Consider the following 576,716-nt stretch of genomic DNA (forward strand, 5'->3'; position numbering starts at 1 on the left):
CTCAAAAAGATGCTCCGTGGAAAGAGATTTGCCTCAGATGAGGAAGTGATTGTCGAAAGTGAAGTATATTTTGAAGGTGTCGATAAATCGTTCTATACCGTGGTATCGAAAAGCTAGAGAAATGTTAGAATGATTGTATCGTTCTAAAAGGAGATTATGTTGTTGAATAAAAATGAATTTTGGCAAAAAAATGTTGTTTTCCTATCTAGGGCTGGGACTTATTGACTAATAGGTTATATATTAAATATGCCTATATACATAAGTAATTATATAACAGTATTGATAATTTTTTGGGAAAATCCCCCACCCCAAACAATGAAAACTAGAAACATCCCTGGTTTATACATTTAGAAGATACTATTCTTCTCCATTCCAAAAGATGGTTGTATAAAGATGATATATTTTGTGGAGAATAGTCAATGAAAGTTGAGAAATTCTCCCATTCCAAATATTTTTCAGCCTTTTAATTTGATGGTGTATAACTATGAAGAAATTAGGTTCTTAGCCACTTCCTTTGCTTAATCATTTCTATTGCAGTAATTAGTAGATAAGGTATATCTCTGTACAAGAAAACCCTGATATAAAATAAGATTTCAATGGAAGCCCCTAGCATTATGTAACGAGGGAGAGAGGGCCAAACTAATGAAACCCCTCCTTCAAAGAGGACTCATATTCCTCAAAAAGGACAACAAGGAAAAAAAGAAACCAGGTCAAAAAGACCCCGACATTGCTAAGGAGGCAAACGAAATTGTCATTATTAGATAGAATGGTGACCATATTTCCATCATTGAATGGAACAAAGTTATCAAAATACTTGACACAGACTACGTACGTCGTCTGTCTGCACTAGTCAGAGACCTAATTCCTAACTACGAAGGATGTCGCTATACAAATAAAAGAGCGTACATTTACGTAAATGATTATGCTTCTGAACAATATGTCCGAAAAAGCATAATAGCAAAGAAACCTCCCCTTGCGACCTCATGGAATGAAGCGAAGCGAATGAGGGAACTCAGAAAAGAGAAAAAAATATCTCACGGGTTTCGTTTGTGGGGTGACTGGTAACATTGGAGACGAGGTTCTTGCTCGCATTATAGCACACCAATGCAATACTCTTCAGATTAAAGCTAAGGTGGAACTTGCAAAATATGAAATTACTAACTTTAGTAAGGTACTCTGCATATAAATATATACCCACTGGCATTTGAAGCCTTGCAATTGATAGTCTTCACTAAGAGAATAGCATCAGCAGGAAAGGTACGTTTCTAAAATCAAAGGAAAGCACCCATTATCCAACAAGAGGAAGATGAAGTAGAGGGAGACACCACAAAACTAAATCAAATGGATGATAATAAGTCAAAAATAACTTGTGGCACTAGCATAAAAGATTTTACTGCCAATAACAAAAGAGATAATACTGCCAATAACAAAAAAGATAATATTGAAGTTAGTAAACAAACTGAGATTGATAGTGGTGGCAACAAATCAATGGATGTTGATGGTGTCACTGATGCCAATTGTGGAGGGACTGAAGCTCTCTATGAAGATGACGGATCAAGACAAGAAGTAACATCCCCGCCAAGTACGGAAAAAGTCATCAGCACCCAAAGAAGCCAACAACGGAAGTTAAAAACCCAACTGGGAAGATTCCAAAAAAACAATCCAAAATAGACAAGTTCTTTGATAGTGCTGCAGAATAATTGATGAAGCAGCAAAATTCTCCCAAAAAATAGTAATGATTAGCTGCTCGTATATTAACACTCAACACCCTAAAGCAGCAAACTCGGAACTCAAATTGAGAACATCACAAATATCCCTAGTAACTGAATGATATCTCAGTGATGGCACAACAAAAAGTGTCTCTCTTAGAGGATTTACAATCCACGACTCACTTGGGTCAAATCCAAGGGCTTGTATACGATCTGCTAACCATTTACATGCATGATCATTTCCAGGATTTTCAGATAGAGACCTCTGCACGATATGTATGTAAATAGATGGGATAGTAACGTATATCTCTGTTGCTTACTTTGACAAATTATTACCTATTGAGAATAAAGCATTATTACGTCTAATTAAGTATTGTGAACAAGAAAAATAACCACTTCTCTTGGCTATGGCTCAAATGCCAACAATCAACTATGGGGTAGTAGAGAAACTGACACAAGAGGAGAATCTCTGGAAAACATCATTGATGAAAATAACCTGACTGTTATAAACGAGGGGAACGAGCCTACTTTCATCACCCAACGAGCCAGTTCAACCATCGACACCCCAATTGTTTCAACAAGTTCGAGAGAACAGTGTGATCTTAGACCATCAATGTCTGACCATAGATATATAGTTTTTGGATTCGGCAAATACATGCCAATCGCGGAGCAATCAAGAAATTTTAGAAAAACTGACTGGTGCATCTTTAGGTCCCACACAGAATCATCATCATTACCAGTTATAGATTCAAATCAAAATGTTATTGATGATTGTGCTGAATCACTTAACAAGGTTATGAACATGGGATTATATATTGGGTGTCCAAAAAGAAGAACTATCAGAGCAAAATCAATTCCCTGGTGGACCAAACCTCCTGCCAGCCTAAGGTACACACTCAGCAAACTCGAACCAAAGCTTCATCGTAGTTCCCACAGATATGAATACCTTATCGCAAAGAATGCTTATCGTTCAGCACTTAGAAAGGAACAAGGAGAATATAAAAAGATATTGCTCAATTTATAAGATTTCAGAGAGCGACGTACAACTCTATTGGTCTTATTAAAACTGATCAGGGCTACGCTCAATCACCTGTTGAATCACTGAAATACTCATGTAAACTCATTTCCCACAATGTAGACTCAGTACGTCTTCTGGAACATTCTGGAGCAAGTAAATGATTTAAACATAGACTTCTTGGATAGCAACAAGGTAAGAAAATCCTTTAACTCCTTTGGCCAATAGAAAAGCTCGGGACCTGATGAACTGAAAGCAGTTGTACTGCAAAAACTTGGGGATAGCGTCATCGCCTATGCAGAACTTCATAAAGTCATCCTCATCACTATTTATATACCAAGATGCTGGAGAGAATTGAAACTAACTTTTCTACCAAAACGTGGTAAAAAAAGATTACAGCCTGGCCAAATCCTTCAGACCAATAACTCTTTCCAACTTTATGCTTAAAGAACTTGAGCGAATTTTACATTGGGAATTTGAAGAAGTCATTCCCACACTCCACTCACAGCATGCGTATACAAGGGGCTTATCAAATAGATCGGCCCTTTCACAAGTGACCGATACCATAGAAAAATCCATCTATCAACAACAATACACACTTGTTGTCAGTTTTGATTGCAGAGGGGGGCGTTCTATGGCTGGTCGTCTGGAATAAGATTATAGATAGCTTACTTAGTACATTTAAAAAAGGAAGGAGCAATCAAGATCGTAGGACGACATCTTCCTTTTAGTTAGTGGAAAACATCCCCACACCCTTGTCAATGCAATGCAAAGGGCAATCAATACTGTTATAGAGTTTGGGAAAAGAAAAACTTTTAACCCATCAAAATCAAGCGCTATAGTCTTTTTGAAAGCTTATAAACTTAGAGCGAAATACTTTTCACAATTAGAAATGGATTGCAAAGTAATGGAATATCCCAAACTTATGAAGTCCCTAGGTGTGAATTTTGATCAGGGACTCACCTGGACAGAGCATTTGAAAAATAAAGCCTCCAAGTGTTCTCAAATATGGAATATGGCCAAGGCAATCATAGGACAAAAATGGGGACTGTCCTCAGACAAGGTTCTCTGGTTGTATGAAGCTATGATCGGACCTATTATCTCCTATAGGAAAATATTAAACACCGTTCAAAGGAATGCACTCTTGGGAATGACTCATATATTTCGATCGACACCAACCGCAATAATGGAGGCAGTTTTGGGTATTTCTCCTCTGGATATATACATTAAGGAACATGCAACGAAATCAAGCTGGAGAACGAAGCATTGCTTACGTGATACCTGAGATGGAATAAGTAATCTTCCAAAACGTCCTGGGCATCGGTTCCATACTGATAGAATACTTATATTATATAAGTCGGAATGGATCAACCATGTGACTATAGTCCGATTAAGAATCCTGACGCAATCATCTACACGGACGGATCTAAGAACAAAGACAGAAACACGGGGGTAGGATGGCCCATCACCAAATGTGATGCATTAATTTTTGATTCTATGGCTTCATTGAATAAAGAGGCTTCTGTGTTTCAAGCAGAGATTTTCACCATAACACATGGTGTAGAAGCTCTTCTGAAGTACGAAAAAATACTGAACAATGTAATAATCAGATCAGACTCCCAATTTGCAATTGCTGTAATCTTTAATCTACTTAATAATAGTAAAGAAACCCTCATGAAAGGAATGAGTTAGAAAAATATACATCTTCATTCTTCAATGAAGCATTCAACTCCCTCATTCGATCAATGCTATCCATCATTTTCAAATTCTGAAGTGGTTGCTGTATCTTCTGATAATGATTGATCTTGTTCCACAGTTTCACTATCACCCATATGTTAAATGTACTCCAATCGAGGTGGTTTGTGGATCAAAAAGCGTTCAATTATTTAATTATAATTTATAATAGATATTGATCTTAATTATTAAATACTTTGTTTTTAAGATACAAAGTCCTCAAAAACGTGTTTATTTATTGTTCGAAAGGAATATACTTGTATTTAATATTCAACTATATTTTTCCTAACACGAAATAATTTGGAAAGTTTTACATAATCACTATAATTGATAATTAGTTATAAATAAACAGATTCAACCGCTTCTCAGGGAAGATTCAAGCCTGACCAATCCTTTATCTAGATTTGATATCTTCTATTTAAATGTATATGAAAGCAAGCACAGGTCTACTATTTGATTGCCCTTGTTAGTGAATGCTTATTTCTCTAGAGAGCATATCGTGAACAATGTATACTCTATGGCATTCCGAATTTGTCATTGAATGGTCAATCAAAACGTTAAATTGTCCCTTCGTAGTTATATTTTATATGACTTTTTTGCAACGTGTTTAACAATGTTTTTTGTTGGGGTACTTCGAGAGTCATTTGGGAATTCAAGCACCCCCTTTATCACCGCCACTCTCCGGGATCATTCCTCTCCATAGCTTGTTAAATTTTATGCTAAGTCGAAAGTCATTAAATATTATAATATCACTTCCATGTAATATTAGAAAAAAAAAAAAAAATTGCTATAACGTGTATTCCTTTGTTAAAATTAATGACACGTTTCCTGATCTATTTTTAGCATTGCTAATCGCCAAGTTAACTATATATACTAATAAAAATGACGAATTGTTATTTTTGGCTACCACTCAATTTGTAAAATATACTATTAAATCATATTGTAGAAAGTTAAATTTAGCTTGAATACAAATAAGTACATATTTCTATTCAATTCTATATACCCCTAATATGGAACTTGTCTTGTTCCTATTATCTTCCCTCGAAAAATGTCAAACCTTTTAATGCACCCTTTTCAATACATCAATTGTTATTTCATTTTATAAATTGAAATCGTTCAGTCAAAATTTAAGTATATTTCATTCTTAAATCTACTGGTACAGACCAAATGGACAATATTAATTTCCCATTTTTCGTGGTTATGTACGGCTTAATTAAAGTTATTTATTAATGATATAATATTGAAAAATTTAACACGACGGTACTTTTACTTTATCTCGCAACCTATTCTAAGGGGAAAATAGAACCAAAATTAGTTCATGGGGTTGAGAGACAAATTACCGTAGCTCAAATATTTAAGCGTGGAACTCAGTTCTTTCATTACGAAAAGGGGTATTTTCCAATTTGTACAATAAAATGGATTTGAGAAATTCATTTTAACAATCCGAATTTTTCAGTTTTTAAGACTTCTAGGATGACTTATGGACAATGACACTAATATTTGTAATTTTTGAGTTAAACACAATTTGGATCCTCAACCTTAGAGCTGGAAGCTGGCCAATTGTTCTCAACTGTATATAAAATTACTTAAGAGAATCGCTCACTCTAACACTGGAAGCGCAGTTACGTCAATTGACGTAGTTTCTAATTTTCTATCATTAATATTTTTAGTTTAATTTTTTTGGTGAATTCCCTTTATTTACTTTTAATTATTTGAAGAGCTTATAAAATTTTGAATATTTGAAAAGAAAAATTATACTAAAAATGGTTCAAACTACAGGAAGTGCGGCTGACGTCAATTGACGTAAAGTAATTATCATTATATTTGCAAATCAATTGGTAAGAGGAACAAAAGAAAAATGTGTCTACAATTTTATTGAATATGTCTCTATATATATATATATATAAACTGAAGGTATTATTAAAACTACGCATAACAGCAGCAAATTGTCGCCATACACTGTCCATAGCTTTTCTTGCAACGTCTTTTGATAGCACAGTTAACACGTCGTTCCATGGCTACTGAGATCTGTTGAAATTGATGCAGAGGTGCTGGGTTATCTTCTACCAAGTCACCTTGTAGTTTAGTAGGCAGCTGCATGAGGAACTTTTGTCCTTGGAGATTACTTACAGTTGCCTTTTTGAAGATAATTTAGGCGTTCAACCCAGGGAGTTCCAGTACGTTGTAAAATTCACCCGCAGGCCACCTTTGACATCCAAATTTTGTTGAAATGGAACGACACATTGAATCAAGCAGGTCTACTTCAAATTTGGTAGAATTGTAAAACAAAAGGGTTTCCGGCTTTCTCTTGCCTTCTTATTCATTCCTTCTCCCTTCTTTTTTGTTTTTCTTCTGGGCTGTATGTGCCTTTCAAAACTATTCCCATCCTTAATTTACTTTTTGATGTTGTAGGCAATCTAGATGGAGTTTTCAACGATGTAAATCGTATGTATTTTTTAGCTGGCCTATTTTTTCAGAATTAGTAATCAGAAGAATAAATTTTGTATTTCTTAGCACAAAATAACCAATATACATATGTTTAAAATAATATAAAATTTTAAAATGCCGAAATATAATATTTATAAATTTAAAACCAGTCTATTATTTAAAATAGAACATTCATAGTCAATAAAACTCCAGAGCTTTTGGTTTATTTTTAATCAATAATAGTCTATAAAATGTATACATAAATTAGTTCTCATTTGTTCAGACGACAAGTAAATATCCACTCGTCAACAATTCCCAAATATTGTCCGATTCTTATTCTTCCATTTTGTGAATAATGCCACTTCAGGAATAAATGAATATCATTCCTTTATTTCTCCTCACATAGTCTACAAATACTTGTACCGTTCTTTTATACATTTATTTGCAGGCAACCAAATTTTAATGAGCCTATAATTTACCCACCTTGTGCAATGAAATCAAAGGGGTTTGAATGCTTTTTAAAATCACCTTGGCATATTTCTTGATCCTCTCTTAGTGGTTGTTTAAATAGTGGAGCGTGGGTTTCATCCCATTTTCGGACTAGAACATACCCAAAAACATCCCCAATATATATACATAATTTAAATCAAAAAATATTTTGCATTTTCAGGTTTTATGGCATAGTTTGTTTTTTAACTTTCACTTGAATTATGCATGTACGTACGTCGTACAATCATACAAATGTATGTATTATTTATTTAAAAATATTTTTGTATGCAAAAAGTTGCCGTCAACGAAAAAAACAAAGAAAATAATTGTTATTATTCAGTTTGGTATAAACCAAATATTTACATTTACGAACAAATAAAAATATTGTCATGCACAACGGTTGAAAGCTATAAACAGTAAGGTGAGGCTCATGTCCCAACTTTGTCAGAACCAGATTAGCCTTTTTTTGTATCTGTTAATGGGAACCTTATGAATACTTCTCTCTAATTTTATTCAAATATATAAAAACTTACCTCGAGTACAAAGCCGATTAATTTTTGGGATAAGGGACAAAAAAAACATAAAAACCACATTTTAATTTAATTTAAAAAAAAAAAATCCAAAAAATTTAATTTTTGAGAATTGTCAAGAGTTTTGTAACTTTTTGTGAATAGTTGCGGATTTTTGAAAAAAAATAAAAATATCAGTTTGTATATTTGAAATTTTTGACAAAAAAATTTAATTTTTTTCAAAAAAAAAATTTCTAATATAATGAAAATATTCTTGAAATAAAAACCTTGCTGGCGAGGTAAAAAAAGAACCAAGCCCCCCAATATAATCCTGTGGATGCCCTTAATGGCAAAAATATATCTTTTAAAATATTAAAGTATTGAGATCAGGAATTTTTACCAGAATTGCCTCAGAATCAGTATAGGGATTTTTTTAAATCGTCTAACCACTAATTTCAATACAAAAACAATCTTGAATAAAAATTAATGAAAAAAGAAATACTTAAAATTTAGGCCAGTATTTCAATAACATTTTCCCGTCATTTATAAGCTTCATATTATAATTTGTACGAATGGGTTGTTGGTGCTAGGCAAATTCATTATTGGTAAATTAATTTCCTATCTTTTTATTCCCAAGTAAATAATTCCCTGCAAAATTTATCCCCACACATTTCCTTTCCTTTTTAAAAAGGGATATTTCGTGACGTCATACGGTTGATGTTTTTAAACAAGTAATTTTTTTTTTTGGGTAACGTTGTACAAGGAGGATACAGAAAAACTTGTTATTGCTTACATACAGAGTGAAAAATAAAATAAAAATTGACCTTATTCAACTAAAAAATATGTAGTTTCTTCATTGTAAAAAATTCGTAATGAATGATTGATTTAACATCAACAATAAGTCGATTTTAATGGCGCCACAGGCAATGTCTTATTACTCTATGAATCCTTCCCTAGTGTCTCTATTGCTGTTCATGGATTTTGTGAAGTATGATTTCATTGCTTTATTTTGCCTTTTTGCCCGATAAATAAATAAATAAAGACTGGCATACCACAAGTGCATACATATTGTAAATGTAATTAATTCCATCTGATATCAAAATTAATTACATTTAGTATGTGTGCACTTGTGGTATGCCAGTCTTTATTTATTCAGTCTAGTCTTATGATCCATCCTATTAGTCCTTGGTACCGGTTCTTAAGACTGTCGATCCTTTGGACTGTCAGTACTAGAACTGATTTAAAAATGAATAAATAAAGTTAAGTTTAGGATCCAACTAAATAAGTCTTAGCACTGATATGCAGGACTGAACAGGATGGACCTGCATTCTTCAGTTCTAAATAAGGATTGCCACAACACTATTTTGTAGCATCTTGGAGAAATGTTTCTAGCAATGAGTCATTTCTCAATTGAAGGAGAAGACATAAACCTGTCAAAAATATGGTTCACACTCTAACACGTCCAATTTGATGGAAAAGTAGCGTGACGTTCATTTCTCTAGCATTTGGAGCAAAAATTGTTAGCCTTCATCCAGTCACAATTTTAATCTGACGGATATTAAAATCTGGTCTATTTCAGAGGACAGGCTCTGCAAGAAGCCCCATTTAAATTTTTATCTACTGAAAGTCTTCAATATCAGGGGTTGAGACAACATCCCCGTGGAGGTGGTCTGTGCCTACGGGGTGGGGGGTACCTTACCTAACAGATTCAAGGGTGTAATTCCTACAAAAGTGGACCATTTTTGATAATTTTTTTGTCACATATGGTATATGATATTTAGTAATATTATTATTACGAAATTTTAGATTCCTATTTAGTTAAATAAAAGCTTTATATACGATTATTCATTTTACACTATTTAGGGTCCATCCTGAAGATTTGAATTGTGAGGAGATAAAAGGCACATAAAAAGGGTTTGATTGATGTGAAGAAGTATGAGTAGGATAGTGGAAAGAAGGGAAAGAGCAATGAAGAGATTTACTTTTATGTCACAAGCTAACAGCGGACTCCATTCCTCCTCCCCATTAAAGATTTATGCTGACGTCATTTCTAATATATAAGCACAATAAATTATACCCGTCTCCCATCCATCATTAGTCATCTACAGTGCTGACTGACTGTCCGTCCAACCCTCTCTGTACATCATTATACAAATAATACTAGCTTGTTCAAAACACAGCCCGTCTGACATAATTAAATTAGCCGCTTCTATATGGGAATATAAATTTCGCAGGGAATAAATTTACTGATAATGTAATTACTGTTCAGGACGATGAGATATTGATCGATTCCAAAAAATTCCGGAACTCGATTTTGATAAAAAATCCCAATTTCGATGCCTGTTCTACATCCGATCCCAACATTATTTATAAATCTTCTATCAGTCTTTAAACAATTTTACACCTAATCATATTTTTACATACCTATAAAAACAATCAATCGTTAGAGCGTGATATGTATTCTCGCAGGTAGTACAATGTTACAGCACTATTAGCTAGTCTAACAGGTAAGCTGGTTCAGTACACACGTTGTCACTTTTACTATATCACGCAACCTATCCTCCAAAAAGAACCAGAAAAAGGCCTCAAATCATCTGGTCGTTAGCCAAATAAATAAATCATAGCAACTGCTATTAATTTCTTCAGTACACCCAGACTATCATCGTCATATTAGTTCTCCATAGTTTTTAAAATGAATTACAAATATACGTCTATTTCATCATAATAGGTGAAGTAAAAAGTTCTGAGAGTTTTTTCTCTTTATTTTGGCAATAAAATTAACATAGTTAGATTATCCCATTTAGACGGTTCCAAACGGTTTTCTGGCTAATTTTCAGTTCCTGGGCAATAGAATAAGTGCCCAACTACATGATTTCCATTAGTTTATTGACATTTTCGACGTCTATATTACCAGAATGGAATGTTGGAACCCTCGCTTTGTGTTGTATTTGATACTGTATTAGGTCCATAAAGTGAACAATTTTTGGAACCCTGTAACACACAACTGTTTTAAAAAACACCCTTAACCTTTAAGTATACTTTTAAAGATGTAATGTATTCATTGGGAGATATTGCTCACTAAAGAAATCTAGGGAAAAAGGCTCAGAACTTTTTATTTAATCTAATATTAAAATTGTACGTAGTATTTTATTCCCCACTGAATTAAAATATTGCTTAGTAATATTAATTAAAAACGGAGCTACACATTTGTATTCGTATAGTATAATAGACAAAATTTCTTCAATATGTTGTGTACAAGTTGCAATGTTTGTACATGTTACAACTTGTATAAACAAATTGTACGAGTTAAAATTTCTTCGTCTTAAAATGCATTATTTAATTACAAGGAATTTTCAATTATAGTATTATTTCCATTTGAAATTTATAATGACCCATAGAATACTTATATTTTAGTAATTTGTATTTAACTAGTCCAAAATTACATCATTAATATATCGATCATCCATTCAGTTATTGCAAAATCCTTAAAGTTATTCATCTCATTTTTTGGGGGGCAACTTTTACAATTTGGTTATACAAGTTGCAACTTGTACTAAATTGCAATTTTTACACAATTTATACAAGGGTGGTCTGAAATGTTTCCAACCTTACATAGATAAAAGATATTTAGTCTGAATTTTTATAATTATTTTTCAACATTGTCTCCTTGTAACTATGTAAACTCCGTCCAGCGATGCTCCCCTCTCTGTGACCAGCCGTCCAAATATTATTCAGCGTTTTTCTTTGCAAAATAATTGTTCACAAGACACTTTTCGTTTTTGGCTCAACTTCTCCGAATTAGATGACTTAGACGAATTTTGGAATACATTATTAAGGGGTTAAAGATTTTTTTTATCTTTTCTTATTATTTATCCAGCCAATAATGAGTATAAGCAATATAAATCCAAGGGAAGGGTACACATTCATGATTAGTTTTAGATTATTTATTTTTAGAAAATTAATTTTATTTCAAGGATCTTTTTTTTTACAAAATACATTTATCATTTTCTTTTTAAATAGAGTAATCATGTGAATTGAAAGGGTTTTGCAGTTAGAGTTGAGAGAAGGTATTGTTGTAGTAAAATTAAATCCATTATTTTTATTGGAGTTTTTTTTTAAATTATTATTTTTATTTTTTATCATTATTACTTATATGGTAGATAAGGGATGCTCAACCCTTGCCCAGGGGCTGCATTACAGCCCTCTCAATGTTTAAGTGCGGCCCATACTCATTCAACCTTCAAGCAGTATTTTTTATCAAAATTGTCATAATATTTGGACAGATGGAGGGACTGTAGCCCTCCCCAAATAAAGTAAATTTTGAAAAATAATCGCTCTGGAAAAAAAATCATGTAAAACATAGATAAAATTATTTTTTTTTAAGGATTTAAAAAAAACATCCCCCCTCTCAAAAAAAATAAATATATATATATATTTCAAGCAGACCCCCGTAACAAGGGTGTCTGATTGGCCTTTTCTGAAGCAATTTGGCTTTGAAAAATTAGATCTGGCCTTTATTTGAAAAAAAAATGTATTTAATGGTTTTGTTTTATGAAGCCATTTTTCATGAAATTTATTTTAATAGGTTCTGTGGCTCATTAGAATATTTCTGGTGACAATGCCTCCCATTATATTTAAAGGTTGGGCAAACCTGTCCTAAACACAGTGCTTAGATGACGGTAGTATTCCACGATTTCCATTATTTTATCCACATTTTTGACAATTGGCCTTCTAGAGCGAGCTGTACCTTTGACGTCCAAATTGCTGAAACGGAATCGACGAAACCAAAAGACTACACGATTGGTTATTACAGTATCAGGACCATACACTTTTATTTGTATTTTCAGTCGTCTGGCTTGTGTTTTAGCCTTTATCCAATAAAACTCTAAAATATGGAATATTTCTCTTTACTCAAACAATGCTGAGTCAAACAAACAAAGATATTTTTCCAACACCATGTTGTGTAAAACGATGGCACTTATACAATGCACGATACATGTTACTAAAGCCTTCTTTTGCAAAAATAATGGATACATTTTTTGTACATCAACATATTATATCAATGAAAAATCACATTGAGTTATGAAAGATTTAGGGATGATGTTTCTACAAAAGTCTCTTGCCTTGTCAATTTTTGACCTAGACTGTGTAAATGAAGGAACATAATTGGTGTACATGTTTTTTCTGCCTGATCATTATTTCAAACACCTTTCCTCCTCTTTTTTTAACATCGAGTTTCATTAATTTCAACATCCCTGATCCAAGAATTCTAATTTCAACAAATCAGAAAATAATGACCACGCACAAACCAAATGGGCATTATAGGATAAGTAACAATAAAAAAAAAAGTATAACTGCATACTTTATTGCCCTGTATTTCGACAATGTTAAGATTCTACCGTTATAAAATGAAATATTATATATACCATCTACTTTTTTCTAAATAATAAAATATACATAGACCTTCAAATATTAATCAAACTTTACTAATATAATTATAAATGAATATTTTCCACAATATTTTTAGCAATTATATTAACTTTATTTAATTAATTTATTTATATTTCAAATATTAATTTATTACGGTAATTTATTGTTAATGTAATATTAAAGTAACTGAGCTTTCCTAAAGAGCTATACGTATATGGATAATTAGAATATCCCATAAAAGAGAAATATCTTTGATATCAATGTTAAGTAAAAAATAAATAATTTTCAAATAGATGAATGGTGTTGCATAAGTGCAAGAGGGTAGTGATGTAAATTGTGTGTATTTTTTTAGCTAGTCCGTTTAAAAAAAAAAATTGGTAATCTGAAGAATGAATTTTCTTTTCCTCAGGTGTTGTTATTAAAAACCTTCTTGAACCTTCGTATATGCTCATAAAAGACAAATTTAAAATTTCAAGTCCTGTTTGGGCTCAGACTAGAATTGCGCATCGATATTGGAGTATTTCCTATCAATGTCCTTTTTTATTTATTTATCTCCCCCCTCCTTTCTTGTCATGACTGATCGAAGTTGATTGATCTAATTAAATGTAATGAGAGCTAAGCCTTCAAATTCTTAGGGTCACCATTTTGATTGCCCAAAATATGCACGATTTTTAATACTGAATATAACATTACCAGATTGCACTTATACAACCCAAGATGTTAATTACAGAAGATATCTTTGAAAATATAATTTTTTTTTTACTCAGATATAAAACATACTGTCTGAACGAAAGTTTGAACTGAGATATTTAACTTTCAAAGTTTGTGTAATTATATTTGCACCAGTGTTGAAGCTAAAAGATTTAAATAAGTCTGTTACAAATACCAAATTTATAAAATTAATTTACCAGATAATACATTTTGCAAGCAAAATATTGTTGTATATGAAGTTTAAATTTCAATAATAGCCAATAATATCTTTAGAGTTGACATTTTTCTAATGAAAGAAAGAGAACAGGGAGAAAACAGAAGCGATAGATATGGTATTACCTAAGGAAGGCCCTTGTTAATATCAGCTGCCTGATATATTATTTTGGGGGAGAAAATGAATTACTGCTATCAAGAGGAGAATTTACTAATCTACTTTATTTAAAATTGCATTGGTGCAGATAAAATATTATAATTATATTTAAATTCATGTAAATTTATTTCATTTTTTTTCCTTGGCCTTTATTAGGATACATTCTGTATGTAATTAAAAATTATTCAAAAATATTAAAAATAAAAACAACGAAATCACAACAAATATATTATAATATCAGGTAGAAAGTTAAAAGCGATATTAAATTACATACAATTTAAAGTACTCGAGTACCAAGTTAAATGGAATGAATTATTCTATATAAATCATTTTCTTTATTAGTCCTTAGCTTATATAAAATATATGTACTGTGCCTTGGTGATCATGTTGTCAATTTTAGCGTTTTTACTGGTTGTCAGAAAGTCGATCCTTCCAATTTTCTTACCGTGTCGCTCTTCAATGAGTTGTATAATACCCATGTAGGTCAAATGTAGTTGGGCACATTCCTACATGATGTTATCTGTCGGTTTCAGCATTTCTTTGCAGAAAAAGCATAAATTTCTTTTGTCTTTGAAAAACTTGTCAGCAACTTTTAAGTGTACTTGTTAGTAAACGATATTTAAACCATTTTTAGGGAGAAGTTAGGAATTTAATTCTTATAGCATTTATACAATCTGCTGCGCTTTGCTAGGATATAGTTCGTCTTTTAAATAATTTTGGAAGTGCAGAAGAGAAGGAGTTTTGTAGCAGTTGAAATTGATGAAATTTTCAACCTCAAAAGACACAACTGGTCTTTGGAAATTGACATAAGAGCCGAAGATCGAAGATAAGGGCTTAGAGGCAATTTGATTGATCAAGGACTTAGACAATATGACACCTCCTGCAATGGTTGTTATGTTCATTTTATTTAAACTTTCCCTCATCGGCATCTCCCATTTCAATACTAGTTCATATTTCTCCAAAATGCTTCTAGATCCATGACAAAAACTTTTTATTGGAGCTGAAAATCTTGAAAATATTTTTGAGAGACCGTTATCCGGGTTATCTAAAAAATCACTATTTTCTCGTATCAAAATATGATTGATATATTCCTGGAGAAAATGTTCCCTGTACCATAGTTTACGAATCCAGATTCTATTGAGAGACTCAAAACAATTGAGAATGCCTAGGCTTCTATAATCTAAATGGTTATAGATTCTATTTTTGGGGATATTTTTCTTGTGAAATTTGAAAATGTGCGTTCCATATTTGATATTTTCAAGAATGTTAGCATTTCAAAAGGACATACACGAAGTAGATGTACTGCACTTGGTATTATAAATAAATTCCAGGCCTCCATTTTATCTTACATGTTCAAACTTAGAGAAGATAAAAAGTTAAATTTTTTCTTCATATCTATATAAATATCCCGCGGACTCCTTTCTACGCTACTGGCTCCAATCCAGGAACCCAAAATTCTGACTTCTTGAGCCATTTGGAAGTCTAGCCACTGCTTTTTAATTAAGCCGTGATAGGGACTTGTCAACTCTGTTTTTTTCAGAATTTATTGCTAGTTCTGTTTTTGTGGAAAATAAACTTAACACATCCAAGGTCTTCTTAATCGATTTCAGAGTTTGAAAAGCTGTACCGGAATAGACCATTGTTAAATCGTCGGCGTAGCACAAGCTCTTCAGTTGGAACTGATTCAAGTTGATGAGGGACTCATTATGCAAATTATGCAGTTTTCCATAGCTCATGAGTACATTTAATAAAAAGCAATGCTGACAAAGGCTGACTTGACGAACTTTCTTCTTAGTTTAAAAATATTCGAGACTATTTCTGTACTGAATTAAGGTTCGTAAAATTGATACGATAACACCAACCATGCGAATCATGTAATCCCCAAATCTTTTTTCTGTAAAAGGTGTGTAAATTATATGTTGATGCAATACAGTATCAAAACCCTATGTGAAATCGATCGTCATAACTGAAGTGTTGGTGTCCGATTCTAAGAGAGTCTGCAGTATAAAAGGAACGTAATCCATAATTTTTTTCTCTAAAAACCATATTGTGAAGAAAGTATGATTGTATTTAACACTTTTTTAATGTATTTACTAGGATATTTGAATTTATTTTATAAATGGAATTTTGCATCATAAGAGGACATAAATTTTTAAGATAGTTTGGACCTTTTCCCTTGTTTTGGGAAATATATCAAGTTTGCTTTCTAAAGCGAAGTCGGAAAAAATCTTAGAGGCATTGAATTTTCATAAAACAGTATTAAAAGTGGAGCCAAATAAAATGAAAACTTTTTATAAAATTCAAACGTAAGCCCAGATTAACAAGGTGCCTTGTTCATTTTAGCATCCTTGACAGCTGACTCGATATCGTCAATGGATGTATGGGTTTCGATTTGGTTGTTGTCCTCATAACCGATCACATGCTCGTTGTCCAATTCACATATCAACTTCTTGCAAAAATCAGTATTGGATATTTTACATCTTATGCACAGAGTAAAATTTTCACAGTAGAATTTCAAATAATATAATTTCATTAGATACAAATACAGGATCATTGGATGTCATACGAGATTCCGTCTTTAAGGACAAATCATTCTTTGATTTTCTTTTAATCTCTTGTTTTAAACAATGTAACCTGGAGTTGGATAGATAATCTATTTGCTCTATTTTGAGCTTGACAGGATAAAGAAGATGAGCTTTGCGATACATTTGATCCATTTTATAATATTTTTCTTGATGAAATTTTCCATCCTCATTGATAATTTCAATTTGATTAAGACGTTTTCGTCTAATTTAGGCTTTTTTTGGCTCCAGCTCTATGACGAACATTTTTGATTAACTTAAGCATCTTCTCAACGCAAGCAAAAACGTCATGAACATTTGTTACTTTAGATCTGGCAGTTTCAATAATTGAATCATCCTATTGTAAACATCAAGATCGTCAATTAAGTTAGGGTTGAGTCTCCAACCCATTTATATGTTGGTATTTTTGAATTGGATTTGAGATATATAATCAGGCCTCGGTAGTCAGATATCCTAGTGTCTATTACTTTATATAGCTCGAGTGTATCTTTATCAAATCCCTTGAAAAGAACCAGATCGATCCTTGAAGATACAGGTCTCATTTGTTTGCTAACAGGAAATATTGTATGAGAAAAATTTCTTTCTGCTTCCCCAGCATCAATAAATTTGTAGAAAGAGATAATAGACAAGAGAGCTTTTGTAGCTTGAGTTATTTTTAATCACGGCTTGATTTTAACTTGATGTTAAAATCTCCTCCCAGAACAACCGCTCTGTGAGATAATACTAACATAAGCTTGGTATTGAAAAAAACTTTGGATCATCAATACTAGGCCCATACATTCCAATTACATAAAAATTACCTTCAACTGCCTCACATCGCAGTTTCACCAGATTTCCTTTTGAGCATTTAAACCCGAGGTTGGGATTTAGTGATTTTTTAATCTACAATGATACACCTCTTTTAGGATTTAAGAAGTTTTTTATTAAATAGTTGTGATAAGACACATAACAGTCGGGCAATGAGAAGTGGCTATCCAAGTCGCATCTTGTATCGCATAGAATGATAGCATCAGGGAAGTTCAGGAATTTAAGCAATCTAGAGCGACGATATTTCCTCTTCAAGGTTTGAAGGGAATTAATATTTAAAGATAAACATGAAATCATAATTGTTTAGACTGTTCTTTGCCATTTTTTGCTTTTGTCAGTTCAGTTGCAGGTCATTTGGGATTAGAAAAAGGTCTTTGATCTTACTACATTTTCAGTAGAAATATCACGTTGATTCCTTTTTGATTTTCTAGGTGACAAGGACTTCCCATTTTCTTTTCTTCCGTTATTCATTCTCAATACTACTGTTTGGTTTGTTTCAATTGCATGGTCCTTTGTCATCCTTTGATGTAAGTCTTCCAGTAAATACTTTTTTTATAGGTGAGTTTTTAGTCGTATCAGTCTCTTTAACGACTAGTTGGAAATCAAGTTTTGATTCCGGTTGAATATGCTCTTCAGTGTCCTTATCAGTCTTTACAGCCTCAATGTCAGAGATTTTGCTTTCATTATTTTTTTTCATCGTGATGCAACTCTTTATTATAATAAATATAACATTCCTTAGGAACATCGAGTCTACCCACACTATTTGTTTCGATAAGTGAAGGAGGTCCAATAAGAGAAACTGCATCGATTGGTGACCCATCATTTGTTGAAACAACTGTAAGGGCAAAGGGATTATTGGAACTTTCCTCATCTTTAATTGCGTCCTTTTCATTATTTTTGGACCTAATGCAAAAGCACAGATCTGTATTCTAAAATTTGTAGTCGTTTTCCCTTATAATTCATGCGAGAGTACACAAACTGGAACATTTTTGGTATTGTTGGCGAACACCGATAAACCTTAAGTTAACTAGACACTCGTCACGCGTATAACTTGAGGGATGTTCGAATGGTCTCCCCTGTCAATTCATATTTGAAATTTGATGTTCTCCAAACCGATTTGTAGTTTGTAAATTTCCTTTTAGCATAAGGATCTTCAGGCTTAGGCTCAGGATTAGAATCTACGACCTTATATAACTTTACTTTCATCTACCTTTTTGAGGGTGTTGACTGCGGAAACGATAAATCTTTTTTTTCTTTTTCCAACTCAAAGTTCTCAATATCCCTTATTTTCATACATTCATATTTCATTTCACCATTGGACCCTTCTATGTTAACAGTGTATGATTTCTTCAATATCCGAGAGTGCACATCTATAGGTTCATGTGGATATAAAGACTCATAACCAAAACCATATTGAGCTTGAGCCCCAGCAATTTCATTTTATCTAAAGCCAAAAAGCAAAGAAGTATTATAAACCATAAGTTGTTTCATATTAACATTATTGAATATACAATTTGTATGTGATTCTGTTAAAGTAACAACAAACTTTTCCCATGTGAACATTGTGTTCAAATTTATCCTGTCTTCTTTAATGTTTTCTCCCTTCTGGAACTTTGGAATAAGACATTTTTTCTTTGGTTAGATTTTTAACAGGAGGACGATTAGTTGGTATGTCTTCCATAATGTTTTCAAAGATTTTCTCTAAAAGGAGATCGAATTAATTGATGGAGTATCCCTAATTAAGGTAATTCTTCATTCACCTGCGCAGAGAGACAATAATAAGAAGGAATATCTTCAGTGCATGTTATACAACCAGATATAATGCTGTTTCACTTAAGGAATGCAACACTGCATTACAGCCACATGGCGTGGTTTCACTGTGAATATATTCATAGGAAATAGCGGTTAAGATATTGTTGCTTCAGAATATGGAAAAACATTTTTTTTATGCTTTCCCAGTTACAATTTTTCGTGCTGAGTGAACGAGCTGTCTTTATAACGATACAACATCGTATTCAAAGGGTTCTGAAAAACGTTTTAAAGTTAGTTTAATAATTGTTATTTGAACTCATCCCAAAGATGGACACTATTAAAGATATTAAATGACGAGGACATGAAAAACTCCTTGTTATTTCAACAATTTCCCCCATCTTTTAAAGCAGCCTAGTTCTTCCTTAAGCATTCTGCCAAGAAAACCTCCAAAAATGTGCGTTATTTTATACCTAAAATGTAGCTAATTATCAATAGAGTTTGATAAGGCGACCAAGCAATGTTCTAAATGCTTTGAATTTAGACATGGCATAACCAAATGCAAGCAATTGACTGAGGGACCAAAGGCATATTCGCAGTGGATCAAAAGTTGGCTCCACCGCAGAATATGAAAGAAACTATTTTAATTCATATGATTATAGAATATTATTCTTGTAGATTATATCAAGATGTTTTTGAAATAAATATGGGTAAGAGAAGATTAGTTCACTTAAACAAAATTGACGAATTAAAAACGCGAATAATATGGAGTAATACTTCGTTCTATGTATAATAATTAATAATTTTTCCACTGGAAAACAGACTGGCTTCAAATCTAATTGTGTACAGATAAATATGGGTAAAATATCCCTGGCAGGTTACAAACTGTCTAAGATGATAGATGAAAATGGAATAACAATGGAACTTCTTACGGAGCCACCTAACAACAATGGACGTTTGGTCCATAGGCATCCCTGTTATTACAATTTTTTACATCAATGGTAAAATAGTGTAATACTGTCTTTTCAAGCAGAACTGGAGGGTATTTTAAAGGCATTACGCGCTCTAAATAATATGGGACAGTTCGTTGAAATGTCTGTCAAAATTCTCCTAGACAGTTCCGATGCTATTACTTCTATAGCTAAAAATGAAGTTTTCTTCACGGGTTAACAAGTTATGAAATAAAGTTGTTGAAAAGGAATATGACAATAACTTGGATAAAAGGTCATTGGGATTATACAGGAAATGAATATGCAGATGCGCTAGCCAAGAATGACGGAACTATTCATAAAGAATCGGAAGTGGAAGCTCCCAAAAGTGCAGTTTTGTCCGAGATAAATAAGTACATAAGGAAAACATGGAAACGTGAATGGATACAAGACACAACGTCCCAAAAAGCAAAATTCTTTTTGGAGGGGCCTTTTTCGTAATGGAAACTTTTTAAATCCGGAGAGCATCCATAAACATTATAATTGGCTTCATTACAGGGCATATTCCCTTAAGGAAGCATCTAAAGGTCATGGGATTGGTGGAAGATGCATCATACATATTGTCCTGGGGAGTATAAGGAGGGAAATATGGAAAATTCGGCCTTTTAAAAAATAAATTTTACTGTACATTGAAGGCATGAAGAAGACTAACTATTTTAATGACGTTTTTTAAATCGGTGTTATTTTTATAGACTGTTTTGGGGCCATGCTTTGGTTTCATAAATATTTGTTGGAAAAGATATGATTTTAGTATATGGATATTTATCTAAGTCTTAAAGGTATATACAACACGGTTTGCCGCATTTAATTGGGGTTTCCTTGGCTTTATGGGAGGTAGATATCCCATCTACGTATCTAAGATAAATAAGGCTATATTTTAGGTGTGCCTACTAATTGTTAAAGATAAAAGTATCAAATTTATAAGTCTATCAAATATATATTTTACATGGCATGGGCGTACAAAGACAAGTGCTTAAAATTTGCAAAACATTTGTTTGATTTTTAAATTTCACGTTCATAAATCAATCGTGATTGATAAAGGTTACAACTTAAAGAATTAAAAATAGAAAAATATGATTGATCATTTCCATTATTGGTTAAGCAATAAAATAATGGAAGGGCTTTATTTTGTAAGGACTAGGGTAAAGGTTGTATATTATTATGAAACACTATTGGAACGAAATCAAATGTTCTATCACAAAAGCATATTTTAGTTTTTTTTAAAATGATACTATTTTTGGTCAAATATATTTGGACCTTTTCATTTTTGAAATGTCAAAATCATTCACCCTTGTGGTTAGAGTCAAATCTTCATGGGTTAGATTCTTTTCACGATATCTCATCAAAGACCTTGAAATAGATTTTTGCTTAGGTAACTTTTTGGCAATTTCAATTGGAGCTTGATTTGTGCATTTTTGGACAATTGTCGATGATGGAGCTTCAGATTGGCGCAACTTTGTATAAATTGCTTGCTTCAACTTTTTGGTTTCCCATTTATCAATGTCGGGAGAATTGCAACAAATTGATTAAAAGTGTAATAAGTGGGCCATTTTTAGTGATTACTTTTCCTTTGCATAATGTTTGCTTAACGTATATCCATTTTTTTGTTTACAATTCTTATATTGAGATGATATTCGTATCCTTGATGAAGAAGTTTTGTACCTCCAAATTGGTTTGCAATAATGTTCATATTCTTACAATAAAGAGTAGGATAAATTTTCTTTTCTTAAAATCTTGATTTTATTTTATACACTACTAGAAAATATTGAAACTTATATATATATATAATTTTTGGAAAATGATGAAGTTTATTATTTGTGTTAATGTTCTAGTTTAAATTCTCTTTACAAATGTATTCCTAGTCTTTTTGACAATTTGTCCATTCGATTCCCCCTACCATATTTTACAGTTTTTCTTTAATAAAGGGGCAATTGAAAGCCAGGCAGTTGGAAAAGGGAAATTATACAAAATTACAAATCAAAAAGTGACTATCGTCTCAAAAACAACTATACAGCTATAAATTTCTAATTTTTTTTTTATTTGATATTTTCTATTCAAATTGTAACCGTGTTTGTATATTTTTGTGTTTCTTATTTTAATAACTTTAATATCTATTTTGATTCAAATTAATTACCTATAGAGTTTTGTAGGTGTATACATTAAAATTTTGGGGCATAGTTCCATCATTTTTACAACAAAAAACAAATATTTATTGCTTTTTATAGTAATGCATCTTACATACTTTGATCTAACAATTCAAAGGAAACATCAATTTTAACGAAAAATAAACAGTAACGACGTATGAACCTCATATTTTCATATATTAAGCCGAAATATCCTTAAGACAAAATGGCTTGAAGGCAAAATGTGCTATGGTAAAATGGTTTAAGGCAAAATGTCATAAGGCAAAGTGGTTTAAGGCAAAAGTACCTTGTGCCCTTTTATAAAAGTCATTTGTCTTTAAAATCGTTTCTACATATCACATTTTTCCGAACAATAAAAGTTGTAAAAAACTCTTAATTTGTTTCTGCACCCTGTGCAAGCCACTGATAAGGGGCATAGTATAAGAATCGGAAGCTGGCAACAAAATACCAGTAGTACCAGTATTTATAATAATTTAATAGTTTACTTGATTTATAGAAACTAGAGGGAAAATCAAATCATTTACTTATTGATTTTTTTTGACAACTTACCCCCCTTCCTCAATTTATATATTTTGTAAAGAATATACAATACTTCTTTTATTTTCTTCTTGTTGGCTTGTATTACAACATAAGTGTGATAGAACAGGGGTATAATAAAATATATCATTTATCAAATGTCAAGGGTTCCCTTTATGATATCTTCTCATCAATATATTTCATTCTTGTGAGCTTTTTCCTTCTTCTATGTCTAGGTATGTGATAGAATAGATGTGATGTCTTGTAAAAATATCTCTCTAAATGTAGGTAATTTTGTATTTATTACTTTAAATATGGAGTTTTATACATGTTGCTGATGTATTATAAACAATATGAAAAAAAAAAAAAATGTTTATTGTGTTACTAAAACATAATTGAACATTATTATTTATTTTTTTTAAATTGAGACACCTTATCCAAATCTAACAATCATAAAAAGTTTTTATCTAATTAAAAAATGAAACCCTATAAGATATGGTAAAAATAAATCCATTTTTTTTTCTCCATTAATGTTAATCTCTTTAAATGTTAAAACACTGCTTACATGAGGGTCAGACTTGACGCTTTCCATTATTTTATCGCTCTTTCGATAATTAGTCTTTCAGAGCGTGGTGCATCTTTAATAGAGTGGAATTGACGAGTCCAAATTGCATGTAATTGGCAGTTACATTATCGAAACCATAAACACTACTCACATTTCTGGCTGCCTGGCTTGTGTTTTTGCTTTATTCGATGAAACACTGTAAAAAGAGAAACATTACTAAAGCCATCTATTCGAAAAATTTAGTACACCTACTAATTCTTCTACTTCTTTACAAAGAGTTTGTATTTATAAACAATTTTTTTTGGACGAAGAATGGTATCAAAAGGATTTTGATATACAATATGTTATCTAAGCACCCATTGCTATAGTTCTAGGACCTATATCCTACGCTAGGAATTTTGAGTAATACTGATGCATATCTTGCAGATATAACCATTGCGTTCAGATCCTTCCTACTTATTGTTTCATCATTAGCTAGCAATAAAAGCTTTGCCACTTTAAAGAGAAAAATTAATTGTACGAAGTTCTTGAGACATTTGTCAGCATGGAAACCTAAAAAAAAGTATGTTATTAATTTCAATTACGTCGTGCGCTGAAAAAAGATACATTTCGTAGACATTTAGAATTTTGAAGTGAATGTATTCTAGTCAACTACTCCCCATTGGGATTCTTTTATTCTAATTACCCAAACCAAATTTATCGTATTCAAATTAAATATTTGTAATGATAATCACAGCTTCACATATTAGAAGGGTGTATTTGTTTGCCTGTAATCATGGTTTCCAATAATGAGCTTATCCTAATTACACATAATTAAATTTTTGCTCATTACTGCATATGGATTGAGGTTGAGTCTATTGTATTTTCAGTTGAAGTTCCAAAATTTAATTACATAATAGCAGAGAAAAAGAAATCGTGAGTCATGTGCTTTTTTAGTTCATCCATTTTTTGGAATTGGTAATCTGAAGAATAGCTAATATTATTGTTAAATAACTTCTGAGGAAGTAAACTTCTTTTCCTAAATAGATTCCATAATATTCAAAATATATTTTCTTATAATAAGCTCTTGCCCTTATTATTTAACTCTTGATTAGTGAAATCCTTTCTCAATATATATTCAAAACTCGATTGAACATTCGTCTGTGCTCATAAATGACGGTGTGTAACACTGAGAATTTATTGCAGAATCATATTTGTAAGTCCTTGTTGGACTCAGACTAGAATTGAGGATGAAAATCAGAGTAATTCCTGCCAATGCCCTTTTTTATTTCCTTTTCCCCTTACACCTCGACACGGCTAATTGTAGCTAATCTAAGGAAATGTCTTGACATCTAAGCTACTCTCCTTCAAAACGTTCTTCAAATTGTCAAGGTTACCATGTTGTTTTTGTTTTTATAACATGACCAAAATACAGACGTTTTTATCTATGTATTTCTTAGTCAGTTTTTTTTCTTTTCCCTTTAAAATTGATCTGGACGTTGATTAGTTGAACTTGAATTTTTTTTTTGTAAAGTCATCGATAATTTTGAAAAATTATTGAATAAAAGTTTCATAGTTGAAAAGACTTGGATTTTAGGTCTTCTGTTGGGGTATTTTTTGGAAGAAAGGCTGCAAGATAAAAAGCTAACAAAATGATTTACTGCACCATGGGTGTAGTCAGAACAAGGGAAATAAATATTCGAATGTCTTACTGATGAACTTCTATTTTTTCACGCTAAACAAAAATTGCAAAAATAGCATGGTATTCGAAAAATAACAAATTGGATTTTGGAGATGTTATATGTGACCTGTCAGCACAGATGAAAGATGGTATGATTTTTCTCAAGATTGAACCTGGATTACATTTTTACTCGTAATGTAATTATGTAACATTACTATTCATATATTATTTTGGTAATTCATTCGAAAGTGCCACAAATATAATTTAAAGATCGGCAAAATAATTGATCAGTTATAGAAAAAAATATAAATAGAGTCTATTTGAAAGGTACGATTGGAAAAAAAAGTGTCAAATATCAAATGAAGGCTTTAGACTATATTGAATATCTCAACCCATTTCAAAAATCTAAATAAAATAATATAGGATCTGAGAAGTCCAAGACTTAACATATGAAACAAGTTTTTTTTTCCTTTATTATTGTTGTAAAAAAAGTATTTTGTACATTTTTTTATTCGCTTTAAGAAAGCAAGTCCCCATAACACTATTCAAGCCATTGTGTATCTGGTGAGAACTCAAAAATTATAATCCTTTTTGAGGCCGTGTAGCCTCAGTTCTAAAAGTCTGACTATTTTCGAAGGAACTGACAAAAATCTACAATTTGATGTTAGTATTACTTTTGTGCTATCAAAAATGCCAGACCAACAGGCAAAATGGCAGGGGTGCACAAGTAGATTTCCTACAAAAATATCTTCACAGTGGACACTGTTCTCAACAGGAAAAATGATCGCTTCTTGGCTGAATGAAGAGCTCAGGATGAGGGAATCTTCAGTACCGAAAATCTGGCTCAGGACATGGTCCTCCGCGTCCTGGCGTACGACAACAGCAAGATGGTTCCGTACTTCTTCAAGTCCAGCAAGAAAATCAACACGGACGTCTACTACAAGTTCCTCATGTACCATGTCTTGCCAGCCCTGCATTCCTGGGTGATCCCCCAGGAATGGAACAATTTGTCCTTGGACTTAATCAATGCCAGCTGTGCTCCTGTTCTTCCCTGTATTGAAGGCATCATTCAGAATAGAGGAGAACATATTGAATAAAAAGTGTAGAAAATAGTTGAACTACCAATATGTAGAAGTTAAATTTTCTTATAATTTTATAATTATTGAGTCTGCACATTGTAGTGGATTGGGATTGAGACCAGGAAAAAATCTGTCTGTATATTGAAACCATTTGTAGAATTTTTAAATTTGGGTCTACGGTTAGAAATAGATATATCGGCTAAAAAAATCATTTTAGACCATAGTAAAAATTCGGTCTTGGACCGAGGCTCAACACTAGTGTGTACCTATTACATATACATTTAATCGCTAGACAAGACAAAAATAAGGTGCAAAAAATAAATCACATTTTTTGTTCTTTGCAATTATTGTTTTCTATAATTGAAAGGATTTCGGAAGTAGTTAAAGGAATCCTATTTTTATACTTATTAATCAAAAATTGCACATGAGATAAACTCATTTTCAATAATACTTTTCGCTAATTATGGGAAAAAAAAGTTCCAAGTATTAAGGTATTGATTATAAATTTAATTATCTTTAAATTAATATGTATTTCATTTTATTTTAAATAGAGTGTCCAAAAGAGGTCTACTAATATAATATTAAATTACCGGGTTGTAAATACTCTTGCTTGAAACACTCTTAAATTTTTTTAAGAATAATTGTAACATTTTGTTCTTGCAAAAATTTAGTTTCTTGGAAGTATTCGCAATTTTTAATTAAGGTTTTGGTAAATTTGATTAATTGGCTCACTTTGAAGTCGTTTTCTTCCTTTCTCTATTTTTTTTCTTTCGATTTAAGGTATACATATTGCTACAAATGTAACATCAGCTGTAAATCCATACATCACACTCAATCAATCTCATCAAAGATAATGAGTACGTTTTTAGTACTAAAGTTTTGTTGAAAGTAGAATATTTCAAAAATAGTAATCACAAGTTTTAGCCTGTTGATAACCAAATTTAAGGATGTTTTGATTAATTTGGGTAATTTTGAGTCTATGTCAACTGTGTTTCCAGAAATAAAATTCGCTTGATATTTGGATTAACGTTGAAATGAGGTTGAAAAACAACGTCAAAAAAGAATGTTCACCAACGGACGGTTAAGAGAGTGTCAATCATAACATTTTGGACATAAATGAAAAGCTATATTGGTAATCCTTTAAACAAGATATTTGTTTGCTGGGTATGCGAAATAGTGCACATACTTTTTTTTATATTTTTATAATGGAGAGATCCAAATTATCTTATGCTATTATCTCTTTTTGATCTACAGGGTAGCCGTAAAAAAAAAATATAAATAATTCTTTATAGGTTTCCCTATTCCCATGTTCTGTAGATGCTTCCATAAGGCAATATGCCCTATTATGAAGGCAATTAGAATTATTATAGATACTCTTATGTTTTCAAAAAGTATTATCTCCAAACTATGCCTCTTTTAATACACATCTCATTTATCTTAATTGGCTTAATATACCAGGAAAGAAGGACACAAAATGGTTGGAAATTACACCGCCCATGACAACTCGAGGTCAACTGTCACAAAATCTAACACTTTTATAAGCCTTGGAAGATGAGCCCGGCATCATTGATTATCTTTGAAGTGATAATCTAGTCAAGCTAATCCCCAAAGCTGCCAAACACTCTTTTGAGGCCAACTCAGCAATGCCCATTCACAAATTGTTTAATAAAAAAGAAGCCTGATTGTCCTTTTTACCTTATCACAAGAGGTAAAGCCTACTAGGGGAAGTACAAAAAGATTGCAGAAATACCGTTCTTGACTCAGAAGCATCAACAATTTCATTGTAGGAGTGCTCCATATGACCTCAAAAGCTTAAATTGTATATTAAATTATAAATTTATAATAGTTTAATTAAAATTATAATTATTTTACTGAGATTAAAGTCCATATAGCAACTTGTTATGGTGATGTATGAGGTGTTATGGCTGTCATGGATCAAAGTTGTAATCTCCTACCTTTTGTTTCTATCCTTGTCCTGAAGTAAAACATATTTCTTTGCAATATCTTGTTTCAAAGATAACTACAGCAACTTTTATTTTATACGTCCAACTTTATTATTTAAACTTTTTACACCTTTCAAAAATACCCTTAAAGAGGTGATTATTTTTTCATTACACAGTTATTTGATATACCTATACGTAGCGTGGTAACTAAGGATGCTTTTAGGGACCGGATCTCCTCACAAGTATGATTGTGCCCCTCCACTAACTGAAATACAAATATTAGCATAGTTTAAAATTATTTTAACCATAAAACTACAGAATCGTGATGACCACATTAATATTCCTGTGTTTTATAGACGTTTATTTTAAAAGTCCCCCCTTAGATCTATGACTTTTGAGAAGTTATCATAATAATTTTAAGCTCAATAAATTGTCTGTTATGGAGACATAATTTTAAGGTTTTTCCATATTAAATCTAAAAAAATATTTCTTACATTCTTTCTTTTCATAGAATGAGAGATTTAATTTTTTTTAAAGAGACGAATAATTTTTACAAAGTAGATGATTAAATTTGATGGGTTAAATGATGATACAGAAAATGGGGAATAACTTTTTATTTTTTTGGTAGATTTACCCGAAAAAAATCTTAAGAACTGTATCACTATTCGCTTTCTTAAGTTCTTATCATTATTATTTAATTCCTGAGGACTGAAATTCCTTCTCTACTAAATACAATTGTATACAAAACCGAATTGAACATTTGTGTATACTCATAAAAGATGCTAACGATTCATTACTAATTATAAAATGTCTTTGAAACTATGCTTCCACGATAATTACAAAAAATTACCATGCGATGTATATGTACAGGGCCTTTATTCTCTCATAATAATGTAATATGATATTCCCTCTGTTGTTGTATCCTTAACTATACGGATTCTTAATTTTTGTTCGTATGATTAATGATTTAATGTCCTCTTTGATTTTGCACGATTTAAAGATATTCCTGAAGCAATGGTGACTTTTTTTTGTTCTCAATAATAGCCTACATGGGTTGTTCATAGAAGTAAAAAAACCTCATAATAAGGTAGGAGTGAAATAGGCATTTTTTGAGGGATATTAGTTCACAATGTGTTCCAAAAATGGTTGAAGGATATTTAACTTTCACATGGATGGCTACCCTGACTTTTTTCGAAAATCACCTTATGAATTTTTTGACCAAACATTAAAACTTTATTTATTAGTTAGTATTTATTTCTGTATGTATTTTTATTAATAATTAAATTTATGGTTTATTTCGAGTAATTTTTTTTGTATCTATTGATATAAAATCAGTTTATGGCTTATCAAAAGGCATGAAATATGTACTGTGATATTGATTTTTTTCTATATCAAGTGTTTTAAGGATGTCCATAAAAATAAAATGGCAAAATAACATTTTTTATATGGTTGTTCAATTATAACATTAGTCAACAAGTTTTTGCCCTTCCATTATGATGGTGAGTTCCAGATTGTTTTTACCTAGAAAAGCGCAAAAAAACAACCTTTTTGTCACAAAAAATATGTTTTGTGGTCTATGGGAATTTTATATACTATTAATTATTATATTAAATATACAAAAATAATATGTGAAGTAAAGGAAATCCATTATTTTTCCAGTATATGACATTAGTAATGTGTATCCCGCTTTGGATAACTGTGATAGATTTACTCTAGATGGCCTTAGAAAGATAAGATTTTGTACTGAAAAAACTTTTAAGACAGTTTTGTGATTGTTTGACTATTATTGTTTGGGCATGCGTTAAAGATTGTCCCCAGCAAAGAGAAAATACGCCATATTTTACAATATTCTTCGATAATGGCGAGTATGAAAGCAAGGGTGCTGAAAATGTAAATAGTGCTTATGGTCATCATTCGCAATTTTGGTTTTGTATATTTTGTTTTGGTAATTTTGATGTCAAAGATGCACTAGTTAGCAGCTTCCTCAATTCAAATGAATGCCAAATAGTAAGAAATCGACCTATCTGCCTGAAGGTTGGTGTGTCTTCTTCCAAGAGATGCTGCTATCTAAAAATAGCACTTGATATGCTCTAGTAGTTCAATATCTTGGAATTTTAATGTACTTTTCAAAAACATTTTTTCAAGCAGCAAATCTTTTTTAAGCTGCTCTTTTTTATGAGGATGTCGTCACTTTAATTTTTATCATTGTTATCAAAAATGAAAATTTATTAAATTTCGTAAGAACATGGTCATTTTTTTTTGTACTAACAAAGCATTTTCTACGATTCAGAAAAGGATAGATAAATAATTAATTCTTTTCAAAATCTGGAAACATGTACCTCAAATTTTAAATTTTGCCTTTTCTTTTATTTACATTATTCACGGCAAAAATAGCCCAAAAACATGTAAATGTTAGAAAAAATATTTTCCAAAAAACAAAAATTTTGGACTATGAAGGAAGTTTACATACTTCTCGGTGGTAAAAAAAGTTGAAATTTTCTTGGCTACTTTAAAATGTATATACTTATCTTCAAAATCACAAGTATTAATAAAAATTGAATAGATTAATAGACTTTCATTATAACTAATTCAAAACGAGATTAAAAAAAACGTTGAGTCACATAAAATTTAATACGAAATATTGAGTTCTACTATATAGGTATATGTCACGCAAATTGTATTAAAATATAATGCATTATGCAGTAATCAACGTCTTTAATCTAGTACACAATTTTATCAACTTCAAAAATGGAACTAAGGATTTAATTGCATTTAAAGAGGGTTAAATTTAAAGGAATTGGTAAATTGGGCTTGATACGTTATAGATTAAAGTGTACTACAATTTAACCCTGTATTATTTCTTTGGGGGTGTTAATACACCCTAAAGTAATAAATATCCTTGTAATATCTTGTGTAGGTCATATTTATCATCCACTTTCTACGTAATTTTTAAGTTTATCATATGTTTGGTGATAACATAAAAGCAAGTTGGTAAAAGTAACATTGATCATAAATGATACTGAGACGTCAAGATTGTATAAGTATTCACGCTATGAGAATAATGAAAAGAAGAAAGAGATTAATTAGCTGGCTAAGAATATGACTCACCAACTAAAATTGATTATAGTGATGATATCAAAATTTCTATTTAAAGTTCAAATACCGCACGATCAAATTTACTGAACTTGTTTATAACATGTCATATAAAAATTGAAACAAATATCTATCTTATTAATAACTTGTTGGACAGATTTTCAGTGGTTTAATTTTGTATTTGACTCTTTAAAAATCGTCTTTGGCTTTTTATTGAAGTAAAAAACTTTTTTTCTCTGTTTCATCAAAAAAAAAATCCCAGCTTGCTTTTATATTATCGCCAAACATATATCTTTTTTTTTTTTAATAGTAGGTTATATAAATTTAAATAAAAAACAAAATTGGTTTGCAGAATGAATTCCATGAAATACTAAAAAAAGACATGAACACACACAAATATTAATGTAATATTCAAGATCCAACCTATCTGTATTTAAATGTCAATATAAAGTAGATGAAGAATTGAATTTTCAGGATCAATACGTGATGATATATTTTGACTTTGAAGCTTATAAATTCTCCTTACTGTTTATTGAGTCTCTGAAGCGTTCCTTTATCACCACATTCAGAGTGACTAAGTTTTAAAACGGGGCCTTCCACAGAAGTTGCGAATGTCTTTCTCTCTCTGAATTGTAAATATAACAATTATGATTATCTGATAGGTATTATAATACCTCCCTTGTTGCTGTGTATACGGGAAGCATTTCTCAAGGTAACTCATTCATTTATGAGTTATTTACAAATTCAAAAATTAATTATCGAGGCTTGTTAATTATTTATATATTCTAATGTAAGGGTAAAAAATGTACAAAGGAAGAGGAGTGATACGTATGTAATTTCGTATTAAGCATGTCTTGTTTCATAATAATGTACATTAATTTAGAAATAATCTATCTTTTATGATGACTACAAAATTTGTACATTTTTTACACTTACATTGTCAAATCTAACTAACCTCTATAAGAAATCAAACTGGTACATGAGACCAGTAGTAGTGGCAAAATTAGACCGTTAAAAAAAATCTCTAAAAGGCATCACCATATACATCTGCAATGATGAAAATTCATTATAGAATGGGCATGTTAAAAAATAAAACAACCCCGCAAATCAGCAAAGTACCCTTGACAATTAGAAGAATGTTTTAGAAGGTATAAAGAATATTACTCATGACAGTTCATTAGATCAGCAACAATCAACTGTGACATGTGAAGAATAGTATAAACAAGGAAATTTACTAGAATTACTCCGATGTCGATTCCCAATTTTACTCTGAGTCCAACAAGGAGTCCAAAGGGTTAAGCTCCGTCTTTTATGAGTACACACAAATGTTCAATCAGGCATTGAATTGAATCTAGTTAGGAAAGGGTATTCTCTACTCAGGAATTAAATAATTATGACAACTGCTAAGGAAAAGAAAATTCCTTCTTTATATTACCAATTACATATTAACGGGCCTGCTAAAAAAATAAAGCAGATTTATATCATTGTACATCTGCCTACTATATACCACATGTAAAACTTACTAGTATCAATTGATAAAAAAAAAATAATTTGAACAATATATAGATGAATGACAGTTTTAATTTTTAAAGTTGTTAACTATTAATGCTGTACTCCTTAAACTTTTATTAACTAGGATATCTAGTACATAGTACTGTATCTATTTGGAATGTATATTAAAACGTTTTACGACCACATACATTATATACAGAACTAATTTAGGGTGTATTTTCCATTGTAAAAATTATTTATATGTAGCCTGTAAGGAAACTTCGTGTCCAAATCCATGTGTGAGCTCCATTTTATGGAAGTCATAATTGCCATTGATGATACTTCTGGTCAAATATCAAATGGAGGGGGGGCTACCAAATCCATTTGTTCTTCTGATGCAAATTGAGCTTGAGTATAGGCATGATCGGGTTCCAGTTTAAACTTGGAGGTTATGGCTGGAGCTTCATCGGGCTTTCCATACATTTTAAGCTTTGGTTATGTTCTTGGAAAAAAACATTTCATATTCAAAATGTTTTTCATTTACTACAGAATATTATGTAGGTTTTCGATTATCAAGTTTTTAAAGATTTGATATCCATTTTCTTCGTCTAGTCATTTCTTTTGGCTTTTGGGGAATGGGAAATCTAAAAAACCGAACAATTCCTTGAAGTTTTTGAAACAGTGAGTCAGTTCTAATTTGCATCTTCAGACGGAATAATGACCCATTATTTTGAAAATTAATTTCAAATTTTGTTTGATATATATTTACAACTCCAGCAAATTCCTAAGTATGTCGATAGTGAATCGAATCCTCTATGACTCCCTAAGAACTTATTGTACGCTTGTCTACCCAGTAGTCAGTAAGATGTGCACGAGTACATAAAATTTTTAATTTCTACAAAGTTAAGAAAAACATTTTGTTTGGCTTCCAAATAAAACACTGGGGAAGTCCCTTGAAAATCGGCCAATAAATTACTCTCTTTCGAGCAACAAAGCTCTTTGTGCCAATAAGTTGAAATGTGGAGAGTCAATTGATAAACAAAACTTCAAAGCAATAGTTTTGTGCTCAGCAGGTAGATATACAATTTTTCCTTAAAAATACAAAAGATGGGTGGTGATTCCTGGGAGAATTAATATTGTCAGATACAAACTGTCAGATTCAGCAAGATACATCACTCATTTACAAAGAATTGTTCAGGGTTATGGACACTTTCATCGACGAAGACAAATATATTGATTACTATGTTTTGAAATATTTAGTATGTGATTGTTTTATATGATTTTGTGCTCGTCTTAGTGAAATGTTGCCTTGTTTTTAGGTGTAAGTCTTCTCTAGGAGGTATAATTTAAGCTAAAATGCGTATTTTTGTTATTGTTGATATGATTGGGCTTTTATGTATTGTATATCTTTAATCTACATTTGTGATATGAACAATAAAATACAAAAACTAAGTGACATCATAGGAAAAGCGACATCTTGTGAAAAAAATGTTAAAACTCTGCACCATTGTATCTATTGAAGCTAACGGTTGCGTTTCTCTACTTGGTTTAATGTTTTACAGGAAAGTAATCGCGTTAAAATTTGGAGGGAACTAACAAATGGTTAAAAATATTGTAAAATTACTTCGTTAAATATTTTCCCACCCAAAAAAAACCCCACAAAAATAAGACCCAAAATATGCATTACATATATATTAACAACCTATGTCACTCACATATGTTTGTATGTATGCAGCCATATCTCCATTTTGGAACATTCCTGTGCGGGTGTGGATTGGCATGAAGATTATACACATCCAATTTTATTTCGATTTTGATTGATCAATATCAATAATATTACTATTTTAGTTTAGAATGTTTAGTGATTGTAAAGCATTGTAATATTCCGTTACTAAGTCTCTTCATATTCGTATTATTTCCACAATAAATACATTTTATTCAAAAATATACAGGGTACGTGGACAAAATTTGCCGCATATTAGAGACGACATTACTCCATCAGCTACTGTCTGATCCGTCTGTTTTAGGTGTTAAAATTTTTCCCGGGTCATAGGCTTCAGTTATTGTTGAACACTTGTAGCGATAGCATCATTATAAGTGCCCAAGAAAATTCATTATGTTCAATGAGAGAGATCGTAGGTTCACTGCTATTCAGATTATGCTTTGTGATCACATGCTGACATCTTTGGCCTTCTGTCAATGCCAGTTAGAACGGTCAGAAGTCTCAGGAAGCAGCTGGAGGACTCATCGGACCCGATTGACGTTGTTGACAGGAAGAAGAAGGAGGAGAAGAGCACCACGATTGTCCGGGACGTAGCCTTCATCAACAAGATCAGGGACATCATCGTCGAGGACCCCATCGTTCCATGAGAGCCATGGCGAGGGACCTGGGCGTGGATGAGTAGACCGTGAGGGCTTGTGCGAAGGAGGACTTAAGGTGCAAATCCTACAGGTGTCAGACAGCCCAACTTCTGACTGAAAAGACTCAAGGTTTGCCTCTGCTCAAAAGCTTCAGGCTGCTAAACATCTTGAAGAACCCAAAGTCGCTGAGCATGCTCTGGTTCTTCTCTGATGAGAAGAATTTTGTTCAGGATCACCCTTCTCATCTGGGCCTCCCTCATCACCGGATTTGAGCCCGTTGGACTACTTTGTCTGGTCCTACGTGGAGAACATGACCAACCGCTCCTCCCATAACACCAAACAGTCTCTCATCACCTGCATCAAGGAGAAATTCAGCGAGATAGAAGCAGCACAGATCCAGAACGCCTGTTCTCGGTTTCGTAGTCTTATTGAGCGGGGGCTGGCCGCAGACGACAGCTATATTAAATAGATAGTTGCTCTATATCCTAATAAAGATATTCGTTTTTATTTCATCAATAAATACTATAAAATAAGCTTGTGGTTGTTGTTTTTTGAAGTAGCAGATTTTGTCACGCACCCTGTACAAGAACTTTAATATCCTCACATCATCTGATAAGCCTATCACTATAGTAATGATTTAAACTGGCTTATACACAGGTGACTCCTATACACAGCACCTGCATCCAAGGGGCACTCACCTTAACGTCCAGGATCTAGAGGGGTCCTGGTAGTATATATACTGGGCCAACTGTTATCATTTACTCATCTCTATTATGCGAATAGAGGTTGAGAATCATTTTTTACAATGTTGCGATGACCAATGTTGTAGAACATATAATTAGCTGTCAATGGCTAAGAATAACATTGTCCTAGTAGCCACCTTGAGGACACAGCACGAGAAGAGGATTGAGATTACAATTATCCTTCACGAGGGATTGTCCCAGAAGGCCATTTAGAAGCAGACTGGTGCCTCTATGAAGAAGGTTGACAATGTTTCCATGCAGTTGAAGATCGAAGAGGAGCTCATCCACGCTCCAGGAGCAGGTAGGAAGCCCTCCGTGTCTGTCAACCGTCTGAAGTTGGCCTTGAAGCAAAAACCACATTCCTCAATTATTGACATGACCAATAAAATAAACAAGTCCCCATCAACGATATCCAGGTCTATAAAAAATACCTGAGCGTATTCCGCAACCTTTGTTGACAGAACAGCAGCGAAAAGTCGGCGTGAAGCGTACAAAAAAGATCTTGAACCACCTTTAGGGAATCTTTAGACGCACTGTGATCTTTTATGATTAGAAGACCGTAACTATTGCCGCTGTCTTCAACTGGCAAAATGATGGAGTGGTGACATTTGGGAATGTAACATAGGAACACCGATATGTCTCCACGACCAAGCACCCTGTTAATGATGATGTTAGGCCTGGTTGCATCCAACGGGAAGGCCATGAATCCCGTGTGGTTCCCTTTAGTATACAGGCTGATGGATGAAGGTTACGTCAAAATTTTGAACTCCAAAGTTCTTCCTTGGTTCAAATCCATCGTTAACAATTATTCCTGGGTGTTCCAACAAGAGAGAGCACCTACCCACACATTGAACTAAACCCAAGAGTTGCTCCAGGTCAACATGCACTTCTGGGCAAATAAATTTTAGCCGACTCAGAGCCCAGACATCAACCTCCTACACTAGTCTATCTAGGTCCAAGGCCTGTAGGATACTCCACAACGGCACCCGTGCCCTGAAGACCTCCGTCAAAAAGACTTGGACTTCTATGAGCGCCGAGTACATCCCGAGGGACAGCAGTAGCTTCTGCCACCGCATAGAGCTCAACCATAAAATTACGGCGGATACATAAACCAAAACATGTTCTTTGGTTTTCAATAAATAATTAATAGTTAATAAATGGTTAGCCCGATATATATGACGAGAGATCAACAAACAATTGTATTTCTGTCCCTTTGGAAACGGATCATAAACTGATTAAAAATATTAATCAGTTTATTTATCAAAAATAATAATTTATGAAATTGCAATGGCATATCATGTGAGACGAAGGAGTCGAAAGCTGACAACAAAATACATAGGATACTTTTGTAATAGATCACGATATATCATTAAACTTCTAGATGGGACAAAAATACTTCATTCACTTCATTTTTTCCTTTCTGATATGAAGGTAAAATGAAAATGAATTTTAACAGTAAAAGTGGAACTAAATATATTTTTGCAATAGTATAAAAAGTGAAATTTTAACCCATATTAATATTATTTTTGTTGCATTTAATCCTTTATAATTAAAGCAAGAGTTTTTCGTAATCTGTAAAATTACTTTCATTTTATATACATAATCCAATGTATGAGAAGAAAATACTTGATTAAACACTTTTCTACCCCCACCACTAATAACAAATACTTAAAAGTTAAAAGTTATCTCCAACCACTTTTTTTTTATAAAAAATAAAAGTTTATTTATTGACTTCCTCAACTACGATAAAATGAAGCCATACCAATATAATATAAAGTAGTTGGAATAAATTCTGTCAAAAAAGTACCAGAAATTGTTAAATAAAACACAAATTTCACATTTAATCTTTAAAATTTAGCTTGTCGTCTTCAAAGTAATCTCCATTAGATACAATACACTTATGCCAACGTTTTTTCCAGTCTTCAAAACATTTTTATAGACACTTTTTGGCATGACCTTTAGCTCTTTCGACGAATTTTGTTTTATAGATTCAATAGGCTCAAAACGAGTTCCACGGATGACCAATTCCAGTGTTGAACAAAGAAACAACAACACGGAGGTAAAGCAGAGGAAAATGGTGGTTGATCGTATATCGTATTGCGTTTTTAAATTAGAATTCGCTCACAATCATGGCTCTGTGCGATGTGGTTCAAATTTTCAGTCAAAATGGTTCGAACTGACTTGTGAGAGATGTTAAGGGGATGTGATAACTCCCTAAGCTGGTATGACGATTTTTCAACACAGTTTGCTTCACTGCGTCGATGTTCAGTTCAGTGGTAGAGGACAAAGGCCGTTCAGAACGTGGCATGTTTTTGACGATATCACGGCTCTTCTTAAAGGATTTGTACCACTCATATGAACAGGTTTTTGAAAAAAACTGATTCATCTAAAGCTTTTTCTAAAATTTTCAACGCATCAGGACATTGAATTTTGTTCGCAACACAATATTGAAATAAAACACTTTGTTCAATAATTTTGTTGACTGTAAAAATTGTGGGGCACTAGTCAGGTAGACTGACTTATCTAGCTGTTACAAGCAAACTTGTCTATAGATCGGGCTCAAACTTGGCGTCGTAAAGAAAGAATTTTTTAAATTCCTTCAGTGCGTGTAATTTAAATTAACCCTTCCTGGTACTTTTTTGACAGAATGTATTATCTGAAAAGATCCGAGACTCAAAGTGGTTTGGAGTACTCGAGATTTGTACGGATCTTAACCCTCCGTTAATGAACATTTTTTTTTTGAATAAGTTAATGAACTTTATTAAACGTTAATACAAATTATATTAAGCGAATTTTATTTCTTGATACACATTTGAAATAAATTCAAAATTACACTAATTATTAATAACAATATTAGATCTGGGCATCAACAATATATTATTTTTGATTATTTATTATAGTTGAAATATTATAATTTCATCCATAAAAACTGATATTAAATATAGCTTACTTTTAACGAACTTTTGGTGCTAAAAATGCACCCATTAATTTTGTTGAGATTGAGTGTGATTTATGGACTAACAGCTGATATTACATTTGTAGCAATTATAACCTTAGATTAAAAAAATAAAGATATAGACAAGGCAAAAAGAACTACTTAAAAGTGAACACATTAATCAAATTCACCAAACCTTAATTAAAAAAGTTTCAAATAGTTCAGAAAAAAATACATTTGTGCCATAACAAATTGTTGCATTTTTTCTCAAAAGATGTTTCAGGAGTATATTAATACTTTTCCCAGTATTAAAACATATTTTAAACAGATTTATAACAATTCTATCAAAATTAGGATGAGGAAAATCCAAGCTCACTAACAAAGAGTTAAATAGATCTGAGGGATCTTAAAAAACTTATACAGGGTGCGCAAGCTATCTTTGCCTCAAACTAGATTTTTTTTTCTCTTACGCAATTTTCTCCCCAACCAGTTATCAAATTAAAAAAATAAACCAGAATCTAAAAGTTTGATGAATTCTGATTTATTTTATTTATTAAAATCACATCCAGCGAGACTGAAAGCGCGAGCAGGTCTTTGTCACTTAGTCCCTTGGCAAATCCTGGAATTAGGTCCTGATGCAACTGATAAGTTCGTCTTTGATCTACTTGGGGGATCGGGATGTTTCTTGTTCGATCGCACCCTAGACAAAAAAATCAATCAAGTTCAGATCTGGTGAGTTTGGAGGCCAAAAGTTCGGCGTGATGAAGTTGTCAAAATTGTTTTGAAACCATTTGAGATTTTTTTTCGAGTTGTGGCAGGAAGCTAAATCCTTTCCATGCCTCAAATTCTCCCTAACTTTGCAAACGAGCGTCTCATTCAATCCCTAGTTCGAGAAATTGTTATGTTGTCGCTCTCGGTACAGATTCCAAGGAGGGCTCCGTGTCTTATCTAAATATTCGGGACAACAAATTATTCAATTGACTTTATCTCTTTTTTTTTCAACTGATGAAAGTTTGAATGAGCTATGTTACAAAAAAATCTGCGTTTACATAAATATGTTGAACACCCTGCTTAAAAATAAATATTATCTACATATATTGAACGTAGCATCTGTATTTATCTTGATTAGTGCTTGGAGATACATCTAAATAAAAAATTGCACTGTGCATGTCGTTACTTTTATTGTATCACACAACCATAATTTTGTTGAATTTCTATTGTTAATTAATATATTATATCTTGTTGAAATTTAAAATTCCAAGTGTTCAGATTAAAATGGACCACTGGGTATTTCGAAGATAAAACACAAACTGTACACCAAAATGAAGATTATTGTAGAAAAAATTAATAATTCTTCTGTCCAGAGTCTTTAATACATACCGCCGTTAAATCACTTGCACTGAAAATATCTGTGATGCACAAAAACTATCATGAATTGAACTCAAAAGCAGTGTTGGTTAACACGTCTAGAATAATTATAGTTAAGTCTGAAGCGAAATCAATCCCATGATCCAATGTATATTTTTACATTGGATGTTCCCAGCCCAAGTATTTTTCAATATTATTCCTCATTACAAAAAATAATTTTGATCTACTTTTAACATTGTAATACATTTTATTTTTTAGTGCAAAATAATACTAATTTTTTGCCACTTTTTTAGAGCTATTCTATAAAACTCATTTTGAAAGATACATTAATCTTTTGGCGGAACAAAGTTTCTAAGCTAATATTTTTTTTTTTTTTTTTTGTAAAACTTATATAACTTTCATTATTGATTCTTTTGATACAAGTTGATGAATTTTTATCAAAATTGAAAAGTTACTCATTGAGGAAAAATTTGAGATATTTTAGTGCTCAGTAAAAAGAGGTCAGTTGTAACAATTGCTTCAATTATCCTCTTATAATATATTCTTCTAAATATTTTCGCTCTAAAGCAAGCATGTTTGTTAGCCAGAACATGTCACCAAAGAAGTTTGTAGGAGTAAATTACTTTGATCTATGAAGATATAATACAAATCAACCATCTATAATATATATATATATTTATACTTTTTATTTGGTTCCTTAATAAACAAAAAGATAATATAATAAAAATAAAGTCCAGGGTAGTTACGTACATATACATAAAAATATATTGTAATTTAAATTTAGTTCCCCGGAGTTGAACCATATCTACTATAAATATACATGCAGAACAAATGTACTAAAACATCCAAATTATGTGCAATACATAAAATTAAAACGATATTATCATAAGTTTTTCCTAAAAGTCTTGATTTTTCTGTTAAAAACTCTTCACTTGTTGGATCCCATCGATGGAATGAACTTGATCACTTCTGATGCTGTCAACCAAGTATCCATTCATATGTTTGGAATTTTCAGCGATAAGGTCACATATCTTGCAGATGAAGGCAAAATTATATCCCTCACTTCTTGCACAACAATCTGTTCATACGACATCAGCCTGCTCGCAATAAGAACTTTTGAGTTTAGTAGAGCAAAGTCAATTGCATTGGTTTCGTGTGAAGTTCCTTTTTTCCTTATTGAAAGTCCAAACAGCACAATCGCTTTCTGAAACTTTTCATTTCCACCCATCAAACCTTTCACATTTAATTTAAAAAATTTCTTTAGAATAGTTAAAGACGGCCCATCTACAAAAACATGGACTGTGTCTTTGAATATCTTACCACAGCCCTTACAAGGCATTGATAAAAAAATTCCATTAGCGGAAATCTGTAATTAGACTCTGTTATTTATTCCTCTCAACGATGACTTGATTATGCTCTTCCAGTTTTCAGTCAGACTCAATCGTCTTCTGTGTTGATCACATAGTATATTCGTCTCACCTTCAAAATTAGGCATTGCCATTTTCAAATATCAAGGGCATGCCATAATATAGAGACCTGAAGTCCTTTCAAAAGGAAAATTGAATCTCCCGTCATTAAATAGATCTGAGGAGTGAATATCGTGTCTAGCTAAAATGCCGTTGCTAATTGTATGTTCTTCCAAAATAGATTGATCCTTTAATTTCCAAACAATATCTACTGTTGAGGCGTCATGAAAGACAGGATCATTAGTCCAGATAACTCGTTGAGTCGCACCTCATACTTGAGACAGTGCCGTGGTTACGTGGTTGTTAAGATTGGTTCCCATTATAAGCCTTTCATATATTCCGGTTTTAGTAATTGTCCTTCTTTATTCCAAAGAGGGGTTCCCCGACATGTCTACAGGGTGTCCACGATAAATTGGAACTACTTTAAACTTCATCCAGTTCCATAATGTGGATATTCGGGGTTAAATCATACTAATATAAAATATTGCGTGAACAATACACTATAACTTCCACCACAATCTTTTTGACAACAAACAATAGTCATCATGGAACAAGCAAGGAGAGACGCCATCCTCCAATTGGCTCGCGCCGGACACAAGCCCTCTGCTATCTACAAGCTTCTTAACTACCCCAAGACCAAGGTTTACCGGGTCTTCAATGCACTGGGGGGTTGAGGGGAAGGTCTGCTGCAAGACCCACAACATGAGAAGTGACCGAACCGCACTCCCCGCTTCCTTGAAGGCCTCCGGAAGTCTATCAAGGCTTTGTCGGGGACTTCCTTGTTGAGGTTGGCCAAGAATCGAGGAGTGAGCAAGCAGCTGGTCTCCAAGGGTGTGAATGAGGACCTCGGGTACTGGTCATACGGAATGGCCAAACAACACATCCTCACGGCATCCATGAAGGTCACCAGGCTCACCAACGGTAAGCATCTCCTCAATGACCTGAAGAGCCATGGAGGAAGAATCATCTTCTTCTCCGACGAGAAGAACTGGACTATCAGAAGCTACACGTCCAGAATGACAGGTGGCTTGCCAAGGAGAGAGAAGAGGTCCCTGCAGTCTTCACCACAAAGTTCCCGGTCTCCGTGATGACCCTGGGTGTCATCTGCAGCACCGGTGATGTGATGCCTCCTTTCTTCTTCAATCCCAAGGAAAGGGTTAACGCAATAAGGTACTGCGAAGTCATGGAGGAGTTCGTCATCCCCTGGATGAAGGATACGGCCGCTGGGAGGGAGTTCATATTCCAACAAGACTCAGCGCCCGCACACATCGGCATGAGGACCACTAACCTCACCAACTCCCACGACATCGCAACACCTAGCCCTCCAACTCACCCGACCTCAATCCGTGTGATTACTACTGTTAGGGGAAGTTGGAGAGGGAGGTGTGCAAGGTCAGCCACTAGAACATCGCGACCCTGAAGGTCTCCATTGCGAGGGGAGTGGAATGCTTTCGATTCCGCGGAAGTCATCAGGGCATGCAAATCCTTTAGGGGGGGATGGAGAAGATGGCGGCTGCTGAGGGTGGACATGTTGAATAAATTTATTGATTAATATCATGTCTAGCTTTTTCATATTAACAAATACACTCCAAATTCCATTTTTATCAAACAGGTTGAATTTTAAGATAGTTCCAATTTATTGTGGATACCCAGTACAAAAAATTTACAGTATATTCGCGGAAGGATAATTGATAAATAGGTTATGCCTCACCTAGATGAGATTTTAGTATAGCAATTTTTTTTAAGCTGTTACAAACGTCCCTGCCCATTTTCTTCGCAGAATCTTTTTTAAGGGACATATTAAGGTTTAGAGAAGAAACAAAAAAAGAAGGGATAATATAATAAAATATTCTGATAATAGTATTAAAGTTGGCAAACGACAGTTCAACTTGAATATTTTTTCTTATCTAAATCTTATAATGTACAAAGATAAATAACAATATACTGAGAGAATAATTATTGATTTTTTCTTTTATATGAAGCAGAAGACTTCAGAACTAAATTTAAAATTCTTAATGTCCGGCTAATGCCAGACAAACCCTCTCCAGTAAGGAATTAAAGCTAAGAAACAAAACTTAGATTAATTTACCCATACTTTTTATATGCAATCTACTAAACTTTGTCAATAAGACGATTATAAATAGTATCAAAACTTTTTGCCGTCCCAGTTTATTTATTAAAACAAACTTTTCATATCAATAGATTTTGAACAATAGTCGTAGTACCTTTAATCATAAATAAAAACGGTTAACGTAACTTATGTTGTGGCTTTCACATTTCTTTTTGACACCTTATAATAGAAAAATGTCAAAAAAAAGAAAAAAAAGAAGGTATTAGTAATATACTATATAGATATTACATTAAGTTATTGTGAAAAAAAGTATGGATGTACCCATACATCAGAATTGGTATCGGAATTGCCAAGAATTGACCTTTTTTGAAGTATGGATATCGGATCAATACTGCCGATTTCATCTATGGATTACCTATTATAATTATTATGGATAACTATAGAAACTATAACAATCCCCTATGGATAATTATTTATTTGAATAATATGAATTATTTCAAATCATTTTTGGAGACAAAATCAAGGTTACAAATCTATAAAATAGCTAGAATAGTAAAAATATTAATAAAAAAAAAGTGGGGGAAGTTCATAAAAAGATTATACAAATTTGCATTTTTATACAAGAAATTTATGTGAAAGTAACAATTTAGAAATAACCACATTTTTAGTGCCTCATACATTTGAATTGTATTACGAGTCGTTTTAAAAGTTGGGTTTAGTGTCATACTCGGAAACCATTTTGTAATTTTTTATCTATATATTTCTTTTGTTTATGTTTGTTGAATAATATATTGTTCATAACAGAACTGAAGTTGAGTCCATATTTCTGAGCCAAATTCGAGTCATAAGTATCAGTCCAGGCTCCATTATAAAAGACACGAGTCCGGACTCAAGCACTGGTTTATAAATATTTCAATTCCTATGGCAAGCATATAAAACTCATTTAGGAACAGGAGACAGTTCAATACCATTTGATTTCATCTGGGCAGAACCAGTAAAATAATAGAAAATGGGTTGTATGTATGTTTTTTTTAACCGTGAGGCAGTTGAAATTAGATCAAAGGCGAGGAGGTTGACTTTAAATATCTAACAAAGTAGTACGTCAAATTCCCTAATATGGGACAACCAAAAATTAATGGACCCCTTAGCACAAAGAGTAATTATCTTTTTTAAATTTAAATTTATGAACAACTAATTATGATTTATAAATTTATGTATGTTTTTATTCATATCCATACATAATAATAAGTTAAACATTAACAAAAGAAAATTTGTTATTATTTTTTTTGAAATTCCTTTATACATACTAAGGAATTAGAATTGGTCAAAAAGATGGAATTGGAAGTGGAATTGCCTGAAAATTTGGTATGGTACATCCTGAGAAAAAACGAATCGACTTTATAAATGAAGAATAGCTGAATGTTATAAATCATATTAGTAGTAAATATGTATGTAACAATTTTTTTTAAAATTATACTTCCTATTCGCAACTAAATATACTGTTTGTATGAAATAAAATTTATTGACTTTGTTTAAAGAGATACACAAATATCATTATTTGTATGTATTATAATAGAAATTCGATACCTTTTAGCTGGAATGACATAGCAGTGGTTCTTAAATATGGCTCAAAATTTACACATGTGCAAAGATAAAATTTCAAAGTTAATAATAATAGTAATTAACCCAAAAAAACAAAAATTATAAACTACTGATGGGACGATAAGAATTTTTTTTTGATAGTGATTCCGATTCTTTATAGTAGTATAATAGTTAAAAAATACAAGAGCGGATTAAATTATTTTATTTCTACAGTAAGAAAATTCTAATTGTGAAAAATCCTTCTTCAAAAGCTTCACTGGAATTTGTTTCTATAGACAAATATGTAGTTAATTGAGAATCTGGTATTTTATTGATTATCAATTAATCAATTAGTGACGATGGTGTGTTTAAACATCCTAGTATTCAAACTATTTTAAATATTACATTTATTTATGAATATATGTATATATTTATTATTTTTTTTGCTAACAACGCTTATGATGATTTTTATAGTATCCTTTTTTTTCTGTAGATATAAAGTATTTTGAAAATTGATATTTGTAGGTTTATTCGTAGGATTTCATTAGAAATATGGTGCACCTCAACGTGTAAGGATACTTTATATTTCTTCAGTAATTTTTTAAACATACTTTTTTCATGATATTCAATTTTTTGTTAGAGTGTATAAAATTTTATACTTATAGATCAATTTTTTATTTCAAAAATTTCATTTAAATAGAAAGAGTTATTATTAAATTTTATTTAATATGGACAACAATTTTTTCCTAATTTTTGTAGTGTCTTTCATTCAAACACCGAAGCTGGCATAGCCACTGCCAGCTTGCACTGTTTTCCATGACAGAGGACTACATCCGCAGTGGGTGCCAAGTCTTTCGCCGCCGTCTTGAATCCATTATTGCCGTAATTTAATATACTTTTTACATGAAATAAGATATTTGGACTTTGTTTTAAGAAATACACAAATATCATTATGAGCTTGTTTTAAAATAGAAATTCAAAACCTTTTATCAACAATTACTTTTTTTAATATAACGGTGGTTCTCAAATATGTATTTATTACAAACCGTAGTTATACACTAAAAACTTGATTTAAAAAAAAGTCTTTAAAGACCAAAGGGATATAAATTGAAAGTTTAAATGTTTATATTTGTGTTGTACGGCTTAAATAACAATAATAAATATGGGGTTCAGCCTGTAGGCAGTCAAAGACCTTCATTTTGTTGCATAGTGTTATTTTCTACAATCGGTTGCATTTTCTTTTAGCAAACCCTGATTAAACAATTGGCGTACTTATAAAAGATGAAGAATAACCCCCAGGATTTGTTGCAGAGTTAAAATTGTAAGTCCTTATTGGACCGAGAGAGTAGAATTGAGGATTAATATCCGAGTTATTATTGCCTATGTCTTTGTTTATTTTATTCTTTCCTTCCTTAAAGCTGCTTGTTGCTGATCTAATGACATTTTATAACAGCTACACTGCTATCCTTCTAAACATTTTTCAAATTTTCAGGGTTACCATCTTAATATTCAGTTTCTTTTTTTAAAACATATTCAAAATTGTCGAATTAAAACAAATTGTAATAAGTATCCTTAAAACTATTTCTCCCAGATAATTTTAAAAATTTACTATGCGATATCTATAAAGCCTCGTCTCTCATAATAATGTAATATCATATTGCGCTGTTGTATCCTTAAGTATACGGATAAAAAACTCAGGGAAGTAACGTTAGAGATGAGAATATTTATTTGTATTAATTTAAAATACATTTACTTTGATCAAATAGATGAATGTGAAATGATTTTTATGAAAAAGTTTAATGTCTTTTGTGTATGTTATATATTGTGCATTAATAATCATTTTTGCACTCTTCACCAGCATTTTTTAATAATAAAAAAGTGGTAGAATAAGTCACGACTTTGTAAATCCACAATTTATTTTGTGAAATGTTATGCAATGCAATGAAAAATGATCAAACAATTTTAGAACAACATTACAAATTCCTATCATGATTTGAACAAGTAATTTATATTTTAAATTTATTCATAGTCTTCTTGTTTTTTCGATCTTTCATCCCCTCCTCGCTTTAATCCTTTTAATTTCTTATAAGTGAATACTGTACTATACTAATGATTAGAGTTGTAAATTCTAAGCAATTTCGGTATGTAAAAAAAAAAGAAGAAAAGAAGTAAAAATGGATATGATAACCACTTTGAGTAATCTTTTTATTCCCTTGTAACCTCGTTCTTAGAATGTTTCACCCTAGGTAGTTTCGCCCTCATATGTATATTTTGGCAAAAATATGTCTTTAATAAGCTTCAACTTTAAGAGCTAAGAGCTCATAACTATCGAGATACACTTAAGGAATTATTGAAAATAAGGGCTGCTCCTAATTATTTGTAATGGGGTGGGGGGGGGGTAGGGGGCTGAACATGGAATCTCCTGCAAGATTGAAGTAATACAAAAAGAAGAGGTATACATGTTTGTCCTATAACGGCACATATAACAAAAACTGATTGTACGAGGTTGGTTTCCGACCTCAACATTTATATGGTAACATTCGTAAATAAAAGCTAGTCACATCTATCTAGCATCTATTGACAGTTACTCATCAAAGTTTCAACCATCTTGAACCGCAGTTGTTATGTAATAGTCGTTTCATGTGAGTGCATTTGTGAAAATGGACAAAATAGAGTAGGGAGCAGTCATTAAAGTTCTATTTTTGAAGGTTTAACTAGGTTTAAATAGATTTAAACAACTACAGGCATATAAAGGCTTGTTATGTTAAAAAAAAGACGGGTCTAACTCAATCCAACTCGGAATAATTGAGCCAAAAACAAAAAGTGTCAAGTGAACAATTATTTTGAGAGAAAAACGCCGAGTACTATATTGACGGGTTACAGAGATGGGAACATCTCTGGGAGAAGTTTGTGGAGGTAGAAGGAGACTATGTTGAAAAAAAAAGAAAAAAAAATTAGAAAAAATGCCTTGCATCTTTGTTAGATTGAAACTTTTCAGACCACCCTCGTATATATTTGGAGAGCATTTAAAAGTTTTTTTGAAGCCCAATACATGTAACTAACGAGGTCGAGGATACCCTTACAGTTTTAAGTCTTGGCACATGCCTTGATGAGGAATCCCTTGTCCATATTGGTCACTGCCTCGAGAGTCCACAAGGAGTCAACAGTGTTATGTACACGTTCATTGCACTCTCTCCCTCTCCCAGACACACCCCACATTCTAGTCCCAGGGGTTAAGATCTGGTGAGCTAGGAAACCACAATTCCTTTTTCTTAGATCTAAAGGTCTTAAAAATGTTGGGTTTCCTGGAATGAATCCAGTTCCAATTACCCAGTTAAGACAAACTATACAAATTTAATATTCTAGCATGATACCAGATCTATTATCATCAATTTGAGCTCTAGAGCACTATTATCTATGGAGTCCTTGGGCGTGTCCTCGGCACGGAGGAACACGTTAATGGTCACATAGCGTTCGTATTCGCAGGATATCTGAATGATTTTGTATTTTTAATTACGCAGTTTTGTCAGTTGTATCTGATGAGTACACTTTTATAAACATATATCACAGGGTTGTCCAATATATTGAGTTCTAAACTTATTATGTATTATGTATAAGTATTATGAAATATTTTGTTCATGAAAATATTATAACCTATAATCTTTTTACCCAAAAATATGTATACATGATATTTCAATGAAATTTCTTTTTTTGTAAAGACCGAAAAAACAATAACACCTTGTTACTTCATTTATTTATCAAAATAATGTATTATGAAACAGTCTAAACATATCAAGTGAAACGAGGGAATAGGTTGCTGACAACAAAATACATAAGCCATTTTTGTTTTAGCGAGGTAACACCGCGTTGAATTTACAAATAACAAATAATATTATTAATTCGGAGGAACTTCATTATTTTGCCGCAAGATGGTCGAGAGTTGTGCCAATCTTAATCTTCTAAAAATATCAATATAATTTGTTTGTCAAATCTTTCTTTTTCCATTACAAATATTGGATTTATTCATAAACTAAGTCAAGGTAAATTAGACTGATTTTAAAGATAATTAATTATTTTTGCTTTCAATATCGTTGGACCAGTTTTGATTCTTCTTTTTTTAAATATACCAGCTCATTAAATATATACAAAGTTTATATATATTTAGGTTTAAGGTGAAAATTTTGTCACACTAATTAATATATAATTTAAAAAAAAATAAAAGTTGTTAAAACCTTGCCTATGTTACTTAAATATTTATTCAAATAATATCTTTTTTTCAATTTATCAATATTTAAAGCATTTAAATCAAAATAAAACGATAGACTTTCGATAATGCTTGACGTCGTTCACTAATGCACAAAACTTAATGTTGAAATAATAAAGGATGAAATGTTCTTTACAATAAAGAAGATGTTAAGAAGAATAGCACTATTCATGCTTGACTTTTTTTCATGGGTTTCGTTTTTTAACGCCCACCTATGAATTGTAATTGGAAAACACTCGGCATATTTTTATATACGTCATAATGATTTCACTAATTAAAATTTAGCCTAGCCATTTTAGTTTCCAATTTGTATTAAAATAGTAAAATCAATTGTTATTTAACATATTTTTCCATAAATTCAGTATGTAAATGAACCTCACACATTTGACTAATATAGACATATTTTTAGACATAGTATTGTGCAACGGATCACAGCGAATCGTTAATGAAAATCTGAAAATGTTTCATTCACTTACTAAATAATTTTCCGTAATATCAACTAGTAAACCAATAAAAAGAAACAATTCTTTTGAAATAAATTGATTCATCAAACCCAGGACAATTGAGATGAAGCCGAAACTAAATCGTATGAATGAGTTATGAAGAGATCTAATCCATGATTCCTTGCTTCGAAAGTCTCATTACCAGGATAAAAAAAGATGAAGTACCACAAGAAGTTCATTGAGAGTAAGTTCCCAGCCACAAGGTCAAAATAAACTCAAAATTGGTATGAATACAACTTTGCGAATTTCTGCCCTGGTCAATGTGATCTCCGTCCTCACCAGACGGCAACATTCTAGTCTATTGGACCTGGGGCTCCTTTGATAAAAAGTCCTGTTCCAGCTTCCATGTGAATCAACTAAAGGCTGCTGTTGGGAAGGAGTGGGCTGCCATGTAGTAGGAATACATGAGCAAGGGCTGCAAGGACTTCAGTTCTAGGATGGAGGCCATGGTGAGGACAAAGGGTGACCCCTTTGAGATTTAATCAAGATTATGCCCTTAGCAGTGTTGCAGTTCTAGCGGTTTAATTGGTTCCGGTTCAAGCGACGCTAGAAAAGGAACGGAGACTACAATATATTGGTTATAGGTCTAGGTTCTTAAGCTTTTGTTCCTATATAGAATATATAAAGAAAGTACAATATACATATATTATAAAAAATAAATAAGCTTAAATCAATAAGTCAATTTTCGGAGTTTTTTTTTGGTTCAATTGCAGGCTTTTCCAATGATTTTTTTATGTCGTCTGGGTAATACAGTTGTATCTGAATTCTATATAGCTAAGGGCTTCTTATGGATATGTAAAAGAGGTTTTAGGCACCAGACGCTGTAAATAATGATGGAAGGGGTGGCGTAGATTATGGATTCAGATCTGCTATTAAGCCTATAATAGGATAACTATAATATTTTTTTAAGCCAGGGTTTCCCAAACTTTACCATACCAAGGCCCCACAACACAAATATATTTTTAACTGAGGCCTCCTTTATACGAAACATTTGTACTTTGTATATGTAGACTGAAAGTAATCCTCAATTTTCCATCTTCTTGCCCCATCCCTCAGTCTCCCATCACGGCCCCATTGTAAACCTTAGTTTTCAGGGCTTTGCTTGAACTTGGGGCACTACACACCCTGCGTATAAGGTAGCTGCAGGCCTGTTTGTATCTAATATCATTTTCTTGTACCAAATTTTCTAGCGACACCCCTTGTTTTAAGTGCCTGTTACAAAACTTAGCCTGTATAAAAAAGAACCGAGACTGAAGAACTAGAATCGAGACCGATAAAGCTATACTGATACCAAAACCTTTTGAAATGAAAGAACCCATACCGGGATCGATAGAACCACTGAACCTGAACTGGGAACAACCTTGGATTTAATGCTTATACCAAATAAAATAAATATAAAAAGTTTATGTACTTTTGAGAATCTCGATAAAGTTAAGCTTGTGAAAATTCGTTCACGGTTCGTTGGAACACACTCTACAAGAATTACACTAAGATTCTACTCTTACAATTGTACAATCTACTTTTGCAACTTCAACATAAATTAAGGAGCTCATCTATACCCATTGTTAGTCATTGTGCTTGTCGTAATAGCTAACCATAATTTCATTTACCTTCAACAAATCTACTAAGCAGGTAAGAGGTATCAAAATCACAGTCAATATCTTCATTTTTGAAGGGCGTCTGTTTAGAAAAATATCGGACAAAATTTAATCAACTGGTAAAATTGTACGGCATTTACATTTGCAAGTTAATTGATATTTGTTTTTATACAAATTCCATTTATGAATTAAACATCATCATTTTTTTTATTGTCATATCTTTATTTCGAATATTAAATCGTATCTACAAGGATATAGTTATAATTATCCCATCAAATAAATATTAACTATTACAAGGTAACAAAAAAGAACAATACGATTACAATATCCTTTTTCTTTTCACAAGTAAATACTATGAATAAATAGAAATCAACATATTTTCGTAGTATGTAAAAAAAAGGGAAACAAACAATATCTCTCAATATTAATAAGTAAAAAAATCAAAAAACCACAATGGAAGCGATGGGGCATCATCAGTGACAATCATTTAATTAATAGGTTTAATACGGTTGAGTATCGTTCAAGAAACTAGAATATTATGTAAAAACTAAAATACTTTTTTCTTGTTCAATAAAACTAGGTTATGGGTTTGTGCTATTGCATCAAGTTGAAATCGAATCATCGGAGTCAATCTCTTGGATCTCCTTCACCGCTGCTGTTACAAATCCTTTGTTTATATTCCTTCTCTTCGCCATCGCTGCAAATACCATCATATGGAGTTTAACTATGCATTTATTAACTAATACATACCTCACATTATCTACTATTATCCCATACTTAATTTGAAACTCTGATAGTATTTCCTAATAAATCCCTCCACGCTCTTCTTAAGTGAAGTGAAGTGTGTTTTGATGAGTTTACATTCTGATAGAGAGTGGCTTATTGTTTCCTCACATCCAGAACACTTAAACATATTTCCTTCCTGGGCTCCTAGGTTTCCAATATAGAATGATCCTAATGCAATTTTATATCTGTTGAGCAGTTGGCTCGAAGTTAGGTCCTTGTCATAGATTCCATAGCAGAAATTTATCATTTTATCTGTCTCAATTCCAGTCCTTTTTAAAAGGTGCAAAACATTTGCGTCACTTCCTCTTCCATCCAAAATTTTACCCCCTCATTATTTGGTTAGAATAATTTGTTGCTACATTCCTTAATTTATTTTCATATCTCGTGTTTATTTTCAACTTCAGTAGTGCTATGGCTGGATCAGTTGTATTGTTTGATGCCATTAATTCCTCGACGACCCTTATACCTTTTCTACTTAACGTTTCAATATTCATCATTTTTAATAGATAGAAAAAAGTAACAAAACGTCACTTATTGACTATGTCAATACCAATTACCAACTATAGTTTCCATAAAAATATATTCATTTACAATCTTCAATAATTAAATCAAAATTTGTACCAGATATTCAGTTGTTTTAAACTAAACAGGAGTCAACTCAAGAAAATTAATGAAAACAGCTGAAATGAAAATAGGATGCATCCATGTTTACATATTTTAAAAAGCTAGTCACGTTTCTTGTTAGATCGTTTCCTCTTGATACACGTCTAAGACTTAATATACTTAAAAACTAATTAAAATATTAATTAGCTAAATTATCTTCAATAGGTAAAATATGATAACTAAGTTACTATTTGGATTTGCCCCAAACGACATTTTATTTTATTGATTTTTTTTTTTGCAAAAATAAAGAATAAAAAATTTGATATGTTTTTCAATACCTTCTCTTTAAAACGATTTTTTCTTTGAATAACACATTTTCTGGCTATATCTGTAATTAAGTTTATTTTTATACTAATTAATTACACTTTTATGCACTTTGTATAAATATAACTTTTAAGAATACTCGAATAAATTAATTCAACTATCTGCAACAAAAAAATAACCCATAAATTATTTCAAACCTATTTACTGTTGAAGCATATTAAATCTCATACACTCTTTTGTTCTTATATTTTTTCGTCAATTTGATGGATTTGCAAAATTTAAAAAATGCAGTATTTTACTCTATATTGTAAATATCCTCTTTTAATGTTGAAATTATACGATAAATAAAGAATATGAACCATTTATTTATTTTTGAAGATATATTTTAGAATAATACTTAGATATATGAATATATATATATATATTTAATTATATAAACAGATGGATTTAAAAATCAATTAATAAGCCTCACATGAAAATCCGTTTAAAAATATTAATAAAATTTTAACAGAAAACATGAATAATATATTTTAATAAAAGTATATGAGTTCCTAAATAAGAAAAATATTGTAGCGAATGGGAATTGGATAACGACAATGCAATTTGAGAACTCGTATCCACTTTGACTTCTGACATTTCCTCGTGTAAAACAGCAGATTTTTCGTCTGAAATAAATAAAAAGTTATTATATACGATTCTTACAAATTTTAATTTTTCATTATATTGCTTAAAACAATTAGAATCACCGTATTTTTTGACTATCAAATAAGCTTGGATTTCAGCGGTAGGAACTATTTTCTGTGAAAAATATACAAGATACTTTAATTTCTCTATTTATAAGTCACAGTTTTATTAAATTATCTTGTCTTTGATACAAATTACATATACATCAGACTATTTCAAAAGTAAATTAACCCTTTTTTTCCTGAAGGTTCACAATGATTCATTTTCAACTTTAACCCTTTCTCTCATAACGTTGCCATAAGCAACACCTCAGGAAATAGTCTCAATTATAAAGAAAATATCAAAAAAAAAAAAGGATGACCTGCAAGAATTATCAGGTTATTACGCATTTAGGGATAAATATTTTAGCATCGAAAATACCGGAGTTTATCTATTTCACGATTTTTTCATTTCAACCTTCATATGATTATGTCGAAGAAATTGTAAGTAAATTATTTATTACTAGAATAATAATAAAACATGTGTTTTATTAAATGAAATTCTTGGTAGCCTTCTTCATTAGTAATAAATGCATTTTAAACTTATTTTTGATATCATTAGTATTTTGTAGGCATTCCAATATTGTGTTAATTTTTAACATTTTACAAGAATATAACTTTTTTATCTCAGGAATTGTTTCTTATGCTCAAAACATTGCAAAAAGTAATAAAAATTTATAAAATAAAGACTTTAAAAAAGTTCTACGGTAAAAATACATTTGTAAAGTCAAAACTAGGATTAGTATTTTTGCCCAACATGTTTAGGCTCTTTATATTTTAATTTTTTTGTTTTACACTGTTTATTTATAAATTAATGAAATATAACAAATATTTTAATAGGATTTAGAATTATATTTTGTTTTTTTAGTGATTGGTTATATAGAATTAATAAATATTTAAATTAAAAATTATTTATTATTATGTTAATTCATCTTATGAAACATTATTTGTCTTGAGCTAAAAATAAATACGTTTTTTCAAGTAAATATTTGATAGAAAGTCATTTTGAGCTGTAAGGCAAGGGTGTGTATAAAAAGTGAAAACTTGTTTAATTGTTTAAGGGAGGCAGTTGCCATTTGAGTAAAATTGAATATATACCGAAGGATATAATTTTTAAAACAATTTTCTGCCATAATTAAATGACTTTCTTTATTGCCAATTGTGGAAGTCCTAGATGAAAAAATAATACATTATTGTTTAATTCAATTATTTTAGCCTTAAAACTTTTGCAGGATCTTCTATGTATTATGGAACAACATATAAGCTAAAAAAATTAGTAAATTGGACGGACATAACTTCTTATACGTGGGATATACTCCATTTTACTTTTAACTAGAACACTTTCTGATGTCTGCAAAAATGAATAAATTATTCCTTATTGGTCTTTTCCTTTTATGCAGTACTTTTTTTAAGAGGGTTAAACTTCAACATCAATGTACTTAAGTTGTAGTTTTTTGTCGATTTAGTCCTTTTGTGCTTGGAAGGTTCTAGGCCAGATCTAAATTGACATAAAACTTTATGAAATAAACAGTTTTGTGTCTAATTTATATATTTTAAATGTGAGTAAGAGAGCAGAAAAAAAAATATTGGTTATGTCTGAAAATTTCGGTGATTAATAAACAAAATTAGCCAATAGTATAACAAACCATGCATAATATGAATTTGCGTCCAATCAGGAATAGCGTATGATGGAACACATGAATAGTTTCCTGTATCAAGTAAAGATACATTCTTTATCTCCAACCATCCTTGAAGTGCCACTCCAATTTCCGTACGCATTATTAGACGAGATTCCAAAAGAGGATCTAAAAGTCTTTGTCCTTGAAACCAATGTACCACTGCATTTTTTCTAAACAAATCAATGAATAAAATATTGATTTATATCCACGTACTTTTATTCAATATATCAATAATGGGCAATATTATATATGGGCACAATCATTTGCTTGTGACTAGATAAAAATGCTTCAATTTATCTTACCTGTAATTGAGGTCCGGCCCCTTTTCTCCAAGATATACTTTACAAGTTAACTTGACTGTTGAACCTTCTTTGACAAGAATACGTTTAGGTCCAGGGATTTCAGCGGATGTTTCTATTAAAGTAAATAGTGTTTTTTTTTATTTCTACGTATATATAAATATAAACGAAGACATATATTGTAATCATGTAGACATTATGTAAATAATGACATGATTGAACGAAGAACTATAAAAATAACTTTTTTTTTTGATAAATAAATGATTTTGTGTTTTTTGTTTCTTTTCTGACAATATTTACTCACTCCAAAACATGACTGTCAAAAGTGAAACGAAACACTTGTGAAGAAAGAAAAAAACAAGAAAAAAAAAACACACACATCAAGTATCTATACTCTTCTTTGTTGCCAATAGTTAATTATTAAAGATACATCATTTGAATGGGTAATTTTATCAATATAATAATCTATGACAGAGTATGAAAGGACATGACTTCGATACAGAGGCCTTTAATTTATACAAAAATCAAAATAATTTCTTGATAACCTTTCGGAGTTTCAAATATGTGGAGTTAAATGTTTTAAATCCCACAATCCCTCAACTCATTTTATTTCTTGAAAACAGAACATTTAAGTATATAGTTATCACTAGTGCGTGTGCTCATGAAAGATGACGAGTAACAATGAGGGTTTGCTCGAAAGTTATAAGGGCAAGTCTTTATTGCTCTCGGAGTAAAATTAAGGATCATATTTGTAGTAATTCCAGCCTATATGTTCTCACTATATCTGTAGATAATTTTGTGCACATTTCCTTCCTCTCAAGTTACTTGCAGTGGATCTAATAAAACGCCATGATAGCTAAGCTAATCTCCTCACCTACCATTCTTTCAATTGTCAGGGTTACCACGTTCATTTTGTTTTCTTTTATTTTTTATATAAAATAGGACATATTTTATAGAATTTTATAATGAAGAAGGTTGTTTATTTGGACAGTCTTTCTTATTTTCTAGAGGAGAGAACATATAAGAATATAAAAAAATGGTGAAGAGTACCACTAATGATTTTTTAGTAATAATTATAAGTGTAAGCCCTTGTTGGACTCGGAGTAGAATTGAGGATAGGCATCCTAGTAATTCCAGCAAATATGTCTTTGCTATATACGGAGTGGACTTTTTAAGTATTTAGCTGCTCTCCTCCAAAATATTCCTCAATATTGTTAGGGTGACAACGTTTATTTTCATTCTTTTATACATATCGGCAGGACATATATTATACATTGTTATCAATAAATAATTGCTGCTACAGTCTTAATTTGCCTCTAAGCTATCTCAACTTGTTCCATCATTGTTCTATCAACATTATCCTTTCATTTTTTGTTATTTTTAAGAGATATAATTCTGCTTTACGTGAGTAACAGCCTCCATTGTTAATAATAAAAAAATAATTGGAGCTCAAAAATCGATTAATCCAAAAATGTATATATAGAAGAGTGAAAAATAACGATGGGTATTTAATTTTAAGACAGAGGATTTGCAGATTATTTTATCTTTGCATCCTCACATATTAAGATTAAGGGTGTACCTGATGCATCGGAATCAGCAAGTAACGGTTTTTTTTTTCAGTATTGGAATCGATTCAATAATTCAGATTCTTCCAAAACTTGTCTATTAAAGCGGTTTGATTTTCAACTTTTTTGGAATTTGGATTACAGTTACGGATTACGGGTACTGATGTAAAGTTGTCATATGGTATTAAAATTACCTTTTAAAAATTGTGTTGTCCTACGAGGTCATCTTTACATCGAACATCTTGATCAAATTATGAGAATAGGGAAACACTGTTTAGTTAGTGAATAGGGATACTAAAAATAATTTTTTTAGTCATTTTGCATTCACTTGTTTTAATGAACATTTTTTTAACTCATAAAAAGTATTTTAAAATGGCCTTATTGAGGAAAAAAAGAGAAACATAATTTGGGAACTTGGATGATCAGCGTATAGTGGGCATCCTTTTTTTTCATTTTCAGAAAGGAAAGATCTAATTTTTTATATTATACTCACTTTTTGCTCCATAGGGTACCTTTAGAAAAAAAAACATATCAATATTTGTTATAGGCTAGAATAATCTTTATCATCGTTAATTAATGTAAAATAAGAATGCTGTATTTTAATCTTAATTTGGCGAAGATAATAACTTTTGTCTCCTTTCAAACTTTAAACTAGATGTGCTGTCTATGGAAGGATAATGAAATTTTAAATGGGTTATTTCCTTACCAAATGCCAATTTTTTACAAATTAGCCGTAATCAAAATTTGAAAGAAATTAAATTAATTTTTCTTTTAACATATATTAAGTGGTTCTTTTCATTTTCATAAAATGACTTCATTTGATGGGTTATGCCGCACAAATTGCCTTTAAATTATGTAATTTCTTAAGTAAGAATTTAGTAAGTGTAAAAAATAGCTTCAATTCTAAATCATTACTTTTTTTGTTCCCCTCTTGATAAATAAAGTATTTATTCCCAGCGCATTATTTTATTACTAACTATACTTTTTTTAAACCTAAATCATACGGTTGTTGGGATTTTTGTATGGATTTTTTCTACTGAAATGCATAGCATGACATTGAATATTGATTCAATGTGCTTGAGAATTTCATATTAATGAAGAATTTTTTGTGTTATCCATGATCAAATATTTATTAAGGAAAGCAGGGCATTGAACAGGACAGAATTAATGCATGTAATGTTTCTGCAGGAGGAAATTATGTAGATATATACCTACTAATACTACAATCATAGGCCTGTATAACAAAATTCAGGTCATGACATATCTTTCGTCTGAAATCATATTTATTATTGTTGTTGTAAATCGTGAAAGACAAAAATGACATTTAAAACCTTCAACAGATGTAGGACTATTTTTAAAGTCTTTAAAAAATCATTTTTACGATTTATAGTTGATTATTTTGAGTTATCCTACAAATATTTCACAAAAACAAAGAGTTGCTAGGAAATTGCTTGTAAATACTTATTATGCTCACCTTCAGCCATTGAAAATGAAAGACTATTTCGTAATGTGGCCTATATATATTAGCCAACCAGTATTAAATTGACTCCTAATTACTTTTTAAAGAATTTTTATTTCAAATTATTTACAACTAACTATAATTATAATTGATATATTGATTTATTTTCTTGTCTAAGTCAAATTAAATAATTAAAAAAAGTAAATTATTTTGTTATTTAATTATTTTTACGTAATAAGGAAATGTAATTGGTATCTGAACAGTTTATAAAGATGCTCACTCCTGGGTGACATTATTGATAACATCGACCCCTGCTTCCTTCAATCTAAAAGGAGGTTCCATTAAGGGAATTAGGATATTTTCATTATGTAACCATGAGACACAATTTGAGTATTCAGTGACCCGATATGATTTGACTGAATTGTGTGAAACATCTCGCTAGTTGTGATGAAAAAGTATTTAAAAAGTAACATTTATTCAACTTAAGAGTAATTTAGCAAGTAAAAAATATTGCAGCAAATTTTAACGTCAAGTAAACATACTTTTTTGCAATTTACAGTATGATCATCACCGATTTTGATGGTTTTTGGTGAGCTGGCTTTTCTATATAAAAAAAGACAGTGTGTGAAATATTAGGGTTCTGTGAATCACTTGGGCCGTTCTAGGATAGTTCAAAGTTTGGCCTAATGTGTTGGACAAGTATTGTTCAGAAGGCTATAATTCCTTCCATAGGGGCTCTATTTTAACAAAAAATATGTCAAAAGATGCAAAAGAATTCAGACTATAACTAATATTTAATTATAATCTTAGTTGAGTCAAAAATAAAAGTTTGGGGGTCGAGTGTGGCAAAATCGATTTCGTTTTAATTTTAGTAGAACATATCTCAATATATGTTTTCAATCATATCCAAAATTCAGAATGGGATATTAATGGAATCACTTACAATAAGAGCATTTACTAGAGTATGTAGAGCCGATTTTATAGTGTATTAGTATCTGATGATTAATTAAATAAATTAGTATTATAGGTAGGTATAATATAGTTTAAAATTTAGATATTTTATTAAATAAAAATAAAAATGATACTAAAAACAACTTATGATCATAGGATCCAGAATAAGTCGAAATAACAACTTATTAAACGCACCGTCATATAATTGCATCTATTGTATGCAAAACTGCATTATTTTCGTGCTACTCTCGTACATTTGATGTCTTCAAACTCAGTGATAATCATGAAAATACATTACTCGACAAATTAGAAAACAACAACATTAACGATGTACTATTTCAATAGTGAGTATCTACTGATAGATATGAGTTAAGTTCTACAGTACTACCAGTACAAGACTTTGTTGAGCGTTTCTTTCAAAGACAACTTTATTGCAAATACCCAAAGCAATTTATTAACAAAAAAGAAAGAAGAGATTACGAAACGAAGAAGTTGTAGTAATTTATGACTTTGCAGAAAGTTACAGTTTTATTGTTCAGGATGCAGCTTAGGCATTTCATTTGAATAAAGCAAAGGTAACAATACACCCTTGGGTTCAATATTATAAAAAAATGGTAACTATACCACTCTTGCACTATTATATCTGATAACAACCATCACGATCTTGTAGTCGTACTTTTATACAAGAAACGACTTGTAAACCATTTAAAGGAAAAAATAATTAATATTAAAAAATATTTTTGTTTTCCAATGAGTGTGTGGGCCAATATAGAAACTATGAGCCCTCTTGAACCTCACGTTTCCTCAAGAGGACATTCAATTGTCTGATGAGTTGCTTTTTTCCCCCAAAAGTAACAACAAGGGACCTTCAGATGGTATTGGTGGTACTATTAAAAGAGAAGCTACAAAAGAGTGCCTACGAAGTCCTTATATAAATTACAAAGCCGAATAATTTATTAGAATATTCACAGGATAATATGAAAAATATGGAAATAAATTTTTGCACCGAAGAAGATTATCAAAAAGCTGAAGGATATATATAAGAAAAAGATTAAAACTTTGTAAAAATCATTTAGGGTACAAAAAACTTAATTAATTTATTATCGAATTAGACCAATCACTTAGAGTTCGCATGTACAGTGAATCAGAGGAGTCAAAAGTTAAATCTGTTATACAATTTAAGTTTTAAATGAAAAGTGTTGACTCTATCATAATGTTATTTTTATTGTTATTTTATAAAATATCTGAATTTTCGATTATATTATGCTTACCTAATTAGCTATAAAAGCGGCTCTATATACTCTAGTTAATGTTTTCATTGGAAATGATCCCATCCAGATCCCACTCTGAATTTTGAATATATTTGAAAACATATATTGAGATATGTTTTACCAAAATTAAAACAAAATTGGTTTTGATGCTAGACAGGGGCGCCATTTTGAAGGCCGCGCTAGACCCCCAAACTTTTATTTTGATTTAAATAAGTTATGATGTTATATGAGTTATAGTTTGTGTTCTTTTGCATCTTTTGATGTAATTTTTGTTAAAATCAAGCCTCTATAAAAGAAATTATGGCTTTCTGAACAACGCTGGTACAAAGCATTATGCCCAACTTTGAGCGGGCCTAGAACGGCCCAGGTGAGTTACATAACCCTAATTTTTCACACACCCTCTTTTTCATATAGAAAAGCCAGCTCACCAAAAATTATCCAAATTGGTGATGGCCATGCTGTAAATTGCAAAAAAAGTGTGTTCACTTGATGTGAAACGACCCTAATATGTATCAACCATTGTCGGAAAATAGAGTTTCATATGCTAACATGTTGAAGTAATCGCGCGAAGTTTGCAAGGAAGCAATAAAGGATTGATTATTTGATTATGTAAAGGGAACCGATTAGCCAATTATACCCATCAAACAAATATGTAAATTAGAATAAAATTGATCAATATCTATCCAGTTTATCGATAAATAATGAAATATCATACCATATTTGTTCTTATATATTCGTATTTGTCACAAATAATAATTAATACTTTTATTATACAAGAATATTCAATATATTACCATATATTATAAATATGCTATCGGCACGCATAATTTATATCGTATTTGAATATTTTTTTTCTGCATTAATACTATTTAATTTATGTGTACGCTAGTTTTCATATTTTTTTTATTCAAAAGTATGACATAAATCCAAAATATGCCGAATAGGAAATACTTTGAAACTAATTTTTTTGTACTAGTATGTACATCAAAAATACATTAGAATAAACATTTTAGCTATGTAATATACAAGTAGAGAGCGGGGATTTAAAATCTGAAACAAGTTTAGACCTCAATATCTTGGCAACCCTGAGATTTATGATTACGAAAGTTTGTTCATCAGACTCAGGTGACAAAATTATAGAAGAAAAAATACAAAATCCTTGAAATGGCCACTGAATACAAACGCTGTGCGGCCATTATTGTGTACCTTAGTACCGGGAGCACTCTCAATGGGAGTATTGTGTTTACAGTAGGGCTGCAGAGTCTAAGTCGCTGCATTTTTTGGTGGTGCTGGACTCAGGAATCGTAAAATTTGAAGCGTCTCTGACTCTGGCAACAAAAATTTATGTAAAAAGTTATTTATAATCTAAGTGATATTTTAATTTAAAAAAAAAATGTATTAAATTGCTATCATGCAAAGGAGTTGTGAGGAACGTGTGTTTGTCGTAAACAATAAATATTGTCTAAAAATAGTTTGACAAAATATCTTATAGCATCAAACTTATTACAATTTAGCACCTAAGTTTTAATGGTTTGATTAATGAAAATCAGTTAATTGCTTCTATTTCGTATATAAAAAACGAAATCCGATTTTTTAAATTATTTTTCATAATTTGAAACTTGCAAAAATATTGGAACTCAAATTACTCTACAAAAAATATAATTCTAAAGAGTTAAAATTAAAACTATCAGATTTTATCTCATTCAAGAATTTTAAATAGGTGCAATTTGTACACATCCAGTAAAGATTTATCATAGAAATAAACAACATTTTTAAGGCCTTTGTAAAAACGTAAATTACTAATTATCCTGTTCAGTGGTTTCCAAAGTAGGGGTTGTGACCCCTGTGATGGTCGCAGAAATTAACAGAGAGATCGCCACATTATTTCCAAAAAATAAGAATACAATATATATTGTGGTATCATCTCTTAAATAATGATGAATGTACATATTTTTTACAATTCTCTTCTGAATTATTTTAAAAAGATTTCCCCAGAATATAGTGCTCTACAAATACATGACTGGATGCGCCCCTTTTACCGTAACAGCTAATAATCTGTCGTCCGATATGGAAGATGCACTTATCGAACTTTCATGTTACTAAACACTAAATACAGATTATGATTCTAAAACACTTGACAAATTCTGGATTTCTGTGATGAATGAGTACCCACTTCTAGCTAAAGCAGCTTTATTTATATAATTTGGTTCAACTTATTTATATGAGAAAACCTTTTCAGTAATAGTTTATTGTAACAAAATAAATACCAATCGGTTCTTAATGTGGAGAATGATCTTCGAGTTGCTGTGTCCAAAATTAAACCTAGGATAGACGTGCTTAACTCAATACACATACTCAAATTAAGACATTTTTTCGCTTATAAGCCTATTTGCACATCCACAACCTATAATATAATTTGTTTGTGAGTCTCAATTATGACTTAATTACTGCAAAAAATGAAAGGGGATTGATAATATAGTAATGATTCCATGTAGTACATATATCACTGATTTTAGTTTCATAATATATTTGATTAGTTTTTCGTTGTATTTCTTATTTTTTCATATATATTTCAATCTATGTGACATTAAAATCTTTATTTTTGATCAATATACTCAAATAAATTATATTATTTATCTCTCGATTGAACTTAATAACGGTTATATGGCTTAAAATGCAGTTCAAATTATCATATATTCATCTCTCAATGGTAGAGGTAAGGGTCAAACATCTAGAGCCACATATTTTTAGGGGTCAAATCAAAATCCAGTGATTTAGTGAATAAACACTCCACGATAATAAAATATGATATGTTACAAATTAAATTTAGTATATTTTTGTATTAAAAATAACAAGTCCTTTAAAACCCCCCTAATGAAAATTTATTACAAGAGAAAGAAAAAATAATGACAAAATCACCGGTTATTAAAATACCAGATTTTGGTTTATTAATTCTATGGAGAATGGGGGATCTGATATGATTTTAAAAAGACTTTAAGTTTGTACTATTATTATGAGACAAAAAATAAAAAATTTCTTATTTATGAAACTTGTTTTATTGTCTTTTAGAAAAAGGAAGTTATGTTGTCGTATATTTTTTGATACAAGTGTTAATTGAAGAAAAGTTCATATATTTCTCATAATCAATTATAAAAATATATACAGATATCATTACATTATATACAAGCTCTTATTTGGTCTTAATAAATAATACTATATGTGTTACATACTTAAAGATGTCACAAGGAATTATTATATTTGTAATAAAAAAATATGATGCAAATGAATGTACTTATGGTGTATCAAACTCACACATATAATATAATAAATTCTTATCTTTAGCTATTAAGAGGAATTGCATATACAGTTCTTGCTTAAAGTATTTGCAAAAGTTAAATTAAATGTCAACTCTACTTATATTTTTCATATCTTGAAGGATCAAATGTTTTTATAACAGTTAACTACAATGTTGAAGTGTTTCTATTAATGAAGTGAGTATATTTTATATTGATATGAAGTTGTTTTATGTCAAGATGTGTAAATAATATTTACTACTAAAAATGTCACATTTTTTAGTATCAGATTTTGCTTCAACGCATCAACATATTTGATATGTACCGTTATTTGTAAGTGAGTTGACGGTGATGGAAATCTTCTTGAAAGAAGGACCCAAAACTTGTGGTAGAATTAATAAATTACTGAAAGCGTGATTTTTATGGAATCCAGGAAAGACAACTCAAAACCAAATTGAGAACTGTTTCAATACTATATTTAACTATATTTTTTATTTAATATGCCCTCCTTCACAAGCAATACAGGCATCGACACGTCGACGAAAAGATTGGCAGGACTTGACGATGATGGTCGTATCCATGGCGTACCACACTGTGTCATGATGGAAGCACAGATCAAATACTAATAATTAAAAAAATCAATGGGATGCGTGGCAGAAATTCTTTTGCAATACACAACAAACATCAAAGTCTTTTGGGTTGAGGTCAGAGGTATAGGAGGGCCGCATTGAGGCAGACAAGAAGTCATCCATATTGTTTCTGCATATTTTTTTTTTTTTTTTTTTTTGGCTGTAAACACCTTTTAACATCATTTCTATACGTAATGACCTTTTCCAAGTTGGGGGGAAGTCCGAATGGGGATACTAACGTTCTCTGCAGCCTTCTCAACTTTGGCACTGACGTAGAAGAGATTACGCACGTGCTGCCTTTTTTGTTGTCGCTCTGACATTTTTACGCTTAGAGAAGAAAACAAAGTTTCTCCATTCCGTCACCTATAAAATAAGTTATACTTTTCTTCTTTGCCATCTAACATCCATCTCATAGAAGACATGGACTACTTACAACCTTTCAATTATGCCATCAAAATTTCATAGTTTTTGTGATTAAACATCCAAAATTGGGAATTTTAGAACGGCCAGAAGAACAAAATGAAGATTGCGATTGCTTAAAGTTCAAGTTATCTAAATGTTTAATCAATGAATGTTTAGATTACTATGAGGAGGATGGTGAGCTGCTCGAAAGTTTTCAAGATCAAATTGATAGATGTGGCCTTAAAATAAAATTTGATTTCCTGTATTTAACAACCCTTCACGCAAATCAATTACATGATATTATCTTTTCATCAAAAGAAGCAAAATATGTTCTAATGAATTCTTCGAATCCTAGAAGGTTATTTGTAGAAACATTTGTCAACATAATAAAATGTGAAAAATGTACAATTCCTACCGAATAAAGGTGCCATAAAATTACTTCATTTTATGGGTTATGCAACACAAATTGTCTTTAAATTTTGTAATTTCCATAGTAAGAATTTAGTAAATGAATAAAATAGCTTGAATTCTAAATCATGATTTTTTTTATTCCCCTCTTAATAAATAAAGTATTTGTTCCCAGCATATTATTTGTGTTGATTTTTTCTACTGGAATGCATACCATGACATTGAATATTGATTAAATGTGCTTGAGAAATTCATATTAATTAAGAATCTTTTTTGTTATCCATTATCTAGTATGTATTAAGGAAAGCAGAGCATCCAACAGGACAAAAGTATTGCAAGTAATGTTTCCTGCAGGAGGGAATTATGTAGATATATACCTGCCAATACTACGGCATCTTCTTGGCTAGTCCTGTAGAGAGGTTTTGTGATTTCAAGTAAGTGAAAAATTCTCCCAAAAGTAAAAACAAAGGAATCAATTTTAAGCAAAAAAGTTAATCAAATGAAGAAAACCTCGATTAAAAATGGCTGAATATACAAATAAATCCTAAAGGAGGCATTATCAAAATAAATAAATAATTGTGTATAATGTGTTTTAATGTTTCAGGAGCATAGTTAAAAATATTGGCGTTAAAATGTAGATTCAAATGAAAAAAAAGTACTTTTTTAAATTTAAGGGTGTATAATTCCCAGTTAAAGAACAATAAGAATGGCTACAAAATGAAATTCCATCGTTCTCAGACTGTAAAATGATTTTTTTTTCGGTCCAACATCGAAATGAGTCAGTTTAAGAATTTGTACGACCTATCAAAGAGATACTTGCTTATTTAAAAAAAATAATATGACGGTTTATTAAATTAAATTAGTTCAAAAAACAAGATGATCTTTTTCTTTCACAAGAACGAGAATAGTCGTCCCAATATTTTTCTTTTTTAAGCGGGTAACGAGTGCTTTTTACAAATTAGTAGGTAAAAAAATTTATGATACCTTAAGAAAAAGTAAATACCACAATTATGACTTAAAATAAGAAATGAATTTATTTGTCTATGTAACCACCTTCGAGTTTTATCAATTTTTTTAAACACCCTGCCATACATGAAATTAAATTGTCTAAAATATCAAGACTTATTTTTGACCACGCCAATTTCACATTTTCAATCAAAGACTTTTCACTGAATCCTAAATTAAAATATTTGAGTTCGTATTTGACAATGACTCATAAATTTTTGAATGATGACAAATCTGGACTATTGTACCCCTTGGGTATTGATTAATTTAAATTCTTTTGAAGCCAATCCTGTGCCAATTGGGAGTGATGAGCAGGAGCCCTGTCCTGCTGAAAAAATGCTTACGACATGCCAGGCAAAAGTTTCCCCTTCAATGTTGATCACATTTTCGTTCCTCCTTTTTATTTTTAGAAGAAAAAACTTCTCTAAGAAGTTATCAACATAGTATTTGGTTTTAACAGTTTGTCCTAGCGGCATAATATGTAACTCACTCTGTGGCTGTAGCTCATAAGTTCCTATACTTGAATTTTTAATTTAAGTCCCATCAATGCCTTCCTTAATAAAAACCCATAATCTATCAGTTTGTGGATTGGGAAGGAACAACTGAAATAGGAACTCATCAGAAAAGAAAACCTTCCTCCACTCAAAATGCCCCAATGTCTTCTCTTTTTGCTAAATTTCAGGCGTTTTTTCCTTTCAAATTTTGGTTAATTTTGGCTGAGCTGGGGAATTTATAGAAGACATTTGAGATATTCCGTCAAGTGTTTTCTCACAGTTTCATAGAACACCTGATGACCTGTTTTGCAGTCAATTAACTTGCAGATTGACGTCTTTTGGTTAGGGATTTTGCAAAAGTGATTTTAGCTGCTCTTGATAGTTTCTTCTTCATCCCTCTAACATGTTTGTTATGAAGTTTCTCAGCAGGTTTATATTTGATCCGATACCCATTCATAGTGATAATCACACTTCACAATCAAGCAAACCAATGGCCTTATATCGTGTGTTTAAAATTTGCTCCATCACCATAGAAATACCTCATTCGAACTAATACATAGATTGAAATGCACCTGCTTTTTATAGGCGAAGATTGTGGAATCTTACAAATTATTTCACAATGTTTTGAAATATGTATATAAAATATTGACATTTCATTAGAAGGGCTGTTTAAAAAGTCCGTGTGAAGTCCGAAAAATGGTATTACTGGGGCGTGTCGAGGTTAAGTTTAGTTAGTAGCATCTCTCGGAAGAACATGCACCAACTTTTGGCGAGATTGATCAATTTCTTCTGTGGATCAGTGGAGGAAAGTGAAGTGGAGTTATTTTCAAAAAAAGGACAAAAAGTAGTTTCTTGTGTTGATTAAACATTACTTTATGAAATAAATTATGGATACTCTACACAGCATCGTTTAGAATAGTTTATAAGTGGTTTCAAAATGGGCACAAGTGACGCTGACCGTTCTGGACTCCCTGTTGAAGTTACTACTACTCCAGAAATTGTTGAGGAAATCCATGATATGGTGATGGATGACAGAAGAGTGAAGGTGCGTGAGATTGCTAGTACTGTGTGTATCTCGAGTTGGATCCATATTTCCATTAATTTTGCGACCACAACTGCTGAGGTTTGAGCTGGTGCATTGTGACTTTTCTTGTGGGCCAATCGTGGGCGTTTTTCTTGTTGTTCAGTTTTCAAACGGTGCAAAACCAAAGAATAATATGTATCTGTAATAGTTTTACCCTCATCCAGAAAGTTGATGAGGAATATTCCTTTCGAATTCTTTGATTCAAGCGAATGCCAAACAGAAAGAAACATAATGATCCGAGTAAACATTGTGTGTGTTCTTCCAAGAGATACTACTAACCAAACATAACCTCGATACGAGCCAGTAGTGCAATCTCTCGGACTATTGAGGAATATATATAACGACCCTCGTATTTGAGGACTTCATATATGTAAGTGCATATTTTCGAAATTTGAATGATTTTTTCAAAGTTATCCTCAGTTTCTTGACATACAGTAAGGGGGAAATAAAGAAATGTATGTAAAATAAGAAAATAATTTTTTTTAAAGAAACCTGGCAGCGAACGTGTTAAGACAAAAATTGGCTGATATTTCTCTTTGATCTCCACATATTGATGTAGATATTATATACACACATATCCAACAAATTAATGAAATTCTTATAATTATTATTTTACCCCTCACAAAATGAATAAAGGAAAAAAAAAAAGGTTCTTTGAAGATGTAAAATTATTTATGAGAAAAATACATGAACGAACAAACCGACATTGTTGAATGTTTTGTTCTAAATGATTAATTATAAATATAATTGACATGTAGTTTTATTAATTAATGAAAATGTTGAAATTTTGGATTATATGCCCTAAGTTAAAAAAATACAATCTTGAACAAAATCAACAAAAGTTCCGTCATAAAAACGCATTAGTAAGGTATTTATTTCAAAAATGGAGACAAATACAGACTTTAGACATAAATATAAAAGTTGTTCAGAATTCTGAGTTATCTACATAGGGCTATGTTTCATTCTGACCAAACCAGATTTCTGGTTCCTGAGAGCAAGTTGGTTTTTCTGTTAATAAGTTGATTTTATTTTTCATAAAAAAAGATCAAACTCCCGTGTCTCGAAGTTTTTTTTTAAAGGTATGGGTTGTCCATTCGAAAATGTACCAAAAAAATTAAAAATCAAAAAAAGTTATTATTGTACGGAAAAGAGAGAACGTATATTAAAAGATGATTAGCGAGTTAGTTTTAGTATGTATTTTCATTATGGTTGAAGGAGGAACCAATTTCTAATTATTCTAATTATAATGTCCAATGGGATGGAACAACTTGAAATGTTGTCCATCGACAAGTTTTAATTTAATTCCGGAGTTATTTAAGCATTATTGAATAATTCAAAAAAAAAAAAAAAAAAATTTTAATACGGGTTTGTTCTAGTACTACAGGTGTGCGCGTCTAAACTGAACACTCCTTTAAATTTTACGGCTTGAGGGCTTGACGAGGGGCTCTAAAGTAGATCTTAAGGCCAAGATCTTTCATAACTAGCCTGTCCATGGTCCTTCTGCTGACGTTGAACTTCCTGGAGAGGCCGCTGACGGTGACCTTGCCTCTCTTGTCCTCGACAGACTTTTTCACGGCAGCAACAATTTCGTCACACCTTCGAGGCCTTGACTTAGATCGTGTGGTCACCTCAGGAGTCCCTTTGGCCACCACGCTGTAAACGGTGGCGCGGCTGTAGTTCAGAACCTTGGCATTTCAGCGGGAGTTTTTCCCCGCGCTGAAAGTTCCAAAATTGCGACTCGATGTCTCTCCATATTATCGGCTGCTATTTCACTGTTGCTATTTAGATTTTGATGGAGTTTTGTTTATAACTAGTCAAGACCCTTGCCTCGAAGTATAAATCAGTTTCACCTCAATAAAATCACGAATATGTGCATGGTTTAAAATTTAAAGGAGTGTTCAGTTTTAGATGTGCACACCTGTATATCATAATATGTACATTAGAGCAGTTTGATTTTCAACTTTTTTTCGAATTTCGATTCAGGGTAATGTGGAAAGTTGTCTTATGTTATGAAAATTATTCATACCAAATTGGATTATCACACTAGATCGTCTTTAGGTCACATATCTTGATCAAATTATGAAAAAAGGCATTTCACTTTACTTAGTAAAAATAGATACTAAAAATACATTTTTAGTTATTATGTACATATAAGATAATTTTGACGGACATTTTTCTTACCCTCATGAAGTAATAAAAAAGATGGTCTTATTGAGCAAAAGAAAAAAAAAAGGTTTGGAAAATTGGATTATCAGTGTAAAGCGAACATAATTTTTTCTTTCCATTTTCAGAAAGATAAGATCTTTTAAAAAAAAAAATCTTTTGTTATTCTATCTTTTGCTTCAAAGGATTGCTTTAGAAAGATACTTCATAAATATTTTTATAGGTTGGAATAAAGTTTATCATCATTAATTTATGTGAAATAAGGATTAATGTTGTATTTTAATCTTCATTGACGAAGTAAATAACTTATATCTCCTTTCAAACTTTGAACTTGATATCCTACCTAAAGGTGACATCGTAAGAAAATGAAAAATTGTATATGTTATTTCCATTTCAAATCCCAACTTTTCCAAATTTCTATATTCAAAAAAGAAGAAAAAGAAACTGGCTCAATGTACATACAGCCATGGACCGTTTTTTTGTCAATTAAAGGCATTGTATTCAAACTTCTGGGATGAGTAGAGATATCTAAGAATTTTAAAGAAGACGGGTTTGACTTAACCAACACAATAAAACGTAGATTTTTAGAGGAGCTGTAAAATTTAATCGATTTCGTCTCTATTGGAGATCTCTTCAGAAATAATAATATAAAAATATTTTTATTTTAGTGTTTTCACAAAAATATAAAAAGATTAAAATTTAACATTAGGAATATTTAAAATAATATATACGAGTACATTAAAAATAAAATATCCGATTATTTTTGCTATGTACAGGATCATAACCTCACATAAATTCATAAATATATTAGGAAAAAAGTGAGATTTTATAAAATGAAACTGTTTTACAGTAAACTTAACGAACGTTCAATTCAGTGTCTATTCATTCCAGTGGGTGTTTTTTACTGAAATTGATTGATCCACCATTTTTCTCGAACAAAAAGGATCTGCATCATATCAGCATCGGTTCTTATAGGCGGATTTGTTTAAGCACATTAACTTTAATATCATATTTCTTATGTCCTCTCGAATTGAAATGTTCTCCAGTGGCTTCCAAACATTTATGGACACTTTTTATGTGATTCCTTATCCAATCTTTTAATCTTCTTTTGGTTTGGCCGACATATTATTCTGAGCATTTCTTTGAATTTGATGTGCTACCTAAAGATAACCTCGTAGGAAATGAAAAATTGCATATTTTTTAATGTTAACTATATTGTAAAACCTTCCATTGATTTACGAAACTTAATTTGACCTCGATATAGCCGTTTATCAACAAAAAAACAAAAAACAAAAAAACAACGACCAAATCTCACTCCTTCTATAGCAAGGAAATATAAATGGAGTTACTCCGATGTCGATCTCCATTTATATTTCAAGTCTAACAAGGACTTACATTCATACCTTTTTTCGAAAATCCAAAAACCGGTAGTATGTTTTTCTGTTTTTTTCCCACGTAGATTTCAAAAAAGTAACTTTCAATAAGATAGAATAACCCTAAGCTACATAAATTCCACTTCGAAACTTGGAGAAATTTGGGTTTTTTCCCGTCTATTTTCCAGTATTGGCTTTCTTTATGTAATTTATGGATATTCATATAAAGTGAATGTATATTTATTGTCCTGGATGTGAAGAGTTCCGTTCATGCTTTGATGCTCAGAGTCTTAAATGTCTGTTAGCAGTGGTGAGCCAGCAGCTGTGGTAAACAGGTACAATATCCAAGAAAGACATCCTTTCAGAACATACTCCGTCTTTGATAGCACAAACTATCATATAACTGTCAAGCTCATAAATTAGACAGTGTAAGGGAAGTTCATTAGTATGCAGACTGCACTTCAACCAGACCTCCTAAACTGTATTTTGCAGCTTGTGATTCTTCCTTGTTTTCTTTCTCTGGTAAAAAGTGGAACAGGTAATTACTCCCAGACTCACTACCAACACTATAACATTCTTGCTTGATCCAAACCATAACCATTCACTGCTCATTGCTTCCATCACCTCATTAGTCAAATTGATTCTTCCATCAAAGATAATACAAAAGATTGGCTCCCACTCCCTGCACTTCTTATCAAGCTCGTTTCTCATCTCTTTCATCAACTTCTTCTGCACTCTCCTAATATTATTTTTGTGAATGTTTACGTTAACGTTTTCTTGAATTAATTCATGAATCTATTATTATCTGTGTTAACAAAATACAAAGTTTACGTAAATTATATTCAAATAAGTTTTGACTATGGATTTATAAAATATTTAAAAGTTTAACCTATTGGCTCAATTTTGACTTTCATATCTATTCCAAGTATAGCATCATCAAATCGTAAACTTACATAACTTAATGTTAAGTTATGATAAGAATGTTTTCATATTTGAACTCTTCACATCAAGGACAATAAACATACATTCCCTTAATATGAATATCTATAAATTACATAAAGAAAGTCAATACTGGAAAATATAGAAAAAAGAAAATGCATTATCCTATCTTATTGAACATTGCTTTCTTGTGAAATTTTGTTGAAAAAATACAGTGTCCGTCATCCAAGCACCGAGGTCCACTGGGACGCCATGACATAGTACTACATCCGGAAGGGGTACCAGTCCTTCCACCGCCTCCTGGAAGCCATCATTGGCCTCATTTAAAGTATTTATCTTTAGATAGTTTGAAATAAATCTCAACCAGACGATTAAGTAGCTGGAAACAATCCTTGAATCTTTTTTAACACTTTCTTAGTCGACTGGGTTTATCATTATCCCAAATTTTAAAAACTGCTTCTTAGTGTAGTGTTCCAAATTCCATTATAACTTCATTTACTGCCAACACTTTTTAATCTACATTTGAAACGTACTGTCAAAGCAAATGCACTTTACTATTGTCGCAATAATGTCTATTCTGGGAATTATTTGTATGTTTTGCAATTTTCACTATAAGTTTGAAATTTAATTAATTGCTTGACTTATAAGTAGAGTTGTCGGTCCTTATTTATTCGGTCCAGTCTTAATCCCAGTCCTATTGGTCCTAAGGGTTGTCGCTCATTGGGACTGCCCCTTAACTGTCAGGTCTTAATTATTCATAAAATTTCGATAGTTTATTAAGAAAAATAATATATATGAAATATGTATTAGGATTAATGAATATTTCTTGTAAAAAAAATATTTTTTTTCATTTTAATACTTTATTACATTGTTTACTCTATTATATAACGGAATAATATATAAAAAAGAAAAAACTTTTGACTTCACGAGGAATCATTTTTACCTTCTTTTAGGACCAACAAGTGGGACAAAACGTTCTTTTTTTTACGTGAGTCATTCGTGGTGCTACAAATGTAAAAGTACGTGGTGTTACGAATGTAATATAAACACTTAATTGAATATCACAGACAATTTCATCAATAGTGATAAGTATTAATTTGATAAACAAAATTTATCAAATGTAATGAATATTTTATAGAAGTTTTTACCAAGAATAATATTTCAATATAGTAATTACGATTATAACTAATTATATATTGAAGAGACTTCACAACCTACTTAATGTTGTCAAGATTAATTAAACAGGACGTTTTTAACCAATTGAAATACAAAAAACAATATAGTTTTAATTTATATTTACGATATCTAATTTCGATGAAATAATTATGAAAATGTTTAGAACTGAAATAGTGGGAGTCATGTAACAAAATTCTTCTCATTTTAGTGCCAAAATTTACACTAATTCATAACCCACGTCAAAAAAAAAATCATGTTTATTTTTGGAGAGTTGAATTTTGTAATATTTGCTTTTCAAAAATGTTATTTCATTTTTTAAACGTGTTTTAAATCCTCTTATGAGAAACATAACAAAAGTTAGTATATGTTACTAAGTAAATAATGTATAATGTAGAATTGTGACTGTTTCTAATCATAATGACTTCAATTATAAAATAAAGAAAGTAGTGTGTGATTTTGGTTATATATGCACATTTGCATGTGAAAATTGAGATTTAAGATCGAATTGTAAGAGTCATGATTCGAAAACCGATACTAAATAAATGAACATACAATATTTCAATTAATGGATCTATTGTCTATAGCAGGGATTCTTAACCTTTTTTCCATGATTGTAAAATATTTTACTCCCCCCGTACCCCTAACTATTGTAAAACATTTTTAGTTGAGAAAGAAGACATAAAACCCTGTGTCAACACTGTTTATTTGATTAAAATTTGCAACTGCAAATAAACTTCCTTTTCCTCAACTGCTTGCAAATGAAAATATATAATAAATAACAATATATATTAGCAAAGGCATTGCATAAGAGGCCACCAAAGATTTGGCTTATGTTGTAGAGCCTTTCCTTATCGTATCATGAGATAACCTAAATTTCGAGAGTTTTCTCTTGAAAAACTTAGGTCCTCTGCAATATGAGATTCATATTTTGTTGTAAAATGACGCTGGAGATTCGCTGGTTTCATTCCACTGCTCATCAACTTCTCTCTACAGAAAAAAACAAACCAAAAAAAAACACAACGACACGGGAGGACTGTGGCTGTTGGACGTGAACTTCATTAGAACGTATTCTTAAAAATTACTGTTGAAACTTTTGCGGATCCCTTGTACTTTTTTCTTAATCACCGGTCCTTCTATGTTTTTAGCAACATCAATGCTGCGTTTTAACAAGGACTGGATTGTTTTTGTTGTCAATGCGTCATTTACAAAAAAATTATAAAAATAATATCTTCGTTTTTCGTTTTTTTCTTGCAAATATAAACACATACTTATGAGTCATACTCATTCTTCTTCTTTCTGTTGACTCTATTTTCCCTCAATAGATGGCAGGAGAGTCAGGCCCTAGATATGTGGTCAGAAGACTGTAGAGTTGAAGTTATTTAATAAATATATTTATTCATTTTTAATTTCAAGTAACCAACCCCTTAAGTTTTCCAAGTACCCCAAGTACTAGAGTCTAGAGTCAATTGTCTAGAGTCTATTATAAATTATATAATGGTTATCATTTATAGAAACGGTCTTCAACCCGTACAGGTCTGTGGATTAATCAGTACAAGGACGCACAATAATTAATTAGATATTTCCGTTTTATTTATAATGTAAGTCTGGAAGGATATTAAAGGGGGTCTTACTTCTTCATTTACAGTTGGTAGTAGAAGTTGAAAATATTAAATATAAATCCAAATTAGTTTGGATAATTAATTGTATCTGGTAGTTTTAATTATTTTGGGTTGATGTTTTTTAATTGACTCATCAGATTTCACGGGCAACAAGCTACAGCGCCTACTATAATTTCCCCGTGCTCTTATGTTATTTGCATTCATACTTAATATTTTCATTTTCTCCTACCAACTATAGATAGAGGAGTAAGTCCCCACTATTATAGTCTCAGTCTTTTTCGAGCAGTCTTTTATTTTGAGCTGACCGTATATTTCACACTTTTGTGCCAAAATTTAACCTAGCTCGCAAAATGAAAAAGATACAGCCCCCAGATGGCACCATCTAGTTGCAAATAATCAAGCTCGGGGATCCCATTGATTTAGTGAGAAGGACAGTTTTTGATATTATCATAGCGTTATTTTGTTGGACAAGACAATGAAGGACTATTATTCGCAGGAGGTAGCACGGGTATGCCAGGCCTTCAGGGGCCATCTACAGATCATAATCGAAAACAAATGCTTTCATTATAAATAACTATTTTTCATTTAATGTGGCTTTCAAATGAATCAAAAATAATCTTTCCATCTCTTATACAATTCTCATAACTACCCGTTCAAGTTCTTCTGGATTTACCTTGTCCACCCTCCCATTCAATTCTTTGGGATAAACTCGCAAATGTACTAGCCAAGATTTGAAATCTGGCAATCGAATACATGCCTGCACTTTTGGTAAATTGTTCCGATAAAATTTGACAAATTGTTGATATAAAGGCCTTAAATAGTACCATTAATTTTTTTTCTTTTACTAGTGAACGAATTTTTTATTTCCACAATAAGAATGAAAAACTTAGTAGGTGCTGAAAGGGGTAGACCAGTTTTTGTTCCCAATTCCATGTGTCAGGCTAAGAAAGCTCTCAGAAAAGCTACATTGAATGAGTTCCGAAATATTTAGAATCAGTTGTTGCCAATCTAAGCGGTTTATCCTCAAGGTGTACATCGGAATAAAAGTTTACAATTACAAGAGACATCAAAAATATGATTAGTGCCCACATACAACTTAATAGACATCTTTTTAAAGTTGGTAGGACCCTGAGCCCGACCTATCAACTCTTAATCAAGAGGGAAAAAAAGATCAATGAAGGAACGACGTTTGAAGATTTTTCATATATTGTGTAGTAATGATTTATTTTGTCATAATAAAGTTAGAAACTTATAGATCAACCTCTATTGTCTGATACCAGATTGATTTCCGGTATGGTGAGATGTATCTAGGAGCTGAACAAACAAGAATTTGAAAGCTGTGTACATTTAATGGCTGCCCCTTTGTAAACCCAGGGAGGCAGTGAGAGTCCAAAGTATTCATATCAATGAATTCATAAATTCATTGATATGAATACAAATCTTTGAAGATTTTTAAGCAACTTTTGTTTCTGCCATTATTTGATTTGCGGTCTTTTATGTCTTTAAAATGAGCCACAAAGTTTAATTTAACGTTTTGAACTTAAAAAATCCAAACAATTATGTGTATTTCTTCGAGTAATGGATAAAAATAGATTAAAAAATAATAATTATATACACAAACCTCAAAAGAGGAAATTAATAAGCTCTTTAAAATTATAAAATAAATACCGATCTCAAGTTGAGAGGAAAATCAAAACTATTAAGAGTTATTGAAGATATTTCAATAATTGGATGTACATAAATTTAATTATGCATATTAAGGAATATTTATTGAAGTAGGTATTTATAAAAATATTTCATCAATACTTAGATGTAACAAATTGCAAATAAATCATTTTTGTATAACTTTTACAAATAGTGAGATGTTAAATTTAAAATGATAGAAATCATTAATTTTGTATAATTATAAAATATTATATATTAGATCATGTAAGAAATTGCATTTAAAATTTAAATCCTCGCGTATATTAATAGTCATATATTTGATTTGACAGAAAAAAAATCAAATTTTGCCCTTTTATGAGGGAGTATTTCTTAATTTATCATCAGGATTTCCTATAATTAGTCTTAAATTGAGAATGTCTTAATCCCATTTTGAATTGAAGTTCTAAAACTTAACAACCTATTAGTAAATAACGAATAGTGTTGAGTCCATGTGATAATCACCATATTAATTATAAAGGAACTTCATAATGTAGGGTTTATTGGTTATTCCACAGCAAAATTAATCATTACTAGATATGTGAAAAGTATATATTAAAAAAATATATATATATTAAGCACCTTGATTAAATGACTCCAATTTTAGTTATGCACCTCAATACGTTCAAAAGTTATGGTCGATTATGCATGTTTAATTAGTGTTTTGTATCTATTTGACCTCTCCAAATTGAATGGCCTCTTATTGTGCCAAGTTAAGTTTGATCAAAGTCGATCAGTAACGTTATTACGTAATCCTGATGACAAATAAAAAAACAAAGAGAAAACAATAAATTCCTTACGGAAGTCATAAAATGCTTTTGATTGCATGTGATTTTTTTTGTACTTGGCAATCTGAAAAATGTTTGTTTATATTTTTCAAAGCGGTTATCATTATTATTGATGACGAAAAATAGAAGTATCGGAGGTGGACATTCTGCTTATCAATAATCTGCTATTTAGGTGACTACAAACAATTAGCAGAATACCTAAATCGTAAGAACTCTAGTCGTAGTTTCATTTTTTCTTTCTCGTCTGGAGCAATGTTAGGTTAAGCTTACATGTACTTTTTTGAGAGAACGAGAAAATAAAGGATATCCAAAATATGCAAATAGTTTTATCTGGTATTCAATACTTTGACTCAGATAAATGCGGCTGTGGTAGCATTTATGCTCGGAATACTAATACACAGAGTAGTGGATTGGTTTCACTCAACCTTTATTCTCATTGAGATGCCAGAGCTAGTCTCCTTACTCACTTTAGAATAATTGGGGATGTAGGACTTCATATTTTAATTTGTAGTTCATCTGAGTATTCAGTAAAATGCGCTAATCAAAGATTAATTTACAAATTCATCAAAACTTTTCACTATCTTCAGTCTACCTGTTAGATCCGCCTCTTCGAGAAGTAGGGATGAAGAACTGGCCCTGAAGGTTTGAACTTTAATCGAAATACAGTTTAGCCACATAGGACAGCTTACCACTAATCTACCAGCATCTGCTGTAGTTTCATTAGCGCTAACATACTTGTAAAACAAGAAAATAAGCAGATAGTTGCATGTTCAATAAAATTAGTAGATTATAATTTACTAAATTTACGAAAAAATTAGCGGTTGCCGCTCTTTGATAAGTATAACATAACAACTTGGGGTTGTTCTCACGAAAGACGGAGAGTAAATTTGCAAATTTGTCAGGGAGTTATAAGTGTAAATCCTTGTTGGGCTTAGATTATAATTAAGGATTGACATCGAATTCATTTCTATTTATCTGCTTGCTAGATATGGAATGGGATTTGTTTATACTTCCTTCCTCTCATGGATGTTTGCAGCTGAAGTAATAAAACGCCATGTCAGCTAAACTGCACTCTTTCCAAATATTCTGCAAATTTTCTGCCATACTTTGGCATTTTTTTTGGTTTCTTTTTTTGTACATACAGAAAAGCTATAATTTTACAACTCCAGTCATAATGTTTCCTTAATTCTCGTAGAAAGCTCATTTATTAAATAAATGATATTGCCCTTAAAAACAGTTGAACTAATGCCTATATCATTACCGTGAAAAAATGCCACAAATTACACCTTTTATATTGAATGACTCTTACTTTTCTATTTTAGCTATATGCTTAATAGTATTTAATAATAGCTACTTTGGGATAAAACAGAACTATGATAATAGCCATGCTATTCCTTGGCTTATTGAAGAGTCAACAACATATCACTGGACATGAAGATAAAATAAAATATTCAATAATAAAAAGGAAAAATATATTCTTAATGTAGTCGCCCTTATTCTTCTCTTTTCACTTGGAAGGGGGGGGGGGCTCACTCCTTCACCCCCCATCTGCCCCCCTGGCTGCGTGCCTAGCTGAAGGAACATGTAGCATCTTCTAATTATAGGTATTAATACTTTGGAGGCAACGTCAATTGTACTTGATCATTAATATAAAAGAATGAAAGATATAGTTATTTGAAAGGCCATATCGGGACCAATATAACTATAAAAATAAAGGTTTTAAACTACAGCTAAAAATTCTGGGTATCTTAACTCAACCCATAAATTTGAAGACGAATAAATATTGGTCTGTATTGGGATTTTCTATATTTTGTTGAAGATTGTGTATGTTGTTGAACAACAAATCTAATAGTTATAATACTCTCTGCATCATGGGCGCGTCTGGCACTAGCAACTCAAAAAAAAAGAGAGATATTTGTGATAAAATTAATTCCTTTTATGGTCAGGAATCTTTTATATGAGAAATTAATGTATATGACAAATTTTAGTTTGCTAAAATCAGCCTTTTATGTGGTAGAAACAGTGAACACTTTATTGGAGCTTTAATTTAATACATAGTTAGTCAAAAGCCGCTCACTAAGTGACAGAGTAAATGGGCCTATAATTTTGTTATATAATAATGTCGGAAGATTACACCTCACTACTTCTAAATTCAGGTCTTATTGCTATTCCTTATAAGATCGCTCCTTTGACCATATAAAATCTTCTGTTTTTAATCGGGAGGTATAAATTTATGGAATTGAGGGAATTTTTTTGATTTGTCCATAATAGATACAACGGGCCAATACATCTCTTTGTAGTTCATAGTTTAGTATAGGTTATATCTATGAAGAACTGTTGAAGGTTACCCTCAAGTTGGTGGCTATTTGATTTTCAAGAAGTATCAGCTTTCCTCTGACATTGATTATGTTTACAACCCAAGGAACTTGCTTCCTACATTCCAAATTAATTGCTTCATAGATCAGGGATTCTCATCTTATTTTTATTGATGTAAGTCTTTTGTAAAATATTTATTTAACCTAAAATATTTTTAGATTCAGTGACAAGAGCATCTGCAGGATTAAATTTTGCTGGGGGAATAGGTTTTCGGATTTTTTTTTGAAAAAAAAACAAAAAAAAGTTAATTTTTTTTTTCAAAATACTAATTTTTTTTAGAGGAAAATCAAAAATCAACAGCTATTCACGAAAAAGTTTTTGTGGAGAAATAAAATCAAAATTCACTGATGTTATATAACATTAATTTTTTTGGAAATTTTTTCGAATAGACGCCCCTGAGTTATGTACCACCTGTAAAATATTATTTCAAAATCTCAAGTACCCTTGGAGTGCCTCCGTTTGAAAACCACTGCCTAGATATTTTAATGTCAACATTAAACAAAAACATACATTTCAAAGTGCTTTTAATTATTTTCTATTGCATAAGATGAGCAAGCCATGTGTTTTAATTTGTTATATAATTAATCTACAATTGTAGTTACATACTATACAACAATATCTTACCTAACACGTTTAATGAGACAATGACACTGTTTTTGATCTCTGTATTGGTTTGGCATTCATATTTTCCAAAATCTTCTTGTCCAACTCTGCTTATACTTAGTGACCAAATACCATTGCTATCGTATCCAACCTATCAATTAATTGATACACGTAGAGTATTACTTTTAACATTATTTTTATTTGCATAAAAAGTAAAAAAAAGGGGAGTACATGCTGTGGGCCTGGAGCATAAGTGTTACAAGTGAAATGTAGTAAATCTTTGTTTTAACATATGAAAGAGTATTTTTATATATTAAAATTTGACATACATCTAACATTTTTCAAAAATAAAAGTGCCAACAATTCCGTTTGCAAAACCTATATGTTAAAAGTATGTCAAATATTATATACAAAAACAAAGAATTACAAAATGTCACTTGAAAATATTTAATTCAGTAGTGATAATATACATTTTTTCAAGATTTTTTGGTATTTATTGGAACGCTTGCGATATGAATTTTTTTTTTCAAAAAGTTGTTTTGATAAAATATTCATTAAAAATGAAGTTTAAATGTACAATATTCGATTTATTTTGCTTAAAATCAATTTTTTAGCCTATTACCCATTTATTTAAAAAATTACGTTTTTATGTTGTTGGGCATTTATTTTTGCATCCTTTGACGTCAAGTATATATGTACTCATGAAAGCTAGATCATTAAAATTATAAGGTTCAACTTCCATATGATCGGCCACATCTCAATCATTACTCATACTACGGTAGGAACAACTTGAACGTGTTCTTCTGCTGAAAGATTTATGTTCTTGCAGCCGGTAATTGTTCAGTTGGATAAGAGATGTCCGTTTCTTGGTTTACTTAGCCATTAAAAATTATTACATTCGTCTTTATACTTATTTAATAGCTTTTGTAGCCTTTTATGTTATGATGTCATTATAAAAACGAGGAGTATTAAAATCAAATTTAATTAGGCTATAATTTTTGGAAGAAAGAGCATGTTCAAGTGCTTTAGAAAAGATAACTTTTAATTTCTGGCCCAAAAACTTTTTCTTTTGCTCATTTAATCGAATTTTACAGTATTATTTTTTTTTACATATTTATCAAGTACTTATACTATCAATGATAAATTACATATATTCCATAAATCAAGAAATAATTTGTACTACTGGGTCCACGCCACCGGTGGGGACATGGAGGGTAGGACCCCTCACTTTTTTGCAATTTATATATGTAGCAACAACAATCTTTTTATAAATAACATAAATTCTGTTTTGGCTTAAACATAGGCTACAAAAAAGAAAAAAAAATGCGTTTTTGAGGACTCTCACGATCCAACACTAAAGCATTGCAAATCAGTGAATTGATTGTATCACCAATATTTTAGTCTTGATTTGAAATATAAATCATGGAGTCAATTCATATGAATTTAAACATAATTTTGTTTGGGGGTGTTTATCAATATGAATATGTAGCTTCATTTTAAATTTGATCATTTTACTTAAAATATGGGCTAGGCTGAAAAAGTCTTGCCTGCGTTGTAATTTAAGAGAGTTGATTTTCTTAAAATTGATTTATATTGCATTTTTTTTAATTGTCTATTTATTATAATCTTTACTACGGTTTGCAACATCCACAAACGTTGGATACAATAAATTAATACTTAAAATAAAGGAACTTTATCTTAATTTGAAACCAAAAATCCTAGAGATTTCCTAGATATTTTCAAGCCAGCCTCTTAATTAATTCAAACATAATTGTAAAAGTTGCTCGTACTAAAATATCTGAAAGACAGATATCTTTAAATTGAGAAATTTTGATATGATCAGGATATTTATCATTTCCAACAAAAAGAAGCTCAAAAATTTATTAAATGATTTTGTAGACAAAGTGTTGAAACTATTATGATATGGCAACTTTTTTTTATACCTAAGGATTTTCCAATAAGATGTGCTATTTTGATATTCAAAGGAAATTTGCATTTTTTGAGATAAATGATAGGATGTTTATTTCAATGTAAAGAAAAATATATACCATTATTAATGGAAAACAATATCCGCCGAATGCCTGTCACAGCTACGCTTACACGACCGTTTTATGAAAATTTCCATAAACAAATTGCAAAGTGGTTGTTGTATGCCCTCAATAGCTTCACGAATTCCAAGTGTTATATTTTATGAATTGGTTAATAAAGAGAAATTTACTTCCAATGATATTTACGGCTTCATTTAGCAGAGAAGTAAAAGTAAAATATATCAGAATTCATCGTATTACCCTATGGAAGTGAGTTTTCACCACCTATCTATGTATATTGTACACCTTCACTCAATATTATTCTGGGTTCCATCTGGGCAATGAATTTATACATATTTATATCAATCCAAAAACATACGTTACGAATTTTATACTTACTCCGTAGGAAATTGGCATGGAAGTGTGATACCCTTTAGCAATATTAAATAATTTTTCTACAAAATTCTTGTATTTCTTTTATTCCTTCATAAACAGTTTCTTTTAGAATTGGTTGTCCAACCATGTCTAAATTTGATTTTGATACGTCACATAACAGTAATTTATATATATATATATATTTTAACACTTGCAATAAAATTTAAGACTGAGCTCTTATACTTAAATGATCCGATATGGAAGTCAATATGGTGGTTCTGATCGTTTGAGCATTCTAAGTAGTTTCTTTGTGCTTCAATTTATATTTCGTCAAAATGAAAATTCTGAATTATATTTTTCTGTATGCCTTGTGAAAAGAAAGTTAAATGAAACATTGCAAATTCAGAAACTTAAATTTTCTATTACAAACCTTGGTGTTGTTACAAATAGAGAATACCGTGATTTTCAAAAGGCTAGTGAGGTTACAAAAACGTCTTTTGAAGAATATAGTAATTCAAACAAAAAGTTTTCATCCATATATAAAAAAAAAAAAAAAAAACAACCGAATTAATATATGACCCTAAAAATGGTCATATTGGTGCAAACGTTAAATTAAAAACTAAACTTTTAATATAATCTTTAAACTATACTTTACTAATTTAAAATTTTATAAAACTGTTACTCTAAGTATGAAATGGCTTTATAGATCACGACATTCGATAGTTTTTAATAAATAAAATATAGCCTGCACTTAGGGCTTGAAAAAGTAAATAAAAAAAATCTTTTTGGTGATTCTCACAAATAGCCACACCTCCATAGTTGTAAGCTTTATCATCGTGTTATTAAAAATTATTATGTGGCTTGTATTATGCCTCCCCCTGAGAAGGAGTCCATGATATTAATCAAGGTGGACATGCAGCTTTGGATTCCAAGTGGAATATTTCCATTCTATGCCTTGCCGCATAGAGCACTATAATAATATTAATTATCTTGAGAATAAAGCCAATTAAATATTAGAAAAAATGATCAACTGCTATAAAAATCACGTTTTTGGGCATTTAATTGTGTTTAATAATTTTTCTGAGGAAATGCTTTTTTAGATAAGTATAGAGCGAATACAAATATTTTTACCGTTTTATCAAAAAAGTTCTATTTCATTGGCTCATGGAACTTTAAATACATGGAATATATTTGAGGCCTAATTTACTAAGGAAAAAATTACTCATTTGGGAAAAGGAAATATGCTGTCCTTATTCTAGTTTCAAGATTGGCTGTACACAATGTGTAAATATTTATTTTTCCTTTTTCTTCATGGAAGTGGTGTTTTAGGGAGTGGTTTTTTATTTTAAATTTGATTATATTCAATCTGTCCATATATATACAATAAACTGTAATTGACACAGTAGAAAGCAGGAAAAAGTTTGGAGCAATAGACTTCTCCAAAGCATTCGACTCCATTTCACATAAGCAAGTTCTTAGATCCGTAAAAAGTTTCTTCCAAAATGTTTTTTTAACCCCGTACGCGCCTTGGTATATAAAGGCACTTCGACGATCTCATTGGATGCACAAGAAAGCCAGCCAATCATCTTAGAAAAGAGCTGTCGTCAGGGATGCCCTCAGCTCAACTTATTTTCATATCTGCAATCGAAGAACTCCTTTTAGGTGTTACAAAGATGTACAGAGGCTTTGGGATATCTTTTATCTTTGAAAGATCTCAGCATATTACTGATTTCTATGCAGATGATGTAACTTTAACCGTAGAGGCAAATTCTGTGTCTCACCTAATTGTCAGAATCAAAGTCTTACTGAATTATTTTCGGAGATTTCAAGAAAAAACAGGATTGACTGTGAATGAAAATAAGAACTCTATTTTACCTTTAGGCTCTTGGAAGCCTGAAGAGGATCTTAAAGTCAGAAGTTGTAAAGTTAGAAGAATGTTGGAAATTTTGGACATAAAATGACATAGTAGTGGTATTCATGAACAAAATTCGGCCTCCATAAACAAAAGAATTTCTTTTTGGAAAAGATTTAACCTTCAAAAAAGAGTTTACCTTTATAACAATTTGGTAATAACTTTAATTTTATATAAGTCCGCAACTAGTTGAAAAAGCTATTTCAGAAGAAGAAAAATGACTTTATGGTTTGTTTTATAAGAATTATATCGAAACCATGAAAAGACCTAAGTCCCATATAGGCGGTTGAGTAGCACAACTATCTTGAATAGTCCCGAAAATTGGACTCCAAAATTGTTTTGGATATTTCAAGAAATTCAGTAGTAGAATGAAGAAGAAGTATAACGAACCGAGAACTCTACATTTGGCTTATGATAGGGACTAATCTGACCAACAAAATTACATCTTTGGTCTTTCCAGTTTGGGGCTCAGATCAGAGAGTAATTTGGATGCTCACCCCTTAATTTAGAAATGACTCAACTATTGATATAATTCGACAAAGTATAAATAAAAAGTCCCCCCCATTATAAATTTTTATAAATTTAAAGGACCCCTTAATTTTAGAAGAATACGCAATCACATGAGATATTTTAAAAGTTCATAATTTAATTTCAAAGGGATTGCTCAACGATGGTAGAATAAGATTTCCACTTGTTAATTCTTCAAAATATTATTGCATGCCATGCCCATGGCACGTTAAGATGGTGCCCCTAAACTTTGATGCAGCTGTGAATGGACTCTGGGAGCTGCATAGTAAGCGTTTGGGTCTCTCTATGGGTTGGAAAAGAAAAATAGTGTCTTGTCTGAGGGTAATAAATGATGATAAAAAGTTTACCGTGTATTTAAAAATCTCCACAGATTGTATTAAATATACAGTCTCTGCAAGGACTGTGGAAAACTATATAATAACCCATTTAATGCGTTTGTGGACTGCCCAGGCATCTATATCCTGAAATATTTTGTATCCATAAATCTAAAAGAAAGGGGGAACTTCTGAGGTAACAAGGGCTCTGAACTTTGCAATTTTTAATTGTAAAGCCGCCCTCTTTTCCAGCCGATTAACTATAAGCCTATTCGGGAGGATGATTTGAGGGTATCATCTTGGCAGCTTCAGCCCACTATGTCTCTCTTTCAATTTTTTTTTCTTAAATCAGGATGTGAGTCATGGAATTTTGCAGGAGAAGAAATCCGGTACCTTCCATTGACTTCACGGAATCATAGAAGTATTTTAAAAAGGGTGTTGAAAATTTTTAACAAATATGTATCATGATTGTTAATTTGCATGTTTACTATTGTTTTTTTAAAGATTGATTTTTAGAATATTAGTTGAAATTTTACCCCGAGCATTAAGTATAAACTATAATGCTTATTGATTTACTTTTTACGGAATTACTCCGGTTTATTTATATATATATGTTCTATATAATATATAAACCAAATAAAGAATGTGGAAAAAAAAAAAAAAAATCAAGCCTCGTATAATGAACGCAAAACTTACGCCTAATAAAATATACTTAAATAAAGTCATTCTTGTTTAAACTATTCACAGCTCCAAAAAAAGGTTAAGCTTTTGTTTGACAAAGTTGGAGAATCATCCTAATTTTAATATATATATTTATAATAATAAATTGAAATATTACCTTGATTCGATCATCCGTTGTGAACACCAAATGCCCATGTGTTAAAACGATCACATCCTCTTTTATTCGGATCCATGATACCTGAAATGAAATGATTTGATGGTGTAATTTTTAAGGATTTTTTGACGATTTGAAAACACAAAAACAAATAAAATACAAAGTTTTGAAGTAAAATACAGTCAAATACTAATAAAATACACTTCTATTTTTAAGATGAAAATTGGTCTATATCTGGATTTTTCTTTTATCTGAAATATATAAAGAGACAATTTTTGGATAGTTATATAAATAAGTAATTTTGAAACTCCACATTTCGAGCTAACCAGTGCTTGATTAAATCCAATTTTTGACAGATCATTGAAAATATTTAACTACTTTTCAACTTAAGTGTTTTCTGGGCGGAATTTGATTGAAAAGCAATGTGAAATAAATTTAAAAAAGAAAAGTTCCGTATAAAATATTGACACCAGCATACTATTTGTAACTATAAGAAAGGAAATATTATAACAGAAATTCTTCATTCCATTGAATATCTATGAAGTTGATACCAAAAAAGAGAAGAAAAAGCTGAATTCATTTGGATTTTTTACTTCTTGTTTCTTTAAGGGAAGTATTTTATATAGTAAAAATGGAAATCATATATAACGTTGATTATAAGCGTATTTTTGTTACATCCAAATTTGTTATATCCGGATTTAACTGTATCCAAAATTAATATCTAAATATATTTTGTGGAAAAACGATATTGAATCATAGAGTGATTGGAACAGCAATCTTTTTTACAATATATACCGGATGTCTCATCATATGTATTGTAACGAAAATGACAAGAAATAGCTCTTATAGAATTGATTGTATCAACTAAGTTTTTTTGCAAGAAAACAAAGATAAATTTCATATATTTTTATACAAAGATTTGGATTTGCAATGCCTTTGGGGGAAATGACAACATCAAATTTTTATTTTACTATTTTGTATGATTTACATACAATAGTGAACACAACAATATTTATGATTGTCATGACCCTTAGATTGTTGACCTATTTTTATTGTTCTTTGTCAGTTTGTATATAATTAACTACAGGGTGTATAAAATATTATGGTAATACAGATAAATAGTAAGTTTATTTTTGAAATGACAAAATTTAAACTACGCATATATAATTTTAATTTAGTTTTCTGTAATATTTAATATTTAAAAAATTTCCTTCAAAAATACAGGGTGCATAGGCTATCTATGTCACCACTTTGGCAGGCCTTCTTGGGTAAACGCAGCTACTTAAGCAGTTGATTTTTTTATAGATAGCTTGCTTAAACTTGCACAAGTTGAAAAAAATGGAATTAATAAACGAATTTGTTGTCCCAAGTATTAGAAAAAAGGTACAGATCCCTCTTTTGAATCCACACCGGTAGCGACAACAAATAATTTCCCGAACTTTGGGACTCAGTGAGACGTTCGTTCTCAAGGTTAAAAGGGAATTTGATGCCTCTAAAGGTGATTACGAGGCAACGGTGATGCAGGCTAAGTCTCAACAGGCTTCAGATAATTTTGACGACTTCATCTCGCCGGTTTTTTTGGCCTGAATCCAATTGTGTTTTTTTTTGTCTGGGTTGTGATTAAACGATAAACAAACCGAACTCCCTGCAACCCCCAAGACAAACTTATCTGTCGGATCAAGAAAGAAATTCAGGATTTCCCTAAACAATAGTGGCTAAGGCCTTCTCGAGCCTTCGGCCTCGTATAGAGACTAGACAAATTTTAATGAACAAAATAAGTAAGAATCCATTAAACTTTCAAAATCTGGATTTATTTTTTAATCTGATAGTGGGAGTGAAAATTGGGTTTATAAAAAAATCATTTTCTCTGCACAAATAACTTGCATACTCTGTATACATATATATATATTTATATGGATGACAGAAAATCAATGGATTTCACAACTCTTCCATAAAAAATATATCAATAGGTATTAAATAGTTCATAAATTTTGTTTAATACTTCATTGAACACAAGAGTCGTAAATTTTCTTTTGAGAAGGAGTCCCCCACTTACCTTCAACGCAGTCTGAATAAATTATCAGTAATGTACCAACAATTTAAATTCTATAACTATACAGAATAAATTATATAATAATGGTAGAAGGATTTATTATAAGTATTTCAGAAATTTTTACTTCATTAGGTGAATGTTTGAGAAAACAATTTCAATTTCTGATCATAATTATATATACTTAAATAACTATTAGTGATTCAAAGAAGCATCGATTCAAAGGGGTAAAAATAATATCATCTACCAGATGTTATCTCTTTTAATACCTTAAGCATACATACATAAAATGAATGTTTAATATTAAGGTTAAAATATGTATTTTTGAGATGAACAATAACTTTTCCGTTTATTTTGACTTACAAAAACATGATCAATTTAGAGAATCCAAAAATTATCAATAAATACTTATTGTTCCTGATATTTAATAATCAAATCACCTCTTACACAATGTTATCTTTATTCTATTTTTTATTAGAGTAAGTTGACTTTACATTTCAATACGTAAATACAAATTATAAGCTAAATTGTCACTATAATATGAATAATTTTAGGATTGAATAGTTAATTAATATTGCAAGAATTCAACTTATATAATTAAGACAAAAAGCAAATTACTTATTAATTATCCTTTAAATATTTTCAATTTGATCAAATGAGAAGATAATGACCGTAAGTTCAAAGGTTTTTTTGGTTTTGCACAATCATGAAGACTGGGATCTAAAGCTCTAAACCAAGTAGCGAAACGAGGACCCACGTTATTCATAGATGAAAAATGTATTGGTGTACAGAAACTTTTTTTTTTTAGTCATTATTCGGAGATATAATTAGTAGTGTTGAGACTCGGTCCAGCACCTAATTTTTTTTTCGGTTCGGTTTTAACGGATTTTTTCTGATTCGGTTTTCGGTCTGATTTTGATTCGGTCTCATTTTATCGATGGATTTTTTTGGGTCTACATTCATGGACCGATTTTTTCGGTCCATATATTATGAGATACCATTTTTTTTCTAGATCAGCTGCCATTTATTTTTTTCAAAAAATCTCAAAAGTACACCATAAGATCTAGAACAAATACTCTATACATAAAAAAGACGGAGGGATCAAAATTAATCCGAGCTATCTCTCTATAAACTTTGTATAACGCCATTGTACTTGAAAAAATATATGACGTCATGTTATAAACAATTTATCTGTAAAATCGGTCAATACCAATTTTTTGGGACCGAACTTGACATAATTTTTCCTTTGGGCTGATCTAGACCGAACTTTTCCTTTGGACCGATCTAAACCGAATTTTTATATGAAACCGGTCCAGACGGAGCTTTTTGTTTGACTGAACTAATTCGGTGCAACAAAAAAAATAACAGTCTCAGACCGATCTAGGATTTCCAGACCGAAACCAAAGACTAATAATTAGGAGTTATGATGTTATCTAATATATTTTACTTTTTAAAAGATACTCATTCGTAGTCCGGAAGACGGATTTAGCTTAACTAGAGAAGATTTCAATAATATGGAACTCTGTAATCCCAATAATTTGATTATTCTAGTTCAAAGATTATGATGTTTATTCTGCGTTTTTTTTTCATATATAATTAATGAAAAAATATATATTTTATATTAAACTATGGAGTCCAAGTCAAGTCTCGAGTCCAATTTCTCACCTTTGACAATAATTGACCATTGTATCTTAAATCATACATTTATTATTATAATAACAATCAATCATAAATGTGTCATTGAAAACTCCTCTTCTCTTTGGTGGGATATTCAAAAAAAGGAAAAAATTAAGGAATAAAATAATTTCTTCTTTCCCCACAGCAATTTTAGTGTGAGGTGAGCGTGCTTCATCAATCACCCTCTTTATTATATGCCAGCCTACGTCGGTAGTAAGAAAAATGACGTCATATAAAAAGTGACATCTTGCGTAAAAGTGTTAAAACACTGCACCATAGTATCTCCTCAGGCTAACGGATGCAATGTTTATAATTTGTTTGTACAAGATGTAACTTGTTCATAATCTCAACTTGTACACAACATACATAAAAGAAGTATAATAACTATTATTAAGAATAAAAAAGGATCGAACATGAAGGTTTCTGCAAAGTTTTTTGAACATTAGTCCATATCCCGCATACTCTACAGTTGTACAATAAAAAAATCATGACTATTTTGATATTCCTTCAATCTCAAAGCCCCATATAAAAACGTTTTTAGATTAGAACCATCGCTTCCCATTCAGCCAGTTACTCCAACAATAAGCGTTTCATTCACGTTGAACCTCTCCAGTAATTCGTAGGATCATAAGAGGAGTCTGTGGATACCAATAGGTATGCAAAGGTTGTTATTTCTAACTGTGTAAAGAATAAATAAGACTTTATTGATTGAGTACCCTTTCTTCAAGTGAAATTTGTCTGTAGGTGGTGAAGTTACAAGCCAATTTCCAAGCATTATTGCTGAATTGTAATATTCCCTCAAAAACTCAATTGTCATTTGCACTAAGCGAACCACTTTTGGTCAATTTCAAAACAGATGTATAGGAATTTCTAGACCTGACTTACAGAAAGGGTATCTTTGAATCTCGAAAAATGTTGATATTTAATAGTAATGAAGTGAATAGTATTTATAATAGATACATTTTTGGGTATTAACATATTTGATGTATTTAATCAATGAAAAAAAATAAAAACTTATCCCCATAATTTTATAAAATGAAAGCAAGTATTTATTCAACTGCCGCTGTAGGTGAATTGTTGTGAACGTAGGTTTAATATTAATTCTTCACTTGTGCTTCCAGGTGCCTACTATTTAAATATTATATGTACTTAATATCAAATGTATAATACAAACAACAAAAGTTTACTTTCAAAAAATCTTTAAAATTTTATTTTCAATTCTAGTAATACTGCAAGAGCTCATCACAAATATGTAATTAGTTTGTACGTATAAAGTCTAGCTTTTAATTTTTCTTTATTATTTTTATAGGGGTTTCAACTTTTAAGTATGGAAAATCAAGAATTGATAAAAATAAGTTTTCTTTTGGAAAAGTTGTATGTTGATTTCAAATATGTACTAATCTGTATTTGATATATTATACATTCTGTCAAAAAAGTACCAAGAATTGATAATTTAAATTACCCGCACTCAAGATATTTAAAAACTTTTTTTAGGTTGGCAGCACTGTTTTTCATTATGATACCAAGTTTGAGCGCGATTTGTATACCGGTTGGCTTGCAAAAGCTGGATCAGTTAGTCTACCTAACTAGTGCTCCACAATTTTTACAATGATTCTTTTTTATCTCCATTCTGATGTTTGTTTGCTTGTTTGCATGTCTTACTCATAGACCATTGTCTCATCACCAGTTATGATGTGTTCCAGGAACGTTGGGTCGGAATTCACAAGATCGAGCTTGTCCAAAGAGACTTGTTCATAGTACTGTTTGTTTTGCAGAAAATTTAGCTCTTTTGTAACAAGCCGTACAGCTACGCGTCTCATGCACAAATTTTCAGTGAGACTCTGAGTCGTGAGAGATGCTCAGTCAATGTGATAACTTCCTTAAGCTGATATGACGATTTTTTGTGCAATAATTTCGTTAAATGTAAAAATCTTTGAGCACTAGTAAGGTAGAATGCCTTATCCAGTGGTTGCAAGCAAACTAGTCTACAGATCGTGCTTAAACCGGGCATCATAATGAAAGACAGTGCTACCAACCTAGAAAAAAAAAGTTTTTAAATCCCTTCAGCGTGGGCCATTTAAATTAACGATTACTGGGACTTTTTTGACAGAATTTACTTTGATTGAAAAACAGCATATTTTAAAAATTTGATTTAAAATTGTTTATACACCAAAAGAACTAATTTAATTAAAAAAAAATTAGGATATTTGGTTCTAGTATGTCTAGTTAAGCTGAAATATTGATTTAAACCCATCGCCCATTTTTATTGACTAAATACACCTTATATTGAAATACTAAAGAAAGGTGACCCAGAAACAGATATATTATATGTAGAATTCACTTCCTTATTATTCAAGACTATTACGTTCAAGGCAAAAATGTTAAAAAAAAATCCCTTAGAACCCTCATTTCTTCCCAATTGTGGGATCATTCTTCATTTCGTAGTAGGAATAGTTAATAGTAGGGAATTGTTTACAGCTTAACAAGAGTTAATTTAAGCTCCACTTTAAACAGCTTTCAGCTAATTCATAATATGGGTACATGATTCGTAGGAAAATCGAGAGTTGACAAATGATAGAAAGAAGGTAAAAAATAAATAAAGAGATTCAAAATCCATTCTTCATAAATGTAAATGTTGCAGGGAAAGACAACCGATCATTGAAAAAGTCTCGTTTCCTCAAGTATGAAAAAGAAAGAGCTACAAAGTTTACAATTGTATAGGACGCAACATAACTTCTTTTTTTATAATGCACGGCCATCTGTTGTAGAAGTAGTAGTAGGTGTTTTTTTTTTTTTTGGGGGTGGGGGGTGGAAATAGAGTAAATCGCTATCATGCGTTAGAAAATAAATATTAGCCAAAATGGTATGACAAAAGACTTTATAGAATTAAACTAATTCCAATTGAACTCTTTTTTTGGAGAACGTTCTACATCCACATTAGCAGATGAAGAAAATTTGAAGTTAGTGATATCTTGAGAAGTCTTTTTAGACGGAGGAATCCCATCATCCCCACAACGGATTATATGTCTAACTTTGATCGTAAATGGAAGATCAGGGTTTTGCAATTTGGCACAAAAATATGTATCCTTTATTACAAGATTCAAAGAGGATTATTCAACTCTCAATTTTATAACGAATTTCCCCTTCCTCTCATTGGTGGTTCTAGGCATCTGGCTCCCTCATACATCTGAACATGTGACCACAACCTTGATTAGATCAAATACATTTTTTTTCACTCCAAATAGAGAAGTTTTTTTAGTTTTATTTTTCCGTCTAATTTTTTCAACTTTTTTGCTGTTCAAAAATATCATCTAAAAATCATTGAAGCTTTTTTGAAATCTAACTATAATCCAAATTTTCTGTACTGATTTCAGTATTTCTAAAAAAGTGAGCCATTTTCGAAGAAAAAACGTCAAAATGAGTGATTTTCTGACAAAATCACAGATTTTTTGAGCGATCGCTTACAAATCCAAAGGCCACTAATCTATATGTTTATAAAATACACACTGTTGAACATCCCTTTTCTTAGCCTGGTAAGGTCAAGAAGGGGGGGGGGGTGCTGATTTTTTGAGCTTATTGGATACCCAAAATGCAAAAACTGTTTTTTGGAGCTCAAGGAGATATTAGTATGTTCTTTATGCTTTCATATATTGAAATATGAATTAATTTGAGTTCTCTTAACATTAATTAATTATTGAATTAGTAAGTATTCAGATTTCAATGTAATACCTGCTATAAACATATTTTGATTATTTCCGTATTTGACAATATATCAATCGTCTGTGCGAACTTGTCCCATCAATAGGTGGTATGTTGAGAAAAATATTGTCAATATTAAAATTAATAAAAAATATAATGTTTAGATGTTGTTATTTTTTAATTAAATAAAAACTGTAACAAAAAGAAGAAGTTTAAAATAATGCACAATTTGCTTTCAAAATAAGCAATTTGTCGATTTGTATTCTGTCAGAAATTTATGGAGAACTGATTCCGTATATAAACTTAAACCATTTAATCCACAAAGTAAAAACCTCCCATTTATAGTAATGCATATTTTTACAAAAAAAAAAAATGCAGTTTCATAAATAAGAGTTAATCCTTTTGTTCTTTTCTTTTTAATCTTCTTAACGTAAAAAGTTTCTTAGGGCTTTTCATCAGCCCTACACATAAAGTCATATAATGAATATTTTTAATGTGGATTTGGGACAACTATATATTCCATATCAATGTTTGGCTATCCTTTAAACAATTTGAGCATTTGTCAATTCAGTATCTTCTATCAAATGTTTTTTCGGGCTGCAATTTGAAGTCAATTTTATCATTATATTTAGGCTGGTCTTGAATTTCATATTTTTGAGGGTTTTTAATGAAATATATCAGTATGATTCAAAATTGAGCCTTCAGCTTTTTTTTGTTGAAGCTAAGCAATTGCTTGGAACGTGTTATGGGTGCTTAGGTCCATAAAAATAATTTAATAGAAGCTATTTTTGAGCAAAAAAGAGTAACATGCTTTCTTTGTTAATCCCCAGACTTTTCAGCCAATGTATATAAGTTAAAAGAGGTATTCCTTTTTAATTTATTTTTCTTGTCCCCGAATACAATTTTTAATTTGAACTAGGAAAAAGTTTATATATTGAATAACATTATAATTCGAGGAGCTGTAGTATTTTGCTACAAAACGGCGTTAATATCGATCCTTTTGTATATAAAGGATAAACAGCAACATGAAGTCAACTTCGATTTTTTTAGAATTTGAAAATCGACTCGAATCGACACAACACTCCAAAGGGTCTGTTCTGCCATATATATTTACAATTAAATATAATGATATCTCTATTGAATTTTGTTTCATATTTTTTTCAGCTATTGATAGTTGTAATATTTCTAGTAATTAAATATTCACAGTTTTGCTAGATTTTAGTAATTTTAATTTGAGATATTGGGGATTTTAAATTTGTAAAATGTAAGGATAAGGCATATTACAATGAATTTACTTTAATTAATTCCCAAGTAGGAGTCCAAACTGAAGTCCATCATTCAATCCAACCCCCACTTGTTTCAACCACAGCCTCCAAACTGGCCCTGAGTCTCGGATAGCGCTTGATGAGGAACTTCTAGTCCATGTTCGCCACTATCTAGAGAATTTACGCCCACAAAGAGTAAACCGTGTTATGTAGACGTTTATTGAACTCTCTTTTCAAAACGCCCCACACATAATAGTACAAGAGGTTCAGATCTGACAAGCTAGAAGGCCAAATTTTCTTTGACCATTTTCTTCAGGAAGTTGGTAGTGTGTTTTTGCTCTCAGAACGATCATAAGTCTTACTTGCAGGTGTTGCCGACCTATCAAACTCCTTGAAGGTCTTGATAACATCGTAAAAAGTTGATTTGTTTCTCAAGTATTTCCTTGGGCGTGCACCCAGCACGGAGACACACAATAATGACTACACGGTGTTCGTATTCAGAAGACATCTAAAAGATTTTGTATATTTTCTTATAAAGTTATGCCATTAGAATCTGATGAGCACTATGTATGATACACATAGATATTACGTTTACCAAGATATTGAGGTCTAAACATGTTACGGACTTAAAACTTAATATTACCATGCTCTGACGATCCATACAAATGCTTAGTAAATCAAAAATAAATTTTGATGTATCAAAACATCAAACTAGAAGCTTTAATTACTGATACTTAACATCTTACAGTATAAACAATTACTATCAATTCCCTATGATTGTGATGACATTACAAGTTACTCAGACTTATTTGTCAGAGTTTGACGTCGAGATTATCTTGACTCGTTTCAGTGTTTTGCAGTTTAATCTTACAAGATCATATAATAGTAATCTGCAATTTTTTTTGAGTATATTTGCAACACTTTTTGATTGTGGATCAATTATGCTGAGCTGGTTTGAGTCAGTCACTTAAAAAATTTGACATAACATCCCAGCATTTACTGTTTAAATAGATTTAAAAATGGTATTAGTTATTAATTTTTCAACAAATTGTATATAATAACGACCCACGAAATATTGGACTTTCATAGCCAGCGAAGGTTTCAAAAGTTTTAAAATATAATGTTTGATTTAGAAGTAAAGAAAAAAAAATGCAAGCTTTTATTTTTGTAAGATTAAACAATAAGAACTTCGAGAGTGTTGAATGATCAACTTTTAATGTACAAGACGCGCCAACAAAAATTCCTTGCGTTGCAATCAGGGTTAGAAGTAGTCATTTAATTCTAAAGTTTTCTTGAAAGTACAGTCAATTTTTATTTTGCATTGGAGTGGGTTTGCCGTGGAAAATAAATATTATAAAAAAGAAGATATTCCGACAATTTTAGTTTCAGTCGTTACAAGATACGGAGTGTTCGAAATGAAGATTCATAAGGTGATTGATAGTGCTGAGAACTGGACTCTGATACTATTGGATATCATCTATCAAACTCAAGTGGACATATTTTGACTTTGCGGAGGATACTAAAACTTTTTTCAAAGAGCTTAGAGAAACGAGTTTTTGCTACTACTGCTGCATATTTTTATTTTAGTGGATTGTTTGTTATTTTTTTTTTTCCCTTGATGACTGGAATTGGTATAAGAATTGATGTATATCCTTTTATTTTATTTTGTTGATTCTTCTTCATTTCTTATTTTATGTATATTTTGCTCATAAGATGCTAATGTTTTTAAGTTAGATTTATCATTATTTGCCTTCGATCAGTATAGGTAGTTTTAAACATACTTGAAGACATACTTAACATCTCCATTAGTAGTTGGATAAAATTTTAAGTTGACTGGATCTTCAAAAGTCTTATTAGATGGAGGAATCCCATTATCATTAACACTGGGTACAATTTTGGACAAAATTATCATTTCTCTTTTGTTGAAAGGTACAAAGAGGGTTATTCAACTTTCAATTTTACGCCAAATTTCCCCTTGTTGTCTGAATCTGGCTCACTCATATATCCGATGATGTAATCATCACCATTATTGAACCAAATATATTTTTTTCGTTTCCAAATTTTTCTATTTTTTATCTAAATTCTAATGAGTAATAAATGTACCATACAAAGAATATTCAATGATTACATTATTCTCATCAAAAGTACTACTCAAAGTTATTCATCTCATTTTTTGTGTTGCAACTTGAACGGTTTACATGTACAACCTATAACTTGTACATAACATATAATTGCTTATATAAGTAGAATTGAAAAACACGTGACGAATATTTGTACATGATAGTGGCCGTTGCGACACTCTGCCAGAAGTGTTGAATATTACTTCTGAATTAACTACTCAGTTTTCAGGAATTCACTCTCTCTCTCTATTTTTTTTTGAATCTATTTAATTACCTAAAGGTGTCTTACAAATATAGATATTAGAGTTGTTTATATATAATATATAATAATACACCATTGCAAGGCAATTAGGAACATCTCAATTTAAAGAAACACATTTATAAGCCACACAAGAAATTAAATAATTAAAACTGGTAGAAAATTATGAGAAGATAAATCCAAACCCCTTCATGCACCTGTAATCTCCGACTGGGCAGAGAGGGCTTCTAAGATATCCTATGAATGGAGTAATACTCTTTTAGCTTTGGCGGAATAGGCAAGAGTTTATATAAATATATTTTACATATTATCTCTTGGACTTTTGAAATAATATATTCAACTTTTAGATTTTCTTTTTATTTTGATGACGTTGCTACTAGGCAATACCAAACACTGAGTTCGTGGCCATAGTTTTCACGGATAATACAATCTACCATTTTAAAAACAGGAACCACTTTTGATAAAAAAAACCAGATTTTTTTTAACAAAAGGACCACAGTTTAAACCAAGAATGGCCAACATCCATGATAAAGAGGGCCAACTTTGGTAGCACTATCATTGGAAGGCCACATGCCCACGCACTTCACATAACTTGATATGACAGATGCTACAAATGATTATCAATAGAACACATAACATAATCATTGATATCTGTATGTTTATTGCACCAACATACAACTAACTATTTTCTGCATATAAATGCATTTTTAAATGTCCTTAATAAGCAACAAAGACAAAATATTTGCTTAAAAAACTGCAAAAAGGAACTTTAACTCCGGCATATAAAAAAGTTTATTAAAAAGCTTATTTCAAATAGCTAACATTCACTAATGACAACATTAATTAAACCGAATGGCTTGACCAGCTGGCTCACATTGTAGTGGATGTCAATTCAATTTTTGTGGCCTCAATGATCATCTAATGAAACAGAGTATCATTGATGTATCTCTCTTTGAATTTTATGTACTTCATCTGTGGGTCGCCGGTTGTTCATCATTGGTCTAGACTCAACCTTTTGTTTTAACTTATTGTAAATAGAGAAGAGGTGGCCCATCGGTATCTTAACAATTTTTGATGGGAATCTGTTAATTTTGTTTTTAAATATTGGTTTATGATTTAATACCCATTCGATTTCTTTCAGGTCCAGTCTTTCTAATCTTCTTTTGATGAAAAGAGACGGCCCTCCGTTGTTATCCCAGTTTATTATAGATCTTATTCTACAATTAAAGTAGGTTACAAAAATCAAAAATAACTGAATCAAGGACTTTAAATAGGTTCCTACAATGTATATTGAGTGTAGAATTTAGTTGACATCAAAATAACTTTTATTTGTTCGATAAGCACTGAGTATTTGTAATTTTTGAAAGCGAAAATTAACAGCACTCACATTTAAAAAAAAATAAAACGAAAACAGTTTGAGATATCGACGATTTCTTTATTTGCCGTTAAAATACATTCAAGTTAATATATGAATGAAATTCGATGTCGTTTGAATGACCACCACGTGCGCGTTTTACGAAGTCCAATCGTTAAACCCAATTTTCGACTACTTTTCCGCATAAATTGGCTGAAACTTGTTGAAACCACATATCGTCCAAGTCCATATCTTCCAATTCAGGCCAAACAAAATCGGTTATCATGGTGCGGTAACGATTTCCATTCACAGTAACGTGGCGATTGTCATCGTCGACGAAATAGTACGGCCCAATGACACCGCCAGCATGCAATCCACACCAAACAGTAATTTTTTGGGGATGTAAAGGCGCCTCATGAATCACATGTGGGATTTTCCCGGCCCAATAGCGCATATTTTGCTTGATAACAAAGCCATTGAGCCAAAAATGTGCCTCATCGCTGAAAATGATTTTATGTTTAAAATCAGGATCATTTTCGAATTTTCCTTCAGCCCATTTTACGAATTCCCGACGGCAGCAACATTTTTTACATTTCGTGCATTTCTTTGTCTCACTGGCACAAGAACATTATGTAGCGTGTATGTGGACTCAAATTTTTTCACCAAACGTTGAATTTTTGATTTTGCAGGTCGATTACGTTGACCATAAATTGGCGTTAACGCTCTTAAAGTTAGGATAAAAGACTCACCAATTTTGTAATACATTTTAATAATTTACAAGCGTTGCTCGAGTGTGTACTGCTCCATGATGAAACTCCAATTATTTCTGAGCACAGCTGTCAAAGAAACAATAACAAATATGACGTCGTTTTCGAAACCTATCCACGTAAAATGTGAGTGCCTCTATTGAAAAAGCCTTTATAAGTAGATACCACATCCTACAATCATGGCCATCTGTTGACATTTATATTACAACTCAACCTTACATTCAATTAAAGAGGTTATAAATTAATAAATATTTAACATAAATAGATAAAATACAGTTGGCAATAACTATTTTAAATTATAATTAAAAAATACAACAAAAGAACTCACTTCCTTATAATATGACATAACTATTTCGATTGAACATTTTTTTGATATACATGACGTTAGAACGTCTCTTTCATATTTTATTTATCAGTCATTTTGCTTAGAAAACAAAATTTCACTAGTCTAATAATGGCTGTATCAGTAGATATAATTTTATAAAATTATGCCAATTGATACATAAAAGTCTAAAGTTTACTGAATTCTGCAACAATTGACTGGAAATGTCTGGAAATTGACAAAAATAAATCTTTTTAAAAAAAGCACAAATTTAAAAAGGGAATTTTCAATTTGAAATGTATTAGAGCTCTTTAAAATGAAATTTTTTTAAAAAAGAATTGTAGATCACAAAACAATTTATTAGTAGCCATAGAAAAATATATTTTCTATGTCTCATAACCATCAAACTGAATATGTTATTAAAAACCTAATATTTGCAAGTCCTATAATGTCGATGTCAGATGAAAGAATTTAAAAAAAATTTGACACTGTATGGACAAAATCCTAAAGTTTTTCCGGACCATACCTGTAATTTACAGTAGATGTTTGAAAGTTCACGGAAATTGACTTTTTTTAAAAGACAAATTTTTAAAACGTAAATTTGAATGTATTATAGCTATTTAGACTTTTTTTTTTACAAAAAGTTATAGGTGACAGAAAAATGTATTTTTAGCTTTATATAAAAATCTGTTTTCTGTTTATTGTAGCCTACTAAATTTATGATTACGAAACAACATTTTGTAAGTGCGATAATGTCTATGTCAGCTGAAATAATTTCATGAAATTTTGCTATGATATCTGGAAGTTGACGAAAATTAACTAAAAAAAAACTAATTTTAAAAAGTCGATTTCATTTTGAATATGTTGGAGGTGTTGAAACAAAAAATATTAAACACAAAGTTGTAGGTCGGTTCATGAAAAAATACTTAAATTCGGCAGAGTAATTTACGATAGAAGAAATGCATATATTTAATTTCTTTTGATTAAACAAGAAAAAAAGTGAGTATAACAATTTGATGGTGGCGCCCTCTAGAGTTATAACCTACCTATAATATTAGAGAGTATTTCTACTGCTATGAAGAAGGGGGTTGAAGGCACAAGTTTACAAATTTTGGAACGGTAGCTTGAGACTAATCTCTTATTGCTAATTCAACCCATTAACTGAATTAACAATGCAAATTCAATAAAGGGGGGTGGGGGGGGGGAAGTTGCATACGTCACAGGGAGAAATGACTATAAGGGACGTTCTCAGTGGTTTGATAAAAAAGAAAACATCTTGCGTTGAAAAAAAAGATATCAGTATGATCTGGAATCTATTTAAGTTGCCGAATAAAATAGCCAAATTTTTTTGTAGACGGAATGATTTACAATCATAACAGTCTCAGGCAGCCTTAGGATTTCCTTCTCTAAGTCCCATAATAGTACTTTTCTTTTAGTTTAATTATTGACTTCTATATTTACTAATTAATTTATTTATAAAGGATTATATATCATGATTATATTTAGCGCCTCATATTTCCCCTCTTTTGAATTAATTTTATTATATCATTGATTACTGTACTGATTAATTTTCCTTTTTTAAATTTACTTATGTCAAGATTATCTTTTCAAATAATTCGTGTAGCATTTCAATTTAGAGTATTTGATATTATCAATATATTTTAATAAAATCACGCATTAATGAAATGTTTGAACGCGGATTAGTCATAACACATTCCTTTGGTTAATGATTGTTCAGAGTTTCTTAATTTTTTTGAAGTTAAAACCCTTGTCCAAACTTCAAGTACAAGAATGTGATTAATTTTTTTAGTCAATATTTTTAGTTATTGGTGAGAAATGTAACATTTTGTATTCAAAGTAAAATAAATCAAAATAAGTTTGCAAAACTAGAAGGTTATAAGTAATTTTTTATCCTAACTATAAATTATATGTATATTTTTAATTTGATGTATGAAGTTGTTGAGCGTAAAAAGGATAAAATACTCAAATCCAGGATTTGAAAATTCATTCATCATATATGATAAATATGGTGTTAAAAATATAATAAGTTCCATAACCTAGTTGTTAAAAAACTGAGGTTTATATAAAAATATCCAGACTAGGCGGGATTCAATAACATAAAATCCTGTTTTTTGTTTTTTTATGGATTTTGTCCGGTTGAAAATAGTAAATGTAAGTATAAGATGGTAGAACACGGATTAATCATTGATTTTTTTAAATAATAGAGGAATACTTTATATGAATAACTCTATTAATACATTTACACCAGTAATTTTTCCTCCGATATCCTTGTCATAGATTAAATTAAATGTAAATCATGTCAAAATAAATTGACAATACATTAAAAAAAGACAACTTAATTATTTGGTGACCTTTTTTTAAAAGAAGAATATATGTATGTTGTATCAACATACTACGTGATGTGTCAAGACAAAACAATCTTCCTTTTTTTTTAATATTAGATATCATTTCATATATTCATTCTGTATACAGAATTAAAGGATAAACTGGCCTTGGTATTGTAGCGTATTTCAATATAAGAGAGAGAAATAAAGCAGTTAATTAGCTTGACTTTGGTTAAGGGAAAGGACTCGAGAGCTCTAAACAAGACAACATTTACACTTGAGCACCCGTTGCGACTGGTCTAATATTGTTTTGTATGCAGCAAACGGTATTCCTTAAACTTTGGAGATGAGGTATTTTATCTTCAGACCTTCCTTGTATCTGGAGGATTGCCAATGAGCCAATCTTCACAGGTCAGGTTTCGGTGAGTTTTATTTTAAAATCCCAGGCACATTTATCCATAAACAAAATGAATTTTGAAGCATTTATAAAATAGATGAGGTGACGTTTTATTCATGTAGAAGGCTGTTTTGATTTATTTGTAAATATTGATAACGTGGGTAATTAACAACAAATTCATTTTTCTTAGGAGTTGGACTATATATTTTTTATAAAATAGTTCTTCATTCTATGGATTCCGTTACATTGCCCAATTTCAATATTTTGATTCGCCTCTTGGAATGTAGTGTTGAGTTTTTGCAGTTGGAATAAATAAAATTAATTCATATATTGATTGATTAAAACATAAGCAATTAGCTACAAAACAAAACAAACTTGAGCTCTCTAGCTTAATTACAAGTTGAGAAAATGAACCTTGAACGTAATCAACAAATTTCCATTCGCACACTCAAAAGGAATTGGGCGTCTCCAGGACCACTTTCTACACCGTCAGCAAGTCCTAAACGATGGAGATGAAGAAAGGCTCTGTCAAAAAGGCCAAATTGGACCTGGAAATGTTAAAAAATAGTCCTTGACAATCCCCTCTAGACCATGAGGGCCCATGCAAGAGATCTTGGAGTTTTACACTATACTGCCCATAAATCTATCAAAAAAGTTGTTGAGAAGAGTCTTGTGAGGGTAAAGAGGCCACTTTTAACACCATCAAGGAACTAAACTAATTTCCTCAATTGCAAAACTCTTTTGAGCTCTTTTTTTGAAACTTTTCCACCTCCTTCAGCCTTGAAGGCCTGCAGTATCCGTCAACACCAATGCCCTCATAGTCACTGTCAGCCAGCACTAGAACGCAATGACAGAGGACTACATCTGCAGTGGGTGTCAGTGATTCCATAAACATTTTTATTATTTCAAATATTATTAGTTAGCTATGACATTATTCTTGGATGATTATTTAATAAGTACTTTTTTTTAATGGATAAAGGTTATTTTACTTAAATAACTTTAGAAAAAAAAAGAAGTTGTATATAACACTAAAAAAACTTACTGATAGATGCCGATCAAACCTTGCCAGACAGCAATACATTGTTGCCGTTTGTCCCACATATGACGTCACGTTAGTTGAGCAGAGAGGATGACTCTGTACCCATTTATTTAAAACAGTACTGGAGCTTGTTTTTTGATCACTTTGTGAGGCTTCTTTTTTAAAATGAAAATGTGTTCCGTTGATTTTATTATCTTCACCTCCTAAAAATAAATAAATAAATGCTTTTAGAAGTTTTTTTATATAATTCTATCGATATGTAAATATGAAAGAAAATGATATCTATAAATGCATTTTAAATTACAGAGATTCAAAAACAGTCGAATAGTTTTTTTTGTATTTATATCAAATATGTATTTAGTTTGATTAAAAATATTGACAAACTAATTTACATATTGATATAAAATGTAAGCTAACATTATAGAAAATTGGGTTAATAGTACTTTAAAGGTGTATAATGGATAAAAATATCTTTTAAAAAATACTTTAATATGTAACTAAAAAGTTTATTTTTTCTTTTGCACTTATTTGACAGTTTCGTTCTTCTCTTATAAAGTTTATATAACAACTTTACAAAAGATTGATAACTAAATTAAAAAAGATTTGTAATAAAATATCTGAAGAAGTTTGAGATTTATCTTGAATTATTATTTGCCAAAAAATGAACCACCTTAAAAACAGATCTTCCGAGCTAGCCACTTGGAGTCCGCTCCTCTAAGGCTGCCATTGCCCTTGGAGAGCTCAAAGAATTTACTATGGATATCTACAAATTGGGATGATTTTTACGATCTGGACAAAGACTGGATCTTTACGGATGAAGTTAGTTGTGTATATATATATATGAAACGAATATAACATCGAATTGTTCATAATACGTTGAAAACAATCAATCTACTACTACTCATAAATATCAGAGGTACCTTGAATGATTATATAGCTTAATAAGTGGTTTTATAATATTGGATGAATAATTTTTTGATTAAAGGAACTAGTATCAAATAAATGATACTTGCTAATAACACTTACAAGACTTGTAAAATAACCTAATTAATACATATTATTCATTTTTTCTACTAATGTAACTTTAAGCCTTAAGCCCATTTGTATTTTGTCTATTTTCATCTATTTCTTTATAATACTGTTCTAATATAAAAGAATAGCTATTTAAAAAAAAAAAAACTTGTTAAGGTGAGATCCATGGACCTCACGTACAAATATGTAGTCCTTCAAACGCTTCATACGGAATTGTTGATTATTTTAAATCAGGAATATTCAAATTATAGAAGAGTTTATAATATTCATGATATAATTATAGTTTATTTTAGTATCCGTAGGAAGGTTGATTGACAGAGAATGGGTAGAGTGAGGTAGAGCTCTGGTATGACCATAAGTCTATTAAGAAGTATTTAAAAAGACTCCTGCAACGCTCCATACGGAGCTGATGATGTCTTTAATTCAATTGTCCTATCCTCAAACCTCTTTGATTAATCCTTAGCCGCCTGAACCGCATTTAAAACTATACACAGGTCTATAAACTTATTTCATTTGCAAATTTGACCATGGGCGTCAGTAGGATTACATATATATTCTATAGATTTCTGGAGTAGTAACCTCAACGTCCAGAACGTTCAGCGTCACTTTTACGACAAATTTTTGAAACCACTTATAAACTATTCTAATCAACTCAGGAAATTATTTTTCGTCCATTTTTTTAAAATCACTCCACTTCCTTGATTCAAACAAATGTCAAACAGGAAAAAGAAACTGATGTAGCTGAAAGTTGGTGTGTATTCTTCCAAGAGATGTTATTAACTAAAAATACCTGGATACGCACCATTAGATCCATCTCTTGGACTTTGAAAGGCCTTTTCAAATTACTCGCGTATTGTATTTTGACTTCAAACCTAGAATACCGGGTATGCATATTTACTTAATAAAGAAAAAAAATACAATAAATTATAAATGTGATTAAACATTTAAACATCAGCATTGCCAAATATCATTGTCTGCCTTCTGATAATTTAGATAATCAAGGATGCATTTAAGCTAATGTCAAGGAACTAATTATCTGCTCCATCGACTATAGTTAACTAGTGCGCCAGTGAATTTATTATAAATATGGTTGCTAAATTATCCAAGCTAGAATTTGTAGCAAAAACAGTCGAGTCAAAAAAAAGAGCTCGTGGGTCTATTTTACCAGAATAAAGTTTGAATAAGACAATTAGAGGTGATAACTTTTTATTACATGACCGCGAAGATGTAAAAAATTACTGTAGCCAAAGAAAATAAAACTGTTAGATGCTAACAATTGAATCATTCTTGAAGTAGATGAACTATGTATTATTATGCATGAGTATGTATATTTTCCGTTTTGTTTAAGCACACTGTAGTTTTATCAACTTTTTCATATGATCCTTTTATAATTGTTGAATTTTTACAAGTTACTTTTAGATTATGCTCATTTTTCTTCTTTCTACTAAAGTATTCAGTAAATACATTTGGAAATATAAAGTAACAAGTAAAAGTTTGATGTTTCTGATATGAAAAGTTTTTTTTGATAATTAGCTCATCTTAAAGTTGGACGAAAGTTATTTCTTACAACTTTTATTTGCATAAAGACATCATTGATTCAATTTTCAATAATAGTTAAATAATTATTATTTGCTCTCTTTAGATGTTTCAGAAATGGTAAAATATCTACGGACAAGTATTATAATTTTTCTTTGGATATATCAGAAAAAATATTTTAATATACTTTTCAGTAACTATTAAGCCAAAAGGCAACTTTTTATATATCCAAATTAATAAAACAAAGTTTATTTGTATATTTCTCTGTGTGTACTACGTACAACCATTTTGGAGTCTAGTTAGGACTGAGTAGATACTTGGTATATTAAATAAGAATAAAACCGAACGTGTGCATCATTAAAGAAAAAAAAGGTTGTAAAAGTACGTACCGTTGCATAAAACTAGTTATGGGACGATTAATCGGAATTGGAGAATCGGGTGTTTTTTTCTGGAATGGGAATAAGGATCTGTGTAGGGAAAATAATGTTTAATTTGTAGTTATTACTGTTATTTAACTATTTATTACTTTTCTGGTTTATAAAAAACAAATAGCCATCTCATCGATAGCAAAATTGTATTTTTTTAATTATTATTTAAAATATTAAATAAACGGAATTCGCATAGATAAGTTTTACGAGAACTGCATCACAATCGTAATTTCTTTGGAATTGTCATATCACTAATAGAAGTGGTACGTAGAAATGAATGAAATCTTGCAAGCGTTTAGGTCAACTCATATACTATAAAATATGAGTTGACGTCAAATGGTTAACAACGATCGTATTAGCTCAAGTTCTTAATAAAATAAAATATTAAGGGAAGTACATTATTATAAAATCTAATATAATTTGGCTCTAGTTTTTTGCAACGTGCGTGCATAGCTAAAACTTAGTTAGAAAGTACTTTAGTCAAAAGAATAAGGAAGTACTCCCGGGCACATCATGTCAAATATTTTTTTTTATGAAGCTGTTTTTGGTATTCTTTTATTCTTAAAGGGATAACATGTATGTACTGATAAACTACGTTTAAGTGTACTACTCATGAAAAACGGAGAATAACGCCGAGGATTTCTTAAATTGTTATCGTCAGGGTTGCTCCCAGACTGCAATGATGTCCAATTAATGTTTATGTGCAGCCAACTAATCCTTCTCACTTCAAGTAGTATTTTAAGCAAAACTGTCACAATATCATCGAAACGCATAGAAAACACACAGTACGTTTTGTAACTTTTGAAAAAGTATCGCTCTGGAGGAAATTTTTTTAATGAAAAAAACAAAGGGAATTTTTTTTTAATGATTTATCTTCTAAAAAAAAAAAGAAGCTTATTCAATTATTTCAGCAGTGGAGCAAAATATTTATTTGTTTTCTAAAAATTAGAATAAGATAAAAAACAATCAAATACATCAAAATAAATAATTGATTAAATTTTTGAAAAACCATTAATTTGCCAAATTAAATGTATAATACATTTTGTCAAAGAAATACAGCTATTTAATTTGAACGATTTACACTCCTTGTATACTTAAAGAAAAGCTATAACCCCAAATTACAAATCACAATTATTAAAGAAAAAAACCCCGATCTTATTGGTGCCGCGAAACAGGTTTACTGTTGGGAGTCTTCCAACAAAGGTAAAAATAAATAAATAACAATAATTGCATAGTCAAAGTTTGTTTCTACTATATGATAAAATTCAGGTCTTTGAATGTCCATGGTCTGAAACCCAAATTTACTTTTGTTTTTCATTAATTAAAGACTAAAATGACCATGATCACTTCCCATCAATTTAGCTTTGCCCTGTAGTGTATTTATAAAACGATCAATTTTTTAAAAGTATAATAGCGATTTACAAAAATATTTGGACGTAAAATAACCACATGCCGATGGAAATGAAAGTGAATAACAATTGATAACAATATTGCTACGTTTGAAAGAATAATGATGTATTTCGTTATCTTTTCTAAGTGATATTCTCATTGATTTTCCTCAGAAACATTAGCATCCATCAATCTTCCACAATTTATATGTAGCCTAACATACAATTTAATTAGGGCTAAATTAAGAATAATACAAAACTATTCTACAAATCGAATTGGTAATACCATAAAAATATTGGTGAAAAAAATTCCTTTTACTTTTTTTATGAACCAGCTTCAGGGGTGGGACAGATTTAAAGTCACATTTTAATGGCTGATATATCTCTAATATTTCAAAAAATAAATTCACTTACAATGTGTCTTTTAATAAAATCTAAAAGAATGTAGAACTTTAGTAGAACTAAAAGAACTTTAGTCGATTTGATGAGGTTGTGGTTTTTAATTTTTATACAAATAAAGAAAATTAATTGATCACAATAATTAAAAATTGTATTATCATTAATATATACATATTTACCAATTCTTAGATGTATTTTTAAATACAGAAAGCTAACTCATCCCAATAATTGCTAAATTGTTTTTAAGTTCCCATCAGTAATGGAAAATTTGATTTTGCAAAATTTTATGAAGCAACATATTGCAACATTCGTAATCAGTCGACATCCTGAGGTATAAGTGCTTTAAAAGATAATATAAACATTCTAGGTATTTTGGCATCTCTGATATTTTACAGACGATTTATGAAGTACTTTTTGTTTAAGTTATAGTGTATATTTTTTTATAAATCGAAAGGATCATCATTTTTTGACAATTTTTTTACTCAATTGGTTTTTCTTACCGATTGTATTTAACACCAATTAAGACATTTATAAATTAAAATACTTAAAACAAATGTGAAATAAGTTATGTGATAGAAAAATAAAAAAAATATAATTAAGGATTATTACATAAACTACAGTTTGATTTATTCGGCTTTAAGGCATCTAACTATAACCTCTTCCACGGGTATATTTTTACATGCTAATTTTCAGTCACTTTCCAGCAAACATTAGCTGACTTAAATAAATTTGATTCATTTATGAAAGAATTCTTCACAGATAAATGAAATATTTGAGTTTTTAATCAGTTATTTAATAATATTTGTACAATTCTTGGCATGAATACATATGCCTACTCAAAAAAAAAAAATCACATGGATAAATTAACTACTTTTTTAAATCAATCATAAAAAGTTATTATATAAAATTAATTTGTTTTGAAAGAAAGTTTGGGTAATTTTATTTTATCTAAAAAACTTTTTAGAAATGCAGTATTAAAAAAAGGCTAAATAAATTAAAACTATTCATATTTACATTGCCCACGAATATAGTTTTATTAAATTAAAAACTATAAAAAAAAAAAAAAAATTATAATTAATTTTCTGCATAAATATGTAAAAAACTAATAAATAACTTTATAAAAGGCTGAGTTGGTTATTACTCCTCAACATAGTCAACACTATAAAACTTTTTGGGTTGGACTGCTATCTTAATCTGTCAATTTATTTATTAATATTACAAAAAAAATTAAAAAATTATATAGATATTAAATAAAAATTAATGTACAAAGTGAGGACCAAAAAGGAAAAGCATGATTTTTATCCAATCAAGAAAAAAAATTCAAAAACAATTTATTGTATGTTTAAATACTATATATATAGTTATATTTCTAATTCAATATCACTAGAGAGAACAGCCTTGACACACTGGTGAACAGATTGGCACCTCTTGACGATGAAGGTCGTGTCCATTGCGTAGCATGTTGTCATGCTTGGAGCTAGGAGTGAATTTAAATTTGAATAAAAGGAACAGCAGACATTATTCTCCAAACTGCATAGCCCAGGGTTTGGAGGTGAGGGCTTAAGGAAGACCATATGGAGGAGTCAAGAAGTGAGAAATATTGTTGCTGCAGTAGAATAAGTAAGTTCTTTTTGGCGCAATGGGGCTGTATTAGATTTCTTGATGTTGAAGGATGTCCGAATGAAGATGCCAACAATCTCTGCAGCCCCCTCCGTACTAATCGCAGCCCCAGCAATTACAGAACTCGCATTGCCTTTTGTGCTGTTGCTCCGACCTTTTTACACTTAGAGAAATGGGATAAAAACAGAACTTTTTTATTTATGTTTCAGCTATTGTTTGATTGCGCAATGAAACCTCAACAATAAAACTAACAGAGATACATTAGTAATTAAATGCTACTGCTATTTTGTGTCCTCACTCTGTGAATAAGGGAGTAAGAACAATATTTTAATGATATAATTATAGACTATATTAAAATAAGCATATGTTTATAATGCTTTAATCAGCCATTATATTATTTTTTTGAATATTTTTCTTTTTGAATATAACAAAATTAGATAAAAACTGTCATTCTAAATGCTTTATGATTTTTTTAAGTTCAAGTACTAGCGCAGCACATGGATATTTAATACACAATCAATAATGAGGCAACGACAAACTTCCAAAGTAAGAGGATCAATACGGGAAATAAGTCTTCGTTGACTATAAATTCAGTTTTTTGTCCTATTAGTCAGTTTGTTAAAAATTAATAAAATGTATTATCATACCCCTTATTCTTTCTTAATAAATTAAGGACAAAAAATAATAAGTAAAAATATTGTCATATTATAGAATGTTTTTCGGGAAATTCCCTTCGGCATATAGTCATTTGCCTTAATATCTTTGAGTGAAAAAAAAACCCAGCAATAGAATATAGAATCCACATCTGTTCAAATTTCAAAAATTGATTCATCAATAATTTTTACTTAACCCTGATTGATACAACTTTACCTGATCAATACGGAAAGAATTCAATGCGTAAATTGGGTACATGTTAAGGGATTTATAGTCTATAATAGGTCTGCATTAACCTTCTGTTACTAAACATCCTTTTTATAACGCATTGTTTATTATAATGAAATACATTAAACTGTTGTATTCTGTTATAAAAATGTTTAAATTTTGATTTATAATATTGATATCTTACTGTGTAATGAGTTTGTACCGGATACAAAATAAATAATATAATTATTAATAAATACAATAAGAAAAATAAACAAACCTGTAAACGATTATATTGGAAAAGTTCTGCTTACTTCGTCATGATTAATTATCATTCGACATGTTGGACAATTCATATTTAAAAAATTAATGGATTGACAAATAGTCATAATATGAAAGAAAAACAGATATTTCACTTTGCTATGATTTAGAATGTGTTAGACGAAGAAGTTTTGTAGAGTTAAACCCCTAAGAGGAGTTGGGGAGGCACTCAAACGTAGGAAAACACAAGAAAATGAGAGACATAAGTGAGGAACACTGTAAAGCTCAGTACAATTGGAGAAATCTGGAATCGGAATAGAAAGATGAGAATGATGATCTTCTTGAACCTTCTTTCTTGCACAAAGATAATAATACCGTACATTTTTTGATTAAAAAATTCAAAGGAACCCCTATTGCAGCCAAAAAACAAAAACGACTTATGAATGTTTATATAATCAGGGGAAATATCCTTGAGGAAAAATGGACTAAGGTGATTTGGCTTAAGGTAAAATAGTTTAAAGTAAAAGTATCAGAAAAATGTTGTTCCGTTATAAAGATATTTAATTGAAAAGAAAAATATCAAACAAATCAAACGGAAAAACAAAGGAATAACTTTTAACCAAAGCTCGACGAGAAACAGCTTAAAATACGAACAAATCCTAAAAGGGCATTATTAAGATACAAAAAGAATTGTATACAATCTGATTTAATGTTATAAGAGCATACTGAGATGTATATTCAAAAGATTAAGAATCATATTGTATGAATCTCGACTATAAAATATCCCAGTTCATTAACGGAAGCTTAAAAAGTACAAAGCTGCAGTTTAAAAACTTATTCGCTAAATATATTTAAATGCTATCTAAAACACTGTAGATTTGTCTATGCACATATTATAAATGGTTTAATTTCCATTTCTCTACTCCTTCTTATCATTAGCTGAATGATTGATGTACTTATATGAATATCTTAAAATAAAGATTCTATTTATATTCTCGTCCATCCTTGAACGAACATGTGTATTGAGAAAATAAATATTTGCTAACTGAATATTTAATGTACTCTGCAATATTTTGTATTTATTTATTTCAATAATTATATTTGTTTCCCTTAAAAGTACTAACTGAAATAACAAGCATTCATTATTCTATGTTTATTCTAAGTGATCATCAATACATGATTTTTTATAGTACTCTAAACTTCATCAATCATGCATTTGTTAATAAATATAATGCATTTTATTTCCATGATTCCATATTGTACAATATTGTTCATATGAATTTGAATGCTATAGATATACAATACATACTTCAGCATAATAATTGCATCTAACATAATTATGTAAATATAAATACTTATTCATTGATGGTAGTACAGAATATGCAGAATTGTACAAAATATGACTTACCGGTATGATAAAAAAAAACGACAAAAAATGACATGTTTATTCTGACAGTTTGAATAATATACAGAGTATAAACTCAAAAATTAAAATCCTCTTCAATGTCGTCTGGCCTCAGTTTTAAAAATCTGACAATTTTGTAATTGGTTTAATTCGAAAGAACTGAAAAAAAGCTATTACTTGATGTTTGTTTGTTTTATTGTGATGAAAAATGTTTGAGCAAAAAACAAAACGGTAGAGAATGTACGAGCTCCTCCGCGCACAAGTCGATTTCCGACAAGAAGATCTTCAAAGTGGACACTCTTCTGAACAGGAGAAATAATCGTTTCTTGTCTGATTCAAAAGCTCAGGTCGAGGGAACCTTCAGGACCAAATATCCAGCTCAGGCATGGTCCTGGGCGTCGTAGCGCCAGACGGCAGAAAGATAAATCCCTACTTCTTTGAGACCAACGAGAAAGTCAACTCGGACGTCTACTACAACGTCCCCAGGGACAAATATGTGTTTACCTAAGACGGCGCCCCGGTACAGACGTCCAAGAAGGTGCAGTATTTCTTCAGGGAGAATATGGCTGCCTTTTGGCTGGCAGACTTCTGGACTTTGTCCTAACCAGACGTGAACCTCTTGCACTTCGTTGTTTGGTCAATCTTTGAGGGCAAGACGAACAAGACTTTTCACCCGAATGTGATGCCCCGAAGTACGTGATCATGGAGGAATGGAACAACTTGTCCTCTGACTTCATCAATGCTAGCTGTGCTTCTGTTTGTCCCTGTATTGTAGCCATCATTCAAAATGGAGGGGGAAGTATTGCATAAAAAGTATAGAAAATTGTTGAATTCATTACTTTTTCTTCATAAGTTTGCCATAGAATGGCCAAAATAAAAATATGTAGAAGTTAAACCGGGTTTTAAAAGTTTGTAATTTTAGATTCCTCACCCTGTATTGTATAAGTACAGTTAAGATACATTGGATTATCTACACCAGCGATAAAAAGCAGGAAATACACAGAAATACATATAGAAAGAAAAATATATAATAAGAATTTTTACTTGTCTGCTTGGCTTATTGAGGCCAACAGATAATATGTTTAGAAATTAAATACAGCTGTTGTGTTTGTCTACAACAGAGTAGGGACACAAAAACTTGCAGTAGTATTTCATCACAACTTTATCCCGTTGTTTTCCATTACTAGGTTTAATTACGAAACTAAATGACGACTGAAACAAAAATGAACAAGTTTTAAGATGTCTGAGCACAGCAAAAAAAGGCATCGCGTGTGTCATCTCCTCTGCGTCGTTTTCTATTAGGAGAAGGTCGCATAACCATTAGCAACTCCATACACACTTCCTACATTATAAAGCAGTCCAATACATGCCAACACAGCGAAAATAATATATTTGAATTCTGGACTGCCTCCATGTAGCCCTTTTATCATTCCTGACCTTGAACCCTTCGACTTTGCAGTTTGGGATGTCTTGGAGAATAATGTCTGCCACACCTCTTACCCAAGTTAGGATTCGCTTCGAGCTGCCATTATGACACCGTGGTAAGCCCTGGACACGACCTTCATCGTCAAGAGCTGCCAATCTGTTCGCCGACGTCCTGAGGCTGATATTGCTTTTGAAGGGAAACATAATGATTAAAAAGAACATATACATTTAGTTTTTAAGCATATGACAAATTGGTTTTGAGTTGTCGTGTCTTAATTCGATAAAAATCACATTTTTCGTAATTTAAGTTCTTCGTTCCCTACTCTGTATTGGATGTTCATTTTAAAATCTGGAGGGAAAAATCAGACCAATAAATTTGTGGCACTTTCGAAAAAATCCAATCTGTACAGCATACCAAAGTTAACAGCTGAGGGCAATGTGTCATCCTTTCAGATAACTTGTTACCTCTATACTTTTCTTCATACATGCAGAAATCCCATTCCGTATCTAGCAATAACATTTGCATATCAACCATCCGTTATAATCATTGTCCAACAAGGACTTACACTTACAACTCCCGGGCAAATCTTCATGTCACTCTCCGTCGTTTATGAGCACAGACAACAGGAAGGCGACTTTTTAAATTTTGCAGTCAACATATTTTTGGAATGCTATATTTTTTTATGTTAGCACTCGTACATTCGAAAAATAATATATATTTATTGTTTAAATATATATAATATGTTTAGTTTGTTTGTGAGAGGCATAATGGTTAGAAGTATTTTGTGTATTGGGTGATTTTGTGCTATTGGATAACATGGATCAAATAATTTGCATGAAATTTCGCGTAAAAATGAAATAGAGTGCTCCAAAAACAGTTGAAATGTTGACAGTGGCATACTGTGAAATTGGTCTGAGTAAAAAAATAAGTTTATCAGTGGTACAAACTTTTCTAAGATGGCCGGGAAGATGCAAATGATGAGCCTCACTCTGGACCCCCACACACGTTGAAAACATTGAAGTAATGAAGAAAATTGTTTTTGAAAAAAGTCAAACAACTATCAGAGAAGTTGCTGAGGATATTAAGATATCCTCGTTTTATATTGGCTCGTTTCATAATTTCTTTTCGAGTCGAGTGTCAGAGAAGTTTATTTCGAAACTGCTTAATTTTTACCAAAATAACCGTTGCATGAGCATTACTAATGAGCGGTTAACTGATGACAATGATGATCCTGATTTACTCAAAAGGGATTTAACTGGTGAGGAATCATGGGCTATTGGTTATAATACCAAAATCAAAGCCCAGTCAACCAAATGGAAGAGACCAGGACGTATAGCATAAATTACCGAACACTAAGTTACTTCTATCCAGTATACCTTTCACCAACAAGTGTAATACATTAACTGATATTTAACCCTTAGTGAGGCAAGTTAAAATAATTAATATAAAAAAATATTTTTGCAAAGATATTCTTTCTATTGTCAAGAACAATATCTATTAGTTATTTCTTCTGCCAAATTACATTTGTCACCTTCAGGTATTTCAATGAATTAAGAAATAAGCCACATTTGGTGGAGAAAAAAAAGTATTTCATCCCTTCCCGATTTTGTAAGTTTGCCTACTGACCAAGAAATGAAAGATTTATAACTTTAATGGTAGGTTTATTTTAAAAGTGAGAGTTATGACTTATGTTAACAAAAACAAATGTTTGTAAGTAGAAAAATACTGAGTATAATGCCAACAACATAATCTTTACCGTCAATCATGAGGCGGAAACACTATGTTGTACTTTCGATGGATGGTGTCTCTCTCTTCAATGGCATCTTGTATTAATCTGGGGATATCATCTGCGCTTCCACCTTTTATACAACCTTTCTTGTCTGTTGGTATAAAAGTTCGAAGAACTATGAGTAACCAGTATTTTTAATATTTTTCTAATGTTTTGGTGAGATGAAATCCCAATCTCTGACAGGATTAGAGTTCCTTCATGTTCGATGAAAGTGACATCTTCTACTCAAGTTAAATTAACTAAATTTATTAATACTATTAAAAAGATCAATTGACTATTTTCCTAACATAACTGGGATCTCTGAATATTGAACCATCCATGTAACAAAATGCCGTTACACCCTTCGCTGTGTTTAAGGTTTGTTCCATATATTTACACATTTTTCTGCAATTTATATTTCAAAAAGAATTAATTTTATCTCAATAGCTAAAGATTTTAGAATTTTTTTTTCATAAAATCTTATTTTTTATGAATACATATGAATTTTTTTATCTGGAATACTAGAAATTTTTTTTAATCTTCTTTGAATAACTCTGGATTTTTAAATTTTTCTCCAAAAATTTAATATTAGAAATTTTTCTCCAAAAAATTAAATTTTGTCTAAACAGCTGTGGGTTTTAAATTTTATATACAAAAAAATTTTTTAAGAATATAAATGGATGTTTGAAATTTAAAATAAAAAATTGTTAATCGCTAAAGATTTTTGACATTTTTTTCCAAAGAAATAAATTGTTGAAGAAAACAATCTATATTTGTGGGAAAAAAATCCAAAAAATATAATATTTAAAATTTTTTTCCAGATAATTTTTTTTTTTTTTTTTTTTTTAAATCCAAAAACCAATCCGTTCCTCCAAAATATAATCCCACAGATGCCTTTGTCACTGAAGCTAAAAATGCTTTGTGCCGGTAAGGGGATACTTGGGTTCAAAATATTTTATAAGTAGTAAATCACGAAAAAGAGGTTCAAAATCCTTGGCCTAGGCAATCAAGGCAAATGTAATGCATGGTATCTTTCAAATGCATTGCTATAATTTTGGGTTTTTAAACGTCATTTTCATGTTTGGTATGGCAATTGCAATCAGAAACACACCATATTAATCCAGTGAAAATATTTGTTCAAATGTTTTCATCAACACTTTTTTCCTTTAAACTATCCTTTTTTTATGGATTACCATTAAAAACTTTACTTCAAAAAATAAAACGACAATATAATAAAAGCTAGACATTTGACTGCAATTAATGGGTTATTTTTTATATACAGTAATTTAAGTTTAGTTGTGTTGTAAAATATATGAGTAAAAAAATATAATAGCACAATACCCAAGTGTTTTTCATTGCCTTGTCTTTTGCATAAAACATCTGACAATGCTTACAAGAAACGGAGTAATTAATTATTACTATATTAAAATAATATCCGATATTTACAGCAAAAAAAAAAAAAAAAAAGAAGTTGCAGAAAGAAAAATAGGGGACACGAAAAAATGTTGCATCAGTCTCTTTTGTTCAAAGGTCAAAACAGATACCCACAAAAAGTGCATAACAGTTGAATAATATCATTATAATTATTTTGGAAAAAAAATCAATTAATTGATATTGAATAAAAACTTATTTTCAGGGGTAAAAGAAGTTTTTTTAAGGATCTATATTTTTATAAAAATCTTGTAAGTTTTTTATTGTTTTTTTATGTAACTGATGTATTTTTTATAGTAACACGATAAAGTTTAAAAATTGATTTTCTATTAAGCTAGTTTATCCGATTTTTATAAAAACTAGAGATGTACCGATAACAAATTTTCAACCGATTCCAGTTCCGATACCATCTTTATAGACGATTCCGATTCCTTATTATGTATAAAAAATTTCATCAAGTAATAAAAAATTATTAACTTTTTTCAATTCTACCCTTTTTATTTATTAGGAATAAGGAAAACACCCCATCAATTTATGAATAATATTTAGTTGTTAATCAATATTAATTTAAATAAGTTAATTACTCTCCGTGCTCAGGAGTCAATTAATATCTGGTTGCTTCATATTAGGAAGATTGTTAGTATTTACTATCAGCTTCATCGCCCCTCAGCCTCTGATCTGACTTCAACGGCTAATACTAATGCTAAAAAAATAAAAAAATACTTCGGACACAAACAAAAGGCTATTTTTTTTTTACTGGTTTGACTCGGGACGGACACTGATGACATGAACTTTACTCAAAAAATGAGGACTCGACTTCCGTTTTGTTATGAACATAAATTATTGTACAAACATACAAAATTTATTTTTGGAGAAAAAGTTACTTGATGGGTTCAGAGTAAACAGATCAACCCAATTCCTACTGTTATGGACTTTTTGAACGACTCATGATACAATTCAAATGTACTGAACAATAAAGATGTGGCTATTTTTAAATTGTTTACTTTCAAGTAAATTTCTTGTACTACTCACTTTTTTTTTTTTAATTTGTCTGAACAGCGTCGTCTAGTCTAGCTGTTTTATTGATTTGTAGCATTAATTTTGACCCCAAACATACGTAAAATAAGTCCAATTATCCATTCAAATAATTATGCATAGGTATAGGTGGAATTGGCATTTTTGAGCCAATTTCAATACTTAAAAAAAAAATGTATCGGTACACCCCTAATAAAAATGAATGCTACATGAAAGACTAATAATATAAATATATATTATTCAATACAATTGCCGTTGGTGTAAATAACAACTGCGACTCAACCTCAGAAAAATGAGCAGTTCTTGAAGACATACTTCTTTCGGAGATTTAAAAAATATATAGGGACACTGCATTAAAATTTGGTGAGTGTATGTCAAAAAAAAAAAAGTGATTCAACTATCATTGTCTCCCCCTACTTATCTGCATTAAAAGGATCCTTTCGCATAGAATATCTTGTAAATATTATTTATCTTATCAATAAGTAGAATATAATTTATTACTTTTTACATCAATTCGGTAAAAAGAAAAGCAGAAAAAAATTCAGCCTCTATCACTTATATTATTGATTTTTTTTTCTTGACATCAGTGACAATCTTAACCTCTAAGATTATACAAGATGTTGGGACTGAGGTGGGATGCAATCATGGGAGCTACATTTTGTGTTCGAGTAAATTACAGAATGAAATACTGTCTAATTTAACTATTTTATTCATATTTTAATGAGAAAACATGAATTTGAAACTTGATGCACCAAAATTAATCAATTTTTTCTACATCAAAATCTGATTTTTTTATTAAATATTATGACATAACTTATTGGAGCATCATTTTTAGTCGATGCACATTGTGAATAATATACAAAATACATCTATCCCTTATATTTTATTTAAAATGAATCCATTCCACGTCTTTTCCTTTTTATTGGTTCATAAAGACGTTTCATCTTTGAAAACAAGCTCTACAGGATATCATTATCACAGTTTATTACAGGTTGTAACATATAAGTCTGCACAAAGTTGAACTTCATCAGGATGAATAACGAGGGCAAGGTAATAGTGTTAACGCTCATTTTATGAGTCTTAGAAACAATTTGGTTCTGATTTTGGTGTGAAAATATCAACGAAGAATCGACGCAAAGAGCAAGTAATGCTGAATAAGCTCGATCAGAAAACAGAGCACGAGCTATCATCGAATCAACCAAGTACCCCATGGCAACTATCCACGATGTTTAGAAGTTTCTGAACGAGTTGGACAACGTCATCAGAAGGCTACAAAAGCATTGAAGCAACAAAATGAGGACTACTACACCCCTAGCCGGCCTCAAGAGGTCAATTGAGGTGACTCCAACAAAGCTCTTGTCGAAGCTGGCCATGAACCGCGCTGTGAGAAAAATAGCAGTGAATAGGGCTATCAATAATTTTGGTTTTAAATCCTATATCCAAGAAAAGGGTCGCTTCCCTTCGTCCGACGCCAAAGCTAAGATATAATTTATTAATTAACATTAGAATTTCTACAGAATGAAAACTATAAATAAATGTATGTCTGAGCTCTCTTAATATATAATAAAGGCGCCCTTAGCGACAATGGTGGCTTCCAGGTGGCGGCGGAAAGCCTGGCACCCACTGCAGATGTAGTCCTTAGTAATGGCGTCCCAGTGCTGGCTGTTAGTGGCTTTGAGAGCCTCGGTGAGAGGATGACGGACACTACAGGGGGGGGGGTTGACATCGGGGATGTAGGGGGCCAAAAGTGTCAAAAAATGTTTCCAAAAACTCAATAGACTAATTCGCAACTCATTTAAAAGAGTATTGTAACGAAAGAGATGGATTTCTTGAATTACTAGTGTCAAAAAGTGGCCTCTTCACCTTACAGGGCTCTTTCCACTCCCTTTTTTGATAGCTCTCGGGACAGTATGGTGTGAAACCCTGATATATCTTGCATTGGTCTTGGCTACTTTTATTACAACTCTGGGTCCAGTTTGGCCTTTTTGATAGATCCCTTCTTCCTCTCCAACGTATCCAGACTTGCTGACGGCGTAGACGGTGGTCCTGGAGACATCCAACTTCTTGGAGTGCGCAAATGGAAATTCGTCGATTATATTCATTTGTCATTTTCTCAACTTGTACATAAGCTGGAGAGCTCAGGCTCCTTTTGTTTTGTAACTAATTACTTCGGAATATGAATAGATTTCAATCAATTAGACTCAATTAATTATTGAATTAGTAAGTGTTCAGATTTCTATGGGCCACCCGGTATATTGACGTTCCCCATTTTTTTTTGACGAGAGTAATATAAAGTAAGACTGCATGCTATGCTTCTGAGGAAATAAATTGATGACTGCATTAAAAAAAATGTGTTTACATGCTAGTTGAAATGATTTTATTCGTACACCGTTTTACTCAAAGAGTAAAAAGTAGTTGTAGTTAACTGGTGATGTGAGGTAGACATCTGGTTCCTTGACATAATGCATTCATCTTCCAATAACTTTTGATGTACGAGTATAATAAGGTAATTGCGGTAATGTAATACTCAATTAACTCCAAACTAATCAATGCACTCAGATAAAAAAAACCAATAATTTTAGTCACATTCTTTTATCTCTAGAAATAAAATATAAAAAAGAATGTAAAATGGGAATAGGGTCACAGCTAACAATATAATAAAATTAGACTATTTTCAAATATTTTTCCGTATGTTCAGGTTGCCAACAACAACAAACCTTACAAATGAAAAAAAAGTGTTAGCAGTTACAACCCTAAATATACGGACTCTACTTTTTTTTCTATTTTTTGAATGTGGTGCACAGATCTTTAGCAACACACGCTGGTTACTGAATTGTTATTTCTAAGACTAATTAGTCTTGCAATGATGAGGTCACTGATACGCTTACGCACACATTTACAAGACATTGAAGTAAAAAAAAAATCCAAAAGAATAGTTTTAATATTTTTTTTTTTTTTTTGATTATTTCTTAGGTAAAGGTACATGGTATGCTAGTAGATCCTGACCTATCCTTAACCTAAAATTTGCAAGCTTAAGTCCAGAGGGAACCTTTGCCACTAGTGATTCTGCAGTTCCAGCACCATTTTTTTCACTCTGTTAATTAATTACCGCTCGGACAGACATAGAAAGAAGCAGTGCTTTTAATTTTCAATCGTCAAGGCACAGAAAGTGTAGTATTTATTTTTCACTGCTGATTTGTTAATGTATTTAATAGGAGAATCACTATATAATTCAACTAATGTGTGTCTGACGAGATCTAATAACTCATATAAATGTCAGATACTACCATTACTGTACTTTAAATTCCCAGAATATGTAGAGCTACACAGAAAACTTTTGATAAATATCTAAAATAATATTACACATTAGATCTATTTTTAACCATATCGATTTTCAAGCGGAGGAGGGCGTCCTTTTCCGAATTTATTATGAATTTTTTAACAATTTTTCATTACAATAGAAGTAGTAAAATTTGTAAGTAAATCAAACAATATTTTGAGTAAATTTTATGGACATTTATAGAGCCAACTTTAAGGCACATATGAGTCCTCATCAGAGTCCTAAAAATTTTTCTGCCGACTGTCAAGACTAACATGTAGAAAATGCACATATAAGTGAAAGTGCATTTTGCTTCTCTGAAATATCCCTTAATAATTAATGATACGAGTCCCATACAACTGCAGCCTCAATATTTTTTCATTAATACCATCCTAATGGTATGTTCTTTTGCACTTTACAATACATAAAGATTTTTTGGTTGGTCTCTTGTCCATTTTAATAATGCAAAAAAATAATAAAAGTATGTGTATTTGTACATAAAAACAAATTATGTAGCTGCTTCTTATGTAAGGAACGTGAAAGCAATGTTGCTACTTTTAATGAGTCAGTATCTTGTTAGAACTGGTTTATTGTTTAAATCAGTTAAATATTCCCTACTATTTAAAAAAATATATTCACACTCTGTTAGTTTAACAACAAGCTTTGTGCACTTGTGCATGCCCAAAAAGGACTTTGTTTGTTGTTTTGGTATCTAGTCTGAAGTGTTTGCCGTCATTTAAGAAACAATGACATCAATCAAGGAAGTATTTATTCCGCAATCGCAGAAATGACAGAGTGTCGTAGATGCAATCCATGGTTGACAAGACGATGTTAAGATTGCAAACTACTTAAACCTCAGCAGGTCCTTTGTTTAGAGAGTCAGGAAGGAACTGGAAGAGTCATGAGGTGATTATGAATCACAGCAAAGTGTGCTGATCATAAGATAAGGTCAGTATTTTTTTTAATTTGTTGGGCCCATAATTAGGTCTCTTCAACCTTACTGGACTTCAAGTCCATGGATTTTCTTTGTGTGAATTTCAGGGGGGGTAGTTGAGCTAAGGGTATGTCCATAGCTTTTTCAGGAATTTTGGTTTTAAGGTGGCTTAATATGGGACAAGAGTTTTTTCTTGATGGCTCTATAAACTTTTATCTCAAACAGTTCTTTAATGAAAAATCCAGAGTGTTCATATCCAGTGATGCTAATTGGTAGCATTTTGGTCACGTTAAAAAAAAAAGTCAACATGGTAACCTTGACAATCTACAGAATGTTTTGGAGGAGAGCAGCTTAGCTTTCAGGAAAAAACAGCTGTGCTGAGAAGGAGAAGGAAACAAACAAGGATATAAGCAAGAATTACATCGATCCTCAATTCTATTTGGAGTTCAATAAGGACTTACAAATATAACTCTGCAGCAAATCTTCTGAGTTATTCTCCATTTTTAATTAGTAAACAAATGTTCAATCAGGAATAATAATGAAAACAGCTTAGAAAAAGAAAATTCAATCTTCAGTTGACCAACTTAAAAACAACGGGCGAGCTAAAAAAATGCAACCGATTAGCATCACTGGTTTATAGCTGTTGAAAATGATTGCCATTTCTTCTTGTTCCTTGTTCTAATGGATCAAAAATCCTAGGGGATGCATATTTTTTAAATTATACATTGAATATTTTTCTATTCAATATATATGATATACATCATAACTATGTATTTTGAATAAACTGTAAGGGTGTAAAGAAGACTGTCGTTTTTCAAACTAAAAATATGAATATATCGAGTTCAGAACAAGATGCAGAGTAAAAAACAACTTTTAAATCATAAAAAAACACTTTTACATAAGTTTTATTATTCCTACTATTAATTTGGTGATTGTTTTACGGGTGAAAATGACTCTGAAGGATAATAGTCCCGAATTTCTATAATCCCAGATATTTTAAAATTAAGATGACTAAGAACATCCGTTTGGATTCTGCACTTATAGATACATTTGATTATTGTTTTCAACTGATTTCTACAAAATCCCCCACCCCTAATTGTTCCCTTGTTTAATTCAAAATTGTCCACTTGGATGATTTTCACTTATTATGCATTTTATAAAACATTAATTTTTGGAAATATTATATACAATATTACAGTAAAATCCTTCGGCAGGGTGTTCGTGTCCACTTGAAATTATGTATCAGAAAGTTTACCAATGTAGTAATCTAATTTATTTCTTTTTGATGGTTGGTATATGTAAAAGTTTGCAAAATCTTTAAGCTCAAGACATAATTTAAGCTTGGAAATTAAATCTCAATTATCTCGCCCAAAATACTAACTATATGAATACACTCGAATTAAAAGTGTTGCTTTAGTAACTGTTCATAAAAGAAACATGTTCTCTCTTCCGATTTTCTACATTATAAACTAATCAAGCTTCGTAAGTTGGTAACCACTCTGTACTTCATCCAATATAAGGAATAGTCTATCATCCCATTAAACCCACTGATTATATCCCCGAATGTGGCTTTAAAGAAACCCTATCTTTTTTTATTTGATCTAAAAATTGATTTCTTTTAGATATTTACCCACTAAAAGAATTCTCATGACTTCATTTATTAATCTTTGAGCTTTTATATCAAATTCATCATTAAAAATACGGGACTGTTTAAAAGAGTACATGCAGTGCAAAATGTATTACTAAAAAGTTTTCATAATCTAATTTTCGTAGATAAATAAATTTCAACATGTATGACTAAAAAAAAAATTCCAAAACTCTTTCTCCCTAAGGACCAAAGAAACAATTTTCTTACAATGAAAAATACATTTGTATTCTTGCATTTAATTTATCAATAACTCTTCTATTTGTATTTTACTCACTAAATATAAAAAAAAATGTCAAAAAAAGTACATTTGGGATAAAAGTCTTAAATAATAAATTATTAAGAAATTATATTAATACTTAATTGATAGTATTTCTATTAAAGTCAGCATTTTAATTCAGGAACTGAAATAATAAAGTCACTCTAAATTTTCTAGATAAAAAATTAATTCTATGTAAAAAAAAAAAAAAATTAGCCCCCCCAAATTCAATTTAAGGATTCGTTTCTTTAAAAAAAGGTCTTAGAAGTAAAAAAATAAAAATTAGGAATTCTTTGGCGTTGTGTTCCCCCCCCAAAAAAAAAAGAAATTAAAATCCTGCAGACTCCCCTGAATTGTGTATGAACTTTGGATATATCTGACATTCTGAGTTTTTGTGAAACCTAACAGAATCATTAGTAATTGTACGAGTTCTAACAACAAAAATGTGTGATTTAATAAGATATCTCACATTTTTAGTAAAATAATATTTATTTTGCTATCAAAATAAAATTCCTATTTTGCTTACAGAAAAATTGAAAAAAATGAAATGAGATATAAAAAAATAGTAATAAAAAGGTAGTAATTTTTACGATCAACTGTAGTATGATTTATTTATATAAAAGTTTTAAAGTCATGTTACCTATAACACGAAACTGGCAATATAGTATGATCAATACTTTGTATTGTAAGTCTCATGAAGATATTGAGCTAAACTTATAATACTGTCTTCTCATGATAAAATAATGTAATATTTCATTTTGTAATAGAAGATTGTGTAATGAAGGATAAAAATACATCTGTGCCAGGATTATGGATATTTATAAGTTGGATAGGTTAGGAAGGAAGGATTAAACATGGAATTAAATATTTTTGGGAAAATATGACCTTTTTTTAATTATAGACCTAATTGATCATTGAGCTCCTGTTCTAGTTGGTAAGGTAATTAAAAAGGATGGTAGAAAATAACTCAAGAGGATTGATCGGTCACTCCTATCTCAAAAATAGCAAAAACTCCGCCCGGAGTGTTGTCAGCGACTTTTGAATGTATTAAAAAACATGGATATCGGATGATTCTACCTGTGTGGCCCCTTTCTACAACAAGCAAAATTACCTAGTATTTTGCTTTGGTAATACTAATAACAAGAACATGACTATCACCAAGACCAATCCCCTGGCTTCTCTGATAATGTTGGGGTTTAAAGCCACCTGCATCACAACTTGTTTTTTAAAACAAATAAAAATACGTTGTATTTATTCTTCAATTGTATTCGTCAGTTGACTCTGTCGAACATAAAAGATATAACTCTACCTTATATATAATGAATTCAAATAACAGTTGAATACTCATTTGCATACCCGTAGATAGCTTAACATTTTTTTTAAGCAAAGGTTTCCAGTGAACAACATTTTTTGAATTTATTCTTTTTTAAATACATATAATTAGTTAATCACAAGAAGTATAATGTATAAGAAGTCACAAATCTGGGAAATGATTTTGTATTGGTGATATTTTATCAATAGTAAAAAATTATAGACTTTCAGCATTTGAGCCCTGGACCCACCATAAACGTACTGCTGTCGTTATGAACCTTTTCATCTCTATTAAACCGTATCAGAATTTCAATAAAGCCTTTCCTTCCAATTCAATAAAAAAATGTTTTTTCATACAAATGCTACTTTATTTATTCTTTTAACACAACAAAGGCTCTTAATAACTAACCTTAACCTACCATTCCCCCCCCCCCTCTTCCATTATAAGTGGGGTTAGTAACAACCCTTAGAATATTTTTTCATATAAAAAAATTACCATTCTTTTATATGAAAAGCTATTTTTTATGTAAGTACAAAAAAGATGCATAAATAAATTGTTGCATGACTATATGGCCATCAATACTACTCATCATTTAAAATGCTACGTTTGGTATCCATGGAAACATACACAGATGGAGTTAATAAAAATTAAATAAAGTTAATGAAACAATATATATCAGTATACATAATAGCTTGGGGAAAAAGTCATTTCGTATTTCCCGCTCTCTTTTTTACTAAATATATCTTACTCATTATTGGTCACATCGGATCATACCATAAAGTGCTGTAAAGCTGCATAATACAAATGTTTTTTAGACAGTATTAAAATTGGACTTTTCATTTGTGAATTTTTGTGCGTCTACTATGGAGGTCTCAAAGGAACAAATTCACCATATTTTATATTTTTACTTCCTGAGAGGGAACAACATGTCGAATACTAGCAAGAAAATTTGCAGTGTATGCAAATTTTGCATACACTGCACACTATAAGATGTTCTTATGCATCCGATCTATTGTCCAGACCTGGGACAAAGTGACCACTACCTGTTTCTATCCATGGTCAACGCACTTTCAAGTACAAATTTGGTTTCAATAGAAGCCTGTAAAAATATGCTGATCGAGTTTTTGCCGATATGGACAAGAGCTTCTACGAAAAAAGTATTAGGAAATTGGATTCTTGTTGGAAAAAAGTTATCTAACAGAAACAATGAGTACTCGACTTTAATCGGATTATTAAAGCACTTTTTATCAGGCATTAAAATAAAGTAGAAAATACGAAATGACTTTTTCTCCAACCTAATATATATATTGGGTAATTCCATGTATTTATATACCTATATATTTATATGCTTGGTAAGAGTCAAATAAAGAAAGAAAATTACATCTCAAGAATTTTTTTTTTTTTTTACAAGATAGAGGAAAAGCCTTCCTTCCATTTATTTTCTATTACTTAATTTATAACATAAAAATAAGTAAAACTTGCCAATATGGAAAAATAGGTTTGAAAACTAATAGACATAATTTCCTAATTGAAGATAACATTTTGTATGTAATAATGAGGTATTAGTATCCTTCTGTTATGTTCAAGACTGAAATATCTGTTTAATATCTACAGTAGGAAGGAACTTATTTTTCGAAATATGTTTGAAATATACGATCCTTAGGGTCTCAAAATGTTCATTTTAGTCTATAGATATCATTGCCTAGCTTTGAATCATTTGAAAAATATTTAGAGTAATTTCAAAAGCCCTTAAATTTGGAAATTTCACACTTTTCTAAACAAAAAAGTGTGTTTCTGTTAATCATCTATAAAGTAGACATTACAGCTTTATGTGAAAATGAACAAATTTAAATAAATATAATTATCAACAATATTATATAAATTTTTATGAAAATTCTGTAACTATGTTTCCAAAATAACAATAAGTGTAGTGACCTGAATTGTAGCTGTCCGCCTATCTGTCTGTTCTTTAGCGTATCACTTCCAATCAATTCAACTAATACATTCTAAAATATGTAAATACATACATATATTGTTAACTTAAATAAACAAAAAAGTGCAAATTTGGATGACCTTGGCTTTGTTGAGCTTTTTATCACTTTTATTTGGAGAAAAATAATTATAAAACTAAATTTGATAAAATAAAGCCATATCTTTGTGATTTAATTTTTTTTAATAAATACATTTATTAGGAGCCATTTTAATACAAATATGAACTCCATGGTCAGTTAAGGGCGAGAGTATTTCCAAAAAGTTCAAAGTTAGCCAATGATATCTATAAACCAAAAGGAACATTTTAAGACCTTAAGGTCCTCATATTTTGAACATTAAAAAAATAAACTCCACCTAATCTAGATTGCCACTACAAAAACATTTCATTTCCACTTTAGTTCAAAATTTAGCTACTAAAACTTGGGGTTCAATGTGAAGAACCTCGTTTAATAGTCTTTTTTTTTTTGTGTTGATCAATCAGGACTTTCGCAGTTATAATAAACACAATCTTTTATTAAAAGCGTTTTAAAAGTATAAGTAAAAAAAAAAGATATTTTATTTCCTAGTGTCATCGATTTTAAAGAGCCCGTGAAAAATAAAAATTTAACATTTACTTTTGATAGCTTTCCTTCTTGACTAATATTTCGGCTAGATAGTTTCTTGTAGATGATTACATCGTACAATTGAATTTTGATTCAGTTAATAATACAAAATCAATTTCATCCTAATCTGAAGGGTCAACCAATGTGGCTTCATTTGAAAGTTCTACTTAAATGAAGCATAAATAGGCCTTGTTGCTCGTAAGTAATGCAATGTTAAGTATATGATATTTTTCCTCCAATTCAATGGTAATTCTTAATTGACTATACAGGGTTGATCTTATCTGGTAGTAGAAATGATATATTTTTATATTTTGTAATAGTAAAATTTAAATATGAGGTTTTGTGAGGATATTTATTAGACAAAATCATCTGTAAATAGTGCTTGGACAAACTTTTATTCAATATAAGAACCCTCAGATCTAATAATTCCGTCAATACGATGCCTAAATCCCTTACAGACCTTTACTAGTGTATGTTGGATGCTCCAGTGAGGTGTAACACACACCCTCTCCTCCAGACGCATTTAGATAAAGTAGTCCAAGGGACTCTTGTCTGAAGAGGAGGGCGGCCAATTTTTGCGGTAGAAAAAGTACAGAAAATGGTACCTCAGGAAGGCCTGGATCTTACCGGTACAATGACACAAAGCTCCGTCTTGAGTGAAAACAAAGTTGTCCCCAAACTTTTTCTCAGTCGTGTGATAGCGCTTTTTTATCCCGAATTTCTCGATGTAAGCATCTGCATGGAGCTGCTCCTTTCTCTCCACAAAAAGGGGAAGTAGAATCCACAACGATCAGGACCATGGTTCCGGCTGGAGTTTTCGTTCTGAAGACATGTCTCACTTAAGCTGAGACATTGGGCGAATGATCAGTTGTAATGTAGGGGCTGTTCTACTTCTTCACAGTGTCATCAACAGTGAAAAGGAAAAAATCATCAGAAAACAGCAAAACTTTGCCCAATTTTTTGTGGGACTTCTTTGCTCTTTTCAACCGTCTCAGTTTGCTTTGCTCAGAGATAAGATGTCTTATTGTCCTCCTCCGTGATTTTACAAGAATATCATGCCGGATTGAAAATAATAAAATGTATACCACTACATAAGATCAACCCTTGATAATGGCTACGGAGGAAGTTACAATAACGTTGAAATTTACTATCAAAAGCCTTATCAGAGTCCTAATTAGGTACAAAAACATGCTTAATTTGAAATGTAAATATGTAGGATAATCTCAAGATAACACAATTTGAGGAGTATAGCAGCACGTTTTGAAACTGTCCCCTTTTTACTGAGTGCTATAGTATCTGAAATTTATCCTTTACGAAAGGAGTTTTGAATGATGAAAAAAGTATATAAACTAAGAGCAAACAAATTTTTAAGACAAATGATATCATTTTATTAAAAAACGATTAAAATCGGACTAAATTTTTATAAAACTATTTATCCTTCAAAAAAACTACTTTTACTTCTCAAAAACAGTATTTATCTTTTATATTCATCAATAAGAGCCTGTTCTAATGATGGAAGAATACGATAGGACTCAGATACTTTTAACATGTATTCACAATTCCAATCTTGTACAATGAAAAATTCTTTATTGCAAATAACTCCAGAAATAATATTCTTAAAGGTAGCTCAAATTTGGATATGGTGACATGCAAGAATTCAATGTGATACGTGGTTTATCTGATAAGACTTTTAAAACTGCGTAAAAAATTTAAATAAAAACCACCATAATAAAACCAAAATAACACTTTTATATTTTTAAAACCTGTTTTATTGCCTTTTGGAGAAAGGAAGTTACATTGTCAAACCTTTTATATCTGATCAATATTCAAAAAAATTATTTTTTAAATAACAATTAGTACTCGGTTAACTGATAATTAAACAGTTAAGCCTATCCTCACTAATTATGTATGTAATATAATAAATCCATACATGGCTTACTTTATCTTATTGCTTCTTCAAATTTGATTGTTTAATCAATTCTAGAACTAAAATAAAAATATTTTATTGTACTTTTTGCTGAAAGTACATTGATGTTGATATAACTCCTAGTATTTTATTTCTCCTTTCAAGTACAGAAAATCATGGTCAAGATTGCTGTTTATTTAGATTATTTTTGAATACAGACTTTTTTTTAAAAGGTGGGTTTGTTTTTTCTTTAGAAGATTAACTTCCTCAAGGAACGAATAGGAACACAAAATGGAAGCTACGTACTTTTATAAATACTAAATAAATATTTATTCTATATAGTGTTTCTTTATATTTCAACAAATGCTTTCATTTCTTATCTGAAAATTAGATGAATCAATTTCTGGAAGTTTATCTTAATGTTGATCTTTCCTTTAGTAATATTTTTTTTTTGATTAAGCATCATGTACTAACTAAACCTCACCTGCCAGATGATTATAATGGATAGGGAAAAATTAATTTCATATTTTTCCCTTTATTCCAATGGTTTATAAGAAGTGTTACAATAATTTGAATGAAGCCAAATATACCCCGTTCTGTTCTACAACTTGTTGCCAGTGAGTGTCCAACTTAAGACTGCCCTTCTCGTAGAATCCCATGTCCCTTTGGCAATAAAATCGGATAACAAATTTTTCACAGACCCTTACTGCGGTCAAATTTTGTCTAGAAGTGCGTTGTTTATAGACAGAAGCAGGTCGAAGTCACTTGGTGCCAGGTCTGTGCTGTAGGTTGGATGCATTTGAACACTGGTTTTGTCTTAATGATGTATTGCTGTCTCCTATTCAGCAATGTTGGGTGCTTCTTTTCACAGTAAAGCGTAGAATTGAGCGATAAAAAGAAAATACTCGTATCACTGTTGTGCAACAAGAAATAAAAAAGTATTGGCACTGTATACATTGAAAATTTTCTTGTTCTCTTTCGTAATATGGTAAATTTCTTCCTTTGTGACCTTTTATACTAAACGCACGATAATTCACTTTACTGTTGCAAAACAATTGTAATATACACTCTCATCTTTATAACGATGTATCTTTCGATAATATGTGACCAATAATGAACAAGATATACTTAGTTAAAAAAAGGCGGGAAATACGAAATTACTTTTTACCCTACCCATCACTTGATGAGTTCATACAAAAATTATCTTGACCATAAAAAATAAAAACAAAAAAGAATATGAGAACTGTTTTGAGAATAAACCGAGATATTTAATAAAATACTTCTGGATCAGTAAAGGTATCACCCCTGACCACCCTATTTAAAAAAAAAATATAGGATGTATTATAGAAAATTCCTTCACAAACTTAAAACAGAATTGATTTCGCTATAAATTAGCTAGAAGCTCATCTTTTACTAATCATACGACTTCGACCAAATATTTTACCTTTTGTAAAATTGAAGTTATCTCGCTATCTATTCTATAGTTCCCTCTGTAAGGCAGCTGGAGGTTTAGTGTTGAGTGCTTTTGGCGTGAGAATCTCGAAAAGTGAGTTCCTCATAATGATGTAACCGGCAATGGATGAAAATATGGAGTCGGATTGTAGGTATAATAACAGATTTCTTACCCGCCATTTTTAAAATTAAACAGAGCAGTAGTAGTTTTTACGTCTTTCTTAGTAAAACATTGGAAAATTACATTATATGATGTTCAATGATGAAAATCCAGTGAAAAAACAAAATCGAAAATCAACATGGCAACCCTGGCAATTTGAAGAATAATTAGGAAGAGAGAAAGAATATTACTCCTGACGTTTCATTATATCAGCCACAAACAGCTGTGACTATGGAGGAAGGTAAAACAGATATAAACAAGGACGTTTGTTAGAATGACTCCAATTTCTATTCCCAATTATACTCTGAGTCTAACAAGGACTTACAATTCTAACTTTGCAACAAATCCTCAAGGTTACTCTCCGTCTTTTATGAGCACATACGAATTTTCAATCAGGGTTTGAATATAATTGAGTCTATTTAAGAAAGGATGTTCAGTACTCAGGAATTAAATAATAATAAAAACTGATAAGAAAAATAAAATTTATTCTTCAGATTACCAATTCCAAAAAAAACGGGCCAGCTAAAAAATATTTTTTAAAATGCCCCTTCTCTGATGCACTTCGCTTGTTTTCTTTTATTTGTCTGATTAAGTATATATATTATTTCAAAATTCTACCTGTTATTTTTTCTTATATATTTTCTTTACCATTTTACCTAGAAGTCTTTCAAGCTTAAAATTTGTAATGATATATTATTATCACTCCGTCGAAATGAAGTAAAAACTCTATACAAAAACAGCCTTTCAATAATTTAAAACTTCTTGTAAACTCTTGAGATATACATAACTCTGAAATTTATAGTTTATAACTGTATCAACTTTCGGATATCAAATTTGCCAGAAAATATATTTAGAAAGAAAAAAAACATATGTTTGACAAATGTCCAAATTGATCCTATGTCACTTTATACATGTATATCCTATGCGTCTTATTTAACTGTACACTTAAATAAATGCTCACAACTCGAGTTTTGATAGAATTTTTTTACAAAAATGAGGTTGAGTTATATTTAACTAATCATTTGCAGTTGTTTTTATTGATTAATATTGCCGGTATCTTCAAAGATGACAAGATGGAACCAAAAAAAAAAAAAAAAATTGCAGAAATGCTACCGCGTCAGAAGACCCCAACCGAGATAGCTAATTACCTCAGAATCAGCCAGACGGACGTGTATGACATTAAAAAGCAATTTGACACCCAAAGAATAGTCGTCAGAAAGTCTGGGCGAGGTTAGCCACAAATAGTCAGAAGAAGGGACATGATTATTCGTGTCAAATACCACCTAGCTAGAAATCCAGTGAGGACGATTCGCAACTTGGCACATTCCAAAGGATCATTCAAGAGGACTTGGGTGTAAAATTAAGAGCAAGGATGAAGAAACCTCTCCGTAGGACGTTCACAGAAGAGAAGAGGTTGTCTAGAACCAAGCTTCTTTTCAAGTTATCCAAAAACATGTGGCCTCTCAGCTCCCCCGATCTTAATTCTTTGGACTATTCCATCTAGACAAAGGTCGAAGATACTGCCTTCAACAAACCTGACGGGTCTGTGAGATCTTTGGATCCCGCCATCAAGGCTGCACGGGATGACTCATTAATAAAATACTTTTTTTTTGTGCAGTCTTCAAAAAGTGGGTGGATGACGTTATTGATACTGAGGGAGGCCATATTCAATAAAAAAATGTCGATTTTTGTCATAATTCACAATCAAAAACATTTTTTTTATACCTTACATTCAAAATTATGGGATTATTTGAGATACAAAAGAATGTAAATGATGATTAATAGTCTTTAATCGATTTATAAGACTTATTTTGACCCCAATTATTGGTTTTTCAAATAAAAGCTTTCAATTTCTTGTGCTATTATTGTGACGATGAATCTTTGATACTTAATGTAACGTGTCTAAAAAAGTTAATAAAAATAAGTTATAGGTAACTTTTCATATTATTCATATCAAATAAAGTGTCTAAATGTACATAATGACATTCGGACATTTGTAACTTATGAAAGGTTATTTAAAGTACACATGTTTCAGTTTCAAAAATTACATTGTTTGACATATAACTCATACATTTTTTGACAGCAAAACCAAATTAAAAGAAATTAAACTAAGCAAACACACTTGCTGTTATCAAAATCTTTATTTGGAAGTATGAAATGAATTTATTTTATACAAAAGTATTCTTTGATTAAAATGTGCCGTTAGCATTATGTATGTAAGACAAATGTTGCTCATAAATTGTCGAAGAGTAGATAAATATTAACATTCCATTAGGAAAAGAGAAAATTGTACTCCTATTAATTTGTTGTTTGTCAGTGCCCACTAATGAATTGTTCATGCAATTGCGGTTTTGTGGTTTGGAATTTTGATGTTCCATCCTTTTTTAAATTTCCAGAACAAGTCCAAACCAGACGGATAAGATAAAAACTTTGCTCAATGACGTCATCATACCATTTATTAATTACTATTATTGTTGAATCATTCTAAAAAGCCTGACATCATATCAGTCCAGTTTTGATTAATTTTGTTAGTTCTAGGACCGATCTTTATCAGTATTTTATGGTAACTACAACAACTGAAATGACGTAGTTAATAATTACATAATTTCAATTGTTAAAGTTTTATCATCACCTCTGTTAGAAGATTTACCACGACTTTCTTTTTGAAATAAACACAAATGTAGTTTGTGTATTTTCCTTTCAACTGTTTTTATTAATTTTCATACATTCAAAACGGATATTATTTAGGATTTAAATTTGTATATTTATTTATATAAATCTAGTGCCTTCAAATAAAATTAGTGTAGTTTCATACTCTGCCATTATTAAGATTATGAAATTTTCATACACTGTACTGTCACAAAATAATTAGTTACGGCGAATCAATTCATTCATTTTCAAACCTTAAAGTTTAGAACATTTTTTTTTTGAAAATACATGGCAAGTAAAAAAAATGGCCACTATATTCGGGGTTGAGTCATTTTAATCAGGTGGGGGGAATTTTGTTACTTAAAAATTGAAAACTATAGGCTTAATCATACTAAGTATAAGCGAGATGTCACTTTATGTGGCTTGCCAACACAAACGCAAACTAGAATGATTTTTCTCAAAATTGAGTGTGGATTATATATTTACTATTCAACGAATTATCGTTAATTTCTACCACAAACTAGTTATTCTTATTAGCCAATTGAAAGAGCTGCAAATTGCATTTAATTTAGCAACAATGAATTATAAAATGAAATATTTACTTTCAAAGGCAATATTTGAGTCGAAATAAGTATTTTAAATCAAATATAGGTTGTAAACTATAGCAACACTTCTAGGGTTACGTTGTGAATTTCAGTTTATAAATCTGATAAATCGTGCTCCCCTTGCTTCTGTTTTTTATCTATATTATTTATTCATGTAGATTATTCTCACTCTTATATTCTCTCAGTTGCTCTGTTTCAAGGGCGGATAGCTCGTGGTCATCCACTAGAGGAATGTGCACCGCTGGAGATTGTCTTGGTATCTCCTCTGAACGGGCTTCATGTCTCGTGTTAATCCACAGATGAATGATGCTGCACCGACGGAGAATGTGCAGCTTTCTCCAAGGGACAAACAGGCTGCTTGTGCCCCTTTGCTTGAGGAAAAACCCTCTGAGTTGTTGAGGAGTGGATTTCTCAATAGATCAATGTTACTTATTAAAACTTTTTCACTGCAATTAGCGTGATTTAAAAAAGAAAAGATCCTTCACTCAAATCAGTAAAGTTGTATCCACTCATTGAATATTCAAATTGTACATCATAGTCACATAATAAAATTTCCTTTTTTAGAACATCCTTTTAGATTAAAGGAAGTAAGAATTGACGTTATTATGAATACCCAAGAGAACAACCTTGTTTTATAAATAAAGATATTTACATAAATTCATATTCTATGATATTAAAGAAGTAAATGCGATGGTGGCTAGAAATGAAAAAGTAGTATGAATTGAAAAACAATAACCTAAAAATATTTTATTTGCGATGCATAAGAATAATGGTTTTATGATTACTTGATTGAAAGGCAAGTAACTCTCAATATTAGAAGTTTGTGCAAATACATATTTTTTGATCATATTATTCATAGAAGTAATATTTCAATTGCATTGTAATAAAAAAATAGACCATTCTTTACTTATGAAACTTCAGCAAGTAAAATGATTCATTAAATCGTAATAATAGGAAATAAAAACTGCCAAATTTTGTCAGATGCATATATTTTCATAAAAAGCCTTTTATTATAAAATGATTCATTTTATATGTAAAGAATAGTATTTTGAGTAAAATAAAATTCTAAATGAGTTCTCACCAACCAATATTTGAATGATTTAAAAAAAAAAAATGTATTTGTGATGTATGGAGCACGCATATTTTCATTCTACATAAATACTTTTTGTTAATAAACTGTATGATAATAGGTAAGCTTTCTTTTTATTTGTATACGTAAGTAAGTTATATGACATTACTAAACAACTACTCCTCTATTAGTTTAATTTGTAAGAATTGAACATTCTTTGTTTATATTTTTAGTTTATAATCCTAAATAGACTCTTGGTAAAGAGAGGACAAACAAATCAAATTATCACTATAAATATAATAGATTTAAAATTGCTTACTACGCGAAAGTCATAATTTAATTTCTGTCATTGATTTGTGATGGGATTTTTGTAGAGCAAAATTAAAATTATAATCACTTTTGCTCTGCAAAAGTCCCATCTCTAAAATATTTTTTTTTGCTCTAGATTTTGAAAGATCCTACCAAGCCAAGAAGAAACAAAAATGCTCCAACAATAATATTGCTGACTTCAGCACTCCCTCCATTTGGCACAGTATATAGTATTTAAACAAATCACTAATTGGTTTTGTGTTGCATTTACTTAATTTCTTAAAAAATCAGGGTTTCGTAATTTAGTGATGATAGCTTAAGTTTTTCCGTTGTATGATGTCAATTTTTCCATAATTCCATCATTAATTAAATAAAGTTCATTTTGAATAAGTAGTAATATCTTAAACTTCATCCCAGAATTGAAGTTAGACATCCCTCTATTCAAATGTGAAACAGCAAGATATTATAAAAATAAGACATGAATAAAATTAACCAAATATTTATAGCCACACGATGTTGTAGATATTTTGAGTCTTGTAAAAAAACAACATAACGAAAAAGGCGTATATACTCCTATTGAGCTTAACGTGTCTACTTTATGAATGTATTCATTGACTATCTAATTATTGACAAAAAAAAAATGGAGAAGGAATTTACATTGGTTGGAAAATGTGCAGTGATAAATAGTTAGTGGAAGGATTTACTCAATAGGATGTTGTAACCAGTCCAATTATTTCAAAGTGGTTGACGTATAATAAAACTAACTCCTTTTTCAATAATTCAAAAAAAATTAAATAAATTAAAGGAATATAAACTTTTGTCAGGGATTTGATCAAAAAATACTTAATCAAACCACTAAACGTTTTTGACATTGAATCTAATTAGTAAGATTTAATTTATATATATATATTCAAATTCATCCCTAATTAATGAACTTAAAAAAAAGTAAAAAAGTTAGTAAAAAGTTGGCAGCTGGTTTGATGATTTTATTTTATTTTTTATATGGTATAGGTCTGTATAAAAAGTATGACGTAATTCTATACAAATTTGAGATAATAAACTTTTATAAAATAATATGTTCCCGAGTTAATACAAAAATGTGGGTACATTGTATATGTTTGCCCGTACGTCAAATTTTCTCTTCCTATCACGAAATCAGAGACAAAGACAACAATAGTTGAAATTCAATTATTCGAGAGTAACGTACTACGAATTTTTCTTGTATCTACCATCAGTATGATTATGCAATAAATGTAATAGGTATTGGGGAAATAAACTTCTATGTCATCAAATATATTAACTCTGGAAATAGAAAGCAAATAATAATATACATAAATAGAAATATACTCCATAAGCTCAAATAATTGTCAAATACTACTAGGAAACTTAATTGAGCAATTGTGCTCGATTGAATCGATATCCCTCTCTTCTACTCGAATAATATATTCCTCGCTTTGCAAAGTTATGTTTTATTATTAGAAAGTTGCGTTAGTTGAACTTTAATTATCTAATTTCTCTGTCTCCAATTTGAGATAAAGGAGAAAGTATGCCGTGCGGGTGAACTTATGCAATCTGCTCAAAAATATTTCATGTGGATGGAAGCGTTATTACGATGGGATCTGGAATTGGGGGATTATACATTATTGACAAGATCTAATTTATTAAGGTTCAGAGTATTTTGTTCAAAAGACAAAAAATGTTGTCAAATTTTGAAATCATTTGTTAACATCAAAAACAATTTTTTTGTTTATTTGACAAAATTTGAATATATTTTAGCCAAAATAATTATTGTTATAATTGACAAATCTTGTTGTCAATTATTTTTTAACACATACAAAATGATTCATCATAAAACAAAGTCAATACAAATTTTTAAACATGCCCTTGCGAAGCTATAGTGAAAAGAATGCAAACAATCCCTTTTTTTGCCTTTTTTTTTGAGCCAACAAAAATGGATTTTCAAGGCTCATGCGGCAGTCCAAAATCCAAATGAGTGGTATATTCAATTTCTATAGATCTTGGAGAATGGGAAATGGTTAAACATTAAAAGGTTTGAGAAAAAAAATTAAAAATTGAAGAGGAATAATTTACACTCTTTATAGATGGGGCTAAACCAAGGTTAATAGAAATACAAGGTTATACCATAACGCATATACTACTGATGCTTGACTTCACCAAGCTTATTAATATTGACGTCATAGTGGATGCATGGTTGCGTATTTTTTCAAAATCTGTTTTTCTTGCCCAGCAGTCGATACGATATTTAAATTGAAAATTCCAGTAATAGTGATGTCATAGACTCTAAGTGGTTGCATGCTTTTTCAAAATCTGTCTGTCTTGCCCTGCAGTGGGCACGATAAATCAAATTGAAAATACTAGCAAGTCTGATTATATAATGTTCTAACCTTTTATTTTTATTAACCTTGGAGTAATTCAACTTTACTAAGGCGTCCGAAGGAATTTATGTTGGGTGTGAAGGATAGCTCAGAAATTTTAAAATTTTTAATATTTTTTTATTTATATATATATTAAGTACAACTTTGTTTGTGATGGAAGGTGTATCCGAAATTGGAGAGGTTACGTCATTGGCGGGCAAATGACGTAGTAAAACTGAAAGTAACGCTTTCAATATATGTTTGTTACTTTATTAAATACGTCAGTACCCGGTACTGGTACAATAATATAAAGAGGCCGCAAGTTATTTTTGATGGCAGTTTGGCATTATGAGACCGACATATTTTTTTGAATATACAGATTGGGTAAAATGATACAGCTGCTATAAAAAGAAATTGATAGTATTTGAAAAACAAATTTGGACTATTTAACATCTTTTTTTTTCTTCAACAGCTCAAGGTTAATATAAATACAAGGGGTTTCAAAGTGACGTCAAAGAGTATAACTGTTACCAAGAGTCACTATAGATATTTGTCTGTCTTTCTTGGCAGTAAGTACGGAACATCAAATTGAAAATTCTAGCAAGCCTAATTACATGATGACATAACCTTGTATTTCTATTAACAACTGAGTTAATTGAATTGATAAAATGATATATCTCAAATGGAAGTACAAAAAATAAAAAAACTCATTAATGGAATTAATAACTCGATAGAAGTTAATAGTGTGTTCGTTTTCACTTTTTCAACTCATCTATTCTTTTTTCTTCTCTCGACTACATTTATGTTTGTTAGCAGCTGAAATATATATAAACGCAGGGATGTCCACAGGATTTTATAGATATATATTATTATTATTATTTTTTTTTGTAATTTTCTTTGAAAATAATTGATAAATAAAATTTTTCGTGAAAAAAAATTTCAACTATTAAATTTTTGGAGAAACATTTCAATAATCCATTGTTATTCACAAAGTAATTTTTTGTGAACAAAAATTCCAAAAGTCTATAGGTATTGTGAAAAAAATTAATTTTTTGTAAAAAAATACCAAAAATCCATGGCCATTCAATGACCATTATGTTTTTTGAATTTTCTATTCAGGATTAAAAATTTCTTAATTTGGGAGGGGCTACAGCCCCTCCAGACTTCTCCTTGCTGCTGCCCCTGACAAGATATTTCCTACTTGCCGTTTTTATATGTTTCTTTCTTTATGAGAACAACACTGTCATAGTGTAGGTATATGTTCATTAAGAATTCATTTTCGTAGGCAAATGTAGGAAATAATTCTCCTAAGGTTTTGTAATATAATACATTAATACATATATTTACATAAACCCAAAAAAGTTCTTTTTCCAAAGAGATAAAAGAAGATAATTTGATCTTAATTTAATTAAAAGTATATGTATTTTTCCTGTAAAGGAGAATAAAATAACAACTTGGTACTGTATTTAAAATACAAGAGAAATTTGTAAGAAGAAAAAGACTATCAATATGTGTCACATACTTTTTTCGCACATTATATATCAATCTTGATATATATTTGCAAATTTGTTATTATTATTAATATTAAGCTAGTGAAGATATTACCTACATATTTACATACGCATTAGGTTTTCATTGAACAACTAAAACTTAATAATCAAGTATTTTGTACTCTTGCTTTTGACAGTTGCATTGAGGGCCTTGATGTTTGGATAATGAACAATGCCTTCCCTTCGACATCCACCCAAAAGTTGTTGTCGAGGGAGTTTACATAAGGTCTTTAGGGGGGCAAATGTGTCAATAAGAGTTGAAAAGAACTGAAAAGACTCATTCAAAAGAGTCTTGCAGCGGAGAAGATGGGGTTCTTTTCTTGGTGTCTACTCTCACTAGGTTCTTTAAACCCACTTATTAAAATCTCTCTTATGACAGTCTGGTGTGAAAGACCGAGATCTCTTACATTGACCCCCATAGACTTGAGGGGATTGGCCTTGACTGCTTTCTTATACTTCAGCGGCTGTAGTTAGACCTTTTCGACAGAACCCTTCCTCCTCTCCAACATTTTGGAGTTGCTGATGCCATAAACAGTGGTTCTGCAGACACCAAACTGCTTGGAGTGCGCGAATGGAAATTCGTCGATCACGTTCAACTGTCATTTTCTCGACTTGTATGTAAGCAAGAAAGCTCGGATGTGCTTTGTTTTTAACTAATTAATTATGTTATAATATATTAAAATATGAATTAATTTTTAAACAGTTAACCGACATTAATTATTGAATAAGTAAGTGTTCAAATTTCAATGAACCACCTGGTAAAAAATAAGGTTACAAAATATATATATTATATTCGTACGAAAATTGTAAATATGAAAATGATAAATCGATCAATTTATGATTATATGCATAGTTAAAAAGCATGACTTACGTATACTGATCAAATTAACCTGTCCTCCCATCTTTCTCGTTGATAAAACATTGATATGAAACAGTGATCATATATAAAAAGCCGTTATATATATATACAACGTCTATTTAAAACATATGATGACTTTTGCGAGAATAATTATAGATACATCAATCCTACATTTTTTAGTTGCTACAATCCAACATATGAAATAGAACTATTTTATTTCTTATTTATGGGTTTCTATTAATATATTTATGTGTACAACAATTCATGTATTTATATTGCTTTTCTCTTTTGGTTCTGTATGTCTTTCTTTTCAATTAATGTGTATATTGTTAGTGATAATGTGTTTACTGGGATTGATTTTAGTATCATGTTTATTTTTGTCTCTCAAAATTGGGGACCGCGTAAGCGGAAAGTTGAAATTCAATTATTGCAAACTTTTAATCATTGTACTTCCCAAACTTGAGTTTGTCTCTTATGGAGTATTGAGGGAGGGAGGGGGGTCATATATTGGTTGCTTATTCTATACCCAAAAGACAAAGATTGTTTTTTGAGCAGCAATGAGACTAAATAAGTTGATGAGTAAAGAATCAAAAAGTGACTGTTGTCTCAAAAATATCCAAACAGATAAAAACTTTTTTCAAATTTATTCAAAATCACAAAAATTATGGGCATAAAAAAAACACGGTCAAAATAGAATTTTCTTTTTTTTTTCTTAATATTACAGAAAATTATTTTGAATTTCAGCAACATTTAATTACATATTTTCTGCAATATTTGCAATAATGAACTTGTTATTGAGGTTTATTTGTCCGACCACATTATTCTCCATTGCTATTTTGTTTCTTGTACGTACAAAAAAAATTAAAGTAGGGTTGTGTTCCTCTTAACAATACCAATAATAACTGTTATTTTTTTTCAAAATTAGTAAACAATAGTTCTTTGCAATTTTTTTTTACAAATTTTGATTTAGCAGTTTTTGGACAATAATGAATATTTGATTTCTCAGGGAGATAAATTTGCTCATGCATATATATGTTGGTATGTTATTTAAAGATTATAACACAAATATTTTACATTTCATATAATATACAAGCACTATTTTATATTTGCTTCTCTTGTATAAAAATACTATCCCTTTTGGCCCTTTTAATGAAAAATAATTTAAAGATGAATGAAAAAATTACTGTGTAATAAAATACCAAAAGTTTTGGTTATTCAATGTATGCACAATGGACTATCTGATATGATTTTCAAAATTATGTAAAACAAAATTTAAAATGTGTACTACTACTATGGAACAAAATTATTACTTTTTTAACTTGAAAAACTTGTTTTAATGTATTTTTAATAAATAAAGTTAAGTTGTTGCACAAACTATACTTTTTTTGCTTTCAAATGTATCTTTTGTGATATTAAATTATCCCTATTTATTTAGCTACGACTTTAAAAGAAAGAAAATAATATTGTTCATCACTAAAATTATTTGATGTCTTTTTGAAAAGCAAAAGAGTTTATACGATTCTGTGTCTAAATTTATAACAGCTATTCGAATTCCACGACATTATATTCTCAGTAAAAGGAAAATACCCATACATACGTTTCTGAGTTCAAATCAAATCCAAATCGATAAAAAAGGACACAATCCAAAGTTTGGAATCGTAAGCTACAACTCCGCTAAATATATTTTAAAAAGAACATAAATATATATTTAAGATATTTTATGGATAAGATATTTTTCTTTACATTAATATATGTAAATGTCCTTTTTGTGTTTTTTTGGTATTTATGATATTAATTTTATTTCTAGTCATTTTTCAACATGTGTTATTTGTCTTACGTAAAATCAAGCTTTTTTGAACTTTTACCACTAGAACGACGGATGGTTACGACCACCTTTAAACGACGGTGGATATACAAATAATGCCTATTTATTTTTTAATATTTGTAACTGTTAGTGGTTTTTTTTAAATTGACAGTAATGTATTACCAGTCACTTCTATGTACAATATACCACAGCATTAATCCCGTCAAAATCCAAATAATTCAAAAACAAATTGTAAAAAAATATCGGCAAAAATATATTTTGGTTGAATAAAGTCTTGACATTGAATCTAGAATATCCACTCCATACTTAATTTCATTATAATAATGAGTTGATTTTGTTAACCTTTTTTTATTCATCTGAAACTTTCACGCTTTTGTGAACAGAGCTCAAAATTGAAACATTATTTTTGTTCTTGATAAAAAGTCATTTTTTTGCAACTATTTACATAATTTGGTTGAGTTTAGTGCTTATTTGGTAGCCTTTTGTTCAAAAGGTATTTCTTAGCAAGAACGATTTTTTAGTTGCTAAAATACTCATCCTATTTTTCTGAAGTTCATTTGCAAGATACATTACCATAATGAAATGATCTATTGCTATATTTCTTGCTTAAGCCAAATACGGGTCGGTCCATTATGTTCATTAATACATATTCTAATAAATATTTAATATTTGGTCAGAATCTTTTTCCAAGTAAGGATATCATTTAGCAAAGTATTTTGACGATGCATTCATTAACTGTTGACGAAAATTTTATACCAAATTTATTATGCTTCATTGTATTATATGCAAGAAAGAGATCTCTTGTTGGATATGATTGTTCATCAATATGTTTACTTGAACTGTGTACACTGACTTACAATTTTTGACAAGTCGATCTCATAGTGTTAAAATCATGACGAACTTGTCGTTTTGAAGTCTTTGTAATCTTGTGGAACAAATATAAATACGGATAAATGGACAAAATTCTTAAAGAGATTGATCCCCATTTTTCTTGACCAAATGACTTCAGTCAGCTGCCCTTTGGTTAAGATTCATTTTGCATACATTATAGTAATTAGTTGGAGTATTTCTCGTTTACTGGATGTCCATACATCATTGTAAAGTTTGGAAAGAGCCTCAACTATTCTACATTTTACAATGTAATCAATAGTATAATTATCGATCAAGTGTTCAAAAACTGATAATATTTTATCTATAATAATATTATATTTCGAAAATGATGATGGACATTGGACTTCCATCAAAATATTTTCTTGTCTAAAAAGGGCTGAAATCTATCGATTTCCTATTTGTTTGTTCGAGATTGTGTTGAACTTATATCGACTCATAATTTGAGTTGAGCCAAACGCTGACAGACTCAATTCAAGTCAAAACAAGTTGTTCATTTCTAAATTTCATTTTTAAATGAACTCTTTGTTAAACATGGACAAGAATAAACACTATGTCGCTGATATCTTGATTACATGTATGTAAAGTAATATATCCTGCATTTTTATTAATATAAATGTACTATATTTATATTCCTAGAAAGACACATCTAAGAATTGGAGTACTTATTATTCTTATTGTGTACAATGCACTTAAGTGCAATGAATTGATTGCATTTAAATGATAAATAAATAAAAATAAACGCTTAATACACACAATACTAATTTACAAATATACAAATTTGATAAAGATTACTTTTATGCTATTGATGAGATAAGTTTTTGTATATTTTTGTTGTTATTTAATCATTTTAATTGACCTAGAATCACCAAATCATCCTTCTTGATTTTGCAGTCCCATTGTTGCTGTACTGCAACAATCTAATTTTCCATTTTCTGAAGTTCTAACACCCTGGGAAGGCCAGGAAGAAAAAAACAAGCCTATGGTTGTGCAAATATCTTAATTATTGATCTTCAAATATACTATTTTAAACATACATACTTCTAAAGTTCTTATTTTTAAAACAATTTAGAATAAATAATTTTGTACTAAATAATAAAATATATTTATTATTTACATTCAAATACAACTTACAAAATATATTTAATACAAAATTGTTTTAAAATAAAACCTTAAAATACATATTTAAAATATTATATTTGTAAGATAAATAAATATGTTTCTGCATCAGTAAGACACCTGGCACGTTGTGGATTCAACTAGTTTCACATAGACAAGGCTGTAGGTGGTTATTGCAATCATCAGACAGGTCAGTAAACGATAATTTGTTATGTTGGTACTGTATTTGGATTTTATGATCTTCAAATGAGAAAATGTAGATTCACACAGGTTGTTTAATCTATGGTTATATACATAGAAAGCACATTTTCTTACAGAGTGGGGACTTAAAACTTGTAGTAGCGAGACTAAATTACCATAAATATGGAATAAATATAGAATCAAGGAAATACAACTAAAAACCAATTTATTATATGTTTAATTAGATTCATTTTTTATTTATTATATTCCTTTGGCAAGCAATAACACCCTCAATTCGCTTGTGAACAAATTGGCATATTTTGATGATGTAATATGTGTCAATGGTGTACCACACTGTGATAACAGCAGGTAGGATCGAATTAAAATTGAGATGAGAGATGTGGCAGACATACTTCTCCAAGACACCCCGAACTTCAAAGTCAAGGGGGTTGAGATTAGGGGTGGAGGAGGCCCATATGGAGGGACTCCATAATCAGCCATATTGTTTTTTACAAATTACCATTTATTTTGCCACAATTTAACAAACAAACAAAATAAAAGCGTTCATAACAGTCAATAATCCTTAATAAATATGTGTGGATAAAAAATAATCATACAAAAAAACATCCAAATAAAAAACTAATAACTTATTTTTTTTTTTTAAAAGGAGTAACAATCTATTATAGTCTTGAAGAATGGTTTCCCGCAGAACATTTGTCGGGTTATTAATTGCTTTAAATAAATAAAGGCAATATTGTACTTTTGTTATAACGGCATGTTGTATGCTCTTTTTTGGGGATGTCAGAGTGAAAAAGTCGTCCCTCAGAATTTTCCCTCAAAAGTTGATTCCACCTCTTTTGCAACAACATTAAAAACTGCCCGGAGAACTTTGCAGTCACATAAAACGTAAGATGTGGTCTCCTCATCCACCTTACAGTCATATTGAATAAGTTTATGTCTAGACGAAAGATGGTTGCACTCCTCCCATACAGCCAAGAAGAACTAATTCACTGCCACGGCATCACTTTGTACCTCAGCACCTTGTAGTACTCGTCCTTGCCCAATCTCTTTCCAACTTTGGAAAAGTGGAAAGGCATCTTCTTCCTGTTATAGGCGATAACGCCCAGGACCATCGGTTGGGCTGGGTGCTTGATACAGAATATTCCAAGGACACCTTTTCTTGTTTCTACAAAGAAATGGAGATGCCAACAATTTATGCGGCCTCTTTATATTGAGAAATGTTTCTGCGAATTAGAACACCCAGAAGGTACCCCTCTCAGTAGTTGATCTGGATTTAATCAGACTATCACTTTAAAGTGTCTGTATTTAATCTTCTCATGCTGTTGTGCCCAGTTAAAAAGTGCATTTAGTTTTAAGTCAACTTCCTTCTCATTTATTTCTGTTGTAAATGGGTGTAACCTATTGTGACAACATGTACAATTGATGCAAAGTCATTGAACTATCGTATGGACGGACAGAGGAAGAGGAGGTGGTCAGAATTTTGGATCACCCAAGTACACAAAAAATGCAATAATTATTTTCCGCTCTTGACATGTTTGTGTAGAATGCATTCTTTATTTAAAATGTTTTTCTCATTATTTGGATGCAATTTGTATAAAATCCTCACTTCTATGGAACATTAAAGCCTAAACGTATAACATAAAACACGTCATAAGACTTTTTTAATCTCTTATGCACAGATTATCACCTCTTATTTTGTTGAAACCTTATAAATAATTAATTATTTCATTCAATTATTTATAACTGTGTACCTGAATTATATAATGCAGGTTTCAATATTGAAAAAAGGTAGAAAAATAAAATAAGAAATGTATTTTAAAATGGTAGAATGTATTTGATACTTGAAATTTAAAAATATTTCTTTTTTTTTATATTTGAGATGCTGTAAATAAATTTATACAAATAATAATAATAATTTATTCAATATTGACGATTTCAAATAAATATTAATCTTTAATGAAGTTAATACTTTTTCCCAAGCATTTTAAGCACTTTGACGAAGTTTTTTAGAGCTATACTTCTTCACTATGACAAAATGACCAAATATACATTTTGAGAATATATGTGTTTTTTATATTTTTGTTTTCAAAAGTTATTTGGTTAGATAAAACAATTATGAAGGTGTGTTATACGTACAGTTTAACTATCTTTAAACTATCCTTCCATTTTAAAGCTAAAAATATATTTTACAGAAAACTTGTATAAATAATTTTTTATGCTTATTAAATTAACTAAAAATATATCTGATGTGTCAACATAAAAACTGTTTTGAACATCAGAAAAGAAGAAAATCGGTATTATTTTATACTTCATACAATATGCATATACAGCCCAATCTTTCATAGACATATTTGAGTAAATTATAGGTTTTGTATTCAAATTTGAGGGACGGACTGAAGGTAATCAAGGTTTTCATATATAATTATGAATCACTATTTGAATTAAAGGACTTATATTGGCTCATTCTTTTTAACTCATTCTTTTTTGATGCCGATCAAATTTTCATAGTTTTTAATAAGTACAGTGTAGGCAGGCAAAAATGCTTCATCTATTAAAATTTAAATAAATTTCAAACATATTAACGTAGGGCAATAAAACATATACTGTTTGAAAGGGGAGTCTTGAGACCTTTCTTCTTACGTCATACAATTCTAATAAATATAAATAGTCCGTTTTTTGATGTCGTTGAAGAAATGTAGAGCACTTGATTTGCTCCACACAAGAGTTCCTGTTTGTGAGGAGGTCAAGATTGTGGAAGTAAACAGGTTCACTGTTAAGAGGATCAGGAATACGCTTGAGGCTGATGGCATCTATGAATGGAAGCCTGGGAGTGGGGGCCACAACATAAAGAGATCGGAGAAGTTTATGAGTGCCTTTGAAGACAAAATTGAGACAAATCCTCAAGCCTCAATGCAAAAGCACGCAAAAAGCACAATCTTAGTGAAGGGAATATTGGGAATACCATAAAAGACATGGGCCTTAAGATCTTTGTCCACCGAAAAACAACAGCTCATAACAGCATCGGTAAATGCTTACAGATTGACCAAGGGCAAAAACTCATAAATTGGATGAAGGGCGATTTCTGGCCTGGATATTTGTACCTCCTTCGTTACCAGATATAAATCCACTTGACTATGGGATTTGCAGTGACCTTGAGGCAATATCCTGCGATATCCCCCAAAGAAATACTGTTGAGCTGAAGGTCTTCATTCAGCGGCAGTAGTTGGCAATGCCTAATAATTATGTCAGCAGAGTGTGCAAGGCCTTTCGATCTCGTGTAGAGACTCTAATTGAGGCTAAAGGTGGACATTTTGAATTGTTAAAAAATGGAAGTTTGTTTATTCACTGATTAATAAATTTCAAAGTGGTTACCTTAAACAGATTTGAGCTATTCATGGTTTTGCTATTTTTTTTCAGCTATGATGTATTTTTTTTGCTAACTCACATTGAAAAAAAATGCTGATTGAAGTTGACAATAATCCTTCACATATGCCTATGTAATCTACACTTTCTTTTTAAACAAAAACCATTCATGCATGGTTTTATGTTGACAAGCCACATTTGCCAATTAATTTGAATGATAATGAGAACAATTTGAACTTCAAAGTTGCTATAAATAGACTTTTAATATATATTGATAAAAATTGTCTAAATTTTTTTATTGATTTATACCCTGTTATTTGTGTAAAGAAAAATGTCAATTTGTTACGTGATTTATTAAATATTTCATATATATACTATGAAAATTTATTGACGTAATGTTTTTAAATTGGTTTGATCCAAATTAGTATTCATTAAAGGATGCATATATTTATAGACCTATTTTTTTAGTGGTTTTGAGTATGTGGATTTCAGATATAGGTACATAATACATCAATATACGTAAAAAATTATTTAATAAATTGATAAAAGTACACATATTTCCTAAACAAATTGTAGAAACTGAATATATCTAATAGTTTAATGTTGAAAAACAAGACATTGAGCAATATAAGAAAAAAAAACCTCTTTGAACACATTAGTTTTGGTAATATTTAGACTGTTGATTGAAGTTTAATGATACTGTTGTGTTATCTACATGCCCGTCTTGCTTCGACTTACTACAGGGTGGTCCAAATAAATTCAAAATTTTTTTTAAGGCTTATAAAGAATGATAATTTTTTATAGCATATAATTATATTCAATTATTTATAATAAGATCTTATACACCTCGGCCATATGATGCCAGAAGCATTTGACAAGGCAACCGTGTGCGGATCCAGCTTCCCATTGTTAGTGTAATCCCCTTTTACAGAGTCTCCACAAACGAATGATACTTGGCACAGGCATCATGCTCAACCCTACTCTAGTGATAGAAATTGCATAGGTTCAGTGCTGGATGTCTGCAATCCAAAAATTCGGGCTCCAATAGTGAGGACTTTTGTGGCCAAAACATCTTATACCATTTACTGGCCTTGGGGGGTCGATATATTGATTTGATGGAAGGTGTAATTTCTTCCTTGGGCCACTTTATCCAACCAGGGAGTATAAATTAAAAGTGCAAGACCAATACCATTACAATGACAAAGCTAGATCAACACAAGGTAGCCTAGGTCTGCCAAAGCTTCTGGTACTATTAGGCCGAGGTTATCAATAGATGCGGATTTCAGTATGAATAATGGGATGGCATTAAATGAAGCTCTTAAATAATTAAAAAAATATGATTCTGCTCCATCTAGTTCATTCGTCATAAGCCTATAAAGATTTTTCTGAGTTATCTTGACCACTCTGTTGATAGAATTAGATTTAAAAAACAAAGTACTGCACTCAAAAACTAAGAAAATACTCAATACAGTCTATAATTAATTGATTGATATGATAACTAAACGTTGGTAGAAAAAAGAAAATAAAACTCAATACACCTGTTAGTGAACATTCTTTTTATAAAATGGTTAGAGCACTAAGTAAAAAAATAACCCCAAATTAACATTGGAACGTTTATAAATTTTTGTATAACTTTTGTAGCAAAGCCATCTACTTTTCAAATGTAAATTTTAAATTAAAGTACTGAAAATACTTTTATGAATAGAAGACATAGAAAAAAAAATATATCCATAATTTTAAATTTATATTAACAACATTGGTTTGAGGTTTCAATAAGATACAATTTGTTATTCTTAAAGTTAAAACACTAAATATTTAGTATTTATATAAAAAAGTTAATTACTTTATACGAAGTTTAGGAATTAAAATAGTACTTTTCAGTTTTGATAAAATTGTATGTATTATATACAATAACAGCTACAATATTAATTTATTTTTACTATTGTAGTATGCCTCAGTTCGTTAAAAAATTTAAGTGTCCCAAAGAGCAAAATGAAAAACAAAGGAACGACTTATATGCAAAACAGTTAATTAAATTCAGTAAACCTTGAGATATATATTAATATTTTTTTGTTGATAAATATACCATTAAATCCAAAACGTAGCATTATCAAGATAAATAAATAATTATGTATATATTATCTTATATAAAGTGTAAGAAGAATACTGAAAAGTATTGGGGATAAATTTAAGATTCAAAGGAATATAAAGCATTCTTATAAATTTCAGGGTGTATAATATCCCAGTTTACTAACGGAGGGTTAAGAACAGTATATGCGTTTAATTCTGCGGAATTTGTAAAGTTTGCTCTTGCAATCACATTTTTCAATTTTGCATTTTAAATGGATATAACTCTGAATGGAAAAGCCAGAACGTCGACACACTTTTTCTTTCTCAGTTGGGCCCTTTCCCTAGATAGATGATAGTAATGTCATGTTAGAAAAAGGAGTAGCTTTTTGTAATTGGTACCAAAGTAGTTGTTTTTTTATTTTTTTTATTCTTGAAGACATAACACGTTAAATAATTATTTGGTATTCAAAAGTGCAAGGCAAAAAGTGACACAGAAGATTTGTTACGGAATTATTAGTGTAAGTCAAAAGTAAAGTTTCAGAAGGATCAGTTCACCTGTTTTGAGTTTACCCCCGAAGAAAAAACTGTGGCACTTAGATAAACGTTTTTTTGTATAATTTAGAGATGGGTTAATTGGCAGAAAACATTGGTATTTTTATTAAAAATTCTTACAAAATAACTTGGATTGTGAGTAAATTAATGAATGAATATATTTAACATATATCTGATGTGAAATTATGCTTCGGATCATAAGGTAAATATGTAAACTAACTACGTCTTTCAAAAAGCTTTTAACTAAAGCCGTTAATTTTTGATATCCAATTATTAGTAAATATAAAATTATAAGTCGCTAAATTTTCTTTTTAAAAGCCTTAACTATATCAATAATTTATGTTCGAAACGATTAACTAATAATTCACTTGGAATTGAGCTGAAAAAATAAGATTGACTGCTGGCTATGCCTCCGACTACTTGGGTTCACCTAAAGGCTGAGCCAGTCATCACGAAAGTTGTAAGTAATTTATACTTTAACCGTTTTGAACTCTGGTATTTACAAATAATTATTTATGAAAAATCGGTGGAGATCCTCTTTCTCAACTTTGTTCAGTCGCATGACAGCTTGCCTATCAGGTCTACATGCCCCCTTCCTTCCTTATTTGGCGTTTCGTGTTGTCGATGTCGTTGTTAATTTATTTCTTCATTATTAGTTTGATGAAATGTAGGATAAGTTTTTCAATACTTAATATAAAAGTATATTATGTTATATGTATATTCAAAGAGGGGAACGGAAGAAAAATAATAATAATACGTAAACTCAAACTTTATTATACATTGAATTTTCATGATTGTTTTTATTTATGTTATTTTTTCTTCTTAAGAGTTTTTAACCCTATTTTAAAATTCTAATCAACTCTTATGTTTCGAATATTATGTTTTGACGAATAAATAGCTAGATGAAAAAAAAAAAAATAATAATCTAATTAAAATTGTCATATACGAATAATTCAAATATATTATCTTAATTATTATAAAAACTTTTTGAAGATTTTTACAAAATATATACATATATTATATATTTGTGAGAAAATTTAATATTGATCAGTCATTCCACATGTAATTTTATGTGTTACATATCTGTTTTATTTATTTGATGAGCATGTTTTTTAAATATTTGCAATATGAGATTGTCTGTATGTTAAAATGCTCCTTTACTCTATAAATACCATTACATAACTTTGAATTATTATTACAATTATTTGAAATAAGAAATTTAAACAAAGGTTAACCAATGTTATCTTAATCTGTACCTTTTTGTGTATCTAAGTAAATAATAAGCGTACTTTCAAATTTTGTTATGTATCAGTTATTTTTTTTAGCTGTGATGAGGAAAAGATCAGATAGGTAATAGATAAAGCTACAATTCATGTATTATAGTTCAATTGGAATTTGTAGATACAGAATTCATCAAAAAAAAAAATCTTTGAATATTCTTGATCAAAATTAAATTTATCTAAATTTGTTATTTTGCAAAATGTAACATGTACTAAATGGAACTATCAAAAGAGAAACACATTTTTTCCTAAAAAGAATTGTAAAATTTCAAAACTTTAAGACGGCTGAGCTATTTCTAAATATTTTGTGAAATGTTTCAAAGTCGACAGATGATATTTATAGACTGAAGGGAACATTTTGAAAATCCCAAAAATATCATATTCTGAACATTTAGTACATAATCTCAACACAAATGTACATATTTGAAGCCTAAAAACTTAATATATGTAAGTATACGAGAATATGAAAGTTGTCCTTGTTTCTACTATTTTTTATGTTAAAACAGTTCTACATGACTGAACTGTTAATTTTATGTTAGGAGTAATTACAGTGTTTAGTATAAAAATTTCATTTTTTAAATTATTCTATAAAAATCTTAGAGCCAAGTAGCTAAAATCCATAACAAACATTTTATTCTTGTATTTATTTTTTCAATCGTTACTTTTTAATACTTTAATTTATAGTTGAACTTTATTGTGAAAGTTAGAATTAAAAACATGATGAATGTGGATAAAACTAATACAAAAAAGGTCAAAAGAACAATCTACAAAGATTATAAGGAGTATTTGAGTAATTTTACAAGTTTTCGGAGATTAAAGCATACCTAACCTATTTTCTATACATACCATTAAATCTTACTATTCATAATTATAAAGTAAGTCAAATAAAAATAATGGAAGATTGATCACAGATATCTCAAAACTCAATGTAGAAAAAATAATCCTACTTGTTCTTGCCAAAGAAAAATAATAAAAATAATAGAATCAATGTCAATTTCTCCCTGCTAATTACATTTTAAGAGTTGGTCCTAAAAATAAAAAGGAAAATCTTTTTTTGGTATACAAGTATGAAAAATATCTTTTCTGTTGTAAATGAGGAATAGGAATGCATCAGTCCCAAAACTTTCCCATTCAATTTGATCATGTTCTAAATATTAAGGGAGCCTTCTATTTAATCGCATAAGCTATTCTATTAACCAAATATTGTTCACTGACGTCCTCATCAATCTATTAGGCTATGTTGGAAGGTTTAGTATGTTACATCCCGAGCAGTTTCACACTGCGAAGTTTCGCCCTCATACAAATAGTATATATAACATAAATGTATCTTCTATTTTTAATTCAAGATTTAAAATTAGTCTCCCCTCAATTGAAGTCATTTGTAATGCATTTTTGCATTCAGTATTGTAAAATGATTGCATTTAATTCAATTTTAATATATTTTTAAATAGAACATATCAAACGGTTCAAATTCATTATAATAAGAAACAACAATTATTTCATATTAATTACACAAATGCAATAATTTCATAATTAATTACAAAGGACTTCAAGTTGAAGTAAAGGAAAACCTTAATTTATGTCTGGAAGATACATTTATGATTAATATATGTATAACGGCGAAATTTCTGCAGGGTGAAACTTTTCAGGTTGAAAATTCCGAGAGCAGAACTTCCCAGGGCGAAACTACACAGGGTGTAATTTCCGGTCACGATATTGGAAGTATACTTAATTATAAGACTAAAAACGTGTAAGTTGTATTAACCTCGTACAAATTTTTTCTGCAAACAACCACTTCCGCCAAAGAAAACCCCGTCTGGAGATAAAGAGGCCGATGGACAAAAAAGTAGCCAACTCCACCAAGTATGTATTTGTGACTCTTTTGCAATAATAATTGCACTCTTGAATGATAGGAAAACGTCACAATGGGAATCACCATTTGGTGATGCTTTAGTTATTATTAATTCAACAAAGTCCGTTCTTAGGGCTGGTGCTTTCAGTCCTTCAGACCGTTACTTAAGATTCTCAGTCCTTTGGATTATTTTTAAGTAATAAATAAGGACTGAGACAAAACTACTATCTTTCTCTGCCGAATAATCCATTAAAGTTTGAACCCTTTATATTTTTGAACTTCAACAAGATATAATTTATGATTTAATAATAGCATTTCAATAAAATTAATACTATAAATAGATGTGAAGACTCTTTATCCTTAATGTAGCCACCCGTAGCGGCAATGATGATTTCCAGGCAGTGGCAATAGTTCTGATACCCCCAGCGGATGTAGTCTACTGTCATGGTGGTCAATTGTTGTATGACAATAGCATTGAGAGCCTTGGTATGTGGATGACAGACACAGCATGACTTACCTCGACATGCACCCAAAAGGTGTAAATCTAGAACTCTAAGTTTCTTCGACCATTTCACGAAACGTACATTGATTCAAAAAATTGTATGACGTTTAAAGGAGTTAAAGTCTGCTACCTGATAAATAGGTTGAGTTTTTTTTTGTAAATTTTTGAGAGCACATTAAAAGTAATCAAGTTAAAACATCGGCAAATATATATATTTGCCGATGTTTTAACATTTTTTAACATATGTTTTTATCATTGTATTTTCCATTTTAAATAATTTAGATTGTTGATTGTCCTTTATATGCCACAAAAACATTGTTACTGTCTGACGAAAGGTATGAAAACTAGTTTTATGGATTAAAAAAGTTTTTTTCTTATTTCATAATAATGATATAAGATTAATGTATTATTTTTCGTCATTGTCGAAACGATAATTTAATAGTCGGTAATTTTTCATTTTTTTTGTTTCACATAAAAAATTTGGTTTCAATTATTTGATTTAGACAGAGCGTACTATTGGAAAAAATTTGTAGTACACTATAACTGATGATATCAATTTGAGCTTTATTATTTATAGAGTTATTAATAACATTAAAAAAATTTGCTACTTTAAATCATGAAAATGAACTGAAAGAATTGTTTTTTGTATATTAGAAAAATATAACTTAAGAGCTGAATTGGAAATAGTTTAGGTCTATAAAATATTTAGTCAAACCATATTTTAGCAATATTTATTTTCAACGGGAAACGCATGTTCCTCAATACTCCAACGTATGATTAAGTCTGACTATATTTTCAAGAAAACTTTTTAATATCAATTTTAGAATTAATCCACCCCACCCTACACTATTTCTACAGAATTATTTTCATGCCTAAAAATAAAGGAAATTATATTACTGCGCGCATTCTTAAACTAATTTAGTGATCCAGTGAGAAATTTCAATCTGTTTCTGCGCAGCGAGTATATGATCCGGAAAATCATATTTCGATTAGGAGTGAAAATTAAATTATTTTTGTAACCTTACGTCAGCAAACTGGGATATTATAAAAAGATTTATAAAAATGCTTCTTATTCCTTTGAATTTGCATTTTATCTCCAATACTTTCCAGTATGTTTCAGAAATATTGAGTCAGAAAAAAATGATACAATTCACATAACGCAATTATATAATTGATCAAACGTTTATTAGGTAATTAAATACGTTCATCTGGGGGAGGGGTTTCTTTTTTTACCTATTTCACTGACTGGGTTATTAAAAATATTCACTAATGCAGGGGTAAGTAAATTATTACACCAGGAGCAACATATGCTCTATATCAGAGTACGGTCTGTGTAAAATATATTGTATAATTTATTTGGAAAAGAAATCAACTACATTACCTCAGCCTTACGACATCATTTGAAGGCTTTATAAAGTAATTTAAAATAGTTTACAATATAAATTGGAAAACTGTTTTTCTGTATATTTTCGATTATTTTAGTTTTATATATTGTACTTAACATCATATACGATTAATGATTCATCGGTCTTACAAAGGTATTTTACTGTTCATTTGAGTAATATTGCAATGTAACATTTACCTCGATGCTTTAATTTTAAACTAAAAAATGGAATTAAATATATTTTTAGTATCTAGGGACAACATATTAGCAATCAAATTAAAAAAGGAAGCAGTCAATAATTTATTCTCATTCATTCTCAAATAATCTAAACGAACCATTGAATAAAAGCTGTGCCAACGTAACATGAAGGAGCAGTGTCTCATAAAAACTCCCCATTGTTTCACCTAGTTTTCCATGTGAATCTGAACACTTTGAAATCCACAAGATATAATTCGTTAATTAACCATAGAATTTCAACAAAATAATGCAATAAATAGATGTGTGTCTGAGCTCTCATAATCATTAATTTAGCCTCCCTAGCGGCAATGATGACTTCCAGGTGGTGGAGGATGCATCCATATGTGTAGTCGAGAGCGTTAAACAAAACTAATTTGTAAGAGTCTTGCAACGGAGGAAATGGGCTTCTTTCATGGATGCAATCAAAAGTGGCTTCTCCCCCCTAACCTTGCTTTTTGCATCCATTTTTTGATATCTCTCTAGACATTCTAGTGTGAAAACCCGAGATTTTTTGCATGGGCGCTCATAAACTTGAGGGTTTTGGCTGGCTGTTTTCTTTAAATTATCCGGGTCCAGTTTGTCCTTTTTGACAAACTGGACTTGTCCCTGTCTGTACTTTTTGGACTTGCTGACGGTGTAGACTGTGTTCCTGGAGACACCTAACTGATTGGAGTGATCGCATGGATATTCGTTGATTACGTTAAAGTGTCATTTTCTTGACTTGTGCGTAAACTCAAATTTGTTTTGTAACAAATTTTTATACTATAAATATCAAAATATGAATAAATTTTATTCTCTCAATCTTTGTTAATGATTGAATTATTAGTTGTTCAGATTTCCATGGATCACTCGGTAATCATTTCTAGTTTGTTTACATACTGAGGATAGTTGTGCCACCTTGTGCTTATGAGTAGTTTTTATACTCATTTAAATATGACGACTACTTAGTACCTTTGCACCATTTTGATGTTTTTTCTTAAAATTTGCTTAATTTCATAGTCCTTGACAGAAAGAGGACTTTCAATCATCTGGGTTGACTTCCAATTTGTTCATGAAGACAGGACCTTTAAATCTTGTCAATTTGTTCTACAACTAATAAAAGGGAGGGAACATGAGCGATTTTAAGTTTAAAAAAAATAACCGATACAATTACATCAATTATATTTTAAGCTTGGCTCTTGAAAACTTTGTTTCTTTTAGTTTATGCAAAAGATTGTTATGTTACATTTCAAAAAAAAAAAAGAAGAAAAACGGTAATTTATTTCAAAATATTGTCATAATAAAAATTAATAGTCCATTTAAAAATATAATTGTTGAATATGTGAACTTGGTTTTTATTTTTTTATATATTGTAACATTTTAGAAAATAATATTTAGCTATTACATGAAATTTTTTAAACAACTTTTTTTTACAAATTTTGTTAATTAAACGCTAACATATGTTTTAAATTATTAGTATATCCTATAAATAAGATTTAATTAATTTTTTTTTTTGCAAAAATGGAATTTCCACCCTAAAAAAGTTTATTTCTTTTTTTAATTATAAAAATTATTTTTACATGTATTTATACATCCACTTAATTCAAGTTTAGTAATTAATAGTTCATTACAATGAATTAGCATATATGTGATTCAAAAAATAGCTCAGTAAATATATTTTATGTACAAAAGTTAACGTCCTTATATTAATAACTAGCAGAGGGTGCCCACATTGTAGGGCTGAATAGAATTGAGTAGAAACAAAAACTGAAAGTAGAAGACAAGAGAGAGGGAAGGAAAAAAGACAGAGGGAGAAGGATTAGAGGGGAGACTCAGAGAGAAAGAGATAGATATATAAAGAGAGAAGGTAAAATAGGTTTTATTTCGATCAAAAACCTACTCGTAATAACATCGTAATAATATCATAAGAACATGCTTGGTTTTTTTATATGTCTATTTGCAAAATTTCAGATAGATCTCATTGAAAATTTTAGATTCCATTTGTTATAACACCAAATACAGAAGAGGATTGCGATAGCAGCACCTCTCCGCTTGGGAATGTCCTAGAAGGTAATTGGGGAGTAAACTGGGACCTCAAGGAAGACAATTTACAATTTCATCCATGCATAGAGACATGGCAAATTGTCTTCCACGGAGAAGCACTGCTATCTCAATACTCTTCTCGTACTTTGTGCTCATGCTCGTGACTAGGAAAATGTTTTTTTTAGCAATTGACAGCTAATTATTTTGTTCTACAACATTTTTTTACAAAAATTGTAAAAAATTACTATTCAAACCTATCAAAACTTTTATGATAGAGATGAGTAAATAATAATGGTTGGCCTAGTATAAGAAAACTAATTGTTTAAAAATTTGACTATTAATATTTCAAATATAGTAGATAGCAAGTTTTGATTTTTTCGTGGAGACAAGTTTGTTTTAAGATAATATAGCAATTTTGGTGTTATCGACTATTCTCAAGTATTACGTAAGGTGGTCTCTCTTTTTTAAGAAATCTACTTTTTTTTAGTTTGAAAGGAGCAACTCTTGTGGGGGTTTCCGCCCTTTTGATTAGGTGCACTAAAAATTTGAATACCATGGCTCCAACGTCTCGAGTTTAGATAATTTAAACTCACATAAAGTCAAATTTTGAAAAAATAATAATTCAGATGAGTTCGATTAAATGGCAGCTTTAGAAAAATATTTTAAAATCGGCGCTCAAGTAATACTTGAATACAATACTAACATTAATTAATTTATGTTTAACCCTTATCTGCCCAGCGTAGTCCTTTTCTACAAGACAGGAAATATTCATAATACAATAGTTAATGCGGGAAATATTGGAAAATTAATAAAGAAAAGCAAATCAGAAAATGACATGGAACTTACAAATTAATTAATGTTTTATCAGATTAGATACATTTTATGGAAAGAGTAAGGAAACATACGTTCATCTTACTCTATACCTAGAAACGACATAGGTAGGATTTACTTCCATGTCGATCGTCAATTATACTCTGAGTCTAACAAAGACTTACTCTCATAAATCCCCTAATATATTTCCAGTCTTACATTCCGTCTTTCTTGTGGATACGCACATGTTCATACTATATACATAAAGAATCATTGATCAAAAGTAAAAGGATAACATGTTGTTAAAAAACAACAATGCGTGTGCGTCAACATAAAAACAATAAGTAAATATCTTTTTTGAAGTCGAGTTTTATCTTTCCTGTAGACTCCTTGCTCACTCTTTTTCTTTTCTTCATTATATCATTCGTTATAAATATTGTATATACATAAACTCTGTTGATGTCACGACGCAGGAATCCTTATAATTTATTTAATTCAATAGTAACAAAGAAAAGGCATCTCCAATCTCTCTGGTCTAGAGAAATCCCTGGTCAGTCGGTAAGCTTTCAGCCAGAGCCGGTTTCCCTAAAAGCGTCTAAAATGGAGATTGACTTCCCTATGAGTTTATAAACATTGATCAAATTGCCAATTACTAAATAAATAAATACTAATACACATTACACAATGCCTGGAATGTATAATTAGAGAAATGGATGCACACTCGATTACACAAAGGTATCTTAGCATGACATAACTTCTTCACATAGTTATACAATTTTTGCAATTTTTTATCTCCTGAAAGTCAAGGTTTGAAGTGACAAAACAGCTCTCAGTGACTTGATAAACTTATAGAATGATCATATTTTAAAGCTGGAGAAGGTGTGAAGTATTGATAGGAGATAACTTCTACCGGGTTGCAGAAAAGTTTAGAGACAGTTTCGTAAAGTTTAATCACTCGGCGTCAACATCATCCATTTGATTATTTTTCCCTTTTACTGAGAGCCCACAGTCTCCTCTTTTTGTTCACATTAAATTCAAAGCGTTAAAGCAATATTGTTTTTAGGAAAAAAAAAAATGTTAAATTTTATGGGGAAAAAGTCCAAAAAACCACAGTTCTTCACGAAAATTTTAACAATTAAATTCAAAAATTCAATTTCCTGTATTGAAAAAAAAAAAATCTAATTATTATTACTTTTTTCCTAGTGTATGAATGATTAAAATAAATATATTTTTTATGTTTCTGAGATAACTGCCCTGGCGAAAATTGCCCATAGAAGATTGCCATGGAGAAAAAATGACCATTTACGAAAATTGCACGTATTTTGTTAAAACTTCACACTTAAAGGTACTACCTTAGGGGATGAAATAAGCAAATATGTTTATATATTTGTCATAAATAATATTCAACGATTTTATAATATTTTATTATTCATTATGAAGTTTTTAGCAAAATAAGGGCATTTTTCTACCTGGCAATTTTACGCGCACGACCTTTTATGTACTTATAGAGCTCGGATGATATTTCTTTGATTTGATTAAATTGACAGCATGGTATTATTGATATACTATTCTACAACTGGCCAATTTTGCTGATTATAACTTTATTTTATTTAGACAGGACATTATGCATTGGCAGAAATGACATTAGGATTTTTTTTTTTTTTTTTTTGATTATTTACATTGGTATCTCAAAGATTAATTTTAAGAATCACCTAACTAATTGGTTATTGATTTCTAACCCTCAAGTACTTTATATGACGTCTCCTGTTATATATGTATATACATAATGCAGAATTACTTAAATTAATCAAGGACGTCATTTCCATATAAAAATATGTTATATAAATAAATAAATATTACATTTATATTTTTCCTACTTCCTCCCAAGTTGCCTTTTAGTAAAAAAATAATTCAATTTACATCTGCAAAATAATATTTCTTCATTTGTTGTGCTTCAGTATGAGAAAAATTTGGATCAAAAATCAAGAAAAGAAGAAAATCCCAAGGTTAATAGAAATATAAGGTTACACCACCCTATAATAGGGCTAGCTAGAATTTTCAATCTGATGTATTGTACCCACTGCTGGGCAAGACAGGCAGATTTTGACAAAACATGCAACCACTCATAGTCTATGACGTCACTATTGCTAGAATGATCAATTTGATGTATCATACCGACTGTTAGGCAAGAAAAACATATTTTGACACAACATGCAACCACTCATTTACTATGACGTCAATATTAAAAGTGATGTGGAACTCAAACATCAGGCGTACATGCGTTATGGTATAACCTTGTATTTCTATTACCCTTGGAAAATCCCAAGTTTGCCTGACCTCACAAATACGTACAACCCAATATTTAATAGCTATTGACATTTTTGGGTTGAAGATACCCAAGAGGTCTATAACCTTGAGACTTGTACTAGCTGAATATGTTCTTTAAAACATAATGTATAAAATTTTTCTTTGTTTTTGGTATAGTACAGATCAATTTTGGGTACTTTATGTGCGATTAGCAGCAACCCCAATAAGTTCATTGGAATAGTTTGTGGATAAAAATTGACTAGCATTCTTAGAAGAATGGAAATGCTATTAACACTTAAACTTGTATAAAAATCATACTAGCCTGCTTTATGCTGGTAGTTTTTAGAAAGCATCTTTTGAGAAACTTTTTCAATATAAGAAATTTAGAATAAAACGAATGACCATGATATTAAATACACATTGGATGCCCCAATTCTTTAGCCATTTATTATTTCCTTGGTGTGCTTATCCCCCCCAAGAGACTGAAATGTATTTCTAATATCTTCTGTGCATCATATTTTTGATCCATCTTCTATTCAAATATTTAATTTATTATATTCGAGAGCAGTCTGAAATGTTTCTTACACAACAAAGAGACAAAACATTTTTTCAGAATTATTTATTTTATTTTTCATCATAGCCTCCTTGCAACTCTACGTACTTCTCCCAGCGGTTCTACTATATCTGTAAACCTTCCAAGTAGTTCTCTGTGTTTTTCTCTACAAAATAATGGTCCACTAAACACTTTTTGTTTTTGACTCAATTACTCCAAGACGTCACAATCTTACACATCAAGCCTTCATATGTCTGCTATTTTTTGAATCTATTTAAAGGTTACACTTCCAAAAAAAAAAAATATATTTTGTGATAGCTCGATACTCAATTTTGTCGATATTCACGAAAACCCTCAAACGACAATTATATAACAACTGCACATCCAAAATGGCTGACACTTTGGTGAGTAACTGTCAACAGAAGATATGAATAGCTTTTATTGTTTACACTTGTAAATAAAAGCTATTCATACTCACAACTGTTTTTGAACTAGCCGTGATCAAAGTTTGAAAAAACTTGAAAAAGAAGAAGGATCTATGACTCAAGTGGAGGGACGTTATAAATTTCCAGGTACCTTGATTTCCATGAGTGGCTAAGTACCTTAGAAATTACTCATGTTAGGATTGAAGGGAAGTAACGAAGAGTTACAGATTCAAAAAATAAAAGAAATTTTTCTCAAATCTCATAAAATTTCATTCTTTCGCCATCAAAAGGAAGCTCTATAGAATATATATAAAAAACATTACTTATTTAACAATAAAACATTTATTTTATATTCAAATAGAGTAACATCTGCTTTTGTGTGATCTTAAAAGGCATACAAAATACTAACGATGTAGGGTTTGGAGCCTAGTTTTTTATCCTATGTAAGAAAATCTATCTAAAAAAAAAAGGAAGAAAGAGTTTTTCGTCCCTACTACAAGAATATAACTATTATTTAGAAGGTTCATTTGATCTATGGTTACGGAGTCAGAGTCAACTTCATTTTTGGTGGATTCGGAGTTAGAAGTAGTATCATTTGTACTCACTCCAACTCCGGCTACAAAATTTATTATTATTTATGAAAACAAAACTTATTTATAATCTAAGGCTTATATTCAGTATTCGTAAAGTTATTTTCTAAATGCTTATATATTATAGGTATTAAGTACTAATAATTTATGTGACCTATTAAGTTAACAAATGCACCGGGTTCGGTAGCAAAACGTGGACTATTAATAAATGCTAATTATGTAATTAAAATAGAGGGATTTTGTGATTTTTTTACTGCATATTCCGAATCTCCTGTCCTTTTTGCATAAGTAAACAATAATAAACATTTCTCAAATATTTCATCACGAGTGAGGAAGAAGCATAAAGGCAGAGGATGTCAGACCTTCTGGATGCCAAAATTGAAATGGCAAAGGTTATGGACATTGTGAAGTGCTCCATATATGAAAAAGGATGGAAAATACCTCTCTAGGAAAGAAGGAAGTGGGGAACACAACTGGAAAAGGGACTCTGAGTTTTTGGGGGACCTGAAGAAGAAAATCAAGGAGGACCCCACGCCACCTGTTGATAGACACTCTGAAGGAAAGGAGACCGCAGAGGTGCAAGAATGTTCGTGCGTGGATCAAGGAAAATGGACCTGAGTAAAAAATTTCTCTTACGAGAAGATTTTCACCGTTGACACCGTAAAAAACCGTAGGAACCACTGTTGGCTTGAAGGATTCCCAGAAGATATCAAGGGGATGCTCCGTACAAAACATCCGGCCCAAACAATAGTCCTGGTGGTCGTGGCGTCCGAGGGCAAGAATATGCCTCCCTTCGTTTTTAAGTCTGATGAGAAAATTGGCCAGGAGGCCTACTATAATGTGCTAAGGTTCACCATACTGATTTGGCTCAAGATCACCTACCCAGAGAAAAACTATGTGTGGACCCAAGATGGTGCACCTTCACACACATCGGCAAAATGCCAGAAGTTCGGCCCAAACCACATGGCTGATTTTTGGAACAAGGACATGTGGCCATCATCTTCGCCGGATTTTAACCTATTGTACTTTGCTGTGTTGGGCACGTTGGATAGGTAGACTAAATTGACATCTCAGTCAAACGTGGACTCCCTGAAGGTTGCCATTGACAAGGAGTGGAACAACTTGTCCAGGAATTTCATCATCAACTCCTTCAAGACTTTCCGGTGCCGTGTGGAGGCTTTGATTGCTGCTAAGGGCGGCCATATTGAGTGAACATGTTTACAAAGGTCGTGTCTCAAAGTTTTGCAAAAAAAAATAATTCAAAATTATTGACATTTTTCTAAAACCAATCATTCAGTCCATGTTTTGCTTCCGAACCCTGTATAAGTTTACTTTACAAATTTTCAACGTGCTTTATAGTCCCTTAAATCACAATTCCCAAACTCTTCAAAAGTCTAGATTATTACTTTGGGTAGAACATAGCTACTAGCCCTGATAGTTTATATTGAATAGTCAATGCCATGAGCGAGAAGTGTAACATTGAAGTAAGATGTTGTGTATTTTGTTGTTCCTCGATTACGGGTACATACATTATTTTCCAAAACTTGTGAATGTATTAGCAATGAATAGATTTTGATCCATTTCAATTCTGGTTCATCTAGTTAAATATCTTATATTCCAAATATTTTCTTTTTTCAATGTACAATTATTTACTAAATATAACTTATAACTACATATAGCTATGAATTAAATCTATATTTAAAGTATATTATAGACTCAATTGTACTTATATTGCCTATAAAAACATATTATTAAAAATAATCGTGTGTATTGGAGTCGGAGAAGTGGTGTCAGAGTCGTAAAGTTAGAGTTAGTGACATTCAAAATACAAGAGTTGGAGTCGGACATTTTATGTACCTACTCCGCAGGCCTGGTTTTATCTAGTAAGAAAGTATAATAACCTTTAAGAGTAAGACTTATGCACCTTGCTCCATCGCTGTCTATATTAAAACTGTACGCTTTATTATTCCTTTATACGATCATCTTATATATATCATTATAGGTACCATATAATATCTACAAGTATGAACTATATCAATATATAACAGGAAGTCATTTGTCTTATATTAAAATCCTTATTATTTAAAAAAATTGTTGAAATGAGGCTTAGTGAAAAAAACAAAAAAAAACTACCGAAATATATTAAATAAAAAATAAATTATCTTATTTGTATTTAATTCAACATGAGTGGTTCTGTAAATTATATGATTTAATTTGACTCTCACCCTTCTATGTTGTTTCATTCAATAACACTTTCGAGCGTGAAATATTTTTGACTTTCTAATGTACTGGAGGTATTACCCCACATTACCCGTAGTTATTAAGCGTGGACAAACAAACAAACGTTGCTTAAATAATATTAAAGATAACTCCTCAAGAAATCCTCAGCGTGACTCTCTGTTTTTCATGTCACTCTCATACGTAATTATTCAATTATCAGAGGTTCTCTCCTCAAGAATAAAATAATAATAAAATCAGCCCAATATTTTTTCTTTAATATACCGTGATGAGCCAGGGAGGACTTTAATTCATTGTTAAACCTTATCGATTTTTTTTTTAATTTTATATAAAGTACTTCCCATTTTGTTTCTTTTTTCGTATGAACTTACTTAAACGCCTGCAAGATTAAATTAATTGTAACTTACCATTTGTATACAACTCTATAAATATACTCTTGTTTTTTTAATATGCCGCACACACTTAATTGGATTGTTATTTCTGAGTACAATTTTCCATCATCACTGTTATCTGAGAATATTTTTAATACTATCGATCTCACTTGATAACAAAATTTATTTAATTTAATTTCAAATAATGAATACTTTCAACTTTTCATTCATTTTTTTCTTAAATGAAGTTGAAGTGATGCTTCATTATTCTACTAAAAATGTAAATGGAAAAATCAATTCTCTTCTATTCACCTATAAGACACTCACAGTCACTTTATATGCTATTGGGACATATTGTTTGGAATAATGATTTAACCTATCATTAAAAAAGATATACATTTATCTATTTTAAATTGTATTTTAATTTCTATACTATTAAAAACCGATTTGTCCTTAGGGGTAAGCCAGAAAATGACAAACCGATTAAATTGAACTTTGGTAAGTGAATACTTGACTTCAAACTTGATATAAAGCATTAAATAAAGTATTTATAACAATTTGGTAATACCTTTAATTTTTTATAAGGATACAACAAGTCGACAACTAGCTGAAAAAGCTATTCTAGGAGAAAACAAATTGCTAGATGGTTTGTTTTATAAGAATTATATCTAAGCCATGAAAAAACCTAAATCCCATATAGGTGGTTGAGTAGCACAACTATCTCGTATTGACCCGAAAATTGGATTCCAAAATTTTTGTGGATACTTCAATATATCTAGCGGTAGAATGGAGAAGAAGTATAACGTACCGAGAACTGTACATTTGGCTTATGATGGGGACTAATCTGACCAACAAAATTACATCTTTGATCTCTCCAGTTTGAGGCTCAGCTCTGAGAATAATTTGGATGCTCACCCCTGTTTTTAGAAATGGCTCAACCATTGATATAATTCCGCATAATATAAATAAAAAGTTATTTTTTTTTAAATTTAAAGGACCCCTTAATTTTAGTAGAACACTCAATCACACAAGATATTTTAACAGTTCATAATTTAAATTCGTAAGAATTGCTCAACAATGGTAGAATAAGATTTCCACTTGTCAATTCTTCAAATATTATTCAATGTTATGCCCGCGGCACGTTCAGATGGTCCCCCTCAACTTTCATGCAGCTGTGAATGGACACCGGGAACTACATAGTAAGTGTTTGGGCCTCCCTTTGGGTTGGGAAAGAAAAATAATGTCTCCTCTGAGGTGAATAAATGATAATAAAAAGTTTAACGTGCAGTTACAAATCACCACTGATTGTATTTAATATAATAAGCCCTGTAAGGACTGTAGAAAACTATTTAATAACACGCTTCATGCGTTTTGTGGACTGCCCTGCCATCTATATCCTTAAATATTTAGTATCCATAAACCTAAAAGGGCTGACGAAAGGGGAAGACAAATATGTTGAAGGTTTTGTTTGTTTTGGAATTTCAAAGAAGGGTGGAGCTTCTGAGGTAACCAGGGCTCTGGACTTTGCAATTCTTAATTGTAAAGCCCTCATCGCCAACCGACTAACTATCAGCCTATTCGAGAAGATGACGTGAGAGGTATCATCTTGGCAGCTTCAGCCCGCTATGTACCTCTCACAATGAAAATTCCTAAATCAAGATGTGACTCATCGAATTTCGCAGGGGAAGAAATTCGGTACCTTCCATCAACTTCACGGAATCATCGAAGTATTTTAAAAAGTGTGTTAATTAATTTTAACATATATTTAACATAAACGTTAATTTGCATGTTTACCTTTGGTTTTTTAAAGATTGATTTTTAAAATATTAGTTGAAATTCAACCCCGGAGCATTATATATAAACTATAATGTTTACTTTTTTACGCAATTCCTCCGGTTTATTTATATATGTATGTTTTATATAATATATCAACCAAATAAAGAATGTTGAAAAAAAGAAATATTTGATTTTACTTTATTTAAAAATGGAACAAAACAATAATTAAATCAAAAATGAAACTGCAGATAGTTATCAATCTAATAAATCCTATTTCTAGAAAATTTTGCTTGTCTAAATATTTGATTTCTGATCTTTTATGTCTTGAAAATTGGCCCAAAAGTTTCATTAAAATTCAAGCTTAAGCAAGTTTTAGCAGGTGTAAGTACCTTTACCTAGTTAATAAGCATTTTTGTTTAAATGAAATTTTAAACTAAAAAAAATTTTTTTCTCCTGTATTTGTGGATTTTTTAAAAATAATTGACATTTTTTATGTTAATATTTGATGACAGTAATTGACAGTTTTTGCAACTCCCATGTTATTTACATTGTGATATTGTGGTTACTAACTTATGATGAAAGGAATAAAAATATAAATAGCTATATATGAATTAATATTTTATTTTGGTTTATCTCTTAACGTAAAAAGTAGTCTGTGCTCATATACATAGACCACATAATGATCTTTCAAATTTTAAAATTTACAACTTTTTATATGATTGTAATTAGATTAAATCATATACTGGATTCAAACTTTTTCTTATCCTAGAGAGTTGCTATTAATACAAAGATAATCAAAGTAACTTATTATGGTTATATTATCTAATATAAGAGAAATCATCCAGAATAAGTTCAAGTCCAAGGAGAACCACAATAAGTTAAGGGATGATTAACTCATATGGAAGATGATAGCCATAATTCTGGTGAATCCCAATAGGTTAATACAAATAGCTATCGGAGTGCTATGGAAGCAGCGGTATTGATTTGTATCAAGGAGATCGCTGGAAATACTTTTTCTAACACTTGTTTGATGCAAGAGTCAATAGACGTGAAAATAATAGCCTCCAAGCGGGACTGGAAGGCCATACAGACATGCAAAATGTATCTGTGGCTCATTTCCCCCACTTGTTCTTCACGAAGGACTTGAGAACGGCAGTTACTAAGGTGGACTTTGGAAGCTTTCGACTCCACTTGCCAGCAGATGCTGTAGTCCAGGGGGTTGTTCTGGCATTTAGTGGTTGGAGGAAGGGACAGGATTTAATTAAGAAGTAGTCATAAAGAAGACTTTTACAACCCTATGTACCAGAATTTGTTGATGCTTTTGAGTCAAGAATAGCTTATCTTCAAACCTCTTTGTCTCCCCCAACAGCCTTGACCACCTTTAACGTGGTTGACCGGTCTTAAGACTTATTTTTTGTCCAAATTCAGCCTTACAAATAGCCGGGTTAATTTCAATAGATTTTCTGTAAGATTTGGTAGTTAGCCTATCGCTTCGAGGTACCATGCAGCCCTTATCATGTTACAGTCTCAAACTTTTTTGTTTTCGTCTTTGTACAGAAGTGAGATTATATATATATTTAAATATCTCGATTGAAAAATAACAAGAACAGCTTTTGTACTAATGTACCCAACTAAAGCTCTCAAAAAACCGTTAAAGATGTGGTGCAAGTCTTATTTACAACCCTCTACTGTAAGAAATTTACTCTCGAATATAACATATTTTACATTATACATATAATCTTTAACAAATTTATTTGTAAATTGAAATATGATACCTAACAAAATTCAATAAATTTATTAAATTAATTAATGTTTAATTTATGCGCATACAGTTAATTATAACACATCTTAAAATTCAACAAGAAAATATGATTTTGAATATAATAAGTTGCTACTTAAAATTAAAATAAATATATCATTAATTTCGTTTAGTATACTTGCGAGATAATATATTAAACATTTATAAATAAGGAAAATGATAAACGCAGGACTACATACAATAGTCATAAAACTGATTAATGGATATATCTTTAAAAATTAAGATTTTTTAATCTCCTTTGAAATAAAGTTTGTTATTAAGTAATAGTAAGTTTATGCAACAAAGCATATTCAAATATGCAAATTTTATGGTTTATTTTCCTTTTTGTTGTGTTATTCCTTATTTAATTGGTCTAAATTAATCTTAGAAGTTGTCCTATAAGTCCTTGAGATTGGTCTTTATACAATTTATACTAGCACTGATTTAAAAATATGAGTTCTACTTGAGAAACATCATTAAAGAACAGCCAAAGTTTATCAGTTTTATAACTGATAGGCAGTACTTAACTGGATCGGAAGGAGACTAAAGTGTAGCGGGCTGCAGTCTTCAGTCCTAAATAATAATCGACACAATACATAATTACATGGCTATCACATTTTAAAAGTCACGAATAAATAAATAAAATTGAATTTTGACTGAAGAAGGAAAATTTGTGGATATAAATGTGTTCATATTTAGGAAAACTAACTGTGACGAAAAATAACTACAATTGTTATAAAAAGGATGTTTCATTAATTGTGTCCTACTAAAAATAAAATTATATTACAAAAACGTAATAATAACGGTATACCATTGGGTGTGAGCCGTTTTGAAAGTTCACACAGAGATTAATAAAGTTTTATCATAAACTTTTCAATTAAAATTTTTGCCACTCTCTTCAGCTCTTCAGGCAGTCCTGTTCTTGGGTGCTCTTGAAGGCTCTGTCATTATTTTTGACAGTTCCACTATATAAAAAACTGAAGATTTGTATGCCTTTAACTATTTTGCTACCACAATCACACGATTTTCAGCAAGAGTTAAAACCAATAGCACGTTCACGTGTACTTTGCCTAGGATTCGTAACAGAAAGTTCAGTAGAAAAACAAAACGAAGTGTATTGAAAAGAAGTACACTGTCCATTGCATCATCGTATTAACTTGATTGATATGAATTTATCTACATTAAGTACTTCTTCACATGTAAAGTTTAGTATATGTAGTACTGCTTCATAACGGATATGATAATTTAGGAAACTCCATAGTGTGATACAATTAATGGGACACTCTTTACAAAGTGAAATTTGTGTACAAATTTGTTCTCAATATTTTAGTACAAAAATGTGTTAAAGTTGTTAAGCTGATTTTTTCCTTTTTTCTGCAAATCATATTTATGAGGCGGTGTTTGGCTCACAGATACTGTAATAGTGTATATTTCCTTATTTTGATAGCTGCTTTTAGTTAATTCTATGAAATGTCATGGGCGTTAAGTAGCACTCCTTTCAAAGATTACCATAAAATTTTTCGGGTTAGCATTTATTCAACGCTTTTAATAATAATAATAGTTATCATATGCTGGGATTTTATTTTTAAAGGATTCAAATAAGCAAGAAATTATTTTAGAATTGTCTGTGTGATTTTACAAAAATATTTTTGAAATTGTCAATTGTATTGTCTCTGTTGTTCAAGGAAACACAAACTAGCTGTGGAACTCTAATTGAAAGGGATAGTTTTAAACCATAATGTTTATTAATGATATTTAATTTTACGGTTAAAGGGGGTGTTATTTGAGTCAAAAACAGGTTTTTAATCACCTTGGAGGAATAAGAAAATATCATTAGAATATGTTCGGTTATTTGATATGTCTACTTGCTAAATTTCAGATTGATTTCTTCGACCATTTTAGATGGATTCCATGTGTATTAACACCAAAAACAGACCCGTATACATATCTTAGATATGAATTTATAGGATATAGAATATATATTTTTTTGGGTGGGGGAGGGGGTTTGGTGCTACAGAAACGTTTAGGGGGTGCGACCCCCTAAAAAAACACACTAGCAACGCCACTGGGTGGCTGGCTTTTCTTTCTTTTACACATTACGTTACTTACAGTGGCAGTAATGAAAATATAAATAAAATGAGACATATCTTTAAAAACTGACAAACCCTTTTTTTTCTCCCATAAAAAACTATTTTAATATATTTTAAGCATTTCTTAAAGCTTCATACATCCTTTTCCCCTAGAATAAGTAATTTAAACTCTTCGCATAAGTCAAATACATTCAAAGATGCAATTGGAAGTTTTTTCATAAATTACAAGAAAGTACATAACACTCTTTACTGGAAAGTTAAATGTAATCATTTTTACTTGAAGAAAGTTTACCGAGTAGATATATAATGTTAGCTTAATATTTTTTTTAATAAATTTAAGTGTAGTTCTTTATTTTATTTTTTTAATACAAAAAATATATCTATGATAATTCATTTTTTTTTATTACATACAAATGAAATATGCAAGTAATTCATCATAGTTAATTGGTTTAAGAAACATAATTATTGTGAAAGTGGCTTTATGTATGTACTCCTCAACTTACTGACATTAACCAAGGAAGTAGTCTAGAATTTGTCACACATGATGAATATGATCTAGAATGCTATGAATAAGGCAGTGCTAAACCCAAACTCAATAAATACTTCAGTTTATGTCCATGTTAAGGTAATCACTATAGTACCTCCAAAAGTATTATTATATACAGTGCATCACACAACTACCGGAAACTCCACACTTATTCACTAAAGTTCAATGTGAACAACTAAATCTAAGGTAAGCTAATACACCTAATACATTTCCTATTGTTAGTAGTCTCCAACGTAATTGGTATTCAAAGATAGAATACTTGTTAGACATTTATTACTAGATATACTATTAAAAATTATAAATAATATTGTAGTAGTCTTTTCCAAGATTGCAATTCGCTTGAAAAGAAAAGGGGACTATAATACTGAACTTCCTTTTGTAAATAGATTCAATTATTTTCAAAACCTGATTAAACATTCGTGTGTGCCCATTAGAGACTGATGATTTATTGCAGAATCATATTTGTAAGTCCTTGTTGGACTCAGAGTAGCATGGCAGAAATTGGAGTAATTTTTGCCTAAGTCCTTGTTTATTACCTTCTCCCCCTCCTCCCTAGTCACAGCTGATTGTAGTTGATCTCCTCCAAAAACATTCATTGAACTGTGAGGGTTACCATGTTGATTTGCAGTTTCTTTTTTTTAACATTCCAATATACGCACGATTTTCATCAGTAGTGATCTCTGTCAGTAGTCTATCAAAGTTACCAACATATAATTGAATTACACTCACGAGGAGTTTTTTTTCCAAAAGTGATTCTACTTAAAAAATAACAAATTATCAATGATAGTTTCAATATTTGATCATTGAAAAAATGTGTATGGAAGAGACAAAAAGTCATGCTGATAGGACGTCTTGGATGTCTACTCAGCCAGTACATAAAATCATAAACTAGGTACAACTTACCTAAAATAAATAAAGAAATATATTTACTAATATTATTATTTCATCATTAGAAAAAAACTTTATATTGATTAACATCATTTTGCAGAAAAGAATGAATTTTGCTAAGTTATCTTTAATTATTGAAACATATGTATTGCCGTAGAGTGCTGTTATCTCACGTTTTCATGTTAACTGATGCCGGATAAACTTTTTGCTATATCTACAAAGTAAAACCTGACAGTATTGCATCAAAATAGTAAAAAATCAGATTGATTTTATAATTGGCTTAGTTGAAACCGTACCGTAAAAACGTCCTTATCTTAAAATTTGTAGATATATATATATATAAACATAAACGTTGTTCCTAAATACATTTTTTTCAAATATACATTTATTAAATGGACCATTTATTTTTCTCAAATAAAATATTTTACTCTGTCTTGATAATTTATTTTCCTGAAAAACTCAAATACTAAATAAAATATTTTGTTACGAGTGATATTTGTATTTTGTTATACATAGTCGTTACATAAATAATGCAAATTTTTCTAATTACCATGATCCTTTATGGACTTGACTCTCCACCGTGGCATTTCCTCTGCCTTTAGTATAAAAAAAAATAGAGAAATAAGGTTTGAAATGGAAGGAATCATAACAAATCCTCAACGGCATGACTGAGACACTAGATATCCTCCGCGGTAAATATTGATATCAACTGAAAGTCAAGAAGAAAGTTTCAGCCATCCATGCAGGACAATACTGTGTAAGTGAGTCCATTGATTCGATTCTAGTTAGGTTGCAAAACGCCTGTGTTGCTCCATTGTGACTGTAGATACAGAGAGGTTGTTCTCTTAACATAAATTGTTTTTATTAGATTTGAGAAGGTTGTTGACACAAGAAAACATCGAAAAAATACTTTATTGTTATTTTTATAGATTTATTGTTTCATATGTAAATTAAAATTTATTATGCACATTTTTGCCGCTTTTCTTTGCATATTATGCTTTAAAACTTTATATATTTTTCCAATCCTTTGTTATCATATTCTTGATCAAAGTATTAATTGTGTTAAGATTTAGATAGAAGTAATGAAAAGTTAATTTTTTAGATATACTTTACTATGTACATATATAAAAAGTTGAGACAACGTAACTTTATTTTTCTAGAAGGCGATAAAACAAGTTTTATAAATCAAAAGGGTTTTATTTTTACTTTATAATCTATACTTGGTTGTTTTTTTTTTGTTTTTTTTCTCCTTTCAAAACAAAATGATACAAAAAGATGCAAAGTTTAATTGAAAATATATCTTATTTTATAGTTTTTGTGGGTTACTAGCTGATAAGGTAATTATTTTTTGCCATTTCAACAAAGAATTAAAAGTGTTGGTTTTTTCTAAGTAAATCCAGTTCCATATATCGGATTTGAAAAATCGGCGCTAATTTCAAGTTCTTTTTGACACTAAATCCAATAACATCAGTTTTAGCTGTCACGCTTCAATATCTATGGAGTTATTTTCATAAAGTAGAATTTTGCAAATTCTCAATTATGAAAATGATTTGAAATTATCGTTTTTGTACATTAGAAATGGAAGGAATAAACTGATTTTCATCAATCACACCTACATAAACTCAGGAGTTAACTTTAAATTAGTGAAATTCTTATTAAACATACTGTTGTTTTTTTTTGTAAATATTTGTGTTCGACGGTAAAGGAACGTTCATCACTATTCCCACGCATGAAAGCGACTAACTATTTTTCTGAAAACTTTAGAATCTTGCCTCTAGAATAAAATCCCTTTCACCCAACTAATGCTTTTACAACCTGTTCGCCACGCATTATAAAATAGGACTTTATGCCGTCGTACCCCAAATAATCAATATTTCGCTTTGTTACTTGTTACTCCCAAAAATATAGATTCTTCACTTTCTTCTACTAATTGAAAATTATTTTATTTATAAATAAATTATAAAATTCTTTGCACTTTTCTTTAAGGAAAGATATTTGAATAACATATATATACATATACTTTGTACATACTACTTGCAGCTATGTTTGTAGTATAATCATAAATAGGATTTATTTACCGATATATGCAGATAAGCTACAAGCTTTAAACTAAGTACATACATATGAAAAAAATTGTTATATGCATATTGTATGGACATACATACTTGAACGTGAAGGTATGTTCTATATTTTTCCTAATTTATCTGATTTCTATAACCATGAACAACCAAACCAACCAACAAACGACATTTATTGAATGAAATTTCTTACAGAATAATAGTCTGTATATATAAATAATAGGGGTTGTGTCTGTGTGCCCTTTATAGGTGCCCACACTGTTGAACCCAGTAAGCTGAAATTTTGCATGGGGACCTCTTTTAAAGCCTTGTCAGGCTAAGACTGGGATGTCCTTTTTTTTCTTTTTGGGAGGGATAACTTTTCCTATACAAAAATGGTTTTTTGAGTTCAAGGAGAGCAGATAGGGGTATCTGGAAAAACAACTCTAAATTTTTTTTTCCACATTTATACAAAATCTAAAAAGTTATGGACAAGAAAATAAATTGTTGAAAGTTGCACTATTTTTCAGGTGCAAATAAAAAACCCAGGATTTTCAATGCAATACTTTGATTTGTAGAAACAGCTTGTAGAAATTTATCTAGAAATTCATTTACATATAAATTCGAATCATATAAATTGATTTTAAACTTAAATATCTATAATTATTTGAATAATTTTTTAACTTTTTTTCTCTTTTTTTATCAAACGTCAATTTTTCATTCTTTAAGATTAAATGACTCCGAACGGTACCTTTGATATATAAAATTTAAACTTTAATATTCGAACATTACTACATATGCATATTGTATTAACATATTTCTAATGACATTTCCTCATATGTCTCTAACCCACTTTTTTTACATATCTAACCATTATAAATGTTCATAACTAATATGTTTAAAAAAAATGGTTTTGTACAAATTAACTGACATTTTAATTTAAAAATATAAAAAGTTAATTATTCTCTATTATGATTCTCACAGTAAATGTGTAATGTATTATGAAATGAAAGATAACTTAATTAGTAGATTACATCATTGTCTGGATAAAAGAACATCAATTCATATGTATGAATATTTATTATAAGTTATTTATAATGAAACCACTTCAAATGAGTAATTATTTACTCAACATAGGTGGCCCGTTTACACTGAAGCAAGAAAGAAGGATTTCTCAAAAAAAAAAAAAGTCAGAGTTATACTTCTATTAATACAAGAGCTTTAATACGTGTCTATCAACGACCTGTTAACTATGAGTACTTCTCATTTATTGCATAATTTGGGAAAGTCGTCATCACAATAAAGGAATAATAAATTGAAAGATTTTTTTTAAAGACCATATCGGAGTCAAGTTAAGTCTCAAATAAAATAAAGATTTAAGACTATAGCTATCAATCTTGTCTATCTCAACGATTTGAATAAAAAGACTATAACTGAGGAAAATACAGCAACAATTTTTTATTTTTTCTTATTGTTGTAATTCTTACTTTAACATATTTTTTTATTTACCAAAGCTCTCATTATTATTCATTTATTCTGTTAGAGATAATAATAAGAATAAAATAATCACTTGTGCGTGAAAGACGAAAAGTTATTCTGAGTATTTCTCGTGGAAATGTAAGGGGGAGTCCTTGTTGGATTCGCAGTATAATTAATAATGGTCAAAGGAGTATTTCCTGCCTATATCATTGGTGGATGCGGAGTGGGGGATGTATTCATTTCCTTCTGTGTATATGGTGTTCTTCTTATCAGATGCTGTGTCATAATCTTACTATTTTCATATTTTTCTCTTGTTAGTCCCTTTTCTTGTCATTCCATCAAGACATTTGAATAAATTTGTAATTTATATGAACGGGTATATTATAGACATAATAGTTACTCCAAACTACTCTCCAAATATGTAAATGAGAGTCACAAATATTTATACTATTAATAAAGAAGGTAAAATAATACTTTATACTTACATATTACATCTTAATAAATCATTATAACAAAAATCTGAAGAAGAGAGGGGAAGGAAAAAAGGTATTTTACCCTTCGTAAATACATTACAGTTAATGTTTTTGTTCCCCTTATTTCTTTTTGGTTATTCCTGGTCTGAGGATAATTTTGTTTTAGTTTTCCTCACACCTTCCAAGGATGGGAGAAAAAAAACCTTGTTGCATAAGTTTATCTCTCCTTTGTCTAGTCTATATAAGTATGTAAAACACAAAACAAGACTCATTTTCTAAAATATTTTGATGATAAATCATAATTAATTTCACTCTTAAACTGTTAGAGTTTATTATTCTTTCTCTTTCTACTTATAAAAGTAAGTCCTTGTTCCTGTTATTTTTTTCATCTCATAGTTAATTCAATGAAATGTTATAATAGCTAAACTTCTCTCTTTCCAATCCTTCTTCAAATTGTCATGGTGACCACATTAATTTTCGGTTTCTTTTATTTTAAAATACTGTCCTTCAGTATTATTTGAATCTCTTGTTATACGTGTAAGTCCTGGTTGGACTCAGTGTAAAATTAAGGATCGACATCTAAATATGGAGCAGGGTTTGTGTTGATTTTATTTTGATAATTTAGTAAAACTTTATGGTAGCTGAACTTCTCTCATCCCAAATATTCTTTGTTTATTTTTTATTTAGCATTATTTGAAGTTCACAACACTTAAAAAATAAAATACAAACAGTACTATTATAAAATAACCAAGCAGAAACATAACATGTAAAAAAAAAAATGTCGTAAATTAAAATTGTAAATAAAATTATTAACAAAAAGATAAATGTTTTAGATTTTTGAGTATTTTCCCTTTGTTTATAAGGGTAATGAGACTAGTGGGAAGGGATACTTTGTGGTGTCTCCCTTAATATATTGTTGTCTGGATCTTTGAAATGATTGCCTCTATCTCCATTCTGTTGAGATACTTGACCATCCGATCTCTTTTGGAGAGGAAATCTCAGTAGTTTTCTGAGACAATTGCATTCACCAAAGAAATTAGAGGGCGACGAACGAACACAAGAATAATATGTCCTCTGAGATTCCCAAACATTCTTCAAATTATCATGGTGATATCGTTATTTTTAGGTTTCTTTTTTTTTTAACACATGTATTTAATATTATTATAATAAGAGTAAGTCATTGTTTGGACTCAAAGTAGAAGTCAGGATAAAACACAATTAATTTTTATCTATTTCTACTATTTCTATTATTGCAGGATATTCAGTAATTTTTTTTTTGTCTAATTTATCTCAAAATCTAATTTAATGAAATCTGATTACAACTAAGCTGCTCTACTTTCAAACAATCTTCAAATTGTCTGACTCACCATGTTCATTTTTGGTTTTTATTTTTTTCAATACAAAAAATCCTGATGATTTACATCAGTAATCTTTTGCAATAATCTTATTTACCTCTTCAAGTATGTAATTAAGCAGGGTCATTATTAATTATGTATAAGAGTACAATAAATAGATGTAAGTCTAACGAAATTATATACGACAAAAAATGTGTTATATACTTGTAAGAAAAACAATTACTGTGTGTGTACATATCTAGGTGATGAAAGTTTCACAAAAGCTAAATAAAAGCTCTACGAACATCATTAATATTTATTCTAGTCAAAATATAATTCGTTTTATATTATTATTTAATTACTTTACTCTTAATTAAATGTAAAAATGAAAAAGGTTCATTATTCCTTACTTTTTCTTCATAAAGCTTATCTCTCCTTTCCTGTCAAATTCGGATGAGAGAATATAGAATGGAAGGATCAAAGTCTTTTTATTAAGGATCACCTACATTTTTTTATTCTTTGTTATCTTAACAAAGATGTGTGTATAGAAAACTGTATTCAATAGGGACTTTTTGGGACAGCAATTTAGTCACTTTAAACGGTTTCATCCAATATCAGCGAGTTCGGATTCTTTTTTTTGAACGATGAATCAATATTTATTCTTCAGAGTTTGAGTGAAAGTATCGCCAAAAAAAAGTGTTAATTTATTTTTACAACTTTAGTTTAGAAAATAAGTGTATTCTTGGTTAAAAGAATGACATTTACTTATTGAAAATAAATTAATAAAGAGGTGTTGATTTCGTATACTTAAAAGAATCAAGTGCTTCACCAATTTACTTTCGACCTGAGGTTCGGTAAAACTACACGCCAAATTTCGGCATCAACTCCTACTCATATTTGTAGTAAGTCTTTGAGGTGAATAGCCTCTGGAAGATAGAATAATTTGGACAAAAAAAAAATTTACCGTTCCTCTCATTAAACATGCCAAGCTACATAATGTACCAGTTCCTTAGCATTTGAAAATGAATTTTTCTAATTCAGAAAAGGGCTCTGCGTTGTCAAGATGTGACTGATGGATTAGGGAATTAAAAGTAATTGGATCCATAGGATTATGTCCTCAATTTCCTGAATAGCTGATTGAAGAAAATTCACAGCTCAATTTCAATTAGCCACAGGAAGTTTTGTTATTCGACACTACATGTAAAGATTGTGGTAAATTCTTCAATACTATTAGACACACTTTTTTGGAATATCCACAATTACTTATTCTTAAATCATTTATTAGTTTAAGCCTGAGGGGTCTGGAGGACAATAACGTCAATATAATAACGGCAATAATTCTATTCGGCGTGTCTTTAGTTTCTATAGACCTTGGAGAACAGGGGAACGGAGGAAACGTCAAATATGTGTACTTACATTACTTGAGCCAGAGTTACTTTCTACACTTTACTGGATATAAGTCAAAACCTTTACATCTATATGAAATACCTCTTATCACACAGTAAACTCTAGAATAATCATCAATGTACATTAAAGCAGTTTGATTTTGTACTTTTTCCGAATTTCGTGACGGGGAGTGAGAAAAAGTTGCTCTGGCATATAAAAATAATCAATAGAAAATTTTATTGTTCTACTACTTCATCTTCAAGTGGCACATTTTGTTCAAAGTTTTTAAAAATTGATAATTTTTTCTTATTTTGCATATATTTTTTGATAAGTCATAATTTTTATAAAATAAAAGTCTTTGAAATTAATTTCAATATAACTTGAAAAATATGGTTATTTATCCCGTAAAATGATGAAAATTAATATTAAATTTAGTGATAAGCGTATAAGGTGATATTTTTTAATCGTTTCTAATTAATAATCCAATAGAAGGCTAGCAAAATTTTGATTAACATACATGTAATACTTGCACCTAATATATAATATGAGAAAAATAAGATTATTTATTCTTCCTAATGTGTATAATACAATTATACAAAGTTCGCGAGTAACACTTTTTCTTCAACTGTAAAGATTGTTTTCATTACATAAGAGTTTAGTTACAACATCAATTTCTAAAATTGGAAAAAAATATCAAAAATTAAAATTAATGTAATGACATGCTTCTTCTTTTAGAATATGTAGATAGATTTATCATTGTTAATAACAAAATCAATATTTAAAAAAACAATTTTATACCATAATTGTTGGATCCTCCCATTTCATACTACAATAATTCTTATTAAAAAAATGTCTTTCATATGGTTTGATACAACTTAAAATCACTTGGGGGTTCAGTTTATAGCTCAAATTTCAATCTGGATGTTTTTTTCATTTGGTTAAAGAAAAGTTGCTGAAGGGAAAATACTACATTAAAAATACGTTTCTTTAACTTGGCCTCGAGATGAGTTAATTTTTGTTAAAATTTCTATTTACTTTATGGGTCATTCACTTAACTATTTCTAAAAGAGGCCCTACATATTTTTATAATATAATTCTTTGGTAATTGATTCCATTACATGGCAATGCCTTGCTTTAAGGCATAAATATTTGAAAGCATGATGCTATTGGCCCTGTTTGTGCTTTTAAATATAGACAGAATAATCTAATTCAACTCTTTTCAAACATGGATTAACGCAACTTTTACTGTTATTATTTTTTATAATAGTATTATTTATTTATTATCTGAAGAGGGTAGAGCAAGTTCTCTCAGACATTGCAAACCCTTGATCTTAACTATTAAAACCAGGTGTTGAAGGATTCTATACCTCTTTCGGTCTAAAATAGAATGGTCACTCGGTAGAGTGCAAACTCCGCCTATGGTCATTTTTCCTCACTTGTATTTTTGCTATATCAAGCATCTATATTAAACCTGCATAAGGACACTAGTTAAGCGCTGCATCTGAATATGTTCCAAAGCTATGGTCGATTGTGTATTTTTAACGTTTTGTGTTCCTTTCACTTTTACCCCACTAAATTTAATGGCCTCTTACTGTGACTATACATACGAGGGTGGTCTGAAATGTTTTCTACGTCAGCTTAAAGATAACCAAAGTAGGGAATAAAATCTTATCACATCCATCTAGCATCTGTTGACAATTACTCAACAAAGTTACAGTCATTTTGGACTTGCAGTTGTTATGTTACAGACGTTTGATTGAGTTGATATGAGTATTATTGTTAAAATGGACAAAATCGATGTTCGAGCCGTCATTAAATATTTGCTTATGAAAATGTAATATTTAAACAATTGCAAACAAATATAAAGGTTTATTTTGTTAAAATTTGACATGTCTAAGGCAATCCAAGTCAGAGCCAAAACAAAAAGTGTCTTGTGAACAATTACTATGCAGGGAAACCCCCTGAGTACTATTTGGACGGGCTACAGTGATAAGAACATCCACGGCAAAAGTGGGTATAGAGTTACAAGGAGACCATGTTGAAGAAAAAAAAAATAAGAAAAAAAATCTTACTATCTCTTTTACATCGGAAACTTTTCGGACCCCCTCGTAATCTTCATACCAAATTTGATAAAAATCGATCTGTAACTTTTGTAATCCGGGTGACAAACAGACACACAAACTAACACATAGAGGTAAAAACATGACCATTATTTAACTTCGTTGGCAGGGGAATAAATTATTTTATGAGCTTGAGTCATTTTGTCTGTATGAATGAGAGCTAATCATATTCTTAGTATTTAAGTCATTATTAATAGTTATATTCTCTAACGTTTGGTCTAATGACCAATCCTAATGTTATTAGCATGTTACCTGATATAAAGTTGTTCGATCATTCTGATTATACCTTAATTTATGAATAGCATAATTCTGAATTGTGAGATTAGGGACTCAAATAAATCAGCATTGACTTCAAACAACTTATAATAATATCTAACTGTAAAAGGATCCATTGCTTTGATGATGTCGTTAATAGTAACATTGCTACAACAATCCTAAATTATGATATCACATATTAATTTCACAAGAAAGTTATCAAATAATGTAGCTACGAGTATACTAATAATAATAGATAATATACCTACACAGCTGTCATTGCCTTATCCCTCAAGATGTAGCACATATACTTTAAAGTTTATCATCAAAACTTTTTACTACTCTTCTATATGGCATTGTAGTTATTAATATTCTTATAAGGAACCAGTTATACCGACTAAAACATTTAATATGTAGTTTTCTTTATAATATTACTAACAAGTTATTCAGCATGAACAGAATATGTTCACAAAGGTTCAATTATTTTGATATCTTATTTCGAAGTGAATGAGACACTTTTTACGAGTTGAGAGTTGAGAAAAAGTTAGTAATGCTGAAAAAGTTAAGTTTTTTTGCTCAATAAGTTATGATTATCTACTACTAAATATTGGTGTATGCAGTACTTCAATAACTTTTATGCACTCATAACTATAGGGACTCATACTTATGTCGTTTCAGTTGAGAACACGTAATACTATATTTAATCTTGTTCTTGTTATAAAATTTAACAGATGGGAAATATTGGGGTTTATTTCGAAACTTATAGCCGATATTTCCTATAAAAATTCTACAAAATTAAGAAATTACATACAATGTTTGTCTATTTAGATCACTCAAGCAACCTATTCTAAATGTTTTGTATAGGACCTAACTTAGCTGTAATCTCAATTTAAAAATTTATAATATAATTTAAATATTTTATATACTCAGAGCGTTTGCACACGAGCTTGGAATCGAAAAATGTGGATTAAAATTTGTTGTTCTAAAGTGTCAGCCTAACTGTCACTTTACTTTTCACAGCTGTAGAATGGCAACCCTGTAATAATATCAGTTGACATTTTAGAATGAAATAATCAAAGATAAATTTAATTGTTTTTTTGTTTTACTTTTTCTCTTTTTTCAAAGGGGTAGATGGAAGATGTCAATCAAAAGAGGACTATTTAGCTCGTACGTGCCCAAATACAATCATCAACAATTGTTGTAATGTTGGGAGTACACCCAAAAACCGTAGCCCAAGACTGTGGCTACTACGAGGCAAAATGAAGTGTTGAACAACTTCCTAGGTGTCCTTACACGCACAAGAAGCAGAATAAACTAACTTGGTTCCCCACTGGAGCTAGGCACGAGGACATAGGTGAATCCTATTCTGAAGGCCAACTACCTGGGTGCTATGTCTGATAGGATGATGAAGCACACATCCACAAAGGGAAGAAGACACATAATTGGCTCTCTAAAAACGTGGCCCACTTCTGGGAGAGAAAAATGTGGCCCAGAACCTCCCTCAATTTCAATCCTCTTAACTATAGCATCGGAGGCACCATTGAAAAGAAGGTTGGACAGGTCCCCAGCTATCAGTAAATATCCTGAAATCTGCCGTTTACCTAGAGTGGGTGGCCTTGTCTGAGGACTATGTCCAGATGGTCTGCTCTGGATTCAGAAAGGGGTGGGAGCTGTATGTGGAGGCAAATGATGGTCATTTTGAAAAAAAGGATGTCAATTCCTTTGTCAATTTTCATGTAATATTTCCTTGTGAAATATATAAGTTATGTGGTCAAGCATCACCAATATTATTTTTTTGACTTTTAGGGCTTACAAGGGACGGGCAAGGAACTATATTTTATATTAATGCAATCCTTATTCGATAATAAGAATAATAACTTACCTTTTACAAATAGTTTCTTCAGTATTACCATTTACCTAATTTGTGAATCATTATGAGTAATTATAATTTTGATGAAATCAAATGCCTTGTAAAAATAAAAATCTTATCCAAATTTAAATTTCATTAGAAAAAATCTGATATATTTTTTAATATTTATGATGTCAGACTTAAATAAGCTAAATCAAAAAAATGCCTTAGCCTAATCAAAAAGATATGGTTTGGAATTAGAGACCTTCTCTACATTACTATTAAAACGCCTGTATAACACAAAATATAAATTCTTCTATACTGATTAAAGTAAAAAGTGTTCACAAACCCTTTATCTCTAGAAAGCATATTTTGAAAGACTTCAAACGATGTGTTTCTTTGCTCTGAATATAGGGGAAACCATTTCCTCCCACCCCCTTTTCCGTATTGGTCAGATGAAGTTTCGACAATTAAGTATAACTAAGTATAAATATTATAGTATTATAATAACAACTCTTTGACCTACAATGTGTCTTTGAAGCCAATATAAACAGCTGTAATATTGATGACGTTAGACGAGCTCAATACTTTTTGTAGTTAAAATTTGAACAGGATTCTCAATTTTCGTAAGCTGTTATCATTATTGTTTGCTTATTAAGAAGGTGAGATCTAAGTGTTAAGTTCGTGTACTCAAGAATGGTAGACAGTAACACTGATTATTTGTTTGGGAGTTATACGTGTAAGTCATTTTTGGACTCGGATCAGAATGGAGGATCGATACAAGAATAGTTGCAAGTAATGTCATTGCTACAAACAGAGTGAGATTTATGTTTATCCCTGAGCTTTCTTAGCTGCTCCCAGGTAGTTCAATAAAATGTCATAAGTAGGAATGTACACATACCAAATTTTTAGCTGGTTCCAATACCATATTTATGGACAATTCTGATTACTCATTATGTATAAAGAAATTCCATAAACAAATAACATAATTGTTTACTTTTTTCAAATTTTAACTTTTTATTAATTAGGGATAGGAAAAAAAATACATAAAATTTATCAATCATAATTAGTTTTTAATAAATTTAAATTAAAAAAATTAATTCCCTTGCGTGCTCAGGAGTCAATTGCTTTCTAGTTGGTTCATATTAAGGAATTTGAAGCACCTTGTTTGTTAGATATTTAAAGTCAGCCTCCTCACCCCTCTGACACTAGTATTATGTAATCTGTCTCACCGATAAAAAAAAAATACTTGCGACACTGACAATAAGCTAATTTCTTCTATATTACTGGTTCGGCCCACATGCGATCAAATGGTATTGAACTGTTTCCAGTTCCTAACTGAGTTTTATATGCTTGCCCAAGGGATTAAGCTGATTTTGATACTTCAAAAAAGGCTGATTTGTGTCGATTCCGATGTATTGGCGCCACCTGGTCAGAACTTAAACAATTTTCTAATTATTAGACTTATTATATAATTTTTCAACTTTGGACCATACCGGCATTATTTACAATTCTATCAATATAGATATTGTATATGTCCTTCTGTAGGAGTGACTAAAAATCAAACCATTGAAAATTGAGTCAAAGAGAATAAATTCTCCCATAGGTATTGCCCAATACACGATCTCGCTGCATCAGTCAATTTTTGTTTTTGTTAGAGTGTAAGGGAATAAGTAAATTAAGTATTTTATTTGAAATTCAAAATAAATTTAAAAGAAATTAATACTGTTTTATTTAGAGATAGTTTGAAAGAAAATAAACAAATTTATTTATGACAAATATCCAAAGTAACTTTTATAAATTAAGAAGTACAAAAACACCATTGTCAGAAAATGTTATAAGCAAAATAATAATCAATGCATCTGTAGATTAATAATTTATGTTTCATGTACTCAAAAGAAATATATAGACAAATTTATTTAAAAGAGTAGTCAACAACATGTCGGACGAAAATTACAAAAAAAAAAAACAAAGAAAAAAACAATAACAACAGAAATTGTATATTAGAAAGTTCAATTGGTCGATCATTCGTCTGAAGTATGAAATACATAAGATATATTTTCTAAAAAGCTTTTTTCTCTATGTCCTTTCCATTATGCCAAATGGAGAAACATTTTTTCTTCTATTATTGGTAAAGTACACTTGTTAATCCCTACCCTCTAAAAAAGGAAATATTGCATTGAGTATTCTCGTCCGTGGTAAGAAAAATGGATCATTTTTGCAAGTATATTAATCTGTGGCAGTCAAAGCTACAAAACCTAGTGATAATATGAAGACCACGTAATTTAGTGTGATAACCAGCCATTTTTTTAATAAGTATTCAAGGTAAACTTACGAAGAGAGGATCTGTTTTTTCTGTGAAAGGAAATTGGAGACAGCGAAACAATTTTCATATAGATGCAACAAGACGGTCAAAATATGGGATCATTTCACCCAATATTAATATAAATACAAGGTTAAACCATCATGTAATCGGGTTTGCTAGAATTTTCAATTTGATGTATTGCACTGACTGCTAGGCAAGACAGACAGACTTTAACAAAGACGCTACCCATTATATTCTATGAATAAATATTGGTACAAAATAATAAACGTTGTAACATTTTTTCTATGTGCTATGGTTCGTGAGTAGTGTTGTGTCAGTCCTTATTTAGAACTGAACCCCGTGGTGCAGTTCAGTCCCACTTGTCGGTCCTTCATGGAGGTTAATTGACCCCTTTTGACGTCATTCAGGGTGTTTTTCCCTTTTTAACTATTCCGTGGTATAATACCATAAATTATATCACAACGTAAAAAAAAATATCTGTTCTTATTATATTGAATTATTTTAAAACATGAATATATTTTGTCAGATATACGCACTAGGCAATTACCTTAATACATATCTGATATATCTTATTTGGTTTAGTAAAACATCGACATTTTTATGAAAAATTCCCAAGACCCACACTTATGTACCAGTACCAAAACTGACAGTCCTAAGGAACGGTCCCAAGAAATTGTAAATGTGGTTTTTGTGATCTTTTTGGAACAACACATTATTAGATACTCTCAAGCGAGTAAGAACCCAAATAAAGTATCTTTTTTATGAATTTTACAGTCTTTTGCTAACGCCATTTACTTTTTTTATGTAGGAGGCAGAACGATTTATTGTTGTGAATTATAGTCCTTAGGATTGATAATACCTGTTCTAAGACTGCACTGAACGGAATAAATAAGGGTCTACACAACAATTGTGATTAGTAATTAAGTGTCAGTTCATATTTAGGACTGAAGACTGCCTTCCCGTCTAGTTCAATCCTAAAACTTATAAAGTTTCGTCCTTGATGACATTACTCAACTTTATTTCTTATTTTTTCAATCAGTTTTAGTAGTAGTGACAGTTCTATAGTCTGGTCTCAAAAACCGAACAACAATAGAAAAGAGTATACTTGAATATAACTTACAACGCAGACTCCACGAATTCACACTCTAACTAAATTGATAATGTCAGTTCAGCTATAGAACGAAAAAGTTGCAAACGTCATGGGAGAAAATGATAAAGTAACGTCATCTTTGGTATAATATAAAGCGACATCTTGCATGATAAAAAGGCGTTAGTACAACCGACATCTATTCAAGTTAACAGGCACGTTTTGCGAGTTTGTTTTAAAGATTGCATGTCAGTTAACGTGTTAATAAAAGAATAGAAGAAATATTTGTTAGTAAAAAAATAAAATAAAGTAAGTAAACTAAGGAGTTATTCAGATATCGAAATTAAAATTTGTATCAGATATTAAAAAAAAAAAAAAAATAGAAATAAAATTACAACTCTAATTTTTTTTAAAAACAAAAAAAAATTTAAATGCTGAAAATAAAAGTTAAATAATTTTGTTATCTATATATTTTATAATGAGATGCTTACAAACCTATCCGAAGCATGAAAAGGGGGAAAAACTTTTTGTTTTAATATCATAAAATAGGGCAATACATTCACATGTATATACTTTTTTAAATATATTTTACTATCGTAAAAAGTGAATTAAACATATCTTTTAGTGAATGTTTTTATTGCTTCATTGAATCGACAAAATTCATTAATTTTCAAAGTCTATGAATAAAAAAAAGTAACTCGTTGAATTATACATAGCTATATTTTTTTCTACTTTAATTTATTCAATATTTATCATAGCGATACCTCACTTCCATAAAACACTAAATAACTAGAATGCCCATTCAGTAGAGCCCAAAGCATCCGCCTAAAAATAAAAGAGCTTCTCAATTTGATCCAAAGTTATGGTGAATTATGCATTTTTTATGTTACCTTGACTTTTACTTTGACCTCTCAAAGTTTAATTGCCTCTTACTGTGACTATATATGTATAATTTGTGTACCAAGTTTGATCAAAATCGATCCGTAACTTTTGCCGTAATCTTGATGACACAGAAACAAACTAAAAAACACAAAACTTCGTTCAACTTCGTTGGCAGAGATATTTAAAGACACAAACAAAGCAAACCTGATGACATAATCTAAAAAAAATACACTATTTAACAAAATCACATTTTTTTAATGCACTAGAACAGCATATGCTTAACTTAGTTCAGGTTCATCCCCTGATTCCCAATAAGACCTTATTTTTTCTCTCAGAGCCTTATGGCCTTCAGAAAAAGGCCATACACTTTTTGTTATTTTTGGAAGAAGAAAAGAGAGAGATAGAAAAAGAAGAAGGATTTGATCCACAACTGGTATGCAACGAGTCATCTTGTGTCGATGTATCATGAAATAATCTATTTATACAGGTTGAGACATGAGGCTTAATGTTTAAAAAAAATGTATAATATATCTTTTCTTTTCTCTCTCTTTGTTCTTATCTCATCTGGCTGGGACATACCAATATTTAGGGCCTTTTATTATGAGATTAATTCAAAGTTTTATCGTTAAAATATTGTGGTGGCCTTATCTCAAAAAGGAAATCCATACGTTTCTTACAAACTGAGATTTATAGATGCCTGGAAAAAGTAAAGAAAGTTTAAAATGTGGGTATTTTGAATTACCCCCGATATTGAATGAAATTGGTATATTTCTTCATAAAAGTATTAAAAAATATTTTTTTCACGAATTATTGATGTGCATATGAAATATTTTGAAATTAAGTAATTTATTATAATATTTTTAGATAAATCCAACATTGATACAAAACACTAACTTAATTAAACTAAACAAAACTGAAATGTAGCCATATATTTATAGAGTCCTGCAAAATGATGAAAACACTCACAAAAAAGATTAAGTTTGTTGTAATCAATTAGTATCTACTAAATTGAAATCCTTTAATAATTATTAGTCATCTTTACAATTTTGGTTATTTTGAAAATTTGCTGTACATTCTAATTGAAATAGCAGAGATACAGATTGTATTAATTATATCGCTGCTGACTCTAAAATATATCAGTATTTCATAAACTAAATAGAATTACGACACTATTTCTCTATATTTAACAAGTAAATTGAAGTCCAAAGCCATTCCAATTGAGGTTTTTGACGATTTCTGTATCATTGTTGGGAATCTGTACTCAATCCCTCACACTACAGCCTTTCATCAGATATCTATAAAATAGAAACAACGAAAGAAATATGCATGAAGTTAGTTATCGGAGCTTTCAAATGTATACTTCTTAATTCACCAGAAAAGGGTTTACTTATCGTAAATTATCCGGTACTTTGGAGGTTAGAAGTAACTTTTATGAAAACAAATGTGGAGAATGTTCGATTTGCTCTAGAATGGAAACTACTAACCATTACTTGTGGGACTGTCGTCTTTTAAATATATAATATATATATTTTCTTTCGGGCTTATACAATATGCAAGCTTCAAAGGACAATTGCTTAACATTGCGAAGCGGGATAGACAGTCAGAAAGTGAATGCAGTCATTACTAATTTACTATTTTTTACAACTTAAAGTCAAGAAAGGAGAAGTACACTGTGCGAGTTTTAAAAGTCATAAAGCTATACACGAATGTTTTAAAATGTCGTGGTTTTTTAAAAATAAGATCATGATCATTTTAGTTCAGCATTGGAAGATTTGCAGACAACTCATCCAGATTTTGAATGGTCTCATTAGTATTTACATAGGTGTCACCAAACTCAAACATATAATCTAGGTTCCGTATGACCACTTTTATTCCAGATTAGTCGATCAGTGAAAGTCTTGCATAGGAAACTTCCACAAACTTAGTAAAGGGAACAATTTCAATGTTAATACAGATTAAAGCAGTAAAATATACATTATAATGAAGTGTACAATATCCGGTATCTATATACAAGTAAAGCTTAAAATGTAGCACAAAGTAAAAAATACAGAAATTATAAATTATATAAAATTATAAAAACTATAAATATTATATAGAAAATAACAAAAGTATGCCTAAAAAGATGAAAAATTCCATCACAACATTGTTGTGCAGTTCTAATTGATACATATCAAAGATATGTCCAATAATTTTTAGTTTATATACTATTAAATGGTACAAGAAAAAAGATTATTAGCATTTTGTGATAATCTGCTAACCTATATATGTCATTTGAACGTTTTAAGCTCCTCCATAAGATTAAATAAATGTTAATCGTTTGATTACTACTCACCTAATTAAATATTTATCTTTATTTAGGTGGGAAAAATCAACTACTTATGGTAGATTCCAACAATGACCAGAGTTTTAAAATCGTCGAAGAACAAACACTCTTTGCTTTAATATTTATAAATTAACAGTTCCCAATAAACTTTCAATGTTATTCTCCATTTTTCATAAGTATACTAAGACGGACTCAATACTTAGATGTTCTCTCCTTAAGAATAAGATAATTATACTAACAGCTTGAGAAGGTTTTTTTTCCATGATTTTGTGTGCCAGAGATACCTTTATCTCGTTGCTAAACCTCATCTAAAGCCACGTATTTTGCCTTTCCTTTCATTCTTTGCTTTTACATAGGCTTATTAAAAAAATGTTGATCACGTTCAAATGTCATTTTTTCGACTTGTACGTAAGCTAGAGAGCTCAGATTTGTTATGTTTTTTAACTAATTGTTTATGCTTCAATATATTGAAATATGAATTAATTTCAATCACTCAACTTTAATTAATTATTGAATTCGTTAGTGCAATTGAATTTATTGTGGAAATGCAGTTAACTTCTCAGGAATTAAATAATAACGCCAACTGCTACAAAATTAAAATTCATTTTTCAGATTACCAATTCATAGAAAAAAAAAAATTCACAAGATATACATAACTACTAATAAGTGTTATATACAGAAAAAATGTTTTTGCTTATATATATCTGTATAGTGGCTGTGTATTTGTAATTCTTGTCCTCATAATTGTCATGTAGACAAAATACATACACAAACATAAAAATAAATGTATCTCAAGCCTAGATGGGCTTGGAGCAATAGAAGCTTTTGGAAATCTCATTAAGCTGAATGGGTTCTGAAATGTTTAAGAAGAGATAACTTTTGGAACTATAAAGTATCTCCTGATTGGTTTGATCTCCAATATTCCAACTATGTGGTACCTTCAATAATAAGTAATTTATGTAAATTAAAGCTCCCTCCTTAACACAGTAAATCATACTTTTTATACTCTTGAACTGACCATGGGTGGGTACGATCCATTAAAAGGTGCCTTGATAGAAATTCCCGCTTCTCTCCAGAAAATGCCGAGTTTTTTCTTGGATGATCTCTTGAATTACAAAGATAATCTTTTACCTATGATGACGCATAAAAAAATTTATATAATGCAGAAGATACGACATGGGCATACTTCTGATTTACTGAGGAAGAATTAGAAGTCGTTTTTGGGAGACCAATAAAGCGACAGGATGTTTTTGTTTTAATATCAAAATGTGACGTAAAGCTGCATGCAGTAATCGTAAAATTACATTACTGTGTGTATGCAATCAAGGCAAAGAAAATGGAAATTGATGCATTAATTTTAAACATTGCAAGAAATTATTTAGAAATTCTAATTGACTAGGGTTTTTACTTATTTGCTTTCTTTTTTTTTGTGCGTCGTTTTATTGTTCTTGGAAAATTTATAAGGTCAAGCATTTTTGACGTATGTATTTAGATACTTTTACTGTTTTCTTATTGTTATTAATTGAGGACCAGAATAAATTTATACTGTATAAAATTAAAAAAAATATATCTCAACTAAAAAATGACGTACTTGTAACATAGATATATACATACCGGCATACTTATTAGCTTTATTGTATAGATTATACTGTGACGTCAGATTCAATTCTTATTGAAAAGGAAAATTTGAACTCCGTTTTCAAGACATTAGAGTTCAGACTCGTCAAGAGCTTTGGTGAATTATATTTTAACTCGTAAATGAGTAAGAAAACAAGTAATTTTAGTTGAGCAAAATAAAATGAAAGCATTTATTAATTGTTATAATATTTAAATAATTGATAAATCAGTTGTCTGAAGTCATTCCGTTATTTTTTTAAAGAGAAAGTAAAAAATGATGAAATTGTAATTTTTACTTGAGAAAATATTATCTAATTCCCCTTAGATTAAAAACTTTCTTTCTGTAATATAAAATACTATCTGTAATTGATAGCTTCGCTCGTCAAATGTTAAATGAAGAAATTAAATTAAAAAAATTATTTTATATATATACAGGGTGTTCAAACTATTCCTTTGTGTTCTAAGGAATTCGGTAGGTTGGTCGTTCGATCCTGACCTACACAAACAAATCCACCAGATTCAAATCCGGCGATTTCGAAAGCCAAAATTCTGGCCAGATGAAGTCGTTAACATTATCATTTGAAACTTATTTTGGTTTCGTATCCTATTGGCAACCATGTCTCTAGCACGTCCAAGTATACATCAGTGTTGACCTTGAGGCCTTGGGGAACACGTGTGGAGACATGACGTGACCTTGGAGTTAACCCTCTCTAACAACATGACCTGTGCTGGGAACTTTATCTGCATGACAACATGCACATCTTTGGTGAAGAAGGGCAACAACCTGTTGTTCTGGTTGTCGACCTTTTTGTCCTCGTATAAGTTTTTTTCGTCCAATAAAACTTAGAGCATGGGTCTACGAAATGGGTGCTTGATGAGCTTTTGGAAACGCTTTTCCTTGGTCTTTTTTGTCACAAATCTGGCCTTTCTCTTATTGTATGTATAGTTACGAAGTGTTTTTGAATGCAGAGCCAAATCAGCGACTCTGACCGCTGAACTTTGCTAGATATTCTGCAAAGGCTATGAAAAAGTTGGCTTCTCCAGAATAAACTTGGGGCATATTACTTGATATAAACAAACTGCGAAAATTTAACATTCTTGAATACTGTTGGATTATTCACGTTCAAATTATTTTCAAGTTATAAAAGTTAATTTAAAAAAATTGGTTGAATCAATTTACTGATCATCACAAATTGCTATAATAAAAACTCATAAGCGAAATTACAATTTTTTTTTGTAGAAAATATTATATGCAACCTTTTTTGGTAATATTTATTTTCAACGACCAAGTCTCATTACTTATTACTCTAACGAATAGTAATTAATGTCTGTATAATATATTTAACGTTATTATCAAGACTTTGTAGTGTATTGTATTTTTGATAAAGTAACACAGTATAAAAGTATTTTATCCATAAAGAAGATGTGATTTTGCTTTAACAAAAAAATAAGTCGCTTAGGTGATCATAGGTATGTGAAAAAGAGGATTATTAAAAAATACTTTTTGAAAATATACAAATTGATTTTTATAATACAATATTATCAAATACAAGGTGCACAAACTATCTATCCACCCAATTATGGCTTGCTTTCTTAAACAAACGTATGTACTAAGACAGCTATTTTTTTTTTTGGTTAAATAGCTCGTTCAAACTTATAGAATTAAAAAAAAATCAATTCACGAATTGATGGTCCCAAATATTTGGAAAAGGTATGGAGCCCTCCTTGGAATCTGCACTCGGACCTACATCAAAGCTCTGGGACTTAGTCAGACGTTCTTTAGCAATGTAAGGAGGGAATTTGAGGACTCTATTGGTGAATTTGCTGCAACTGCAATGTCACACATCGAAAAAAGGTCTCAAATGGTTCCAATGCAATTTTGACGACTTCATCTTGCTGGAAATATGGCCTCCAAACTACAGAGATCTGAATCCAATTGAATTTTTGGAGGGGTATGATCAAACAACAAACCAACCGAACAGGGGACTCGGTTGGTTTGTTGTTCGATCAAACAGCACCATAAGACGAACTTGTCTGTTGGATCAAGAAGGAATTCCAGCATTTGGCAAACGATTGAGTAGGAAGACCTGTTCACACTTTCGGCCTCGAAAAGAGACTATAATGGAGACTGGAGATGATTTTATTAAATAAAATTAATCAGAATCCATGAAGCTTTCATAATCTACTATTATTTTATTTATTTTATTACTTCTTAGAGAGAAAATTTTATTTGAAAAAAACAAAGATCATTTTTGCGGCAGAAGCAGCTTGCACACCCTGTACACTTGATGAAAGAAGATAATATTTATGTACAAACTTTGAAACTGAAATTTAATATCTACAAAATAACACTTTAAAGTATTTATATATATATTTTTTCAAAATGATAAATCCTATTGTCTTATTTATTTAAAAATATCTTAAAGGTTGATTGATGAAGAAATATGATGTATATATTTTCATATAAAGTTGATACGTATTTATATGCGAAATTTGCTCCCTTTGACAAATAAAAAAAGTCGGTGCTTACGCTTCGCTACTTACTTACGTTAACTCGTGGTGTTCAGCCACCACCATATTAAAATAGATATTTTAGCAATATGAAACTCAACTAAGTTTTTTCTTATGTGATACTACGAGTAAAAGGTTGCTTGGCCTAAGGAGGGAGAGGGAAGGGAAATTACATTAAAAATGGTCAAATTTTTGCACATAAGTTAAAAACCTATCAATATTTTTTTGAACTTGGAAAAACAAAAAAGGGATAAAAATAATATTGTCGAAAAAATAACAATCGATAACTGCTTCATTTGTGCAAATATCTTCAGACATCTCCGAACATGTTTCTACAAACTTATTCCATTTACTAATACCATATTCCATTGGAAGTTCCTTTTTTTGCAATTGAAATAAACGAAATTGCAATTTTCATCGATTTCTTATTTAGTCCTTAACTTTTTTAATTTTGAATAAATCTAGAAACGTAGTTATTCTTATAGTTGTTTTTTGAAACGCCCATCACTTTTTGATATATAACTCAACCCCCTATCTAGTCTTCTTCAGCTGAAAAAAAAGTTTTTGGGGTTTAGGTATAGCATAAGCCCCCCTTATATGATCTCCAAAAAAGTTATTTAACCCCCTCTTAGCCTGTCCAAGCTAATAAGAGGGACCCATGCCAAATTTCAGCCTTCTAGGTTCAATGGAGTGGGAACTTATAAGGGACCATGTATACACACAATCTCGCATAAATACATATACTGATCATCATTAGTGGCAAATTAAATACTTTTTTATTTTCATGATTCCTAACATTATCCAAAATTGTATTTGAAATAAGAAAATTATATTTTCTAGACTCTAGAAGATAGATCGTTTCTATAAAATTATACATTATCATCAAATTATGACAATTTATGTGTTTATGTTGTGTACAAGTTACACATTGTAATAAAAAAAAAAATAATAATACTTTCTCGTCTTAAAATACATTATTTACTTATAGCATTGGTTATTTTAAGGACCAATCATTAATGAGTACTACTATTTCATTTTAATCTATTCAAATTGTATGATTATAGTCTAGGTATTTATGAGTAATATAAATGTGGGTACTTGAACTGTATAATGTCCTCGAAAATAATTATATTTTAGTCATTTGTATTAAAATAGTCAATAATGACAACATTAATAAATAGTTCATCCATGAAATATTTTATTTTTTATGGTCATCCCAAGTAAATTTAACTCCTTTTATTTTAAATTTTTCATCTGATTTTTGAATGCAACTTGTACAGACACACAGAATAAACTTTGCGGTATTATTTAATTGGGATTTTATCCTCGATTTTTTTTTATGATGTTCATTACGCAACCAAACGTCAGCTGAAATAAAAATAAACAAGTTGTGCTTATCCCATGTCTCTAATTGTAAAAATGTCTCAGCAATAACAAAAAGGAAACACGTGCAAATATCCTTCACGCCGGTGTCAGTACAAAGTTTAACAAATTTTCAGCATCGTATTCTAAATTTTAAACATTTCTACAGATATTTTTTTTAGGTCTCTTTATCTTCAAAAACCAATACTAAATGTTGAATGCTTTATACATTCGTTAGATATACTTTAGTACTTTTGAATAGGTAGAGTTTGATTCCGATGAAGAAATTTATGTTGTTGTCAAAGTAAAGATTCTTCAGTTAATAAGTGATTATTTTAAGTTGATTGTTAGAGTTGGTTTGAAATATAAATATAGTTGATTGATTGATCGGTTTTTGATTAATGTATTTTATACTTATCATTAAAACAAAAAGAAAAGTATTTTAAATCTAAAGTCAAAAATAAATTACCTCATTCCTAAGAAAAATCTAATTACTTTTATAAATAATAATCAAACTGTTTTTTTAACTAAATGCTCTCTTGGGCTTATAAGTATAACCAATGCTTTCTGCAAAAAGGAACAACAATATTTATTCTAAAAGTTTAAATACATTTGTCAAAAAACTGTTTTTATTTTTGTATTACTATTTAGTCGAATTTTTTTGTGTTGTCAGTAACACAATGAAGGAAATTTGTTTTAATAACTTTTGTTTGCAATGTGACTTTGTGAAATTTTCCTTGTAACTAACTATTTATTATGTACTTACAGAAAATAAATAATGTGAAAAAAGGCAAAAGTTATATAAATATTAAACGAAAAAGATGTTTATATCTCAAAACCTTTAACCCACCTATTTAAAATTATACGCATTCTTAATCAGAAACATCTATAAAATCTGTGCCTGCACACCTTCAATCCTTGTTTGTTTATCAATTACACGTATGACTTTCTCTTGATCTTAATTTGATCAACTTTCAAGCATTGGTAATACATTTTGTGGGTCATTTATAGATTACAATTAGTGTTTATATTTACACATATGCTTTTTTTTTGTTACATTGTTTTATCTTTTCATTGTATTACGTAAGAAAGTTAATCATAGAATATGTTAATTATCCTATTATGTTGCACCATTCTATAAATTGCTCACTTTTAAAAACTCTTATTCAATTATATACTATTTTAAATAACAACACTTTAAAATCATAAAAGTATTATAATTTTATTCCGGAAGTTGTTGAAAGCAACTTAAAAATTCTTTTAAAAATGCTATTTCTTTGCTAAAGTATGAACTTGTGTACATTTTATCAAGGTGAATATCTTAAAAAAATACTCTTGGTTAGTAACTCAACAAAAATACACAATTAATAATATGTGTTATTTTTTTTCGTCATTTGAATGTTACTCATTTAAATTGAAACATTGCATTCCGTTCCTATTTAAAAAAATGTCATTATACTTTATATTTTCTAAAAAAAGGAATAACATTATTCATTTCTGTAAAAGCTATAAATGGAAGATAATAGTCCCATACATAATACACAATTCCTCATACAAAGGATACAGAAACCCTTCAAAAATGTGAAATTAAAAAAGAAATCTTTGGGCAAAACAACTGTCAAATATTTTGGGCATAACACACAGTAATAATATATAAAAGGAAAGCCTATGAAATTTGACTACAAGTTTTAAATTTTGCATGGTGTATCAAAATGCCTTTATAATTTTGATATGTACTGCATGAAGGGCCATCAAAAAAGGCCTCATGACGATCTTTCTCATGAAAGCAGGGCTGTGCTTCAAATGCTGGAAGTTGTAAAAGATCCTCGGTCACATTCTGTGTTATTTGAAAAAGCCTTGTCAAGGTGGATAGGCCACTTTTAACACCAGCAATGTTATTAACCATCACCTCGCTTGCAAGACTCTTTTGAGTTATTTTGAACTCTTTTTCGACAATTTTGGTCCCCCTACAGGCCCTAGACTACACCTTTTGGGTGCATGTTGATAGGAAGGCCTGCAATTGACCATCATACAAACACTGAGACCCTCAAGGCCACTGTCAGCAATCATTGGGACGCCATAACAGAGGACTTTATCTGGAGTGACTGCCAGGCTTTCCCCCGCCACTTGGAAGCCATCATTGGTGCCGAGGGAGCATTAATGATTCATAGAGCTCAGACATAGATCTATTTATAGTATTAGTTTTGTTCAACTTTCATTGTTAATTGATAAATTTTGCTGAAGTTTCAAATTCATTGTGTTCAGATTGTATTGTACCACTCGGTAGATTTATACGCATATTTACTTTTTAATTCTCAATTGGAAGGAAATAATAATATGAAGATTATTATGAACTACATATAAGGAGAAAAGGGGTGAAAACATAAATAAGAAACATTTCAATTGCAGGGACAGTATACCTACGATTTACATATGGTATATTCATAAATAGTAGTGATGGGTTTCGGTCTGAATATCCTACACCAGTTTCAGACTGTTAAGCTTTTCCAAAGTCCTACATACTTTTGGTGTGCGATGACACATTGCTGAACGTACACTTTGTCGAACAGATACTCTGGCAGAAAAAATAATATATATATTTTTTGATGATTCATTCCCTATACCACAGAACGTAGGGGGGCAAAATTTTATCGGTTGGCCGGTAATTTAATCCTATATTATTCTATATATTTTATTTTATATATTCTTCTTCACAAGTAATACCAGCCTTAACACGACAACAAAAAGATTGGTAGCTCTTGAGAATGAATGACGTGTCCATGGCGTACCACGTTATCATGATGGCAGCTCGGACCTAATTCAAATTTGGATGAGAGGTGTGGTATACATTCTTCTCCAAGATGTTTCAAGCTGCGAAGTCCAGGGTGTTGAATTTAGAGCTGGAGGAGGGCCACATTCAGGCAGCCCAAAAGTCAGCTATAAGTTTTGGTTATTCGTGGCTGGATGGGAGGGAGCAATATCTTATATCCAAAGGTAATTCCCCTCAGTATATGTGCTTTTCTGCCACAATAAGGTTGTGTACCTAATTAACTTGTCCTAATTCTCTGTTTCCACTTACTTACCAACCTTCAAAAAGTACAGTGGCATCTTCTTTAGTGGTCTTTGACATCACTTTGGCTCGGAACCTCCTCTTTTAATTCCGTTAGATATCGATTATTTTTCCTGTTTACAACAATGAAAATTTTTGTATCGAGGAAATCTGAATTCTATCACCATTTGCACAAACGTTGTCTCTTTTGTATTTGCTCTGACATTTTTATACTGAGAGACACTGCATAAAAACAAGCTTTCAATATCGGATATTAGAAATTTACTTACTTTTAATTGTTATTATATGGGTAAAACACGTTTAATGAAGAAACAATAAGCACCCCGATTGAAAAAAACAAACAAAAACCATTAGGATCCTTATGTAAGCACACTGAATCATACACTTTAATACTTCATATATCGAAGCAGGAGCAGATTGCTTTTTTTTTTTTTTTTGGTTTCATCTTATGTCGCTTAGTTGCATAATAACACATTGTTTTTGAAAATGATGGGGATCACATTGTCATTAAATTCTAATGAAAGTTTTGGGTCCCTACTCTGTACAAATCTAAATATACTCTTACAATAATATATGCATAAAGATAAAAAAGAAGTTCGAATGAGAAAAATCCTTACTTCTCAAATGATTCTTTTTCATCATACTTGCTTTGATGTTGACATATCATAAGTTAAATAATTAAAAGAAAAACATGCTACACCCATAAATATAGTTGCCGTACATACTAAGCTTACCATTAATAAATATGTACAAATGTATCTTATAATGAACTGAAAACCATGACCGAATGCACTTATCTTTTATAGACATTTAATGAGGGAACAAGTAGTTAAATAAATAAGTTTATTTAGCAGTTTTTATATGACCTGACTGTTGGCTATTATATATTTAGATTTAATCAAATCTTGTAAGGGGGGAGGAATTGGTAATTCTGAATTGATTTGAAAAAATAAATAATACATTCAGAATGAAATAAGGAAAATATTTTTCATTCTTTTATAAAATGTACATGTAAACGAAATAAGATCGTTATCTAGAATTGATTCTTTCTTTCTTTTTAATACCGGAAATTAGAGATTGAGTTACTGTTCATTGATATAGCATGAGTTACACGGGTTTAACAAGAAAAAAGTAAGCAAATAAACATCCCGATTAAAAACAACGATTGAAGTCCCCTCTTGATTACAATGAGGCATGTACGTTTATACAGAACAGATTGTTTGCAAGATAGGTTCTATTTTTGATTGAAAGTAATAGTAAATACCTTTTATTTTATAGCAATATATATATCGATCTTGAAACAAATATGTGTAACAATGGTCAGGTATTTGCATTGTTTTGATATATATCTTCAACATCATTCGCAAAATTTGAGCTAACGGCAAGGTAAGTTGATTGTTGAGCGCAAATATTCAGGGACTAGGGCATGAAATAAATAAAAATGTCCTCCGGGTATAGAAACAAAATATCAATAAGTTAATTATGCCACAACATATTTGAATAATAATACTGATATTCATATTGTATATCACATGGCGTAGGCAGTCAAGAAGATAATTATTAAATCAATAAAAATTCAGCGAATCTTTGGGATTATTTATTTATGAATTAAATAAAAATGATAATGGTTGGAGAAGAAAAGAAGAAGACAAAGATGCACGACTATAGGTCCAAATCTACAAAGACTCTTCATTGGAATATTGGACAAAGATGTCATCAATGTCAATAGCAAGTCTTAGTGCAATGAGTAATAAAGATACAAATCTCCCAAGATAAGGATAATAGCTAAATTAGCTATTAATGCAGTTGGACATAGTGAGGCTGACTCTAAATTAAATAAATGACAGTACCTCACAGATGAGTGTTCAAAATGCGGGAATATATCGCCAGAATATCTCTTAGAATCTCAAATTTACATAAAGTATGTTGAATTGGAAAAATCAATTGAAAAAAATTGTGTAACGTTCTTGGAGTTAGACCATACACTTAAAAATAGAACAAATGATTTTCAATTTATTAATTCAGAGTAGAGTAGAAGAACCCGAGTAGAAATCTCATTAAAACCAGAACCTCTAGAAGTCAACTACCCTTTTATAGAATTCATAAACTGGATGAAGGCGTTTTTGATAATATATTCTTCCAATTTAAATTCCAACTTACTGTTGGATGAGCACGTGAGCATATCTATATAATTATCTTTTTTTATTGTCTTGTTAGAGTTATCTCGAACAGTTTTATAAATAGAAATGCCGACTTAGGAAACTTTAATTTGGCAGTACTAGGCTGGAGGAATACACAAAAGTGGGATGGTCTGTCAGCTAGAGAGTGGTTATTTGGAAGAATATATTACACATGATCATACAATAAGTACACGGAATATCTCAGAGTTATTTCTTAAACTATAGCACAAGGTTTTTACTCCTTTACTACTAGTGATCAAAATCATGTGTATTTTGGACATGTTAAAAAAAAAAAAAAAAAAAAAAATCAACAAAGGAGCCATGCCAATTTGAATAATGTTTTGGAGGTGAGCAGCGTAGCTCATTAAATCAGCTATGACGAGAGAGGAGGGAGACATGGGAAAAAATATATTGGCCATAATTACTCCGATGTTTAAAGGTTTAGAGAAGGGTGAACCACCATAAAATGAGAAAAAGGTTTTTTGACCAAAACATGACAGTTAAGCCATATAATATTAGAAAACCTATAAGCAAAGGCTCAAGTGAACCCGCTAAAAATAGTTGCAGATGAACTATGAAATCACTACATTGGCATAATTAAAGATATCTTTCTAGAGAAATAACTAAGAATAGTTCTAATAAACCTAACTATAATATTTTCCCTGTACTGATGCTATTTTAAATGTAGAAGGGTCTCTTTATATCGGTAGTTAATTTTCTTGTCATTTTCTTGCCACTAAATCATATAACATGCAGCTGATAATAATTAATTCAGTATTACTAAATGTCTCGCTCCCACCTTATCCGAGCACTCGTACACAAATCCCATTTCAAGACATACCATGAGTTCAATAGGCCATTTGTCATATTTCAATGGAAAAAAATGATTTTATTAAATATAAATGGTCAAACATATACCAATACAAAAAAGTAAATCAAAGATGTAAAGTTCATCAATAACAAAGCCAATGAAATTATTTAATTCCAATATTAAGACTATCAAAGGAATCCTTTTTTAAACAGAGGTATACTTATTAGAAAATGTATTATGTGTGCTCATTGAAGAATTACTCCAATATTGATACCCAATTCTACTCCAAGTCCAACAAGAGCTTACATTTATAACTCCCAAGCAAAGCCTCATTGGTACTCTTTCTCTACCATGAGCTCAAAAGCTAGTTATTACTTTATAATTAGATGTTTTGCCTTCAATAATTAAAAAAATAATGACGACAGCTTTGAAAAATAAGCAAATTATTCTCTCATTGCTAACTATAAAAAGTCGCTCCCGATATTAGGACATATTTTATACTCTTACTGATAGAGTACGGTTATGATTTATATGAGCCTTTGTGTAACAAATTCGCACTTTGTATATAAAAGCTTGACAGCCATAAATCTATGCGGAGGAAGAAGTTATCATTAAAAATACAATCATTTTGCTTTCGACATGTGAAAATTTACATATAATAATATTGAGGATGAAAAGCTTAATGTCATTCTATAAGAATAAGTTTGATAAACTTACTTAACTCTAATATACTATATTTTCAGTTTGTGTATATCATTTTTTTTCCAAGCTATGTCGTAAAAATTGTGAAACAATAGAATGCATTAATATCTATATGTAGAATAAAATGCCTCAAAAACTTATGGTACATACAAATAATAATCCAAAAAATTATTTTAAATTAAAAAAAAAACATTGTCCTAAGTCAGGAGACTTTTTAATCCTATTATCCAGTTCAAAAGTTATTCGTTCCTTCTCAACAAGATTTTTTATCTTTCATCTCTGGTTGTAATAATGTCAAATATTTAAATATGTACCAATTAGTGGTATGCCAGTTATTATATTTTTGGTCCACTTTAGTTTAGTCTTCAAACCGGTTCATAGGATTGTCAGTCATTGAAATATTTCCTATAAATATCATTGGTTTATTATGCCAATGAAGTATGTATTAATATTATTGCACATATCTTGCAAAAAATATTCCTTTTTTATTATTATATAATATAATATGAACCAGTAATTGTTACTTAGTTTATTGTTAATTTATTCTATTTTATAATAGAATGATTTAAAAAAAAACACCTTTTATTTAAGTATGGGGAATTTGTTTATTCTCAAAACCAAATAGAAATGCTTTTCTAATTACTTTCATCCGACATATTTACTATTTGCATTTTGTTTTCATGAAAGGGAAAAACTAGGTTGATTATAATAATTTAAAGTACATAAATACGAATAGAGTCATCCATCAAATAATGCATATGGTAGCTTTCAGGCGGAATTATTTAGTCTATATTTTTTTCAGTGATATTAAAAATAGTATAATTAGATATGATTGTAAATTGACAGTTTTTTATTCTCAATTCTACTCTGAGTCCATCAGGTACTTACATTTATAACCATATATGGAAATAATACTATTCACCTGTATGTGAAAAAAAAAATCGAAAATTAAAGCTTTCCCCATTACAATTTAAAGAGTGATTGTTAGAAGAGTAGTAAAGCTGTCATGACGTTTTATTAGATTAGCTGCGAACAGCTACGAGATGAAGGAAATAAAATCAAATCAATTATATGGCAGGAATTAATCTGATGGTGATTTTCAATTATGCTCCAAGCTCAATAAGGACTTACGCTTAAAAACTGCGCAAATAAATCATCAGGGTTACTGTTCGTCTTTTTCCTACTAAAGTTTATACTTATTAATTATGTGTTTTCTCATTAATCCTCTCTCTCAAGATTTAAAAATATGTGAAATAAAAAAAATCCTCATTCGTTTTGCAATGTCTTGAGTATAGGGACATACCCAATAAATAAAAGTAATTTTCTACCTTTGAAAAAACATTACGAAATGTTTCCCTCAAGCAACACTATGAATAATTGCTAACAAAAATTATTTTATTTTAACTTTGTATAATCATTGTTCGATTTATTTATTATCAAATTTCATTTGATAAAACAAATTTTTTATTATTATTCTAGTAGTGAATAATTTACTTACAATCTCCAGGACAGAATTATATAGAGGTTATTGAAACTTAAAGGATTGAAACCATCGTAAAGCGGTCAAACTCTGGTATTTCTGATGCAGGAATACATTCATGTGTATCTCTAAACATATATTAACACGATAACTCTAGCAGGTCAAACTTTTGTTTCATATTTTTTGATAATAGAGGCTATTTTCTAAAATGTTGCTCCAGGGCAACGTTATGAGAGTAAGGGTTAAGAATATACAAATAATAACAACAGCTTTGTAAAATAAAAAACAACAACATATATTTACGTCTCAACTACAAAAAGCCAGCCCATCCTTCATTACCATATTATTTTCCTCTATATTTTTAACACCCAATAAAATATTCAGCTTTACTCTTCTGTTATTCACAAGGACACACACTCGTGATTACACTTTATACTTATATGTTCTCTCCTCTAGAATAAAATAAGAATGTTATTTTGTAGTTGCATCCTTAAGAGTTTTTTTTTCTGATCATCCTCCTAAACTTTTTCCCTCCAAACTCGCCGGATCTGAGTCCGATTATTTTTTTTTTGTTGTGCCCGATCGAACAAAACACCAACAGAACCTCCTGCAACAGCAAAGACGGACTTATCTGTCGGATCAAAAAGGAATTCAAGGATTTGCCGATCTATCATAATGGTTCTCATATTCTTGAGAGAGCATAATAAATATACAGCAATCACTAATGCGAGAAGGCATGTTTTGAGGAAGACTTAAAATTGCACGTCCTTGTTAGACTCAGAGGAGATTGAAGGATTGACAACGTAATAATTCTTAACTATCTATTTCATATAATATAATAAACCTGCAAGCGAAAGCTTAAGCACGCCCGCTACAAATGGGGTAAAAGAACAGAGAAGTTACTATAATGACATCCCATATATTCAAAAGGTCAATTGTCAACCATTTATTCCATGATATTGACATGAAAAAAACAATAACACCCATTTATTAATTTCAAATGTTGAAATGTATAATTTATATGTAAGAACGAGGACCTTTGATAGGCTTAATATTGGAATTGAATAATTTTATAAAAACTGTGAATTATGAATTACTTAGGATTAATTATTTACTATCCATACATAGATATATCTTTAAAATACATTTTTTACCATAATAATATGATAAATTGTCGATTATTAGACTTTTGAACTTATGTTTATGCCATTGCTTACAGGTTTATAGTATGTTATGTTTATTTACTTGATATATACCGAGTGGGTCTTTATATTTATGCAATTTCTCTCAAAACTACTTGCAGCTAATCTAATGGAAAATCATAACAGCTAAGCTGTTTTCCTATAAAACATTTTTCAAATTTTCAAATTTGCTGTTTTCATTTTTGTTGCTCTATACAACACTGGGAGGTCATATTTTGACAACAATAATGTTAACAACTTTAATAAAAAAATCTTAGTAAAGTTGTCAAATAAAAAGCATGCAGACTAATAAATGCTGAGGATTTTAAGATCTATAGGTTGATGTATTATGTATGTAAAAATAGTGTAAAAACTTTAAAAGAGCTTTTCCTTTTAGAATAGGCTTAAAATTTCAATTCAAAGATCCCAAAATAAGTTAAAATGTAACTACGTACTATCTTAGTATTTGTAATACTACAAGCATCTAATTTAATTTTTGTTTTCTTTTTTCTTTCTTTACTTCAAATAGGAAAAAAATCATTCTGAGATATTTTACTAACTTGTAGAGCATCTATGTATATAGACATATTATACTTGATATATTCAAACAAGTATGAATGTTGAATAATTACTAAATATTAGGTATATATGTATACAGGGTGATGATATTAAATCCGCAACATGTTTAGACCTCAACATCTTGTCCACCATAAGATCTACATATGTTTGTGAAAGTATTCTTATGAGATATAGCAGACAAAAATGTATATAAAAAATACAAAATCCTAAAAAGGTCTTTCGAATATGAACACTGTGCGGGCATTATTGTCGTCTCGGTACAGTGTGTATGCCTAAGGACGCAAATCTCTCCATAGGTAATGGTGCTAGAGACCTCAAATTGAGATTAACGGATCTGGTATGATGATGATATTATTTTTAATTGGTGTATTTAGTCCGATTTGTATAATTCGGACCAGATTTATTCCGGAAAAAACCAACATATTCAAAATCTGTATGTTTTGGACAAAGGAAAAGTGGCCTCTTATCTACCCAAATCTGAGTCCCTTTCACTACTGGGTGTCTTAAAGCTAGATCCAATACACTTGTACATAAAACTGTTTACTCTTTGCAGGCTTTTATTCTCGAAGCAGTGACCAACATGGACAAAGTGGTTCTAATCATAGCCTTGACAGGTTCAGGACCAATTTGAAGGCTGTTGTTTAAGGTGATCGGATATTGTGATTTATTTAACTATGGAATTTTATAGATAAGATAAAAAGTTTTGTGAATTGCTAAATTAACTATGTAAAATTTATTATAATATATATTATCCTTATATTTTCTGGATTTAAAATCTTCACTCTGTACATAAGTTAAAGTGATGGTACCCAATCATTTTAGTATCTTAGCCCCTTTTTTATAACTAATTTATTTCTTTCTTTAATTGTTAAATATGATGAAAGGTGAATGGTATATATGTCCTAGAAGGTGGGAGCAGATTTTTCTAGTAAGCAATCAGAATAAGCTTTTATTTTTCAATTCCGTTATCTTTATTATTCAACTCTTGTAGACAGAATATTTAAGTCATAACTAGTGCGTGTGTTCATGAAAGAGCGTGCGCTCATGAAAGAGTAACAATGAGGTCTTGAGTTATAAGTGTAAATCCTTATTTGACTCTTGGTATAATTGAGGAACGACATCAAATAACTCCAACCTATATGTCCTTTGCTTTATACGGAGTGAGTTTTGAAGTGTTCTTAGAAAGATTACTTAATTACGGAAAGGTATATAACCGGGGAAGAGCTTGTAAATGATACTGTTGTATTCGGGGTACAATCATACACTGAATAATTTATTTATCGGGGATTAAGATAGAAAGAAGCACATAATACTAAAAGATATATATATTATCCCTAAATGGTACATTAATTGCTAAAACTAAACGCTACGTCATAAAGATAAATTAAACAATGGGGATACATAACAAATACTGTATTTATTTCATTCCTTTTACGACTGCTTCCAGCTAATATAATAAAACTTTATGATAGCAAACCTGATTTACTCTCAAACATTATTCAAATTGTCAGGATTATCACAACAGGTAATGTTGTGTCAGGCCATTTATTTTAGGTCTAGTACAGTTTAATATTAGGACCAGTCCTATTGGTCCTTCAAACTGGTACTTAAGACTAAAAGAAATAAATTTGAGTTACGCCATCAAGAATCGAGCTTTATAAGTTTTTGGAACTGATATGCAGACTTGAACTAGACAGGACCGAAACTGAGCTGGATGGAACTGCAGTTTTCTGTATTTTTATTTATTTATTGACAATCGTTTATTTTATCTAAACATTTTTACTACTCCCTGCTAAAACATAAAATATAAACAGACATAATAACAAACTAAACTTAAAACCAAGCAGAAACATAACGTATAAAATAAAATAAAAACGTTATAGTATAAATTAAAATATTATACTATAAAATTGTAGGTAAAATCATCAATAAAAAGATAAATGTGTTATATTTTTAAGAATTTTCCAATTACCATATCATTATTGATTAGGATATTACTGGGAAGGGATACTTTGTTGCATCTCGCCAAATATATTGTTGTCGGGATCTTTGAAATGATTGTCATTATCCCCATTTTGTTGAAAAAGTTGGCTCCTGTTGAGACCAACCAATCTATTTCGTAGAGGAAATCTCCGTAGTTTCATGCCACCATCGCATTCCCGCAGGAATTAAAGGGTGACGAAGGAACACGAGAATAATAGGAGATCCATGGGTTCTAAAGCCTCCTCACCGAAGGAGCATAAAACAGAATCAGAAGCCGATTTATTTGTGAAAATGGGCGATGTGGCCTTCATATATTGCAGTCATTTTTCAACCATTGGGGTAAAAGGATTTTGTGAATCAATTCCGAGTTAACTTGCTTTAGTTGAGGTCTGAATCTCGATCATCTTCTCTGAACTATTTTAGAAGCTGCTTAACTTTGCTTCTTACCAATTTTTCCATAAGCAGGCTTGTGGGCACTCCACTCAGAGCAACCAAGATCAGTTTTCTATCTTAAATAAGGATCGACAATACACTATATATGATATAACGATATTCGTTTTGAAAAAGTTGCTTATTCTTCAAGAAAATTATTTTTTTACTTTTTCTTATTTTATGTTTTTATCATATCATTTCTCAACTTAAAAGCAATAGATGATAAAAATATCTTTATAAACAAAGCCGGGAGCACTCTAAAGTACTTTCTGGTCTGCTTATAATTTGTACAGAAATATGCCCTGCCGTTATGAAAATAAAATATATATATTACAAAAGCCGTTGTGCTGATTTAGGTTATAATTAAATTTTTACTCTGTAAATGTATTACTTTTCACCTATATCGGGTAAACAAAACATTTAGTTAAATTTAAACATCCAAATTGGGAATCACTGTATTGGGTATTTGCCTTTTTCTGTTAGTACAATATTCCTTTTTTGGATTTTTAATTTTTTTGGTGCATTTTCGAATTGGCAACCTATAATATAATCTAAATATATATATACAATCTTTGAAAAAACAACATTTAACATGCAAATTATAAATTATTATAAATATTTGTTAAAATTTTTTAAAAACGGTTATACCATACGTTATAAAATAAAATCGATTCGCCGTATCTTTTTTTATATTATAGGTTGCCAATTCGAAAATGCACCAAAAAAATTAAAAATCCAAGAAAGGAATATAGTACTAACAGAAAAAGGTAGATCGTATCTTTATTAAATGCGAATTAAAAACAAGGGAATGAGCAAGAGGATTAACGAGTTTTTCTTAGTATGGATCTTCATGGTGGTGGATTTAAGACTAATTATTTTGTTGTCGGTCGACAAGTTTGACTAAACTCTGGAGTTAATTGAAGTATTAATCAAATATTTTGAAATAAAATAGGTTTTATAGTATTTATAATATTAACTGGACTGAGGACCATGTGGAAGAAAGAAAAAAAAATCACTTTTTACGGATTTCTTACTTCTTCTTCAATGCGAAGTATTTTATGTAGTAAAAAATTGATATCTTCATAATGAAAACATAATTTCTCATATCTGTATTTGACTGTGTGTATTTTATGTAATTAAAGTCTTTGAATTTCTGAGCCAACACATCTGGGAATAACTCTATTAAGATTATGAAATGGGGTCATAGAGATAAAAAGGTCAAAAATTACCACTATAAAATGTTAATTTTAAAATAAAAATATATTTTCTTCGTCAAAGTCAAATTTATTAATACAATATTTTTTTATTATTTCCTTACTGAAATATTCTCACAGTTTCTAGTATAAGTTTACCAAAAAAATTTAAAAATAATATTTGTAATTCTAGGATATGACACATTTATCCTCTAAAAAGGAACCTTTATACTATAACTATTTAATAAAATTCCGATCACTATAATACAGTGATTCCCAATTTGGATATTTAAATTTAACTAAATGTTTTGTTTACCCGATATAGGTGAAAAGTAATACATTTACAGAGTAAAAATTTAATTATAACCTAAATCAGCACAACGGCTTTTGTAATATATATATTTTATTTTCATAACGGCAGGGCATATTTCTGTACAAATTATAAGCAGACCAGAAAGTACTTTAGAGTGCTCCCGGCTTTGTTTATAAAGATATTTTTATCATCTATTGCTTTTAAGTTGAGAAATGATATGATAAAAACATAAAATAAGAAAAGTAAAAAAATAATTTTCTTGAAGAATAAGCAACTTTTTCAAAACGAATATCGTTATATCATATATAGTGTTTTGTCGATCCTTATTTAAGATAGAAAACTGATCTTGGTTGCTCTGAGTGGAGTGCCCACAAGCCTGCTTAGGGAAAAATGGATAAGAAGCAAAATTAAGCAGCTTCTAAAATAGTTCAGAGAAGATGATCGAGATTCAGACCTCAACTAAAGCAAATTAACTCGGAATTGATTCACAAAATCCTTTTACCCCAATGGTTGAAAAATGACTGCAATATATGAAGGCCACATCGCCCATTTTCACAAATAAATCGGCTTCTGATTTTGTTTTATGCTCCTTCTGTGAGGAGGCTTTAGAAACCATAGATTTCCTATTATTATTTTCGTGTTCCTTCGTCACCCTTTAATTCCTGCGGGAATGCGATGGTGGCATGAAACTACGGAGATTTCATCTCCATTGGTCTCAACGGGAGCCAACTTTTTCAACAAAATGGGGATAGTGACAATCATTTCAAAGATCCCGACAACAATATATTTGGCGAGATGCAACAAAGTATCCCTTCCCACTAATATCCTTATCCTAATCAATAATTATATGGTAATTGGAAAATTCTTAAAAATATAACACATTTATCTTTTAATTGATGATTTTACCTACAATTTTATAATAAAATATTTTAATTTATACTATAACGTTATTATTTTATATTATACGTTATGTTTCTGCTTGGTTTTATGTAACAATAACTGAACCCTATGACCCAGAAAAAATTTTAACACCAAAAACAGACGGATCAAATATTAGCTGATGGAGTAATGTCGTCTTTAAAATGCGGCCGATTTTGTTCACACACCCTGTATTATATAAGATAAATCATTAAATAAAGGAAATTTGTCTAATTAAGAAACATAATAAAAATATTTTTGTTTCAAAATAATTTCCCTTTTTTATGAACTCTTTATCCATGTTGCATTATATAAAGAAACCGGGGTCAACTGCGTAAAAAAATAAATAAATAAACATTATAGTTTATACTTAATACTCTGGGGTAGAATTTCAACTAAATATCACTCTTTGAAAAAACAACATTAAACATGCAAATTATACATTATTATAAATATTTGGTAAAAATTTTTCAAAACCGTTATACCATACTTCAATGATTCCGTGAAGTTGATAAGGTACTGGATTTCTTTCCCTTCAAAATTCTATGACTCACATCCTGATTTAGGAATTTTCATTGTGAGATATACATAGCGGGCTGAAGCTGCCAAGATGATACCTCTCAACTCATCCGACCGAATAGGCTGATAGTTAGTTATTCGGCTGGCGATGAGGGCTTTACTATTAAAAATTGCAAAGTCCACATTCCATGTTACCTTAGAAGTTCCACCCTTCTTCTTTGAAATTCCAAAAAAGACAAGACCTTTAACACATTTTTCTTCCCATTCGTCAGCTCTTTTAGATTTATAGATACCAAATATTTTAGAATATAGATGGCAGGGCAGTCTACAAACGCATGAAGTGTGTTATTATATATTTTTCCACAGTTGTTGCAGGGCCTAGTATATTTAATACAAACTGTGTAGATTTGCAACTGCACGGTAAACTTTTTACCATCATTTATTCCCCTCAGAGAAGACACAATTTTTATTTTCCAACCCTAAGGGAGGCCCAAACACTTACTATGCAGCTACCAGACTCCATTCACAGCTGCATCAAAAGTTAGGGGGACCATCTTAACGTGCCATGGGCATGGCATGCAATAATATTTTGTATAATTACCAAGTGGAAATCTTATTCTACCATCGTTGAGCAATTCTTACGAATTTAAATTATGAACTGTAAAAATATCTCGTGTGATTGAGAGTTCTTCTAAAAATGAGGTGTCCTTTAAATTTCTAAAAAATAACTTTTTATTTATATTTTGCCGAATTATATCTATGGTTGAATCATTTATAAATACAGGGGTGAGCATCCAAATTATTCTCTGAGCTGAGCCCAAAACAGGAGAGATCAAAGATGTAATTTTGTTGGTCAGATTAGTCCACATCATAAGCCAAATGTACAGTTCACGGTTCGTTATACTTCTTATCCATTCTATTGCTGGATTTCTTGAAATATCCACAAAAATCCCGAATTTGTTCCAGTTATCTTCATGAATGACACTGCTATTCCATTTTATACCCTAAATTTCGACCATTCTTCTAACTTTGCAACTTCCCACTTTAAGATCCTCTTCAGGCTTCCAGGAGCCCAAAGGTAAAAAAGAGGTCTTATTTTTATTAACATCCAATCCTGTTTTTCTTGAAACTTCCGAAAATAATTAAGTAAGAACTTTATTCTGGAAACTAACTGAGACTCAGAACTCCCTTCTACGGTTAAAGCTACATCATCTACATACAAATCAATAATATACTGAGATCCCTCAAAGCTAATCCCAAAGCCTCTTTGTAACACCTAAAACGAGTTCTTCGATTGCAACTATGAAAAAATATGTTGAGCCGAGGGGCATCCCTGAAGATAGCTCTTTTCTAAGATGATTGGCTTGCTTTGTAGTCCATCCAATGATATTGTGGAAGTGCCCTTATATAGCAGGGCACGAATGGGGTTAAGAAAACGTTTCGGAAGTAACTTTTTTACAGATCTAAGAATTTTCCTATGTGAAATAGAGTCGAAAGCATTGCAGAAGTCTATTGCTATTATTGCTCCAAACTTCTTCCTACTTTCTACTGTGTCAAATACAGCTTCAATATTGCATGAAACATCGGAAATTTTCCTATTCTTTAAAAATCATTTTTGTTCAATGCCAATTTTTTTTTTGAGAATAGGTTACATCATTCATGGGAATTCATGTGTATAAATCATTCTTAATGATGATTTTTCCTGTTGATAGGTACAAATCGGAAGCTGGGACCAACATTTTGGTTCTGTATGACTATTTTAATTCATTAACCAATGCTTTTCAGTAAATACTTATATATATCATGAGTGTCCCCATAAACACTTTTGCTTAAAGATGAGATATCTGAAGCAAACATAGCACTCGATCGTGCACAAAATTTAGACCTTTTATAAAATTGAGTTATTTTTCTCAATTTTTTCTAAAGTTCAGGTCGATTACCCATATTTTTTTAGATTTCAAAATTTATCCCAGAAAATTTACAGACGTGACAGGTTACAAAGATGGAAGCATAATTATGATAACTAATAATTTGAAAAAGGAGACGACTACCTTGAAAAGAAAAATCAGAATTTTTTTCCCAAAAAAATTTACATCAACTCACTCAAATGACTGTTACTTAACTACTAGGCGTCCAAAATAGCAGCAACTAAATAGATGTGATTACCAAATATTTACGAGTGGCAAAGGGACCTCAAAAGTTCACTAGTTATCAACAATGCCAAAATGAAATATTGACCTGAATTAAGTAAGTATTTTTTTTTGAGGTTGCTATGGCAATAAAATTGGATTAATATTTTTTTAAGTTATCCTACATAATATTGTTCCTTGAGAGACAAAATAACATTGCAAAGTAATCTAAAGATTGAAAGATTTTAGCATATAAATGTAATTAATCATAGGATATATTTGCTAAGATCATGCAGACTCAATAAACCAAGCAAGGTTTTATTAAATCACAGTTTATGTGTTATTATGTTATATACAGGCACTAAGGCTTATTTATTGAGATGTTGATATAGATAGACGCAAAATTAGTGCCTATGCAAGAGATAAGTATACATATAGAGTGTCAAAAATTTTATAAGCAAATTGAGGAAGCCCATTGTATGCGACCGTTTTACTCGCGAAACTGTATATAATGAGTAGATACATAATCTAAAACATCATCTGGTGAATTTTTAGAGAACGAATACTTTAATATACCTTTTTATATTCGATTTTCGTTTTAAAAATACTCTTTTATTCGAGAAAAAACACTTTTATGAGTTTTGGTTTATACTTAAGTAATTAATCTAAATGTGTTCTTTTAATAATTTACGAATTATCACTTTATAATAGATAGCTTTTGAAATTTTTACCTTTTATGTAAGTTACTTAATTTGAGTAACATGAACAATTATAAATCCTACGCGTTAATGATGATATTCTTAGTTACTAAGAACAGGAAGATGAATATAATATGTGGCACTCTATAATATCAGAACAGTCTTTTGCTTTTGATAAATTTAACTGGAAACAATTTTTTTGATACGATTATCTAATTGTGTTTCAACTATGTCATATTTCTTCAAAAGACGTCAGGAACAAACGCTATTTTCTTTCTTTTTAGTGATGATGCTCCCTTAGTAAAATAAAAAAGAAGCTTCACATTATCAATCCATAATACTATCTGTTGTGAACAAGTTCACAAAAATGTTAGCAAAATTCCATAGACGTACCTACAAAAAGATTATCATTAACTCATGAATTAACTAATAAATATGATTAAAACGATTTGAGTATAGTTGGTCTTTTTTTCTTTCTTTTAGTCTTCATTTAATTGGTTCAATGAAGTTATACTGTTTAAGTATAGAAAATAGTATAGTTTTACAATTACTACATCTGACCTTAGAACTGTCATTTACATAGATGAAAATAATTTTATAATGGAAAAAGTATGGCTTTTTGTTGTTGCTAACTAAAAATATTTTTTTTTTTACCTTCATAAGCTATTCTCATTATTTTTTCATTCTTGAGAAAAATAACTTATTCGTCCAAGGAAATATGAAGTGTAATATAGAATGGGTTTGCTAATGAAAAAAATAATTTAAGCTTAAATTTTTTAAATGACTGCCTTTTTTGGACTCGGAGTAGAATTAGGCAGGAATAGGCCTTTTGTTTATACCCATTGATCTCTTAGCGGCTCGCAAATAACTAAATGAAAAGTCATGAAAGCTAAGATGCTCTCTTCCAAAACCTTTTTCCAGTTGTTAGAGTGATCATATTCATTTTCGTTTTCTTATTTTAAACTTCATGGATGGAAAAAACTGGTGAACATTATTATTTTCACCTAAGATCTTAAAGTCTATATACTTAATGCATATTTCTTTTTTGAAGACTTTGTGAGTTGGAACTACGCACATTGAATTCAAGTGAATAATTTCTCAAAAGTACGATACCCACTGAGCTAGGTCCCTCCAACTCAAGTAGTAATTTATGAAACGTACAATTTTCTCTCAACTCAAGCAGATCCAGGGAGGTCCATTGAAATCTGAACACTTAACTAATGTAGGTTGAGTGATTGAAATTAATTCATATTTTGATATAGTAAAACATAATCAATTACTTACAAAGAAACCTGATCTAACTGACTTACGTACAACTCGAGAAAAGGACACTAGAATATGATTGACAAATTTCCTGCCACAAACTCCAAGCAGTTAGGCGTCTCCAGGATCACCGTTTACTCTATCAGTAAGTATGATACGTTGGAGGAGAAGGAAGAATTTATCAAAAATGCCAAACTGTACACGGAGGAGTAAAATAAATCAGCCCAGACCAATACCCTCAAGTCCACGAGAGCCCATGCCAGAGATCTGGGAATTTAACACAAGACTTTCCAGAGATCTATCAAAGAAGTGGATAGAAAGAGCTGTGTTAGGGTGGAGAGGTCACTTTGTACAGCAGAAATGAAAGAAACCCATCTTCTCCGTTGCAATACTCTTTTAAATTAGCTTTGAATACGCCTTTTGATCGCTTTTTTGTCACTTTTAGTCCCACTACAGCCCTGATATCTAGACACTAACTTTTGGGTGTATGTCGAGGAAAGGCCTGAATTGTCCGATATCCAAACACTAAGGCCCTCACAGCAAATATAAGCCAGCACTAGGACGCCATGAAAGAGGACTATATCTGCAGTGGGTGCCAGGCCTTCCGCCACCGCCTGGAGGCTATCATTTTTGCTAAGGGCATCTACATTAATGCTTAAGAGAGCTCACAGAGACATCTATTTATAGGATTACTTTTTTTGAAATTTTATTGTTAATTTATAAAGTATATCTTGTTGAAGTTTAAAATTCAAAGTGTACAGATTTTAATTAGACCACTCAGTAAAACTATATGTAAATAATGTATGTCTTAAAAAGAAATAACAAGGAATATCTTATACCATAGTTTCTATGTCTTTAAATTATCAAATGTAGTGTTTGCTATAATCTTATTTCAAGCTTATAACAAAATTAAATTAAGATATAATAGCATGCATTACTTATTTTTAAGTATAAGAAACTTTCCATATATCTTCACAAAAAAGTATAAATTTCTGTAAATAATATTACAGAGCGCCGGATTCACATTTTTTTTATTTTAGCCACTGGTTGTAGTTACTATGGATAATTCTCCATTAGGATGAAGCTTATTTTTAAATGTTCGAATATAAAGTCCTTGAAATGTTTTTTTTCGTTTGTGAATAATACTGGCTAATTTTGAGCCATATTAAAAAAATATTTAGAATTAAATATTTAAATTTAATGAAATTTTCTTTTTGTAAAAAAATTACCAGACTAGGAGTAAATTTTAAATAAAAATGTTACAAAGGTTATATGATGTTGGAACGGGCAGTTAATCCCAGTTCATGCAAACTAAGTTAGTTTTAATGTGTGATACAGTTGTATTATCCTATAATCATTGGATTCACCTATATTTTTACAAATTTACATACACAGTATAGCTTTTGCACATTCCTTATACACAACTTACTAATAATTAGAGATGGTATTTTTGTAAAAGTGGAGGAAAAGGCAGCAGCGAGACATATGGTACTGCTGAATTAAGACTTTTGTTAGCAGCAGCTGTCTGTTTTATGATTTTGGAGGGAGAAAGTGAAAAACTTTTACATTTTAAATGGCATTCGTGCTGGAAAAATATTTAAATTATATTTAAATTCAAATATTTATTTCAAATTATTTTTATATCAATTTAGAGCGAAGATAGGCGAGAATTCTTCATTTAAATAGAGATGTTAATATATACACGAGAATTAAATTATGAACCAAAATGTAAAAAGAGCTTACGCATCAACCATTTTTCCTTTCTAATCACTTTACTTAGTTTTTTCTTTACACAAATTCCCTCTTCCCCATCCTACACATTCGCAAAGCGTAACAGAAGTGTATATCGTGTCTTCAAACTGTAGGACAGGTAAATTGTTTACCTCTTGTGATTACAGCTTTCTCACATATTTTTTATTTCAATTCAAGGCCTGATTAAAAGTTATTCATATGTAATTATTATGTCTTGTTACTAATGAATGATCATGTAATTAACTAATTATATACAAAAGGTCTGGATTTTATTAGTATGTTCTATTTATGTATAACACATAAGTATTTTAATCAATCAAACAAACTCGATATGTGACATGCAATGTTGAAGTAAAGATCTTTAGTTATCAAATAATTTATTTTTTCCTGTAAGAGTATATTTATACGGCTAATATCGTGCTGTTCTATATATAAAAGTAGATCCTTAAAAAGTTTTAAATTTTAAATTCAATATGGCTTGAGCAAACAAAAAAATATATATTCCGCTATGTGCTAAGACAGTCGGCGGCTTGTTTAAAAAATTAATTTTCTCATGTGAATATCATAAACCTATATTGTACAATAAATCATAAGTGAGTTATTTTATTTTTCCGGAAGTTGGAGCCACTCTCTGTCGCTTTGTTTACAAGCTAATATAAGTAAACAACGCTATTGGATTAGTTCAGTAATTTTTATATTATATGCCATTAATACACGAAAATAGTTTGCCATTATTTATAATCCAGTGTTTGCTGGCCAATATCCTGCTGATGGAGCGTTGTTAAGAAATTTTCCTGTAATAGCTATATATTTGTATGAAAGTTTTTGCCATTGTTTAATACTCTATATGGTAATTTGGTTTATAAACACTAATCTAAAGTAATTACAACTTTTGATTTTTGACGGTGCTTAGGTCAGCGAAATTTTGGATAAATAGGTAAATTTTAAATTATTGACCTTCCAGACTGTCGGATGTCCCTTTCAAGTTTTTTAGATGTATTAAGGTCTATCTCAATATTTTCCCTGATTTTAACAACATTTTTGAAGACAAGCCTGCTAGTGCGTGGCATATAATTCACATCCACTACACCAAAACAAAATCACTCGAATCACTGGGGGCAACACGAACTGAATGAGTATTGGATGTGTACGTACCGCAAATATACACGCACACATTTACAACACTTTATCTTAAAATCCAATGTGACATAGAATGAACAAGATATATTTAATTAAAAGGAAGGGAAAAAAATATAAATTTTTTATCGCCAATCTATTATTATTGTAGAAAAAAATAACTAGTGAAATCTAGGTATACAAAATAAATATTATATTAAAAAATCTTAAAAGCCTTCGTTCTAATAATGTGATTAAATTTTTCAGATACCTGTGCCAAGTTGATTGGTCTGAATATTGAAAGAACACTTTAAAAGTAAGAGGAAAATTATTCCTGTAAACTTATCATATTAGAATTACGACATTCATTAGATTATATTTAGCATTCACTATTCTAATACACCTTGGATGTTATATATCCAAGTTGGGTGAGATAGATTGATGACTTATATATCTCTATGATTAAACAATTATGCAAGATTGATTTATGAGACAACTTTTATATCCATTGGATGAAGAAAAAAAACGTCAAAATTTTGAGACTTACAAATCCTTCATACTTAAATTTCAATAGTTATCTTTATTTACTTCATTCTTGCCTTAACCGCCCAAAATCAGTTTGTAAAATTATTAAGTATGTTTGGATAAATGTTTATACAGTTCCTATTTTTTCTGAAAATTAATTATCACGATCGAATCTTCATTTGTAAAATACTTTTGATAATCAATAGTTAAGGAATACTTGGAAAATTTAATTTTGAGATGAATAGCATTCATTAAAAGCTTGTTTTTTCTAGTTAGTTTGATCAAATATCGCTCAACATATGTTGAAAAATTAATCGACTTCAATTACTCAATTTAATTACAAACTCATAAATTTATGCACATTAAGTATATTATAGTTTTTGTCAAAATTATTCATTTCCTTAATTTTACTTTGAAATAGTTAAAAAAAAAACATGGTAAGATTTGTTAGTAGTATGAAAATCCTAAATTGTACACAGTATGCCACTATTAAAATAATGACATAAGGGATTCTTTTTGATATTACTACTGCGCCATTAACTCCTTTCTTCTTGTATAAATGTCTGTAGGAACTCAACAGTCATTATGTTAGCCTTGGAATATGTTCGACAATGCTCACATATTCGTAAGTAGCAAATTTTTTCCCTAAGGGCTATTTAGCTAATAAACGATCATCATTTTTTTAAAGCCATTTGAGAGAGCTTGAATAAGAACTAAACGTAAGTTAATAAAAATGTGTAGTCAGTTTATAGGTTTTATATTATACTTGAGTCATATAAGCAAAAATATTTGTTTATGGATTTATAAATTAAACTCTTAGTTAGTTAGTATGAAAGCAGGACAGAAAAATATAATTGACCATTCCTGTCGTTATGTCCATAATCAGGATAGGTGTAAAAAGATACTGAAAAAATCAATTTACATATTTTATTATTTACTGTAATTTAAATGAAAATAAGGTCATGCAAGGTTAACTTTAAAACAATTTTTAGGGCCTAAAATTATGGAGAAAGGACTAATACAATTCAAGTGTATTATTATCTAAAATCATAATCATATCCTGTAAAAGATTATGTATAATGCATCATTAGTCTGATAATGCAGTTTATATTATCTTTAATAGCTATCAATTGGTTGTAAGATATGCTGATGAATGATTATGTGTGGAATAAACATTCAAACTATTTATCAAAAAAAAAGTATTAGTTGATTTTGATTTATTATCATATAGTCCGAGTTGCATTAAATATGCATTATCAGTATGTAAAACTTTAAAAAACAAAACAAAAATTAACGTAGTAGTTCTAACAATTTATGAGGAGAGAAACTTAGATGTCATTACGTTCTATTAGATAAGCTACAAGTAGCAAAAAGAGGAAGGAAATACATAAATACAAATCCCACTTTTTCTATACAAAGTGGGTACCCAAATGATAATGTGATTTTTATATAATCAAGAAAACCAGATTCTAAACGAATTTGTAATATATTTGAATACTTTTTTTTGTATTCATTATGTCCTCCTTAAAGATGAAGGAAGTGTTTATTGGGTACCACGCTGACATGATGGATGCTTAAAGCGAATTCAAATTAGAATGAGAGGTGCGGGAGACATTCAAAGACATTCTAAACCGCATAATCCATGGGATAGAGTTCATACTTAGAGCTGGGCCAAATGGAGACAGCTCAAACTTCAGTTGTAGTTGAAGAAGTTTTTATACTTCTCCGTTGTAAAGGGCTGTAATGGATTTCTTGATGCTCCAACATTTTTATGGTTAGTGACATGCGATTTAATCAAAACTTTTTATTGTTTTTTAAGCTGTCGTTTGGTTGCGTAATAAAACTTCGTAAGTAAAAATGTAGGTTATTTAAATGTAATAAAAGCTACTGGAAGTTTTTGGTCACCAAATTGTACCAAGAACAAGGCTAGAATTACAATTCAATTCTACTCCTAGTAGATAACGGACTTACATTTATGACACCCAAGCAAACTCTCCGTCTTTCATGAGAACGTGAACTTTTCAAAATATTTGGGACAGCAAATTTGTCAATTGATTAAATTTTTTCCAACTGGTGCAGATGAAAACATGCTATTGAACAAAAAAAAACCAACAGTTGTCTATGTACCCCCTTTTATCGAAGTGAATGCACTAAAAAGGCGGCATAGATAGCTGGCACACCCTGTATATATATATAAATTAAGTCGAAATATCGAAAGTATTTACATAATATGTATATAAAGCTAAAAAAAATTTATATGGTATTCACTTATAACTAGTTCATAAAAAATACGCAAAGATGAACAAATAGACTTATTTACCAAATGATATCATATAACTTTACTATTTGAGTAAATACGAATAATTATATTTCATTATTGCCAAAATACCAATTTTGGCAATTCAATGTGATATAATTTTATCATGTTAAAATTTATCATTTGATGAACAAAAGGATCGAGACCAAGATGATATCAAGGTGTTGAGGAATAAAGTCAAAATGAGGCTAAACAATTTTTTTTTCTGAAGAAAAGGAATATTTTAATAAACAGTCAAATCTGTATAAAGGAATCTGCTATTTACCATATTAAACATTTACTATTAATTAATTTTTCTTATGCATAAAAAATCACAATTTCTTAAAACTAATGCAAATAAGTTTTTTTGAGACTCCTCATTTCAAGGCAACCAATGTTTGATAAGTTTTTTTTTGCTGATTGTCATTAACTTTTAGTATATCTTTCAGCAAAAGTGTTTTTTCGGGGGCACTCATCTTTTATACGAATGTTAAAAAAGTTTGAAAATAAGCACACTGAGTAGAAATGCTTGAGTCAGCTTAGAGTCTGATACAATAACAACGAAAATTCCTACTAAAGATTATTCAATTTAAATTTTTTTTGTGAAGTTGATGCCGAAATAGGGGGGGATAATTTATTTAACGTGGATTTTTATTTCTTGGTCCTTCTGTTTGTTGAAAATTCTGTATCATAGTAAAACAGATTTAAACTTGAATAACAATCATCGCAACTCTAGCTTTTTTGACCTACTTTGTGGGGTGTTTCTTTACTATCGGATGATAATCCTGTACCACTGTACCATGGGATGATCTCTTTGAAACAGACCCAGCTCTAGGTCATAATGTCAACATATAATCACTTATGTTAGCGTGTTTTTTTTGGTTTCTTAAACTTTTTTATAACACCTTCTTGTTTTTCAGTAGCTGTATCCTGCACAGCCGGTTTTTCAAATTAATCAGACTGAAACCACGATTCAATTTTCATGGGTGTGTCAGATTTATGTTTAGTATCCTGGTTTTCATCCCGTACAATGTCTTTGTTTGGAATTTTCATAGTTTCCTCTGAGTTTTTTTTCTTTGATTATGCTCCGTCCATTACTTTACTCCCCCACAGTTTCTTCATCCATTTTAGAGTTACATTTTTCATCGATCCTATTTTCTTCCCCAGTGATTTTTAGGGCACTCATCTTTTATTTGAATGCAAAAATAGTTTGAAAATAAACACACAGAGTAGAAATGTTTCAGTCAGCTTAGGATATGATTCAATAAAAACGAAAATTCCTTATTTCATAATTTTTTTTTACGTTGATACCAAAACAGGGATTTGGGGAATTGACTTAGTGGGGATTCTTCATTTCTTGTTTCTTCTATTTGTTGAAAATACCTTTGACAGTTATGTACAATTTGAAAAGAAGAATTTATGTACTTGCACACTTGGGTATTCATAATAACATCAACTTCTCTTACTTCCTTTAATCTATTAGTATGTTCAATTCAGAAAATTAGTGTATTACATTATGTGACCAAGATATACAATAAGAGTATTCAGTGAGTTGATTATAATTGACAGAATTGAGTGAACCATTTGTTCTTATGCGAAAAGTCTTGTTTAGAGCCATCCAGCGAGTAAAAAATTATGTTTAAACCTTATAGTAATTTATAATTTAAGAAATAAAACTGTTATTCTATTCTTTCTACTCTATACTAATAAAACAAAAATGTATATCTATGTTTGGATTATGTATAGTCATTTTTTTAGTGTCTCTTAATTATGAGTTGAGGACTCATTTTTAACATTGAGCGTATCTAATTAAAGCTTAGATAGGAAGCTATTTTATATTGAAGTACTCATTACTTTATCAGTAATGATGAAAATCATGTGTATTTTGAGCATAATCAAATAAACCTTAAAAAACATATTAACCCTGACAATTTGAATAAAATTCCGGAGAAAAGAAGGGGAGTAGGAAATAAACAAGTGCATTGGCAATAATTACATAACTTGTAATTATAACTCTACATAAATCTTCAAGGTAAATCTCCGTTCTCCATGAGAACACACGAATGGTTAAACAGGTTTCGATTATAATTGAATGTTGTAGTAAAGGAAGTTATCTACTCAGGAGTTGAATAATAATCAGGTAAAGAAAATGTATCTTCCTATTAAATATTTCAAAAAAACGGGGCATATAAAAAATACACACGATTTACATCATTACTCATCAGTCATCATGTCATTGTTTTTCTTCGTCAAACAATTATTATTAATCTTTAATTCTTGCAACGATAACATATTAGTATTAAATAGCTACTTTTGGGAGCCTTCATGAAAAATAGAGTGTAACATCGAAGATTTGGTGAGGAGTTCATGTTCTATATTATTATAGCAAAGTTTATCTTTCAATGTACTTATGTTACAATATCAAATTATTACAATAAATTACGAAATTTACTTTTTGAAAAATCAATTCTGTTCTGGTAATATGGACGTGGAAAAAGTCGATAAAATTATGGAAATCGTCGAGTTGGACCAACATGTCAGCACTTATATCATTTTCCAGGAACTGAAGATTTGCCAGAAAACTGTTTGAAACCATCTAAATCGGATAGCCCTAATATACTTGTGATGTAGTTATCGAACTCGGCTTTTGTCTTCATACTAACTTTTTTGGATCTTGAATAGTATTATGTATAAATATCTTTTATTTCGTAGTTATAAAAGAATTCCATTTATAACAATTATTTAAAATTTTATGTAAATACTTTTGATAATTCCAAGGCAATTGATAATAAATAATATTCAGACGTCAAAATTTTAAAACATATATTTATTTAATAATACATTGCTAAATATAATCTACCAAGTACACAATAAAATGAATTAATCAAGATTTATATAAATGTTGTCAAGATAATCATAGAAATGCAGTTTTTATATGAGGACGTTTAAAAAATGAACAATAATCTAGGAAATTTCATTAAAAAATTTATGAGAAAATGGACTGCACTCAAATTTATTATTTCTGGATAGGGAACTTAATCTATGAGTTCTAAGGTGCCAAAGATGAAGGAATTGGCATTTTGATTAGTAATATCTCGTAAAACAAAGTAATCGTAGACAAATATAATACAACATTGGAAATTTATTTGTTAGTAACACTGCGCTACGAAACTGGGATTTCTTACACCCCAAATTAAAAAAAAAAAAGAATGCTTCAAATGTTGATAAATCTTAAATAGATTTTATAATCAGAAATTTTTTGTATGCTTCTGAAACATTCTATAAAATAAATGCAACTTTTAGTAGTTGTAAAAATTTATTTTCTGCGAATTTTTCGTAACTTTTTCCATTTCCAATGGGTTTTGGGGAATTTATTTGCTTTGAAGGCATTTATTTGATTTTGTTCAAATTATTTTTGTTCTTCAATTTAAGGTATACACTTTCTCACTTATGCAATATCAGTTGTATTTCTATATATCATACTAAATCTCGTCAATGCCAAGTAGCTCATTCAGAGTAACCGAACTCGTTAAAAGTTTTCTTGAAAAATGATATACAAGTATTTTTAGAACATTATCTTATGTATAGGAGTACAAAAGGGATGAAATATTTCGTAAAATATTACAAATTTAAATAACTTAATATATAATCTAATATAAATTGTTTAATATTTGGTGTAACACTTAATTGCTGTAAAGAAATGAATGTTTACTAATGAAGGGTTAAGAAAAAATTATTTTAAATTTCTCAAAGTTTAGGCTGTTTTTTTTAATAATTTGAAACATCTACAGATAATAAATAAACTCGTAAATTTTTTTAGAAAAAGTGTGGAGTTGAAAATTCTTCATAGAATTAAAGAGTAATGGTGTGATAGATTAAATCTTTACTTCGTTTATAAAGTAAGATAAGAAAATAAGGTTTATCGACCTTACCCTTTTAAAGTAAAATGTAATATATGGACAAAAAATACTTTATAAATTAAGCTCAGATTTTTATAAATCACACCATTACTCTTTATTCCATGAATTTTTACCTCTACAAAAACATTTTAAAGTGTTTTATCTGATAATTAAAATGTCAAAAAATCAAAAACCATGAAAAATTTTAACTAAAAAACAAAAGATTATAGTTAACTTTATTTTAATAAAAAAAATATATACATTATGTTTAGCTAACGATAGTTTTTCAATGATATATTATGGCTTAATTAAACCATTGGTTGTGTAAATAGTTTTAATCCAAAAAATAATGAAATTAAACTACTATTTCAAAAACTAAACAATTCAAGTGACATAATTTGAAGATGAATGATAGCATTTCTTCTTATGAAACCATTATACGCTTAAAAAAATATTTGCTCATATTAAATATCCTATATTGCTTATATCACTTTCAATCATCTAATTATTCTGTATAAGTTGGGCAGTAAAAAATATTAGCTTATAGTGCGGTCAAGCAAATCGTGTACAATGCATACTTGACAGATATGTGCTTTTTGTGAAGGAACTACAACAATTACAAGTAAAGCGTTTAATATGTTTTTAATTATAAATAAAAATAGCTTTTTGAATATTATTTTGAAGCTTATGTTGAATGCTTTGTTGATGAGGAACTCCTACTAAAAGTCAGTCTACTTTTTTGTGTTAGTTATGCCTTTGGCTGAGAATTACACCTATATGAAGTTTACAATAGTAAGGCTCATTTAATACTTTAGAAAGCAAAAATTTAGATGAACATTGAGCCTATCTTTTTCTAATTTGGACAATGTACATGGACACCAGCTCCATTCAAGTTCAAATATTCCAGAAAAATCAAGTTTTCTTGATTAAAACCCTATTTTTATTATTTTACAACAACATGTTTTGTCATCCTTAATTTCAACTTCTAGAACAAGTGAAGACCTTGATTTTTTTAATTATATAATTTGATTGATATGTAGCTTCAGTCGGGAGATATGGAGGCAATGAGAGAAAGAGTAGCAGCCCTTCTAGGAGCCAATTTGTCAATGTCAAAGATCAGGGACAATAAGAAGTGATCCAGAACTTATATATATAAAGTCAAGGCTATGGTCAAGTCCGGAAATTGCCTTCAGAGGAAAAAAGAAAGTGGTGCCCAGAATAGGAAGTGGATATAACTTAAGTTGCCAAGATCAAGGCCAGAATCCATGAGAACCCTGAAATATTAATGAACATCCTGGGAAAGGCCACAGGGTTGTCCAAGACGACTAAAATTGCAGTAAATGACCTAGGGCTAAAAAGCTACAAAGAGATGGCACCTGCAGCTCATTACTTAGGCCATCATGGCAATGGAGAGTGACTAAAGGAAAAAAACTTTTGAACGGGATAAAAAAAAATTATAACGTTGTGTGCATCAAAAGTTTTGTACTGTTGACCAGAACAGAAATGCACAAAATGGTTGTTATTTGGCCACATTTCCTAAAGAGGTTCCACTTATCAATAGGAGAAATCACCCTATCACTCCAATCTGTATTTCTAAATGGTTACGATATTTAATGTAGAAATTTTCTCAACAACAACTATACTTTTTTATAACTGAATAAAAAAATGGTTGTAAGTATTTAGTTGTGTAACTTATAATTTACCCAATGATGTTCTATCAGATAAGGGGTGTACCAACTACAATTAAAAAATTAAGGGTCTTGATGACAATTTTTGATACAATTTGTCATGAAAAAGAACTCAGAACTGGATTGAGTTACATATTTGAAAGGTCATTTTTGAGTTTCCAAACAACATTGTTTATTTCAAATACAAAATTTCATTTAAAGCAGATGAACAAAATTTAAGTTGTTTAATTTTTTCAAGGAATGACACTTAACATATAACGTCTATTCAGTAAAAATTTAGATTTAGCTCTATTTTGAATTTCAAAAATTGGCCAAAAAATGCAGGAAATATGAATAATACTTTTGTACTTCAATCCAGATATTACCTTATAAAATGTTTTAGTAAATGTCTATGTGTCAGTACAACTATATAAAAAGTAAGTAAAAGTTCCATTTATAACCATAAATAACCAAAAATGATGTTATTTTATATTTTTATTTTAACAAACTATTTTTTACAATAGGATGACACACTTCACCAAACCAAAACCGTTTGATTTTTTTATTTTGTATAGAAGGGATATTAGAAACCAGATAGGTCTTGTAGTGCCAAAACCATAGAAAATAACTAATTCCTACTTTTGCACGATTTTTACCGTTATCGTCATAAACAACTATCGTTTTATTTCGAGTTGACGAAGGAATGCTGGAGCCACTTCAAGCTTAATAATTTTAATTTATTAAATTTGGGATAAATTTCTTTTACTTACGAACTCCGATTCAGGAATGACTAAAACTTAAATATCAAAGTATTACTGTATATCATTTCATTTTGGGTGTACCATTACAAAAAACGTTATGATATTTTTATAAAAGACTAGCAATAGATTTATATAGCGTTGCCCCTATAAAAATACTATAGAACGGCTACAGCCACTCCATTCAACCCCATTAGGACGCCCCTGAGTGTACAATAATATTATCGTAAGCTAAAGGAAAAAAGTTGATTGTTTAACTTTTTATTATATTATCATACTCAATCAGAGTTAAATATAATTTCTCTATTTGGAGTTGCCGATTATTAAAAACGTCTGAAAAGCAAAATATTGTGACAATTGAATATTTGCAAGCACCAATTTGCAAAACATTTAAAATAACCTTCATATTCTACTCAATTATTATACAAAGTGTATTAAAAAAATAATTCAAATTAAACTTACTCATAGAAATATAAAGATCAAATTGAAATAATTTCGTTATAAATTATTGATTTATTGTCAAAGAAGATAATATAAAAAATTTATTGTTGTTTTCTTCTTTCAAATAGGAGAGAAAAGAAAGTAAAGTATGGCAGGAATTCACAAATTAGTTGAAGTCTGGCACACTTCCTAATGTGTTTATCTATTGAGTCTCTATTCAATCAAAAATATAATAATCGGATTTCGTTCAATAAGAGTTCTGATTTACCACTAAAGGATCTATTGGATGCAGAAAAATACAGTATTTTATGGTAAAGGTAAGGTTTCGGCTACCTTTTTTGAGAGTAGGGGCCAAACAGGTATTGTTGCAGAGTCATGTTGGAAAACTGTGTTATTATTTTTAATTAATTTTCTGGGTGTTTAGAGAAAACAAGGATACAATATAATTTTATTTATGAGATACTCTTTTTTTTTTTTTTACAGGAGTCATAATAAATAATAAAATGTAAACTCAATTTAAGATAAAAATCAGCATTTAAAAAAAAGGAAAGTAGAAAAAATACTTATTATTACCAATAATACACTTGTTTCTACTAATTTTGTGATATCAAGTAAAATACCAGGTGGTAATCAAACAATCTTGTTCTCAAATTACTTTTAGTGTACTTCATTTTGGAATAAAATTATTTCTCAAGCATATGTGCTTCTAAGCAATGATATCATCTGTTTTTTTTTTATATTTTCCAGTTGGTAATATATATTTCTTGTAGAAGTCACAAGTAGATTCAAAATGAAATTTAGATTTCAAAGATTCATTACATTGCAAGTCAATTAATTCGTACTGAAATTTCTTCATGGAACTTGCTCCACACTTGTTTTGTAAGGAGTACCTTGTAATTGAAATAAAGAGATTCAAAGAAGTAAATTTTGGAATGCTTTCAACCGTCATTTAGTATTAGATGATTGTCTATGATAAGATGACAGGCCGGTCAAAATTCACTCGCATGCCGATATAGTCCGCGGGCCGGGGGTTGTCGACCTCTAGTAAGGTGTACATCAGCTGTTTTTGTAAGGTGTTTCTTATCTTTGTACTACTAAGTATTGCGTAAAAGACTCTTTATTTGAAAAACAACTCTGACCATGAGTCAATTCCCTCATCAGATAAGAGATGTATCCCTTTCAACAGGATCGTACTCACTCTCAGACGTCCAATACTTTGCATAAGTTGTGAGAAACTCATCTTTTGGAGCAACAAATTTTACTCTCCATCCAGCCCGAATTTGAATCCGAATGGATTTTAAAATCTGATTCATTACGGAAGACAGGGAGGGAGCTGTAAGAAGCCCAATCATGTTATAAGTGACCATCACCGTTCAATTAAGGTGCAATAGATCACTTTAACTTCTTTTTGCCAAATATCAATATGATATTCATGAGTATTCGTGCAAAAATTTAGGTTACTAACTATAGAAATAAAAAAGATATATTTGATAATTTATTTCAGGGTATTTAAGGACCACCCTGTACATAAGAGTGGTATGTTTTCAACTTTTTTCTAATTTTGATTACAGCAGGCACAAAAAAGTTAACATGTGGCTAGGCAAAATTTTGTTGTTCTTTGGCATCATTTTTAGGTAACACTTCTTGACTAAAAATTAAAGGGAGACAAAATTTGTGTTATAACTATAAACAATATTTAAGATAATTGTAATTTTTCCTTTATGAAAATATATATATTAAAAAAAAAGATACAAGCTATACAGGGATCATCAAATTCTTTTAACTTTTTTCTCTATTTTTGTTCTATTAGAAAATTAAAAAAACCAAAAAAACTTTCAATACATTTTTTATAGGTTTAAAAAATATCTGACAAAATTATTTTTTACAAAGTATCTTTTTAATGCCTATATCCTTTAGGTAAAGAGTTTTTGCCTATTTTTCATAATTGGATTGACATGAACTACCTAAAAATGACCTCTTAGGACAATGTTATTTTGCAAAGGTAATTTTCATACAATATGAAAACTTTTCCAGACAAGCCGTAATCGAAATTCCAAAAAAGTTTAAAAACACACCGCTCTACTCTAGATAATTGTGCTAAAGAGTCTAAGAAAACGATTGCAATAGAGCCTCTACTAATTTAATCAAATGGGTGGCTTTAAATATAAAAACCCAAGACATTCTTAGTGTACAAACATACATACAAAGATCCTACTATATAAAAAATTATTTTTCTCGAATTTATAAGACATAGTTTATTCTGTCATAACTTTTCCTTTTGAAAAATGAGAAAACTTTTACCCTCACTTGTAGATTTTATTATATTATACATTTATGTATGTAGTTACTATATTTCAGTGTTGCTGTATTTATTACTTTTTATTTTTCTGTGCTGGTAAGAAAACAAAAAAGCTAATATATATTGTTAGACTCTAGATGATGAAGATGGATTCTTCTAAAAGAATTTTTTCCCCTTTAGCTTTATTGTTCTTTAAATAAACTAGATCATGTTTCCCCCATATAGCCCCATATTGCCCGGGACATTAAGAAATTAAAATTAATTCTGAATTCTTCTGCTTCATATAAAACAAAAAATAAAGGACCGTAAAATTCTAAGAATTATTTTTTTGCATATTGGAATGTATTTAATTCCTGAGTAGTGAACTTTGTTTCCTAAAATGTATACCAATGTCTAAAAAAGAACCCTGTGATATTCTTGATATTGGATTTAAATAATTTCATCAGATTGTTTATGAATATAAAAATCCTTTAAATCCAAATAATGCAATTGTATCCGATAGGTAAAATAAACCTTATAATCCTCACTTTAAATCTTAAATGCAAGTCTTAAAGTTGATGAAGCAACAATTTTTTTTATCCTGTTCATATATGTATAGCTACTAAAATTGAAATTACTCTTGTTGAAACACCTACCCGTAAAATAAATCTTAGCACAATATTCAGTCTATCATAAAAACGAATGAGCAAATAATCCCAAACAGTTAATAAAGTTGACAAATGTACAATGAAGAAACTGGAGTCGGTGCAGCCGTTGCAGCTATAACCCAAAATATACAAGAGAACCAAGTCGATTTGGTACAAAATAATTTTCAGAAAGTGTTGGGGCTCATCATAGTTTTCTGTCTATATTACTAGAAATAGTTAGAGTAAGGTACTTTGCTGATTGAAAAAATTACTGAGGGATAAATCCACTATGGCTATGGCTTCGTTAGAAAAAAATATACACTAAATAAAAGTAATAGCCCTTTAAATTGAGATTGTATTGAGTTTTTAAAATTGATGTTTCTAGCTTTATTCATATGATGTAATAAAAAACCTTAGGGATACTTTTTTTTTTTTAAATTTATTTTCGTCTTATTATATTTTTTTGTAACAGTAAGGAAGAATAGTAAAACACTTGTTACATGGAGACATTTCGCCAAAAAAACACCTAAATAGTTTGCCATTATTCATAGTTATACCCCTATGAGTCCTAAAATATATTGATGAAAACATCACTGGCTGATATCTATTCTGATGATGTCATTGATCAAAGTTTGATCAATAGAATGGCATTTCATCGTATTCAAACACTCTGTTAAGATATAGGATGTAACTGGACGAGATGTAGCCCAAATGTTGTAGTCTATACAGTATACATTCTTAAAATGTTATTATTGTTTTTTTTTTTTCAATTTTCACATTTTTGGAAAAGTTACATTTGATATGTTAAAAGTATACTTTGGTATTTAAAAAAAAACAGAAAAAAACAAAATTCAAATAATAATTTGTAGAAAAAACAAACATAAAAAATATTAGAATACCTCTTTCTATTTTAAGAGTTACATAGATATAAAACTTTATAAATAAGTCTTACTCAATCTAATCGCTGAGAAGTAAACTTTTTTTCTACTGTTTTTGTAAGAAATTAAATTATAAAAATCTTTTTTTAATGATCTTATTCAACAACATAAGGAAAATGAAAGAATAATAACGTAAACTTTCTTTTATTTTTTTTGCAAACAAAAATTAACATAAGAAAGGAAAACTTACACTATTATTTAACGTCATATTTTTGTATAACTATATTGGTCATATTTTTAATATCTTTTTTACACAATATAAGTACTTATGTACATTTTAAACTAGTCTTTGTCATAATATTAATATTTTCAAATCGATTTTGGAATCAAAATAGGTATTTTGATAAACTTTTTTTGTAAAAATATATAGAGTTGGGCAAACTTAGAAGTAGCTTAAGTCAATAAAAAAAACGTCATTTTTATCGAATGAAGAGAAGACAACTCAAGAACCAATGTGTGATATGTTTAAGCACTTAAAATGGTGTCCTTGCTTATTGAGGTTTTTGGGATCAAGAAAAAAACGTCTCGTACAGGGATTCTTTTATTTCAAAACCCATTAAAATGACAGATTTTTGTTTTCAAAAGTCCACTTTTCACTATTTTTCTTTTGTTTTGATAATATTGCTATGACAATATCGTGATTTCAATACTGTAAACTATTACTAATAGGAACTTAAAAAATATTTATTAAGCAACCTTTTTAATTGCATGTATGTAAAGAAAGTAATAACTAAAAGTTTTCGGTCTAGGTTTCAAATAAAATACTTACAGGATACTCCACCTTATGAAAAATTATAATCTTTATAATATGAATATATAGACATTCTATGAACGAACTCATCAACATCAACAAAAAATTTGGGTTACCTAATGTGTAGTTTTTTATAACTTATTATCATAATTTAAAAAAAAGTGATATTAGGGGATTATACAACACCATACGGGGAGTCAAAATAATTCCAAACACCACGTTATGCAGGGAACACCTGTATATTGCTATAGTTTTTATTCGATATGTTCTCCTTCACATACAATAACAACAGGCTAACAGATAGGCAGCGCTTGACGGTGAAGGTGTTGTCCATGGCGTATCACACTGTCATGATAACTGCTCAAAACTAATTTAAATTTGAATGAGGGGTGTGGTAGACTTTTTTTACAAACTGCAAAGTCTAGTGGGTTGGAGTCGGAGCTATAAAAGAGCCCCGCAGAAGTAAGCCAGAAGTAGACCACATTACTGCTGGATAATTTGGGTTCTTCTTGGCTGTATGGGGTTGTAATGGACTTCTAGATGTTGTATGCAGTCTGCATGGGGATGCCAATTAGAAGGAGATTGCATACGCGTTGTTCTTTTTTGTTGTTACTCTGACGTTTTCACACTTTGGGACATGGGATAAAAAAAACTTAATTATTTTTAGTGACGTCTGTTATTTAGTTGAGTAACGAAACCTCATAATTAAAAATAACAGATATAAAACTTTTATTAAATACTACTTCAAGTTTTTAGTCATCACTCTATTCTTAACATATGTTCATTTTAGGGTAGTATTCTCACAGTACTAATATTTTCGTACTGATTCCTCATTCAAAATTAGTATTGGTATTTTGATACTTTTTCGACAAAAAAGTTCCAATATGTAGTGATTACGCCTGTCTTGCAATTATAGTCCTCCCCTAACTCTCCATCTATGGGAAATACTACTGTAAAATATTGAGTATTTCCTAATAATTATTTGTAATAACTAGCAAAAGATCCTCTCTTCTTTATCTGATTAACTTATCCAGTCTCGGGATTTGCCAGTTTTTATTTTTTCCTTGAGTCGTTGACGTAATTTTAATTACACATACAAGGGTCGTTTCTTTTTTGTTTTTGTTTTTTAACCAGAACATGATAATAATGTTTCAGCTGATTTATAAACATACTACTAAAATGAATAAAGATCGGCTTGAAATAAATAAAAATAATAATAAGTAAAAAAAATGCGGATTTGGATACATCGCTAATACTTTTATATAGAATTTTTACTTCGGGAACTATCTATAGGTACATTACCACAGAAATGATTTACTTATATCTTCTTCCAATAATTTAAAAATTATGCCTTTAAGTATTTTCTTCATAAAAAGTTTAAAAACTAATTATATTTTTGATGCTTTCATGATCTCGAAAAGTAAAATAAATAAATACATATTTTGTATATAAGTGCATATCTTCATGCCCAGGGTTGTTTTTTTCTTCAAAGTTTTGCTAATGGGAACTAATAATAATAACAAGATAAATAATACTGATATGTAAAAAAACTTAATATTGCAAAATGATCAACAATTTTTCCTTATTTAGAAGCCTTTATTAATCATTATAATCCTGATTAACCGTCTTGTATGTCACATCCCCTCCTCTAAAAAGAGAAAATAACAAAATTCAGGAAGTAGTTAAGAAGTAATTCTCAACAAGGGAATTATTCTGAATTTTTTCTTAGACAATTAGACTATTCAACAAAATAATACCTTTTTATTTGCTCATTTTCCTTGTCTTATAAATTTTTTTATCTTAGGCTATAAAATATATTACTATCATTTATCTCTATCTTTAATAATAAACGTTAAAAATCTTTGTTTATTTAATAATAGCCAAAAATAACAAAAAATTATGGGTTTTTTTTTGACGGGTATGAGGGTAATAGAGAAAAATTAATGTTCTATATGGAATTAAGAGATCAAACTCTATTATGCTCAATATATTTCGTTATTAAGGTTATGAGCTAACTAAAAAAAAATATTTGGAAGGTAGTACTTAACTTGTTGTTTAAACTAGTAGTTAAAAGAAATCATTGCATACACTTTTACAGCGCCATTTATATGACTAACATACACCTATATTTTACATAGAGTAATATTATCCACTGATGTGCAACAACTTGAGTTAAACTGCAAAATTATTTTTCAGCTAGAAAAAAAACTCTTTTTTCTCTTCTAACAAAGAATTATTGAAAACCTGTCAATTAACTTTTTTCTTCCTAATTTATTTTCTATAGAGTAACTTCGAACTTAGGATCACTTATTTGAATTGTGGTCTTAAGCTTAATTAAACAGTTACTATAATGAACCTATCAATATTTTACTTTACTCAGGTTATAGCCCATAAATTTTTAGTATTATTGATGCTTACGAATATGAATGATGTGTAGAAAAATCAAAGTTTTTGACAGCTTACATCTATTTTTTTAAGAGAATAAATTAATCTAAAAAAATCTTTTTCAATGAAATGATAATTTGTTTATTTTTAAATATATATCAACATTCTTAATAGGCTCAAAAGTAGCAGATTTCTTAAGTGTGTGGACGTGACATTTTTTGAATTCGAAGAAAATAAATATTGCATCATTTTTTAGAACGCGGCCTTGTAGACAGGGTTTTAAGAACATTGCATAACAATCAACATACTTTTACAACGTGTTGCCTCTGGTAAAAAATGAATTCTTTATTTAACATGGAAAGTTAATCATCCTATGTAAAAAGATTTTTATGGTATAATGTGCTTGCAAGAAAAAAAAAAAAATCCTAAGTTGGGACGAGTTACGAGTAAATACTTTTTCTTTAGGTAGACCAGCCTAGTTCAAATGTCTTTTTGGGTTTAAAACTCGAGTCCTAATAAACAAGCTTTGCTAGTGGGCATTACTTATATTATGATTTAGGAAGCTGAACTATTTTACCACGATAAAGCACCACTCTCCTACGCTTTGCTCACAAATTAATATAAGTAAACAGCGTTCAATCCCATTCGAGTTCAACCAATAAACTTTCGAAACACAAATATGGCGAAATAAAGTAGAATCATCGACTCCAGACAAGAAATACATAGTAAAAATTGCGTTTGTAGGATAGCGACATGGAGACAATATTTGGTAAATATCCTTTTCAGATAAGAGGCAATCATTACAAAATCAGATCAATCGATAAGCTATATTTGGAGAATACCTCAACATTGTTTACAAATCTAATTATATTGCTAACTAGTTAGGGTAAGGTGGGGCAAGTCACTACCCCCGGGTAAGTTGATGCACCACTAAATATGAGCGAACTATAGAAAATTCAGAGTTGTTTTCTTTTAAACATATTGATGGGGGCACTATTTTAACTTCCCATTAGATTCAGTAAAATGGACAAGATTTCAGGATCAAAATTAATATATTTGTCAAATTTGCATATTTGATGTCAATAGAGTTTTTGGTTCATATCTATGTCTTATATGGTTATCTTATTAATTTCACCTGTTGGAATTATTCATTAGACATTAGTCAATGATTTGAATAATTAAATTCGAGCATATTATTTTCCGCTTACTTCTTGATGACTTTTGAACTGAATGGCATAGGGGTGGGGCAAGTTGCGACACTTTTTAAGGGGCAAGTTGATACATGTATCAACATTTAACATGCTCATCTTCTGCAAGCATGAGCAGTTGGGGAATGTGAAGTTTTCGAAGAATCGGCTTACGTAGCGTCTGAAATTACTGAGCGTGAAATGCCAACCAAGAGTAAAGCATCTCTTCAGAAAATTCTTGTAGTTCAATACAAGATAGCAAATTGTCAACAATAAGTGAAATTTCTCCTTAACTATTATTCCCACTACCTATATCCCAAAAAAGACCATCCAAAAATAGATGTTGAAAGTATCATGTTCTATTCTCACAAAAACACCACCAAAATGTGAATAAAAAGGATTATTTATTATTTACATTATACTTATTATCTATGACCTAAGTGAAATATTTGTGTATTTGGAAAGTAATATGTATAAAATTATTATTGTCTTCATAAAACCATGACAGTGTATTTATTGGCTAGGGTGGGATGTACACCTAATTATGGAATAAATTTGAATAGACTTGATAACTTATATAATTAATATACCTATTTTTCTTAGTTTATTCTTATCTTAATCAGTCATTCAATTACATGCATCAACTTGGCCCGTGACATGTATCAACTTACCCTTACCCTGAGGTAAGTTGATACATTTGCCAATTTTAATATTATTGAAAAAATAAGAAACAGTATCATACATATGCATTGTTACATTTTGGTAGGTACCTTTTTGGCTACTTAGTCGCAAAATATTAGCCAAAATAGATGGTTCAGAACTTTTTGAGGACGTAAAAACCAAAACTTGTATCATCTTACCTCACCTTCCCGTACATCAGTATTTTTTGTTGCTTTGCCTCCTAAACATATGTCGTACCTGTATTTTATGTTGATGGTGTTAAATAATAAAGTTTTAGCACTTTTTAAATGAGGCAATACGTTAGTAACACTTTAAAGTCAGAATCAATTTAATCCATGATGTTTTTAAGCCAAAAAATTCCCAAATTGCTCCAATCTATGATCCCAAAACTAATGTATCAAATATGATGTAGAAAACGTTACATTTTCATGAATAACACTTAAGCTATTTTTCGGCACTGGAAGGAGGGAAAAGATCAAGATTTTTTAATCCTCCTTTAGTGACCCAGGATATTACCAGGTGGTCGATTGATATCTGAACCCTTGCTTATTTAATAAGTAATGAAGGTTCATTGATTGAAAAAAACATATTCCGATATATTAAAGCATAAATAATTCGTTAACAACTATTAAAACCTGAGCTATCTAGCTTACGTAATAGTCCAGAAAATAACCCTTCAACATGATCAACGAATTTCTATTCGCAAACTTCTAGACTCGGGGCGTATCTAAAAACACCTTCTACGCTGTTAGTATGTCAAAAACGTTGGAGAGGAAGGATAAGGTCTGTCAAAAAGGCCAAACAGTACCCTTAGAAGTTGAAGAAAATAGCTGTGGTCAATCCCTCAAGTGCATGAAGGCCCATGCAAAAGATCTTGGGGTTTCACACCAGACTTTTTAGAGAACTATAACATAAGTGTGAGGGTGGAAAGGCCATTTTTGACATCAGTAATGATAAAAAACCATCTCTTTCGTTAATAGATTCTTTTGAAAGAAGCTTTTAAGTTATTTTGATCTCTATTGTCCCCCTACAGATCTTACAATGCCCGTCATTCAAACATCGAGGCCCTCAAAGCCAACACTGGTTCACCAAGGCAGAGGACTACATCCATAGTGTGTATCAGGCCTTCTGCCGCCGCCTGGAAGCCATCTTTGCTGCTAAGGGCAGCTACATTAATATTTAAGAAAACTCAGACACAAATGTAAAGAATAATTTTGTTGAAATTCAATTGTTGATTAATAAATCATATATAGTTAAATTTTAAAATTCAAAGTGTTTAGATTTTAATGGATCACTCTCCCAAATTTTAAATTATTCTAATTTCTTTGAATCTACATTTTATTGCCGACATTTTTTAGTATACTCAAAAAAATTAATTCTGATTTTATCCAATTATTTTTTTTTATCTTGATAATCCCTTGTTTAGCTATTTTTAATTGAAGTTAAGTGAACTTAATTAACATTTTATTGCTTATAAGTCGTTTCTTTGTTTTTCATTCAGATTTTCGCGATTCTTTTTTTTTAATGTGAGAAATCAGGCGTAGAAGCTATTATTATACATAATGCACACAGCCTCATCAAAACTAATTGGTAGTAATTTGATTTTAAAAATTTGGATAAAGTAATGGATATTTCATAGAAATATATGAACATATTAAAAAAAAAATCAAATTATCTCTTTTTGAAACCTCCAGCTCATCTTGTTAAGATTATTTACAATACGAAATATATTTACACAATGTTTACATATATTCATACTAATGTGTTTAGCTTTTTAATTGATATTTACGTCTGCAAAATGGATGGATTGGTTATAAATGATACAAAATTTCAATGAAGTAATTAAGTTATCATGTAAATTAAGTAAAAAAAAAATAATTTGTTCAAAAAACTAAGAATATCAAATTATATCTTAATAAAACATTAAATTCATGTTGATAAGATTACTTAAAATAAGAATTTACTATTATTATGTTTGATATTCATAATGATATATTTTTTTTAAATTTTTATTTCTATTTACGAGTGCAAAATGGGTGGAATATTTAGAAAAATGATGAAAAATGTAAATATTATAATCATTATAATAGTCCAAATATTATTGATGTAATTAATTACCTCATTAAAAAGGATTTTCTCCAACGGAGGGTTAAATTAAATTGTTTTAAATTATTTTTACTCTTTTTATAAGTGTTTGACTATTTTCCAAGGGAAAATATACTATCAGAAATTTTCAAAAACATTAGTTAATTTTTTTTCAACTAATTACTAATTCAATATTAACATAAAGTATATTTAAATCTCTAATTATCAAAAAGCTCTAATTTGTGTTAATTAGTACTAGTTATAATTGACTTCCTAATTTTTGGCTTTATAATTGTGAAGTTATTTGAGTGGTTATTTTTGTAAAAAAGAAAGGCATTAACGAAGGTTCCATAAAAATCTTATCGAGTGCGGCAAAACAATCTGTACACTTTCAATCTAGAACTTTAGAACAGCAACCTGTTTTAATAGGGTATGTCAATAAAACAAAAATAGCTCATATAATGGCCTGGCTACCCTAATCATCGATGTAACCCCCTTGGCAGCAATGATGGCCTTTAGAAGGCCACAGAAGGCCTTGTACTATTTGTGGATGTATTCCTCTGATATCCCAGTCCTGGTTGACAGTGTGCTTGAGGTTGTTGATATTTGGGTGACGGACGGTGCAGGGCTTGGCCTCTACATGCACCCAAAAAGTGAAGTCCAATGGGTCGGCATCTTGTGAGTAGGGGGTCACATTTACTTTGGCCTGAAAGGAAATTATCCTTCAACCTCTTCTGGCCTCTTTCGACGTGTGTGCAGAAGCACCATTCCGCCGGAGCACCATGTTTATGTCCAGGTTCATGTTGGAGATCTCCAACTGCTTTGCAATCTCCGTTGGTCTCTTGCCAGCTTCCAAAAGTGTGAAGACCGAAATTCGTTGGTCACGTTGAGATGGCATTTTCTCAGCTTCTAAGCCAGTCAGGAAGATCTTTTTTTTTCCTTATTTCATTAGTTATTATTTTTTTTTTTAACTGGAACAATTTTACCACATTCACAAAAACCTGAATTTATGTGGCACAAATGAAGTGTAAATATTTTTTCGTCGGGCCCGGTACAATAAGAATCATATTCAGAATGAGAAATCATGATGGTTCATCGAGGACAAAGGCAGTTAAACCGACTATTTGATTATTTCATGCCAAAACTAACTCAAATGTTAACTACAGGTGGCAAAATTGGCTAGTTTTTTACATGCTGGTGATTTTACTAAGGTATGAAATAACGAAAATTGGTGATCAATTGGCTGTTTAGTTTAAGAGATATCAAGGTCTAGAGTTGCCAAGACCACCAAATATATCCCCCCTTCCCCCCCCAAAAAAAAAGAGCTGAAATTTTACTAGACTTTTATTTCTAAGTCAATAGCCTGGCCAATTTTTATCCAATTACGTACAAAATTTGTATTTAGAATAGATTAAGCATTCCTGCATGTTAAAAAAGTATTTGTTATATTTAATATCTCAAAAAAAGAATTTGCAATAGTTTCCTGAACAAATTCGATTTTGCTAACTTTATATGCATATATTTGTAAAACTATTTATACAAAAAACTTACCCCTTCCTTTAAATTTTTAAATTATATTTCTAATAATAGTCTTCATTAATATCTTTCAACGCTTTAACTTTGGTTTTTTATTATGCTATACTTTTATGTGAACATTGTACAAGTTGCAATTTATTCGTTTTAAAATAAATAGTTTAATTATAACATTTGTCATTCTAATTACCAATAATTAATTATTGTTTTATTTAAATCTATTAAAATTCCATGGTTATTAAGCATTTATGAGTAATAAAATTGTGCACATTTAAACTTTATAATGTTCCACAGGATACATATATCTTATTAATTTGTATTAAAATAGTCAAAAGTGTGTATTCAATTATTGCATGATCCTCATGCCGAGTACTGTACAAAATCCTAACTTGCAGAAAACATATATGCATAAATATTTAGTATAACCACCTGAAGCCGGATCTAAGGGACTGACAATATATTTCTGCTATAAATGAAACAGGTGTTATGAAAATTATAATTAGGTTGCGTGACCAAAACTGTACATAATTTATAGTAGCAATTCATTTTTAATTAAAAAAATCTATTCATAATATTCTTATAGTTTGTACTGTTCGAAATAATATAATTTTTTTCCTTAAAAAGTCAAAATTCTGAGATGGGGGTTAGACTTACTTTTTTTGGTTCATTTGTAACATAAAAATGAGAGACAAATATTAATATCCTACTATTTGGAGCAAGTAAAAGGTGTTTTCAGGACCCATGAGATTAGTATATAGTAAGAAACCCAATTTGTATTTATACAATATAATATCTTTTATTCTTAACCTTCCTTAAGAATAACTATAGACGGTGACTTTTAGAATTAAAAAATATATACATTAACTATAGGAAAAATTAACTGTAAATGGATTCGCCTAAACCGAACATCATCATTATATAAATTATTATATTCAATATATGTAGAGTTGCACTGATGAAGTATACGTAAACATTATAGTATTACTATTACTCCAACTAACCTAGGAATCTTGTGTAGATCCCCTATACACTTAGTATATTTATTTCTCTAGGAGTCACCTTGGCGTGAGCCTACGCACATTGAGTTCATTTATAAAACACAGAATTTTAAAGGGTTAGTTAATTCTTATAAAAAAGTGCAAAATGTACACAATAATATATCTACTTTTAAAGCATGTTTAATTATTAAGTGATTAGATAATTAGTTTTAAGCGATTTCGTAAACATCTTAAAAATGTAGGGGTTTCCGGAATACATCTGTTTTCAAGTAGCCAATTTGAACAAACTGTACAATTTTAGAATCCCTGCATCACATCAAATCTAATGGAACTAAATTTAGCTTCATTATTAGTAGAGTTATTTGCAACTATAAAATTTTACAAATTCCAAATAATGAAGATGAATTCAAAAAATCGTTTTGTCTATTAGAAATTGAAGCAATGAACTTTTTTTTCAACATTCCTTTAATTAGTTAGATGGAGTTGCACTGATTAAGTATAAGTATACATTATAGTATTACATCTACTTTATCTGATCTAGGAATACAGGGTGTCCTCAATAAATTAGAACTATCTTAAAATTCAACCTGCTTGATAAAAATGGAATTTGGAGTGTATTTGTTAATATGAAAAAGTTAGACGTGATATTAAACAATAAATTTATTCAACATATCCTCCCTCAGTAGCCACCATTTTCTCCATCCTGCCCCTAAAGGATTTGCATGCCCTGATGACTTCCGCGGAATGGACAGCATTCCACTCCCTTGTAATGGAGCCCTTCAGGGCTGCGATGCTCTTGTGGCTGACCTTGCACACCTCCCTCCCCAACTTCCCCAACCAGTAGTAATCACACGGATTGAGGTCGGGTGAGTTGAAGGGCCAGGTGTTGCGATCCCAGAAAGTGATGTCGTGGGAGTTGAAGAGGTGAGTGGTCCTCATGGCAATGTGTGCGGGAGCTGAGTCTTGTTGGAATATGAACTCACCTCCAGCTGCCGTATCCTTCATCCAGGGGATGACAAACTCCTCCATGACTTCGCAGTACCTTATTGCGTTAAACCTTTACTGGGGATTGAAGAAGAAAGGAGGCATCACCTCACCGGTGCTGCAGATGACATGGATGCCGTGAAGATGTGTTGTTTGGCCATTTGGTATTACTTGTACCCGAGGTCCTCATTCACAGCCTTGGAGACCAGCTGCTTGCTCACTCCACGGATCTTGGCCAACCTGGACAAGGAAGTCCCCGGCGAAGCCTTGATGGACTTCCGGAAGCCTTCAAAGAAGCGGGGAGTGCGGATTCGGTCACTTCTCATGTTGTGGGCCTTGCGGCAGATCTTCCCTGCAACCTCCCAGGTATTGAAGACCTGGTACACCGTGGTGTTGGGGTAGTTAAGAAGCTTGTAGATAGCAGAGGGCTTGTGTCCAGTGCGAGCCAATTTGAGGATGGCGTCTCTCCTTGCTTATTCCATGATAACAATTGTTTGTTGTCAAAACAATTGTGGTGGAAGTTATAGTGTATTGATCACGCAATCTTTTATATTAGTATGATTTAACCCCGAATATCCACATTATGGATCTGGATGAAGTTTAAAGTAGTTGCAATTTATCGCGAACACCCTGTATTTTGGTGAAATCCATTTAAAGAAAGTATATTTCTTTCTCTAGAAACCGCTTGGGCTCAAATGTACATTAAATTCAAGAGAATAACTTCTCTCGAGCGCTTTTTATTTTGATAAGTTTTAGCAATAAATACCCAAGAGCCAAATTAGAATTAGTATAATTGTCTTAATATTTTGTGATTTTTTTTTTGTAAATACTTATTTTTGATGACAACCCCTCTACTATTTTAAGCTTGATAGTTCGGCAGTATTTCCATGAAAACTATTGAATCTAACATCTAAAACAAAACCACGCCCTTATCACTATTATTTTTACAGCTTGATTGCCACATATTTTTATTTTTTTTAAAGAAATTTAAAGATAATTTTAGGCTCTTTAATATTTTTGGAGCTATTTGTTCGATTAATGTTGTTGTTGATGATATAATTCTTGTAAATATTAAGGATGAAATATTTGAGCTTGTTAAAAGTCATTAAAATATCTTTATCATTTTGAACTTATTTACAGAGACAATTTTATGCGTATAGAAGGACGAAGTAAAAAAAAGTAATAGTTTATTCAATTAATACTCTGCAAACATAACATATTGTTAAAGGAAATCATTTGATAAGAGGAGTAAGGGACAATTTTTATTTTAGTATAATTTATCTATAGTCATGTATGTATTCTATAATGGTGAATACGAATACATGAGGATGTGATTTGTACATAATTTGTGCTCCTTATAAGAAAAAATAAAAGAAGATTTTGGATCCACGATTCAGACAGTTGTTACAAAATCTGAGAAACCCATATGAGAAAATGGACAAAGAATTATTCAACTTAGTATTGACGACAATCGATGGGATATCAGTTGTTATTTTCATTCCATTCTGCATATTAATGTCATTTTATGCCGTCAAAAGAGACTCAAAGGACTGGACAGATAAATATCAGTATGGACTTTTTAGCATTCTCTTCATAGCAGATACAATGAGATTCGCTAGCGCAGAGTACTTTTTGAAGGAAACATCTGTAACGGACCATTATATACACTATATACGATTAATAACTTTTCTTAGTGATTATTCACAAATTCTCAAAACTAGTTATGTCATAGGATTTGGATTTGTAAGAATATTAACCGAAATTACAAAAATATCAGATGATGTAAAATTATTATTTTTCGGCTTTATTTGTATCATATATCCCATAATCTTTTTGGCCATTCTCTATGAGGGAAAAGAACAATATTTCACGGTCACAAACGTCATTCCTTCATCGTTATCTCTATTGATAATTTTGGGAATGATATTTGCTCTGGATCTGATTAAAAAGACCAAAAACTGTGACGACAAGGCCGTAGTCTCATATTTGATTATAGAAGGATTTATGTATTTGTGCTTTACAATTTCAATTACTCTTTTTGAGTCTTGGACTTCCTATTATATTATGAACTGTTTTTATACATTATTAAAGTTTATGTACCCTGTTTCATATCTCTTTTTAGTTCATATACGCAAGGAAAATTATTTATATTAAATACAATTATTTCATATTTAAGTAATTTTGTATCGTTGTATTTTTCACCATTAACTCCAATGGGGAAGCCTTTATAGATTTTTAATGCATTTAAGTAGCTATTGGTGATAATTTCCCTTTTTTTTTTTTTTGTTAATTTACTGCTGAATGAAAAATGAAACAAGTTAATACATTCCCACATACCGGATGCAGATAAATTTTTGTTACACTGGGCACAAGAAACTTGCTGAACGTCTATTTCGGCTATCACAACATTTTTACAGTTATACAAATTTAAAAACTTACATAGATATATGTACATATGAATATCTTTTTAAATCAACTCCCGTTTTTTATAACCTCCAAGCTGCGCTAATTAAAAGGAAAGGATGTCTTAATCATTTAGCTAGAACATATCTGATCCCCGGATTGGTTGATATTGCCATTGAGAGAGTTGATATTGAGGCTGTCGCAAACTACAAGTTCGATATGTAGCATATGATATATTCCAATAAATTAGTATCAGGACTGTAAATGAGGCAATACTACTCTCCCACATGTCAATGCTTAACAAGGAAGGCTTAGGTCTTGCTAGATTTGTGAGAAAATGTACCGTCCAGGAGGCTGACCACAATACCTCAAGGAAGTTTGTAATAACACATAAATTAAAATTACTGGCTAACTCATTCCTGTATTCCGACGATAATATTGATAATCAAATTTGTGGGTCTTCAGATTAATAAATTTGATCAACCAGATCCCAATCTTTTCTACTATTTCTACAGAAATTAGGATTAGAAATAGGTTACGTCCTTAAAACTAAATTAGTTTATGCAATGATCTGACGTAATTAGTACAAAATACATGCTACTAGTTTGTAGTCAAATATAATGAATCGATGTTTTAGTTTTTCATAATTAAATATGCCAATTTAATAAATTTATTTGACAAAGTAATGGTAGCAGTAATAAAATGCTAAATATATAAATTTTCGTTTTCGTCTAAAAAATTGATGAATTCGATAATTTGCAAAAGTAGTGTAATGTCATTTCTTATTTGGGACTGACGACTGCACGGGGCGTCCAATTCAGTCTATTTTCGGTCTACTTCATGAAAATATGTTTCTTTTGTAAAAAGGACGGCAAAAACAGAATATCAAAAAATAATCATTAGGCCTTTTTATAGTAATGAGAAAATAAATATTAAAGTAACAGTCCATGTTTTGCTGTCCTACCCTGTACATAAATTTGGGAATACAAAATGATAAGTAATTGTTTTTTCCAACATAAGATTTGAAGAGTAACTAATTAAATAACTATTTTTAGATATGAAACTGTATTTATTCAATAATAATTTTCCATAATTTACTTCTTGACATTACAAAATGTACATATTTATAATAGTCATAAATTTATTGACAACTATTGTTCGTGTGTATATTAATACATGTTTGCACGTTTTGCAACGTTGTTTATTAATTTTTCAAATTTGTAAGGTTGAGTGATGGTTATTTCACCAAAAAATTTCCTTATTTTCTGACAAAATGTAGTCACTTTATAATGAAAGGAAATTGATATGATAGGGTATTTTTGTATAAATAATTCACCATATTTATTTATCAACCTCTTGAATTTTTAATTTGAAGTAAAGTATTTTTTTTTGTTGATTTAATAAATGTTTTATTCCATGTTAACTAAACGTTTTTACACATTCAAACATTTGACTCCTGTCGTAAAATAATGATTAAAATTTGTCTATTTGTACCAATATGAAAAACTCAAATTTTTAGAGTTTATATGAATTAGAAAGGAATATGCATATTACACATTTAATGTAAAATTTAATAAAACACGAAGCAAAATATTTAGAAATATGAAATTAGTTCTATTGTGCCTATATTTGTGTTATACCAAATGGTTTTTAATCTCTAAACGCTTTGGATTTTAAACCTCATCAATATATAATTTATTAACTAACCATGTAGAATTAAAAAAATAGTAATAATAATAGTGTTTCTGACCTTTCTTAATTATCAATGTAACCGCCCATAGGAGTAATGGTGGCTTTCTGGCGGAGGCAGAAAGAATAAATAGTCCTCTGTCATTGCGTCCAAGTGATGACTTACAGTGGCTTTGAGGACCTCAGTGTTTGGATAACGGACACTTTAGGGTGTTGGTATCAGGGCTGTAGAAGTCCAAAAGTGTGAAAAAGGAGTTCAAAATAACTCAACGGACTCGTACAAAAGTTTCTGGTAATGTAATAGATATGTTTCTATTATTTCTTGTATAAAAAAATTGATTCTCCAGACTCAGAAGGCTCTTCCCGTCCTTTATTTTGATGAGTCTATGGGCAGTCTGGTGCTAAACTCCTAGATCTCTTACGTGGGGCCTCATGAAATTGAGGGGATAGACTTGAGCTGTTTGATGTAACTCCTCGGGATCCAGTTTGCCTTTTTGACTTGCTGACGGCGTAGACGGTGGTCCTGGAGACCCCAACTGCTCGGAGGTCGCAAATGGAAATTTGACAATCACGTTCAAGTGTCATTTTCTCAACTTGTACGTAAGCTAGGGAGCTCAGGTTTGATTTAATTTGTAACTAATTGTTTATGCTTTAATATATAAAAATAGCAAAAGAAAATCCTTTGATGGGGATAAACTTCTCAAATGTACCTACTAGATAACTGTTTACTTGAACCGATTATCTTAAGGAGTATGAATGAAAATACAATCTCTATTGATGTTTTCGAAATAGTTATTGCAATGGGTGAATGGATACACATAATGGTGTAACAAACTAACATTAATAACCAACAAAGTAACCAAAAGTTTAAAAATAAGCCTGGACAAAAAGTTTGAATTGTGCAGGAGAAGATAAAGAAAAAAATAACTTTTTTTATACCTACGGCTTGTGATATATATTTGTGTTTACTAAAGGATAGAAATTGCTTCCAAAAATATCCCTTGTATAATTTTTAATAATTTATTAAAGAAAAAGCTGAAACATTTTGTTGCTCATGCCAGAATACTACTAAATGTGTACAGCAATATCATGTATAATTTTTTGTCAAGTACGTCGAATATATGATAAAAGTACTAAGAGACACAATAAATCAGAAATAAGTTAACAAATGTTACTGTAACACAACTCCCTTAAGACCCACACGAATATAGGAGTTGAAAAAATGATTACAATTTTCTTATTAGTAATTATTTAACCTAAAAAAATTAAAACTAATTTGTGGACACAATTAAATTTTCAAAATACGGTAATCAGTCGATTTTGTCAAAGTTTGTTTTCAATCGTCGTATTGTCCTACAAAATCCAATTACGTTCCTATTAAACGCATAAATTAAATTAGTTAAATGTATATAATTATTTACGCTAGGCGATAGAGCTGAATAATTCAAATAATCAAAGAACTTTCAAGTCTTGAAAAAGATAAATTGTTTCGATTGAAAATTACTAAACTTGTGGTCTCAACAGCAACACTAACATAAATAAAATTGAAACTTTAGTTTTTATATGTCTTATTTATAAATATAATATATTTGACCTTCCTTGGATTTTTACTTTTACAAATGTTTTACAATTAATTTAATGTATTGCACTAATAGTTTGATTTAGTTGTTTGACATATTCGCCTCTTTTTTGTGTTTTTCTATTATAAATTCAACCTTTACATTTAGTTTTCATTGTCTCATATCAGCTACTGGTCACTATAACAAAAAAAAAAAGGAAAATAGTGAGATAATAATGAAAAAATATTGCTTATAAGAACAAAAGAGTTCACGGATCCAGGAGAATGAATCTTTTTCAAAATGATTCATAAGCTAATAACAACTAATTCATAGTCATGACCTTAGTTGAAGCTTGATGAAGTATGAAAAAATAAATTGATAGAAGGAATATAATATTTCAAAAAAAGTTAGAAGCTATAATATAGACTGAAGTATGTTTTTCTGGTCTTGCCTGGGACATTAAGAAATTAAAATTAACACTTATCTATTTTGCTTCATATAAAACAAAGTATAAAGACCATAATATTTGTGAGATTTATTCTCACTGCATTTATCTTGTACACTTTTGAAAAAGGAACAATCGTTATGTTTTTGCTTCTTGCCCGGATTCTAAGAAGGGCTGGTTGCCTTTTCCAAATATTTTAGACTCAAAATTTGTCAATTTTATTCCATTTTTTCCAACTGGAGTAGATTTGAACAAGGGGTCTAACTTAGAAAAATTAAATAGCATGCATGCCTGCGTTTGCCTAAGAGAGCGGGCCAAAGTGCTGCTATAGATAGCTTGCGCATTCAGAAATATATGAAATCTCCAACAGGAAAATTATCAGTGACAAAAAAACTTATGACATCCTTTGTACGATCTACAATTGGTTCTAAGGACAGAAAGGACAAACACATAAATGAAGGGGGGTGGGGAGGCTGGAATTTTGATAGGCTTAAAATTTTTGTCTACGCTAACCTCATTTTTTGTTTCACGTCATGATTTGGAATATGATGATATTATAGAAAAGATATAGTTTTCTTTTCTCGTTGTACTCTACAAAAGCCCTATCTCTAGTAACTGATATTCAAAATTCCATGAATGAGTTTAGGTATTTCTTTTTTATCAATTATTATTTAAGTTGTCTGGGCGCCTTTTTCCTCAGAGTCACTTTAGACTGTACTTCCTTCCAATTGATTTTTGATTTTTTATCATCGATAAAAAAGTATTCACCAACAGTATCTTTATTACTACAAGGGGCATCAAAAATAATGTCTGTAATTGGAGCATTATAAATATATAAACCCACCACCCATACAAAATGATTTCAATCAAATGCAAAGAGATGCAGGTTTCTAATGCAGGTTTAATGGTACTTATATAAGGTAAGCCTCCCAATTTACGACTACTATTATGACAGTAGGTACGTATATAAATATTTATAGAAAGATTAAATAACATAAGCTCAGATAGTAGAATATCCCTTATAAATATAAACTATTATCAACATGTGAATTGTTTTTTTGTGCAATGGGCTCGAGTAGGTTTGTACATAACTCTTATGATTTGTATCCCCTTTTTAAAGGGCTGAGTGTCACATGGGCATAATTTTAAGGACTCTAAGGTACCTATGCTAGGACAGAATCCCTATTTCATTATTTTATTAAAAATAGAAGCCTTTTGTTCGGATCAGAATGAATCATTTTTTACTTTTTTTTTTTTAATTTCCATTCTCTCTCATAGATCTTTACTGGTTTAGCTTATATTTTTTTTGACAGTTTGTTGCTATAAATAGTCAATTTTAGAAGTACAAAATGTATACCTAAATATTTCATTACAATTTTATCCCCGTCATTTTTAATTACGATGTTTCATTAGACAACAAAACTACCGATTAAAATCTTACTTTTTTACTAAATATCTAGATATTTAGAGGTATATAATTGTAAATCGTAGTAAATTAGTCAATTATCCAATTTATATTATAAGGCTAAACAATTTAGACTAAATACAAATATAAACTTAAATCAATGACATAACCACATATATAAGTACACATTTATGTTGGTGTATTACAACATTATTTATAATTTATAAAGAAGAAAATAATTTTAATTGTTAATGTCTTATTAATATACTTGTAAATTGTCAATGAACATAATCAATTATTTAGTGCAATAAATACAGAAATATTTGTTTAGATTTATATTTTTTTCAAATTTTCAGAATTCAATGTAATCCATAATATATTTATTTAATATTGATGTAGAGATCCTAAGTCTTCACGTTAGTTATATTTAAATATGATGATCAATGATGTAGTAATTCAAAAAATGACTCCCAACTCACTAACTTTTGAAATATGTTGAACAAAATTCATATTTTCTAATATAAGTCTACTGAAGTTATAATATCACTGATAATTTATGAACATATTTATCACGTAAGAGTTCCCATGAATTATTTATGCATGTATGTAGGTAGTATGAGAGTTGAATATGTTTGGCAGCTTTGCTGATAAAATTTTTAAAAGAGGACCACATTAAATTCATGGTCCAAGATCGTCTTCTACTTTTTTCTCAATGACAAAAGATAATCACAAGTAATAAGGGAATTGGAAGTGAGGTCTAGAATTTCAAAAATAGGACAACCTTTTAAATGGATTAAGTGTAATAGATATGAGTTATTTGTTTCTTATGTACATCAATGACACTTAAGGACACAAATCAATGAAAGAGTTTTCTAAAAATATAAGGAGACGATATAACGTAGACATTGGAAGGAATTTTAAAAGAAAAAGCTGCCAATGAAGGATAATAAGTCTCTTTCTTCCTCACTATACATTTCTTTCCAGTATTATTCACCTTGATTAAACATATCCTCAGTTCTTATAGAATGATTCCATACAAGATCTGGAGCGACGGATGTGAATTTGAACAAATGGATGATGAAGTAACAAATTTGGATGTTAAAGGATATATGCACAATGAATGATAATTCCTTTAAATAGGATGGCATCTACTGAGTAAGACGTAATAACATTTTCTAAAGAGATGAGATCTCTAAACATCATGGATATATCAATGTCATCAAATCATATTAATTCAATGGAACTATGAGTGACCTCAGATCTATAAACATGGATGTTCCATAAAAAAATCAATCAAAACCATTGTCATTGTCTTAGAAGTAATTAATTTGATATTTATATACGAATATCTTTTATGGCTAAAATTTATCAGACGAACTGTTTTCACAAAAATAGTGCCAAATAATTTAATTTGATCCTCATTTACCCTTGAATGTAGAAAATTTTGTTGCGCTTCTTATTCTCTCTTGCGTAAATATTATTGGCCATTGTAAATCATATTCAATCGGTCTGAAACTATTTATAGATTAATATTTCAGCTTTATCTAAAAGTTTATGAGATTGTGTTTTTTTTGCCTAAATATTTGTTTGGCATAAAAATTATGATACATCCCCGTATTACTAAAAAGTCGATTTAATTTTTTTTTATACTAAATTAATATTATAATTGTGAAAAAAAGTGGATTGTTGTTATTCATAGACCTCAAATAGTGAATTTAAGTTCAATTTATGAGATTAATGTGCATGTTTAGGATTGTTTCATTCTTGACTTTGATATAAACAAAGTTTTTGTGGATTCTGCAGACATGGTAGCCAAACATTCAAATACTCATTCTGATAGCTTCCAATGGTCAATCTGGAACATTCATTTATTTATAGAATTAATGCATCTTTAATTTTTAGTTTCTCAGGAGCAAAAAAACATTTGGAAAATATCTATCATTCGTCTTGCAGAACAAATTTTATCAGCACTAGCAAAAAAAAAAAAAAAAAGAAAATGAAAAAAACATAATTTATAAAATTGCTATAATTTGGAAAGTCCAAAACAATGAAAAAAGCTGTAAAACTGTTCAAGGTTGTAGAAATATGACAATCACAATTTGTTATAATTACTACTTTTGGGCGTTAAAAAAGACACATTCTAAGATGACTTTATGAAAATGTAAAAACTGTTAAATATTTTAACAGAAATTATTATTTTAAATGTCATTGGAATAACTGTTCATATAAATATAATAATAATATCGGTAAAATATTTTATGATGAATGATATAGAAAAATAAAATACACTAAATTGAATACGAAGTACAATAAATCTTGATTTATGAAAAGAAAAAAAAAATGGTTAGAAGTCGAAAATGACTTTGCCGTTATGCTAGGATGTAATTTTTACAGTCGTCCTAAAAGTTATACTAGGCATATATCACAAATTGGCTCTGTGATATTTTTTTTGATTGCAAAAAAATCAAATTTTTCGTAATTTATTCATAGTACTGCAAGTTTTGGGTCCTCTGTAAAATGTATTTGTCTGCCAAACAATGTAACATTAGCAACATTCTGAAGTGTTGTCTTCAACTTTTGACTGAAATTGAAAATTTATCAATGAGTGGTGAGGTTTATTTTTTTTTAACGTACGAAATGGTCAATAAATAAGCACTTTCCCACTACCGATTTAAATAAAAAGTGGATTAAATAATTTTTTTTGTATTAAAATAGTACTCTGTAATAAATTAAATATAAATTAATCTGATTGATGTTAAAAAGGATTGAATATTGTAGCTAATCAAGTAGTGGGAAGTAATAGATATTGGCACAAAAATTAAATATACTTTCAGACAAAGTTGGTATTGGAATTGATGTTATTAAAAAAAATTGGAGATATTGTATTTTTGAGCTAATTTTCCAATATATAGAAAACATTAAAAGGCTAGGGCTATTTCATATTAATTAAATTTTATAATATTTTAAACAACGAAGTTTTATGATAAGGGAGAACCAAATGTAAGGTTTAGACAAATGAAAGTAAAATATTGATTTGAAAGGGCCACCCTTGTTTGTAAGGGAACTATCAAAAGAAGGACATTTAATTGATTGACGTGTTTCTCAAAAAATAAATAAAGGGAATTTAATTAAATGAATTATTAACATTGTTTCACCTTAAAAAAAATATAAAGAAGAAATATCCCAACTTATTCCTTCACATAAACAGAGTGGTATAGTTTTTATATCTTAACGTAGTTATCTATAAAACAAACTTTTTACAAAATGAGGATATATTAATTTCGTCCTTTTTAATGTCCCTTCAATTGGTTCGCAGTCATTAAGTATTATTATTATTTATATTAGCTAGAAATTGGCTTTGAAGTTCATTTTTATAAAAAGTTATTCTTTTTGAAAGAATTTTTAAGTTCGTCTTTTTAGAGTTGGCTAACTAAAGAGTGTCTATTCTTTTTAAGTGCTGTTATTATTATTATTATTTAATTCCTGATGAGTCAACTTCATTTTCTACTATATACAATTATATATAAACCGGTGTAAAGATTTTTTTGCGCTCATAAAAGATAGAAAGTAACTATGAAGATTTGTTGCAGAGTCAAAATTGTACATCCTTGTTGGATTCAATGTAGAATGGAGGATCGACATTTGAGTAATTCTTCCTAGGCCTTTCCCCCTCGTCACAAATACTTTTAGTTGATCATCATGACAGCTAACCTGGTCACCTACAAAATATTTTTCATCTAATTTCATGAGTCTCTAAAGTCCTAATTACCCGAATATCTCGAAAAAGTAGAAATCTCTTTCTCCCTACTTCCTATACGGAAAATTATAATAATCTTCGAGGCTGTCTTGCCTTAGGCTTAAAGGTCGGACAATTTTGTAGTTGGCGCCATTCGAAAGAACTGACAAAAAGCTAGGATTTTATGGTTGTTTTGTTTTTGCACCATCAAAAATGGTGGACCAACAAGCAAGACGGTAGAGGGTGTGTGATCTCCTCCGCGCACAAGTCGATCTCAGACAAGAATATCTTCATAGTGAACGCTGTTCTGAACAGGATAAATTATTATTTCCTGGCTGAATCAAGAACTCAGGTAGAGGGAACCTTATGGACCAAACATTCAGCTCAGGTAATACTCATTGGCGTCGTGACCCATAACGGCCGAAAGATACATCCCTACTTCTTCAGTGCCAATGATAAAGTCGATACGGACGTCTACTACAATCTACTGGTCATCAAGTACCATGTCTTGCCATGGTTGGATAACATGTTCTATAGGGACAACTTTTTGTTTACCCAAGGCGGTGCCCCGGTACACACGTTTGAGTGAGTATTGAACAAGTTTGGTTTCTGTTTTCTTTGGGTCATATCAACACTGCCACTCTTCCAACCAGCTTTGTCAAATTAGTCGATATCCGACTACATGAAACAAATTTGGGAGCATCTGGTTGATTTTTTTTTTCATTGAGTGGTTATCATTTTTGTAAGAAAAGTACAAACACTGTGACAATGGCTGCTCGTCAGAAGTGGAAGAAGTTTGAAGAGATGCAATTCGTGAATCAAAATTATCAACAATTTTGTAAAGATCGTTGTATGAGCATTCTGAATGACTTTTAAATTAATAACAACATTGTGATTTTCTTCTCAGAAGAATAATTTACGAAATGTATAGTTACTTCATTAATAAATCATCTATCTTTTTTGTACATAAAAATGAATTTATTTATAATATATTTAGAAAATTGGGATCCTTTACTGATTGTTTGTACTATAAAAAGTCGCTTTATTTGACAGCCTAGGAATTACTGTTCGAGAACAAAAAACTCTTTTTTAAATGAAAATTTAATTATTGTAATGAATTAAGAATTATTTTTATCACAGTTGACTTGAGTTATACGTCAAATTCTTGGATAAAAATGTTATTTACTGCTTTCCTGGACACACATAACGATGAGATTTCTTGACCAATGATAAAATGAAAAAAACAAACAAATTGTCTTTTGAGGCAATCAATTATATGAAATCTTTTATTTTATGCAAGGAGATATATTTTTTTTCTGATAAAATTAAAAATATTTTATATGTGAACTGCCTTTCTTGTAAAAAAAAATGTGTCCTTATTTTCACAGATACAAAATAAAATAAATTGATTTATATACATATAACTGAGCAAATACAAGGTTAAATAAAGGGTCAATTTCGTAAGTTAGTCTTCATGTCATTTTTTCTCTTGCTTTCTCATATTTGAAAGACAGTGAATAATTGAAATTCAATTATTGCATTTATTCAACTACTGCGCTTAGTGAGATGAATTGATGCATTGCGATGCAGAGAGCACATTATACAGGGTGAAGACTCAAAAATTAGAAAATTTTAAATCCCATATTTACTTCGATATATTTTTATTTTTCGTCAGTTAAATAGCAATATTTTTGAAGCAACAGTAGAAATAAGTCTTGTTCGTCTTGCCATCTGAGATGCACCAAACAGCGAAGTCCAGGGGATTCACGTAGAGTGAGGAAGTCTGCCGTCCAGTAAGCAGCTATGTTCTCCCTACAAAATTGTATCTTGACTGTTGAATGACTTAGTGAACTGTTACATTTAGTTTCATAATATTAAACTGTCTTAATATGTTATTCACCATGTATATTTAATATTTTTGTTTGTTTCAAAATCAATTAAATACCCTGTCGCATTGATGTTGCAACCCCATTCGGTTTCGAGGTACACAGGTTAAAAACCCATGTTTTAGATGGTCAAGATCAGCTAAAATATTGATTTTTTTATATCAAAATGATATATAAGCAAAAATTTCTTAAAGTTATGTGCTAAAATTTTGTAAACTCTATAAAAATCAATTATTTTGAATAAGCAAGAATATAAATCAATCCAAACATAAATAGATAAGCAAAGTTGTAATAAATATATAATGATTATTATCCTGTTATTCATGATTTCCTCAGTCAAATTAAAAACAAATTAATATTACAGCTGAATTAGACATTACCTAATTACAAGTGCTATTGTAAATTAAATCTATATTAATTACACATCAAATAAGTTATATTGCCATAAAATAAAATAAAAACTGACACATTATTTCTTTTTAGCCATCAATCATTAGTCATCTCTAGTATTGAATACTCAGGCCTCTCTTCACACCCATACACTCAAAATACTAACTAGTTTTTGATCATATGACGTCACTAAGTATCCCTCTTCAAAGTGGGGATGAAATGTCCGGGAATGAATTTACTAGGAAAGAAAAGACAAGGAGTGAAATTACTGGGAAATAATTAGAGGGAATGAAATTACGGAGAAGGAAATTACTGTCACGTCACACAACACAACACAACACTACTCAAGTATTATACTCGTACGTTCTAGCTATAATTAATTTTTGTTTTGTTTTTATATTCTTCACCCTAGGTAGGAGTGAAGAAAATAAAATAGATAAATATGAACATAGGACTGAATAATAGGTTCTTATAAACATTGATTGGTAAAAAGATGGGACCGATAAAAAAAAAGAATCATGTCCTAGGACTAGTGTTGGATCGGTCAAAAAAAAATCCAGTCCGATCAGTTCATTCCTAATAAAATTTGTCAGACCTAGGACCTGTCCTTAACGGTTTTTTGTAGAAACTATATCAGCTGGAATCACGTTGTTAGTTCTAACTACCCCATTTGAGTCACTGAAGTTACATCATAATTTATAAACTCTTCCAAAGAGACAATATACTTGTAGGAGATGTGTGACTAGAACATATTACCATACGTTCTAAATATCATTAATTATTTTCGATCCTTCGGACAGTTTACTGAAATGAGTAATGAAAAAAGACTGATAAGGCGATCAATCATAGGACTGATCAACACTAACTAGAACCGATCCGATACAACCAATCTCCGAAGGAAGGTGCATTAAAACCGTTGTTCAAGTCATAATTTAGTCGCATTAAAAAATATTATTTTATATGTCATTTATTTTGTCTATGTATTTACTCATATACAGAGACAAAATGATTTATGACTTTCTATAAGCTCATTTATTAGCAACAGGGAGTGTTGTAAAAAAATGACAAATTATGAAATGCATTTAATATTATTTATCTAAAACCATTCACATTTTATTCGATTAAACCAAAGAACAATATAATTAGCAGCTTTTATGGGGCTATGTATTTATGCACATAAATGTTGGTGCAACTAACATGAAACGAATAAAACTTTCTGCTTAAGGTAAAATTGCAAAAATAAAAGGTTTTGTGAAGATAATTAACAACCATATAAATAATCAAATAGAGAAAAAAAAATATCCTCTAGTTCTTAGAAAGTACAGTGATTTTTTCTCCCTAAATGTTCTACAAGAGTAAAACAATTGCCCTAATTACTGTATGTGTTGTATGTTCACAAATTAAAATAAATACTAATGCGTTTTTAATAATATATGTTTTGCATTCATATATGAAGTGTTATTGTTTTATTTTTAAAATTGTAGTTTTCTAGTAGTATGTTCATATATTACTTTACAGAGTGTCCTCCTTTTGCCGTAAAGTTCCTTTTAATCTATTATTTTCCTGCTGTAAAATATCAAAACAACATTATTTGCAGTAAAATTATTTGTATTTTATGTCATTTTTGCCATAATAATATTTTATTACCTATATAATTATTTTATGAACAATTCGAAAAAAGTTTTTTTACAATTATTTTCAAAACATTTTAATAAATATTAATTTAACAAATATTGAGAAACTTTCTGTGGAACTTCACCGCGACAGAAAAACAAATTCCAAGATAATCTGGCTTACAAAGTTCAACAAGGCTACTTTCTACCGTGTTGTGACTTGTGAATATGTCCAAAGATATAAGGAATATGTCCAGGGCTCAACACATCCCAAAAAAAGATCTAATTCGAACCAAAACATTCGTCTCCAACTTTTAAAATACAATTGACAAGAATCCGACAGTCATAATAAAAGCTCCTGCCAAGAAGAGGAATATGAGCCATACCCCGATCAACAAAACCATTCAGGATTATGTTAAATATAAAAGTGTAGATAGGGCGGTAAAGCAACTGCTCAGAGACAATATGAGGTCAATTAGGGTTGAAATAAGTATGAATATCTTGTCCTGAAATATTCTGAGGCTTTCTCCTGATTTTTAGTGATTAAAAGATACTTTATTTTAATGCAACTAACAATAGAAGGAAGGGTCAGTTAATCTCAGCTCACTCTGATATCTAGCCTATCATGAGAAAAAATCCGGGCTCTATTATGTGACTGGAAGTGATCAACAGTAATGAAGATGTCATACCCATTTCTTTTTCAATTCAGGAGAGAAAGTCAACTCTAACGTTTACTGTAATGTTCTTAACATCACAATAATCCTTGGATAAATCAGGTTGCTTCAGGGAGTCAATTCATATTCCGGAAGGAATCAACCTTTTCTCAAACACCCATGCATATGTTGGCATTGTTGCAGTCAAATGTCATCCTCTAGAATGACTCTCAAACAGTCCCGACCTCAACCATTGTGATTATTTTTGTTGGGATCGTCTTGAGTCCAAAGCTTGCTCGAAGCTTCACAACATTTTGGACTTTCTAAAGGTTAGAATCTATTGATAATGTTTATTAAAGGTTAAGGGTTACTTGCAAAGAATAGAACTATTGGAGAACCCATATTTGATATTGGTATTCGAGCATATGGTCAAAATGAAGATTCTTAATAAGGTCAAAAGTGCTTGGGAATAGTACTCTGATATTATTATGTATCATCCATTAAACTCATCTAGACATTTTTGGACAATGCGGAAGATACAATAGCTTTTCAAAAAGAGATTGAAGAAACGAGCTATTTGTTGGTGTAAATAAAAATTTGCTTATAATATTGATTATTTATATATTAGTGATTTTAGCAGGTTGTTTATTATTTATTTATTTCTACGTAGACGGTATTTCATATGAAAAATGATGTATGTCCTATATGTCCACTTAATATTTAGTACATATTTTGTGGTTGAGATGCTAATGTTTCTAATTCGATTTATGAATATTTATATTTGTAACCCTTTAATAAAAATGTTTAATTACATTTCAGACATGGATCTTCAACAGAAAATTTTGGAGTATCATTTTAAACTATCAGCTATCTAATTAAAAATATTAAGATCATCATGATGGAGAATAGGTATACAAAATGAACATTATTTATTCTTGTCCATGGTTTCATAGTTAATTTATAATAAAAATTGTATGACAAACTTTAGCCACATTTTTTATAAGTTTATTCAAATAAAGGAAAGTTACAATTTATCGAAACTACCGTTGTAAATGGAGAAATTGACATTTTTAGAGGATAAAAATTGGTCCTTCTCAGACGTCTTCAACACAACAATTTGATAACTAGAGACAAAATCTCGTCATCCAATTTTTTCAAACAAAAAACCATAGTGTATTTTGTTTTAATTAGTTGCAGGTGGTTTAGATTGATTTAACCGTAGAGAAAGAAATACTTTGAGAAACAAAGAGATTTAGATTGACAGTTTGGCATGTTGAGGCTGTAGCAGATTCATATTTTCAGTCTACAGTAATTAACATTAGCCATTACAAAAGGTTAGAAACAAAGATGCAGTACTTGAAAATACTTGAAGTTACCAATTACACAATGGAACAATTAGGGGACAGGAGGAAATTTTGTACAAATAAAATAAACATAATAGTGTAATTTATCTATGAGCACAAAATCCGAAACTGATTTCATTTTTACTCTCAATCATCTAAATTCTGAAATATCTGGTATTTTAGTAATGCGGACCTATTATCGTTCAGATTAATTTTTTACACTTGTAAAAAACCCCAAAATAAAGTTGGATTTATAAAACTTATATAAGTGTTTTTTTATGATTATATAGTTTTTATTGAAACTGAGTTTTGTTTTGAACTCGATATATTTCTGTTTCTAGTATCAAAAATGATTTAAACGATACTTTTCTTTAGACCCTTATAACTTATTCAAAATACATAGCGATAATGTATATCAATCATAGATTAATTATAGAAAAAAATTCAATGTATAATTTTTTTTAAATATGCATCTCCAAAAAATTTGGTTCCATTTTGTGAGGATCCCATTTTTTATTGGGCTGTACTTGCAAATACTTGAAATTATTATAACATTTTTACCTCATTTCAATGTCAATTTCATAACTTCATAGCTTGTAAAAGGAAAATCGAGGCAATGGAAGGAAGGTGCATCTAACTTGATCATTGATCTCAAGAGTTCTTCGGATTCAGATTCATAATTCCACAAGGGACGACGGGAGGAGAATCCATCCGAGAAAAACTACCAGACCTTATAAAGGAGTATCGTAGACTCCTTCCTTGGGAATGAGATACTAGGCTTAGAACAATAAAGCAATCCATTTAGGATGAGTAGTGAATTTTATCATCGCAAAAGGATATTGTATATTAAAAAATACAAAATGGAACATCAGTTCTGGGAGAACCATATTTTTTAAATATATATTTTATTAAATTATACAATGAATATTTTTCTATAATATAAGCTATATTTTTCATCACTATGTATTATGAATAAATTATATTTACTAATAGATTTTTGATGTTCAAGCAAATAAGCTGTTGTAGTTAGTCCGTTTCTCCCTACAAACAAAAAAATAATTTATTTTAGGAGTAAGGGGCACATAAAATGCTTTGTATACCATAGCTGGTCCCATCAGGATTTAGTTGAACTCTTATAAATTAAAAACTCTTATCTATTTTTCTGAATTATTACAACAAATGATTCCTTATAACAAAACATTATGAATTCGCTAGATAAAAAGTTTAACTTTCTACAAATCATCGACGTAATTAAATAAAATGATAATATGTTCTTTGCATGATAATTTAACATTCGTAGGAGTGTAAGTTTGTAAGTACCAGTGACATTATATTTGACGACCCAATTAAAACGCATATCTATATGTAATAATGCCATTGATGTATTTTAAATAAAATAATAACTTATATAGAAAGTTATATTTTCTTCTAGAAAGATTGCTACATACCCATTAACTTATTAACAAACATATACGAATAAGCTTATATTTAACAACCACTAGAAAGACTGAGAATAGGTATGTGATATCCAAGTAATAACAGGATGCCAATTTGTCACAACAACTAAAATGCACAGTTCCTGCATTTTAAATATTAGAATAAGAGTTAAGCATATCTCTCGTGCGTGTATATGTCTAAGTGTATATATAAAGTGTGCGGAAGCTATCTAAGCCGCCTCTTGAGCGCTCTCTTGGGTATAAGCGGGAAGTTAGGGAGCTGGTTTTTAAAGAAAGCTTGTTCAAAATTGCACCAGTTGAAAAAAAAAAAAAATTGAATCAATTTACGAAAATATTTGGAAAAGGGATGGAACCCCTGGATCGGCATGGTTGCCAATGGGATGGTTTACATCTGGCAGTAGGACTGAGATGGCTCAAAGATAATTTTTGACGATCTCAACTTGCCGGACCTTTAGCCTCCAAACTCACTGGATCTGAATCCGATTTTTTTTGGTGCAATACGATTGAACAACAAACCATACCAAATTCCCTGCAACAACATAGACGAACCTATGAGTTAGATTAAGAAGGAATTCCAGCATTTATCAAAGGCCAAGTGGTGAAGTCCTGCTCCTGCTTTTGGCCTCTTATAGAGACTGTAATTGAGGATGGATATGATTTTATTCAATCAATTAAATTAGAATTTATCAAGCGTTCAGTATCTCGTTTTATTTAATTTGATAATTGCGTTTGAAGAAAAATCCTTTTCGCAGCAAAGATAAATTGCACACCCTGTACAGATATATAATGATACCGGAAGAACAGTTGCTCTCACGAAAATATCATTGATATATATATTTATTTAGACGTGTACACGTACGATAAATGTAGTAACCTGCCTTTATGAATCCTTGACGTGTTATATTATTTTTTAAATTTTATAATTAATTATAATAAATAACGCCATCGAGTAAATAAAGTCGCCAAAATAACAAAAAATAAATAAAAGGACGTCAAAATGACATGATATTACATCTTTATGGGGGATTACCAGATCCTTCTTACTTGTAGATTACATAAATATGAACACTTTTTAGTACAATAAACGAAGTCTCCATGAAAGCAACTCTTCTCCCTATATAAATATATTCAAACACCCCTACACACACACACTATAGATATGGTAAACCGCTTAAAGTAATGTTTAGTCATGAAAATCATCTTTATTTTGGGTATGAAACCGAAAATCAACATAGTAAGACCATTTGAAGAATGATTTGGAAGAGAATATTATAGTTGTCATAGTGTTTCATTACATCAGCTACAATCAGCTGTGACTTCGAAGGATAGGTGAAATAAACAAGGACATGGGCAAAAATAACTCATTTTTAGAACTTTAATTCTACTTTGAGTCCGACAAGGATATATAGCTTTAACTTTGCAACAAATCTTTAAGGTTAATCTACGTCATTTATGGTCACCCACAATGTTGAATCAAGTTTTTGAATATTATTGAACGTAGTAGAAATTGGAAATTCACTACTCAAGACTTAAAATTCATTATTTAGATTAACGACTCCAAAAAAAACGAGCCGTCTTATAAATACACTCGATTTGTATCACTAGTAATGTTCTTTTTATTTAAAAAAAATATTTTATCTGACTTCTTTGAAAATTTACATCGATACCCGCCAATAGGGTTATAAAAACAATTAGTTTTTATCTAAATCAACGCTTAAAATACTAAACTGTGACATTCCAAATTTAATAACATGCTTTTTGACTATAGTTTTTTAAGTATTGATATAATAGAACTTGCCTTCTACGACAATATTTAAAAAAAATATATAGTTAAATAAAGTTGTAACCCAAAAAAGAACAAAAGTTTATATTATGTCTGTATCTTTGGATGTTTGCAAGTATACAGGGTGCGTTCTATATAATTCTTCCTGATGTATATCATACAATGTAGAATAAAAATAACACAATGAGTTTAATATACAAGGAGGATTCAATAAATTTGAATAAAATCTCAAAGGTGCTTAGTTCAAATATTTTTTTTTTCTAATTTACTTAACGAACTTTGAATTTGACAAAAATAATACGTGGACTTTTCATCTGACTAATATTTTTGATGCATATATTTTGGTGTGTTATTTAAAGTTTATAACAAAATATTTCTTTCTTGAAATTCATAATAATGTATATATTATGATGCTCGCCCAAGCCGAGGGGCTCTAAACATTAAAAAGGAAAATATTGACCGTTTTCATTGTGATTGCACACTCATTCCTTGTCTCGAGAAACGCAGGGTAATCATCAGCTATTTATATATATATTACAGATAATAATTTATTTTCAGGAATTTTGCGTATTATATTCTGTAAACTTCAACCCTTTCCTTATTAAAATTAAGAGATTCTCTTATTTAAAATATTTATTAATGGGGGAGGGAGAGGGGGTCATATAATGGGACTTTTACTATACCCAAAAATTGTTTTTTGAAACTCAAGGAGACTAGATAGTAGTTTGAGTTATAAATTGAGAAGGGACATCATCTAAAAAATAATAAAGATCTATTCCAGACTTATTAAAACTCAAAAAAGTTATGGGCAAAGTACAGAAATCGGGAAAAATTGCTTTATACTTTTTTGGTGAAAAAAAAAAAAAAAAATGGATTTCCATTGAGACATTGGATTCATGGATAAAATAAAGTTTGTAGAACTTTGTTTGGAGATTTCCTGATTAAATTTTCAATTTCTTTATTTCTAATTCATCTTTTTTTTTTTCATCAATCGTAAATTTTTAAGTAAAAAACCTCACAAAACAATGCATTTTGCGCCTAAAGTTTGAGTCCTAAATGAAGTATTCTAGTAATTCCAATTCCCAGAAAAATTAACTAAATTCTTACATTATTTTCAAAAATGAATCAGTTATGGAAGTTATTTTTTTAACGACATTATTTTGCATAAATTCTTTAGTCTTACAATAACACTTTTTTTTGGTAGGTTCGTGTTCCTCTTTACAATGCCAATCAATATTTTTTTCTACTTCTTTGTATTATTATTGGAAACAATTCTTTTGCAATTTTCTATACAAATTTTTATAAGGAAAATTTTGACAAAATATAAGATGGACTTCTTATCTAAACAAATTTTTTCATCTTTGTACGTTAATTGAAGTTTATAATACATTTAAAAAAAATTGATAATAATAAATTTCATATAATATACAGGCGCTATATTATAATGCTCAATAGAATACACATATGCTCGGCTGTACCGAAGGGGTACTAACATTAAGAAAATTTCATGGACCATTGTCAATGGGATTTCCCACTCCCTCTTTGACTCGAACAGCGCTGGATAACTCTCTTCTACTAGTTATATAAAATATTATTATTAATTAACAGAGTAGTATTAATTATTTCAAAAATAAGTTTTCCTACAACATCCCAATTAAAAATCAATGATAGAATAATAATAATATGAGGGTACTCAACTTTCTATTTGTTTTAATTTATGCTTGTCTTTCTATTCATTAATTAATTATAATGAATCTTTTTGATCACATCATATAAATTTTTGATTGATATATGAATGTATACATACTAACTCTAGTACATAATGGCGTAACTATGTTCTCTATATGTAGATTCAAAATATATCATTTACACAACAACTAATTTAAAACAAAACTAAAAATAAATTGAATCAAAAAGGAACCCTTGAAATAATTTTGTTCAAATAAATGTGGGAATTGTGTAATTTATGCCCTTGCCTTATATTATATGATTTTAATATCGTATGAAAAGCATCATTAGTAGTTTCATTGGGAGTCTTGTAGATTTTACCAAATTGCCTTAAATACAATCAAGGTACTGGATTAGCTGAAACATAAATCTGAATTGACTCCAAATATATGGTAATTAATGCTTATGACTGTATATATGATAAATAGTTCGTTGTTTTTCATTATTCAAAATAAATAATTAATTAATAGTGTGTTAGGTATTACTCTAATGAACTCAATTTTCATAGGTTCTATTCACGGACACTCTTAGTGAAAAAAAGATACATTTAATATGTAGATGGACTTCAAAGACAATTCCTACGTTTGATAGACAAATTGTAATATTAAAAGGTTTACTTTTACTTTATTCATTAAAAGCCATTTATCCAATTAAATGAACAAGCAAATAGTAATGTTATACTTTTTATGGACTTGGTCTATACTATAAGACCAACAGCGAAACAAAGAGTATATGATCATTATTGATCCAAACATAGTTGGCTACCCGATAAAGTTTTTGTTTTGTAGGAGCTGACAGAGGGTGGAAACACTTTTTTTATGTGATGACATTATCTTGGAAAATTAAAACACTTTTTATTTAGTCCATTCGATAAAGTTATTTATTAATAAAATATAGACATATTTATTGAATTGATGAATAAAAAAATTCCTTGAATGTCAGATCACTTTTAGTTTCTGATGGGTCGGACGAAGGTACGACATTACTATATTAAATTTGAAATCAGTAAAATACAATATTTAATTCTAAGTACTTTAGATCGAATTTTGCATGAAATGGATGGAAAGGAAATCGTCTAAAAGCAACATCATATTGCAAATGGAATATTCTTAAAATAATACTCGAATCTAAATAACAGGAGTATCTTATTTTATATTTATTGGGGTCATAACATCTACGATATTTATGTCTTCCAATTAACACGTATGTATATAGTTGTAATGTTATATTGGAGAACTAAATATATTCAGTTTGAATTTCAACTCAAAATAGGCTAGTGCCTTATTTCTCAGATCTTACATTATGCAATCTGTAACGTTAGTGGAAATGCTATATAATTAATTTGTAATTATCATATCGAAGCAAAATTAGAAAAGTAATTGTTTTAAAATAACAGTAATTTAGTTTTCAAAATATAAAGAAATTTATTAACTTCTCTGTTATAAATTTGTCCTGTAAATTTTACTGTAGTCATTGAATATCCCCATACAAAAGATAACTACCGACAATTTTCAATTATAAATTTCAGTATAACTGCATTTTAGTGAATAAGAAATGACTAGATTCTAAGTACAGACTCGAATACTAGAGTTCTGCATAGTTATATATTAATGTGATCTAAAATCTCATTTTTGATAAAAACGAACTTGTGGTAATCAATTATATATGTAGGGATGGTCATTTCGTAGAGCGCGAGGAAAAAGCTGGAGCAAAGCTTATGTTCCTACTCAGTTAAGGGGCTTAATATGTCCTCCCTGTAATATGATTTTTGAGGAAGAAAATGAATTAGTACTATAAATAGAAGAATTTTCGACATTAAAATTAATATTAGTGCAAACAAAATATTGTGAAATTCTTTTTAAACATAAGTTAAATATTATTTAAAAATGCTTTAAAAAATAAAGCTAGAGTAGGTGTTAATGCATCATACAAAGAAAGATGTTAACACTGCAACTATCAATTATCTATAAAATAATTTAAAAAAAAAAAAAGATTTTTTTTTTGATAGAACCTCCTAAAATTGTTATTTTTGTCCACCTCGAGATCCTTTCCCTCCCTTTGCAATGGAGTAGGAAGAAATGTAGGTTCCGTAAGAAATATTTGGATTAATTATAGAATGAATTAAAAAAAATATGAAAAAATAAATCTGGAAACTCCTTTTTTTCTAAAAAAAAAAAGAGTTTAATGAACTAATTTTTTTTGTGAAGAAATGTCTTTTATTCCTTTCTGAAATGGAATAACGACCATTAAAAAGTTATCTTATATTTGAGTCGGAAAAAATGGAATATTAGTCGGATAATTTGAAAAAAAAATATTCTACAGCTTCCACAGAAAAATTAAATCACTGGTCATGTAGGTAAATGCAATTTTTATGGTCTGTCGCATTTGTTTTTTCAGCATAAATGTAAGTAATCACGTCTAACTTATTCAGCTTATATATAAACTATCAAGTTTACGTATTGAAAAGTCAAATTTATGATCTTATTTACGTCATAATTCAATGATAGAATTGACGTTTTTATCTAGTCATTCATAAGATTACATATCAGTAATCAGAGTAGATACTAAAATATATTATCACTATAACATTAATCATTCGGATCGTGATCAAGAAAAAATATGAATAATATTTTCAATTCCTAATGAACATATAGACATAAAAAAATCAATTATTTTTTAGATAGATGGGTTCCAAAGACTTTTGACGTTGAAAAAACAATGACGCATTCGGATGGATAAGAAGCATATGTAGAATTAATAACCGTAGAAAAAATATAAAAAAATAATTTCATTTATTGTTCCTTCCATGACAAAATGTCAATGGGGATATATTACTCATATATCTCTCAAAAAGTTTACTTTTTTATGTTGGCTGTAAATTTTAAGCATTTTTTATTTTGTATGTATTTTGTATAATAATAAATGTCAACTATGTTGTTATTGCTAAAGTTGTTATCAATATTCCAAGTATAAATTATGAGTGTGTTCATAAAAGAGAATTTATTGATGAATTATGATTGTAAGTTATTGGTGGACTCGGAGTAGAATTGAGATTTACATCGGAGTCATTCTTGCCTACGTCATTACTTATTTCTTCCCTCCCCATCTTAGCCGCAAATAGCCAGGGACATGACTAATATTTACATGTACAATGTACAAATACAGAGATATAACGTAAAATACTTTAATTTAAACTCATACAAGTTCCCAGTCGCTTGTTTCTCATACTCATTTTTTTTCTACAGTTTAGTGTAGTAAATTTAGTCTAAAGCAAATATGTTTTTATTCTAAGTATTTGTATATTCGCATTACTTCATTTTACAGGCATAATATTTACTTTTAAATTAATTAGTATCCTTAAAATAATAAATCTAGACACAACTTTTGGAAAAAAAATAAAAAAATATAAAGAAAATTACTGATGTTTAATCTAACCTAACAGCGTTATTTTTTGGGGGAAAAAATTAAGCGTGATAAGTTTTAATATCTATCAGTACGGAATTAATTATCTAAATCTTTCTTATATTTTCCTAATTTTGCTATAAAAGTATATTTTATGTATTTTTAACAATACCAAATTATAAGACAAATAGTTTTATTTTTATATATTTTTTTTTTATATCTGTGTGTGGAATGATTCAAATTTATAATTTTATTTAAGGTATAGTCGTAAATTGTAAACATTTTCGGTATGTAAATAAAAAGAACTTAAATTAACATGTTAATTTAGAGAATTTGTAGAATACTTGAGAGGAGTGTTGCTTAGCAGTCATGACATTTCATTAAATAAACTTTGAGTAGAAAATAATAAAAACAAATGCAACTCTGTATCAAGGAATGTCTCCGATTTTTATACTCAATTCTACTTTCAGTTTGAGAGGACTTACAAGTTTAGAACTTTTCAACAAATCAACCGTGTTACCTTCCAACGTTCATAACTTTTTTATATAAGAAAAAGTTGGGGATACACTCTATACATATATAAAAAATATATGATAGCATCTCAAAAACAAAACAACAAAAAAACTTTTCAGATTTCCAAAAATAAAAATTCCACTCTAAGAAATGCTCAGGATTTACAACTTTATCAGGCAAATTTTCACTTCCAGCCAAGCCATAATAATTTTTACGCAATAATTTTTTTTCTCTTCTTAATTTTAATATTATTCGAATGATTTAGTATGAAATATCGACTGTCCACAGAATGCAACTACTTTAATGAACCGATCTAATTTTGGTTGAGTTATTATTTATGTCCAATAAATTATATAATATCTAATTAGGAAGGAACTTTTTTAATCAGTTCCGCTGAATTGTCATAAATAACACAAATTATATTGTGGTATAATGATACGATTATTTTTATAAATCATATTGGTTATATATTCTTCTTAATTGAAAAGCAAGGTTTGTATCAATTTAGGATAAACTGGAGGGAGTTGCAACAATTTTTAGTTTTGTCACAATTGTTAGCACTGTTTTAACTAAAACATGGCAAAATTTTATACAAGATAAAAATAGATAAAATGGGGACCCAAAACTTGCAGTATCATGAAGAAATTACAAAAACGTGCTTTACTGAATTAATGAAAGACAACGCCGACAAACAGATTAGTGGCTCTTTATAATGAAGGCTGTGTCCAAGGCCTACCACGCTGTCATGGTGGCAGCTTTGAGTAAATCGGAAATTGTATGCAAGGTTCAGCACATTATTCTCCAAGATTCCCCAAATTGCAAAGGCCAGAGGTTCGAGATCAAGGTTAGAGAAGGAACACCTGGACTCCAGAAGGCAGCCATATTGTTGTTACAAAAGTTTTCGTTCTTCTTGGCTCTTTTGACCCTTTTAACATCATTCCAATCTTAAATACAATTCTTAATGTTGTAAGCATTTGATAAGAGATTCTAGGAGTCTCTGCAACCTTCTTGGTACTGCCACCGACACGGAGAAGATAGCATATGTATTGTCTTTTTTGCTGTTGCTCTGACATTCTTACACTTAGAGAAGTACTATCAAAACAAAACTTGTTTATGTTTGCTGTCGTTTGGTTGCGTGATAAAAGCCTTGTAATTAAAAATAATGGGGAGAAAATTTTAGGTCCTGCTATGAAAGTTTTTATTTAACACAAGAACAATAGTAGTAGAGCACGTCCCTTCACAAACTGCTGTTTCCACCTGCTTTAAAGGCATACAAATATGTAAATTTCCCAACAAAATTATTTCAAAATTTAAAAGAAAGGGTATTTGAACGTTACAAATTTCATTTTTATAAATACCAATTAATACACTCTAGAACAATGGTGATATTTTGTAACCTACTTTTGTTCCTTTGTAACTGCTGGCATAATAATTGAGGCCACCAAAGTTTCAAAGCTATATTTGAAAACAAAAGAGTGATCTTTTTGTTTGTTTTAACTAATATAGTTAGAACATAAGTTTGAACTTAATGCAAAAATTAAAATAATGAATTCAGACATGTCTGAGTATTTGTTTAAAAAAGACAAAATCCTTGGGTAAAAAAATGATTTCAACATCTTTTGGAGTAGCATAATCAATGTTTAGGGTAATTAAAAGGATTATGGCTCTGAAACTTTGCCCAGAGTACTTGAAGTGTGCTCATGATCAAATAAATAAAATTAATTTTGGAAAAACTAGGATCTAAACATTAGATAGCATTTTAAGGGAGAGTCAGAATGGTATGGAAAATTCTAACATTATCGTTCTAGTTTTTATCATTTATTTGTTTTTCTAAAAGTATTTTCATTCAAATACTGCGTTATTAATTAGAATTTTTACGCACAGAGATTTAATATGCACAGATATTACAAGTAAAAAAGTATTACTAATTCAAAAAAATATTTAAATTTCATATTTTATAATATTATTTTTTTTACTCCTTTATTGGTTTGAGGCAACTTCTGAAGAAGAAAAAAATTAGTAATCCACATGAAAAGTATTTTATTATTTGCATAATTTTATATTGATGGTGCATATATATTTTATATGCAATAATCAAATCATGTTAAAAATGTAATAAAAACTCATCAAGTGTTTTTGTGAAGAGAAGTACAGTTTTAATTTGTCAATTTGTTTTTACGCAAAAAAAGGTCATTTTCTGCAAAAAGGAAAACTTTTTCATTTCCAAAAGATGGCTTGATTCTAAAATATCTATGTCAGCTGCAATATTTGTTTGTATAAATCAAAAAATTATTTTTTTTATTCTTTTTTTTGTACAACTTTATTTCCACGAATAATTTCATAAATACTTTAATTCTAATTTTTGTACATATGAAATACAATATTTTCCAATACATTAGGGATATCCTCAGGCTATGGTGTTTTTGCACATCTAAATTTATATATCAGAAGCTGTACCTTTTGAAATAATGTATTTCCTTTGAAATAATGTATTGTTATGAAAAAAGTCTTTCAGCTCAAGACTCGATTTAAACTTGAAAAGAAGAAAAACCTGAATTATTTTTTCTATTTAGCTAATTACATGAATATAATCGAACAAAAAATGTTGAAATGTTTTCAGTGATTGTTTACAAAGGAAACTTGTTTCTCTTTGTATGTTCTACCATATAAACTACCCCAGATTAGTAAATTGCTTACCACTCTGCACTTCATCCAAAATAAGGAATAGTTTATCAATATTCTGAAGCCCTCTGTTTTTTTTTACAGCTTATATTTCTTCGTCTTTATTTGATATAACAATTAATTTTGATTTTTCCACATCTTCAGTCTATTTTTTCGTATCATTTTCATACAATTAAAAAACACTTTCCCTAGTGCCAATTTCTTTTCTCTTAAAACTACTTGCTTTAAATTATTTCTCTTTGCAAAATCTTGTTAGCCATAAACTCATAACTTTTTTAAGCCTCCACCAAAACGATATATTTATTTTAATTGACGTATTTAGTGTATGTTTATATTTTTCCCCTCATTTCGTTATATAATAATTATCTAAAAATATTGCAAATTCCAGCACAAAGCTACAAGAAATTTCTGCTCTTACAAAAAAATCCAATCCCTATAATGAGACGTATAATAGGGATTCAAAAATGTTACTCTCACAAACATCTTCAAAAACTTTATTGTATAGCTAGAATAATAAACAAAACAAACTCCACTGAACACTTAGTACCGAATAATATCTCAAATTTCTTCTCAGCAAATGAGTTTTGAATTATATTAAAATCTATCAACTGATCGTTAAATAATCAATATTTCAAATGATTTTAGCTATTAGAACAACAATGAAAAAAGGATTTCACTACAACAAAATATTTATCCCACCATCATTTATTTGATGCTTCAAATGCATTTAAAATTTTTGTAATAAAATGTAAAACAAAAATTTTTTTTTTTTTAATGCAAGAAAAGTTTCGAAATCTATTTTAAAAACATACACACTTTAAATGGTTTAATACCTGTTATCCTAAAAAAAACAGTTACAACAAAGTAATGTTCTTTGGAATACTGTTAAAAAACCAGTGCGAAGCACTTTTATCCTACTTTGACAACCAGTGATTTAATAGTTAGTCTTTAACTTGTTTTTTTTTCTTTGTCCGTAATTTTATAAAACTGATTACACAGTGGATCCCTCATTCTGTACAAATTAATTCAAATAAAAAAAAAAGTCTTTGCGTGGGAATACAGAACTGAAGACGAAAATTGAAAAATATTTAATATATAATCTAAAAAAAGATCTTTTGAAAAAATATACATCTCCAATCGTTTTTGTTCCATTTTGTAGTGATCCCATTTTTATTCGGGGTGTAATAACAAATAGTTAACATATTCATCATATTTTTTCCGATTTCAAAGTCAATTTAATGATAAGTCATTTATAGTAAAAAGAAGATCAAGCCCATCACAGTAAAATAGTTCTAAAATAATCATCCATCTCAAATATGCTCTAATTCAGATTCTGAATTCCACAGGGGACGACGGGAGGAGAACTCATCCGAGAAAAACTACCAGACCTCATAAAAGAGTAGAATGAACTCCATCCTTGCGAATGAGATACCAGGATAGAAACAATATAGCGATCAAATTTATGATGAGTAGATCAGTTTATCATTTCAAAATGAGATCACTAAAAAAAATTAAAAAGAGCAAAATCCTAAAAGATGCATATTTTTGAAATAAATCATTTTATAAATTATACTATAAATATTCTTCTATATTATAAGATATGATATTCCTCATCACTATGTATTATGAATAAGTTATAAGGATCTAAAGAAGAGTGGCTTTCATCATTTTCACACTAAAAATAATGAAATATACCGAGTTCAGAACAAGATATAGAATCAATAAAAATATTTAATTTTTAATTAAAAAAATATCTTTTACATATGTTTAATTAATACTTCTTTTAATTTGGGAATTGTTTTAAGGCTAAAAAGAGACTCTGAACGACACTAGTCCCAAATTACTATGATCCAAGATATTTTGAATTCATATGACTAAGTAAAATTTTGCGCACATACATAAATTCGATTATGGTTATTGTACAATAATTCCCCTCCCCTTAATTGCCCCCCTCTGTTATAAATCCATTTAAACTAGTTATAAAGCAATTTTTTATATTATTGTAATGATATATTTTCCATGAATCATTTGGATATTTTAAAGGTGCTACTAAAAATCGAAACTATTTTTGATTAATAATAAAATAAACCTTGGAAGAATTGGTTTATTTTATTATTACTTTTGACTATATTATGTTATTTTAAAGGATGATATGTATGCGATATACAATAAAGGTAACACACCTTAATATGTATTAGCTGAATTGTATAAAATATGACATGACAGTACTTATAAATAAAAATAATCGAAAAATGACTTGTTAACCCTAACACTTTGAAGAATGTTTGGGAGGACTGCAGTTTATCACTCATGACGTTTTAATAGATCAACTGCAAGCAGCTGTAAGATGAAGGATAAAAACAGAAGCCCCACTTTGTATCTAGCAATGTCATATCGAGGCAGAAATGAATCAATTTCGCTCTTCAATTCTACGCTGAGTCCAAAAAGTACTTATACTTATATCGGGTGTATTTTTTAGCTCGGCTGTTATTTTTTAGTTTTTTTTTAAGTTGTCAAATTGAAGGTTGAATTTTTTTCCCCCTTATTTTTTGTGATTATTATTTAATTCCTGAAAAGGGAATTCTTTATCTGTTAGATACAACATATTATTGATAGAACCGAACCGGATAGAATATTTATGTGTGCTCATAACAAACGGAGAGTCGCCCTAAGGATTAATTGTGGAGTTATAGTTGTAACTGCTTCTTGGACTGTAGAATTGAGAGTTAATATCAGATAAATTCTTCCCATCGTCCTTGTTCAAATCAATTTCCTACTCCTTCTCGTATCAACCGATCTATTAAAACGTCAATTGTTAAGCTTCTCTCCTGCAAAACATTTATCAAGTTCTCTAGGTTACCACCTTGATTTTCGTTTTTTAAAATGCCGAAATGCTCCCAATTAGCATCTCCAACAAATCCTAACATTACTTTCTGTATTTTATGAGTAAACGAGATAGTTCTTTGTTTATTTTTAGATGTTATATCTTAAAGAATGAAAAAATCAGAATAATAGTATTGGAAAATAAAAAATCTTTTTTATATTGTCAATTAGAAAAAAAAAATCCCAGTCTTGTTAAGATCACATTTTATACAACTATGTGACTTAGTTTTTTACAATATTATTATGATTCAATAAGTCCTAACGTTTATTTTTGTACATTATGTCGCTGATGGCTGCATTATAACAATATTCGGATATATTTTTTTTTAATATCTGCCATTTATTTCAATAACATTACCTACAAACATATATTTATTTGGAGAAAAAAAAATCTAAATTTTTATAGAGAGTTGTCGAATGTTTTTCACTTAAAACTTTATTTCATATTGCATAATTTCTCTTTTACTTATTTTTCATTTTTACTCAAATGTATGTACATTGCACATATATTATATAGTTTATTGCCTTTCGGGCGATATAGTTTGATACATTAAATAACTACAAAGACAATTATATTTCACATAAAAGTTGAAAAAATAATGCAAGTTTAATATTATAAAGTTTGATTTAGTTTTTTTATCAATAGAGATTTATTTTAAAGATATATATAACAAAAAATTGTCTTATCTTTTAAAAGGTATATATTTTTAAGCACATTCAAATAAAAAAAACGACTAACATTTAAATTTTACAATTGACGTTCATGGTAATAAACAGAAGAAATACGTATATATAAAAAAACGGAACTATGGCTTTGGAGCAAAAGTTCTTATGATTGAAGGGACCAATCATATAACGAATATATGGTAATAAAATATGAATATAATTGTAATGGAAAAACTTGATTTTTTTACCATTATTTTTAATATTCTATGCCATAAATGTGTTCATTTTATGAAATGAAAAATATAAATTGATATTATTTGGATTTAACTTTATACGTTAAATTATTTTTGTGTTGAAGTCATAAATTTTAATTTAACCATTTAACCCACTGCTCGACCGTTTGATAAAGTACATTTTGAGTATCTTTATCTTATTATAAAATGTGCTTTTATTAAATTTCACCTGTTTTAGCATTCTCTAATAATTGGTTGATGCATCTATTGCAAAAAAAACCAAACACTTATTCACACTTTTTTTTAAATAGCTTTTTATTGCAAGTTAGACTCTTCATAGAAGATAGAAACAGAGAAATTACTCCTCACATGAAGAAACTTTTTGGTGAAAACTCATAGATAAGCTATGTTTTTTTTCCAGCATATTATAGTGTCTAAGACCTTTTGAACAAAATTGTGTAGTTTGATATAATATAACAAAGATTTAAAGGGTTCTAAATTTTTTTGGAAAACATCCTGTACCATAACGGTCGATTTGACACTTGAAGGTAAAAGTAAAATCCACATACAATTCAAATTTATGGGGCACTCAAAATGTGATTATTTCTTAACGATACTTTCAACTACATTTCCATTACAAAACTTACAAATCTGTATAAATTTACAGTCCCCCAAGGCTTAAAGTAACCCGACAAGCCAACATCGGCCGACTATCAACCTCCTTCTCATAAAATGTACCTCACAAGAAACCATTTGCTCAAGACCCTAACAAACCCAACCAGATGTGCATAATGATTACTGTGGGATTTTACCACTTCACTGTGACATGCAGGGTCGATGTAGCCTTTTTTCAAATTACCGATGGAAATGTTAAATATGCATAGTTTTAATATGTTTGAATGCAAACCAGTAATGATTTGTATCATATAAACAGAAATGAAATTGATTTAGTGGACCCAAAAAATATGTGCTGTTTCATGACCTGACAGTTAGTGTAGCAAGTTTATTTTTATAATTGTTTCCAATTTTTTGGATTTTTTGTACATCTATTGTATTTCCAAATATATTTTTGAGAATATGATCTTATATTTTTTTACAATTTTGAAAGTATGTTTTAGTTTGAAGGTTTTTGAGTCATTTTCATAGACAGTTTTATTTGCTTAGAAATAAAATTTCTTTCAGTTGTATGCATAAAAATCCATGTGCTTTCTTTAAAATGCAATTTTACTGTGAAACGGCATCTCATCTGTTTAATAGAACCCTTATTATAAACAATGGGATCTGTAGAAAAAACCCAAAAAATAAAAACATTCGTTGTTGTTTTTGTAGACCCAGTGAAATAAAAAAACCATAGAAAATGTTTTTCCAAAGCTTCTTTCTTGGTGAGGACTTTAAAGGATATACACCAAGAACAGTTAGTGGGCTGAGCTTCTTATTGTGATATTTTTTTAAATATTTCGCTCCTTTTTTTAAATGGATCTACTAATATAATATTTAAACTTAGACGATGGATTGTACATCAGCCAACAAAACATTAATATTTTTATATTAAAAATTCAGTTAGTGTAAAAAATTAAACTAATTTAGGGCCTTAATAACGATATTGTAAATATATATTTTCTATAAAACAATGCATGTCCAATGAATTTGTAATAAAACTTCCAAAATGAGCTTCTTTAAATAGAAGTATATAAATAATGCTAAATAATGCAAAAATCTAAAATCTAGGATTTTAACTTAATCATCCGTTACTTCCTTTAAAAACCTAACGTAATAGATGTTTCATCAATGTAAAACTTTATTCTCTTAAATTATTTCTTACTATAAACAACAATGAACTATTTTTAACCCTCTTATTTTTCATCTACGAATTTTTTTATGTTAGCGTCAGCTAACTGAGTATAATGGAGGACATTGTAATGCCATAGATCAAATATAATGAGCTTGTAGTTGTCTCTGGGTGTGGCATGAGGACAATGGTTCTAACCATGTGTCTAGAAAGTATCTGAAATGGATAGTAGTGCATTGTTACTTATTCTGTCTAGTCCAGTCTTACAACCCGTCTTTTGGAGTGTCACTACAAGAGCTTATTGAAAAAGATGAAATTTAGGCGAGTGACGTCCTCATGTAACGAACTATATAAGCTTTAAGACTTATATGCAAGATAGAACTGGACCGTTCTGAGACTATACTGGACGGGACTTAAGTCTACAATCCTAAAATAAGGATCAAAACAACTCTAATTTTTTACTCCTTTGTTTAGAATACAAATGCTCGTTAGCTAACGACGTTTAAACTCTATGGACTTTTTGGGCGGCGTGTTTGTAGGTAAGTAGAGGCTTCCCTCATCAAGAAAGAGTACAACAGGCGAAATGAAGATTACCTGCAACCGTTTCAAGAACCGCTAGAAGAGAGGAATTGAGGCTGATTGCAAGAATATTGAAATAAATCTAATCAGCATTTAATAAATTGATCTCCTATTTGTAAATTATGAAATTTTATAGTTTCCCCTAAAAACCAACATAACTGAAGGAGGTATCTTTATTCCTATAACCTCATCCACGTCATCAAGGATAAGTACACCAGGTTATACAAGAGTAAAATAAAGGTTACCTCCAGCCATTTAAAGAACTGTAAGGGATGAGTGACACAAATGAGGACAGGAATATTAAAATAAAATCAATTTAGCATATCGTAAATTTGGCGACAATTTTTAAAAATATGGGATACTTCATTTTTTTGAACGTTTGCAATTGGTTACATGTCCCAATCCTGTAGTATAAAAAAATACTTACTCTATACAGAATATGAAATTTTCTTTTTTCTTATTCATTGTTAGGGTTGAAAAATTATAAGAACTCATAAAACATACATTGAAACCTTAATAGATAATTACAAAAATGTCCTAACTCAGAGAGAAATTAAGTATCATAGATACTAAACAAATTGAATGCAGAAGGTAACTTAAATACTTTAAAAAAAAGAGAAGCAACAATATGATACATGCAAGATGTTACACGGATATTTAGTTTATGGAGTGAATAAACAAATAGAAACCTAGATATTCGTGTCAGAAGCCCTTTTGTTAAGTTTGTCGAAAGTTGTATCAAATGTGAAGCAAAGTTATCACAAATTTGTAATTGGGTCAAATGATGTTACCCTTGAGAACATTTACAGTCTTCCATAATGAAATATATTTCGAGGGTATAAAAGTCTCATTTTTCTAAATGTGTTCGTCTTATAAATACATTGAAGATAGTAAGTATACAAGTTTATTTTGTTCATAGCGGATCGATCATTTGCTAATCAAATATTTAAAAAAAAACTTGGTCATATATTTTAGCTATAGTCATTGATATAAAATTTCAACTATTTTCATTTGCTGTAAACCATTGAAATTTTCGAGTGATTATCTTGTTATTTATAAGTCCAGATATTTAGATACTTTTACGCTCGTATATGACTAATTCGTCTTTTCAGAATTTTTGGAAAAAATCAATATCTAAGCACAGAAAGTTAAGTTTTGGTGTAAAAAAATTTAAAAAATTGAATTTCAAATATTAAATTTTTGAAAAAAAAAATCAAAATTCAGAGATATTCACAAAAAGAATATATTTTTAAAAATTACAAATATTAACTATCCACACCGTAATATTCATTTGTAAATATTTTTTTTAAAATTCCATTTAAAACTTAATTCACGGCGTGTATGGTTAAAAAATTAGCAAAATATACGACTATTATTTAGGGAATAAATTACAATTTTCCAATAAAGGGTTATACATTTTTCAACTACTTGAAGAACATGTTGATTCTAAGGATTAATTAAGTGTATATAGAAATATACTTAGTGCATAATTATAAATGTTGTTCTAATCAATGGTTTTTGAGGAATTAAAAAACATTTTTATTTAACGAAATTTCTTACCTGACACGGCGGAGATACAAATAATTAAAAAAATAAAATAATTCACTTTTATTTTGAATAAAAACATGTTTTCACTTATGAACATACAAAAATAAAAAAGCCAGAGAGCTACAATTACTATTGCGTTACTCCTCTCAAAATAATTGTTTTAAGATTCTCCCAAAGGATTATAGATTATGACAAAAATATCGGTTGAAATGGTTAAAAATGTCTCTTTACATTGAAAATAGAACAATAAAAGTATTTCTGTTTTTCCTTGTAGTTCTTGGTTTTATTTTTCCGTCTTCATTCAAAGGCGCACTTTAGAGGAAAAAAAAGTAAAAAAGTTAACAACGGGTGTGCTCTCAACAAATCTACTATGGGAATGTGTGTATGTAAAATCGTTTTATTCATTCTGTCTCCATAAAACATTAACTTCTAGTATGAAAGCTAAATATATTGGGAGATCTTTTCAGTCAAAGGCTATGAAATATATATTTTTTTCTTATTATTAAAAAATAAATATTTGAAAAGTTGTTTTAATGTAATTAGAACTTTACAAAAAAAGGTAATTAACACCATTTTGTATACTTGTCTATAGATTGGACAGCAATAAGTGGAATCCAGCGGTTGCTTTAGAAATACTGTGATATTTCTTTATTGAATAAAAGTTTTTTTACAAAAATTTTAAACAATACCTTTGCGAACTTGGTAATACCATATGCCCACTTTCAGTATCAATCACAGTCTTTACACGTCGCTAGAAGGCCTAAGAGGAGGTGATGCAAAACCCCTTAGACAATTTGCCCAACCAGCTACTATGGCCCCCTTCAGTGTGTCTACATTTCGATGTTGAGTTTTGAAGGTTTCCTATTCCCAAATCCTCCACGCATCAATGTCTAGTGGGTTCAAATCTGATGAGGAAGGGTACTACATTCATTTGCCAGTTACTTCCCGAGCCTTCTGGTTTTCATGATGTCTGTCAGAAGGTGGTGCAGGGTCCTTGTGTATGAGGACAATCCCAAGCCGCCCTTTGTGGTTCCCCTGATGATCATAACAACCACAGAAAAGAAGTTGGTAAGATGATTAATCGATTTTGGGGGTCCTCCATGACATTTTTCTTCTTATGCCTTTCACTTCCTGCTTTCCCGGAGAGGTATTCTCCATTGTTTTTCATCTGAACTACCTTAAAAACCAGGCATTATGGAGCACGTCACAATGACCATAACCCTCGTTATCTCAACATCATCATATAGGAGATCTGAGATGTGCTTGCTTTTGGCTTTCATGATGACGCGATGACAAACTGTTTTTTTATAACCTAGTTTATGGATAAAGGATGGTTAAAACAGAATGTCAACAAACAAAATATAACTAAACCTCTCTAAATCAATTACAAAATTAACATTAATTACTTTAACACGTTTTTCTTCCACTGTACAGAAAATGTCTCTTACAGTTTTTTATATAAATGGCATTACTGACAAAACTTTGATTCTTGCAATGGATCAAAAACCTTATTAATGTAAAGTTCCAAGATTATTGTACTTCATTAATGTATGCCGTAATTTTTATACAAGTACTTATGAATTGGGCTCTTGTTAACTCTGAACGGTAAGTACTGGTTGAAACTTATGCTACTTAGCTCTTTATTCAACAAAAGTCAAAAAAAATATTGTATTTCTTAATAAAATAGTTTTTTTATATGCATGCCCAATAGACTGTAGAAGTAATATTGAGACAGTCTTCGTTTCGTTCTAGATGTACATTTTTAAAGTTTTCGTTGAAGTACAGTTGCCCCAATCATGAATTAGAGTAGCATTTGCCGTCGAAAATGATTGTTGCCAAAAAATAATTTGACCTAATATTTTAATAATTTTAATTAAGTTCTTGTTTTTTTATAAGTGTTCTATGTGAAAATCCCTTGATGGATTCAGTTTCTACGAAAAACAATTTTTTATGTCATTTTCATACTTTAAAATTTGAACTTTTTGAGAACAAATAACTCCACTTATGGCAGTACTACATAGATAAAATTGATCTTTTTATATTTAGTGTTATTTAAGAATTTTAAGTTTGTGCAGTTGGTTCATATTTTGGTAATAAGAAAATATATATAAAGACAAAAAGAAACAAAAAAAAATGCGAAATGGGCAAAAACTAAATACCCGATAAACTAATAAACCACAATTATTTTTTAATTTTGCATCTTTTCGTATAAAATAGTGATCCTTTTTCAACTCTTAATTGAAATTTTATTTCAAAAGAAACATAAAAATAATCAAACTGACCTATCTAATTTAGGTTTCAAAACATTATCAAGCATAAATAAAACCTTTTTTGGATTTATAAAACTTGTTTTTTGTCTTAATGAAAAAAGAAAAATAATTTTTGCACGTAGTATTTTGTACCGGATGTAGAAAAAGTAATGATACCTTCTAAAAATACAGTTTTGAACAGGTGTTGTTGATTAAATCTGAAGGTTCCAATTATTTTTGAATATGTTAGATTGTAAGCCTTTCATTGATGTACATGTTGTAAATAAAAATTATGTATATGTCGCAATGGAGGCAAGAAGAGCAATCATAGGCAAGTTAATCCACACCGGGTGGACCACCTCATATATTATGAAAGCCTTAAATGTGAGCTAGTCCACAGTCTGTCGGATCATCAATCGTTTGGGTGATGGGGACAACCTTAAGGACAAGCTTAAGAGTAGAAGACACACTAATATGAAGCCTGAGGACATGATGGAGACCTATAAGGTCAACCCAACGATGAAAAAGTCAGAGTACGACCAGAAGAAGAAAGTGATTTGATGTACTGTGGGTTCGACTATCCGGAAGACTGGAGGAAGGTTGCTTAGAAGAATTGAGAGCCCACTCCTGTCCCAACGTCAGAAAGAACTCTGTCTTCAGCGATGTCAACAACTCATCAATGATCTGAATTACAACATCAGCTGAGTAATTTTTTTTAAACAAAAAAGTAAAATGATTAAGTGGCATGTGTTGGTAAGGATAAAACCAGCATAAGGATAGTCACCAATACCAAACATCCAGCATCTGTGATAATGTAGGGGGTTGTGTCATCAACTGGAGAAAAAAGACACCATTTTGGATTCCTATTGAATACCGGTTACCTACAGCCGATTACTTGATGGTGTTGAAGAAAAATGTGGCGCCATTGATCACCGAGACCATGAAAATCCAAAAGGTCACGCACGTATTTCACCAATAATTTGGCCAATATTGTACAAGAATGGAAGAATAGCAACATGAACTTCTGGTCCAAGTACCTTTGGCCCCATTCAGAGGCTAGATCTAAGTCCACTGAATTACTCCATTTAGTTGTAAATTGAGCAGAAGGCCTGCAATGTCCACCACCCGAATATTGATGCCCTGAAGACCTCCATTAACCAGCCGTGAAGGATCATAAAAAATGACTACGTTGTCGATGTATGTTAGGGGTCCCAGAGGCAGTTCGAGGCTGTCATGCAGTCTGATGGTGAACAAATTCATAATTTATGTGCATTGTTATAGTAAAAAATATTATAAAATCAAATTTTCTAGGTACATCATCACCTTGATCAATTATGAGTATTTTAATGACTACTTAGATGCAGGTCTCAGTATATTATCTATACCCGTATAATAATGATTTTAAATGAACCCCAGGGTATCAATAAACGTGTTGTCCAGTAGCAACCTCACTCATCTTTTACAGCAGGCTCTATGATTAAAAATTCTGCCTTAACAGCATACGATACCAGTTTTACAACTAATTTGGAACTCCTTTACTAGTCGTATTTTAACATAAAGAATACGGACAATGTTCAAAACTATTTTCACAATAAAACTTTTTTTTACTAAAATTACTAAAACATCTTTTAATTTTTAAAATAGATTCAAAGAAAGACTTAATTAATTTTAAAAAACAATATGATATCTATTTTTACCCTAACATTAACGAAAAAAATAGATTTTCTTAATTTGAACCTATTTACATATCCCACCCTTTGTAAATATTCAGCTCTGTGATAGAGTAACCCCTCTTTCTGGGGACTACTGGTAATAACCAAATGTCTTGTTATCGACTAACGTCAAAAGTATAGACATGGATTAATTATGCAATATAAATCTACCAAGGGATCAATTTTCTTATTGCATCATTTGACTCTATTGATTTTCAATATATATATATATATATTAGTCTTACTTGAATGATGAAGATGAAATCATAAGATTAGAATTGATCATTTCGACAAAAATATATAAACTAAAACTAGTTTATTAATATATTTTCGAAAAGTGTCGATATACCTGTAGTTGCATAAATACGCGGCCTAATTTTTAAACGCTTATATATCGAGGTTCCGTGACCAGAAATAAAAAATTCGGTAAATCTTTTGACTGTGTTTTTTTTTCTTACTCGCATCAAGCAAAGTCGTTTACGATGAATGACGAGGCCAAACGTCATATGGTTGCCGCTTTCCTCCACGCCGGTAGGTCTGTCAAGGAGATAATCAATGACACTGGACTATCCAGGACTACTGTGTTCAAGGTCCAGAAGCTTGTCAAGGAGAGAAAAGATCTAAAAGACCTGCCCATACCTGTGGAGTGACTCATTATTTGCTCGCTGCCAGCATGCCATTTTGGAACAAAAACATTTGACCACCTCAATCACCTGATTTGAATCCTCTTGACTACAGTGTGTGGTCTCAAATTGAGAAGAAGGCCTGTGCTACCCGTCACCCGAATTTGGACTCATTGAAGGCCAGCGTTAATGATCAATAGGCAGCTATGGAAGACCATTACACCATCAATGTATGCAAGGCCTTCCGCGGGCGCTTGGAGGGTGTTATAGCAGCTGATGTCCAATATATGATCCTTTGTTTTTTCCTCTCTATAGATTTTTAACCTTTGCCAAGTAATACTGTGAAGTCTCTCCCGAGTGTGCCGCTTCAACTCATCATATTACCCGCTAGGGAAATATATACGGATGTATTCTACCAGACTAGTGATATTCAAATCTTCAATTACCAATCTCATTGAACTATAATTCTATCATATTTGGGATACGGTCTCTTCCATTTCATAAATTAAATTACTGTGATGATTAAATATGGTCTATAATTATGGAACCTGGGATCAGAAGAACTCTTGACAACTCTTAATTACTCACAAAGAAGATGAACAATTCAGCTTTATTCCAATCTAAAAGCCGGTTATGTTCCTTGGTTTCTTTATTAATATCCAATCCTCACCTTTAGACGTCTTTATTCGGAAATATTTTATATCTAACCGCATTATCATTATATAAATATATATTTTACAAATTTTGTCTGTTGTTGTCGGTTCATTTGTTCAGGAGCCAAATATTACATTTGGCTCAAAATGTAAGGAAGTGATTCACATCTTGATTGGTTAGAATGCATAAAGCTCTAACGATGAAATACTCAGCTCCTCTACAAACTAGGGGGCAAAAATTTAGATTCAGCGTAATATTATACATATTTCCTCAATCTTATTTTTATAATATATATTTAACATGCAATATCATTTCTAAATTAATTGATACACGTACATACATTTTCATATTATCTTGATCTTGTGCATATATTTGTTTTATATAAAAACTTTATTTTAGACTAAATATTATGTTGTACTACTTTTCAAAAAAAAGAAGAAAAAAAAAAAGATACTATGTAGATTTGAATTCTATTGGGGTTATTTATTTTATCATCCAAAAATTATAGCAATTAGATGTATGTATAAATATATATTATGCTATGATTTAAATATCTACAAAATATAAATAGTTCCATTTCGCTCATTATATATGATAAATTATTTTTTATCAAATTAAGATTCTTTTTTTTTTTTGTACCTCGGTACAACTATATTTCTACTAAATATTATACAAAAACATTATGTCTTAATTTTTTAACATATTAAATACAATAATGGCAATTAATCCTTAGGCAATGGTATTCATGTACATCTAAATTTATATATCAGAAACTGTACCTTTTGAAATAATGTATTTCCTCTTGATACGGGACCATATAAAAATATGGAAAAAAATTAAGGTCAAAACTCACTTTAAACTTGAAAGAAAAAAAGTTGATTTACTTGATCCATTAAATTAATTTATGTATACAATCCAACAAAAAATGTTGGGATGTTTTCAGTGATTGTTTACAAAAGAAACATGTTCATCTTCCCTACGTTCCACCATAAAAATTACCAAAGGTTAGTAAGTTGGTAAACACTCTCTACTTCATTCTAAATAAAGAATAGTCCTCTTAAGCCAATTGATTATCGACCCCACCAAAGCTTTAAAGCCAAACCTATCTATCTTCTTTATTTGAGCTAAACATTGATTTTCTTTTGATTTGCCCACTAAAAGCGTAATCAGCCCATTGTTTCCTATTATTTTCATACAATTCAAAATACTATACCTTAGGCTAATTTCTCTTCTCTTGGAAACAACCCTCTTTAAAATTATTTCTCTTTCCAAAATCTTATTTGCTGTAAATTCACCATTTTTATTAAAAACCTTTCCCAAGAGCGATATCATTCTTTTGATAGACGTATCCGATATATTTGCCAATCTGCCGTTCTCTAAAACTGGTTCCTGCTATTTCATTCTTTCAAAAACTTTATCCGCCAATTCTCCATTATTTGCTTCATTTTTTTCCCAGAGTGGTCTTATATCCTTAGTTATCCGTGTAATTTTGCATGGTCCGTTGCCTTTCTCTTGCCCCAGAGATATGTCCATTATTTCAAGGAACGTTTGGTCCAGTATTGTATTCCATACGGAATCCTTGTCAAAAATTCGTCTGGACCATTTAAAAAGCATCGTTTTCCAAAAACCTTTTAATTTTAATAAGCCTAGCTCGCCTAACTTCTTGGGGAAATTAATACAAGTCCGAGATATCCTTAAGCTTTTTTATTCCGGTGCTAACAAATTATCAACTTTATCGTTTATCTTCTTGTATAAAATACCTAAAAAAGGTATCAGTTTCAAAATATTAGTTATTTTAGATAAAATAAATGAATTCCATATTTGAATTCTTGCCAGACCGTTACCGTTCAAATTAGAAAAATAATTAAAATAAACCATTTTCTATGTTTTTTTAAGATGAACCATTAATCCAGATTTTTTTGCCGTTGTCCTTTAAAATAAGTGATGTCTGCTTGAAATAATTCTGAATACCTTTTTGGCTTCCGGAATAAATCATAGTAATGTCATCAGCGAAAGCTTCAATTTTATTTGCAATGTCTCCCACTTTTATACTCTTTATATATTTCGATGCATTGATTTCCTTTAATAATTGATTAAATAAATAATAAATAAAGCTGAAAAGATTATTTTTCCTTGACGACATCCTCCATTCATATTAAAATTATACTCTTTTCTTTTATAAAAGGTAAAAAGGTCAAAAAGACTTACTGCCACAATTCTTATAAATTTATCCCCCAGCCCGTGCACTTTTAATCTTTTTATCATCCATTTGTCTGATATACTGTCAAATGTCATCATAAAGTAAATTGCAAACACTGCTACATAAGAATTTTTGTAGGTTTTGTGTGAAATCGAACCATTAATTTTTCTAAGCACATCTGCCGTGACTCAACTTGGAATAAACCTTTTTTGTGACAAGCTTAAAATATGAGACAAACCCTTTCTTAATTCATTGCTAAGATTTCATTATAGATTTTTTACCAAACATTTCGCCTAGTTTAAGGGTGAAGGTGTTCAATAGATCATTATCCCTTTTTCGGTATAGGAATTAGTTTTCATATTGAAAGGTGCCTCTTTAAAACCATTAGAAATAACTACATTGAAATCTTCTTCTAACGATGGGGGGAGAGAGGTGTAGTATATTTCTTATAATATTTCATTGACAAGACATCAGGTCAAGGGGATTTATTTATTATATGACCTAATGAGTTCTCTAATTTCTTTAACACTAGTTTTCTCTTCTAACGACTTCTTAAAAGATTAACTTATTTTGGTAAAATTCAATATAACACCATATTTAACCTCAACAGGACAGTATGCTGAGGTGAAAGTAAATTTTAAGCATGACTTTTCATTATAGTTCATATAGTCTCTGCACCTATACATTTTTTGATAATATTTATTAACCATTTTTATTATTATTTATTATTAACCACCTTGCTTGGATTTGTCTCCACTCTGCCACATGGATCCAGAAGTACCCTCACATCTTTCCTGGTCATTCTACTTTGTTTAATTTGTTTTCATCCTATTGAAAAGTCCATGTTCTTTTGGAAAATAATTGAGCCGAGACATAAGGTAAATGACCTTGAGAACAATTTACAAGATTTTGTTGTAATTATTCATTAGGTACTGTAATTTCACTACCTATATATCTTGCCTTGACTAGGAGTAGGTTATCCTGCCTCCTTTTCCTATTTATGATTAGTTATACATTGTAAGGCCGAACTATCTCTTGATCTCCTTTGATATTGTATTTCAAAATAAATGCAGTCAATAAAAGACCTCTAGAACAACAGAAAAAGATCTCAAACTACTCCAAAACATCTCTTTAATCTCTTCAACTGAAGGAGAAACCAGAAAATTCAAGTTAACATGTTCCAAGATTAAATTGAATAAGGTTCTTTAGCATCCATTTTTGTTAAATTTTTGAAAGTATGTATGATTCATTGATACTGTACACCTCATACCAGAGGTGGGACATGGAATCGATTCCATATTTTTAAAACTTGTAACTTGAGTTGATCACACAATTAAAAAAACTCAAAACTTGACTTTAACTCAAAAGTCAATTTAATGAATATAAACTAAGATAAACCATTTCATAATATTTTATTTTCTGAGGACTTAAACTGGCCTTGATAAAAATATTCATTGATTTGGATTCATGAACAAAGACTTGAGATTCTACTTTTGTTTCAAACCGATCTTCATTTAATTTTCGATCCACAATTTGATTTTATACGCAAATTAAATGATAAAGCAGAGTAAGAATTAGGCAATCAGTTAATTGAGCTAAGAAACGTTCCCTTCCCCATTCTTTGTCTCCTCTTTTGCCTAAAAACAACTCGACCTCTTCATTAAAAACTACAAAAAACAGAACAAGCAATATGGAAGAGTCCATAATGTAACGAGGGATAGTTGTACTTTCCCTTTGCTCCACCAAATATCGATTTATTATTTTTGTATCGTAATAATATCAATTAGAAGTAGGAAATAATAGGCCTTCTTATTACGTAAATTTGTATTTTTTGTTAAAAAAAATAATGATATATTCATTACTTTATGCGAATTTCGTAAATTACTTTAGTACCCATCAGTAGAATTGAGTTGGTCCTTATTTAGGATTGAAGACTACAGTCTTGTTCTGTTCAGTCTTGGTCCAATCCAATTTAGTTCTACATAGTTCAAAAACGTATAAAGTTTGCCCCTTGTTGACGTAACTCAATTTTAATTCATTTTTTAAAATCTGTTCTAGAACTGACAATCCGAAGCACCAACAGTCTTAAGAACCGATCCTAAGACTGAACTAACACAATACTATCATTCAATTTGGATGAGGTTGCCTTTATTATCTTAAAAAATAGCTATAATATTAAACTTAGTTGGTACCGTTTTACGCCTAATTTATTGCATTGAAAATAAGAAGAATTCAAGAAATCAAAAAATGAAAAACAACGGAATGGTTTTTAAGCTAAAACTATCATTCAGTTAACTAAGCAATAATTAAAAATTGCTAAATATGATATTAAATTGATAAGGCATTATTAAAATAAATCAAGCATCGCAAACAATCTGAAAAATATTGGCAATATAATATAAATTTAACCCTTTCTTTCCCAATGATGGGATATGGCATGATCAACTTCAAATTCGATTTCTGGCGTATTGAATATTCTGATGGGTCAAGTTAGCATTCCCATAGGTAAATGACATTGCAATAGTGACATTTTGCATCAGTTTTGTTGTTATGTGTGCGCTATGCTTCTTTCATAGTTGATCAGTTGCCCATGAAGTGTTCTTGTGGGTGTTTGTCGACACTGATCTGCTTACAACCGCAGAAAAATACAAGGTATATATAATATTGGTATATTTATAAATTATAATTGAATGAAAACATCTTATAGCTGATACTATAATTTCAAGTTTGCTCAGAATATCAATATTTTGTGGTCTAGATTTTTTTAAAGTAGCATGACTCCATATGACATCAATGGGATGTTATAATGATTATCAGTAAAATCTTATTTGTACATTAGTTATGGGAATGGTTTTAAAACTAGTTATATATCTTCATAAATTTGCTTTCATCTCTGATTTCTTGTATTTTTGCCTCGTAATCGATTTGAACAACTGATAAGTTTTTTTCATCCAAAAAACCCAGAGAAGATTACCATTATGATAAACATTTCAAAGTTAGGCCATTCATTGACTCTATCAACAATAACTTTTGGTAAAATTGAACAAGAAAAACTCAATTCAGTGGACGAAATTATGATACCATTCTAGGAACGTAACTCCTTGAAGCAAAACATGATAAATAAACCTCATAAATTCAAAGTTTTTGCTAGATGTAGTAGAAGAAGCATACTTTATGATTTGATATGATATGTAAGAAAAGAAACCCCAGTGTCTCATAGTACACAGTTAGGGATAAGTGGAGATTCTGTCATAAGGCTGCTTAGTCAACTTCCAAAGAATCAAAACTTCAAGCTTTACACTGATAATTCCTTCAAATCTCAAAATCTACTCTGTGCTCTCAAGGAGATTGAAATTTGTGGTAATTGGACAATCAGAAGTAATAGATTTCCAGGCTGTAGTTTGAAAAGTGATGCTATACTAAAGAATGACAATAGAGGAAACTATGATGTCCGAACCAAAACAAAAAACAACATACCGTCAACAAATAGTATGATAATTCGCCTGTAAATGTTGTATCTACTTATGAGTGTAAAAATTCAGTATGTACTGTTGAACGATGGTCAGTAGCTGAAAAAAGCATAGTGATGTTCCTGGCCCTGCAATCGTGAAACAATATAGCACAAACTTGGGAAGGTGTTGACCTAAATAAAATGCTTGTGGCACTGTATAGAATAAAAATATGTGTGAAAGGATTATATCTCAGAATATTATATCATTTTATGGATTCACCAAGAGTCAATTCTTGGGTGCTGTACTTCATGACATTACAGAAAAAGGCTTCATAAAATAATCTTGCCATATGTATATGGTACTTCAACATGACACTTTCTACAAAAAAAATTAAAAGGAATTTACTGTATTACATTTGTAATACTTGAAATATATTATCTGTAACATAAAAAAAAATTATTTATTTTGCCTTTCAATTATGCCATAGCATCTTCCCAATGATACCATATGGAATCACTACCATTTCCTTTGATATGTTCCCAATGATGGCATATGGTATCATTCTCTTTTTGTGCTTTAACACTAGAACGACGGATAGTAACGATCCCTCCTTAAACGCCGGTGGATATCAAAAATGATACCTATTTATTTTTTAATATTTGTAACTGTTAGTGGTTGATAAAATTAAAAGAAATGTGTTAATTTTTATTTTCTCCGAAGAAGTATTTATTTAAAAAAATAAACATAACTTTTATAATACCACATATAAAGAAATTAGCATTTTTTACAAGTTACAATTGTTTTTTCTGTAGCAATACAAGACTTGCATACGAATTTCTTCCATTTACAACAGGTTTTGCTTGCTAAGCGCCGTGATTTTCTTGTAAAATTGACTGTACACCAGCTTCTATTTTTAGTTGAACAGTTTGATTGTGATTGAAATAATTGATTATTTTCTTCTATATCATCCATTGATTCATCATCTTCACCAATAAGTTCGGTAATCAAATTATTCAAAAACTAGCGACGAGTTATTTTCTGACCAGTCACTTCTCTGTACAAGATAACAGCATTTATACCAGCAAAATCTAAAATATTAAAAAAAACTTGTAAAGGCCATCGGCGAGAGGAAATTTTGGTGGAATAAAGTCTTGCCATTTGATCTAGAATATCAACTCCATACAGAGTTTCATTATAATACTGGATTGATTCTGGTAACCTTTTTTTGTACATCTAAAACTTTCACAATTTTGTGAACAGAGTTCAAAATTAAAATATTTTTGTTTTTTTTCCCTTGATAAGAAGTCAATGTTTTGCCAATATTTACAAAGATTAATCTTGAAAATAGTGCTTATTTGGTAGCTATTAGTTCAAGAGGTATTTCATTGCGAGCACGATTCATAGTTCCTAAAATAGTCGTCCTATTTTTCTGAAGTTCATTTGCAAGAGAAAATGACGTAAATAAATTATCTTTTGTAACATTCCTCCCTTTACACAAATATGGTTCCATTAGCTTCATTACGACATATTCTGATAAAGATTTATTTGCTGGTCTTTGAGAATCTTTTCCCAAGTAAGGAAATCCATTTACCAAGTATTTGGACGATGCATCAACTACTAACCAAAATGTTATACCAAATTTATCGGGCTTTTTAGCCATATATTGGCTAGATGGATATCTAGTTTGTGTTGGGAATAGTTACTCATCAATGGTAATATTTTCATCTGGCCTGTATGATGACTTACAATTTTCGACAAATCGATCCCATACCATTGAAATCAAGGCGAACTTGTCGTTTTGAAGTCTTTGTGATCTTGTGGAACGAATATCAAAGTGGATATATCTCAATAATTCCTTATATCTGTCGCGAGGGATAGTATTCCAAAAGCGATTGATCCCCAATTTTCTTGACCAAATGACTTATGTCGGCTGCCCTTTGGCTAAGATTCCTCTCACATACATTATTGCAATCAGTTGGAGTATTTCTCGTTTGCTGGCTGTCCATACATCATTCTTAAGTTTTGAACGAGCCTCAACTATTGTACATTTTACAATGTGATCAATAATATAATTATCGATCAAGAGTTCAAAAGCTGATAATATTTTATCTGTAATGATGGTACGTTTTTCAAATGATGATGGACCTGAGACTTCCTTCAAAATGTTTTCTTGGCTAAAGCGGGCTTAAATTTGTCCATTTCCTATTTGTTTGTGCAGATTGTGTTATCCTTGCCAACATACATTGACTCTTTTAATAAGTCGGTTGATTTATGTTTCTTATAAGACGGGAATTGAGTCACTTGATTGCATCCTGTAATTTCTTGAAATGTTAAACATACCAATTAGTTGTTAATAAGTACATCTAGTATATAGCAAAACTAATAATGGTATTCAGGAAAATTACCTACCTTGTCAAAAACATCAGAATAATCATCAGAATCTGAAGAACTTGATTGAGGTGGTTGGACATATTCTTCATCTTTTTCCAATTCGAAATCCTCACCTTCTGAATGGAAGTACGATGTGCACTCAAGATAATCTCTTATTTCTTCAATGGATAATTTTTTCTTGGACATCCTTGCACAATATAAGGTGGAAGCAGAATGGATAATTCAGAAAAATCTACGTTTATATTTATACTAGAAATGTACAAGATTCTTATCTAGAGAAGTTTATTCATGTTTGAACTTGCTTCAGCCTGTTCAAACAGGCTTGAGCCTGTTCATACACAATTGTAGAACAAACATATTATTTGAAATGATTGGGTATCAAATATGATACCCACGTCTGTCTAGGTAGTGTTCACTGTATCAACGAAACGAATACTAATTTTAATTTATAATTTAGTTTTTTTGTGATTAATAAAACGAATTAGGAGAATTCATGAACTCATAAACAAATACAATCAAGAAGTTTCTTACAATATTTCATTGAATCCCAAATGGGTATCAAAAATGATACCCTCGTAGTTCTAGTGTTAAACTCAAAATTTAATTTTGATATGCGTATATATGTGTTATATGATGCCATTTCAGTAAGATTTCGTTGTTAAATATTTAGTATTCCATTCACAAATTAATTTGGGAAAGAAAGGGTTAAGATAAACAAGGGCTTTTATAAATCATGAGTTGTATAATATTCCAGTTCCCTAACAATGGGAAAAATGAAGTCGCTTTTTTTGAAGAGGAGGGTAAGTTGCGTTAAATTTGTTTTGTATTTATTTATGATAGAAATTTAAAGTGTGTTTGGAGTTCGATGAAACATTCACAAAATTGTTTAGTTTCCCTTTCGTCTCGTAATTGTAAAGCAAAAACCACGCAATAACAATTATATTTTGTTGCTTCATAGATAGAAAAATTAATATTGGGCCTATTTCATTTGTTTGGAAGAGTTAACGTGATCATTAGGGATATTTTTAATGAAGTTATTGCACTACAAGTATTCGTTTCAATATTAATTCAGTAGTGTTCTGTTTTATATGGGTCAGTACAAAGATATTACTATAGTACCAATATCAAACAATTCTATAATAAAGTAACGAGCATATAGGTAAATTTAAAAAATCGTCAAAATTACGAATATAGTAGAGAGTTCTAGTGTTCAGCAATTCCCTGTTTAAATCTAAATTTTTTAAACGAATAAATTTTATAGAATATAATAAATATGTTATGAAGAAAGAAATCCTTCAATCAGATAAAAGTTTGATTGATGTACTTCAGTCGATGTAATTTCGAATGGCATGCCATGATAGATTATTAGGTAATTTAATTGATATAAATATCTTAATAGGTTTTTTTTGTGTGTGGTATGTTTTCCTTACTTAAATGATTTCTAAATGATGAAGGATCTCTTTTTAAAAAATATTCGTAAAACAACATTACTACCTTGGCTTACGACCAACATTTGTATTATATGATTGTCCCTGCTCGTAGTCCCAAAATCTGTAATGACTATCTGAGAAGTTATTTTATAATTTGCAAAAAGAGGATCTACTACCTAATAAGCTTTTTTTATATTTAACACATTGTCTCCCAAACAATTAGTCATCATATTTCGTTATTGAAATATGGGTTGTGTTAGATAATTAGCCAATTATATACTGATCTCTTTTGAGATCACTTGTATCAATAACTTCTGATGTAATTTTTATTTTTTAGTCAAAAATTTTAATATGTACAAAATATATACAGGGTATAACAACATTATCTGGAGCTTCAGATTTCGAGACTTTTCTGCCATATACAGGGTAGGGAAGCAAAACATGGACTGTTTTTATTTGCTATGAACATATTTAGTGATTATTTTTTATATCCTGTTTCCATAGCCCATTTTACATAAACCTACTATAATAATCTTTCAATCATCATGAGGCAGCGACAAGCAGAAAAGCAGCGTATCTAAGATCTCCTAGATGCTGGAGTGGATGTGATGAAGATTACAGACATTTTTAAGTGTTCTAATAGCCTGGTTTTTGAGTTGGGCAAGATAAAAAAATAAAGAACGCCTTTTCAGGATGTCAAGAAGTGCATAATTTAGAGAGGGATACGAAGTTCTTGTTAATTTTTGGACGAATAATATAAGGAGGATCGCCTCACCAACAAATTATCTGTGGCTTTTAGGACCACCAGGAGGTTTATAAAGTACAACTTAGGACTAGTTTCTTTCCCAAGGACACCACTCCCCGTTTTGATAGAGGGCATGAAACTAAGAGACTCGAGAGGTACAAGAAAATCCTCACATGGATAAATGAAAATAAATAACTAAATAAACCGGAGCAATTCCGTAACAAGTACCAAATAAAAACTTTAGCTTTTGCATATTGCTCCGGAGTAGAATTTCAACTACTATTTAAAAAAATAATCTTTAAAAGCAAATTAATAATCCCGATAAATTTGTAATTACATTTCTTAAACCCTACTCAAATATTTATATGATTACGGGAAGTAGGATGGAGGTACAGGTTTTTTTTCTTCCACAAAATTCCATGACTGCTTTCTGGATTTCAGAATTTTGATTGCAAGAGAGACATAGCGGGAGGAAGCTGCCAATATGTTACTTCTCAACTCATTTTCCAAAATGGACTAAGAGGTATTTAGTCAGATGGCGATGAGGGCTTTTCAATTAAGAATTTTAAAGTCCTGGGACCTTGTTACCTAAGAAGTTTAATTATCCTTCTTTGAAATAAAAAAAAAAAAACTAAAAAAATATTCCCCCCCCCCTCCTATTCATCAACCTTTTTAGGTTGATGGATACATAATATTTCAGGATAGAGATGATAGGATACTCAATAAATATATGAAGTGTGTTATTATGGATGTGCCCATCGTCCTTCCAGGTCCTAACATATTTAATGCAATCTAAGGACCTTTGTAACTGCATGATAAAATTTCATCATTATTTATACCACTTAGAGAAGAAAATATTCAAATTATCTTATGGAAAGGGTTCCCTAACCGCTTACTATAAAATTAAAGGTCTTACAAAAGAAATATGTAAGTTAACTTTTTTAGAAGGTTGAATTTTTTATACAAATTAATCATTTTGTTGACAGTGCCCCGAATTAATTTCTCATTATATTATTGATTCCCACTACTATTCTAGTTGATATCCAAAAATTTTACCATTCTACTAACTGTACGGCTTCCAACTTCAAAATAATCTTCTGCCTCCAGAATCCGAAAGGTAAAATGGAAGTTTCATTTCTATTCACTGGTAATCCCTTTTTTCTTGTAACGTCCTATATTAGTTCACCAGTATTATTATAATTAACTGAGACTCAGAATTCTCCTCTATTGTTAATGTGACGTTATTGGCATACAAATCAATATATGTTGAAATCCCTCAAAGCTTATCCCAAAGCCATTGTTCCTCTTTGTACCCCCAAAAACGAGTTCTTTGATTGCAGCTATGAAAAGAAATGGAGTTGATTCCCATAATTGTCGACAATTATTCTCTAAAATGATTGGCTTACTCTCTAGTCCATTCCATGGCATGTTTGAAATGCCGTTATATAACAAGGATCGTACGGTGTTAAAAAGACGTTTCGGTAGAAACTTTTTGACAGATCCAAGAATTTGCCTATGTAAAATGGAATCAAAAGCTTTAAAAAAGTATATAGCTTTTATTGCTTCAAACCTTAAAAATCATCTTTGTTCAATCCCAATTTTTTGGTTGCAAAATGGTTCCATTTGTTTTGCCAATACTCTAGAAAGAAACCTATAGGATTAATAGAAAACGGAAATTGGTTTCCAATGACTATAATTTGCCGCATCTTTTTATTAAAATTCAATGCAATTCATCCTTATGTCCGTGATTTTGTGTAGTCATTCAATTTTTAGAAGATACAGAATGATTTTATAGGAAAAAGATGTAATACTTTATTCCCGAAACTCCATTTGCAAAACAGCCTTTATCATCCTTACAATTCTTCAAATTAAAAATAATATTTTATAGAAGATATCATTCCTTTGAACAGTGAAAATTACGCCTCTTTTGGGAAAGATACTCTTTTTGTGCTAACAATGTTTTGGCAATCAAAATTTATGTATTTTAACACATTTACTAGTTTAGTTATAACTTTTGTTTCATGAATAAATATTTTAACACTAGTGGTAGAAAATCTTTCCTCCTGACAAATTTTCTAAAGCCTTTTGCACTCAACTTTTTATAGAGAATCTTCTAGAAACATGGATGCAAAAATAGATCCATTATTGCGAAAATCATCCACTTGACTTGCATATTCAGTTGATTACTTTTTATTTTTTTTAAAACAAACGTGAAGCCATTTAATGAACTACAATTACCAACCAACCAACCAAGTGGCCTTTGTGCCACTTGGTTGGATTTTTGATCCAATATTAAAGTCTAATAAAGTATTATCCTAAGATTAATTTTTGTAATACTGAGTTGTGTGAAATGGATGTACCACTAATCAACGTGGCAAACTTTTGTTCCTACTAAGTCTCAATTAAGTCAGACTTAATAGATTACTTATATACATTTATTAAGCACACAATGGCAGATATTATTTATGAATTTGACCTCCATTGCTCTCTTTGTCGGCCTTCAAGCGGCCACGGAAGGTGGACTTCACTCCGGCAATTTATACTCTTCTTATCAGCTTCCACCCCTTCTCCACAGAGGACTTTAGGTCGCTGACAATTCTAGGGCCTGATCTGCAGGTCATGTTGTCGAATTTCCACCAGATAAAGTAATCCAAAGGATTATCATCTGGGCTATGGGGAGGCCCGATGTTCTTGGGCGAAAACTCTTTGTTCTCTTGCATTCAGGCTTGCACAACATTGGCTGTGTGTGTGGGTGCCCCATCCAACTGGAAGACGTAGGACGCCATGTCCGACGTCTTGGTGATCTTGAGGAACTACAGGAGTACCTTGGTATTCAAGCTCTCCAAGTAGTCGGTCTCTGCCAGCCTGTACCAAGTCTTGAACCAAATTGACGGCATTTTGTCTATAGTCGAACCCACAACCCCAAGCATGATTACAAAGGGACGGATATTTGGTCTTGGACAGGTGGTGGAGGTATTCAGAAGTGTCTTCAATGCAAACAACCCGATATTTCTGCTTTTTGAAGACGGGGTCGACAGTGAATGTGACAGTTTATCACTATTGGGCTCAAATTCAAGGCTTTTTTCCTATATCTTGAGCTTTCTGATCCTGTAGATACTTTGCCTCTCGATCCCAACAATCGTGACAATTTCAAGTCTGCTGTGGCCGGTGCAAATCAATGCAGCAATCTGATTTATTTTTGCTTCCATTTATGTTTACAGAAATGAAAGTGGATATTGCAATAGCTCATTCTAAAGCTTAAAAAGTCACATGTCACGTGGAACATTGGTAATTTACGAATTACAATCAATATACCTCAAATTTTTGCTACCATGGTTTTATTTGCAAATATTTTTTTACGGGTCATTTAGACCCGTTTAATATAAATAATTTTTTAAGTAATAAAAAATTCAAGAAACTCAAAAACCTTATGTAATATCGCTTTACGTATATTCTCCTTTAGACTAAGAGAACCATTTTATGGTGACATAGATATATAATAAGAGCATTGTAATTGAAGCAACAGTAGATTTGGATTTAACAAGGTTTATTGAACGCCGTTTTGCAAAAGGTTTTTGCGGATATGCCGAAAACCGTTTGCATATGTCAAATTCAAATTCAACCCCATATGTGACTGACGTTCAAGCTATATTGAGTTGTAGATATTGACAGCCGTCTATATATCTTGTGATGAGGGAACATCTAATATTAGGCACGTAGAGAGTAGAAAGTATTTTTATACTATTCATGAATAAGTTATACAATAATATATTGTATAATGTGTCTCAGATTTATTTAGAAAAATTTTCCTTACGATTGTAAATTTAAAAGTAATACGTATTTAAATATGTAATTATATATTCTATAATTTATCTCCAATTTTAAAAATATAGACGCTGTTTTAGAATACATTTGGGTGGGGTAGGGGGAAGATAATTTCTAAAAAATATATAAAGGAAATCTTATTAAGCCATGGTAAAACTCTATTTACCTATGTCTATTCTATATAAAGAATCAAAATTGGCGGTTTTAAGTGCTTTTAAGTTTGGGTATATGGTAGCGCTGCCCCTACTTCGGACTACACTCTACCAATATTAGTAAAGAGGAAAAATTTCTGAGGTTGGTACACTTATTCCCGAAATTTTTGAATGTGTCGCCGTATATTTTCTGTGATTTTTTACGTTCCTTTTATTGGTCAGATGGAGTTGCACTGATTCGGTATAGTTAAACATTTTAGTAATACATTTAATCCATTTGGCCTATGAATCTCCTTTGAAGTCCATATACATAAAGTATATTTCCTTTTCTAGGAATGATCGTGGCGCAAACCAACGCACTTTGAGTTCAAGATGATATTTATCTGGAGCGCTCTGTCGATTTTGCTATGTTCAACATGTTTTTATAACACTATGACAAGGATCACCGTCTTCCTACTATAGATTACATTATATTATTATTATTGGCACGAACCCAGGATAAAAAAACAGAACCATGGACTAATGTGTGAGTAATCTCAGGTTCCAATATTATTTATAAGCTTAATGAAGTATAGAGACATAACTATTCCATCAAATGCTATTACTCCAAGAACCAAGATTTTGTATGAATTTTTTGAGCGGGAAACCAATCGAACTTTTTTTTAAATTTCCCTTTAATAAAAAAAGATGGAGTTACACGTATTAGGAATAAATAAAGATTATAGTATTAAATTAACTCCATTTGACTTAGAAATCTTCTTAAATGTCCATATTTCCTTCTAAAGGAACATCCAAGATGCGAAACTAGGCTCATTGAGATCAAGTAAATAAAATCTCTCGACAAAGTTGTCCCTTGAGCTACATCGTTACATGGTTATTTTTGTTGTTGTGATGCTGATAAATAAACAAAAACTTTTTGTTGGAAAAAGTTTTGACGATTAAACTATTATTGTTCAAAAAAGTTTAAAGTTTCATTGGATCTCTCGAATCTTTTCCTGATGCGTAATGTAGTAAATAAGTATCTAGGTGTCTTAAAAACTTTTTATTACGCAAATGTTTGCGATAAACACCTTCAGCATCCTTGCCATTTGGTGCATTGCCATTGAAGTATATGAATGACCCGTTGTTTATGATGTGACTGTAAGAATATTCTTTATTTAACTGATACAGTTAACGTTTCGTTTAAAACCTTATTTACCCTTCTAATGGTTTTTTATTTTTATTGCATCCTGAGCTAATATTTGATTAATTAGTTAAGTCTAAATTACTTTGCATTATTTTTCGGCCTACTCTGTGAATATCCTCAATGTATATTTTATTGCATTTTACAAACTAAAATGTAACAATATAATTTTACTGAAATCAGATTTTATAGTAAAAATAAATCATTTTTCAATTAGTATAGTGACTTTTCAAGACGGAATGAGGCTTTCATCATTAACTGGCACATTATTAAATGTTGGATTGTTGTAATATAAAAGGATATCGGGAGAATAACTTTTACTACTATGACTTCCTTTAATCAACTCACTAAAGAGTTATATATTATATACATACACGAGACTCAATATAAACAAACAAGGACAAATATATACACGGACTACTTCAATCATAAAACACTAAACATATATATATATACAGATCAGCATTTACATAATTATAATACTAACACCTCCACTTCAATGCAGATCATTCAAATTAATAATTCCTACAAGGTTTAACAATTTAACAAATTTAACTTTAGACAGTCCTTTTGTTAGCATATCAGCCACCATATCTTCACTCCGACAGTAGACGAGTGTAATCTTGTTTGCCTCCACTAGTTCTCTGGTGAAATGATATCTTATATCAATATGCTTTGCTCTACCATGATATTGGGGGTTCTTAGTCAAGCTTATGGTCGACTGATTGTCTTCAAAAATCACTGTAGGACTATCACAAGATCTTTCAATATTGCACAATAAATTTCGAATCCAAATGCATTCTTGTGATGCAGCAGAAAGAGCCATATATTCTGCTTCTACAGTCGATAATGCAACCGACTTTTGTTTTTGACTTTTCCAAGATATAGGTCCTTCATTCTATAGAAAGATATAACTACTTGTTGACTTCCTATCATCATGATCTCCAGCCCAATCAGAATCTGAAAATCCTACGAGCTCTCCTTTATTACTTTTTCTATAACAAAGACCAAGATTCTTCGTGTTCTTCAAATAAAGAAGGATTCTTTTCAGAGCAACCCAATGTTCGGATCCAGGAACATCACAATAACGGGCAAGCGCTCCAACTGCAAAAGCTAAATTTGGTCTTGTTCGAGTAGATAAGTAGATGAGACTACCAACAATTGATCTATATTCAATAGGTTTTACTATTTCTTCATCCACAACTTTTGTCAGCTTTGTTTCTAAAGCTACAGGGGTTTCCACCGTTTTGCTATCCTCAAATCCAGTTCTTTCTAGTATGCTCAGACAAAATGTTGACTGACCAATCCATATATATCCATTTCTCATATCTTTTAATATATTTATTCCAAGAAAATATGGCACAGGTTCTCCATCAGTAGTCACAAACTTAGAGTTAATCTTCTTCTTTATATCAATTAATTTGTCTTCAGAACCAATGAGTAAAATATCATCTACATACACAGCAACAAATACTTTTCCTTTCATAGTAAACAGACATGGATCTTCTTTTGTCTGCTCAAAACTGATTTGTTTTAAATGTTGACATAATGTAAAATTCCAACATCTAGGAGCTTGCCTTAATCTATACAAACTTTTCTTCAATTTACAGACCAATTTTTCATTTAGAGGTTCACCGAATCCCTCGGGTTGTTCAACATACATGTTTTCAGTTATTTCACCATTAAGAAACACAGTTTTCACATCAAGCTTATGTACTTGGAGCCCTTCTCCAGCAGCTATTGCTAAGAGCAAACGTACAGTTTCAAACCTAATTACAGGACTGAAAGTTTCATCATAATCTTCTCCATATCTTTGAGAATAACCTCTCGCCACAAGCCGTGCCTTGAATCTTGCAGGTCTATTTTCTTCATCTTTCTTCAATTTACATACCCATTTAGTTTTTATAACACTTCCTTTATCAGGACATTCTACCAAATCCCAAACATCATTTTTCTTCAAGGACGTAAGTTCCTCCATTATAGCCTTCTTCCACTCTGTTGCATCCGAACTTTGTAGAGCCTCTTCCAGTGACTTTGGATCTTCGTGTAACACATATGCTTTTTCTCCAAAACGATCTGGTTGTTTCTTTTCTCTTGTAGATCTTCTGAGTTCTTGCACACTATCTTCAATCTTATGAGGAGAACGATAGCCGATATCATCCTCTGAATTCGCTTCATCATTTGAGTTCTCAAATACTATCACTTTCTTGACAAGCTCAGGATAACAATTTTTTTCATTTAAACCTATGATATTTTCATCAAAAATAACATCTCTACTATAAATAATTTTCCCACTCTTAGGTTCATATAATTTATAGCCTTTTACTTGTTCTCCATATCCCAACAACACCATTCTTTTACTCTTGAAGTCCAGCTTTTGACGACTCTCTCTAGGTATATAAACATGACTACAACATCCAATTCTTCTTAGATGTGCCAAATCAGGCTTCTTACCATTCCAAACTTCATAAGGGTCTTCCCTTCAACTGCTTTAGTAGGACATCAATTACGAATATAAGCAGCAGTTGTCACTAATTCAGCCAAGAATTTCTTGGCTAAACCACTATCAGATAACATTGCACGCACTGACTCTATTAATGTTCTATTCATTCTTTCTGATACACCATTCTGTTGAGGATTCCTTGGTACAGTGAGTTCTCTCTTGATGCCTTCACTTACCAAATATTGACTGAATTTTTGGATATGTACTCTCCTCCATTATCAGAACGTAGACATTTCACCTTTTTCCAGTTTCTTTCTCCACCATGACCTTCCAGTACTTGAATTTTATTAAGGCTTCATCCTTATTCTTCAGAATATATACCCAAGTACTTCTCGATTTGTCATCAATGAAGGTAATAAAGTAATGACATCCGCTCAGCGAAGGAGTCTGCATGCGTCCAGACAAATCCGAATGAATTAATTCCAGAACATCTTTAGCTCTTCTCATTGATTGGTGTGGAAACGGTCTCTTACTAAGTTTACCCTCAATGCAAGGTTTACACAAATGATGGGATGGAATTTCCATTGAACCTATACCTTTGACTAGGTATTTTTGAACTATTTCTCGGATTCCAGATACGCCCATGTGTCCAAGGCGTCGATGCCACTTTTCAAAATCAGTCCCTTTGGCCATATTAATTCTTTCATTTTTCGACGTATAAGATAATACAGACCATCACTCCTAATGCCTCGTCCAACGACTTTATCTGACTTATATATAAAACATTGATCTCCTTTGAAGGAAATTGAAGCTCCTCTTTCAGACGCTTTTGAAATACTTAAAAGGTTAAACGATAATTCTGGTACATATAATACATCATGAAGTGTGCATGGTCTATCCAAAGTATCAGTCGTAATATCTTCATTGCCAATTCCAATGACCCTCAACGACCTTCCATCTCCAAGTGTGATCTTCATGGACTCTTTTTTCATTGTTTTTATCTCTTTAAAACACTTTTATTACAACACATATGATTCGTTGCACCTGAATCAATAATCCATTCCTTTGAATTAAACTTATCTAATAAGGCAAATTGGTTAATTGTAAGTCCGTAATCTTCTGATTCAGAGCCTTTACACGTTGCCACTTTGTTTATTTTATGACCTTTCTTCGACCCATGGGGAAACTGACCCGTAAAATTTCTCATTTGGTAACAATCCCTTTTCTTGTGTCCAGGTTTGCCACAACCAAAACATTTAAACAAGCGTCCGCTCCCAGTGGCTAAACCCTTTTCAGGTCCTCTTGAAGTATTATCTTCAAGCTTTCTCTCTGTGTTCAAGATCCGCTCCACGACTATTTCCCATTTAGGTATCTCAGGATAAGCCTCCAATGCTGTCACAAGCATGTTAAAGTCTTTATGAAGACCCGCTAACAGATACACAACTTTGTCTTCCTCATCAACCTTGCTCCCTATTACAGCAAGTTCATCAAATATTTCCGTCATTTTCTTGACATGACCTTGAACACTCTCACCGTCTTTCAACTAACATCAACCAACTTCTTCCGTAATTATAGTTTATTTGCCCAAGTTTCCTTTAGAAATTGACTTTGCGGTCGACTCCAAACCACACAGGGATCCGTTGCTTTACCGACTAAGTATAATAGAGTTGTATCTAATACTATAATAGCAAGGGCCTTGCCTTTACGAACTCTAAACGTAATATCTTCAGTTATCTGCTCAGCCGTTGTCTTAGGCTCCGTTTGTTCTCCCATGACAATTTTCCAAAGATTATCATTCATCAGTGCCATGCAACACTGAATTTTCCAAGTGAAATAGTTAGATCCTTTAAGGGGAACGATGAACATTCTATCTACAGACATATCAATTTATATACACCTCACTAATAAATTCAAGCACAACAGAAAGGTATCTGGGCCCATAACCTGTTGGATTGTTGTAATATAAAAGGATATCGGGAGAATAACTTTTACTACTATGACTTCCTTTAATCAACTCACTAAAGAGTCATATATTATATACACACAGGAGACTCAATATAAACAAACAAGGACAAATATATACACGAACTACTTCAATCGTAAAACACTAAACATATATATATATAAAGATCAGCATTTACATAATTATTTACTTTTGGTGATGAGATTTCTGGATTATTTTGAGAAAAGTTCAAAATTCAGGCTCCTCCATAAAAAATTCAACAATTTCTGAAAATTACAAAAGAAAATTTATATTTTAAAATATGTCATCAAATTTTATTCTGTGACCTGAATTAAATACATTCATGTACATTGTTGACAAAAAAAGTATACTAAAAAATACAAATATCAAATCTAAACTTTATCACGTAATATTATTAATCTTCAAATTGCTTACATTTTGGGCATGTTAGAAAAATTCATCCAAAAATTCATACCGTAAATTTGGAATAATCTTTTGGAGATTACCAGCTGTGACAAAGGGTGGCAAGAAGATAAAAAACAACGACATGGGCCAGAATTGATTCAATAACGATCTTCAATCTACTTCGAGTCCACCTTGATATATACAAGTTAAAGTTATGCATTAATTTGAATTGATTCCATATTACGGATGCATATGAAACCAGATTGAACATTCTTGTGTACTCATAAAAGACAGAAAGTAACTTTGATCATTTGTTGTGCAGTTATATATGTAACTCATTTTGGTCTTAGAACCAGTCCTAACAGTTCTTAGAACCGGCTCTTAAGACTCCAAATTCTTAGTAATGTTTGTACTAGAACTGATTAAAAAAAGAATAAATATAATTTGGTAATGTCAATAAGGACCAAGCTTTTAGAGCTAATATGCAGGGATCCTTCTCTTCCTTGTAATATCTGTTTTTACCTGATCTAATGACAGATAATCAGCTCTCCATTCTTAAAACTATTTTGACTTTCGGTTTCTTTTTTTTTAATTTGCTAAAATGCCAACGATTTTCATCAATATAAACTCAATAAATTAAAAAACCGGTCTTTTCATTCATACTTTGTGATTATCATTATCATTGTCATAAATTATTATTTTAAAAACATTTATATGCAAACCTCATATATTGGACATGTCCTCAACTGAAATTTCAATAATTCTTCGCACCATATCCGGTCTGGTCATAAGAGGTATCATAATATATTTTATTATGAGAAAAATAAACCCTGCTTTTTGGGTTAGAGACCAACAATATGGTTCATCTACGAACAATAACATTTTTTCCCCTACAAAGATTCCCTGGGGTATTTATCTACCTCAGAGACTGAAAAATCCTTGTAATATATTGTGAGTGTCATATTTTTGCTTCGCATGGTATGTAAATTTTTTATGTATCATAAACTCCTGATATCTAATTTATTAGAATGGGACTTTATATTTTTTGTGAGCTATTAACACATTTTGAAATTAATTCTCGAAATTTCAAATATTTTTTTTGCATTCTTATTATTAGATGGATATTATCTACTCCAAGAATGAAAATGAACAGGGAGTAGGTGTCTTTTTTATCTGGATATTACATGTTCTATGTAATAAAAACTAGTAATATCTCATAAGTAAAACTTACAAATGAGTACGCAAGTTTTATACGTTATAAAAAAATAACCTCGTAGGCATAAAAGGTATACTATTACTCCAAACTCGTAAATTAGTCAGCAACTTGTAGATTTCAGCATTTGGACAGGCGCATGGCGAACAACTGATTCATTTCAATATTTTTTAATAATCATTATTTATTGGTTTTGATTGACAACATTTTAGATACTCATAATCAAGGTTCCAAATTTATTAAATTAGAAGAATGGGGGTTTGAGTAGTTTTTACGTATTTACAATAGCTGACATAAATATTTTTTTATTATTGTAGGGACAACAATAATTATTTAATAGTCACCAACGTGTTAAAGACAAAAAGTAACTCTGAGGATTGGTTGTAGAACTATAAGTGTAAATACTTGTATTTACTCCGAGTAGAATTGACTATCGGCATAGTTGTCATTCCTGCCTAAATCATTTCTATATACCGAGCAGGCTTTGTGTTAATTTGACTCACCTCATAGATGCTTGTTTCTATTTGAAGGAACCAGTTGACAACTTAGTTGCTTACATGGCCAACATTCTTCAAATTGTCTCAGTGATCACGTTAACTTTCGGTTCTATGTTTTTTTTTCTCTTTATTTATCAGGAAAAGTTGCATCTTATACATAAATATAATAAACATTTACTTTTAAATTACTTTCCTAGAAAAAAGTTCAACAAAATACTGCAAATCACTCAAAAAACGTGTCTCTAATGATGACAAACATGACTAACAACAGGTTTTTAATACTTGAAAAAGCCTAAATATGATAGCATTAAGAAAAGGCAGAAAAAGGAAAAAAAAACCAAGGAATCTCTCAGCTTCCAAATAACCTATAAAAACAAACTAAAGTCGATTTTAACTTTAAAATATCTTTGACAAACTTAAAGAAAACATTGGAATAAGCAAACTCATTTTCTTAAATACAAGGGGTGGCAAGAATAAAATTGCCAATCATGCTACCTTCATCAAAAACCTACATCATATGCTTTCAAGATATCAAAATAGCAATATCATTTTTCTCTACAAAATTAGATGATTGCATAAAATATCTAAACATAAATTTGTAATCATCATTAAATTTAGAAAAAAATGAACTTACTTTTATATAGATTATAATTTTTTTTAATATTCAAATGTTTTCTCAAGCCTATAAAAACGGTAAAAATACTCTTAAATTTAAAAAAAACTAAAAAACATACACAAAAACATTAAGTACAAATTTGGGATTGATTTTTAAGTATTCGAAAAGTCGAATAAGAAACATAAAAATAATATTTGAAAAAAAAAAAAAAAATATCTATTGACTTGTGTAACTTATTAATACAGGAATATCCTATTCTTTTCGGTTTACACAATTTAATTGTATTTATCTATCTAATACTTTGGATTATGAATTTACAAGCATAAAATATATAGTTAAAAAGTGTTTGATTAATTCAAATTTGTAAGATAAAAATTTAAATCAAAATTAATGTCTTATATTGCTACAATATCCAATATATACCTTACATTAGATTTTTAAAGGAAGTTAAGGAAGGTTAACTTCTATTAATACCGATACTCGATACATACACACGATATTTTGCAATTCTTACTTTTGAAATATACAAAAATTAGAATAACTATAAAAAATACTATATAGCTTACTAATTTTAATTGTGACATATCAGCATCTAATATGTATATAAATCAAAATATATTCTTTTAATTTAAATTTATATCCATAATATACTTTTTAGATTTAAAAATAGTTTGAAAGATTAATTATAGATATTAAATGTCTAGACTGTGGATTTGTGAGTAAATTATCTGTTTAACAAATGTATCATAGATGTGTGTAAGCAAATCCTACCGGAGTAATTAGAGCACCACAAAGTATGTATTACTTGAAATCGGCATATAAAAAAAAATATATATTACAAAATGTAATAGCGATACATCAATTAACAACGACAATAGAGGTGAACCAACGAATTTCAGATCTTTTCTGTGTCTATGACTCGAGTAAATGATGTCGCAGACATTGTGAATTGCTCTGCTGATGTATGTAATGGAAAATTCTGAATACTTCTTTTTTCTATTTACGTCCGTGCAGTAATTAATTAACAGTGTGGAGGAAATAAAACGAAACCAATGGAAGTGCAGAACTACGATGTGTGATTGGCTGTTGTACACAGTGACAAGATTTTTAAATAAATTAAAAATATATACCTTGATAGAAAAAATGCAGTCAGTCAATAACGGAAAGTTTTGATGGGAATAGCATACTGGTCAAATATATATAAAGAAATAAATTGTAGAACTTTCTGTATTAAAATATTTATTTGAACTTGTTGTTATTTTTAAATAGTGATCCAATAATCATTTTTATTAGTTTAAGTATTGCTTTTATTTCCTGATATGTTTTTATGTAAATAAATCAAGAAAAAATAACAAAAATGGCTTCTTGACTGGTGTGCTCTTTAAAATTGCCCAAGGAGTACTAGGAGGTTATGAAAGAGCTTTGGTTATATATAAACTTTCCCAAAAGAGATTTCTGTTGGCTGCAAGACTCAGCACCTGATCTTCAGGCCTTAGAACTCAAACTTGGTTCATGGAACACCTGAAAAATTTCTTCCGTGAAAACTTGTGGCTCCCTCATCAGTGGATTGCTCTTATTATTCTAAGGAATATGGAGGTTCGTGAAAAGCTGGGCTTGCAAAGTCATCCAATGTTTATTCCCTAAAGATGAGAGGAGGGGGTTGATATGTCAAATGACTACGTCATCAAGGTATGCAAAGCCTTTTGGCCTAGACTAAGGCCATGGTGGCTGCTGAAGAAGGAAATATTGAGAAATAATTATTGTTCTTATAAGTTTTAATTATTATTTTTTTAAAAAACCTTCCTAATATTATGTACATGTTGATCTACATGAACTTGATTTTAATCTTAGTATCCAAAATGATACAATACTTACTCACATTGTATTATCCTTAATATATTTTACACATGTTTATTTATTCTTTATACCATAAGTAGTTTCAATTTAAGTGTCGATATTTGAAAATAAGTAATCATGATATCTTGCATTTTGTCTGCACAAATAAAAAAATTCTAAAGTAAAAATGTGGCAGATCAACGTGATTAAAATACCAAATTTTGCCTAAAAATATATATTTTTTTTATTTTTCGTCTACAATTACCATTCATAGTAATTTTTATTCCTAACAATCAACCATAGGCAATGGATGATTAATATTTATAGATAGAAGAAGCTAATTAAATGAATAATCCAAAGCAACAATAAGTTAATGGATAAAAAAACCGATTTTAATGACAGAGTGATAAAAAAACCGATTTTAATGACAGAGTGATAAAAAATATGAGTTTATGATCAATAAAGTGACCAAAAATTGAAATAATCTAATGAAGGAGTCTACATCCACAGTTCAACGCATAAAGAACATGGATGAACTTGAACACATATTACTAAAGGCATGTTGGGATTCACTGTATTGATAATTCCTTGGACTCTAGAGATAAGGCACTCGAGTTTTCGACGTTCCTAGTAAGATGAGGTTGTCATGATCAGCTTGTCTCTTTTGGAGAGTCTTTAAGTCCGGCCTATGTATTAGGTGATCTCGTATCAATAGTATAGACTAAAGAAATCCTAATTCATTTTATTGTCGGATGGAAGCATATCTTTGTCCATTGTACATTTTCACTCATAACTAATCTGGGCGTTATCGTGGAAATGAATTTAAAAGTATATAGCTACATTAACACAAAATATCCAAATTATACGTTACGAATATCAAAAATACTATTAAGGTATTTGCATGGAAGTTTGATACCCTTAAGCAATATTTAATTATTGTTCAACAAAATTAATTTTTTAGTAATACAGTTTCTCTTTTTTATCAATTGTCCTCCTATCTTTCAATTTGATGTTGACACTTAACATTTACTTTGAAGACTTGCTATAAAATTTAAGACTGAGCTCTAATATTATTTTGTTTCCATTTAGAGATCAATGCAGTATTTCTGACCGTTTGTATATCCAAAGTAATTTACTAGGCTACAATTTGTTTTTCTTTAAAATTAAAAATATGAATTATTTTTTATGTATCACCTAAGAAAAGGAACTTTGATGAACCCTTTGAAGTTCAGAAAGACAACTTTAAAATTAAAACTTCTGAATCCCTTTAAAAGGGGAGAATGTTTTTTGTTTAAAAGTTATTATTAAATGACAATAAAGATCACAAAAATGCCATTTGAAGACAAAAATGCAAGACCCTATTGTACAAGCTAGAATAAAAATTTAGAAAAAAAAAACAACCTTTTTTTGTGACTTTTGACCTTTAAAACTATATTTTATTAAATAAAATATTAAATAATTATTGTTTATTATTACCACATTCGAGAGTTTCTTAAAAATTAAAAACAAAATAAAACACGCATTCATGTTTGAAAAGTCATATTTTGGGCTAGGGGGGGGGGATGGGGTGAGTGTTTTATATTATTGGCAGTAGATTTTTATTTATTTATTTACCAAAGTACATCCTAGATATTTATTTAGAAGAAGAATTGACTATTTTTTTTTTTCACTTCACCGCTAATATTTCAAAAAAATAATTATTGAAAAGAGTGTTGGATGTGCCAATGAAGGAGATTAATTTAATTCTCTCAGAATTTATAGTCAAGTGCATTTTCCCTATCAGAACATCTTCGTGTTATTGAAATTGAAGGTTCTTAGAGAAACACAAAATTGAGATAATCTTAATGCCTATTGATACTCCTCTTTGAAGAATTATATAACTTTATATCGGAGCCTTACAGGTTATTTGATTAAAAAGAGGAAGAAGGATTCTGATGGAAGTTGAGGTGTGTTTTTAAGAGAGACTCTTTCTGGAATCTTTGTTTGCATAAATACGTATTTTAATATAGGACAGTGGATTGATTATTTAGCAATAAATTGCAAGTAATATTAAAATTTAAATCTCATAACCCATGTAATTATCTTGAAATACATATATTCGTTACTTAAGATAATTTTTATTCACTCTTGTCTCAGAGCATTACGATTCAAATAGGAAATTTTTGTAACGTCAAGGAAGAAGACGCCAATTAAAAAGAAATTATTATAAATAAACATTTGTTTGTTATAAAAGGAATTTTGAAAAGTTCCTAAAGTTAAAAATATTAAAAAGAATTTGAAAATGAAATACGCTTGGGTTCTCTGACGGACGAAGTAGATGGATAATTTCGAAAATAAAAAACAAAGACCATATTATAAAAATGGAATATGATCATGGTGTTTCCGCTACCGCCATTCAAAGAAATTTTGCTCTATTGAAGAAGTCAAAGTAAACTATTACATATAACGAGTATCTACTATTATCAGTTACACCAAAAAACAAAAGTTTGAAATACCCATAAGGAGTTAAGAGTCATTATATAACGTCAAAAATTAAAACTAATTTTTAAACTCTGTAAAAAACTGTCAATGAAAACTTGTAGATGATCAATTTTTCCAAAAATCACTATAAAAAATTCAAAAAAAAGAATATTCCAAACAAGCAGAGAGATCATTAAAATCTAAATTCATTTTAGACTAGAGCAAAGGCTTGATTTCATCTGAGATTAAAACATGGAATCAGCCCCAAACCACCCTTACATAAACGATATGAATGAAATCTAGCTAAGGAAGACTCAAGACAGATTAAATTACAAGTTGATTCAAAACTTATCATACAACAAAGTACCAACTCTTTGATTAGCGACGACCTTTCCACAATAAACTTAATGAAACATTCTGTGTTAAATATTAAATGATAAAATTTCAATAAAAATAGTCATAGAAGCCTTAATAGATATAAGCTAATAAAACAATCACAGGAAGGACAAGGTAGACCAAATTCTTAAAAAAAAAAAAACTATTTAGATAATCCCAGGAAAACCCCAAAGGCGGCGAGTTTTGGTAAAACTTTTATAAAATAAGTCGAATTATTTTGATATATATTTTAATACAAGGATAATGTTATGTTGTTGAAGAAAGAGTACATTGAAAATCAGTTCAAAAAATGAAATGCGAGGGCTCCAATCATAAAATAATACGTATGTGTTAAAAAAAAGATACATCTTTCTAAATTATCGTGAAAATAGTAAACATTACTTTTTTTGCTTTTATAATTTTTTCAAGATCAATGTATTTACTCTACGAATTGTAAATGTTGTTCTGAGAAAAAAAGTATTAATAATGTGAATTACAATGCATAATATTTGAAGATAAAACTAATACAATTATAACAGTTTGCACGCAATGTTCTTGCATTTTCCACATTTTCCTCCTACAAAATAAGACTCTTTGTTTTGGATTTTCAGTCCTTAATTTGGGACGAACAATCAGTCTTATTGATCAGTCCTTCTTAAGTGTCCCAAATGTCAAATCCTCCTCTTTGAAGCATCATTGCTCATATACACATTTGGAATACTTAGAGTTATAGATACTAATTGGACAAAGATAGAAAGTATATTTATTAATGTAATTTTTTTAATTAAGAAAAATGTAAGATGGATCAAAGTTGATTCAACAAAAGAAGTGTAAATATGAAAGTGGAAAGATGGAAACATCAATATGACAAAATCGAGGACAGTGTCATTCAGTTTGTGGCCTGTAGGTCACATGCAGGTCAACTAAAACTTTTCAATGCCCCGACTATGGAATAATATTAAGTCAATAGGACTTACACAATTATTATGTTCTATTTTGTTAGAATTGGTTTGTTATAGTAATTATCTCCAATTTACAAATTATTGAATAGGTCAATGGCCCAGCCTAAGGCTCTGATTTAGTAATTTTACGCAAACCATTTGTAATTGAGTAGACATATAGTAGAATAAAGTCAACTTTTATTTGTATTACCTTTTCCAAATGCCTACTTCGTCAAAGATTCATCTATAAAAGTATATTTGTAGAAGTATAGCTCGAACAAAAATATTTAAAAACCCTTTTGTTATTTTTGCATCCCATTAAAGTACAAACTCGAAAATTTCATAGTAAGCTGTGAGTTTATAGCTTATTAAATAAGATGAATGAAAAATTGGTTTTTTATGTGTATATGCTTTTTTTAGTCTTCACCCTTTTTAAAGCAATAACTTCAAGCACAAATTGATTCGAGATAAATTAATGATTTCTTATGGATGTTACAAATATATATTTTTTTTTAATTAAAAAATATTTTTTCTAAAAAATATATTCCATACGAAAAAAGTGACTAAATAGATAAATAAATTAAGTAAATTAAGACTGGGAAGAGTTACATAACTTTTATTTTTTGCTCCATAATTCTGAGCTTAGTTGATTTTAAATTCTCAAAATTTAACCAAATATATGCCTGCTATTATGGAAACATATTAATAGATTTTACTAATGAGAGGTTTTCTGAGATTACATTAAAAGACAATCCGTCAAATGTAGCAACTCTACTAAGCTACATTGACTGTAGTAACAGTTGAAACAACGAGACTGAATCATAAATAAGGAAATTAAGGCAATATAATATTTTTTCACTTTAATTCACTTTAAATGTATTATAGCAGATTAATAAGATGTATATTATAGAACACTGACTAAAAACATGCAACTGAAAAAAAACTATATAAAGGAATACACAAAAGAGATTATTTTAAAATGATATGTGTATGCAAAAACACTTAAAATCTGACTGCATTATAACAGAAATTTTACTTTTCCTAAAATTTTCTTCCATCACTAAAGCTCTTTATGACAAAAGGCATGTCTTGTAACATCCACCGGCCAAATTTATTAATGTAATTTAATTGATAGAGCATTACCATTAAAAATTTTATTGGACATTGGTTTGGTGTTTAAATCATAAACTGGAAAAATCCTGTTTTTATTTTATAATTTTGATTCACAGCCATATTTCGACGGGAAATATCACTATAAACGAATTTGAAAATTGAAATCTATAAATAAAAGCATTCTGTTATTTTAAAAGTTAATTACTATGATGTTATATTTAATAAAATTCTTACAAAATATGTCTAATTGTACAAAAATAAAGGATCTTAATTTGAGCAAATATTTTTTTTCAACTGATTTATTTTATAAGTACAAGTAATTAATTAGTTTAATATTACAACATGAAATGATTAACTATCTGAAAAAAAATTATTTATAAATGATACTTTCAGTTAATTTTTAACTTGACTATTAAATATTTAATATATAATCAATGGGTGACTGAAAAAAAACTCTAAAACTATATATAAATAAGTCTATAAGGTGACTAAGTTTGCAATAAATATTTATAAAATAAATTGGATATGAAGTATATTTAAAATGGGGTTATTCTCCTTTAAACTAGAATACTAATTACTTACTAAAATTAGCTAGATAGTCGACACGCATAAATAATAATTTTTAAATATTTTCATCTAACCTTAAAATGGCAATTTACTTAATATTCCATAAGAAAATTCAAAGTTACAAAGAAAATTCAACCTTTATTTACGGAAAGTCTTTTAAATTTATGGTAAAAGTGGTATATGGTATATTTAGCTATTATATAAAGCAATTAAAGAATGATATTAGCATATAATTAAAATACTTGATTTTATTTGATATTTTTGTAAACTATGACACATTTTGTAGGAATTGTAATAAAACTAACCAAATAATCTATGATTATATATTTTTTTTAAATCTTAAAAATATGTCTAATTGTGCAAAAATAAAGGATCTTAATTTGAGCAACTAATTTTTTTCAACTGATTTATTTTATTAGTAAACTAAATAAATAGTCTAATATTAAAACTTGAAATGATTAACCACCACATAAAAAATTATTTATAATTGATATTTTCAGTTAACTTTTAATATTATCTAAATTTGTAAAAAATTTTTATAAAATAAATTGGATATGAAATATATTTAAATTGGGGTTATTCTCCTTTATACTAAATTACTAATTACTTATTAAAATTAGCCAAATAATCGACACACAAAAATAAGTATTTTTAAATATTTTCATTTAACCTTAAAATGCTAATTTACTTAATATTCCATAAGAAAGGAAAAGTTTCAAAGAAATATCAACCTTTATTTACGGAAAGTCTTTTAAATTTATGGTAAAAGGTTTATTTTTAGCTATTATATAAAGCCATTAAATAAGCCTCGAAATAAAATGCTTGATTTTGTTTGATATTTTTGTAAACTATAACACATTTTTTAGGAATTGTAATAAAAATAACCAAATAATCTACTAATTTTTCATATGTTGCAATATTTTAATCAATCGATGTTCATTTATAAAGTTATTCGACATAAAAATATGCTCTGAATTGTAAAAAAAAAAAAAAAATTTTGAAAAGGCTCATAATGGTTAACCTATTTTTGTAATAAATTTAAATGCTACATTAAATATTCTTTGCATTCAATAACATTTATAAATATGGGTTTCACACTGTGGGCAAAAATGTTGTTGCATTGTGCAATCAGTTTCTTAAGGAACATGTCGAAAAAATGTTGAAAACAGTATTTTTTTTTTCATGTTCAACACAATTATATTATTCAATAGGACATAAGCAAACTAAAAAAAAATTATATTATCTGCTAGGTGTTTCCCAGTCTTTAGCGTGTTGTTTAAACTAGTTATTAAACAAAAAATAGCTCATGATGACAAAATAATTCACTGAGCCCTATATGTGAATAACATAGTTCTATATTTTTTATAAAATAATATTATTATTACACTTACAGCTTCTGAGAGATAACTCAATCGCTCAAAACATTTTCCACTTTTCCTTTTTTGGGGAAAAGTGCTCATTTGGGCTTTTTTTGGAGCGAAAGTTGCTCATTTCTCTAAATAGATATCACATAAATAAATAAAATTGGGACTCTAAATTACATCAGAGCTTTTCATGATGCATTGATGACATTTTTCGAGGGAAAATCCAGCCCCAAAAACTTTCCTTTAATAGGCTCTCTGCTAGGAAGTAAACCTTCATATATGACTATATCAGGGTTATAATTACATGACCGGACATGAAAGGGAGCCAGACTCCGACAACAGCCTATAAGAGGAATTGAAAATGTGGCACAAAATTAACTTTTGATGAATCTCACTTGAATCTTGCAATAAAGGAAAAATACTTATGGCCAAATTGCGAAATTGCAATCGTCCATTTATTCAAACGGTTGGCCGTGATGGTTAGATACCTCCACCTAACAAAATCCCTGAAGATCTCACCAACTTCAAATTTGCTCCAAATACTAATGTTTATTATATTGCATTTGTCGATATCATATACAAAAAATTATGTATCAGTTATGAAAAATATAAAACAACACTTATAGCTTTAAAGTATTTGTATAAAACTTTATTTTTCTATAAATAAAGTTGCTAACCTATAGTATTCTAGAAGTTAATTTTTCAAAATTTTAACGTTCTTTTTTCGTCACTTTTGCAAAAAAAATCGCTCAAAAATAACTAATCTATTTATCATTCATAGTTTTCTATTATTTTGGCATCAAATTGCACCAATCTCCGTTGCTTTGTTTACTAACTAGTTATTAGTAAACAGGGATCATGTATACATGTAATGTAAATTTAGTGGCCGTAGCTTGCCGTATTCTGTGTTGCAAATATCCAGAGTATCCATATATCAAAGTTTTCTTCTACTACAGGGTGGTCCAGATAAATTGGAAAAATCTTTAAGGACTTATAACGAACGAACAAGATTTGATAAAAACAGATAGTTTTTGTAATATTTGAAAGCTTCATTTTATGAAATTCAATCATTCATGCCTTTCTATATAACCTCACCCACACCGCGCTGGAAGTTTCGGCAATTGCAATTACAATTGTTATCTTTAGCGAGATATCGTCTATTTCTAACAATAAATTATTATTTTAACCCTTTGGAGACACTACAAATTGTATTTAATGTAGCCAAAAGTGATCGTCACATAAAATGAACAAATCTGATTTTCAACAACAATTTGTAGGCAATATTAGTATAGTATATCATATCAAGGTTTTAATCTCTAGTAAAAATATTCAACATCCTAAGTTATCTTTTAAATTTGAATTAAAACATCAAATAGAGTTTTATATGTTCATGAAATATTGGACAGTATTTAATCGTATATGGTAATAAAATAAATTGGGAATTTCTACTTTTCTTGATTTCGTTTAATATTGTTTTATATTTGATTGAACATAAAAATTGTGATATTTAAACTTTTAAATAATATGATGCTTTAGATAATATTAATTTAGATACATTGAACTTTTTTTTTCATGTTTGATTCTCGTTAAATTTTTGCAGTTTTGTAGGACTAAACATACAACAGAATAAACTGTTTTTATAGAACAAACATCCTAAATTTTTGAAGACAATGTGCACTTTTGGTTTCGGGTTGAATAATACATTGTAACAATAAAATCCAAACCCATTTCCCAAACCTTTAAAATTACAATGGTACATATCGGTACACAATTACTGTAAAACTAAGGAATTTTCAATGTTTTTATGTTAAATTAATATTCAGTTTGCATAGTTGAATACAAGCTAAAGAAAGTAACTAATAAAAATTATTTTTTTCATTGGAATATGGACCTCTTGAAAAAATCAAAGATTTTATTTTTTTTTCAAAATGTTCTCCTATCATTTATCCTCAAATTTGACCTCAAAGATATGCCTTTTGAAATATAAAAATATTAAAACATTATATATGTAAGAAATATAATGGAACTACCTTCTGGAAAGACAGTAGTATAAAATCTACCATGGCAGACTGCTGGTATAAAAAATGAATCCACCTGTTTGTAAGTAATAGAAATGTGGCATGATCATTGTTTACTTATATAAGTGCGTAAACAAAGTGACAAAGAGGGGCACTGTCATGTGGTTAAATAATATAATACAACTCCTTGAATGACTATATTATTTAGTATCAAATACAGGTGTATGTTACTCACACAGAGTTTTAAAATTCTTATTAGTTTTTTTAAGTTTTTTCATTTCCTATCAGTTGGTCCACCAAATTATTTCCAAAAGTAAAAAAAATATATTTTACGAGCTTTCTAAATTACTTTTTAACAAATAATAGTTTGACCTCTCCTTGAGAGCTGTATGTATCAAGGATGATCAAATCAAAGTTGGAAAAAAAACAGGGCTTACAAAAGTAATGTTTGAATCTTTTCTATTTAATATATTGACATTACAAGCATACGCTTGCTGCTAATTACCAAAGGAATGAATTTTGATATATGAGTACATGTTGAATAAGTAATATTTAGGGGTGTACTGACGAATCAAAATCGTTCTCATAATCAGAATTTGCATAGCAATTGGTATCAGAATCACCGATATAGTGGCAATTCTACATCTATCCATACTTATTTTTATACATCAGAAGCAAGAAAAAAAAACCTTATAAATTTCAAATGATCAACCATTAAAAGGAGGTGAGGATTATAGTATCGAATAATTTTAGTTAAAGCCTAGGGACTTCTACATGTTCAGACTCTGAATAAAATAATTTATTTTTAATATAATAGGTTGTGAAAAAAGTTATTTCGTACTTAACTCACTTTTTTTAAAACAAAATATATCTTGTCTATTTTTGGTCATATCCGATCATATGATAAAGTGTTGTAATGATTTGAGTGTATACTACAAACGCTTTTAGGACAACATTGCACTTGGTTTAGTTTAGTCGGGAATTATGGTCCATCGGGTATGGAGGTCTCAAAGGAATAGATCCGCAATATTTTACGTTTTTACTACAGGAAAGGAAAAAACCCTTCAAAAACTACCAAGAAAATTTACAATGTACACTGGATAGATATTCTATCAGTTCGTGTTACATAACAGTGGTTCGAGCAATTTTGTTCTTTTGTTGTGGAGGTGATGATGCAACACACACTATGAGTACTGACGTCAAATATGTAGATAAAATCATGGAAAATATTGAGATAGACCGTCGTGTTAGGAGTTGTAGCATTGTCAAGGAGCTGATTATTGATCATAAAATCTTTTTGAACCATTTGCAGAAGTCTGGATACCAAAAAAAAATAGGAGAGAAATCGTTTTTCATCAAGACAACTAAAGACCGCATACACCATTGATAACGCGCCAGAAGCTCCAGGAGCTCAGATCGTAAGTTTTTATGCATCCACTCTACCGTCCGGATCTGGTTTCAAGTGACTGGAACATGTTTTTGTCTATAGCCAACTCCCTTGGAAGTACAAATTGGCCCCCAACAGAAGCCAGAGAAAATGGGTTATCCGATTTTTTTGCCAATAGTGAGAAAGGCTTCTACGGGAAGAGCATTATCAAGTTTGATTCTTGCTGACAAACCGTTATCGAGCAGAACGGGGCATACTTGGCATAAAAAGGATGATTGTAAGTTAAAGAGAATTGAAATAAAGTTAAATATTCGAAATTACTTTTTTTTTTTTAGTTTTCAAAATCGGGGTTATCAAATCTAACGCATTTGGCTTGACAATTTAACAGTATTCATGTCTGAATATGACTTCTTGTGCTTTTATAAACTAAATTGACAAAATAAATCCAATTCTCAGTCTAGCTAAAAATTTGGGAGCCCTTCATCGTAAGCCTGAATTTAACTTTGTCATATATCTTAGGGCTAGAGTCATGTTCATATTCATGCATATAAAAAAATATCCTCTTTACATATTAATTTAATATTAATACTCGATAATTATAATCATATAATCAAACTTATATATTTGTGTGTTTTCTTGCGAAGCCCTAATAAATAAAAAGCTAAACATAAAAAAAGTAAATTCTTTTATATTTGTTTTATGTAATTCCTTGATACATAACTAGCAAAGAGGTGCCTGGCCTTTGCTCGGGCAAGTGTTAGAATATTCTCACAGCCATTATAAAATGGCGTCTCTATATTTATATGAGATTTATTATTATTAATCTAAAAAACAAATTGTGTTATAACCTTTTTAGTCAAAAAATTGCCGAGTTGAAATTTGCAAAGAAACTTACAAAAACTGTCTTGCACTAATTTTGTAAAAAAGTAGTTAAAACATTTATGGGCATTGTTAAGGGGAATACAAACCTAGTAAGTTTTTTTCTGTACTTGCTAAACCCAAAAGTTATGTAAAATAATTCCGTCGAAAAAAAAAACTGGTTCTTTTTTCCTAATAATGAATATATTATATTGCAAAATGTTCCGTAAAATAAAAATACTATATTTTAACCTTAAGGTTTTTAATTCTACGTACAAATTACAACATTTAATGACAAAGAATGAGAAAAATGGTTCAGAAATTGACAATTTTTTCAGTTAAACATCAATTTTTATGTGTCAAATTTATTAGCAAACGAATTTTCCGATATATTTCTTCATCTTAATTTTACCTACTAATCCAATCTTATATTTTGTTAATCCATTTTTTGTACTTGAAAAAAAGAAAATACGAAATATAAGTTTTCAGTGGGTTTTTTTTTTCATATTTTTATTTGGAACAAATTTAGAAAATGTCTGTATTCAAAGAGTGGTGTTTTTTTCTACAAAAGTCACTTTTTGATTTATAACTCCATCCTTATTTATAATTCTTGAGCTCCTAAAACAATTTTTCTTGTTTTGGATACAGAATAAACCACCCATATATGAGCCCCGAAAATCGGCACCACCGTTTTAGCCTGGCCCCGTTCAAAAGAGGTACCCATGCAAAGTTTTAACCTCCGAGGCCACACGTTGTGGGCACCCATAAAAGACACACAAACAAACTGTATTGTATTAATATTTTTAGGATTCTGAATTGTCCATAAAGATGGTATTCGAATAAGGATGGTAAAAGTGGTATCAGAAATGATACAATCGTCGTATGATTATTAACTCTACTAACATTGTTTCTTTGTTAAAATATGTAGTTTCTCTGTGATACAACATTGCTGAATATATATAAATAATATACCTCGAAATTTATGAGCTTCATGAATAAAATTCATAAAATTTCGAAGGAAAAAAAAGCGATCCCTACAAACGATGTATCATTTTCTTAAATTATTTTTGCTTTCTGTTACTTTTTGTTCGTTCATAACATTGTATATTTCTAAAATCGGTAGATACATGTATAAACAACATTTTGAAGTAGGTAATTCCATTATAAACATCTGTTGATTCATTTAAATCCTCTGTTATTTAATGCTTCCTTTTGATGGAATAAAATGATGTTGTAATTTTAACTTTTGAATTGCTCGTTAAAAGGTTTACTATTATATTACTATTAGTATCCTGTTACTCATATTCAAAGATGACATTAGAAAGCATAGTTGAGACTAAACCTTTGCGTGTGATTATGTGGTGATTGGTATACTTGTACGGTGGTATTACTGGGTTCTCACTGGTACTTGTAAGCCTGTACAGAGTCAGTACCCAAAACTTGAAGTAAATATATCCTCTTTCCATTAATTACGAGGTGTCATTACAAAAAAAATAAAAGAATACCTGAAATAAAGAAAGAAAGTTTTGCTTTTATATTATGTCTTTAAGGAAAAAATTTCAGAGTAACAACAAAAAAATAAACGCGTTTTGGATCACCTTTATCAGAACAGCTTACAACATCAATATGTCTATTATACCGTCATACATTCACAAACAACCTAGAAGAACCAAAAATTATCCAGCAACAATATTACTGTCTTCTGGTCTTCCTTCATCCTTGAACTCGATCCCCTGGACTGTCCAGTTTTAGGTGTCTTCAAGAGAAAAAATTTCTGCATCTTTAATCACAAAATTTAATTCGCTTCGAGCTGACACTAGTAAAGCGTGGTACACCATGGATATTGTCTTCATCGTCAATAGCTGCCAATCTGTTCGACGTCGTATGGAGGGGAGGGTATTAATTGCCAAGGAGAACATATTGAATATCAACTATAGCTAAATCTAATAATTAAACATACCACAAATTCGTTTTAAGTTGCCTTCTGGTTATTTCATAATATTTCTAATGGCGTGCTTGTTCTTGCCAGAAAACTATATGAAGTTCACACTGCAGACATGAATGACATTTTAATTATTTTTTGGCACCCTACATACCATCGGTATATCAAATTCTTTTGAAGCTTTCTTTTTTGTTAAAGTAATCCCGTAATCCATTAAAGCAATTCGAACATATATGACGTGACAGTCGTGGTTTATATTGGTTGCCTAAATGGAAACCAAATTATAACTTGTATATTTTCTTTTTCTCTGATGTAAAAATTCCTCGCTGTGTTTTAGTTGTAAACTGGCTGTATACTTAGCATAAGTTATAAAAAAGTAAGTATGGGATGGGACAATCAAATAGGAATTTTACATTTATCTGGCCTGATGATATGCTTGTTCGACAATCCATGAGTTTTTTCATACTATCACTTTAAATAGAATATGAATTGTATAAATGTGAAATTCCTATTTGATTCTACAATACCATACGTACTTTTTTATTTTTTCTTCCAGTGTTTATAAAAAATTTTAATGGCCAAAAAAATTATTCAAAATTGTCTTTTTTAAATGTATATTCTATTACTTCAAGTATGATATAAAGCACTCAAAGAAAAAATACAAGAAAATGTATTAGCTTCTAAGTAAGGTCCTACATTTTAATCGGTTTTTGGTAGTTATATACATTTTTTATCAATTGTAATCAAGTTAAAGTAATAAATAATTCCTTTTTCAAAACCTGAAATGTTTGTTTCAATTTGTTCTTTACTTTGATTTTCATCTATACATTTACGTAGGCTGCTATATATATTTCTGCCCTAATAATGAAAATGCAAATATTTATCATTAAAAAATGGTTTTATTGTTTTTCAAATTATTCTCGAACATGATTTATACACTTTTGCATGCGCTCAAACCAATTGTCGAAGCTCTTTTTCCACTTTAATTAAGATACCTCCAAAACATAGTTTTTAAACGCTTTAACAGCATTGTTTGGCGACGAAAATCGTAGCCACACAGTTTTTTTCCTGATATGCAGGAATAAAAAGAAATCATTGTGCGCCAAATCAGGGCTGTACGACGAACGACCCATCAATTTGACGTTTTGGCCGGTCAAAAAGGTGCTGGTTTGAGCCAATGTGTAAGATTGTCTTGGTGAACAATGATTCGTCTTCTCTTGTTTGTTTTTCAAATTTCTCCGAAGACTTCAAGCATAAAAATAGTGATGTACCACACAGAATTGACCGTCCTACGATGTTCAAGTGGAACAGTCTTCACATGACCAGTTTTTCCTATGAAACAGGCGACTATTTGCTTAAAAAAGCTTCTTTTCACGAATAACTTTTGTTGGATTTACCAGGTCTTCGAAAACCCACACGGTCGTTTGTTGTTTTGTTTCGGGCTCATACGTATAGATACATACATGATTTGTCACCTGTGACGATCTTAGAAACGTCTTTTGAAGCACTGCAAGCGTATTATTTCAACATTTCTTTGCACCAATCGACACGAGCCTTTTTTGAGCGATTGACAAATAGTGCAGGATCCTACAAGAACAAACCTTTTTTATGGCCATGTGTACATGCAATATCGAATGTATGCTGTTGAAAGAAAGACCCAAGGATGCTTCTATCTCACGTTGTATCACATGACGATCTTACATTATCACTTCACGCACGGCATCAATGTTCTCTGACAGCCGTTTTTGGACGACCTTCACATAATTCGTCTTTGAGCGAGTGTCGGCCACGATTGAATTCTATACACCAGTTTTTCATACTGCTATAGGATGTTACTTTATAGCCGTACAAAGATTGAAGATCATCAATACACTCTTGTCGTGATAATCCATGTGGAAAGTTGTGAAAAATGATTGCACGAAAATGTTTACAAATTAATTCCATTTTTTTGCCAAATTAATTTTTCAAGTCCCTGTAACAACACAAATGATGGCCATACGTCAAAACATTATATGAGTACGATTATGCTACAAAAATGTCGAACTTACCAAAGGAAATGTAAAATTGTACCTGGCAACACCTACTGTAGTCTAGGCCAGAAATATAAATAACAGCCTACGTATTTCATATCGAAATATAGCACTGAATAATAGTTATACCTTAAAACTTGATTTATAATAAAAATTTTAAAAACAAAGCTGTCGAGGGAAAAGCTTTTATGGTAATTTTCTTGTACTAAAGCTTAATTAAAAAAACGTAGATTTAAGGCTGTGGCCGCTAAAAAACCTTTATTTTATTGTATAACGCAATTAATTAATAAATGGAGAATGGATTAGCACTTTTTTGTTTTGAACTGTTGTCTAGTTTGTTATATTATTCGTAGTAATACACGATAAAGATTCCACTTGAATTCAAACAAATACTACTCTGTTCTGTGAATATAATTATTATAATTAATAAAAAAAAAATATGCAAAAGATACTAATTAATTGGGTTATATGTCAAATATATGTAGTATACAAAAATACGTATTTATCATACTATCATTTTATATTGAATTAAAATTTACAATACCGTATATTTATTTCAATAAATTTATTAAATGTTTTCGGCAAAAATTCCCAGATAGTACTTCGGCGAAATGCCATATCAGCAACAAGTTTTCGGCCTAAATTCCGCACTTGAGTGATAATATGTTGTTTTATTTTTGTGTGGGGTTGTTTGAAACCCTCAGGAATGTGTGCATATCCGAGTTTTAAGGGAAAGTCACAGGGAATAAAAAAAAATTATTGGGTGTTAATTTAGTTATTATTGCATATAGACTTTTTTATTTGCACTAAAACTATTTACTATTACATAATCCATGTCTGTTAATTAATTTATTTTTTCCTTCCATTTATTCTCATTGTCCATGGAGCTGGATTTGTTTATCGGCCTTGACTCTTTATGTACTTTCATAAAAAAATAAAGAAGGCATTCAAAACAGACAAAAAGTAAATACACAATAATATTAATTAATTTTATAATTAACCATCCATTATTTTTTCTTCAATTCCTAGCGTGAATACTTCTAAATTATTTTCAAGAAATTAATCCTAAAAATATATTCAAGATACCAGTTTTTGGGTCAATAAATACTTTGAGCATTTTTCGTCTGTTTAAAGGTGGTGAGTCAACACAAAAGCAGACTTGAATGATTTTTTACGAAATTTATAATGGATTACACTATATTCCCTGAAACTTATCCTCAATTTTCTATCACTCAATAATTCTTACTAACCTGAAGAATGCGTTGTAAATTCCTCTTTTAGTAGCCAATGTTAAACAGTAAAAAAATGGGATAATTTTGTTTGAAAAGCCATATCAAAGCCTATGCACGTATCGTAAACCAAAAATAAGCTCTAAACAATAGTGGAAAAACATGGTGTTCCTAACTCATCCCACAAATTCGAATAATAAAACTAAAAATGACTTAAATATGTCCATTAAATATTTGCTGTATATATACATGAAGTAAAGACAAATTCGTCGTTGGAGTGGGCTGGTTTTCTAGAGATGTGCCGATACCAAAATTTAAGCCCATTTCGAAAAAAATCTTTAAAGACAATTCGTATTCTTTAGAATGTATAATGGAATTATATTAACAAATAACGAAATGATTTACTTTTTTAATGCATAACTTTCTATTGTTTTGATTTAGGCAAGAAAGTACATAAATATATGTCCATAATTTTAATTATAATTGGTTGTAAATAATTTTAAATTTAATTTAAAAAAAGTTAATTCATATTTATACGCAAGAGTCAATTTCCTTGAAGTTTAATCTAAATTAATAGCATTAGTCTTTCTACTTTCAAAGAATGAAGGGGGAGGGGGGTTATCATAAGTATTAACAGAGTATTTCCTAGGATTTTTTTTTCTTCTGTGAAATATGTATTACAAGCGATACTGTACCGTCGTAAGGCGTCTATGGACATACAAATTTTTCTTTAATAATATAATAGACATTATCCCAACAAATCTGCAGTGTTCCCTTCCGTTTTTTATGATCACATTATATCTGTTCAAATGTAGAGGTAAGAACATAATGTGTGTTATGGGTAGAAATATTCATTTGGCTTTATTTTGCTTGTATTGTGAAGATGAAGGCATCAAGAAATAAATTGATTCGGACAGAGTAAAACAACCTTCGCCAGTCTCAAATACCAGCGGTGACTGACCCCCCCTTCCGAAAAAATAAAAATTAAGGAAATTTTGTTTCTTTTAGAAACATTTTTTTCGTCATTAGGGCAAATTATGCAGAGGATACAATTTAATTTTTTTTCGTGAATAGTTATGGATTTTTGAAATATTTAAAAAATTAATGTTTGAAGTTAAATTTTTTAAGTATTAAAAAAAAAAATTTAATTTGCAAAAATGTAATATTTGAAATTTTTTTCAAAAAGATTTAATTTTATTTGTAAAGCTTTGATTTTTTAAGTTTTTTTTGAAAAATTTAATATTTGAAATTTCTTCCAATTACTAATTTAATGATTAAAATATAATTTATGAATTTTTTTCTTAATAGCTATGGATTTTTGAAATTTTTTCCAAAAAATAAAAAAATAATTTTTTATACAAAAACCAAGCCATAGATGCATCTTTGATCTTAGAACAATGAAAATTGCCTCAACTCTTAATCTACTTCAAGTAGAATTCCTAGTCTTCCCAGCATTTCCATTCTACAATTTCAATATTGGAATGGAATCATTGAAATAGTGAATGGTTGAATTTTTCAGATAGATTCTATTTTTTCTTATAACTGAGACAAATAAAATAATTAAGTTTTTTTTTTTTTTTTCATATATGAACTCCAGAAAGACTGAACCTGATGTTTTGATTTCAATTTATTTTTTTATCTGTAATTATAATTTTTATCCTATTTATCATCCCTTTTTACTACTGTATTGAAAAATAAATTTCTAATACTTGGGCAATTTGTTGGCGTAGGTCCAATATTTAAAAGTCAATCAACCATTGGTATACTAATGCCTCGTTTTTCCTTTGAATAAAAAGAAAGAATTTCCATCATTATTTGCGAACTACAAAAAACAATTGTAGTTTCAACTACATTCTTCACTAATTTATTAAAATGTTACAAATAATTCCATTTAGGCTAACACTGTTAATTTAGCTTAGATAAAATGTCTAATTAAAGTACTTCAGTTCATTCAAATACCATCATGGCAAACATTAAATATATATTATGAAAAATGAATTTTAAAATCTTCGGAGATAGGAGGAGGTTTTTTATATATTTAAAACTATGATATCTATGATGACCTTTAAATACAATTTTAAATCAAAATTAAGGGATTTATTTGCAAACTCATTAAAAAAAAGAGTATCGGAATCACCTTAATGTATATTTTAATAAAATATTAAGGTATTAATTTGATACATTATACTAACTAAAATTAAAAAATATACCTTAATGTCTTCCAGTATACATAGGTACATACCCAAAATATAAATATCCTTACATATGTTTGTAAAGGTAGGTATAATACTTTTAAAATAATAAACGTAGAAAAACTTTACGTAGTTTAGTATTTTAATCCATTCTTTTGATAGTGTTTTTATAGCAGGTATTTGTTTTTTTTAGGATATACATATTTAGCATGATTTTAAAGTTGTTTTGTTTAGTTTCAAGCCGTGCTGAATCTAAGAAAGTTTTTAAGCCATAATGAAAAGACAATATTTAATGTTATTTGAATGAAGAAAGAAGTTGGGAGTATTAAAAAAAAATCCAAAGTTATTCAAGCTTTTATGTGAAATTATTATATTTAAAAAAATTAGTTGATGGAAAATAAAACTAAAACTAATTTAACCTTCTGTATGGGATATTATACGGCCCTATATTTATCAAAAATGTTATAATCCTTTGAATCAATATTTTTTAACCAATACATTGCAGTTTGTTCCTCAAACATTTAACATGACAACAACAAGGTTATCATTTTTGAATACCCGTTTTAGATTGTGTGAATGATTGAAAAAAAAAAACACTTCTTTTGATTGATTGTTTATAAGTTTTTGAATTTTCATAAGTCGTTATATTGACCACACAATTTAACATTAAATTTGAAAAATTATTTTGATGATATACTTAGACAGACGTGGGTATCTTATTTGATATCCATTTATTTTAAATAACTTTTTGTTCTACAATAGTGTATCATAGGCTCATGCAAGTTCAGACATGAATGCCAAACTGTAGAAATGAACCTTTTACTTTCGTTGATTAAACATAAACATTTATTTTGCTGAACAAGCCATTCTCCTTCCACTTTTTATTGTGCAAGGATGTCCAAGACAAAATAGTGCAATGATATAAAAAACATATTATTGTTTTTACGTTGTTTTCAGATTCAGAAGATGATGATTTCGAATTGTAACAAGATGAGAAATATGTCCAACCACCTCAATCAAGTTTTTCTGATTATTGTTTTAAAAAAACTTGTCTGTAAGTAATTTTGTTGAATACCATTTTTAGCTACGCTAGATACAATGTGCATTTATTTAGAACTAATGGATATTATTTAACATTTTAAATAAAAAATGCCAAAACTCAATCAAATTACGCAATTCCCACCTTCTAAGAAAAATAAATAAATCGACTTACTAGAAAAGTCAATGTATGTACCAAGGATAATAAAATAAGGCCCAAACACATAGGAAATTGAGAGAGTTCAGCCTGTTTTAGGGGAAAAACATATTTTGAAGGAAATCCGAGGTCCATGATCATTTGTTAAACGTAACAGCAAAATATTTTTAGATTTGGATTTCTTAGTCGATAATTATATTATTGTTCACATTCTAAATAGTATAACAGTTGTGGATCATTCTAAACTTAAGAATGATGTATGGACAACAAGCAAATGAGAAATACTCCATCTAATTGCCATAATGCAGGGTCAGGTAATTTTTTTAGTTACCCAAAAAAGAACTTTTAGTTAAGTTAATTTACCCCAAACTAGTAGCATGATGTCTATTTGTTTTATTTAATTCAATACTAGGAATTAAATGTCCTTCTTTCTGCCATGGAAAAACCCAAAACGAAAGTCTTTTTCAAATTTTAACTTTATAAACAATAGGAAACTCCCATCCGAAAAACTTCTAAATCCCCCATTGGAGGTAATTTATCCCTGTTCTCAAACCACTGACGTAATATATCCCTGAGTAATCTTAGCCGAAGTTCAGTCTACTGAAGTCATTAGGTCCAGAAAATGGAGGATCAATCTGTTTAGAAATCTATGCCTTGCGACAGATATTAGGATTTTTTACGAAATACCTGCTTTGATGTTCGTCCCACTCGTTCAATTCATGAAAGACTGTAAGTTGCCATGCAGGCTAAGTAAAAATATTATTATTATGCGTAGCTATTCCCAATAAAAGTAAGGTATCAAATTACCCAATATATGGCAAATAAGCCTAATAAAGTTGGTATGAAATATTGATTATCAGTTGATGCATCATCCAAATACTTGGTAAATGGATTTCCTTACTAAAGAAAAGATTATCAAAAACAAGCTAATAAATATCTTACAGAATATGTAGTAATGAAGCTAATGAAACTGTATTTGGGTAAAAAAAAGGAATGATACATTTTTTACGTCATTTTTTCATGCAAATGAACTTCAAAAAAATAAGACGAGTATTTTAGGAACTATGAATCGTTCTTACATAACATCTTTAGCTAATTGAAAATAAACAAGCACTATGTTCAAGCTTAATGGTGTGCATTACATATTTGTAGCACTTATCTCTAAAACTCAAAAACAAATATTAGAAGTGGGTTGCTTTTAATGAAAATCTGATATTGACCCATATTACCATGTTGTATTAGTATGAATGTAACTAAATTGGTTTATTATTCTTATTCTGCTACTTATTTAGTAATAATATATAAACGGTGCTAAATGATTCATAAAATGACTTAAATATGAGAAACAAGTGTTAAATAGGCTTAGTATAGGCTTTACCTTTTTATTTTGCAAAGTTTGACAAATCTATGTCACAATTCAAATTTGTGCCAGCTCTGGATGTCCCTTCTATCAATTGAGGATTTAAAAGCTTCATGACAATATCAAAAGCATCTAAAAAGCCATGGCTAATATTACATTAAAAAGTGTATCTAATATGAACCCATACAGCCATTCCACCGATTTTCTTATTTTATTAAAAAATCAATAATCGTAAAAACTAATAATAATTATCACATTCTATTATATGTTTACTATTTAATCTTTGTTTGATTGATAATTTAATTCACTTATAGTGTGCAATATATATATATATTTATATAATCTGTCTAAAATAATAAATATATACCTTTTTTATTGGGTTGCAAAATTAGCTTGAATGCAATATTTCTGATAGATAACGTCATTTAACATCAAAACTAATTCATTTTAGAATGAAAAGTAAAATATATATTCAGTCGTCTCAAATTACCAATGGCCCGTACTACTTCAGTTACCCCTAAATATTATTAAACTAACCTTGTATAGATGAATTATTACCAGTATAGAATTATAAATAAATAAATTTTGAAACTGACCGAGCCCTTCCTTAACCAACTACTCTTTCGTAAATGAAAACCTAAATGTTCATGCTTCAAATAAGCTCCTTTGGCATAAACCAAATTTAAACTCTGAGTTGTTATTTCTATTCAAACAAAACTGTTAATATATGTTGGTTTTTTTAGCTCTAGATAACATTTTCTCATTATTGTACAAAAGAATATAAAATTAGGACACATATTAGGTCGGAGAAAAAGTATTTTAGTATTTACTCTCCATTTTTTAACTGAGTATATTTTTTACAGAATTGGTCACATTGGATAATACGATAAAATATTGTAGATATATTACGCTTGGCTGGTTTGCATCGAGTACAGAGGTCTTAAAGGAAGAATTTTACAAAATTTACCATTTTTACTAGCTTAAAGGGAAAAACGGGTCAAAAGTGGATAAAACTTTTTGTGATGTAGACGAGACCAATATTATTTTTGTTCGTATTGCACAACAGTGGTTCTAGCTATTTTTTTTATGAGCTCAATTTTGCCCTGTAATGTAAAAAACTCAATTGTTTGAAGCATGTGATCAAACAGAAGTGCCCAGGACTGCTCAATTGGAGATAACAAGACATCACCAAGACAACACCAGGCGGTTCACATCGTTGACGACAAATAAGAAGCTCCAGGAGCAGATGAAAAGTTGTTATACATCCCCCCTACAGTCCAAACCTGGCTCTTACTACCTTTTTCTGTCTATAGGCAACACATTAGGATGTACAAATTTGACCTTAATAGAGGTCCATGAAAAGTGGTTGTCCAAGTTTTTTGCCAGTCGGGACAAGGGCTTCTACAGGAATTGTATTATTAAGTTTTAGTCTCTTTTAGTTGGCAAACAAGTGATCGAACAGAACGGTGCATACTTGGTTTAAATAGAATGATTCTAAGAACACTTCCTATTAACATTAAAAAAAATTAAAAAACGAAATTACTTTTTTTTCAACCTATTATGTTAAATTAACATAAAATTTGACGTAAAATACATAATTTTTATTGGGATTTTCATTTTTTAATTATTTTTATAATTTTTCTCCAAACAAGAAAAAGTGTAAATAAACTAAAAATGTCAACTCCAAAATCCTCCAAAACCAGATTTGATGCAAAAAATGGATTACCAATTCGTGATCACCTCGTCAAGTACTGCTAGAATAAATAATCAATTTTAAAAATATTTATTTGTCAACTTGTGTGAATCATTAATATATATATATTGGTTCTTTGATATACCAAAGTGACTTTCAAAATTTCGAAGGCATTCTTTTTTTTTTTTTCAACCATTTGCTAAACAGATAAAAAAACCAAAGAAGTTATTTTATAGCATTTTTATAATTCAAAAGTAGGTTGACACACAGCCCTTCTCTCGTATTCCAATACTGTATTTTTCGCTTTGCAAAGTTATTTCCATATTATTAAAGGTTTTGATCATTGAATTTAAACTCTTCACTCTCAATATTTCCAATTTGGATAAAGAAAAAGAAAGTAAAATATGCAGGGAAACTTGGCTTGGCAGATTATTATAAACATACAAATAAGGTCAATAAAGTGCAACTTATTATTCAAAAACTCATTATTCTCACTCTTGAAAAATGTTTAAAATAGTTATCTGCGCTCTCATGAAATAAATTAATGAAATTTTTAATCGATTCATACAAAATTAATAACCATCCAATTTCTCATTAACCAACTAAATGTTAATACTTATTGTACCAATTAAATAATTTATTATTGCTATAAAGATCCATTGGAATGTAAAATTAATTCTCTATTCAATAAAATTAAATATTGTACAACAAAGGTATGAATACTCTTTTAAAAAAATGGATATATTAAGAAAAATAATTTGAATTACAGGGTGTCCAGATCAAAACTAGTACATTTTTCACAATCTTTAAATTGTCAGTGAGACCACTTTTTTGGCGCATTTCCTTGAAAATTAGCTTCAATTGTAAAAAGGCAAGTTTGAAAATAACTTTTTTGATGTATTTGCTTCAATCATCAATCACGGCCTGGATCCAGTGCCGGAAGGAGGAAAGGAACAGACCTTGAAGAAGTAGCTTATGAGCATGTCGGTAATTATCTCCTTAATAGATTCAACCAAAAAGTTCTTAATGAACTTAAATGTTTGATTTAGGTTAAACTTGGCCGTGATAAAAAATTCGGATTAATATTTAAAATCCTGTAAAGCCATATTTCCTTCCTAGTGAAGTCATAGCAGTGCTCACTCATCCACTTTAGCGATCTGTCTGAGACATGACAAGGTGCTGAGTCTTTTTGTGTGGCCCAAGGCCGATCTCTACCATCACATTTGAAGCTTTCGTTTTTGAAATATTCATTTACGCGTTCCTTCTCTATAAATTCATTTTTCTTTATATCTTGAGCAGTTGTTGTGATGCCCAAAACTTAACTTGACTTTGTTGATACAACAATCTTTCATCCAGTAAAAAAAGACAGGACATTAAAATGCTCCATTATAACAAAATCCCCGGCGCACGCAAGAGCCGATTGGATCTTAACACCCCGCATATAAAATGATGGTGTTGTATCTCCCTCTATCGACGATTGCTATCAAAAATGGACGCACCTATTGTTAAACAATGCAAATTAATCACTTTTTCAATAAAACTTCTAAATTTCTTTTTAACAAATAATAGGACATGCACAAAGTGAGCAACAAAATTGATTAGTACGTCCCTTCACGGACTGCTGGAACCAAGAATGATCCTATCTTATTTTCAAAACTATACTTGCAAACAAAAACAATGTTTTTAATTATCTTCTGACTAATACAGTTACAATACTAGTATTAATCTGCTGCAAATCGTCAAAAGAATGAATTCTGATTCATATTAGCACAAGTTTTTGCAAATAAAATTTGATGCCTTTACAAAAATGATTCCACTATTCTTTCTAAAAACATATTTAACATTAATTTCATTTTCCAATAAAAATTAATATATGTTTTTTATCGTATTTACTAAATATTCAACTTTAATTGTGGCATTAGACACAGCACACACTCGAAATTAAAAGCTTCATGGTCAATGAAGAGCATACCTGAATAATCTGAAAAGGACAATTAATTAAGTTAACACATGAAAGGCAATAGGTTCATGAATATACTTAGGATTTCTGAGCGAATACTCAATCGCTGGCTTAGTTATGATTACGTGATTGGATATATCAAGGGATCTAAATTTTGACAACAGCCAATTATAGGAAGGACAAATTTGGCTCAAAATTAACTCATTTTTTTAAAATAGTATAAAACCAGAGAACACCAAAAGAAAGTAAATTTTTTAATCTGTCAAAAACAAATTAAAAATACAACATGTATATAAACATAAAATAATTTTTAAAGATAAAATAATACATTTGAAAATGGAATTCTGAATAAGAAAAAAAACAGTTATTTTTATCAAACCTTTTTATTTCAGTATTTATAGTTTACAAAATATGTTTCTATTACATGCTTGTCGTCCGAATCAACACTATTCATAATTTAAAATATCTTAAGGAGGAGAAAAATACAATCAACTGAAGGGTAGGCTTTTAAAAATTTTCAGAAACTCCTTCAGAAAAAATGTGTTCCTTACATGTAATTACTGATACTTCTAGAGTGTCAGCTTTTTTAACATTGAATTTATTATAATAATGTAAAATACTACGCAAAATATATGATTCTCTAGCAGCAAAGTTAGTGCTTATTTTTGGGAGGTATTGGAAAGGTAGATTTCTGTATCTACACATCAAGAAGTAAATTAATCAACATTCATGGTTGTAGAAGAAAAGGCAAAAAAATAAAAATAAAACAGGAACGGGTGCATGTATTTTAAACATACCAACAAATTATCAATTTAATTTAACTATTTTAAGAACTACGTTGTTTCTTAGTTCTTAAAATAGTTTTATTGTTCGAAGGTGATTTATCTGATATATAAAATGGTATAAGTTTAATACTTTTAATATTGACAGATTATTTTTATTTAATCCAGAATAAATATAAACTGCTTAAAAAAACAATACAATAAGTTGGTACTTAAACAAAAATTCATTCAAATTTATATTTATGCTAAGGTTGTGACTGTTTTATTGTACATATGTAAATATTTAATAGAAGAACAAAAATCAAAAATTTATGAGCATTTATCATAAATATTTATAACGGAAATGAAATATATTTTTTTCAAAACTGAGGTTTGAGGTATCAAGTCATAATTTTATTTGTAACGTGAAGCACACGTTTTAATAAATAACAAAAGAATAAGTAATACATTTTTATGGACTGAGAATAATGAAGAGTTATTCTCTGAATTTCTACCTGCATACAAGTATCTCCTTTTCTTTGTTATTAAGCATATATGAAGAAATTCCAGGTCCAAATGATTATTTTCCATAAAAAAATATAGAACTTTGTTTTTTTATTTATTTAGTATAACTTTAAGTAAAAAAGTCTAAATTTCCATATTAATAATTAATTACAAGAGCTATTGTATTCATTTGTTTTCTACAGAAACATAGTTACTAATTATACTTCAAAAGAACCGACAATTGATCATCCAAGTGGTAAATAAAGGTAGAGGTATTTTTCTTGCCGATTTTCATAAATATTTAGAATCTTGCAATAAATATCTCTCGTCTAAAACCGTGAATGACAATCCATATTACAAAGAAATTAAGGAAAAAGAGTTCAAAAATGCCAATAAAGAATTCAAAGAAGTTATGAATGATGGAATATTAAATGGCTTTATTGATACGGATTAATTTTCACGTATGAACCCCGAAAAAAAAGGAAGCTGCTCCATTTTATGAGATCTTTAAAATTAATAAAAACCATCAAGAAGGGAGTCTTCCACCAGGACGCACCATCCTATCTGGCAATGAGTCTATCACTGAGAAGATAAGCCAGTATGTGGATTTTCATTCGAAAGCTCTCGTAAAAGATCAAAACACTTTCACACATGTTACTCCAGACTTCTTGGGATTCCTCAACGACATCAACGAAAGTGAAATTCTTCTCATAAACTCTAAAACTATCTTCATTCATGTTCTTGGTTTATTTAGCAATATTCCCATTAATGAGCGGTTGACACCTTTAAAGAAGCTCTTGAAACTCGACCCATCAAATCAGTTCCAAAATCGTTTTTGATATCATTTTTGACACTTATTTTCTGTCTGAAGATATTTACATTTTATTCGATGCTCTCCATCCAGTTGTCGGGAAATGCAATAGGAACCAAAATGGCACCCATGTTTTTCAATATTTACATGGGCAAAATAGAAAAAAATAATCAAACAGATAGTAGCACAATCTTCGAATCAAAATGTTTCCAATCCTCGTAATTTTCTACGTAGATTCATCGATTATTTGTTTGCTTTTTGGACTAGAACAGAAGAAGAACATTTCATGTTGGAACAGAATTTAGTTCATTCCACAACAAAATTCACGGTATTATACAACTTTGAGACAAAATCTACTAAGTTTTTGGACACCAAGGTTTACAATAGAGGCAGAAAGGTCCATATGGATTTGTACCAAAAAAATAACCGTATTCAGTATCTTCTTAACTGGTCATCACATCCTTCCCACGTGTGTTGAAATATTCGCTACAGTCTGTCTTTAAGAATCTTGAGAATTTGCAGCAATGAAAATAAGCGAGAAAATTATTTTCAAGAACTTAAACAAATGCTGATAGCACGTGATTATCAATCCTTCTATTGGGAAAGCAAAGCTAATAGGAAGAAATGAAGAACTCTAGAAAAACGAATCAAAATCTAATGATGGCCAAGAGATTGCCATGACTTATTACTTGCAGCTCAAGCAAATTTTTTTCTTACTTCACGATTATTGGAGCCCATTAATGCTTGATCCAAGAATAAAAATATTGTTTTCAAAGCCAGCTATGATTGCCTATAATCAAAAAATAACATCTCAAGGATCAACTTAGTCGTGCTAAAGTTTTTCAAGAGACTCTAAGTAGATTATCAGGTAATGTCAATGAAATGGATTTGAAAAAGTACTTTAAAAAAATAAATGTAGAACCTGTTTTTATGTTCAAACAGGTTCGGTTATCAAATCATCGGCATCGGATGTTAAACACAAATTGTCTCATGTGATTACATGCAATTCTACACATTTATGTTATCGGCTGTACGAAATGTTCAAAACAATATGTCGTTCAAACAAAAAGAAGATTAACATATCGGATAAGTGATCCAATGAGATATGTTGATAAATGTTTGGAGGCTACAGTAGAACGCTTCAATTCGAGAGAACATAAAAAATCTAATATGAAAGTACAGGTGCTAGAACAATCCGTCCTATAAGATCCGATGCTAATATGATACATTTGCTTTTGGTTTGAGAAAAATGGTGGATCAATCAAATTCAGTTAAAAACACCCACTGGAATGAATAGACATTGAATTGAACGTTGATTAAATTAACCATAAAACATTTTCGTTGTTTTTTTAAATCAGTGTTTTTAAAATATAATCATGAATTTATGGAAGGTATGGATCATTTAAACGAAACATATTAAGATATTTTATTAGTAATATATCAATGTACCCGTTAATATTATTGATATATTATTTTATATATTCCTAGATTTAAATTTTAATGATTAATTTTTCGTAAAAATTTCGGAATTAAAATATTGTTATATCATTATTTCTGAAGAGGTGTCCAATGGAAAAAAAAATCTATCAATAGTGATCCTCTAAATATCTATGTTTTATTGTGTTGGTTGTGTCAAGTCCGTCTTCTTTAAAATAGTTACATCTTTCAACTTTGAAATGTTTTCCATTTGCTAACAATACTCGTACCTTATTTTTCAAACAAGCCAAGCCCAATTAATAACCATTTTGGAATTGACATAAAATATAATGAAAATCACAACAAAAATTTCCTTTTAAAATAGTAATGAAGATGTGCGTTTATTATTTATCTTATTTTTACTATTGAAACATGCTAGACATCAACATAAAAGCAAGCTAAAAGGATATTTTATAAAAGTGAGTGAGAATTACGGAGGTAATGTAATAACTAATATTACAATCTTCTTTTTGATATTGTGGCTCCTTACTTTGAGCTCCCGAGCAGGATTTCATGAACCGATAGGAATAATAAAACTACATATTACTCAAATTCAACTTTTCCAAAGAAATTTAATAGTACTTCCAGCCTCTTTATTAATTGAGCCTCTGAATTTGCATCCACTGTTATAATAACATCATCCTCATATAAGTGAATGAGATGCTTATCTCCCTTAAGGCATACTCCAAGCCCGCCATACTTTTTTGATATCTCTACTACAAGCTTCTCAGTCGCAGCAAAAAAAAGAAATGGAACAGAAGGGCATCCCTGCCTACAGGTTTTATTCAATTTCATTCGTTTATTCTCCACTCCATCTATAAAAATTGTCATAGTGTATTATATAGTTGTGCCCAAACTTGATTAATAAAACCCTGACCGCTCTAAGAATTTTTTGATGAAAAATCGAATCAAAAGCCTTATAAAAATTAACAGTTAAAACTGCAGTAAATTTATCTCTTTTTCCTTACAAAGTCAATAGCAGCCTGAATATTGCGAGAAATATTTGACATTTTTCTGTTTTTTTTGTACAAAAACACTATTGTTAATCTAAATTGGTTCAATTTGACGAGCTAGGACTCCAGATAGAATTCTAAAGGATTTGTTGAGAACTGAAATAAGCCTCAAGTGATGAAAATCTGTTCCATCCCCCTTTTTTAATTTTGGAATGGGAGCAATCCTTCTCTTCGTCTGCGTTTTTGGCATTTTTCCGAAATACATTAATAAACATTGTATAAACATAGCATAGTAGTGGTTTACCGTAAAATCGTTGCATTTGAATATTGATCGTACTTCACAGAAAGACAACTTTACACAAACCAAATATTTTTTATATATTACTCGATCACACTCAAAATATTATTTGGAAAATCCGGCTCGACTTAAACAAGGATAATCAAAAGTTACACATTCGATTAATTTTTAGTCAAATTTCTAATATCGCTTAAAGGACAGAAAATTACTACAGACGTTTATGTACATAATAAAATGGATTATTTACGACATTTCCCGTTCACCTGTCAATTGTGTCATCAATGAAGACCTACGTACCACAGCTATGCTCGTTGCAAGAAATCCCATCAAAATGGGACAAAAAGCGTCACCCGATCCAAGGTTTAGATCAAGATAAAACCAAAGCCTCCCTTAAAAGATATTTTCTAGTTTTTTCTCAAATGAGCAAGGTTTTTGTCATACCCAGAAGCATAACCCGAGGAATAATATCTGGATGGTTGTCAAAAATTTCATCTAACCCCCTCAGGATAATGAAATCTATGTATCCACAGAAAGTTGTAGTTCTTGTTGTTGTATGTAGAAAGGGTCAAGTTATGCAACTTCAAGCAGAGCATGCAAGTCAATGCCAAGGTCTACATCAGTATTCTATCCACCAAAGTTTATCCTTGGATCCGAAGCATCATGAAAAAACAGCTTTGGATCTGGCAGGAATACAAGACACCTTCAAACAAGAACAAAAGTATACTAAATTTTCTTGATTATTAAAATGTGATGTACGATTTGCCGAGTTTTTGGTCAACTAAATCGCAAGAATTAAATCTTTTTTTATTGGTGAAAATATTTTTTTTAATAAAGGTCCAAAGAGCACCACAAGATTTATGAAAGCTGATATAAGGAGGGAATTCCTGACTTACATGGTGGTATTTTTCTGGGGATATTGTGAACGTATGTTCCGAGCGAACAATGATTTTATTGATTGAATGTCGAAAGTATGTTCAAATGTAAATTTTTGGGAATTTTTTTAGTAAAATGGTACAATCAATAAAGCCACTAACAGCAATAAACTACCATTTATCAACTGATTACTTCATGAGCTTGGAAACCGCTTGAATTTTTTGATGAAATTTTGTAAAGTAGCTTCTATTAGTATTTACATTAATATTCAAAATCCTTTTTTCATTAAAAGTGTCACTTGTGCCGCTGGTGGTCACGTATATATATGTTCGCTTGAGAAGATCTCCTTAAAAAAATTATTATTTATAAATGATAATAAATAGGGTTATGACCAATTTTCACATTCATTTTTTTCCAAGTTAACTTTATTACGATAAATATAATTAAAAATATTTTCTGAAATACATTGATAAAAATTATTTACAAGTGTTGAATACACTATTTTTCAAAACAATTATCAGACAAATCTACGTCACACTTTTTTACATCTATGTATGTATCTGGACGAACAAGATGCACGAATATTTTGTTTGTTTGTTTTGATAATTAGACATAGTGGCCTACATTGCCGTAAAGTACAGAAAAAATATTTGTTTAATGCTATAAGTTTGGGGAAAAAATGTGTGGACATTTTCACCATGATTGGTTACATGATTTTGTACATACTCGTGTAAAGTCATTTTTTTTAAATATGTTGTTTCTCCTTTGAATTTAAAATTACAATTTTATTTCTTTGAAGACGCCGCGTTTGAACCATTTTCACATTTCAAAACCAATAATAAAATAACCAATACTTTTTTTTTCTTCGTAAACTTATTGCATAATTTGAAAACATATTATCTAATAGGTAAACTCCTCCATAGTATTTTTGTAAATTTTGCAGAAATGAGGCTGATTTACATCTAGATTTTTTTTCTTCTCTCTGGAATATTGATTGCACTTTCTTATACGATCTTTTTCAATAAAATTGTTTGCGATATAAACTGGTCTACGCGTCCTTTGAAACTATGATAACTTTATTATTATCGTTAAAAGTGTACTTCATTTCCTTTCTTTTCATTTTCGTTGATCCTTTTTTGATGGGATGGAAATTAAATAGAGTTTATTTGATCTAACAATACCTAGTAATCCAACTTTTTATTAACTCACAAATTGTCCATGAGGTCAAAACTAATAAACACATTATTATTGACAACCTTACAACATGTGGATACTTTTTATTTTTCAATTAGTCCACAAACAACATCCTTCCTTTGTCCCAATTCATAACCATTTTATTGTGTTCTGGGTATTTCATAAGGAAAGCAATGAAGGAGCTCGCCGGAAGATGAAGCTAAAACCTAAATCTTAGACCCAAATAGTGTTGGCATTGATTTGGCATATTTTTTCATACTCTGTGGTCGAAAGTCGATTCATTCACATAAATATATTCAAACAACTCCAAATATTTTTGGCAGTTCCGTTTATGGTTTCAAAGAGAATTGAATCTTTTCAAAAGGGGTCGTAAAGATTTGAATAGTTTTTTTTGGGGGGGTAAATGTGTTACAGTAGAAATTCATCAAATCTATTTCGAGATATCACATTTTTTCGTAAGATATTAAGTGAGTCTTCCTTTCTTTACCAATATATATATTTTTTGTGTTGCTTTGAGATTGCTACTTAATGATGGCATCCTTTGCTCAAATTGTATCAATGTTCACCGCATCACTAAAGGTTGGACTGTTTGAACGGCAGGCTCATTGTTTCGTCTCCATTTACATTTTTTTACAGAGGCATCGAGTATGAATAAATTTAAGAAGTCGTGTCAAATGGAATTTTTAAATGATTCAATTTTGAATTTTTATATAGTGGATTTTACGTTGTATGCGATATTTGGAAGGGGACTGTTTTCTCATTTCATTCGTTTTAGCTTTCAACTATTAGTTGAAAAATGGGTTTCTCGTTCTATTTGTCTGCAAATAGAAAGAAAACATCTTATATACATATATGTTCACATTTACTGGTAATTTTTTTTTTTTTTTTTTTTTACAAACATGGGTTGAGTTTCATCAAAGTTGGGCTTTTCATTTTGTCTAAGTCATCTTGATGAGTGCAAAGCTCAGTATCGGAGAGCTCAACAAATCTTTTTGAAGACTATTGAAATCTTTTTCAATTGTTCATTGTTTTCATCGGTTTGCTTATAAGGATCTTCGAATGGAACTCCATAAACACTTGTAGATGCATCTGGAGGCTCGTCCTCCAAAAGTGAAAGAATCTGTTGGAGATTCAATTTTTAATTTCTATAATTATTAGCTATAATTAATTTCAACATCGATGTAAATTAATTGATGTTTAGGTTTCTGTAGATAAACTTCAAAAATTAAAACGTTTGCAGAATAATGCGGAAAAAATAAGGTATTTCTGAGGTTCATTCGCAAACGTACATATATATGAAATTAATACATTATTAAATAATAATAGTTATAAAATAGTACTGTTACAAAAATAATTCATGTTTTGATTACAAATCAATACCTAACTTTAAAACATTAAAATCAATAAAATGGTGTATGCCTAATCCTTTTACAGCTCAGAATGTAGGAGGACCTTACTCCAGAAAGATCCATAATGCGAAGATGAAGAAACTATACAACACTTACTACCCAGAAATTTAATAAAAAAGAAAAAAAATGAAGAAATAATTATTGTGGAGGTGGTTATCATGTTTACTTACAATCAAAGTACTTTTAGTACTGTTTGTAGCTACAAATAAAATTTCAAAAAAGGTAATTTTAACGTACATATGGGAAATAATGGGATTGTTGGTTTGAATATTTTAAAAGGGTTTTCTTTTGTCGCATTGTTAACAACAATATACGATTTTTAGAAAAAATAGATCAAAAATTTAATCAGTCTTATGAAAGATTTTTTTTAATTTTCGAAATAAAGCTCATTATTTTAAAACCCGTTTACAGGACCAATTTAACATGCACGTTGTACTTAGTCAATTCTTGTTCTAAAAATCCCATTGTTTCGATAAGGAATGCATTTTTGATATACAATATGAATAATTTTTTTACCCTCGACAATTTATATATAGTTCATTAAGAGCTTACTACATTTAATTTAATATTTGTGTATTTAACAGTGAAACAAAATTACTTGGAAATGAGCTTAGTTTAAAAATAATTATTCTTTTTGTGTTAATAACATAGAATGATAGATTAATATATGGCTGCTTCATTAATATTTCCCTAATGCATTATTGATCGACAAATAAGTTTTTTCAAAGCACATGAATATTTGGAGATTCAATGCTAAGAACAATGTTATTATATATAATGTCGTGCAAAGATAAAAAATTTATGCAATTTTTTCATATCGGGTAATCGGAACTCGATTTATTCTAGGAAAAGGAACATTTTTTAGACCTTTGCAAAATTATCAATCAGTAATTATTTCATAAACTAATCATCCAAAGTTGCTTGTTATAATTTTCATATTTTTGAGTAGAATAATTATTCTTTTAAACTTCTTCATGAAAAGTTATTAAAATATAAAAAAGTCTGGTTTATTAAATGTATGGACATTAAGGGAAGTTACATATCCTATATGATTTTGAAAAGTAAGGAAAACAATTTTTTAATGTGTACTATTATTATAAAACAATTTTGACTTTTAATTTTATTTTTCTTACTTGATGGAGGAATGAAGTTATAATACTGAGCGTCGAAATAAATTTTGTCTATAACTTAATTTAGAATCAAATGTATTCATTCTTATAGACTCAAATTTTATAACATTAATTATTTAATTAGTCGATATCCATAGATAAAATTGTAAGTAAATGCAGAAACACAATGCAAAAGATAAGGATGACACAACAGAAAAAAATACAACCAAGTCAAGATCTTGAGAACATTTTGTTCCATTCTCTAATCAACGCTTGAATGACAAAAAAAAAATGTTCATTTGTGATTTGTACAACTGTAATACAAAATTCCGGTCTTACCTCGCATTCGGTCTAAAATCTACATATAATAATGGTTATCTAAGCTTTAGATTACGAAAATGAACCATAATTTTTTCGTCTAACGTCTTTTTTTTTTAACTCATATTTTAGGGTATTATTTCAATTTAGAGGAATATTTTTACCTGAACGAACTGAATATATGAAAATAAAATTTACAATCAATTGATAAAAGCATTACAGCACATGAAGTATTAATAACACATTATTTTATATTGTTTACGATTTTTGAAAAATGTGACTTGTAATAAAAAAACTAAGAATCTTATCCAGCAGCAAATATTATATAAAAATGTGTCATATTATAGCTAAAACCAAAGAATAAACCATAGCTTACTTCTTGAAAATATTTGCTGTGGAAAAACAGTTCGATTTTGATTGATTTTTTTTTTAGTTTAACTGTTGACTTTCTATTGAGATATTTAATTAATATAAAATACAAAATTGTGTAAAAAAATTAAGAAATTTAAGATAAAAATAAGTCGATTAAATGACTATCTATATAATAAATACTAATTAAATACATTCATTGAATATGAGACTTAGTTATATTAGAATTGATCTCCTTTTCAGATAATGTATGGCTAAGAATTTACTTGTATATAAAGCAATTTTTAACCAAGGTTTAGTGAACACATTTAATTATTTTATTTAAAAATCGTGCCTCAATTTTTATTTTTGAGTTCTTGGATTCTTTTTGATTTTCTTCAATTTAATGTTTTAACTCTGAGAAAATCATCTATGGAGAAAATCTAAAACTTATGTTGTTAAGATTCTTTTAAAATAGAAACTAATGTTTTATAGATTTTTTATATTTATACGAGTTATTTAACCTTTTTAACTTATATTTACGAGGACAAAAAGGATGAAATAGCTAATAAAATAATGCAAAATGTAAATGACGTGATTTTTATAATTGTACAATTGCATTTTATGTTTCTAAATACGTTTTTTTAGGTTTATTTATAAAACAGTTCGTCAACCCTATTATAAAAAGGATGTTCACTAACTAAAGGCTAAAAAAATGCTCTAAAGGCTAACCTATATTGGTTTAATAATTTAATCATCATTTTTGTGTTTTATGGCTTAATTATCAATAACCAATGTGTATTTTAGCCGACTGGAAAAAATGCTGTTGCAATGTCTAATTCATGCTTACAATTAGATACACTAAATCGGAAGTATTTAAGTAATAATTAATTGAAAGTAAATAGCTATATTTTGCAATAATGGCTTTTAACGTTATAAACTTTTTAACAAGAACACAAAAAAATGATAGTTTATTGATATAAAAATTTAGTAATTTTAATTAAATCTTTACATTCAAATTTCAACTAAAAAAAGTTAATTCAGCAATTTTGATATATTTAAAAAAAAAATTAAAAATGAATTAGAATAAAAAAGATTTTGGTTATATTTCATACTCTTAAATTTGTAACGCCCTTGAAAATGCTTCATAGTATTCACCCAAAAACTAACATATTGTTACAAAAATCAGTCAAACATTTATTTTGTGAAAATTATATTGAATTAATTATTATTTAACTATTTTTAGGCATTCATTCACTAATTATTTGAAGATAAAACATAAATAGTTACTGCCTCTGTCAGATGTTTAAATTATGTGCATCATTAATTATTTTACTTTGTATATGCTTAATTTAAAAAAATAGTTATAAATTACTGTTTTTTGATGAAATGTACATGTAGGAGAATTACAATTCTGACGTATAAGGGAAAAAAAAGAATAAATTACATTTACATATATAATATAGTACAATGTGTAAGCTGTTGCTTAAAAAATGAAATGCGATACATTGCCTGTTAAATCGAGATACCTGCAATTTCCAAATATTGAATTTTCCTCTTGGATATTAATTACTTCGAAATTTTCACGAACCATCAACTCTAATTTTTTAACAAATTGATGAACGCAATTCATATTATTGGTATCAGTTTCAGATAACATGTTAAAACAAATTTGGTTGTGACAAATTTACCAAATGGTCTGTCCATATATAATATTTACTACTTTTTTTCCTTTCCTTTTTTGGCATGTATTTAAACATTTATAATCTTAGTAATATAAAACAAAATATAGTGGGAAAATAATTTTTTGAAAGCAGGTAGACAAACAAAAATTAAAAAGAATAGTATAAAATATAGCACAATCAAGAATATTCAAAATAAATATCTAGAAATAACATTAATTGGACGATGAAATTTTAAAAAAAAGTTTAAATTTCCAATAAAACATTCACATAAAGATTTGCAATATATAAAATTCCATCAAGGATGTTTCCTTTCTCTGTCTATAATTTAAAATTTAAAATTGCGTTTTAATAATAATTGCATCTACTCTCTCACTATTTGATTAAGAGAGGAAATCTTCTTTGGCCCGTTGTACATTGAATAATGTACTAACCATTTTAAAAACGTCCCCATCAATTTAGATAAAGATTGACATTTCAACAAAATATGATTATTTGTTTGTTTTGAACATTGACATATCCTCATTTTATTATAATGATTTAATCTCAACAAGTACTGGTCTGACACTAAGGCAAGCAGGGCAAGAATCAGATATGCCTGCTTCTAGTCTGCCCCTCTCTTTTCTTCTCTTAAGCATTGTAAGTTTTGATATACCCCAAAATATATATAAGCTAAACCTTGCACTATAAAGCATCCCCTGGGCATTGAATTTGAGGACCTAATCTTGCCAATTAAGGTTGTGGACTTATTTTTGAGCAAAGAGAATATTGCCATTTTGTAACTAAATCATTTTGGCGGGAGTTTGTGAAATTGTTTTCAAAGAACGTTTTGGTAAATAGACTCGATATGGTTGTTTAGGTTTAATCTTTTCATTCGTTTCTTAACTTTATGTGATTTTTCATCAACATTGGAGCAATTCATCATCACTATTTTGATATCGTAATTTGAAAGAACTACTAGTGTCATGACGAATAAGAAAAACTGATGTATGGGTAAAAAGTAAATTACAACTTCCTTGGCATTATTTATAGAATGAAATTATTCAACAGATTCTTAATTTGTGTGTTTAAATCAGGATCCCAATTTTATAACCATCAGCTTTTAAGGGTAATATTAAAATTAGCAGGTTATAAATTCACAGTCAATTCGACACTATGAAACTAAATGGTGTTTCCAATATCCTAAACATATCTCCAATTAGTTTATTTACAGACCACGATACATCGGTGGATGTGTTTACTTAGGAAATGCCTTTTTATCATTCAAAGATCCAAAAACAAAATTTGCAAATCAAGTACGATAACGTAGATCATCAACCTTATTATTAGGATCCCAAACATTCTCGGATTAGGGTGGGGAAAAAAATTGGGATGACGTACCTTAATGGACAACATGCTTGTGAGAATATATCCTCTTGTAATCAATGTGCGTAGATTTGCGCCTTTGTCGTTCCTAGAGAAGGAAATTTACTTTATTTATATGGACTTCAAAGAAGATATCGAGGTGGGATGGAGTATTTGTAATAATATTATAATTAATTATAGTACATCTCCATCTAACCAATTTAAGGAACACTTAAAAAAATAATAAGAGGGGTTTGATATCCATTCATATTCAAAATATTACAATAATCTATCCTCAGAATTTAATTTTATCATAAATCAAAATTATAGACTCATAATACCTACACGTAAAACAATACTCACATTTCTTCATATGGCCCGTCAACGAATAGAAAGAACATCTTCAAGAACCTCGACATCGTATTTTTCCTTTGGAATGTCTCATGTCATAGTTCAATAGATTAAATCATGTGATTTATTTCCAATTTTTGAAGAAACCACTTCTTAGAAGCCCTTTATTTCATTTCTAAGTTCATCAAGATCGTTTGAAAATAACACTTCGAATACTTTTGACTAAAAGTGTCTTTTAGTTTTAGTATATGTGGATTGTTTTTCTGGTTGCCCTATGGTAGTGTCATTTAAAAAAAAACTTATAACATTTCAATTAATTACGATATTCAAGATAGTCTTCCGTGATTTTGGCATCCCTCTTAGAACTCATCGTTATGGGGGAAAACATTACACGTCGGCACATTTGAAGAAATTCTTCAATACATCTGTACTTTCAGTAAACATCTTGGCAATTATAATAATTCAAAAACTGATTAAGCCCTATAATAAAAAGTTCTATAGCACCTTAATCCCGTGTAACTTAGCGTTGGAAACCATACCGCTTTCAAATATTTGCGAGAAAGTAATTGTAAGTCAATTTGTGGATTTGTGTGCCTGATTTGCAGGAGAAAATGATACCTTTGTTTATTTTTGAAACCTTCGCAAGACGTACTTACATGCTAACAAAAATACTATCTTATCCTTTAACGCAAAATAAAAGTGGTTCCTCCACTAAATGGATATTTCAACCCTTTTACGAATGATTCAAGAGTTTAAGCATACAGAAAAAGACTATACATTTTGAAAATCCCGTTTAGATAAGTTCAATATAGGACTTATGGAAATGCAAAACATTCTAAAACTCTCAAGATCACTTTCACTTGCTCAGATAATATTTTCCAGACCAATGCAATTTTATTGTCTTTGATTTCATACTTTTAAATTTCATTAAAATAATACATTATACGACAAAATGGTTGCTCATATACGAAAAAAATAGTAAAAACGATGCTAGCCACATCATACGTAATATAAGATTTATAAAACGTACGAGAATTGTATCAATGAAGTAAAAAGAAAGCTCAGAAGACGGACAGATAGACTGTTAAAAGGTGCTGCACAAGACTGGGGAGGTTAGGTTTTAACAGGGATCCTAAAACAGTATTGATACACCCTTCGAATATCGAATGGCTAAATAATTACTCTACATAAACAAATTTGCAGTGAACTAAAAATGTGTAACTTTCAGAGCTTAGGTGATTATTTTCAGAGTATCTCTTATTCTTGTGTCCCTTCGTACGGCAAACTGGTAGATAAACAATGGGACTGCAAAATAATGAAGGGCCATTGACTAGTGGCAACGTTGTCTAGTCACTCAGAGAAGTTAAAAATAGAAACCTTGATAGCAAAAAAACTGACAGCAATGACCACAAGAAGAATAAATAACAAGGCAATATCTATAGGTATAGCTCAATAACAAAATTTGGATAGGTTTTGTTATTTTAAACAGTATAACCATTCAGTTTATGTATTTTCTCTATAATCAAGGTTGCAATAATACTTCATTAGTAACGGGTATGAAAATATATAAAAATTAGTATTTCTTATCTACATCTCTGGTACAGAAAGGTCTTCGACTCAAGAGTTGAGCAAAAGTGATATAAAAACAATTAATCGGTTACATCACTCAATATCAAAGCTTAATAGGTGAGCGCCTCTATTCTGAAATGAGCACAAACTAATACACATCATGTTGACTGTCAAAAACCATTCAAAGGCAAAAGATTATTATTGTTTGAAAGTGTTATTATTGTTTGAAAGTGTTATTATTGTCAAAATAAAATACAGAGCACATCTACGTAACTTTCTTTTTATTAAAATTAAACTAATTGCAAATTAGCTCCTTTGTTTTTAATAGTTTGATTTATGAAAATCAGTTAATTCATTCAATTTATAAACTACGCCAACAATTTTTTAAGTTCATTTTCATAAATGGAAATTTGTGAAATTTTTAGAACCAGGATGCCTCCACGGATAATGATGGTGGAGAAAAAAAAGATGTGACATCTGATTTTGAATCGTGCAGGAATGAACATATCGGCTGAAAATTTCTGGGCTTCACACATAGATGGGCTATGTTCTTTAAATTCCCCTCATTTTCAGACACTACAAACATTTAAAACCCAGGTCTCAAAATTTCATAACAATCTATTCTTTAATTTGTGAGGCATTCTGCCAAGTGTGACACTATCGATTTTATTTCTAAAACATGGAATTGCTAACAATTTTGTGTTTTAATTTTATACAATGCTCTCTAATGGGAAAAAATAATATTCAAGCTACGCAATGATTTTAAAATTGTAATGGGACTCCACGCATTAGAATTTAAAAAAAAATTATATGGCAATCTTGAACAAAAAATACTTGTTTTCTGTGTGAAGCTCAAGAGTTATCCGCCCATATGTTATAAATTAATGTGCTTTGCTCAAAATAAAATTGAAACAGGTTTTAATCAATAAAAACAACATATTAAAGTAATTTGCAGTAGCACCAATAAATAATTATTGAATTAATTAATCATTACAACTCTAATGTATGATATGTTACAAATTATTTTTCAGTTACTTTTAAAATCATTATTTTCTAAAACCTTGAAATCAAAGAGTTATTAAAAAAGAACAAAAAAATAAAAGAAATACCGAAATTATGTGAAGTAAAAATTGGGGGACGTCATCCAGAAGATATCATTTAAAAACTATGTGAACCATAACTTTGAATATGTATAACTATTAGTAAACAAAATAAAACTTTTTTTTTATTTACATAAACTGTTGTTTTTTTTTCATTTTGAAATGGAAAGTTTTATTTCACACCTAGTATATATGACAGATAAAAATTGTTATTTAATTATTGTAACATATATGAATAAATTAATTAATTTATCATTAATTACATATAAATCTCTAAAAAACAATAATTACTGGTTGCTCAACTATTTGTATAAAAACAAATTAGTGTTTTTGCCATCAAAATTAAAACATTTTTTTACAAAGGAAGTTTTTAATGAAAATATCCCTCAAGCGTTTAAAAGAAAATGATATAAAAAAAAAACCAAAAAAACTTTCGAATAATTACTGTTGTAAGAAAACTTTAATTTTATAATCGACTATTTTACAATACATAATTACATTAAGAATACATTAATCACTGATGGATATACTGAAGAGTAAAGTCAGTATAATGAAAATTATAATTAAAAACTAATGTCTACTTTTTTATTCTATGCCATTTTAATTTACTTTTTTTTTTAGAATAACGTTCAACTACTAAAGGCAAGTATTCTTTTTGCTTAATATTTATATTTTATCACTAAAATTATTTATATATTATAGCTTTAAAATTTTGTTGTGGATATGTACATAATATAATAATATGAAATAATAAATGCAAAAATGTGTAGCATTATTGCCTTAAATTCATTTTTAACGAATAACGTCAGAAAAAATTAAATGTATGTTATCTACAACGTGCGCAGCAATGTACAGAAGAGATCTAAAGCCAATTTTTGATATAAAAAGTAACTTTTCAATGTTTTATAGAAAAGAGGTTTTAAAGTTTGGAATTTCAGTTTTCTGATTTTATTTGTTTTGATCAAATTAGATAAAAACAAGTTTTTGTAATGGAAACAAAAATACGAGTCGCTGACTTGCTCTGCTCCAACATACCAGTGCCTACCATTTGTGAGATTGCACTTTGTAGAAAGACACTTTTTATGAAGTGAAGAAGGAAATAAAACATGGAAAAAGTCTGGAGAGGAAGCTCGGCAGTGGAGGGCGGAATAAAGTGGGGTATTTTAAGTTATAAAGTTAAAGGGTGTTCATATAACAATTAGGCCCCACCAGCGTGAACTATCCAACAAGACCAATGCAAAACTTTCAGAGAAGTTCAATGTCTTGTAGGACAAAGTGTACGAAGCGGTGTGGGATCTTATTATGACCTTAGATCTAAGAAGGAAACGTTAGTTACTTTGTGAATTGGCCAAAATATCCTGACAGGATAAGGGAAAATGGGCGATTAATTGTCTGAAGAAGAACAAGTAATCCATAGTCCTGGTCTTCTCAGACAAGAATAACTGGACTATTCATTTATTTTTTAATATCTATTAATTTAAATTTACATGAGATTTGTTCAATAAAGTTTTTTTCAGGAAATGCAGTAATTTTTTTGATCAATCCTTGGTAACTTTGACTTCACGTCTCAATATTACTGGGAATCGTAAACATATCCTAAAAATGGACTTTTATTGAAAAAAACTTCAAAGGCAGAATATTAATCTTTAATTTTTTTTAAAGGTCATTTTCTCGATTTAGGACTTTGAATAACAATAATAAAAGTTATATTAGACTAAATAAATGTCATGTTCTGAATTTATTTATAAAATATTTTTTTATTATTTCACTTCTTATCAATTAAATTTAAAAGAATGTTTTATTCATAGTGCCTGCATGTCGGAGCCCCTAGAAAATAATATAAGTTAGTTTATATTATGAGCCTTACTTCCTTTTATTGGGTAACTATTTGAAATAATAAAATAATAAAAATTAGAAAAATATTTTTTTTTGCTTAGTTCTGTATATAAATAAGTCAATTGAATCTATTTTTTTCAACTGGTGCAGGTTTGAACAATCTATCTAAAAATAACTTTATTAGAGAGCGTGCTAATGTGACACGTCTTTTAAAAAGTAGCGAAACGAACCAGTTATCTTAAGTAGATACAGAATTGACGTAATTAATCAAGATCTATTCTACTTCAACAAGTTTATCACAAATGTTTGGAAATGGCATAAACTATTAATACAGAGACAAGAACAAATAATTTTTACTCAATGGGCCCAGCATACATGTAAACATATGGCCTTTATTTATTCATCCTCTACCTATAACAATGTCTAGTTTTTGTTATACATCACTAAAAATGAGAATTAAGTTTAAACTTAATAAATGTCGACTTTTTTATAAAATAGGGCAAGTCTCTTTTTTTTTAAAGTGGATCCACATTTCATTGAATGACGTTTTTGTCCAAATAAACATTTCTTAATATCTTTCCTAAATTTTGTCACTTCATTTATACCTTTGTGACACGTTATTCAAGTGTACGTGTTTTTATGGAGACGTGGTTGATGAATGATACCTTTTAAATCCCCACACCTGTTGTACGTACAATGTACATGTAAATATAATAAAATGGATGAACAAATAATGAAGTTCTTTCTTATTTTATTTATCTATTTTTTTAATCTTTCAACTTTTACAATGCAGAAAAATAAATATCAAAATTATCTTAAATGAGTTTACCCGCTTTTCTTATGTTATGGTTTTATTTTTTAAAAATGCATAAAATAAATATTTTATAAAATTCAATAGACATTGTTTATATGATTTATTAACGTGCTTGGATCTTCTGTTTTAGTTGAAAGGATCAGCTAATCTTAGTACTATATCCGTAAGGCATAAATACCAGTAAAAAATGATTATACTTAAAATATACATCCTATCAATAACGAATAAGTTCAAAATTTATATATAAGCAATAAGTTGATTAAAATATTTGACCCTTTCAAGCTTAAAATAATTCTATGATTTTTATGAAATTTAGCTTTAAAAATTCTATAAGACAAAATAAAAAATCCTTGAGATGTCTCTCAATTATGAACACCGCATGGCCATTATTGGGTTCCTCTGTACTGGGCGAACACCCAAGGAGATTAGTTTAAGAAGGTGCCTAAATCAACTTTTACAATTTCGTCAAAGTTTTAAAGGAGTTCAAGGAGGAATGCCTTCAAGACAGACTCGTTATCCTTAATGTATCATAACTGATAATAAATTAACACAATTAAAATGACATGTAGCCTTCTAGCTAGCTGAAACTAAGTTCAATGTTTTACAACTTCCCTGTGGCTCCTACGACCATCAGGAAAGCTATAAAGCACAATCATAGATTTTTTTTCATTAACAAGGACCCCAGGCCACCTTCTTACAAAGAACATGAAAGCCAGGAGGCTCGAAAGGTGCAAGAAAATGCTCACATGGATCAAGGAAAGTGGTTCAATTGCGAAAATTTTCTGGGACAAAGAGATTTTCACAGTTGATCCATTCCACAATAAATGGTACAGGGTGTTGTGGCCTCTGATAGAAAAAAGATGCATCCGAATTTTTCAAAATTCGACAGAAAATCTGACAGGAGGCCTACTATAAGATGATTAGGTACACCATCTTGCCATTGCTGAAAACAACTACCCTCAGGGAAACTAGTTTTTGATTCTGGACGGTGCCCCTCTCACAAGTCCCTCAAGTGTCAAAAGTTTTGAGCAGATAACATGGCTCTATTCTGCTATAAAGAGATATGGATCCTTCCTCACCTTATTTGAGCCCACTGGCCTTTTCTTTATAGGGCACCATGGAGAGGGAAACCAACAGGTCTTCACACCCAAATATGGACTCACCAAAGTCCTTCACAGTGGCTCCATGGGACAAATTGTCAGAGGAGTTTCTCATCAACTCCTGCATGGCCTTCAGGCGACGTATAAAGGCTGTGATTTTTAATGAAGGTGACCACATTGAGTGAAAAAGTTTTTACAATAACCTAGTTTGAATGCTGTGTAAACATTATTTTTTTGTCTATTATAGAAAATCTAAAATTATTGATGTAATTCTAAACCCATATCTCGAGTCCACATTTTACTGGCCAACCCTGTAAAATACTCTCAGTGACTTGTACAGTCATATATTCATACAAAAAAAAAGGAAAACATACCTTTATTAATATAGATATATTACATCTACATTTTATATTAAAATGCAAATTTACTGTTATATGTATTATTTAATACATATAGCTTTGTATAAATAAATTAATAAAAAAGGACTTGTTGATGAAGAAAAGAAAATAAATAACTTTGCATTTTTTAACAATAATAAATCTTTATATTCACATATGTGGTAAGTCAACTAGAAATGATGCTCGAGGAAAAATCAAGTTATTGAGAAATTCCTCTTGTATTTATTTACTTAATAAATATTAATGTCCAAATAGATTATAGGCATACTTGTTCCGTTATGGGGTTTATGTTCAAATTTGAGGGATGGGATGAGTTACTCAAGAATATTAGTTTTAATTTAGAGCCTTCCATTAATTAATGTGACTCTAATTTGCCTCGTTATGACCTTGTGAATATTATAAACTATTAATATTATAGTATTATTTATACGATTAGACACCATTATAATTATGTTTCCAAACGTTATAAATTATTTCCGACCACATTTTTACCACCTCCTATTTCGATATTTGACCTTTTCATCATGACTTGGCACTTTGCTGTGTGGAAAAGGAAGATCAAGAGATTGTTTCCCCATTTTTTCAAAATGGGACACAATTTCTAATTGTAAATTATTATTTAATCAAGGGCTCAAGAATCCTGTGAAATAAGAAGTCCGTGCTGTAATTGGTGTTTTCCTCAAAAAGTTACATTTTGTAGGGATCAGTCCTTGAGAATGCTGTCAATTTCCAAAGATTCTCTCAAAATGTGTGTTCTTGGACATTTTTCTTGAATGGTTGAAAAGAGCTCTTGACTGAAGGGAAGCATCTAAAGCAATTGTGCCAATCACTTTTTCTTTCTAGATGGGAATGTCAAAAAGTACCATTGGTATTTTACATACTCATTAGCCGGGAAATGGCCTTACATTGAGGACAAATAGATACATTGAGGACAAATAGATACATTGAGGACAAATAGATACATTGAGGACAAATAGATACATTGAAGACAAATAGATACATTGAGAACAACCCTTATAACATGAGAAACGAGATGTTATCAAGGTATTTCTTGAAAACCTCATGATGGGCATAGTGTTTTTACTCCTCGAAGGTTACCTTCTCATTCAGACTTCAAAGTTGTTATTTTTTCAAGTCATTGGATTAAGTTCATCTTATACCAGAAATATGTTCAACCATTCCAGAATTTTGTTATAAAGGATAATGTTGAAAAAATACATTTATAAAGTAGTGAAAGAAAGCATGTCCACAAATAGGAACCAAGGGAAAGCGGAGTGACGTTTGCTATATATCTTAAGATTATTTGGAAACTTTAGCCTCTTTGTTTAGGGAGTCCATCTTAAAAAAAAATTCTTTAGACGATTAGACATTAAAAAATTGACACTTCAATGAAAAACGTTTGGATTGTGTTGAAAGATTATGGAAGAAAGACTCTTTTGTTATATTTATAAAAAATCAATATATTTGCTGTTGAACATGAAGGAACAGGGACATCTACCACATACCATACATGTTTGATGAAACGGAACAAGTAAATTGATCTATTGTAGTTAAAAACAAAAAAAATATATCATTTCGAAGATCTTTTCTAAAATGTTTCTACAAATTTTACAAGAGGATGGGCCTTGGATGACAAATTTTAAAGCCAAACATATTTTTTGACTAATTTTATTTGGTTCTGAAAATATTTTTTTTCGTCAAGATTGTAATATGAGGACATTCTGTACTTTGGAAGAAGACTTTATATGGGCCAAAAAGACAATCCCTCTTTGTTTGTGAGGGTGGAGGAGATTTTGGCGAAGAGGAGGGAAAGAAAGAGCGTGGGAGTAGATGATAGGGCAACAATTGAAAAGAAAGGCGATACTGGAAGGAATCTGCAAAGTTTAGGATCTTATGGCTGAATTAAAGGAAGATGGTCCTAATAAAATCCTAACCTATCAAATTGCAAAAATGCTAAACTAGCTGAATATCCATATCTTAAACAAATTCGACAAAATCTTTGCAAGGGCTGTGAGATTTTTAAAGTTTCAAAGATTTTAAATAATAAGACTGTCTTATGTCTGTTATTTAGTTTGCATTGCACAGGACTGGAGGAACAGACAGAAAGAAAAAAATCTTAAAGCTTTTTCCATCTTTAAAAAGTGTTAAATACATAATAGGTAGAAATCTAGCAGCTCAAATAAACTGCAAGACACTTCTATGTCATAATTTTATTGGAAACGCCAAAGAAGATAGGCTGCGCTGTTTTTAATGTGGTGAAATTAACACGCAACTTCATATTTATTTGTCGTGTGAAATGACGAAAGCCTAAAGGGATCTTGCACTTAAGATCCATGCAAAATTAAAATTAAAGGAAATGGCATGGACTTTCATTTTTGGATATATGGAAGGAGGCAGCAATAGGAAGAAATTTATCATTTTTAATTAAAAAATTAGTAATGCTTGATTAAATAGATGAATGCACGAGGCTTTTGGAGACGCTGAAATGTCGCTTGGCTTTTTACCTAATATCAATTGGATATTTTAATCAAGGGGTTTGTTTTTAGCTCACAACCCAATTTTACAAAGCTCCTTAAAAACCAATGATATGATTCAAAGAATCCCAAAAGAAGTACAACCTATTTGATTGTTTAAAGCAATCTTATGTCTTATTACATATTTACATATTTTTTTCCTTTTATAAAAATGTCTGAAACATAGGAAGGCATCAAAAAAAGTTTATATATTCTTACTTTCTTTATACTTATTATAGAAAACTTGGAAGAAAGGCTCTAATTGTACTGCATTACTTGTATACCATGAAATAATGCAATACGATTTTGCTTCTCAACAATAATATTTTTATTTGTCATCTATTTTTTTTACTGCATTTCAGAAGTTACATTAAGAATTTCATTATTATGACATTGTAATGCAGGAAAAATCCATAAAATCTATGTTCGTTTTGAAGTGGAGAGATTTTCCAAATTTTTTGCCCATCACAGCTTTGGAATAATTTCTAATCCCTTTTAAAAATCACCAATGCATAGACTGCATTGATTACTAAATTGAAGTAGTAAATAATACGTCTCCAAAATTGTCTGCAAAACAATATGGAGTTAAATAGCTCAATTGGAGAAAAAAATTATATCTTAATACTTTAGTAAGATAAAAGGAATAAAAGATTATCACATATTTACATATGTTTTGCTCTGATCATCCTGGAATGCTAAGAATAAATGAGTTGTCTAACATTAAAGAAATTAAATCATTAAGGCTATGAAAGAATATCGTTTTATTTAAGCAATTACCCATTATGATTCCTGAAGATTATTTATTTGAAGAAGCTATTTTAACAGAAGAAAGGAAATCATATTTATAAAAATTTAGCTCCTCTAATCAATTGTAAGAAAAGGAGGAACATTTTATATAAGAACTTATGGAACACTCTTCAACCCTTCTAGCTATATCAATCTCTTCTACATCAAGTCCTCTTTCCACCCCATACTCTCCTGCAGACTAGAATCCGTTTCTTACCTTAAGCCCCCTATATTTAACCACCTTCCTTCCTCAAATCCTCTTCCTACCTCATCATCATCAAAAGTTAAAGAAAGGTGCTTCAATTGTATTGGGTGTTTCTTATATAAACAATATTTAAATAAGAAAGACCAAAAATATAGATGGTGCAAATTTTGCATTATCAAAAATTTAAAACAGTTGCGAAAAAAATTAATTTATAAAAACATTGATAAATATTTGAATCACTGTTATCTCGATCATGATGTTTTTATTTCAAAAAATGTATTATATTTTCAAAAATTCAAACCTGTGTAATGAGTATAGCATATCGAGATGAAAGTTATGGACAAAACACCCAAATCTCCGAATAATTTATCCTATTGCACAGATTTATGGAATCACTTTCAAGACTTTGCATACATAAGAAAATCTGACTGCCCAATTTTTATCAACTATATTCTTTATATTTTTTTCTTTGATTAAGTAAAGATCGATGACTCACAAGTAATATATATTCAATCTAGTTTATAATAAAAAGCACATAACATTAAAGGCATGATTAACAAGAAGTATTATCCAATTATATACAAAGTATCGTCATTTCATTCTTGAAATCACAAAAATAAAGGAACTTAAAAGTCAATTTTCATCCATTTTCTTTCTCCCTTCAACCCCATGAAGAGACGTCATTCTGTCTTTAATGTTAACAGTTATGTAAAATTTATATCATGCAGGAGTGCAAAAAAGAAAAAAAAACGTTCCGTCAAAAATAAAAATCTTATATAATGAATACAAAATAACCCAACATTGAAGACATCACAGAAAATTATGAATGCAGAAACATCCTCTCAGCTGCTTCAATAATCACTCATTATATTCTTAGAATTAAGGAATCACCGTCCTCCTCATCGTCGAAAGAGAAATTTGTGGCTTAAATCCTAGCTCTATTTTATATTCTTTGAAATGATACTACCATTATATTTGTCAGAGGCTAGAGCAGAATTTGAAGTGAAGGGATTCGAAGGATTCATTGGAAATATGGGAAGGCATTGGGAAAAGAGGGACGAACAGTCAAGACTCTTGTATTATTATTTGCATTTCAAATTGTGAGTTGAAGTATACAATAGTCAAAAGAGCTTCTTACTCTGTAATATCGACTACTAGCCTCAAACAATATAAAGAGGATGAGTTCATTAGATTTTATTTTCCCACATAGGTGTTTCATTGAAGATTAACGGCTCAAAAACTCTCTCCATTAATCAATCCTAGCATCAACTCGCGAAGATAGTATTATTACGTTATCAAAAATTATCGTCAAATAAAGTAAAAATAATTTGGGATTTTTGTTAAACATTGCTTATATGTTGATGCACCACATATGTTAAAAGAAAATTAAATCAGGGACACCATATGTTTATTTTATTTTATTGTGAACATAAATTTTTGCAATCTTTAAGTTGGAATACCATTTGTAGGCTAATCAAAATAATTTATTAAAAGATTGGAAGATAATTAGTTGAAGAATTCAAATCCATCCTCAACTTTTTTGAGGAAAAGTACTTCAAGTGTAATTTCTAGTTGACTCACCATATATGAGTGTTAAAGGACTATTGAAATTCAATAACACTATCATATTTGATTTATGAATTTTGACATACTCGAAATACGCAGTTTAACAATTTTAGGATAAAAAACTTTTTAATTTAATTGAAAATAAAGAATCAATGCATCAAAAAAAAAAAAAAAATATGAATGTTTTATTTTGACCTTCCAGTATTGCAAACATATTGGCTCATAACAAAATAATAACACCAGATTTTTTTTAAACAGATTTATAATTTATGTTTATGTTTTGTATTCATTGTCTCAAGATTTTTTAAAAGTTTTATATGAACAATAGTTTATAACAATAAGGAAAATCACATTTAAATTATTTACCAAGCATACTGTTTTCAAAGTAGACGATTGGTGTAAACGGGTTTATTTTGTGTGATTCTGATCCGGTGATTAGGGAGGCAAGCAGTTTGATTGCGGAGGAACTTGGATAAATCCAGGCACTTTTTCACCATTTCTCCTATTGGGAGTGGTACTTTTATTGCTCTTAGAAAACACCACTAGCCTTCTTATTCATCTTGACACAGTGGACCTTGAGACGTTGGCATACATGTACATCTCCTTCAAGCCATCTCTTCAAAGTTTTTGACAACAGCTTTATATATTAATTTTGTTGTACAGCCTCTCCTAAGGGCTTCTGTCAGATTACAACCCTTATCAGGCGCTTCTTTAAATGGTCGACGGTTGCCCTTGAGCCATATTATCTGCAATTACTGTGTTATGACATTCGCACAGTAAGAAAGATATCAATCTTTTGCATTTGCTATTTTTGACATCATAATAAACTCTAATGTTTTGAATTTAACGTACACAAAAGAAGGAGATTCTGGGATCTCTGTAGAAGGGAAAAATGATATATTTGATTTTTTTTTTTTGGCTTTACTTCACAAAAATATACATATATCTAACATACATAGCATTATAGAAAAATATATTAAGAGGGGATGCAAAATTAAAATCATAAAAAAACATTCTAGTTTAAAATTATCCACTCAATTATAGGCCACTATCCCACTTTTGTTCCTTATTTTAACTTTTGTAGGATCTGGTTTTTGCAATGCTTCCCTGCAAATAGTAAAAAAAATTGAGCTCAACTTTATAAAGATTATCAAAAAGTATAATTAGTTAGGGAATAAGACATTCCATATTTTTTTACTTTATATAAATAATTTAATCTCCATGTATCCATCCTTATGCATCTATCCTAAGCCTATAAATAATAATCCTCCCACATTCTTCTCCAGAACAATTATTAGAGCATCCACATGGGAAGGACATAGGCTTTCCTCTCGATGATTTTTCAGATTACATAGTCAAGAAGGTTGTAATCTGTTGAAGACAGTGTCCATATTGAACATCATAATAAAGGTTTTGTGTCGTCCTTTAGACTTTTAATCTTTGTAATAAGAACCTTGAAGAGGCTCTATCTCAGTTTTACTTTATTTGACTAAGAAATTTGTTTACAAAAATTGTTTTTTTTAACTTGCTGATATTAACGGAAAGAATACGTAAATAATTTAGTATGTATGTTAAAATTTTTATTTACAATTCACTGGAATACGCTGTATCCCTTCTCAGTTCGTAATAATACATTTCAAAAAGGTAAGCAAATTAGTTTAAATATATACTACCAATATTAATTAAAATTAATTAGCAGCCATTACTTTTAATTAAAAATACATATCTGAAAAGGAAACATATTGAATCACCGTCACATTTTTGAAAATGTATATTTGAAAATAAATAGTAAATCAAATTAAGGGCCTACTAAATTAAATATTAAGATAATTAAAAATATGATTTTTTAAATATTACATTGTAGTCCCTTTCTTTATATTTCAGGTGGTCATGTTTTTTATTGATAAAAATATAGATTCACCGTAAATGATTGTTGTAAAAAGGTTGCACAACAAAATTGTTATGGGTAACATCGTTACACAGTAAAATTGCTGTGCTCATTATCAGTGTGAGACCAAATCGTTGTAGGTAATATCATCATGAAACGAAATCATTTTAAGCAATACAATTTTTAGTAATTTCATTGCAAGGCAATATTATCATGTGGTATTTCGTTGCAATTTATATTATATTTGGACGCGAAAACGATTTAATGATGAAGAAACATGCAATGATATAACCCTTCTAATATGCTAAAATACATAGGTTGTATAGGTGAACTGCTAATTCCCAAGGCAATTTCAATTTTGGGCTATTAGCCGATTTACTTGATTTTCAGGGAAGCAGGAATAGATAAATTTTACTTGCCCCAGGGCCCAGTCGCTCAACTACACAACCTGTGGACCAGGGTGTATTATAGTATAATAGAAGGGGTTCTTGGTTCCTAGACATCAAGCGGCAATGGAGTTTAAAATTCTTTTGGGATCAGTACTTCACCTGTAAAACTTGAGGGTCTGGGGTTATTTTGTGATATTAAAAGGGAAATTACGAATAATAAAATTGCAAACAATTATATTGTCTTACAATGACTTTAATCATAAGTATACTGCTTACAATGATCTTGCTTCACAATGATATTGCCTACAACGATTTTGTCTCACAATGATAATGTACACAACAATTTTACCACAGAACAATATTACCTGAACAATTTTGTCAGCAATCTTTTTGCCTAAATCATTTTACCAGACACCATCAATTTTTTCAACGCCCATTTTTACCTCTGCATTTCTGCACATTCTTTTTCTAATGCAGTAAACGTGGCGATAAAGAAAAATAAAAAAAACTTATTTTCTTACGTTATTAACTGTTGAATGAATTTCATAATTATATTAGTTGAATATATATTGTTTTTATTTAAACTTATTTCATACATTTGGCAAACGTAAATAGTCATTGAAATCCTAAAAATAACAGAATGAAAATAAAAAATTAGAAAAAAACTAATCAAAATGTTAAAATAATCCTATTAATAATTTAAAATGATTTAATTTGTAAATAATATTTTTTTTGATGAACAATTTTTATGAAATATTCAATATTTTATTTTAATTTAGAATGTTATATAGGTATCTACTAATTTTGATGAGCTTGTTTTAATAATATAAATTAATACATTGCAATCCTCACATTGAAAGAAAAAAAAAAGAATCCAAGAAATCAAAAGTAAAATTGCTAAATATCCAAATTAATCCTAAGTAAGGCGTTATCAACTTAAATTTCATACAGTCAAATTTAGCATTGGAGAATACTAAAAAGTATTAGCAATAAAACGTAGATTCAAATGAATAAGAAGTATTAATATCTAAATCAGGCTGTATATTATCCAAGTTTAACACTAAACGACGATACTATCATTTTGGGTACCATTTTAACTTTTTGATAAAATATTTTTAATTTTCAAACTCAAGGGTTAAAAAAAAATGTTATTAAGTTATATATGTCAAGAAAATGTAAAGACTTTTTAGTGATCCATAAAAACAGTTTATCCAACTTACGTGTACGGTGGAATGTTATGTGTACTCACCTATTACTTGTGAGAAAATGTACTTCAACATATAGAAATTCATTATTTTAATTTTTAGTAAAAATAATATAATAATTGAGTAAATAAGAGGTAAGTGATCTGGCTAATTATATAACTTGAGATTAAAAATAAGGACTTATTTTATTAAATCTCCTATATTTAAACAAGTATTTTTGTATTTTAATTGATATTTACAAGTGCAAATGTAGACAATGATACAAAATTTGAGTTTTGTAAAGTCAACACTTGATCATGTAATTAAATAGATTTTATTTTAGGGGTTCTTTTTTAAATAACTCACTAACCTGCGTTATACAAAGGATGTTTACTAACAGAGATGTATACTAATACATTCAAATTTTAATATGTATAACTAAGTATTGAGGAAAAGATCAATTGCTCACATGTCGTGACCTTTATTTTATCACGCAATCTTTCTTCCTAAAAGAAACAGAAACAAAAATAAAAAATTAGATGGTAATTCTTCGAACTACGGAACTATAACAATATAATTGTGGACAATTGATCACAACATAAAAATAAATTATTTAAAATCAGATTTTAAAACAATGGTTAGGAAAAACGAAGCAGAAATATCGACAACTGACAAAAAATATATTTTATACTGTTGAGTTATCAAGATGTTTAGTTCCCAATTTTGGAAAACTCTTAATTTTTCCTTTTACATGGCGAAGAAAAAAATAGACAAAACATGGGGAAACAGCATTATTTTTTTCTTTATTAAAGTATAATGACATTTTTTTTAAAGACATCATTTTGATATTAGCACCCATTGACAACAAATAGTTGATAGATATTGCAAAAAAAAAAAAAAATGTAAGTAATTCAAATAAAACTTTTACTATTCTATATTTTCTAATTCATTTTATCCTTTAGCAAATGGAAAATCAAATTACTCGTTCAATGAAACAACATTTTTGTATTTGGTGATTTATTGGTTTTTTTATCTTTGCTCTTATGTCAATAAAAGTAACAAGACATAACATTTTTTTTTGAAATATGTGCATTGTGATCTACAAAGTGATGATTTGAAATTTTTTTTTTATTATATCAAAAACTTACAATCATATGCTAACATGCAAATACGATATATGCCACCAATAGTTTGCTTATGATTTTTATGAGGGATGGAGGATGAGAAGGAGGTTTGGTTGAGTTTTGTTTCTAATTTTACTACTAACGTCAATGTACTAAAAATTGAAATAAACATATCAATTTTTCACACTGTACTATGAAATGATATTTTTTTAGAAATACATAAAGAAATTACAATTGATTAGCGAAGTTTCTCAAAAAAAAGCATTATTTTTTAGACGTTGCATAAAAATTGATGAATCATACCTCCATTACTTTACACATGAGACAACAAAACAATAAAAAGAAGGGACTAAAATGAGAGAACTGGCTACAAAGAAGGCAAAGACTGACTCTTCTATAGACATTGAGAAAGGAAAAACTATCAACGGCGAGTAGTATATAAATTTTTTGCATCGTTTCAGCAGATTTTTGTTCAAGAATAACGTGTTCTTATCAAAACATTGCACAATTTTACTAAATACACATTTTTTGACAAAATTGCCTTTGGGTTTTTTAAACTTCCAAACTTAAAAAAATGGCTTAGTAGTTAAAATTTTTTTAACAATAAACAAGTGATTTCCGCCGTTAATGTCTATTCTGAGAATGCACGACAGTTATTTTTATAAAAATGATGTCAAAGTTTTGATCATCGTTGGCAAAAGTTTTTAGAAATGAATTGATATTACAAAAAAAATATGTTTTTGCCACAAATTTTTTGTTTGTTTGTGCTTTCTTTACTGATGTTATCTTAAATTGATTCCCAAAAGTATTTACCTGTTAAAATAGAGTTTACAATCATCATTTTAATACACAAACTATTCACTTATAGCAGATATTCAACAAAAAAAAAATGTTAATAGAACACGCACTTTTCACTCCTCCCCCTTCTTTTTGTTGAAATAATAATTTGTTTTTTATGAAGTAGAAAAGATATGGAATTAACTTAATGGGAATAAATTGAGACAATTGTCTAATAAATAAAGAATAAGGAACGGGTATGACAATTCAATTATTGTGTACTTCAACCTAGGATATCAATAATGATTGTTATGTAATTTTCACACATTTTAAATTATCCTATAAGATTTTAAATTGATTAATGATATATCTTTTGAGTAACAAAACTTCAAAGTTCGAGATTGCAATAATATATAGTAAAAATATGTAACTTCAATCATTTCTGTTGTACGATGGTTTAAGATATTTTGTCCTGATTTTGATAAATTATAACTTTGCAATGGTTCCGTGTGAGTTCACGCATGAAAAATGGATATTAAAACTGAAGATTTATTAGGAGTTATTCGTTAATATTAAGGAAAAACGTGTTTTTCAGTTAACACCTAATTGCTTTGGCGAATCCCAGGTACAAGTACTAATAGGATCATAAATTAGAATTGAAATGTAGGTTAAAAAAATTAGCTATATAATTGGAAATAATGAATAATTATTAAGGATATTTAAATATGATGAAATGAACATGATTCAAAAATATAGCAAATAATAGTATTTATCCTTTTTTTTTTTTGAGGACATAATGAAAATTCCCAACACGACAAAAGATTGTCTAACAACAAACAAAATGTTAATCCAATCTGGTTAATACAGAGTTGATATGTATCGGTAGCCAAAAGACAAAATATATTAGGGTGGCAGATATGACTTAATATTTTTTCTTTTAGGATATTGTCAATAATACTGAGGGGGAAGAGTGAGGTATTTTTCCCTTTTTGATTTATTTTTCTATTTTATGTAGTTTGCATCTGATCCTCCTTCACTTCTGCACATAAAATAATAAGTGTAGCAAAAAAGTTATAATAGTTTTTTTGCTTTATTTAACAATAAAATTAATATAGTTAGGATTATCCGATTTAGATGGTTCCAAGGGTTTCTGGATAATCTCTAGTTTCTGGGCAATCAAATAAGTGCTGGAATGTGCGTCCAATTCGACGATTTCCATTATTTTATCAACCTTTTCGATAACTGAAAACGGTGGAAATGTTGGAACCACCGCTTTGTTGTTCCATTCGATTTTGTATTGGGTACATAAACAGTATAATTTTTTTGCCACCTGGTCTGCCTTTTCATCTGCGTAGTAGTGATACTAAAAAAATTATCAAATATCCTCTTGTTTTACTTCCATTTTGGAATGTTGTAACACACAACTGGCTTCAACAAAAAAAAAACATGTTTATAAACTTTTTAAAGTCAACGCTTAACCTTTAATCTTAACAAAAGCAATGTGTTAGCTGTGAGATATAGCTCAATAAAGACATTTAGACAAAAAACGCTCAGAACTTTTTACTTAACCTAATAATAGGAGATCTTGCATCTCAAAGAGTGCCGAATTATATGGGATTCATCTGCGTACAAAAGTAGATATTTTAGTTTTATCAAACCAAGAAATAAACATACAAAACAGCTGTATTTATATAATTCTTTTTCAATATTTTCCTTGGTTCATGCAGTTCGAATTTAAAAACAAAAGTTACAAAATTGTACAAATTTAGGAATTTGGGTATTTTTAATTCAGTTTTTAAATTGATAATAACCTCTTTTTTGGAGTTTCCAATTCAAATATTCTGACACAAATTTCTGAATAACATATTAATTAATGTTTTTTGTTTAAGAATCTCCAATATAACCCACTGTGTAGTGTACATAAAGACCTTTCTCATGTGTCCAACAATACGTAACCTACCTTAAGAATAATAATTAATATTAAAAAAGTTATTTTGAAATATTAAGGCATTCATTACACGATTTTTTAAATTTATTTCCCTCATTCATTTTTTAACTACTATTCTAATTGAATAATATAGTTCGTGTTATTTTTTAGCTCCCCAGTTTTTTAGAATTGCTAATCTGAATAATTACTTTTCTTTTCCAGTACAATTGTTATTATTATTTAATATCTGATAATGAACTTCCTTTCCCTACTATATTCAAAAGCTGACTGAACATTATTGTGTGCTCATAAAAGATGGATATTAACCTAGAGTATTTGTTGTGGAGTTGTGATGTGTGAATGAATGGGGGATCGAAAAAGGAGTACTATTTTTGTTATATCCTTCTCTCCCTTATTCCATGTCACTCTGATCTTATAATCATTATACCAACACGGGTCTAAATTTTTTAATAATATACGTCTAACTCTCACCTTTGGTTTGCCTCTACAAAAATCCTATGTTTAATCAAATTATAATTTAGACAAAAACATTTTTTAACACCCCTTTCTATTGCCATGAGGTGCAGAGATATAAATCGTTTGTATCTTTAGCTGGGCCGTTTTTTGGATTTTTTTTCTTGAACTATAGCTATTATTATTTAACTTCTGAGTTATAAACATCCTTTACTACACATTCAGCTATCTTTAAAACCTGATTGAACATTCGAGGATTTGTTGCAGAGTTATAATTTTAGTTGGATTCAGAGTAGAATGAAGGATTTACATGAGAGTAATTCTTGCAAACGTCATATTTTATTTCTTTTGCTCCCTCCTCCCTTGTCACAGCTGATTGTAGTTGCACTCTTCTAAAACATTTTTTAAATTGTATGGGTTACTATGTTGATTTTCAGTCACTTTTTTTATAACATGCTTAAAATGCACAGGATTTTCATCACTAAATATAGCCTTATGTTGGTCTGACAAAAGGATGGGAAAGAAGAGAACTCGTTTATTGTATGTTATAGAGTATTTCTTACATACATTTATCAAATATTTCTAGAAAAATATCAACAAAAAACTGAAAAGGCAAAATATATTACATAAAAATATCTCCTTTGATGCAAATTTGTTGATTGGATAAGGGTTTTTACTTTAGCAAAAGTAATTGTACATAATTTATGGATAAAAAAAAATTTTAATGTATATGCTGCACACATATGAAGAACATCAAAAGATTTTTTTTATCATATTTGAATGTATTGATGGTAGTTTTACTATACATATATGTGGATTTAAAATATAAAATCAAATTCTAAATCAAAGGCATTGAGTTTCAATAATTTAGATGCCAAAGAAATAGGGTAGGGGGGGGGGTGCTGAAGGAAATGATATAAAATATGTTTATTTTTAAGATTCCAAGAGTTTTACGCCTACAAAAATTCCTTTAATCAATTCATTTTATGAAAATAGTAGATTTATTTTTGATTATGTATATAATGACTTAAAAAATATCCCTGGACTTTTTCCCTCTTTTAAAATCCGATTAACATTTTGGATTTTAACAGAAAATTAAATAGTGGGAATGAGTTTTATGCAATAGGTCTGACCTTCTCCTGGGCAGCTTCTTTGCAGGGAGGAAACAAATTATTTTTTTTCATTTTATCAATAAGGAAACAAAGATTGATATACTTCCACCATAAGGTAAGTTTATCTTGGTCCTCTTACACCATTTTTATTGACACTTGAACTTATATTGAATTACCAAATCAAAACGGCGATGATTAACTCTTACATAAGTTGTTTTTTTACTCTGAAAAAAAAATGTAGCGTGTGAAAAACATTTCATTGGAGTAACATAAAGTAGAAAAAAGGTTTGTGGGGAAAAATTATATAATAATTTAACAAAAATAATGATTTTGCAAATGTGCAACAAATGGAACACTTGGTACTAAATATTCCATAAATATAAAATATATAAATCAAAAAGATATTGATTGAATTGACCATAATATACAAACATAAAAAAAACATTTTACTATGTATGCAAAAAGAAAAAAACACCATATTGTTTATATAATATCAAAATATATTTTTTAAAATTTTATATAAACTCTAAGAAAACAATAGCAATCTTTATTAAAGCAAAGTGTGTTTCATATCTTTTATAGTTTGTAATTTGCAGTTTGCCAACCTATCACACCAAACTATGCCAAGTAAAAATGCACCCTGTTTGGCAAGCCACACTATAAAATTCAATGAAGTAAAATAATTGTCAAAGTTCTATCATACATCTCTTGGATTCTTTCAGCTCAAACGGACCACAATATTTGAGGATGCTCCTAAAGGATTGTTTTCTTTCCTATTATACAACTCGAAATCATAAGAATATACTGAGGCCCCACATAATAGAAAACGTTTTATATCCCATTGATGAGGTTTTGCTGACATGCACTGGTAGAAGATACATATACCTTTATTGCGCACAAATGCTTATAAATACTAAGGATCTTTGAAATGGAACCTAAGATGAAGTTTTTCTGAAATGTTGAACGACTGGGTGTAGATTTTTTATAAGCTGTCATAATTTTCATATGGTTTCTTGTGAAGTGAAGATAAGGCCTTATTTTCATAAACGAATTCATCATAAAAGTACGTGGTTAACAACAGATTGCTTCATATTTGAAACAAAAAAGAGAATTGTTGAACATGTCCAACAAATTTCTAGTTTACCGAAAGTTCCTCTAATTGATTTTGTTGAACATTTGTTGCATAAGAAAAAAGGCCCATAAAATGTTACATATATCACAAAGTACTAAAATATTTACCATAAAATAGTTATATTAGAATAGACAATCATAATATATCTTTTATTATAGACATATTTTAATGTTTAGCTCCTGAACTAATTAAATGACTCAATCTCACTCGCTCGTGTAAGTAAAAATATTGATTACCTCTTTACCTGGTCTTTTGATGCAATATAATAATAAGACCTGCTCACGTTTATGAATAGATTAGTTGTAGATCTGAAAATAATTGCAGATTCACAATTTTTTTTTTAATATAATATTTAATTAGCGTTTTAACGGTATATTACATTTGTGGAAAAAACAGGATTTAAGGTTCAATTGTAAAGCCTCGTAAAAGATGTTCCTACATTATATTTTGTCAAAATGTTTTTGTTTTTTTCTTGCATTTTTTAAGTTGTTGCTGTGTATTCATTAAATTCTAGGTGTTTTTATTTCAACATTTAAGTAATAAAGGATCAATTGGACACACCATCATATTCACATTTAGCACCTTTGTATTTCGTAGTTATGTAAAAGTTACAATGAGTCATAGACATCCAATCAGTGATCGTCTTGCGAGTCACAGAACTGATTCACTGCACAAACAAAAAAAAACCCACAGATTTTATGGGATTCATCCTCCGTTAGTGAACATTCCTTTTTTTTACGTAGTTAATAAACTTGGTTTAACCGGTAGCCAAAGTTTAAGTAATTTTTATTTCTTTATAGACAGTTGACATAGATTCAAAATTCCTCAAATTAATCATAACAACAATAGATTCAGCCATTTACAAAATATAAATTATGATTATTATTGTTGAAATAAAAAAAAAATAACTTCTATTAGATATTAATTACATTTAACTAACTTTTAGAACTTAAAATGTACTCATTAACGATGATAAGATTGAGTATGATACTTGGGATAGTAACTAATATTACAATTGTAAGAACGCAAATACTTTAAATTGAAAAAAGGAAAATAAACAAAGCAAATGACTAATTAAAACTAAACTTTCCAAACCTTGATTAAAAATTGCAAATAGTTCTAAGAAAATAAACAAAGTTGCATTCTTTTTGAAAGATGTTACCAACATTAAAATCTATTTAAACATATATAAAGCAGTTGTATCAAATTTGGGATGCAGAAAATCCTGGTTCACTAACTAAGGGTTCAATATATTTCTGAGGATTAATGTCAGCAGTGAATTTAGTTCACTACGTGACACTAATCATCAAAAATGAAGTCGGCAGAAGGCATTTTAGCACTCATATATTCTCAGGAAAGCTTGCCAATAAAGTAATTCCGATGAACGAAAACAAAACAAAACAAAGAAAAAAGGGACTCAGGTATGTAATTTTTCTTATTTCCTCTCTGTTTGGTTTTCTTGAAGGGAGGACCAAACTTCTACATATCAAGAATGCACTTTCCAAAAGGAAGTTAAAAGATGCTCCTTTTCACTTCCTCGAATATTTTTTTCTCTAACATCCCCTTTGAAAAAGTGTGTATAAATACAAATCAAAATGAAACTAGAATAATTCTTAGATTTAATGGTTGTTATTAGTTGTTTTATATTAATCTGATATAATTCGTACTCAACGTAGTTTTTAACTTTTCAGTTCCTTTTAAATGTCAAAGGGTTAAGCTAGAGTTTTCTATATTGTAATCATTGTCACAAATAGCTATATTAAACAAGTCAAAAAGCGTAGCTTGAGGTAACCGATATTTAATAAAAAACAGAAATATTTATGCTACTTACACTTGGAATTCAAAATAAAAAGGCATATAAAAGTTTTTAAAGGGATGCAACGAACCCTTGAACATTAAACAATACTTTAGAGACAGCAACAATACATCAAACATTGTAAAAAATCAAAGGAATACCTTGGACCAAAATCATAACAAAAAGAGATATTATATTGTCAAACAGGATATTATTCGGACAGAAAGGATTAACCACTTAAGCTTCAAATAATCATTGACACAGTAATAACCACAAATGGTTAGTGAATCCCACTTTTGTCAATGTGTGTCGTTCTTTTCATAAATAGTCACGTTGAAAATAAATATTTTAAATCCAAATAAAAGTGTGAATTTAGTTTTTATTTATTTTGTGCAAAAAAAAAAAAAAAATAACTATTCTATATATCCTGTATGAAATTGTTTTGAATAGGGGCTGAGCGTTGATTATTTTTATTTAGTTTATAAGCAAAGGTTTCAGATAGTGGTGCTTTGTTGCGGGAAATAAGAAATTCCGAGAAATGTAATGGCCAATAGAAACCTGTGTTTATTTAATTCTAGCTTGATAATCACCTCTTGAATATTCTAAATTATAGCTGTGCTCAGATGTGTCTGAGTCTCTGGCTCATATTCCACATACTTGTTACTTCAATGCAAAAAAAAAATGAAACAGCATTGTTGAAATCCAAAATACCTTATGGGTGTCTTTAAAAAGTTGATGAAAGAGACTAAACAACGCTTGGCTGAAGATAAAATCGGGACCAAGGAATAAATCGTGAATAAGATATTGAAAGAATCATAGGACATCATCTAGCAACATGACACAAGATCCAGTCTATCCCTTCCTAAGGCGGAGTTGGTATTACATACAAAGGATAAGGATCTAGAGATTTGTGTTCTCATTTGATGAGGGAGGGTTCTCTTTATACTTCATTTTTCTGTTTTACATTGGAGAATGTCAAAGAGGTAGTTGTCGGGGGGTGGTTATGTACTTGAAAATAGCCATGCTACCTAACAGATACAATATATTTTTTGTTTGTTCATTACCTATGTTCAAATAGTATTACCTACAAAAACATAAATAAATAATATCGTAAAATATGAAATTTGAATCGATATTTTTAAATAAAGACAATTATTTCATTGACTTGTTAAGTTATCTTATAATTTCAAATTAGATACTTACTTACTATGAGAATCAGCATAAATAATGATAGAAATGTTTAATATATGACGTGAAAAAAAAAAATACTTATATCAGAGAAGGCAAACTAACAAACCTTTTTTTTTCTCATTCATATAAATTTTTACGTTCAAAATTGATGTTACCCTAAAATAATTTAATACAAACTAATTTTAAAGTATCATTGATTTTTAAAATAATAATTTTGGATTTTCTAATACGTTAGGAAAAGTAGAAAAAATCGATTGTTTTGCAATAAACCTTTTTTAACTTCAAAAAGAAAAGGCTACAAAATTTAAATACGAACTGCAGATTATTGTGAAAAAAATCTATAGCAATTGTCAATATTTTTCTGAAATATTGAATCAACACTAATTTTGATGTTAAAATAGATTTTTTGAAGGAATAATGTTCTTTTCATAATGGAGTCAATTTTGATTTGTTTTGTTGTAGCTTATATCAATATGAATTATTTTGTTTTGCCTGAAATTATTTAATAAAAATTCAATTATTAAGGGTCTATTGTTGTAATTTTTACAACAGTGAAGCCACTTACTACTATTGTTTATTCTTCTTTATTTGTTAATATTTAACACCTCGTCGGAAGTATACAGCCTTGAAAAAGTCAGGCTGATACTACAAAAAGCCACTTCCTCTTCCATAATTATATTATTGTCATTTATGCTCATAACCCTCTACCAGGACTTGCACTTGCGAACAATTGCACTTTGGATGGTTTGGTTATTTATCATTGTGAGCATGTGTCAATACCTTATTCAGATTCTTTAAAAAATAGCCACCTATTCTATCAGGGTGAGGAGGTGACAAGGTATACATGATAATATACATATTTGTCTTCTGTACTTCCAACTCAGTGAAGAAGAAAAAAACACCAAACACATACGGACTAAAGTTGTAAGGAAGTAGAGGGCCTTTAAGAGGGGGTTGATTAAAATATTATGATACAAGAAAGGGCTTTTTGTAAATGCTACCTGAATACATACTTTTTTATTCTGAAAAGATGTTATCATTATTGGTTTATTATTGAAGAGAAAACATATAATTATATATAAACCTAATTAGTACGTCAAAGACAAAAAGTTACATTGAGGATTTGTGGTAGTATGATTATTGTAACTTTTGTTGCACTCGAAGTAGAGTTGAGGATTGACGACACCGAAGAAATTTCAGCCTTATCATTGTTAGATACAAAGTGTGATATCTGTTTCTTTCCTTCGTCTCTTAACTGTTTAAGCTAATTAAATGAAACGTAATAATAGCTAAAACTGTCAGGGTTACCACATTATTTTTTGGTTTTTTTTAGCATATTGGCAGATCGTATTCTTTTCAACTATGGTTGTGAGAGTTACTTTCACTGACCTAATAAAATGATAAGCGATCTAAGATACACATATGTTTAATCTTAATCTTTTAGAATACATTGAATTGTAATATTTCAAGACTTTAAAATTTTATATTTCAAAAAATATAATCTTATTTAAGCTTCTTGTTTTTTAACTCTAGCTCGATATTTAAATGTTGCAGCCGTTTCTGTCTACGAAAACAGTTGTAAAAATTCAAGGGTATAATTTAAATACAACTTTTGGGGAGAATTACAGATTGAAAACCCTTTTAATAGATTATAACAACAGCCGACATATATTTTGTAAATGTTTGCTTTGTCTAATACAAATCAGCTGCAAGTAACCAAATGAACAACTACAATTTTTGCAAGGTCTCAGGTTTCCCATACATTGTTTAGGAGTAGACTTTCCACACGTCAAGCTGTTTAGATGGAGGTTGGAAAAAAATTAACACTTTATACCACCTAAGTAAAAAATCAGGATCTCCACGTAATACAATAACGTCAAACTTTTAAAATGTTGACATTTTTGACAGATTTTTCAAAATACATCTTTTGGAAATTACGTTGAATTATAAAATATAAACTCCTATTTGAAAAGTTTAAAAAAAATACCTTTCCTTTACTCACGAATCCGAATAAAACTAAAGAGGAGTTCTCAAACACCAGTTAAAAATGCAATTGAAGTCGGAACATTGAAATGTTTACGACTGTACAGTGAACATTCCGGTAATCAAATTTTTCATATGGCATCGTATCATTACAAAGTAATGAATGTGAAACATTGCATTATTATTTTGTTCATTAACGTAAGCACATACAAACAGTTGCAAATTTTCAAAAATGCATTGTTTATTACAATTATTACTCGGTAAATGTGGGTCATGAAAAAAATAGAATATACTGTAATTTACAAAAATCACTTTTTTTATTAATGTTGAACAAATATTTTTTTCATGGAAGTTATTTATGACCCATGGAACACTATAATTTATTGTAAATAGTTGTATTTTGTAAAATGCAAATTTGTACAAATGTCTTCTTGTTGGTCCTCAAGAATAAAAGTGTGTCCAAAAAATTAAAAAAATGTTCTCATACTACTTTCAAAACGGCAGGGGCACCATTTTGATTTTCCTCTTGAATAAAACTACAAGTATTTATTTTGAAAGTACTTTATATATAAAAAATGGGTATGAGACAAGTGTTAGGGAAGTTTGTTTTGAAACTGCTTAATTTTGACCAAAAGAATCGTCGTAGGAGCATCGCTCATGCGTAGCTGAGAGACGACGTTGATGATCCTTATTTTTTAAAAAGGGTCAGAACTTGTGACAAATTATGAATATATGGTTCTGATATCGAAAAAAAAACCAATCGTCTCAGTGGAAGAGCTCAGGTGAGCCAAGACCAAAAAATAGCACGCCAAGTATGATGAAATGTCGAAATTTTAGTCACTGCTTCTTTTCAAAATCGTGTTGATAAGGAGTTATTACCATATGGTCGTAGGGTTATATTGAATCTATGCTCCGCTTACGAGAAGTATTACGAAGAAATCGTCAGAAATTCTCAAAAAACAATTAATGGCTTTTGCATCACGATTATATCCCCTGCTTACTCATCTTTTCTTATAAAGATTTATGCCCAAAAACAACAACACAATAATGCTTCAGCCACCATACTCACAGGATCTGTCCCCATGTGACTTTTTCTTGTTGCCGAAACTAAAGAGACTTATAAAATCTCGAAAGAGCTCAAGTCTATGATGAAAAGTGCTCATGATTAGTACTTCGAGGATTGAAAAAAGCGTGGGCACAAGTAAATAAGGGGTATTAATTGAAATAAAAATATTTTGGAATTCATAGTTTTTTTCTCTAGGAACGACTGGTTCAATAAGATTACTATACTTATGATGTCTATTAAGCTATCCATTTTATTTTATATAATGTTGTTATTTTGGTATTCTAAAAAGAAAAGAAAAAGGTCATCATGATAAAATTTAAAAAGAATATCACTTTTTTGTATATTTTAGTAAAAAAAAATAAACGTACTCACTTTTGTGATATTTTCGTTATATATGATATGCTAACGAACACAGGGATAAGAAGAAGAAGACTTATCATTTTTATTCTTTTATTAGTCTTTCACTAAGGTAAATACTCAAACGTTGACAACAATTTTATTATTCTAAATTTATTAATTTAAGAAAAAATATATAATATGTAGTAAACGGATGATATGAAAACCAAATCCCGATTTTTTCTTTTTAAAAAATGAAAAAATTCAAAACTTTTAATCCATTAAGCTACCTTAAATATTCATAAAAATAATTTCAACTATATCTTTTATCTGAAGTCCACTTTTAAACCATCAAATCTTTATTTCTTTAGAAAAAAAACAACCACAATAATAATTGACACCTAATGTACAAATTTTGTAGCTGACTTTGATTATACTGAAAAACAGTGTTAGTGAGATCAATCAGACTGTTTATATCTAGTACTAGAAAAAGGATAACCGGCGTTGCTTGGCCAAGAAGGGAGTGCACATCACATTGACAATTGTCAAAATAATTGAAAAGTTATTCAAAACATAATTCTAAATAGATAATTATTCATTTATTTTAAACATTATATATGAATGTTATGTTGTTGTTGAGAAAGATCCTACTAATTCAAATTCAAAGTCACTTGCTATTATAATAATGAAAGAGCAAAAAATTGACAATATTTTGTACTATATACACTAATCATTTTAATTCAATCTGGTGAAGTAAGTTAATCCAAAAGTCTCATCATAGCAAAAAAAAAAAATAGTTAATGGCATAATTGGGATTGTAAAGAGAAACCCAAAGCTCCCAATACTTATTCTGTGCTCGCAAAACAAAAAAGTCGTAGAGGATAATGTTTTTGAAAAATTAACCCGCAATAACTGGTTCATTTTTTTAAATATTGCAAAAATTATTTTATATGATGTTTTGTATATTGAAAAAAACAATCAAATTAAGAGTTACTCTACCTATAACTTTATGTAGAAAAGGCATTGCTTTTATAGTATTTCTTCTTAAAAATTGAAAATTGACGTTTGATAAAAAAAAGAGAAAAAAATGATAAAAATTGGAAAAAAAAGAGGCAATAAAAATGATAAAAATTGAAAAAAAGAACAATTATTCAGAAAATGAGATATATTTAAGTTAAACATAAACTTTTATGTATGTAAACGAATCTCCAGACAAATTTTACAAATTTTATATTTCATGGAAAATTCATTTTTTTGCATCAGAAAAAACAAATATTTCAATTTCAACAAGTTTCTTTTTTGCCCATAACTTTTTGATTTTAAATTAATTTATAAAATATATTTTTTCAGATAGTTGTTTTTAAGACACTTATCAGTTTTATATTTATAATTTAACCCACTATCTGGTCTACTTCAGCTACAAAAAACGATTTTTGTGTTTAGGGTATAGCATAAGCCCCCTTTTTATAGACCCCACCAAAAATCGACACTCCCGTCTTAGACTGACGAGGTTCGAAAAAAGGCATCCATGCAAAAGTTTAGCCTCCTAGATTCAAGGGTTTATCCACGCATAAAGGACTCAGAATCAAACTCTATTTTATATTTATACAGATAAGCTTATATTCTCAATCTTAATCATCAAAGTGATATTTGACATAAAGCTTATGAATTGATTGACAAATAAAACATTCGGATATTGATTTTGAGTCGTTTTTACTTTAAAAAAGCTTAGAAATCAATACATTATCTCACAGCGATTCCTCTCTAAAACGTTACGTAAATGTACACCCAATTCCCTAATAGATTATTTGCATTACATCTAGGTATATAAAATAAGTCTTACTACATATCCATAAACTTCTACAACACTGATACATGTTTTTATAGTTGACACATCTCTCTCAAATATTTCACTTTTAAATTTAAACCTTCTTATCTCTTAGATTTTTATAAATCACAACTACTGAGCTTAAAGTCTTTTAATACTTTTTTAAATTTCAATGAACATACCTCGTCCAACTCTGTAGGATTTAGTATTGTTGAAGTTATACGTTTTGCCATTGGTATGCAATTGGTATATTGGTATTAGTTTGTATATTACTTTGCAAAATTGAAATTGTAAGGTGATAGAAAATATTGATCTGACACAAATTTTAAAAAAAATCACTTTTTACTCAATATGTTAATAAATCTCAGTTAAAAATTAATTTATATTTATTATACTTTAATCACAGTTTTGATATTTATATTATAGTAAAAGAAAAAAATATTCAACAAACTAATCAAATTATTTGTTTAGTATAATTTATAAAAAGCATTTGAAATGTATTCAGAAGAAAATATATCTTGTCATTCATTAGGACAAGGGAAAAACAACTAAGGTGTTGAAATACAAACAAAGATTTTCCAAAGATATCGAAAAACAAATCCATGCTATTAAATAAAGAATAACAACATGAAAATTTCTAAAATATTGTTATTTATGTAATAATTAAATTCCATGGCTTTATTCGAACTAAAATGAATTTTCAAGTATTTTTACATATTGGGTTAGAAATTTTTTTCCCTTTTTTAAACAATCATGTTTTTAAGTTAAGTCTTATCAGAATGTCCCTGTGGGAAAATATAGATATAACGACTAGTATTGTGACTACACCATGGACACCTTACTTTAATTTTTAAGTCAACTCTGTTGTATAGAGAATGACTGTTGTATTGTAAAAAAGTATATTGGTTGTAAAAAAAATTCCCAAAACTAATATTTAAAAAAAAATCTAATTTTAGTTAGCTTTTAGAATACTAAATTACTTATATCTTCTCAAATGAATGTAATGAAGTTGCCTGAAATCAACAAAAATTTGTTTTTAACACACTTTTTATTATGAAAGTATACTTTTCCTTCATTTAAAAGCTTAACTTACAATATTAACCCTACGTTGTTTACCTCTGATATTATACCCCAAGATTTAAGAAAAAGTTTTTTATTTCGTTTAATCTACATTTTATCTCCATTATTTTTCAATATGCTTTAAAAAAATTCCATAAGATTATGTGCAGTTATTTATCTATCTTGATAATGTTTTGCTTAGGATTTATTTGTACATTTAGTGGTTGTCAATCGAAATATAGTTAATTTAATTTACTGTTTTGCTTAAAATGCGTTTTTATCATTTTTCCTTTTGATATAATGGATTTTCTTCTCTTTTTTCAATGAGAGAAAATTTGAATGGAAACTATTACTTTATAAATTATACTCAGCCTTATCGAAACTTATAAGTATTACGTACTAATTTGATAATCAAAATTCGCATATATTATTGAATATTTTATCAAAATATATTAATAAAATCCAAAATTATTAGTCTTCAGGTCTGTCAGAAGCCTAGGAGGGCCTTTACAATCACTTCTGGTACTAGGTGGGAATCTTTTCTCCCTTTCTTCATTTTTGAACCTGTAGGAGATGTCGTAGATAGTGCTCTACGTGTATCCCGCGAGCTTGATAATAGCTACTCCTCCATGGTCTGCACAGCTGAGTTCGATGACAGTGGATCTTTGGTTTGCTCCATGACTCTAAGTATTTATTTTATAAAAAATCGGAAGAATATTATACACAAGACTGCAACCTCTTAATTGAGGCACTCTAATATGAACTCAGTGCAAGGATACCGGTGTTATTATAAATTGAATTTTGCCCAGATTTATCCAGACAATCCTGTGTTACTATTTTCTTCATTATATATAGATTGTAAATAACAAATGTGGCATTAAAAAAGTAATATGTACATCTGAAATTATTTAAAGGCTTCTTAGAACTTTTAAATACATACATGAGTAGGTTCACGAAGTTTTCGCTTTAAAAAAAAGGCATTTATTAAAAATTGCCCATTTTTTGGTTTTTGAAAAGATTCCCATGTTAAACCAAGCAATTTAAAATTAGAAAAAAGAACTAACAATAATTGCTAGATCTGTATTCCTTTTGCTAAAAAATGAAGAATTCATTCTTAATAAGCACAAAATTAGTAAAAAATATATAAGAGTTATATTTTATGCTTAAATATTCATATTTGACACAATTAAAAATCAGAGGAGGATATTATTTTTCTTCAATTTTCCTTAAATTGAAGAAATAGAAGTAAATACTATAAGCATATTGCCATTACTCCATCAGACCTAGGAATAATCTTCACTAGGAGCAGCCGTGAATCCAATCTACTCACGTTGGGTTCAATATAATAATTTCTTTTGATGACGTTATTTACTGATCTACGCCACTCCATTTAGACTTATGATGAATTTTGGTACTTTTTCAAAAAATGCAACGACTTTTTGTTCAATAAAAATAATAAGATATATATTTTTTTAAATGTACAGATATGTTAATGAAGTCCATACAAAAAAAGTCCTAATTTTTTGTAAATGTCTTAACCAAATGTATTTATCTACATATTATCCCAACATTGCAAGGTAATGCAAACACAACTTCAATAATTAGAGCTTAGTTAATTCCACCATATTTTTTTAAATCATATTTCTAAAAATAATTTATTTGTACATATTTATTGAACTTATATATATACGTAACTGTGGTTCTAAAGTAACTGATTTATACACAATCAATAAAAGTACTTATTTTCTTACTCAATTAAATAATTACCAAAAAAAAAAAGAAGCTATATTGAATAATTTTATTGAAATTATTAAATTGGGTAATAGAAATAAAAAATTTAAGACACACTGTATTAAATACTTTCACAAAAGAGGAAAAATTATTTTTTTAATTTTTTTAAGTAACACATGGGCTATAAAGTACTGGGATAAACAAGGAAAATATTTTTTTCTCATTCCAAATTAGATTTTTCATAATTATTATTTTATATATTTTTTGAATGGCTTTATAGAGTATAATCCGCACAACTCTTTACAAGCCATTCCTTAGCTTAAAAGGTATTTTTTCATTAAGAAGCAGTGTTTCATTAAAACATGAAATTACTTTTGATTTCGTACTTTGCAAAAAATAAAATCAGAATCACACTTCTATAATAATTCAAGAACCAAAAGACATATTGTTATAAAATTTTAAAAGCTGGTTTGTAAAGGTTCGTACTAACTACAAATGAGGTAATTTAATAAAATACACCTTATATGTGTGAAGCCTGGAACTTTTCAGCCCGTATGAAAATCAAATTATTTACAATATAACATTAATACCAAAAAAACAACAACACATTTTTAACGAGAAAATAAGATGAAAAAAAAAATTATAAGGTCAAAAAACTATAAAATGCTATTACAAGCATGAAATAAAATATCAATTTAATAAAATATAATTTCTTAACTGAGATTTACATGACTTAATAATGTTTCAATAATTGCAAAACTTATTCTTTCATCAAAAAGTATAAAATTTATGGGTTTAAAAGATAAATATATTTTTGATTTTAGTGGATTTAAATGTACAAAATCATTCAATTTATACAAAATAAAATATGGCAATGCTGTAATTCAGTTAGTTTAAAAAATTATAACAAATAAGTAAAAAATCGTTTGAATCTTAATGATTTTCAAAAATATTATAGGGTGATCGGAATTTTACTTTAAAAAAATCTTAAAATTTTGACCCCATATTTGTTAAAAAATATTTTTTTCTCATTTATTCATTTCAATTTTCAATGTAAAAAGTTTGAATTTAACAATTTTTTTTTCAAAAATCATCAATTCAGTTGGATACAAAACTATTCGTTTAAGTTGTAAAGAAAAACAAAACTCTAGTTTTATAAAAACATTGGATTAATATTTATTATTGTAAATTTATGAATAAAAGTTTTATACTGTCTTTTCATAGTTTCATATTCAAATTCTAATAAAGATATAAATATTGCAATATTATTTTTGTCTATTTTTTTCTCTGTATATTTACAAAAAAAAATCAAATCTGCAAAAATAGGAAATATAATTTAGTAGCTGCATCTGATGTATGAATATCAAAATATTAAGTATACAATGATAAGTAAATATATATCAATAGGATGGATAAAGATATATGTATGCTCTAAGTGTTTGAAATGAACTCATTGATTATGATCAAACATAACAGCATTTAAATAAATCAATGTATTTTATCTGGTTATGAGACAATTGGCCAAAAACATTTTTACCGAGGGACAATTAGTCGAATGTACGTTTTGACCCATGACGATTTGCCGAATACACATTTCTTCGTAGGACCATTTGACCCACAAGGAAATTTAACTCTGTTTAAAACTGTATAATTTAATTCAATATTAAATGATATTATACTAAATAGGTATTGCTCAAATGTTATATATGTCATATAGGTATATTAATGAGTTTATTTTTGCAAGAAATATTTTTTTAATTAATTATATTAATAAATTATCTTTAATAAACAACACACAGTAGTATGTTTCGGTTTGAAAGAAGCTCGAATTTTTACAGTTGTAGTATTATAAATAAATTAAATTACAAAAACAATAATTACAATGGAAGAAATTACAATCACTTCTCTGTTATCAATTAATTATAATTTCACATGATGGATTATTCATATTGGAAAATACTCATAGATTGACAAGTAAGTATAATATCTTCCTAGTGCAGTGTCGTTCTCATAGAGTTGTCCCAAACCATACGAACTGTACTAAATAATTACATACATGAACTATATAATAAATTTTTGGGAACTGTTTCTTTATTTATTAAATGTACTTATATATAAATCCATTTAATTAAGAAATTAATTGATGGAATTAAACACTGTCGAAGGAGTTTAAATGAATATTAGTCTTTCAAAATGAATGAAATTGTAGCTGGATAAATAGTAACGTTGATTGAATGCAAAATTAGAGTTGTAATATTTATATTCTTTGAAAATTACAACTTAAGACAATTATTACAAACGAACTTACTATTCAAAATGTCATTTTATAATTTAAAAAATATAAACTTAAAAATTTGTAGAAGGAGCTTATATGTCACTTGTTATGGTTGGCTTGAATTCAAAGTCCTTGATATGAAACTCTGAATATTCGTGTCCTATAAGTTTACTAATTCCTTAAAAAACACTTTTGAGTTTATTTGTGATTTAATTTTTTTAAAGTGCTACAAAAATATTTTTTTGGAATAGAGCACTCATTAATTTACCTACATGAGATATACTGGGCAAAGAAAAAGTACAAAGACCTGCCTCTAAGTAGTCATTAAAGTACTCATAATTGATTAGGATGACGTTGTACATATAAAATTTTATTTTAAAATATTTTTTGTAACTTAAATGCACATTAGTTATGAATCTGACTACCATCAGCATTCATGAAATCCTCCAACAGCCTCCGGAACCCTTTGCTCACAATGGCAACATAGTCATTTTTCATGCTCCACTGTTGGTTAACAGAGGTCTTCAAGGAATCAATATCCGGTGGAAGACTTTGTATGCCTTCTTTTCAATTTACCACCAAAATGGAGTAATCCAGAGGATAGAGACTTTGGCCTCTAGAGTTGGCCAAAGGTTCTTGGACCAAAAGTTCATGTTGCTACCCATCCACTCTAGTACAAGATTAGCAGTATGGGACGGAGCCCCGTCCAGATAAAATATATATGTATTCTTGTTGGACTTCATCATGGTCTTGGTGATCTATGTGACCACATTTTCTTGTAGCACCATCAAGTATTCGATAGCAGGTAATCGGTACCCAACAGTAAACCAAAGTCGAGGCATTTTTTCTCCACTTGATACCAAAAACGCAACATCATCACAGATGCCGTATATTTGGACTTGGTGACTGTCCTGATGCTATTGTCAGCCTTGACAAAGCATACCACCCCCATCATTTTATCTGTTGTAGATGGGGTCATCAGTAAAGGTATTTTTAGTATTAAAAGAAATACCCGGTTGCTGTTGTACTTCAGATCATACAAGAGTTGTTCACATCGCTGAAGACGGTGTTCTTATTGACGTTGGAACAGAAGGGGCCTCTCATCTGGAAAGTGACCTTCCTCAAGCCTTTTGGATGGCCATGCCCAAAGTAGAACAATGTATATTCTTCTTTTTGAGGTACTCTGACATCTTCATCGTTGTGTTGACCTTAAAGATCCCCATGACGTGGCCATGCTTCACTTTGGTGGGGCTTCCACTATTGAGGTTGTGCGTTAGGTTATTCCATCAGCCAAACGATTTCTGATCCGACAGACTTTGGCCTTGCTGACGTTTAAGGGATCCATAATATCCGAGGTGGTCCTCTCATGGGGATTAAATTGCCAACAAATAAAAGGATATAATCTATGATATTCCAAAATATTCGGAACTTAATCAACAGCACATATTCAAAACTATATTTTTGGAAGGTCTCATTTCTTTTTCTACACCCGGTGTAGCATTTAAAATAATACGTCATTATCATAATCTATTTTTTAATTATACTAAACTATACACTTTTAAATATCAAAAAAATAATTATAATTTTTCTGCCGAATGTCCCAAATGGCCATTTGAAGAAATATCCGTTCAGCAAATTGTCCTTCCTCAAAAAAGAATTCACTCAAAAGGCTGCTCATAATTTAGTGTATAGATGAGATATGTTTTCAATACATGTTTGTGCATATTTTTTTAAGTAATATTATATTAGGGGGATGCTCATAAGAATTTACAAATCGACATTATTATGAATGTAGGAAGATAAATTAATGTTTTGGAACAATAAAACACTTTATTTAATGAAATAATCATTATAAATGAAGAAATAATTCTCCTCAATTTGCCCATGTAAATAGTGCTTATAATCAACTGTAGCAATAAGTGACAGGGAACATTTTTGACACACCAAATATTTTTTTCTAATAAATGATTTAAAAAAAATATTCTTAAGAGATAAATTGTTTAAAAAACATTTTCTTGCATTCCAAATATGTGAAATGTATGTATTTAAATAATACAGTTTTATTCGAACTGTGCGCCACGGAGCTGAGTCCAAGAGCTGAATGAACGTTTTTACGAGTGCCTGTAAACAAAAACTTGATCTACAGTTGTATAGGTAGGATCTGCTTGTCTGTTGCTAGAGTGTCGCAAATAACCAATAGGCTACCATTATGAATTAAGGGCATCCATCCAACTCAAAGACTAGATAAAGTCCCGACAAATTTATTTTGGTAGATGTACATAATCACAGGAAATTAATTTAATTGTACCAAACGGTGACAAAGCAAAAAAAAAAAAGGATCTATCAACCAAATAGGAGAGTCAAATACACATATAAAACACCAATTTTTGAAAATCTCACAAAGTTATTCAATGCACACAAAGGAGAGTTGAACACAAAAGGTAAAAAAGTGACCAGTGAAAAACAATTAATTAGTATATATCGACCCACACAGGTGAGTTGTAAGGGAATAACTAAGTGAGCCAAAAAAAAAAAAAAATTTTGTCATTTAACCCTTCGTTAGTGAACTTGGATGTTGTTATACTCCCGAGAATGATAAATATATTTTTTTAATTTTTTTTTGAGGCTACATTTTATTGCCCTTACTTTTCATTATGATACTGAAACATTTTATCTTCTAAACATCTTATAAAGTCAAGAAATTTGGTACTTATTAGATGTAGAGTGTTTCAAGGCCGAGTTAAGAACAAACGTATTTTCAGAGACCCTATCAAGGCCAGGGTATACTTCTGAGAGTCTGTGACAAGGCAATGATTTCAATTTAAGCTCCAAAATAACATGGAAGATTCTTGTAAAATATAGCTCGGTAATGAGCCCATATACAAAAGAAGAGGTAGGTTTTTTTTCATTTAGGGATGAATGTCGTGGGAGCTTCATTAAGGAATCTCAGTAGTTTACCCATCAGAAGAAGCTTATTGATTAGTTGTACCAAAAAGGTGCTTACAATACGGGGACAATAAAACCCAGTCCAACCAAAGGGGATATATATTAGCGGAAGCTTCGGGGTAAGAACGCTAGACCTTTCCATTGGTGATAGGGTCCAGCGTATAAATTAAGCAATGGGAAAGAGTACAGGAAAGATCTAAAATCAGTGATAGAAGGAGCTTCGAAGATATTCTTCCAATATGTCATATATATTCGAAAGGCTTAACGGTTCAGCTATTTAGAATGTCAGCTTGTCCAGTCTGGAAGCAGTTAAGAGTATTATTAAATCAGCCTCAACTGTGCTCCTGCAGTGTAAACATGATCAGAGTTTACTTTATTACAGTATTTAGAAGTAGATGTATAAAACTTAGTGCTCTGATGGGGATATGACTTTGTTTTTTCCTAACTGATGCCCTGTCTCCTCAAAATATTAGACTAAAATAAACTAAGTGTGGCAGGAGCTTCAGTAGTGAAAACCCAATATCTCCGATGTCATTCAGAAGCTTGAGAAACAGAAATCCATCCGAGTAGTATTGTAAATTATTGGCTAATACTTTAAGTGTATCCTGATAAGATTCAACAAGAATCCAAAATCATTTAGTGGGGCAAAACTCTAAATAAGATTTGTTGGAATTGGTAAGCCTGGATTTAAGGTTAAAATACATTTTACAAAGACAAGTACAATAAATTTTATGAGATGGTTATCAGATGTAGCTACAGGACACAGTCTTCCTCTGGATGAACAAAGTCGTGGCTAGACGCCCTTATTGTTCCATATGAATGATGTACCGGTGCTCAGTCTCAAAATTGTCTATGATTGGCTCCAATACTATGATTTAGCTCACTTGGACATTGAAATATGTCGCCCAGCTGTTTCGAGATGAATCCCTTATATTTTACGTCTAGTGGGACTAAGAGGACAAGCCCTGCGTCAATTCCAGCCCCTTAGTGAAGTCCATGAAGGTCAGCAACGTACATGATGCAAAGAAGCTTAATCTTGTAAATATTTTACTATAATCTTAGAGAAAATGATGTAGATAACTATTTATGATATTGTTCTTTTTCAACGGCCAATAATAGCAACGAGATGGATAGAAGTCAATTTAAATTTCATTTATATAAAATATATACAATCTCTAAAATTTACATTTAGCTCTCATTACCTCTGGTACTATAAAAAAGCATCTTCATTTGAAGGGAGAAAACTCCTCCAGATAAGTTTTCCTTATGATGAATTTTCCAAAGGATGTAAGAAAAACAAACAATTATTTTCAAATATTAAAAGTTATATATGTATATACTTAGAAATTAAAATTTACCATGACTTTTGAAAATTAGAATGTAAATATTTATTATTAACAATTAATTGCAAGAAATGTATGTATGTATATCATAAAATTAAATGACATTACCGAATGTTTTGAAAGTCATATTTATTAAAAAATTCAATGTTACAAATACTTTTTCCATCGGTATTTTTAGTAAGTATAAATGTATATAATTATCTACGTATATTCGAATGTTATGTCATATTATTATATTTTGAGGAGTAATGGGCTGCCACGTCGGACGACTATGTTGTGAGGGTTTGTTTACTATACTATTTACTAACCAATCTAATCTAAACAAAATCATTTCTTAAGTTTAGCATTTATATAAAACCAAAAATGCCCAATCGTCATTCCCTCCAACCAAAAACAAAATTCTGTAGTCACCTTTGATCACGTCAATATTATATCAATTGGACCCCCATTTGCAAATACATTCGACGCTTATAAATCCATAATAACACCGAGCAATGCTTGTATCTCATTTTGTGAACACCCGATATTTATTTAACAACTCAAAAAATATGTATGATTTTAAATTAAGGATTTACAATACTTGCCACTAGATCGATATAATAAAGATGTAGGTTTTTGTATATTTGAATACAAATTACTATGCAATAAGTTTTCAGTAGCTGATTACAAAGGTCTAATGACCACAGTTACATTACTCATAAATACCTAATAACCCTTGTCCGAGAGTCTTTAAAATAAGTAACTAGCTAGAAGGCTAGTCCAAAAAACTCTACAAGCCAGAATATATAAAATATTGCATCAATTTTAGACGAGTGCATGAATAGTCTAGAGGTATTTCTGTTTCAAATTAGATATGTTTTTTGGACTACATAAATAAGTAATATATTTTTTGTGAAACACAATATTTAATAAAAACTTGATATATTCGTATATAATAAATTGAACTTGTATGAATAATTATCTTACAATAATCATGTAAAAATAGTTTAGCTTCTTTTAAAATACCATTATGAATATTTAAAACCTATTCAGTAATTTGGGTAAGCCTTCGCAAAGCAGATTTATTCCACAAGTGGAAAGCACTAAATGGGTCAAACTCACCAACATCTGTGATAACTAAAACCAATATGAAACCCTTTTGGCTATAGCGTGATCACAAAGCAAATGAAAATTGTTTTATGCCCTATTATGTTTGATGAATGGATGGGATATTTTAAACAACTATGTCACTATGTTAAAAACAGCTATATAATGACATTTAAGAGATTTTTCTTCTTAATAGTAACCTGGTGCAGATGATTTATGTGTGTTCTATGTATGGGCTTTAGCTGTACCCTGTAACGAAAGGGGTTCCATTTTATAATTTATGCACCCAGTGACTAAGGTGCTAATGATTTCATATTGCCTTCACGTAGAAAAAAAAACCTTTTCTCCACCTATTGTTAACAGCACTTCTAAAAAATAAAATATATTGTGTTATGTCTCTTAGATTGGTCTTCAAAAAGTCCCTAAGTGCGGAACAACTAAAGAATAGATGTCCGGCTCTCTCATTTGATAGACATCAAATAATACAAAAGGAAGACAAAGAAACCCGTATATTAAATTTATGATATGTACAATGATAAAAAAAACCTTGGAAAATAACTTCAATGTCAAAAAGTTTTAAGGAACTGCTGTAGCACAACTTACAATCGGTCAAATAAGTACCGGGAATTTAAAATTTAAATTACCTGTGCTTAAGGGATTTAAAAATCTTTTTTTTAGGTCAACAGCATTGTTTTTCATTATAATGCCAAGTTTGAACACAATTTTTAGACCAGTTTGCTTGCAACAACTGGATTAGTTAGTCTACCTCAATAGTGCTCCCCGATTTTTACAATGAAATAAATTATTGAACAAAACATCTTGAGTGAGTTATCACATTTCCTTAACATATCTCAAAAGTAAGTTTGTACCATTCTGACTGATAACCTAAGCATTATACACGTCGCTGCACAGCTTTTCCAAAAGAGATGAATTTTCTGGTAAAACAATACCGTGTGCAAGTCTCTTCGGACATTTTTAATCGAGCCAATTTCAACCCAACGTTTATAGAACGCATCATAACTGGTAATAAGATATGGGTCTACGAGCATGACATGCAAACAAGCCATTCGTAATCAAAATGGAGGGAGAAAAAATCATTGTAAAAATCGAGCAGTACTATTGGGTTAGACTGACTAATCCAGCTGTTGTAAGTAAACTGGTCTAAAAGGCGTGCTCAAAATTGGCATTATAATGAAAAACAATGTTGTTGACCTATTAAAAATGTTTTTATATCTCTTCAGTGCAGGCAATTTAAATTAACAATTCCTTGTACTTATTTGGTTTATACCAATGCATGAAAATATATTTTTACTTTTAGGTTCTTCCTTTATCTTGATATATCCAACTTTACTTTGATACTTTATTAACTTGTAATGAAAAAAGGAAAAGGAATTATTTTTCAAATGTTGTAAATTTCCAAGATCATAGATTTTTTTGGATGAGTCATTTAAGTGAGTTGAATATTGAAAAAGATAAGCATCTTGGTTGTATCAGTAAAAAAATTAGATTGATCAAAATTAGAATTAAAAATGTGACATGAAAAAAATTCCATGTTCCTTTTACGAATTGGTGTTTTTACTATGTTGGTTTACTTTGAAAATGTTAAGGACTTTTTTTCTATAATTAAAAAGACGCCATGCCCAAAGTATAGAATACACCCCACCACTCCAGAACTCAATTAGGTATCAGCCAGTAGAGGGTCATTTATGAATTTCTAACTTTACTATTTAAAAAATAAATCATCATTACAAAATCCTCAAAAGTTGGTCCTCCATTGATCTTTTCTTTTCTACACACGCCACCGCTAGCTGAGTTAATTCCTGCATTGTACGGCCACAGTCATAGATGAGATGAAACGGTGTTTCCTTATCTTCTTCACAGAGTAGACAAATCGGACTTGGGGTGGTTTTTATAATTTTGAGAAGAGGCCTATTAAGTTTTATGTGACCTCTAACCATACCGACTATACTTAAGATTTGATTTCTTTTGTATTTGTAACCTTTTGTTCCGATGTATAGCTCCACAATAAACTGCTTAAGTTGGCAGCAGCTATCCAATTGTAGTCAAATAGTTCTACATTCAAACTGGCTTTTCTTAGAGCTTTTTTAAACCAAGCTTTGTAAAAATAGTTTTATCTCTTAGAAGATTACTATACCAGCAAGTTGTAGTTTCGTCAATACTTTACTTGACCATGGCATCAATAATATGATCAAAGTGGACTCTGTCAAATGTGTTTTCTATCTCAAGAAAGGACAGTAAAGCTTTTTCTTACGATGAAAACAGCTTTCGACTGCTTTTGCAGAAGTCTATCAAACTGCTTGTTTTTGAACAACCATGTTACAATTCTCATACACTCTCCATTGCACTATACATTTCAAAATTTACTGAGACATATTTGTTAAGGTGATTGGTCGCAGTATTTATTTTTCCCTGGTGTTGGATGAATATTACTATGGCTTTTCTTCAAAAATTTTGAGTATAGCCACTGCTGTAAACTACACTGTAAAGACCTGCCAAGTGATCCACCATTTAGTCAGGAATATTTTTGTAACCCTGTGCAGAAATGTGATCAAGTTTGAGTTTTTATATACGGGTTTAAGCTTAAATGGCACTTGCCACAAGTCCAACATCGAAGTAATACTTACAATGGTCTAGTGCTTGTTCCCAAACTTGATTTTGATTGCTGCCTGCATCACAATCCTTCGAAGCGTGAAAATGTCTCCTGAGAGGCAGCTTCAGACTCTCATTTTCACTCTCAAAGTCTGCAATATACCAACACGAACGTGTTTGTGGTTTCGTTGTGCATTCATTAGCCTGGATATGTTTTTTGGACCTTCAGGTGTGTTGATCAACTCTATAAAAGCTTCTAGCTTGGCCTTCATTACTATGGTTTTGTAAAAAAAAATTGGGGTCTTTATTTGACTATCAGTTTTTTTTCGTTCAAGCTAATTCACTTTGCATCTTTGTTATCAGATTTTATCATTCCACCATGGATTTGTTTTTCTGAGGATCCGGGATCTTATACTGCAGGATTTTCGTAAGGATTTTATTAGCATAGTAGTAATACTGTTGGCTTCTAAATCAATACCAACTGTATCTAGAATATTATATTTCGTGGTTGGTTCAAAAGAATAGAGATTATTGTTAAAGTTGCTCCAATTTGCATTTCTTAAATTCATATCACTCCACATAATTCTAACAGCATTTATTTCATAGTTGCAATACCTATGACCAGATTCAAAATAATTTCAAATTTTTTCACCCTGCTACTAGATGGTGACTCCAGCGTTTCGGAATCTTCGATTCTCCCATGCCACCCACGAAGGTATGAACATATTTAACCTTTTGAAGGCTTAGATTATCTGTCGCCATACACTGTTCAAGCTTCTCGCCCCACTGGTTAGATATTGTATTTTGCCATAGAGAACTTCTAACATTAAATATTAACAGTGGTTCAATTGCCATTATCAAACAGTTATCCCAACTCAGTAGACTTTGTTTTAATACATCAGTGTAAGTAGTCCTTTTCCACATATTTATTTGAATGCACCTCACCATTCTAAAAACGGGGGCATTAGGTGTCATTATATTGGTATCAATACTTAAGTGGTTCGACTTCATAGAGAGTTCCTTCTTTGATTTTCAAAATTTATATGAGTTCATCAATTTATTTCTTTGAACTGCTTAGAAGTTCAACAACTTTATCTAATAAGACATCTTCCTTCTTTTTGATTTTTTCTTTTACCTTTGATCGATGCATGACTTACATTTTTCCTATGATTTTTATTTGCCTCATCCTAGTTAATAATACTCAACTCAGTATAATCCTGGAGTAGAATTGTTTTCTCTTCCTCATTACTTTGCTCTCTTTTCCTTTTCACATTGTTGTTGCGTATCTCTTCAGTTACAGAGTATTCGCCGACCTTGATTTTTTCATGATGATGAGGGTTGTCTGTTAAGGTCATCTCTGTGTAGCTCATCTCAACATTCTCTTTTCAAGCATTGATGCGAGTATCATTTCCAACTTCAATTCCTATATCCATATTATTATGTGTTCAGTATTTTCATTGATTATTTCTGCATTGGTGATATTTTCCGTCAATGGACTATTTTCATTAGTTAGAAGTCTTTTTAAAATCCACTTCGAGTAATCTTTCGGCTGTTGATTACATTTACTATTTCCATGTCAATAAAGCAAATTGAACATTGTTTGATGGCATTTGCAAACTCCATATGAAAGATACTACTATTTTTAGGAAGGAATGCTAAAAGATTTTTAGATGAGTCCTTAGTCAAAAGCTAAAGTATAGAAAATAAAACGAGTGCACGATGTAACTCGTACCGGGCCGTGCAAAATTATTTACCAATTTTTGTTCAGAACATATTGCGGACATAATGACATTTTGAATGACTTGAGAAACAATTTATTCATACATTTTTAGAATAATAAAATAGTTTGTGATCAAATTTAATCAATGTAGCCACCATTTCACTCAATGACACTGGCCAGGCAACGTCTGAAGCTGCCACAGACTTGCTGGATGTAATTGGCGTCCATGGAGGCATAGGCCTTGTTGAAAGCAGCCTTTAAGGCATTTATGTTCTGGTGTCGTTTTTTGCAGGCCTTGGTCTCCACGTGCGCCTAAATAGAGAAGTCTAGTGGGTTCAGATCTGGGCTCTGAGGGGGCTAGTAGTCCTTGGCCAAAAGTTCATGTTGTCCTTGAGCCACTCCTAAGCTTTCTTGGAAGCGTGGGCGGGTGCTCCATCTTGTTGAAAACCCCAAAGAGAGTTGCCAACTATGGATTTGATCCACGGAAGGACCTTGGACGCCAGAATCTTCACATAATCCTCCGCTGTTAATCTGTAGCCAGTGTGGAACCATATCGGCTTCATGGCCTTCCTGTTTGATCTCCAAACATCTCCAAAGCTCACAACACGGTCATTTTGCCTGTTGAAAATAGGATCGACCGTAAAAGTTTTCTTATCTGAAAAAATGATGATTCGTCCAGATGAACTCTTGATATCATTCGAGATTTTCTTGGCACGCTCAATTCTGATTTCTTGCTGATGTTCAGTTAGCAGAGGGCGTTCAGTACGCCTCAGGGACTTTCCTCCAGCCCTTTTCAATGCCCTTGGAACAATTGATGTCGATGTTCCCATCTTTCTAGCCATGTCGGCTATGGACCTGTTGGGAGTTCTCTTGAACACTGCCTTTACTTGCCTTGTTGAGACAGTGGGATTCCTGCCAGCCCCAGGGGAATGCTTGAGATCACCTCAGCCTCCAAGCGCTTGGAAACGTTGTAAATTGTCTTCAACGAGGCCCCAATCTGTTCCTTAATGTTGTTATGAGGCACTCCCGCTCGGAGGAGGTCTGCAATTTCGATCCTCTTTGTTTCCTGATTGGACATGGTATCACGTGTGGAAGTTGTTACGCTCTCACAGGAAGGATTTTTGTTTATTTTAACAGTAAAAATACGAAACAATCAGATTGGTTGCCACAAAACCTCTTAAAAAGTATATTTACATCATCGGTAAATAATTTTGCACGGCCCGGTATTTACACTTGAAAAAAAATTAATTAACTTATTAAATAATAAATATATAGTTTCATTATATACAGGTTCATTATTTACTAATTAGGTTAAGTAAAAAGTTTTAAAAAATTTATACAATCCCTTGCTGTTCTCAAGAGATTGTGTCGGTCGTCATCTTAATTATTCCATAAGTCAAGATCGTCTTAAGAAATTTATCTTGGAGCTGAGGAATATGAAACAGTGTTTTGATTTTTCTTTAATAAAATTTTCGAAAGTTGTGTATTTTCATTCATTTGAGAGTAATGAACAGCAATTTTTGAGTTTCATTATTCAAATTTTGCATGGCTATTATGATACAACTTTATTATTCTGAACTTAGTACACTGTCAAATAGAGCTAATCCAACAAGTTCCTCAGACAAGTACCATAAGTGCTTGAATATTTTTTTTTATGTTGAGATTATATATTTCTAAATTCTTGGAGGAATATTTAAGGTAGGATTTTATTAAATTCAAGTCATTATTAGGTGCACATTAGGCTTGTGGGAGCAGAAATCCAGGCTTGGATATCCACTCTCAGAATAAAGACACAAATATTGCGTAATCCTAGCTCCTCTATGTCCGTCAATTTGAATTGAGTTAGAAGAATCCAAATTTGTAGGCAGTATAAAACTTTTGATAGCTATTGGGTGTGTTGTAAAGCAACCAGGGGACATAAATTTTACAACTTGTGGATTCACATATCCAGGGTTAAGGAACTATTTATAGCCTTGTTGAGAAAGATTTGTTTCCAGACATTTCTTAGCAAATCAAGTGTCTCTTGTCGCACATATTCTACGAAACTAGCGTTTTCACGATCTTCAATTCTAGTATCATATTTGGCTGTATTAATGGATGACCATTTTTCTTGAAATATTTCGAAAATTTGAGCATCAGGAGAAGACGTAGGTCCAAAAAATGACTGGAATGCAGTACTTATGATGAATTCCATAAAATGGTGTCTACAAGCGAGAGATAATATATTTTTTTCTTCTTCTTTTTTTTCTGAAGAAGAACAGAAGCTTTTGCAGTTCTAACCGTATTTGAATTGGTTGTGTTAAAGCACATGACTTGAATTTGATTATTTAATTTCCGTCATGAAAAATTTGAACTAAATAGCAGTGCACATAAATTTTAGCTCAGTTTTAAATATAATAATATTTAATTAATTTACTTAGAAATTAAAACTTGGGCAATTATACTTTTTGGATCAAGTAAGGTCAGAAAAAGGACAACCATCTTTGCAATAAGTATTTCTTAATACTCAATTACGAATTATTTAATGGATTTCCTTATAAAGTATTTTTATTCGAAAAATGGTAAGTATAAGGTCGGAAAAATAAAAAAAGTTATCCTAACTTCACCTGATTGTTTTATTTTGAGTAATAAATTAGTAATTGTTTATAATTTGGGACACAAAAGTTGTTAATAAGCATATAATTTCTTTAAACAAACATCAGAAACACATACAATTTCAAAACTCCAGAGCCGTTGAGCTACCTCTAAATATTTTTCATGTACGATGTTATTCGCTTAAAGACAAATATATACAATCCTCGTAACTCAACATTTCTAAAAATTAAAAGATGGGGGAGAAGTCATTATATAAATAAAATATTATATTTAATATAGTATAAAAATCTATTGAGTCCATATGTATCACGATTGTTTTGTTCAGATCTACAGAAAGAGGAGCCCTATTTGATCTGCATGCATAAATTATTATGAGATTCTTTAATATTATCAACTCCACTTTAGAGTCATTTTTTCCTCTCACAGTAAGAGTAGTAAGCCAATCCGACGCCTCCAGACTTATAGGAAATCTAACAGTAGTGATACTTACCACCATAGACATTACAGGTCTCACTCCATCACAAAAATAAAATAAATGGAACAAGGATTCTACAGCTTTTTTGTAAAAAATAACAAAAAACATCAGCAGTCCGTTGTATTCGAATTGCTGATTTATATCAATGATGTATCTAACCTGTACCAAAACTACATCTCTGACAATATAGTAAAGAGGTTGGTGTGAATTATTTTAGGGTTAGTTGCTTCTTCTTTCATAATATGTTCTTCCAACGCATTGCCACTAACAAACATAGAGGTTTTTCCTTTTTTCGGTCTTGATTTTTTTCCCTATCCACTCAACCAATTCCGATATAGTACGAGATTGGCGGACCTTGTTGCAGAAAATTAGCAGCATGAGTTAAGGAAGTGACCCCTGCATGGTAAATCCAATCAGCAATGTTTCCTGTGATTTTTTTCATCTAGGCTTTCATGTTCGGATATGTTTTAAATAATACTGATCGATTTTTCTAATACAAGGTTTATAGTTGAGTAGTCCACCAGGTTCTAAGGCAATAAAAGTACTTACGATTGAACTTTCACAAAAAACTGACATTCTTATAATTATATACTCTAACATAATTACCATAGGTCTTTATTACTTTAAAAAGTTAATTCGATCTAGGAATTATCCTGCCAAGAATATATATTTCCCGTTGATCTTTCGAACAAGTCTTTTTATTCTTATTACCCAAACGTCTTAACTTTTTATATGTATTTTCACCCAATTGGGTGTTTGATAATTATTTTCTTCATTTTTAATACTAAAACCTCGTTTTTGATAACAATACTCAAATATATTGTTATCCGACATACTTCCAAATTTGATTTCTACTAAATGAGAAACAGTATTTTAACTTTTTATCTTTTTAGTCTACAAAAGCTCTCTGTGAAAAATATCATCTCCAATAAAAATAGCTATTATATTTTATTACGAAAACCGTACGACTATCAATGTTCTCTAGTGTATGTATTAAGTAGATTTGTTGCTTTAAACAAGACTGAGTCTAACTATAAAGCAGAGGCTATAAAGGTGACTTTTCCCCCTTCTTTTTATGATCTTATTTTATTTATAACTTCATTTAATGTCTGATTTTGTATCGGATAAGCACTCCTGTATCTCTTTTATTGACAAGAAATTATTCTATAAACATTCTTAAATTTGATTTTTTCCAATATTTAATTTGATATTGAAGCTTTCCTGAAGTTTTTATTTTATGTCTAGATGTATAAATAGTATATGATTCATTTTTGATGTTTTGAACAGTTTATTCATTAATCAAATAATCTAGATGAGTTACAAAGCTCTAACTGACTCATGCTTATTAAATATACATTAAATTTTGTGCTTTGGGTCAAATTATCAGCTATAGTATATTTATAATATCAAAAAATCCTTAAAAATATTTTATTAACAAGTTAAAAAAACCTTTTGCTATATATTTCTTGACAATCTAAATATATGAGAATTACTGAAATATAATTATTTTGTAGGTTCATATAAAATAAAATAAAATGATATTTTTATATATTATGACTACGTATATTTAAGATTGTTTAAATTTCTAAATATATAAAAATTATGTTGTATAAATTTATATTATGTCTATTAAATAACCATTAAATTTCTAAAGATGGCTTCAGTAATGTGTATCTGCCATTGAATAAGTACAATTGGTGTACGCTAGATGTCTATATCGGAAATATTTCATTTTTCAAAAAAAAATTCAAAAGGAAATTTGTGATTATTTTACTTAATTTTATTTGGAAGCTTGTCAAAGATGGACAACAACAAAATAAAATACTCTGTATTTTACCATTTTTCTATGATAAAGGTAAAAACACAAGCCAGGTCCATGAAAATATGAATAATATTTATGGTTTAAAAATTGTAACAGTTTACATTTTGGTTTCGACGGTTCCATTTCAGTAACTTATATGCCAAAGATGTACTAATTCTTGCAGGCCCATTGTCGAAAATGTGGATAAAGTAGTGGAAATTGTTGAGTTTGACTGTCACTTAAGCAATGTTTTAATTGTCAAAGAGATAAAACTAACCCTTAGGAAAACCACTTGCGAAAGTAGTCTCCATAATTAAAAAATATCTGAAAAGACCTGCCAGAATTATTGTATTAACATACAATGTTTAGGTATAAATATGAATACATTTCAACATCGGAAATACCAGAGTTTACCTGTTTCACGATTATTTCAATCCTTTCACTTTCAATTACTTTCAAGGAAATTGTAAGTAAACTATTCATAAGTAGAATAATTATAAAAGTTGTATTTTATGAAATGAACTTTCACATTCAATAAATTGAATAATGACTATAAAATGTAAAAAGAAAGTTATATTATTTTTGCAGCAATTATGGACTGTAATTTTAAAATATTGCTTGAGGGCAAAATTTTGTAAAATTTTTATGTATCTTATAGTCAGAACATTGAAAAAATTAAATATTTTTTACTTATTTTTAATTACTGATAGAAACGGTTAATGGATAAAAAAGCATAAAAAATAATTAATTTCACTTGGCTTTATTTTACTACCCCTGTAAGACATAAATATTTAAATTATATTGGAGCCACTAGTCGAGTTAAATGATGCTGTAATAATTTAAAGCTTGATTTCATAATTTTGAATACAATAGGTATTAGGTTTACATTCATTTAAACCGAAAGATAGGTCCAATGTGTTACGAATAGTAATATTTGAGTATTGCATTTGCTATTTTGGAATAAATCCACATTGCTTCCATTAGTATTGCAAAAAGTAACAATTATACTAGTAATAAAGATTATTTTTCTTAAAATTTTGTTCATATAAATATATAATTTGCCAATTTAAATATGATAATATATTGTTTTAGTTTGAATCCAATAATTTTATAAGAAATTTTTTTCCAAGTAATATATATCTTTTTATTTCTAAATACTACTGATATTGGCGATAAGTTAATTAGTTGATATATTTTGGTCTTTTTAGGAGTTTTTTTTTAACGATCCTGTTATTTGAGTCTCAATAGATAGTATATGCAATCTAGTTATTCTCTAACTGTCCTATATAATTATTTGGTTGGAGCAAAAATATTTAAATATGTTATACGAAAGTCTGAGTAGATGATCAACTCGTGTAAGATCACATCATGGTTTTCGAAATAAACAATGCCAAACTTAAGTTTTTCTTCTAATATTTGAATTAATTGTTATGAATTGACTCTCAAAAAGTGTATTTCTTAGTATTTTGATTTTTATAATAATATATCTCATAAAATACTTCATATCAATGTATATTGTATATAACTATCATAGATATTTTAATATTTATCTCTCGATTGTAATATATAAATATTAAATCTCAATAATAATTAACTTTTAGTAATAAGATAAATAAAAAAGGTTGGCTTCTATTCATTTTTTCAAAATTTCCTTACCCCTTTGTCAGTCGTAGTTGCGAGTGGATAAAAAAAGTAAAAAAAATAAAGATGACATATAACAAACAAGCTAGATCATGGACGTCATTTATCTAATTGAATATAGTTATATTCACAGATGTGTAAGACATGTCCTAGAAAGTGATAGCGGCTTTATTTTATCTACCAATCTGAAAAGGCTTTTTTATTTTGCAAAGCTACTATTATCATTATTTAATTCTTGAAAGGGAAACTTCTAAGTATTATGTAGCAACTGGTACGCGTACACATAAAAAACGGAGAGTAACAATGAAAGTTTGCTGGGAGTTATAAGTAAAAGTGCTTGTTTCAGTGAGTGTAGAATTGATGATCGACATCAGTATATATCCAGTCTATATATCCTTGATATAAAAGGAATGGATTATTGTCATTTCCTTTCCTTCATGGCTGCTTGCAGCTGATCTACTCACCCATAATAAGAGCTAAGCAGCTTTCCCCTCAAACACTCTTCAAATTGTCAGGAGTGCCACTTTCATTTTTGGTTTATTTTTATTTTATACTGCGGAAAGGCATGTTTTCTGCGTCACAAGTTATAGCTATACTATATGGAAGAGGTTCTCGCTAATCACAGTTTTTGGAAACAAGAATAATTTGCCTAATATGAAATTTGAATTGCAAGGCAACTTTTTTATTACTAATACCGATAGAATATATAAATATTTTTTGTTAAAATCCACTTTTTACTATTTTTCCTGCTTTTTTAAAAAGATATGGTTAGACAATAAAAATATTTTATAAATTATTAATTATTTAAAATAATGTATACCAGACAGGATAATTGTAAAGTAATTATAAAAATTAATCTTAGTATTTTACTTTCTTGATTTTTAATCCGGTCATTTCAATTCCTGTAAAATTTAAATAATCGGAACTTAATCAATATTTATTCAGCAACCTTTTTAATTGTAAGTTTGAACATGAAGGATTACCAAAAATGTTATGTCTTGGTATCAAATTAAGCAATACAAATCACTTTTAAAAATGTATAGGCATGGTATGAACGAACTCAACAACTACAAAAATTCTTGTTTACCTCAATATATAGTTTCATATAACTTATTGTTATAATTATCGAATGGAATCGCTGTAGCTTATGGACAACGGGCTCGGATGAAATTATTCTCTTGAACTTAATGTTTGTAGGTTCGAACCCAGGTGATTCCTTGAGAAAAAAATATACTTTATGAATATTGATTTCACCAAAATATTCCAAGGTTAGATGGATTAAATGTAATACTATAATGTTTACTTATACTTAATCAGTGCAACTCCATCTAACCAATTAAAAGAACATAGAAAAAACCTCTTACTTATTTGGGTACCTCCTGAAGTTACTTCTTACAGTATTTCAAAGTTTCCTTTTTTTTCAGCAGAAGGATCAAATGGATTGAAATAGTTATGGAATAAATCAGAGAAATGATAATCTACTTGTGGAAGCAGATTGTACGATTGTATTCCCAATCCCTTATAAATGCACGCAGTTGTACTTTTCTACGCTTGTGGAATACCAGACAAGTAAACATTTATAAGAACAGATGTAAATATAAATAATTTTACCAAAACTGTACTGGGTCGTCCATTAACATCTGATCACTTACTAATTCAATAATGAATGAGGGCGAGTCATTCAATTCAATTCATATTTCGATATATCAAGGCATAAACAGTTAGGTACAAAAGAAAATAAATAATAAATCAGAACTCTCTAGCTGACGTACAAGTCAAGAAAATGACACTTGAACGTGTAACAAATTTCAATTCGTTCACTCCAAGCAGCTGGACGGATGCAGGACTACCGTCTATACCGTCAACAAGTCCAAAAAGTTGGACAAGAAGGGCTCCTTCAAAAAAAAAAAAAAAAACGGGGTCGGAAGAATTAAAGGAAACAGCCAAAAGTCATTACCTTCAAGTCCATGAGGGCCCAAACAAGAGATATTGAGTTGTAACATCACTCTGTAAAGAGAACTATAAAAAAGTTGGTGGAAAGAACTTTGTTTGGGTGGAAAGGCTACTTTGACACTATCAATGAAAAAAATCCTCCATTGGAAGAGTCTCTTGAATGAGTTTAGATTGGTTCTTTTTAAACTTTTTTTTGACCCTTTTGGCCCCCTACAGCCATGATCCCAACCCCCTCGACAACACTTTTTGGATTTATAACAGATGATTACTTCCGCAGTCGGGGCAAGGCCTTCCTCTGGAAGCCACCATTGCCGCTAAGGTCTACATTAATTATTAAGAGAACTCAGACACACATTTACTGATTGTATTTTTTTTTTTAAATTATAATGGTACTGAACAATTTATATTTTGTTGATGCTTAAAATTCAAAGTCAACAGATTTGAATGAAACACTCGGTATATACAATTGGAAGTTTTTATGAGCCACTGATTTTGATGTTACGTTGGTATAACTCTTTTTTAATAGTTTGTCTATATTATTTGAGAATACATTGAAATAAATTATTGACTCATACATTTTTTAATGTCATTGCTAATATCTTGTTCCTAGGTATTAAAAACATACATGATTATGAAGCAAAATATGGACTGAATGACTGATTTTAGAAAAATATCAATAATTTTTAAAAATTTTAAATAAAACTTTAAGACACGACCATTGAGAAGATGTTCAGTCAATATGTCTGCCTCAGCAGTAATCACAGCCTCCACACGGTAGTGGGAAAGCCTTGCAGGAGTTGAGTATGTACCTCTCGGACAAGTTGTTCCACTCCTTTACAATGACAGCCTTCAGCAAGTCTACATTGGAGCTAGTCTCCCTCTCCAAAGTCCCCCAAACAATAAAATCCAACGGGTTCAAATCCGACGAAGAAGATGGCCACATGTCCTTGGGCCAAAAATCAGCCATGTTGTCGGCACAGAACTTCTTACATTTTGCCGATGTGTGTGAGGGTGCACATAAATATAAATAAATAAATAATGTTTTTCATTCCAAATCAAATAATTGAAACCAGCTTTATTCCGAAAAAAAAACAGCATTTTTATGACATTTGCAGAATCCCCATACATTGATTACAAATCAATTAATAATCCACAATAATAAATTAAAATATGTTGTCAATAAAATTTTGCGTCTTTCCAAAACCTCGTAATGAAAAGTTTTTTAATATAAAATAAAAAAACACCAACTATTAAAATATCGTTGGTACAATGGGGAACGTCAGCTTTATGATGTTATTTTCAAATGGTTAAAACAAAACTTTAAAGTTGTATTATTATTATAAAACAAGAAAAAACTTTTTTAATTTATAAATCTTGTTTTATTACCTTTCGTAAGAAAAAAAACAACAAGTTTTTGCACCATGTATAACATAATCTACAATTTATTTTTTTATAGTATATAATGGTTCTAAATCATAGGAAATTATTTACAATGCAAAAACAATGATGAAACCTATATATGCGCCGAGGTTTTTTACTTGGTTACTTTTAATGGGCTCTCAAAAATTAAAGAATTAGACTTTAACTCCTTCTTACGTAATATAATTTTTTGGATCAATGTATTTTTCGTAATGTCATCGAAGAAACATAAAGTTCTTGATTTTCTGCACGGGGAAGTTCCTGTTTGTGTGGTGGTCAAGATTGTGGAAGTGAAGAGGACTGCTGTATTGAGAATCAGGAAGGCGTTTAAGGATGATGACATCAATGTACGCAAGCCTTGGACTGTGGGCCACAACATAAAGCAATTGGAGGATATCATAAGTGTCTTGGGAGACAGTTTTGAGACAAATCCTAAAATCTCAATATGCAAGGTCCTAATTTTTTTTTTTTCAAGTCCTACATTTACATTACAACACTCAAAAAAAACTCTTAGTTTTCCATAGTTTTCAATAAAGGTAAATTCTTCATGTACAATAACTATTAAAAAAAAGGTTCCTATATCTACTAAGAAAATTAATCAATTTTTTTCCCTTCATAATATTTTTTCGTATAAAGCTAAATATATAAAAACACACGAATATTGTAAAGCACATTTCAGAGTAACATAAATTAGCTCTTTTAATTATGTAATAGGATCAATTTAATCAAATTTTCATAACAAAAGGAATGAACCTTTTACTACTCTATTCCAAAACATTTAATACCAAATATTTGAAACTTATCATAACTTAAATGCTTCACAACATTTTAAATAATTTTTTTCCTCATTCCTCAAATGGAATTGCACCATTTAAGCATAAATAAAAACTATAGCCTAGAAATTACTCCACCTGACATAGGAGTTACCATTGAAGAGAATATACATTATTTATAATTTATTCTTTAACCATGAATCAAACCTATGCAACATAGTCTTAGAAAATTACCTTTAATTTAGAAAATATGACTTTAGACGAGTGTAATACTTTTTTAGTTGCAACCACAACGATGTTTTTTATTTACTTTACAATGCTGTAATCAGTATTCATTTATTCTTGAAAAGATAAAATTATGTTTTTTTTTCTAAAGAGTTTCTTAAAGGTAATTTGCCTTGTTAAGAGTGGTCTATACAAATTTGTTAAATCTTTCCAGCCTTATAACGAACAAACTAGATGGTGTAAATACATTTGTATAAATGAAAGCTACATTTAATGAAATTCCATTATTCACAATGAGATCCACCTCTCTCGATAAGCTCAGCCATACGGCATCGGAAGGCCTGGGCTAACTCTTGCGGATCCAGCTTCGCCATTATACAGATAATGGACTTATTCATGGCCTCTACAGACGAATGATGCATGGCACGGTCCTCATGGTCGACCCTCCCCTTTCCAAATTTGTCTACATAAATGAGAAAATTTTGTAGAAAGACAACTTGCCTGTTTTGGCCTTGTAGTCCTGAAAACTGCCATGTTGGAAGGTGTCATTTTTTAAAAGTTTGCGCTGCTCCATCAGTCAATCCAGGGAAGGTAAATCAAAATTGCAAAAGCAGAAAAAGAACAATACCAAAGCTGGATCAGCACAAGGTCGCCCCAGCCTGCCAAAGATTACGATTCTGTGTGGTCCTGGTTATCAAGAGAGGAGTATTCTATTATAAATGCAATTAATAAACATAAATATAGTTGTACCGTTCGTTATAAGCCTGTTGTAAACATGTTTAGACATGGTAGGTGGTCCCACTGATCCGAATATGGACCAGAGGGAGTGATGTAGACAAAAATAGAATATCTATAACAACTAAGTGTATTTACTTTAATTTAAATACTAATTCTTGTATAGGCCCGAGTATCACAACCCTTTAAAGATTTTCCCAATTTATCTTGACCAACCTGTACTATCCTTAATAAAGATAAACAGAGTTACTCCTTGTGTTGAGTCTCACGAGGATTAAAATATTTTTATGTTTTTGATTGGACTTTTTATCAAATATCTCCAATAATAGTTGACAAAAATTATAGGCTTTTTTTAAACTAATTTACATATTTTCTAAAATTGTAATATAAATTAGGTGACTATTGCCTATATGATATTACAAAAAAAGGGATTATTGTAACTCTAATTAATCTTTCCTAAATTATAAGATAGATATGATATTTAATCAAACAAGCTATTTTTATGTTAAAAAAACTCATAGCCCCTTTGTGTCGATATAAAAAAATCTTGAAGTAACATGTTGAATTGGAGAAAATCCAAAATATTTTATCTTATTTTATATATCCACACAACCCAATATTTTATAGACGTATTAGACCCAACCATGGACTTTGTATTTCAATTTTTGGTATAAATTAAATACACACATGAATTAAAACTATAATTTAGAAGTTTTATTTGATAAGCGGTTATGACCTTGCAGATACAATTTATCAGTTTCTAATTTAATTGTGGTGATCAATTTTCCCTTATATAACTCGACTTATAATTTCGACTGGTTTAAAGAGTTAATAAGAAAAAATTGTTTTTATTTATTAACGATAACTCATAGAAAATGTAATTCACACTCAATTTTGAGCCAAGTAATTATATTTGTTATTTTGTGGACAGGCTCCAAATGAAACAATTATTATATTTGATCAATTAATAGACTTGTATAAAATTGTTATTTAATACATTAAATAGTCAAATTCTCTATTTAAGTAAATAATAATTTGTTATAGCAATAGTCCTATAGTGTAATTAATTAATGATTTTCTAATTTTATTTTATTTTTAAACTCATTCTGATCGTTTTATTAGAGTAAATATACATATTTGCAAATCTTATTACATATAAAAGGCACTAACTGTTTGTTTTCAAACTTTTAAATAGTACATTCATATAATATTACTAAAGTGTAATCTTTTAGTGGCTCCAAACCGTTTATAAAATATTCTGATGATAGAAATGCACAATAATTCGTAAAATAAATATATAAATAGTATAAATGGCTTAAAAATGTGATGCTGCAATATAAAACTGAGCATTGAAGTATTTTTGTTAACAGTTGGCATGTTTATAAATTAAACAAATAGTTTTAAGTTTATTTAATATAGAACTTTGTCCATAAAACAATCAAAAATGAGAATGGGTACTCGGTAGAGTTCAAAATTTTGCTTAAAATATTTTTTCAAATTATGATCGATTCTGTGTTTTGCGTAGAATGATCTACTAAAGACCTCCGGTTTTTTTATGTTTTTTATTTTGTAACTCAATCTGTTATGCTATAAATAAAGAAAATAAGTAATGAAAGATATAACTTTGGTTGGAGTTGGGGTCTGTCAATTATAAAATGCTACACGTGACCTTTGGGATGAAAGTCAAATCGTTTGAAATCTAATAATAACTTAATAAAACTTATTTAACACTATGCAAAAATATTTGCTTATACTGAAATTGAGCATTAAAATTTTTCATTGGAGTATACTTGTGCTTTAAAGTATTTCTTTTTTTATATAAGTTGTATTTTGATTCAAAGCTATATTTTGAGATAAAATATGGATATATATAGATGAAACTTGAAAAAATTAAGTTTTGTGTCAGACTATATCTATTTGGTCTAGTCAAGACTTAGGACTGATCTTATCAGTCCTTGATACAGGTGGTTCCTACTGTAAGTATAAGAACTGATTTATATAAATAAAAATATATTTTAGTGACGTCATCAAAGACCAAACTTTATCAGTTTTAGAACAGATTTGCAGAAACTGAACCAGATGGTACTACAGTCGTAGTCATAACTGTAATAACAATTCATTTCAAAGTTTCCAGCGTTCAAAAGATAAATTATTTGTTAAATTATCTTGAATACAGTTACAACAAAATATGTCTTAGTATCTAAATTCCAGTAAAATGACTAATTAGTTATGGAAACTAATATTTTCTTAGTTACTTTATATTCATAAAAATAATCCTTATATTTCCATTTCAAAATATATATTTAACAAAAAAGGTTCGATTTTGACTAATCTTTTCAGTTTAACTTTTAAAATTTCCTATGGAAAATTTAATAAATATGTAATGTAAGAATGCGTCAAAATGTTTTGTAATAGAAGAAAACTGAGTCAATTATTTAACTAATTGTAGTAGGTAGTCAATGTTTTAGAGGCAAAAAGATAAACTCTAATTGAATTATATTTTAAGTGCAATGTTTAACTCCTATATATTTCCTAGTGGCAGGTCATTAGGACTGTCAGTCCTTGAAACCGATCCTTAACTATCGGTTTATAGAATTTTTCATAAGAATATTGATGGTTTATTGAGCCAAATAATATATATGAAATATGTATTGAGATTATTGCACATATCTTGCAAAAAATATTATATTTTTCATTATAATACAATATAATACGAACATATTATATTGTTAATTTGTTATTTAATTTATTCTATTATATAAAGTAATAATTTAAAATAGGAAAAACACCTTCATTGACGTCACGAGGGATCGATTTACCTCCTTTAAAGACCGACAAATGGAACTGGACTGAATAAGACCTGACTAGACTAGACTGCGGTCCGTGTTCCTAAATAAGGACCGACACAACATTAGTTCTTACAAACCATTCAACTTGTTTATCATGTACAAATACATATGTAAAGCCTCAACTAATATTCAAATATGTTGTCAAACAAGTTCAACCTCTTTATTGTTTAAGTATATATTTTCATTCCGTTTACTGATGAATTAAAGAAATATACGAATTATTTTATGAGACGTCGAATTAAATCTATTCTTTTATGGTAATTATTTTTCTATAATTGATTATTATGTGAATAAAAAATAGTCATTGTACTATTCATTCATCTTATTAATAATTAGAATAATTTATATGTGTGTGTGTGTGATGTATGTGTTACTTAGTAACAGAATAAGGAAAAACGTATATTAGATACGAATTAAAAAAGGGTATTAGGAATAGGATGAGCCAGTTAATTTTAGTATGTAACTTCACTCTTCATTATATTTATGGTTGAGGAAGAAACATGGCAAGTTAGCAACGGCAATGACAATAAATAAATCACAGGCTCAAACATTTGAAAAATTGCTTTATATTTACCAAAATCAGTATTTTCACATGGCCAATTATATATTTCATTTTCAGAGTCAACAAAAATTGCAGATTTGATTATATTTATATCAAATGGACAGAAGTAGAAATTTACTTATTATATAGTTATAGTTTATAGTAAATCGTTATGGTTTTTAATGGTAAGTAAAACAAGCATTTTGCGTGAAAGTTGCACTTCAATCTAATATATTTTCAATTTTATCTCGGCGGAGAACCCCAAACCCCCAATAATCAGAATCCATCAATGACCATTTCCATGGTTTGATTTTACAAATCGAACACTGCCTAAAATATTTTCTAATTAACTAATTAATTCAATTGATCCACAAATAAATCTGTTTTTTTCGGCTTTGTGGATGTTGTAATAGAATATAACCTACAATTTGACTTATAAGCTATTACAATGATTTTTCATCCCTTAGGACTGATAAGTAGAGAGATAACAATATGAAATATTTTACTCTGAAAATCTGAAGAATGATGTAATATTAGATTAGATGCAACCAGCTCTGGGAAAGCGAGGATGGAAAAACACTAATTTTACTCTGTATCAAGATGGACCTAAATAGAAATTACTTCATTGTCAATCCTCAGTTATACAATATACACCCAGTCCAACAATGATTTACACTGAATATGACTTACAACTTTGCTTGCACGTCATGTTTTCTCAAAATTAAAATAGGATTAATAAAAACTACGTAAAAATATTTTATTATTAGCAAGTGTTTTTATTGTTTTTGTATCTTGTTCGGAAATCTATAAGTTTCTTTATTTAGGCTTAATAAGGATGATAAACGACACGCTTCTTTAGACCCTTATAACTTATCCAATATACATAGTGATGAGGAATATCATAGCCTTATGTTATAGAAAAATATTCAATTTATTATTTAAAAAAAAATATCAGAATAAAAAAATTATACATCTTCACGAATTTTGTTCCATTTTGTGGTGATCCCATTTTTTATGGGAGTGTACTAGCAAATGGTAAACATTATGATCATATTTTTTTCCCCCGATTTCAATGCCAATTTCATGATGTAAAGCCTCGTAAAAGGAATATTGAGGCAATTAAGGAAGATGCTTCTAACTTGATCATTTATCCTAAAAATTTTCGAATTTGGATTTCCAATTCCACGTGGGACGTCTGGAGGATAATTAATTCTAGGAAATCTACCAGACCACATAAGGGAGTAAAATGGAATCCTTTCTTGAGAATGAGATAGTAAGATCGAAACAATCAAGCAATCTGTTCATGATGAGTAGAAAATATTGATATTGTAAAATGTTATACTTCAAAAATACATAATGTAAAGAAATTCTTAGAGATGTACATTTCCTAAATATTTTTAAATTATAAATTAAATATTTTTAAATTATACGTTAAATATTTTTCTATGATATAAGTTATGATGTTCCTCATCACTATTAATTATAAATAAGTTATAAGAGTCTGAGAAAGAGTGTGGTTTTTTATCATTTTTTAGTCTAAAAATGGAAATATATCGAGTTCAAAACATGATAAAGAATATAAAAATACTTTTTAATCTCAAAAAACACTTTGACATAAATCTTGTTTATATTACTTTTAATTTAAGGATTGTTCTAAAAGCAGTTTCCCTGGATGCTCTGCTAGCATTTATGACATCAGCAAAGAGGAGTCAGGCGTGCAGCAGTGAAGCTACCTAAATTATCTACCGCTCATCTGCCATTGTCATTGACTTGATTTAAAAAAAAGTTTTTATTACAAATAACTGGTAGCTATCTGGAGCCTTTAGAGTTTCTTCCCTACAATCACACAACTCTGAGTTATAAGTCATTGAATTATAGTCTCAATTCATTTGTACATACCGGTATATAAAGTAATAAAATAATCAGGATTATTGTTTTACAATTCAAAACTGTTTTTAAGTTGAGGCACTACATAGTTAGTATGTTTTTCAACACCTTGAGCTGAAAAATACTCAGTAGAAATTAGTATTATAAGAAGTAGCTATAAATGCCCAAAATACTAATTAATTATTAAGTAGCAAAGGGATCACTATACATAGGGAATCTGTGAAAAGACAAAGAAGATGGATTTGGGTGTTTAAAGAGTGGTAAACGAATACAAAATATTGTAAGTCATATTCTTGAATTCTCCCAAACAATCAGTGAACCTTTTGAACATTTTAAATGACCATGTAAATTTGTCTCAACAAAGTCCTATCTGAAGTTATGGAGTTATTATAAAAAAAACAAAAAGGATTCACTAGCAAATAAATCTATAATTAAATTTGAAACGGTTGTGATTCAGGCAGTAGAAAACAGAACGTTCATAAACACTTTTCTTGTAAGACTATCAATGTTCAAGAAAAAATTAGCAACATAACCTGACATCGTATGCGTATCTTCGAGTTTTGAAACCTAACTATTTATGAATCCAAAGCCAGGTGTAGTATTTCAGTTATTTGTAAAATAATATTTATTTTGTCGTTATTTTTTTGCATATATAATTATTTGGCACTTTGTACGTGGGTTTGAATAGTTAGCTTATTTTTAATCTGAGAATGGATTGCCACTATTAATTTAAATTAAGTTGTCGAAGCATTGTTTTTTCGTACATATGACATATATAACCTTGAGTTGTTAAAGTTAACAGGAGTGTTCTTATGTCCTTGCAATACCCTGTTTGAATGTACTATATAACATATGTAAAAAAACATATAATTATCATTAAAATTTCTTTATAAATATGTAGGATGTGTTAATCAACTACTTTATATGAGCAAAAATAAAAATAAAAGAATATGAATGTAATTCAACTTTCTTAACATTTTTTTTTTACAACTTTTCAGTTTTTATATTTTGATTATATGTATGGAGAGAGATTTGCCATAAAAAGAAATAAAGAATCGCTTTTTTTTTGTTACATATATATATATAGATAGGGGGACATTTTCAAATTTGGTACTTCTTAAGTACCGTCAAATCTTGAATTAAATTATTTTTCCATTACTGTAAAGAAGTTTTTTATAGTAAAATAATAAAAAAGTGCGTCTAATCGGTAAAATGAATCTTTAAACCACTATGGAATCGCAGTAATTCATGAACAAAAGCGCTTGCGATAAGTTATTATCGTAAACTGTATGTGTGTACGTTTGCGCCCAGGTGATTCCTAGAGAAAGAAATATACTATATATATATGGATTTCCCCAAAAGTTTGCTAGGTTAGATGGAGTAATTGTAATACTAAAATGTTTTTTTATACCTAATCAGTGCAACTCCATATAACCTATAATAGGAACTTGAAAAAAAAATCAATAAATCTGTTAAAGTTAATACAGCAACAATCTTTTTTATATATTTTCAAATTTAGCGACTAAAGTTGTTTTCACTCTAGATGAAACACCTGCTAGTAAACTAAATCTATATACAATAATCAATCTATTATAACATCTAATTAAGAAATAAAACTCAACAGTTACTATAGTTGATGAATATACTAATGAAGAAACTTGAGTCGGGCAGCTATCGCAGGTGAAAGCCAAGATCTAAAGGGTTATTGAACACTTCTAGTAGATACAATAAAAAATAATAACTGAGCTAAAGACAACAAAATTTTTAGAATTTGGTGAATTGATTTTTTTTTTAGAACTTATTTATAAAAAAAAACAGCCTTAGAGCCTCTTATCGGATATGTTGTTCTTTTTTATCTAAATATGGATAATAAAAAATAAAATTTCTCCTCAAACTGATATGAACATACTAGCTGCAAACTTAATAGTACGGGCTAGAATCATTTCTGGTAATCCATCAAATTTGTTTGTCTCTATTTTCGATTCAAACATAAATAAATTGGCAATATTTGTACTTTATTGAACATTTCAATCGGAAAATATTAATATTATATGGTTTTTTCCCCCAAATAATATGACAAAGAGCACTTAAGGGGATGACACTTTTTACAGCCGAATAAATGTTATTTTTTGTTTTGTTTTTACTTCTTTGCAATAATGACATACATACATCATCATATACGGAAAGTTAATAATGTTTCTATCCACTATAGCGCAAAGCAGATGAAGTGCTATGACAGAGAGATGTGATACATCATGATATTGGACCTTCATGACCGTGAAGTGAGGTCATAAATGGAAAAAACTTTTGATGAATTTTACTGGTGGGATTGTGGCTTGGCGTTTATTGTTGTTCAATATTCCAAATCTCCTTTAAAAGCAAAATGCCTTTACCACTTAAACGTTCAATAACCAATTATACAATTCCCAATACCATTTATTTTGTTCTTATTATTATCCTACACATCCCAAATACAGGGAGCGGGGATCAAATTATTGCCTACTTTAAACCTTTATAAGTTGAAGACGACATTATCAAATAAAAAAACGGTTAACAAATAGGAAAGCTATTCTTGTCAGCTGACGATACGTAGTTCAGTTAGCATCATGTCATCATCATATGAGGAGATAAAGATCTATAAGTGGAACGAGGAGCTTTTGAGGTCCGCCGTAGTCATGGCATTGGTTAATAATGGAGGTGAAATCTCCAATTCAACGATTGCTTCAACCTTAGGAGTGAATTTACAGACTGTTCAGTGTATCCGTAAGAAGCTAGACGACACCTGGGATGTTGATGCCACCATAAAGAGGACACCAAAGGAGGAGGGCGCCGACAGGAAGGTCAGGTACACCGACCTTGTCTACAAGATGAAGAAGATGGTTGAGGATGAGCCTACCAGGTACATGAAGGCGAGGGATCAGGGCTGCCATGAGAAAACAATAAGGGACTGTGTATCTGAGGATTTAAGGTGCAGGAGCTACAAGATGCAGGTGGGACAGATCTTGACCCAGAAGGCAAAGGACAACAGGCAAGTCAACAAAACTTAACAAGCTCAAGCACCCAAAGCAGCCCGGGATGCTGTGGTCTTTATCTGATGAAAATAATTTATGTCAAGATCAGAAGGTCAACAAGTAGAACAACAGGTGGATAGCCACCTGCACCAGCCATGTGAGGAAGGGAATGAAGACCAATTTCCCTGCAATGGTCATGGTGTTCGCGGTGGTCAGCAGTGAAGGTCATGTTATGCCTCCCCACATGTTTGAAACGGGTCTAAAGGTCAATACAGAGGTCTACCTGGATATTATGGAGAAGGTGGTTCTATCTTGGATCCAACGGGTGGCCGGAGACAGACCCTGGGTGTGGCAACAGGACTCAGCACTCTGCCATGTGTCCAAAATCTCCATGCAGTGGTTAACCGATAACTGTTATGACGTCGTAACCAAGGATTTGTGGCCTCCTAACTCTCCCGACTTAATCCTTTGGACTATTTTGTCTGGGGCTATGTCGAGAGACATCCCCATAGCACCAAGACCAGCCTAATGGACTCCATCAAGGAGGTATTCGGCCACATGGACTATGAGATGGTCAGAAGAGCCTGCGGCCGGTTCAGAGGCCGTATTGATGCCAACGGTCGAATCGAATGAATGGCTACTCTGTACTTATATGCTCGTCATAGTTTTGATTTTCAATAAAAAAGTTAAAAAATGTATATTTTGTGTTGTTTTTGTAGATAAATATTTTGGCAACAATTTGATCCCCGCTCCCTGTAGGTTATTAATCCAACAAAGTAAACATATTATTAAAAAAAAATAATGCACTCCTGATTTAAAAGTACATATAAAGTTCAAACTTAACGTAATTTTTTAAATTTTATATACTTAATCAGTGTAATAATGTCTACCACATTTACAACAAAAAAAAACAAGTAGACAAAATTGAAAAATGGTAGTGGAATTATTAGGTTCATATTCAAGTGTTGGAGTAGTACCTCCTTATGTTCCTCTTGTTTAGTCTTATTCTACTTCTTGTACCAGACAGTTATATAATATTGTAGTTAACAATTTTTCGTTTAACATATTATTATACCATGGCGCAGTCGGTCTTCTACGAACTTTATCTGTGATATATAAACAAATATTCTTAATAAAATTCATACAGATAGTATCATTATTCATTTCCCTATATCCAGGAATCATCATTATATAAGATATAAAACGCTTAAGTCTTAACTGGATTTCTTCTTGTCGTTGAAGACAGAAGACAAATACTATTTTATTATTTTTTTGTGTACACACTACTTTTTATTGTAAACACTCTTTATAAAAAGATCCCTTATCCCCGTGGCCAAATTGAAAAACTCAAGGCCTCCAGGAGAGGGTAGAAATCAATTTCTACTGTCATTCGAGCATGCCAAGAAATTTATAAGGAAGGAGACAATCTTGTAAAATTAGAATATCTTCTTCAAATGCAGGAAAAGTGTATTACGAGTTATATAGAAGCCGAAACTTCTGTTTTAGGACATGGAGTAGCTGAGACACATGACAAGGATACTGATACTGGGAATCATGAGTTCGATTTTTGTGAAGCTTAAGGACAAATAGTGTTACTTCATAAAGATTTCGAAGGAAACAAATGAAACGAATTCAATAAACCTAAGACCCCTGACATTCTTACATCGAATATCTACCGAGGCTGAGCATCAACCCGCCCCCTATTCTAGAGAAGCACAATGATTTACAACAATTTATCGGTTGGAAACCTCTATTGGAAAATTATTCGCGACTCATGAAATTTTCTAAGCTATTAAGTGACACAAGTGTAGGATGTTTGTGGCAATGCTGTTCTTCTGGTTTCTTAAAAATGATTTGTTAATGTCTTAGTATTAAAGCTAATACAAGAAGCCTTTGTAACCAGCATATAGATATGAAAGACCTCTTAAGTAGAAGTTAGTCAAAGAGACATTACTATAGAGATCTATGTAAAGAAATTACTGAATTATGAGATTTTGCTAACACGGAGAAAAACACAAAAGACAGCCTGCACACGGGTGTGTTAATTCAAGCTATGAAAAATGAATCCGATAGGGCTAAATTAATGTTTGAAGATCCAAAATCGTTTGAAGATGCTAGAAAATTGATCATGTAATTAGAAACAGTGAGCAAGGATGCTACACAATTTATTTGTTATTCAAAAGAAATGCCTAAGTACGTCAATGATTTAAGGATGACGAAATTCAAAGATCGTAAACTGGGACATAAACAACAAAGAAAACACGAAATTTCAATGAAAATTTGAAACTAAATCTGTCTTACCTTTACTTTGGGACTAAACACTAACGTTGTGAATGCCCAGCCTTTAATCAAATATGCAAATCATGCGTAATCAAAGATCGTTTTGCTTCAAAATGTTTGAAAAGAAACATAAAAACTAAAACCACCTACTTGATATGTAGTTCATAGCAGTGATTAGGCTTTTGCAATTAGGAATAATTATTCACTTTTCGAGTTACTTCTTTTTTATATTTTATATACGAGATAATATATACGAAATTAATATACATAAAATGTAACACAACTTAATAACATAAATAAACACGCATCTCCTCATACCCTCCTAAGATTTTTAGGGAATATACATAAGGTTTTAAATGACATTAAATCTCTTTCAAAAAATATGTTTCTACACAATTTAGAAATCAATATTAAATTTAATAGTTTTCTTTCTATTCCGGTCACTCCCCCTGAACATTCTATGTTCCATGTTTTCTTATCTAGATTTACGATTCTCAGAAGATATCCTGATTTATTTAGTCTTAGGAACTTCCTATTTCGAATCAATTCACGATTGTTCTTAATCTATATATATGTATTTCTATGATCTCGGATGTCTTTGATTACGGCTTCAGTGTCCCAAGTTTTGGAATTAAGGGTTTGTACCAATACATTGTTCCCAATCTTGAACTTTGGTGGATCTCCGTTTGAATTCTTGGTAGTTATTGTTTCCTTTCGTTTCTCATCAACATAATTTCAATTGATTTTTCATAAGAAACTACTGACATCATTTGTGCCGGACTTCATCTGCCCTGGGTGTATTTCTCCAAGCAAATAATTTCGCTTCTATATTTTTTTAATCTGTTTTCTGGATGATTGACTTGACTGCTTGCTCTGCTAAACCATTACTTTGAAGATTATGCTGTGATCTTATCTCATGGATAATAATATCTTTTTCACAGAATTTATCAAATTAACTTCTATACCGTGATACTCCATCAGTACAAATATTTTTTGGGTATCCAAAACAATGAAACCGTGGCAATAGAATTTATTTGGCTTTAAAAGAAAAATCACTGAATCTATCAATCAATTGATGATAGCGAACACCCCTATACTCAATGAGATGGGAAGCCATATGGCACATTGCATATTCGGCCTCTGAATTATTGATTAGTACATCTGGCTTACTTGGTAAAAACAAATGACAGGAGTCACATTCTTCTATCATGTTTTTGATATCATTGTTGATATTTGGCCAAAAGTAGAGTTGTTGCGCCGTCTTCCTTGTTTTCATAATCCTGCATGAGGTATACGAAGTAATTGTAAGATTCTTTCTCGACCGGCCGAAGGAGCAATCATACGATTGTTATCATACATGAGGGTTATGTATTCATTATCATCAAATAGAGAAAATTGATCCCAGATTGATGAGAGTTGTTTTGCTGGGTGACTGATTGGTAATTTCTTCATTTCTGTTCCAGACCTTAATATATGTAATATCTTTTGGTATTCAATGTCGTTTACTTCTGCGTCCATCAATTGTTGTACACTAAAATCTGTATAAATTTTGTTACATAACAGTGTATTATCCTCAAACTCCTTATCCAACTCCTCAGGTGAGTCAAATACCGGAGCTCTTGACAAGGCCTCCGCTTTCTCATGAGCTTTACCTAGAACCCATTCCAATTCGAAGTTGTAATCACTAAATTCCTCCCTGAAACGTTGTAGGCGTTTATTTGGAGAATCTAAGATTGTTTTTTTTGAACAAACTAACAAGTGGACGATGGTCACTAAGAATAAGAAATTTAGATGAATGGTATAAGTAATAGTTACAACGAGCAACTGTCCATTGCACCGCCAAACACTCCAGTTCCACAGTATAATATCTGGATTCCGTTAAAGTTAAACTTCTTGATCCTCATTGAATTAGTTTTAAGTAGTTGTCGTTATCTCGTTGTACTAGAGCAATTCCTATTCCATTCAAACGTAAAGCATGTGTTGACAATTGAGTAGACAACTTGGCTAAAATAACTGGCATTTAGCCTTATACTAAGCAAGGTTTTTTTTATTTGTTTAAAAGACTCTGTGTGGTCTTCTAGCCTAAAAAATTTACAATCTTTCTTCAGTAAGGATCATAAATTAGTAATCACGTGGGCCAAATTTGGTACGAAGTGTCCGAGTTGATTAATAACCCCATAAAATATCTTAAACTTGATCTATTTTTTTGTATTGTAAATTTACGTATATCCTGAAGCTTGTATTCATTTGGTTTTACACCTTCACCAGAAACGGAATAACCAGTAATTTGGAAACAGCCACGAACACAATCCATTTTTGCAAAAATTTCGAATCAGTCTTGATACTCCGCATTATATCTTCACCTGTTGGAAATGGATGTATTGGAAGTTTGACATATTTGTTAAGACGTGTGTAATCAAATACTAATCGGACTCCCTTGCCTCCTTCTATGTTGACGAAAAATGCAGGACTTATCCATTCAGTAGGGTTAGAAACTTGTTCAATAACATCATCTTTAATTAATTTATCTAAAAGTGATTTTGCTTTATCTTGTTGATGTGAATGTTTATGTTTAATTTAGTTGCCTCTTATACAAAAAATAGTGAGAGTAAGATACTTTGCTGATTGACTAAAGTTAGAGAGGAATGAATACATACAGAATGCTTCGTTATTTGATATTTCCTTACTCAATAAAAATCCTTTTAATGGAATTTGAATAGGAATGAAAAATCCCTTAATTCGATACTTCATATGCATTAATATTTAGGCAGTCTCATTGAATCTTCTAAACTGAATCTATAGCTTATATCGAATACCTTGCTCAAAAATGACATGTTTTAAAAAATTTAATTTACAAAGAACTAACGCTAAAAGCTTTATTTTTAATTGTACTGTCCAAAAAAACAAATTTGTGAATTTGACAAATACACGTGAAAATAATTTGATCATCATACCAAATTATATTTAGATCTGCGACTTTATCTACTCAAGAGCTACAACTGACTTGATATGTATAGTTAAGAATAAAATTGCTCTTATCTCAGGAACATGATTTTAAGCCCACGACACTTTAAATCAAAAACTTTTGATGTACGGAAAAATGTAGTTTGAATTTTTGAATAAACAATTTACTCAAATTATGAAACAGGGGTCTAAAATATTAGGAAATGCATAATAATTTCGAAATAAGGGTAGGTTCTAATCGTATTTGATTGTATTTACAGTTTTCAAAACAAACAGATGGCGTTTTCTATACGTTGCTGTTTTAAGATTTCCAAGTGTTTATTTGCTCACTAAATAGGGTTACAATGAGTTTAAAAATAAAATAAGTTTGTATTTCTTTAATCACCTTATGGGCTACATATTGTTTGAAACTGTAACTTATTTTAGACTTTAACAGAAAATTCAACATAATCAAAAGCAATTTTTTATCAAAATCTATTTACCTTTACAATGTTACATTTTCTTATGTTCCCCAACCCCAAAGAAACAAGGGGTTAATTTTTCTTTAATTTTATTGTGAATAAAATTTGTAGTTTTTGACGCATTATCGTCCATTTCGAACAGAAAATTGACATTTTTAACTCTTTGGGGGTGTTTTATATTGACATTAAAGTACCCTAAATTGATTTTTACATTAAAATAGTGATAAATTGATATGTTATGTTTTATTTAACAGACTATAGTGGGGCATAATAAGATTTTTCAATTAAATAGAGGTTCAACACTGTTGCTATATGAATCTGCACTTTCCCCAAAAATTTGAATAGTTGACTCCAATAGTTATATGAAATGTTGGACTCTAACAAAAGGTAGTTATTTTTTGCGTTTGGAATATTCTATGGCCTTATCCTATCTCCCAACAAGCCATTGTTAATACAAAAAAAAAATGATGGAGAGTAATTACTGTAAAAATTTCATTCTAACACGTCAGTTGCTCATTGTACTACCTTAAGACAACGTAATTCCGTCTTCATTCAAAATAGAAACAAAAACGTTTTAAACTTTTAAGTTATTTTGTGAAATTTAGACAGTAAAATGGATAACACATTTTGGACTAAAACGGTGGGGTGCAGAATTCAATTCGGTCAATTGCTTAAAAACGTATGTCTTGTAACCCAAAAGTGGCCAGAAACGTATGAAGCCCTGCTTTGTTGAGAAAAATAAATGGAAAAGAGTCCTGGCCAATCGATTAACCCAAATACTTGACAACATCGACGTAGTGTCCCGTTCAACTATTCATTCTGTCATCAATGTAGACTAACTATACCATGGATGTGCATGCCACAAAGGGCAGTTTCTTTCCCGTTGAATAAGGAGAAAATGTTACCCAACCCGAGGCATTGATCAAGCTAAAACAGAAGTTTTCCGTGAAAGATATTGTCTTATTCTTTCAGATAAAAAAAATTTATGTCAAACCAAGAAAACTCAAGAAACAATAGATGTTTGGTAAAAAGTGTTTAGAACGTCCTTAGGATGATCAATGCTAAGTATACACAGCAGGTTGTGGTTCTTGGTGTTGTTAACAGTGGGGGTCACATTATGATGCTCTTCATCTTAAAGCAGCGTTTGTTATCCAACTACAAATGGTACATAAGTGTTTTGTACCCATAACTCTTAACCTAAGTCTGCAGCATCATGAAAGGCATATATTGAATCTGGCAGTAAAACGGGGCACCCCACCCCGACTCAGCATCAAAAGGACATTAAATTTTTTTGATTCTGAGAATGCAATGTACGTCCTGCCGAGTTCCTAGCCTCATAACATACCGATTTAAACACTTTATACTATTTTGCCGGGAAGAATGCTGAAGGGGTTTCTAATCAAGATGTCCACAGTACCACAAAAAGGACTGGACTTTACTGCTTGGAATGTTTCCAGGGGCGTTGTCAAACAAACGTAGTTATAGCAAACAGCAATTTTAATCATTTAATGTTAAATTTATTTCAAAATGTGGATTTTTGTAAAAAAATTCATAAAATTAATTAAGAAATATACTGCAACGTTTCAATTTTTTTCTCAGCTTGCAAACACTTAGATGGACGACTTTTTATCAATGAAGTATAATAATAACTTTATATTTTTTTTGCTCTTGACTTATGTAAAATATTATAATTTTATTTACCCACAATATATTTTTTTTTTGTTTATATATAACTGAGAAGAATGCAATAAATTTTAAATTGATCTATTGTGCGGCAAATTGTTTAAAATATAAATTCTCAAATTTTGAAACTTTTCTTCAATAATTTAAAAGATATAGAAATTCCTTACGTTACTATCATTTTTATGAGTAGATTCACACTGATATTTTCTTTGCAAGAATAACTGCTTCAAAAACAGTTGATAAGTTTCCATTGATTTGATGTAACAGGGAGTACTTTAGCTTGTTGGTAAGCCTCATGTAAAGTCACATACATTTTTATTTATAAATGTAATTGCTTTTTTTTTCTTTTTTAATGTAATTGGACATAAACGCCTAGAATGTTTCATTATTTTTTACATTCAGTTTTTATACAACACTATACATAAATACCCTCTTTTTTTAATATGACGCAGACACTTTATTGCGTCGCTATTTTTTAGATCAAGTATCTAAAGTCGAAATTGAGTTACTTCCAACATAGATACGTACCTACATTCATTAAACCTACTTTGCTTAATTAATATAGATGAAGTTATTAAAAAAAAACCAATTTAGATATTATGGTGACCTAAAACTAATGTTGGAAGGAATAATTTTTACATAAAATGCATTTTCTTGATGTATCGAATTAATTGATTTGTATGAACTGTGTAAAATAGATAAAACAGTCAAAATGACATTAATAATTAAATAGCGTAATTTTGAATCTATGTCAACCTTGTATTCATTAATAAAATTTATTTATTTGTCAGGAAATGATTTATCCCATTTCACTAATTTCATTAAAGATCATTTCCTCACAGAGGCTTAAAAATTTGGCATCTTTGCTCAAAAAGACGATATTTTTGGACTAATATACAGGGTTGGGCAGACAAATATAGACTCAAGAGGTTGCTTTTTATTTTTTCATAAATAACTAAAATAATACATAGTTATTTTACAAAACTTTTCAATATATATTTTAAAAACTTTGTCTTGCAACAAAGCCCCTTCAGATCAATCACAGCCTTTACAAATAGCAGTAATGCATTGCCGGAGTTGACAACAAACTCTACAGACAAGTTGTCTCACACAGTCAATATAGTGGCCTTAGTTGAGTACACATTTCGGTGTGGAGTTTTATTGGTTTTCATCTTCAAAGCACTGTAGAAAGAAAATATCAGGGGATTTAAATGTAGCGAGGAAAGGGGGCATATCTTTTTACATCTAGAGCCTCATGGTGATCATGACCGCTGATTTCCGTAGGTTTTCTAGCGATCCAGGTAAAGCATAGATTGAATCCTAACCCCATATTCAATTTCAAGTTTTGTTTTCTTGAATAATAAGAAGGTAGGGTTGGGTTATCATGTTTGAAGACAATCCCAAGTCACTCTTTACGGCTTTCCTGATGTAAAAGCAGCAGGAGTCATTACAAGGTGATTCATTGATTAAGTGTGTTCCTCCTTGTTTCATCCTCCAAGCCGGACAGGCACTCGAAATCCCTCTTTAAATTGTTCCCCTCCTTTCTTCTTTCCTGTAGAGGTCTTCTCCTTCATTCTTCATATTGTCCACACGGAAAAATAGGCTCCTAGAGCACTTCACTATGCCTAAAATACTCAGCACCTTAACCTCAGCGTCTAGGAGATCTGAGATGCACTTTCTTTTGCTTTTTTACTAACTCATAATGACAAAATGACAGAAGGTTTATCATAGTTGGCTTATACACAAAAGGTGGCTGAACCAGAATATCAGAAAATAGTCACTTACACTTCCTACATTTATTAGAAAATTAACACTAACAGTGTACGATTTACTGCCCAACCATCCAATTAATTACAAATATTATTGTATATATTAATTTTTCTTAGTTTTGCAGCTCCTTGAAGTATTTACCATAAGAAATTATCCAGGGTGTTGACTCCAAATTGGATAGGAAGCCATCGAACTACGAAAATCTTTGATGTATTTGTCGAGCTAAGGATCTTGAGCGAGTTGACTCAAACGTTATTGACAAACTACAAATATTTCTACCTAAAGAACTATATGACTATATTTATCCCAAGAGGGGTTTTGCTCGTACTACACTAAACAAGCTCACATCGAGAATTTTTATAGAAAATCAACCAAACTGGATAAACTATTTTATCTATAGGTGTATAAAATATGTCCTAGTAACGGGAGTGGTTGTTTATAGTTGGCAATCGGTACAGATTTTTTCATTTTCCAAAGATGTTGTCATTATTTTTTAATTTTTGAAGGGAAAACCTCTGAGTATAAAGTAATTCACTAATGTGAGAGCTACGAAAGATTATGAATAAAAATGACAATTTTCTCAAAAGTTATAAGAGTAAGTCCTTGTTGGAATCCGAGTAGAATTGAGTATATACATCTGAGTAATTCAAGCCAATATGTGAGGCAGTATACTATTTTTTGCCTAAAATTGAAGTCAATACACTTTACCATTTTTATAATAAAAATATTTTTATTAACTGGATGTAGAGTGCAAAAATAGGCTTAATTATTATCGTAATATTCTACTGAACATAATGTAACCATAATAATTGGTAAAACAGATTATAATCTGATGTATCTTTTTTATAAATGCGAAGAAAAAAAAAGTCTTGTTAGATCTGAGTTCAAACTGTAAAAATCTAAAATTTCACAAAAATTGTTCAAATTCGTTACCTAAACTTGTGCCGATTCAATTCGTTTGAGTTAATAGAATATGGTTATACCTTGCATAGAGGATATTTGTTATCTTGCCCAGAATTTATTTTCATATTGTCGAAAGATAATTCATATGGATATTGGGTTTTGGTTCTTAGTATTACCATTCTTCTTTGCTTTTGATTAAAGTTAATCTGTACTCCTAATTACAAAGATTTCCCGTAAATAGTAGTCCGAGTCACTTCTGTCCTTTTTTTACCTTTAGAGAAATTTCTAAGGATAATAAAATTCCTATAAGGTATAAAAGATATATTACATAACATTTGTAACTTTTCCTATTGAATTTAAAATGTTTAATGTTTGAGATTATATTATTTTACATTTATCAATTCAAAATTATATTACTAGTAACATCAAAACTTAGCTCTCTTAGTTAAATTAATTAACATTAATATTGTTATCTTTTCATTAAATATTTAAACTTAGTAATAGAGTTAACAACCTGGCATGAATTCTTCTTAATTGATAATTTGAATCCAGATTTAATTATTTTTTCTGTTTGTTTGCAAAAGGTGATGGTAATTTCTGATAGTGATCTATCGGTTAGTTAAGTATTCTGAACTGATAAACCACCCTATTGCCTGTAGAGTACAGAAATACAGGTCTATATATTCCCTCTAAGTATAAGTATTTATGGGCATCAATTCTTTTTCGAAGACATTAAGTTGAATCGAGTAGATGCTTTGACAAAAACTTCTTCTAAATTACCCTTTTTTTGTATTATAATAAGATTGGGAAACCACACCAAAACTGAAGTTTTACCAAAACTTTGAATTATTCTTAGTAAAAAACGCAACACAAATAACCATAATGTTTGTATTTTTATTCTGGGTGCTGTGAAGGAAGTTAATTGTTAAAAGATTTAAGAACTCCTCCTTCTTATTTTAACTTTCTTACACACAATAAAAAACATATTTGTAATCATACATATTTAAACAAAGAGTTTTGTTTCCTAATTATTGTTATTATTCTAGAGAACAGGACAAACCATTTTTGAAATATCTAAAAATTTACATCTTTTTTTCTGCATCCCAAACCCCTAAAAATGATGTATTCATGCTCCAAACTTCCAATCTCAGAAATATTGTCAATACATGAAAAACAAATTGGAGTATTCATGAAGAAAATTTATTTTTATCAATATAAGGATCCCGTCGAAGGATTAAAAATTTAAGAATAATAATATTTTCAGATGAGCCCGTTAAGAACCTAATCTTATTAACATCAAATAATCTTTATAACCTAATTTCATGTGTTATCATCTTTTAGAGGCACAGTAGCTTTCCATAAGCATTATACTTTAAAAAATGTATTCAAATTAAACTACATAATTTTTGCAGTTTTGGGAAATTCTATCTAAAATATGTGAAATTTCGTGTTACAAGAATGGTTTTATCTTTTCTTATGTAACAAAAATAGTTAGATATAGAAAACCCCATTTCTTCCTCTTCATATATTTTATTTATATTGAAAATCTAGTAACTGTCTCATATTTGTCCTTTCTATATGTATACTGATTGTAATTTGAGTTTATTTCCTTCCTCTCTTCCTCAACTACTTGCATCTAGTTTTATACAACGTCATGGCAATTATACTTCTCACCTCACAATTATTTTTTTAAATGTCAGGATTAGCATGCTTAATTACAGTTTCTTTTTTTATTTAAAAAATTGGCAGATCATGTGTTTTTTAACAATAGTAAAGAGAGTGATTTTTTATTAACTAATTATATCAATCAGTTCCATTATAATAAAGTAATGATGTAAATTGAACCACATAGCTCACTGGACAATACACAAAGGAGAAATTATTCCCGGGAGCTCAATGTGTGTAGGTGTGTGTTCCGGTCGTTCCTCAAGAAGGAAGTATACTTTAAGTATATGAAATTTAAGGAAGATTCATAGATCAAATGGAGTAACTTTTATAATATACTTATTACTTATTCTTAATCAGTGCTACTGCATCTTTCAAGTTTAAAGAATATTCAAACAATCATTTGAACAGTATACAACATTAAATATTGTGTACACAAGAGTTTCTTACATCCTAGGAAGTTTTCTTTCAGTGAGATCCTTGAAACCCAATTCATTTCATGTTTTAAGAAGAAAACATAATGTTCAATCTAGTTGTATACATGCATTCGTTATTGATCATAAAAATAATTCATATTTCCTTTGCTGGTAGATGAACTTGGTAAGTTTGTTGATGTTGTTTTTGAAGATATTAATATATGTAATATGTAGACATAAACACACAAAACATTGTGATAGAATATTTCTTAGAAATTCCGTCAATTTCAACGTATTGCGTGTGGAAAAATTGGAAAGTTTTAATAATTAAAATGTCAATTTCATTTTTATACGGTTCGATACAAATTAAATTATTATGACTTTTCGTAAGATAATCAGATATTTTTCAGGAACGACTTTCAAAATTTGATTTCTAAACTCTCTTTATATTTCAAACTCTGACTAAAAGTGACTTTATGTCATCATAAGAATGACAAAATACGCTAATTCCTATTTTTAAGTTCTACCATAGATATTTTTGTTAGGAGAGTGTTTGTCACTACTCTGTTCCATAAAAAAAAAACATTGAATATTCAAAACATTTATTCGACATTTCTCTTAAAATTGATTTACAGAAAATTATTTATAAACTAGATCCCCGTTTCTGTTTTATTTGTTATATATATTTGTATCCTAAGATTATCGACCTGGAGAAGTCAGACAGCTCAATGTCCTGTTTACCTCATAAAACTGATAAAGGAATCCCGTCGTCAAATTTATCTTCTTTTAAAAATCATTGTTCTCAATGTTCTCTCTTTAAAATTTCAATACTAGTAAAACCCTGTCATTCATTATCTCACCTATAATATTTAATTTTCCCCCAATGACTGTAATTTTCATTGCACTTAATCCTTGATTTTGCTTCACCAAACTTGTCACTTTATAAAGAATATAATGTTTGAGATATAAATCTTTACTTATAACCCATTACGTCTTTCATAAAATATTTTTAACTCACTTGGTCCAATAATTTCATCTTGTTCATTTCCTTATATATCATCTACTTTAAATTATGACTCTTTTAGTTCAATCATAATATATCAGACTGATCACTTGTCAAATATTTTTCTGGTCTCCCTTCATATTATTGGTTGAAGAGGGTCATTCTTGGAAGATGAGTTATTTTTGAAGAATATATATATTCAAAATATTAATTATACAAAATAAATTTTTCTGCAAACAAAAGTTGTTATTGCCTTTCTAATCTTTTTCACTGAATCACTTATTATTTCTGTTACATAGTTTATATAAGTTAATATTTTTGCTTGTATTATACTCATTTTTAGAAACCACTTCAACTCCTTCCATTTTTAATATATCCACCAAATTGGAGATGATCTCCTTTTTCTGAAAAATTAATTTTAAACACGAAATACAAAAAAACAAACAAGTAACCACCCACTCTTGGAACCCCATTAGACAGGGCAAGGGTCTTCTTTTTTTTTTCTTTCTTTTTTACTAAAATTTTGGAGATGATGTAATTTCAAAGTATTATTTCAAATAGTAAATAAATTGTCAATTGCTCACAAACAGTTTATTTTTTGAAAAAAAAAAAATCAAAAATTTAAAGCTGTTCACAAAAAATTAAATAGTTTGAAAAAAAAAAAACAACTAAAAAATTTATTTTCAAATAAACTGAAAAACGAGTTTAGTGTTCTCTAGTGGCTTCCAAATAATTATTGACATATCTCATGTGATCACTTATCCGATCTCTTAATTTTCTTTGGGTTTGTCAGAAATATTGCTTTGAGCATTTCTTACAACCAATCACATAAGCCAAATGTGTAGAATTGCATGTAATCACATGATACAGTTTCTGAGTAACATCCGATGCACATGATTTGATAACTAAAACAGGTTGAATATATGAACAGGTTATACGTACATTTTTAAGCACTTTTTCTAACCCACTTGATTGAAACTATGAAGAGACTTGGAGTCTCTGTAAAAACTTTTGGAGGACGGAGTAGATCCTTAAGATTTTTTGTTAGCATGTAGGCAATCATAACTGGCATTGAAAACATTATTTCCATTCTTGGATCCAGCGTTAATGCTCTCCAATGATGGCGAAGTACTGATAAAATTTTCTTGAACTACGGATAATATGTTATGGCAAGCCTTAGATATTGATTTGGGTTTCTAAAGTTCTTTATTCCTTCGTATTAGCTTTACTTTCTCAATCAAAGGATCGATAATCACGTGCTATGAGTATTTTTTTAAGTTCTTAAAAACGATTTCCTTGCTCATTTTTAATGCTGCAAATTCTCAAGATTCTAAAAGACAGACTGTTGGCAATATTCCAACACACGTGGGAAGGATGTGATCACGAGTTGAGAAAATACTGAATACGGTCCGGTTTTTTTGGTACAAATCTGTACGGGTCTTCCTATCTCTTATGTAAACCGTGGTATCCAAAGACTTGGTAGATTTTGTCTTAAAGTTCTTTGATGTCGTAAACTTTGTTGTTATATGAATATAATTCAGTTATGATATGAAATGTTCGATTTTTTCATCTGTTCCAGTCCAAATAACAAACAAATAATCGATGAATTTGGACGTCCAAATGAGACGTTAACAACAGAAATTATTTGAAAAATCCACAATTTTGTTTTGAATTATCGAAAAGTGAAGTTGCTTAAAGTATCTGAAATTGTAGTGATATCAAAATAATGAGTTTGCTTACTGATTCTGTGTAGTGTTGGGCCATATTATAACGTGTTAAGTGTTTGATTGTTAAAATATGCTTTTTTTTGTTCATCCCAGGACTTTTAAGCCATGTGTTACAACATAGACAAAAAGGATGGAATTACTTGGATATGGACCCTCCATTCTATTAATAGTCAAACATGGGCTTATATTTATACATAAACAATTAGTTTTCCATCCTTTCTTTTTTTAGCAGAAACACTATTTTTTTCTTTATAATTAGGTGTTATGTATTCAAGAACTAATTAAAAACAATAATATATTTGGGAAATAAAAAAAAAAAAACTATTTTCATATTTCAAACTAAAAAAAGCCACTCCTACTTTCTATGACATATTTTTTACTTTTCTGAACCTGATTATAATTCTTTCTTCCCCTTTTAAAAATATGGATATAAAATCAATGGATTTTTAAAGAAACACTTTTGTAGTGCCGTATTTTATTTTTCTTAGAATATATAATCCCATATTTGTTATTATTTAGAACTTTCTTTAATAAAATACAGGAATCCTATGGATATATATATATATATTTAGTCGAAGCATTTATGCTCCAATAACTTAATATAAACAAAGTTCAAATAACATTGATGTTAAGAGAAAATCGGTGAATAGATGTGGAAATGGTTTAACAATATATGTTATATACACTTTATTGGAAACTTGTTCAAATACAAATAATTGTATTCTTATTTTTTTCTGAGAGGAAAATAATTGTTTAGCGAATGTAAAAGTAAATAAATAAGTAAGTTGATGTTTTAGTCAAAGAAACAATAATTTTACTTTTGAAAAAATATCTCCAATGATTATTGTATTATAAATTATTCACACATCGAAAAGTTCAAAAATTTTGAGATTAAAAAATAACAAATTTACGAATGATATATAATTTTGTATACATTTAGTATTTGAAAAAATATAAACATAACAACAGTAAAAAATTATTTTAAAATTGGAAATATTTAATTGTCAGATCTTGTATTTTTTTATATTTGTTATTATGATAATCAGTTAAGATTGAAAAGGCTCACAAAAATGAATAAAATATATTTTTGTATCTTGAAAAAATAGTGTTTTTTTCTCCTAAGTCCAAGAGCGATAATTGTTGGTTGTCTTACTCCAAAATTCATCTTCAAATATTAAAATAATTGCAATAATGATATTTTGATAATACAAGGGAACAATGATGGGGGGTGAGGGAGGGAATTTATAAATGATCATGGAATATAAAACAGATTTGAGTTTTTCACTGAGTCATGTGAATTCTAAAATATCTGGGATTAAAAGTAATTCAGGACTATGAAGATCAATATTACAGAAGAAAAGTGATTCTATGATTAAAAAGTGTTTTTATTGATTCTCTATTTTGTTCTGAGCTCGTTATATTTCTATTTGTATGCTAAAAATGATAAAAAACCGCATTCTAATTTATACCCTTATAACTTTTTCATCATATATAGTGATGAGAACTACCATAGCTTATATTAAAGTCAAATATTCAATGTAAAATTTAAAAAATATACATCTCCAAGAATTTTTGTTTCACTTTGAATTCATCTCATTTTTAATGCTGGTGTACTTGCAAATAGTAAACATCCTCTACATATTTTACCAATTTCAGGACGTCATACCTCGTAAAAGGAAAATTGAGGCAATCGAAGGAACGTACTGTTAACTTGATCTTTCATCTCAAGAGATGTACGAATTCGGATTCAAATTCCACGAAAGACCTTCCTTGTATAATTTATGCGAGGAAAACTACCAGACCTCTTAACAGAGTAGAGTGGGCTCCTTACTTTGGCATGAGATACAAGGATCGAAACAATAAAGCGATCCATACACGATAACTAGATAATTCTAACAATACAAAATGGGATTACTTAAAAAATACAAAAGTTCAAAATATGATACAGAATTAATAAAAGCACTTTTAAATTATAAAACAAATTATACTACTTTTAATTTGGAGATTGTTTCATCGGTAAAAAATAATTCAAAACGAGAATAGTTCTGAATTATATTTAATCCCAGATATTTCAGAATGCCGATGACGAAGGAAAAAACTGAGATCATATTTGGATTCTGTTCTCAAAGATAAACTCCTTTTTTGGCTTGAATTTATTTATACAAAATGAGTGTTCTGTGTGTAAATAATCTTGAATCTGAATACTGTAGAAGGTAATAACGGCTTGCTAGTGACGTCAGAGTATGCCGCATGTGCATGGGATTTAAGCCACTAACACAGCAGTTCTCTAGACCTTTACAAATTCCTTTAAGGATTCTACTTGCCATTATAATCCAGGGAATTCAAATCTGGTGATTTGGGAGGTCAATAATCATGATTGATTTGATTGTCTATTAGCGTTTGTATTTACTTGGTCCAATCCAGCTTAGGAAAGGTCATATCGGTCCTTAGAACTATTGGTCTTTGGGACCAGTCCTTAACTGTGGGTCGTAGGAACGTTCCATACAAAAACCGATGGATTATTAAACAACATAAGTTATGAAATATTTTAGACGAGCATTGCACATATCTTGCAAAAAATATTCATGATTCCATTATTTTGCAATATTATACGAACATATTATATTTGTACTTAGTTATATAATTTATTTTATAAAATAACGGAATAATTTAAAAATGAAACATCCTTAATAACGTCACAAGGGATCAATTTTATCTTCTTAAGGACCGACAAGCGGGACTGGAAGTGACTGTAACGAGGTACTCGGTCCTAAGTAAGGACTGACACAACACTACTGTCAATGGTAATCTTGTCATAAAGAGATCCATCATTGACTACATCTTCAACTCTCCATTTTCTAGGACAATCACTCCTGGGAGCTTCTACAAGATGGCTCCTTGCCCATCGCTCCTTTACACAGTAAAAGGTAAACTTTAAGCAATATGTAAGGCGGTGTATTAATTTAACTTAAATTGGACCCAGTAGTTCATCTGCACAGCCCGTGGAATGGAGTGTGTAATAGCATATTAGAAGTGTTCCTAGGTACTTAGAAACGCAGAGTTTAATCTTTATATTAGCCCAACACTTTCCTTTACAACCTGACATCCGGTGTGTATTTTAGGATATTAGAAGGAGTCTTTGATGCTTAGGGAAGATAATACGAGTTCAGCATCTGACCCAGAATAAAGCAACCCCTTCCTAATGGCATGACAGAAGAGTGTCTATATATATGTATACTAATATTCATAAGACCAACATTTGTAAAATTCTGAAAATTTTACCGTCTTTTTTTTTGTTTTATATTCAGCAGAAGAGTTCTAAATAAATTTAAATTTCTGGCGCGGCGGGCAACGCTGGGCAGACCTATTATAGTATATGTGATATATCGTAAATTTATCGATATATTTACGGTATATTATAACATACATATTCTATAATACACCCCCTCTCGCGGGTTGTACTTATGAGCTGCTTGTCCCTGTGGCAGGTTAAATTATTCCAACGCCACTTTCCTGAGCGTCAAACAACCCCTCTAATATCCAATATACCTAAGGTTGTACAGGTGAAGTCCTAAAAAATGTCCTTGAATACTAAAAAAAATGGTGCCATAACTGTTTTCTTAAGCCAAAAGAAGCTACATACAAAAATTCAGCAAAATTTATACGTTGGTTTGACCATGATTCAAGGACAAATACACACATATGTTCACATTTAATATATATAGATAGCTATTCTTGAAAAAAAAAAAATAGTCTTTCATGAGCCTTTAAACAATCTGCCTAAAAATCTATTTTTTTATAAATACAAAGTTTAGGAACACACCAAAAGACATCTACCTTTTTTAATGTAAAAAGCTAAAACTAAATATATGAAATGGTTTTTATTGCCAACATACGTTATGAACGAGTGTAACAACATAATAATCCAAAATTTGAAAATCAAATGAAAATGGAGTCGAAATTTAGAAATTAGAAATTTCATTAGATCAGTGCACTATATGAAGTTACGATTTTAATTAAATGCATACTATAAATATCTTTATAAAATACAAAAAGGTTCAATAATTCACCATTATCTTATGTAGACGTAGGAAAAATATTTTTTAAATGAACCATTAGGCACATATGTATATGTATGGAAACTGTACAATTGAAAAACGTATAACTTTCTTCTCAACTTTCAAACTTGACAATTATAAGACACTATTCTGAAAAAAAAAATACATTCTAGCTAGGCATTAAAACTTATCTTGCTATTAATTTTTAATGAATGTACTTGATAATAATATTTGTTAATTTCTATAGACATGTATATTCTTATAAATATAATAATCACGATAAATGTAAAAAATGACAAGAAAGTCCTTGATTAATATAAATTAATTTATAATCATAAACATAGCTCAATAGACATACACTAGGCGTTATTTTTTTTCTTGAACTTAATGTACGTAGGCCCAGTTGTTCCTAGAGAAGGAAATATACTTTGTGCATATTAACTTCAAAGACAATTCCTAATTCAGATGAAGTAATTGTAATACTAAAATGTTTACAAATACTTAATTAGTGCAACTCCATCTGACTCCTTATAGGAACAATTATTAAAAAAGTCCAATTTTCAATTTTTGTCTAATTAATTAATGATAAGTATATTATTTGGTATGATAGGAGAGCAGAGCGTATCATGAATTACTCTTTTATTAACTATGCAACTTCCATGAAGTGACATGTTGAATTTTATTTGGGGATACAAATTGATGACGTGTCGTTGTTTCGTTATTTACATAAGAATAAAGAAGGAACAATTTTTAAATTGTACAAGTTATCTATGTCGCCACTTTGGCGGCTCTCTTGGGCAAAAATCAAGTCTTAATTAACAATTTTTTTTTGTTAGATAGCTTGTTCCAACTTGGACCAGTTGAAAAAATAGAAATTCATTGAGGAAATCATTGTCCCAAATATTTGGAAAAGCCACGGAGCCCTCCTTGGAATCCACTGTATAAGCGATGTCAGTGAAACATTTGTTCGCAAGGTTAGGAGGGAACTCGAGGCCTTTAAAGGATTTGTCTCCCTGCCATCCCTAAAAAAAGTCTTAAATGCATCCAGGATGATTTTAATGATCTTTTTGTTCTTTTGGCCTCCAAACTAGATATCAATCCGATTGATATTTTTTTGTGTGAGGTGCTATAGATCGAAAAAGATACCAAACCCCATACAACACAAATGACGAACTTGGAGTCTCCCATTCCATCATAATAACCATGAATGATGAAAGTATGCAATGTTACTCAATTAATTTACATTAGGAGGTTGCCATCCTCATGAGTTACAAGAATTAAGACTCATTTTCCTCATCCACCTTCATCCTTAACTCAAGCTACTTTGGAGCAATCCCTCGAGGTTACTATTAATAAAGATCGTACCTTCTTGCAACATCTAATTATCCAAGAAAAATCAGAAAAAACGTTCTTTTGTTCCTTTTTTACATCTACGTTTTGAATAAAAATACCTAGGTTGAATTTTGTGGTAAAAAGATTTAAGAATTACAAAACTAAAAAAAAAAAAAAAAGACAAAGGATGTTGCTATGAATTAAAAATTATTTTATTATTATAATTATTTATTACTTATGTAACCATCTATACGTATGCATTATGCTTATTAATACATATTTTGAAAGTAGTCCTCTTATGGGTGCCTTTCAACAAAATATGTTGATAGACAAGATTAGACATGATCTACAAGGAAAAATAGTCAAAATTGTACTTAATGGATTAAAATATACTTTGGTAGATTTAAGTCAAACATACTTGCAATAAAATTTTTCAATTACTTGAAATAAATCAAAATGGATTATTTTCAAAGAGTCTATGAGGATTTAATTAAATTATAAGATTAGCAATTAAGACAGTAATTTTCATAAATATGTTTCTTTTCTTGCCCATATGGCATTCATTATTTCATTAATTGTGATGTTAATAACATTAAAGTACATTTTTACAAAATACCACTAAAACTATACTAAAAAGATCAACATAACGAACATATAAAATAACATAATAAACGGATTAACAGGAAAATAAAAAGCGACATTGAAATAAGAATTTAGAACAGATATTTAATTAATTTGAGAATTGGTATCACAAATTTTATCATAGGAGTTATGCCTCGAAGATCTGTATCTATATGAAAGCTGTTAGACTTGTTTGTACAGGTCCTTTAATAAGAATCGGTTCCAGAAGAGTTGGTCTATTATTTCGTTATCCGTGTTGCAAAATAAGCACATGGTCTTTAAAAAATTTGGCTCCAACTTCTAAAGTTCCTGATAAAGGGCGGTATTTAAACCACTTCTCAGATGCTCCTAAGTATTGTTTTGCACAGCATTGATGTTGTCTGTAGGGTTTTTTTATGTTTCCCCTCTCTAAATAACTTTAAAACGGTTTGATTGTTGGTTTCCTTCAACATTTTCTCATATCCATAGTTGATTGCAGATAGGCCCATATTCAAAATGGAAGCAAAAGCCTCTGAACTTATTTAGAGATTTCGAATCTGGATATGAAGGCTTGCCCTGCCATTCTGTCCATCAAGTTAGTTGAAAATATAAAATCCGCTGCAATATCAGTATTGACCGTTCGGAATTCAGATAGACTTATGGGTTCTTTAACGAACCAAGAGATAACTCTATATTTTCAATGGCTCCTCTTGCGCCTTCAGAAAACCCCTATCTATGCTCAGAGTATATTCCTATTTTTTTAAGAACTTTTTGGTAACCATCATGAGGATTCTCCATGAAAAGAGTGTTATTTTTCTGTAAAAAATCCATAAGTGTTTCACTCAAAAACTCATCGTTACTCTATATGTTCCTGACCCAGTAGAAGTTCATTATCTTCTACATTTTCGAGACACACATAACTGAGAGACTGCCCCACTTGATTATGCCATGAATCCTCTCATAGGAAATGTTTTTTTTTCTAGTTTAAAGGAAGGATTGTTGTACTTGATATACTGAATAACATATTTGATTTTCATATGGCATTACTTTTAATAGAGGTATTATTGTTGGGGTTACATATATATTCCACGCCTTGATTTTGTCCCACATATTCAAGTTGAGTCTGAGGAAATAAGAACTCACACGTTTGTTTTCGGTGATAATTTCCTCGTTATTCAGACCAATACTACCAACTTCAATCTAGGATCCAAGAAATTTAATGTTACTTGATATTCCGAAACTTGTCCAACCCTTCCAATAAATCTACTCTAAGGACTCTTTATCAGATTGATCGTCAATCCTGGTATATACGAAACCTCTTTAAGTATCGTAATGCTCTTCTTCATATATCTTTCAGTTTTTAAAGGTTTACCACAAAGAATAAGAGTTAGGTTAGTAGCGAAACAAAGACACTTTGGATGACCCATAATAGAGGAGAAACTAATTATTTGACCATGCCTCTGAATACTCTGGAGAACTCGATCGACACCAATGATGAATAAGATTGCAGACACTAGGTATCCTTGTTTAATCCCCTTTATGTTGTGAAATAATGCTTCATACTTTCTATACCTTATGAGTGTACGAGAACCAGAAATTGTTACCCTTGACCATTCGTATTATGAAATGCCCGAAGCCTTTCCTATAAAATTTACGGATTATGTATTCATGAAATAATGTATCAAAAGCTTTGGCAAAATATAAAGTCTTCAGGGAGATTTCCTGCCATGATTCTGCAAGCTGAAATATATGTTGTCAACGTGTTTCTTTTTCAGGAAGCGATACTGAGAGGAATGGAGAAACGGGCTCTTTATGCACTTTCGTATCTTAGAAAAGAAATACAAGTAAATCTTACGAATACAATTTTGTATCGTTAAGGGATGGTAGTGATACATGACAAGAGAGTAATATAGGTGCAAAAAGGCCGACGTATTTTTTGTAGAGTTTAAACGTAAAACCACTGTGTCATGGGCCTTTGTTGAGTGTATCATTTTTATTTATAGCTTTCTTTACTTCTTCGTATGCCAAGTGTTTCTCAACTCAATTCTTGTCTTCTTCAGATATTTTGTAATCATTGTCTGCCTCATATCTTAAATCTTCGAAAAAAGAGGCCAAATTCGACTCACATCTTCTACATTTTCTTGTTTTGAATTTCCTTAGACTGAGGATCAACCACCGTTTGAACAGCTTTGTGATCCAATAGTTTAGCTTCTATTGCATTGTATGCTTACTGCATCACATAGGAAACTTTTAATAATAAGCAAATCAATTTGGAATTAACTTTTATTATTGGCGATGATGGAACCTTCATAAACTGATAGATCATCTCTCAAATTCCAGCAGAGTCTCAATTCTTCAGGGAAATTTTTGATATTATTTTCAAAACCGTCTTTAATAAAATTTATTAATTTTATAGAATTAACATCTTCTAGTGCTTGGTTTCTCAATTTTCACTCTTTGATCCTTGATCTCATTCGTTTGAATAGAGCTTGTAGTAATATTTTGCTCACAACCTTACTCGTATTCACATTCTCCAATATGTCGTCCTTCCTCGGATTTCAAGAAAGATTTCTTGACAAATTATCAGCTGCTGACCTTTCTATTCCTAGTTTCCAAGAAACAGTGAAGTTATAACACATTTTCATCCTTTCTTTGATGTTTTTAATCATGGTTTCTTAATTTCGTCCAAAGTTTTCTTGTTGAGGATATTTACAATTGTCTTATGATCAGTTTCAATATGAAAATGGAGTAATCATTGAGGATAACATTTAATTTTTTTGTTCCCCAATATATAGCCATCACATCAAGCATTGTCATTCCATAATTTTCTTCCGCTACACTTAGTCATCTAGAATTTGATTCAGGAAGACGCCATTTTACAACACTTTATTCTTGTCTTAAGATATACCCAAGACCTTTTTTCTTAGAAACATCACTCCCTAAAATGTTTTTTTATTCGACATGAAGTGACTCTTCTGAGGTAGTTTAACCAAACACTTCTTGACATCTTCAAATGTGTCGTCCTGTTATTTAGTCCATATGTACTCATTCTTGTTGGATAACAAAGATCTTAATGTGACAGATAAGTTGGATAATTCTTTTGAAAATCCGCTCATTTGATTAACAATTTCAATGAACGATCTCAACTCAGTTCTGTTTTGAGGAGGTGGTATTTTTAAAAAGGCTTCTGTTTTTCTGGGATCGACATCAATTCCAGTTACTCCTAAGACATAACCAATATACTCAACCTTTGGCTTAGCAAATTGAAATCTTTCCTTATTGAGTGATTTTCCAAACTTCCTACTTACATCCAGAAATTATTTCTCTCTTTTAACATGTTGTTCATATGTCTCATCATATTTTAAAATATCATCAACCAACTTCTTTGTATTTGGCAATCCCCCATAAGCTTGGTCAAACATAAGATGAAATACGTCACTAGTTGTATTTAATCCCATTGGCCATCTTTTAATCTTGAATCTTCCCCACGGAGTTATGAACATTGTTAGATCTTGGCTCTCCTGATAAAAAGGATCTGCCAATAACATTTAATCGTATCAAGCGCGGTAAAGGATTTATTATAGTTATATTTATATAACCCCTCCTGAATCGTTAGCAATTTAAAATTGGTTTCCATGTCCTAAAATAAGAGGGTTCTTAACCATATTACATGTTGAATTTTTGAGAATTCTAACAAATGGTTGATGGTTTACTTAAAGATCAAATTCCTTACCTTGTAAGTAATACTTTAAATTCTTCATTGCCCATATAACACTCAAAAGTTCTAACTGAACCACAGCATAACAATGTTCTGTTTTGTTAATGAGCCTTGAACCCGCTTGTATGAGTTTCCAATTTTCTTCTTGCTTTTGGTGTAAAATTAATCCTAGTCCCTACTTCCATGATGCATCCATGAGAAGACAAGTTTCTTTTTTATGGTGGAAAATGTCTAAAACAGGGGTTGATTGAATCACCTTTTTGACTTGTTTAAATGCCTCAGTATGATCGTGAGTCCAAATAAATTGACCATGTTTTTTCGACAGTTTTCTTAAAGGGACTGCTTTTGCTCCAAGATCTTTAACAAATTCACCTATTTGATTAGGTATTCTTAAATTTTTTATCAACTCATTAATATTTGAGGGTGAGGGAAATCCTGAAGGCCCTGAAGTTTTTGTCCTCTGTCCGTACTAAATTTTAGGATACGACAATCCAACATAGTTTACTTGTTCTTTAGCAAATTTAAATTTTGCCTTACTCAGAGTAATTCCTGAGCTAAAACATTTCCTCAGTATATCCTTCACATCCTCATTGTGGTCATTAAAATTGGAATTAGAGATTATTATTTCATATTTCAGTTTTCCCAAATTGTTAAATCCTTCGATAGCTTCATTTACTATATAATCTTATACATCTTTTGGGATATTCAAATTCATTTGACATCTTTTAAGTAGACAACTTTTTTGTTAAGCTACAATTGAAAATATCATTTTGAAGAGTCTGCTACCGTAAAAAAAATGGCAGCTGAAGGTATTCTATCAATAGCATGTTGAGATGTCTTCATAGGGTAATATGGTCGTTTAACAAACTTATTTCATTTTCTTATGTTGACACATAACCGCAACTCTCCATTCTTCTTTTCAATAGCAATTATGGGATGCACCCAATCAGTTGGTTCCATAATCTCTTTCTAGCAAATCGAGCTCATTCTCAGTCTTTTCTCTCAAAGCGTAAGCTATAAGTCTAGCTCCATTCATGCAAAAGGATTTCGTATTATCTTTTTGACAGAGTCACATTTTATAGGCTTCTACAATATAACATCATCGAACACACCTCAAAACTCCTTGAACAAATCATCAATTTCAATATCTAATGTCTTTGTTCGGTTGGACGAAATTTCAGAATCCGGGATTAGATAATTTTTTGACAATAGTCCAAACTTCTTTTGCTGCATACCAGGGCATAATTATTCCCCGAGTACATGGATACACAAACATACCATGAATTTTTGTTGAACCTGAATTTTACTTTGACCTTCCCAATCCATTTAATTTGAGCTTCATTGTCTCCAGTGATTGATGATACCCTATGTAGATTTTCCACTTCAAGGCTTCGAACGATTTCTTCTCTGCAAATGAATGTTTCACACCTCGTACTTGGGATAACCTTAAAATAACACCTATTCGTAGAATTTTTCGTCGGTACTTCGATATTCAACTTGATATTGTGTGCTTTTTGTCTTGAATTCACATATGAATTCGACCTAATGTGATAATTTTTCAGTTTCTTTGCCAATTTGTGCTTGCACATCCGATAAAAGTGTCCCAGCTTTTCACAAATCACACAATTTTGATTGAAAGCCCTACGTTATTTTCCTCTATCATGAGCATTCGCAACTACATCTTTCACAATTCGGCTAAATTTGATCGGGGCCCAAACTTCTTTGGATCTCCTGACTTCTTTTTCACCATTGAACTGGATTTCTGTATTTCAGAACTTCTTTATGCAAGAGACCAAAGTCTTTTTCCTCACAAAGTTGAGTAATTTCCTTCAAAGAGGTCATCTTCATCTCAAAAATATAACGCCTTGTGTTTTTATCTCGTAAACCTGCAACTATTCTCGAGACTAATTGATCATTGAAACAACTTTTGTAAAGCTCCTCTCTCTCTCAGACAATTCCTTTGGTCACGTAAGAAAGTGATCAGATGGTTCATTCTCGTGTTGATCTCTATTTTCGAATTGAACCCTATCGACAATGATAAAACGTTTATCTCTTAGCTTTTTTCAAATAGCAACGACAATATCATCCACAGATTTGCTGCCATCTTTCCTGTTCTAGATCTGCTCAAGTTGGGCCTAATGCGTTTGACTAATATTGTACAGAATGTCATATTTATTCACGTAGTGGCTTAATTTTAACAAAAAATTACGTCTAAAGATGCAAAAGATCACAATAACTTTGACTTATTTATAATCATAATCTTATTTTACTCAAAAATAAAAATTTGGCGCGCTGGTGCAGCCTAATCCATATTTATGATATTAATAAACAGAAAATATGTATATTATATTAAATATGAGCTTAAATATAAAAAAATAATACTAATATACTTTAAAAACGGTTCCACATAGTCTAGTAAATTCTCTCATTGGAAGTAGTCCCATTAAGATCCCACCCTGAATTTTGGACTTGTTTGAAAACATATACTAAGACATGTTACATCAGTAACCAGTAAAACAGACTTCACGAGAAGCAGTGTATCATTCATTATTATCAAGTATGCAATTGTAAAAAATATCAACACATCAATCGAGATAACTCTTTACCTCACTAGAGGAGCAACAAGAACTTTATCGTGGATTCAGTTTTATATTCTCCGAGAGTGACACAAAAAAGGGTATGTCAAATGTGTAAAGAAACACGTCTAGTTACGAAATTATTATAAATGTAAGAATTACCACAGATAATCAACATAATTTTTTGTAATATTAATATAACTACAGAATTAAAAAAAAAATGGTTAAGAAAAGTTGTTTTTACAACAATAAATACTAAAAAACACAATATACAATTTTTTCCTGATATGCTCATAAGTTCCTCAAATTTTATGACCATATGCAGGAGCGAAAATCAGGTAAACATTTCCAATAATTTTATTGGATTTCTATGAAGAATATTTATAATAATTTTTAGGGGCGTGGATAGAAATGAGTTAAATTAAAACAATTGTCTTTTATTTTGAAACAGATGAATTACAAAAATAGGTATGAAATAATGAACTTTCAGTTAACGACGAGTCTTGCACCAACATATTGATTGAGAGAGTTGTAAAATAGATGAAGGAGGTCCATGCAACATGAAAAAACACTAAACATATGAACAACAGATTGATTAAACTATGAAAAAAAATTAAAACATTAAGAAAGTGGGTTTGTCTCATTCTTATATTTCTATATGTTCATATATATATATAAAATTGAAATTCATAGAAATTAAGCAAAATTTGTATGTGTGTATAAAGGTATGTCCTAAATAAATCTATAGTTCCCTTGAAAATTATACAAAAAGTAGAATTAATTGGATCGGTGTGATTTGAAATTGACCAAAAAAGCATCCAGCTTTTAAAATCAAAAATACAGGAATCGGTAACTTTCTGTTTGATACATTTGGAGATCCTAAAAAAAATACACACCTCATACCCTTTAGAAATACCCTCTGTTAAATTAGAAGTTAACAGAGTAAAAAAAAGCAGTGTCCCCACAGCTTCAGGTCTAGTCACACATTCTCTACATATGAGAAGAATAAAATATCTCTTAAAGATTATCCATAAATCTTCAAAAAAGTCACTATCCATAAAAAGAAACTCAATCGAGAAGAATACTTAAAAGGAGTATCTGACAATCCTAGAGATCAAGGGAAAGAAGAAAACTCGAACAAAAAGGGTGAAAAAAATTAGAGTAAAAAATGAAGGCAGAAAAAACTGGATGAAACTCTAAAAAGGAAACGAATCCTGAAGCAAATTTTCACGTTTTATGTAAAGGAGCTAAACCAGGCGTTATGGAAACCTCAAACGTTCCCTCCGAAGAAGCCAGTTGTATCTTTTTGAAGATTAAAACCTCACTTAATAAAGAGAAAAATGGTGCTCTACATTATAGAAGAAATTAGTAATGGAAACCGAAGTTGCTATAGACAAAAGACAAGAGGAGTTACATCTAGCTTAAAATCGACAAAAAATTATTCAAATGAAATAGGTGATCAAAATATGATAATGTATAACCTGTTAATCTACCTCATAATGAAAGCCCTGCTGAATCTAGAAGGTCTAAGAGAAAGATTTAACTCCTTATCAAGTAATTATTTCATTTTCAAAGATGTGGGGCAGGATCACTCTGAACGCCTAGATGTTAATAGTACTTTTGAAAATAATTTACCCCTAAACCCATATGAGGAAAAGGATAAACAAGACCCATTAGTCATAAAGGGAAGGACTGGAATCGTAATGCCACAGTAATCCTCATGATTGCATCTCAAACATATTATCAAACATCACAGTCGGGTAATAAAAAAATATATAAGAGAAGAAAAAAATCACATTGGTAGGAATGAAATCTTTTTTGCGTTTTGCATCTGGCATCGATTGTTTATACAGGGTGCACTGTATATTGTACTCCTAATGTATATCATTTTCATATACATATTTTTTATCTAAGTCATATAGATAAAATTTCGCAGGCGTTTTGCACGTAGCATCAAGTGTGGCTCAGAAAGGTAAAGCTCTTGTAACAAAAGTCATATTATTGAAGAAAGAACATTTATGTTTTGAGTAACTCTGTTTGAATGTTTGTTGGTAAAGTTTGTCTGTTTGGTGACGTCTAATAAATAACTAATATAATAGCAGCTTTGGTCAAACAATTTCCGATATATCTCAATTAATTTGAGATGGAAAAATATCATTTATTTCCGGACAATACATGATAGGATATTCAAATAAAAATAATAATGATAGAACTGAAATTATTGGTTGATTCTAGCATGTTACTTTATAGGTTAATTATTCAAAATCGATTGATCAATGTAAATATGAGTTATTCATATTTACAGTCATTATGTCAGTCAGTGTATTTGGAAGGCCCTAAATCTATATTCTATCGGGCAACTTTGGTAATAGTATTATGTAGATGAGCAAATTTCTAATAGAGTGGGGTCTTGAATATTTAAAGGACCATGTACTGAAGTGGCAAATTTTTTGAAGAAATTAAGTCATCAGTATTCATCCAAGAAAACTACACGTTTGAGCATTCCTGAGGATGTTGCAATGTCCCCAACTCATATTAACAAAACTGCCCCACCCAATTAATGCTAAATTTGGCATGGGGAGAAATTTCATTCTTTAGTTGTCATTTTTAGGTAAAATTTTATCATTTTTCACCCCAAGTTTATAGATTAGAAGTTAGTGTGCAGGTATTTATAAAAAGAAAGCTTTCTCAAATTGGATCTCTTGAATAATAAAAATATATTGGGGAAAAAAAGAAGAATTAAATCATTTCAATTGGAACAGTATACATTTTTTTATTTAAAAATAATGTATTATTCACATATAACTAACTTTATTTTTCTATATTGTTGTCAACATTTTAATTGGTTTAATTTAGATATAGACAAGCAAAATATATTTAATAATACAATGATGTTTTTTATTTCATTTATTTAAAATTAAAATGTAATTCATTTTTTTGTAATTCATTTTTTTGTACATACTTGTAGTAATTTTTGTAGCACATAAAGAAAATTTTAATTCCTGAAGACATTAAAAATAAAAATAAACGCGTAAGTAGTAAAGTTTTATTTTTCAAAAAAAAAATAGTTTGTCTCAATGTGATAAGGATTTACATGAGTGTAATATTATAATCATTTTAAAACATTTATTTTTAATTATTGTCTAAAAAAATATCTTATTATATCTTATATAAAATCTTATTATAAAAAATAAATATGAGAGATTTAAAATGATGCTTCAGCTGTTTTAACGCTTCACAACAAAAAAATATGATTAAATGTATATTTTTTAATGTTTATTAGCCTGGAAGCGATTCCATTTTTTTTAATTAACCCTAAAATATTATTTTATTTTGATAGTGAACATAAACGAGTAATTAATTTTTCCTGAAAACGTAGATTTTTTTTTTTTAGAAATAAGGTCAAATATATGTTTCTTGCAATTTATTTCTTATAACTTTCCATATTATAATTTTGAAACATCCACAACTATTCCTATTTCATTTAAAAAGAAGTTCTTAAACAAAAACACCGTGTACGCTCATGATACAGGGTCGATCAGGTAATTCTAAACCATCTACAATTGTATTTTGATTAAAGAGGTAAGAGGTTTTAAATTATAAAAATATATAATCATTAGCTCAAAACAATGCCTAAAGTATTTACAGGCGTTGATCACGTCCGAGAGGGAGACTTTGATCCAATACTTAATGATGGAGGCCTTCAAGGAGTCGATACCGTTGAGTTAACGGGAAGTTGTTCCTCTCTAAATCCCCCTGGGATTCATATAGGATAAGTTAAAGGGTCAGTTGTGGGGGTATCAAAATAACACCTTCTCTTCTTTCAACCAGTTTTGGGCCTTGCGGCCTTTGTTAGAGGGAATCGATTCTTGTTGAAACAGGAACTCAACACCATTGGCCTCAACTTTCATCCACGGTATCACTTGGTTAGACGGAAGTTCGCATTACCTGTCGTTACCAACCCTCTCTGTTGGCTAAATGAAATTGGAAGCCATGGCACTATTGTTGCTACAACAAAGGTCATAATGCTGTCCGTAAACTTGGTTTTCAAAATGTGCAGGACATCTCTGTGGCCATCCATCTATCGTTTGAGATATTATAAGATCTGTCAAAAGTCCATCGTTTCTCATCTATATGCCACATGATTTGGTTACCATGGAACTTCAAATTGCACAGCAATTTTTTTCTGTGGGCAGCCTGGTGACCTTCATTTTGTCTGTAGGGTTATGCCTTTTGTAGAGGTGGCATGACTTCATCTTCAGGGAGTATATATGGCCCTGGAAAATGTTGACGGCTTAATTGGCGTTTTTTGGAAAGAAAATTAATAAGAGTCCAAGGAAATGCCTTCACGGACTGTTTTAGGGCAACAAGGAATCTGGGGATGCGATTTTTATCACTCCAGGATTATGAGAGTTCCCCTTTTATACCCTTCCTCCTTCCAGCAGTTGTAGACAATTTAGACTTGTGTCTTTGGATACCCCAGTATCTTGTTGGTCTATGCTGGCTGTTCCCTACCCAAGGCATTCGATGATGGTGTTCCTCTAGGTATCATCCATCGTAAATAGATATTTTGAATTGTAAGTTGCACAACTAACTTAATGCTAATAATTATCTCTCACTTTCAAATTGAAATAACCGAATTAAATGCTTTTCTTATTTATCAGGATCAAGTTCAAGATGGTTTGGATAAACCTGAACAATTTTACAGATGTACAAACTCAAATTTAAACTCAAAAAGCTGAAACTATAAAAACATTTCTATAAGCTAAAATTTAATTTTTGATATCTGTTTTTTGATATCTTATCTTATTAGTAGTTTTTTGAATAAATTTATAATTATTTTATGTTACATTTATGAGAAACATCTGATCTATAATCGCTTAAGTATCCATTTATAAATAAATTAAGAAAATAGTATTTTGATACATTTTTGATTAGCAATATATCGTTAACCAAAGCAAGAATAATATTCGATAAAACAAATAACTTCCTTTTTTCTAACAGAAAAAAAAGCAAGTTTTATTTATCAAATTTTTTTATTGTTGTTTAATAACTATATAATTTTTGTTTTTTTGTATACATTTTTGAAAATCATATCAGATGTTGTTTTTTCCATACACTGATTAAACCAAACTTCGCTGTTTTAATTTATTTTTTCATTTTTTTGTTTCTTGTTATATAACTAATCATTGATAACTTTAGAGAGATAATTATTTTTTTATAAGCAACTGACTGTATTTCTAAGAAAATTTTGGAATCTTGCTTTCAGGATGAAACCTTGCCTACTCTGCAACTACATCCACAGCCTCATTGCCATGTATTTTATATAAGGAAGTTATATTCTGGTACCCTGTATGTATATATAATTAAAAAACTATCAATTAGAAGAAAAAAAATAACTTTTTTTAAAATTCCCAATTAACAAAAAAATTTATCATTTATTTAAATTGGGGTGAACTTTTAAAAAAAAATCAAAAGATACTAACCATGTAAATATTAACGCAAAAATCAAAAATCATGATTGTAAGGCTATTTGATAGCTTTTTAAAGAAGTATTATACTTGGCTATCAGTATCTTGATTTACAATATAGCAATAATCAAAAATTTATAAAAAAGCTATTTTTTCCATGATGAAGACCTTAAAATTCAAAATTTGATTGAGTTATGGATCCAAAACTATATATAACCGCAGGACTACTATCAATAATAATACCAATTATCAAATTTGAGTCAATTTTGTTTCTCATTGAGGAGGCACATACAAAGATATACTTATTTGTAATGAGAAAAATTGTACGGGATAGGGCAGCAAAATGTGGATTATTAATTAATGTTTATTAATTTGTGTTTAAGGCCTTAACAGAATATACAAAAATAATGACTAAACCTTCTCATAGTATTAGTGATTATTTTTGTATATTCTGTTAAGGCCGTCCTTTTTACATAAGCAAACTGTATTTATCATTTCGTCATTTCATCATCATCAGCAAGAAACCAGCAAAAAAGTAGCTGTGCTGGTCTCAGATCTCCTAGATACTATAGTTGGTGTGATGAAGATTACGTACATTTTTAAGGGTTCTAGGAGCCTGGTTTTTAAGTTGGCTAAAATGGAAAAAGTGGAGAAACCCTCATCAGGATGTCAGGAAGTTTAGGGCATTATTTAAAGAGGGATACCAAGTTCTTGTTAAGTTTGTTGAAGAATATAAAAGATGATCCATCTAAGTCGATGAATCGCCTAGCCAACGACTTCTTTGCAGCTCTTACGACAATCAGGAGGGTTATAACTCACAAATTTATCATAAATTATATACAATTAAATTAATTTTTTTTTTTTCATTATCTATATCTAGTAGCACAGGTATACAAAGTTTTACTTTTCAAAATCAATTTCATTTCATATTTAATCGATATAGTACTTTAGGCGCTGATCAAGAATCTATAGTTTTTTTTTGGTTTTTTTTGTATCACATATGCTTTAGATAATTTTTGATTTGAACATTTTGAGTGTTTTTACTTACAATTTGTAAAAAATTACTGTATAAATTCAAATATAGTTATGTAGAAAATTAAGTTGTTATATCATTATTTTATAATATATAGAACTGAATTAAAACAGAAACGATGTTCTACCTGAACTAAACAATTTAGAAACAAATACTTCTTTGTAAATGAAGCCCGAATTATTAATAACTCAAGTAGATTCTTTTGGTCCCAAAAAAAAGTTGTAAAACCTAGGTATATCATAATGCAAGGAGCTATATTAATAGAATGTGAATTTAGGCAAATTTCTACATCAAAAATTATATCAATTCTTGACTTAAGGTAGGATAAACAATATATTAACGAAATGAATTATATCAAAAGATTAGTCGATCAAAGTGATCAAATTTTAATAAATTTTTCAAGAAATTTTAACAAAAATTATCATCATTTTAATGAGGGTTGTATCGTTGCTTAACCTTTCACCCATTCCATGGAATAAGCTAATTAGTTTACCACTTCATATAAGTATTCTTATTTAATTTACATGGAACATTTATTAATTAATTTTTGGGTATATGTCGTCTGGTGTACTTTTCCTTGAAGTTATATAAAAAAGAAAAGTAAAAATTATTTACTGTGGTGGTGCATCACTCAAGAGACTAGCTCGAATCGAGAGTGCTCTTCAAATAAAAATTATGGCTTCTAGGAAGAGATAAATATCCTGTGAAGGGTAAGGTATACATATTAAATTTCACTTAAAAAAAAGTGTTTTGTGATGATTAATGTTGCTTATAATCAATTCTACACAGTTTTCTAAAATTTTAATTTCATTTTGAGGTTCGGTGATTATAAATTGACCTATCGTCAGTTTGGTAAGCACAGTTATTTATAAGAAAACATTGTTTTTGTAGAAGATATATTAATGTTATCAAAATTTTATAGACAGTTTTTATAATATTCTATTTTTTATGGCAAGAGAGTATGAAAAAATGTATAAGAGTCCTAAATATAACAAGGGTTTCCTGGATCAATGAAGCTATATTTTCTAGATGGTACATCATTGTTATATCATTTATAACTTTAAATATCTATATAAATCATCTCCTCTTCACTACGAAGTTGTCATTACCAGAGTCAAATAAAATATTATGAATGGCGTCAAAAGGCAATCCAATCGTCTAGACCAACTCAAATTAAAAATGTATATCTTATAATGGACAATCATGGCATACATTTACCGGAGTTTGATCAAAAAAGAAAAAAGATTTGGCTACTGTGCAAGCAAAAATCAAGATGATCGAACTTTGGTCCTTAGTATCGTTAGTAATTTCGCTTGATGATTGATACAAGATTGGAATTGCTTCGTTATGTTCCACATGTAAGACATTCATTATAATAATATTAATCAATTATCAAAGGTAAAATGATTCTTGGTTGAATTAGAAATAAAAAAGTATATCAAAATAATATATAGATATTATGAAATTGACTCCATAGCGCAACTTTATTATTTTGTCTATACATAATAAAAAAGTTACTGTTCACACCCAGAGGGACAGGAATGTCGCATAAAATTTTGGCAAACTTATAGAGTTATCTAAAAAAATATTTTTAATTACTTCAAATATGATAAAAAGAATAAGAATTGACTAAAATTATCTTTGATTTTTCTTTCAATTCCTCGTCAGACTTAAAGGGTTAACGAACTATTTCCCATCTATCTTTTTTTGTAATATAGATCCACAAAAATCAAAGATCGATAAACGTTGCAGGGTAGCTAAGCCTCATTACAAAAGAAGTCTTAAGGTTTGACAAATCGAACTTCTATGGTTTAAAAAATATGTTTAGACAAACCTTTTTCTTTCTTTCTTTCTTCTTCTTAGAGTGCGAGCCAGTGTCCTAGCCAGAAAAGCAAATTCCAAACAAAGTATCATATAGTAGTGTGCTGGGACCACGCCAAAGCACGGTCCGGTATATGAAGACCTTCCTCATGAGAACATATAGAGAAGATTGTGTTTTTACTGGACATATTTTGTGTCCGATTTATACGTGTCTTTAAAATGTAGGACTTTAATTCATTGAAATTATAAAATACCAATAATTAACGAGATAAAAGAAAAGAAGTTTTTGTTATCAAACATAAATAAACATTATTGGTTTGATATATATTTCCCTATTTATGACCTCTTTATCCATGTTACATGTTCTTTTACATACTTATATATATATATAAATAATCTTTGTACTTACGAATATACTAACTTTAAAACTTAATGTACTTAACCAAAAATAACAACACAAAACACAAAAACAAATAAAATTGTAAAAGAAAGCACATCTCAAGTCCAAATTTATTTTCTATACTTCTTATATCGGTGAAAAATTTGCCTTAGTTTCCTTTCATATCAAAGTGATATTGATGGAAAATAATTAATCAATTCGGCAGTGTAATTTCACGATGAGTCTTGCAGTTGGGGAATTCGTAGAGTTACAAAAGTATATCTAGTGGCAATTATATCAAGATAGTACTAAGATTAATTCGGTCAATCACCCTATCTTCTATGAGTTGTTAATGAATAAATGTTTTACAGTCAATTAATAGCTGCACGAATTGTTTTTTCCTCATCTGAATTTTGCTTCTTATTAGAACGAATACCAAATAACACAAATTTTTCTAAATATCTTGGGAAACAATATGTTTGGATATAAGTTGTATAAAACAAAGCTAAATAGTTATTTTTTACACTATAAAAGTGGCATAATATAGGAACATGTTACTACAAAAAAAAATACATATTTATAAAAACAAATAGTAAGTTTTTAATCTTTTAATCCTGTCTACGGACAATAAATAATAAAGTACAAATCCTGTACAAATATTTACAATAATTTTTTGACTTAATGTATTAACCATTGAAAAAGTAACGAAATATATAAATAAAAGATTTAATATACAAATTTATAGAAAAGAATGACAATTAAATTTACAAGAAAATAATTATTTGAAAAGGATTTGATTAATAATCAAGTTTACTAAATATAATGAATCAATATTTAGGTCATTCAATGTACACAGTTTTTTTATTTTTGTCTGACACAACTGAGAAAACTGTGTGGTCAAAACTATAACTAGAAATAAATACTGAATATATGTGCTCGTATATAAATAAAAAATGCAGTTGGCAACCTGCATAATTAACTTTTTTAGTAGAGTTGTAAATTATATTGGGAAGAGTTTATGGCAGGTTCAAAAGAAGAAGCGAATAAGTATCATATGTTATGTAACGTAAAATTTGTATATATGAATTCATTTTGCTTTTTTTGGTATGACGTATTTGGCAGGCAATAAATGCTGAGAATATAAGAGAGCAAAACAGCGTCATAGCTTATGCAAAATTCCAGTACACAAGAAATAATTTTTATCATTTTGAAAATGGATAAATTATATGGTTTTAGCAAGTCATTGGCAAACTTAAGAAAATTTAAGTTAAATGCATAATTAAAACATTTTAATTTTAGCAAGTTGATCAAATAAATTATTTATTCATTTCATTTCTTTTTTCAATCTTTAATATAACTCTTTACCAGAGTAGTGTACGTCCATACTTCTTTAGTCCGGTCAAGTCTAGTTTTAGTACTGGTCGTATCCGTGCTAAAGAATGTCAAGTCTCAGTCCTTGAGATCATTCCTTCAACTTTTTGTCCATGATTTTCTTTTTTAAATTTCGATACTGGCTTAAGCAAAGAAGATATATCAGATATGAATAAAAATATTGCAAAAATCTTGCAAAAATATTCTTGCTTTTATTATAATAAGAACATATATTATTTTTAATTATTCATATAATTTATGACTATATTAATAAAAAAAATACTTTCATTGACTTCATAAATAATCTATCTTTCTTTTTTTTCAGGTGCGATTAGATTATATTACAATACTCAGTCGTAGATATGACCAACACATCTTATGATGTATTTAATTATCAAAATATGGTAGATAGTTCATTAGTTCAGCAAAGTACTTTATTTTAATTAAAATAACCATCTAATTAAATTTAAAACATCTTTTAATATTGTTAACAAATTTGCCTCTATAATTTAAAAATAAAAGATGATTACTTACTTTGAAAGGGTTACTTGATAAAAAAAGTATCACAATCGAAATATTTTTGAATTTTGAATTTAATTGTGTATTTTGAAGGACCCAGAGTTTTTTGCTCAATGTTTGACACAATAAAAAGGGTCGTTAATCTATTCAAGTTCTAAAAAAAAAAAGGGTTCAGAATGACTCTTAAGTTTTACATAAAAAAGGGCATAAGAGTGGGGATAATTTACACACAATTAGTTCATATTACTCTGTCTATATAAGTGATATAGAGGGTGGATTATTTTTTTTTGCTAATTTCAAAACAATATGCAACCTTTGGCACAAATTTAAAAATATTCTAGATGGAACATATTTTTTTATATAGTTTTGGGATGCATTGATTCAGTAGCAATTAATTTTAAAAATATGAAGTAATAATAAGATTTATCATTATAATCAAAACAAATTTAAATTGAGCAAAAATATATATGATTTGATTTGGGATCCTTATATCAATTTTAACCAATTTTAAATTGAAGTCCAGTTGCACGAACTGGATTTAAATTCCAAATATGCAATTACTCAGAAATAAAGTTAAGTCTTTGTACTCAAGGGAAACTATATCACTACAAAACTAAATATTGCTTACTATGCTTGTTTTTTAACAGATTTTGTTATTTTTCTTGCTTCATACTAAAATTACCAAACTGTATTTTGTATTTCTTAATGATTTATAAAAAAGTGAGTTATGAATATTTTGTAAACCAATGAATATCATCATTTTTACTCATTTGTAAAAAACAACTTTTAAACTCTATCACTTTTTTAAAAGGAAATGATCTGTTAATTAAATAAATGTTTGTTAACATACTGAGACATTTATATGGTAAATAATTTTTGTATTTAATATATACATCTTAAGCATAGTGATATTAAACGTGATTATGGTAAAAAGTAGTTGACACTGTCAAAAGGAAAAAATAGTTTACTATAACATTCAGAATGTGATAGTTAGATATGTTAAAAACATTAAGGGGCTTCAAATACTTTTATTTCTGTAGTTTTTTTAAAAATAATTTATAGTTATAATTATATGAAGTTAGAGATATCAAAAGGTGTATAAAGTTTTAAAATATACTATATTATTTTTATATTTATTCCCTTTTCTACGTTTAAATATCATTTTATTTAGTTTTTCAAATTATTAGTGATGGATTTGAGAGATTATTCCTAATATAATTCAATTTAAAAATCAATCATTAATTATTCCTAAATTGAATTAAGTTCGTGAGTATGTTCCAAACTTTCAAACCTTAAATCACGTTATCTCTAAAGATACAATTTTACTTAATGAGTATGAATATATTATTTGATTCAAGAAATTTATCAAAGACATGATCATTAATATATAGACAGACATAATTTTTTATTATGAAAACTGATATTTTTTATAACTATATCTAAAATTAGATAAAATTGTTGGAATTTTTCCATTGTTTTAGTGAACTATCTTCTTTCTCTCGTCTGCTATCGTGACGTCAAATAAATTCCCTTACTATTTATCAGCATCATCTCTGAATGTATTATATCTCTATTTTCATTTGTTAGTCATGCTTGAATTTGTTATGACACTGGTATTACTATTGTCGGTAAGGAGTTTTTCGTCAATGTATCAACGGATATAATAAAGTTTTCTTCTGTATAATATCCTTCGTTGCCCTGATGACATTTCAAGACACTTAGTTAAATCATATATAGGTGATATTGACCTAAACCAATGCAATATACATTCATATTAACATTAGCTTTAAAATAGTTTAGCCATAAACTTGGGCGACAATTGCGCCCAAAATATAACATACATAAAAAAGATTTTTATAAAGATCTTTATGGATGGTAATGTACCCAAGCATTATACCAAGTGAGTTATCCAAGTTGCTTATAATTTTTTTAATATATTATAGGAGAAAATAGTACAAATATTTGATTGTGTATGACAAATTAATAAAAAGTTGTGTAAGGTAATATCATTTATAAGTTCTTTTTCCGATGGAACATAAAATAAAATACTCAAATATAAAGTAAATATCAAAATTTGATGGATTAAAGTTCCATTTATTTAGAGATAAAAATTTTCTTCAAACCCAAAGGAACACTTGTGTCAAAAAGTTTGATCGTCTAAATGAATAAACTATAATTGTTATGAACTTAAATAATGTTAATTTGATACTAGAGACTACAAAAAATCAACTTTTAACAATATATACTTTCTGATACCTTATGGGTTTGAAAGGGTTAAAAGATTTTTTAAAAAAGGAGGTGCTTTGGAAATATTCTGTTGTGCATATAACAATCATTCTTTATTGAATGAGATCTCTTATGTCGACTTACAAATCTACAAAAACCAATGTGATTATCATATAATTTTTTCTAAATATCGTTTGCCTAGTACCAAGCTAAATTAAAACTAGTTAATTTATATTTAACAAAGATACATTTGATCAAATACACTCATATTTTATCATTTTCCTCCTTTTAAAATTGATTAAACAATTTAGAACCTCTTTTCTTCTTCAGATAAGCAGTAAATAGAATTTTTTCAAGATATTTTCTTTAATAATGAAGCAACTCACATTTGGGCCATTGATGGTTTTACTATATCTCATGATTATCTTATTTTTATTTTATGAATTAAATCTATAGTTTATAAAAAACATTAATACTCTAGAGGATATTTCGATTTTATCATAAGTGAATATCTCTCAATGAGTACCTATACTTTTCACAATTGAGTCGAACGGGCATTTTACTCTTCACAGCGGTCAATCAATGTTGAGACTGCTTGATCACCTGTCAATAATACTTTGTACTTTTCATACCCTTTAGATTATGTCCTCTTGATGCCTGTCGATGTACCTGGTACTCCTTGAAGTGTCGATACAGTCCACAGTAAATATTGTATGTAAAAAGTAAATATTTAATCATCTCTCTATAAACATATTAAACAACTTTGATGTTTATTGACATAGAATAATAATTAAAGGAAATTATTAAAAATTTTGTGTCAATATAAACTTATCCAAATGTTTCATAGTATATAAATAAATGAAGAAGAACAAATTAGCTATCGTTTACTCTAAAAGTGGTTGAAAGATAATGAGAGACATACTTAAGTGATTGACGCTGTGGTAACAAATCTGTAATAAGGTTTTTTTATGTCAAATCTTCTTTTTGAGTATTTTTGATTTGAATGTTTTGAGTATTCTTACCCTTGTTAAAAGTTTTAAACATCTTGCAAAAATGAAAAATAATCAGTAAACCACAGGGTTTTTTTTTAGAAATGTGATGTGTATTTTAAATATGTGATTATAGTTTATATGTGATAATCAAAAATGGAATTTAAATGTTAAAAACTTCCATATCTTATGGATTTCCTTTGAAGAAGAATAATATCTTAGATTTTTCAATTTTTTTATTCCGAAAGAATGTATTTAAAGCATGAAAACAAAGACAACAGTTCAAAGTCAATTTTTAAGCTGAAAACAATCCCCAAATTAAAAGTAGCATTTAATAAAACTTATGTAAAAGTGTTTTAATTGATTATGTGTATGGTTCTGAACTCAATATAATTACAATTTTAGATTTTCAAGCTGAAAAATGATGAAAAATATATTCTTCTTTAGACCCTTATAACTTATTAATAATACATAGTGATGAGGAATATTATAGCTTGTAATATAGGAATATATTCAATGTATAATTTAGAAACAAATTTACTCAAAAAATATACGCTTCCGAGTATTTTTGTTCAATTTTATATTTTTAAGTGATCCCATTTTGAAATATTAATATTCTCTACTCAACATGAAAAGATCATTTTATTCTTTGGATCCAGGTATCTTATTCCAAAGGAAGGAGTCCACTGTACTCCCTTATGAGCCTGGCAGTTTTCCTCAGATGAATTTAACTCCTATTGTCTCTCGTGAATTTCGGAATCTAAACATTTCTTAAGATGGATAATCAAAATTATTCCTCCCCCCCCCCTCTCCTCTAATTGTTTCGATGTGTTATAAATATTTTGCTTATAAAAGAGTTTTTGGTAATAAATGTACCAGTTTAAACTGAGCCAAACTGGAACCGAAAAAGTTAAAGAAAGTGGCCAGGCTAATCCCCTTAAGTCGATGAGTTTCTGCGAGAATTCTCGGAGTGTTATAATAGACTGTCCAGAGAGCTATCAAAAGAGTGGTTGGAAAGAGTCTTGTGGGAGTGGAGACTTTTGACATCCGGAATGAAAAATCTCATTTCCTCCGTTGAAAATATCTTTTGAATGAGTTTTTTGAGTTCTTTTAAACTCTTTTTGATACTTTTGGCCCCTCTACAACCATAAAGCCATTCCCTTCGACTACACCTTTTGTGTGTATGTCTAAGGGATTCCCTACAGTGCCCTTCATATAAAAAACAATCCCTGAACGCCACCGCTAGACAGCACTGGTACCTCATGACAGAGGACTACATCTGCAACGGGTTGCCAGGCCTTACGCTGCCACCCAAAATCCTTCATTATCGGTAAGGGACCCTACATTAATCATTATATTGGTAAGTAATAAATTATATCTTGTTGAGTTTTATAAATCAAAGTGTTCAAATTTTACGGTTCTTCTAATTTTTTGATTTTCAGACAGATCCAAGGTAAGAAAAATTGAATCCGAGGCCTGGTTGACACATGCCCCGTCTTAGGCTGCGTGAAGCTTCTACAATTCCTCCACGCTAGTATAAAGTCCTTTAGGCCTATTTCCCCGTGGCGGAGGAATTGACTAGCTAAAGTTATATTACTGTCTTTGGAAAACTGATCTTTACTCCTTAGTCTTGGGTTGAAGTTTAATGGCTCATTAGGACAAAGAAAGAGAAGTACGTTACTGAAAATACTGGCTGCAATGATCCCATCTCTCAAAAATACTGTCTGCATTGTTTAATGTCTGAAAGGAGTTCGATTATCCCCATACATACTCTTTCTAAAAAGTTGTACTATGTAACTTTAATGAATTTTTCCTTCATTTTTCATAGCCTAGATGTATTTTCAGTGGAAGAGTCTTTTGTTCCAGGATAAGTTAAATTGCCAAATTTATCCTTCAACTAAGAACATCTGTTATAAATCATTTTTTTAACGAGTTGAATTCTTCTACCTCAAGTCCGCTTGACAATGTCAAATTGCCATCAAAAATAAATTGTCGTCAATACATATTTATTTATCTACAGCTTAATCCAAAAACGTCCCTTAATCATGAATGCAAATATCAAAATGGATGAATAGATTCCCACCCAAAAAAGGAGTCGATTCTACAGACGTATGTGGATTAGATTGATTTTCTTCTTCGGATAAATTTTCATACTGTCATCCTCACCGTCAATACCGGAATTAAAGCATCTCCTATTGCGGGTTAAGTCTTTCAAATCATTTTTTTGTCCTCATTATTAGAAAACAAGGAAGTTTATGCGTCTTAAATTCATGTAAATCAATCTAAGCAATTGAAAAACACTTTAAATTGGAAAAGAGTTTTTCTAATTACTAAATAGTTTTTGTTTGTTACTTTTATTACATTTTAACCTAATGGTAATAGCTTTCTATCAAATTTTATATTCTGCTAATTCCTAATATTTTACTTTATCAACTAAATCAATAATATTGGTACATTTTGTGCTAGTAATTATTGTAGTTATATAAATCCCAACACGTTTTTTATTTAATTAAATTATAATTTAATGGGTAGAGGACGTATTAATTGATATTGACTAATTCATGATATCAATTTTACCACTTCTTAATATATAAATTATGTTTCACTTTTTAAATCCTCTTTTTTAGCAGCTATATTTGGAGTTAATAGGTTAGAATATTCAATCATATAAACACAAGGATATCTTAGATACATTAATAGCAACACACAATATATTTTGCAAAAGAGTACATATATTTTAATATAAATTTTTATTTCGTAGTAAAAAATCTATCATATGACAATTTTTTGTTTGTTCAACTTCAATAAAATTATTTTCTATGCTCCATCAATAGTCTATCATGATATGCACACTCCTGCACAATGTTTTTCCATGACTAGAAAAATTTCTCATTTTATATACATTGTTTTGCATAATGTGATTCATTTAAACGTTCGCAAGCTGAGAAATAAATATAAAACAGTGTTGTTACTTTATTTCTTAACTTATTTTATTAAAAATTCCAGAGCAATAAACATTTTATCAAGAATTTAAGATTCAATTAATAGAATCCCTGTTGGCTAGCACAACATATTCACAACGTCCCGGAAAACTTTTCCCAATCCCTTCTTGACTGTCCCACTGTTTAAAGTTATGAATGCCCCATTATCCCAGCTGTCACGGATCATGTGTTACCTTGATGATCTTCATTGGAAACCCCTTCAACCTTGCACCAGACAAAATAGTGTAAAAGGTTCAATTCCAGAAAGTTAGGAGTTTAGGAGCTCAGTGGGACGTACATCTTATTCTCAGAGTAAAGAAAGTTGAGTGGCCCTTTGCTGGTGTGACAGGATGCCCCGTATTATTGGCAAATCCAAAGTTGGTCTTTCATTATGATGCAGATCCAGGAGAAAACTTTGGTACATATAACACTTGGCATTGTAATTATTAACTCAGCTTTCGACCTCTGATGCCATTGGAATTTTTTTCGTTGATGATTTCTTTTTTAGGCATAAGAACAAGAATGATATTTTTGTACGGCCTAAAAAAGAAGTCAACAAGTTCTTCATTGAGTTCCCATTGTTAACTGAAGGCAACAATTTATTCTTGGTGATTTGAATATAACAATGACTCAAGAAAGGGACTTGGTGAACTATGAAGGATTTCAAAATCGGAAAAATAAGGTGAAGTATATAATGACAAAATAGCCCCTTTAGGATCTTGGAATCAAGACTAACCCTACTGAACCAAAGATGCCTTTTTTGCTGGGACTATCCAAATTAAAAGTATACTTGATTACATTTTATTTTCACACAAAACGGCTGAAATGATCGACGAATTGAAAAACTTAACTGCACCATATTTCTTCCAATTCCCTGATTTTAGGCTCTTTCACAAAAAGACAATGAAAGTTTACATCTTTCCGGCAACTGACTGTCTCTTTGTGAGAAGACCGTAAATTTCGTATAAATTTAAAGAAATAATAGATAACATAATGGTATTACAGGAAAATAATTTACTTAACCCAGCGATGGTTCCACTAAAGATTCAAAAACAAGCGAGTGCCCTTCTAAAGAACGCGGGGAAGAAAGAAGCATTAAGAAGAAAAATCTGATTAATAAATTGGAAAAACTAAAAGACTCTTGTCCTGCTAGAGTAAAGATCTCAAAAATATACTGGAGAATGAAAAACTAGAAAGAATCGTCCGTTCGGAAAAGAAGATAGTGGATAAAAAAAACATTAAAAAGGGAAAACATTAATTAACCCAATTCTTCTAACGAACCCTTACGTTTGATTTTCAGCATTAATACTTTGATATTATTCTTTTTTACCTAAATATGGATAATAAAATATCAAATTTTAAGTAACGGACCTCATATGAACTGAATGGTTTTGTTCTTAAAAATACCCATTACTCCTTTAAAAATATAATTGTTGTTTTTTATTTTCTATTAAAAATTGAAATAAATTGACATTATTTGTACTTAATTGAAAAATTTAATCGGAACAATATTAATATTTTTATTTTCCCCTCCCCCGTATGATATGCTAATAATATTTTAGCTTTGGTGATTAACCTATCTCCCCCAACCTGGATACTATATAAAGACTATTTGTTCCACAAAAGGGGACTCTCCACTCAAAACACCATCTACCCACCAAAAACCACAGATTAACATTTTTAAGCATAGTTTTTATTACGGATATATTATTCTTTAGAACAAAATAACTTTTAGCACTCGCCAGGGAAGTGAGAATGACCTCAAGCGATTTTTACTAAATTATTTTTTTGTATGACACTTGTTTTTCTTTGTTTGGTTTTTTCCTCTGCACTTTCACGTTTGTTTATATTTTAATATCTATATTTTAAATACATCACCATTATTAAGAACGATAATTTTGATATTTTATAAAAATAAGTCAATCTTTTTAGGTTTTGTTTATCGCTGCTGGTCAAAATAAATATATATAACGTAGATATGTGATACAACATGGTCTGGGGCCTTCATGATCATGAAGTGATGTCATCAATGAAAAACTGTTCCTGATTAATTCAACTTGGGACATTGTGGCTTCTCGTTGATCGTTGTTCAAGATTCCAACTCTCGTAGTAAAGCGACATGCATCTACCATTTGAACTTTCGCGTACTAATTATACAATACCCAGTTCTTTGTTCTTAATATGTTTCTATAATAAGCTGTGTATTATCTTACATGTCAACAACATCCATATATATTTTGTATCCCTAATATAATTAGGGTATGGAGTTGTAAGGTTCTTGCATTTTTCTCAGTTGTAACGACACATGTATCCAATAAGCTCTAAATTCAGGATTTTAATCTCAATGTAGACTGATTCAGAGTCTTTTTCAAGTTTTTGTATACAAATCATTTCAATTAATACTGTTAGAGTACCTCATTTGACCATCTTGTTCATCTTAGATTACTTTGAATATCCAGATTATTGACCCTCGTTTTCATCATTGTTCCAAATACTTATAGAGCCCAAATAGTCTATTAGACCTAACAAAATAAAAAGATTGTGTTGCGTCTTGACGAGGGAGAGACGCAAGCTTATTTATAATAGGAGAGATCCAGGATGACCAAGAGACATGAGGAGAAGAATTCACGTGGAGGAATAATGTAACACTAGATCATGTGTATTCTAACTATACTCTGATATATTTATAAAAGACGACACTATTTATAATACGTAAAACTCAGTACTTATAATACATAGAAGAATATACAAGAAGATAAAAACCAGAAAGGACATATTAAATACATAACAGATTGTCCCATAATATAATATGATAAGTTTTTAGCTACAGCGTGCTTATTCTACAGGTACTACATAAATGCAAAGTTTTCATCAATGTAATCTGTATTACCATGAATAGTACCATCTATTGACTCTGAACCAGTCAGGAATAAAATACTGCGATGATCGGGAAAAAAAAAGCTTTTACAAATAATAACTTATAACTATTAAAATGACCCTCTTTCTTTACACATAATATGAACACATCTAACGTGTAATTTAAAGTACGTTATAAGTTCCCCCTTGAATTTAGACGCAAAATTTAGGTCTCACATCATTAAATTGACAACAAATAAAAAAAAAGTAAGAAAAATTGAATAGTATTTCTGTTTTTTCATTGGTAAATCAGACAGTAACTTAAATTTACACATTTTTAAAAATAACCTCATTTCATCGACTACGTTTGCAAAACTGATAAGAGTTAGAGATGTCGAATAAGTACAAAAATATTTTCATATGTTTGTCTATTATTTGTTTTATTCTATTGTTTTTCTTTTTTCCCACACTCTAATTTTTTTATGAGTGATCGTAATGAAATGTTATATTTAATAGTAAATAATTTGTGACATTTTTTCAATAGGTAATAGATAAATATATCCTCGAATAGATGTAAATAGTTATTGAAATAAAAAATAATAATATGAAATATAAAAAAAAAGTAGATCACTGTTTTAATTAAAAATACATGTTTGTGCAAAAAACTTTTAAATTTACTCGTACATAAAGCATTAATAACTTTTTGGTTCTTATAGGGAATAGATTTTTAGGTATGCTTTAATTCCGTAGGGAAACCCTTATCCGTGCATTGTAATTCAATTTATTTTGTATATTATACAAATCAATTATTTTTTTGTTAAAGTTATTGACAAAATATTTACATATTTTTGAGAAAACATAAACAGATGTAAAAAATAAGTAAGTGCAGCTACAAAAATATAACTACAATATGATTATTAGGGTGATGTCTTTTTAAAATAAAAAAAATTGATTTTTGACCGTGGCAATGAATGAACTTTTGCCTAAAAATGACGAAACTGACTTTTACTCTAATGAGATAAAAGAACAACTCATGCATAAACTATGAAGGTTATTAAAATGAATATATCACCAGAAAATTAGCGTAAGATTTTAGCATTTCATGAATAAGGGGTCCTAATAACGGAATTTGTTTGTTGACTTGGTAGTTTGAGAAAATGAAATAGTTAAATGCACAAATATTGAAGAAACCAAAAGTAGTTTGTCTTTAGTTTCTTGATACGTATAACCAACAGAGTGTGCCTGCTAGGGTGCGTCAGACCTCCCCCAGTTAATAATATTGTCTCGGTGGTATAACAAAAATGTTTTGCCTATAATTTAAAATAACATATGGAATATTTTAAACTCGAATAAATTATACCATGCCCACATTTAGCATTTTTAAATAGGAATTTTATAGTATACGGTTATAATTCTATGCTAAGCCATGTTAAACATTCATTTTTTTTTTTTCAAGAATGATGTGTTTTATATTGTTAACCTGCACTTACTTGAAAATATGTTCTTTTATTTTTAGTTAGTAAGAAATGCATCGTTAATAATCTAGAAATATTGTTTTAATGGCTCAAAAGAGTCAACTGAAAGGAATTCCATCACTTCAGTGTGTTTCAAAACTTATGGGTATAATGGTCCATGAAACCTCCAATGATTAAACTAATGTTTTTATTTTGTTATGTTAGTATAGCAAAAGTGTTTTATCTAAGAAAAAATATTTTTGTGGAAATTTCATAAATTTTGTTTAACATTTACCTTGGCCACATCAGTGGTAAAAATTGGGAATATTATAAGATTTATATCCATAAACTAAATAAATGAGACAAAACTAATTTTAACAATAAAAAAAAGTAATTCATGTTTATAAAAAATACATTTCAAATCTAATTGTATTGTTTGTTTCCGAGGTTAATAAATAAATCAAATGTATATTCATAATTCACAAAGTGATGATCTTCACAGTTACTAATGTTTACTCACTATTACATTAATGTTCTTTTGCGTAATCCTATCTGTTTCTACTACTTTTAAATCCTTATGAAAATGTTCTTTCAGTTTAGCAACACCAGTAAAATCTGAGTTTAGTTTTACGCCTCCTTTTTGCTCAGTCATTAATGACGTTAATGAAATTGATCTTTGATTTGGAAAACATATATGACGTCAAATTTATCCACCTTGTGACTTTTTTTTGGTCAGGAAATTAGTCTCGAAGCCCAACAGTGTAAAGATGAACCAGGAGTTGCACAAAACTAAATCTGCAAGTTTAGTAGACTGTGTTATGTCAATTGGAAAACCTGGTTTCCCTAAACATGTATGAAAGCGATATGTATGTTCTGTCTGTCACCAAGGTCATATTTTATTACTATATTACTTAGACATATTATGTGACTTACTTGATGTAGTTAAATCACTGATGCGTGCAAGTGATACCATTTCTGCGGTTAAATGCCACAGATGACAAGATAGAGTAGATATTGCACTTTTAGACACGGTCAGATTGATTGCCATATATTACTTGTATTTCTTGTACAGACACAAATCAGTCTCAGGAGTATCCACGGCTGCGGTACATATATTCTGTTATGAACTGTAGATAAATATACAAAATTGACAAAGACATGGAACTTCTCACTCTGATATTTGAAATAAATGGTTCCAGTTGAAGAGATAATATATGTATAGTGTTCTAAAAGTACAATTTTGATTGAAAACAACAATTTGATACTACAGGTCTTGTTCACTTCACCAGGACGCTTGAGTCAAAAATATTTGTTGCTGAAGGCATCTAAATACAACGTTCCAAGTTCAGAGAACTCCTGTAATCATCACGCATAGGTTGTGTAGATACTTTTGACAAACTGAAGTAGTCTCCATTCTTGTATCACATTCTAAAATTCATCAATGAACTTAGATCAACGAGTGTCAACTTCTCTTTGGTGAGTCAGCTCACTCTTTAAAAAATCTTTAGAAATATTTTAAGACGTAGAAGCCATATTTTAGATTACTAACCATATATTTCTAACCAAATAAAATTTTAAAAAAAACATATTTTCGAGGAATTGCAAGTTGAAAATAATGATATTTAACACATAATTTTTGAAAAAAAGTAACATTGAATGTTGGGCATTGCTTGGCATGGTAGTATAACAATATACAGTAATATTCTTATTTCAAAATGATTAATGTTGCCTCCGTAAAATTTATTCAAATTTAAAAACATTTCGTACGGTTTGTTTAACTTCAGAGTAAAATATTTTTATTATAACGCCTAATAAATATTATTTTTTTACTAAGGGGATCTGATGCACCCTAGTGACCATGTTTTGAGGTAAAATGTAGAAAATACCCAGAAAGAAGGAGGTAAAAGTTAAGTGTAAATGTACATCGAAACATCGAAAAACAAAATGGCGAAAAACAAAAGGTAAAGAACAAAATGTGGTACTTACAAAACATAGAAGAGACAGTTTTTACAGGTCATTTCGAAACAAAAAAATTCAAAAACAAAGACACCTGAAAGCATGATGAAATTGTCATCATTTAATTTTATCTAAGTTCAAAAAAATTCCCTTATTCGCTTAAAACTTATTGCATCTTCGGGTCAAAATGGCCTGTTTACTTTAAAATAAGAAAATACCTGTTATTGACATTTTTCAGACATAACATTTCCTTAATAGACTTCGAAATTAGAATTTTTTTTATTATTCATTTGTGCTGAAAATGACATGCGTACAAAGATTTTGTTTACGAGTCATTATGACTCGTTTATTATTAATGATTTTTTATGTTATACATAATTTCACCAAATTATATACATCTGTTAGAAACCCTAAATGAATATTCATATATATCAGGGGGTATCACGGGAGCCCAAAATTGAGCTATCACGCATTCTGACCCCTCAAAAGTTGCGAATGGTCAATAAAAATCCGTTTTATAATTAAAAAAAAAAATACCATAGAAAAAAATTTACCCGCCGTTTTTGTCCAGATTGGTTTTGTTTAAAGTAAAAAAAATTAAATCAAATAAACTTGTTTTTCTTATTTATAAATAAGATTTTTGTTCCCCTAGATTCCAAGAGAAATATATATATTTAAAGTATATGGATTTCACCAAAAGATTCCTAGGTTGGATGGAAAACTAGTTTCACTGCTTTTTCTACAGATTGGGAATGGCCTGAATATTTCTCTAATTTTTAACACTCGTTTTTTGCTTTCATAAGTTCTTTATCTGACCAATATTTTAGAATTGGAGGAACTGAAATTACTATCTTCGACCAATCAATCATATTCATGAAATGATTTGATTCATAGTTTATTTTATTTGTAATTATAAATTGCCTATAGGGGTCATATAAAATTTTTGCATTCAATACTTTTTTCAATGTAAATTTATGAACTTCTGAATCTTCATCTAACAATGTAGCTAACAATATATTTTCATGATGACCGAAGATAGAATTTGGGCATTTTTCTTGTACAATAGGGGCCAGATCTTGATCAATACCTCTTGATAGTGAATTTGCCAGCTGAAAATGCGTCAAACCATCATAGCAATTCGGTTGACATTTAATTCAAAACCACGTTGGTGTCTAATAGTTTAAGATAAATTCTACCAATTTTAAGAGGTTTTTGCTAGGCTTTTTATTCGCTATATGCAATTGCCATTGGTAGGCCATCTAGCTTCGTGCAAGGTTTTGGAGGATTTAAGAGGTAAGTGGGAACCAGGAGGATTTTTTCAGACTGAATTACCAAAACAATGTCGTACAGGTAGCGTTGGTCATTACTTAAATCTGCAAAAATTTTTAATTAATTCTTTTAACTTTTACTACAACAGGCCTGAAATTGACCTCTGGCATTGTTTGTAAACCTTTATTTATTGATTTTCCTTTTGAGCTCCTATAAATACTTGATCCTTAATGCCCACCATCAGTTTGTCAATTCATTCATGTGAAGTTGACACACCAGCAATTGAAGGGGTATTTGGAGGGAAAGTTCAAGCCTCCTTACGATGGCAAACCAAATTGCAACCATCATATATGCTAGCAACTATGGATTCTAAGCTCTCATGATCTTCTAGAACCGATAGTATTTTTCTAGTTTAATCTTCCGCGTTCCTACTTCTTGGTGAAACATGGGCAATATATTGATGTTGGGGTTCTTAAATGGGGAAAGACCAACATTAATTTGTTTGTATAATTTTAAATTTCAAAGAAGAATTTGAAAGTTTATTCTTATTAACTAAATATTTTTAGTTTCAGATCATGAAATTTACAATTCCCCACCCCTATATATTTTATACGAAGAAAAATATTACTAAGTCTATTTTTCAAAATATAAAAAGGTAATAATGAAGAATCTTAAATTTTGATTTATTTGTGCCAAATGTACAAAGTAAATTTACTTAAAAAGCATTTATATATATATTAGCAGAATATTGTCCTTTTTATAAGTAATTTTTATCTTATTCTTTTATTTTTGCTCTAAATCCAGGGGCGCGTAATGTTTATATCGCTGTAGAAGTAAGGAATTTAACTTTAACAAAAAATTACATATAGTGCAATATCATTTTTTTAAGCACATAATATATACGCATAAAATATAATCATTTTTTATACAAAATATATATTTGAAACTAAATATGTACTTTGATGAACGCTACTCAAAAGTAATTTATTAAAAGATGCTAGGAGAGGAAGAATTGAAAGAGTTAGAAGAGGAGGTATCAGAATAAGATGGAGTCAAAGAATACATGACTCATCCTCATATGAAGAAAACTTTTTTTTTCTTGAATGTGATATTTTCTTCTCAAAAACGGGTTATGATTGAATTGTCCACATTGGCAAAAAATAGACACGAGGGTAAGAATTCTACCAACAACATCATAACAATGACTTATGAGCAAACAAGATATGTCATTGTGCGTTGAAAGGACATCCTTTCAACAGTTTGCCTATTCATCACTCAAAATAAGTAAACGAACCATCTTGAAAATAACTAATTTGGAAGATTTAACAAGATATGGCAATAATTAAACAACCCTTGATAGGATTTCCTTCAGGCTTACATAGGGTTATTGTCATTGGTAGGTCACATTGAAGAGACCACTTCTCCATGAGAGACAAAGAGTGTTAGGGCCATTTTTAGGGGTACAACGCTGTTGAAAAACTTCAAGACATACTTATTATTATCAATTTTACACTACCAAAAAAGATCTGTCGAACATGTTTTATATCTTCAAAAATACATATGTAAAGGCTAAACTAAGATTGATTTATATATATTTGTCAAACATATTCAAGTTCTTTATAGATTAAGTTATTTTTTTCAATTAGTTTAATGTATATTTAAAATAGTTTTTTTTAATATTGTTATTATAAAATTAAAGAAATATTGGAATTATTTTATGCGACTTAGAAATATATTTGGCTTGTTATAGAAATTGTTCAATTAGAATTAATAATTATTTAATTTAAAAATGAGTTATTATTTTGTTAATTCAATAAATATTCAATTTATAAATATAACTTGTCTAAAAAATCAAAATAGATATGGTGTTTTATAGTAAATATTGAAGAGTGGGTCATTTTGACTCGTAAGGCAATGGGTTTGTAAATGAAATAACGACTACAATGGGGCCAATATAAATTTGCAGTAAATCTTAAAAACTTTTTTAGTTTGTTAAAAGTTTTTATGTTATTTTGACTTCAAACAGACATGTCAATTGGTGGTAAGTAGAAAAATACTTTTGCATAATATCCTAGTATACTTGATAATGAAAACTGCAATACCATCCATTGGAAATGTGATAGAATAGGAGCATGTAATGGCAAAGCCATGACAAACAACAGCTCAGTCAGCATTACCCAAAATCAAATATATAGTTAAGCGAATAAGATACTTTTATTAATTAACGTCAATATACATTAATTGGTTATAATTTCAACAGGCAAGTATATCTCCTTGTTCCATATTTTTTTTTTCCAAAAATCCTCATAAAAGTTGTTGTTCTTCGTTCTGTACGTTCCACATTTTGTCCATTCGAAGTTTGGTCCGTTCGACGTTTGGTTCTTTTACGTTTTGCGTTTCGATAATATGCCTGAAACCGAAGAGAAGAGACAGAGAGTTGGAGGTAGAAAGATCTAGAGGGAGAAGACGGATGAGAGCGAGAAAGATATGGAAACAAAGAAAATAAATGATGTTTCATTTCGATAAAAAAACAGAGTCTTAATGACTAGCAAGCCCCCCAAAAAAAAATAATGGGTCAAGTGGGGCTTTTTTATACGTCTACTTTCTAAATTTCGAATTTAAACGTATAGTAATATTTATAATTTGTATTCTTCTAACATGCCATCTTAAGCAATTTAAAAAAATCACAAACATCAAAATAAAGCCGATACACAAAAAAAAAAATCAAACATCTAAATAAAAACCAAACGATAAAAATAAAATATTAAAGATTAAGGTATGGCCATACTAAAAGAATATAAATAAAACATCACAAACATCCTTGAGTTATTCAACTTTTGTGCTTGTATTTGCTGTTGTAAAATTTGATTCTATATGTTCTGTTCGAGTACTGATAAGCTTATACAAAATGATAAAATTTATTTTATAATAAAAACACATTTCATCTTGATGGAGAATCATGTAAAGAAAATAAAAGTGTGCTTGGATGTAAAATAACTCCACAGGTATGGAAAACCATGAGATATATCTTATTTCTAATATCTCTTGGGTTTTCACATTCTGACAAAACATAACAGGTTTTTCAAAAACAAAGTCTCTTTTCTAGGCTCTTTCCATATATACTTCCCGTGGTAAGTGTGTCATTTACAATTATATATTTAAATAGGACCATACTTAGCTATTTTATACGTCTATTTATTAAATTTCAAACGAATCTGTTCGTCTTTGATCAGTTTTGACTCCATGTGTGATAACACCAAAAACGAACTTTCAAATATATATGAAATGTATATATTCAATTGTTCCACCGTAGAATATACTAAAACTTTAATATTATTATGTGGTAAAGCTTTGTTTTCTCAATAGGTAGTTTCGACGCAATTTTAAAGTGAGTTTGTTGTATTTTTTTGTTTTTGTTTTAAGAAATTATATTGTTTTTTCTTTTTCCCTTTCTTCAATTCCAGGTATACACGTTGCTAATAATCTAATATCATCTGTTATAACATGTATTGCAAACTAAAAATCAACTTCATCGAAATTTACTACTACAATTTTAAAAGGTTAAAAGGTAACGAATATTTTATTTAACTTTTTATTAAAAAAATTAGATGAAGATGTCTCAAGCATAATTTTCACAAATTATATTGTGTTAATGCACAAACTAACTTTTTAAAGATTAACTTTAAGAAATAACGTATTTGTTTTCCTTGTCTTGAACTCAAGAAAGTATTTAAAACATTTTAACTAATATTTACCATTGCAATATGTATGAAGAAGGTAGAAAAATACTACATATTTAAATAACGTAATTTTGAGTCTATTTCAACTGTTTCTCAGGTAATAAGGTTTGCAATGTATTTGGGTGACGTTTAATCCCAGTTTTCTAGCAAAGTAAAAAAGAATGTTCACTTACAATAGAAATAACAAAAAAAAACTATAAAAGTGTAAACCTACTTTGATATATTATCAACCTTCCCAAATTCTATATAAAAACTAAAGTCATGATTTATTCTTTGTTAAATATTTAAGAAAGGAAAAATTTTACAACGAAAAGATAGTTATAATATTTATTCCTATATTTCAATATGTAAAATTTGACCAATAAATAATTTATTGTATTGTTGTTTTTTTTGTTTTGTTTTTGTGAATTAATATTGTCTTTGTTTATGTAAAAAATAACCAACGATATCTATTAACACTATCCAACAAAATCACACTTTTTTTATGCACAAGAACAGCATATGCTAGACTTAGTACAGTTTGATCCCTTGATTCTAAATAGGGACTTATTTTTTCTCTCATAGCCTCGTGGCCTTCAGAAAAATGCCATTTGTTTTTGTAAGTTTGGCTATTTTTTAAGGTTCAAAGCTGTTTTAAGCCCTCGGTGTTAAAGATAGGGATAAATTATATTATAATATTTTAAAGCCGAATTGTCTTTGTTTAAACTGGAAAATAGATGCTTTTTATTCAGAGGTTCATAGCTTCAAGACAAATGAATTCAAAAAGTATAAAAGTATTGCATTAGATAGCTAAAAATATGAACTTTAATTTAAAAACAAGAGCCTCTTCATAAACGCTCTATATCCTTGTCAATTTGAAATAAGGCCACGACAATATTTCAAGGAAAAAACTCATTTTAGAGTTGATCTCATTATAAAAGTGTATAAATATTCGTATGCCCCAGCTAGAAGAGATACAATCAAAGAGAGAGAAGAAGAAATGAAATAGAAACCGAGAGAAAGAGAAAATAAATATTATACAATTTGTTATAACATTAAGGCTAGTGTCTCAAACTGTATAAATTAATTAATTCAAGCGTCATGGATATAAGATGATTTGTAGCATACCCGTATTGAGTGAGGGATTCCAAACAACGTACATTCAAGGGAGTCCTCCTAGCAAATCTTTTTTCTTTTTCTCTGTCTTTGTTTCTACCTCTTCAAGCTGGGCCTACAAATACTTTAGAATTTTTTAACATTCGGCCTTAAATTATATTATTATGATTTATCCATATCTCCGACACCGAGGGCTTAAAACAGCTTTGAACCTTAAAACTAGCCAAAAATAACAAAAAAGTATGACTTTTTAATGAAGGCCACGAGGCTATGAGAGAAAAAATAAAGCCATATTTGTAATTAGGGGATCAAACTGTACTAAGTTGAGAATAGACTGTTTTACGTACCATTTTTGCTGTTGGACAGTGTATGTAATTATTGTTGTAATATAATAGTTTAATGCAATTCATAATTAAAATATATGCAACCTATTCTGTTTATCTATGTCTAAGTCAGCATTATTAAATAGAACTAATTTGTATTCGTTATTTGCATATACCTACTGATTGATTCCATACCATAAATTTATGGCAAATTACATTATAAAATATATACTAATTCTACAAATTAAATCTGTACAATGATTATAGTGTATAAATGGCTTCGATATCGTTTTGCTACATCAACAGCCTTTACCGTTAAATGGAAAAAATATGAAACAGAGAGGTAAGGGCATTTCCGCATGGGGTTGCATAGAGTCTTCCTTCTATATCTTTAATGAGTGTGATAGAGTGACACCTTCTAGGGAAATCTTGGAAGAGAAAATTAGGTATTATCTAAGAATAAAGTTAAAAAAAAACAAAAAAAAACATTAGTTAGTTGCTATACCATAGCCGACTCCAGCTTCCCTAAAAACAGACGCAGTATATTTTACTTCAGCAGGAGTATGGGATCAATATTAAGGACGTCAGTACTCCAAGATGACAAACAGTTGAGATGCTTTGAACATTTTAATCTATATATTACTATTAAGTTTATTTATCGACCGTTAGATTAAATGACTAAATCATCTCTACTCTCCGTTTTTAGTTATCTTATTTTTTACGTGAAAATATTTTCTAATAAATATTTTCAATTAAAATTTTAAAAAAATATTTGAACTTATTTACATTAATAGTAAAAAAAAAAGAGTCTTATCCTTTAACAACCTCACCAAAAGAACTATCAATCTTGTTTTTTATAGGCCTCCACCAAACAATTCAGATGCCGATTTATTGTAAAAATTTATTTTAAAGAAAAAGCATGATTTCTTATGCATTGAAATAAAAAAAAATATATGTCTATGCATATATTAAAGATATTGTGACTCAAGATATGCTCAACCAAACGGTCGAGCAGGGGGGGTAAAGGGATAAAGAAATTGATTTGTGCTATGTTGGTCCATGTATTTTAAACATTGCAAGAAATTATTTTAAAATTTTAATCAACTAGGGTTTTTACTTATTTTGTTTCTTTTTTTTGTATCGTACTATTGTTCTTTGAAAATTTATATGGTTTCATATTTTTCTATGTACTTAGTTACTTTTACTGTTTTTGTATTGTTATTAATTGAGTATTAGAATAGATTGATAGTGGTAAAAAAAAAAATTGACATAGCATGAAGTAAATCTTTGATGTCATTCGTAGTAATAAAGTGAGCGCGATAAAAATTGCAAGACTTTACCCAAGAAACCTTGAAAAGCACATAGTTCGACAACTCTAACACTTTTTTAAATTTATTAACCAAGATACTAACTATATTCTAAATACCATTTCCATTTATAATTACCCTAAGAATCAACTATATCCTCCCCACGAGACATTGGCAGCACCTCATCTAGCATGTTGGCTTACTCAATCTCCACAGCAGCTATGAGGACTTCTGTATTCCTATGATGAGTACCACATGCTCTGCGCTCCCTGAAGCCTCGTATTCTATAAAAGAATAGTGAAGATGGAGGCAACATTGATGCTGGCCAGAAATATAGAACTATTAACTACATTTGTCTATTCAAAATTATATTCTCCAACTTCTACAGATTATGCCCTCATATTCCAGTCGTCTTCTCAAACGTTCATCTATCATAAAAATTGTCCAAGAACCTATACAATGTCATCCTGCTCACTTCCACAACCTCTGCAATCCTCTTTTTGCTTGCTCAGGCGTGGACAAGATACACTATCATTTGCCTTTTGGCCTCTTCTATCTTTGTCTTCAAATTTTCATTTTTTTTTTTTGAGGATTAGTGAATCTCTGCTTGAAAATGCCACAAAAGTTTTTTTTTCCATAAAACGTCTAGGGTGTAAGATTAAATATCCCTTTTGGGAGTGTAACAATTTTTCTCGAGGACACTGTGTAGAAAAACTTCCCTTCAAATTTGATTCATCTGGATTTTTTTTTACTCCACACGTGTAATTTTTATTAACTTGTTGACATAGCTATAGATACATAAGATCATTATGCATGTAATTATAAATAAACAAATAGGTAGAAATATTAGTTCATGGATTGCATCTTATGAATATACTAAGGAGCTAATAATGATTATTTATTCATCTTTTTGTACCACTAAAATAACGTAAATACTAGATAATTTAAACTAACTGTAGCAATCTGCTTTCAGATTAAAAACAGGTTAAGTATTCAAATCGACGTAAAATAAATATACATACACAAAACAAAACAATTTAAAAATTAAATCTAAGGAAAAAAATACTACAGGCTTTGTATATTATTTGGTTCTATAGCTCGAAGATACTTAAAGTATTTTAGGTTATGTCTCTAATTTTATTTGTGTAAGTGCTAGTTCAACAAGACCAGTATTTATGAACATTTTATTTGCTATTCTCTGAATCACCATCGTTTGAAATTTTATTACAGATTTATTTGCTAATTCATCCTATTTTTTATGTATAGTCCATATTTAAGCTTTTTTTCAGTTATTCTTTGTTGATGTATATTTCCAGGGTCCTCTTCAAATGTTAAAACTTTTTTTTGATTGTTGTGCAGCATCCCAGAATTTGTCTCACCCTTATATTTATTCGTTTGCCACACCTCTACACCTTAATTCATCCTCTTCGTCGGTTTCCAGATTCCCTATGTGGTATAGTCATCCCGTAGATACCTTGTACTTCATTAGCATTTGAGACGTCCTCAGTTCTTTATTAAAAATTGTTTTAATATACACTTTAAGACTGTTGCTGATTGCCCCAGTTCTTGTAAGTTAATAAAAAAATCTATTTGTCTTCCTCTTCTATTAAATATGATTTCCAATATTAAAAAAAATATTTTTATAAAAGTCTTAAATACTCTTCACATATATTTGAAATATTTTGTGCTGATTTGTTGTCATATTTGCCACTTTTAGCCAGTGGTTTATGGATGGAATGATAACTAGATTTAGTATTTTCTTCTTTGGTATATTTGTTAAAAATCTCTTGTTTTCTTTCAATTTGTTTGTAAATTACTAGTATATTTTTTGTAATTTCCTACAAAATATTAATCATTTTATCATATCCGTATCAATATATTTTTATTCGATCAGAAATGTGGCATCATTTGCATTAAATAAATTTGTGATTTTTTAAAAATTTATTTGAGTTCATTTCATTATTAAATTTGTTTTTCTCTGAAATGGTCATACGGTAACATTGAAAATTAAGGACCTTACGGGATCGCCTTAAAGGCATCCTCTATTTACTTTTATATAAATTCTTTTTGATCCCATTATTTTAAAGAACGGGCATGATTTTTTATGCAGTGAACTAAAAATATATATATTTCAGTGCATATATAGAAGATATTGTGACTCAAAATGTGCTCAACTAAACCGTCGAGTAGGGGTTAAAGGGATAAAGAAATTTATTTAGATATTTCAAATGGTTACTTGTAAAATTATTAGTATTGAAGTGCTTGTTGAATTTTATTTAAATTTGCAATAAAAAACAAAAAATGTTGAAACTAAATACTCATAATATTTATGTTCAACTTGATCAAAACAAAAAGTTTATTTTTTAGGGTTTATCGAATCAATTCTCGATTTTTTAGAAGTATAAATGTGTATTCATTTTGAAAATTGCAAAAAATTTGACAGGACACTGTAGTAAAGCAGTTTTCAAGCTGGAAGGTCTGGGAGTTCTTCAAGGGGGTGCTGAACCAGAAAAAATAATTGTAAACCTTAATCAAGTTAACCAACGGAGGAAAATCAATGTGCATTTATGTGACATTAATTCTTTTTTGAAGTGTGCATTTCATTTTTTATGGACATTATCATTGTAATTTTTAAATCAAGGTATTGTGATTACTAGTAACTTTTTTCCTTTTTTTTTTCTTGCCTCTCTAACTTGGGTGATACTTTCTTGTTTGGTATATTGGATAACAATGGGTTTTTCTCTTCAGACTTGTTTATAAGCCACTAATATATATTTTTTTAATTCCTCTAAATTATTTTTTAGAATTTCAATATTCATACCAATATATTTTTCTTCCATCAGAAATGTGGTATCATTTGCATGAAATATATTTGTGTTTTTTTGTTTTCTTTTTATTTATTTCAGTTCCCTCCATTATTTCATTTGCTCTTCTCTGAAGTGGTTGCACGGTAATTATTGAATATTAGGGAGCTTAGGGGATCACCTTGAGGGCCTCCTTTTATATGTATATATATTTACATCTATTCCTCCTCCAATTATTTTTTTTCATCGCATTAGGATTGACGATATCAGTTTGAAAAGAGCGGAGAAGATATTCAGTATATTTAGTTGATGAAATATGTGTCTGTGGGAGACCGTTTCGTTGGCTTGTGTAAAATCTATTAAAAAAGTTGCTACGTTAACTTTCCTTTTCGTTTGCCATTTTATCACTTCGCAGAAAGATAGAACTGCATCGATTAGTGATCTGTTTTTCCTAAAGCTGAATAGGGAGTAATAAAAAAATATTTCAAAAAATGGATTTTATTTTTGTTCGTTTATTTATTTCCAGGTCCGTTTATTAAAGCCAGTCTTTTACATGATCAAAGAACAAAACATTAGTTTACAGGGATGTCTCTCTAAAACCATCCTTAGTGAAACATTTTAATACATTCAGAGAGCCAAGCATTAAATTAGGTCTATATAATATTAAATATTCTTTCCACTTCTGATAAAAACGTGTTGTCTCTACGAAAAAATTGTTTTACCTACCGTTACTTTTAAAGTCTTTAACTATCAAAAGTTTCAAATGTAACTTTTACTATGAGAAATTGATTAATATAGTCTTTTTTAATTTTTTTTAAACTAACAATAACAATTTAATATATTAAATTATTAAAAAAAAAATAGTTTTAACATAGTTCTTCTATAGGAACCAGAAACATTTTATAATTTTTTTGTAAATTCTATCATTATTCTTTGTCTAAATCCAATATTTTTATAACAAGTTTTATCAAAGAGGGACAGCTGTAAATTGTGAATTATGAACAACATAAATAAAAATGATTACAGTCAAAAAAAATTATTCTAGATGTACTCATTCTTTATTGATTTAGGATTTATGCAATTTCTTTTCTCATTAATAGTTTTAATTTATTAACTTTTTTATTCTTAAAAAAATTACTTTTTGTAGAATAAGTACATATTATTCTATGTAATTATGTACAATATTCTAATTTTCATATGTTTTATGTAATTCTAACATTGAAAATGGTAGCAATTACTACATGGAAAATATGTGATGTAATATAATTTATTTTTCATCTAAGATCTGATCAAAGAAAAAACGATATTTTCTATTTTGAAATACAATTTTTATTCGATTATCAAATTTATTTATTTATTGTTCTGCTACACATGTCCATTTTTTGTTTAGTTTGAATAGATAAAAAAATATACGTTTTTTGATGTTGACTAATGACTTCACTTGACCTAAAAGAAAATAATTTAAAGGCATTAATTCACACAATGAAGGCAGCAAATCAACTGGTCAATTTCTCGAAATAACGTAGTCACCATATTTGATTTGCAATAAATCGATTGCAACGTTTGCTGTGCCACATGTGGCACCGTTTTGTTGAAACCAAATGTTTGCCGAGTCCATACAACATTTATAGAGGCATTCTCACTTCCTCATTTGGAAAATGTTCTTGCTTTGAGTTTTTTATGCCAGGTGCGATTTTCTTCTATTGAACAAATCTTTTAAGTGAGGAAAACTTTCAACAAACTTTTGTAAGATTATTTATTTTCCAAAATATAACTTTTGTTTTTAAATAACTATCTTTTAAGAAAAAAAATCTTTCAATGAAGAAATGGAGGAGATATCATCTTGCAACGTATAACATCTTCATTAAAAAATCTAGAAAGAATTAGGCTAAAATTTACGTTGATTATAACAGGAGTACATAGAATCTTTCTTGTAACTCTTCTGAGAATGTGTCAGAGGTAAACCTGTTAGAAAAACTGTGGAAATCAAATAAAACAATAACATAGTACATCAATTCAGAAGGAACCCCGGCTTGTAGCCATGCAATGACCCAGAAAAGAAAAAAAAATACAATTTTTAAACTTTAAAATATAATTTTCCCTAGTTTTTTTTTTCTTATTCTTCTCATATTAGAAAATCTTTGAGGACATCCAAATACGTCTTAGTTCTATATCTGTCAAAAATTAATTGATAATGTAAAATTACTTATATTGTCAAAATACGTTGTGGACATATGTACCAATAAAATAAATAAATAAGTTTGATAATCGAATGAGAATTGAATTCGAAATGATAAAATAATGGTTTCTTTTTTTATCCAAGTAGTTTGTATTACATTTTATCATATTTAAAAAAAATAGAATTAATATTTTGTATTATGTCAATGCTGCACTATTTTGCTTTTATTAATACTTTAATAGATACAGGATAATATCTGGAGATATCATATTAATACTCTATATGGAATTATTCTTTATAGACTAGAAAGTTGGGACAAAAAACACACAAAAAAGTCATCTTATATTTTGGTTTTCTTTTAGTTGACAGAATTAAAGAATCCAATGTAATGCTTGAAAATTTTTATTATCGAAATATAATAAGAACTGGAGTGTCTTATAGTCTGAGATTTTTTAAATAGATAGACACTCTAAAGCTTTAGATGAACAAACAAACTAAGTTACTATTAACTCTAATCTGCTTAAAAGGTTTATATGTTTTCCTTTGAAGGATAAAATTTGTTGTTTTTCTCATTTTATACCTCTGAGATGAAATATAAATATGTAAATTTAAATATATATTACTTTGGCCTTTTTTGATTTTTTTTTCGATCAGTGGCACTTTACATCAGACATTTTTTTAAATAGCTTAAATTATTTTATTAATAAATTCTCTCAAGGAAATTATAAATTATTTATATTTATATATCCATATTTAAAAAGGTATAGACTTCTGGGGAGTGTGACAAATTCGTAACGCTGGGAAATAAAAAACTGACGGCATATTATTACTGATAAAAATAATAACTATTTTGTACGTAAAATTTCAATTAAATATTCTAGTTGATTCACTTGCCAAAATAATTTTTATTATAATTAATAATTATTAGATAAATCCCCTATTCTTACAACTGGCCATGATGTATATCCATAAATAATTTTTCTGTATTCAAACATATAGGAAGCAATAAATTAATAATTTCCCAGAAAAAAAGTTATTTTATATAACATATGTGCTATAACCAAGTAAATGATATAATTGTACAATTTGCCTCATAACAACTTATTATTATTTTTTTTTTCAAGTTTATTCCGACTTGCTCATCACCATTTATGTATATTTTTTTATATTTTCAACACTAAGGATTAATATTTGAAATAACAAATAGTAAATTTACAATAAAAACAGACCTTTCTGGAACTATTTAAAAACACATGAAAAGTTTCAAAGCTATTAAAAGATGGGGTGGAGGTCCACTTTAAAAAATTATTAATAGTTTAAAAGTCCAGTGAGTCAACAATATTTCATACTTGTTATGTTAATTCTTGTTGGAAGAGGAGTCCTTTTTTATCTTCTCCAAAGGTGAACCGGTATCTCACATAAGGCTGTTCAGGAGTGAGATATGGATAGAATAATGACTTCATATATTGTTTCTGGATCATTCTCTCCTTTATTTTGTATTTTGAAGTGTTGCAGAGATCGTTTGGAGGCTGTCTTTTTCTCACTCCCTCCATCAATTTCTTTATTATTATATTTAGGGCTACTCTTCGATAAAGTGTTCCTTTGGTTGGCTTATTCCCTCCTAAGGAATCGGGTGACATATTCACGATCGGATGGTTGACTATATCCTTGGTTATTACATCATTTATAGTGCTAAGACCCAGCTCCTCTCTGATCTTGTTAGGAAGACCTATTTTTACCTCTGGGTTTCCAACTAGAGGGGCATTTTCCACCACTAACCTCTAATACACCTTGAGGATGTCGTTGGATGGTTTTAATTCCTTTCATGGAGATGATGTCGGTGTATTCGTGTGCATGTAGAGTGTTTTCCAAGGATTATCAACAAGATGCGCTCTCTTATACCAAGAGAGAATCAAAATTTCTCAGTGCAACTCTAGATCCATCATTCCGAGTGCACCTCTAGCCTTTCGTAAGAAGAACCTCCGATGACTGATTGATTTTGGAGTGCCAACAAACTCTATGCTCTTTCTTTTCCAATCTTGGGCTTTCAATTTCTCAAAAGGGGTACATCAAAGAACTTGATTAATTCCTGAGTCTATTGTCATATTCCAACATTTTCTTTTATCAAGAACCCCAAGTTTGTGCTTTTGGACTTTGTTTATTGATTGAGATATTTTCTCATCTATCCAACGTATGTTCTTGGATCTCCAATTCTCCATCGAACCCGCATTGCCAAGAACACATGTTTTTTAAACAAGATAAGTAGCGCTAATTTTGTTTATTTTTCCCGTAGAGTTTGTCAATAGCTGTGTTTTCTAATCATTAGTTACATATATTCCATATTCTTTCAGGAGCGTATTCTGGCTAGCTCTTTCTTCCTCGAATTTGTCCCTTCTTAGTACGACCGTGCAATCGTCTGCAAAAAACAGATTGGTTAATTTCCTGTTTCCCAAGACCATTCCCTCTAATGCCAGGTCCAACTTTTTTCGTAAGTTTCTTGCTGCCAATGAAAAGAGACTAGGACTTATAGGATCCCCTTGACGCATTCCTCTTTGCAATTTTACCACTGGGTCTCCTTCGATATCCATGTTCGATGTTGCGTATGACATTATATTTTTAATGGCGTTGCCATATAATTGTGGAAATCCTATATTTTTCATCTCACTTAATACAAAGGAATGATCTATAGAATCAAAAGGTCTTTTAAAATCCACGAAGATAAAAGCAAAACTTTGGGTTCTCTGCTTCGAGAATTCAACAATCAATTGGAAGAGACATTACCACATCTTCCGTTTGCCTACCTTTCTAAAGTTAACCCTTGGGTTGTCTTTATTTTCTGTACACACCTTTTGCCTTTTGGGTCAAAATTACTCGTCTATACTTTGCAATAAAACTATTGGACTTTTTTTAAATATTTTAACGACCACAATTAAGTTTACCAGAAGAACCACTTTTTAAGTCACAAGAAAATATAATTGAATGACTGCTTTTACCCTACCCAAATCAACTTATAGCTAAAATAATATTAAAAAAATATGGGAAAGCAATTTTTTTCTATATTTGTTTTCAATTTTCCTCTAAATAATTATAAATAATTACAAAACAATAATAATAGAAATAGTAAAATAAATTCATCTATTGAGCACATGATGAACAGTATGATAAGGAACAGCCTTTGCATATGTATTTATTGCATTTAAAAAATGTATTATTCGTCTTATTGTCCTTCTCTTTAGGGCAAAACTGGAAGTCATCCTTCTGCAGCTGTATGCTCCAATTACCATGTCTAGATTGTCCACACCTCCTTTGTTTCGATTGTAGTCCATAATTATGATTGGCTTTCTATCGTCACGATCACTAATGCTCCTGTCTCTGTGCAGTGTGCTTAGAAGAACTACATTTTTGTTTTTCTTAGGTAAATAAGAAACTAAAGTGGTTGTTGGTGTGAAGGCAAATTTTGATGAGAATACTTCTCTCTCTTTTGATGCAAGCAGTGCGGGTGGGAGCTCAGGCTTGTTTTTAGGAATCGTACCAACCATGGTAATCTTCCTCTTCAGGAGCTGTTGTCCGAGTTGATAAGAGGTAAACAAATTATCACAAGTCATATTGTGACCTCTCAGTCCCTTGGTCAGATCAAGTACAACACGCATCCCTTGGTTTTTCTCTGGGTGTCCATTGGCCAACTTTCCTGTATATACCTGGATTTTCAAAGCATAACTTGATTTGGCATCGCAAGACACCCTCCTCCACCCGTCCTCTCCTTCCAGTTCGGAATCAGAGTTTTCCTCAAGAATGAGATCGAAAGCTTCTTCAGAAATATCACGCACACTCTTATTGAAAAAATGTAAATGCAGTGAATTCTAAAAAACCAACCACCTTTATACCTCCTTGAAATGCACAGATAAAGAACAAATATTGCATTGTCATTATGCTATTATGCATAAGAAATTGGGTATTAGAGAGACTAATCAAACAAAGCAACATTTTTTATTACGCAACTACTTTTGTAAGTTTCAATTCTGTTAAAATTTTATCATGGGTCATTTTGAGCCGGAAGACAATCTTTGTGCATTTTTTTGTACTGCTTACACAGAAATGTTTCTGCGTATTTTTAAGATATTCGGGACAAGTTAGGAAAAGTCAAAAAAATCAAACCGAAAAAACGTTATTTTATTGGTTTTTATGGTTAGTTAAACTATGCAATGGGTCATTTTGACCCGAAGACAGCAGGAGGGTTAAACTGAGTATCTGGGAACTCTTTTTCTATTAGTGGTTTTATACGTTCTGTCAGACATCCACTGTAAATTTTATACTCCATTTCCAATAAAGTTACTGGCTTCCAGCTTTCTATTTTTGTACATCTTTCCCTTTCTTAGGAAATGATTAGAGTAATGATTCCATTTTTTGCTCTTTGCTCAGGTCAATTTCCGAAAAAATACACTGTTCACTAAATGTGGCTTAAAAAAGGATAAAAAAATATGAATGTTGTAATTTTTATCATCGTTCAACTGTGATATAATGTATTTTAATACTCTTTTTAAAGGTGAAGTTGATTATATGATTCTAAAAATCTATCTTGTTCTTCAGACCAACTTTTAAATATCTGTCTTATCTCAATTTAAGCACCTCAATGTATTACCTTTGACTAGCTCTTGACCTTTACAATGCCTTGATTTCGTTGTCTATACATAATTAATTCAATTATACTTTTGGTTTTTTGTGGCCTTTCTTTGTACCAATCAAGCAAAGTTGTTAACAAAAACTGAATTAAATTGAAGTGATCTATACACTTTGTTGAATATTTTAACCATATTTAACCAATCATGTTCCTTGATTTCTGTAGACTTGCGTACATACAAATACCGCTTGTTCATGTTTTAAAAAGGATTAGATCTTATTTAGTATGTACATTATTAATACTCCTAGGTACATGGGACAATTCCTTATAAGATTTAATTTATCCTAAGAAAAACATCGCTTCCATCCAATTTATCTCAGATTATAGGATAATTTAATAGTATTTCTGACTGTGCCTAAGGTAACGGCACATCTTAATGGACTACATTAAAAAAATCATTCATGGCTTAAACATGATTAAGCTTAGTGTGTTAAATTTATTAAAGGTTGAAAAAACACACATTCGTTCCTTCAAATGTAGAGTATCTACATTTAACATCAATTGCAGCCTCTAGACTAGGTTGGAAGGCCTTGTACACTCTGATGATATATTCATCAGAGTTGCCTATCCACTCTTGCTTAATATTATTTCTTTAGGGAACAGCACAGGCATTGGCCTCAATGGCGCCCCAAGTTCAATAATCAAGGTTTGAATGAGGTAGCTCAATGAACAACGCACTCAGGGTTAAATTATTCTCTTCAACTCAATGTGCAGAGTTTTGCGAGCTGGTCGTTCCTAGAAAAGGAAATATACTATATGTATATGGAATTCGGAGAAGATTACTACGTCAGATGGAGATAATGTAATACTATAGTGTTTATGTTTATTTATACTTAATCAGTACAACTCTATTTGACCAATTAAGGTAAGTTTAAAAAATTGAGTAGGTTCAGATCTGGTGAGGAAGGAGCCCTAAATGTCTAAGGACTTAAATTTACTCAATATTCCCTGCACCATACTTGGGTAACCTTTGACTTGTGTCCCTGGGCAGAGTCCTTATTTTTTGGGGGGAATCAATATTGAGACCCATGTCTTTCACAGCCTTTCTGATCGTCCCATCACTAACGTTGTAATTTTTTACAAGCTTGTACATGGAAGTATTAGTATTTGCCTCATAACTGTCTCCCAGGTACTCATAAACTCCTCCGATCACTTTATGTTGTGGTCCCAACTCCCAGGCGTCCGTACATAGCTGCAATCGGACAAAAACTCCTTTCTCATCGTTAAAACAGTGTACCTGTTCATTTTTCACAATCTCGATTACCTCATACACAGGAAATACTGCATGGCACAATTCAAACAGACTAATTTTCTAGGAAGACATCACAAAACTGAATTTCCTTACAAAAATTTGCATTATGTAAAAACAAGGTCTCAAGAATCTCTATTCAAACAATGTATATTCATTATTCTACGTTAATTTGTTTGGAATTTATTTAAGTTTTAATGCACGATGCATTTTTCATTACGTTCACTGTACATACATGTAAGGGACATTGAGCAATTTAGAAAAAGAGGTAAATAAATAATAATTTTTTAAGTTACCAAGCTGTTTAGCTAATTGTAACCCCATTTTGCAAGAATAATATATGTATAACTATTAAATAACCATTATATTTATTCTATAATTTTGTTTCCATAATACTTTTTTATTCTAAATGTGTCAGGTCTATTTTAGAGAAATGAGTACCAATTTATTAAGCATTACGGGAAATGTAGGTAAATTTTAAGTCAATTTGTATGCATGTGTTTCGTTATCATAAAAACTATCTTAAACAAAAATCAAGAGAAGAAGGAAATACAAATATAATTTTGTACTTCATAAATAGATACAACCCAATATTTCATCGGCATATTTAAATTAAATTTAGTTTAAGTATTCTAATATATGGGTTGAGTTAAGATACACAATCATTTTACCTTTATTATGTAACCATAATTAGAACTAGGATATTTTTATATAATATTAATTACAAAATTACCTTTTAAATATAATATGTGAATTTATCAGTATTTTATTGCCAGAATCAATTTGGTTTCTTTATGTGGAATTTACGGTTAATCCTAATGGTTAATAAGAATAATTTGTCTATAGAAATTGACAAAATTTTATTGAAGAAAGAATGGGAATTTTTTTTTATTCAATTTTGAAAGGTCATATATGTACGTATAAGGGTACTTCATTGCTCTGGAAATTTTCCGTGGGTATTCTCATTGAAATTAGGTATAAATACATTTTGTAGGTTAACTGTTGATGACCTCTATATTACCCAAAGGTTGTAGTAACACTTAGAGTTGAATATTGATCCATTTGTGTAGATAATTATCCACATCAAATTTGCGTTCATTTTCTTTTTGTTTGTTTCATAGTGGTAATAAAACACATTTAAAACAATGAAGTTTCAAAATTTACTTATCACAAAAGAAATACTGCCACGGCACATATGCTCCCACTCGGTAATAAGATACAAATATTGAACTTATTACATAATAATTAATTTCAACAAGCAAAATAGTCGTTATATTACATTATAAATGAACATAAGATGATACTTGAGGATTTACTTCTTTGTGTGATAACGTTTCATTCATTGTGGGTGTAAAGGAACTTTGTAATTTTTGCATAAATGAGGTGAGCGGCCTATACAATCATTGCATCTACTTCTATTATGCTCTTCTTTTCTAGCCCTGGATACTTCTCCGCAAACCCGTATGTTTTCAACACTAGAATAACTATATTTCTAGTAAAATTCAGAAGGCTAAAATTAGGTTTATTTAGTCTGCTAAAAAGCCAAGCATTGACTTCTTTTGTATTGACACTCTATGCAAACAATTTATTTTTTCTGGTTCCTGTCTGACTGTTTCACATTCTGATGAAGGTTTAGCTCTCATCTTGTTCGAAACTACACTTACTACTTTATTATTTTTCCATTTCACAAATTACACACATTCTGTAAATGTATCTTCCATTAATTCAAGATCTTTCTTCTTCATATATTGGATTGAAAAGACCAGTGCTACACCCAATCGATCTTCACAAAGAGTTGTAGTGCAGGCTATATTCAATCGTGCGAGAAAATAAGATAAGCTACAAAACAATCGACACAGATGACGTGTTGTCTTTAACTTCGTGCAGTCTTATTTGCCCTTTTTAATACAACATTTTGACTTTGGCTAAATATGGGATCATATATGTTATTACAAGATCCACAATAAAGCTCAACATGCAGCAAAGTGGTGTCAGAAGCACATGCCGCCCAAAAAAATAAGTATTTTTTTTGCTAATTTACTATTCTTCGTGACATGATTCATGTGTGTGAAAATTGGTCTTACTTTATGGAAACTATCAACTATCAGAAAAATGAAGATATCGCATTATTTGATGGAATTCTTTTTTCATAGAATTATGCACCAAGTGGCTCAGATTATCTTCTATGGCTTAATAATAAAATCGTCGATTTGTTAATTTCTTGGAACGAGAAAGAACTAGTATCACAGAGAATACACGTAGAGTATCCTTAGTAATATCATCAGATGGTAGTGACATCTGATGAGCATAAATCCTACTTTCATTTCAGGTAAATTGTAACCATTAATCTCTCCAGAAAGCAACAAATGCAATCCAAAGCACATTCAGATGTACACAATGTCCAAAAATGGATGGTGGTATTAAAACATCCGTTTTATAATAAAAAAAATATTTCTGGTGGGAATAAAATGAAATTTGGCTGTTACAATAATTAGGCAAGGTCGAATTTTTCTGATGAAATAATTTTCGATGATTGCATCATAATCAGTATAAAAGGGCTCAGAAAACACCACAGGATGTTAGTTGAAATTCAATATCCGATGTGGTGAGAGAGCACTCCTTGGAGTCCAAGGCTGTTGGCATAATAGAGGATGGATCAAGCCAAAAAGACGTTGCTCAAAGGTTACAGATTCCTCTCAGGACCATTGAGAATTGGTGTAAGAAAAGAAAGGATGGGCAAATCCATGCAAATCAGAAGGTTCGAAGAAAGAAGAAAAAAATCAGCCACCAGGCAGTGTCAGATCTTCACCTGATCCTACGAAACCAAACTGTGACGGCCGAGTAATACGTAATGGAGATCCTTAGCAAGTCTCGGATGTCAGCTTTTTCTCGTACTGAAGAAACTGGACCTCCTTTGAAGAGGAAAATGTTGTGTGACACATCAAGGACCATTTTCCAGTAGGATGGTGCCCCTACTCACCACTCCAAAAAGGCACAAAAGTGGTGTTCAGACACCTTGGATTCCTGCCAACAGTCTTGATTTGTATCCCATTGAAAAGTTGTGAGTCTTAGTCCAGAGGGAACTCAATGAAAATGCGCCAGCACTTTCAGAGGATGAATTAAAAAAAACTGACAAAAGCTTAGGAAAAAATTTATCCAGATACTTTGAATAATCTGTATGAAGGGATGCCAAAACGCATAAAGAAAGTATTAACCTTAAAGGGTGTCATATTGGAAAGTAAATAATGTTTTTCGTCAAAAAAAAATCACTTGGTAAAATTATTTCATAATTTTAAAAAAAAATCACCATCAATTTTAGAACATACTGTAATTATATCTTCACCACTTTCTTTTGTAAAATTAGATACGATGTTTTTAAATATTTTAATATTGTTATGCCAAATAATTTTCTCTTAGCAAGGTTTCTTCGTGGTTGGAGTTCAGGTGTCTCCGATTCTATTTCATTTGCTAGAACTTTAGAAAGCAAAATTCTTCTTGGTAAATGATCAGGATTACATTCTGGCTCATTGTCAAATGAATCAAAGTCACAAACGGTGTCCGTTACTACTTCTTCAATGGGATGTTCGATGATTTCAACTTGAGCACACACAGTTTTACTGTAAAAATGTTTGCTTCTTCAGCAAACATCGTATTTCTTCCAAAGATAATTTAATAAGATTTTACTAAATTGAGATCCACCGATTACTATTGCGACCTATTATTTGTTGTATATTTTGCTCAAAAAAATAATTTTGTACAACATAGATAACGAGTTCACAATAATAGTAACAATGAAGCACAAAAAAAGTATGTTTTATAGCTTGCAACATTATATCAACGCTAAGTGGGCACATTTGTTCCCACACCTTATATTTATGCTTATAAATAATGAAACAGACCTAAAATAGCAATTGCCAAACAATATAGAATAGTTCTTCAGTCATTATATTATGTGCGAAGATGATATATAAATTACAGGGTGTATAGTAAAAACATGACCCTTTAGTTTTGTAGGATTGCACCATATTTCTCCAAGCCTCAATTTAACTATTTTGTGTAATAATTAAATTTTTTCTGCAGTGAACACATTTGTTCTAAGTTGGCATTAATGGGTTAAGTAAACACTTTAAATTGCCTTCTACTTGACTCAAGTCTGCTCCCTTGTGACCTTCTGGGAAAATCCCACACGGAGGAGTGCTGCTATCTCAATCCTCTTCTCGTACTTTGTACACATGGTAGGGACAAGGACAATGTTTTTCTTAGCAATCAACCAATAATTATGTGTTCTACTACATGGTTCTTTGAAAAATTGTAAAAATGACTCGTTACCTCTCAAAATTTGCCAACTAGAGAGGAATAAATGATAACGGATGGTCCAGTAGTAGAAAAGGTTGTTAACTTTTCAGGAATTCAACAACAATGATAACAGCTTAGGAAAGTATAAAAAAAATGATATGCTTGCTAGCTCAAAATGAACAGGAGAGCTAAAAAAATCCATCCTATAACAATCACTGTATACTCTTATATATGTATATATAATTTTTTTTTTGTTGTAGGTACGACTACATTTTAAAAATATATATTTTATTCAAGAAGTATACATATATATATATTATACTTTTATTACAAAAAGAAGCTAGTAATAACTAAATCCCGTAGGAATTTAATCCTATGTAGCACATAACTATTTTATTTAGACACACCAAACCCTTAAATAAATAGGTCAAAATTGTATTTGAGAAGGTATTTCCTGCATATGAATTATGTATACATATAATGTATTTGTTATTGAGGACACTAGACAAAATTGAATTTATTATACATAATATGTTGAAGTCCTTTATTTAGATATATATATATATATATAATTTAAAAGTTGAGATTTTGTAGGAAGTACAGCATGTACCTTCATAGTTACTAGTGTTGGGTTGCTGTATGCGACACCACTTTAAATTCATTTTTTGATGCATTCAGTACTTTAACACTACAATGGCAATGGGATCATTTTGAAATTGTCATAATTCCTAAGAAATTTCTAATGCTAATTCTTTAATATTTTAAACAATAGTAAAAAAATACCATTTTGCGATCAGGGGCGTCCAAAGGACTATATTTATTTTTGAATTTGTATTTGGAAAGTTTTTGAAAAAAAACTTAAAAATCTCCAATTGTTATCACTGAATATTTGTTTTTTTTAAAAGTTTTAATCATTAAATTCCCAATATAATGTTTTGTTTAAAAAAAAAAAATACAAATTACAAATTTTCTAGTAAAAAGAAAAAACAAATTATTAAGGGGGAATTTTTCGAAAGAAATTTCGTAACTAATAGAAGTAATAAAAGGTTAAAATTGCAAATTCCTTATCCCAATGTTTAAAAATTGTCTTAGATATATCAAGAATCATTCCTTTGAATGATACAATAATTTACTTACTCCTAAATTTCAAAGGAATGATTCTTGATATATCTACAATATACTATCTACTATATAGAAGAAATTTTCTTTTCCTTAGCTGATGTCATTATTATTTAATTCATGAGTCCTTCTTAAATATATTTATTCAAATCCTAATTGCTTATGTGTGTGTACTCATAAACAACGGAGCGTCACTCACAAGGATTAGTTACAGAGTTACCATTGCAAGCCATTGTTGGACTCAGAATTGGGGATCAACATCAGTGTAATTTAAGCAAATGTAATTTTTCTATCCTTTTTTCCCCTTCTCTCTAGTCACAGCTGATTGTAGCTGATCTAATGAAACGTAATGACCATTATTTTTTCTCTCCTCCCAAATGTTCTTCAAATTGTCAGGGTTACCTTGTTGATTTTGCTTACTTCTTCTTTTTAACACTGGATTTTCATCATAGTATATCAAACAGGCTCAAGAATTGTTTAATCGACAAAAAAATAACATGGAAGGTCACCTACCAAACTGTCTTTAAATTTTGAGAGAGATCAGGTAAATTTTAACATATCGGCAAGTCATATTTTTTAGAGCTATGAAAATTATGTTACCATATTTTTTACAGCTATATACAGGTGGACTCGTGGACTTGCGAGCTTGCTTAAGAAATATTTCACTTTTTTTGACTTTACAAAAAAGAAAAAAAAAACTTGTTAACAAAGTGTTTGAAAATATGGGCACCTTCAGCTTCCACAACAGCCTTTACCCGTTGCCCTAAAAGTCTTGCAGTAGTTGATGACATTCCTCAGACAAGTTGTTCCTTCAGTGAGTCTTCAATTGAGTGTGGAGTTTTGTTGGGTTCCTGCATCAAAGTGTTTTACACTGTAAAGGCAAGCAAGTTCACATTTGGTGTGGAAGGGGCCCACATCTCTAGGTAACTTTGTGGTTTTTATGACCTTTGTCGGAGGGTGGTGTGTGGTCAACATGTATGAGAACAATCTAAAGTCGCCTTTCACAGCTCTCCGGATGGTCCTAACAATCTTGGAGAAGTCGTAGACGAGGGAATTCATCGATTTGGTGGACCATCCGTGACCTTTTTTTCCATGCTAGACATAAACTGGGGGATCCTTTTTTAAATTGTGCCTTCCACTTTCTGCTTTCTTGTATAGGTCTTCTCCATCAATTTTGAATTTTGGCCAGCTTGAAAACCAATCACCTGGGCGCTTTAAAATGTCAATCATCCTTGCCCCCTCAACTTCAGCATTTAGAGGATATAAGATACGCTGCCTTTTAGCTTTTTGCTCATTTTTGATGATGAGATGACAAAATGAATATAAAAGTTTGTTAATGAACAAAAGATGCCTTAAGCCAGAATTACAAAAAATAATTACAAAACCTTCATATATTAATGGGAAAATTAACATTAACTAACAAACCGCGTTTTGCTGCCTAATCATGTACATTAGAGTATCAAATTTTTGGGGAAATCTCTTATTATTTGTTTTTGTACAAAAATTTATTTTACTAGCTATGAATAAAAAATTATATATGTATGCTTGCTATGCTGAACAATCTATTTCTTATACCTCTAAAACCATTTAAAAAATGACAATTTATTTTTCTAAAAATCACATAATATAGAGGGCTTTAATCCAATAGAATATAAAGGATTCATTAGCGTATTTTTCATTTTTCTATTACTACTATATAATTCTTTATTTTCCAATATAAATTACTTCTCTCAACAATTAATGATAATTTAAATGAAATATTGTGTATTGAAAATAAAAAAACAATCAATTGGTTTACTATTTTGCAATATTTATTTATCTAAACCTTTTTTGCATTTCTTACAGGTCCAAAATATAATCTCCACATCCAGATACAAAAGTACTGCTTTTGAAAAAATGCCTTTAATACTATCAACTAAACATTCAACTTATAACTGAACATGATTTCTTTTTTTTTAGAATGTAATTTTGAATATTATCTTTTTGATTTTTTTTTTTTTTTTTTTTTTTGGTATGACACAGACAAACCTGTAAGTATATTGTTGTTTTTTTTAGATCAAGTAGTTATTTTGTTCAATGAAATTAAGCATAGATTCAAAAATAAGTCTCTCATAGACAAACAACCAAACTTTGCTTAATTAATATAGATTTCATGTAATCCGTTCGAATTTATTAAAATTTCTGTTTGGAAGCCCTCATTGTGTTGCTCGAGGGTCGAAATCTTTCGACATAATTGGAGAGTATATTCCAATACTCAAAGCAGACACAGAAAAAAAGACAAGCTCTGAAAAAAAAGAAGACGGACGAGGCTCTCAACTGCTACTTGAATTAAATAAAATTTAATACACCTCCTGCTATTCACTTGATATATTTTTTTTAAATATCAAAATTAATATCAATATCTTAAAATTTATACACATATTCCCTGACTACCCTTATATCAAATCTTTCCCAAAGATTAAATTGACATATGTGTCTCTATTTGCTACAAAGTAATGTTCGATTGCACATTGTTTACGTTGTGTGTTAGCTTGATTACCTCTTAAAATTTAAAGGCCTCTGATTCTGAAAATTTATAATTTTCTTATCAAGTAAAATCAAAATAGATCTGTAACTTTTGCCGTAATCCTGTTAATTTACAAACAATCAAACTTACAAATTTACAAACCAACTAACTAACAAACAAACAGAGCCAAAAAAAACCTTCCGTTTAACTTTGCCTATGGAAATAATAACATTGTGTATCTATTTTTTTGACATAAAATGCAACTTAGCATAGTTTCGAATGTTTACATAATATGATTATAGCTATTTAAACTTGATGAGTTCTGTGTTATTGTTTAAAAATGCAATTATTTTTGTTCTTCAATCCTTCTTGTAATTCTAATTGGTATACAAAATATAGATGTAACGATATCACATTTCTATTGTAACATTACAAAACCGGGACAGAATATTGATTATACACGATTTATACTAAGATAAAAATATAGTTCAATCTTTTATTACTATCGGAAATAGTTTAAAAATTCAAAAAAAAGTATATGTCTTGGGTTTATATAGCTCAAAAAATACAAGGACAGGACATCCTAAGGTATATTACACTAGCAAAGGGTTACACGTCGTTACTCAAGCCAAGGAGGGAGCGGGAAATCACATTGACAATAGACAATACAATTTTTCATATATTCATAAAAAATCAAAACTTGCTAAGGAAATTTAAAAAAAAAATGATGTGCACTAAATTTGCAAAAAGAGGAGAAAATAGCAGTTATTTGTATTTTAAAGTGAACTTACAACTACCCATGTTGTCTTTGTCTTGCAAAACCAAAAAGTTATATTGAATAAAGTAATCTATAAGATAACCCTCGATAACCAGTTCATTTTTGCAAATATGGCAAAATTATGAAATAATATGTTTTGGAACATTTTAAAATATTATGTTCAAAATGCATCGTCTCTGGTAATTTTTTCTAAAAAATTAAAAATTGACGTTCAATAAAATAAGATAAATAAATGAAAAATTATTCATTAAATGACAAAGTTATGTGCGAACGATGTTTTTTACATAATTTACTTCATCTTTATACCCAATATTTCATTGGAAATTCATTTTTTTGGACATGAAATAATAGGAAATGCAATTATCAATGTTGTTGTTTTTTTTTCACATAAACAAGCAGTTTCATACGCCTCGAACTCATTACTTATAAGCCACCAAATTCATTGGCTGAAATTTTTAAACTATACATTCATACGATAAACATTACTCTAACAACCATGAAAACTATCTTGAGTAAAGTCATGAAATCCTCTAAACAGGTTTAATCTAAATGAAGTTTGCAGGTCGAAATCTAGCACTCGTGACTCTGTATTTTCATAGCATACAAAGTAATTTAGCAATTATGAAAAATATCATGAGCAAGTTCTTGAAAATCCTCAAAACAATTTTAATCTTGAAGAACTTTGCAGGTCAAAACCAGTAAAATTTGAAATTTCTAGGAACGTAGTGTTTCCTGCATATGAATTCGTCGTGTATCACATATTTATAAATATAAAAAATTATTTTTTAATTTTGTTTAATGACAATAAATGAGAAGAACAATATATTACTAAAAGAAGTACTTTTTTACTCAGTATCAAGTTTAAATTTCAATAATTTTGTGGTTGAGTTTTACTATTTTTATATGTTTTGCATCATTGATTTTAATCATAAAATGACCCTCAAAATTCATTTTTGCATAATTTTAGAAATACTGTTTAAATCTGAGAAGGAGTAAATTTTTAGAAAACTTTGAAAAGCGGTAGAGCCCTTCAAATTAAGCTAATTTTTTTTTTTAAATATTTTCGTAATTTGTGTAAAATATCACATATTTTGATATATCTGATGTTTGCATGGCTAAAAAAATAAATTAACTTGGCCCCTACGTACAAACCTCCGAATCAAATCAAATAAGTATCAAAGGTCAGTCCTAAATTTTATTGTAAGTGGCTAATGTAATAAAAATAACGGTTATGTGGAGTTTCAAAAACAAATGTACAAATAGTTGAATAACGGATAATAATGGAAAGTTTTTATTTAGTAAGATCAAAAATATATAATAAATGTCGTAGAAAAATAGTTCTGAGGGTATCAAAATTCCACGGAATACCATGACGAGTATTTTTAATATTCGTAATGTATATTTTGGATATTTATGGATTATTTTACCTTTATATAAATTCATTTCCCAGATTGCATCCACACTAATTTTGATTAAAGATGTACAATCTACATAGATATGCGTCAAAAACCCCATTCCATTTTTATATACAATGAATTCTGACTTATTTAGTCTAAATTTTTCTTTAGAAAGAAGCCAATTTACCAAAGGAAGTAAATCTCTCAATATTAACAAATTCATAAAATATAACACTTCTGTCATGATTCAAAATGATTAATTGGTTCCATTTGTCTTTTATTCATCTTTCAATGTCAAAACTAATAAAATCAAAGAGAAGTTGTCATATCATTATAGTTTCAACTTCGTATGACCACCACCATCATGGATCTTTGATATTTTATATATTGATAGTCTCAGTATTTTATCTAAGATATAATTTAGTACATTTCCAAGCTTTTTTTGGTTGGCTATGATAACATCAAAATCTCAAAATCCCCAGACATATGACCTTTATTTATTAAATCATTCGGTTAGTTTGAGAAGAGCAATTACTTATAAAATTATGATTGAATTAAATGAAAGGTGGGATAAGAAAAATATAAGATATAGGATTTATTGTTTTCAAATCAAGTTAGAGTTATTTCCTTTTAAGTACAGCTTTATAGTATCAAACATTTCTGGATGTTGCTAATTGGACAAAAGTAGAGAGGTTTTGATCGTACGAGTATTTCGTTGGGCTACTATTTGTTTTTCTTCAAAATTGAAAATAAACATTATAGTTTCAGTGTATCACCAGAGAAAAAACCATTAAATGTAACTTTTTAAATTCATCAACATTACTTTAAAGCTCAAACTTTTCAAGTTCAGCAACATAACTTTAAAATTGACACTTTTGAATCCCGTTACAAATAGAGAATGTCCTTAAAAAAGTCATTTTTAAATGGCTCAATAACGAAATGATAATGGTAACAACTGTGTTACATATACAAAAACACTTTGCAAATTGCCAACTACAAAAAATATTTCACTGTATAAATGTTTATTATTTACAATTGGATTTATTTATATCGACTTTTTTCTTATTCAAGAAATGATAGTTGAGTATTTTTTATTTATTAACTGGACGTCCTGTAACCAACTTTTTCCAAAAATGGTAATAACAAAAAAAATATATATAAATGATAATCATTCATTTAAACATGGCTAATCTATATCATAGAGCACATGATCTTCCAATGTGTATGGCGCGTGCCTTTACCTACTTTATTACATTAAAAAGTAAATTATTTCAATATTTTCCATTCTTTTTGATATTACACATTGAGTTTTAATAAGAAAAAATGAAATTTTTGATTTATTTGTTGATTTTATCTCTACGGAAAGAGACAAAAAAATTATAACAACCAGGTCAACGTTTTATCCTTTTCAGAACCACAAGGAATTGAAAAGAAATTCAAAAATTGTTATAGTCAATTATGATTTCTTTAATCATATTAAAACTAATTATGATAACTTCAATAAGTTTGCCAGAATATGATGGGACACTGTTGTCCCTCTGGGGGTGAACACTATTTTTTATTATGTAGAAACAAAATACTAAAGTTACGCTATGGAGTAGAATTCTAAGCATTTTTTAATTATTTTGATATACTTTATATTTTTAATTCAATTAAGTAATACTTCTACTTTTAATAATTTTTTTACCTGTGAAACATAACGGAGCAATTTATTTCTCTTACTAAGTATAAAGCAAGATAACAATGCATACAAATGACTAAAGTTCGATTTTCTATATTTTTGCTTTTTCTTTTTCGTTTTAACTCCGGTAAATGTCGACTACAATGGTTCATTATAACAGATACATTTTATCTGTTCGCTGGTCTAGACAATTGGCTTGACCTTTTCTCCCTTCATAATATTTAATCAGACTCTTGTCAATTGCAACTTTCAAGTGAAGAAGCGATAATTTATTTGGATATTTAATGTTATAAACGATATTGAATACAATATCTTGAAGAGTCTTGGATAAAACTATGTTGATGACTGAATCTTAGTGGTATGAAGCAGTTCTTTGATCGATGAGATCGACTCTCCATGCCATTGTTGTAGAGCTTAACAACTGTAGAACAAAAAAATTGTGACCCTTCTGGTCAGATAAAATATCAATGGTCTTAATTTATATGTTTTACCACTCGAATCATCTTTAAAATTATCATCAAAGTAAAAATTTTAAAGTATCATAATAACGATGTGATTTTGGCTTCAAGAATCAATGAAGCATCTTATGCATTTGTTTCTGTGGTAACCTCTTCATCAGCAATAACTTAAGTATTAGATATTATAATGGATTGTCAATATATTCTTCACCAACACTGTCTGCTTCGTCTAAAATGCTATAAAAAGGTTAAAATATATTATTCCTGTTTTGTTTTTTCATTTATGAGCAAGTCTACATTCCATAATAAAGCATTTATAAAAGTATGTCTATGTACATGTATTACTTGCTAATCTGTCTACCAATAAAGAATACTTTAATATGAATACTCTAAAGGGAAAGAAACCAATGATAAATGCATCATATTGAACAAATTTTAAAATCTATGAATAGAGAAAAAATACCTTTCAAACCCAAAAGGGCATCAGTGTTCCAACAATTTTAAACTGCCATAAAATTTTCATTTTTTATCAAAACATAGCAAAATTTTCAAAAATGATTCCTTATAATATTATCATTATCTAAACATTAAAAGCATATGATAAGTCAAATGTTATTTTAGAAATTCGAAAAAAAAGTACATAGTTTGAAGGGATATATAGAACGAATAAAAAGTTATATGATAAAATGTTTGCAACAAATTTGAGAGATCTAATTATTACTCTTTTTAAAAGTTTAAAATATTTTAAATATAATGAAAGGACAAATGAATTAAAATACAGGACACCAGTCTCGCATCGATGAGAAAGGGGTATTCGAAATGGGGCAAGGAGAAAAGATCATTGCCATTTTTGTGTAACTGATAGTGTATACATATTGGTATCTGACAAAATATCAAACAACGCACTGCCTGTTCGTTTTGAAACAAAAGTGGTACGGTGTATTACTACATATTTAATTCCCATCTGATGTTTGATGGGAAATATAAGTGTCAATAAAATGTCTAGTTGAATACATGTAACTTTCAATTACTACATCTATATTTTGTTAAGTTTTATTTGTTAATAATTTAAATTAATCAAATTAAAAGTTGAATGGGTATACATTTATTGAAGGAGTTAATGTGCCACGATTTCAAATCATTTTTGTATACCTACATAGTTCTACGCGTCCAAATTGAATAATACAATTAGTGCACATATTTATGTTCACTAATTATGTCAATATGTATAAAGTCTTTGAGGGCCACGTCATTGTATTAAACATTTGAATAAATATTATAAAAATATTTTGCAGAAAATATTCAATAACGATGTCAAATTTGTAAAAATTATTGTAGAGGTCGTGAGGTTTTAATATAATAATACTTAATTCAGATTATGGAAAATCCAAAATTTAATGGATATTAAAAGTATAACAGGCTGTTTGGTTCTTTCAGTGATCATTTGATTCGTTGGGTTGGAGAGATTTACATAAAAAGCTGATGAAAATATATTCCTGGCTATGAAATATCGATAACAAATAATTTAAAAACTTCAAATAATTTTAATCTTAAAATGGAAATCTTTTTGTAGGTCTAACTTTTATAACCAATGATATTTTAATGAATCACATAACCTTCATCACAGATTCATATAATTTCCAAATATAAATTTAAGAGTTTCTGAAATAAATAATTTGAACGATCATTATTTTTTGACAAACTGTGTTTAATTAACATTTGATACATGATTGTTTCTTTTTATAAAGTTTAATAATTTCAAAATGTGGTTCTTTTTTGATTATTTTTGATAATCATACGATTAAAAAAAATAATAATGTCAATGTAAAAAAAACTATTTTCTAAGGTATGTATGTTCCATAGTTGTCTTATTTATATATTTTATTACAATGATTGATCCATCAATCATTTGCAGTTTAAAAATTTTCAATTTGCAATCCGAGAGGATATTTAAAAAACTTTTTAGTAATATATTTTTCTTAATTTTACAAATATTTGTAATTTTGTAGAAAATAAGTCAATTTTAAATTTTGTTACGCAAAGATGATTTCAAGCTTTTGAAAAATGTAAAAATATAAAAAAACAGTCTTCAAATGTAATTAATTCACTTATATTTTCAGAAAGTAAAATCATTTTTTATAGTTTTAAAGAAAGTTTATTTATATTCAGAACCGTATAAAATATGTTATAGAAAGCAGAAGCGGTATTTTCGAGTAGGCAACAAAACAGATGACAAGATAGAGTAGATATTGCACTTTTAGACACGGTCAGATTGATTACCATATATTACTTGTATTTCTTGTACAGACACAAATCAGTCTCAGGAGTATCCACGGCTGCGGTACATATATTCTGTTATGAACTGTAGATCAACATACAAAATTGACAAAGACATGGAACTTCTCACTCTGATATTTGAAATAAATGGTTCCAGTTGACAAAGATAATATATAGTGTTGTAAAAGTACAGTTTTGATGTAAAACAGCAATTTTAAACATCAGTTGGTCTTGTGTACTGCACAAAAACGTTTCAGGCAAAATCTTTGTTGCTAAAGGGTATCTCATTACAACACTCACAGTTCAGAGAATTTATTGTTGTCATCACACTGATATTGTGTAAATACTTTTGACAAACTGAAGGTCTTCATTTCTCCATTCTTTTACCTCAGTTTTTATTTTCATCAATGAACTTAGATCAAAGAATGTCAACTTTTCTTTGCTAAGGCAGCTCACACTTTGAAAAAATGTTTAGAAGTATATACATATTTTGAAGACAGTTACTCCTCCCATCAAAATCACTAACTGGTGATTTCATTGTTTCTATTTTCAGGTCTTTGAATATCCTTGTCAGTATCATCTCATCAATAAGATGTCATCATGCTGCCGAAAGTAATAGTCGTCCAAAGACCTGTTGAAGGGGAAATACAAGCAACAGTAGCACGGCTCGTGTTAGAGGCATTTGTGTTAAATACCCTCGATACAACTTATTTTTCAAATTTCCATAAACCCAGAATTTCGTATTATTTCCATGCTTTTTTCAGTTAAAATTTTTCCGACGCGTCAGTCATTTCCTGTTATGTAAGCTGGAATCCAAAAGAGCTTCGTTCACAACATCGATCTCTTCAGTCAGCCGCTCTTCATTAACAACCTTATATCTAAAAGTACCCATACGTTTTTAATCCCATGCAATTTCTTTTACTTGGCTCTCATAAGCCATTAAACCCATATTTCCAGATTAGTAACCATAATTACTAACTAACCTTAAAACAACATATTTTCGAGGAAGTGCAAGTTAATAATGATAATATTAATCACATAACTCTTGATTAAAGCAAATATAAATAATTAACGTTGCTTGCAATAGTAATATAGCCATACACTATAATATTCTCATTTCAAAATGCTTAATGTGGACCCGGTAGAATTTATTCGAATTTAAAATAGTTAATACCTTGTAACTAAATTTACAGTGATATATAACCTATACAAAGATATGGAACCAACACTGATTCCAAAAATTGAGCCAGAATAGTCGTGGTGTTGATATATTTAATTATGTTTTGTTTTGGTTCAAAATATTTTATAACTGTCATGTTGTTCTAAGCCAAAAGATACGGTCATTAGGCATGTTATTAATCCCATTTCTTCAATTAGTTCTTTCCAAATGTGATAAAAATTTCAAATCATAAAATTAAAATATTGACATGTGATTCGTTATAGTAACCAACACTCTGTCAAATATTTAAAATTTCTTTCAATTTCGGAGAGTCTATAAATGTATACAAGGATGATCTCATCTATTGACACACGTTTTATTATTTTCAATCTGGAGTGACTTTTGTTTTAGAATATTGATAAATACGTTTAATAACTCCTGTTCTTTGTTTTACAATAGACTTGGTTGGTTTTCTCTTTTTTCTTTTTATAGCAGCCATCTTAGCCCGTTTAAATATTTATTCTTAAACATATTTTGTTGCCGGGAATTCATAATTAAATTATTTAATCAATAATTATTAATTTTATAATATTAATCATTAAAAGAATAACATACTAATTCCTTATGATATATTTGGTTCCCAAAATAACTGTATCAAACAAAAGCTAATACAAAAGGCCTAGTCGTCTTATCATATTATTTTAATCCATGGTTATAAGTGTAAACCTTGTCTAGAATTGAGGATCGATATCGGAGTATGCCATGACAGCTCTGCTACTCTTCTCCTCAACATTATTCAACTTGTCTGGATGGCTATGTTGATTTTGAGTTTTTTTTTCTTTTACATGCACAAAATAGTTACAGTTTACACCCCTCAGCACACACCACCGTCGCAACAACCCTGCTACAACTAGATTCATTCATCTTGGGACTGGAATAAACAGAGAAATGTGATGATAATACAGTCTATAATTATTTTTACATTAAATATAACGAATGTTTCAATTCTTTTTTTACTTTTATTGTTCATTTAATATTTATATTCATCTTAAATAACAAAAACAAAGTTTTTGACTATATGACTACAAAAAAAATAGACTACTTTACATTAAAAAAGAATAATGCAAAGATGATTTTTTTACCACTGAAGAAAACAAATTCTTACATACAAAAATATAAAAATTATTATTGGTATTTTCTTTATATTTCAAGTCTTATAATATTCTTTATTTTATTTTCAAAATTCATTCAGATAGTCATTATTAGTTTTTTTAATGTATCAACTTTTAATGTGTTCATTCGACAAAGTTTTGAAGAAATATATATTTGTAAATAACAATAAATATTTTCATTGATAAAATTTGAAAACATATATATTTTAATAAGGTGTTTTTACATTCCCACAGTTTTTGAAAATACATTTTTATACGCGGTTAGGGAATTGAGTAAAAATGAACCCCCTAAAATATAACGTATTTTATTAGACGATAAAGAGTGGAACAATTACAACAAGTGCTTCATTTAAATTTTCTTTCATTTTAAAAAAATAATGAATATGAATGAAATTGCTAAAAATACTTTTGTAAATATAAGAAATTAAGGAAATATACAACCTTATTTTAAAATAATCCCAACAACATGGGTTTTGGGTTTTCAATACTGAATCATTATTTTGGTTAAAAAGTGATGCAAAATATTTATTAGTTTATGTAAATCTTAGATATCAAATTAATACCTTTAGATTTGGATTGTAAATAAAAGCTACAATTGTATTATTTTTAGCTAACATTGTACGCGTAAATCCCAAAGTTATTAAAAAAAAAGATAGACAACATGAAAATTGAAGGAAAACAGAGCAAATTTATTAAGTAATTAAGTAAATCGCATTGTATTTGTTTGGGTAACTTAATATATATAAAAAGTTGCAGTAATTTAAGTTGTTTTTTTCCATTAACTCTTTGATAATTAATGCTTCGTTTAGGGGTTTCAATTATTATACATAGTTTAATTCCTATATTTTGACCCTATAAAGTCAGACAAAATTGTTACTAACCAACCTTTTTATATTAACATTACCTATATCCTCACATTAAAGAAAAATAATTCTTGGAAATCTAAAAGAAAAACTAAAGAACGACTTTGAAGTAAAAAGTTAATTAAATATAGAAAACTTCGATTAAAGTGGGTAATTAACGAATGATTTATAAACAAGCTATTATACAGATCATGCGTCACCAAACTTCTTTACTGCTGGTCTTATAACTGAAAGAATGACAAGCACGGATTGAATAATCTTTCTTTACAATATTTGTAACCCAAAATTAATGCTCTGGGAGAAAAGACGTGTTAATCATTTGTATAAAAAAACCAGCATATAATTTTACAAAAAAATTATCAAAGAAGTGACGTTAGCAAAAGAATATTTATATCAACATAGTGTGCACATATCCTAATCCTACAAATTTAGGAGCAAATAAATGGCAATGAGATTTGTGAAACTGGAGTTTGGCATTCAAGATCACATCCATGTTTGGTTTAGAATTGAGGCATTCAATCAAAATAATTTATTTTCAAATATTCATCACTCAATTGCATTCAATGGGTGGACTTCAGATAATTTATTTTTGAAAATGTTTGCTCACAAACATAATTTGTTCTAAGCTCTCATGTCATACAAGTGGCAAAAATCTTATGTTTCAGAAAGTCATTATCAGGCCAGCAGCTGTAAATGCAACATCTTTTCGTTCTTTGTATTTATCTTTCAACAAGTCATTTGCTTGCAAATCAATGAGCAAAAAAAAAAACTTCGCAAGAAGAAGTTTCTTTTAGTTTCAAAATAACATTTTCTGCACTCATACTTCTCAGAGTGTAACTTTCCAGAAAACTTACAACATGTTGATAGATGTTTTATTTCATAGTGACGGTGAAGATGTACTTTTTCATATCTATAACACTTTCGCTACATATTACAAAACTAGCTCTCTTGTTTTTTTCTCTACAAATACATACTTTACTCCTAATTCTACATTCTAAATTCGACACTCGATGAACTCCTTTCTTTTTTAAGTAACCATAGTGGAAGGTGAAGAAAATGGGATCTGTAAATGAAATAACGGAAAAAATGTGTAATCTAGGGATACGCAAAATGAAATGGAGGTATAAATGTTGTTCCTGCAGGTGCTAAATATTAATTGAATATATATTTCTCTAAATGCATGGTATAGGACAAAGGTGTTCTATTAATTATTTAACAATAGAACGACGAGGGTATCATTTTTTATACCCACTTGGGTTTCAATAAAATATTTTGAGAAAACTTCTTAATTATATTTGTTCAAAATTTCTTGAATTCTTCTAATTCATATTATTAAATACAAAAAAATTAAAAAAATAACAAACTAAAATTAGTAATGGTTTCATTGATAAAGGGCACACTACATAGACAGACGTGGGAATCATATTTCATATTCCATCATTTCAAATAATGTTTTTGTTCTATGATTGTGTATGATGCTCAAGCAAGGTCTGACATGAATGGACAAGGTTAGAAAGAAATTGTGTACCTTCTTTATTTAAATATAAACATAGATTTTGCTAAACAAGTAATTTTGATCCAATCTCTTATTGTGCAAGGATATCCAAGAAAAAATTATCTTTTGAAGAAATTAGACACTATTGTGTGTCGACTCCACATCGTACTCTGAAGTCTGAAGGTGATGATTTCAAATTGGAATGAGATGAATAATATGTCCAACCATCTGAATCAAAATCTTCTGGTTACTATTCTAATGTTTTTGAGAAGCCTGTCGGTGAGAAATTTTGTTGAATACCATTATTGGTTTGCAAGAAATCATATGTATACATTGACAACTAATTGAAATATTCAACATTTCAAGAAATTTTATGATACAATCAAGTGATTCAATTCACGCCTTCTAAGAAGAATAAATCAACCAACTTTTTTGCAGAGTCAATGCATGTTGGCAAAGATAACACAATCTTGCACAAACAGGAACTAGAGAGAATTCTTACCGTTTATGACAAGAACTTTTTTTGAAGGAAGTCGAAGGTCCATCAACATTTGCAAAACTAAACATCTTTATAGACATAAATATTTAAAAAAAAGTGGGTATCATTCTTGATATCCACAATCCTTTAAGGGGTGCCGTTACCATCCTTCGTTCTATTGTTAAAAGACAATAAGCATAAACTACACTACACCAATAATAAATTTAAGGCACACAGCTTTCAGGATCTCCTAGTATTCTAGAAATAATCTTCAATTATATATTTTTATTACAAGCTTTCGTGTTTCATACGTTTTATCTAGCAAATCTAAGTACCTTTGGTAGGACGGATGAACTGATGTTGCAGGACTGATCTGGCCTAAGGGCCGTATTTTGGTGACCTCTCTTCAAGATTAATGAAGAATTGTATAGTATATGATAAAATGTTTTAGGAGCATACTGAAAAGTAATGACCATCAAATGTGGATTCATAAGAATAAGATTGATAAATCTTGGGTTGTATAATATCCCAGTTTACTAACAGAGGGTTCAGTAAAGGGAGTTTGAAAAGCTACTATTTATGAAACGAACATCAAAAATTTAATTGAAATTAAATCTATGGATATTCACTTATAAGCAATGTTTAATTTATTACGTGTATTCCAAGAAAGAATATTAAAGAAGAAATTAAAAGTGACTATCCCCTTTTTATACATATATTTAAATCTATTTTATATTATTTCACAAGACATATTATAAGTAGTATTCGGCAATTGTCACATAGTCACATAAATGGAAAGTTTTTACATTATTTATCTTACTCATATCATTCTTGGAGGAATTCTGTTATATTACAATAAAAAAGCATTATTAAAAAACTTTTTAGTTATAATGTAAAGAAAAATGACTTCGCAAATAATTTCAATGACTTTTTTAAGCCCATTTACCATGAGAATAAAAAAAATGTCATCTTTGTTTTTATATGGTTGATGAATTGGGTAAAACGTTCACCCAAACATTCAGCGAATAGTATTTCGTGATATGATATATAGCCTACATAGACTCAAAATTGCCATATTTAAATTTATAATATTTTCAAAATTATTTCATCCGAATTGCACTTTTTAAATTAATTAAAATGAGTAAAAAGGTAACAATTTTTTTTTCTTAATTGGCTTGTTCTAAATCATTATGGTTATTGTTTGTTTTTTTCACTTTATAAAGCAGTGTCTCTTTTAGGCTTTTGAAGCATTGCTTCAATTCTTTCTTATCAAGAAGCATTGCCAAATTAAAATACTAAATTATTTTTGATCCATTGTTTTGGAAATAACCAAAGTAGCGTTACACTTAGCAATGTAACTCTCTAACTAAAAAATATATTTTCATTAAATATTGACAGCTGTCTTTAGAAGGCTAGTGCTTAATAAAAACAAGGTGAATATAGAAAAAAATTGCTACATATGTTAATTATTGACTATTATAGTTAAAACATTATAATGTTATCTTTGACAAAATTTGTTATTACATATTAATTATTTATACCATTTTTTAAAAAAATATACTGATTTATTTTGATGAAGTTGAGTGTCATATATAGAATAACAGCTGATTTTTTATTATTAGCAATGCTTATACCTTAAATTAAAATAGGGAAATAGAAAACGCAAAACAACCAATAATTCATGGAAGGCATATTTGTTGGATCCATCTCAGGGATCATAGATTTTAAAAGGAAATCAATTTATAGCTGCTTTTAAATTGGAGTGGTGGTTGACATCTGAAAATCATCCATTTTAATTTAAATATGCCAATATTTTAAACTTTGATGTTTCAGTATCAAAGAGAAAGAAAGACACGACTAATAGATTTGGATTGACATCTTAAGCTGTTGTAGATTATAATCTTCAGTTTTTAGCAATGAAGGTCAGCTATGGCAAAAGATAAAATAATGCTATAGTAAACCTTAAGTTCCACAACTTACAAATTTTTAATAATATAAAAACTGCTCAAAGCTGGTGACAGAACGCAAGATCTTTTTTGAGTTTAATTTTAATTAATTACTTTATTTTAGAAAAAAAAATTTGACTTACGATCCCTGGTATAAAACCTTGAATAATATTGTATTACTGTATATGATTTTATCTCTGAGTAGAAAAGTATATTATAATTTTAATATTAACATCCTTAAAAACGGACTCCATTCTCACCAAAGCCATCTCCATGATGTACGCAGCAAGACACAAAGGTCGACTCCTTTCCACAAATATGGTCGATGTCATCAGGAGGGACGTTGACCTTCTTCAGGGGCTATAAGATTAATTTTATATGTTTAAATAGACATACACTAACAATAATCATACACACAGGTTGCATGAGCTTAATTTATACATTTGCTCCGAAAGGGAAGGAATTTATAATTTTAATACACCATTAGAGGTGAATAACATTCTTCTGGTTGGAATTGTCTATAATTATTAATATAAGAAAAACTAACAAATCTGATGTATATTATAACCCTTTTTACAGCCGATACCTTTGCTCTTTCATGCGTGCATCTTGTCACCTCTATGTATTTATTTAACTATGGTCGCAACCAAATCAAAAAGGACATGATGGAATTGATATTTTGCAGATTCTGTTTTATCGGCAAAATTTTTAATAAAAATATAATAATTCTTTAAAAAATAATGGTACCCCTAAAAACGTAATACTCAAATGTAAATGATTTCAAAGAAATATTTTAAATATGAATAGATATTTACTTAATAATGATTAAAAACATATCATGTATGAATAATTTACATCATTTTCCTCCATAATATAATTTATTTGTTTGATGTTGCTTAGTTTTGTAAATAAAGATATGATTAATTTTCTACATTTTGTTTGAATGAATGTATATCATTACTTGTCAAATTGCTAATTTAATAGTCATTACTAGTTACCAAGGTTAAAAGAAATACAAGATAAGACTAACTTGTAATCGGGCTTGCTAGAGTTTTTAATTTGATGTATCGTACCAACTGCAGGCAAGACCAACATATTTTGAGAAAAAACACAACCAATACTAGTCTATGACAAGGGAAGATATTTTTAAAAATCTTAATTTAAAACGTCTATTATTGATATATCAAAAGGTATAGAAATAATTTTTTTTATTAAAAAATCATAAATTTTTTTAGCTTAATTAAATAAAATTGAGAAGAGGAGGGATAGATTTTTGAGATTCTAAAACTGAATGATATCCTGAGGTACGAAAAAGTCCTTCTTCTGAAAATCAAGGTCAATTCGAAGTATTTCCTTACAAATCCGAGTCTTAAACATTAGCAATGAGTCCAGTTTATGTTCTTCATATATATAAAATATTTTATAGAGGTCCTACTTCAGAATTACTGTAATAACTTTTGAGTCATGTGCCTTAGCCATAGAGTTACAATCAAGCTCCATGTACTTTATTGTAAGATCAATTAAGTTGCAAGTCTTCAAATTATGCCCTTTAGTGCAAGTCCACACCCCTTGTAGTATAGGTAAAAAAAACAAAAATACTTTACTAGATTGAGAAATGTAATTTTTTTTTTGTGGAGGAGAATGAGGAAAGTTAGTTTTCTTCGAGCTCTCGCAAGTTTGGTAACGTCAGTTGGGAAAACAAATCACTTACATTTACTAGCAAAGTAATATAACTAAATTTGAACAAACTATCCTTGTCCACCCTATTTCTTTGACTAATTCCCGTATTAAAAATAATAATATTTCAAATAATAATTAAGTGTATTTTTATTTTTACTCCCACACTAACTATGCTGAAATGTAGCAGCTGTTTGCAATAAAAGATTTATTTTCTTTTTTACATATTCAGCATTGATTAAAATTTCTGGAAAAGAAAAAGATAATTCACAATTATGTGCAGAAACATTTATTTGAAAGCATTTTTAATATGCATTCATTTGCATATGGTTTTTTGTTTGATAATAAAATAATTTATATTTGTGCCCGATTAACATCAGTGTAATTAGGATGAACATGCATTTATTTATTAATATTCCATGCGTTGAGAACCCATTTTAAAAAGTTACGGACGTTGATAATGTACTAGATCATTGACGCCGGCCTTCAATAAATCCAAAATTGGATTTCAGATAGCACAGACATTTTTCTATATAAGACACCATAAACTGCAGTCAAAGGGTTCCAATGAGGTACTGCAAGTTTTTGTCCAAGAAGGGCATGTCTCTAGTGAACCAATCATGGATATCCTTTCTTTTTGAAAGGGTTATATATATTTTTTCATTTTAAACAATACATTTATAAATCAATTGAAACATTATTATCATGTTTTGATTTCTAAAAAAACATAAAAAGAAGAAACGACAACAGCGTGTCAAATTAATATTAGGTTAACGACACAAGGATAAAAAACAAAAAAGAAAAACCTGCAAATCCAGAGATCTGATAAATGAATCATATCATGAAGAGAGGAATGAGGATTTTGAGCTAGTTCTGACAGAAGGACTTTAGGGATAGAGCGGTTAAGGGAAAGATAAACCATTCAATCAAAAGACGAGTAAAACTATGTCCCTAACATCGATCTATATTATCGTGTTATTGTTGTGAAGTATTCGCCCTTATTCTTCTCTTTCCACTAGGGGGGAGACGGTCAGTTCAAACTGGCTGCATTTCTGGAGGAACATGTAGCAGCCTTTAATTTTAAGCAATCAAAATCGAGAACTATAATATCCTATTATAGTTGCCTTGAGTGTCCACTCTTTGCCTAGAGTCGTTCTGTTCTGACCAGTTAGTTCTTATACTATCTGGAGGAGCACAAGCTTCAATCACGCAACCTGTTGTGGTGATAAACATCAATTTTTATGACAAATTCCTGTTTGTAAACTCAATTGATCTTTGTCCAAATATAAAACAGTAATAGTTTGTCGTTGTTGTAGTTTTTTAACAACAGTACGTTGTGTTTTAAAAAAACTCTTCCATTTTGGGTTAGTATTTTAAATCCCCAAAAATTGTTTTTGAGATGAAAATGATGGACCCACTTCACCTTCACAGCACAAAATCAAAGTAGATATTTTTTAAAAGGGTTTCTAATGTAAATCGTCAAAAAAATATTGAACTAATAATTAAACGGATACATTTGCCCTTCAAAAAAAGTATCCAATTCAAATTGTTTGTACAAGATAAATAATGTCAGTTTCATTCAAATGATATTATATTTATTTAATAGATATTAATTTTGTAATAATAAATTAATTCATTCATTATGGTAAACAGGTGTGTTTATGTTGAGTGTCGAACTGGAGCCGATAGGACAATACCTTCTGGCGTCTGACTACATTGATTTCCCATATCCTTAATAAGTGGATCAACATGACCCACCATGAATCCTCATAGATACTTACGTCTAATTGTGTAGTTTGTACATTACATTTTCACGAAAGAGATTATTTTTATACCCCTAAAGTACAGAACACACAAAGACTTCAGCCTGAGGCATACCCTTCCATTTCTCCGAAAAAAAAAAAACCATTAAAGAAGAAAATTACTCAACAGGACTTTATCGTTCAAAATCTCTAAATATGCCTTATTGTTGCTCTGTTTGATTCAATGGAAGCAAACTACGGCATCGAAGATGTTGCATGTTTGACTGTGATGAATATGCCAAGCTACCACGCCAAGTTCTTGTTGTAAATGGTTAATCCATTATAAATGGACATGTTGAACACCAGATCAATCATGAAATTATTTCATCCGAAATTATGATTATTCAAACTCTAATTTTATGCTTGATTTGATTCAACATGGCACAGCAACACCTCAAATATATTGGTTTATGAAGTTGAGAAAATAAAGGTCGATCAATTATACATAGGTAATTGGTATTGCCCAGGTTGTTTTCATACGGCCCTGAAGCCTTTTAGACATTCATTTATTTAACCAATTTGGTTATATAAATCCTTGGGTTGACAATAAAAACCTTTTTTACCATTAAAAATGAGAAAAGTATTTGGAAGGATACCAGCTTAGCTTTCAAGTTGTTTGATTAGATCAACTGAAAACAGCTATGTGAGGAAGGAAATAAACATAAACTCTCCGTATATAGGCATATAGGCTGTAATTACACTGGTGACGATCTTCAATTCTTCTACATGTCCTTTAACTGTACAACAAATTGTCAAAGTTTATCTTCATCTTTCATGTGCTAGGAATTATTGTATATTTATATATCTATATGTCTTTGAGAATGAAATAATAATGACACAGCTTCAGAAAGTAAAAACCCTGTTCAGATTACCAAGTTTGAAAATCCGCTCACGCTTCCTAGGACATATTTTATACACCTTGACCTATGATCAGTTAATATTTAAGTAAATTTACTTACAACTTCCGTCATGAAACCGATACAACTTGTTCTCGTATGCACATATATTGAGTCACAAAGTGTAATACATATTAAACTTTTTATTTAAAGGGACTTGTTTATCCTTTTTAACCTATTTTTTTTATATGTAATTAAGGTCATACAAATGTATTTTCTGACATAAAAATTAATATCCTTTTCTTATTTTCTTTTATATAATTATAAATATCATTCAACTACGTTTTAGAATTAATATCTCCCTTCAAAATGTCCTTAAAACATTTGATGATACATTATGGTCACTGTATCATAGTATTAAAATCTACAAGTTATTCTATTTTGAGATGTTAAGAATTATTGGCAAGCATTAAATACTTTACATAAATTAACGTTAGTTGGCAATATTTTATATTTAGTCAACTGCCACCATTTTTGCTAATTTATTGAAAAGTTCTACAGGTAATGTGTGTGGCCTAACAAATTATGCAAATAAGTATGCATTACATATTTTGCAAATGTGTTACATAATAGATATAGTACACGAGTTCAAACTTGAACTCAAGTCCTCAATTGACTTATTTTTTAATAGACTCAGAAAAGCCTGCCAGAACTGTGTAAAGATTTGTAACTCATTTATCCATGCATTTGCAAGATGCCCGCAATTATCTGCTCTTCTATACTTCTTTGAGTGGAATATTGCTCTTTTAATTTGTATAACTACGTACCTAAGAAATCCTTTGCTTATATGATTTTTGGAATGCCCAACGGGAAGCTAAAGTCTACACCAAAAACTGTCTGCTTTGCCTTAGTTAGCAATAAAGCATGTATAGCCAGCTCTATTACTTCTGGTGTTTAGTTCACTGAATTTTTTTTTTTTGTTTCTTCGGCTAGGTACGCAGTCATTTCCTTATAGATTCCCCGTTATGAAGACAGAGAGAAAGAGCCACTTTGTAACGAACAAACCCAACCCTTAAATATATAGCAAGTAGATACCTAAGGATGATGACAAGATCACAGATGATATTGTTTTGACTTTTGTTAGTCTATATAAAATTATACTATGTATTTTATTTAATGTAGCTATAGTTTGTAGTGGTAGACTTATTATATATATTTTACATATTCTGTAAAAAATAAATGTTAATATTGAAAAGTTGGCTTTAATTGAGTCTGTTAAATCTGTTTTGTCTTTGAATTTATATTATGTTCAAAAGTGAAATATTGTTAGTGTATCGGACACACCACACCTATAGTAAAAACATAAAATATCTAATTAATTATTTTATTAATTAAGATACAAAATATTTAAAACTATCGTTGAGAGCCTTGACTTGACTTAAGATAGTTATATTGCCCCATTTCAAATAGAATCAGTCCATTTTTCATTATTTTATTGTGAAAGTAAATTTGGCACTTCAAGTGCAATTCCCAGTGCATCCAAAAGGTTTATTAGTATAATTTGCCGTCATTAAAGGATACGGATACAGCAATCTTGAAGAGGACGGTAGTTGATTTAATACTCTCTCTATTGTAGACTTAAATATTTGTAATATAGATAAAAATTATTATTAGAAAATAAGTATGTAATATCACATCAAGAGGAAATTGATTATAACCATATATTGGATATTACTTACCGGGTAATCCATTGAAATTTGAACAATTACTAATTCAATAATTAATCAAGTTTAAGTGATTGAAATTAATTCATATTTCTATATATTAAATATAAACAATCATTTACAAAATAAAACAAATTTGAGCTCTCTAGCTTACGTACAAGTCTAGAAAATGACACATGAATGTGATCAACGAATTTCCATTCGCGCACTCCAAGCAGTTTGGCATTTGAGGACCATTGTCTATGCGTCATTAAGTCTGAAACGTTGGAGAGGAAAAGGGCTCTGTAAAAAAGGCCAAATTGAAACCAGATGAGTGAAAAACAAACAGCCCAGGCCAATCCCCTCCAGTCCGTGAGAGCCAATGTAAGATATTTCGGAGATTCACATCAGATTCTCAAGAGAGCTATCAAAAGAGTTGGTGTCAACAGCCTAGTTAGGGTGGAGATGCGGCTTTTGACAACAGTAATAAAAGGAACCAATCTTTTCGTTACCATAATTTTTTGAATGTGATTTTAATACCACTTTTGGCCCCTCTACAGCCCTAGTGACATCACTAAGGACTATACCTTTGGGATGCATATCTAAGGAAAGGTCTACAGTGTCTGTCATTCAAACATAGAGGCCTCCGAAGCCAATGTCAGCAAGCACTGGGACGGCATGACAGAGACTAAATCTGCAGCGGGTGCCAGACCTTCTTCCACCGCCAGGAAGCAATCATTGCTTCTAAAGGCGGCTACATTGATGATCATGAAAGCTTAGAAACATATTTATTTATTTGGTTACTTTTTTTTAAAATTTCTATTGTTAATTAATAAATTATATATTGTTGAATTTTAAAATTCAAATTGTTCAGATTTTAATGGAACTCTCGATATATGTAATTCTAGACTAACTGTGATGTTTGACTTTATGTTAATATTTACAAAATTAATGTTACTTTGGAACCATTATTTGATTTGTGATACTAATATTGGCCCTGATAGAGGCCCTTCTAAATAAAATCTATCTATTAGTTATTATTTTATTGTGATAATTTTTTTTGGCAACTATAAGTGTTATTTCACTAGTACCCAAAGGGTTCGTAAGAACAATTTTCTAATAATAATTTGTCAAGGAATGTAATTATAATTTACATTCAATTTTGAGAAAATTCATTTGAGCTTTCTTAAGTAGGAAAAAGTAGGAAATCTTATTTTGACATTTCCTGGTGTAAAACAATGGTTTCATAAAAGAACAGAAAGCTCACAGTTTTGCAGATTTGGGAAACAAAGTATAAAACATAATATTTTAGAGTCAATAACAGGGAAATGTAGATGAAGAGATGAAGTTTGAGTAAAGAAACTGTATAATGGCATATAAAATTGTATCTGTGTCTCAACAAATACTAATTTCCAAATGGAAAATAATCATATTAATTAAATGAAACTTTATTCCTTGATTGAGTTTTGTTTTCGCTGAAGCGGGGATCTCATTTGTATTTTCTTACAAATGTACTAATACCTATGCATGCAAGGATATATATATTTTTATGTATACATACAATGTAAATGTATAACCATAAACATGTAAATATTGTATATTTACGTCTTTATAATATGTAGTGTATATAAAAGGATAAAACAGAGTTTGTATACAACAAGATATCAAAATTGAATTTGGAAGGGTTTTATTTCATTGATGATGAAAATAAATACTATAGAATTCAAATTTATCATTCTATACACTTGGCTGATTTATGATGTCCCATATTATTAATGTGTGAACATCAATACAATCTTGCACAAAATCATGAGAAGGAGCAAATCCATATTTTTGTATTCATACATCAATACAAGGTTGATTTTATTAAGTGGTACAATTTTTTTTAATATATTAATTTGCATTTTTGTCCCTCTTCTGCTTATTAATTTGCATTTTCAATTTTTTTTTCTGATTTTGTTATTGCCAATTTAGATCCTTTTTTTATGCATTATTTGGACATTATTAATAATGATATACATCTACTTTAATAAATCAATTACATATATATATATATATATACGTGAAGAAGGGGAGAACAGGAATTTAAAAAACTGTGCTATAAAATATGATATTCATACTTTGTAATATATTAAAATAAATATATTGAAATAGTTTATGCGTGGATTCTTTTTCTTTTTTGTATATTGTTATAAAATATAGGTGATTTGTAAGTTTTGTTTGTAAAAATCTAATCTTTTTAAATATAGCAAATTCATTTTAAAATAAAAAATAGAAAAGTAATCACCCCATTTTATATCCATTTCAAAAATGTGATTTAATTAATTGTCTCAAATGATATTTTTATTAAAAATAACAAAAAGTTGATATTTATCTTAATTAACATTAATAATTTGCAATATGCCACAAGCTGAATTTAGCATGTACTAATTCGCGGATTAAACGCGGTAAAAAAAACATTTAACTCTTTACTGCCACAAGTACCAAATTTGGTACCTTTATTTCAATACATTTAATGGTAAAAGAAAAGCAATGCAATCAATAGTCATCTCCAGTTGTGTTGCTAACGTTTTTTTAACATTGATATGGTGTTAAGGGCCTTAGTGCTTTAATAACTATCAATGCAGGCCTTTCTTTCTTAATGTACCCAAAAGGTTATAGTCGAAAGGGTTGACATCAAGGCTGTGGGGGGCCAAAAGTTAAAAAAGAACTCACCAGACTTATTCAAATAAATTTTGCTACAGTTTAGATGGGTTTCTTTCATTGTTGGTGTCAAAAATAACCTCTCCACCCTCACAAGGCCCTTTCTGTCAACTTTTTGATTGTTCTCTGGATAGTCTGCTGTGAACCCCCAACTATTAAATGGTCCTGGAGACTCCCAACTGCTTGAAGTGCGCAAATGGAAATTCGTCGATCACATTAAAGTGTCATTTTCTCATCTTTTACGTAAGGTAGAGGTTCAACTTTGTTTTGTTTAGTAACTAACTGTTTATGCTCTAATATATCGAAATATGAATTAATTTTAATCACTTACCTTCATTAATTATTGAATTAGGATGTGTTTAGATTTCAATGTTCCACCAAATCTGTCCTATTAATGTAACATTTAAAAAAATGACACTATACTTTATTGTCAGCTGTAGATTAATCTTCTCATTTTCAGTTTTCAAAACGTGGATTTGTAGAATTTAAATTAGCTCTAGTTTAACTGGTAGCAATCCCAAACAATTAGTAAATTATGATTTGGGAAGAGTTGGTTTAATATCAACTGAAACTAGCCCCAACGATAAAAGTAAAAACGGCTGAAGGCTGAATATTGTTTTATTTTTCAATATGTAATTGTGTTAAATATATTTTCCTTTATTGGGTTTTTTGGTAAATGGTTTTATTAGTAATTAAATGTGCTTATTTATAGCAGTATAAAAATTCTTATCTGCAAGTTATTTGGAAAAATATATATTTCCAAGTATTTTTCTTGTCGTTATTTGAAAAACAACATTATATGATTTGTGTATAACTGTGTTTAAACTTGGTACATATTAAAATAAAATATTTTAATAAAGGCATTTAATTTATATCTTGATTAAGTTAACTTTTTAAGCAAACTAAAATGTATACAATAAAAATTTCATTCACGTAAAACTATGTCGTATCTTATCAAATATTATACTTTAAATTATTCTTTTAAATGTTGACATATTTTGAAAATATTATTAGTCAAAAAACAGAAATTAATCCATATGCAATGTGGATTTATTATTAATCATTCTAGTAAAACTATCTTTCATATATATATATATAACTCCAAAATAAGTCCCTGGATTTCATTTATGGTTTTTAATGAAAATTTTAAATGGAATTACTGAATTTAAGCAGCGATGTTGACTCAAATCCTCGGTATAATTCAATTTATACTTTTGATAACTCTACATTTATTTATTAAGTTTCAAAAGAATCATTTCATATGTACATTAAAATATTTTTTTTTGGAAAAGTAAACGGCTTAGATTAAAATTTGGTTCCTAATTGTATAAAAATCATTTTAGAAAAGTTTGAACAGTTTTAAAAATTATTTAGAGGTAGCTTTGTAAATTTCCATTTAAAAAAACAATAACATGATATTTTCTGAAATACTGTCAATTCACATGAAATTAAAGCTTATTTGTTTAAAAAATAATATGAGCTGACTAAATTTTACAATAAAATATTTCTTATAATTATTTCAAAAAAAAGAATATGTATATATGTTAAATATAACGTCAATTGATGTTGAGTGAAGTTTAATTCATTCCTCTTTTTTAAAATTTCTTTAGCATATTGTAACCTAACTATTGGACTGATAAATACGAAAATTTGAAGTTATTTTTCATTTATATTTAATTCAATAAAAAAAAATATTATAATGGCCTGAATGACCCTTCTATGACCTTTTACATTCAATTTTAATATATAAAAACATCAATAAAATTCTAGTTCATCCTTGTCAAAGGTGGTACCTTAAAAAATAAGTCATAAGGATACCTTTTTGTTTTTTTTTTTTTGATGACGTATCAAATAAAGTATTACTTCTCCCTACGTACTGCAAGATAAAAATTATTTTTTTTAGCACACTGAAAAAAGGACAAATACGGTCCATGGTTCGAGTTGGTAAAAGCATTGCAGCCAAGGAATAGCCTTTAAAAAAGGCTGGAGTGGAAGCAAGGCGGTTCTTAATCAATCAATCTTCTTCATTAACGTCTACAGCTTATACTTTTGATAAGCAAATTAATGAAACTATAGATGATGAAAAACCAATGTACACTCCAAAAGGTGGGAGAAGAAAAACCAAACTTTATTACTTCAAATATTTTACCTTCTCTTGATCGAACCATCGAAAAACTGTTTTTATAATTTTAGAAGTAATTAAAAGTCTGGGCCACAATGTGTAAGAACTTTCACTTAAAAGATAAATACTTCGTTAAGACACGGCAAAGTACAGACTAAAAAAATACTATGATATTAAATTTAATTTTTAGGTGATAAGTTTTTCTGAAATCACATTGGGACGGAAAAAGGATTCTTAATCTTAATAGATTATTTTTGTTAGTTTCCGGAAAAGGAATTTCTTAATTATAATCGGTGGACAAACCTTCATCTGGGACACAAAGAAGAACAAGTTATTGCTGTATTTAAAGTAGAACGAAATATTGAATACAAAATCAAAGCAATGTGTTTTGACACTACAACTTTAAATACCGCCAAGATTAATAGAACTTGTGTTATACTTGAAAAATTACAAGGCAAAAACTTATACCATTTGTTTGTAGACATCATATAATGGAATTATTTATTTAGTATTGTTTTCAATCAGTGTTTGGGTGCCATATCGTCACAAGATATCCTTTGTTCAAAAAATTCAATATAATTTGGTCATCAATCAACAAAACTAACTATAAGCCTGGAACTGCAGATGAAAAGGTAGCCAGTCTTTTGGGGGGCGTACTAGATAGTACAATTGAATTTGCAAAGGATAATCTTAAAAAAATATATTAAATAAACAAAAATTGAGATTTATTATCATTATTAATTTTATTTATTGTGTGTTAAAATTGAATTAAAAAGGTCATTTTCTATGAAAGGGTCATAAAAAGCTTACAAAGGTATGGGATTTTTTTTTTCATTGAATTTAATGTAAATTAAACGTTATAGCAAATTTTCATATTTTTCAGTTCAATATTGGTTTAAAATATGTTAAAAAAATTAAAAAAAGGGTAATGAGCTAAGTTTCAATTTACGATATTTTGAACATGTAAACATTATTTTTTTGGAAATAGTTATAAAAAATTATTTGTTTTAAATGTATTAAGCTAAAGTTTTTGTGTTGACAAAAAAAAAAATAATTTGGGATATATGGACAGTATTCAAGCAAAGAAACAGTTTTTTGGTAAAAATTTAAATTATTGTACAATTAAGAACCATTTTTTGACCTAAGCCATTTCCACTTTCCATAAGAGATATAAAAATAATTTTTATACATTTGAAAATCACATAAAATGTAGAATGATTATTCATAATACAAGTCTTCGTTATCGATCATGATCTTTATACGGCCCCTGAAGGCCTTGCATACCCATGCAGATCCAGGTCCTTCATTTTATTGGTGATGGAGGCCTTCAAGGGCGCAATTGAGCCATAATTATTGTTACAAGCGATACTTTCCACCCTGCTCCACAAGTAAAAATCACAGGAAATAAAGGGGTGAGGTATGGGATCTGCGGTCACCAGAGTGTCCTTTCTCTAGAAATGCGTGTTGGCCTAGAGTTAATCTTGAGTTTTCTTTGCAGTGTGGGCATGGGTTCCATCTTGTTGGAACACCAAGGGAAAATTGCCAACAATATATTTAATCTTTGGGAGAACTTTAGCGTCCAGAGTTTTGAAGTACTCATTACCAAAAACGTACCAAAAATTAATGGTGGTATTAAAAATTTCCATTTTATAAAGAATTATTTTTGGTAGGAATAAAATGAAATTTGGTTCATACAGTCATTAGGCAATATTGGGTTTTTCTGATGCAATAATTTTCGATGATTGCACCATACATCTTTATAACAGGGCTCGAAAACACCACAAGATGTTATTTGAAATTCAATATGCGAAATGGTGAGAGAGCACTCTTTGGAGACCAGGGCCAAGGTTGTTTGCATGATAGAAGGTGGATCAAGCCAGAAAGACGTTGCTTAAAGGTTACAAATTCCTCTCAGGACCATTGAGAGTTGGTGTAAGAAAAGGAAGGATGGACAACCCCTTGCAAATCAGAAGGACAGAGGAAGGAAGAACAAAATTAGCAAAGTTACCAAAGTGGTGATTTCAAAATATCTGACCAAAAGGAGGCAATCCAGAAGGAAACTTGCAGCAAGATTGACTTTAAAGGGCTATCCAATATCCAAGTCATCTGTCCTCAGCTTCCTGAGGCACTCTTTGAGGTTCTTACTATGATATTCAGGATTGAGCAGGAAATTGAATTTTTTTTTGATTTTTTTTTTTGTACAAAATGCATCGTTTTGTGGCATTTTTTTTTTTTAGAAATTAAAAAGTAACTTTTGATGAAAAAGAAATAAAATAAATGAAAAATTATTTTGTAAATCATAGTTATTTTAGTTTGTCATTAATTTTTATGTGTCAAACTTATATCCAAACAGCACAAGAAGACGATCCGCTTTTGTTTTTGAGGGTGGAAGATATGTTTGGCGAATGGGAGGGGAAGAAAGATTGTGGGAGCAGAAGAGAGGACAGCCATTGAAAGAACGGCGATATAGGAAGGAATCATCAAATATCAGGATCTTGTGGCTGAGTTAAAAGAAGACCGTACAAATAAACTCCTAGCCTTTCCAATTGCAAAAATGCTAAACAAGATGAATGTCCGTATTTTAAAAAACTCGACGACATCGTTTAATATATTCCTTCCAAGAGTTGTAGCAATGGCTGAGAGATTTTTTGAAAGTTGAAAAGATGTTACTATAATAAGACTGTATCATGTCCGTTATATTGATTGCACTGCACGGGACTGGAGGAAAAGATGGAAAGGAAAAAATCTTAAATATTTTTCTATCTTTAAAAAGTGTTAAACATAGTAAGTAGAACCTATTAGCTTATGTAAATTGCAATACACTTTTATGCTATAATATTATTGGAAAAACCAAGGAGAAAAGGCTGTGATCTTATAAATGTTGTGAAATCGACACGCAACCTACAAAAATCGAAATTCCAATTTTTCACCAATCTATTATATTGCCCATTACTTTTTTTAGTCTTATTAAATTAAACAGCGTATTTTTTCGTATAGTTGTATTTTGAGACGCCAGTTACATTTTGATTTCTAACTCAGCCGCTTATCTCGTCTCGTTGAGCTCCAAAAAACGGTTTTTGTGTTTTGGCATAGAATTAGCCTCCTTGCTTGAAACCCCCCCCCCCCCTCCCCCAAAAAAAAAAAAAAAAAAATAACATACCCTTTTTAGCTTTACCATTTTGAAAAGAGAAAACCATGCAAAAATCGTACCCTCCGAAGTCCAAGGGCGTGGTTACCTAAAAAGAGTGATACAATGAGATGTTTAAACACCCCTCGACACCAATAAATTAAGGTACAGAATTCAGTCGAAAAATGCAATAGATATAGGCCAACCTGTAGTATTTCAACTAGTTTTTTTACATGTTACTGCCTAACTTGCTAGCGTGGCTGTAAGCCCTGAAGTAAATCAATTAATTTTTTTATTTTACTTAATGAGTGTTCGCTAAAGGAGGGGTAACTAATTATAAAATTTATCATTTCCAGTTTTTTTTTCATAATTTTTTTTGTATTAATAAATTACAGAAAAATAGAAATCATTTTGATGAGATGGGTTTTTTTCCTCTAGCAAATTATATTACTACTATTGTCTCTTTCTTATTGGTAAATTATATATTGAGAATAAAGGTACAATCCAATTCCCTATATTGTACAAATCTCAGATCGATTTGTTTTTGTTTTTTGTTTTCTCATAAATATAGTTATATACATATGTAAATCATAAATTCTCTATCTAGAAAGATGATGAGCGAATAATAAACCATCAAAAAAGAAATGGTCTTCAGAGACTACTAAAAAACCAAATTTATCATGCCTACATATGCTATCTCTTTTGGATATGCCTTATATTCTGATGTGAAAAAAAAAAATGAAACTTTACCTTATGAAAGTTGGTTAAAATTTAAATAATATAAATAAATATTTATGCAAAAACTTTTAGCAGGGACACACATTTTTTATTATTTATCAATACTTTTGTACAAATTTTAATTAATATACAAAATTACCGCCATTAATAATCATTTAACTTATATTAGCTGTAGATAAAAAATGCACAATTTTCTCATGGATGGTTTTAATGATGTGTATCTCCCATTGCAGGTGCGATCGGTTTATGACAGACATTGAAAGATACATAGGATTTCATGCTCAAAAATGACAAAGATAATTTGGTGATTTTTTGAGTATTTGTCAAAGATGGATACTAGCAAAAAGATTATACGCCGCATTTAAGGGGTTTATCTTTGATTAAAGCAAAAACACTAGACAGGTGGCTGAAAATATGTATAGTGTAAATGGTCTTGATACTGTAACAATCCATCTAGAGGTATTTTTGTTTCGTGTATTCTGTTCCAGTCAAAGATATATGACGCCCTGGAGGGCCAGTTGTTGAAAATGCAGATAAAATAATGGAAATCGTTGAGTCCAACCGTCATGTAAGCACTGCCTTTACTGCCATTGAGAAAAACATTTATGTTAAAAAAATGAAATTTAAATCAATTTAAAATAGTAAAAGTTGTTCAACATTTCTGCCCCCCCCCCCCAAAAAAAAATATATATATATCTTTAGGCCACCCCTGATAACGTCAACATTATATAATTTTCCTCCTCCCTATCTTCACTTGCAAATCCATACATGCACTGGTGCATAGAGGCAGAATAAGAGCATAAAACAACAAAGATAGATAAAACGCAATATTAATGTAACTAAACATTATCTAAAAATACTTTTATCCTACAAAAAAAAAACATTATCGAAAAAAAGAGAAATTAAGAGATTATTGTTGCTAGGGATCTTAAGTTTAATTTGAACGTAGAAAATCCCCAATAGCTTCTCAAAGATGACACAACATTAAATTAGATTATAAGGATGAGTAAAACTTGATAGGATTAATTTCTGAGGCGGTTGATCTAAATAGACATGTTTTTGTTTTTTTTTAAATTAAATTATAGTCTATCTTATAGTAATAGTTCATTTGTTATCCGAATTTAAAAAACGATGGAAATGTCACATTTCGTAATGTAGAAGAGAGCGTTATAATTCAAAGGTTTCTCGGGAATTATTTTTCTTGTTCTCTGATAACCTTAGATACTCGAACATTAGAATATAAAACCCCTTATGTAAATTGGTTAAAATATAAAGGAGCTTCTTATCGGGAAGATTAGTGCTTAGAATAATAGTATGCAAAAATATAATAACTCCATTTTATGTGAGGCAAAACTTTTGTGCTGTATAATGTCAAATAAAATAATTCTAATTCAAAAATATATGTTTTAATTTCTAAAACAAAAATTTTGTTACAAAATATCATCAATTGACATAACTATGACTTAAAGAACGTTTAAGATAAAGCTATAACAAAAAGCAATTTGAAATTGATGGGTCTATTCACAAGTATAATAAGTACAAAAACGCTATAAAAATGAATAAACCAGACATTAAAAATACTAATATTGCTACACGAATAAGATTAAATTTAATATTATTATAATAACTTTTATTTTGCTGGTTCCAAAATTGTGCTGTTTCAAAAAAGGAGTCTACAAATCGATACACAGTATTGGCAGTACACATAATTTTATAATCAAATCCACATATTCAGAGTTATCTTCTTACAAAACAATAATACATATTTTCTTTTAACTTTTAAAATCGTTATGTATCGACGTAAAATAATATTAAACAGCTTTTAAAAAAATTTTGGGGACGATTTCGACAAACAGTTAATTGTTTACAAGTGTGTGAGGATTATATTTGTATACTTTACCAAAAAAAATCTATTGATTTCCGCAATTAATTTTTATTAATTTTTTTGAAGCACTACAAGTTAGGCTTAAGTATTAAAATCGATTTTCAAAATAAAATAACGAGAATTAGATAGTTTTTATTTGAAACAATATAGTAGGGTCAATATAAATATCTCAAATCGAATAAGAGATCTAAACTATATTGATAATTCTTGGTACCTTAATCATACCACAAATTTGAATTGAAGCTCAATTGGTTTTGAAGAATTGAGCAGGATTTTTTTATAAGGTAAATCAATGAAGATCAGACCAAACATTGTCTAATGGCTTCAACATTACCTGGAAAGTTTTTAGGTATATCCCTATTAAAAAGTAAGTATCATGTATCATGGTGCAAAAGAGGTAATTTTCCAAAAATATGGTCTCTCACCTTCAAATAAAATTTTTTAAATTTCTGATATACTTTACAATTCATCAGGATTTACTCCTGGGGAATTTATAGATGATGTTGAGCGTCTCCTTGACGAGGAATATGATTTGTATTATCAGTTACTAAGGGAGGCTCTCATTAGAAATGTGCCTAAAGATCAGCAAGGGTACTTGAGAGCACAGTCCCATTCAATTGAAGAGTTGAAGCAAATATGTGTTGCAGCCAAAAAACTCTTCATAACACGTTCAAATTTACTAAATTTAATCCATTTTTATGTACTTGTTTCGGAAAACTAAATTGCCCTCAGTTGCACAGGACCAAGATTGAAAATAAACCATCAAACTTATTCTTCATCTTGTTCAAGAAAAACTCTCCCTATTGATGGATATGGAGGAGCCTTTGTGGATATTATTGGTACACCAATTTTAACTCTCAATCTAGAAAATCTAAGAGATTTCCAATGGAAATTTATTGTGTACAATGTAGTTGTCCAATTTTGGGTGCAAGTTTTTTTACATAATTTTAAATTTAGAATTGATATTTTCAATAAAATGTTATTCTGATATGAACTGTACTTCATTATAGAACTATCGAAGAATCAAGAAATCAAATCGAAATATAATTATGTCCTTGATAATAAAAGTTTCATGGAAACTTATCCAGGTCACGGAGTTGAACACCATATCTAGACAAAAGGTCCTCCTTGCTTTGCGAACTCACGCAAGTTAGATCGTAAGAAGTTAAATTTTTGTACGAGACGAAATCAACGACTTTTATATACAGGGGTGATCTCATCTAATGGTATACATTTCATAATTTTCAATTTCTCAAGATTAAAATTTAAAAGAGAGGCTGGGACATTTATTTTATAAAATAATCTGAAAATATTGCGTGGCACAATTTTTATTCAGTATTGGTGCCCTCAGCTCTAATAACTGTCACAATACGAGGCCTAAATCCCTTACACATCTTGATTATACAGCCAGACTAAAGCTTGGTTCACTCTTTCTAGATGGAAGAATGTAGAGACTGTACTTATCATCTGATAAGTAGTACAAACACTCTTTTTCATACATACCTTGATAAAGTATACTATGGGTTCGTGTATAGAGAGGAGGGCACCCACATGCTTAGGTTCAAAAAGTACGGAAAGTTCTATCTCAGAAAGGCCTAGGTCTTGACAGCGAGCTCAGTTTTGAGCGAAAACAAAGGTGTCTCGATCTTTTTTCTAGTCGAAGGTGGCACTTTCTTAGAAAGAAGTTCGATGTAAGCATCTACATTGAGCCGATCCTTCCTATCTACAAAACGTAACGTTAGATTTTGCCTATGGTGGCAACAAAACTTTTGTATTGAAGAAATCTCTCACTAAAGCTAAGTTACTGTCTGGATGTTGTTATATAGTGGCTGTTTTGCTTCTTCACATTAACATGAATGGTGAAAAAATTTTATAAAGAAAAAGATAAACTTTGCCCAAATTTTTGTTGGCCATGAGAAAATTTAAAATTTTCTTTGCTATTTCCAATCGTCTCAGATTTGTTTACTCAGCAATAAGATGTTTTATTATCATCTTCCGTGATTTTTCGGCCATGTCATTTTGGATATAAAATACTAAAATATGTACCATTAGATAAGATCAACCTTTTATAGCAAGGGGATAGGTAGAGTTGATATCTTGAATCAAATAAGAGTTATCGATGGAGGGATGACTAGATTAATGAAAGGGCGTTTGTCTATATTAAACTTGTGAGTATTGCTTCTTCTGTTCAAGCATGATGACTCTAGAAAGTCATAATTTTTTTATCACTGCCTCATTTATAATTCCTCTGTCATATTATACAATATACCTTAATCAAGCAAAACACATGAGAAGCGACAAAGATTTGCAACTTTTCAGGTCTACCTCTCAATTAAGATGTTGCAAAAGTCAAATTTGTAAGATAAATGTTAAATTTGATTGTTCCAGATGTAATATTGTGCTACATACACGTTGTTTTTTATTATCAGAAATAGCTAGTATAATATTTATACTTATATTTTTTCTTAAAGTTTTATTTATGCAAATAAAAAGTAAACTTGTTTGAATATGTTAAAGGCTTGGCTGGCTTTCAAATAGATATGTGAAAATTTCTTAGGAAACCATAAGTCGCCTGCGTATAAAGTTGGATGCTTGATGCATACAAATGAATTGAGTGTCAAATATCGTGGAAAATACACTTCCTGTACTCCCACATATGTAGATTTCTTCTCCAAAATTTTGGTGCTGTGAGGGACAAACAAGGAGAAAAGATATTCGAACAATTGAGAATGGCTACATAGAATTTTGGAATGGAAGCATTACGGAAGACGATTTTTGGATGCTGTATCGTGACAATCCATCCAAAATATACAAGAGAAAGACACATTAACAACGCTGTTAATATATCAACTTTATGGATATTGTCGTTTTGTGTTTCCAAAATAAGACTATTTGCATTAACTTTAACCTATGTATGTCAAATAACAATCTCAAAAAATTGATAAAATTTCAAACCACTGTTTCTTTTAAAATTCTCCTTTCTACCAAAAAAATAAATCAGATTTAAAACAAGCACGAAAAATCAATTAAGAAAAATGCTTTGAAATTCGTGATAAGAAAAAAAAACTTGTTGACCTGTGTTAATTTAATATATTTTGGCAATTAATCATGTTTATGAGTTCAAATAAGGACCCGAATTATATTAAGTGATGAGATATTATTGTTATTGTTAATTTTAAGAAACTTTCTTTCTAATGAAGTTTTACAGTTTTAAAATTCATTCTTTCAAAAATCCAGCATTAATCAACAGCACATGACTTGACACCACATACCTAGATAATAGAATAACTAATTAAATTAATATTTTTGAAGTAATTAAGCATTGATTGCAATGTGTTATGACTTAACAGGTCATTTTTAATAAAAAAATCTTATTTCCTGAATGGAGTAGTGATATTCATCTCTTAACAATGTATAATCGTATGGGAATCAATAATAGACCAATAAAAATATAATGTGTTTATTTATTTTTCAATATTTGCAAAACATTTTTTTTTTTTGACGCAGTCCTATTTATGGTATAATTAAGCTATATTTATTATTTGTGACTGGGTAACTCATTTGTTATGGTTTATAATAATCAACATATGCAAAAAATAAAAAAAAAGATAAGGTGTCCCGTCAATAATAAATAAGAGACTTAGTTCACTACCTATTTAAGCTTATTTTCTGAAGGAAAAAAAATAATTAGATAAAATATACATAGAATAGGGATTATTTTTATTAAAAGTTCAAAATGTTGGATCTTTAAGGTCACAATATAAAAGTCACATTTAAAAAAAAAAGGTCTACAGAGTGGAGGTACAAAACTTGTAATAGCATTAAGTTATTATTTTATTCCCCTTATTGTTAATTATGAGTTTTCATTAAGGAAGGAAACGACAGTTAAAACAAAAGTTAACAAGTTTCATATTTATCCATGTCTCTAAATGTAAAAAAATTAGAGTAATAACAAAATAGGCAGCCCGTGTGCAATATCTGCTGCGACTTTTTTAGTGGCAACAAAGATTTTTTACATCTCCATCGGGACTGCCCACAACATCAAGAATTCCATTAAAGCCCCATTGAGCCATAAAAAAAAAACTTCTCATGAACATTATGGCTTACTTATGACCTGCCTCAAAATGGTCCTCCTCAAGTCCTCACTTCAACCCCTAGGACTTTTCAGTTGAAGTGTCTTGAAGAAAAACGTCAGTCACACCTCTTGTCCAAATTTCGATTAGCAAGTAGACTTTTAGCTCTCGGGTCCGGCTGTGTATTTCAAATCGTTCATCACTTGCTATTCAATTATTAAACTCCTAATGTCAATGTACAAATTAACCCCGAATAAATGAATGGTTCAAAGTCAATGAGGAAAATGTTGTATATAAAATTTTAAAAATATATTAAATTTGATATAATGAATCTAAGTAATATGATATAAATATCGAGTAGTGTCTTCAAAACATGGCTAATCCTGTTTCATTTTAAGATTTATAATAAGGAAAGACTTATTTTAAATATATCTTTTAATTAAATTAATATATTAATTACACCAATTGTTATTATTGTTAGGAGGTATGCCATATACTCTATATATATATTTGTGAACCATTTGTAATAAACAACAATACACGTTGAATATACAATTCTTCATAAGGTTATTTATGTTATTATGTAGATTCATTATCAGTTAGCTATTGTTGTTATTAATATAAACACTACATGAGCTTCAAACGCTAAGCATTCTTCTTTGCAAAACATGGAAGTTTTGTGACCAAAAATGCTAGATGTTAATCACAATAATATTTCCAAAACAATCAAAACTGTTATGTATTTTTGTCAGATTTGGATGCCTTTTATTAGTTCTATGAATAGTGTCGTGTCCGTCCTTATAAAGGACGGAAGACTGTAGTCCCATCGAGTTCTGTCTCGGTCTGGTCCAGTTCGGACCCACATAATAGTTCTAAAAAATAGGTACTTTATGAATTCTTCATAAGAATCCGAGAATCCTTAGGGGCGTACCTCAAGACTAAGAGGACCGGTCTTAAGACTGGACTGAAATCGGCCCAAGATATAATGACTGATACATTACCTGCAAAACCAAAGTTTAGTTGAACTCAAATTAGCTGTTGTTAAACTATGAAGAATTCCATACTATTTCTATTGGGCAGAGTAAAATATATTTTACAGATAATTTGAAATTTCCGAAGGAATCAAAACAGTATTTTCATACGCGTTACACTAGATGATTTCCTTTATTTTATTCACATTTTATTGGCCTTATATCTTCAACATTCAAATTAGCGGAAAGGAATTGACTAAACCAAAATTACGCGTGAAGGGTTGTTCCAGAATTATAACCACACATAATATTCCAACTTTAAGCCGCTTGGCCTAGGTTTTTACCTTTTTCGAAGATCAATTGTAAAATATTACGTATTTTCTCTTTGATGGTGTCCATTTTGAAGTCCTAGTTTACGGATCCCGGTGTCTGTTTTATTTATTTTTCCGAATCTTTTGGAAATAAAAAGAATTGAGGAATTGTACTTTGATTTTTCCGAGCTCCTTTAGAAAATATGCTAGATAAAGAGCCTTTAATGCAATGTAAAACGAGACGTGTGGATTTTTAACTCTTTTTTGTCCATTTTATAAGTCACATGGAAATGGTAGGGTTGGCCATGACAACATTTATAGAAAGCAAGTATATGGTTGAATTAAAAAAAAAAAAAAAAAAAAGAACGACAAGGAATACAATTTGTTATTCTTGTTATTGTTTTAGTACACCTCTGAATTAAATAAATATATTTATATTTTTTTTGTAAAATAATTTTAAATTAATATTTTGTATATTAATTGTTTAAATAATGTTAAATTAAGCTACTGATATGCGAATCAAATCGGTGAGTAAAATCTTTGTTTTCAAGAAAAAATGGGTATTTTATACTAATTTTTTTTCTATACAGATTGATTTGCAATTTTAATTGAACAAAATATGTTAATACCCTTTAAAATATTTTTGTACATATTACTTTATTTGATTAGAATAACTGATTATATGAACTATTTTTTTGTTATGTTTTTTTTTTTGCATATTGTTTGTTGCAAAAAACAATTTATCAATTTAATATCCATCCCTGAAATTTATAAATATTATTTGTATTTTCTCTATCATGTAAAACATTATGTTAGTAAGCTTGTTTATCACAATTTCTTGTTTAGGTTTAATCCAAACTTGCTTCATCTACACTTAACAGCGTTTCCCAAAGTGGGTGATACCGCCCCCTTGGGGGCAGTGCTTTGATCTAGGGGGCGGTAATGGGAAAAGGGGTGATTGGGGGGCGGTAGAGAAAAAAACCCGGTGATTACATGTTATTACATAAAACAAACAAATTGATCTACAAAAATAAAGAAATATGACTACAAAATAGCAGGAATGAATATCTTGAATATTATTCAGTTAGTACGACGAAAATACGTTATATCGAGATTGTACAAATGTACTACATTATTGGCGCCTATATATTTTGCTCTATACTCAGTTAACTCTTACTCTCAAATGCAAACAGACTACTTAGAATAAATACTTATAATTTTGTTAAAAACGTGAAACTACGGAAAAGTAAGATCGAAAAACTACAACCCAAATTCCACTTTCTAAAACTTCAAGCAAGGACGTCAAGTAATTATAAAACTGTATTAAGAATTTTTTTTTTGCATCAATTAGCTTTTATTTCTTTAACTATTTGGACCATAGACTAATCTTGATCTACATTTCTGCTATTAAACACATGGTTGTAGTTGAGAATAGTTAGACAACAAAAAATACAGTTACAGTATTAACCAGTTAACCAACTCAGTGGGGAGTTATTTTTTTTCTTCCTTTTTGGATATTGTTTTGCTCAATACTAAACTGCCATCAAAAATAACTTGTCTCTATATATTTATTTCTCAATTATTTGGACCATGAGACCTTGAGATTTATCCATCTTCTTACTGCAATAACATTTCAAACTCACATAACTTACTCAATTGAAACTTCCTGAAGCGATGTTTCCGTAAAAACTTTCTAAATTTTTTCACCCATTCCAACCCTAAATGACAATATCTTATATATTTTTCCAGAATAAAGAATGGCAACCCATCAACAAGCAAAAAAGAAGTGTAGGCAGTATAGTAAAGGAGAGTCGGTATTTGATATCGTTGATAATTGTTTCAAAGAGAAAAAAAAACCACTTACTAATACTCTGGCGTGTGCAACAGATGGTGCACCATCCATAATAGGTCGTTATCGTGGCTTCATCAGTTTCTTGAAGAAAGCCGTACCTGGTGTACTTACAGTGCACTGTGTAATTCACAGGCAGTATCTGGTAGCAAAACACCTTAGTGGTCGACTTCACAAATCAATTAATCCTGTTATCACATCAGTAAATAAGATCAAGGCACATTCCCTCAATTCCAGACTGTTTCGACAGCTTTGCATTGATAATGATGAAGAGTTTGATATCATAGGGAAACTGCCTCAAACGATTCTATTCTTTGTTTGATACAGTTGTTGAATTTTTCCAAGAATCTAATATTGGGCTATGTCATGATTTAAAAAAAATCAAGAATGATATTGCCTATTTGTCAAATATATTCCTAAAATTCAATGAAATTAATTTGCAATTGCAAGGAAATGATGCCAATCTTATAAAAGTCAAATCTGTCTTTCCTGTCTAAGTGTAAATTATTCAAACGAAATTTAGCACGTCATGAACTTTACCAATTTCCAAGCCTTTGTGAATTGGATAAAGAAAAGAAAATATCTGATGATGACCTTCAAGTGTATTGTGCTCATATAGAAGAGTTGCAAAGAGACATGACTGAAAGATATCAGGATATATTAGGGCTAAAAATACCAGACTGGGTTATCAATCCATTACTAGAAGTCAGTAGTGAGGAAACTAGAGAGGTAGAAGAAGAATTAGTTTCAATCAAAAACGACATTGAGCTAAGTCCAAAGTTCAAGATATCCTATCAAGATTTTTGGCTACAAAAAAAAATATCTGACCTCTATCCAGTATTATGGAACAAGGTCAAGATATATTTGATTGTTTTTCCAACGTCATATCTGGTAGAACAGGCCTTCAGTGTAGTTACTATGCTTCTTCCCAAACAAAGGAACAAACTTAGAATTACCGAACGTGGGGATCTACGTCTTCTTCTTAGTGAGTTTCAACCTGATGTGGATAAACTAATATCCTTACACCATGTACACCCATCCCATTGGAAGGAATTGTGAAAAACTAAAGTTAATTTAAAAAAAATATATATTTGGTGTTTAATTCATAAATTTGTTGTTTTAATTTTTGAAGAAAAGGTTATATGTGCAGGGCGTCCGCAGGTGGGTAGCTGAAGCGGAAAATCGGGGAATTTAAAAAAAAAATCAGTAATAAGAAATAAAAATTCAATGGATTTAAAAAAAAAGAATAATATGTAATTAAAAGAAATTTTTATAGTAAAAAAAAATTTATAGGATTTCTTTTCTCAAAAAAATCTTGATAGGATATCAAAAATCAATGTTTATGGGAGGAGGGCGCTACAAGTTTATTTGGAAGCCAAGGGGGCGCCAGCATGAAAAAGTTTGGGAAGCCCTGATCTACAGTGTGCAAAGTAAAATTGTGAACTAGATTTTAAATCAATTTGGATTACTTCAGGAATAGTACTTTAAAATACTAGGTTGTGTTATTGAAAGTAGGGATTATTCTGATTAAAACCTTAAAAAAAACTTTTCAAAAATCGACAGCAAAGCATGTTTGCTTTGCTCCACGTCCAAGTAAGTGAGAAGGATATCATGAATATCGTAGGATAAATAATTTTGAAATAGTAGTTTCAGTTCAGAGCCTTGAAAGGTCCGAGAACAGTAGTATGTGCAAGAAAGTCTGGATCATAGAGGGCGCAGACATTGTGATCACCAGAAGTCCGGCCACGTTGATAGGGAGCATGCCAAGACTCTCAATGTCAGATATTGGACTTTGAGGAGGTATGTGAAAGATTTGAGGGAGGCCTCTTATGTACGATGACATGGGAAACTACATTCAACAGCAACCAATGCCAACCAGGTTAAGAGAGGCCATAAATTATTGACTTGGTTAAAGTATTAACATCGGTTTTGCCACCCTCCTCCCCCGACTGTTCCCACATTGACTATGGTAATAGGGGCATAGTCGAAGAATAGAGCCACTGCTACCCCTCACTGAAATTTGGATGACTTGATAACTTTTGTGGAGTAGCAGTGGAACTCCAATTCCCAAGCCTTCATCAAGAAGTACCGGATCCCCTTTAGGTCCAGGACGGAGTCTATGGTAGCCGGCAAAGGAAATTATTTTGAAAAATAAAAAGATATATCAATAAATAAGTATTCTGTAATAAAGAAGCTTCGTCATCAGAATATCTACAATTTTACCTAGCTGAATGTCCAGATCTGAAATTTTGTATGAAAGACTATGAATGTCAAAAAATGGTCATAAGCATTTATTAAATCATTAACTGCCATTAATATATGCAGAAAACGTGAGATTTAAATTATCATTTTTTTAAATTGATTTTGGTCAGATAGAGTTGAATCAATTACATATAAGTTGACATTGTAGTAATACAATTAATCTCTCTGCTCTAGTAAATTGAGACCAGTATACATATTATATGCTAAGATGGAATAATATTAAATTGTTCTTGTGTTTGTTTGTTTTTGTAGTTTGTATTATTTCTAGTTGTTTGCAGTCACGAAAAACATGGGCGTGTGTTTTCTATTTGTGGTAGTCATTCCACGGCGTCTCTATATCTAGATAGTATACTCCAAAGGCGACCCGGTATATGAGGTAGGACTACTGAGGAGTGAGATTAAAATCAAAAAATGACCTATCATATTGTTTCTGGTACATTCTATCCATTGTTGTGTATTTTATATTGCTGGAGAGTTCGTATGCAAGGTTTCCCTTCGCACACACTCCTCAAAACCTTATTTTAATTGAATTATGACCATTTGTCCGTTCGATCGGCATAAACACTGTATTATTCTGTCCGGCAGAACAATTAGCTGTCCAAAACGGTCGGACTAGTGTTATGTTAATACCTGCATTTGTAGGTTCTTCAACAAATTTAAAATAATTTCTTTCAAATATAACAAATTATTCATATTAAAACATAATAATTACACTTATAGTTGACCAAATTGATCCTTCACAATAATAAAACAAGAAATTGACAGATTTGATGGTTAAAGTGTCCATATCGGGAGATGTAAGTCATAAAAATCAAAAAAAGACTCTTAAATCTTCTTGAAATTTGATTATAAGTATTTATTTGTCTAGAATATGTGTTTGAAATATTGTCGTATGTGTAAAGGATAAGCCAAATTCATTTTCTCCTATACTTAACTTTTTTCAAGATTGTTTTTATGTTATCGCCTTACATATTGATATATAATTTATACATTTCCAGTATTTTAATTAATCGCTCTTATAACATTTTACAGGTTTAGGACACAAAAATTAGAATCCTCTTTGAGTCAGTCTAGCCTCATTCATAAAAGTCTGACAATTTTTCATGGACGCCATTCGAAAGAACTGACAAAAAGCTACCTATGTTTATTTTGTTTTTTTGCAATTAAAAATGATTGAGCAACAAGCAAAACAGTAAAGGGTTTGGAATCTCTTCCGCGTACAAGTCGATCTTCATCAAGAATTTCTTCATAGTGGACGCTATTCTGAACAAGAGAAATGATCGCTTCTTGGCTGAATCTAGAGCTCAGGTCGACAGAACATTTAATGACCAAACATCCAGCTCAGGCCATGGTCCTCGGCATCGTGGCGTCCAAAGGGAGCCAGATGCTTCGTTACTTCTTCAAGACCAACAAGAAAGTCGACATGGACGTCTACTACAAGGTCTTCAAGTACAATGTCTTGCCATGGTTGAAGAGCATGTTCCCCACGAACAACTATGTATTTACCTAAGACGGAATTCCTGCATATACCTCCAATAAGGTGTAGCTTTTCTGTAAGAAACATGACTGCCTTCTAGCCGGCAGACTCTTGACCTTTGTCCTGGATATTGCTGTTTGATTCGTCTATAGGGCAATATCAACAAAACTTATTGACCGAATGTCTATAACCTGAAGGCCATGATCATGGAAGAATGGAACAACTGTCCTCTGACTTAAGCAAGGTCAGATGTGATTATGTTATTCCCCAAATAGAAGGCATCATTCAGAATGGAGGGGACATATTGAATTAAAAGCGAAGAATCACCAACTTTTTCCTCCAAAGTTTGCCATAAAAATGCTATAAAATAAAAATATGGAAAAGTAAAAGCAGCTTTTAAAATTTTGAAATTTTGAAGTCCTCACCCTGTATTTGTTATTATTAAAAGAAAAGGGGAAATATTTGGAAAAGCCACCCTGTAAATTTATCACTCGAATCATAATAAAGCATTATATATTATTTAACTGTTTTTAATTGTGTAATTTAAACGTACTCCATAAAATCTGTTTTTTTAAATATTATGTGCAACACATTGTAGTCATTATAAACTCATAAATAAACATTTATTTTTAAGTATTTAATTATGAATACAGTTAATGTTTTTATGATTGAGTTAACTTCAGTTCGAAATAGTTTTATGAATGAACATAACTATTAATTAAAACATAATGAAACTAAATTTTTAGCTATAACAAATATGTGTGATCTCCATGCTTAACTTTGTTGAAACAAATTAAAGTTTATTAACACATTATCGTTAAACTACCCTAATCATTATTTTTTTACTGGTATTTTTAATATGATATTATTATGAACCTGAATAAGATTAATTATATCTTAAATTGGACCTCACCCCCACCCGAAGGGCTAGAAAGCCACGTTCATTGAGGAACATATGAGCACAACCCGTATACAAAATTCATTTTTTAAATACACCAAGTAAATAAGCAAAACATCTTATAGATATAAAATTAATAAAATAATATTCAATATTATAGATATATTCTAATCAGCAAATGAAAATATAATTTATTGTGTTTCTTGTCAATTATGATGATATTCGAAGCATATTGGATGAATAACAACATTGCATCTTCTGCATGGATATTAAGTACGCCTTTTTCCGAGTTGGGTCTCCTTGCACATTTGGCAAGAACTTTTTGTGTCACCTTTGAAGTACAAGTGATTGCCCTGATCATACTTTTTATGGTTCATGAATCCTTTGTATTTAAGGTTTGTAATTTTTTGGATCTTACATCATGATCGGCAAGCACCACAGGCACACACTTCCTCATAAAGTCGATTTGGCTCCTTTGAACTATAGAACTTCCCAATAGTTAGAAAAAGTTTACAGGCCTGAACCTCACGGCATTAAACAACCACCTTTTTGTTTGCAAGGTATATTACAGTTAGAGAGGTTGTTGTCCAATAAGTCTACTCTTCCAATATATTAGGTGTATTTGATAATTAAATCAGAGTAGGGAATCCGTTCCTTCTTTTTTTATCATTACAATAGGAACTAACAGTTCCAATAGGGTAAGTTCCTACAACATTTGACCTCATATAGACTCCTGCTGAATCCTTCCAGGCAGTAATGTTCATATCTTTTTCGATGAAAACAGTTTCCTTATCATTTTTTTATATATATGAAACAGCTTGAATGGATCAAATGGTTGGATCCTACTGCCAATGTGATTCCAAGTTTTGGAACAGTTTATATTAGTGTTCTTGATTCTGGTAAATAGGGGACTCTCAAATTTGTATTGAATAGAAGGATTATCCCTTTAAATCGTTTAGCACATTTTTCTATTCCAGAATTTATTTCCTCAATCTCGTGGTAGTTATTGCTATCATCTTTATCATTCACCCATTTCCAAGTATGATATACGACTTCATATTGCTGACTGAGCATCTTTCTCCCTACAGTATTGATTTCCATGAGACCAGCTCTCTCCCCATCCTCATCATCAATATAAGCTGCCTCATCGCCCTCATCCGGACCCAATGTTACTAAGTTCTTAGGTGCATCTTCTTCAATTTAATCTAGTACCTCCTTGAGAGTCAATTATGTCCTACATTTCATGGATAAAAGTTTATTTACGGGGCAAATTATTCTTTTAGGAGCAAAAAAAAAAAGAAAAGAACTTTTGTTCAATTTATCATAGACTCTGTGATAATTATAGTTATCTGCTTTCCATTAATGCAAATACTTGATGTTATTATATTTTGCTATGAGACTTGCCCGATTTACTCTGAGGAATGTGAAAAAATTTTAGAGCATTTTTTATGTTAATTAATTGATTGTGTGGAAAATGTTATGAAAAATAAATTGTACCTCATAGTTTATAGGTCAAGTTTGAAGCAGTAATAAAGTAGTAAAAAATGATCAACATTCCCAAAATTACGATCGGTTGTTGCACGGTCCATGATATTTGAAATTTCAAAACTGTTTTGACTTTGTACGCGTGCTGTGAATAAACTACTGAATAGTTTACTTTAAATGCGATTTCAAATCAAAAGAGAGGCATTTATTAACTGGATAAGACCATTAAAAACATTTTAGATGCAAAGGATGCACCATCATAGCAATATATAATTGAACATATATTTACGCTCCTCAGTAATGGGTTAATCGAAGGTGAATGAACATTTTACTTAAGAACATCACATCAAAAATATTTTTTTTTTTTTTTTCCATTTTCTGCAAAATATTCCTGTTATTAATAAATGTATATTTAAGAAATAAATGCCTTAATAAAAAAACTGCAACTTTAAATTAAAATTATTTTAAGATGTCACTTAGCAGTGTTAGTTTTTTGTTGATCAAAAATGACTTTGAATATTATAATGGTATATTGTATAAGTTTGTCCACACGTAATACTTTATCTTTCTATCTCAAAATTGAAGACAGCAAAAGTAACTTTTCTAATTGTAGAGCTCATTATATGGAGGATGTTGTGATTTCATATCTTATGAAGTATTCTTTAGTGTGAGGGGGACTTTTTGTCGTGCTGTAAACTGAGAGATGAGGCCGTAATAGTTCAAATCCTATTTAGTAAAGCCATATGACTTTTTTTTTTATCTATCATAACATATTAAATTTTAATTACTGGATAAACGTAATAGATATTATAGAGAGGAGCTGCTATCTCATCAAATCCAAAACCCCTGAAAGAGAAAATTACAACAAGTATATATAAATAGAAATAAACAGTAGAAACTCTAATAATTGTTCATTTCTACGGAGAAAATTAGTTGAGTAATCGTGATCGAATGAGAACGAATCCATCTCATCTTAATCTAATAATTTATTTATTTATTCTCTGTAATTGGTTAAATAAAGAAGAAATTTTATTTTCATTAGCAGTTTTCATTATTGTTTAATTCCTGAGTAGTGAATATAATTTCCTAAATAGATTCAATTATATTCAAAACCTGTTTGAACGTTCGTGTGTGCACATAAAATACCCTGATGATTTGTAGCAGAGCTAAAATTGTAATTCCTGGTTGGAATCAGAGTAGAATTGGGAATCCACATCGCAGTAATTCCTGCAAATGTCATTTATTATATTATTTTCTCCTTCCTCTTTTGTTACAGCTGATTGTAGCAACTCTAATTAAACGTGAGGAGCATTGTTCTTTCTCTCCTTCAAAACATTCTTCAAATTGTTAAAGATTATCATGTTGATTTTCGGGTTTATTTTTTCAATATGTCCATTCTACAGTGGAGTTTCATCATTGATTATGTACGTTAATACAGTAATTAAAAAATATGAATTTTAACCAATCCCATTTTCTGATCAGAACAAGAAAGTCTCAATACAATAATTTAGTTTTTGTATTATGTTGTGTTAAGTATTGTATCCAAAAATTTCCCTGCGTTACTACCTTGTATAAACTTTTTCTGGTTTATTGATATGAAAGTTAAAATGAATCTAAGAAGCTTTTTTTCAGATATTTTTTAATATTTGATATGATGTATTTAACAACGTAATTATTTTGTAAATTTTTTATTTCTAGTTGGACCTTTTTTTTCTCGTGGATATATTTGATAATTATTATGATAGTACTTTTTATATGACTTTATATATTCGACATTTGATAAAAAGAAATGTTACTATTCAATCCAGTATATTTTTGATATGTATTTTTGACCATTTCCCCCAAAATTTGTACTTGATGAAGCCCTAAATTCTGTTCGAGTCAAAGTATTTTCACACTCAATAAAATTAATATATTTTGTTTGAGTTACATCGAATATATTTATAAATACTGGAAAAGTTTTCATTTAGTATTTTTTTCAACTAAATATATATGATCTCTAGATTCTGAACCATCATTGTGTCAAAGTGGTGCCAGTCCTTAAGTTGTGCTCAAGGGTTGTGTTGATAATTACAACAAATATCTGCAATTTTTATAATCTTCTACCTGTGTATTATGATTTACAACTAATTATAAATCCCGTAGTTTACTATTTCAAGGTTTGCTTCGATCATTCAATGACTTGTACCAAATTGGAATTTAAATTTTGCAAAAGTATTATGTATTTTGCCTGATTTTATTTCATAGCCCCTGACCCAAAGAGCCATTCTTTTAGTGCATGACCAATTATTTTTCTGCCACTCTATTTACTTAAATATCTCCTCCATTAATTTGGAAAGAGTAAGACAAATCTCTTTTAAAAGAACTTTTTGGGACAGGGGGATACCCTTTGAGCTTCTATCTGGCAGATGGTTGTTGGTAATTAAAAGGTAATTTAACTTGTTTTTTTGTAATGATTGGAGTTTTTACACAGGAGATTGCTTTTTCTGGGCCAATCTCAGAACTAATATGTTAGTTTCTTCTTTGTAGATTTTTATTGTACAACTTAAAAAAAGAAAACAGGTTGTATTTTTGTCTTGGTATTTCGGGGAGGGTCTAATCACGTGGAAAATTTTTATACAATTTCATCCTCGATTGACAAAAGAAAAGGGAAAATTTGAAGAAAATAACTTTTTTTCTACTGTATTTTCTTTATTGCCAACCCAATTTGTTTATTATACATTACCATCAAGAGTTGAATATCTTTTTCTCTATGAAAAGAATACTCATTACATTTCGAATTGAAGACCTTGATATATAAAAATAACAAAATACAATACATAACCCTTCTCAAGTTCCAAATACTTAGAGTAAGTCGAATGAAAATTAGACTGCACTTTTGTTTTAAGTTCCAAACACTTAGAGTAAGTCAAAAAAGGAAATACACCGCACCTTTGTAAATTGAACAAAATTAATCGTCTATTGTTTTCAAGGTTTTCTTCTTTCGCACCCCAGATATCAAGCAATTATGTTAGAACGGGTGGATAAGGGGTCGAGCCCTCATAGAATAATTCCATCAAGAAACACTTGTTAAATATAAGAGACTTTTTTCATTTATTGTCAGTACAATTTAACACTTCTTAATTAGAGAAAGTTTTTCTTCTCGTAAATCCTATATTTATCAGTTCATAAATGTAAAAAGTAAAAGGCAAGTAAAATATAAATTTTAGAATTACTCCAATTAGTCGGATGTATATTTGAATAAAAATCTCAATATATATATATATATTTCATTATGATTAAAAAGAATAATTAATTTAACCTTGTAACAGTAAAAGTGACGGTTACTTCTTTTTTAACATATATTTTGATTAAAAGTATTAAAAGATGCATTAATCTATTAGGTTGTTAAGACCAAATTTATAATAAAGATAAATTGTACATGCAAAATAGCCATGAAATATGTCAGTGTGGTTTTAATCTATGTACCTATCCTTAAATTAGGCATCCCTTCTTTTTGTGTGCCACGGACATGGTTCATAAAAAAAAAGGTTAGCGGACGGCCATTAATTCTTGTAATTTTTCTTAATTACATGGAAGAGAGTTACATTGATTAAACATAAGTGCACATTTTAGTATAGCAATATTGACATAGCAATGGTTTTTGAAGTCTATATATGTAAATAATGTATATTTCCTTTCTTAAGAGTAAATGAGTGTGGAACATACGCACATTGAGTTCAAGAGAATCAATTCTCTTGAGCGCGTTGTTTGTTGAGCTATATTAATCCATTCATTCAATATGTTCAATCAAATCTATATTAAGCGGTTGTCAGGGAAATGAAATTGAAAAAGTGACCGCTTAATGCAAATGATCTATTGAACCTCATTGCTTTTTTTCGTAACAATTCTAAATTTAAAAACGGGATATGGCAACTTAATGCAGTTACACTCATTTATTTTTTATAATGTAGTTTTTAGCTGTCCCGTTTGGAATTGGTAAACTCAAGAATGATGATTGCATTCATCAGCTGTAACACTCTTATAACTAGAGATTTAAATCATGTGTTGGTTTGAGCATTTCCGTTAAGAATTAGTAATCAGAAGAATAATTTTCTATTCTTGATTCTATTCTATTCTTATGATTTAACTACTGAGTAGTGAACATATTTTTATACTACAATTATGAATATAAAATAGGACTACAATTGGTTTTTTTTCTATCTATTATTTCTTTAAGTAAAGCAAACAAAAATTAAGGTTAGTATATAAAATAGATTTCTAAGCTTTTTATAAGAAGGGTATTATTACTATTAAAAAAATTCTAGCTAAAATATAGATTTTTTTGAGTTTTAAATAGAACAATTTTTACTCTGCCAATTTTTCTCATAGCATAAAGCAAATAACATTTATAAAATTTTTCGCTATGTCTTTGATATTCACACTTTCATTGTATCACATAATCAAATTTTGGTAGCTATTAGAAAGGTTATGAGGATGAGCCAATGTACAATGGTAGTTGTGATTCAAAACATTGATTCATTTGACCAAGGTAATGTTTACCAATGATGATATTTTACCGTAATACTTAATCTTTATACGAAATATTGTTCGAAAATATATTTTGATATGATGGTGTCACCTGATACTAACATTGTATTGATTTTGATTGTTGGTTTAATCATGGTAGCTTTACTTTTCCCAAATGAAATTATTATAGATATTTACTATTATTAAAAGATTTTGTTTAATTAATATATGGAAAAAAAAAAACTGCACAAGGAATAATTAAAAAGTGTTACTACTATATGCAGTGCACAGTCCATATATTCGAGTTTGTGTGTACATATATATAAATTTGTTCCGAGGTATTACTTTTTTATATTAATAAATAATATCAAACAACTCGCTAAGAGCTATTTTTAATACTTTTGAAAAAGGGTAAACATTCTTTTATCATACTATGAAAATAATTGCTTGGAGTCAAATAATTGTTTAAGAGGCAACACGAAGTGTTTTGCAGGTTCCCTAAAAGCCGTATAGGAGTTCGTGTAAAGAGGAACTCCTTCACAACGGCTTCGATGAATGACTTCAAAAGCTTACAGTCTCGGAGTACACAAATAGAACCTGAGTCTTTAAAATATTTCCCTGTAAAGAACAGCCCCAACGATATTCTTTATTTAAGAGAGATCTGGCTGGGTCTAAGAACAGGATTCCATATGGAATTTATGTAGTGAAAACCCTGTCATAATTCTTTGCTGCTTCCAAAAACTTATCCTTAAAATATTTTTTTACAAGATAGCTCCACATTCTCGAATTAGTATATTGATATGCATCTCCTCAGTGTACTTTTGGTCTGCAGGATTATTGTTAAAGGAAATGTTTGCATTTTGACTAGTAGATGAGCTTTTCGAGCTTCAAGGATGTCACCTATTGTATGTAATCCTAGTATATGTAGCATCATTTAAGGGATTTTCATTTAGACGGAATCACTCTCAAAAAGTGAGGACTTCTTACCTACTTCCAGTCGATAGTTTTTTCTGATCCCTTCAGAAATACTTTGCATCCCTTTACTTGGCGAATATACAACCTCTTTCCTCCCATTATTTCCATTGGCAACGCACATAATCACTCTTTTCGGAAATTGACTGGATGATGCCCTATTTCTGATTGTTTATTTTATACATTTGCTAAGAATTAGAATTGACAAAAAATTGGTAAAAAGTAGTTTTTCAAAAACAAATAGTGTTAGGTATTAAGTAATATGTTAATTATTATATTTATTTTTGATTTTTAATCCTATGCTGAAAGTTTTTTTTTAGTTGTTTGCTACTTTTACAACTTTTTATTTTTATTTTCTCAAACAGTACTATTTAATATTCCATAATTTTTTTTTTTTAAATACAATTAAATTTATTTGATACTTTTGATGAAATAAGTAAATCTCTTTTTTAAAATATCAACTTCTTATATAAAATATTCTTTTAGGGCTCGAAAACAATTCTTCCTTGTTTGAAAAGTATTGATACACCTCAAAAAACGTACAAATAACAAACACATTTTCTGGTTTTTATATCATGGTAAAGTCTGGAAAGATTAAGAGACTTTTATTAAAATGACCACAAAGATGAAATACTCAACATCTGGACCACTGAGCTGTAATCAGAAGAGACAAAGGTAGAGTTGTTTGGTTATAACCAGCATCGGAACATTTGGCCTACAACAACAAAACACCTTTCCAACAGTGAAGCACGGTAGTGGAAGCATCACGATTAGGATTGTTTTGCTGCCAATGGCACTGGAGACCTTTACAAAATTGATGGCATATTAAAAAAGGAAGACAACATCGAGATTCTTAAAATACGTCTCCATCAATCAGCAAAGATAATTAATCTTAGAAGACATTGATGGTTCCAGCAAGACAATTACCCAAAGAACATATTCAAAAAAAATTCACAATGGCTCAATAGGATAATGTTAGGATCATAGACTAGCCGTCCCAAAATCTTGACCTTAACCGTATTGATAATCTTTAAAATACATAGAAAAAATAAGTTTAGAAAATACATCCAACAAATCTCAAGACTTGTGGAGATTCTGTCCAGAAGAGTAGCCCAAATATGATCTCAGTGTTTGCCTCAATTTAGTATGGACATGTCACAAGATATTCAGTCATTTTGCTCTTTGAGTATACATAATTATGAAACGCCAAAAATGACATTTTGTTGATTTACTCCGAAAAACGAATAAGTTATTATAAATTTTTTAGTTAAGAGTAGTTTTTGATGGACGAAAGATATTTGAATGAGTTTGTAGATTCAAAATGAACATCTAATTATGTTAACTTGTCATTATTGTGAGGGTACGATTATTTTGGACAAAACAATATAATGTACATATTAGTATGCTCCTGAAACATTCAGTTTGATTTGAGTTATGCAATCTTTTTTGATTTACAATGTTTTATTTTGGATGTATTCGGATCTTGAGCAATTTTTTATCGAGGTTTAAAAAACTTTTTGTTTCAAAGTAATACCTTAGTTTTTCTTTTTGATTTCTTGGAATTTAATGTTGTGGTTATTATTTTAAAAAATGCATGCAATCTCATCAAATCTGCTGAATATTTTTTTATTCCCAAAATTAGTATTAACTAATGAATATTTCAAAGAAATATTCATACTAAGAACAAAAAATTCAATGAAATTTACTTAAGAATAACAAATTATGTCTTCTTAAAACTCCAAACTCACACTGTTAAAATTATTTATCATAAAGATTAATTTTTTTGCGATGTTTTACACTCAAACAAGTATTTTAAGGTTCTTAATTGATAAACACAATCTGTCAAACAAGTATCGGGAATTCTTATATAACCCCAAATTTCACATTTAATCTTTAAAATTTATCTTTTTGTCTGTCTTCTAAGTAGTATCAATTGGATACAATATACATATGCCCTACGTTTTTACCAGTCTTGAAATATTTTTATATGCACTTTTTGGCATGGTATTTAGCTCCTTCCACGAATAAGTTTTATAGGTTCAATAGACTCAAAATGGTTTCCACGGAGTGGCAATTTAAGTTTGGGGAACAAAAAAAAGTCAAACAGAGCTTAATCAGCTGAATATTGTGGTTGGTCAATGGTACTTATTTTGTGTTTGGCTTTGAATTCACTCACAATCGTAGCTCTGTGCGATGGCACGTTATGGTCGTGTAAAATCCACAAGCTGTTCTTCCGTAATTCGGTCCGTTTTTGACGGATTTTCTCACGCAAACACCTGAGTACGCAGTAATTGTACTCCTTATTGACCATTTGTCCCTTGGAACAAATTCATGACAGTAGATATTAAAGAAAACCATGAGAATCACCTTGACTTTTGAGACTTGATCTCAAAATTAAGGCAAACTCTTCCTTCAATAATTTTGTTCATTATAAAAATCGCGGAGAATTAGTAATTTAGACTGACTGAACCAGCTGTTGCAAGCAAAGTGGTCCACAAATCGCAATCAAACTTAGCATTTTAATGAAAGATGCTACTGTCAACTTGAAAAAAATGTTTTTAAATCCCTTCGACACATACAAGTTAAATTACCAATTCTTTACTTTTTTGACAGAACGTATTTTTACAAAATTAATAAAATAGTAAAAAGCATGATACAAAATTTGAATGATTTAATAATTATAATAAACGTTAAACTAAAATAAAATGTAATAAACTACTCTTTTTTTTTTTTGGGGGGGGGGGGTCCTAATAAACAGTTCACGAACTGCGTTATAAAAAGGACGTTCATTAACGGAGGATTGAAGATAAAAATTCAAAAACTTTAGCCTTTTATCTTTTTTAAGTAAAATTCAAATTTTGTCATCTACAATATATTTTATAAGAAGAATTACAAATATAAAAACAATTCTTTAAGAAATTCAAATTATGCTATGACATTTTGATAATTCGTAATTTGATTTATATTTATGATTTGTTAATTGACTGTAATAAAGATATATTTTATCATTTTTTTATTTGAAATTTACATTCTAGAATTATGCATATATGAAAGCAATAATTTATTTATTTCAACAAAGAAGATCAAACATAACGAATGTAGAGTGAAGAATGGAAAGAGTAGTGATACAGAGTTACATTCCAGTTTGGAGAAAAAGATCAAGTACGACCCTACCAAACTGATGAATCACCTTCCCAAAAACATCTACGTGTCTTCTAAAACTATTTGAAAGGCCTCAGAGTACAACTTAGGATTATCCTCATACCCGAGGACCCCACGCCACCTTCTGTCTAAGGTCATGAAGGCCAAAGGCTCAAAATGTAAAGAGTCAAATGTGGAATCACAGAATTTTAAAATCCATTTGGCGTCATTTTAAAAATCTTCATAGATTGCTGTATAGATCTATCATCTATGAAATCTGTGTCCATTTAATTTTTTTTGTGACCGATCTGGTCCGAATTTGACAATGTGAATAAATTTATAACTATTGTTTTGGAGTACCAAATTAGTTTAGTCTAACAAAAATGAGTTCTGTCTCAGACCTATCAAATTTTATAATAAGTGTATGCTCATATTTAATTAATAGTTATTTATTTCCGCCAACGAATTTTAGCAGAGGCTATAATTTCGTTAATTTTCATTAGTTTGTTTGTAACCTGGATTAAGGAAATACTTACAGACATATTTTAGTAAAACTTAGAAAGTAGATGATATATGTTAAAGGTGAGAGGCTATTTAAGTTTTGGAGGTTAATTAATGAGATAGTAAAATTAGTGTAATTTAGTTTTTATGTTCTTATTAGCTTAATATCTGATACGATAACCCTATTTCCTCTTCGAAATTAAACTTATTTCTGTTTAGGGGTGATTCTTTGGCAGTTATGTCTTCTCCACTATCAGTTGACCCGGTATCGCATTAATTCCAGATTCGGGGGGAAAAAACTACAATAATTATAATTTTGTTTGTTTAGTCAAGGCCCTAAATATTTTTATAATAAAAATAAGAATGATGTCAAATGTCTTGTCAGACAAAAGATTTAAAAATGTTGAGTAATGCAAATTTTTTTTAAATCACATATAACAAAAATGAATGTTAAATTTTTAGAGAAAAAATCATTTAGGTGGAGGTATGGGGTATAGTTCAACCCTTTATTTTATCTTTAAAAAATTATATTCTATAATTTGCGTTATTATCACAAAAAATGGTCAAAAAAGTAAATTAAAAATTGAAACCATAAGACTAATTTCTAGGTCCGAAAACGATTTTTTTTTGTAACTCGGCTGCATGTGATTTTATCATGACCGATAATTCAGTCCAGATTCGAAATTTATATCGTACAACTAAATTATCTTTTCTACACAAAAATCAGGTTGATGTGTGACCGGATCAGGACCGATTTCTTTGTGGATCGATTTTTCCTACAAGAATGGTCAAGACCGATGTTGGATAATTGGTTAAAACTCTAATGGTCTTGGACCGGTCTAAACTTTTAACTTTTCAAAGTAAACCCCAACAGTAGTCTTTACAACTTGAATTTATATTTTTAATACTTTAAAGAATGAACACTGTTTCTGTTATATTTGTGTTTTATCGAACATATTTATTATTTTATTATATCTAACAAAAAAGGATAAAGGAAAAAAAGCTTTATATTAAATTTGATAAAAAATATTAAAAGTATTGATAAAGTTTAATTTGATTTGACATAAAATCCCAATTTATACAAAAAAAAAATCGATAAAATTAAACTAAAGAAAAAGTTTTATCGATATACGAACGCCTATTTACATATATTGTAATTAAACGAAAAGATCAAGGCATTAGTCAAATTTGATTGAAAATAGAACACAAAAATATATTGTCTAAAATATACTACATGAAGAATTATTTTACAAAATTCAAAGCTGTTAATCTTTTGTTTTTTTGTGAGGTTTTTTTCGGACCCCCGAGACTGAATTATTTTTGTAACAACTTGTGTGTTATTAATTTTTGATTTATGGAAAATGTAACACTTCTTGTATCCATTTTTTCATGACATAGTTATTCATTAGTTATCTAAGATATTAACAAATTATGGAATTAATTTTCAGGTTTAAAAAAAAAAAAGAAATCAGGCGTTTATAATATTGAGGAATATTAACAATTAAATCATATATTTTAGCATATTTTAAAGACAAAGAGATTAACCTTAGTTCTAATATATTATATACTCAATGTATTTTATTAATATTTATTGCAGATTAAGTTTTTAACTTATTTATTAATGTTTAACTTTAAAACTTTTTTAAGGTATTTTTTTTGGCAAAAGTACTATATATTAATATTCGTAACCCTTCATCAGATTAAATTTGTCCGTGAATATTGAAGATTCGGTATTATAATCGACTTAATTATGTTTAATTTTGGAACTTTTGTACTGAAATTGTTGTTAATGTACTTTATTCATAGACACATTATGATAATTAATTTTTCTGTACAAACATACATGTATATGTAATGAATAGTTATGCGTTTAAATGATAAATATTCTTCTATTTGCAAAATTTGCAGATAATCGTTGCATTTTTTTATTTGTAACAATTGTATGTATATTTATTTCATTTAAGTCTTTCAATCACTTTAATAGACTTTTAGTTGTATTAACTTGTTGTATACTTATTTGTATCTGTAAACTTTAAAAAGCCTGGCATCGTTTTGAAAAAGGGTACTAACAATAGTTGTAATATATATTACCTAAAATTACTTTTATACTTTTTGTAGTTACGACCTAATCAGATATTTTTTTTTTTTTTACTTTCCAAAACTGTTATAATTACATTTTAATTTCTTTCGAAGGGAACATTTTAAGTACATATGATATGCGTTTGTCCATGAATGAGAGTCATACTGATTATTTGTTGGGGGGTTAGACCTTTTTGTACTCTGAGTAGAATTGAGGAACAACATCAGAGACAAACTTATTTAATAATCTACGGGCTACTATAAATTTACATGGACTCGAGAGGTTGCTTTAGAAATACTTAAATATTTTATTTTATTTTCAATAACAAGTAAAAATATGGCCTTTAAAACTTTTAATAAGTCTACCTTCAGCATCTATCCCAACATATACACATAGGCACCTGGAATTCTTCACAATAATCCTACCCACTTCATCATCAGCATCGAGGAGATCTCAGATGCACTACCTTTTGAATTTTTGCTCACTCTTGATGTCGACGATGTCGGACCAATCTAAGGTCTATGTTGTGTGAAATTCGGAGTAATTGAGCCAAAAAAAAAAAAAAAAAAAAATGTTAATGTTCCCGGTCGCTCCATCTTGATCAAATTTAAATTGTTTTAACTCTGACAACATGTTCATGAATATATATAATTACAAAGTTATTTCATTGTTTGGGTCCGTCATTAATCATTGAGTCAAAATAATGGTGTATTTAAGCTTTGTTGACCTGAAATTAGTATTAAAATTCAGTTATTTTTTATTCAACTGTTCTAACTCCACATAAACTCCACTCTTAATAAATAATAAAAACTAAACAGGCCAAAAATCAATCCAAATCAACCTTATTTATAGATTTTATTTAATGAAATATAAAGTATATTCCATAACTTTTGATGGATATAAAGCATTTGTAAAAAAAGAATTTAACTATTAGTTTCTAAGTAAAGTCTTTCATTTTACTCAATTTTTTGGTCGATAAATATATTCGATATTAATTTTAATCAAGATAAAGTAATAAATAATTCATTTTTCAATTACTAAAATGTTTGTTTAAATGTGTTAATTTCTTTGATTTTCATTTATATTGTTATTCCAATTTGAAATATGGCACTGAATCGTAGTTATACCCTAAAATCTTGATTTTTTTAAAGCTTTAAAGGCTTTAAACCTTAAAAGTTTGAAAGTTTATGGTTATTTTTGGGGGTTATGTAATATTATAATTATAATTTATAATAAAAAATTTGGGGTTCGGCCTACAGGTGCTCCAAGACCTTCATTCCGTTACATAATATAATCGTTCAACTCTTTATCAGAGAAATAAATGCCTTTTATTTTTGGGGTATCTGTTTTACCCATTTCACTAACCACGTTATAAAATAATTTTCTTTAACGAAGAGTTAAAGATATAATTTTTGTAACCAATTAAAATTATTTTTTAGTTAATAAAATAATGACAACAATCATGTTTAAAAAGCTACATAAAGTTGTGTCAATAATTGATGTACGTTAGAAAATGTAGTGAGATAAACAGAGTTTATGTATGATGGATGATGATTTGTGGAGATGTAACATGAAAATAAATTCACATAACTTGATGCCAAAGTATATACACTTTTTAATATCATATACTTTTTTAAGGATTCTTCAGAATATCAATACAAAAAAAACATGGAAACAGATCTTTTGAAGAGAGATACATAAAATATTTTATGGGGAGGAAGACGTTTTACAAAACAAATACATATATTCTACAAACATATTTTTCATTTTTTCTCATTCCCAAGAGATTCAATGAAATATAACTAAGTACATATTCATATTTTAATTCACGTTAGATTATAAATAGATATGTAAAGTGCACACACAATGTGTATTATGTGTACTAGTGTTCCTTTTTTTACCGGGAAATCGTCTTTGTGAGGAATCCCATACGAAAAAAATATTAAAAGGATCGAGTAAAATAAGTTGCTCAATCCCATAAGTAATCATTAAATTATTTATTTTTATATTTGAAGAAGAAATATTCAACCCACAAAAAATTAAAGAGTAACTGATGAACAAACTAATTTTTTTGTGTATTATACAGGATGTGCAAGCTATCTATACTGTGACTATGGTGCGTTCTCTTGGATAAACACGACACTTAGGCAACATATTTTTTTAGATAGCTTATTAAAACCTGCACCAGAAGGGAAAAAAAGATTCAATTGACGAATTAGTAAGCCAAATTTGTGAAAAAGGTGCGGAGCTTTGTTCGGAATCGTTGCCGAGAGCCATAAAATAACAATTGCTCGAACTCTGGGACTTAGTGAGATGTTTGTTAGCAAGGTTATTAGGTAACTTGAGGCCTATAAAGGTGATTTTGAGGGAACACCAATGCAAAAAAAAGTATCAAATGGCTCAAAAACAATTTTGACGACTTGGCCTCTAAAATCGACAGATCTGAATCCAATGGATTTATATGTGTGGAGCACGATCAAATGACAAACTAACTAAACCCCTTCCAACTCCAAAAACAAACTTATCAGTCAGATAAAGAAGACATTCCTTGATTCGACAAGAAACCAAGTGGAGAAGCTCTCAGCCTGATGTACAGACTGTAATTAAGGCTGGAGGTCATTTTATTAAATAAAATGAATCAGAATCAACCAAGCTTTCAGATTTTGTGCTACTTTTCAATCTCACAACTGGTTTGGGAAAAAATTTCGTTTAAAAAATAATATTTTTGGTTGCACTGAGAGCTTGAAAACTTTCAGAAATATGAATCAATTTGATTCCAAATTCCATAGAAATCCCAGTAGCCCAAAAGAAAAATCTCACTGTAACATTAGAATTAATATAACTATTCAACTACAGATACACGTGTCACGAATCTCTAAAATAATCAAATTGTTCCACTAACAATATTCATTTACTTTCTCATCAAATATTGACATTGGTAGATTGATGCATTATTTTCTTCTCCAGCTCTACATTCAAATATAAGTTTGTCTTTTTTCAAATCCTTTATATGTCTCCAAATCCTTACACAGTTATTATTCGGTTTACACCCTCATTCTTTTTGGAAAGGTAATATGCATGATTTCTTTAGTGAATAACACTTTTCACATGAAAATACTAAAGGTATAGGGAAAATTTAAAAATTATAAATATTAAAATTATATTGAATAATAAAAAAAAATACGCCAAAAGTATACAAGAATTCACTTTTCTTTTTTTATGTGAAATTATTTTCCAACAAAATTCTTTTTTTCTGAGATAAATGTTATCTATCAAGGAATAAAACCTTATTTGATAAATTAACAAAGTACCAACGGTTTTTCTTTTTCTTATGATAAAGCTACTATTTTTCTCGATGTTTTTTTCCCAATAGGAATTAATATTTTAAAGATATTCTATTAAGTTTATAATTTATTTTAAATTATACATATGCGTAATTCCACGAGAAATTTGCACAAAGAAACATATTAGACTCGAATTTAGTATGTAATATTATTGATAGTAGTTCTTCTTCAAAATGAAATAATAGATTTTGAAATAAATCCTACAGGTAGTTTGGAAGCCTTAAAAATGAATATATTATCATTTTGATGAATTTTATATTTTGGGTTTATCGTAAACATAACATTTATATGCAAGTAAAATACATTATTTAGAAATGATCTAATAGGTTTAAAAAGTTGTGTCATAACTAATTAAAAATTTTGTTATAGAAAAATAAAGTTAACTATAACTTAAGTTTTCTATTTTAATCCTTCAAGGTATTCAAACATGTATAAATCCTTTTAAAAAACAGTGTACAGTAGTAAAGATGAAAGACTAACAACCTTCAAATATATAAGATCACGAACAAATATATATATATTTTTTTCATAATAAAAATCCTTTACTTTGTGACCCGTGACCATACGAGCTACATCACGTCCACATTTTACATTCATTTGTTGTCGTAACTTAGCCAAGAACAACTCCAATTTCTAACCAAAAAATATTTTTCGAATGCCTTCCTTTTATTATTTTTGATCAACTAGGAAGTTTACAATTATATCTACGCAATCATTTATCAATTAATTAATTAATGTAGAAAGGAAAACATACATTATGGGCCCTAGTGTCATAAGGGCTATACTCCAAGTGTCTCAAATAAAGCAATTAGTAGCATCTGAAAGTTTTTCCTATCGACTTAATTTTCATTCAGATAGATCCTTTTAACTATAAAGACTAATCTAGCATCGTTTGAAATATCTATTTAAACACTTTTAAATGAAAAATGAATTTACTTACCCACAAAAATTGTCATTTTTGTGGGTAAGTAAATTTTTTGGGTATTTTGAAGCCTCTTGTGGATAAGGAGTGGAGTTTGTTTGTATTTCTTTCGTCGCATAGTTAATTTTAGTTAATCTAATGAAACTTCGTAACACCTATTTTGCTCTTCCCCAACATACTTAAATTGTCCTTTTTGGTTTATTTTTTATAATACTGATAGGTCATATATTACAATACTCGACCTAGAGTTGTACAAAGTATGACCTACCGGTGTGCTTAGAAAAATAAAACCTAAACAACATATCAATCTGACAATTTGGAGAATGTTTTGAAGGAGAGCAACTTAGCTAAGCAAGGCCCTATTAGATTATCTATGAGCAGCTAGAATAAAGTAAAGTCATAAGCAAGAGTTAATCTGTTGAAGATCCTCAATGCTACTCTCAGTCCAGCAAGGACATACTCATATAACTCCTTAATTAATCATGTATAAAAAAAATTGCAGAACATGCAAAATACTTCTAATAATTATGCCTCTCACAAACAAACTTTACATATTATATGGCTTTAAACAATAAGTATATGTTCTTTTTTTAATTTACCAACAAAACAAAAAAAAATCACATACCAAATCTATGTTTGCTGCAAAATTTGAAAAGGAATCTTACTTTTTGAACACAGCTCATAGACATATTTGAGTAAATTATAATCTTCCTATTCAAATTTTCACGATGATTTCAGGGAACCCTTTGTTTTATTTTTCGTGTAAAATCTTCATTTCATTTAAGAGACTTATATTGACCTCAATATGACATCTTTAAAATACAATTTTCCTATTTTAGATTATTTTATTGTGGCAATAAACTTTGCAGCTATAAGTGGAATTTGTAGGGCCTCTGCAGGGTTAATAATAACAATTCGTTAAAGAATACAATTGTAATTAACACTCAATTTTGAGAAAAATCATTTTAGGTTGTTTTTTCGTTAAAAGGGAGGAATTTTTCTATAGCATGTGTAGTCGAATATTTCTTCTACATATAATATGCTATGTAATCAACATTTTTGAAAGCCTTTTTTGTTTATAAAAATTTCTACAAATAGAACATACATTAATAAATGTAGATAGGGTTGTAATTACATATCTACCCACAAAACCTGTGCTACGGCATAAGAAGATGAAAATTTAGTCTATATATGTTATTATTATTATGAATATTTCGACTTAATAAATAAATGGAAAAAGTCTATGGAGAATAATCTTTTTTTTTTCTTATTATTTGCTTCTGCCTTTATTCCCCATGAGATTATACTTTTCCACATTTTACTCATATACCGTTTGGATATACTTACATACATACCACTTTTAACAATATAAATAGGTATTTATTTTTGACAATTTAATTTACGACTTATTTGTCTCCATTTACAAATACAATAATATGAATTTCGGTTCATACAAAAAACGATAGTATCGAAATAAATAGTGGATAACTGTTACTTTTTTTGTTTTACATATGATTGAATTGATGATTAAAGATTAGCATTAGACACTCAGTTACCATTTTTACATTACAGAACCTTTTTTTAAGGAAAAATAAAAAGACGCAAAAACAATTTTTGTCAACTATAGAATTATTATTTAATAATTGTTCAGGAACCTTTTCACTTTAGGAGTTAAGCTATCGAATGGCTACATCCTAACTCTATAATATCAAATCAGAAGTATTAAATGAAAACCCCACGTTCTGTGCTTTGGATATATGGATAATGGTTCATTAGAAAATCCCAAATATAAAATGATTAGTTGCAATCTGTTACTTTTGAGTTGCATATGATTGAATTGATTTTGAACATTGTTGGATTGATCTTAGGAATGATAACCTAATCAGTGCATCCCCCCTCCCGTTCTGTCTTTTTTTATTGATCTTATCCTTTTTACCACTCAAAGGTCCTAAGGACCGATTAGTCGGTCTCAACTATTTTTCTATTTCCTTCACTCCTTGCTAGAATAAAAAATGTAAGAATGAAGAAAATAATTAAAGTTCGCTGGGATTATAATACTTGAGTATTATACGTTCAAGCTATTTACTTACTGTGTCGTTGTTAGTAAACTACTCAAAAAAAAAAAAAATGAAATCTACAGTTAACAGAAATTAAATTTTTAGAAAAAAATTTCTATAGTGAAATTTCAAATTTTTTCAAAAAAAAATTCATAAATACAATACTTTTTTCCAAAAAAAATAATTTTTGGGAAAAAAATTTAAAAGATGTTCACAAAAGAAATTCCAATTTTTTTTTTTTTAAATATTATGTTTTATTGGAAAAATAATTCTCAAATTTGTAATTATTTACAAAAAATTTAATTTATTTGAAAAGAAATTCTAAAATTAAATAACAAATATTAAATATTTGGAAAACTATTTCAAAAATCTGAAGCTGTTTTCAAAAATTAAATTTAAAAAAAATCAATAATAAACTTTTAAATATTAAATTGTGTTAGAAAAAAATTCAAAAAACTGTTGCTATTTTAAGAAAATTAAGTTTCATTATATAAGAAAAGGAAATAAATACAATTTCAATAAGTAAATAAAATGTCGAATGAACCAAATATAGGCCGGAAAAAACGTTGAACGAACAAGTTGTAAAACAGAAAAAAAAATTGCATAAAAGTTTAAGTATTGATTTGTAACCCACTATTCTGATAATAAACATATATTAATTATTAATCATAGAATAAACTTCTTAAATACAAAAATTGTAAATAATTACCTTTTCCATTAACTTACTTAATGCATTAATTTTTATTACTTTTTGCAAAAAAAAAAATAATGTAGAGTATGAAAAAATTGGAAATAGAGTAGCCTCAAGTAAGCAATTATATAAGGGAAACTGTAAAAGTAAGTAGAGTTGACCTCTACTAAGAAGGTTTGATATTTTGGAACAATTCAAAATTTGAAAAGTACACAATACAGATTTAAATTTACTTCTGGGCAGAAACAAGATAGCGTTCATTGACAAATGGAGAGGAAGTAAATCATAAAAAGTTGGGGAAACATTACCTAATGTTCATACACACATATTTTATTTATTAATTTGTCAAGAGAGGGTCTATAAGTAAATAGCCGGCCATACATTTTTGTATTGAACTCATCCGTCTATATAAGTTTAAAAAGTGACTGTTAAACCAAGTGCATGTATGAGGCTATTATTAGGGTATTTAAATCGTAAGTATTTTAGAATGTTATAAAATGAATAAAAATTAATATGTTAATCTTTGCAATTTGAAGAATGGTGAACATGAGAACAGCTTAGCTGCAATGACATTTTATTAAATTAACTATGAGTTTAAGAAAATAAATGCCTCACTCTGTGTCAGGCAAGCATATAGAAAGGAATTACTCGCAGCACTCGTAAATAAAAGCTAATCACATCTATTAGGAATCTATTGACAGTTACTCCCCAAAGTTTCACCCTTTTTGGGCATGCAGTGTTTATGTAACAGTCTTATGAGTGAGTTGATGTGGGTGTTTTTGTAAACATCGAGTATCCAGCTGTCATTAATTATTTTTTATTTAAAGTGTAACCTTTAGATAGATTCAAATAATAAAAATACATTCCAAGGGTTGTCGTGTCAAAATTTGACGCCTCTAAGTCTCCAACTGGGAGTAATTGAGCCAAAAATCAAAGAAGTATCTCATTAACAATTATTAGTACCATTAGGAAATTTTCAAACCACCTTTGTATGTTCTCTCCTCAGGAATGAAAGAATATTGAGAACAGCTTTAGAAGTTTAGACTATTTTATTTGACAACGACAACAAAACATGCACACTAATAAATACATATGATTTACAACCCTACTTATGGGCCATGTGGTACCTATAGTATAATTTGTATTACTACTGAGCGTGGATTTCACGCTTTAAACAGTTTTTACGGTATGAAATTAATGTATGGGAATTAGATATGGGACTCTTAAGTGCGATGAAATATTTAAATAAGTCCAAATTTGACTATACATATTTTTTATTTATTAATACATTTATTTTAAAGAAATGAAATGTACACAAAATTTAAATAAAATATATTTTGACTTGAATTTGTTGTTACTTAACTATAATTACTATCATTTTATTTATGTTGCCAGATTAAAAAAAAAAAAGAAGATATAAGTAATATAAAAAAGATTATATGAGCTTACAAACGGATTTTTGCACAGAATAAATGTAGATACACAATATATAAACTAACCAAGGACAGTTTTAATATAAAATAATTCATGTCACTCAGAAATTGACAAATATATATATATATATTTGCAAATACTTATGAATATATAGTGAATTAATTTTACAAATGAGATTCTACCATTTATTTATTCTTAAGGAACAAAAAATATGCATATATATATATATATTTTTTATTTTTCTCAAATTTAAAAATAAACATATATTGGTAAAATGTATAATGTTTTTTAAAAACATATAAAAATTTTATATCAAAGCTGTTTCACTTTCTTTTAAAATTGTCAAAAAAGTAAAATTGATTTGTCAAATTATTAATAAAAATTTGTAACTTCGTCAAAAAACTATTTTTGAAGTCCAACTATAAAATACTACGGTATAAACTGTATGTGTATACGTACGCATAGAGATAAAATATATTTACATGCTTCAGAAGCAAAACGTGGACTGAATGACTGATTTTAGAAAAATGTCAATAATTTAATGTTTGAAAAATAATTTTGTAATTTTTTATAATACATTGAGACACAACCATTGTGAACATGTTCACTCATTATGGTCGCCCTCAGCAGCAATCACAGCCTCCACACTGCGGCGGAAAACCTTAGAGGAGTTGATGATGAACTTCTCGGACAAGTTGTTCCTCTCGTGCACAATGACCCCCTTGAGGGAGTCCACGTTCGGGTGAGATGTCCGGTTAGTCTCCCTCTCCAAAGTGCCCAACACAGAAAAGTCCAACGGCTTCAAATCTGGGAAAATGATAGCCACATGTCCTAGGCCCGAAAATCTGCCATGTTGTCATCGTAGAACTTCTGGCATTTGGCCGATGTGTGTGAGGGTGCACCATCATAGGTCCTCACATAGTTTTCCTCTGGATAGTTGGCCTTATCCATGGCAGTTTGGTGAAACTCAGCACCTTGTAGTGGGCCTCCTAGCCAATTTTCTCCCCAGCATTAAAAAAGAAGGGCGGAATCTTCTCGTCGTCGGATGACACAATCCCCAGGACCATTATTTGGGCTGGATATTTTGTACAGAACAGCTCCTTGCCTCCTCTGCTGATCCCCCAAGCTAATTGTAGTTCTGACGTCTGTAAGCCTAGTCCATGGTGAATATCTTCTTGCCAGAGATAATTTTGACTGTGGATCCATTTGCCTTGATCCACGCACAAGCTTTCTTGCACCTTTGCAATCTCCTTTCCTTCATAGTGCCCGTCTACAGGTGGCGTGGGATCCTTCTGTAAGGGTAAAACCCCAAGTCCTCCTTCATACCCCTCCTGATTGTCCCCTCGTCCACGTCAAACTCGTTAGAAAGGCAATTCATGGATTTTGTGGCGTCCGCCTTGATTTTCTTCTTCAGGACCCCCAAAAACTCAGAATCCCATTTCAAGTTGTGTCTCCAACTTTATTCTTTCCTTGAGATGTATTTTCCATCCTTTTTCATCTTGGCTACATTGAAAATGAGGCTTCTGGAGTACTTCACAATGTCCATAATCTCTGCCATCTCAATTATGGCATCCCGAATATCTGAGATTCTTTGCATTTTTGCTTGTTGCTCACTCATGATGAAGTATACTGAGGGAAGAGGACTCCGAGTCTATCCATGGACTATGGATCAAGAGCAAAGGAGATCACATGTCATTAAGTAAAGCACTACAACCTTTTCTTGTATCTACCATGCACTATTATAGTATAATTACAGGACTAAGGTAGTAGGTATCATGGAGAGGATGTCATCAAATCTATTTTTTTACACCACAAACAAAAAATTACTATAAATGTATACCATACAATCTTTAATGATTATCTAATCCTACATGGTATATTTTTCAAACAATTTTGATTGATTGAGTCCAGATACCTCTTTCCTACTCCAATCATATATTCATCGCTTTTTAAAGTTATTTAACCATTATCATAAGGTTGCAATGGGTGAATTTCAATTATTCACTGTCGCTATCTCCAATTTTGAGATAGAAAGAGAAAGTATAAACTTATACAATGTACCCGATTTATTAATAAAGATAATAAACAGTTTTTGAAAAAAATAATTTATTAATGTATAATTATAGGACAGAAGCCATCGGATTTACCTAGTAATTATATAAACCACTCAAATTTTAACAAATTTTACTTCATTAAGTTTTTTTACTTTAGTAAGGAAGACTATTTAAAAAATATTTAAATGTTCCTGTTTTTAAAAAATGCTTCATATAATTAATCAAAAAATCAAATTAATGGTTTTTGCATTCAAAACATTTTCTTTTATCTTATATTGTTTTTTATTAAATACTCAATCAGAAAATTAAAAGTTTATTATAAAAAATCAAAATAAATCGATTTTATTTTTGCAATATACGTTAGATTTTTTTAATTTCAGCTATAAAATAAGGTGATTGAAAAAATTATCAAAAAAATATTATTTCTCTTATAGGATTTTATGATTTTACTTGATTTTTATATGATTAGACATGTTTTTATTTTTGTTTTTTTCAATTATCCTTATGTTTTCATTTATTTATTTATTTCATTCCAAAGCATTGTTCTGAATCGAAATTATATTCAATAAGGCGACTTCTTAAAAAAGACTGTATAGGCCTAACTTACTGCTGAGTCATTCCATATCAAAATGACCCAATTAACATGAAAATGTCACCCAAACCTCTCAGATTTGGATGATTTTGGTACAAAGCTCAAATTCATGTGATATTAAGTGTGCCAAATTGCAGCACATAATTCTGAGTCGTTTCTAAGATATAGCTACTCTTTTAGGACCAAAATTTTAACATTGTTTCAATGTCTTAATAATGAAACTAGTTTTTTTGCATATTTTTTTATCCAAATGAGGTAAACTCTTGAAATTTAGTACTTAACTATTTTGAAGTGTGATGATTCCAAAAATAAAGTCAACAGTAGAATACTCAAATTATATTTATTCTTTTCAGCTGAATTTTTATTAAAAAAACACTCTAAAATACACTAGCAAGAACTTGATCAACAAAAAACAAAAAAAAATGCCCAACTCTTATGAATAGGAAAATTTGGCTAGATGTTCTACCTATGTAAGGTCACTGGGTCAAAAATTGTTTTGGCTTTTGTATCATAGGTTTTAAATTGAGTGCTGGTGTTGCTGTTGTTATCACAATAGTGTTGATAGCCCCTTTTAAAAAAAAAACACTCTAAAAAAAAAACTCTCCCCCCCCCCTCCTCAAAAATTATATACTATATATATTTATAAATAAACCTATTTATATTAGTAATTATATAGGTGTGTTCATATTTTTTCGAGCTAAGCCTGAAAGCTAGCATTATTCCTGATCACCAATATAACATAGGTACGGAACCCAACAAATATCATGTCTAGGAAGCCAGATATAAAGAATATAGAATATGAAGATGAGAAAACATAATACTTATGTCCTTGCTCTCGTCCTGTTCATTTGTAACCTCGACATCCCTTGAATGTCCGTCTTTTGTAATCCCTCACTCACTATGGGCATGCAATATGTCAACAGAGCTTGCAATGATAATGCATAAAATGAAGTCATAATTTATGGATATCTATATGAGTTATGCTAATACTCCAAAATAAAAATTTATTCATTGTAATCGTCATTCTTTTATGTTCTTAAAAACATTTTTTATTTTGATGTCACCTGAGGCTTTTATAGTTTATCTTAATAAGCAATTGGATATTTGTGTTTGTTGAATGTTCGTATCAACTCGGTTCTGAAAGTCAGTTATCTCTGAGATTCATATGGTGAAGAATAAATATATATTACAAAACTCACTCATGAACACTTAAATCAGATAATGAGGATTGCCACGATCAGTCTGTATGGAAATTTTAAATATAGCAAATTATAGAGTTAAGACTAATAATATGGAAATATATTCAAACGTCAATGATTTATCAGATTTACATTATTAACTTTCCAATTAAATTAACGCCAATAGTATGACCTGCAAGATGATTTCTTAATCTTATTTGAATAACAACCAAAAACTTTAGAGAACCTTGACATGAACCTTACTATCAATCATAAATATATCCCTTATTTGCCTAGTTAAATATTATTAAATGTAATAAAAATGCCAGGCTGTCATGCCGTTTTCTTTAAATAACCTACAATCGTCTTTGATTGGGAGAAAGAAATTAACAAGGTCACTAGAAAGAATTACTACGATAGCCATCCTCAATAATCCTTTTCTAAGTACAAAAATGACTTGTAATTATTTCTCCAAACAATTCCTTAAGGTTGCACTCCTTTTTCTGAGCAGAAGTGACCAATCTATGTTATAATTGATAATTATAAAAAAGAAAGTTAACTACTTATGAGTTAAATAAAAATGACAACAATGAAGGAAAAAAAATAATTCTTCAAATTAATATTTTTTTTTTTTTAAGTTCACGTAAATAATACACAAGACTTACAACACTATAAATGCCCTTTTTATATAATATGTGGGGTTACTGTTTATTTAATTCCTCTTACAGTTGCTTACAACTAATTTATTGAAACGTCATGACAGTTAAGCTGCTTTCTTCCTTAGCATTTTTTAATTTGTCAGAGTGACCACGTTAATTTTCGGTTTATTTTATTTGTATATATCTGAAGATCATACATATTCTCTGCATTACTTACTAATTTAAAATTTTATTGGTCTATTGAAATATATTTTACCTAAAACTTTTGTGATCACATAGGTTGCTTATAAGTGAACCAGAGTTGTTTGAGCATAGCCATAAGTTAACTTCCCTCCTAAATTATTATTACCATATTCTTTTTCTGTATAATTATCCACACAGTTTCAAAACTGAATCACATTCATAGAATAAATGAAGGGAGGATTCAATGTATTTCTCACAGATTGATCATAACGTATGAGTCTCTTTTTCTCTAGATTTGTTTGTGAAGGTTGTAGACGTTGTAAGACGATAATTATTCATTTCGATTTTGAGTAAATTAATGGATTTCTCAGCACTGATTTCAATTCTGATGTATTAATGTTTGTTCAGCTTTCCTTTTGAAAAGATTCCACAGTCTTAAAATAATGCTTACTAAATAAATAAAATTTACCCTACAAAATGAAAATTTGAAAATAATCATATCTCTAGTCATATCTGTGTAATATCTTTCGACAGTTAATGATCAAAGTTTCATCCATTTTGAACGCTCAGTTGTTATGTAACAGTCGTTCGAGTGAGTTGATGTGTGTTTTTTTTTCTTTTTAAATAGACAAAATCCAGTATCGAGCTGTTATTATTTGTTTAAGCAAAGGTTATTTTTCAATAGGTTCAAAAAATGTTAAAACTTGAAGCGTCTCAGTCAATCCAAGTGTCTAATGAACATTCGTTTTTGTAGAAAAAAACACCAAGTACTATATATTTGGGCAGGTTACAGAGATGGAAGCATCGCTAGGAGGATTGCAAGGAGAGGAATCTTGAAAACTGCCCAGGAGAAAATTACCCGTTCAACATAACCCTGTAAAAAATTTATATGGTGGAAATTTGGCAGTTAGGAAAATTGCCAGTATTTTCTTGAAGCTTCATGATGAATAATAACACATTATATATTTATTTAATATTATTTATGGCAAATATCTAAGCATATTTGTTTTGATAGTATATTCAACCACATAGGGAATTCAAGTATATTTTAAGAGGCCCTAAATTTTTTATTCCCCTCTTCCTTTGCAATCATCATTTTTGAAAAGATTGGATTGAATTCAAAACATTACAAGGAAGTTGTATTGCCATAATATTACTCATAATTTAAGGTACTCCCTTGGGGGATGGAACAAACAAATATATTTGGATATTTATTATAAATAATACTTACCAAATTTATAATTTGTTATTATTCATAATGAAGTTTAAAAATAATACCGGTAATGTTCTTAACTGCCAATTTTCCTCCATGGCAAATTTAATCGGAAAAATCTTCTATAGACTATTTTTGCCACCACAGGTTTCTGCGTACGAAAACGAGACTATGCAGAAAAAAAAAAATTAGTAAAACACATATTCTGTATCTTGGTTAGGTTGGAAAATTTTAGGACAACCCTCGTATTTTCGGGAAAGGTGAGAAAAACAGGGACACTATCAAAAGATTTTTTTTCAGTCTCTGCATGGAAAAAAAGCAATTACAAATAATATTTAAAGTGTACAAATTGAAATATGAAAAAAAAAAAAAATTGACGCTCATTTCGTAATAGTAACTAAGTAATTAAAAGTTTTAGTAAAACTAGCTACTTACACAAATTATATTTAATACATTTTATTATTATCCTTAACAAAGAAACATAATTGACACCTGTGATATGATTTTTTGGGAAAAAAAATAAAAAAATATATATACTTCTATGTAAATTTTCTAAAAACTTTTATCACACAATTATATGCTTTAGATATTATTTAGACAGTTCGAAGAGATTATTATTGTTTTTTAATTATCCAATGTATATTTAGCAAAAACATACAAAAAGTGTATCTAAAAATAGATTTTTTTCCTTTTTTTTTTACTTTTGTATTAATGTATTACTTATAATGAGTCTAATCCAATTGCAAAAGCGGATTTTATATTTATTTTTAATCAAATTATCATCTTTACATTTATCCTTATGATTATAACAGGTGATTATAATAACATAAGTAAAGAAAAAAAAATCTTTTTAAATTTAATATTAAATTTTGGGGCCTGCTATTTAAACTACTAATGATGAATACATTGGCGACCTGAGCTCCATGCATTGAAACAAATATTATCACTCTTGTGATTATTCAACCAATAAAAATGGTTTTTAGTATGGTAATATCCGTCCCGTCCTTATTTTTTAATGTTCTTTTAATTGGTCAGATGGTCTTGGAAGAGAAATAACAATGTAGTAGCATTATTGAGATATTGCAAGTTTGTGCATATAGCATCAAACTTTCATACAAGGTGCACTGTACATAGTGCTCCCTGATGTAAATATAATACAGATTTTTGATGTATGGAATAATAATTTATTCATATGAATGAAATATTGCAGTGGTTGTACGTATAACAAGAGCAATATTTGATTTTGTTGTCGGTCACTTATGTATATCATACTGCAAGTACATTTTCTGTATATGTTAAGATTTGAATTAAATAGAAACGCTGGTATGTTAAAAAGAATTTTATTTGTTTTTGTTAATGAGCCCTATCAAGACAAAAGTAGTCATCATTTTTTTTTCCTCTTAAACTCTTATTATTATTTTTTTAATTTAGAGAACAGAACCTGAATTGATATAGGTATTGAGTAGTTAGGTGAACAATGGATAGTAACACTGACGATTTCCGAGGGAATTATCTTCTAGTTTGTTGGACCAAAATTTGTCTTCTATTCGAAGCCTAATTAATTAGGGCAATGAAGGGTACTAACGGAAGTACTGTTTTAGTTAAGACTTTATTTACTGTTTACAATTGGCATAAAAATAATAATTTTAAACATAAAAGTGAAGAACACAACCACACAACGTGGTATCTGTGTCACTACAGTAAAAGAGATTTCTTCTTACATTTTAAATATTCAAATTAGTTAAAATTATTTTCTTCATTTTAACACATTTCATAATTAAAAGACTTTGGTCATTGGCTTCCTCTTCTTGCATAGCTTCAATTTTTTCATATGAGAGAGCGGGACATCTTTTTATAAGATGATCTGCACTCTGAGTCTCTTCCTTGCAGATATTGGAGAGTGCGCTTGCGTTCTTCCATTTACTGAGAAGAGCGAGGAATGGTCCATGTCCTGTGTAGGCTTGAACAAGTAGCTTCAGACATTCATGTCGAAGTTTAACTGGTTAATATCTTGGCTCTTTCATCATCACATTTGTGTGCTTCATGCTTTAAACCGACTACGCCACATTTTGTAAAAGAAGTCATCAAGTGTTTTCTTAGTATAACTTGGAGATATACCAACAGACTCACCGTTCCACTTTTTGCTTGGTAGTCAGTGAATTCATTACCTGTGATGTCATTGTGACCTCTGCAATATTCAATGAATATTTCTGTATCTTTTTTTCCAAGGTTGATGGTTTCTTTTCACTTTTTGACTTCATCACTTGTAGTAATTGGATTAATGAGAGCGGCAATTGCTGATTGAGACTTGGTTCGGATCAAAACTTTCTTTCATGTTTTTTCTGGTTTTAGAAGGTACTCTACCAATTGTTTTATGGTGAAAACCTCAACCTCAGCTTGGAAGACGGATGCTTCTTTATTCCAAGATTCCATCGATTTATGATCTCCTGGTAATGGCCCATCCAGTACCTGGATTGCCTTTTTCATCCTTTGATCCGTCTGTGTATATGATTGTGTCCGGATTATCAAGCGTAGAGTTATCCATCCAAATTAGCTTTCCTTGAATGTAATCACTAGGTTTGTTTAAGTGAGCTTGGTTGAGTATTTTGTCACAGGAGAAGCGGTGTCTACGACGTTTCCGAAAGTTAGTAATGCCATCCCAGGTATCCCGTAAGAAGTTTTCCATCTTGCTTTTGTTGCCTGTCCTATTATATAAAGATCAGGAAGGACTATGCCCATAACTGATTCCATCCCCACTGTCGGCGTGGACCGAAGTGTGTGGGTTATTGTAAGAAGTGTTTTTCTTTGAATGTCATTTAAATTTTTACGGCACTTTTGTTTGCTATAATAGTATGGCACCATATAAGGCTCCCGTAGGAAATTATTGGTTTTATCATCGCTTCATAGAGCCATAAAACTTTGTCTGAGTTTAAACCCCACTTTTGACCAATGACTGCTTTGGCCATGATAAAATTTCTTCGCACAACACGAATAACAGAAGTACTAAGTATGGTTATTCAGATATAAGTTATATCGATAGGTGGAAATAATCTGCCTGTATGAAGAAAAAAAGAAACAAAAAATGAACGTTGTCACCTTAGTAATTTGAAGAATTTTTAGTAGAAAAGTATCATAGCTGTCATGTAATTCAAAAAGATACAAGCACAAGATATGGACAGTAATTACTTTTGATTTGGATTCTCAATTTTAATCCGAGTCCAACAAGGTGATTTAAAACTTTGCAACCAATCATCAAGTTACCTTTCTTCTTTCACGCACTAGTGATCAAGTAATATTTTCATATGCTTTCTATTTAGATAAAAAATAAAAAAAAACAGCTTGAGAAAGTACGAAATATATATTCAGTTAGCAACTACAAAAAGCCGGACCTCTTCAATTATCAATTATAATATCAATTACATCTATTGTCATATCTGTTGATAGTCATAAGTAAGATGCAACTTTTTTATTATTATAATATAAGGTTTCACTTTAACAAATGCTATTCTAAATATAGTTAGGTTTACTACTTATAATAGTAAAACATTTTCTCCTCGGTGAACAATATAACAGGCTGTTGATACATATTAGTAATAGAAAAAGAAGTAATTATTGCATTTCTATTATATTTGTCCTTCATAAAATTCCCATCTTTCGTTTTAAGTTATACCTCGTGCTAGGCAAAACGTAAATATAAATAACAGTTTACAGATAAAAAAGGAAAATGGATGCTTCTTGTTTATAGTGATACTAATTCTTTGATAAATCGTCAATGTGATTACATCTCTCCAAGAAAAAAAAATCCCTACTTCAATTTACTGTATTTTTTTTTTTGACAAAATGTATTATAAAATATAATATGGTAGTTGTATGTTCCTTGATAAAAAGCATAGGGTATGTATTTCAAAAACTGAGACAGATATAAAATAAAATTTGTATAGAATTCTGAGTTACTTACTTAAAGCCATGTTTTATACAAATCATACCAGATGTTATAGCTTTTTAGGCCAAGTTTCCTAACTTCCCCGTGTCTCGAAGTTTTTTTAAGTTGTTAATTCGAAAATGCTCCAAAAAAATTAAAAATCCGAAATACGAATTATTGTACAAACGGAAAAAGAGAAAACGTGTATTGAATGTTAATTAAGAAAGGGGAAGAAGAAGATAAGCGTGTTAGTCTTATTATGATTTAAAAAGAAAACGAAAAAAGGGAGGCGAGAAAAAAACAACAACAACCTCACCTATAAAAAGATATGATAAAAAAAAAAGGAGCATCGAAAAACTAGTAAATAAATATCTAATTAAAAATATAATCAATACACGAATTATAAAAAGGGAAACTCATTAAAAGCACCGTAGGCTATATTTTTGTGAAGTTTAATGTTTTTTCCAAAATTGGACATTGCAATCATGTTTTGCAATTTTGCAATGGATTTGGATCCAATTCTGAACAGAAGAGCCATGTTGTTAAAGCCATAAATTTTATCCGCCTTGTTGGGCCCTCTCCCTAGGTAGTGAGTGACTCGTTCAGCCATTATTAACCATATTTCTTTTAGATATTCACAGTCAGGAAATACATAGGCGAGTGTTTTATTTGTTTGCAGTCTTTGCAAGGCGTATCTCTCTCTATATAATACACTTCAAAGGCCACCCGGTATCTCAAGTAGGACTGCTTAGAAGTGAGATATGGATCGAATAATGACCTCACCCATTGTTTCTGGATCATTCTATCCTTTTTTTTGCATTTTAAAGTGTTGCAAAGATCGTTTGAAGGGTATTTTTTTCTCCCTCCATCCTTGATTGCTTTATTATTAATACTTAGTGCTACTCCTAGATGAAGTGTAATTTTGGAGGGAATCGCGTATTATACTCACGATCGGATGGTTGATTATGTCCTTGGTAATTACATCATTTATGGTGTTAAGACCCAGCTCCTCTCTGATCTTGTTAGGAAAACCTATTTTTACCTCTGGGTTTCCAACTAGAGGCCCATTCGCCTCCACTGACCTCCAATACATCTTGAGGGTGTCGTTAGATGCCTTTAATTCCTTCCATGGGAATGATGTCGGCGTATTCGTGATGGTCTCTCTGCCTGCTTCCATGTAGAGTGTTTTCCAGGGATAATCAAGAAGATATGCTCTCTTGTACCAAGAGAAAATGTAAATTTCACAGTGCGACTCTAGGTCTATCATTACGAGTCGCCCTCTAGCCTTTGGTAAGAAGAGATTCCGTTGACTGACTGATTTTGGAGGGTCAACAAACTCTATGCTCTTTCTCTTCCAATCTTGGACCTTCAATTTGTCAAAATGGGTCCATCGAGGAATGTGATTAATTCATGAATGTCATATTCCAACATTTTATTTTATCAAGAACCCCAAGTTTGTGCTTCTGGACTTTTTTTATTGATTGAGATATTTTCTCATCTATCCGACGTATGTTCTGGGATCTCTTATCCTCCATTGAAACCACATTGCCAAGGACCAATGCTTTTTGAATGAGATAAGTAGCTAAAGTAGTATTAATTACTAAACCAGACTCTTTTCCATATTTTTTCAGGAGCGTATCCAGGCTTTCTCTTTCTTCCTTGAGTTTGTCGCTTCTAAGTATGACCGTGCCATTGTCTGCAAAAAACAGGTTGCTTAATTTCCCGTTTCCCAAGACCATTCCCTCTAATGAAAGTTCCATTTTTCTTTGTAGGGTTCTCTCTGACAATGAAAAGAGACGAGGACATATGGGATCCCCTTGACGCGTTCCTCTTTTCAATTTTACCTTATCTATAATGCAAAGAAGGCATCAATCTCCTGATTGGAACTCAAGAAAGCTTTTGTGGGAACACCTAGACAAAAAAGTTTGGAAAAAGTTTCCCACAAGTTAAATGTTTATAACTTTATTAAACCTTATTTTTTCTTCATTTTAATAGCCTAATTAATTACTGTGTTACCTGATGATGAAGTTATGGGTATTTTGAAAAATAATTGAAATTCCATTTTTTTCTAGACTTTATCTTCCTATTGTTTATGTTTCAATTTATTTTATTTTCACTTACTAGATAAAATCTCCTTTAGATAATTAATTTGAAGTTATCTTGATGAGAGAAACATATATATGATTTAATGTTACTTTTATAAAAAAAAGATATAATACAAAATTATCAAAATGAAAATGAACCAATCATTTTGAAAGAAATTTACAATTACATACCTATGAATTAAATTGTTGTTAAAAATTTGTGTTGAGTACAAAATGATTTTTGTCCTCTTCATTCGAAATTTTAGGACAAAATTTATAAAGGCAATTTTGTACAAAATATAGATTCATATATTTAATTTAAGTGGTTTGTTTAAATTTTTTGTATCGTATAGGTATATATATATTCAAACTGCTTGAAATGTTTTTTAAAGTAATTATTCGTATTGATATATATGTACATAAATTTAAAACAATATCAAATATTTGAAACAGTTGTGTTACTCAAACCAAAATTAAACATTTCGGTAGGAGTGGTTTGTACAAGGTTAAATTTTATATTAATTTAGGATGTTTCTCTACGTTCCAAATAGCTTATCTCGACATACTATATGAACTAAATTGCAATTGTTTCATATAAAAGGTGAGCATGCCCATTTTATGCGACTGTATCCTTTTTTTCACTCGCAATACAAAATGTATCCAATGTTTTTTTATTATAATAACTATAAAAATTGGCCCTTGTTTCTTTTGGTTTCAGCGCCACTGTTGAAATCCACTTTCAAAAATGAGTCTGTTCTTAATGAATTGATAACTTTTTACAGATCAAGTGTAGAGATTGTAAGTGTAACTACATTTTCATTGTAAAATATATACAGGGTTGATCTTATCTAGTGGCAGAAATTTTATTATTTTCTATCCGGAATGACGTTCGTGCACAATCACGGAGGAGGACAACAAGACGTCTTATCTCAGAACAGAGCAAGCTGAAACGTTTGGAAAGAGCAAAAAAAGATTCTAAATTTGCTCAAGGCCAACAATAACTAAGGCGAAATTTTACTCATTCCAGATGAAGATTTTTAATCGTTGATCCTTACTCTGAATAGGCAGAACAGCCACGACATCACAATCGAACTTCCAGACAAATTTCAGATTCAGTGAGACATGTCTTCAGAACAAAAAATCAAGTGGCCAGCACAAGCGATGACTACCCTCCCATAATTGAGAACAGGAAGGAACAGCTGAATCAAAATTCTGGTAAAGTGCTACCTTGGACAAGAAAAAAGTTTGGGAAAAACTTTATTTTTACCCCAGACGGAGTTCTATGTCATCGTACCGCTATGACCAGGCCTTCCTGAGAGAAAACTTTCTGGACTTTTGGTGCTTCCACATGTGAGAGACTTCTCCTCCAGACACGAATCCCTTTGAAGAATATTTTTAGGGGTGTCTGGAGTAGAGGGTGTGTGTTACTCGTGACAGGAGTGTCCAGTCTCTGAAGGCTCCCATTAAGAGGGAGGGGACCAAACTACATAGTAAGGTCTGCAAGGGGTTTAGGCTGCGTATTTAGGCAATTATTAAAGTTGAGAAAAGTTGTAGCAAGCTGTATTTTCAGATGGTGTGGTTAAATAAATCTCCTCAGAAAACCTCATGTTTAACTCTTGAAAAATTGGAAATAAATAAAATGTGTACCACATTGTCGATAATATCAACTTTGATAATAATACAAAAATGCATGTTATTTTTTTAAATTTTGATTCATGAATATTTTGATCTTTTTTTTTTTTAACTTAATAAGATTTTGATATAATAATCTATTTTACGATCATAAAATAAGAAAACTATTATTTTCTTTATGTATTAAAGGCATTAATCGTTATTTGTTATTTTATCTATTTTTTTTAAATATATGAAATTACGAGTTTTTTTTCTTCTTTTAAGTTACATTTCATAGAAAATGATTGACGTTTAATTATAAAAAAAGATATAAGCAAATAATAATTATAGCGTTTCATCCTTCACATAAACATTTATTTAATGAATTAAACTATATTAATATATATATGTTTTATATATTTCCCATATACACTTAATGACACATTTGACTTATTTTCTTTTCTTTTAACATCAACCAGCATCTTAAACAAAAGTCTCATTATACCGGGAAGTGAATAATTCTTGCATTACCTTGCATACTGTACTTCTTTTAAACTGAATGAAGTCAAATGGAATCAAACATGGTAGACTTCAAAGATAAGTTAATGCAATATATACACAGGAACATTATTTGTAAGCTTGGCCGTCATTAGAGGCAATGAATGCTTGCAGACGGGCCAAAAGACCGCACAGATACGTGAAATGTAGCTTAGGCTCATTTTTTTCTACTCCTCATTAACAGAGGACTTGAGGTCAAAAATCTTGCTGTGGCGGACTTAGAAGGCTATGAACTCCCCTTGTCACGAGATTTTTTACTCTAGCAGGTTGAGATTCGGGCTTTGAGTTGACCAAAAGAGTGAATGTGCGTGAGATTGCAAGTGCTGCGGGAATATCGAGTTAGGACCCTATTTACATTAATTTTGGGACCACAACTGCTCAGGTGTGAGCTGGTGTATTGTCTGACGAAAAAGGAATTTTTGTGGGCCAATTTTGGGTGAGTTTCTTGTAGCTCGGTTTTTAAACGGTCCAATTTCGATGAATAATATGCCCCTGTGTTAGCCCTTTTCCAGATAGTTGATGAGGAATATTCCTAGGAAATTCAAAGATAGTCACCATGATTTTTCCAGCCAAACAAATGCCAAACAGAAACAAATTGACATATCTGGCTCAAGGTTGGTGTATGTTTCTACCAAGAGATGCTAATATCTAAACATAACCTTGATACGTACCAGTAGTGATATCTTTCGGACAGTGTATGGACTTTTCAAACAACTCTTATTTACACTGATGGCAAAAGATTCACCCATTAAAATAATATTATTTATAAGGAAAACAATGAGAAACCTGGTTGTTGTTTTTTTGTGTTCCTTCATATTTATAATTATATAAAGAAACAAAGATAATATAAACATCATAATAATAAATTTCAGGGTAATTACGTACAGATTTATAAAAACTGACTTCTACCTCAACAATCAGTTGATATGATATCTGCCTGCTTGCAATAAGAGCTTTTGAATTTAGCAGAGCAAAGTCAAGTGCTTTGATTTCGGATGAGTCTCTTTTTTTCCTCCTTGAACTTTAGATCGCCACCCATCAAACATTTTACATTTACATCATTTTACAAATTGCTTTTGAGTGGTTAAAGACGTGTAATCTACAAGCGCATGGACTGTGTCATTGAATATCTTACCACAGACTTACATGGTCGAGGAAAAAAAATACAATTAGCAGAAGTCTGTAATTGAAATGATGGACCTTCTTTAATTCCTCCCAAACATTACTTGATACTGCTCTTCCAGTTTTCAGGGAAAATCTAAAGCCTTCTATGTAGATCACATAGTATATCCGTCTCCCATACAAAATTAGACAATGCCATTGTCAAATGTCAAGGGCATGGCATAATATATAGACCTGAAGTCCTTTTAAGAGGAAACTTAAATCTCCCGTCATTGAATAGATCTGAGGAGTGAATATCGTCCCTAGCTAAAATACCTTTGCTAATAGCCTGTTCTTAAAAAAATATGTGGATCCTTTAATATTGCAAAGAAAAAAAAATCATATTTTTCCGTAAAATACCCATCTACTGTTAACTCGTAATTACAGACAGGATCATAAGACTAGATAACTCGTTGAGTCGCACCCCGCACTTGAGACTGTGCCGTGGTTACATTGTTGGTAAGATTGGTTCCCATCATAAGCTTTTTATATATTCTGGTTTCAGTAATTGTCCATCTCCATTCCATCAAGGGATTCCCCAACATGTCTCTGGATGTATTATCTGTATAAGAGCATTTATAAAATAGAATCTGTGTGTGTCATTTATGGGTGCCCACACTGTTTAACCTACGTACGAGGGTCTGAATTTTTGCATGGTTGCCTCTTTTGAATTTGGTCGGGCTAAAACGGGGTACGATTTTGGGGGGGCCGGGGGAGGGGATGTTCATTAAAGGGGACTTATTCAATACACAAAACCCAAAAGATGATTTTTTGGAGCTCAAGGAGACTAGATAAGGTGTTGAGGTAAAATCAAAAATTGAATGGTGCCTCAAACACAACTATACAAAAAAGGACATTTTCTAAATATATTCAACATCAAAATAGTTATTGGCAAAAAGAGGAAATCTCTGAAAATTGCAGATTCATTTTTTTTTTTTTTCAGGTTCAAAAATTGGATTCCCAATTAAATGTTGGATTCGTAGAAAAATAAAGTTTTTTTAAATTTTTCTAGAGATTTGTTTGCTTATAAATATGACTAACAAAAAAAAATTTATCAGTAATATTTGTCATTTTCTGCATAATTTTTTTAAAAAATTCATTTTTCTCACTTTTTCTTCTTCATTCACACTAGAACGACGAAGGTATCATTTTTGATACCCTTTTGGGATTCAATTAAATAGTCTGAGAAACTTATTGCTTGTATTTGTTGTTGATAATTAGTTTTATTAGTCACAAAAAAAGCAAATTAAATTAGGGATCAATCTCATAAAAACACTATGCCTAGCCAAAAATATAAGGAATAATTGACATTTGTCCGTTCTTATATTTGTTCCACAAAATTGCAAAGTCTCCAAAACGCTAAGTTTGCCTTGATTTCAACGCTTTAAGATCGATTCTTCGAAAATTGTAAGTCAATGTACACAGGCCAGGAAAAATATTGGCATTGATAAGCAATTATTCCCAACAAGATCTAAGTATCTATTTCTTCAATCTATAGCAATGAAGTATAATAAATTTGGTATAAAAATTTAGTTAGCAGATAATGCATCCTCCAAATACTTAGTAAATTAATATATTTACTTGGAAAAAGATTCTCAGAGACCAACTAATAAATCTTTATTAGAATATGTATTAATGTAGATAATGGAACCGTATCTGGGTTAAGCAATAAATGTTACAATTGATCATTTCTTTATGGTAATGTCTCTTGCAAATGAACTTCAGAAAAATAGGACAAGTATTTTAGGAACTATAAATCATTCTCACTAAAAAATATGTACCTCCTGAACAAAAGGCTACCAAACAAGCTCTAAACTCAAGCAAATATTCTAAATATGCATCTAAAAATTACCTTCTTTTTTCGGGAAAAAATCAAATTTTGAGCTCTGTTCCCAAAAGTGTGAAAGTTCCAGATGCACAAAAAAGGTTACCAAAATCAATTTAGTATTATAATAAAATTAAGAATGGATTTGATATTATTGATCAAATGGCAAGAATGTATTATTCAAATTGTTTCTCGCCGATATTTTTTACAATTTGTTTATAATAATTTAGATTTTTGACTGTATTAATAAAGTGTTATTTTGTACAAAGAAGTGACTGGTAGCACATTACTTTCAATTTTAGCAACCACTAACAGTTACAAATATGCAAAAATAAATGGGTATCATTTTTGATATCTACAGTCGTTAAAGGGGATCGCAACCATCCCTCCTTTTAGTGTTAAACATCAATTTTCAAGATATGCCACAAAACAATACATTTTGTACAAAAACTTTTAGACTCTAGTTTAAAAATCGTATTTCCAATTTCTGGAACAATTAATTATATGATTTTTACCATATTTGCAAAAATAAACAAGTTATCGAAGGTTATTTTTTCGATGAATTTATTCTTCATAACTTTTTTGTTTTTTCAAATACGAAAAAAATCTTGGTAGGTTTGGGTTCCTCCTTACAATTCCAACAAATACTATTCAGTATTTTCTTTCAAAGTTTGTGCCAAAAAGTGTTTCTTTTAATTTACTTTGCTAATTTTGATTTTGCCATTTTTTTACAAAAATTAAAAAAACTTGTCGACTTGAATTTTTTTCATATTTATAAATCTGTATTTTGTTAGATGAAATTTATAATTCATTTTTTTTAAATTAATAATAATACATATATTTTATAATGCTCGGCCGCACTGAAATATGAATAAATATTAAGAAGAAAAAATATTGACCATTGTCGATGTGATTTCTCACTCCCTCTATGGCCCGAGCAACGCCGGGTAAACTTTTTCTAGTATCTTAATAATGCTGAATGAAATAAATATTTTTATTACACAAAATCAGCCCATATCTAAAAGAAAAATTAACAAAAATTATTGATTTTTTTAAAATAATCTACATTATATGATTCTAATGTAATTTTTATTACCACGGTTTTTTAATGTAAGTGAAAAATAGTCCCTGGCAATTTTCCCGTGTTGCAACGGTCCTAGTTATCTCCAATTTTAAAAGAAGTTGTTTTTTTGAAGAATTTATTATTTAAAGTTTCTCTTAGGAGAAGTTAATTTTTATACATGAAAAACTTTGCTTCAAATTGTAAGAATTTACTCTTATTTAGATTTCATTGTTTGAGTCATAATTGGACTAACTTTTCAGTATAAGGCCTATATAAAGAAAATTTTAAATAAAATATTTAATATGTGAAAACCCAAAATAAATAATTATAAAGAAGTAAAACAACTTATAAAACATCTGATGCCATATAATGGTATAAATATCCTGGTCTATTGAACAAACCACAATATAAGTAACTATCGAACATTCCTGATTGTTTATTTTACAATATAAAATTCTCCACACATCAAAAACTCATTGTATTTTTTTAAAAGTCAGTAGTCGTTTTTCTACATCCTGTTATCCTATATTAGAGTTATGAATGGTTGATGGTTTAACTCGAATAAGGCGTTGTTACGCTAGGATCAATTTTTGATTGACACATTTCATATTTGAGAAAATAAATAGTTGAGCTAGGTTGGTTCAGGAAAGCATAATTGGGTTTTTATCCCTGAACCAGAATGGCATATGCATGACTACAGGATACACCCTTCTTGTATCAGTAACTTGTTGAAAAAAAAGTTTTGTTTTACACTTTTTTGGTTTTTTTTTGTCACATCCACTATGCATTCTTTTTCTCTAATTGCTCAAAAAAGTAATTCATTAAGTTTTTACTTCAAAACTTGTACTTTATTTTAATTTCAAATGTTTGTTTTTTAAAATAAGATTTTCGGCCAGATATTTTCTATATAAAAAAATATTACTGTTAAATTTTTGATAAGAGTATTTGCCACATTTTTTTTCCTAAAAAAAGCTTTCTTAAATATGATTTGTCAAATTTGCCATTTATAAAATATATTGTCAAAACTATAGAAGTTTTGTCAAACCCCCGCCCCTGTCAGAATAAAGCAAAATCATATTAACCCACCTATACTATGCCAAAATAAAAGTCAGCATAAAAATTATTCAGGTGTGACATGACAACTTTGAATCTTTTTACAGACAAATAACTAACAGAGCCGTTCTTTATACTCTGAAGAAATTTAAATATGTCGACGACACCTCCATTACAAATGACCCAGGATCATTGGAATCCTCAAAGTACACGATAAGAGAGTGAAAGAAGAACACGGAATATAAATTAACATCCTAGACTGGCTAGTTGCAACTTTGAGTCAACACAGTATCTTTTTAAAGAGCAATGTCTTGATAAAGAGTCATTGCTTATTGTTATCGACTGAGTACCAGAAGAATTGTCTCCTTATATTCTACGAAACCTTTATTGACCGAATAAATATCCTTCAAAATAGCATCCTTCGGAGTGCATGCAAATCCATCAAACGTTATTATTGACTTTTAGGGAATGATAGGTTTAGCTTCAAATATTTTTTATAACTTTATTTGTTTTACTCAGAGTTTTTTCCTATTGTAATTTCTATAAATAGGACCTTAAAGTTTTAATAATTCAAGATTTTTCTTTATTCATTATTGTTTTTATGAAAGTTTGGGGTTGTTACAGAAGGGAAAATAGCACCTTTTTATGGTTGCTATATTTTGAATTGCTTATATTTTCGATAGAATTTGCCGAATATATGGCAAGCAACTCCAAGAAATATGTAGAGCTTATTCCTTCAAAAACTCCTTTGATTCATTCAGCTTCAAGAAAGCCCATTCAGAACAAATCAGAGTATGGAGAAGGAACTTTGAGGATGCCCAAAGATACATTTTGGGTTGATCCCTTTACGAAGAAGTTTCCTTCCATGTATTAGTGAGAAAAAATATAACTTTTTCTTCGCTTTGCACACCCCAGGATACTCCCATATTCTCTAGTATATTTCATTATTCTCTTTGCTGGAAGAAGGGCAAGATTAGACGAAGGTTTTGGATTTGATAGCAAATTAGCTAAATATGATCTTTCGGGTAATTTCCAGAGCCTTGAAAAAAAACAAATCTATCTCTCTCTAGCATTTGATAGAAAAAACAAGTTTTAGTGTTCTATCGTAAATATATATCATTTTAAGAAATTATAAAAAATTTCTTAAACAAGATATGCGATAAAAAACTTAAAAATAAATCCCCACTTGAATATAATTGGCTATCTTCTAAATAACTTCAAGGATTTTTTTAAAATTCTTATGCTTCTTAAAATGCATATAATTTTTTTTTATCTTCGTACAATTTATGTGTTATAAGGCGGAGTTTCAAAAGTTAACAAAATTTAATTCAAAAAATTAACATTAGGAATCTTAATAACGAAATAAACTAATCGAAACCACAGACATGGAACTGTCGTCATGTCGCTCTTGTTGGTGCTGTTATCAAACAGCTAACATAGGTATTGGGAACGCAACAAACGAAGCATGTAGAAGGTCAATGGTGAAATGACGAAGGAAAATAATGATGGAAAAACTTGATCTGAACGTCTTTGTTATCGTTAGTTTCATAGATAACAACAACAGTCTATACATTATTGTCACTAATGTAAGTAGCAAATTGGAAAAATTATATTTGTGTCTACACATGATCAAGAGGAAGATATCAACATAACATTCAAACTATGCACTACGCCTCATAGGGCTGAAATAGTTACAAGAGTAAAAATTTTGGAAGACTTTATTTTAATTGTGATTGACCATCCAAATATTTTGAACGTACTTTTTTAGGTCATCCAATGTCAAGCTGGTCACTTCATAACTTTCAAAGAATACCTAGGCAATGATGAGGTCATTTTTTTAGTATTTTAATGTTAATAATGGGGTTTTATATTGTACATACACACCAAACAGAATTTAACCAAGAAGAAACAACTAAGGTGTACCATTTTGGGTAGAGAGTACTTAATTTAGAGAAACCAACACAGATATCTGGATGTGAATTACATAATTCAATATAGAGTTGCTTAACATTGCACAAAATTAAACTTACTAGTTCATATATTCCTTGATATACCAACTGAAAGAATGAAAACTTGTAAGTATTTTAATGTGTATCGTTTCGTTTGACCGAGAACATGATGTAGATACTTTTACAAAGTATTATCTCCTTGAAAACCCTAGTGTAAGTATATAACTTCTCTTATGGGGGTACAAGTTGGTCTAAGAACTGTAAACATTCTTTTTTAAATCTTTGCCAATCTTTGCAACAAGTCACCTAGTAATGGAACTATTGGAACTTTGAAAAAATTGGTAGTGGGTAAGTACAAGAAAATATGAAGAAGTGGTATGAAGATGCAAAGACCATTCTACGTTCATTGAGAATATAATTTTAGACGATTCCTCCTTGCAAGAGATTTTCAGAAGATTATAATCTGTATTAAGCTTGATTTCACTTTTCCACCTTAAGTTGTCACAATAAAATATGGTAATTTGAGGTTTACACTTATGGCAATAAGGTATGGATAGGCGTTGTTATCCATTCAAAATACTTGTTACAGAAAAAGAAACAGACAAATTAACAGCTGCGAACAAAACAAAAAGTAAATTTCTGTGTCTGTGAAGTAACGCAGTGCCCTTTTTGTAACCTATGTCACATAAATAATTTCATAAATTTGACATAAAATAAAAACAATTTACTTTCAATTTTTTCTTGTAGGTAGCCAACACTAGTGTTGTGTCGGTCCTTATTTATTCATTCCAGTCGAGATGAGTCCTAGAACCGGCCCTATTGGTCCTTAGGAACGTTACTTCTTAGAACCCGTCCTTAATTGTCAGTACTTTGAATTTTTCATCAAAATTTCGATAGTTTATTAAGGCAAATATGATATATGAAATATTTATTTAGATTATTGCACATATTTTGCAAAAAATATTATATTTGTTTATGCCTAACTACCAGATGGCGCGACTAACAAAACTTCAAAATATTTTTCGGAATTAAAAACATTTAAAGGGGTACTGTCAAAATTTCATGACGTTTGGTTTATTATTTATCGAGTTACAGTGGTTTAAGTAATGGTACTCTTAAAAACGATGGATTCAAAGCAATTTCGTGTGTTGATTTATCATTGCTTTTTGATGGGGAAAAATACCGTTCAAGCCGAAGATTGGTTTAAAAAATGCTATTCCGACTCTGCCCCATTGAAAACAAACATCAAACAATGGTTGTCTATTTCAAACGTGGTCGTATGGACACCGATGATGTTGCACGCCCTGGTCGGCCAAACGAAGTTGTTATTGAGGAAACCATTGAAAACCCCCTGAAAATCATCTTGAGCAATCGCAAAGTGAAATTGCAAAAGAAAGCTGACACTCTCAAGTTATCCAAAGGTAGTATATACACCATCATTCACGATCATTTGGGTATGAAAAAGCTGTTTTCCAAATGGGTGCCGCGTTTGCTCACACCCGAGGAAAAGCAACAACGAGCAGATGATTGGAGATGTTTACACAAAATAAAAAGGTGTTTTTGTCTTGCTACGTCACAATGGCTGAAATATGGATTCATTACTTTACTGCAGAATCAAAATGGTAGTCTACTGAGTGGGGTGCAGACGGAAAAAGCCGTCCAAAGACATTGGCTCGGAAACTATTGTATCAGTTTGATGGATCGTTTGATGGTCCGAATTACCCTGAGAAGACCTCATTTGAAGAAGAGAAAGGGGATCTTTTACTAAGATAATGCACGGTGTTACAAATCAATAAAAACAGCCGCAAAATTGGTCGAATTGGGTTTCGAATTGCTACCACACCCAGCGTATTCTCCAGATCTAGGCCCCAGCGACTACCGGCCTTCGCAGAACTCAAAAAGAATTTCTGTAGAAAGAGATTTGCCTCAGATGAAGAAGTGATTGTTGAAAATGAAGCATATTTTGAAGGTCTTGATAAATCGTTCTACAACCGTGGTATCGAAAAGCTAGAGAAACGTTGGAATGATTGTACCATTCTAAAAGGAGATTGTATTGATGCCTATAAATGAATTTTGGCGAAAAAAAATTTGTTTTCTTATCTAGGGCTGGGACTTATTGACCAATGTGTTATAATATTGTTACTTAGTTATTAATTTATTTTATTATATAAGGGAATAATATAAAAGAGGAAAAACAACCCCCTTGACGTCACGAGGGATTGATTTTACTTTCGTTAAGGACTGACAACTGGGACGGGATAGGACCGGACTGGACCTTTGTCCTCGGTCCTAAATAACTAGCCACCACTACAGGTTTTACCCTAATCCACCCTTGGCTTTTCATTAATTATAATTTAATGGGTGTTAGGGAGTTTTAGGAAAAGATAATAGTGTAATATTGACTCTCGGAATATTTTTCTTCCCCTAAGGCATAAAAAATGTTTAATAACTATATACAATAGTTTAATTTGATGGTTTTTGCTTTGTGTATTTTATAATATACATACCCATGTATACCTATGTCTTCTCTGTTATTATAATTATATTTACATACACAGTACAGGGTGTGGAAGCTATCTGTGCCAAGAAATTGATTTCTTTCTTCACACACAACTTTCTATCTAGATAGTCATCAGATTAAAAAAATGAAACAAGAATCTGAAAGCTTGATGGACTTTAATTGATCTAATTTTATTACATCACCTCTAGCCTAAATTACAATATATACAAGAAGCGGAAAGTGCGAGAAGGACTTCACTAATTTGTCCTTTGGCAAATCCTGGTGTTCTTTCTTGATCCGACTGATAAGTTTGTCTTTGGTGTTACAGGGGATTCCGTTGGTCGTTTAATTGCACCCTTTACAAGAAACTATGTCAGTTTCAGATCCAACACCAAAAGTATGGTAAGAGGAAGTCGTCAAAATTGTCTTTTAGCCATTTGAGACTTTTTAATTCGAGGTGCGGCAAGGACTCGAGTCATGTTGCTACATGTAAGGCCTCCCATTGGCAACCATGTCTATCAAGGGCGTCATATTGGTCTCTAGCAGGTGCTGGTAGTAATCAGGGTTGCCCTTGAGGCCTTTGGGGAACACATAAG

The 576,716-nt window shown here is 30.0% G+C and overlaps 1 protein-coding gene and 3 long non-coding RNA genes across 4 annotated transcripts; 2 read left to right on the top strand and 2 right to left on the bottom strand.

Moving 5' to 3' along the window:
- Positions 1-54,000: 54,000 nt before the first annotated feature.
- Positions 54,001-280,237, bottom strand: LOC121128677 (uncharacterized). Its single transcript, XM_040724265.2, has 7 exons — positions 280,005-280,237; positions 104,903-105,102; positions 87,609-87,689; positions 81,636-81,765; positions 56,319-56,430; positions 55,984-56,186; positions 54,001-54,280 (listed from the first exon to the last, which is right to left on the bottom strand). Exons 1-7 carry the CDS (start codon positions 280,087-280,089, stop codon positions 54,120-54,122), a joined length of 972 nt encoding a protein of 323 aa, XP_040580199.2. The 5' UTR covers positions 280,090-280,237; the 3' UTR covers positions 54,001-54,119.
- Positions 256,342-258,567, top strand: LOC121128100 (uncharacterized). The gene is made up of 3 exons (XR_005868036.2): positions 256,342-256,637; positions 257,214-257,468; positions 257,533-258,567. It is a non-coding gene; the product is annotated as an uncharacterized lncRNA (long non-coding RNA).
- Positions 280,238-291,580: 11,343 nt separating the features above from the next.
- On the bottom strand, positions 291,581-293,470 carry LOC121128005 (uncharacterized). Its single transcript, XR_005867996.2, has 2 exons — positions 293,292-293,470; positions 291,581-293,203 (listed from the first exon to the last, which is right to left on the bottom strand). It is a non-coding gene; the product is annotated as an uncharacterized lncRNA (long non-coding RNA).
- A 160,884-nt stretch (positions 293,471-454,354) lies between these two features.
- On the top strand, positions 454,355-456,401 carry LOC139906975 (uncharacterized). The gene is made up of 3 exons (XR_011783257.1): positions 454,355-454,759; positions 454,872-455,222; positions 455,275-456,401. It is a non-coding gene; the product is annotated as an uncharacterized lncRNA (long non-coding RNA).
- The last annotated feature ends 120,315 nt before the right edge of the window (positions 456,402-576,716 follow it).

Source organism: Lepeophtheirus salmonis, chromosome 13 (genome assembly GCF_016086655.4).
Source record: "Lepeophtheirus salmonis chromosome 13, UVic_Lsal_1.4, whole genome shotgun sequence".
In the NCBI taxonomy this organism is placed as follows: Eukaryota; Metazoa; Arthropoda; class Copepoda; order Siphonostomatoida; family Caligidae; genus Lepeophtheirus; species Lepeophtheirus salmonis.

Bases quoted from the DNA above. Each gene is read 5' to 3' on its own strand.
- LOC121128677 (XM_040724265.2), bottom strand. From the start codon at position 280,089: ATGTTCATAAGTGAAAACATGTTTTTATTCAAAATAAAAGTGAATTAT. The intron at 56,187-56,318 runs GTAAGATAAATT...TGATTTGTTTAG, and splicing joins GGGCCGGACCTCAATTACAG to AAAAAATGCAGTGGTACATT. The intron at 54,281-55,983 runs GTTTGTTATACT...TATTTATTTCAG, and splicing joins GCAAATTCATATTATGCATG to ACGAAAAATCTGCTGTTTTA.